At 41.9% G+C, this 576,716-nt stretch overlaps 1 protein-coding gene across 1 annotated transcript; it reads right to left on the bottom strand.

The window, feature by feature from the left end:
* Positions 1–187,827: 187,827 nt before the first annotated feature.
* Positions 187,828–470,468, bottom strand: LOC124616123 (zwei Ig domain protein zig-8-like). The gene is made up of 9 exons (XM_047144389.1): positions 470,387–470,468; positions 418,369–418,524; positions 373,773–373,927; positions 285,854–286,015; positions 281,910–282,044; positions 220,272–220,482; positions 209,999–210,165; positions 209,798–209,912; positions 187,828–188,222 (listed from the first exon to the last, which is right to left on the bottom strand). Exons 1-7 carry the CDS (start codon positions 470,448–470,450, stop codon positions 210,038–210,040), a joined length of 1,011 nt encoding a protein of 336 aa, XP_047000345.1. The 5' UTR covers positions 470,451–470,468; the 3' UTR covers positions 187,828–188,222; positions 209,798–209,912; positions 209,999–210,037.
* Positions 470,469–576,716: the final 106,248 nt, after the last annotated feature.

Genomic DNA, 576,716 nt, shown 5'->3' with positions numbered 1-576,716 from the left:
TGGCCATTGTGGTTGGAACCTGTTGATACACCATATGTTTCACATGTTCTCTTAGAAAAACGTCCAGGGGGGAGACGTCCAGCGACCGAGCTGGAAATCCCTGATTAAGACTGCCGCATCCAATCCACAGATGTGGGAACTGTAATCCACAGATGGGGGAATTGTTGGTTTAGCGCCTGTCGTGGCACCATGGCAATATGTCCAGGGCATCCATCACGTTCATACCACATTATTAGACGCAAATGAAGGGGCAGGACTTCGATCTCTAATGGTAAGATACATCTAAGGAACCTTTAGTACTGTCGCTCACTACGAGTGCCATCAGCGAAATAAGGGCCAATTTTGTGGTGTCCTACAACACCACACTGTACATTGACACCCCACTGACGTTAATTTTCAACCTGGTAAATCCAATGTGGCTTTTCTGACGACCTGAAGTACATATTGTGCAAGTCGGCGTTCCCACGATTACTAAATGTGTTCCCATTGGTAAACTATACCCTACGTATAATCGTGGCACAGGCGCAGAACCCACTGACGGTATTCCATACGATTGAGAACATCGTTTCCACGGAGTCCTTGATGTAGCGCTAAGTGAAATATTGGTGGTACGTATGCCTGAGTAGAATCATCATCACAATTTTTCGATGGATTCCTGTCTGTCTCTCCATTTCACGAATACGCATATGACAAATTATTGCAGCGTCCACCAGGAAACGTACCTCTGCGTTTTCATGTGTTACCCCTTGTTCCAGATCCACCTGTATGGAGACGCCCGCCCTGTCGTGCGATGCCTTTTAATAATATTCATGAAGGTACAGCGGGTCGGATGACGTCTATTATGTTACTGTTTCGGCATACACTTGTGCCGCACGTGTGCGGATGGACAGGTAACTTAATACCACAATTACAACAGTAACACCAATACAGTACATAGTACAGCAGTACAATGTACCTGTACGTACATCCACACAGACAAACATGCTTCGTAGTGAGCCGTTCCTCCAGAGCTGATTGTGGCCTGTTACGGTACAGAACTGCAGAGTGGCGAAGAGTTGACCCGGCGGCGTACACCGGTCTTTACTGTTTCGTGGTCTGTGCGTAGATACACTATGTGATCAAAAGTATGTGGACACCCCCAAAAAGATACGCTTTTCATATTACGTGCATTGTGCTGCAACCTACTGCCAGCACTCCACATCAGTGACCTCCGTAATCATCAGACATCGTGAGAGAGCGGAACAGGGCGCTCCGTGGAACTCACGGGCTTCAAACGTGATCGGGTGATTCGCTGTAAATTGTGCTATACATCTGTACGCCATATTTCCACACTCCTAAACATCCCTAGATCCACTATTTCCCATGTGAAAGTGAAGTGTAAACGTGAAGGGATACGTACAACACAAGAGCGTACAGGCTGACCTCCTCTGATGACTGACGCAGACTGGCGACAGTTGAAGAGGGTAGTAATGTGTAATAGGCAGACATCTATCCAGACCATCAAACAGGAATTCCAAACAGCATCACGATCCAATGCAAGTTTCGTGACAGTTAGGCAGCAGCTGAGAAAACTTGGCTTTCATGGTCTAGCAGCTGCTCATAAGCCACACATCACGCTGGTAAATGCCAAAGGACACCTCCCTTGGTGTAAGGAGCGTAAGCATTCGACGATTGAATAGTGGAGAAACGTTATGTGGAGTGACGAACCGCTGTAAACAATGAGGCGATCCGATGGCAGGGTGTGGGTATGGCGGATGCCGTGGGAACGTCATCTGCCAGAGTGTGTGATGCCAACAGTACAATTCGGAGGTGGTGATGTTATGGCGTGGGCGTGATTTTCATGGTAGGGCCGTGCTCCCCATGTTGTTTTGCGTGTCACTATCACATCACAGGCCTACATTGATTTTTTATGCACCTTCTTACATCACACTGTTGAAGAACATTACCTGAATGGTGACTGCATCTTTGAACACGTTCTAGCAACTGTTCATAATACAGGGCCCGGGCCGGAGTGGTTACACGATTATAACATCCCTATAATGGACTGTCCAGCACAGAGTCCTGACCTCAATGCTATAGAACCCCTTTGCGAAGTCTTGGAACGCCGATTTCGTGCCAGATCTCACCCACCGACATCGATAACTCTCCTCAGTGCAGCACTCCGTGAAGAATGTGCTGCCATTCCCCGAGAAACGTTGCAGAACCTGACTGAACGTACACCTGCGAGAGTGGAAGCTGTCATCAAGGCTAAGGGTTTGCCAACACCATACTAAATTCCAGTATTACCGATGGAGGGTGCCATGAACTTGTGTGTCATTTTCAGCCAGGTGCGTGGATACTTTTGATAACATAGTGTAAATACAGTACCCACGAGGGACCCCGTTATTTGTTGCATGTCAGTATTTGTGGCAGGAAGCCCTAATATTACTTTCGGTCATCGTGATGAAAGTTAAAAATAAGAACCCGTACGTCAATCGCATTGCAAGTATGAGCTATGTGCAAGTCACGCTTGCATCGCAGGAATTGGAATAGCGGAGAGTTTCTTTCATTTCACGCATCAAATTGGCGCCCCAAATTCTCGGAATGTAACTGACGTATTGCACACAACCTACGCCATTATTATTGGGATTTCCTATGTTATTGACTGCGTATCGAGTAACATGGAACGGACATTTAAAAAGAACCATGTATCTGTGTTGAAATCAAATTTGCTACAGTTGAGAATGTGTCACAGCGTCAACTTTCGCGTGTTCCTGCTGCGAATGCACATCCGTGAAAGATGTTTGATATATCTGTAGTGGTTCCAGAGATATTGGCGGTGAAAAGCTTCATTATGATATCCTGTATGTAAAGCACAGTCAGAACCCGAATCCAGGTCACGGCGTTTGTCTTCGTTCGGGGATAATATATCATGAGTGGGAGAAGTAGTATCGGTGGTTCTATTGCTTGCGGCACCTCCCGAAGGAAGAAGGCGCTCATTGTTTGGACCAAACACCAAACGTTCACCAAAGGCGCGCATGTCAGGCGACGTTCCTCTGAGTCTATAACACTGCACTGTGGACACAGTGGCGCACCCGTCTTATGAATTGCATGCAACCTGGAACGAGTCATGTACTCCCCATTTACTACCTGACATCACAATGTGCGCGATCCGTATCAAGGTGTACGTGGCGCACTGCGCCATACCACTGAAATTGTCACTGCTGGTTGTTGCCTCTCTACGGCATTATTCGGCTGTCGCCGAGTTAAGAAGCGATATCTATCACGTAGTCGGTAGTTCAATATGTACATAATTGTTCCATAAAAAAGATTCGTATGTGGGCAAGCTATGGTGAGATGTGAGCCACTGCTACCGGTGCCAGACGAGAAGGTGGAGCCAGTTCGTCTACCAAGGTGCCCGTCATACTTGTCTGGTGCCGTGTCCACATCTTTGCTATTGTGCTGACGTAAATAGCCACTGCTTGGTCACGGACGTGGACTAGTCCAACACCTCCACGACTACTAGGAATGGTTAAGGTTTCGTATCCGACCCTAAAAAGCAGCCTTATGCTTACAAAATACCCTAATGAGGCCAGGAAGAACTTGAGCCAGGTGGGGAATGTGAGATGCTAGATAAGTGTTATCAAAGATGTATCATCTCCAGAGTCCTTAAACTGTGACTTCGGACACTCGCACGAATTGTTTGCAGAAGATCTCTGTAGCTCAGTCCCGCCGTACTTCGAAAGTCTGTAGTGAAGAGAATTCCTAGGTATTTCGTATTGTTTATCGGCATGTTGTTTGACTAGAATTAGGGATCGGTTCGAAGGGCATATTCTGAGGCATCAAGGGATCACCAATTTAGTATTGGAGGGCAGCGTGGAGGGTAAAAATCGCAGAGGGAGACCAAGAGATCAATACACTAAACAGATTAAGAAGGATGTAGGTTGCAGTAGGTACAGGGAGATGAAGTAGCTTGCACAGGATGGAGTAGCACAGAGAACTGCATCAAACCAGTCTCTGGACTGAAGACCACAACAACAACAGCAACCTCCAGAAACTGTCCAACCGACTTGTTGATCAATTTACTGACGGTGAACGACGGTATGGGTGTTTTCAGCAAAACTCATTTACCGCTAAATAACTGATGATGGTGGAAGTACAGAGGATATAAAATGTAGATCGGCAATGGCAAGGAAAGCGTTTCTGAAGAAGAGAAATTCATTAACATCGAGTACAGATTTAAGTGTCAGGAAGTCGTTTCTGAAAGTATTTGTATGGAGTGTAGCCATGTATGGAAGTGAAAAGTGAACGATAAATAGTTTAAACAAAAAGAGAATAGAAGCTTTCGAAATGTGGTGCTACAGAAGAATGCTGATGATTAGCTAGGTAGATCACATAACTGATGAGGAGGTATTGAATAGAATTGGAGAGAAGAGAAATTTGTGGCACAACTTGACTAGAAGTAGGGATCGTTTGTTAGGACGTATTCTGAGGCATCAAGGGATCACCAATTTAGTATTGGAGGGTAGCGTGGAGGGTAAAAATCGCAGAGGGAGACCAAGAGAGGAATACACTAAACAGATTCAGAAGGATGTAGGTTCTAGTAGGTAGTGGGAGATGAAGAACTTTGCACAGGATAGAGTAGCATGGAGAGCTGCATCAAACCAGTCTCTGGACTGAAGACCACAACAAGAACAAACATTGGCTATAGTGGTACTACACTTCCCGTCGGGAGTCTCTCGCGATGTTCATCACTCCCGGCTTTGCCAAGTTCATACGACTTCCCGTAGCCGTACCATACAAAGTAATCAAATGGAAAGCCGCTCTTGCCTCGTTGTCCGACCGTCCTAGACACACTAGGTCATCCGCGCGTGTTGTGCATATAGACCTGTTGTGCCTTACTGTAATTCCTAGGAGTCGTTTCCAGAGTCCGCAGAGCAGCGGTTCGACAACAATGGCATACAGATACAGTATCGTCGACAGAGGGCACGCTTGTCTGACCGATCGTGAGTTGGTGATAGGCCCCACCATGCGTCCATTGATGAGTACCCTGCATGAGGTGCCGTGGAGTAGTCGTATAATGACTGCGAGAAAACTCGCGTCATCACTTCCACGAGATATACGTGGCTCATCCTGCCAAAAGTGCGATCAAAGCCTATTGATACCAGCGCACTGCAGAGACATGTTTTTGCCAGTGTGATAACATCGCGGTAATCACTGAGTGCCGTTTGTATATTGCTATCCACTCCTAGAAGGGTTTGCATAAGTGATATTACTTGGCGTAGTACGCGTTTAAAGCGTGCTGAAAGTATCCTGGTGCACATCTTGCTATCGCAATTAAGAAGGTTCAGTGACCGGTAGGCGTGTATCTCTGTGGGGCCGGATGGTTTGTGGTTAGGGATCATTATTCCCTTCACGAAGGCTGGTGGAAGAGGCACATTGGGAGACATCAAGTCACGTATATGGCTGTCCATCGCAGAGTCATGAGATCTTTAAATGTAAGGTAAAACTCTAACGGAGACCCGACGGGCTCCGGCGACTTGTTCGACGCTCCCTTATCGAGCGCTTTTAATACGTCATCTGTGACGTCCCCCGTTAACTCTCGGTCGGCCGCCGCGTAGAGGCACGCGGATAGAGTTCGTGGGACCTAATGAAAGGCTGCCTTACCTTGTTCCGCTTCTTCATAGAGATGACCGCATTGTTCCACAAAGGAGATGGTGATGTCTTTTTGCGTTGTCATACGGAGACCTTCCGTCAGTACGATCATCTGTATTAAGGTTCTGGACGCTACAGACCGGAACCGTGAGACTGCTGCGGTCGCAGGTTCGAATCCTGCCTCGGGCATGGATGTGTATGATGTTCTTAGGTTTACGTAGTTCTAAGTTCTAGGGGACTGATGACCTCAGATGTTAAGTCCCATACTGCTCAGAGCCATTTGTACCATTAAGGTTCTGCGGCTACGTTTTTTTTCTCAGGTATCGTGATATATCGACGGTGATTCTCCATGGACTCGTTCAAAGTCCCTTGCGCGGACTGCGATATCTTCCAGTTGGCGTCACGTAATGGAAATCATTTGGGCCTACGCTCGTTTTATAGCAGCACTCCGATCCTGTGAAGGTGCTTGTACACTACTGACGATTAAAATTGCTACACCAAGAAGAAATGCAGATGATAAACGGGTATTCATTGGACAAATATGTTATACTAGAACTGACATGTGATTACATTTTCACGCAATTTGGAAGCATAGATCCTGAGAAATCAGTGCCCAGAACCACCACCTCTGGCCGCAATAACGGCCTTGTTACGCTTGGGCGTTGAGTCAAACAGAGCTCGGATGGCGTGTAAATGTACAGCGGCCCATGCAGCTTCAACACGATACCACAGTTCATCAAGAGTAGTGACTGGCGTATTGTGACGAACCAGTTGCTTGGCCAACATTGACCAGACGTCTCCACTTGGTGAGAGAGCTGTAGAACGAGACGGCCAGGGCAGCAGACGAACACTTTCTGTATCCAGAAAGGCCCGTACAGGACCTACAACATGCGGTCGTTCATTATCCTGTTGAAATGTAGGGATCCGCAGGGTTCGAATGAAGGGTAGAGCCACGGGTCGTAACACATCTGAAATGTAACGTCCACTGTTCAAAGTGCCGTCAATGCTAACAAGAGGTGACCAAGACGTGTAACCAATGGCAACCCGTCCCATCACGCCTGGTGATACTTCAGTATGGCGATGACGAATACACGCTTCCAATGTGCGTTCACCGCGATGTCCCCAAACATCGATGCGACCATCATGATGCTGTAAAAAGGACCTGTATTCATCCGAAAAAATGACGTTTAGCCGTTCGTGCACCCAGGTTCGTCGTTGAGTACACCATCGCAGGCGCTCCTGTCAGTGGCGCAGCGTCAAGGGTAACTGAAGCCATTGTCTCCGAGCTGTTAGTCCATGCTGCTGCAAACGTCGTCGAACTGTTCGTGCAGATGGTTGTTGTCTTGCAAACGTACAGATCTGTTGACTCAGGCATCGAGACGTAGCTGCACGATTCGTTACAGCCATGCGGATAAGATGCCTGTCATCTCGACTGCTAGTGATACGAGGCCGTTGGGATCCAACAGCGCGTTCCACATTACCCTCCTGAACCCACCGATTCCATATTCCGCTAACAGTCCTTGGATCTCGACCAGCGCGAGCAGCAATGTCGCGATACGATAAACCGCAATCGTGATAGGCTTCAATCCGACCTTTATCAAAGTCGGAAACGTGATGGTACGCATTTCTCCTCCTTACACGAGGCATCACAACAACGTTTCACCAGGCAACGCCGGTCAACTGCTGTTTGTGTATGAGAAATCAGTTAGAAACTTTCCTCATGTCAGCACGTTGTAGGTATCGCCAACGGCGCAAACCTTGTGTGAATGCTCTGAAAAGCTAATCATTTGCATATCACACATCTTCTTCCTGTCGTTTAAATTTCGCGTCCGTAGCACGTCATGTTCGTGGTGTAGGAATTTTTATGGCCAGTAGTGTATGTAATGTTCGCGGGGCATCGTGACATAAATTTTGTCATGTGGCACCTCCACATGATCTGCCCTCTTTCGTATGAAATGAACGCTCGTGGCAATAAGGCTTAACCCATTCCAACCATCATTGCAACGTTGTAGGATATGTCGACAGGCGCCGTTCAAATATGAGCCAAGTGTCTTCGATTAAGCGTCTGCAGTCAGGTTCCCTGGGGTGCGCTGTATTCAATTTCAAAACACTGCGAATTCTCCCTACTCCTTGACGGATTAGGGAGACCGTGCATATATATGCTATGTCACCTGGAAAGGCGACGGGGCACAATTCCGCACCGAGGATCGCAGAATCGAGACGACGTGAACAGAAAATTCTATCGAGGCGACCTGCAGAGTGGCTTGTGACATAGGAACGTCCGCGTCTGTCGCCACGGATAGTCTCCAATGTATCGACTAGATTCAAGTCCTGTATTAATTTCCATAGCTTCTGGCATGAATTATAGCGCGAGGTGCTGATTCTCTAGTGCGAGGACGCTGCTGAAGTCGCCTCCAAATAAGACACGTTCATACCGGCCTAAGAATAGTGGTGCAATTTCCTCTGCGTAAAATGGGGATCGATCGCGCAGTCTGTAGGACCCCGACGGTGCGAATATGTCTACATCTACATCTACATCTATACTCCGCGAGCCACCTTACGGTGTGTGGCGGAGGGTACTTATTGTACCACTATCTGATCCCCCCTTCCCTGTTCCATTCACGAATTGTGCGTGGGAAGAACGACTGCTTGTAAGTCTCCGTATTTGCTCTAATTTCTCGGATCTTTTCGTTGTGATCATTACGCGAGATATATGTGGGCGGTAGTAATACGTTGCCCATCTCTTCCCGGAATGTGCTCTCTCGTAATTTCGATAATAAACCTCTCCGTATTGCGTAACGCCTTTCTTGAAGTGTCCGCCACTGGAGCTTGTTCAGCATCTCCGTAACGCTCTCGCGCTGACTAAATGTCCCCATGACGAATCGCGCTGCTTTTCGCTGGATCATGTCTATCTCTTCTATTAATCCAACCTGGTAAGGGTCCCATACTGATGAGCAATACTCAAGAATCGGACGAACAAGCGTTTTGTAAGCTACTTCTTTCGTCGATGAGTCACATTTTCTTAGAATTCTTCCTATGAATCTCAACCTGGCGCCTGCTTTTCCCACTATTTGTTTTATGTGATCATTCCACTTCAGATCGCTCCGAATAGTAACTCCTAAGTATTTTACGGTCGTTACCGCTTCCAATGATTTACCACCTATGGCATAATCATACTGGAATGGATTTCTGCCCCTATGTATGCGCATTATATTACATTTATCTACGTTTAGGGAAAGCTGCCAGCTGTCGCACCATGCATTAATCCTCTGCAGGTCCTCCTGGAGTACGTACGAGTCTTCTGATGTTGCTACTTTCTTGTAGACAACCGTGTCATCTGCAAATAGCCTCACGGAGCTACCGATGTTGTCAACTAAGTCATTTATGTATATTGTAAACAATAAAGGTCCTATCACGCTTCCCTGCGGTACTCCCGAAATTACCTCTACATCTGCAGATTTTGAACCGTTGAGAATGACATGTTGTGTTCTTTCTTCTAGGAAATCCTGAATCCAATCACAAACCTGGTCCGATATTCCGTAAGCTTGTATTTTTTTCACTAAACGTAAATGCGGAACCGTATCAAATGCCTTCCTGAAGTCCAGGAATACGGCATCAATCTGCTCGCCAGTGTCTACGGCACTGTGAATTTCTTGGGCAAATAGGGCGAGCTGAGTTTCACATGATCTCTGTTTGCGGAATCCATGTTGGTTATGATGAAGGAGATTTGTATTATCTAAGAACGTCATAATACGAGAACACAAAACATGTTCCATTATTCTACAACAGATTGACGTAAGCGAAATAGGCCTATAATTATTCGCATCTGATTTATGACCCTTCTTGAAAATGGGAACGACCTGCGCTTTCTTCCAGTCGCTAGGTACTTTACGTTCTTCCAGCGATCTACGATAAATTGCTGATAGAAAGGGGGCAAGTTCTTTAGCATAATCACTGTAGAATCTTAAGGGTATCTCGTCTGGTCCGGATGCTTTTCCGCTACTAAGTGATAGCAGTTGTTTTTCAATTCCGATATCGTTTATTTCAATATTTTCCATTTTGGCGTCCGTGCGACGGCTGAAGTCAGGGACCGTGTTACGATTTTCCGCAGTGAAACAGTTTCGGAACACTGAATTCAGTATTTCTGCCTTTCTTCGGTCGTCCTCTGTTTCGGTGCCATCGTGGTCGACGAGTGACTGAATAGGGGATTTAGATCCGCTTACCGATTTTACATATGACCAAAACTTTTTAGGGTTCTTGTTTAGATTGTTTGCCAATGTTTTATGTTCAAATTCGTTGAATGCTTCTCTCATTGCTCTCTTTACGCTCTTTTTCGCTTCGTTCAGCTTTTCCTTATCAGCTATGATTCGACTACTCTTAAACCTATGATGAAGCTTTCTTTGTTTCCGTAGTACCTTTCGTACATGATTGTTATACCACGGTGGATCTTTCCCCTCGCTTTGGACCTTAGTCGGTACGAACTTATCTAAGGCGTACTGGACGATGTTTCTGAATTTTTTCCATTTTTGTTCCACATCCTCTTCCTCAGAAATGAACGTTTGATGGTGGTCACTCAGATATTCTGCGATTTGTGCCCTATCACTCTTGTTAAGCAAATATATTTTCCTTCCTTTCTTGGCATTTCTTATTACACTTGTAGTCATTGATGCAACCACTGACTTATGATCACTGATACCCTCTTCTACATTCACGGAGTCGAAAAGTTCCGGTCTATTTGTTGCTATGAGGTCTAAAACGTTAGCTTCACGAGTTGGTTCTCTATCTGCTCGAAGTAATTCTCGGACAAGGCAGTCAGGATAATGTCACAAGAGTCTCTGTCCCTGGCTCCAGTTCTGATTGTGTGACTATCCCATTCTATACCTGGTAGATTGAAGTCTCCCCCTATTACAATAGTATGATCACGAAACTTCTTCACGACGTTCTGCAGGTTCTCTCTGAGGCGCTCAACTACTACGGTTGCTGATGCAGGTGGTCTATAGAAGCATCCGACTATCATATCTGACCCACCTTTGATACTTAACCCAGATTATTTCACATTCGCATTCGCTAATAACTTCACTGGATATTATTGAATTCTTTACTGCTATAAATACTCCTCCACCATTGGCGTTTATCCTATCCTTGCGGTATATATTCCATTCTGTGTCTAGGATTTCGTTACTGTTCACTTCCGGTTTTAACCAACTTTCCGTTCCTAATACTATATGCGCACTATTTCCTTCAATAAGAGATACTAATTCAGGAACCTTGCCCTGGATACTCCTGCAGTTTACCAATATTACGTTGACTTTTCCTGTTTTTGGTCGCTGAGGACGGACGTTCTTTATCAACGATGATAATGTCCTCTCTGGTAAGCCGTCAGGTATTTTATCGTTTCGCCCAAGGGGGGGTCCCTCTAACCTAAAAAACCCCCGTGTGCACGCCACACGTACTCTGCTACCCTAGTAGCTGCTTCCGGTGTGTAGTGCACGCCTGACCTGTCTAGGGGGGCCCTACAGTTCTCCACCCAATAACGGAGGTCGGTGAATTTGCAACCATTATAGTCGCAGAGTCGTCTGAGCCTCTGGTTTAGACCCTCCACACGGCTCCAAACCAGAGGACCGCGATCGACTCTGGGCACTATGCTGCAGATATTAAGCTCAGCTTGCACTCCGCGTGCGATGCTGGTTGTCTTCACCAAATCAGCCAGCCGCCGGAAGGAACCAAGGATGGCCTCAGAACCCAAGCGGCAGGCGTCATTCGTTCCGACATGTGCTACTATCTGCAGCCGGTCGCACCCAGTGCGTTCAATAGCTGCCGGAAGGGCCTCCTCCACATTACGGACGAGACCCCCCGGCAAGCACACCGAGTGCACACTGGCATTCTTCCCCGACCTACCCGCTATTTTCCTAAGGGGCTCCATAACCCGCCTAACGTTGGAGCTCCCTATAACTAATAGGCCCGCCCTCTGTGACTGTCGGGACCTTGCCGGAGAATCGGCCACTGGCCCAACAGGCGAGGCATCCTGTGGTGGCTCGGAAACGATGTCATCACCACTAGGAAGCACCCCGTACCTGTTGGAAAGGGGTAAGGCAGCTGCCACGCGGCCAGATCCCACCTTCGCCTTTCGGCCAGGCACGCGCGAGCCCACCACTGTCCGCCATTCACCCTGGAGTGATGGCTGACCGGTAAGATGCTCACTGCCGGAAGACGCAGCGACATCAGGGGTTCCATGCGATTCCAAGGCCACCGAAGTAGGCATAGGTCTCACCACAGTTGCCCCAACGCCACTACGAGCCGACGCCTGCGCCTCGAGCTCGATGAGCCTAACAGACAAAGCCTCCACCTGCCCCCGAAGAGTGGCCAATTCTCCTTGCGTCCGCTCACAACAACCACAGTCCCTACACATGACTATGTTTACCCTACAAGCGAACGGTGTACTCGCCTTATTAGCAGCAGGAAATCGAAGTGCTCTGTCACTGACGGTCTAACCGACACTGAGCTGTTCTAACCAAACAAACAAAAGCCTGTACGATACGAGGGTCGATAGCAACGGCGATACTGTACACTACACTGTTATTAAAATAAACGGTTGTGTCTAGTAGGCACTCAAACACGCAAGAAATTACAAAAATAAAATAGTAACTACCCAGATAACTGAAAATAAGTTGTACCTGTTTGAAGCTCGTAAAAATGTGTAACAAGCGAACGGTGTACTCGCCTTATTAGCAGCAGGAAATCGAAGTGCTCTCTCACTGACGGTCTAACCGACAATATGTTAAAGATCCGTACTCCTGGCACTGTAAATGCCAGTCCCCGCGCTGACGGCAGGTACACCACGTCCTCGGCTACCAAGCCACTACGAAGAAGTACTGATAGAGATCGAGAATTCTCTCGACTCATACTTACTGCTGAAGGAGGATGTCGACGTCTGACGCATGCAGCTTGACTCATAAAAATGGCAACATGACTGTCGCCCTAACTGTACTGATGTTAACAGAGGCTGTTCTATACGCCTGCCGCTGGTCCTCAGTGCGAAAAAGCGCGCATGAACGCCTGTGTTGACCTATGTGTTGCTCGGCAACATGCAGTCTGCGTCTGCTGCGTGGTTAACATCCGGTGGACGCCGCACTCGCCATTGTGGCTGCGTCATCGATCTGTGGAACAGTATCGGGGTCACCGGACCAGTTCCTCTCTTGGAGGTCCATCTCTCGTGGTGTTTCTCCGGCCGGGCTTATCGAAGGCAAAGGTGTTGCTGCTGTGGGTGCAGGGACTCTTACCAGCGGCTCTCCGTCCGGTGGGTCTGTATTCCGTCTCGTGTAATTCACGTCATGCTGCCGTGAGGGAGGTAGAGACTCCCTTTGCGCATCCGGATTCACTGTATCATCGTCACACGCCATTTCATCTGCCATGGAATGCATTAAGCAGGCGTCAGATGGCCGTCGTTTCTTGTGGCGCTTCGGCGATCGTTGTTTGGGCGTATGAGCCTCCGTGTCCAAGTGCGGAAGTGACTCCCGGTGCTCAGAGACAGCTGCTGTCTGCACAACCGTAGGATCATTTTCCATACGTCATACCGATCCTTTGTGAGCGGTTAACGACGTCGTCGGCGCCGGAGTGGCAGAAGTGTGAGTCTTTTCGTCACAGGTGGCGGTCTTTAATGCAGTCGGTTGCCGTAAACGGTCAGGGTGTTGGAGCTGGTCATTCTTCGGGATGTGATCTGTCCCAAACGCGTCCGCATACGTTAGTATGAGAGGCGTCAGCCAGAACGTAGGTACGCGTTCCCCAATTGGACTTGCACAATCCTCCACTGCATACATTCTGAACGGACGTGGCCCTCTTTCCCGCATCCAGAGCACGTTTTGGGTTGTCCATCGTAGATGACTATTGCTCTGCATCCGCTGATGAAAAAGTATGACGGTACATGTTGTGCCAGCTCTATTCAGATTTGTCACAACCCACTGAGAACGGGGTAGGTCGTGAAGTTGGACCATTTTCAATCTAAGTGGCTAAGCACTCTTCCATATTGGCATAAGGCGACAATCACCAAGTCAGACGGAACCTCGAAGGGAAGTTGGGAGATACGAATGCTTCATAATCCTAATCCTGCGTGATCAATAATGGATGCCTGGCGCTGAGCACTATGGGACTTAACTTCAGAGGTCATCAGTCCCCAAGAATTTAGAACTACTTAAACCTAACTAACCGACATCACACACACCCAAGTCCGTGGCAGGATTCGATCCTGGGACCGCAGCGGTCATGTGGTTCCAGACTGTAGCGCCTAGAACCGCTCGGCCACACCGGCCGGCCGATCAATAGATACCTCTCCAACGTGACCATCAGAGTGACGAAATTTGAGTTCATATTTAGTATCTCGAATGATTCTGTCACACACTGCATCGTTAATCTGTTTGTCGTAGACAACAATGCTCACTATGGAGAGGTGTATTCCAATAAGTTCGTTATAGTAAAGTTTAACTTATTATCGTAGGAATCTTTCAATTTCATGTGCTTTCAGCCTCGCACATTAATTAGAGAAACACATCCTGAGATTCGACTTTCGTTATTCACGTGCCTTTCCGTATCGAGACTTCGAATCGTGCGAGTACGCCATGTAGGTAAACAACCGCGTGCGCCCGAACTTCCAAAGCAGGGACATAAACAGACGTCCACGCCGCAGCACCGCCGGATGTAGACTGCCACCAAGCCATCTGGTCACAATCGTCTTCGCAACGACACTGACCGCCGTAGAACGTCTCTCACTGGATCCAGATTCTCAACTACTCCACACAACAGCTAGTGTAGTGCCCCTTGCCCGTTATCCTCGCTATTCGCTGGATTTCGCCGGTTCCTGTTAGAGGTCGACCCTGGTGTGGATCTGTACTGGAGAGATCGTTGGATGACTAGCCTCAGTTATATATATATATATATATATATATATATATATATATATATATATATATATATATATATATATATATAAAGTGATGGATTTTCTTTCAAACATGTCCACAACGACAGACTATACATATATACACTGTAAAAGTTTAGTGTGGGCTTCAGGAACAGTAGAGTTTCTTGGACCACCATCTCACGACCCGATAGGTCTCCCATCGGACCCAAATTCTCAACTCGTCCACACACGACTAACGTTGAGTCCATTGCCTATGTAGAGAAGCGATTGAAATTAATAAGCGTCAGGATAATTGTAATAGGAAAGAGGAGGCAATGAAACTTAGCGACATATGGACAGTAGCTCTGCAGAATCGCTAGACAATTTTATCTTTGTCAAGACAACATTCGATAGTTCAGTTTTATCTTTGACAAGGATTATTTCTGCTCAAAAAGTGCTAGTTCGACCACGCCTTCTATCCTACAGTATGTATGTCACTCTCGGACGTCCGACCGTCCAGTCGGCTAGACTCAGCTGAGGAGTGCCTATGAGGATGTCCAGCGCAGTCCTGGACGAAACGTCATGAACAGAAAGGTTTTTTGGACCACGAACTCACATCCCGACAGGTTTACCAGCAGTTGTGTCATCCGGTCGTTAAAGCGTCCCTTCTGTGATCCGATGGGAGACATGCTAGGGTAGTCCCTTGCTGAGGTACGACGACTGTGTCCAGATGGTCAGAGCATCTGTCTAGTAAGCAGACCCTGATGTGACTCCTTGTCTTGCGCAAATTTTAAACTTTTCCCATTTATTTCTGTCTACGCCCACGTGCAATCTATGGCTGAATTCCTTTATGTCTTAGGTAATACAGACTTCTTTACACTGACACATGATTGACTTTTACATTCAGCATCAGAGTTCAGTGATCATACTTCCGTATTACGAGAAGCAACCTACGTGTTTTTTGTATCCATAATGTTACTCTGCTCTCCAAAACACCTACATAAGGAGGAAACTTAGCTTTTAAATAGTGAGTGTTAAACAGTGAGCTACACTTGGAGGGATGTGTGATGACGGCTACATGCTGATGTGCCTATTGGAAGCACTGCGGACGGCAAAGAATGCTTTCATTGGGTCTCAGTACATGTTTTGTCATGGTACAGCAAGGCACACCTACCTTACGAGGCTGACCCCAATCAGCCCTGATATATGGGTGGCGACTTCCCCCTTAGTGGGACGGTGCTGCACCTGTGCCCTGCAGTGCTGATGACAGGCCTGTGGATGGTCGGTGGCCTCTGTAGGCCGTGGTCGTGATGTCAGTGACGCTACTCTGTCAGTGATTGCACCTGAGATAACTCCTCAGCTGTGCACGTGGCCATCACAGAGGTGTTTGGAGAATGCTGGGGTGGGACTCATCCTGCTGTACTCAATAGTAGACCAGCAGGTGGCACCTGTTCCTTTCTCACATGCACAAATTTTCCAATAACTACAAGCTTCACCAGATAAGTGTCCACCATGTAATATCCAATCATTGTATATTTCCTTGATACTGGTATCCTTACTGATGTGTTCAACTGTGCATCATCCTTGATCACACATGCTCCAGTAGCTTGAGAGTAGAACCTCAAATTATGGCTACTTGGCCCCGCTAATAAGTGTAACTCACGAGGTAATACTTCTTGCATCTTTCTCAACCCCCTCAGATACTGCTCAGGTACTGTAGAACTGGACTTAATTACCCTTTTAGAGCTTGATGGACAACACCAATCAAATTCGTTAACTCCACTCTTGCACCTCATAAACTTGCTGCTAGTGACTGAAATAGTCTTGTCATCCTTATTCTTGAATTTAGTACGTACATCCATGACAGCACTGCTTCGAAATTCCGGTTTAAAATGCTAGCTGAACCTCTGGCATAGGCCATGACTTCCTCATTAAGTTGTAGAAGTATGCATGTGTTGATCAGCACGCCTTTCTAATACCCTTAGGGCCTGTACTGTTTCTTCTCCAGTTTTTCTCGCTCACAATACTTTTGTCTGCTGTCTGAATAAGATATTTAGTCTTCTATACTTGGGATCTATCGATCCCACTTTTGCTCCTTTGTACTCTTGTGCTACTACTCCTACCACTTCCTACATCTGTCCCTTCAATCGTGCGTGTGCTCTGAGTAACTTCACGTACTCCTATAACACCTCTCATAGCATTATGTTACTATTTCTAACTACCGTACACTAGAAAACGCCTCCTCCTGCCTCCTAATCGCATTCCGCAGTTCCAAGACATTAAACACTGAAATTAATGAACATCTGTGACTGGATAACACTGCTTGTGGCTGCCTGCCAAATAGAACTCCCTTGTCCAGGTGATGATCTTGCAGCGACTCCTACTTCCCCGCTAATGGAGAAGTATAGTACTGGTAAAACTAGCATTACCCTTTTCTGGCCCTTTTCCCGTGCAGCTGCCTAAGGGATGGATCTTTATGTCTTAAAACAGTAATGATGGATACTAGCCTAACATAAACAACCTTATCTGCAACACCGTTCATGCCACGTACAATATACGAAAAAAATTATCCAATAATCACGAATGGCGACAACATTGTGTTAGTGTGTATTTTCTAGTTGTGTATACTTACTACGAAGTATTAATGTATGTTGCAATCCAAATGTTGTGCATTCATGTAATGACCAAACATCTTTCCAGTTATCGGGTGAACTCGTCCCGTCTTTCCATTAGCTTACCGATAAAGTGCCCTAGTCATCATCCTTTTTTACTTTTAGTAACCGACACAAATCTTTTAATGGATCCGACATCAAGTTCGTCCTTTGGTTCGCCAAACCCAACCTTCAATACCCATCTATTAACCAAAACCTGTACGACTGTGAGCGACTCTTGGTCTGACTTCGGCAAGTGCGATGTAACGAGAGAAACGGTTAGCGGAAAGCGATTAAATGCTGGCGTTTGGTTGGCTGTTTCTATCATGCCTACCCAATGAAAGGAAATGGTTTCGTTGTACCTGGTAGCCAATGCAGTACTACCTGCTTCCGATTTAGATGCGCAAGGTGTGCACAATCCACGCAATTTCTGATACACTGATATACATAATTATTCCTTCGCTTCTACCTGTACTTTTCCACCACTCTCTTATTTACAGCCCTGCAATCGCTATGGCCCAATAAGATGTGGTACTGCATTTTCCTTAGTACTCCTTGCTTCAACCCTGCCGGCCCAAGCAAACATCCGTGATCGGTAATTTTTTATCTTTTTTCTCTATACACTGATCCACCGTGAGTGCTAAACTGCTGTTGCTTGGTATACTGTTTACACTGCACATAAGTGCTCTTTGCAGCTTTCTATTCACCAAGGTCCTCACCTAGTGCTTGTACTGTAGCTATTTTCCTGTTTAACCCGTGTGCCTTTCTGTGTTTGTTACGTGGTTTCTGGATTACTACTTACTCAAATTCATTGGGTTTTGATACCAGTCTAGTCAGTCTATTCGATAGGTTCTTCATATCTAGTAACAACTTCTAAGTAGCAACGTCCATCACTACCTCAAACGCCCATCCATACGGGTAACACAGCACATGCACAAATCTAGAGGCAGTTCTTACACGTTAGAAAATGTTGTGGGAAAGGCTAACCAAACACTGCGTTTTATTGGCAGGACACTAAGAAAATGTAACAGATCTACTAAGGAGGCTGCTACACTACATTTGTCCATCCTCTTTTAGAATAATGCTGCGCTTTGTGGGATCCATGTCAGAAAGGACTGACGGAGTACATCGAACAAGTTCAAAGTACGGCAGCACGTTTTGTATTATTGCGAAATATGGGAGAGAGTGTCAAAGAAATGATATAGGATTTGGGCTGGACATCATTAACAGAAAAGAGTTTCTCACTGCAACCGAATCTTCTCATACAATTTCAATCACCAACTTTCTCCTCAAAATGCGAAAATATTTTGTTGACACCGATCTACATAGGGAGAAACGATCACCAGGATAAAATATGGGAAATCAGAGCTCGTAGGGAAAGATATAGGTGTTCGTTCTTTCCACGCGCTACCCACGATTGGAATAATACAGGATTGTGAAGGTGGTTCGATGAACCCTCTGCCAGGCACTTAAATGTTATTTTCAGAGTATCCATGTAGATGTAGATGTAGCTGTAGAGAGTTACTAATCAAATGGGCGTAAGAGTTAAGCACCTATAGCGCAAAGGGCTTCACTCAATACTTAAGAGTGAAATAAATTGGTATTAATCAGAAGAATAATTCTTCAGTCGCTGCCTGTGCTCCCATATATCTGTTAAACACACGATCATGTCACCGAGATGTCGTTTTATTTACTTTAATATTCCATCCAGTAATTATGGAATTTTGCGTTGACGTTTGTACTTCAAAATGAATCCTTCTATGTTGATAGTGTTCCGAAGGTAACGAAAACGCAATGTTTTGACTATCCTCCATTTCTTTAAAGTCAGTACCCCTTTTAGACTATTGTTTATTCACAGTGTTACATTTACACTACACAATCATGATTTCGGCTTCAAAGTGCCGTTATCAACACTTGATAATGGCACTTTTAAGCCGAAATCACGATTTTGTAAGTGTAAATATAACACTGTGAATAAACAACAATTGCGGTACTGACTTCAAAGAAATATATTATGACTGTGGTCTCGCGTTATGAAATAGTTATTAAACTGTCTTCCATTGTCGACAAGTACTGGCATTGCCCAACATTATCAATCGTTTCTGTGAAGTTCGGAGTTGAGCAAATTCCAATACTATTTATTTACATAAAACTGCAGTAATCGCAACAAAATCGACATTTCTTCGACCATCTGCATTCTCGGTTACAATTACATTTCCTGTCCCCCAAGGGGCTACTACTCACTTCCAGTATACCACCAGCCAATTGCTGAATAATAAACTCCTTCAAAATTCGTGCAGTGGTTGTGATATTCTCAACTGTCTCCAATACACTTCTGCTGATGTTTCCAGTCCAAATTCTGTGTTGCGTTTGTGGTGTAGCAGGCTACAGGGCTTGTACAAAACAGGTCCTGAAATTCTGGCTACAGGTCCTCTGTGTCCTTCATGTCTCCTACAAACACTTCAGTGTCTCACGAAAAGCAGTCTTAGCAGCGACCTGAGCCCTCCTATAGCCTACATCTTCCCTGTGGTGATCTTCGTCATCAGCAGTCTCTAGTGTGGACAATAACGTTGCGTTCAAAAACTTAACCACCTGAGCGCCAGAAAGATCCCAACCAATGGGTACTTCCTGGCTGTGTTATTCTGTTATACGTGTGCAGTACTATGTCTCACTAAGCAAGACACTGCATCCAGTATCTCACCATACCAACAGCTGAGTCAGGAGTCTCAAGTCGCATATCAAAGTTCATGATTGCTTCCTTCATTTCTTCAGTGCGCCCGTTGACAATGTAAGTAGCCCTCTTACTCGTAGAAGTTCAGGACACCACCAGATCCTAGTCGAAAGTACGAATGGGCCTCTACAGTAAGTGACTCCCCCCACTTCATTTCACAGCTTACCGCTGCCCTTTGCTGTTACTGGTCATATGCCACCTGCACAAATCGTAGATCAGAACGTGCGCAGAGGATGCTCCTCACTTGCATACTACTTGATAAGTTATTAAGTGTCACAGTCATCTTTAACTGGCCTGGAGGCTCAGGTATTGCTCGAAACACCATGTAACACTACGGAAACCCTCATTCAAGTTAAAGATGTTGTGTAAAACTGCTTAATTATATGTGTTATTAGTTGAAGTACGTGCACAGGTTCATCATGGACATTTCATAATGTTTAAAGAAATATTCAGTTCTTTCCATGTAGAGCCAAATTTTCTTTCATCATTTCGATTAATTTATTATCATAATCAAAAGTACGATATGATTCAATTTATTCTGTCTAATCGTTGCAATGTACCTGCGAATATATATATATATATATATATATATATATATATATATATATATATATATATATACAGTTATCCATTCATTCTAGGAACATACATTTATCTAAACTACTTCGAAAACCTCTCCTCGACGGACCTATTGTCACTAAATCCATATATATCCGAATAGGAATGAACGAACTCTTTATTACTTTTCCTGTGGTTGGACTTTAATTAGATGAAAGTGCGCCTTATAAATTCCATAAATTTCTGTAGTTCACTTTATTGCCTTTTTTGAAGTCCCCTGTCTGCAGATTAGGCCCCTCTGTTGGGTATACCTATCCCCTAATCAATATTCACGTAAACGCACAGGCTGTCCGTAAACGCACAGGCTATCCCTTTATTTACCGTACTTGATAAAGGTGTGGATCAGCCTGTCACTGGTTTATCTACAGCCTACACTTCCTACCTTCTCCTAAATCGGATGCACTTTACATTTAAACCTAAATTAATCACACAGTACGCCTTTTCACCTTACACCTATTACAAAATGTTCGCTTTTATAATGCTGGACTGTATTTAGTTGTTAACACATAATTCTCCTCACCTTATAATCTCTACATTTCTTATAACTGCATCTAACTTCAGATAACAAAACAAATATAAATACTTATGATACTCTTTATAAAAATTATTCTCACGTCAAGCTACATTGATCTTACTCTGATAGTGTCTACATCTACATCTACATCTACGTGATTACTCTGCAATTCACATTTAAGTGCTTGGCAGAGGGTTCATCGAACCACAATCATACTATCTCCCTACAATTCCACTCTCGAACAGCGCGCGGGAAAAACGAACACCTAAACCTTTCTGTTCGAGCTCTGATTTCTCTTATTTTATTTTGATGGTCATTCCTACCTATGTAGGTTGGCCTCAACAAAATATTTTCGCATTCGGAAGAGAAAGTTAATGACTGAAATTTCGTAAATAGATCTCGCCGCGACGAAAAACGTCTTAGCTTTAATGACTTCCATCCCAACTCGCGTATCATATCTGCTACACTCTCTCCCCTATTACGTGAGAATTCAAAACGAGCTGCCCTTTTTTGCACCCTTTCGATGTCCTCCGTCAATCCCACCTGGTAAGGATCCCACACCGCGCAGCAATATTCTAACAGAGGACGAACGAGTGTAGTGTAAGCTGTTTCTTTAGTGGACTTGTTGCATCTTCTAAGTGTGTTGCCAATGAAACGCAACCATTGGCTCGCCTTCCCCACAATATTATCTATGTGGTCTTTCCAACTGAAGTTGCTCGTAATTTTTACACCCAGGTACTTAGTTGAATTGACAGCCTTGAGAATTGTACTATTTATCGAGTAATCGAATTCCAACCGATTTCTTTAGGAACTCATGTTGATCACCACATACTTTTCGTTATTTAGCGTCAACTGCCACCTGCCACAACATTCAGCAATCTTTTCTAAATCGCTTTGCAACTGATACTGGTCTTCGGATGACCTTACTAGACGGTAAATTACAGCATCATCTGCGAACAACCTAAAGAACTGCCCAGATTGTCACCCTGGTCATTTATATAGATCAGGAACAGCAGAGGTCCCGGAACGCTTCCCTGGAGAACACTTGGTATCACTTCAGTATAGAAGCTTTAATTTTATCAACAACTGTTAGGTCTTTATATTACACTGAATTTCGTTTTTTCTTATTTATTTTCAGAGCAGTTACATTGCGCTCAATTTACAGATAAACTCCACTGATTTTAAACAATGATTGCTTTCCCCTCGTTTTCACACTTTTAAAATTCTAGCCAATGTTATATTGACTGCAGTGGCTGCTCTCATGAGGGAGGTAATATTATTTTGTTCCTTAAACTACGCTTTATTCACTAAAATGTTTCCTTACAAGATACATCGCTTCCATGTTCTTCCATACTTATTCGATGCTCTCCTGAATCATAATGATTTTACTTTAATGTATCATCTTTAATTTTCCGCTTAGTGCACCACATCCCCTAATAAAACGATATTATATTTTTATTAGTTTTGGCCCATCTACTGCTGAAAGGTTGACATATCATTTTATCTGTTGTAGTTTTCGCATCACTCTCAATGTAACCATTTCGCTATGTGCATGCATATCTCCCTGCAGCGGTCCTTGAATGGCCCAACACAATTACCTCCAAAAATAAATTAATTGTAAGTAATTTATTCTCCAGTCGGCGAGTATGCAGTGCTTTTTTGTGATCTAGGCAATGTCAGCGACAACTAGCAAATAGCTGGTCGCTAACAATTCATAGCGCTGATTGCTACGTTTAACATATCTTACATACAGGAAAAACTCAGTAATGAGGTATCTCAATTATTTAGGCTTTTCTGCAGATGCTCAAAACCTTTTTGGACTCAGTTCACATGTTCTGCACATCGGGAAAGCCTGTGAATACAGGTTTTAATAAACGGATATAAGAAGTGTTCCACGATGGAGGCTACTGAATACTGTAAAGATGGAAGGTAATCGGGGTACTCTCAGAGCGAAAGACAGGAAGTAGAAGAAAGACCTAAGATGTTAGAACCTAATAGAGAAAAAAATAGACTCCAAGACTAATACTCATCTCATTAAATGGCGATATAGCAATTTACTTTCCATTCAATAAGTATGTGCCTGGAGATCAATGCATACAACTAACTGTGATCCCCAGATCGGTGTTTGACAGCTGTTTATACTATATATGATGGGGAGTAGTTGTTCCACCGTCGCTGTATAGTTTAAATCATGTTGATTGAGAATCTTACTTCCAAAACCGATGGTACTACGTTCTTCCACTTAGTGATCCCATCCTCCCTGAAACAATTCATCACCCACAGCACATTCTGACGCATCATAGCTAATTTGAATTGTTCATTCATTATAGGATGTCGTAATTTTGGTGACCTGACCAATGCATCATATTTTGAAATTTTTCTGCTGTACCTTCATCGGAAATCCAATAAGTTCTCTGCTAGTATAGCGCATTTTTGAGGTACTGAACATTCTTTGATAACTCTTATCCTCTCTGAATCTGGCTTAATTTCGTTTACTCCAACAGGATACCCTAGGAACAATAACCATTCTCTCAAAAAAAGACATTTTGCTAGCGTAATTGTGGTTTTTTATTGTAAAACTTCAATACAGTTTTGGCTTGCAATTTACAATGATCCTTCCATGTTTTAGAAACAAATATAATATCAAAAACATAAATTAATAGTTCATGTAGTAACTGTCTTCCTTGAATTAATAAGACTTTCCAACATACAGACCAGCTGTCTACTGTTCTGAATTCTCATGATGTCTGACTTGCCAGTAACCACCCATCTGATACACTGAGCTGAAACACTTTGCTTGCTCAAAGTGATCAAAGTTATTCGTCAATACAAGGGTCTATATCGCTCAACCTTGATCTGTTTGAAGTACTTGCATGTAGCACCAGGTGAACCCTGAATGTATGATTTTGAATCGCACATAATGGATTTATTGTACATACTTATGGTCCATGCTATATAACTTGTTTATTTATCATTCTGTTTATTTCCTCCTTTACTGCAGATTTCACACTTATGTGTACACGGTAAAGTTCACTGAAGAAATATTCGGAATTTGTAATACTGAAATGACATACACAATCTCCTAAAACTCCTTTTTCATTAGAAAACAGTACCTGATGAGACCGTAGACTTATATAATTCCTTAGTTTGTTCGTCCATTAAAAGAGTAGACCCATACACTTCATTATATGTATTGAAAGACGTGGATTTCATGTTCACTGTGCACGCCTTTCACGTTTTATTCTTTCTGCAGTCTTTTCATCATTTTACAATTGCTGTGGGATGCCTAAGCGACTAGAGAATATTTTGTGAAACTATTACCCTGATCAGTGAGACAGGATCTGTGCAGGACATGTTTCGTTATTCGTGAACCCAATTTAGCAGTGTACATTGGGCAGCCATGATGGCTTACCGTTACCGTCGTTGATAGCTGCTGTAGGTAGCATGTAGAACCAGTTTGAATGCTATGTAGTGGCCAAAGATGCCCACCTTCCTAGTCTCAGAGGTTGCACTGCCAACCCTGAAGCTTAACAACTCACTCCCTTCTAACACTGCAATTTAGCCTCCCTGACGAATCACGAGCCATTTTCCGATGTTTCGGCGGCTAGTCATAATGCCACCGTGTTCCGCCGCAATACCATGCCCTCTGATATCCGATTGGACTGTTTAGGGGCGCGCCAATTCCAGCGACCCAATGCTCCCAGCTACCCTCTGGAGTTATGCAACCTGGGTCAGTTCAGTTCCGTTCCTGCTCGCTGTTGGAGGCGTGAGGTCGCGATTCTGATATCAGTAAGCATGTGCGTACTCAGTGAATGCCAACTTAGTTGGTAATAACGCTCTTAAAGTTGTAAGGATTAGTTAGTGAGACAGCAATACTTTCTTTTCGTTTCTCATAAATTTTGTATCTTAAATACGATGAGTCTTGAGAAATATTGGACTTGGTGTCCGATTTTGTCCGTTACGCTCACTAGGCCTGATGTGGAACGTAACAGGCTAAATATTCTTGTTCTCAAAGTTGCAGTAACGCCTTCTTCTTTAGTCCTTTTCTTGTGACATGCTTGTGGAGTTATGTTTCTAGATTGTAACTTCAGGAAATGGACTCATCGTCTCTTGTGCTATAAAACGCGACCATGTGGCGAGCTGTTGATCTGATTTTATTATCTTCACTTAAGCGAGTGTTGTTATGACGGATATTCCCGTGAGTTACTAGAATTTCGGTGGGCAGGCCACTGTGGCACTTTCTTATTCTGATCTTACTCTGACTTTTATCCCTTTCTCTTATTATTCTGTGGCAGTGGCGAGTGTATGATGGTAATTCTATTCTCTCGTAAAAACGGTAGTGTAACTATTTAGTCACAACGATCAGAGACTTTACGCTTCTTCCCGCCAATTAGTCTGTTCTTCGCCATCGTCGAGTGGCAGACTGATGAATCAGTAGTTCCTTTCAACTCCTCCGCCAAAGTTATGTTAAATAGTATCTGAAATAGAGGAAATAACGGCCTTATTACCTTTGTATTTATGGAAATATCTCGATTACGCTCTTTTTGTAATGAAGGTGTAATAGTAATGTCTATCTGCACTCATCCATTTATTGAAACTCCTCTGCCATTGTTGATCAGTTTGCAATCACCAATTAACCTTATAATGAGCAAATTAACTAATCAGTAGGGGCGTTGCTTAGTCCATCACCGTAAGGTCGTGCGGACCCCGCGCTTTTCTGTGTTGTGGCCCAGTTTGTTCTCGCAGACCCATTGGAACCTTTGCACTTTTACAGAACCGCTTCCAATTAAATGAAGTTTTTCGCTTCTGAATAAGGGAAAGGTCATGGTTCACTGCTAGTCATTAAGAAAATTCCACTTGATGTGTTGAAAGTTGGTTGGCTTATTCAGAATATGTGGTAGCGACTTTGGATTAAATAACTGATAGCTATTTACTAAGTTTATTTATTGGAGGAATCTATTTACAGTTCCCATAGGAGGGTATATTGAACAAACAAGGCAACACTTTTAATATTCTGAATGGAATGTTGCATTAGGGACCTGCAGTCCTCGTAGGCTAACGTCTTGGCATTAAGTAGTAAACGTAAATTACGAGGGTTATTCCAGAAGTAAGGTCCGATTGATTGCCAAATTGAAACTACAGTGAACATCAGAAATGTTTTACTTGTAACAATTAGCTACACCTTTCAGCTACTTCTCTACGTAGTCGCCGTTCTGACTTAGACTTTTGTCATAGAGTTGTACTAACTTTTCAATAGCCTCATCATAGAAAGCACCCGCCAGTGCTTTCCGCCAATTCTCCACGCTGGCCTACACCTCGTTGTCTGTGTCAAAATGTTGTCTTCAAAGACAGCGGTTCATGTGACCAGAGATGAAACTCAGGGGGAGACAATTGCGGACTGTATTGTGGGTAATCTAACATTTCCATTTGAAAACGATGCAGGAGCATCTTCATTGCCCCTGCAGAATGCGGCTGAGAATTGTCGTGAAGACGAAACAGCACGACAGTTATGTAATGTTGGCTGCATAGCTTCAGGCGAAATTTCTCACCAGGCCCTCGTACTTGGCGGCAGACACTATTTTCTAGACATCTTTACGCACTCACTGCGAGCTCAGAAATGAGAAGAGCGACGTGATGCTAACTGGGGTTATACTAAAGACACTACCCAACACATCTGTGCAAAGCTTTATCGGATTTTCATAGTCGTTTCCATTTCGCGACCGATCGGACCTTACTTTTGGAATAACCCTCGTATTTACTGATGCACTTTCGTCATTCTGTGTTGAATATGTCTTAAATGGCACTATAACTCGATAACCGTCAAAGTAACATTTTAGAGATCTTTACAGAAATCTAAAATAATAAGGTACATGCAAAGCACTTGAAGATTAATATCTAATAATATCTACAAGATGAAAACATGCACCAGAAACAACAATACAACTCGATAATGTTTTATCAAATATATAAAACTGGCCAAAAATGTATCCATAGCACCAGCAAAGTCTTCCTCTGTTGACATCGACTCATCATCTTTAATGGCTTATCTGTTTGTGTTGACTGGGATTGATTTGTTAGAGTAGGTGAAACCGCAAGTTCATCGGTTCATTGGATTAGGGAAGAATGTTAGCCGTGCCCTTTCAAAGGAACCATTCCGGCATTTTCCTGAACTGTTTGAGGGAAACTACGGAAAACCTAAATCAGGATGGCCGGACGCAGGACTGAATCGTCGTCCTCCCGAAGGCGAGTCCAGTGTGATAACCACTGCACCACCTCGCTAGGTATCTATTTCTGATTTTGTGCTCCTAAGTGATGCTATGGATGTTTCATTTAGCAAATGCAGTTCGCCAGACGAGTGTTGCGCAGTATTATTGTAATTGGCGTACTTCCTCAGTATGTCAGCTAGTCTATTGTGTAGTTATATTTCTGGAGGATCTGATAATCTGAAGATGACAGTTAATTACCGTCAAAAATCGTTATGAAATAAATTATTTCTCGTCAAGGAATCTTAGCTCCTAATATTACAAATTACATTCACAAGTGTTTGATCGAAACAGTCAGAAACATACGAACAGCCATTTTAATAAAATGGGTACGACGCAATCTATCTATTTCATGATGATTAAACCCTGGCATGAGCTCATGTTCTGGTCACATTGCTTTACAAACATAAGTAACTAGTGCCTTACCGGAATCGTGGAAATGTCTATTTTTATTTATGTATGAATATTACATCATAGTTGAAATGGGGGTGACATACACGATGCAATTTAAGAGAAATCGTGGTTTTATTAGGCGTGTTTTCGTTATTTTCTTATTACTCTTTTCATCGCTATAATGTGGAACACAAGACGCTGCAGTTGAGTCTACCGTTGTAGCCATTGCGACGGAGAAGGCACTGGTGTTACGCCTGGAATTATCCTGCGCCATTACTAATGGGTAGTCCTTGTGTTTGTTAGCTAAGAGTTTGTAAAGCTATCGTGCTAGTAGCTGCAGCATATGTTAGGCTGTGGTGGACTGTACTTGTCACACCAGCTCTCCGCCACCGTTGTAACCCCCGTGAGAGCCTGGCCGCCTGTTCATCAGCGACGGACGGAAACTTCATAGCCGCATTCCAGTATAGCATTTCCGCGTTCAGATTTTGTTGCGCGTAGAGGGAAATAATATTGGAAATTACAAATAAATGCTCGATATGCAAGCTCACAATAAATGAACATTTGTATAGCACAGTTCGAAAGTAAATATAAAAGTCGATTAGCTCTAATATATTTTATAGTAAAGGACAATGACTGAAATAAAACCTACGTTAATCGCTTTCGCTGCTGGCTGATATCTCGCTGCTGCTATTACAGTCGTCTACTTGGATCAGCAACAATTCCATTGCTGTGTGAAGACAATGGGCTTTTTGTGCATAACTGTCTACAAGTTTGAGTACATGACTCACTGAGTCTCTGCAGACACTTTGAGGAACACTTTGGAGAGTGGAGCGATACAACTGAAAAGTCTCATTTACTTTAAAAGTCTTGTTCTCCGTTGCTAGCTTGTTCTTGACAATTGCCGAAATAGGTTCCATGGCATTCAGTTCGCAGTGCGCTGCAGATCATCACAAAAGTTTAATTTCCTTGTCCACTGGTCGCACTATATAGTTTGTATCAAAAAGAATCATGCGATTTGGCACGTCTCTATTTCTGAAACTAATAAACATATAAAATGAATTTTGATGAACCGAAAACTCAAAAACTTTATTTTCATACATCTTCATAGGTGTTAAATATGAGCGGCATGGCATATGTCAATGCGGAATTCAAATTGTTCTCACAATGCAGCGAGCATGTTTGAGTTACAGATTCCCCAGCTGCTGTTATGCGATGTCTCGGTTCATTCATTGTTGTTGGTAATGGAGGCACATAAATAGAGTCTTTTACAAACCCCCATAAGAAATAATCACATACAGTCAGGTCTGGTGACCAGCAGTGTAAGGATGAATCATGTGGACAAGTGCGACTGATCCATTGTTCAGTAGTCTTTGATTTAAAAATTACAGCACTTCCAGATGCCCAGTGGCGGATAAGGGCTGCTCCCTGTTTCTCCAGAGCTCCTTCCAAAGAGTTATTTCCCCCGATAGCGAGAGAAAGAGGCCAGTCACTGTCGTAAGCACGTGCAGCTGCCATTAAAGAGTTCAAATTTTCTTTTTTAACGATGGCACTTTGTGTAAGTGTGAACAGGTCCAGAACTGATGAGTGCTCTGCTCTCGAAAAACCACTCCTCAACTATCGCAATACAAAATCGATAAAAGGATGAATACATTCAGTCTGAAACAAAACATGACATGGCGTTATTCTCGAACTCGAAAGAACAAAAAAGGAAGAGATGCAGCATTAAGAAAAAGCGTGTGTATGTATTAAAGGTTCGTTTTAAACTTAGTGTTCCTTACCATCAAGTGCTTCTACATTCGAGCGCTGTGCAGAACGTTAGGCGATTCTGGGTACCTGCACTGGGATGTCTAAAGGTGCTAGAATATGACACGTCACTTGGAAAATTTCTTTTTATTTCGTTTCTCTGTATCGTTTCAGTATTCTTACCACACTGCGACAGCCTCGAGTTGCCGTCAAAGCCAAATAGCAGTTTCAAATACAGCGATGGTTACCGCTAAAGTTGACATAAAGTCATATCGTTGAATGGAAGCCAGAAGACTTGCACTTTCCGATGACGAAGTCCTGTCCATCTCTTAAAGGAACTGTACGATAGAGTAAAAGAACTCTTTGAGTTGAAGGAGTGCACATGCCTTTCAAGCCTTTTCATTGGTTTGTGTATCGCCCTCGATGTTCCATACCTCCTGATGTAGCCATGTCTAGTACTAATTTTATTTTATTTTACTAGTTTTGTTTATTAATAGAAACGGATATGTAGGCATGCTATTCCTGTTTTGTGCTAAAGGTTTCCCTGTCTACTCCAATGTTATTTATGTACTGTTCAATTCTTAATTTTTTATTGCAAAGATGTTACTTACTGTATGTTTCTACTTCAGTCTAGACGAGTTACTTCTCTTCCAATGTTGTTTGCAAACATTTTAACTTCTTTGGTGATAATACGCAGTAAATATCTGAGGATGGCCTTGTAAGCCCAAAACCGGTTAACAATAGAAGTAATATTGTAGAACAAAAGCAAACTGGTGCTTTTCATTTATTATAATGTTTTTCTACCAAGAACCGACGGAAGATTCTGTTAACATGAATTAATTATTGGTACACAAACTGGATGGATCTCAGACGAAGGACATGTTCTTGTTCTAGGTATAATTAAGATTTTCTCATTTCATTAATATTACTTTCTAATTAATATCCTAGATGTGTTTTTGGATCTAAGTAATTTTCAAAGTCTGAATTTACTTTATTTGCATAGGATATGTAGAGATAAATTTTTATCTTATTAATTATTCTGATAGCAGAACTTGCTTATTTAAATGCTTACACGGATCCTCTGTGTTGGGTTCAAAATTCTATTCACCATAAGCAAACTTGAAAGAACCGTCTTGGAAAATATTTAAATACGCCTAACTGGATTCATCATAAAACACTGAATAAAGCATTTCTTCAGTGTAACAGTTGTCTTTGATTCGCGTTATTTCAATGTGCGTTCTAAGCTCTAACCACTGGTCCGTAGCTCTTGTTACCGCAGGCTCCATGGACAAGCATCGCGTAACACATGCGTGTGAAATTTTAAGTGGTTCTGCTCCTTTGGCAGTTTGATAAATATCACTATTCAGCGGTTGGTGAGTTTAAGAATGCAAAAACCAATTACATGTTTCCTTAACTAAGAAGTCCAGATGTCCTACAGCGTCTCAATTGGAGCAGAAGCAGCAAGCTGAACTGAATGGCTTACATATTTTATAACAATCAAATCCAGAATTACATTATTCAAAATTTGTTTGACACCATTGTGAACATCAACAATTACATCTATATTGTCTGTGCCCATAGAATGGATCAAGCGACTTAAAAAAAATAATTTTACCATAAACACCCAAATCTATTTAAAATCCACCGTAATTCGAGTAGGCCAGTAGATGCAAAATCTTCACTCAAGACAGGAACTCAAATTAACCATATTTAGAGGCAAAAATCACTAGCTTTGCAATACTGATCCACAGTCTTTTCGACAGCTGTCCACACCACACGCACCGAAAGATCAATGAACACAACCAAATCAAGAGTCACAAACCCGTCTAATCGTGTTTGTATAAATCTCATTAATACATACAAAATAATCAGAAAGATATACATGCTGAACGTTGATTTAAAAACAAGTCACGTAAGAACCTTCTTAGAGAAATTTAAAATTTGAAAACATACTACACCTACCTAAAATAAATTACGTAGCAGGTGATGAAAATAGTACAAGTTCAATTTGAGATTTGCCACGGGTGGACCCAATTGCTTTTGGGGAGGAGGGGGGGGGGTGGCTTGAGCCTCTTAGTATTAGTCCCACCCCCGTCCCCCCATAAATCCGTTACTGCTGAGATGAAGTCGTTCGAATCAGTCTCCAACTGTGAGAATAAAAAGATCACAAGCATATCTAGATATATGCTTCCTGTAATAGTGTTCTCGGCAAAGAAAAAGTAGACCATACACCTTTTCCCATGAAACTGCGCAGAACACATCGAATGATTAAATTTTGGATAATCCTCTCATGTTGTACATACTTCATGAGATTGTTCCATACCCCATATTCTCACATTACGGTGGTTCGCGTTTCCAATTAAATGGAGTGTTGCCTCTTCACCAAACACTAAGTGTTGAAGCAAACTGTCATCCTCCATCTCACCAAGAACGAAGTTGCAGAACTCCACATGTTGTTGTTTGTCACCATCTCGAAGAACTTGCAGTAGCTTACAGATTTCATGTGTAAACGTCGACGCAACACACGCCAGACGGACATTGGGGGCATGGTGAACTCTTGAGCTGCGTAGCGAACGGACTCCTGTTGACTCCGTGTGAAATTATGGCAGACGCGTTGGATGTCTGTGTCCGACACTCGGGGACGCCTCGACGATTTGTCTTTACACAAACCACCTGTTTCTCGGAATTGTTCAGGCTATCGTCTAATGCTCTGTGCAGTAGGAGGATCCACACCGTAGCTAGTACGACAGTCACCAGGAACAGTTATTACCGAACCACACTGCGCAAAACATAGTTTCTGTTGTCTCGACACTGTTTTTATTACAACTAAAGTTGGCATACGCTGCTGCCACCTAGCGGGAACAAAGTAAAACTCGAAAGTTTGCTCTTTCCAACAGTATGGTGTTCACAGACATATCTCAAATAACACAATCTTTTCGATTTTTTTTCAAAAAATCGAATAATTCTGTTCGCTGTACCTTGTACTTGCGAAACAGTATTCCTGCGCCCTGAAGTGCTGACGCGCTATTCAATGGCACAGCTTTAGTCAATTCCTCATATGATGTGGTATTAGATAGCAGCTCTGCACTATTACTTTCCGTACATTTAGTAATAGAATGCTTTCTCCATTTTGATGGATTTCATGATAGTGTATTTATCATCGTGTGATATGGAACCTGATCTAAAACAATCGCATGTATGTTTGGTATGTTTTCAATCCGAAACCACTATTTGTAGTGTCTGGCATCATTTCAGGCTGATAATCAGCACCTCCTTTTTTCAGTTAAATATAAGCAAGCATGTTGCACGAACCCATCTTTTTTCCCAATGTGGCACATTAAAATCCTGTTTCCAGAACCGGACGGTGTTTCATTTCCTCATTTCCAGCCATTCCACCTTTGAACGCTTCCTCTGTTATGATCATATACATTTTCTGATGCCTTGGGCATTGTTTTGTTCCTGCCAACCAAATTATTTTTGGAATGATTTGCAGCATACCAACTCTCATCAGCGCAATAAATAGTCCATACAGTGTTTCGCAAGTATCTTGTTTCCTGCAAGAAAGCGTCTTTTTTCCCTGCTTCTTGTTTATTTCCCATCAGGACAGATTGTACGTTTTGTATCTAAAACCCAAGTTTCGAATAGCACGCGAAAATGGTGTTTCACTCATATCAGGAAGGTCTTCCACTTTACTCCTCAACTATTCCAACGCGGCTGCCTCTGTTCGAAATTGCCTTTGCGCATAGAAGTCGTGGATTATTCTTCTTATTACTCCCTGTGTAAACTCCATCTGTCGTCTGTCATAACGCTTTTTGGTGATACAAGACATGTAGTTTCTATATATTCCTTCAAAACTCGCTTCACTGTACTTTCACTAATAATGAAACATTCAGAAGTTCTCCTTACTGGCTGTGATATGGATCTGGCCATGTCGGGTGTTCTTTATCGCCCTCGATGTAAGCAGGCACAGTGATCACCATAGACTTTTTGACAACTCCGCAAATGATCCATGGCTTCACAGAACTAAAATGCAACTTATCATATTACGAACACTGTCTGACACGAATGCACAACAACGAATGGGAGCAATATCGTTTTCAGTCTGAAGGTAATATGTGAAGTAAACAGTGCAACAATGGAGAATGAAGTGGAAATACTATTCAGCGGTCCCGCAACATAGCACACACGAGCACAGGGGCACGTAGAAACGCAAAATCAAATAAAATAAAGCTATGATATTAGCGCTCTTTGTACATTTACGTGCTTATAAACGTAAGTGCTGTGAAAGGCAACAACAGAGCTTGCATTTACACTTTTTGTCTTGCTAATATATATCACATTGTCCGAATTGCAACAATCAACCCTCACCATAGTTATGACAAAACAACTAACCGGAAAGCAATGACAATTCGTGTGGAAGTTGAGTATGGTTGTATCTTTAAATTCTGCAAAGGAAATTTTCCTCTTAACTGTAGTCTGATTTTGTGGCGTCTCTGACGCTAAGGGTCACTTCTTTGACTATTCTCTTTGGCTTTGCCTTCGGTCTTCGTTCTCTCGCTCCCTGTTCTACGTCCATTTCCGTATTCCCTCTATTCAGTGCCGAAATAAATGTACGCCACATAAAATCCATAACGTTATAACTCCTCAGATTTGATACTCGCCAAAAAGCGGTCGAGAAAGCACTCCTCACATCAATGTTTAGAGCCTACGACGCCTCCTTTTCAACTAAATTGCAATATTCATACACCAGATAAAAGTAGACATTTGCACGGTTACTGCTAGGTAATCAGGCGATGTGACAAGAAAATGAGCTGAATGTCAGGGGTCAATCATTATGAAATGGATAATAGTAGGCAGGCAGGCAGGCAATACCGAGTACTTATGTAGTAATATTAATAGAAAACGGAGAGCGTGCTGGATAGATGGCAAAAGTTCCCAATTTTAGCTCGTGACAGATCAGTATTCAACCCGAATGAAGCAAAATTAATTGCCAACACTCACAGAGTATCGACTATAGATTGGTTATTGGAGGAAGAGAATGAAGCGGAGAGCATGCAACTAAAACCAACAGTAACTGGAGAAATACTTGACAAGAAGGAAAATATACAAACGGATTCAGGCAGAGCGATTCGATTGGCCTCACAGGAATTGATACATATATGTACAAAGAAAGAAGTGTTTCCTATGTTTCCCGTTACAGGCATGTGTATAACTGAAGTTTGTGCTTCGAAAGTAAAAAAGTTAAACAGAAGGCCAGAGAATCCGCAAAAAGAGGAATATTTTATTCCATATAGTTTTTATGCTATCAACAATTGCAGTATATGTATTATGTAGCTAGTTTCAATCCCTACATCTTCATTTTCACGCGTGGACTAGTGAAGCTACAAACTGAAGTGCATTGTTGACAGTGAACAGTGACTAAAAAATAGTACTACATTAATAAGCTCAAATATAAGAAAATTAATTACTTTAATATAAATGTACCTGAACTGACAGTAGTCTGATCTTAATAGTAAACATCAAAGTGGCAACACATGCTTTATAAATGTTTGCGGAATTAATGCCACATCCATCCATGTCTCTTACGATGTCAAATTGAAACTGGGTGTCAACAGAACCGTCACAACCAGGAAACTTTCAAAGACTCTAGCGTCACGCCGTGCGTACAAGCGTAAGTGTATATACGTTCGTGCGAGTCTTGTTGCCGTACATCAGAAATAACAGGACTCGCATTAACGGATACGCACTCTTGAGACAGGACTAGGCGGTTTCAAGGTGGTCTCGAATGAAGAGATATCATAATGATTCTGTGCCATGAGATGCTGTTTTAGTAGGACTATGAAACTGTTTTTTACAAGAATTATCGTCTAAACAAACTAATGTATTGTTTTTAAGTGTTTTATGTATGTAAACTACTTACGCACGTAGACTTTTAGAAGATAACCATCAATACGTATAACGCAAAATTTGTAATGGAATAACAAGTGCGGTATGTTTCATTGTACTTTACATTATATGTGAACGGGTAATAAAGGCAGTGCGACACCCCCAATTTTAATTCGGCGCTTCCATTGACCATGGACGCTCACTTGAGCAAGATATACATATCTTACGCGCAAATATGTAACGGACACTTGTATTTCTATTTGTGTAATACGTCTACATTTGTTGTTGTCATTCACTATACTGATGTGAGGTTTAATATAGCTGCTTAGAAGCATTCACGTTTAAATCGCGACCACCCATTGGCTACAAACGTGTGTTTGTACGTTATCCTCGACGCTAGCGCCATTGAGAGGTTCTTGGTGCTGATGGCTATGTTTACCTCCAGTTTGATTTTGACTTCTTAAAAGGTGTGTGTGGATCGCGGCATTCATTCTGGAATCATTAATGAAACATTTGTTGCCACTTTGTTGTTTATTACTAAGATCGGGCAACTGTCGATGCAGGTATGTTTGTATTAAAATAAATAAATTCTGTTACATGTGAAATTATTATTGTAGTACCACTTCCGTATTCACTGTTCACTTACAACAATGCAGTGCTTTACCGAGCGGGGTGGCGCAGTGGTTAGACACTGGACTCGCATTCGGGAGGACGACGGTTTAATCCCGCGTCCGGCCATCCTGATTTAGGTTTTCCGTGATTTCCCTAAATCGCTCCAGGCAAATGCCGGGATGGTTCCTCTGAAAGGGCACGGCCGACTTCCTTCCCCATCCTTCCCTAATCCGATGAGACCGATGACCACGCTGTCTGGTCTCCTTCCCCAAACCAACCAACCAATGCAGTGCTTTTTGTAGCCAGAGTAGGCCAGGACTGATAATGAAGCTGTATATTCCGAAACAAGTCGTCTAATATAAATACTGCCTCTATTGAGAGAATCGTTAATAAACGCTTTACGGAATTTAGTAAAGTTGCCGATTCCCTGGCAATAAAAACGTTGAAACTGAGGAAAGGAATGTTTTACTTTACGCAGCCGTTATTAGTAGTATCTGGTGAATCTGTAAATCTGAATGTGACAGCTAGTTACAGTCAAAACGAACCATGAAAAACAAAATAACTCTCATGAAGCGACCTTGGCTTGTTATATAGCAGATTACAAATTAGATCGGCCGAATTCATGTGTAAGTTATACGTGTGAATGTATTTTATTTCTAGTGTCATCTGCTGATCTCTTAACCTTTCTAACCACATGAAAAAGATTTGTCTTTAGGTTCTTTGTATAAGGAGCAGAATATTCTTTGTAATTATTACATGATTCGCGTCTCGGAAAGTTTCGTTTATTTCCCTCCATGAGAGTAAGCAATCATTTACATTCATTCATCATCTACACAATATTTCCTTTCTCCCATAATGAGGAAGTCTATGAGATAATACCTTCACTAAGTGTTCCTCGTCTCATACAACGTCTCAATATTTCGCCCTAGTGTGATGTCATTATACATAGTTTTTACAGGTATCCCGAGAACTACGGTAATTTTTATGGTCCAGCAGTACGAGCGTCAAATTTTCTGAATGCTGGAATACGAATAGTTTCCTTTGAAACTGTCTTGAAAATCTCGCCAAGATTTGAAATCTCCTTCTCCTACCTACCTAGCGCGAAATTTATTTTCTTTAAATCGTCCCATCTGCCTGCTAATGAAAAATATGTTCGATGTACCTCACAGTCTGGAGTAAATCTGAGAAACTTCTTAGACAAATTCATGCGATTTTCCATTTGCTATTTCTCAACAACTTCTTTGAAAACTCGAATATTTGCATTAGTTTCTTTGCTCCCTATTGACTTTCTTATATCTTCCAAAACGTCCCATGTTTTCCGAAATTCCTGCAAGCAGTCAACCACAATACTCCGCAAAACTTTCTGTGTGGTAACATACGTGAATTTTGGTCGTTATTTATGAAGCACACCCGAGGTCATACGTAAACGGCTGACTTTATGGATTTCAGCACTAACTGAAACCCTCTTATTATTTATCTCCAAACGGTGTCAGTGACGACTGATTAAACCTTCTTCGCTAATATCTTGAAATAGTGCAAAATGTGTACTTGGGAAATTCCGTTGTTGATTGTAATATTTCGACAAATCTTCATCAGAACCGTCGTGCATTCTTCTTCAAATGTTTTCTTTTTTCCAGCACAACAGATCCAACTTGCTGTTCGGCCGCCGTATTCGATGTAACCTACCGTACTTACATGTGTGATACGTCATAGTGGCGTTGTATCAGTCACTCTCTCAAAGAATACTGCCTTTAATAAATCTTGCACGTGTAGAATCGCCTTTCTTGACTAATCTTGTGGTCCGGCTCTCCGTTTTCTGGCCGTGCACGAAGTTTTTCTTTCTATGCACTTCGCTTCCTTTCAGGGTGATGCAGCGAGAAAGTAGTTACTATTCCGAGCCAACGAACTATTTCGACTCTTCCGTTAAAGACTTTCTGTATTCTAACGCTTCAACTCAGTAATGGACAGATCGTAAATCAAGTAGCCCCCAAAAGATCTTTAGAAATCAACGTCCGATTCCCAAGTTGTATATCAAAGTTAGAAGATCTTAATTCTATCTTTCATATTTTCAGGGTCCCAGATGACATTGTCAGAGTCTCTCTTACTCCTAGGAGTTGAGGAGACCACCAAATCTTTGATCGAAGACATAAATACGCCCGTACTGAAAGTGACTCTTTGTATCTCACGTCATGGATTTCCTCTGCCCTTTCCTGTTATTGCTCACGCGCCATCGGCACAAATCACAGATCTAAACGCACACAGTTTATGCTTCGCACTTCCGTACTCCTCAATAAGATGGGGTACATTGAAGGGGCCTCCCAGAAATGGCAAAACAGAGAAATAGGCACGGCACGGCACGACATGAATTTATCAGCGACAGGACGTACCCTGAGCAACACTGGGACTAACCCCAACGCCAGATACTTTCACCACCAGAACACTACATCTGATAACAAATCAAAAACACTACTATTAAATCAAAATCTTACAATAACTCCCATAAATATTGAAGGAATATCTATGGCGAAAGAAGTACTATTTTTTTATTTCTTTTATTTTTTTTATCTTTTTTTTTAAAAAAATCTTTATTGATAACCATTATAATTATACAAATTGACCCACTACCTTAAGCTCATTAGTGGGTCCTAACAGTTATACATTTATATTGAATTGTGCAGCTGGCTTTTAATTTAATAGTGAGCTACAGTTACACTAACAGCAATGGGCATTTAATATCTATATCTACTGTTTATATCTAATTCCTATAACTAATTGAATTTATGTATTTTCTGCAGCGTCACATGTGTGCCAGTAAGAATATAAACCTACTTAATATGCCTTGTTCTTCGAGCTAACCCCGAAGAACATGCCCCTGGCACTGGGCAGGCCTCGACGTTATAAATCGTTGCAGTACCTATTCTAATTTCCTATAACTAAGTCCTACAAACTAACTTATCCTTCGTCATATTCGGTGTGTCATAGTCGGTAGTTGGTCCCTACTCCCCCTAGCCCTGTACATGGCGGATTCCAACTCGGGTGAAGTTGGCCAGTCCACGAACAGGCGGTATGGGACCAGGGCTCTGGGTCACAATCGGCAATAATTATTTCCTTGTTCTTACTGTATCTCTCTGAAATATTCAGTTAAAACTTTTCGAGATACCTCGTTTGCCAAGGTGTTTAGTGTCTGAAAGGTTTCCTCACGTCTAAGCAGTTGATACGTGTCATGGTTAGGAAGTCTGTCTCGTAGTGTATTTGCAACATCATTGAAGAGAGGGCATTCGTAAACAACATGTTCGGGTGTACCCTCCGGATCGCCACAGTCGCACGCTGGTGTCGCCCTTTTCCCAAATCGACATAAGTATGTCGGGTAGGGTCCATGGCCAGTGAGAAAGTGAATCAGACCTCGTGTAGGCTCGAAGTACTTCATACCCAGGCGTTCCCTCACATCAGGTAGAAACTGGAAGGTTCGTCGTCCAGCCTCTTCTACAGCCCAGGTCTCCTGCCAGAGTTCCTCCCCTCTTATCCTTATTTCTCTTTTGTCCCCCAATCTGATACCCATAATATCGACAATCTTTTCGTAATTGTCCCTTTTGGCCCAGTACCAGGCCGCTTGTTCCCTTATCTTGATGTCCAGAGGGCAGAGCCCCATTATGACTAACAGGGCCCCCCCTGGAGATGTTCTGTAGGCACCCACAGCTCTTAGTAGCATGCTTCTCTGGACCCTTCTCACTGCCATGGCGGGCACTACCCTCGTGAGCCTATGCGCCCAGACTCCCGAGCCGTAACCCACGACTGAAGTTAAGATGCTGTTGTGATATAGTCTGATTAAGTGTGAAGGAAGGTGGAATCTATTATGACCTATTGGGATGAGATTGTCTAGTATCTGAAGGGCTCTCTGGGCGACGGTATCAATGTGCTTGCCGAAACTCCACCTCTCAACAATGATGACTCCTAGGTAGCGTGTCTTGCGTCGTCTAAGAACTGGTGAACCGTCTATTCTGACAGTCGGATTTCTAATGAGATGTCCTTTTAGCTGGAGGTAAGTAGATTTGCTGGGCGATATCGTCATTTTAGTCGCGTGGCGCCACTGCTGGAGTTTGTCTAGTGCTGTCGCTATCTTTGGTTCAATGTCTTCGCGGCTGCGGCTTCCAACCAACAGGAGGAGGTCATCCGCGTAAGCTATCACCTCTAGCACCTCTTCACTCTGTTGTAAGCTATCTAGCAAAGGCTCCATATGGATGTCCCAGAAGAGGGGTCCTAAGACAGAGCCTTGGGGACATCCTTTAGTGATTGTCTTGCCAACTCTTTCGCTAGAGGATGATAGCCAGACCTCCCGATCCTCACAATAGCTCCTCAGGCAACCATATAGCGGCCCTGGACACTCTTTCTCCCGCAGGCAGGAGAAGAGCGAAGGCCACCACAGGTTGTCGAAGGCGCCACTGATGTCAACCATGATGCCAACCACGTATTTGTGCGGGGTCGAGCCACAGACCTCGGCCGCCAGGGCGATTGCATCAGATGCCGACCGCCCCGGCCTGAACCCAAACTGCCTCTCACTCATCCCGCACAACACCCGGTGTGCTGTCACTCTGTCAGCCAGCAATTTTTCCAATATTTTGCCAAATATATCCAGCAGGCAAGTCGGCCTGTAGGATTTCGTTTCTGCGGGATCCTTATCTGGTCCTTTCTTTATGATGACTACATGTGCCATTTTCCATATCTTAGGGAACTTACGCGGTCTGAGGCATTCATTGTACAGATGTGTTAGTGGTGCAGTCAGCTGGGGCGCCAGAAACTGCACCACCTCCGCCACAATGCCGTCTGGCCCAGGTGCTTTTCCTCTTTGCAGGGATCTTATGTGGGTTGCTACCTCCTCTTCTGAGAAGGGGTAGACAGCCGTCTCATTGGTGTATATTTCTCGGTCTTGATCTCTGAGTTGTTGCTGCCTCTCTGTTTCCCCATCCGCATTGTCGTCAGGCAGCAGGGAGTGGCGGAGGACCCCCGCAGTCTCCTGCCAGGACTCCGTCATCCTATCCCCGTACCTGACTGTGGATAATTCCAGAGGAGAGCGGGTTTTTTCTCTAACTAGCTTATATGGGAGCTCCCATGGGTCCGTGACTAGCTGGTTGAGCACGAAGTTTTCCCAGCTTCTCATTCTGACTTCCCGCGGTTCCTTTTGGAATTTTCGCTTTTCCTCCCTGTACAGCAGCTGCCACCTTTGTCGTTCCTGCCAGATGACACTGCGCTGATAGTAACTCCTCAGCCTTCTGACAGACTGACGCAGTTCGCTTAGTTCGGCAGACCATGGTGACGGTGAGGCCGCCATGGCCCTCCTCCTAGTAGGTACGGCTGCCCTCACTGCTCTTGTCACTGCGTTCGCCAGTTCCCCCGCCCTCTGATCCACATCCATGTCTAAGTGCATGTCGTCTTCCGGTAATGGAGGAATGTCACTCTCCCTCGCTAGGCGTTCCCAATCGGTTCTTTTATAATTTAGTTGTGTATCCCACCCCGTGGCCCAGTGGCTCTCTCTTTCTCCTATGGTGAAAGTTATCAGATTGTGGTCGCTTGTGGTGGCATTCTCTGTGACTCTCCAATTTTGAAGGTTATTGGCTGTATTCGGAGTTACAAGGGTGATGTCAATGTTTGTGCCCTGTCCTCCACCTGCAGCGTAGGTGGGAGGATTGCCGGGTCTGTTAGCCACCACAAGTTGTGATGCCATAATAAATTCTTCAACCTTTTCACCATTTGCATCTCTTGTGCCACTGTACCACAGGGGGGATTTTGCATTAATGTCGGCAGTTATTATGACTTTTCTTCCCCGCAACGCCGTGGTAACTCTCGCTAGGTCGTCTATGTGAAGTCCTATATTGTCCCCATACTGAGAGTACATATTAATGACAGTTGTAATTCCCGTAGGGGATTGAAGCTCCACGACGTTGCAGTGGCTAGTTGTGAACAGCGAGAGTGTGGTGACTCTCAAGAGTTTGTTAGTGATTATGATTGCTGCCTTCGGGTCATCCCCTCTACTGACCTCTTGCCAGCTTGCGGCAGCAAAAGCTATTTTCCCAGCTAGGGAGTATGGCTCCTGTAGACAGAGTACATCAAGTCTCCTCTCCTCCACCTCCCTTCGGAGCTCTTGCATTACGAGTCTGCTGTTGTGTGTGTTAAGCTGTCCTATAGTAATTTTTGTCATTATGGGTAGTATGTATGTATTCGGTCATGTGGCCAGGTCTTACTCCAGTCGAATGCAATTCGTCCATGTGCCACTACTGATTGTTGATAAATCTCGTCAAGGTCGAATTTCTCTCCTCGTCTTTCGATTGCTTTCTTGAGCAGGTCTCGCAAGGCTCCAAAGTCGGTGGGGAGATTCACTGATTTTAGCTGGATTCTGTCAACAGCCTCCATAACCGGAATGGTTATTTTTCTGCCGTCTTCATGTCCTACGCAGACCACATGTCGTAAGGCAGTGTTCAGGGTAGCCGGCTGCTCCAGTCTGGATAGCTGCATGGTGTACTCCATGTTGGGGTACACCCTAACCAGATCGACCGGTGGTAGTCTAACTATTGGTGTGCACTGAGTGCTGGGGCTCATACTAGAGCTCGTCACTACATTTTCCTGTATTGGTTGGTTATTAGTGTTACTGTCCTTATGAGTTGCTGGAGCCGCAGGATGCCCTTGCCGCTGTTGGTGTGGTTTCGGCTTTGTTTCCCGGCTTCCAGAGGAGAGAGTTTCTGCCATGGGGAGATTTGTTTGTATTCCTATATCCATTGTTGGAAAATCAGTTTGTATAGCCATGTTCTTTGTCTCAGTTTTGATGATTCCCGTAAGCGACCTCAAAAAGTCCTTGAATCTATTTCCCCGCATGGCATCCCTCCTCCTTTTGCTCGGGGACTTTCGCTTTGGCATCCTGTTCGGTATACTGGGCTCAGCCATAATCAGTCCTGGAGATCAGTCTTTGCTCCAGCATTCTGTATGTGGGGCAGTTTCTACCGGTGGTTCCACAATACTTTTTTCCTCGAATCTTACATGGTATGCAAACTGCCGCCGCCTTGCAGTCTTTGCGGCTATGACCTTTCTCCCCGCACTTAGTGCACGCCGGCTCCCTGGTGCACAGACTTAGGATGTGATCCAGGTCACCACAGTTGTGGCAACGAGGTACCACGACACAGTCTCTTGTATTGATGGCATGGAAACCAACATACAATCTGCCCATTGTTGTTACATTTTTCCACATCGGCGCCGATACTTCGGCGACGTGATGAACATCACGACCCCGCGGACCAGTCATAAATTTTAACTTAAAGTTGTTCTTGAATTCATCTTCTTTCATTTGATCAAAGTTCTGTAACCTAATTGTTTCTGCTAGTTCTTCATTCGTCATAATTGCAGGTACGTCATATAATATGACGAGAGGGTTTCTTTTTTTCGGTGGTTCACATTTGACCACCGAGTTCAATTTCTGGTTGTTCAGTAGCTTTTCTTTATCTTCTTCTGAGGCAACTTCAACGATCACGGAGTTTCTGCTTGGTTTTACCTTTTTGATTTTGATCTTGTCTTTAACGGGGTCGATAGTTTTTGTAAAAAGTTCCTGTATTTTCTTGACACTTGTGTCTTGCCCAGGTAGTGTCCTGAGGAAGACAGCCGTGTCTATCCTTTTTGTGACCTTGTCAATGGTGTCTCTAGTCGTACTCTGTGGGCACTTGGTGGGCGCTTGCGCAGCCACAGCTGCCCACATCTTTGCCGGTTGCCTTCTTAACCTGTCATCTTCTTTCTCAAGTTCTTCTACTCTTCCTTCAAGTTTGCCGTGGGCAATAGCCCATGCAGCCAGCTCATTTTTTATGATGGCAAGTCCTGCTTGGCTGATTTTGCCATTCTTTATTTGTTGCTCCATGAGCAACGAGATTCTCGAGTACCTCTCCATAACTGTCTCATTCTCTGCCTGTCCCTGCTCGTCCTGGGGAGAGGGATCAGGCGCAGCGGAAGACATTCGAGGCGCACACGAATCACTCATTTCATTTGTCGCCGTGATTTACGAGTGATCAAAAAAGGGGCTGGGAGCCCGTCTCTTGCCCCGGACTGGCTCCTCGGGCTTGGGGGGGGGGGGGGGGGGACTTCTGCAGCTCGCCCACCGACCTCGCCCCAAGGTCAAGGACACTCCAGAGCTGCCAGGTTCAGCGCGCCGTCACCAGCGCACTGGTCCCCATCGATGGCCCCGTCGTCGACGATTTCACACGACGCTGCTCGGCAACTGCACCCCGCACTCCGGAGAGGTGGATGCACCCCTCGCCCTTCGCCGCCTACTTGCCCGAGCTTCCACCAGAAGGCCGAGGACCCACTCCTACTCAGGTGGTGGGTCGGTCCCCCAGTCGTTCAGCGGTCTGGACCAATCTAACCTAGCCCAGGCGATGTCACCACCTCCTGGGTTTGGCAGAACACGCCCCGGTTACCCAGGGGCGCGGCGAAGCACCCTTGCTGATTCGCGCCGTGATCCCACGCCGACAAACGAAGTCGCCGGCATGCAGAGCACCTGCTGGTCTGTGCCCTACGAACAGAAAGGGACTGTCCAATAAGTGTAAAATAAACTGTGACCTCATACTGACTCAGGAAACCCATGGAGGCCTGAATGACAGAAGGCCAAAGATAAGCGGAATGATCTCAATCATTGAGAGACCCATCACAAAATATGGCAGTGCAATGTTTGCTAAGCCAGGGCTGAATGTCTCGTGAGCAAACTTTACTGAAGACAAAGACACAGAAATGACTGTAGCAACACAGTCTCATACAGTAACATCCACACACAAACCCCCAAGTACTGTATTTAGTTTCAATTAACCAGTGAAGTTGGTCATGGTAGATTTTAAATGCCGTAGTGTATTTTAGATTCACAGAGAAACAGACCAAAGTGGAGGAGACCTTGAAAACTTCGTAGATAACACGGACCTGAAGCTAATACATTATCCAAAGCTACCATACTCTCTCTGGAGTGGAGGATGGGGCCATGAATATAACCGAGACAATAACTTTGCAACAGAAGATGTTGCCCACCAAGTGAATAAAGAAATGGGCTGTCCAGTTACGTGAACACAACACCGAGCTGTCATCTGCATTATAGAAGTAGTTATCAATGCCAAGAATTCCATTTATAACAGAAGCTTAAGCGAGCACAGTGGGCTAAACGTGCTGAGCAACTTGACTTCAGTATCTTTGAACTCGACCCTTCTTCAAACAAATATGAGTTCTTTATAAAGCTGGTCAAAACAGTATAACGTAGGCACATGACCTTGGGCATGTAGAACAACGTACAGATCGGGATTGGACAAAGATACAAAGGCACTTCTGAGCAAATACGAACACCTCTTCGAAGACGATCCATTTTCTGAAGAAACAATACAAGCTGGTGAAGACCTGATGATAGCTATACCAGATAAAAGGAAAGAAAAATGGTGCTGCCTTATGATGCATGTAGATGTAAAACAACACAGTACAAAGACATGGCAACCGCTGAGGAACGTTGGAAACGACCCAAGAGCTACTCTCTCAGTCATTTCATATATAAAACCTAAAAAAATAGCGCACGAGTTATTGAGAACAACTATGTTGGCAGACATTTCCCTTTGGAAGAATTAGAAATCGCCATATACTCACTGAAAAACAATACAGCTGCTGTATTACATGATCTGAGAATGGAACAAATAAAAAACGTTTGGACCAGCAACGAAGAAGTGGGTTCTCGCTACGATGAACACATGAGTATCAAGATTGCAAATCACACAGATCTGGAGAAAAACCAAAGTTCCGGCCTTATTGAAATCAGGGAAACAGCCAACACATGCCACAAACTACTCATTTGTGTCACTCCTGTGCCACCTTCATGAAGACTCGCCCTTATAAAGTCTTAGAGACAAAGATCCTTAGTTGTATCTCAGACTATGTCGACAGAACAGTGATTAGGGAACAATTGTCTTGAATCTGACAGATAACATGGATATGAACATGGGCAGATTATTAGTATTGCTCGTGTTGATCTTACTGCGGCATAAGACACCATCAATCACACGAAATTATTATCGAGAAAACTATGCAATCACAAAAGATTCCCATTTAACCTACTTTATGAGCAATCTGCTTTGAAACAGACGTCTCTTCGTCACCTTACAAAACAAAAGGAGCCCTTGGAGGACACAGATAAATTGTCTAAAATGGCTCTGAGCATTATGGGACTTAACATCTGTGGTCATCAGTCCCCTAGAACTTATAACTACTTAAACCTAACTAACCTAAGGACATCACACACATCCATGCCCGAGGCAGGATTCGAACCTGCGACCGTAGCAGTCGGGCGGTTCCCGACTGAGCCCCTAGAACCGCTAGACCACCGTGGCCGGCGAGAAATTGTCACCTCCAATGAAGTATGTTAGACCAATTGTTATATAATATCTATACTAATGACAAGCCAATTAATCATTCTGCAAGATCCATCATTTACGCAGATGATACAGTAGCTTCTGCACAGGAGAGAACTTTGGAAGAGGTGGAAGAAAAACTAATGATCGGTCTTAGGACACTATCTGACTCCTACGATTGTTAAATATCTGAAGACAAAGGCATATGAGTCTGCATTCCACTTGCGGAACCGAGAGGCCAGGAGGAAACTGAACATAATCTGGAGAGGTCAGCATCCAACGGACTGCCGCATACTCCCAAATATCTGGGAGTAAAGTTGGACCGTATCCTCACCGTCAAAGACTACTGCAAGGTTCAAAAATGAAACTCTGTGCTAGGAAAAATATTATTCGAAACCAACAGGCATCAGCTGGGAAGCAGATCATGATGTCTTCCGCACATCAGCCGTTTCTCTGTGCTTCTTCGATGCAGAATATGCAGGACTCTGTGGCAGAGTTCTAACTCTGCCAGACAGATAAATATTGCCCTAAATAAAACATGATGCATTGTCACAGGCTGACTGTGGGCAACGCTGGTTAACAAAATTAACAACCACACGGGTGTGCAACCTCCATATATCCAAAGGAGAACTGCAGCTGAAATAGGAAGAAAGAAGCTGGAGACCGACTAAGTTATCCACTGTTTGGGCATGAACATCAGTCGCCAAGGATTAAACAGAGAAAAAGCTTTCTGCAGACAACACTCATATCCGACACCACCTGCAATGTGTAGAATACAACTCGGGCGTAATTTTTCGCTTAGAGGAATATTGGGATGGGTCCAAAGAAGAGGCTGCAGGTCGCTACCTCCCATACGACACATGGAAGGTCCTCAGTAGACTGTGAACTGGGGTGTCTCGGTGTAAGGTAACCATATGAATGGTGGTACGTCTCAGAGGACGAGCTGTGTGCGTTTGGTGAACCTCAAAACCACCACCACCTACTAAACTGCGGGGAGTTGAAAGAACCTGTCTCGATGGACAATCTGGTTGTGGCCATTGATAAGGCAGTTCCTACTGTGTAACTGTGCGCAGCACGTGGAATAATACCAAGTGCATATGGTTTCTAATCCTTGATTATATATTTAACATGGCATCAATAGGAATATTGTGTTCCACTATGATCCTTCAAGGTAGCTAAATATGACCATAACTTTTAATAACATTTATATTTTATGTTCTGGACACGTATAAATAAATAAATAAGTTATTAAACGTCATGATCATCTGTAGCTGCCCTGAATCCTCATAGAAGAACAGAGTATTGCTAGGAACGCCATGTTACACTACACAATGCTAGCTGAATCTCATCATTCTACTTCGCTTGCACTTCTATTTCTTGTATTAAGATCAATATAAATTTTCTCCTACCCTCTTTCAATAATTTCGATGTTAAAGGTCCTATATTAACCATATGTAATGCAAATTACCAGAAAGTTTAGAAACAAATTTCCCCCTCAAAATTTTACTATTTAGATCAATTAGCTTATTGTCCTGGTTGCAATGAACAAGTCATTTAGTGTCAGAAGTGGCGGCAATTCAAATTTTATGAGTGGTAAAATTTCGTATATCTCGAAACATCGAAATACTTATGGGCTATTCAGTAAATTTGGAAGGAACAACAGCTTCACAATTAAAGTGATATTGCTCCTCTTTTCAGTAACACATTTACATCTATTACTTTAAGATATATTTTTAATTAAATATTTCATCTGATGGACACTTTCAGTGTTAGTTATACACAGTTTACTGTAAAATTCGGGGATCTGTTGGTGCACATTTGATCCCTTGATTTCTCTGGGTATATTGACACTCATAACAATGAGCTACGGTCCTTAATTAAAAATTGATAACTTCTCATTAACTAAATTTTTATTTCCGAATTGTACCCCATGGTCATAGACCCAGTATTCAAAATTTCGTAATCAAGATTTAGTACTAAATACTTCAATAGATGCTGGTCATGATAAATAATTTAAAAACGGAATGTAACGACAAAATCAATAGCTGAGAGAAGAAATTTCTAACCTATATAATTCATAAACTATTATTTGGTTCTGAGCACTATGGGACTGAACATCTGACGTCATCAGTCCCCTAGAAGTTAGAACTACTTAAACCAAACTATCCTAAGGACATCACACACATCAATGCCCAAGGCAGGATTCGAACCTGCGACCGTTTCGGTCACGTGGCTACGCACTGAAGCTCCTAGAACGGCTTGGCCACTGCGGCCGGCAACTATTATTTATAAGTTAACAAAATCCTTTAACATCCCACAGCGAGTCTTTATAAGCTAAAGGTAAAGGCTCACCCCATTTTCAGTCAGTTTGGTCTTACATTTCCGACGTTTTGTTCGTTCTGCTCTTAGTCTTTGTGGGGAATAGCTTCATCAAGTTAGGTCGTCTGTATTTTAGCCCAGCATCAGGGACCGCTTCTGTTCTCTCTCCATCTGTTTCATTCAGGCTGAGAGGACATATTTTATAATATGACAAATGGACATCAGACTTCTTGTTTTGGGTCATTTTAATAATGTTTTTCACTATTGTAACAGTTTTGTGACTTTTTCTACTTAACTGTGTGTGAAGCAGCTTCTGATCACTTTATCCGTTCTGTGTGCTCTTTTAGTTTCTGATGAGATAAGAACTAGTATTCTCTGCATATGTCCATACTAACCACCTGATTGTAAGCAATATTAGAGAAAATAAGAGATTGGGTCATCACCGATAGGATCTTAAAGGTGCAATTAAACACTCTTGAACTTCCAATTCTGAACCTGTAAAGGAAGATTCTGGCAATTCATAGATCCTACAATAGCATCTTCAGGTGGTTATCCAGTGAAACTTCCCATCTACCAAAAATTATTAGGTTTACATATGCAGCAAACTGAATAGTGAAGTATATTGGTGACACATGTACACCCATCGTTAGATGCAGTACAGACCTCAGTAATTCTTCACTGAACACTGAGTGAAACATCCCTGACGAGACAAACAAAGTCAGGAGCAACAGGATAGTGTTAATTGGGACCAGCTCTCAGAAAAATAACCGTCGATTCAATTCGTGCCCATTACCTGTATTTTAACTACTTATATGACTACAGTTTCTATGTACTAGACACTGACCCAATGCAAATACAATTTTTAATGGATAACTCCACCAAATCTATAGTTTACTGCTGTCATTTCTGGCGTATACTATGACACAATATGGAGGAGGAAATGACTTTTAGTGCTATGTATATACACTAAGAGAAGGTATGTCGTGCCATCTCCCTTCTATATTGTAGCACAATCTGTTTTGACAGCTAGTATCTATACAATTTACTCAGTACTTGCTGTTGTTAATTTGATATATAACTTAGAACGTTTCCTCTTTCTTTTCTTAAAGTATAGGTATCTATTGTCAGGTCCCTCTTTTATTACAGAGTAACTTTATTCAGCACCTTGTGCTTGCCTTATTATGCGACCTGTGCCCTGCATAATTTCATGCATAATGTACAATTCGAATGTTTTGTCTTTTCTCTATTATAGCACACATATGAGGTATCACCTCCCACTTATGTTTGGTGTTTACATTAAACCGTATTTCTTTTTCTGTATATTACAGATACTTCCTCTGTGCACTGCTTTTCATATTCATATCTATAAATCAGATAAATGTATTAAAGCAGGATTGCAAAGGATTTGGTCAGATCACCGTAGGCAACGTATTATGGTAGTTACATTATGGAGGGTTTGTGTCATAATGGAATCAGATATTATCCAGTCTATACATCCTGGTTTTGTGCTGACTTTTGACCAAAAATTCTATATTTTGGCACTAAAATTTTCATTGTTAAACATGGGTCACTTTTTCCACGCAAGTGCTTATGTCATGGTGGTATCATACACATTGTCCACCTAAGTTGGGATGATGTAAGGAAAAATGAGTGAAGTTACTTTAAGGGTACAGGGTGATGAAAAAATCAAAATTTTGTAAGGCTTAATTGAATGCTATGGTCTTTCCTGATTACATTTATATATAAATTATAAGTTTTCAAATGAAAAATGACCTATATATATGAAATTTTAAAGGAGCAGGTACTTGTTGTGGTTACCAAAAAGCAAAATAAAGTGGTGACATATACCATCATAGGATTTCTCTTCCTCAGTCTGTTATGAATGAAATGAAACCAATTTTTCGAGACCTGTGTTACTCTGATTTCCTTAGTAAATGTCTTCATAGGGGCACTCAGAATACAAATGAAAGTTTCAACCATTGTGTATGGAAATAATACTGAAGAATGTTTTTGTAGGACTAAATACATTAAACGTTGGTGTACTATATACACTGATATGGTTCAGTCATGGGGTGATAGGAAGGTAGGAAGTCCAGAGATATGTAAGCATAAAATGTGCCTCTAATATGGAAGATCAATTGCTTGCATAAGACAGACAACACTAACTGAATGATTCGCTCTTCAAGTTACCAAAGAATCAGGAAGTGCTAAATGCAATTCCAAGAGGAAGTTTGAAGATGAAGAAATGCTGCAGCATGAAGACTATGCTTTGGGGATGTATTGAGGCAGTCTAATTATACTCATATCTTCATTCGCAATTTCCCACAAGTTGTACTTTTCGGAATTCTGTTACAAATATTTCGTAAAGTTTATAAAGCATTGCTGTAATTTTTTCTGTAACTTTCAGTAGTCAATACTTATATAGTAGACCTAAGCATCATTTCAGAATCAACTAAATTATAGAGGAAATATCATTTTTAACAAGAAAATTATTTAAAAAATTAAAATGTCAAGTGCGGTATTTTTTAATGCTTCTAACATATGTAATAGTTGGATATATATATATATACACCGCGGTTCCTGGTGTGTCCGCTGTGCCGTGCGTGTGATCATTGCTTGTACAGCCCTCTCGCAGTGTCCGGAGCAAGTATGGTGGGTCTGACACACCGGTGTCAATGTGTTCTTTTTTCCATTTCCAGGAGTGTATATATATATATATGGTGGGTCTGACACACCGGTGTCAATGTGTTCTTTTTTTCATTTCCATATATATATATATATAAATGTGTGTGTGTCAATGTGTTCTTTTTTCCATTTCCAGGAGTATATATATATATATATATATATATATATATATATATATACACTAATGGAAATGGAAAAAAAACACATTGACACCGGTGTGTCAGACCCACCATACTTGCTCCAGACACTGCGAGAGGGCTGTACAAGCAATGATCACACGCACGGCACAGCGGGCACACCAGGAACCGCGGTGTTGGCCGTCGAATGGCGCTAGCTGCGCAGCATTTGTGCACCGCCGCCGTCAGTGTCAGCCTGTTTGCCGTGGCATACGGAGCTCCATCGCAGTCTTTAATACTGGTAGCATGCCGCGACAGCGTGGACGTGAACCGTATGTGCAGTTGACGGACTTTGAGCGAGGGCGTATAGTGGGCATGCGGGAGGCCGGGTGGACGTACCGCCGAATTGCTCAACACGTGGGGCGTGAGGTCTCCACAGTACATCGATGTTGTCGCCAGTGGTCGGCGGAAGGTGCACGTGCCCGTCGACCTGGGACCGAACCGCAGCAATGCACGGATGCACGCCAAGACCGTAGGATCCTACGCAGTGCCGTAGGGGACCGCACCGCCACTTCCCAGCAAATTAAGGACACTGTTGCTCCTGGGGTATCGGCGAGGACCATTCGCAACCGTCTCCATGAAGCTGGGCTACGGTCCCGCGCACCATTAGGCCGTCTTCCGCTCACGCCCCAACATCGTGCAGCCCGCCTCCAGTGGTGTCGCGACAGGCGTGAATGGAGGGACGAATGGAGACGTGTCGTCTTCAGCGATGAGAGTCGCTTCTGCCTTGGTGCCAATGATGGTCGTATGCGTGTTTGGCGCCGTGCAGGTGAGCGCCACAATCAGGACTGCATACGACCGAGGCACACAGGGCCAACACCCGGCATCATGGTGTGGGGAGCGATCTCCTACACTGGCCGTACACCACTGGTGATCGTCGAGGGGACACTGAATAGTGCACGGTACATCCAAACCGTCATCGAACCCATCATTCTACCATTCCTAGACCGGCAAGGGAACTTGCTGTTCCAACAGGACAATGCACGTCCGCATGTATCCCGTGCCACCCAACGTGCTCTAGAAGGTGTAAGTCAACTACCCTGGCCAGCAAGATCTCCGGATCTGTCCCCCATTGAGCATGTTTGGGACTGGATGAAGCGTCGTCTCACGCGGTCTGCACGTCGAGCACGAACGCTGGTCGAACTGAGGCGCCAAGTGGAAATGGCATGGCAAGCCGTTCCACAGGGTTACATCCAGCATCTCTACGATCGTCTCCATGGGAGAATAGCAGCCTGCATTGCTGCGATAGGTGGATATACACTGTACTAGTGCCGACATTGTGCATGCTCTGTTGCCTGTGTCTATGTGCCTGTGGTTCTGTCAGTGTGATCATGTGATGTATCTGACCCCAGGAATGTGTCAATAAAGTTTCCCCTTCCTGGGACATTGAATTCACGGTGTTCTTATTTCAATTTCCAGGAGTATATATATATATATATATATATATATATATATATATATATATATATATATATATAGTGACTTCCATCATCCACAACAAATTTAAGTAACACAGCAAATTGCTGTGCTGTGAACCACGAAGTTACTTCTTTATTCACCAAGACAATTATTATTCACTATGAACACAGTTAATGTTATAATGTCTCAACTATTCCACAAAACTGAATGTTTTACATGAAAAATGGTCTTGCTGTAGGTGAAATAGGTCTTCCAAACTCAGAACATGTGGAAATGGGATTTCCATATTTAACTCAAATAGCAATATTTTTAAACAGAAGAATAGCACACCCTCTTCATGGAAGCAAATTTGACCCAGGCAAGCATTAAAAGCGCTCATGGGCCCATTCTGCTCTCAAGCGATTTTTCCAGTAACTTTGTCAGCTTTCTAAGATTTGAAGGAAGCTTAACAATAGTTACATCCATTACATTTACTATTGCATTTTTATTTTGTCAAATACTATGTACAGAATCTTTACGCTTCACGCAAATCACAAATACAGCAGAAACTCCATAACACATTCAAGCCACAGATTGTTCTTTGTTTCCAATCACTCAATCCAGCTCTTCTACAGAAACAGACAAATTGACTTCTATTACAGGTGTATATGTATCCTATTAAAATTAGTTGGTCAGGACGTTACTTCATACTTAACGACCAGACACTGTAGGATGCTAGCCTCGCCTTATGTATTCTATATTTAGGGTGAGCTAAACCAATGAATGGGATGACATCTCATACATCATTCACTGAACAGCATACTGGTGTTAATTCGGGAGATGAATGCAGGTGTTTTTCCGTTCTGCATAGGTTGCAAGTAGTGTACAAAAACCAGTTCAATAATATTTGGTTTATCACAGAGCTACTTTCGCAAGATTAGCTTCCAGTACCGAAGACATCGTCTATCTTAGAAACACTTCCCTGCAAATGTTCGTATATGTTCTGTGAAGCCATTATGGTGACTCGCCTGGTAACGTGAACATCACATCACCTACAAACACAACACCAGACATGATGCTGATCATTCCACTCTTCGTACTACCAAGGCACTAATTAGGATATACACATATTTCACTGCTCTGAACACAGCAAAGATAGAGCCACTCCGGTACTTTACCTCAGATCGAAACACACACACACACACACTTCTCCATGTGCCTACAGAAGTCCAAAATAGGTCAATATAGCTATAAATTTCCAGTTAGATTACATGTACAAGTAACTGTAGGAGGTTCATCAGGTAATTAATATTAATCAGAACAAAGATGCAATAATTTCAATTCATTGACTATACGTACACGACATAAACCTTTAATACTCTCGTGTTAGCAGTATTACACCAATTTATAAATACGCTTAGGAAAAGCAGTTACCGAAGAACTGATCGGAATTCGCATGTAAACCTAAGTAAAGAAGGAAATGACAGTACGTGTGTACTGTAATATAAGGAAATAGTACCACATGACTGTACTGTAAGTGAGGTATCACGAAATTTTTTAAGACATTCATTCAGTTACGTATTACATGTTTCAAATAACTGATTTCACAAACAATTTTATATTATGGGCAACTGCAGTCGTTGAAAGGCATGATCGTAGGAACAATACGGCTTATAGCTGCCAAAATTGTTGTCTCTCTTCGTCGTTCGCGTAGACTGCTTTTGCCTTGCCCTGCACTGAGCTGCCCTGTTGTCACACTGGTGCAGGCAAATTTTAAAGGATGTAACACATCTTCTGTTCCTTCCACTCGCCGTAATAGTGACGATATTCTCTGAATAGTAAATTTTTAATAAGAACGATGAGCATATTTTAATGTTGTTCACCTGATGATACGGCTAGAAGCTGCGAAACTGGGACAGCTGTAAGCAGAGTTCTTCCTAACAACGTTCAAATAAACGATGTAAGCAAATGCTGCCAAATAGCTTCAGAACTTATTATTGGTAAACTAGAAAGAAGGTGAAATTGTGCATTAAAAATAATGTCTCTTGTTTGGTCTGTGTTAAGTCGAGAGAAATTTCAGTCGTATTAACTGTTGATATTTACGCAATGTTAGCCTCTTGAATCGATGTTTTACCTCTGAAACCTGGTCCAGAATAACGGTATATCGATGCTTTTGATTTTGTTTAGGTCTCTCCAGGAATGATCTAGTCGTTCTTAAGTGATGTGCTACTATAGTGAATATAGTGAAAATCCTATGGACTGTCTAAAACGACCCTATCTAATAATGAATGTAAATGTGACACAAAAAAAAATTTTCTGATTCATTTTGCAGCTAACTAATACTAATGGATACATTTCATACACACTGTAACATCAATAGCTGCAGTTGTGCTGTTAGTATGTGATATGTTGGGATACAAAGAAGGTATGATTTACGATAGGATAACAGACAGATGTTTGATATTCTAAGAAAAATCGCCGAATTTTTTGTCGATGTCGGCGATTTTATACCGAAAACAAATATGTCTAATCGGAAACGAAAAGTCATTTAGCTTTTCTACGAAATTAATCACTTATTTCCAAGTCAAAACTGTCTGTAATATTTTGTAGAAAAACTTGGTTTACTTCTGCCAGAACTGATAACAGCATCATCCTTTACAGTGACCCAAACTTTCGTTGGCATTGCCTGGTTGGTTTTACTTTGGTTGCCAGAGCGGAACGTTATGTGCGCGTGGCAGGGACACTTGACATAACCCTCCATTGCTCGCTCGGATGACACTCGTCATCCACATGACTTTCCCGCTCAATTTTGTCTGGCAGTGCTGGATTGAGTTCGCGCCGTTTTCAGTACCTTTCTGTTAACTCTCCGGCTGTTAGCTCCAAACATTGTTGTCTTTCAGTTACAAAAGATACATTGTTTATGAAACATTATTCTAGTCTCGAGGACACTTGTCATCCGCGCGAGCTCTACTGCCACAATCTGAAGCAAAGTAAGCCTGTATTACTTTGTTGCTTTCCTAGATTCAGGTGATCGTTCATGTCCATAAATTTTGACATAATGAAACTGATTGCAGTTATCTCCCGTGTTACCTAGTATTCTCTTAATTTTTAACTGTGGAGGAAATGTCAAAGGCAATGAACCCTGGAGAGAGTTTAGTAGAGATTCTAATGTATGGCTGGAGTAGTTCAATGAGCTGAGTGTTGAAGACTCTCACAGTGATAGCGCTGGCTCAGAGACTCAGGATTCTGTTCATGTAAGCGGCCATGATTCAGGAACAGAACTACAAGTGTCAGAAAATGATTAATATGTATCACAGGAAGTAGTAACTCCAGAGGACGCCTTTTTTTTTTTTTTTTTTTTTTTTTTTTTTTTTGGAATAGATGGAATAACTAAACGGAGGAAAAATTGACCATCCTTGTAATTTTGTTACGCAGTTGCCTGGACCAAAAAACAAGCTCATATAAAAAAGACAGAAATAGAAATTCTGAATATGTTCTTGGATGAAAACATAATAAGCATTATCGCAACAAGCACTAATACATACTTAAATGAAGTTCGTGGTAACTTCTCTAGGGAAGGGACGCTAAAGAAAGAGATCCGATAGAGATCAGAGCTTTCATTGGTTTGTTGTACCTATGTGGATCTTTGAGATGTTTAGGAAGAGTATATCGAAATTGTGGTATAACTTAAAGGGAAACAGACTTTAATCATGTTATTTATGCATAAGTGAAAAATGATTCAGGTTTCTGTTGAGATGTCGAAGGTCTTATAATATCCGTGATAGAGGCGTTTGCAGAGAGCTCGACAAGTTGGCTGCTATCACAGCTATTAAGGAGGTACTTGAACTATTCGCGAAAAATTGCCAAAAATATTTATCACTAAGTAAAAATCTTACTGTTGAATGAGAGCTTTTGGCATGTAGAGGAAACTGACTGTGCAGGTAATATATTTCTAGCAAACCAGCAAGGTATGGGTTAAAAGAGTTTGCTCTGGTTGATGTAAAAACAGCTTGCACTTTGAATTTAGAACCGTACGTCGGTGAGCAACAAGAGGGACATGTCATGTTAGTAATTCAGCTGAAGATATTGTTCTTCGAATGGTCAGGCTGCTTCAGATCTTAGAATATATTATACTGTGTAGAAGCATTAAATGTGTTGTATTTATATTTAATAAAAATTCATCAAATCAGTCATAAAGACAGTTAAACGTGTAGAAATAGAGCGCTTGCTTTGTGGATGACATCAGTCATCCACGCGAGTGACGAAGTCAGGAATTTTCTCGCAAGTAACGGAAGGTTAAAAAGACACCGAGTCTGATACTTCAATAAATATATAGCACAAAATTTGCCCATTAAGTGGTTATACTGGATGTGCATGTAGAACACAGTTATGTAGGTTATTGTAATATGCATGTATAATTACAGATATCTGATTGAGGATCAGAATCATTAAATTCATGTTGCAAGTAGATTGGTACTTTGAAGTATACATCATTACATCATGCAAGGAAGCATTGTAGCTATCAGCGAACAATGTAAGTGGGTGCTGATAAGATTTTAATAATTACATATTGCTACATCTTCACCCAAAGTAAATGTTTTGAGATGGGCATTAACATTATTTATTTATTTATTTATTTAACCTGGTCAGATATGGGCCACCAGGTGTCCAAAGCACATTCAGGTTGATTATCGTAATACAGAAGAAGGATAAGAGATATCTGAATGTGAACAAGATCAATGTGATTCAATTATATAATAAAATTGTCTGTGTTATCATTGCTAAAAACACGTACGAGTGGTATTTCGAGTAAAAATAATCTTCAAGATACTGTCATAATTTAATTGTTCTATAGCAGTAAAGAGATTTGCATGGATCTCATATTGAACTATTGATGTGTTGTGACAGAGCCACAAGGCAGCTGCACCAACGTAAACGATAATGCTGGAAGCTCAGTGAGTCTGGTTGAAGTATACGCGGTTGTCTACAAAAATGTACTAATGCCAGTAGTAGTTTGTTGTGTGACCTGCAGCAAACTTATGTTTGTTATAGAGACTGAGAATTGACACAAAATATAAGTAAACATAAGGTAGTGTGCTCAAGCAAGACAAGAAACTAAGTGCCGTATGATTATATAGCTCACAAGAAATCACTACAATACCAGAAAAAATTATTTATTCAAGAGAAAGAGCCTGACAAACCCTGCAAGTAAATAACGTGTTGGTAAACGTCTGGCACCTACCCAAGAAGTTATTCGGCTTGGCATCGATTGGTAGAGTTGTTGGAGATCTTCCTGAGGGATATCGTGCCACATGTTGACAACTGACGCTTTAGATCATCAAAATCATGAGGCGTTGGAAGGTCCTGCCACAATGTTCCAAAGACTCTCAAATTGGCGTCCTTGCTGGCTGATGTGGGGCTTGGGAAGTACAAAGAGTAACAGTAGAAACTCTCGTCGTATTTGGGCGTTATATTGTTGAAATTGAATCCCAGGACGGCTTGCCATTGAGAGCCATACAAAAGGAAGTTGTGGCATTTTCTGCTGTCGGCCACGATTTCCTTCTTTAGCCTACGTATCAATGGAAAACTCTAGATTTCATTAAAACATACGTCAGTTGCACCCTCTTTACATGTAGAGGAATCGGTGGCACATTGAAAAAATATTTCTTTCTACTGCCACCCAGGATTCTATTTTAAATGTGGACTATACAGCAATGAAAGGTGCATGATTTAAAATAAATAAATAAAATAATAAAAAAAAGTCAGCAGCACCCTCATTCTCTGCGGAGGGATCAGTGCCAGAAAGGAAAAATATTCTTTTTTCTACTAACAGTCACGTATTTCCATTTTAAATATGGACTACACAGCAATAGCAGATGCGTGATTTTTAAAACAATCTATGTCTCTTCCTTTCTTCGCAGAGCAATCAGTGGCGCAGTGGCCAAACTGTTTCATTATACTGCTCGCCGTGATTAACTATTTTAAAGAAGAGTACATATGAAACAGTGGCAGGGCGATAAAATGACATTTCCTCTACTGTCAGTCAAGGTTAGAAGCGGGTTACATAATGATGGAAGACGTATGGTTTTTTAAGCATTACGTCATTGTCACCCTCTTTCTTAGCACGAGAAACACTGACAGAGTGACAACCCGTCGTAAATAATAACGTAAACATGATTTTAATCTCGATTCTTGTCAGGAAAAAGCATACTGCTATGTTACATTTTTTAATCTGAGCTGTATAATCGATGGCAGAGAGATGCACGAATGATAATGAAATGAATGTGCTGCATCGGCCTCACGTATGTTAAGTTCGTAATCGCTACGGCGTGTATGTTATAGGAATTCTCAGATAGTTGAGCAGTTATTACTGTTGTTATTTTAATGGTACCGCCTACACCAATGTCATATGCACCATCCTTTTGCTTCGCATGTTATTTAAGGCATAGCAATTTTAAAATGAAAAACTTTTTTAAGCGTTGTTTTAAAATTGTGGGCATAAGCGTCATGTTTAGGGAGATGTGGTGGAGAATCTCACATGTAGTCAGTGGCATATTGGGGATGAGACAGCTTTGTATCTAATCTCGTGGTGCTGTTGAGGGTTCCGAGGGAATCACTAGGTACATCACGTTACACTTGCGGGAAAAGCGAATAACCTGAAGTGCACATAATCCATTTTGAAGCGCAGAGTATAGAAGCCAGCCAGTGAATTGCAAATGCGAATGTCAGACAGGCCTTAAATAAATTCTGAGGCTGACCTCTGAACGAGAAAAATGGTCGCAAATCCGACGAAAGGAGTAATGGGTGTAGAGTTATAGTCTCAGTTCAGCATACGGTTTTAATCTGCCTCAAAGTTTCATACCAGTTCACACTCTGCATCCGCGTGAAAATCTCATTCTGGAAATATCTAAATATCCCACAGACTGTGACGAAGCTGCGTCTCGGCAATATCCTTTCTTCCAGGAGCGCTGCAACCGAAATTCTCTGAAGTTTGGGTGACGGGAGGTGAGGTACTGGCGGAAGTAAAGCTGTGAGGATAGTTCGTGAGTCGGGACGGTGTAGCCCAGTTGGTACTACACTTGATTGCGAAAGGCAAATGTTCCGAGTTAGAATGTTAGTTCGACAGACAGTATAAATTTGCTAGGAAGTTTCAGTAAAGGGTTTGTTTGTGAAACAACTTGTGTCTGCTGATAGTAAGGATTTTCTTCTCAAATATGGTATTCCTTTTGGCTGCTAAGTATACGCTATGTTAATATCAACTAGCACGAGTCCTGAAACTTTTATCAGACAGTATGTGCACAACGTAGATCATACATCGCACCGCAAGCAACTACAAAGTGAAGAGTTATACTCTATCATTAGCCTAAGGCCGATTTCAAAATCAGCAATGTCGGCCATTCTACTCTCAAACAGCACGTGGAAAATATGAAAAATGTGTGTATTAAACACGAAAATGTTCCTGTACTCTTAAAATAACCCAACAGTGTGCTGCTACCTTTGCTACGCTAAAATAACTCTCATGATTGCTTACTGAGATGGTGCTCCGTAATTTCTAGCATGGTCTAGCACGGACTAAGCTGTCTTACTTCTATGGAATCCCATTTACGGTCCCACAAAACAGGAACAGCTTGCTTGTCAAATTACACTAGCGGCACTACACATCTGTGATCACTATAATAGTGATAACATTATGGAACTTAAACGATCGAATGAGTGGCATCTCTATTTATGGCTCCCAACGTTGGTTGTGGTATGGGAAATCAGCACCTACTGAGTGAGCAACACTAAAATAACGTGCCAGAAGTTCTCTCCAGTCTGCAGTTAGTTACAGATGTGACATCTAGTATTATAGATGTAATATCTACAGGGAGAAAATTATTTAAACCGACAAACTCCGGGAGGCTGTAGGGGACATCAAAACAAATATTTTTCCCTAATGCCATATTTTCCTATGAGGAGTTTTCAAAGCAGTAGAGGAAGATTACTCTAGCGGCAAAATAATTAAACCAACAAACAATTTTCCATATTTTTATGACCAAGAGACAACACACTAACAAAATTCAATTTCAGTTACAGTCGATTTTAAAAAATGATTCCATTGACGTGTAAGCAAAGTTTACACTACCGGATCATGCTCTGTCTGACACGGGCAAAAACCCCAGGAGTATCCTGAATTGTTCGTGCTGCTGCTACTATCCGGGCAACCAGATCCACTTCTGATGCAAGAGGAGTTGCGTAAACGAGATTGCCCATCTCTCCCCACACAAAAAAGTCCAGAGGGGACATATTGGGGATCGATCAGGGCATGGTACAGGACCACCTCTGCCAATCCACGTTTCTGGGAACCGTCGGTTCACGAATCGACGCAAACGACGACAGAAATGTGCCGACACCCCGTCATGTTGGAACCAAATGCGTTGTCTTGTAGGTAGCGGGACGTCTTCCAGCAATTCTGGCATTGCTCTGGCGAGAAAATTGTGATAGTGCCTGCCATTTAATGGCCTAGATAGCAAATACGACCCAATTAAACAGTCCCAAACAATACCGACTCAGAGATTAACGAAGAACCGCACTTGATGAGCGCTAGTAACTGTGGCATGTGGGTTATCCTCTCTCCAAACATGCGAATTGTGCATGTTGAAGACTCCATCACGCCCGAACGTTGCTTCATCAGTAAACAACACAGAGAATGGAAATGTATGATGCATTTCACACTGTTCCAGGCATCACTGCGAAAACTGTGCTGTGGGTGGATAATAAACTGGTTCCAGGTTGTGGACAAGCTGTAAGTGAAATGAAAGTAACAATTGCTCTCGAAGGAGTGTTCTTACATTCGTCTGATTCGTCCGCATGATACGAGTCTTGATTGAAGGATCCCACTCCACATGCTGCAAGACAGCTTCCTCAAATTGCAGCGTTCTTACCGTGCGAAGTCGTCCCTGTACAGGTAATCTGCTAAATGACCCGGTCTCACGAAGACGCTGGTACACAGCAGCAAAGGTCGTATGATGCGGGATACGGCGACTAGGATATAATTGTCGATAAACCCGCTGTGCAGCTCGTCCGTTGTGGTGCGCTACGTAGTACGCTCTAACCGTATCAGTGGACTAACTCCAGGTGCATCACTCCATCCGTAATCAGAGACAATGCACTGCTACACAGGTGGACAGCAGTTGTCTACAACTGAATAGCGTAATATGGCCTCCGCCGGTTTAAATAATCCTCATGGAAAAAAATGACGTTAGGGAAAAATATTTGTTTTGATGTCCGCTACAACCTCCCCGAGTTTGTCGGTTTAAGTACTTTTCACCGTGTAGTTGTCTAATATGTACGGAACATTCAGTACGCTAAAGAAGGTGAATTTCGAGAGAATCACATGATATTGATCCAAGCCAGACCCTCTGAAGCCTCTCTGGATGCGTGCCATCAGCTGAGCCACTATTTCCAGCATAGACTCGCTCATCGTTTCATCGTAACAATAGGTAAGGCAGCAGCTATCAAGGCTTCGCTGTCGGACTTTGTTGTACGTGTTGTGTGAGGTGTTCTGGGATCCGCTGTGATGAAGGGGTCCAAGAAAATGCACCTCTTGCGCAACATCCGAGCTGAGGGCCAGGACATAAGACGGCTCGTATCGAGGGGATACGGGTTGATTGCACTCGTGTTTTAAGAGTCTGTCCACACCGGTCCTTCGAACCGGCCAGAGACGGCCGCTGGCACATGTATCCGGTGGCTAGAGTGTTGTTGTGTTTAGTTTATATAGAAGTCGTTTGATCCTAAACAGATTTATCTGTCAGTGATTGGCCAGCTAGTAATAGAAGTCTCAAGTGGTATTTCTTTAAATCTGTAAACGTTGTTGCCCATTACATACACATACAAATAGCATTAAGTCATTAAACATTAGAAGTCTCATATTTTAGATAACCTATGCGTCTCTTTCTTTGACGACCTAGTTAGGTAGTCGGATGACATTGAAGAGTAGTTGAAAGTGGGTGGCAGGATTGCCTTGAAAAGTAGTTGAAAGTATAGTGAGTCTTCTCTCTTATCTCTATCTCTGTATATAAAAAGAAGTGTTATGATTGACTGACGGATTGACTGGCTCATCATTGCCTATCCCAAACCGCTTAGGATAGAAACTTGAAATTTGGAAATGGTTTTGACCTTATATTTTAGACGTCATTAACAAAGCTAATTATCTAAATTCCATCCCCAAGGGTATGAATTAAGGAATTTAAATTTTTATGGCAATATTTCGTCTGAATGCATTTTTGGAACTAAATCTCTGAAAATTTGTATGTACCTTCTCACTTAGAAACAAAAAGAAAATTTCTTTCGGTGTCTTCTGGGAACTTAGCTACTGAGGGGCTAAAAAGGATGATGAAATTTTTTATGAAAATGGTTTTTTACATTAAAATTATTTATAGCTGTAACTACTTCTAAGTGAATATGTGTTACGAGACGACAGTTTTATGGAAATATCTTCACAAGAACCCACAATGCACTATTAAGGAAGATCTTCGACTACAGCAATCAGAATCGCTGTTTGTTCAGAACTACATTCAGAAAAGAACCTGCTTCTACGTCCTTAAATACAGTGAAAAGATTAGAAGATGTTGCAATGTGTCAACTACTTAGAAATTCAATTAAAGGAAAACAAAAAATATTTGTGCAGACAGTACTGTTCAAACAAAATGGGTCAAATGGCTCTGGGCATTATGGGACTTAACTGCTGAGGTCATCAGTCCCCTAGAACTTAGAAGTACTTAAACCGATCTAACCTAAGGACATCACATACATCCATGCCCGAGGCCGGATTCGAACCTGCGACCGTAGCGGTCGCGCGGCTCCACACTGTAGCGCCTAGAACCGCTCGGTCACTCCGGCCGGCAGACAACACTGTCTACGTGAGGGATGCAGCGGATACTAAGCTATTGATTGAATCAATAGAGATGGCATTATGCAAGCAATCTCCCTTGGATTTTTTTAAAAATACCTCACTATGTTGTGTCCACTGCAACACCATGAGATTTGATTCATCTTTGAGTCATTGTGGCAACCATCATTGGTGACATATTAGACTGATAAGGGTAATCATAACCTGTAGAGCATAAAATTGTAGAGAAATACGGAAACTGTAACACATCAACCAAATAATTGAAGACACAGGTTGTAACCATTTCTATGAAATGAAATGGTTGGCACAAGAGAGGAGTTCGTGGCTGCCTACATCAATCCATACTGATACAAAAAATTGATAAAAGTATGGTAACACACCAAGGTCATAAACTATATCGTAAATAAACAAAGGAATATAGCCCACACGGCTTACTGAGAGGGGGCGTGGTGTTGTTGAAGGGGTGGTGACCTTGAGAGTAACAGATGGGGAGAAGGGTCATAAATCATCGCTCCAAAAGTTCCACAGTCTCCGTACCAACATGAAGAAACTATAACATCTCGTTCATTTCAAACAGTGCTTAAAGATGCATCCTTGTCTGTAAGTATAAATGAACTTTGTTCCAGACTTTTACTGTTGACGATTCATTACATTTATATGAAGCCACTTGAAAGGAACGGATCAATTTCAAGATTCTCAACAGTATCTCCCATTAAAGCTTAACGAGTCACATATCGCAATAATAATGCTTCAAAGTTTATCTTACGTTGTTCTTCAAACAATGTCAGGTTAAAAACGCCCGAGTGCTTTGCGTGTTAGTAATTCAGTAACTTCAGGAAAGACTGTGTGCAACTCTTTTACAGAACGTCACCATGCTCATGCTTTTCTCAGCAACCTGGATATATGGTAGTTTACAAAATAACGATGCTGATCGCAACGTGATGAAAGACAATTAGCATTTTACTTACTGTGAGACAAAGGGGTTCTTAGTCGTAGTCGAATCTGAAGGAACATTTAGCTATCAGGAAACCCTGCCTGGGTTAAGGGGAGAAGCACTGGCTCAGGATTGAATCTGCTCGGATGATTAACGACGAGGTCTTGTTGGCTGACCAGCCTGGGTGTGGCTTTCAGGCGGCTTCCCACATCCGATACGGTGAATACGGGCCTGGTGCCACGTACTGCCTGAGTTACATATGAGTTTGTAAAACTACCGTACGCTACCATCGAATTCGTAACCATGCGTAGGCTGTGGTAGCTGTCGTAGTAACTGCGTTACCAGTATATTAGGTGTGTTGCATACCTACAGGGCGTTACCTGATTTCAGTCGTCCTGTTTCTTCATTGTCTTACTAGATTCCTCTAGTAACAGGAAGCGCTGAACAGTCTAGGAACAATGTGAGGATATCTAAAAAGCCACGAAACCTACAGAATATTTCTTTTCTACGCAGTTATCCTCTAACCTGTTACTTAAAAATTGAAGTATTTATAGCAAAATTGAAACTGTCAATGTTTACTTGAGATTTAATTCGAAAACTGTTGATCTGCAACGTGAAACAGAGGTATATAGTAGTAAAAAGTAAAATAAAAATATAGATTTATCAGACAGCGTTAGAACACGTAACTTCTTCAAAGAAAGGCACATTTAAAAAACCGATAGCAAAAAGTATCAAGTATCACTTCAATAATTATATAAAACATGTTTCTGTTAGTGCTAAACAACTTTTCCAAAATTAGGAAATAAAGGAAAACTCTTGCAGTTTACCACCGTGAAGAGCGTTCCAGTGAGTATAACCTAACAACAGCTATACAGATTTTTTTTGTTTGTATATAACAACTGTACTTGCATCGAAAGTAATAGCTTCTATTAGTTAAAAGAGTATAAGTTATGTGGTCAACTAATTCTCTTACTTTTAAAAAACAATTTATGCTTTGAATGAATACAAAATACACAACTGACTAAGGCCGAACGATGTATAGTTTTAGTTATGTCCAAAACAACAAGCAAAGACGAGAGACAAATCGTCCACTGTTCTCTCTCTCACAGATTCATTTACGTTCCTTCCCTAACTGTGCTACAAATGCTACCGCATTTCTACCATTTACTACCTCATTTATTTTCTGTACCAAATCCACCCAACCGTACGGCTCGTAGAACCCAACCCTAGTTACACGATAAACTAACGTTTATACAACGAGAGAGACAACACTAGCCACTGATAGATAGGGTGCACAAATTCTGTTCCAGGGGCGTTGCGATAGTGAGAGGAGGGACATGCGTCCACCTTCTACTACAAACATTGCCAGATGCAATAATTAAAATCCCACCTAGTTCAAGATATACAGGATAAAGGCTAAGAAAACAAAGAAAATGTAACTACAAGAAAGAGCTATTCCCTGTAGTTTCTGCCCAAACTGATGGGCACTCCGAAATAGGTTACTGGCAGTTAGTGTGAAGAGGTCTTCAAAGTCAAGGTCTTCACCGAGAAAGAAAAAAAGTAATTCATAATGTTAAGAAAGGACAAAACTTGAATATGGATGTAAGAGCCAGAGACTAAGCAGCTGTCATCTGTTCCAAGGTGAAGAACAACAAAAATGGTTCGTCGTCTAATACATTCCATCAAAATGATCACATATTTCCTTGGTGAAAACTAGTGCCATCATCATTTTTTGCAACACAGAAGAACAGTCAAGGTTGCATGTTTAACAATAATTCATTCAACAAAGCCATCGATGAAATCAGGAAAAGCAACCGGAAACGTCAAGTCATGCTTCATCATGGTAAAGTCACTTGTGAAACAGTAGATTATTTGGGAACGAAAAATTTTCTAAGCCAATGTCCTATTTTTCCGTGTTCACCTATATTATCGGTTAAACACTTTTGTTTCCCGTACATGGAACAAAAAAAAAAGTATGGACATCGATTTCTGGTACCTGGCTGTCGAGATCTATTAAAGATGATTTTGTGATATCGGTATCCGAAATGCAGATAACGCTCTACGGACTATGCAGCATCAGAATTCAATGTTAGTGCTGATAACGGTATGATGTGGGCAGACTGTAACAGTCAAAAATTTCGCGCAGGTGGTAGGCGTGGTGGGCATTCACATTTCAGGCACACGTCCAGTCACCTCGAGCTGTCTAATGCCGTGTCCCTCACGCAGAGGGTACCTCACGGTCATGGTTTCGTTGGTAGCACTCACGTTGACTATACTGAGAATCTCTGTGGAGTTCCATGTACTGCTTGGCTCCTGGCAGTATACTTTAAATAATTTTTTATGAGTGCTATGATGTTATCACAACAAGTACCATTTAGGAATGTGTACCACGCTTTACCACAAATACATAAATAAGTGACCGACCACTGAAGTAGAACAACACTCTCTCATACTATATTCCGATGTAGGACAAGAACATGGAAACACCGCAATAAACTCATACTTTAACATAAATGTAGATAATAGCCAAGGCTGCACGTTTCGCTTTTGCATTGAACCACTAATGGCACCAGTAAAGTCGTTGCCAGAACACTGTTCTGTGTAGTTGAAAGTGCATGACGTCAGAGCTGAGTGAATTCCATCAATGGAAAATTATTGGTGCCCATATAGTGGGTGCTGCCGTAATCAAGATAAACGAAGTGTTTGGCGTTTTAAGAGTCACCGTATCGAAGATTTACACAGCATACAGGGAAAGTGGAAAATCGTCAACGCGGAGTAACGTGTATGCTGAGTGGTTGTGATAGACGACCACGGAAGGCGATCGCGACGAAACATAAGAGGAAGACGGCTGCAAACGTCCTTACAGAACTGAATGTCACTGTCGTGAACACTCCCAGAGAAACACGAAATGAGTTCTAGAAGCCAAGAATTGCAGAGCAGCCAGGAATTCCACCACCTTTTATCGCTGATTGAAATGCCAGTAACTGGAAAACATGGCGCCAAAGCCTTAGAACATGCGTTGAAGCTATGGAAGAAAGTAATTTCGACGCATTTGTCTTGTTTTACGTTGTTTCCGGCTTGTGGTCGGCTTTACGCCCCAAGAGTGAGTTAGGATGGAAATGGAAATGAGCGTTAGGGGTCATTGGCCGGGAATTCCCTTCCGCGGCAGGTCCGGCCGCCTTGGTGCAGGTCTCATTACATTCGACGTTACATTGGGCGACCTGCGCGCCGAATGGGGATGAAATGATGATGAAGGCAACACAACACCCAGTCCCTGAGCGGAGAAAATGCCCGACCCAGACGGTAATCTAACCGCTTAGAACGGTAGTCCGTTACACTGACCATTCAGCTATCGGGGCGGATAGTGAAACAGGATGATGATTCGGTAATGATGTGGGAAGCAGTGTGGTGGCAGTCCATGGTTCCCACATTTGCTCTACCAAGGATTACGTCGCCAATTCGGTTCATCAGGTCCATCCCATAGTACAATGTTTCTTTCCCAATGTTGATTCCGTGTTCCACGGAAATTGGATGCCCGATCGCACAACTCGCATCTTACTGGACTGGTTTTGGAAGCACCGTGATAAATTGTTGTATTTTCGCCGGTCATCGCAGTCATCAGATCTCAATGTTATTGTGCCTTGGTGGTCTACTTTGGAGCGAAAGTCGTGTGATCGTTTTCCACCTCCATTAATGTTACCTAAATTTAGCAATATTTTCGGGATGAATGGAGGAAGATTACCTTTAAAACTACAAAAGACCTGTATTTATCTATTTAGACACGAATGAATTCCATAGGTGTTCCTACACCGTATTGGACATGGTAAGAGGTTGCATTTCTGATGTTTCCTACTTTTCTTGTCCACTTGCCGTATAGCTTTCTTTATACAAGTTCTACTGAGGAATGATGTCACCTCTTCGTATCAGGCCCTTTCGGGTTCTCTGTTCTCAAAATTAGAAAATCAGACATCAGAAACAGTGACGCTTCATTATAACAGCTTGCTCAAGCAAGTGGTTGAGACGAAACTTTCTTCTCAGTCATTATTCGATATCAACCACACGCTCACTACTTGAACACGACGCCACATGTGTCGCCAAGGTCAGTTTTACCAATACAACATGGCATTACACTTCATTACCGCATTTTTAGCTGGAATGACTGTTTCGCAACAAATCATCCCCCTATTTGAGATTTGGCAAAATGTCGCATAATATCGATTACCGAAATGTATTACAACTAGTTCGCATGCATGCCGAAGGGTGGAATTTTTAAAGGTGTAGATTCGAGGAAAGTGTATGCGTTTCGGAACGTAACATTTCGACTATGAATTGAGGTGTCAAGAAACACAACATGTTATTATACTAAAATCGCCGTTAAGTAGCTTCGTCGCTACGATTTAGACGGAAATAAGTACAGTTAACGAACTTTAAGCAACATCAGATGTTTCACTCCCATACATCCCGTTGAATTAATTAGCCAATGCCCAGCAGCCAGAATATCATGTTGGCTGCCTTTATTAGCTGTCGATTTCCAAGCAGGACGGACTAAAGGGAGGCAGTAAAATTGTCTGCATACCGGTGTCACCGCTTCAGTCTTTGCTACTCCAAAATCCAGCCCTGTATTTCCCCTCGTGTGCTGTTTTATCAATGCAACCTCTGTTGAAGTATGCATTAGGCTTCCTGTGCGTCATTCGTTATTAATGTCCGCAACTCCCTCACACACACGAGTTGAGAAAACATCGTACGGTCCACTGCGTTAGGAGCGTATTAAACATAGAGACTATTAGTGTTAGAATTTTAAATGTATTACTCACGTCAGCGTGAGAGGAGTTTCATTATATATAACAACGCGGAAACAACTGTCCCATTTTTTGGTACAAACTTTCTATTCACTATTATTAACATGTAGCTTGTAATTATATATTTTTTGTGATAACTTCTACATTTTTATCGATTGTTTTCTCGTCAAAACTTAAGTCTAAAAATATATTTTCTTTCTTGTAATCTCCCCCCTCCTTCCTCATTCCAATTTCATAAAGTCTCTTATGAAGATTTGGAGGAGCGAAGATTGCAATAAGCTTTCTAGTTTACTTAATTTGTCATGCTCTGTTGGCTCCAGTACTTCTTGTCTAGGGGCCTCATTCCCGAAGCTTAAAATGTCAAATCAAATCCTCAAGGTTGGTTTGAACAAAAAAAAATTATCATTGTTGTTGCAGCATTTCTTTTAGGTAAGTATATTTTCTCACATTTTAGTATATCATACAGTATCTTGATTTTTCACATTTACAAACCTAAAGTTACGTTATTCGGACAAAACACTAAAATATGTCCGATCACATCAAAGGCACACTCTCACTCTGGAAAATAACCATATTGCAAAGGGTTTTAACATATGAATTTCTATTAGTATGAGTTAAAGTATTAATTTCGATTACTATTTCATAAATGAATCCAGAAATAAATATAGTAAAAAGTACAGAACTACGTAGTTAACAATAGAAATTTGAAGTATGCCAATAATTCCTAATTTTATATCTTTTATCAGTACACTCAGAACTTGCACTTATCGATTATAACATCGACACTAAAATATTTTATAAAATAATTCCTTCTCATAAATTTTGGCTTGAAATATAACATACTTTGTGTAAAATCATATAAAAGTTTTCAGAAAAGCAACTGAAATAATACTCACCGATCCAAAACTCGAAAAATAATACTGGTATCGACATCTACCGTTGAGGAAAAGTAATGCCAGAGGAGGAGAGAATGAGTCCCGCTACACTCAGCACTAACAGTATCTGACGAAAAGGCTTCAGAGGCCTATTAGTAGATATTAATCTGAGGTATGTCCTTCCATCGCCTTTATGACCACTTGAACCCTGCTGAGGACTCACTCAGTAGATTATAGGAGCGTGTGTAGAAAAATTTTAGGGGATTTTTATTCAAGTGCCAAAAGTAGAGAAGGTAACATGTTGGGCGCTGGGGTCTGAGGTGAGGTCAACTCTCTCACTCAAACGAAAGGTGTGCTATTGGGTTCACGTCAAGACTATTTCAGGTATGTTACTGTCGAAGGGGTACTGCATCACGGATGCTGCTTTGTGTATGACAGGGTGCATTGCCATTACTGGAACAAAAATTTATCGTCTTCGATCTGTTCCTCTGTTATTTGCAGTTAACAATGCTGTTAATCGTGTTCATATTCTTGAACACTAACCACAGCCTAACCACAACAAAACATCCCCGTAGCGTAACAAATTCAGCTCTGTATTTCACTGACGGTAAATAAGGTTCTGCAGACTTTTGCAAACCTAAAGCATTTCATCGGATTGCGACAGGATAAACGGAAATCATCACCGCATCATTCATTCACAGTCATGAATTGTCCAGAAGCAGCGTGTAATACACCACATCAAGTGCCGTTTAGTGATCAATTACAGAAATGTGTGGTGCATGATTAAGTTAAGGAATTCTTCCACCCAGAAAGCAAAATAACCAATGACGGACGGAGCAAGAGGACAGCAAAAGCAGAGTAGCACTATGGAAATGGCATTCCTGGGTGAGGGAAGCCTAAAAGTATCAAATATAGGCATTAATTAGAACAAAAAACTGAGAATGTAAGTCTGGAGTATAGCATTGTAAGATAGTGAAACATGGACTGTGCAAAAACCAGAACAGAACAGAATCGAAGCATATATGATGTGGTGTTACAGACCATTGTTCAAACTTAGGTGGACTGATAAGATAGGGAACGGGGAGGTTCTGGGCAGAATCCGAGAGGAAAGGAATATGTGAGAACACTGACATGGAGAAGCGATAGGACGATAGAAAATCTTTTAATACATCAGGAAGTGACTTCCATAAAACTAGAGGGAGCTGAAGAGAGCAGAGACTGTAGAGGAAGATAGATATTGAGATACATCTTCCAAATAATTGAGGACGTAGTTTTCAAGTGCTACTATGAGATGTAGAGGTTAGCACAGGAGAGGAACCCGTGGCGGGCCACTTCAAACCAGTCAGAAGACTGATGACTAAACAAAATGAGTAACCATTTGACCGCTGTGCACCATCCCTTTTAACTCACACACACGGAGTCATTGTGCAAACTGAATTGTTGGCAACACATTGGGACTCGTGAGTGACTGTTTCCGCTGCTCTCACGCGATGTGTTTCACACATCCTCCACAATGCTAGACAGCCCCGGTCCGTTAGTGCATGATGACGTCAGGTCTTGGTTTAGTTGTGGCTGTTCCTTCGCGTTTCCATTTCACGGTCATATCACCACAGCCGACCTGGGCAGCCTCAAATGAGCGGAAAAGTGACTGATGGATTTCTTACTCGAGTTACATCTAATGACTAACCCAAGCTCGAAGTCTCAGAGCTCTCGTGAGTGACCCATTCTGCTCCTACTGCAACTTTCTTGACAACACACTACTCTCCGCTGTCTATCACACTGGCAGTGCCTTCTCGTATGACGTTTTGTGATCATTTCCGCGTTTCACAGTTTTGATCAGAAAATGTATTTCGATCTCTGTTGCCCAGTGAAACGTCTTTCTGCTCACTTTGCTACCGAATACTGTAGACCGACATGCCCAACAATCCCTCCTACTTGGTTAGTTCATTCTTCCTTTTTCTAATCTTACACCTCATCCGTTCACACCTTCTGAGTTACATAAAAAATAGGAGGAAAATATGTCCATATTATCCTCCGCGGTTTATTACTGTAACGGGAAATCCTCCTCTAACATTACCTATCCTCAGTATTAGTTGTCGATACCAGTATGATTTTTCGAGTTGTGGACAGGTCAATATTATCTGAGCTGCTTTTCTGAAAACTGTCATATAATTTTACACCCAGTATGTTACATTGGAAGCTAAAATTTAAGAAAATGAACTACTTTAAGAAAATGTTTTAGTCTCGATGTTATAATCGATACTTACTAGTTCTGAATATACAGTTAAAATTATTTCTTTCAGAAACATTTCAAGTTCACAACTATTGATACTCGTAAAATTTCTATTATTAATTACTCAATACTGTACTAATTAATATCTTTATTTCTGCATTCATTCATGAAATAATAATCGCCAGTAATAATGTAACAGAAACTAGTAGGAATTCATTTGTTAAGGAAAATAGAAAACCGTTTGAAATATAGTTTTTTCCACAGAGTGTGGGAGACGTAAGCATGCTTCTGATGTGATCGAACGTATTTTTGTATTATGCGAGAGCAATGAAATTTCGGCTTTGTTAATGTGAAAAATCCAATGACTCTATGATACACTAATATGAGAGAAAATAGATTTACGTAAAAACAAAATTTGTGCAACAACCATCTTCAAATTTATTTAGATCAGTCCAACCGCGAGGACTTAAAATGTGACATTTTCAGTTTCAGGACTCAGACACCTAGACAAGAAGAACTGGAGCCAGCTCTACATGAAAAGCTAAGTAAACTAGAAAGTTTACTGTAATCTTCCCTCCTCTCAAATCTTCATGTAAGACTAATGCGAACAATATATGTAAGTAGGAAGGAGGGGGTAGATTACAATCCTTTACTATGTTGCTTAGCTATTTCTTATTTCCATTGCTGCTACTTCTGTTATGTCTACAGTTCTTTATCCTTTACTCTGATTCTGAAATGACCAGTCGAAAAATTTCATGTAAGAGTTTATCATTTCATCCTCAATTAAAGGCTAGAAGAATTTATAAAATGTGAATTTAGCGGCACAAAATGTTCATGCAATATCTCCTCCAAATCGGTAGGAACTGACGAATATTTCACAGCAGAGAGAGTATTAGCGTCAAAGAAACGCCATTTACAATGGGTGAACTCTTCCGGAAGCCATTCATTAGCGTTTAAAGTCATCGTCCTATTTGTACACGCCAAAATATGAACTCTTTGAAGGACTGGCAGAATGAAGGGTGATGGCTTGGCTGTAGGCATCGGAAACGTTCTGAATAGCATAAAGCACAAGCGATGAATAACCGAAAGATACTGGAATGCAGTGACGGCAGTCACAAAGCCTTTAATGAGACTGTCTATCATACGGGGGTCTTGTTATAACTTCCGTAACTATTCACGTGCGGCAATGACAGAACTGCTTTGTTTCAAGTTGTACAAGGATGAGTGACGTGGCGAATAATCTGAAGGAATGTTACGACTACTTAGGAAATAAAATCGCCAGCAAAAAAATCATCTGGCAGAGGAGCGACAGGAGATGGTAACATCATCAATCATTGCGACACTACACCGCCTGTATCGTTCATAAGAACGACTCCGGTTCGAGTCTCGGAGCGAGGCAAATGTTTATAGTCGTCATTTCACTGTACAGCTGTCCCTTTCCGCAGATGCGAATAGATTTCATGTAACTTCCTGGCAGATGAAAACACTGATCAGATATCAGCGCACACTCCGCTGCAGAGTGAAAGTCTCATTCTGGAAACATCCACCAAGCTGTGGCTAAGCCAGGACTCCGCAATGTCTTTTCTTCCATCAGTGCTAGTTCTGCCAGGTTCGCAGGAGAGCTTCTGTGAAGTCTGGAAGGTAGTAGACGATATAGTGGCAGCAGTGGAGCTGTGAGAAGGGGGCGTGAGTCGTACTTGGATAGCTCAGATGGTAGAGCACTTAGTTGCTAAAGGCAAGGTCCCGAGTTCGAATCTCGGTCCGACACACAGTTTTGATCTTCGAAGAAGCTTCATATCTTCACACACTCTGCTGCAGAGTGAAAATCTCATTCTGGACATTCATGTAGTCAATACTTGGCGCTAAGACAATACACGGCCTAATAGTGATTGCCAAAATATGGATCTGTGTGTCGGAAGAGGGTCAGTGGAAAGAAGATGGCTTTCTAATCCAGAAAAAGTTAAGCTGATTTGGTTGATACTCATAATACTGTTCATTTTACGAAACTGAGAAAAGCCAACTTGCGTTCATAGACAGGGAACGACAACTGCTCTCGACTTTTGGGACGACCCCCATAGTCGTGGGGACCCATCCAGAAACACATGCCTGAATCCTCACAGGCACCGCTGGAGGCGCTGTCGCGAGCTAAGCCGGAATGGTCTGGCCATAATCCTAGTTGTGGATGGGCTGCAATTCATCCTGCCTTGCTGAGCCTGGGACAGGTGCCCGTGACGCAGTGGGTATTTGGGGTCAGCATCTTGTCTTCACCCAAGGCAAGAAACATGTTTTTAGGTGTTACGTCTTCGGCACGACTGTCTGTAACAGCGACACGCATTTTTTTATACGATGTTCTGCAGGTGTCAGTAGTGTGTTTACATTTTGCGGCGTGCACTACAGGTGTAGCGGTTATAAAGCTAAGTACTGAGAAACTTATTTGTGCACTGTTATACAGTTATTAAGTTTAATAGTTTTCAGAGGTGTTTCATGGTGTTTGTATCGAAATAACGATTTAACAAACTTTTGGAAACTTACGCTCGCTGTGGTTTTTAGATTTTTCTCTGCGTTGAAGTCGTTTAGGAAATTTCGTGCTGTAGTTTTCAACTGACGTTTCTTATTGTTTCTAGAGAAATGTATCAGTAAAATTTTCATTCAGCGTTTTAACTTCGTTTAGTATTCCAGTGGCCGTTTCAATATTTTCGTTTTAGCTAATGATTTTGTGAAGTTTTGTTGCCACTGGTATTAGCTGTGGTGTAGTAGTATTAAAACAAGTAGTTGCTTTCTTAGTAGGCAGAGAATTTCGAGAACATTATTGTTAGTTCAGTAAATAGCTCTACTGGTGTAACTGAACTTTGGTAACGTAGACATATAGTTTTGTTTCAGTAACTGTAAAATATTACCGTTAGTGAGAAGTGTGGGCTCTATCGTAGGTTTGTGAGTAGTGGGTTACGGTGTGGGATTTGTTCAAAGTAATTTCATTGGGGCAGGAATGCAGTGGGGAAGCTAGTGGTCACTTTAGTGAGATACTCTCCTGGGAATGCAGAATCTGTAGTAGAAATAAGTTCATAGAGGAGCAGGCGTGTAAGATCTCTGCCCTTCAGGTCCAGTTACAATGCGCAAAGGAGGAACTAGATATGCTGAGCAGGGTAAAGGGTGGTGGAGAACGGGAAATGGCAATTGACAAGAAGGCATCTAGGAAGGGGAGGTTTTGAGACAGTTTTACTTTGAGTATATGCAATAGATTTGACCAACTGTCAGAGTTGAGAGGAGAGGAGCCTCGTGTAGCTGTAGATGTAAGCAACACGCAGCAGTCCTCAGCAATTAGCAGGCCTAGGTTAGTTGCAAAGTCTTCGCCGCTAGGTGGTTGTCACGTTAGAGCTTTGGGCTTGCAGTTGCAGGAAGTGTTGGAGAGTGAGTACCAGGTCACAATCATTGTGAAGCCTAGTGCAGGGTTGGCTCAAGTGACTGACAGCATAGGGGGGTTATGTAGGAATTTACGAAGGAGGATCAGGTAGTGATAGTGGATGGACTAAGGATGTCTTGATAGGGACCGGGATTATGATGTAGGTGGTGACCTGGTAGAGATAGCTACTCATACTGGTGGCACTAACGTTCATTTCGTGCAACTGTTTCAGCGTCATGATCGGCCTCACCTTAATGTGGTTGTTAGGCGCGTTATCGTGGGGCTGGGGAGGGCGCTGATGGCAGCGGGCGTGGATCACATCTCAGCGGTGCGAGTTTGGTCTATCAGGAGATCGGGTTTCGCTAGGCGTGGACTGTACCTCAATAGGTGTGGGAAAGGGATGCCGGCTAAGTTTTTAGGTGACACTGTAGAGGGTGGTGGTGGCATCACTCATGGAAAAGTTCCTATGGTAGTTGGTGTTACAGCTACACCTTTTTTTAGAGTGAATTCAGTTGATAGGTATACCTGCTTAAATGAAGTCCATCTTACTAAGGGCTCACCTTCCGAGGATGTAATGTATCCAAGTAGAGAAGGCATTAGCATATTTCATCAAAGTATAAGAGGCATTAGAGATAAAGTTAGTGAACTGCTTATAGATGTTCACTCTGAAATTACTGGTAAATCAGAGCACCACTTAAATATTTTGACAATTCAGAGGCCTCCTTTCCCAGGATACATATTAACTGGCTGTTCCTCAATGAGTTTCTTGTGGGTGTGGGGGAGTGGCCACGTACATAAAAGAACAGTATTCCGTTTGAGTCCACAGACGTATCACGACACTGCACTGAATGTTGTGCAGGGGCAGCTGAATTTAGTGAAACTAAACTTCTAATTGTTGTTGTTTATAGGTCCCCTAACTCCGACTTCAGAGCACTTCTGCTCAAGCTAGACAGGGTTCTTGATTCACGTTGTAGGAAGTACCAGAAATTAGTTATAAACAGTGACTTCAATATTAATTTTGTATATGATGGTGCAAGAAAAAGGATGTTGTCAGATCTCCAAAATTCATATGATCTGATACAGAATGGTTTTACCAACAAGGGTGCAGGGGAACAGTATAACAGGCATAGACAATATTTTTATTCTTTCTCCATTACTAGATGGGAATTCTGTTAGTAAAAGCGTGAATGGACTTTCTGTTAGTAAAAGCGTGAATGGACTTTCAGACCATGATGCACAAATTTAAACACTAAAAGGCTTTTGTACTCATGCCAAAGTCATATTTAATCGCAAACTATGTACGAAAGTTAATCCAACAGCAATAGAGAGTTTTTTTAAACCTTTTCAACGAACAAGAGTGACAGGATGTTTACAATGCCAATAACATAGATGACAAATGCAATGCTTTCCTTAACACATTTATCATGCTCTTTGAGAGTTGCTTTCCACTACAACGTTCTAAACGGGGTACTAGCAGTAATATGCAGTCCTGGTGGCTGCCTAGTGGAATAAGGATATCTTGTAGAAGAAAGCAGAAATTATATCATAATGTTAGAAATAGTCACAATCAAGCTACAGTAGCCAAATACAAACATTATTGTAAGGTGCACAAAAATGTTCCTAGGAAGGCAAAGAGTATGTGGAATGCAAACAGAATAGCTAATTCACGGGGTAAAATTAAAACAATACGGTCTATTGTGAAGGAAGTGTCTGGTCAGCAGCACAAGGTCGACGATATAAACTCAGTTCACAGTAAAAATATTTCTGTTACTGGTAAATCAGATATATGTACACTATTTAACAATCATTTTCTGAGCATTGCTGGTGAATTACACAAAAATTTAATTTCTACAGTGAATCATATAATTTTCTTGACAAATGCCTTTCTGAGATTGATGTCTGAAATGCTCCTCTGTGATGCAGACAATAGAGAGACTGAGTACATAATTAAATCACTGAAGACTAAGGACTCTCATGACTATTATTGAGTGTCTAGCAGAATATTAAAGTATTGTTCTGCACATTTTAGCCTTATATTTAGCCATATTTGTATTTTTTTCTTTACTTATGGTCAGTTTTATGAGTGATTAAAGTACTCAGTAGTGAAGCTGCTTTATCAAAAGGGAGAATGTAGATAATTTTATGCCTATTTCTATGCCATCAGTGTTTGCAAAAAGTATTGAAAAGGCTGTCTATGTAAGGGTAATTGACCATTTCATATCGCACGATTTGCTGTCAAATGTAGGGGTCGACTTTAGAAATCGTTTAACAACTGAAATTGCTATATTCTCTTTTCTCTGTAAGGTACTGGATGTGTTAAACAAAAGGTTTCAAACTATTGGCATAGTTTTTCATTTCACTAAGGTATGTGATTGTGTTGATCACAAAATATTGCTCCATAAGTTGGACCATTAAGGAATACAGGTAGTAGCTCACAATTGGTTCAACTCTTACTTTAGTAACAGGCAACAAAAGGTCATTATTCACAATGTTGATAACGGCTGTGATGTGGGGTCTGAGTGGGGTACTGTCAAGCGTGGGGTATCCCAGATATTAGTGCTGGGGCCACTCCTGTTCCTTAGTTACACTCCTGGAAATGGACAAAAGAACACATTGACGCCGGTGTGTCAGACCCACCATACTTGCTCCGGACACTGCGAGAGGGCTGTACAAGCAATGATCACACGCACGGCACAGCGGGCACACCAGGAACCGCGGTGTTGGCCGTCGAATGGCGCTAGCTGCGCAGCATTTGTGCACCGCCGCCGTCAGTGTCAGCCAGTTTGCCGTGGCATACGGAGCTCCATCGCAGTCTTTAACACTGGTACCATGCCGCGACAGTGTGGACGTGAACCGTATGTGCAGTTGACGGACTTTGAGCGAGGGCGTATAGTGGGCATGCGGGAGGCCGGGTGGACGTACCGCCGAATTGCTCAACACGTGGGGCGTGAGGTCTCCACAGTACATCGATGTTGTCGCCAGTGGTCGGCGGAAGGTGCACGTGCCCGTAGACCTGGGACCGGACCGCAGCGACGCACGGATGCACGCCAAGACCGTAGGATCCTACGCAGTGCCGTAGGGGACCGCACCGCCACTTCCCAGCAAATTAGGGACACTGTTGCTCCTGGGGTATCGGCGAGGACCATTCGCAACCGTCTCCATGAAGCTGGGCTACGGTCCCGCACACCGTTAGGCCGTCTTCCGCTCACGCCCCAACATCGTGCAGCCCGCCTCCAGTGGTGTCGCGACAGGCGTGAATGGAGGGACGAATGGAGACGTGTCGTCTTCAGCGATGAGAGTCGCTTCTGCCTTGGTGCCAATGATGGTCGTATGCGTGTTTGGCGCCGTGCAGGTGAGCGCCACAATCAGGACTGCATACGACCGAGGCACACAGGGCCAACACCCGGCATCATGGTGTGGGGAGCGATCTCCTACATTGGCCGTACACCTCTGGTGATCGTCGAGGAAACACTGAATAGTGCACGGTACATCCAAACCGTCATCGAACCCATCGTTCTACTATTCCTAGACCGGCAAGGGAACTTGCTGTTCCAACAGGACAATGCACGTCCGCATGTATCCCGTGCCACCCAACGTGCTCTAGAAGGTGTAAGTCAACTATCCTGGGCAGCAAGATCTCCGGATCTGTCCCCCATTGAACATGTTTGGGACTGGATGAAGCGTCGTCTCACGCGGTCTGCACGTCCAGCACGAACGCTGGTCCAACGGAGGCGCCAGGTGGAAATGGCATGGCAATCCGTTCCACAGGACTACATCCAGCATCTCTACGATCGTCTCCATGGGAGAATAGCAGCCTGCATTGCTGCGAAAGGTGGATATACACTGTACTAGTGCCGACATTGTGCATGCTCTGTTGCCTGTGTCTATGTGCCTGTGGTTCTGTCAGTGTGATCATGTGATGTATCTGACCCCAGGAATGTGTCAATAAAGTTTCCCCTTCCTGGGACAATGAATTCACGGTGTTCTTATTTCAATTTCCAGGAGTGTATATAAATGATATGCCTCTAGTATTATGGGTAACTGTAAAATTTTTCTACTTGCTGATGACACTATCTTGGTAGTAAAGGATGTGGTGTGCAATATAGGCTCTTTTTCAAATAGTGCAGTAAATGACTCAAGTTCATGGCTTGTAGAAAATAAACTAACGCTAAATCACGGTAAGACTCAGTTTTTACAGTTTCTAAAACGCAATTCAACAAAACCTGACGTTTTAATTTCGCAGAACGGGCATATGATTAGTGAAACTAAACAGTTAAAATTTGTACGTTTTCAGATAGATAGTAGGCTGTTGTGGAAAGCCCAAGTTCAGGATCTTGTTCAAAGACTTAATACTGCCATTTTTACTATTCTAACGGTATCATAACTGGGAGATCGTTGGACAAGAAAATTAGTCTACTTTGCTTATTTTTATTCGCTTGTGTTGTATGGTACTATATTTTGGGGTAACTCTTTCCTTTCTAAAAGGATATTTTTGGCTCACAAACGGGCGGCTTGGGCAATAAGTGGTGTAAGTTCATAAACCTCATGTAGATCCCTGTTCATGAGTCTGGGTATTTTGACATTGGCCTCTCAATATATATATATTATTTACTGTCATTTCTTGTTAACAATATTAACTTCTTCCCCAGAATAGGCAGCATTCACTTGGTTAATACTCGACAGAAATCAAACCAGCATTTGGATCGGACTTCCATAACTCTTGTGCAGAAAGGTTTGCAGTATACTGCTGCATCCATTTTCAATAAGCTACCACTCAAATTCAAACTTCGTAGCAGTAACCCACGCGCTTTCGAATTGAAACTGAAGAGTTTCCGCAGGGGTCAATCCTTCTATTCTGTGGAGGAGTTCGTTGAAAAATCAAGCTGATTCTTATTGTATTGTTGATTGCGTTTACTTCAACTTATGGACTGACTTTTTCGGGTTCATAAACATTTATTTTTATCTGTTATTAAATTTATGTTGTAATTTCATGTACTGACATGTTCCATGACCTTGGAGATTTGGTCCTCAATTGGTCCTACGGAACTTGACAAGGAAATTAAAAAAAACTTAATAAAATGTTCACAGCTTCAAAGCTGTTTGTACAGAATACACTCAAATCAATACATACAGGAACACCAGACTAATCTCTTATTTCTACATCTACATTGATCTACATCTACATTGATACTCCGCAAGCCACCCAACGGTGTGTGGCGGAGGGCACCTTACGTGCCACTGTCATTACCTCCCTTTCCTGTTCCAGTCGCGTATGGTTCGCGGGAAGAACGACTGTCTGAAAGCCTCCGTGCGCGCTCTAATCTCTCTAATTTTACATTCGTGATCTCCTCGGGAAGTATAAGTAGGGGGAAGCAATATATTCGATACCTCATCCAGAAACGCATCCTCTCGAAACCTGGCGAGCAAGCTACACCGCGATGCAGAGCGCCTCTCTTGCAGAGTCTGCCACTTGAGTTTATTAAACATCTCCGTAACGCTATCACGGTTACCAAATAACCCAGTGACGAAACGCGCCGCTCTTCTTTGGATCTTCTCTATCTCCTCCGTCAACCCGACCTGGTACGGATCCCACACTGATGAGCAATACTCAAGTATAGGTCGAACGAGTGTTTTGTAAGCCACCTCCTTTGTTGATGGACTACATTTTCTAAGCACTCTCCCAATGAATCTCAACCTGGTACCTGCCTTACCAACAATTAGTTTTATATGATCATTCCACTTCAAATCGTTCCGTACGCATTCTCCCAGATATTTTACTGAAGTAACTGCTACCAGTGTTTGTTCCGCTATCATATAATCATACAATAAAGGATCCTTCTTTCTATGTATTCGCAATACATTACATTTGTCTATGTTAAGGGTCAGTTGCCACTCCCTGCACCAAGTGCCTATCCGCTGCAGATCTTCCTGTATTTCGCTACAATTTTCTAATGCAGCAACTTCTCTGTATACTACAGCATCATCCGCGAAAAGCCGCATGGAACTTCCGACACTATCTACTAAGTCATTTATATATATTGTGAAAAGCAATGGTCCCATAACACTCCCCTGTGGCACGCCAGAGGTTACTTTAACGTCTGTAGACGTCTCTCCATTGATAACAACATGCTGTGTTCTGTTTGCCAAAAACTCCTCAATCCAGCCACACAGCTGGTCTGATATTCCGTAGGCTCTTACTTTGCTTATCAGGCGACAGTGCGGAACTGTATCGAACGCCTTCCGGAAGTCAAGAAAAATAGCATCTACCTGGGAGCCTGTATCTAATATTTTCTGGGTCTCATGAACAAATAAGGCGAGTTGGGTCTCACACGATCGCTGTTTCCGGAATCCATGTTGATTCCTACATAGTAGATTCTGGGTTTCCAGAAATGACATGATACGCGAGCAAAAAACATGTTCTAAAATTCTACAAGAGATCGACGTAAGAGATATAGGTCTATAGTTTTGCGCATCTGCTCGACGACCCTTCTTGAAGACTGGGACTATCTGTGCTCTTTTCCAATCATTTGGAACCCTCCGTTCCTCTAGAGACTTGCGGTACACGGCTGTTAGAAGGGGGGCACGAGCTGCGACATGGTAGCAAATTGAACAGTTACACAAAATATAATAAATTTCCTTTACTTAACGACAATTGTCACAAATTTTTATCCCCACAGACTACCGGTTTCGGTCTATAATGACCTTCTTCAAATATGTTTCATAAAAGCAGATATTAGGAGATGTTGTAAAACAGTTCCGAAGGTGGTAGTTAAAGACTGAAATGGGAAGTCTGATGCCATAAAAATTTGTGACCATAAACGTGAAGTAATGGAAATTTATTACTCGTGTGCTACTTCATTTTATTTACATTTAATGTTTGCTTTTGCACACATAAATTCTGTCACATGAGACTCTAGCAATGAATGTGATTAACTCCCAGATTGCCCCAACGGGCCGGTGCCCATCAACGTCACTACTAAAAGGGAGCCTGTATCAGACGCTAACCTGACTTAGTGGAGGAATGAAGGCTGTAGTTAATAAGTCTGGTATACTTAGCGGAACACACTTTTCCTACACGTTACTTTTCTGTCTTCCAAATCTCCACGAATTGTTACACATAACGTAATCCTAAATATTCCTCCTTTCATGCATTATCAGGGTTAAAGACAAAGAGGGTGTGAAAACTGTTCTTCTAGTAGTCATCCACGATAATTTTATATTTTTAGAAATTAGTTTATTACCTCTTTTCCTACCCACCACGTCACTGAATTACGTATATGATAATAATATATCCGTATTTCGCTTTCACGGAACGATATGTAGCCACTTCTTCGACGGTTTCAGAAAAACGGGGAGATAGATAAACATTCAGTGAGTTTACTCGTGCGTCAGCTTTGAAACAGACATGAAAGTCGAGGATGGATGGATATAACCCAACCCCGTCATTGTGTGCCATGCAAAGAGGCTAATGTCTAGATTACTTACGCAGATGTAGACGTAATGATATTTCTGCACACTCCCCTACGTTAATGCCATTGCAGCCACATTGATATTCCATCACATAAAAGGGGCCAAAAATTAGTCTGAAACGTCTTATTATAATTAATTCTATATATACTCTTGTATATAAGACCATGAATTACCGGCTCTTTAGTGATATCGATTTCTCTATAGTGAAATCCCGTTTCTTCCTCTAATTAAGAACCGCGTTTGACACTAGTAAACTTCTCTTCGCCAGGCACGCCCCCTTTTCCTGTGCCAGTCTGTACTCTATGTTCTCCATGCTTAGTCCATCGTAGTTATTTTCCTTCCAGAGTCAACTGGTACACTACTTCTACAGGATTAAAATTATTGTGTTGATTTAGAAGAAAGCATTTCTTCTTCAGGCTATTCCTCAAAAATAGCGAAATAAGTATGTAACGCTACAATATGAAAACAAATCCAATTCCATCCAGGGCGTTTTGGTTTTAAGACTCTCACTAAACACAAATCTATCTGTCATCAGTTTTCTGACGGGTCTGATGAGGCACCTCACGAATGTCTCTCCACTGCAGACCTTTTTGATCTCAGGGTAGAATTTATCTCCTACGACCTCAATTATTTGGTGAATTTATTTAAATCTTTACCTTCCTGTACAGTTTCTGCCCTCTACAGCTCCCTATAGTACCACAGAAGTTATAGCCTGATGTCTTAATAGACAGTTTATCGTCCACTGTCCTCTTCTTGTCAGATGGATCACATATATTCCTGTTCTCGCAAATTCAGAGGAGAACCTCGTCATTCTGTACCATGTCAGTCCACTTAATTTTAGCACTCTACTGCAGCACGACACCTCATAAGCTCAGACTCTCTTCTGTTCCGGTTCTATCTCGATTAATAATTCACTACCATACATTTCCGTGCCCCAAAAATAACATTCTCCTAAATTCCTTCCTCTAATTAAGGCCAGTGTTTGATGCTCGTTAACTTCTCTAGGCCAGGAACGCCTTCTTTTCCTGTCCTAGTCTAATTTCTATGTTCTCCGTGCTTCATCCATCGTTTCAAATGGCCCTGAGCATTATGGGTCTTAACATCGGTGGTCATCAGTCCCCTAGAACTTAGGACATCTTAAACCTATTTAACCTAAGGACATCACACACAACTATGGCCGAGGCAGGATTCGAACCTACGACCGTAGCGGTCCTTCCGAAGTCGCAGAATTCTGGAACTTCGTCTATTTCACTAAATTAATTTAACCTGCTAGCTATTCTCATTTCTCCTACCTCTCGTTACGTTTGTCTTTTTCCAGTCTACTCCGAATCCATATTCTGTACCCATTTGATGATTCATTCCATTCAACAGAATGCGCCATACTTCACTTTTATTGAGGACACCAATGTCATCAACGAAACCTATCACCGATATTCTTTCACCTTTAACTTTGGTCGCCCTCTTTGTTTTATTTTCGTTTTAGCCTCTTCGGTGTATAAACTAAACAGTAGAGGCCAAATGCTACATCTTTCTCTTATACATTTTTTTAATTCAAGCACTTCGTTCTTGGTCTCTCATTGTTATTGTTCTGTCTTGGTTCTTCTACATATTTTAGATTACCCGTCTTTCTCTATGGCTTACCTCCATTTTTCTCAGAATTTCGAATATCCTACACCATTTTACATTGTCCAACGCTTTCTCAAGTTCGACAAGTTCAGTGAACAGTCTTGATTTTTCATCACTCTTGCTTCCATTATCAACCGCTACTTCATAAATGTCTCTCTGGAGTCTTTACCTTTCCTAAATTCATGTTCATCAATGCCTAAAATGTCCTTAACTTCCTTTTCCATTTTTTTCAAGTTATTCTTTTCAGCAAATTGGATTTATGGGCTGTTCGATACTTCTCCAACTTGCCGGCTCTTCCAATCTTTGGAAAAGTGTGGGTAACGTTTTTCCAAATGTCTGAAGGTATTTCGGCCGGCTAATCGATTCTACATACGAACTTGATCAGCCGTTTCCTTGCTACCCCCCCACCCCCCTCCCCCCAGTGATGTAATGTTATCCATTCATTCTTCGTTATTTGATCCTAACTCTCCCAAAGCTCTTTTAATTGTGATTCTATTAATTGATCCACAGTCTCTTCCTCGTCGATTTCTCTTTACGTCATCAGACAAGAGCTCCCTCTCATAAAGGCCTTGAATGTACTCTTTCCACCTATCCGCTCTCCCCTCTGCATTTAACAGTTGATTTCCCATTGCACTCTTAATATTACCGCGCTTGCTTTTAATTTCCCCGAATGTTCGTTTCACTTTTCTAGGAGAGTCCTACCAACAATCATTTGTTCTTCGATTTATTCAAATTTTTCATGCATCCATTTCGCCTTAGCTTCTCTGTAATTCCTGCTTGTTTCATTCCCAAGTTAACTTTGTTTCTCTACTCCCAAATTTCCGCCAATATTTTTTTACTTCATTCTTTCGTCGGTCAGCTGAAGTGTTTTATCTGTTACCTAAGGACTCTTGGCTGCAACCATCATTATACATATATTTCTCTTTCCAACATTTATGATTGTACTTTTCCGTGATGTCCATACCTCTTCAGCTGAACTGCATACTGAGCTATTCGTTATCGGAGTTTGTATGAACTTCAAGCGTATTTCTTTATTTCTTTGAATATTTTTATTCCACTCTTTGCGCATTGGTTTCTTCTGACTAGCCTTTTAACCGTCAGCTTTGTTTATTAGCCATCAGTAAATTACGGTATGAGCCTTTATCTCCTCTTTGGGACGCCTTACTATCCAGTACCTGATTTCGGAACCTGTGCATGAGCATGATGTAATCTAACTGATGTCTTCCCGAACATAACGGCATTTTCTGTGTTCTCCGTGCTTCCTCCTCCTCTTGTGATACCTGAACAGAATAACCACTATCAGTTGCTGAAATATATTGCAGACTACAATCAGTCTTTGTCCTCTCTCATTCCTACTACCTATACCATGATCTCCTGTAATACTTTCTTTCAGTCTTTCCAGTCCTCACTGACTATCAGATTGTCATTTCCCTTTACGTACTACTATCCTTTCATTATCGTCATATACATTTCACATCCCGTCATCTGCTTGCAAAATCGGCATACTTACCTGAACCGTTATTTTCGGTGTTGGTTTACTGTCGATTCTCATGAGAACAACGCTATCATTGAACTGTTCACAGTAGCACACTCTCTGGCTACCTTCTTAGTCATAAGAAATCATACTCCCGTTATACCATACGTAACTTCTGTAAATATACGCTCTACTCATCTCACCTGAAATCCTTGTCTTTCCTCCATTTCACTTCACTGAACCCCACTGTATCTCTATTGAGCCACTGCACTTCCATTTCCAGATTTTCTAGCTTCCCTACCACGTTCTAATCTCCGATACGCCACGCACCAGTTCGAAGAACGTTTCATAGAACGTTATCTTTACATTGGTTCTTCAATAGTTTCCTCATGGTCACCTCCTACTTTGCAGTTCCCTCCCAGAGGCACAAAGGTGGATTAGGAATGGAGAGATCATCATGACACATTTTCAAATACAGGCACTGGTCCTGATGATACACATTACGTGTGTTTATTGCAGTGGTTTACACTGCCATTCGCATCATCAGCCGTTGGTTATCTCTGATCCTTCCGCCATCTAAGGTCAGTTTCCCATCCCAAAGACAAGACAGTGCCCTGAACTTCTGTCAGTGCCTCGTCCTCTTTGACAAAGATGTTGATTGAATGCGAGAGACTTTCTATGCTGGAATTCTTCGGCCGCTACTGTTTATCTCTTTTTATTCAACTCTTAAGCAATTGCGGGGTTCGAAAGTGGGACCAAGGACATTTGATTACTAGGCAGTGGCCCTAACCTTAGATCATGGGTGATACGCTAATTAATTACTACAGATACTACAACTAATATGTATGAAAATATATGTTTAATTCAATGACGCTTATACAGAAATATTTTCTGTTAGATGTTCGCGTGCTTAGCTGAGTGGTAATGTGTTTACCTACCTGGTATCAGGCCCGGGTTCGAATGGAGATCAGTTGGAGGTTTTTCTCCTCTCGTGGACTGGATACTGTTTTGTCCTCATTATCATTTCATCATCACCGACGCGCAATCGCCCAAGGTGGCGTCACCTGACATAAGACTTACAACCCAGCGGCGGAACTCCCCCGGATGAGGCCCCTGGTCATAAGTGCTACGTGATGACTTCACTTCTACAAAGATGTATTTTCTGCACACAGCACAGATAAAATGCATCGTCCATTTCCCTATAACGATAGGAGCTTTATGTGGGGTAAGATAAAAAAACTCGTTGCTTAGTCCATAGATTTAGCATTATTACGATACTGAAGGCCGTAGATTCAAAGTATTTAAATGAAAAATGTGTATTGGATGGTCAGTGATCCCTAAATATGCTCTTCCAACGCAAAGGAAAAATTGTACCTGGTCCTTTTTCAATGATGAAAATGTATTCGTAGTTCTTGTTCACATAAAAATAACTTCGAGGTTCCTACAATGTGGACAAAAAACACGAGGACAAAATAATTTTTAAGTTTTAAACATGGGGGCGTTGTCCATACATGTACTTAGTAGTTTATTCTTTAGGTCCTTATATTTAGAGGCAGCGTTGGATGCTTGCTCAGGCAGAAAACTTAAAGTTTTAAACATGGCTGCGTTGTCAGGGACTATTACAAAGGAAAGTTAAAGCAATAACAGCCCTCAGTCGCTAAGATGAAATCTTTTTGACCTAGGTTTCGGCCAAATACTAAGAATACCTCCATCAGAAAACACTTAAATTCACCTATAGCACAACTACAATGTTTTATTAAAATTTTTTTAAATGTAAGTACTGACTAGCAGTATAAAAGAAAGTTATAGTACTTACATGTCACGTATAAAAGAAATATCAATCGATAAAGCTTTAATCACAAAATTTTGATATAGAAAACATCAAAGGCAAGCCACTATGTACTGGTCACACACGTCGAGGTGAGGTAGCACCAGAATGAGGCGCCAGCGTTAGCAATTGCGGGCAGGTGAACATTACACCAAAAGTGCCATCTGTTGTTAGTTGGTATGGTCTTCAGCCCAGAGACTGGTTTGATGCAGCTCTCCATGCTACTCTATCCTGTGCCAGGTTCCTCATCTCCCAGTACCTACTGCAACTTATATCCTTCTGAATCTGTTTAGTGTATTCATCTGTTGGTATCCTTGTACGATTTTTACCCTCCACGCTGCCCACAAGTACTAAACTGGCGATCCCTTGATGGCTCAGAATAAGACCTACCAACCGATCCCTTCTTCTCGTCAAGTTGTGCCACAAATTTCTCTTCGCTCCAATTCTATTCGGTATCTCCTCATTAGTTACGTGATCCGCCCATCTATTCTTCAGCATTCTTCTGTAGCAGCACATTCCGAAAACTTCCAATCTCTACTTGTCCAAACTATTTATCGTCCACGTTTCACTTCCATTGATGGCTACACTCCAAACAAATACTTTCAGAAGCGAATTCCTGACACCTAAATCTATATTCGATGTTAACAAATTTCTCTGTTACAGAAACGCTTTCCTTGCCATTAGCAGTGCCATCTAGTAGCCGCAAATACAAATAGGCTATTTAACATTCAAATATAAGTAATATTTTAAGAATCTCGAAACGAACTTTACGAAACAGGTATATAATAACATTTATCAATAAATGACTGTAACAGTCCGCTCCATAGCTGAGTGTTCTGCGTAGATGAATGTCGTATTGAGCACCTGTGTCCATTCACAGTAGTGTCAGGGATTTTCCCCTCTTGTGTGACTGACCGACTCTGACATTTTGTTGAGGGCAGTTGTGGGGAAGGCGGATAGTCGTCTTCGGTTCATTGGTAGAATTTTGGGAAGATGTTGTTCATCTGTAAAGGAGACCGCTTATAAAACACTAATACAACCTATTCTTGAGTACTGCCCGAGCGTTTGGGATCCCTATCAGGTCGGATTGAGAGAGGACATAGAAGGAACTCGGAGGCGAGCTGCTAGATTTGTTACTGGTAGGTTCGATCATCACGCGAGTGTTACGGAAATGCTTCAGGAACTCGGGTGGGAGTCTCTAGAGGAAAGGAGGCGTTATTATCGTGAATCGCTACTGAGGAAATTTAAAGAACCAGCATTTGAGGCTGACTGCAGTACAATTTTACTGTCTCCAACTTACATTTAGCGGAAAGACCACAAAGATAAGAGAGATTAGGGCCCGCACAGAGGCATATAGGCAGTCATTTTTCCCTCGTTCAATTTGGGAGTGGAATAGGGAGAGAAGATGCTAGTTGTGGTACGAGGTACCCTCCGCCACGCACCGTATGGTGGATTGTGGAGTATGTATGTAGATGTAGATGTAGTGTCCCACGTGACGACGTCCACCGGTCTGCTGCTGCTTCGTCACTAGGTTCCCTTGTTCCATAGCCGCAGTGTGGCTTGTGGCTGCGGCTGCGGCAGCGGCTGTGACGTCAGGCTGCGTCACGCTCCCAGCCTCGGAGCGTAGTGGTCTTGTGTTGGTAGCTCGGTGGGGGCAGTGATGGCTGCAACCTCCATTGTAATCCCGACACGGCTACACCTGCTGCCAAAAGGCTCCGCGATTCGTGTCCTGTCTGAGGCGGTAGCTTCTGCATCATCGACGTGGCATGAACTAGCACAGGCTCAGCGGCCCGTCACTGTCCAGCTTCGACGGTGACGGGCTGCTTCCCCAAGTTTATTATTGCTGTTTACATCATTTAGTGTCACGTCAAATCGTGTGGGATGTGATGGTGACCCACGGGTGTCGCAAATGGGTTGAGTACTCGTGCATGGTGCATCACGCGTTTCAGAAAGTGTGATCTGTCGTCAAGAGGCGTTGTGAAGCCCTGACTACATGGTACGCTTGCCAGCTGGTTTCAGTATGGCTCTCCTCTACTGGTTCCAAGACTCCTTTACAACTCTATCCCTTTACGTTCCTTCTCGGTACAAAGAAAATTCACCCTCGAATTTTACTGAAATAAAAGGTACATTTACAGTTATTTACACTTCGTATTTATTACTTCACTCACGCTATCACATTGTGCATTATTCAACGGAATTACCCTACACATAGGTCACTGTTCTTTGGGAACCCGGTTCTTCGTCATACTCCTTTGGTTGATGCGATGTGACTAGTCTGAACACGCAGGTTGGTGGATGGTAGGGACGCGATTTGGGCTAATTTCCTCTTCAAATGGTACTACGTGTTTCCCATTACTGTGAAAATTATGGAGCCAGTTGAGGTTGAACATGCCATAACTCGCTCTAGATATTAACTGTGGCACTTTTCTAAGTGCTGTAACACGTGTTCCAATGACAGGCGGCCGTCTTGTTTAGCTAACATTCGATGTTGGTAGGACTATTGGGTCGTGACTGACGTGTTGTTTATTAAAGGTTAGGTTTTTTTGGGTAGATTTTCAAGGGGAAGATCTGGTGCGTAACTCAGTATACAGATTGCATTCAGGGTGGAACTGTCTCGTGTTAACGTTCCTCCTACATAAACAATTTGAATAAAAAATCTTACCCTATATAGCTAAATGTATGTGACTAACACTTGTACAAATACGCACTTGCCCACAATGACAACCTACGTGACGTTCAAGTCTGCTGAGGTTACACAGTTACTTCCTCATCAACTAAACCTAAAACCTTCATTAGTAAATAACATATACACTATGTATTCTGTTTTATAACTGTCAACGTAAGCACTAAAGATCCACTGCCATTGGTAACCTAAAGGTATGCGTTTCACCTAATACTTCTCGAACTTTCCTTCATCTTCACTTCTGAGCCTATTACACAAAAAATAACGTCTACAATCCAGTCTTCCCTAGATCATAAATATAACCAAACAGTATTCACTACTGCCAAATAAAATTGCTACACCACTAAGATGACGTAGCCGGCCGAAGTGGCCGTGCGGTTAAAGGCGCTGCAGTCTGGAACCGCAAGACCGCTACGGTCGCAGGTTCGAATCCTGCCTCGGGCATGGATGTTTGTGATGTCCTTAGGTTAGTTAGGTTTAACTAGTTCTAAGCTCTAGGGGACTAATGACCTCAATAGTTGAGTCCCATAGTGCTTAGAGCCATTTGAACCATTTGAAGATGACGTACTACAAACGCGAAATTTAAAATGTCCAAAATGGCTCTGAGCACTATGCGACTTAATTTCTGAGGTCATCAGTCGCCTAGAACTTAGAACTAATTCAACCTAACTAACGTAAGGACATCACACACATCCAGCTCCGAGGCAGGATTCTAACATGCGACCGTAGCGGTCGCTCGGCTCCAGACTGTAGCGCCTAGAACCGCACGGCCACTACGACCGGCGCGAAATTTAACCGACAGGAAGAAGATGCTGTGATATGCAAATGATTAGCTTTTCAGAGCATTCGCACAAGGTTGGCGCCGGTGGCGACACCTACAATGTGCTGAGATGGGGACAGTTTCCAACCGATTTCTCATTCACAGACAGCAGTTGACCGGCGTTGCCTGGTGAAACGTTGTTGTGATGCCTCGTGTAAGTAGGAGAAACACGTACCATCACGTTTCCGACTTTGATAAAGGTCGGATTGCAGCCTTTCGCAATTGTGGTTTTCGTATCGCGACATTGCTGCTCGCGGTGGTCGAAATCCAATGAGGGTTACCGGAATATGGAATCGGTGGGTTCAGGAGGGTAATACGGAACGCCGTGCTGGATCCCATAGGCCTCGTATCACTATCAGTCGAGATGACAGGAATCTTATCCACATGGCTGTAACGGATCGTGCAGCCACGTCTCGATCCCTGAGTCAACAGATGGGAACGTTTGCAAGACAACAACCATCTGCTCGAACAGTTCGACGACGTTTTCAGCAGCATGGACTATCAGCTCGGAGACCATGTCTGCGGTTACCCCTGACGCTGCATCACAGACAGGAGCGCCTGCGATGGTGAACGATGAACCTGGGTGCACGAATGGCAAAACGTCATTTGTTCTGATGAATCCAGATTCTGTTTACAGCATCACGATGATCGCATCCGTGTTTGGCGCCACTGCGGTGAATGCATATTGGAAGCGTGTATTCGTCATCGCCATACTGGCGGATCACCCGGCGTGACGGTAAGGGGTGCCATTGGTTACACGTCTCGGTCACCTGTTGTTCGTACTGACGGCACTTTGAGCAGTGGACGTTACATTTCAGATGTGTTACGACCCGTGGCTCTACCCTTCATTCGATCCCTGCGAAACCCTACATTTCAGCAGGATAATGCCCGACTGCATGTTGCAGTTCCTCTACGCGCCTTACAGAAAATGTTCCACTGCTGCCCTGGCCAGCAAATTCTCCAGATCTCTCACCAACTGAAAACGTTTGGTCAATGGAGGCCGAGCAACTGGGTCTTCACAATACGCTAGTCACTTCTGTTGATGAACAGTGGTACCGTGATTAAGCTGCATGAGCAGCGGTACCTGTACACGCCATCCAAGATCTGTTTGACACAATGCCCAGGCGTATCAAGGCCATTATTAAAGCCAGAGGTGGTTGTCCTGACTTCTCAGCATCTATGCACCCAAATTGCGTGAAAATGTAATCACATGTCAGTTACAGTATAATATATTTGTCCAATGAACACCCGTTTATCACCTGCATTTATTCTTGGTGGAGCAATTTTAATGGCCAGTAGTGCATATACATAACCGAAGTAGTGAAGACAGCTGGTAAGGTTCATACATACATTGCGTCCACAGTTATCTTTCAGTTCCCTAGCTATCGTAGTATTCCTGCGCAAGGCATAAGTGTATAGTATTATGTTCGGGTTATTACAGAACTGTCTTGCTTTGTTTTTTTAACCTTCCTCCTTTTTTCCTTTTTCTCCTGATTCACCCTTTCCTCCTTGGAAGATGCTGGTGACAGTGAAGTAAGCATCTCCACAGTTCCCTTGAAAGTACGACTCTAACTGACGTGGACTATTGCAGGGCGTGTTGGGAGTTGTAGCTTATAATTTACAGGCGTACGGGATTTCTGTAGCCTGGAAGGGGTCCTTATAGAATGACACAATCTTCTTAGCTTTTCCTTCCGGTATGTAACGGTTGGCAAACATAGCCCACTGTCCTATGTAATAATTAGGAAACACTGCCTTTTTTAAGTGCCCTATGTTACCAGTCCTAAGCTGTGTTGTTTATATTATTCACCTGTGGTCAACTAGTTTTTAAACTTTTAGAGATACTTTTCACTGTATAAATACAACTTATTGGCTAGGGTTACGAAACGCAAAAAGCAGGCAGAACCTTCTGACGAAAAACAACCTCATAAGGGGACAATCTCCTGCCCTCGTCGATTTTTTAGCTGTACGCTTCCATAACTTACGGAAGCAGAGCCTTCCAGTTACAATTGTGTGGTCAACGTAATAGCTTAATATATTCGCAGTCATCCAATGAACCCTTTATGTTCGACCATTTGTCTATGGGTGTATAGTTCTCATCCGAATTTTCTTAAAGTATACGGCATAACTGTTTCGTTAAATTTAACATACTCCTGTCTTTGGTCAGCCATTATTCCATTAGTTTCGGCACGCTACTTTGGACTGGTTATCATTGAGATAAATGTTAAAAACTATCAGTCATCGCCGAAACATATTGGACACCTGCTGGTGTTTCCTCTGAGGAGATGCAACCTCATTATTTGAAATGATTCTCTGCCTCAGGTAACCTTTCTAGTGTAATTCTCTGATGACGGAGTTCACCCTTTTTGTGCATGGTGTGCAATTCTTTGGGTAACCATCAATGTCCTGTCTGTGTATTACCCAAAGGCAATAAGTAATTTTGTGCTACTGTGGGTTCTGTTGTCCTACGCCCAGCGTGTCCTGCTAAAATCGAATTGTGGGCCTCCCACAGTACTTGGAATCTTAAACTCTCTGGCAGTGATTCCATCCGAACATGGCAACTTCTTTGTTTTCAACTCTTTCGGTTGGTTCTCTGCACCACCGATCCCTACTACTATATCGTCTGTACGGGATTCTATGCGATGGTCTAACGACTGCTGCTTTACACGCGGCAAGTATTGCGGCGAAGGTACAGGAAGAGTGAAGCCGCGCTTTTTTACAGTGCTGCCACACTCGGCATTTATAATAAAAAAGGGGTCTGAGAGACCGAAGTTTCGGGTTAAGGGTTAATTTTCAACATAACGAATTTGCTGACATGACTGATGGAAATTCACGAGTCTCACAATCCGATTTGGGATCACGCTGTGAACCTGACAAAGATATTATGACAAATATTTTGTGAAAATTATGCTCATTTGGGTCTAATTCATAACCCTGATGGTAATATTTCGTGTGAAGTAAATGTTCCGATGGGTGCCATTTCCGGTGAAATCAACATACAAATAAGTGGTGAACAAACTGATCTCAGTGCTCTATTGTTACAAAATTTGACATTCGACGTAACCATGCAATTTGAATACCAATCCAAACAATCTGAACACCAATTAAGACAATTTGAGAACCACATCAGAGAATTATGAAAACTATCCAAAGAATTCCAATTACAGTGTAATGACCTGAAAAAAACCTAATAACGCGGAAAAGCTGACTGCTAAGGCCTCACAGTGGTTTTCGCAATAGGATGTACAGTTTAATGACAAATTAAATTCAGAGCTAGAACCAGTCGTAGGTGAACCAGTCACAGCCGTGAAGTCTGTGTGAGATAATGCTGGTAAGTCGGTGAAATCCGAGTTGAAACAAACGAAAATTGTTTTGAATATATATATATATGTCATTACCTGCCGAAATCACAGAACAACAGGCATTGTCAGTAGACGAGCCGTAGTTAAAGGAACCCCAACGAATGTCAATAAAGTGTGGGAGTATTACGCCACTCTCACTCCAGTCGTACAACCTGTGGTAACAACATAAATACTAGTAACCTCTCGGCAGGTCACGTACCATATGAAGTGACGACTGCACAATCGCTGTCTCCTGTTTTACTTGAAATAAGTTTTTATACAGTTCAGGTCTTTACTCTGTAATAGATGGGCGAAGTATCGGTACCATCCTGGTTACAAGTGAAACAGGGGCGGACTATTCTATAGAAATAAAGACAACGTATGCTGGAATTTGGTGACACTAACAAAAAGTGATGGAAAACAAAAAATACTGACGTGGAATGTAATCAGGTGCTCCACGGTCTGGCTGATACCAGCTGGCACAATTACTCCTTGTCCGTAAAAATCCCTGATGTCATTCTTAAATCACAATAGGACCACTATAACCAAGCTATGACCAATTCCTTTAAATCTCACGAATCCCTCCGATGACTGTCATATCTCGGAGTTGTGCCAATTATGGTAATGACGTCAATCTCTTAAATATAATCACGATATTGCTATCCATACACAGGTTTTAGTGCAAATTTCAATACATGCCACAGTGATGAAAATTCCTACCAAAACAGCTGTAGACACAGATGTATCTATTAATCCTCTAACAAGTAAATGTTGTTGACGGAAATGAAGTGCTCTTATGTCCATTCCTGATTCTAAAATATCCTGTCGTCGATTGCTTGTTGGGTATCGAGTCTCAACGAGAAAGGGGCGTAGAACTAGATTTCTCTCTGGGTAAGCTCTAATTACTCATCGCCGGCAAGAAAACTGAAGTAGATTTGATACAAACCCCAATTGAATATGATTAGTATTATTAGCGACTGAAAGTTAACTTTAAAAGACACAGAGTGTATCTGAAGAACGTTTCTCAACATACAATGGGGAAAATGATAATAACAAAGCACATACACAAGATGAGGCAATGGAATATTCTTATCTGGATACACAACAGAAATGGGAAGTAAGGAACATACTTTGAAATACTTATGTGTTTTTTTAGGAGAAACCTGGCGTAATAAATACGAATGTGTACATGAGTCATTTTGTCGGAAATCTTACTCCATTCCATGGACGATACGAGAGGCCGTGCACTGTAACATTTACAGAACTGTAAACCATTATTAGCAGTAAATTCCCCTAACAGCCACGTACGCTTCGTTACGGTTGCGCGTCTTAATAATAAAGTAATTTTATCAGTCCTCACGCGACAGCAAAATATAGAATTGTAATGACAAAAGTTTCGTGCAGTACGCTATTTGACTAGTCTGGATCCCTGCTGCTCCTATTGGACAGTCTTATTGTCCGCTGACTCAAGAAAATACGCAGCTTTTGTCCGTGATGGAAGAATTTATTAGTTTTGTGTTTTATCTATTAGTCTTAGTGTAAGTTCTGGTGTGTTTATTATAGCACTAGATACAGATCTAGGAAAGGATCTCCCAGACAAAGTAACATTATATGTTGATGATACCTTGATTGCAACCGCTTCATGGAAAGAACGACTCGACTTATTAGACTGAACATTGCAGGAAACAAAGTTTGGTCGTGAGGAACTACAATATTTCGGTCGTGTCATTTCTCCAGCAAGAATGAAATCTGATAAGTGTAATGAAAACGTTTCGGGCTTGGAACATAAAACGGCAGTTGAAAGCTTTCCCTTGTCTTTGTTCGTTTTTTCGTCGTTTTGCTCCTGGACAGTTACTAAATATTCCAGCTTGTCTGACTGTATTAAAAAACATTCCAGCTAGGCTGACGCTATTAAAAACAATGTTGCTTGCCACTGGTCAGAAATCTGTGAAGCAGATTTCAATGTAGTGAAGAATATTCTTAAATACTAGTTAATCCTGACATGAATTTATACTTCTGCGTGTGACTTCTTTTCCGTTTGCATATCTGTTTCAAGTACCTGAAAATGTTCCAAAATTTGAAGTTAACGTGATTAGCAAGAAGAACCTTTCCGGAGTGTGAAAGTGGATATATTGCCATTTACTTAGAAGCATTGGAAGTAATATGCGATTCTTCGTGCAATTTTTTCGTGAGGAGGTGTTTTCGTCGTGCCACACTATTGCACAACTAAAATTTCAGAGAAATTGTAAATGTTAGAGAACTGTCGTCAAGTGAACAGTACTTATCTATTTACAGGGGCAGTTTCTGGAAATATAGGAATCGGCACTGAAATAGTTGATCCTGATGCATCCCTTCATCCGATAATTAATGGACTAAACTTAAATTGCAAAACAGGGGCTCATTTCAGAAGGGCGATGTTGCGCGATTCAATACGTTGCAGCATGTAATACTTTTGAGGAATTTTTTGAGAAATTTTTAGAAAAATATTGCTCACAGTTTAAGCAGATGGAACTGCGTCATGAACTTGTACGTGAACTTCCATATAGATCTGGGAATAATAGGAAAATGGAAGTGTACTGAACACCGGTACAGAAAATTGCAGCACATTACTATGCTAGTTCCTGAAGAAAATATAGTAATGACCACGCATTCGAATTTAATTTTGGATGTGAGAAGATGTATTAATGTTTGAGAACGTAATTTGGAGAACCTTTTGAGGAAACTGGAGGGCAAGCAAATAGGTGGAACGAAGACAGTGTCAGAAATTATTATGGTAATCTAAGTTTGCATAGTTCAGGGAACAAAATCGAAGATTGTTAAGATCGAATCACAAGAGCAGATTGAGACAGAAGGGAAGGAAGTGGTACCAGATACGTTGGGGCTCTAGGTAGACAATATTACTATTGGATTAGTGAGGGAAACACTGCCCACAACAGTTAGACGTCTAGTTAGTGTTGGCTATGTGCATAGGTCCAGTGCATGTGGTAAACAAGTGACAATAAAACGTTTCAGTTAAATAACAGGTATATGGGAAATACTGGAAATAAAGAGAGAGGTTTGTCTATTATGGATTAATAATAACAAAAGTCGATGGAATATAGAACAAGAGTTGTAATTGGAAAAGGATTCAATTTCGAATAAGGGAAGATGAACAAAGGCAAACAAACATATTTTGTATTATGGACAAAGGATGCATAGATGATTAGTGTTATTTAGCATTAAGTTAGTGTAGGTATAACAGTTTGATCTGCAACGTTAGACAAAGTGAAGATAAAATCACAACAACTTCTAAGTTGGATGAGATAAATAGTGATTGTGACGAAATCTTTTGTAACACCAGGGTAGATATTTCCACTTATGGGATAACTTTTGAAGAGTATGTGGAGGAGTTTAACAGGTAAAATGTTGCTCTTAAAGAATATTCAGATGAAAAGTGAGGGTTTGCTAATGGCAGTTATGAAAGAAGTGTAGTGGACTTTAGTGAAATTAGTGACGACGATAGAGTAAAGTATAATAGCGATGATAATTTATTAAGCGATTATGGGCAAAACTGAGAAGATTATGGATCAAGTAGGCCACAGATCACTTTGGTACAATGATTGTCGGCATGTAGAATCTGCGGAGGAGAAGAAAACGGCGGGTGAGCCATGGCGAAGGTACATGCAGATAGTTTACAGGAGGATCTGAGTAACATTGTGGAAATTAAAAGTTTGATGGAATGTATTTGACCAGCCGAGGCTTTTGAATAGGATCAGCTGAGGGAAGACCATGAAGATGATCTGTATAAAAAGGGACAACCCATTCTAATCATTAACATTTGTGACCTAAAAGAAAAGATTTGCTAGACATTTGGAGTCAATTCACTTCTTTGTCAGGAGCGTTATGAGAAGATACAAGGATCAGTCATATAATTGTCCTGCACTGAATGAATTTTCAAGTAAAAACAGGTCATGTTTGGACACAAGAATGCCAGTAGAGTTCTGAAAAGCCAAACGCTGCGCTGAGTGAGGATATGTTCATGAGTCACACTGATCTGGGCTGACCCCATTGAATGAGCACAGACAGCAATGCATATGGAACTGGATGTTAACTCCACTAATTTTCCAAAACTGAAAAAGGTAAAGAGAAAAGGACAATAGCATTTCTTAGTAGGAAGTGAGCAGATATGAAAAACCTTGTTATATTCATAGAAAAGAGGCCCTTATTGTTATAAGAAGCTAAAAATATCATAATTTTCTTTTGGGGTATGAAGTGATTATTTTTACAGATAGTAAGATTTTGAGATCTCTCACCAAGTGTATACCCTTTCACAGCAGACTGACACTTGGTGACTTTATTAAATATGATTCAACTTTGAAATATGATACACACCTGTGACAGATAATACAGTGAAATATTCCTTGTCTAAATTGCCTGTGTGTTTGAAAGCTGATGCTGCATATCCAATTATGAAATAAAATTTGAAAATAAAGGTATTATTTGGTCAGTAAGAGGTTAAAAGAATATGCAAAAGCTTGTTTGGAAATGACAGGGTTTATTAATGTTTATGTAAGTGAAAATAGATTTGGGGAAAACAGGGGATGATAAGTTACCAACATATTACTTGATATTTGAAGTGATACTATTTAGATGAAGACAGCAATACTTGGTTGAGTGTAAAGTATACTGGCCAGGGAAACATGAGCAAGTACTCTGACTCCATAAAACTGACGTATTGTGATCGCAGTGCTAAGCATTATTTGGACAGTTAATAGAGATAAACATGAATAGGATGGTGCAAAAGCATTTAAAACATATAACAAGTGTCAAAAGGCAATAGTTGCAAATTTCAAAAGTGAAGGACTAATGACATCTATTTTTACCTAATAAATTATTAGAGTTAGTTTCTATTGACTTGTATCATTCACTATAAAAATGCGTTTGTTTGTGTGGCCATCTTCAGCAGCAGCTGTTAACATTTGTTATTATAGGATATGTGTCATAAGCTGACTCCAATGTAATTAAATAGAATTCCACCAGACGTTCTACGCTTTTATTTACAAAGCGTCTATTGTGGAATTCTGTAAATGGCATACACACATCTGTACATTTATTTTTTGATTCTTTTAGGTTAAAAACAGCGCTTTCTTTATGAAGTTGGTCTATAACCTACTTATGGTGTTTATTTACATAGTCTGCACCTTCCCCTCTTTCTATCAGTGGTTGATGTAGACAGGCTTCATTTCAAATCTGCAGTTTTTGACATTTTGCGTTATTTCCTGCGCTGCACTATTTGTAATTTACTTTCTTATCTGTTTTCCATTCATCACTGCTACAGTTTTTATGCCTATTCGTTTGTTTTTGTTAAAGTTGTGACTGTTGCCAGACTATGAATCGATTTGTGTGTGCGTGAGAGAGATAGAGAGTGAGTGAGAGAGAGAGACAGAGACAGAGAGAGAGAGAGAGAGAGAGAGAGAGAGAGAGAGAGAGAGAATTTAAGAAATTGTCTTGTATGTAGGTAGAGATATGAGAGGGGTGGTGGGTTTTTTTTAGTCATAAGGGGAGGAGGAACAACAGCGATGGCCTGGACAGTGATTATGGGACAGATCTTGGAGGCAATGGTAGTGTCAAATGGAGCCTGTGGTTATATTTGTACTTTAAATATTATATTAAGTGGTCAATCAGCTTAAAGAGTGTGTTGTCTACCATGTTAATCTGATCATTTACGAGCTGTTTCTTTTCAGTGATAGCTTTTTGGATGGGGTAGTTCTCTTGTAATGTGATGAGGTCTTTTTTTGTTGTTCATCCGTATGATTTCCATGACTGTGCCTCTGGTTGTAATATTATATTGGTATTGGTGTAAGTGTTCTGCAAAACTTGAATGATTTATCGTATTCTTCCATGCTCTTACATGTTCTTTTTATCTGGTGTCAAATGTCCTCTTGGTTTGACCTATGTATATTCCATAACATGTATTTGCATTTTAGTTTGTATATTCCTGATTTCTGGTACAGATCCGTCTTTCCTGTTGTTTTTGGGAAGTGTTCTGAATTGAACTGTTCGTCTGGTGTGCTACTTTAATGTCTTGTCTTTTAAAAATATTGGATATTCTGAATGAGTATTTGTAGTTGTCTGTCATTGTGTACCATCTTTTACTTCCTGTCTCCTTCACACATTGTGTTGTTTCTATTCTCGTATTTTGTGTAATTTTTGTCGTTTTGTTGGCGACAGTTCGGTATTTGTTCTTTTCTGTTACTCGATTTTCTAGTTCATCTTTGTTACTAAGGTCTCTTTGTATCCATTGTTTCTTGCTATTTGTATTATAGTATTCATTTCTTTCTTGTAACTCTCTGTATCCTATGGTACTGTGTTTAGTCTGTGAAGCATGTATCTAAATGTTGCATTGGGTTTTGTGATGTCTCATGTGCAATTGTGTCTCTTGTTCTCGGTTTTCAGTAAATGGCAAGTACGTGTTGGTTGTTTTGAAGATTTATGGTGATGGCCAAGATATTTCACTGTCCATTTTGCTCTTTCTCTATTGTAAAATGTATGTTATCAAGAGCAGAATTCATGTCTGTGTGTAACTGGTCTATTTCATTATTTAGGTCATCTATCAGGCACAAGATATCTTCCATATATCTAATCTAATATGGGATGTTGGACCTGCTGTGCCCTATTCTGTTACATATAGTCTGCTCTACATGGTTCAAAATTATGTTTGCTATGGTTCTGGACACTGGAGACCCCATTGGTAACCCTTCACTTTCTAACTAGAATTCATTATTGAACCGAAAATAGTTCTGTTCTATTTTAGTTCTATAAGCCTAACTGTTTCTTTGATGTATTCATTTGGAAGTGTACTGTGTGTCTTAAGATTTTGTTCCATAATGCAGGGTGGCTGTGTCTGGAAATTGTATGTCTTTTGTGTACTGAATCAATTGTGTGGTGTTTCTTACAGTCCTGTCTTCTTATAATTTACAATTTTCTGATAAGATTTTCAACACGTATCCGGGAAGTGGGTGAGTGGGAGCATTTCCATAATTCACAATAGCTCTGCTGGAGTGGTCTTTCTTTGTAGCTTTGGTTTGCATTGGAGGGAAGATGCACTGGAATTTGTTCAAATCAGTTTGCCTGTTTCATTGTTTTCTATTGTATGTTCAATGTCTTTTAGAGTGTTTCTCAGCTTCGTATGGAATTTGTTTGTTAGATCCGATTTCGATTTTGTAATTTTATTTTTTGTATTGAACTCTCTTGCCTTAGTGATGTATTGCTCTTTATCCATGAGAACCAATGTGTTTCCTTTATCTGCCTTCGTGATGATGGTGTTGAGTTCCTTTAGTTTCTCTCTAACTTTTGTCAGAGTTATAGAATCTGTCTTGTTACCGTTTCTTCTGTTTTCTTTCATCTGTGTTACTATATTTTTGATTTCATTACTGCCTAGCTCTCTCGTCAGACCAATCTTTACCTAACTTGTTTGGTTTCTGTTTTCCTGTATCAGAATGTTTTCTGATTCAACTATGAGGCTTTCTATGTATTTTTCTTCTATCTGTGTGCTGACATCTTGTTTCAGACCTTTTTCGAGTGGTTTTGTCTCTTCTGTGTGCAAAACAGTGTCAGTGAGATTGACAAGTCTTGGATAGAACTGGTGTTATTCATTAGACTAGGTGTCATTTGTGGCTGTGTCGGGTTTTCATTTCGCTCTTAAATTAGCAATCTTTATTTTGTGAGTTCTTTTCATTTTTTCTATCACTGAATATGTACGATTTTAAACCTTCCTGACAAGATGGGAGAAAACGGGTGTTTATTCAGAACACTCGTAAGATTATGATGTTTTTTATATAGTTGCCAATTTAGCTATTTTTGGCTTAAAGAGACCTGATTTCGCTTTTAAGTACAAATTTTTAGAGCTACTTGTTTAATTTTCTGTGCACTGGCAGAACTGTTTTCAACCTGTACATTAATATACTTGGTGTAATATTATTTGATCTGCAAGTATTGTTGAACTTCATACGTTTGATATTTTTATGGAGATTGAGATGCACTCTTCTAAACTTTATGTAGAGGGCACTTGGAAATGCCTGGCAAAGCGACAATAATACGTTTGTTTGTGTGACCATCTTCTGCAGGAGCTATTAACATCTGTTACTATACATTATCTGTCTTGAGCTCACTACAGTGTAATTTAAAAGAGCTCCGCCAGACGTCTTTAGCTTTTATTCCCCAAGCATCTTCTGTCATATTCTGTTTATTGAATACACACGTTCGTACATTTACTTTTCTTTATTAAGTTACTATTGGTCTGTAAGCTACTTATGCTGTTTATTTTCATAGTCTGCGTCTTCCTTATTGGTTGGTGTCAACAAACTTCATTTCACATCTGCAGTTTCTGGCATTTTGCGTTCATTCCTGCGCTGCTATATTCATTATTGACTTTCTTAACTGGTTTTAATTCGACATTGCTGCAGTGTTTATGCCTATTCGTTTGTTTTCGTTCCAGTTGTGAGTGTTACCAGCGTATGAAACAATTTCGTAGGTGTGTGAGTGTGTGTGTGTGTGTGTGTGTGTGTGTGTGTGTGTGTGAGAGAGAGAGACAGAGAGAGAGAGAGAGAGGGAGAGAGAGTTTGTGAAATTGTATGTAGGCAGAGACTTGAGAGGAGTGGTGGGTTGTTTTCTTAAAGGGGGTGGGGGGAAACGACAAGGATAGCCCTGATAGCGATTATGCACCAGATCTGGGAGGATTTGGTAGTGGTAAATGGAGCCGGTGGTAACATTTGTACTTTTATTGTTATATTAAATGTTCACTAAGATTAAAGAGTTTGTGGTTTGCCAAGTTGATCTGATCATTTATGAGTTGTTTATTTCCTGTTATGGTTTTATGGATGTGGTAGTTTTCTCGTGAAGATGAGGAGGTGCTTTTTGTTGTTTGTTATTCCTATGGTTTTACTATTCTGCCAATTTGTTGAAAAGATCTTTTACTATCATTGTGGCACCTCATGTAAATAATTTTTGATGATCATGCAATATATGTTACTTGAGCAGATAACAAATTTGATCTTATACCAAAAAGCAATTCACTGCAATTCTTCTGTGATAGGAATTTCTCTATGTAAAGTAATATTCAATTTGGTTCTTACATATAGTTCCAGATGGGTTATGGATAATTTGTAAATACACATTTAAGTATGCATCTAAATCGTACATAGAACTGTTTATTTACTTGTCCACTAAAAGGCTTACAACTGTAGTTATTACATGATGTAAGAATAGGGCCAAGAGAGTTTGAAGCAGGTTAAAGAGGTATTTCACACAAATCGTCAATGTGATTACATGTTTTACCAGTGAATTCTAAAAGAAACTATTTTTCTGACAATAATGGTTGTCATAAACATGGAAGCTCTACATCAACACACACGTTGTTCTACTTTACAAATATTATAATGCTAAGGTTCATTGACAATGCAATATTAATTCATTATTTGAGGAATTATCAATTATATTGGAAATATGTACATGACAGTATTATTAGTTGAGTAATTTACGACAATGCAAAACAGTTTATGAAACTAATCAGGTATAACTGCAGTGGGTATTGAAAATAATGTGGACTGTTGAAATAGTAAAAACAAAATTAACAGAAATTATAGGGATCAAAATTGTGCATTTCTTGTCAACAAAGACTGATAGAAGTTCATTTTGGATGAGATTACCTGTTAATAGAAACTGCTAATGTAAAAAGAACATTTAACAGAATGGGACATAATGTTTGATGACTGTAGAAAACGAAGGGTTCATAGAGTTCAAGGGCATAAGGCACACTTTACAGAAAATTGTATCAAGAAGTGCTCAAACAGCGTTTCATATCATGCTAGGCTCTGAGCTCTATAGGACTTAACTTCTGAGGTTATCAGTTTCCTAGAACTGAGAACTACCTAAACCTAACTAACCTAATGACATCACACACATCCATGCCCGAGGCAGGATTCAGACCTGCGACCATAGCGGTCGCGTGGTTCCAGACTGTAGTGCCTGGAACTGCTCGGCCGCTCAGACCGGCTCACATGACGTTATTATCATAATCCAAAGGTGATGCAAATGTAGGAAGGATAATTTCAGTTTACTACACAGGAGAGTGGTTGAAGTACCTGTTATGGAGTGTTACAAGAAACTGATACACCAAGAGTGTGAGGATAAGAAATAACCGCTGAAAGCAAGTAGCAAGCACCTTTCAATTCCAGGAATTTCAGATCACCATTTTGTGTATAATCCTCACAAACAGTGTTGGATATAGAGCAGAATAAAAATATTATCTTCATTAATTTGAAACGAGGACGCCAACATAAGACTTTGTTTTAGTATTAAACTGTCCTAAAATACATTCCATTCTAATCTCAATGTGAGAATAATGCTTTGTAATACAGAACCTGCTACATGTTACACCTTAGATAATACTTATACTAACCTCACAATGGTGTATTAGATTCATATGTAATATTATTAAGACTCTTCAGCAAATAATTATTTAAGCATTGTTCTATATAAAATGACAGTCTTGAGTGAAGTACTTCAACATGAAAGTAGCAACAAATCTTTTTTGCCCCATATTTTGATTACGTATGTTTAATACAGTTTTAACTATGCAATTTAGAAATTTTACATTTTCTTACTGAAATAAGTAATCTTAAAAGTTTTCTTGTTTTTCATGGATTTGCTATTTTTCAATGTTTTGTTCCTAGTTACATTCATGAAATTTGGTAATTTTTGCCAGTTGTGCAGTTTCCAATCAATTTCAGAATTAATTTTTTACCATGTTGATGAGAAATACCTTATATATGTAGTACCTTCTATAGTTATTTGACTATATACTAACAAGATTAAAGTGTGTGCCTTACAACTTGACCAGAGACAATATTCTAAGGTTACCTGTAAGCACAGAAAAATCTGTGCAGGTTCAGTTCAGTCAGTAACTGCTCATTTTTGTCATACGAAGTTTAGCCTTGCAGTATCAAATTATTATCATATGTATCGTTCTACATTAGTAGGTACACTTGCTACATTATTTCATAAAGACTGCACATACAGTTGCATATTTCTTGGTTCATGTGCATCATCGTTGTAAATCCCATGTGGTGTTTCAGGCAATTCAGAAAGTGTTCTCAGTTAAAAGCCTGTGTGCTGAATAGAAGTGGCAAATGCAACAACACAGTTCTGCCAAGAGAGTCCCATCCATTTAAAGTCACTCCCCTACAAAACATAGGAGGACAGTGCAATTTTTATTTTTGAATTTATTAAATTAAGTTCATATGCTGATAAGCGATATTTCAAAATACACGCCACTTTTCTGTGACTGTACACAGTAACACCAACCGTAAGTAGCATAAGAAACTACTTGCATGAATGTTGTCATTTGTGTTTGAGCAGTTTAGTGTTTAATATTTTGTTTGTGTAACCAATTACTTCAAATTTGAAGTACACAAAACCATACACCCTCTGTTTACAAGAAATGAAGAATGCAAGACATTAAGTGTGGTTGAATAAGAGTGGGGCTAATTAAACAGAGTTCTTCTTTATTGTAGCCACTCTAAGAGTGGTACTCTGTGGCAGTCAATTCATTTTGATTATGACTTGTGCTCAGTGTGGAACTGTGAGAATCCTGCGATGACTGCTGAATATGAATGGAGGTATATATGACTTAGCCAAATATGGATAAGTTATAGGAAGAGATGTTCCACTGCGCATCAGGTAAGACAACATGGCGGTAAAAGATAATGGGGGAATGGTGGAAATTTCTATGTTTTATTTTTATTTATCTGTTAATTTTTTATCTACTAGCTGTATCACAGTAACAATCCAACCAAGGGATATTTACTTTTAAAATAAAAGTATTCACATACTGAACATAAAGAAATCAGTATGGAGTACATAATTGAGTTCATTTATAAACTATTTTCACAACTTTTCTTTACAAATTATTTGGCTGCTCTAGTAAAAACCTGGTATAACTGTGCTGTTGCGCCATAGCAACAACTTATTCAGGTTAGTCGTTGTACAGTATTATCTGTGAACTAGTTACATTGATTTATCTGTTACAGTGTATTAATTATGTATGTATAATGGAATGCATGATTATTGTATTACATTGTATATGATGCAGTGAGGCGTTTCGTTATCTGCATCATGTGAATCCTCTTTTTCTCATAGCTATTTTGATACATTTTAATTCACAAAATGTGAATACATTATTGAAAATATAAGATATAAGATAAAATCAATTTTATGACTCAGGACTGTAGTGTGTAACAAGAGTTCATGTTCGGTGACAAATTTTACATCTGCATAATTAGCATGATATAGTTGTGTGTCAAAGTTCATGGAAAGAGAAATTTCCTGGCAGATTAACATCGTGTGCCAGAACAAGAACCGAGCTCGGGACCTTTGCCTTTTGAGGGAAAGTGCTCTACCGACTGAGCAACTCAAGCACGACTCACGACCCGTCATCACAGCTTTACTTCCGCCGGTATTTCGTCTCCTACCTTCCCAATTTCACAGAAGCTTTTCTGCGATACTTGCAAGACTAGCACTCCAGGAAGAAAGGATATTACTGAGCGTTTCTAACATAAGGTAGTAAATCAATAATAGTAATATTTACTCTCAGAAGTCTGGGGGACGCATTCGGAATGAAATTATCTCTCTGCAGTGGATTGTCCGCTGACAGAGAACTTCCGGAAAGGTTAAAACTCTGGAAGGTTTGGAAGATAGGAAACGATACTGGCGGACGTAAAGCTGTGAGAACGAGTCGGGGTCGTGCTTGGGTAACTCAGTCGGTGGAGCACTAGCCCAGAAAAGGAAGAGGTCCTGTCTTCGTGTCGCGGTGGGGCACACAGCTCTACTCTGAAAGGAAGTTTGATATTAGCTCACACTCCGCTGCAGAGTGAAGGCTTCATTCATTGGATGTTCCTTCGACATAGGCTGCGGATGATTCGGGTAAACTAAAAGCCTGTCATTTAGTTTACATTGCTATCATGGGTTTGATGAGCACGGTACCACCGTTTCGTAGTCTGCAGAACCGGTGGGTTGCCGATCTGGCTGCTGGGAGTGTTGTGAGCGGAGTATATGGACGTAAGGCTGTCCTTGTCATCCAGTCAAGGTTGCATCACTTCTGCCATGATCATCTGCGTTTGCTTGTGCTCGCGTGTTTCGAACTGGACTTACAAACCCTCTAACATTTAACATCATGACATTAGACATATAATAATCACATTCTGCTTAAAACGGTTACATGCTCAAGTAAGACTTGTGGTCGAAAGCCGAAAGCTGACAAATACAGTTTTCTCGACTTTCTAATAACGGCAGAATATATGTGCCGAGTAAAAATTACTTTCTGATGATGTATTAACATTGGCGAAGTTCATTGAAAAACAATTCTTAGAGTTCTTAGTAGCCGCCCGAAGTGGCTGAATAATTCTAGGTGTTTCAGTCCGGAACCATGCTGCTGCTACGGTCGCAGGTTAGAATCCTGCCTCGGGCGTGGATGTGTGTGATGTCCTTAGGTTAAATAGGTTTGAGTAGTTCTAACTCTATGGGACTGATGACCTCAGATGTTTTAAGTCACATAGTGCTTAGAGCCATTGGAACCATATTGAATTCTTAGTAACAATTTTTTTACATGGAATTACAGTGTTTAACATGTAGTTCTTCATAATTTTCCTGAAGTATGTGTGGATGTAGAACGCAGTTACCTATATACATTGTGGACAAACACGCTTGTAAAGATGTAAAGATATTGGCATGCTCTAAAATCAATTTTTGTGATGCTATCGTAAGAGGTTATACTCCATGAGAAAGGTGATGGGTCTTCATCTACCGCTTTCTCTGATATTTACTTTTCTTTTCCAGTTTAAAACACTCTGCTTATAACCGCCGTTTTCATAGGACAGTCCTAAAACACACGAGGATAAACAATCTCAACGTAAGGCTCAAAATGGCTCTGAGCACCATGGGACTTAACATCTCAGGTCATCAGTCCCATAGAACTTAGAACTGCTTAAACCTAACTAACCTAAGGACATCACACAAATCCATGCCCGGGGCAGGATTCGTACCTGTGACCGTAGCGGCCGCGCGGCTCCAGACTGAAGCGCCTATTATCGCTCGGCCGCCAACGGGCGACACATCGTAAGTAGTTTTATGGCTTCGCTAAGCAGGAATATTTCTAATTGCACGCACTATAATCGCAAAACCCGTGACGTCTACAACTTGTTTTACCTGTACTAGTCTCTCTAGCGGTTCAGGCGCTCAGTCCGGGACCGCGCGACTGCTACGGTCGCAGGTTCGAATCCTGCCTCGGGCATGGATGTGTGTGATGTCCTTAGGTTAGTTAGGTTTCAGTAGTTCTAAGTTCTAGGGGACTGGTGACCACAGATGTTAAGTTCCATAGTGCTCAGAGCCGTTTTTTTGTACTAGTCTCCATCTTAACTTCAATTTTTTTACTTTCATCAACTCACAGCAATCCTGGGCGGCATTACTGCTGTAAAATATCTTAAATGTCATGAGATGGATTTCCACCGGATGATAATCACATAACCGGTGAACAGTACAAACAAAAATTTACACAGACAAACCTTTCACCTACTGATTTCAGATATACACACACTTCTGTATGAACTACTGTACTTTATCCATCGTCTCAACAACGAAAATTACGTATGCTAGCATCTCTGCTTCCTGTAACTGGAAATACATACAGTGCGACTTCGCGACCAGCAATCCAATGTAACCTTTAATCATGGCATAGACCTACCTCGCATCTTGCTGCTCTCATTAACACCCGACTGCGCTGATGCCTTGCGAAAGACGAATAATTACCGGCAAGTCCTCTTGTCATCGTACGACCTCGCTGCTGATATACTCGGCAATTCACTGATGAGCAAAACTTCCAACAGTACGTCGTCTGACATTCCTGCTTTTAGTGGTTGTCACAAGTGACGTCATCTACAACTCGACGTAATTCACAGTAAGGCCCAGTTTGCGCCGCTACCCAACACGCTCTCGATTACAAATCTTATAATTTACAGTTCTTAGAAACTAAATCTGCATGTACATGAATCTCACACCCTGAACCTATATGTAACGCATATGACATCGGTTCTAGCTATAAATCTCTAGGTAACGGCTTCCACTCGCCTATTTCAAGTTCAAACTCTGACGCTCCAAACAATTGAAGTAAATAGTGCACTGCACACATGCCTCTACAGGTCAACACGATCTCTCATCTGGGGTAATTTCATGAAAGAAAGTAACATAACGTCCTTCGACGTGAACAGGTGATCTAACGTGTCGTATTTCTTGACCACAGCACTGAAATATTCTCTTGGACTGTTACACACTCACCTCGAAACTTCAGAAAAATGAATGTATCGTTCATTTTGGTTTCCTGCTGTTTTTCTGGCCTTGTTATACCACGAAATCTTGTCGAAATTTATCATAATCCTGACATGCAAGAGTTCTGACTTCGCAGAGATATCACAGTTTCTCCATGTAGATGAGCACACATGAATTAGATTCTTTGCTGTGCGACCATGAGAGTGACAGAATGTATTCGAACTGATTGAACCAAATTTTTGGGTGAAGCCCTCCAGACTGGGTGGGGGGGGGGGAGGTGAGGAAGTTCGGCCTTGACTGACATGTTACAACCATCAACAAAAAACGACAATAATATCAGAATTACACGGTTTATACTTCCATTTATAGAATCATATCAGATTTCCTTGGTAGTAATAGTATTCCGATTATCTTTTTAATATGAGGAGAATGTGGAGAGGACCCATAAACTAGTCAAGCTCTATGATTATTTCACTAGCAAAGACTTTCAAACAAATTCAGTCCTTAACTTCACTTGGGATAGTTTATATTTCCCTTTTCAAGGCAAATTATTGAACGCTGAGTTCGATTAACCCCGAAAAAGATCATCCATGATAGTACTCAACTTTACATCATGTTTCAAATGAGTTGCATCACGTGTGAATCAGGTATTTTAGACAGCAACATTTACATAATCGGGTACTGTGCTTTTGCAAAATGATACTTCGCAATAAATTGAGAATATTTTAGCCAAATTCTAACTTGACTTTTGTTGTTTTAACTTCAACTTTTACTGATCCTTGCACATTTGACAAACAGAATTTGAAACAGGATACTAGGTTATATAAATACTTAAGAGAGATACCTGTGTAGGTTCATGATCCACATAGAGGATATGGTTCCAAACACAGATTTTCAGTATTTGGATTATTAGTAAAATCACTCATGCAAACTATCTGATCCATGCACTGATACATATCTGTATGCATGACAGGGGTACATCAATGAAACAGTGTTGACCAAGTTGTGGTGGCCAGCGACATGGCGGCTAACTGTACTCACGCCTCTTGATGTTTGAATGCTCTATAAGATTTCTTCTGGGCGACGGATTTGTAACGTATGAGAGCCGTTTCTTATAGCCGGGAATACCAAGCAACAGCCAAATCCACACCTGAGGCATAATTTCATGCAAGGAAGCTTCCAATTGTCTCCCTTGGCACGGTCGATGTGTACCGTGCAACGGCTACCTAATGACAGCATTCCGTTTGCAGCAAGGAACCGCAAACACTTTTGGCAGTCCTTTGCTATTTTGAACATCAACACTTTATCTGCTTTTTAACAGATGTGGCAGTCCTGATCATACTGCAATATTCCATTATTGCAGTCCTTATATACGTCATAGCCTTGAATTTACGTTACTGTATACCCCTTCAAGTTATACCGAACCTGAAACTTATAGACATGCATCAGTAGTCTGATAACGGAAAGGCTTTTTCCAACATAACAACACTTCGCAATCCCACATCGAGAACAAAAACATATAGAGTAAAATACACATGCGCTTTTCACTTTTGCCCCTTATTACTCATTTCTGTGGACATAAGGTTTTAAATCTACACTATTACTAACATCCAATGAGTTAGGACATACAAGACAATAGGGGTTAATGCGCAGAGTTCCTCGCACTTCAAAAGAAACATTTTAAATATATTTAAACTTAGAGATATCCTGGTTTATTTCACTAGAATATTAGTGGCCTTTTACGACAACATAACCACCCATATTTAATTTGGTCACTTTAAAGCCCTTATTTTGACTCTGAGATCTGCCTTCCTCTTTTTCTTTCATTCTTTTTCTCACTAGGTCTTTTTTATCATTAGTATTTAGTTCTACATAGGGTGGAAGCTGTAAGGTTTCTCCAATTATACTTTTGCTGTTGTGGTTAAGTACAATTTCCCGAGGTGTAACCCCTGTGGTTTTATGGAACGGGGTATTCATTACACTTCCAAGGTTCACAATAAACCTGCCCCATGCCTTATTATTGTGGCGGCTGTAAGTTCAACACAACGAGCCAAGTTCACGCATATAACGTACCACTGGATTACATGTAGGATGGTAAGCCGAAATATATTTCACTTGAATGCAATTCTATTCCATCCCTTCCTTCGGTACTTTTGTAATAAACTGAGGCCAGTTGTTTGATAGTACTGCCTCTGGTTTTCCTATCATATTGGAATATTCACTCATTCTATTAAATACTGCTTTTGCAATAGCTTTCATAATAGGAAAGAGTTTGATAAATTTCGAAAATACTTCCAATATCACTACAAAGTATGTACAATTCCCGGAGGTTTTCGATAGAGGCCCATACAAATCTTCTCACAATAATATCAGTGTGTCTTCCAGTACATTCTTCTACATTTAACCTTGGTTGGTTCGATTTGTAACTTTTGCCCTCTGGCAAATACCGCATGTTTTAATTCGATCTGTTATTTTCTTTGCTGCACCGATATTTATTACTATTACATAAGAGAGTTTTTCAGTACACTTTTTCAGACCACACTATCCTAAGGCTAGGTGAAAATAATCAAGTACTTCGGTCTCAAATTGAGGTGCCTAACGTACTTTCCACTCCTCTCTATTTGCATCTTTATTTTTGTATAAGATATATTTAAAGATCTTCAAAAATTTATTAATTTGGGGTTGCTTGGTACTATCAAAATTTACTTTTACTAACTTCCAGACTTCCTATTTCTTCATTTTGCAAATTTGTTCGATTTTCTTTTTCCCCTGAACCCGTTTGATGAATCTGATACGAAAAGTTCCATATTCATTATTTTCCTCTGGCACACGTCTTCACTGGCACACTACCTTCCGGTAGTCCGGATAGAGCATCAGCTACATGACTGCCACTCCTTTTATCATAGAAAACCGCAAAGTCAAATTCCTGGAGGTACAGTGCCCAACAGCTAAATATGTCAGTTAATAAGAGGCAGTTTTTAAGAAATGTCAACGTTTTGTGATCATTATGTATGATTGTTTTGTGCCCCCCACAAATAATTTAGAAACTTTTTCAAACCCCATATGATAGCTAGAGATTCCTTTTCTGAAATGGTGTAATTTCTTTCGTACTTAGAGTTCGGCTAGCGAAGGCTACTGTGTCTATGTTCTCTTGGAAACTTTATACACCGATTCCATATGCACTGCTATCAGTACTCATAAGGAATGGTTCACTCAAAACTGGGTGATTCAAAATATTGTTCCTAATTAACTCATTTATCAATTCTTCGAAATCTTTTAGGCATTTTTTTGTCCAAATGAATGCACTATATTTCTTAAGCAACCCATGTAAATGAGGACTATTAAATGCTGGCCCCTTCGCAAATTTTCGGTAAAATTCAACAAGGACCTACGTACGCTTTTAACTGCCTTCGGTTCTTAGGTGGTGGCAATTTTAAGTAGCATATAACTTCACTGGGTCCTTTCCTTATTTACTAGCTGGCACTTTTCCAGTTTTAATTTAATTCTTCCTGCTTCAAGAGCAGAAAGTGTTTTGTTTAATAATTTGCAGTGTTCTCTCTAATTTTTCTTGGCAATCAACAAGTCGTCAATGTATATGATCACCCTGGCGCTTAGAACCCTCCCTAACAGAGAATCTACAGCTGTATGAAGACTGAGACGGAAATATTAAGACCAAAAGGAACGACTTTATATTGCTGACATTGTCCCACAAACAGAAATGCAGTATACATTCGAGACTCTTTATGCAATTGGATTGGCCAACACCCAAACTTAAGGTCCAAGCTAGTCAAATCTCGCTCATTGAGGAACCTTTGCAACAGATCATGTGAATTTTCCAGACGAAGTACTTCTCTTTTGACAGCCTTGTTTAGAGTTCGTACAACGATTACTATTCGCACGACTCCATCTTTCTTGTTCACAATAACGAGAGGGCTTTATACTCACTAAGGTTCCTTTCGATAACCCCCATTCAATCATTTTGTCGATTTTAACTGCACAGCTTCTCTCTTAGCTAGAGGTAAGGTCTCACGAGAAATTGCTTCAATACAGTACTCAAAATTCTTTACCATTTCTGGTTTATATGAAAATGCTCCCTGATTATTGGTTAGAATGTTAGACAGATCTGCTTTCTGTTCCGCCGTAAGTTCTCTTTAAAATTTCCTTTAAAATATCTACTTTTGTGATATCAGTCATTACGTTCTTTACATGATATACTTAATACAAATTGGACAAACCATCCCTTCCAGGGTCTAATTCTAATACCAATGAATCAGCTTTGGTGTACTATCAGATTTCGTTTTCCTCAAATCTAACTTCCAAAATACCAGATTTATTAACAGTTTTGACAATCCCGCTACTGCAAACAATGATAATTTTTTCATTATCCAACCAGTCGATACCTAAAATCATTTCAGTATTCAATTTAGGCACCACCAGGGAGTTGTATTAAAATTTACGCCCATTAATTTCAGACTCCATCAACACTGGTCTTCGAATAGACTTCCTGGATTTATCAGTTGTTTCTACAATTTCCTCACAATTTACTGACATCATAACTAATCCAGGTTTATTTGAGATGTGTTCCAAGAAAGACTGTGATAATAGTTTGTTTGATTGTTCTACTTTCTGAATCCTCTTGTTCGTCCCATAAGAAATTTGGTTCGACCATCAGATCACTCCGCCGGCCGAAGTGGCCGTGCGGTTAAAGGCGCTGCAGTCTGGAACCGCAAGACCGCTACGGTCGCAGGTTCGAATCCTGCCCCGGGCATGGATGTTTGTGATGTCCTTAGGTTAGTTAGGTTTAACTAGTTCTAAGTTCTAGGGGACTAATGACCTCAGCAGTTGTGTCCCATAGTGCTCAGAGCCATTCGAACCATCAGATCACTCCAAGATATTTTATTTACTGGCAAATCGCATATATCCAGAGGCTTCTTTAGATTTTTAACTTGTACTTCTTTCACAACCCTCGTCAATTCTTGCTTGGTATCGTATGATGAGATGTCTCTTTAGGTTTTCTGATTCCGAAGTCTTTCACAACTCTAATCAAATCTTGCACGCGTATTGTATTGTCATGTGGCTCTTTCTTATCGGTCTGGATTTTGTCTGTAAAAGACTTCATTCTCCTTTTCAGATACATGTTTCATTGTACTTGATTCTCTTTCCTCTATTTCTACGTGTCCTTCGTCTGAAATATCACTTATTTCACATTCACTGTTTGATTCTAGCATAAACGCTTCTCTTAGACAATGGGCGAGCTATTCTTTTGATCTTGCATTAAATTTCTTAATTCCAATTTCCCGATCCTTTCCTAAATTTTCGTCGGCCGCGGTGGCCGTGCGGTTCTAGGCACTTCAGTCCGGAACCGCGTTACTGCTACGGTCGCAGGTTCGAATCCTGCCTCGGGCATGGATGTGTGTGATGTCCTTAGGTTAGTTAGGTTTAAGGAGTTCTAAGTTCTAGGGGACTGATGACCTCAGATGTTGAGTCCCATAGTGCTCGGAGCCATTTGAAGCATTTGAACCATCTAAAATTTTCTATTTCATTTTCAGTCACAGGAGTTTCTTCAGTGTCAATTTGGATGACGTCAACTTTAACTTCATATTTAGTACAATCGTCTTGGATTTCCGTGGTTCGCATATACTCGTCGGTACCCATATTATGATGACCATTAACAATATTTGCCTCTACAAGTTTCTCGTCAGCCAGGATTGGCTCATCCTCACTATTCAGGGTTTCATCCTCCTCCAGATTCATTTTTATATCAAACACTTTTCTACTTCTTCTAACAATTTCTTTACCATCGGCAGCTCACGTTCCTTGCGTAGTGCCGCTCTTTCTCATACCACTCCCTTCCTCTAAATCTGCTCATGCACCTTGCACAGCGCTGACTATTTCCACCTCTTTTCTGTTTTCGGACTACACCCTCATTCCGACGTTTCAATGTTCGTTTATCCATTTTATTAAATTTCCCGCCGTATAAACCTTTTCAGATTATCCCCACTCGGATTGCTTTAAACTGTAACACAGATCATCACGCCATTCTGCTACCCCTGAAAACTCATTTTTTTCACAAAATGACTGTCTTTTCGATCTTACTTAATAATATGTCCGATGCTCTTTTCGTTTCGATTATATTCCCTACTGAAACAGGTCCACTGAATTCCATTGCGATGTCATCTCTTCCTACCGCCGCTACTACAGCAGATCGCTCCACCAAGTTAAACGCACGCACGCCGTGGCTCAGTTCGCGTGCTATCGCCTGCAGCGTATTCATCCCTACATGACTCTTCCATGCCCGCACCTATTGTTCTGCACGCACCGCCTTGTGACGCAGCTCTGCCGTTTGCTCGTGTCCTAAATTCACTGCGGTTTATCGGCTATGGTTTCTTTAGTTTGGAACGATAATACTTGTCCTGGAACGATAATATTTGCCCATGCGAATCTGGGCTATAAAACATGCAGGTCTTAGATATTGGTGTCACTTCGGTTTTGATAATTTCGCAGTGCATATCTTCTACCGCGAAATGACAAGTTACCGCGACCTCTGCCTCTACCTCTTTGCATCATATTCACGCGATAAGGTTCGTTCTCATTTTGTTCATTACTCTCGTGATTTTCCCTACTCTGGATGTTATTCTTTTTACGAAAATCATGGTTCCCTCTCCAGTGGTCCACGTATTCTCCTCTTTCCAAAAATGACGAGAAACTTTTGTGATTGCTTCCCATATAAAGTTTCGAATTCTCCGGGAGGTTTTTCCATAGAGCCAACGCTATTTCGGATTCCGAACGTCTGTTTCTCAACTGTATCAATTTTCGTTCCCCCATTTCCCAAAACTCTTTCGTTGAGTTTCTGCCTCTGTTATCATATAACCTAGCCATGATAAACTCCCGCCTTAGGCAGTTCTGTTTTTGTTCCGACCAGTATTCTTCCATAAATTTATGTTTGAATTCTCCAAATGACATTTATTGTGTGTCCAAATTTAGTCCCCATCTTTTTGCATAGCCAGACCAGTTGTTAATGACCATATTGATCTTTTCCTGATCCGTTACGTATTCAGGAATATTCCTATCATACTTTCTCAAAAAATCTAATGGGTGCCATTGATTATGCTTTTTAGCCAGATCAAATCATTCTTTTCACTCCAGCAATTTGCTACGAATTATCGTATCAGGGCACAGTTCGGTTTTTCTCTCATTTTCATTTGTAGGTCGAGCACTTCACCTTGAACCTAGGAAGTGTTCTGTTCACACTTCTTTTCACAAGCTGCCACTTTTTTACTCTGTTTTTTTCGGAACCATGCACTACTTGTCTCAACTGAGCAAATTAGGTTTTACATCTGTTTACTAATTTAGTTTTGAGGCCGAAAACTTTTTCATCAACTTTTGTTATCTCCAAAGGCTGTACAGTATCTAGAATTTTCATTATTTCCACATTGAACCAGTCATTTACGTCGTTAATCTCTCCTTGCATTGTAGTGACATAACTATTGATAATATCTATTTCAGTTTTTAATTTTTTGATTCAATTACTCACAATAACTACTTTCGCATCTACTTTATTTTAGCTGTTTACTGATTTTAACACCTTGCGTTTCAATTTTGGTGTTAATGTCACTGCTCTGTGCTGCAACTTGTGCTGTAATTTGGTTGTGTATATTGCTATTGTGTGCTGCAGCTTGTGCTTTAATTTGTTTGTTAAAATTGCTATTGTGTGCTTTAATTTGATGACCTCGTGCTGTAATTTTTGCAGCCTACATTCTTAACCAAGTGGTCATGTTCAGTGGTTTTACGCTTTTTGTTCTAAGGTGTCCTCATATTCAGATTTTACTTCTCATGTCTCACACGTTTCACTTTCGACTTTCGGTGAATTAAACATATCCATCGAGTCGTTAACATAACCACTGTGTTTAGTCACATCGTCCTTCCCACATTGTTTTATATATGACCAGCTCATCATTGAATTTGTTCGTTGATGTAAGCCTGTTGCCATCGTGTTGCGTCATCTGTGTTCTCGTATAGTGAACTGCTGCCACCTAGAACACTAGGTACTTTTTCGTCTTGCTCGTTCTGACATACTACCGTCTTTGTATCCATTTGAATTTTGTAAGTACATTTTATTTTCCTCTAAATGACCTGTGAAGTTTTCTATTAACTTTCTTGCCAGATGTAGTGCACGTTCTCGCTGCTGGACATACAGTACTCGTCTTACAACTGTTTTACACCCAATTTTACGTTATGAATGAACCGTATTTAAGTGAGTAAAACTGACGAGTGACCTGTCATGCAGCCTCTTATACGTCACTCTTCCCTAACAACATAACCATAAGTCCTGTCGTGGGTAGAGCCCAATAGAACACTAGCCTGCTGTGATACAAACTGTCACCCTTTGAGAGGTTTTGGGAATATTGACCATACGTGTGTCTAAGGGATGAAGGTATCAGACTGTAATTTCGAATATGGTGCAGTTAACAGAAAAACTGAAGATTCTTTAACATTGGGGATTAATGAAAGTAATATAATTCATATACAAGTGAGAAAAATGAATATTCACCAGCCCGGTTAGGCACATTAATTTGGAAATATACGTTTAAGAAAGCTGAATATTAGTTATTGGAGTTATTTTCATTAATATTTCCCCTTTGAATCACGCATAGGATACAAACAGACATAGGGCACTCTGAGCTGTGGGTAGCAGCACTTACCAATAATGTACAATCCAATAACCATAGAAACAAAAAATGTACCAAACTCATACTAACAACAACTGCACTCAAGGTCATTATTTGGATTAGTACCGAAATGTGCTACAAGAAGAGCAGAACTAAATTTGGACATAGGGTGTGTGGGTTGTTGACTTAACTGACATGTAACAACCACTAACAAAAAACAAATAACATAACAATTACATTGTTTATACTCCCGCATATAGAAACATATTAGATCTCCTTAGTAGTAATAATATTCCGAATATCTTTATAATATGAGGAGAATATGGAGGGTACAAGTAAACTGGTATAATATCACTAGTCTAGCACTGTGATTATTTCAGTAGCAAAGACTAACTCAAACAAATTCACTTCTTAACATGACTTGGAATAGTTTATATTTTGCTTTTCAAGGCAAATTATTCAACGCTGAACACAATTAACTCCAAGAAAGATGATCCAATATAGCACTCGAGACTACATTATGTTTAAAATGAGTTTAACTTATTTGCCTTTCTCATCACCTGTGAAAAAGTGGTTCAAATGGCTGCAAGCACTATGAGACTTAACACCTGCGGTCATCAGTCCCCTACACTTGTAACTACTTAAACTGAATTACCCTAAGAACACAAAACACATCCATGCCTGAGGCAGGATTCGAACCTGCGACCAAAGCAGCAGCGCGATTCCGGACTGAAGCGCCTAGAACCGATCGTTCGCAGCGGCCGGCCATTACCTGTGAAGCAGGTATTTTCGACAGCAACATTTACACAATCTCGCTCTGAGCTTTGGCAAAACGCCACTTTGCAATAAACTGAGAGTACTTTAGCAAAATTCTTACTTAACTTTTCTTGTTTTAACTTCAGCTTTTATTAATCCTTGCACATTTGACAAACATAAATAAATCACTAGTTAATTTGAATCAGGATACTTGGTTATAAAAATTATTTCGAGAGATCCCTGTGTAGGTTCATGATCAGCATAGAAGATATGGTTCCAAACACAGATTTTTAGGATTTGGATTATTATTAATATAACTCACGAAAACTAAATGATCCATGCTCTGATACATATCTGTATGTATGAAGATAGTTGAGCAGTGGCGAAGTGGAGGTGGCAAGCGACATGGCGGCTAAGTGTGCTCACGGCTCTTGATGTTTGAATGCTCTATAAGATTTCTTCTGGGCGACGGATTTGAAACGTATTAGAGCCGTTCCTTATAGCCGAGAATACCAAGCAACAACCAAATCCACATCTGAGGCATAATTTCATGCAAAGAAGCTTCCAATTGCCTCCCTTGGCACCATCGATGTGTACCGTGCAACGGCTAGCTAATGAGTGCATGCCGTTTGCACCAAGGAGCCCCCCAGTTCGACCACCAGAACCACCTTTTACATCTAGCTGTGCCACTTCCGTTGCGGAGCGACTTCACTACCTTTGTGCATATTACAATAGAAGTGCCATAATCTTGAACCAGCATTTTTGTTTTCCTTGTAAATATACCCATATTATAAAGTTTCATTATTTTAAATATTATTTAGCTTTCTCTATTTTTACATTACAGAACATTAAATTTCCTGTCACAGACCAATGACCTTCACAATCAAAGAATAAACACTTCATAATTACGGACACACAGTTAGACAATATAAAACTTCTTCTAGTCGATATAAGTGTTAAACGCTGTTCCCTTGTCGATCAGTTGATCATTGGTGTTAAGTCTACCGTTTCCTGCTAGAAATATAACTTCTTCACACAGTTATCAGCTGCCTGCGGTAAATTAGTCTCCTCGTATCCCAATAACCTGAGGACATATTTCCACCATCAGAGATCAGCATTCGTTTGCTGGGTACGGGATTGGAGACTACGGGGTTCCTTAGTTGAGAATGGTAAGTGACTCCAGTCCGTTGTCTCTGTGAGATCTGGGCATGCTTCAGAGAACGCTTTGGAGCACGAAATTTTCTCATCCGCCTCCCAGCGGAATGACAAGTCCCTGGTAGTTACCATCTCCTATTCAAGCAAAAGGGCTCGTCTAGCCCTTCCCCAAAGTAAGGTATTATACAAAGTCTTTCAGTTTATGAGAATAGAACGCACGCTGAGGGATAGAACGCGTCTCTAATGGTTAAACGGAAAGAGGGCAGCTTCACCTTTCTACATCTGAAACGGTTTAGGCGGCGTTTCTGGAACTTTAAAATCTGTCAAGCATGTGTGAAATGGGGCCCTTTTGGTAGAAATGTCAAGTTAACAACAAGTAAGGCACCTGCAGAAAGCTCAGTGTCTCAGGAAGTATGGAATTGAAACTGAACTGCAGAAAACTTTTAACTAAAGCAAAGTTCACAGCTCTGAACATGGCTGTTTCTCAGCAAACAGCCAACCGGTTGCAAATAACTGTCTGGACATTGACCTAGGTTTCGACACATCTAGGTATATATCCATCAGAATGAGCAAAGGTGTTGTGTTCGTATAGAGATCCAGTCGATAAGACCAAAGAAGAACTAAAAGCTGACTGGGCCAACAAAGGCACTGATGACATGAAAAACGGCAAGAAAGGAGTGGATGGCAACCAGATCCTTTATTTAACAGAACTATGCTTTCAGCTTTTCCTCACCTAAGTGTGCGGTCTTATTTCCTCAACCCAATGCACTGTTTTCAGTGCCTGTCACTGTCCATTATAAGAGAGAAGACACTAGTGGCAAATGCGGTAAGGCTGCCCACGAAGATGTAAGAGTTGCGCTCGAGCAGCAATGGCGTGCGCGTCACTGCTGCTGTGTGCAATTTGAACTGGGCCAGAAGAAGAGCTGCGACACTGTGCTAGAGCTGTGGCGTGACGCGGAGCCAACTGACGTGTGTCGTTATACCGGCACGGCAAAATTGTCGTGTTGTCGCGCCACAGATTGGGCAGAAACAGCGCAACCCACAAGGAATTCGGAAAAGAATCGCCAAGTTCCTGATGCGCCTACCCCCTCTCCCCCCCCCCCCCACCCCATCCCTGTGCTCGCTCAGTGCAGTACAGGGTCGTGGACAGTGCTTTTAAGACGTTATAGCCACTGCTACAGATAAGAAGTTCGCATAGAATCCATGGACTCAAGCGTCGTCGTCCGGTTGCAGCAAGTGAGCGCAGCAAACATCCGCGCACCGAAGAGAACCATGGCCGCAGACGTCGTCGATCCACCTACCACGAAGAAGACGATCGTGCTCTTCTCAGGGGGCTGCCTTGGATCTGCGACGAGAAGACGTTCCAAGAGGGTTTGCTACGAGCTAGATTCCGGGGTGCAACTGCAAATTTGTACAGCCGGACGAATAAGAATTGGTGCCGCCATACATCGCCGTCAAACAAACTTCATCGGATTGCGGGTAAGGCTTTCCTGTAGTCGCCGGAGCTCTCCCCGCGACATGGATCCTGAGCCCAGTGCTCTGGTCTAGGTGCCAAGCCTGGGAGGCACTTGGTCAAACACTGCCGCAACTCAACGCGGTATGTAAAGTGCGGCTAGGCGCATGACAACCGAGGCTGTGACAGACTTGGAAACGAGGGGCCAACTTGTGTTCGCTGCTGTGGGCCACATGTAACCAGTAGCCTTTGCCGGGGACGGCTGCATTCGAGACAAGACGTAAACGAAGAAGAAAGAACGGCGGCACCGTAAGACAATACCGCGCTATTAAAAGTGGCGCAGTGGTCGACTGCCGGTGGTGGCACATCAGGCGCAGCAAGTGCAGAACGTGAGCGCCATACTGGCGGCCGCGGTTTGCAGAGCCACCAGGCAGCTCTTAAGGCCGTCTTCGTTGCGGAGACAGAAGCGTAGAGACAGCTGCGGCAAGTGCGCTTGTTGCTGGCACACGACTTCGGTGCGGACACTAAAGAAGACGAGGCGACACCTGCCACAGCTCCCCAAAGGAGCAGGAAGCGGAGAAACAGCATCACAGCCGATCACAGAAGAAGAACACGTGTGCCGCCGCAAAAGCACCGAAACACATTGGCTCCGAGCAGCTCTGCTCCGATGACTGGCTGCTATGGCGATAAGGAAACTCATGGGCATCAGTTCTCACAGCTCACAAAGCACCTCACTGTGCTACCGCACAGATTAGCACTGACCTCCCATACGAATAGATGCACTTGGTACGATATCCGCTTGAGTGATACCCGCTTTAGATAAATGTGCCCTTGCATGACTTGTCGTAGGTAGCAGGATAACAGCTACTGCTCTTACCACCCAACCCAACAATCGCAGAGGGGCATTTACCTTGACTCATGCCTTCGCACTCTTTTTCCTCTGCCCTTCACTTATCCTTCGTTCAGTGTTGTACCAAATCTATCTCCAGATGAGTGCATGTTAATCGTTAATCCCAACCAGACTTAGACAAACATCGCAGTACCCACATCATGCGAAAATCTCACTTAGTGAACACTAACCCTTACGCAGAGGTGGCAGTGTTGGCCATAGTGCCTGTGTGGGTGTGGTGGGGCTCAACCCTATTTAAATGAAAAGAAAAAAGAACGACGAAGTTGGTGTTTCATCTCATCTGAAATGTGTCGGCTCCTCTGCAGATCACCCTATGTTGAGTACGGATGGCATTGTCCTCTTTGAAGACAGGAAGATACAGGGTGAATAAACGACAAAGCGCATCCTGTATGTTAAAGCGGAAAGGATCTATAAGGCTATGCTGCCACACACGTTTGCTTCCTCCTTTTCTTTTGTACAGTCCAGAAAACCGATGCTGCAACACAAATGGAGTTTGCGAGTGTCTGCATTTGTCAGTGCAGTTCTGCTTCAGCAGTAATTTCGAAGCTCATACATGCCCCTGAACAATAGGAAAGTCTGTGGTTGCCACTGTTGCAGAGCTCCATGACTCTCCAAGAGTTGTATCTGGTGCACCACCCAACGCTGCCACTACCACACCCTTGGTTGTGGCTCCAAAGCATACCCAGCTTAAAAAATTAACGAATTAGCCACTGAATGAGATAGAAGTTAAGCAGTTGGAAATAAGCAGTCTGATGACGTCAACGTCGCTCTATCTGACAACTCTCACGATTCGTCTTCAGATCCGGTAGACCCTTATGTCGGCCTGGAGCACACATCTCACCCAAACATTAAGCCTTTACCCGCTACAGGCTCACTTTCCTGACAGAAACAGCCAGTGACATGCAACCCTACGTTAAATGGGACACATACTGAAGTGTAACATTCATGGATTCAGGACACATGCGGAAGAACTGGAAGTCCTAGCACAGAAACGCCCCCTGTGCTTCTGTTTGGAGGAAATACATTTTGAAGTAAGTGACGCCCCTGTACTATGTGGCTGTAGTCTTCATTGCAAGGATAACCCAAGTGAGCAAGCGGCCAAGAGAGATGTTGCTGCATTTGTCAATAACACAAACTACTCCTCTGCTCAATATCTGTCGCTGCACTTATCTCCGCAGGACGCATTAGAGACTCTCACATACCTTATGCAAAATCTCCCCCACATATTACCCCTACTACGTGATTTTTGATTGCCCATGATGTTCCATAGGACTCAAAATACACTTACACTAGGGGTCGAGTCTTGGAGAACTTTATGATATCTCAACGGCTGCGCATCCTCTACACAGGTGGTCCCACATTTTGCAGTTACTACTGGGTCATCCTCAGCCATTGGCTTCTCTTTCGGCTCTCCAGCCCTTGCTGACTCGCTCAACTGGAAGTAACTGATGGCCTTCATTCCAATAACCATTTCCCAATGTGGATCCACCTACTGGATAGAGCATTACTTGTACAGAAACAACTGAAATGGATGCCAGAAGGCCTAACTGGACATTGTTGGCTTTATTTGAACGTGACCACATCATCCAGAAAAGTGTGGAGCACGTCAGAACGAGTGATCCATCATGACACAGAATTATCCGCCCAAAGTCCTCAGGTCACCTTAGGACGCAACGACTACCTTGGTGGATTTATGAGTGCCACTCAGTACTCGGATTCAGCCATGCGACTTTTTGATGGTTTAAATGCCGTCCAAGGGCACACAACATCCCAGCCTTTCGAAATATGAGGGCCATGTCTCCTGGTCTTCAACAGCCCTTGCACTTGTTCTACGAAAATGTGGGAAGTCATAAGGAGGATTCCCGGTAAACACAGTCGTTTCCCAAATGCAGCAATTCTGAAGGGAAGGGGGGGGGGGGGGGTGTCTCCAAACAACGCCCAGAGATAATTCTCAGATGACGGCAGAGCATTTTGCAAAGACAACTGCCAATACCAGCCAGGATTAGGCAGTCTAACATTACTACACAACTGTATAGAGGGCATGTTGGAATTCAGATCAACAATTATGATCTTACAACTGCCCTTTCTCCGGTGTGATTTGGACTAAGTAAAGTCTGGGGCTCGTGGTACTGCGGCCAGTCACTACCAAATTCAGTACTAAATGTTTCGAAATTTACCAACAGTGTCATAGAATATCCTTATCAACTATTTCAGTTCGGTATGGCACAGGCCAATTTCCCGGTTTGTGGAGAGGGGCAATTTTGATACTTCTCAAACAAGGAAAGCACTGAAAACGTGGCTTTCAGCACTATGAGGCAGGACTCGAACTTGCGACCGTAGCAGCAGCGCGGATTCTGGCTGATGCGACTAGAACCACTCCGCCACAGCTGCCGGCACAAAGCACAGCACTTATCCCAGAGTCGCCTTAAAGAACTGTGTGGAAAAGACCTGAAGCGAATGGTTACCCGTTAGCCACTGTCATTGTAGATTCCGGAGATTTAGGTCCGCTGTCGACAACCTGACCCTGACAGAGGTTCATATTCAGTAGACTTTCATAGGTAAACATCACTGTCTTGGTTTATTTTTTGACATCAGTAAGGTGTACGACCACACTTGGAGACACAATTTTCTCGTGCGACTTCATTGATGAAGTTTTCGTTGCCACCTCCCTATCTTCATAAGGTCCTTCCTGTCTAAGTGTTTTTTTAGGTCCAGAGTTGCTGATACACAGTTGGATCATTTTCAGTGAGAAAACAGTGTCCTTCACACCAACGCTTTAAGTGTTACCCTCTTTTCTATAACCACAAACAGTATCACGTCTATGGCAATAAATCCTGCCAATGCGGCTTATTTGTGGATGATTTAGGTTTTTTTGCAACTTAGAGCGCAGAGGTTAGAGATGTGGGCAGCAAAGACAGGTTTTCAGTTCTCTGCAGATAACTGTGTATGTGTGCTCGTTTAGTCGTTCTCGTCGTATTTTTAATTTAACTTACTTGCACAAGAGAGACATCATTCTACATTTTAAAGACTAAGGGTTCAGGGTCTCACTTTTTACTCCAAATGTACGTGGTTACCACAGCTGACAGATCTGAAAGCCACAAACCCAGAATGTACTGAATATCTTGAAGAGTCTTAGCCACAGATCATGGGGAGCGGACAGGGCACGTCTGCAGCAGGTTTATAGGGATATCGTGCGATAGCGGCTGACTGTCGGTGCGCAGCGTGGTCCTGTTATCAGAAGATTATTGATGCTGTCCACCATGAGAGGATATGGTTGACCACCGGCGCTTGTAGTATCATCGCCATACCCTGTCCCTGTGCTGAGACGAGTGGACCACCACTCGGCATCCGGCGCCAGCGTATCGGTTCCTCGCTGCTTCGAATTCACCTGCACGCGATATTGTTGCCCGCCCAATCCTCGAACGCGTTTTTTCCAAATGTCCACAAGCAATAAGGTTGTAACGGATCTGCACACAGCGTATGTTGGATTCACTTAGTGTGGAGCAAGTACAACCCCCAAATAGGAGTTCTAATCGCTTGCGTCTCTGGTTACTACAAAGGCCTGAACTGATTTTATACTTAGTGCAGAACAGGAGAGATTCCACTCCTGTATATGTTCTTAATACTTTTTTCTATGACATTCTGCCTGATTACCACATCTCTGTAGCCGTATTTGCGGACAGAGCCAAACAGTGGAATCCTTTGGTTGCTCTGTTGTTTTCTCTGATCGTATCCTCAAGATTCGACTTGTTCAAGACTTTATTGACTTCAAGACAGAGCTAAACAGGACCTTTCAGGCACTGGGGCAGATGAGACATACATTTGAGTGCTAAATTCCCTGAGCGTCCTTCACTACATATTGCTTGTACGTAGCAGACAAAGTAGTCTAGAATATCCTGGACGACCTCCTCTGACTACAAAGGATGGGGAAGGAGGTGTATTTCTATTGGCTGCAGGGAAAGAAACGTGTTGGGGGGAAAGAAGGGACGGATGTACCAGCCAAGAAGGAATGTCATGATCCTCAGCTAGTTCACTGCGTCATCCCACTGCTTTGTAACGCCGCACTATTGAGGTACAGACTCATGCGTCGATGTGAAGAGGAATAAATGAAAGTAATATGTACGGGATGTTCAAAAACCCTCTCCGCGGTGCCGTGTGATTGTTAGCCGCGCGTGCCGTATGCCGCAGTGAATATACCGAAATGAAACTCAGTGAAATAAAAGTTATTAATTTATTGAATACTGATTTTTACTTACATATTTTCACATTTAAAGTTGAAAGTGTCCCCCCTGTTGTTCAATACACAATTCAATTCGTCTTATCATGTTAACAAACACAAGCTGTAACATTTCTTCTGTAACAGAAGCAGTGAAAGTGGATATTGTACTTCTGAATTCATCGAAGAATTTTGGATAGTTTTTATGGGTAGTAGCTTTCGCTGCACCCCAGAAAAAAAAGTCAGGTGGTGTTAGGTCAGGCGATCGCGGAGGCCAAAGTCGCTGTGAAATTAAGTGAGAACCAAAAACGTCAGCAAGCGGTGACATTGAAATGCGAGCTGTATGCGCGGTTGCTCCACCTTGTTGAAAACAACCGCTCACTTAACCCAAGTTCTCCTAAGAATGAGTACAGAATATCACTGCTGTAACATTGTGCTTTGCTTTTATGGCTTCGTCGAAACATATGGGACCCACTATCCGACGTCTAGAAATTGCAATCCAAACTCCTATTTTCTCAGAATGAAGTGGTTCCTCATGAATACACAATGGATTTTCAGTATTCCACATATGAGAATTTTGGGAGTACCCGGATAAATGAAATCACGCCTCATCAGTGAAGAAGTTTCATTAAAAGTATCCCTTCCATTTTGTTAAACGTAATTTTTAAACCATTGACAATAATGCAGTCTCCTGCCATGATCAGTATTTTTCAGTTCTTGCACGACTGTCACTTTGTGTGGCAAAAGTTCTAATTTTTATCCTTAAAGCTGTGTGGGCCGTTGCCGGCCTAACGTCGATTTCCTGGGCGAGTTTTCTTACTGACTTGTTTGGACTCATGGACGTTTTATCGGAAATATCGAGTGGTTTATCCTGAGACAAAACGCTAGGACGACCATTTCTCGGTGCATCTGTCACTGAACCCGAACTTCGAAATTTGTTAATCAAATCTCGCACAGAATGGCGATGTGTCTCCTGGAAAACTGAATTAAATTCTTGACGAACTGGAACTGTGTATTTACCGCCAGTTTTGAACACTTGTTCGACTAAAAACATACGTTCTTATATGTTTAGCATTTTAACAGTGACAAAAACGAATCAAACGAATAGAGGAACTAAACTTAAACGTTCACGTCAACACGTAGCGACACAAGACAACGACGCTACTGACTGTGGCTGAGATAAACAAAGCAGTGGAATGTTGGGAGAATCCACTTGAAAGGAAGTAACCCGGGCAGGCGAACAATCATACGGCACTGCGGAGAGACTTTTTGAACACCCCGTATTAAAAAAAAATATGTCTAGTTAAGCCCACAACGTGGCCACAGTGTACCTATTTCCAGTCACATATACGACATGACATGTTGCTTACACATCTTTGCACTGGTTACAGCCCTTTCATGCACAACTTCTTGTTGTAACAAGGGATTCTCCAATGCGTAGTGCTTGTTGGGTACAGATCATAGGCCACCACATTTTACTATACTGTGTTTTATCATTCGTCCCAAAGGGCAGCAGCTCATTTTCCGAAAAATTCGTCTCGTGTTTTAGGTGAAAATCAAACAAACGTGATACAACTTTTAAAATCTATTAATTGTCCGACTGGTTTCCTGAAAATTTGGTTCAAATGGCTCTGAGCAGTATGGGACTCAACTGCTGTGGTCATAAGTCCCCTAAAACTTAGAACTACTTAAACCTAACTAACCTAAGGACATCACACACATCCATGCCCGAGGCAGGATTCGAACCTGCGACCGTAGCAGTCGCACGCTTCCGGACTGCGCGCCTAGAACCGCGAGACCACCGCGGCCGGCGGAAAATTTGGGGTGCTGTTTTCAGTGTGTTTATCAGTGCAGCTGGTACACTCACGCGTTTTTGTGACTGATCAGCCAGCCACATAGTGACGTGAATGTCTTTTAGTTTTTTTCCGAAACTTATTCCCTTTCCGCTGTTGCCATTTATCGGGGCGCACTCAGCCTCGTGATGCCAACTGAGGAGCTACTGGACCGAATACTAGCGGCTACGGTCAAAGACAACCATCATAACGACCGGAAGAGCGGTGTGTTGACCACACGCCCCTCCTATCCACATCCTCGTCTGAGGAGAATACGGCGATCGGAAGGTCCCGATGGGCCACTTGTGTCCTCAAGACGGAGTGCATTCCCTTTTAATCGACAGTTTTCACTCGTCTCCCTATTTGTCTCATTGTTTTTCAACTGGACTCGTGTGTTTGAGCCGGTGCTCATGGGTGAGACTGACTGGCAGAGAGCGACTGCGATTACATCTCAGTTTCGTTATAATTGCTCCTTCGCGTTTTCTTTGTTTTATCCACATTCGTTTCAATTGATCTTCATGTGGGCGACGACACCCTTCAAGCTGAATGCCCGTAACCCACAAACACAGCACACAAAACAATGACATATTTCCTACACTAGTTTCACTATACAGTGTTAACTGCGTCTCTTTTCATTCGTCTCCCTCCGTATGGCGTGTTTATTTCCTGGCTACTGTACCCTACTATGAAACACATTCGTCTTTTCTTCACATGTCACACTGTGTATCGTGCTTGTGCAGCTTTGGGATAGCAGATAAGTAAAGGCGAATACGCCATAACCAGAGATACTAGTGTCACAAAGCACGCATAGGATCCCAAACCTAACCAAAAAGGACCTCATACTAAATCTGGTTTCGCCATTTTGTATATACTCTACAAGTTATTGCTCAAGGTACCCATCAACGTATTTAATTCGTTAACATAATACATGTCATGTCGATGTCCCAAAATAACCAACTAGTTCATCTCTAGTTTCTCTTCGTCATACACAGCCGAGTACATCCACTGTCCCCACTTGAACTCGTGGATATCACGACATAGTTACTGCTCTCTACATCATGAAACACTAATCGACATTTAATGTTATAGAATATTTCATACATTTCACTAATTCGTCACACACAAAATAATATCTACAAATAAAAATACTCTTAGAAACAAAAGTACATTTTGCTAATTCCTCATACGCAAAATGATATCTACAAATAAAGAAAACTCTCAGGATTAAAAATACCGTTGAATATTTTCCACTGACAATCAAATTCCAGCACCATATTTCACGAAACGCAGTTAAATGCTGACCAAACACAAACCCATAAAAACCTTTACCCAAATTCACAACAATGAAAAATCAGGATAACGACTGACGTTTGCTCACCAAACTTACCTAGGAAGAAGTAAAACTAGGACAAGCTCTTGCTACTAACAACTACTTTTAAATTATTGTCGGTCATTCATCGTTCTTATATTTCTACTTAAATTTTCAGTGAGGTAAACTTAGGTGAAAAGAAAATTTGACTACGAAAATCTGAGGATCGTCAGCTTTTGGACTTTCATCCTGCACAGGACTCAGCAGAATCTTATTAGGTGACTCATAAGGCAAATGTGTAAGTACAAAAAATTGTCATATTTCGGAATACTGACTCAGGATCGTCCGAATCTTAAGTGGGGTATGTTGTAGTCTGTTCATGCTGATCTATAGAGAAGGATAGTACCCCGTAAGGTCACGAAAATTTGAGGAGCAGTAGTGTTAATGATTGGTATTTACTAGTGGTGGCCCATTCAGCCATCACAATTTGCGTACCACACCACACACTATGTTTTTGAGAGACATTTCATCTATGACAGAAAGAAGAGGCCGTTGTAACGATTAGGTTTAATATCGGAAAGTAAGACACGACCGAACATTTACTTCTTACATATAGAGTTCCAGTAAGAGATTCTAACTTTGGCACAATTGTTGAACATGATAAATGCCGAGTTTAGTATACGAATACGTCCAGTGACTGTAAGTGTGGTTAGTAAATTACAGGAAGAACACGAAATAACAGTTTCGAAAAGGAATGAGATCGTCGAAGGTTATACTTAAAGGAAATTAAGTACCCACAAAGAATTAAAATGGAGTAACTGACCCTTGAAGGACATGAATTATTATCGCGTCCACACCGAATGAGCAATCACAATGATTATCTTGTAAACCTCGTCTTGTAACACGGAAGGCAGTGGAGACGGCGGCTGGAGATTGAGATGAGGTCGTTCTCTGTTCTGAGTTCTCAAGTGGAGACATGCTGCTGTGCCGCTGCATGGTTCTCCTCATCATTCGTCCAGCAGCCTCTGTCACTACTCTACTGCACTTTAGCACTGGTCACCACTCTTCAAACTCCTAACATGAAGTGTACTCTTCCATCGCCTGATATGATGTCATTACTCTTCAGGTACCTAGGGATCTCGCCTGCCATTGATAACAGATATTGCGAGATCTGACCAGTACAACTCAAGCAGAGATATTATACAATTTCCTACTGTTTCGGGTTTTTTATATTTCCAACCAAAAGTGCTCTGGGGCGAGAAAACAAGCACAAACTCTCTCCCATATTATGGTATAATTTCGAAACAGACCTGTGAGATGACCGACATGTAAACACTGTTGAGGAAGTTTGAGCTCTACAAAAAATAACAGTAAGAACTAACCAGAACACTCGATTCTAAAATTTAAGGCAAACGTTATTTTGTTTGCTCCGTGATTTGGGCAGGAGAAGCGAGACCTTGCTAAAGATTCCTTATCTTACTGAAATGCTTTCTCTGTACAATAATGTGTCTTGCACAGAAGAAAGCTGTCCCTTGTCTCCTCCAGCGAGAGTGGGATGAGAGACGCAAATGGACGTGAACGTCAGTACGTTTACCTGAGGCGGCGACTTCTCCTCAGGCTCTGAACATGTTTATGGTAGTCATTTCCTCTTAAAAGTACTCCTATCGTTTGCTAGTCAGCTTCTAAGCTTAAGAATGTGCTGTCCCTTTATCGTACTAAGATGAAAGGTGTAAAAAGGCAATAAAATGGACAGTCACTGCAGGTACTGAATCACGATTTCAATTATAATGCGTCGGTAACAGAATACTTGATCAAGGGGAACGAGCATAAAAGTATTCTGAAATACAACGCAGAGAAAAATTGCCGTGTAACGATATGATAATCCAGTATCACTCAGGTTGAGTGGACTAAAGCAGAAACTTCACACCAACACATTTAAGGATGTCACTATACTGGAGATTCTTGAATAGCACCACCGAATAGAACTCACGATATAACATCACTTACATGATGACATACCGGGTGATCAAAAAGTCAGTATAAATTTTAAAACTGAATAAATCACGGAATAATGTATATAGGGAGGTACAAATTGACACACATGCTTGGAATGACATGGGGTTTAATTAGAAACAACAAATAAAAAAGTTCAAAAAATGTCTGACAGATGGCGCTTCATCTGATCAGAATAGCAATAATTAGCACAACAAAGTAAGACTAAGCAAAGATGAAGTTCTTTACAGGAAATGCGCAATATGTCCACCATCATTCCTCAACAATAGCTTTAGTCGAGGAATAATGTTGTGAACAGAACTGGAAAGCAGGTCCGGGGTTATGGTGAGGCATTGGCGTCGGATGTTGTCTTACAGCATCCCATAGAGATGTCGGTCGATCGCGATACACTTGCGACTTTAGGTAACTCCAAAGCCAATAATCGCACGTACTGAGGTCTGGGGACCTGGGAGGCCCAGCGTGGCGAAAGTGGCGGCTGAGCACACTATCATCACGAAAAGACGCGTGCAAGAGATCTTTCACGCGTCTAGCAATATTGCGTGGTTCTAATAAAACCCCATGTCATTCCAAGCATGTGTGTTAACTTTTACCTCTCTATCTACATTATTCCGTGGTTTATTAAGTTTTCAGATTTATACTGACTTTTTGATCACCTCGTATTTACAGGCACTTTTGTGTAAACTGTAACTGACGGTTAAACATCATTATTTTCACGTCAGCCGGCTGTTTCTGTGATGAGTTTGCCAGACCTCTACGGAAAAAGAAAAAATGTGTTTATTACTGGATTTCATTTTTTTTTCAGCACTCATCTTCACTGGCGATAATATATACATGGCAGCTGTCTTGCTACACCGCTCAACAGCATTGTCATTTGAGATTTCCCACACGTCTAGGTGAATGATTTGCTGATAAATGTTAATATATATAATTTTTTTACCAGCAGTGTATGGAACTTTTAAGAAATAATTTTTATCATCTCCATTTTTCTTATTAAAATAGTAAATAATCTCTACAGTTAATTCGCTACTGCTGCGACTAAAAAAAGAAGGAATAGTATTATAATACTTGCCGCTAAATGAAAACAATGCTGGGCGACAGTTCTCACTGGAACTTGTATGGGTTCAGTGAGCGGGTATTTGAAGTTATGGCCACTGATGTATGTGCCTGTAGTCTAAACACATCATTAACTCACTGTCATAGGAGAATGATCACTGCATAACATTTGTGGATTCGAAGACATTCTCGAAGTAATTATTCCAGAATAACCCACGAAGATTCAGCTGATGGATTATGCGTTTGAAGGGAGAAACAAGAGGGAGACAGTCTTGCTTATTACATATCCGATCGGCTGAAAAGTAGATAAATGTGAAGGGTGCTTCTAGACCTTTATGGGAAACTTACCGAGATCGTAGTTTAAAAGGTGTTGACCAATATATTTTTCCTGCATAACTTTGCCTTTTCTACGTGATACTTCCCATAGGCTGCCTCAAGTGTTTAAATGTGATTTGCTTGTTTGTAAGTACGAACCTTGCTATAAACAGTATGATGTGAATTCATGATGTGAGGTTGATGGTCCTACTCCTATTAATATCTACTTTGAGGGATGTAAAAAGAAAGAAATGGCTCTGAGTACGATGGGACTTAACTGCTGTGGTCATCAGTCCCCTAGAACTTTGAATTACTTAAACCTAACTATCCTAAGGACATCACACACATCCATGCCCGAGGCAGGATTCGAATCTGCGACCGTAGTGGTCGCGCGGTTCCAGACTGTAGCGCCTAGAACCGCTTGACCACTCTGGCCGGCTAAAAATAAAGAAGAAATAAATAAATGATGGTCTCATAAAGTATTATTTCTTCCTTAACCCCTTAACTACCGTTGATTTTGGCAGCAGTCCACAGCCCTGCAGACGGAGGACTGTTGAAGTCAGCTGCGATAGAGGCATTCCCTATGGTGAACTGCTGTAGTGCAACGTATTTCCGGTAGATAGCGTGGTCAGTCACTTAGTATTGTGGTACGTGAAAAGGATTTTGGGCGTTAAGGTAGTAGTGCGCTGCGATCGGAGGAACATTTGCCATTGATATTCCCAAACTCTATCGAGTCCTCTCTGTCCTGTGGAGGTATTACTTCAGTGCAAATTTTATTTTCGGAATGAGAAAATTTGTTTATTCAGACGAAGAAGCCTTGAAGCTGACACCAAATATCAAGGTGAGCAATTAAAGTGACTCTGATAATGATTCATTACTAGGAGCATGAGGGGCACAACGCTCAACTTCTGCAAACCAATCAATGATAACAGATTGTAAGAGGTCCGAGCAGATGTAATTTCGATGTATTGCTCATGCGCTGACTGTAATAGGCAAGGTATAAGAGAATCTCTGACCAGAGAGCAGTGTTGACTGCAGTAGGAACTGTGTAGCTGTAGCAGTAAGTTGTTGCTAGTCTGGAGTCTGCTCTGGTCTGATCTGGTGTATCGTGTCGGCTGGCCCGGTCGCGGTGCAGCGATGCCGGAGCCTGAGGATTATATAGAATTGTAATGACAAAAGTTTCGTGCAGTACGCTATTTGACTAGCCTGGATCCCTGCTGCTCCTATTGGACAGTCTTATTGTCCGCTGACTCAAGGAAATACGCAGCTTTTGTCCATGGTGGAAGAAGTTATTAGGTTTGTGTTTTATCGATTGGTCTTAATGTAAGTTCTGGGGTGTTTATTATAGCAATAGATACAGATTTTGGACCGTATCTCCCAGTCAAAGTAACATAATATGTTGATGATACCTTGATTGCAAACGCTTCATGGAGAGAACGACTCGAATTATTGGACTGAACATTGCAGAAATCAAAATTTGGTCGTGAGGAACTACAATATTTCGGTCGTGTCATTTCTCCAGCAAGATCGCAACCTAATAAATGTAGTGAAAACGTTTCGGGCTTGGAACATAAAACGGCAGTTGAAACCTTTCCCTTGTCTTTTTTCGTTTTCTCGTCGTTTTGCTCCTGGACAATTACTAATGTTCCAGCTTGGCTGACTTTATTAAAAAATATTCCAGCTAGGCTGACTCCATTAAAAACAATGTTGCCTGCCATAGGTCAGAAATCTGTGAAGCAGATTTCGATGTAGTAAAGAATATTCTGAAATACTACTTCATCCTGACATGAATTTATACTTTTGCGTGAGACTTCTTTTCCGTTTGCATATCTGTTTCAAGTACCTGAAAATGACCCAAAAATTGAGGTTAAGTGTGAAAGTGGATATATTGCCATTTATTTAGAAGCATTGAAACTAATATGAGATTCTTCGTGCAATTTTTTCGTGAGGAGGTGTTTTCGTCGTGCCCCACTATTGCACAACTAAAATTTCAGAGAAATTGCAAATGTTGGAGAACTGTCGTCAAGTGAACAGTATTTTTCTATTTACAGCGGAATTTTCTGGAAATATAGGAATCAGCACTGAAATAGTAGATCCTGATGGATCCCTTCATTCGATAATTAATCGACTAAACTTAAATTGCAAAACAGGGGCTCATATCAGAAGGGCTATGTTGCGCAATTCAAAATGTTGCAGCATGTAATACTTTTGAGGAATTTTTGAAGAAATTTTTAGAATAATGTTGGTCATAGTGTAAGCAGATGGAACTGCGTCATGAACGTGTACGTGCACATCCATATAGATCTGGGAATAATAGGAAAATGGAAGTGTACTGAAGACCGGTACAGAAAATTGCAGCACATTACTGTGCTAGTTCCTGAAGAAAATGTAGTAATGACTATGCATTCGAATTTAATTTTGGATGTGAGAAGATGTATTAATGTGTGAGAACGTAATTTGGAGACCTTTTCGAGGAAACTGGAGGGCAAGCAAATAGGTGGAACGAAGACAGTGTCAGAAATTTTTATGGTAATCTAAGTTTGTATAATCCAGGGAACAATAACGAAGATTGTTAAGATCAAATCACAAGAGCAGATAGAGACAGAAGAGAAGGAAGTGGCTCCAGATACGGTGGGGCTCTAGGTAGACAATTTTACTACTGGGTTAATGAGGGAAACACTGCCCACAACAGTTAGACGTCTAGTTAGTGTTGACTATGTGCATAGGTCCAGTGCATGCGGTAAACAAGTGACAGTAAAACGTTTCAGTTAAATAACAGCTATAAGGGAAATACTGCAAATAAAGAGAGATGTTTGTCTATTTTGGATTGATAATAACAAAAGTCGATGGAATATAGAACAAGAGTTGTAACTTGAAAAGGATTCAATTTCGAATAAGGGAAGATGAATAGAGGCAAACAAACATATTTTGTATTATGGACAAAGGCTGCATAGATGATTAGTGTTATTCAGCATTAAGTTGGTGTAGGTATAACAGTTTGATCTGTAACGTTAGACAAAGTGAAGATAAAATCACAACGACTTGTAAGTTGGATGAGATAGATAGTGATTGTGACGAAGTTTTTCGTAACACCAGGGTAGATATTTCCACTTACAGGATAATGTGTGAAGAGTATGTGGAGGAGGTTAACAGGTAAAGTGTTGTTCTTAAAGAATATTCAGAAAAAAAGTGAGGGTTTGCTAATGGCAGTTATAAAAGATGTGTAGTGGACATCAGTGAAATTAGTGATGACGATAGAGTAAAGTACAGTAGCGATGATAATGAATTAAGCGATTATGGGGAAAACTGAGAAGGTTATGGATCAAATGGGCAACAGATCACTTTGGTGCAATGGTTGTCGGCATATAGAATCTGCGGAGGAGAAGGAAACGACGGGTACACGTAGGCAGTTTACTGGAGGATCTGAGTAACATTATGGAAATTAAAAGTTTGATGAAATGTATTTGGCCGGCCGAGGCTTTTGAATAGGATCAGTTGAGGGAAGACCATGAAGATGATCTGTATAAAAAGGGACAACCCATTCTAATTATTAACATTTGTGACCTAAAAGAAAAGTTACTTTTTATGAGAAAGATAATTATTAGGAGATTTTTAAAACATTTACATGAGACTTGAGATAACATTACCACATATGCGCGAGGCTGCTTTTACCTTATACATTAATACATTAATACTCAGGCTCCGGCATCGCTGCACCGCGACCGGGCCAGCCAACACGATACACCTGACCAGACCAGAGCAGACTCCCGACTACCAACAACTTACTGCTACAGCTACACAGTTCCTACTGCAGTCAACACTGCTCTCTGGTCAGAGATTCTCTTTACCTTGCCTATTGCAGGCAGCGCATGAGCAATACATCGAAATTACATCTGCTCGGACCTCTTACAAGATGTACTGACGTTCTTAATCACATTGGTGTTGTCTGGCCATTGACACTACCAGACCCAGGAATATCTGATGATTCATCGGAAGACGAGGAGGAAAGCGAAGGAGGAACCGCACCTCCATGTTTTAAAGAGAAAGTAGTATCGTCAAGTAATAATCAAATACCGTGAAGACATCAGTTTTCATCCACCGGTTGTGACTGAAAACTGCAATTGATCCTACTGTTCTTAGCTTTTCTCGCCTGTTTGTAAGTGAAAAAATTTGTCTCACATTTGAGCAAAACAAGTAGATATTTCACTCAATGTTCTGTACAACTGATGAACAGAACAGAGAGGGGAGAGACCTGACACCAAATGAATTTTTTATTTTTATAACTATATCTCAGAATATGACATAAGAAAAAATTGTCTCTACCGGAGAGCTAGTTGAAACATCCGCTTCTGGAAAACCAGACTTCCTTACTGCTTCTTTCTCGAACCAGATTTTTATCCCTTCTACAATTTTTGCGCTTCAGTGACAATACTTTAGAAACAACAGTCCGCTTGTACAAACTTCATCCCATTTTAGGTAAGTTTCATAGTGCTTGAAACAATATTTATGCACATTTGAGGGATGCATTACTAGTCCCCCTCAAAGGGAGAGTAAAATTAAAACACTGTATCCCAGCAAAACAAAATCGTTTTTGAATCAAAACGAATTTGATCCGTTATGTTTAAACGCACTATGTTTTAGGCGTTATCGTTAGTTGCGGATGTGACACAGATGTCACCAAACGCAATCTATGGATCTTTAATTCAACCATATTTGCAGAAGAGCCGTACATTATTTCGTGAAAATTGGCACACAAGCAGAACACTCTTCTGTTGGTTGTATGATCCAGCAACTAATGTGTGTGATACAGTGCTGCGCAAAAGAAAACGTATTCGAAAATGGCAGAGAAATTGCAAAAAGTATCATTGACAGTTCTGTTTCGGGGCTAATGTTGGTGTGACAGAAGCGATGTCTACATCCGATCAGTTTTCATTCAGGTATCTGACTGCCACGCCGTGGAACTAGGTTCGATTCCCTCGAGGGACAGAAATTTTCTTTTTCTCTCTCGGTCACTGTGTGTGGTGTTGTGCTCACCATCTTTTCATCATCGACACGCAAATCGCCCGGTGTGGCGTCAGCTGACAAGACTTGTAACTCAGTGGCCGAACTTCCTCTGGTGGTGACTCCCGGCTATCAGTGCCACACAATCGTTTGATATCATTCAGCATACAGAAGAATGCTGAAGATTAGATGGGTAGATCACATATCTAATGAGGAAGTCTTGAACAGGATTGGGGAGAAGAGAAGTTGTGGCACAACTTGACTAGAAGAAGGGATCGGTTGGTAGGACATGTTCTGAGGCATCAAGGGACCACCAATTTAGTATTGGAGGGCAGCGTGGAGGGTAAAAATCGTAGAGGGAGACCAAGAGATGAATACACTAAGCAGATTCAGAAGGATGTAGGTTGCGGTAGGTACTGGGAGACGAAGAAACTTGCACAGGATAGAGCAGCATGGAGAGCTGCATCAAACCGGTCTCAGGACTGAAGACCACAACAACAACAAACATCATTCAGCAGACATGCAACAGATATCTTTGAAATACGCCAGAGTGGTTGCGAAACGTAGGAAGCCTTCAGCTGTGATCGATTGTAACAATTCAGTCTCAACCCATGACGAAGTGATAGCATCATGAAGACAGTGGAAAGTGCCAAGAAAACCACGAAATGGTAATACAATATTTTCTTCCGGCTAATAGACAGGACGTTGTTCAGTGCATTTTGTCTTTACAAATAGTTAACCGGTAAACTGCCGAATGTGAATTCCTGGTCGGGCTTGAAGCAGGAAATGTTGGCAAAAGACAGTCAACAGAAGAAGTCCAAGTGGAGGTTTCTACCGAATTGATGTCCCACGTAGGCTGACTATTGCTCTTCTTCCTCTTCGACAACTGCCAAAGTGTGGAGCATGTGCTGAACACAAGAAAAAAAAAATTACAGCGAACGACAGCGACAAGCATTTTCTGTAAAGCCAGCAAGAAAGCACTGTGTGAATTTCCTTGTTTTCCTAAGTTCCTTGAAATGAAGTTCATATTGCATGGTGTTGATTCGTACGTTGCGTCAAATTTTTGCGTGTGATTATTGTACCTACTTTACTGTATAAAAACCAAAGATAAACAGCAGACTCGGTGTTTATTACAATATTCTCAGATAAGAGTTAATTACGTGAACAATGTGTGCAACACTGCTGTAGAAACTCAGTACGTTCTGCCCTGTCGACTCTTGTGAAATATATACAATACACCTACTGTTTGTTATGAATGGAAACAAAAGGAAAACGATGTTCATTTTTGCAAATGGTGAGATGTCTTATGTTGCTCCTTGTACAACGTAAAAAAATGTGGAGAAACAAGCAGTCCTGGTTGCAGTGTTTAATTTTTTTTAAGTATTATTTCCCAAAGACGTGTTTCTCATTTATTTGGGCGTCCTCGGATTGACCTACGGTAGAAATACAAGACATCACAACAGTGACGTGATCTGGTAAATACTCCTTGTCAACTGCGCGTTGTCCTAGAATATAGACTGAAAGAGAAGATGGTCGAAATTAAGCAGTTTATTAACAGTTTTTAGAAAATCGTTCATCTATAACAACTGTCATACCTTAATAAAGTAATTTCCTGCTTCCTCCTTATTGCCAATGAGGGTTGTCAAATTAGCAACAAAGCGGGTTATGTGTATATATATATATATATATATAAAAGTATCATTGAGTCATCTTCCGTTTTATTACACTTTATAGGACACGGCGCAGTGCCTTTAAGGCTTTGAGAAGGAGCATTTACCAGCTGTGATACTTTATGATCGGTATCCCATGTGCCTATCGCTACCAAATATCAATAAGTTGTTTAACATTTTCTTGGTAAGCCAGTCTCACTAAATAGGTTCACACCACTATTCTGAATTGTATTTCCTCCTTAGGCCAATCCGAAAATACAACACGCCATTGGGAAATAATGATACTAATAACAGAAATTTAAAACTGGATCCTAGACGGCTTTTTTCTTCGTACCATACATGCTGGTTGCTGTACTAACACCGATAAGAAATGGAAAACGTAAAAAAGTATTACCTGATGATGAGTCAGCAATAATAAGATTGTGTAGTACGCAATGTAATTGTTGACATGCGAGTAAGCACAAGAATGGTATTTACTTACGCGATGTCACTCGTTTCACAACAAAACTGTCATTTAACTACCATTGTTTCACATATTTCTGCGGAGGCATTGCAGGTATTAAAATGAAACGAGCGCTTGCAATGGTGAATGTAATGTATAATAGAAATATTAAATGTCATCCACACAAAATCTCGAAGAGCTAAGAAACAGCGAATGTATCGATTACGATTTAAATCAATTGGGCAGTACGTGGGCACGCATCCTATCCACAAGGTCACGCACTACACTGTCGGAGTCTGTCGTTAAAGGGTTAAAAATAATGACACCTGTAGTCACTGCAGCTTAATAAGTTGGTTATTTGAGAATCAGACATGTTACTCACAGAGACATTGGGACTACATGTGAGCTTACCCTTCGATATTGACTGCTCCAGGAATTGTATGTGTTCGCAAGGCGGTCGTTGCATATGTAGGCATGTCACAGAGCAGGGCACAGATTCCAGTGGTGGTGGCACTGGAGTCTCAGGCATAAGCACTGACTCTTGGTGAGCAATAATTGTTTCTATCTCTCTCCAGCTACAATCTTTCATAGTAAAAGCTAGTAGGAGCAGGAGGGAAGGAAAAAAAATTTTTAGGGCACATTATTGTTGTTTTATTTATGTTTATAATTCATTACAACATATACAGTCACTCACCTCTGCAATGCCTTAAATTCGGTCTTCATCGTATCCAGAAGTAAGGAGCCGCAAGATACCTTGTTTTTCCACCCGTAAATTTCCTGTCTACAGATTTTATGCTTACACGTTCAACACTTACTTTCTTTGCCACTTGATTAATACAGACATTCATGCACTGTTGCAACAGCCTCATATTTTCGCTATGCATGCGTAAATAATGTACAAAGTCACACTCTGCACCTGGGATGCATGGACGCTGGCAGCTTAGCCTGCCTGTGGGGTCATTAATGCAAAGTAAGATCATTCAAATTCTCAAAATGTGAGCCTCTTAATGTAAACGCATGGGTCCTAAGGAGTTAATTCACTCACAGCACCTCCATACATACGCACAATTCAAAAATTCACGCTGAACATGGATGTGAATTGGTGTAGGGAATCGGTGGTACTCAGGCGTCGTCCTATTCTCTATGTGCTACATCATGCAGCAGAGGCCTATTCATACAATACTGCACCCAGTATAAACGTGCTAAAAGTCTTCCATTTAAATTACAGCAAAGACACTTGTAAGCCGACAGCCAAACACTTAGATATTCTGCTGGCACTTAACTGAGGTTCGGCAAGTTGAGGGAGCTGCGGCAGCTGCTTCGGTGTTGGTAAAGAATAGTCGAAAGACAGGTTCGATAAGTTTGGACGACTGCCTATAAGCTACTGAATCTGTGGTAGTACGACGTCACCTGCAGCCCTTCTAGTACTAAATGAATGGTGCGTTGGATTGCTGTAAATGTTCTTAGGCATGAACGTATGTATAATTAAATAAATATTATTATAAATAAACGAGGGACAAATATTTGCTTTGGAATCTAAGAGCCTTCTTCTGCTTTCTACACTCCTGGAAATTGAAATAAGAACACCGTGAATTCATTGTCCCAGGAAGGGGAAACTTTATTGACACATTCCTGGGGTCAGATACATCACATGATCACACTGACAGAACCACAGGCACATAGACACAGGCAACAGAGCATGCACAATGTCGGCACTAGTACAGTGTATATCCACCTTTCGCAGCAATGCAGGCTACTATTCTCCCATGGAGACGATCGTAGAGATGCTGGATGTAGTCCTGTGGAACGGCTTGCCATGCCATTTCCACCTGGCGCCTCAGTTGGACCAGCGTTCGTGCTGAACGTGCAGACCGCGTGAGCCGACGCTTCATCCAGTCCCAAACATGCTCAATGGGGGACAGATCCGGAGATCTTGCTGGCCAGGGTAGTTGACTTACACCTTCTAGAGCACGTTGGGTGGCACGGGATACATGCGGACGTGCATTGTCCTGTTGGAACAGCAAGTTCCCTTGCCGGTATAGGAATGGTAGAACGATGGGTTCGATGACGGTTTGGATGTACCGTGCACTATTCAGTGTCCCCTCGACGATCACCAGTGGTGTACGGCCAGTGTAGGAGATCGCTCCCCACACCATGATGCCGGGTGTTGGCCCTGTGTGCCTCGGTCGTATGCAGTCCTGATTGTGGCGCTCACCTGCACGGCGCCAAACACGCATACGACCATCATTGGCACCAAGGCAGAAGCGACTCTCATCGCTGAAGACGACACGTCTCCATTCGTCCCTCCATTCACACCTGTCGCGACACCACTGGAGGCGGGCTGCACGATGTTGGGGTGTGAGCGGAAGACGGCCTAACGGTGTGCGGGACCGTAGCCCAGCTTTATGGAGACGGTTGCGAATGGTCCTCGCCGATACCCCAGTAGCAACAGTGTCCCTAATTTGCTGGGACGTGGCGGTGCGGTCCCCTACGGCACTGCGTAGGATCCTACGGTATTGGCGTGCATCCGTGCGTCGCTGCGGTCCGGTCCCAGGTCGACGGGCACGTGCACCTTCCGCCGACCACTGGCGACAACATCGATGTACTGTGGAGACCTCACGCCCCACGTGTTGAGCAATTCGGCGGTACGTCCAGCCGGCCTCCCGCAAGCCCACTATACGCCCTCGCTCAAAGTCCGTCAACTGCGCATACGGTTCACGTCCACGCTGTCGCGGCATGCTACCAGTGTTAAAGACTGCGATGGAGCTCCGTATGCCACGGCAAACTGGCTGACACTGACGGCGGCGGTGCACAAATGCTGCGCAGCTAGCGCCATTCGACGGCCAACACCGCGGTTCCTCGTGTGTCCGCTGTGCCGTGCGTGTGATCATTGCTTGTACAGCCCTCTCGCAGTGTCCGGAGCAAGTATGGTGGGTCTGACACACCGGTGTCAATGTGTTCTTTTTTCCATTTCCAGGAGTGTATTCTGGTGAGAGGTAGCTGCTGGCCCTTCTTAGCATACCTTTTCTTTTACACTAAACCGCCAAAGAAACTGGTATAGGCACTGGTATTCAAATACAAAGATACGTAATCAGGATAAATACGGCGCTGCAGTCGGCAACACCTATATAAGACAACAAATGTTGGACACAGTTGTTAGATCAGTTCCTGCAGCTACAATGGCAGATTATGAAGATTTCAGTTAGTTTGAACGTGGTGTTACAACTGGCGCACGAGCGATGGGCACACCATCTCCGAGGCAGCGATGAAGTGGGGATTTTCCCGTACCACTATTTCACGAATGTAACATGAATATCAGCAGTCCCGTAAAATATCAAACCTTCGACATCGCTGCGGCCGGAAAAAGATCCTGCAGGGACAGGACCAAAGACGACTGAGGAGAGTCGTTCAACGTGGCAGAAGAGCAACTTTTCAGCAAATTGTTGCAGATTTCAATACTGGGCCCCAAACAGATGTCAGCGTGAGAACTATTCAACGAATCATCAGCGATATTGGATATCGGGACCTAAGGCCCACTCGTGTAGCCTTGGTGACTGCACGACACAAGGCTTTACGCTTCTCCTGGGCTCTTCAACACCGATATTGGACATTCGACCACTGGAAACATGTTGCCTAGTAGGACGAGTATCATTTCATATTGTATCGAGCGGATGGATGTGTACGGGTATGGAGATAACCTCATGAATCCATGGAACCTGCGTTTCAGCGGAGGACTGTTCAAGGTGGTTGAGACTCTGTAATGGTGTGGTTCATGTGCAGCGGGAGTGATATGGAACCCCTGATACGTCTAGATACGACTCTGACTGGTGACACGTAACTAAGCATTGTGATCATGTGCATCCATTCCTGTCCATTGTGCATTCCGAAGCAGAGCAATGTGACACCCCACACGTCCCGAAGTGCTACGGAGTTGCTCCAGAAATATTCTTCTGAGTTTAAACACTTCCGCTGGCCGCCAAGCTCCCGAGACATGAAGATTATTTATTATAACTGGGATGCGTTGCAACGTGCTGTTCAGAAGACATCGCCACCTGCTCGTGCTCTTACGTATTTATGGGCAGCCCTGCAGAAACATGGTATTAATTCCCTCCAACATTAGTGGAGTCTATGTCACTTCATGTTGCAGCAATTTTGTGTGCCCGCGGGGGCCCTATACCATATTAGGCAGGTGTACCTAATCTTTTGATCTTCAGTGTACATTATGACCAAACAAATTATCATATTAAACAAAATTCCGTGTGTCATTCTACACCATCACACGGTCACTCAACGACAACCTACTCGCGTACACTACAGCGTCATCAGTAAACAGTCGCCGATTGCTGCACATCCTTTCGGTCCGTTTATGTGCATAGAGAACTAGAGCAGTCTTGGCACGCTTCTCTGGTCCATTCCTGATGATACGAATGTCTGTAATACACAGTCTTCGTCCAGAGCAATATTCTCGGTTCTATTACTTAGTGAGTGTTTGAACGACTTACGTATCTAAGAACGTATTCCATATGATCGGGCCTTCGTTAACAGTTTGCGGTGGAAAACTGTGTCAGTTTCGGAGTTTATTGCCGCTCATTAATGATTTTCAACTTGCCATGCGAGAAGAGAGCAACATGTGATTCGCACGAACGACGTTTTACACTTCTAGGCTTATTTCTGGAAAGAAGCTTTCCTGTCTAAAGGGAATTTATTATATTCAATTTAAAACATGCGAAAGAATTCTACAGCAAACGCACGTTAAGGATATTGGCCCACGAACTTTTGTGTCTGCCGTTTGGCTGTTTTTGTACACGGGAGTCATCTCCCATATCGCCCCGTCTCTTGCGGTTTTGCGCTAGGCAATGGAATCGCAATAAATTCAAGATAACTAACGAACCAATGAAATAGACTAGCCTGTATGAAACTAAACTGAGATTCCATCCCGACCCGGCTACTTACTTGTTTTCCATTATTTCAGTTCATTGTGATTTTGTTAACCACAATGATGTATCGACGCTATGACGATATCGTATCACTAATCTTTGTCCATCATGTCGGTTGTCGAAACAACTAGACAAGACAGTTCTCGGAGAATGTGTCCCGAATTAATACACAAGACTGCCAGTCCCTACCAAGTGCCATGAATTCCTACAAAGTCCAGTCCATACTTGGCAGGTTAAGGTGACTTCCAATTAATACTGTTGCTCAGGGTACCTCCGTGCTGTTGAACGTAGGCTTTCTTTGAGTGCTTCTATAATTCGAATGGGACGGCCACTAGAAAATTCGATAGTTAACTTTAACTCACGTAGGCAAGTTACTGGCGTCTAGCTAACTAGGCAGTCAGACCCTTCGATAGATTTAATATTTTGATCTACTGCAATCAACACATTCCCTCCACGATAGCCAGACTGTCTTCTCGGTACATGAGAAGCTTTTTCCATCAATCCTGTGCCAATTTGTTACTAAATTAATAATATTTCAAGGGCTTTTACTCTCTTACGTATCTACTGGTGAGCTTTCATCAGAGGACTGTTTATTGGGACTCTTGAAATATCGTAATCTCCACAATAAGCTGTAACTATAAGTGTATTCTCAGATGTAGTGGGCACTAGGAATTTTGCTAATCACTTTCTGGTAGCCAATATTGTAGTTAGAAAGCCAGTGTTGAGAACGGCAAAAGACAGCATAAATAATAGGAAAATTTAACAACAATAATTCCACCCGCCGCCGCACATATGGTTAATCGGCCGGGAAATGCAGTGTTTCTACATTCAAACATTAATATAGCAATTACTTCTACCCGCCGCCCCACAATACCACTTCTGAAATTCACAAATGGGTTCTCGGAATAATACGTGCAACAGCGTACTATTTATTTATCATAAGGCTACAGCTTAGTACTTATTAGTTTAGACTTTCAATACCGAATCTTTGCCATCCAACCCTAACAGAGCAAGAAAAAAACAATGGACGACTAAATAATTCCATGCTAAGTATTAGGTCTGTGGTTTCAGGTTGATGGACAGGCCTCCCTATCCAAGAGGCAGACAAGAATTTATTATAAAATACATAGGAAACTTTTGATTGAATTTTCACATTCTTTCCTATTCTGAAATAACATGAAAAGGCGCACTCTCCCAAGAATTTTTCGATATTTTTGGTCAGTCCAATTTACTAAGGATTAAGCAGGGTAGCAGAAAAAAATGGTTCAAATGGCTCTAAGCACTATGGGACTTAACATCTGAGGTCATTATTCCCCTACACTTAGAACTACTTAAAACTAACTAACCTACGAACATCACACACATCCATGCCCGAAGCAGGATTCGAACCTGAGACCGAATCAGGTGCGTGGTTCCGGACTGAAGGGCCGAGAACCGCTCGGACAGTAGCAGCAAGGAGTCTAGATTTAAAGGGATACGTATCTGAAGATAACAAGATTGAAAGGTATGCGATTTAAGGAGACGTGATTTAAAGGGATGTGATTTAAGGAGACAGTAGGATAGCAAATCTTGTTCAAGAACATATAACGATCTTGCCAGATGTTGTGTCAGGTTACACAGCTGGTGTAAGTTCTCAGTATGTTTCGTAGAAAGGCGAACTGATGGGTTTTCTAGGAGGAACCCATATCTGGAAATGCACGGCTTGAGTGCTGGAGAGAACGAGCGGTTGTGATGGTTGGTTCCGATTAGTTTTGGCATCAGAGTAAGGAAGGCATGCAACCCTTTAGCCATCTATGTACTTTGGATGGACGACCTAGGCCTAATTATCGAGGGCTGCTCGGCAAATGAGGTCAGATAGGCCGCGATATCAAAAGCACATTGAAAATCAAAAGTTTTTTATTCGCAACAGTTAGCCACACCTTATAGCTACCTCTCTAAATAGTCGCCGGGCCGACTTATGTATTTGTCGTGGCATTGTACGAGCTTTCCAGTACTTGTCAAAGAAAGCAACCACCAGTGCTTTCCGCCAGTTCTCTAATCCGGTCTGCCTTTCGTTGTTTGTACAAAAATGTTGTCTTCGTAGCCAGCGTTTCATGTCAGCATAGATGAACAACGAATGGAGCCAATTAAGGGCTGGATTGTGGATGATCAAACACTTCCCTTCAAAAACGCTGCAGGAGCATGTTCATTACCCCTTCAGAATATTGCTGAACATTATCATGAAGAAAGACGCATGATACATACGTTAGGTGGGATGCATAGCTCCAGGCGAAACCTCTCACCAGATCCACATACTTGGTGGGAGACACTGTTGTTTTAGGCATTTCTACGTTATCACTTTTCGCTATGAACTTAAAAGAGCAATGTGAAGCGATCGACAGGCACACTAAAGGAACTGCCCAACATATGTGTGCCAAGTTCCATTGCATTTTCCCAGTGGTTTCCATTTCGCGCCTAATAGGACCTTACTATTCGAATAAGCCTCGTAACATGCCTGTGCGTGAGCTACACTCCTCCACACAGCCTCTGTGCGCATCCTACTGCGGACCTTTTGTTGTCAGCTAATGCAGTAACATTGTTGACAGCAGTCCGACTATATATATATAAAGATGGTACCTGTTCTTTCGGACATGTCGGAAAGAACAGATACCACCGGTTACCATTCAGCTCGTTAAAATGAAATTACAATGAAATGCACACACGTAGCAGCATACAGGCTTTGGTATAAGTCAAACGCGGACAATTTAAAATGCGTGCCTCGAGCAGGATTCGAACCCGGTACCTCCTGCTTTCAGGGCAGACGCTCTAGCCATCTGAGCCACCGACGGCACAGAGAATAGTTCGACTGCACTGACTTATCTCGTACAAGCCTCCCTTGAGACCCACGTTTCCAACTTATTGTTCAGCACTATATGCTGGACAATATGCTCATTACTCGCGTCTTTACTGCCGATTCCCGTAAGATTTCGGGCTCTGTTTGTGCAACCGGACAGAAGAAGATAGTCAAATGGACGGTGAGCCCTATATATATATATATATATATATATATATATATATATATATATATATATATATATATATATATATATATATATATAAAATTCGGACATGTCCGAAAGAACAAAACACATTTTCAACTGTCCCCGTTGATTCATATCAAAGCCTGTATGCATCTAGGGGTGTTGATTTCATTGTAATGTTTTCTAAATAGATGTGCGCCACACCATTCCGCGTTCGTGGTCATCGAGAGACACCTCAGAGAAGCTGGAAAGTTGCACGTAGGTCTTTTCTGCCTACGGTGTGTCCATTTTACAGTAACGTTGTAGGGATTTGTGTTTGGTATTCGCTAACACTATGCCCAGTCTACTGTTTGTCGTCTGGTAGGTGCCAAAACGTGAGCCCTACTCTTCCTGTACCATTAGCGAACGTAAGACACGAAATTGTGGCTTGTTACAGAGACGAATTTGTTTTACAGTGTTACTTATACTTTATAACTAAGTCTTTAAATAAATTGTAGTCACTGAATTTACTCGTTCTCCTAGCCACATATGAGAGAATGATCAAGAAAGTGTTTACCGTTTTTGATACACTTTCACTTTTTATTCCTATGTAGTCTGAGCCACATTTCATAACAACAGTAGTTTGATTAACAGATATGCCACGTGAATCAGTGTGACGTACACATTGTCGTTTTGATTTATATCTGAAATAATTTCATTGTACATGAATATTATTTTGTTATTTATGTTTGCACCATTTGGCTTGTGGTGTTTTACAGAACGTAAAAACCGAATGTAGAGGTGGGACATTAAGGAAACGGTGTCATGTACACATGTACGAAGCGAACCTTCTGCTAGGAAAGCTCGTACGGTACTCGGAGAGAAAAAGCGATGTACAAAGACGTATACAGGATGAACTTGAACTCCACCAGCCAAATTTCGGAGGTTGTTCAGGATGTTTTCTGAGTATTTTGGGCACCTAATTTCCTGTGATTCATTACAAAGTAATGATAAACGTACAGTTTATCCGTTTGTTCCACAAGTTATATTTCTCATTTTAAAAAGCTTCACAAATTAAAAAAATCCTTTGATATTCCGTTACAAAACCGTACGGCATAAAATAATAAAGGAAAAACCCTGTGTAGCGCCACTACTGTTTCGTGGGCAAATCTGTGGGAGTACAGAGGTAAAGCATTGCAGTGGCCGCTGGCAGCGGTCATGTGCAATTTATTACCGGTCCAGTGACTGTAACAGGGCTGTTTATTCGTAATGTGACGTGCCGGTCTCGGCTCTGCGAGAGCTACCGGCACAGCGGTGTTGCGGTTCTTGCGGTGCAGAGCAGGTGATTTAACCTCCGACTGGCTTCAGTGGCGTTTTCAAGAAGCGTAGCATTTGTATAACAGGTGCGCTGCTATCCGGCATGAGTAGTCGTCATTTTGTAGCAGGTTAATTCGGAGCCCATTAGCAGTGCTGGGACGTGAAGGCTACGGCTGATGATGGAATGAAACGGCACTACTAACAGCAGTCCAGAGTTTGATCCTCCGTCACTCTGCCTTCGTCCTGCACGAAGTCCACCTTCCGGAGGACAAGCCAGAGTCCGACAATCATAAGAAACGTATGGTAGTTTGTGCCATTTGGAGCCGCTAAAATGTAGAGGAAGCTCAGCATGTAAGTATGAAAACAGTGAGGGGTGTGGGGCTGTAAGCCATCTAAGTGTCATTGTCGTTCGCATGTGTAATAGGTAAACGTTGATTACGTCGTGATCAGAGGGGGTTTCTAGACAATAGGGAACTGCGATGGAGTATAAATTAAAAATTGTAAAGGCCAAAGTGGGTAAATTACAAGTGGACAATACAAGGCTGTCTGAGAGGCTGGAAGCAGTTCAGGACAGTGAGAAGGAAATCTTTTTGTAAACCTCTGGAGTATGCAAAGGCAGCAAGGATCTGACGAATGGTGGATTGAAAACAGGCATAGGCATGTGACGAAAAGTAACATTTTGGAGACACAAAAAGAAGGAAACGACGGGAAGAAGGGAAAAGGTGAAATTGGAAAGGGGAGGGGATATGGACAGTATTCCTGCTACCTAAATACGTCCACCAGCCGTAGTTCACACTGTCCAGTCTCGTGACCACCTGTTAAAAATCTCAGTAACCATCTTTCCATCTTTTTCAGTGCAGATCACTGCGAGACGTACGGGATAAAGGGTCACTGACGTTCTGGAAGGCACCGACAGAGATGTGGAGCCAAGCCGACTGCACTGGCGTGGCCAGCTGCGCCAGGTTTCTCGGTTGAACATCGATAGCGCGAACAGCACGATCGAAATGGTCGAGTAGATTCTCGATCGGGTTAGAGACCAGAGAGTTTGTGGGCTCGAGGAGTACGATAAGCTCATCATGGTGCTCTTCGAACCACGCACGTGCACTGTGAACTGAGTGATACTGAAAGGGTCCAGTAGTCCCCTTTCATTAGCAATTTATTTACTTTCCAGTGATACAAAACTCTCTGGCAGGCGTGAGTGAATGAGTGTGGGTGTGTTTCATGTTGCTATATGGTGGTTTAGTCTGCTGCAGAGAATCAGCGATAGTCGTACAGCATGGCCAGCGCTTGTAGTTTTCAGGTAGGCAAAGAGGTTTGCTCTCCTTGCGTGAATGCTACCGGTGTTAGGTTGGCGGCGGAAGCCTCATCTCTGGGTTTTCCTGGCCATGGAATCGCGTGGGAGACGTTGTGGTGAGTGAGACGGGTAGTCTGCTTCCCGCGCGCCGAGGGTCTGCAGCCGAGCTCTCTTCGAAGGGGGGTGAGTTGATTAAACCGCATGGCGTGTTGTCTCGTAGCGAGAGGGCAGCTTTTAGCTTTTGGTCACGCGTCTCATTCTGTAACGATTGTTTAACCCTGCCTGTGTAAGGAATTCAAGGCTTCCGCAGACTTTCAGTTTAATTCCTAATGCAGACTTTGATCCGTAAGAAGAAGGTAACACAAAGGTGTTCCATATGTAAGAAGTTCACCTTCGGTTCAATGTGAATGTTTGCCTGCCTGCAACTGCATCTGTATACGTTCTAATATTCCTGCACCTCAATAATTTTGCCTATTCGTGAATTTTCTTTATCATTTACCTGATGTCCGTTGGAATCCACCCACGTGGTTTAATACGAGAGTACGTCGGCCCACTGTCATCACCCTTTGTCCATTCAAATGTGCCGTCTGAAAAATGTTAATTGTCCGCGGCTGCCTGGTTTAATGCGGTTAAAACTTGGCCACGGTATGTAAAAATTGTGTCTCCGCAAACCACGTGGGCACACGAGTGTGTCGTGAATCGTGTATTGTTTCACAAGAAATTGTACTTAGTTACCAGGCAACAGCAGTTGTGTAGATGCATTACATCAATGTTTTAAGCAATAACTAATTGTCCTGTGCACCGATGTTACGTCTCTATTACATACGCCATTTACCTTGTAGCTTCCTTGTTATCCCATCCATAGCTTTTCCATGCACACGGGCCCAATAAGTAGTGTTACCTTTTTATTTAAACAAATTCCTTAGAATAGATGTTATTTTCCGGAGTGCTGCGGCAAGCTGCTCTTATACACAGCGTTAACGCATTATTTACTTTATTTTAATATTTGGTTCACGTGAACAATGCCTCGACCAGACTATTAATTACATCCCATTCTTTATGAGTGATAGTACAATGAATGTTCTTCGATGAGTTTTTTTCTTAGGATTAAATTAATTAATTTTCCGATTCAGTCGAACCCTTTATTTTTCGTGAGGCTAGAGTCGGTGGCGACCCAATCTTTTACGTTGATTTCTATGTCAGATAGCATTTCCTTATTCAAAATGAGATTCACGCAACTTACACATAACACCACTTTTTTCCGCAACTTACAAATAATGACCATGACGCAATCTAAGTTACAATACGTTACATCGTCCTACTGGTAGATACCATCGTCTAGAGGAAAGCAAACTGCATGCAGCTGTGGGCATGATCCCCACGGACAGATGCATTCTTCTGTTGATCTTCTACGGCTTCCAATATGACGAGATCACCCAGACAATGACACGAAACTATTCCCCAGACCATAACACTTCCTCCTCCGTCGTGAACCCCTTGCTTTGAGACATTTCACGACGTACACGATGGAGTTTAAAACTTGATTGATCTGGAATGGCCACCCGTACGCACTCAGTGGATAGCTTGTTGCGGTATTGGCATGTAAATTCCAGCCTTCATCGCCGATGAACAGCTGCCAGCAAATGTGCATGATCCAGGCGCCAGCTATGGAGGCTCATAAATAGCAATGTTACATGAATGATCGATAGATTCCAACGTCCGATGAACTGAGGAGACACTGTAGGTAACCACTTGGTTCATGTCAGTGGTCAGGTGTTCAACAGTTCGTTTATTTGCCCATCGTTTACTCCTAGCATCTATGACCCGTGGTGCACCACACTTGCCTCGGAGGCGGTTTATGACCGCGTCATTTTGCCATACTTCAGTAAGGATGGCACTCGGACAGTTAACAAATTTAGCTGTCTCGGAAATGCTTCCACAATTGGTCCGAAAGTCAACGATCACGTTCATTTGGAGAGATAAATCGTTACCTTCCCGCTTTACGGAAACGACTGCACTGTTTCCCATAATGGCCCGACATGCCTTATACATCCTCTGCTGCTAGTGCTGCCACCTGCTGTCTGGGATAGGCTATTGCACGTGGATAACGAACATTACAGTGGGCTGTGTAGTCGAATCAGTCAATCCAGTAATGTGGTGGACAGAATTTGACAACTGTGATGTAGATATGTGACTTCTGATGTCATGTGGAACTGTGCAGTCTGAGGTAACAGAAATGAGTGTGCGCTGTACCAAAGTGAATAACATTTCTGGGAACAATGGGTATTGTACAGGGGCCTGGAAGCAAAGACAATGATTTTTGCTGCACGCAGAGTGGAAATCAGGAGGAAGTTATTTTACATACAACGGGAGAGAGACAAGAAACTGTACAAAGCTGTGTTACTGGTGTTGTAGCTGAAATGGTACAGATCCGTTGTAAGGTGTCAGGAAAATCCAACACCTAACATGAAAACCCTGACATGATAAGCAAATCCGGCAGTATGTCACATAGCTCCGAATAAATCCTGACATTCAATTAACCAAAGTATTACGATCAACGAGTGAGCAAATGGAATACGACTAACACAAGAATGCCTAAATGCATGTCATACCTTCCTACCGTGGAACAGACGCAGTTCCGTGGGAAGAAACAAGAACAGAAGCCGAGAGCAGAACTGTGTTAAGCTAGAAGGCCCTACGATAAGGGACGGACACCAACGTATCCAGCTAACCACCAGGACCACCCCCAGCCCATGTTAAAAGCTAGAGCCCGCCAGAAGAACAGTATAGATCTTACGATAACACTAAAAGGCCAACACCAGCCGCAAGTTTTAGCGTGAGACTTTTTCGCGTCTCTGTTACATTGCAAACGTTAAAAACATTGCCCCACCATGGAAAGTAAGCGCCAGGACCACCCCCTCCCCAGCCCATGTTAAAAGATAGAGCCCTCCAGAAGAACAGTATAGATCTTACGATAACACTAAGCGGGCCACAACAGCTGCACGTTTTAGCGTGATACTTTTTCTCGTCTCTGTTACGCTGAAAACTTTAAAAACATTGCTCCACCACGAAAAGTATAACGTTTCTCATTGGATAGACAGAATTTTTATAGGTGGAGCTTAAGGATAACATTAAGACCCTGATTGGTCAGATGAAAACACAGCCAGATAGTTTTTTTTTAAACCAACTTCGTTAAATTGTAGTAAGGAGAAGTTAGGAGAGAGTTGCTTCCGAGACAGCGAGCTGTATGGAGCTGCGCCGGCCGCCACCGCTTGACGAACACCAACAAGGTAATGAACGCACGCGATGCCGCATTTTTGAGCGAATATGGCTTCACTCAGAACTGCAGAAGTCTCATCTGTTACATCCCCTTTTTACGTAATACTAGTGTCGATCGTCAATTAAATCTCATGGTATTCACATTTGCTATGTAAGTTAAAATCTGAAACGCAATGATTTCTCTGTTATATAATTATTTAGAAGCCACATCAGCCACTGTAATTTACGACAAGTTAGATAAGTTATTGAAGATAATTGAGGGTCACTGTAGAACATTTTGATAGTTTTCTCTTTTGTGAAACTTAATTTAAACCTAGATTATAGATGTGATATGGCATAGGTCATCCTTCGATCCATTGTAGAACTTAGAAACCCACTCAGGGAATATTCGTTCACATTTTTGTTGAACCCAGTTGGTTTTTATCATCCTGTATTAAAACATAGCCTTTTATCAATAGTGCAATTTATGAACAATGTTTTTTGAGTACAATAAAATTTCCAATGGTAAACTTAACTACTTTTTCGACGTTATTTTACCAGCTAACTAAAAATAGGAAAGCCTTGAACCCCTTCCACTAAATTTAGTAAGTATTAAGATTCTGTTATAGGGGGTGCAGTGGAGCTGACGCTGAAATCATTAAGTATTTGATTATATTATCGCTAGTCTCACTGAACTCTTCTAAACTCTACATGTCATGTGTGATCTGGCGTCTCCTTAGCAGCAACAGGTCCCAGGTTCTAACTAGTCAATTCCGTAAAAAACACGCTCAGAGCGTCGTTGCGCGAAAGTGGTAGGGAGACACGACATAGGACAACAGACACCACGCAGGATGTTAGAGCGTATATTTCCCAAGAAGCAATGTGGGCCTATGAAAAGAAACAGGGGACGACTTCGTATTGTTAGTGATCAGGCCGTCAAGGTAGAATCTGCTGAGGAAGAAGACGATTGTGTGAGATGTTTGGAAAGTAACGACGGAGCGAGAAGTCCGTCACAGTCTTGGATACACCGTGATATTTCTCAATACAGCCAAGCCTGACATAGATGACGAGTGAAAAGCAGGTGAAGTGCACGAGACAAACGTGAGAGTAAACTCTCTGAGGGAACGATGTATGAAAATTAACATCCAGCGACGGTAAACTGTAGCCTTCGTTAAGCTGCCCAGCTGCCGCAAAGTGCATCTGTCGTTGAACCATGTTCAATTAAGCCAAAAGTTAATTGGTATGGTATAGTGCCGGCCTGGCTAAACTTTGTGGTCCTAGAGAGCAATTGCTCTCTGCGAAGGCAGCTGAGTCTGTTTAGCACCCTGGGCTGTTTCGAGCTAGTGTGTGAGTGAGAAAACTGTATGTTGAAGGCTGAATGCGCGACAAATATAGGAAGACGAGACTTAGCACAATTTGAATATTTCCAAGAGACTAAAATCACAGAAAACTTTTATAAGCAGGATTTTATCCCTAGTGTTTAACTTGAAATTTTTACTTTTTTCGCCAAAACAATGTTTTTACTACTTAATTCATGCCAAGTGCTACACTGTGTGCTATTCAGCTGAGTTTGGAGGTAATGACGAGGTACATCAGCAGTCAAATAAATCGTAATCACCCTTCAAAGTGCTAAATCTCTTTGGAAACGTATGGTCTAATATTTCGGTCACTGAAACTTTGTCAGTAATTTCTGGTCCACAACAGACTACCGTGAGTTGCGCGAAATGTTCCATGCCATGAACCTGACACTGATTTTTCCGTAGGGGTAATTTTTGATTGGTATCATTAGTATTGTCCGTCATATCTGTTAGCAAGTGATGTTTCCGTGAATATTTTCCAGCTCATAAAGGTACTATTGTGTATTAACCACTCTGCATGTCCTTTAAAAGCACAAAGTAAAGCAATTTCCACCCCACACTGAATGATGTTGCTCCTCCACTTTTTTTCTGTTTCTGGACTAGTGTGTAGGAATCATGGTGTTCGTAACTCAGAAAGTAAATGTGTTACATACAACACTATTGTTATTGTTAGGCAACAGTGTCAAACCAACTGCCTCGCTCCAAGGACATCTGTTCTTTTCATCTCGGAATGGAACTGTGCAATCTGACATGTCTAAAAAGTGGTTCAAATGGCTCTGAGCACCATGGGACTTAACATCTTAGGTCATGAGTCGCCTAGAACTTAGAACTTAAACCTAACCAACCTAATGACATCACACACATCCATGCCCCGAGGCAGGATTCGAACCTGCGACGGCAGCAGTCCCACGGTTCCGGACTGCAGTGCCTAGAACCGCACGGCCACCGCGGCCGGCTGACATGTCTAGACCTGCCCGATTTTTTACAGGACAATAGACCAAAAGAGAGACAATAAAAAATTTTAGCAGTCAAGATATACTGTAAGTATTGTTTTTAAAATGTTAAAGTTTTGCAAATTTCTAGGTCGCCAGGCGGTTGGAGAACTGCATGCCCTTACCGCAGCTGTAGCAGACAGAGCATATATAACACGGAACATCAATGGCTAACGGGATGTTGTCACACAGGTAACTCGACATAACGTCGTCGTAATTTCTAAACCCAATATCCAGTTGCAGCTGATAGTTTTTCTGATACGACCGTACACGCTTAGTACTCGCTCGAATTTGAAATTTGTTTACTATCCATAGTAATCAGCAGTCAACTTTTCAGTATTGCTAAGGGTTAACGATGGAGGTAAAACTGAATCAATTTCCTTTGTTATATCTTGGTATGTGTAGGTAACTAACTGTGCCTTTGAGCTGGTTTATGAGTTTCGAAATAATTCGGAATCCAGTTAACGTTTTCAACCTTAAAAACATGAAAAATAATGAACGTTGTATGCAATCTGAAGCAAGCCAAGAGCTGTATCATGTGTGAAATACAGAGGCGAACGCTTGTGGCGGAAGTTACCCCAGTTCACTGCTAGCAGCGCCACGTTACCTTAACGTACCTGCGGGTAGCGCGCAATTATTGCACCACAATCAAGTATGAAATTAAAAATCAAAATTTCTGTTGAATACATTTTTAATATATAGTTTAGTGTTATAGTGTTCCAAATACCAAGTCTGTCTGTTCTAGACTTAATAGTTTACGTAGAAATGTCGTTTTAAGAGAAAAACAAATGGCGCTAAATAATGAAGCTAGAGAGCCAGAACTTGGTCAGAAGGTGCAGTTAGAGCTCATAAATAAGTCTTGCAAGTTTACAAAACCATATAACAAAAATTAACAACTGAGTCCACGTTTCGTAGGAAAAATCAGAGGCGCTTAGTGAAAATTTGTTTTATACTTCAGTACACCCCAAAAATAATACCTGAGAGACCACGCTAAGCTACCTTTTAAAGTCTTTGAGGAATTAAGTAAAAACTAATTTTGTAACTAAGATGTACCTAATTGTTGTTGATTACGTATCTGTGATTTTAACGATAGAGGATTTTGGTTAAAGTGGATGATAAAACATATTAGTTGATACAGCTATACCAAATTTGAGAGCTGTATTATTAATAACAGCCAAGATAAGTTTTAGTAAAGGTATGATTCAGAGGTAACGATCTACTGTTAGCTCCAATATAAAAATTCTAGAAGGCACAGTTTTCATTCTACCAAGCTGAAACGTTTTCTGTGGTTTCAAATAACTAAACTGTATACAAATAAAAATTAAGAGGTTTCTGAAGTAATTTACGACTATATTATTAAAGATTATGTGCCCGAGAAAGCGGTAGTTTGGAGGCTGCGTCAGTATGAAGACAGCCGTAGACAACAGATGTTCCCTTGGCCGTCCGCTCCGGAACCTGTATAAATGCAGCCGGAGAGGCAGGAGGAAGGCTCCCTATCCCATGGTCAAACACAGGACGCTACCTAGGCGTCACTCTGCACCGCCGCCTGACGCGGAAGGCGGACAACAGAGAAGTAAGGGGTAAAGCGCTTGGCAGACTGCGCTTGTTATACCCCTTACTCAACTCAGCGACGACGCTGCAGCACACTGCGGCATTACTCTGTACCTAACACTAATCAGGCCAGTCACAGAGTACGCGGCCGACTCGTCAATCGCAAAGCTGCTGACGGTCCAGAACAAGGAGCTTAGGCTGGCGCTTCACCAGCCACGAGAATTCAGCACCGGAGAACTCCGCAGAATTGCGGAAGTACCGCTGCTTACACGCCGATTCCGGCAAGCGGCGCATCGTTTTAATGTAGCCGCCCGGATGTCGGAGAACGACCTCGTCCGCAACTTGGGCAGCCAAGTGCACTGGCGCCCGACCACAAGGTGGTCAGACCTGTTGCTAGTGTAAAGGAACGCCGCATTATCAGCCAGGAGAATTACTAGCAGCAACGCAGCCATGATGAAGGTTCAGACGAGAAGACAACATCCAACACCTCCAGGAAGAAGTAGGAAAGGCGTGATCCGCCCATCCTACAACTCACCGTAGTATGAAGCTCCGTGAATTGCGAAGCGAAGCGGTGCAGGAGGAAGGTTCACTTCGCAATCAGCTACGGTAAGATCCACGTCTATCAAACATCGGATCTCGCTCTGCCGAACTGCGTCAAAGCGAGTATTTTGCAGTAAAAACGGATAGTGAATTCGCGAGGACTGGACACCGTCCTGGATCGCTTAGAATTCGCCAGAGTATCTGTTTGTGTGCGTTCGTGTGAATTGCAATTCAGCGTGGCAAGTGGTGACTTCACTTCCACTTTTATGGGGAGCATTAATTTTGAATATTTACTGCAAACTTTCATTTGAGTAATTTCAGTCCAGGTGAAAGACAATCTGGTAGGAAAGTACCGTAGAGGTCGCCTCTGAACTGCTAAATGTGCTGTTACAATAGAAAGACTTGTTTTCAATTGAACGTAGTGAATTTCCTAGTGTTGTACATGAGAAACTTTATCTGATATAATTTTTAACTGAAACTATCTACTTTTATTTAAATCATAGTCCTGATCCCGCAAAGGAATAGTAGAATAGAAACCTTTCTTTCAGTGGGCTGGACCAGAATGTGGCCGTGTAGACAGGAAACTAAGGTCAGTATGTTTCCCTTCGCTTTCTGACTGACCACTAAATTAGTTGCCAAGCTCGCGTGAGTAAGACGTCATTAAAATAATTTTTAACCCGCCGCCCCACAAATCTAAATTACGTACTTCTCCTGAAGAGTTACATGTGTGTTATATATTAATTACTCTGTTGGAGACTCATTCGAATGATGTCGACACATTGTTAGAAATTGTGGAACCAAGGAACAACAGGATATAACTCGGCTTGTTACCAGAACTGTGGTTGCAACGCTGACTGTTGTGCTAATTTAAGCCCAGAACAGAAATGGTGTACCTTCCAAGCCCATAGAAAACATGTACAGGGAGAAAGAACAGCCTATGCATTTTTTTGTCAAACAGCGGAGGGAGAAAACGCTTATACATAAGCAGAGTGCAAAGCCTGTTTCGTTCGTAAAATCTGAAAATGATTTCTATAAATGAGAAAAATGTTCACACTGACGACGATGTATGTGCCAAAATGGAACCCACAGAAATGTGAAACAAAAATTACCCCAGAGATTTAGAGCTTCAGGTGAGGGTAAATGCACCGTTAGCGAGGGGGGTATAGAAGGCTGCACGCTTTGAATTATAAGTGAGTTGAATATTACAGTTTCCGAGGCTTTTTCGACCTAGTTAAACCGACCCAGGAAATTATACGGAAAAGGAAATTCTCGGAATTACAAAGTATATCTCAAGTAAACTTGTAGAGGTGTTGTCATTAACAGGTAACACTATAGGGAAAGTTAGAAGCTGATGTGAAGACAAAGTTTCTTGTTATCATATAAAATACTGTGTGTATAGCCAATCGGTCTTGTTTCATGCAAGAACTGCGTGCAAACCACACATAAGATGAAAAATATAAAGCCACTTTGCAGTCGATGAATGCAACGACACTTTCGTATACAACAATGAAAGTGGTACGTATCGGTGAATTAGAGTTTCCCCAGCGTTATATCTCTCTTCGGGAACCCTATGACAATTTAGGACCAAATATTTAGGAAAATGACTGTTTAGCTCAAAAAATCTTTTAATCGACTTAGCAAAATGTGGTAAAATGAGAGAGAAGTAGTATCAATATTGTGTCCGAAACGTCTTTTGCCAGTTACACAAAGTTATTCTTTGCTTTTGCTGGCCTCTTGACCTGGATATAACGATACTTCATTATTTAGCTGGACCACGACAAGACTGTTAATATATTTGTGGCATCATTCGGAACTACTAGTGTGATTCAGCTTCTCGATAAAGAGATGTCTCTACGGTATGAACCATTTTTCAGAAAATTGCCAGACAAGTAATTTCCCATTGCGCATTTCCTATCAGTGGATCGATATTGTTGTCCCTCATACATTTGTGCATTCTCAGTTTCCATCAAGACGTTTTATGAATTTATTCCAGTGTGCCAGGAACGCAGTATCACATGCAGAGCAAAGGGCATGACCATGTCTTCCTCCATCTGAATTTTGTGGAAATAGAAATGGTTATTACTGTGAAGTGAAAGAATGAATTTTTTTATGACGTGTGCCTGCTATAATGAAAATGTTTAATTGTTTCCGTTACCCCAGAAACACTTCTCACCTTTGTGGCTAGTACAAGAAGAAATAAGGAATTCTTTTATCGTTAGTAAAATATTAGTTATTTAAAAATTATCATACGAACTGTGCTCCCGAAATTGTTCTAAAATATTTTATGTCTACAAATTAAAGTGCAGAGCGATGTAAATCGTCCGTAATCTAATATTATATGTTGCGTTGTTTTTATTTCCTCTACTGGTCACTTGTGTAACAATTACACTTGCAACAGTTTAGCTGTCGATATGAATTACAAGTTATCAAGCAATTAATGATTTTTGTCGTGGCTTAAGTGAGTAAACTTCGCTTGTAGGCACTTTGGACTTAGAGATACGTGGTGCTACGATCTCTTGTCACAGCTGGGTCTGCTTATTCACCGATCTACACGCTCCGCAAGACGGGCTGTACAAACCACTGTTCCATATACAGCTCTTCGTGCGACTCAAAAGAGTAACTTTACCCTTTTTAAAATGCTTTTAGTGTGCCTTAGAAGCTAAAAGTTTGACAGTACACTTCAGTCATGACTCGTCTTGGAATGACACCCTACATTCAAAGAACATAATAGCACTAGCTCGTGTAACAGGACAATCATAAAAACCAGTGGGAAGAAACAACTTCCTGCAATGACAATTCGAAACAAGTATTGGAACGTGTAAAAGGAAGGTTATGTGAGAAAACATTACTTTGATACAAACACGTGAATAAGTAAATAATTTTAATCAATGGTAATATAATGTAAGCTAATACAGTGTTTACGATATTTCTTTCAGTTGTACGCTGCAGTGCTTTTTAAAGTATAACAGAGACAAACAGTTGGCTATCTCAGCTAATTTCAGCAATGACTTTATGAAGAAGTACACTCAAGATTTACGTGTTCAGTGCTGAATACAAAAGACACCAGTCGGTCGCAAAAGAATGAAAATGGCCGATAGTAACGAGGAATGGTGTGATAGCTTGTTACTTTGTGTTGTGCTATGGTGAGAAACTGAAAATTCATAATTTTATATGACATTTAAAAAAAAAGAAAAACATGTTAAGTTTTTGAGGGCTTTTTTCTCGGAGGAAAATCACCAAACGACCACCATTGTGGGCGTTCAAACCAGAATACAGTACTAGTAAGAAAAGTGATATATGGAACCACATTTCATCGAGTCCATTGAAAGAGAGTCACTATTCAGGAATATTAAACTAGTGTCTTGATTCTCAACTTAACAAAGCTATGTATGACACGTAAAGAACAATATCCAGTGATCAGTGTGAAATATCGTTATTAAAGAGAGTATATTAATTAACACTTTGAACTTCTGTTATCCTCAGATCAACCCATGTATAATTTATGAGGAACTTAAGCTAAAAGACAGTGGTCTCTACCGTCATCAATTTGCCAAACGATTGCCTGCTGGCTAAGTCTTTAATACCTCAAAGATGTGCAAAGGCATTCCATTGCAACCTGAAAGGGTCCGAAGAGAAGAGTTGGGACAAAATTAACACATATGACGTGCGATAATAAAGTAATGAAACTGATTTTCTTTGCAAGATGTGGCAACCCTGCAGGCTTGCGTAGGCACAATATCTTTGACCTCGGTTTACGAGCTGCTTCTGGTCCATGCGGTATATCGATGCAACTGCTCAGTCGTGAGTTGCGCTGTAATAAGTTAACATGTGTTTGTGTCTCTGGTCACGGAAATGCAACCGCATAATTTGCGTAACGGTATGACTTTTCTCTTTGTTTTAAATTAGTTGCAAACGTGACGACAACTTACTGTAAGCTTCAGAAGGATTTTGGAGAGGAGGTTATGCCAAGATCTCAAATTTTTCGTTGGCATAAAATGTTTAGTGAAGGCAGAACGAATATTGAAGATGAAGACCGCAGTCGACGACCATCAACCTCATGGACGGAATTCAACTTTGCCAGGGTACGTGAACTCGTATGATTTGATAGAAGATTATTCATAAAAATGATTGCAGATGAACTGAACATCAATCGACAAACGGCTCGTCTAATAGTAACTAAAGATCTTGGTATGAGACAGATTTGTGCAAAAATGGTCACCAAACATCTCACATCACAACAGCGAGAAACACGGAAAAATGTGGCAGCCGATCTGTTAGAGCAAACGGAAATCAATCCAGAATTCTAGAACCGTGTTATCACTGATGATGAAAGTTGGTTTTTTCAGTACGATCCAGAGACAAAACGTTGAAGTTCGCAATATTGTTCAAAGGGATCACCCAGACCAAAAAATGCTCTCATGCCAAAGTCAGAAGTGAAATGCATGCTTGTTTGCTTCTTTGATTCCAAGGGAATTGCACATAAACAGGTAACCAATATTACTACAACAAAAGTTTGAAAAGACTTCGTAAAAAGAGTTCTTCGTGTCCTCGCCAACATTGCTGATTATTGGATTCTGCATCACGATAATGCGCCATGACATACTGCTCTGCCAGTACAGCAATTTGTAACCTCAAAATAAATTACAGTACTATCACAGCCACCTTATTCACCATATATCGCTCCGTGCGACATTTTTCTATTTTCAAGAGTCAAAACGGCGCTCAAGGAACACCATTTTAAAACAAAACAAGATGTCCAAAATGCTGTGACGAAGGTCTTGGAGAAGATGAGTTTCAGAAATGTTACCATCAATGGCAGAAGCGATGGAAAAGTGTGTGCAATCAGAAGGGAACTACTTTGAAGGAGATTACACTAAATTTGACTGAAACGGTAAGCAACTTTTTTTTCACATCAGCCTCATTACTGCAATGGCGCACCTCGTATAGCATATTAACAGATTAAACGCAGAATATACCTGAGCCATGTATGTCTGTATAAACAGTGATCTATTCACGTCATCTCAGAGCGAATGAATTTTGCATATATGATCCGAAAACTAAAAAAATACATTTTGTACTTAAACCATGATGGTATTGCTTGAAAGCCAGAAAATTAACTTTGTTCCTTTGCAATGGACTATATCACTACAAACATTCCCTCTGAGATAAAAGAGCAACATGTGTACTCGTATAGCTCCATGTGTACTCTAACGGATATGTGGGACAAAACAAGAGTCATACGGTTATAAATATGTCTCTATTACTCACAGATAAAGAGCATTTTAGTATGCTTATTAACGGTTTCTCTATTCGTGGAGGCTTCTTTTACCTTGTGCTAGTGTATCTGGAATGGTGAAAAGGAAACTTAGAAAAGGGGATAGAGTGTACACTCCTATCCAATACACGTCATTAATTTAATACAGTTTTAAAAAGTGTCGCCATTGTGAAAATTATGGAATCGTGTGATGTACTGAATTTTAGTACCTGGTACTACTATAAGACAACAGCACCATCAATACGAAACATGTGCCCTCAACTGAACAGGATATATCTCACCCTCATGATTATATGGGACTTACGTAGTATTCAGCTTATATAAACAACCCTAGATGTCATGTATTTAAGCTTGTATGGCCTAAAGAGATAAATTTCGTAGCTTTCCACAACAGTTTGACATCTCCGGAAGGCGGTGACCCCATCAAAACCAAGAAAGTTGCGAACATTCAGTCTACACATCGAAGCAGCAATGATGCAGATAAAAGAAAGATTTCAGGAGCAGAACTAAAATTCATGCTGAATGGATATGAATGATAAGATTCGCTGACGACATTTCTGTCCTCAGTGAAAGTGAAGAGGAATTATAGGATGAATGGAATTAACAGTCTAGTAAGTGCAGAATACGGATGGAGAGTAAAACTTACAATTACGAAAATAAACAAAAGTGAATGAGAAATGACAACAGCTAGAAACTTAACGTCAGGGTGTGTGACTCGAAGTAGATGAAGTTAAGGAAATCTGCTACCTAGAGAGCAAAATAACCCATGACGAATGGAGCAAGGGCTTAAACGTCAGACACTAGCACTGACATTCGTGGCGAAGAGAAGTCTAATAATATCAAATAGGGGTCATACTTTAAAAAAGAAATTTCTGGGAACGTACGTTTAGAGTGCAGCATTGTATTGCAGTGAAACGTGGATTGTGAGAAAATCAGAAAAGAAGAGACTCGAAGCATTTGAAATGTGGTGTTACAGAAGAAGGTTGAAAATTTGGTGGACTGATAAGGTAAGGAATGTGGAGATTCTTCGGAGAATCGGTGAGGAAAGGAATGTATGGAAAACGCTGACAAGAAGAAGGGCAGGATGGTAGGACATCTATTACGACGTCAGATAAGAACTTCAATTGTACTAGATGGGGCTGTGGAGGAAAAGACACTGTAAAGGATACGTTGAAACACTTACCAGTGTATGCACATGTGTCTTTAAACCTTTTACAGTGCGAAGGGGTTTTCCTTAGTCACAGTCGTACGAGTACATGTTACTGCAGCAAGATTAGTTTGTTACGGGGACCGGGAAGCTGTTGGCCCCATGGTTTGTGGTGAATGTAGTGTGCGTTTATTTTCCCCATCTATCATAAACTGCATTGTGAAAAGCGTTGACTACACTCTGAGTGGTTTAGCAAATAATGCGTGCTTAGTTTTCTGGACTTGAGGAAAGCCGATCAAAATGGCCATGGCGGGGAAAGTGGCTATTGGGGCCCAGGGAGCTGTGAGGGGCTGACATCGAGCCGGAAATATCTCGACGTGTTCTACATGAAGGATCCAGTCAGCCTAGGAAGCTTAACCTGTCTGCTGTGCCGCTCCTCAAAGTGTTATTAACTTTTTTATGGATTTTAGTTATCCTGATGTAAAGTAAGTGATCATTTTGTGTATTTATTACTTGAAGGAGATGTCACTTAGTCTTCGAAATGAAACTGTGCTGAAAGTGTCATGCCTGTAGAGCGTATACACCCTTTGCGTAAAGGCGCAATGCGGACTGAGTACTCATGACGGCTGTGGCTTCAGGTCAGTTTGTGTAGCGGGGAAAACGTAAGAGGAGCAGCAGTGAGAAGGGTTCCGCAGCGCTTCTCACGGTAAGTTTTTGTAAGAGTGACCTGGAAGCGACAGAGAAGATAAAAAACGTAGGGAGAAGGAAGAACGAAAAGCACCACAAGAGAAGAAAGGCAATGAAAAGAAGATGGCAAACAACAGGAAATCCCAACCTGAAGAGCTCCTTCTGATGATAAAGATAGACAGAGTACATGCACTCCAAAGAAAAATTCAAGGCCAGAAGAGCATTAGATTAAGTACCAGCTATTGCCTCACTGGGCTCACGAACACTGCACAGGAGTGCAGTGTTCTGACGTTTATTTGTGAAAAGTTTAATTCAAATTATGTTTCACAAAAAAGTATCATTGTTAAACATTTTCTAATCTCTTATTTTCGAGTTTAAAACTAAGTGCCCACTTTGCAGGCCCATGTCAGGCAGAGTGCCATTTGTCCTTTTGTGGAAGTTGGATTGTTTAAAGAACTTAATTTGATCGTAAGGTGGTTAACCTATTCCACATTGTACTTCGGTAGTTGTAGATTATACTCACTCCTTTCTGTAGAGTTCCCTCTAACATTTCTCAACTTAGAAATGAGGAGAATGCCTTATGCTGCCCACTTTACCAGGCTCTCCTCTACGTGATGTGTTCGTTTGATGTGCGAATTGCGTGCAGGAACAGTTTTAATTTTGTGTCGGTCTCATGGCTTACACTAAGTGTGTTTTGCCGGCATTGTATGGCACCTTGCCTAGTGAAATCGTTTTGATCACTTGGCGAGATTTCCAATATGACTTGCCACTGCTAATGGGATATTTACGTTTGTCATACTTGCGAAACGTTTGGAAGTTTAGCGCTCAGAAGTTTATTTTAAATGCTTAGTACCGTCAGGTGTACATTGAGATCTGAGTTGCGATTCCGCCTGAAATTCTGTATTCAATATCCGGTCACAGCACCCGCGTAGTGAGTTCGGCCATGTTCAACGTATTTGGAATAGTATTAAATCCTTTGCAGTACGTGCCTGGAAGTGGGAGTGTTTTGAATTGTTGCTCCCCACTGCCACATTGCTTGGTAACTTATTTTGAAATGTGAAACTGCTGGCTAGCCTCGGGGGAGTTCAATTAGCGCCATGTTAGAATCTATTTCCGGCGACTGACACCGAATGTTGTTGTCAGAGTGGGTTTTGTAATAAATTTGGTTGGCGTATGTGTTCCTGGTCTATCACGTATCACGTGTTCTGGAATCCATGATAACTCCGCTGTGAGTGGTTAATCTGGTAATCGGCTATGGCTCCAATGTGAGTGCTTCCACTGTGAAGTGCGATCGGTGATTTGACACACACGTGTCGTGTGTGTTTTGGTTGTCTACGTACGTGAAAGATTAATGGATTATAGTTTGTAAGTCCAGTGTCTCGTATTAGCATGTGTGTTTCGAGATACTTATGGCATCAGTTTGAAATCTGATTCCGCATCTCAGTGTTATGATAACAGCAGTGAGTACTGACGAGGAAATCAGTTTTGCATTTCATTCGAGAGGAACGACCACAAGGTCCCGCGTGTGAACTGCATAGAATCTTGAGCAACTAAATTGTGACTGGCGAGACTACCGGCCGTTAGTTGATCAGTTTGTGAGGGTGTTGGGCAACATGTGGTTTGTGATAGCCGTGTCACCATAGATTATGAAATGTAAATGGCTGCGTTTTAGTAACTTGTCATCTTGCTGGCTATTTGTTTGTTGGATGAGGGCGGAGTACTAAGTTTGGCTTGAAAATTTCCGTTACGTGTTTTTGCTGCTTTTAAACATCTAGGTCGTTGTTGGTTGTGTCATGTGAGAATTTGGTATACTTGTGCGTGGTGCTTATTTTGAGGACGTGTGAATGTTTATCAAGTTGTGTCCTTGTGTTGGGTTAGGAAAAACTAACGTGTGTTCGTTAACGTGCTCGTTCACCTTTCTCAGTGGTTCTCTTGAGCTCTCATCTGAAAAATCCTACGGTAAAAGCTGTTCTAACTTAATGATAAATTAGTGTAGGCCGCTGATTATTAGTAAAGCAACTGCCATATGCTGGGATTTACTGCTAGTTATTTGATCAGGCTAATGCCTGTTTATTTAGGATGGGTTATGTCCGCGCTCTAAACTGAAAAACTAGTTTAAGTGGAGGATAATGACAATTACTTCAGTTACATAAAACTATAACTGTCTACTGGTATAATTTTAAATGTTTTTAAGCTAAATACAGTTAAAAAGTAAGCGCTCTAGTTTCAGTAAGTGTGGGTGTAACGTAGACACTGTCTGTTAACATATAATAATTTTTATTATTAACTGGAAACCTGGAAAAGTTTTAAGTATGTAACTTCTTGATTCTGAATGCTAGAATGTGAACCAGTGTGAAAGTTGCTACCATGTTTAAAGTTCACTGAATGCTATTCTCACTAAAATGAAGGCTGTGCTGAACAGAATATTTAGGTGTGATTTTATACGTCGTCAGCCAGTCTTGTTGTTGCCGGAAGTGAGATAAGTTCCTTACTCAGATATCTGTTTTAGATTGAGAATTCTTTCATTTCTCGTTCATCGAGTACTCTCAGCAGTTGAGGGGTCTGCTCTGTCGTTGCCTCCTGCGCCGCGATTGTCGGGATGTGCAGGTTCTCACATCTGTCGCCCCCCTCACTGCATCGAGGACCCCGATTGTTCCAACTTGGCGTCGAAACTGAAGATTTTGCTTTTAGTGAAATCTGAGTTGGAAAAATTAAATTGCGGATGGAAAAATAAATGTGTGTCAGTCCAAAGATGCTTAGTCGCAAGTAACCCAGCGTGCCATTCTCCAACCATGTTCCGAGTTTTCTAAGTATCAATTCATACAGAATAATCTCGGTGGTCTTAAAACAATTCTAAATCTAACATTACATTCTACTTTGTTAACATTCTGATTGCGTGCTGGGTAGGAATCCCCGTCAGAAAACTTTTTACTACGGCATTTCGATTTGAAACAGCTGCACACTTCGTTACTCGTGAATGAAAGTATATTAAACGTCTTTCGTGGTCATCTAACAGGTAGACAAGTGTCTTAATAGGATTTTCGGTTCAGAAACAAAAATTTTGTCATTCTTTTTCGAGTTCAGATTTACTAACTGATGCTGGTGAAAACTTGCGTAATTCACGTCTATGCAAAGTCAGCCACGACAACCGTTGCTTCGATGTAGAATCTGACAAACACTCCAACTTTCCTTTGTCAGCAACAGCGATAGATGCTGGTTCACAATTTAGATCCAGAACAAAAGAGTTCGTCATATAATTTAAAGCCCTGCCGAAGGCCGCGCGGTTTGAATCGACATGTCATGGACTGCGTGGCCCTTCCCGCCAGAGGTTCGAGTCCTATTTCTGGCATGGGTGTGTGTGTTGTTCATAGCAAAACAGTTTAAGTTAGTTTAAGTAGTGTGTAGGCCTAGGGACCGATGACCTAAGCAGTTTGGTCCCCTAGGAATTCGCACACATTTGAACATTTTAAATGCAAACATAGGTACAACTAACTGTTCACGAAACAAGTGCACAGTGAAATTACTGCTCATACTCTCTCAATATTAACGTGTCCATAGAGAGCTTTCCACCGTTATTGCATTGTTTTAACTGACTGGATCAACAAGCAGTGTATGCAAAACCACGCGTCGCAGGAGCGACGTTTAGCATGTGTGGGAAGATAATTCAGTGAGCAAAAATACTACTAATTCTCATAGAATTGTAGGTGTCAAAACATTGTGTCAGAACTTTTTGTTTAGAAGCATTAAGGAATGCTTCATCTCTAAAAACTGATTTCCTAGTTTGTAAAATGTTGTGGATTTATTTTTACATCTGGACTAAAAAAATGGCTCTGAGCACTATGGGACTAAACATCTTAGGTCATCAGTCCCCTGGAACTTAGAACTACTTAACCCTAACTAACCTAAGGACATCACACATATCCATTCCCGAGGCAGGATTCGAACCTGCGACCGTAGCAGTCCCGCGGTTCCGGACTGAAGCGCCTAGAACCGCTCGGTCACCGAGGCCGACCATCTGGACTCATTGCTACAGTGTTTTCTAAAGGTCTTCGTTGGCATCAATATCGATAGTCAAACGACTGTACGTCGATATTGAACGATCTGCAAGACAGCTACGATATTTGAGCGTCCTGCCAACTAGGTGGACCACAAATCAGCTCGTTCGGATACTTTTCAACATGATAGTACATAGCGAAAAACTAATCCCCTATTTTCAAATTGTGTTATTTTAACACAGTTATACATAATGATATGTAATTACGTTAATTGGCAACTGAATAAAGTTTTCTTTATCGGAAATAAAAAATAATAATTCTAACTTACTACTTTCAACTAGCACCCTTCTGACCAATTTTTTGCCCTCTGTTTTGCATTATTCTGCCAAACCACTACTCTACAAAACTGTTATCTGGGTAACTTGTGGAATTTATGTCCCAAAAATATATATAAGAAAAGTAATTATGGTATTGTTTGTTGAATGGAAAGCAGACAATTAATATTGGTCTTTAGTCGTTTGATTTACATATAATTGCATAATGGGGATCTTCATTTACCATCAGCCTTTTTCGACACTAACTTTGACTTTTCGAAAAGAAAATTTTTTGCTATACTATTTTTTTCCTGTAACATTTACCGTCAGATTGGACAGTTCTCAGGTGCAGCAAGTTTTATTGCCTGGGAGCGAGTGTTTTTCTAAAACTGTGGAAAATTACTATTACCTCATGCAGGTTTTCTATGGAAAAATTAGCTAAATTGTGATAATCGACGCAAGATTTTATGTTCTATATTTCTCGTAACCGTTGCCATGTCGATTAAACGCTTAATTTCGGAGGAGTTTGGAAAATAAAGGAACAAAGGGTTCGAAATATGTTGGTTTTCTTTTCATAACGACTGAATGGAAGCAGTGGCCTGCTTGAGTGATTAAGACACATAAAAAGTTCCACTAATTTTGGGAACGATGCGCCCATTTTGAAGCTAATTTTACTGTCGCAATAGAGCGTAGATGTTTCTCATTCCTAGTCCATCTGAATTTAAAAATTTGGTAGGTGACTAAGCTTGTATCGGGTAAAATATACATCTAGCTTTTTCTAGAGCGCCCAATATTTTATGAAAAGACTGTTTTGCGAGAATTATTACGAAAAAGGAGAAAATTTCCATGTTTAGCGTGGAGACTGGGTTCTGAATTAAGACACCCTGTTTTTGTTGTGTTGCTACGCGTTGTACATTAACTTTAGTTAAGTATAAAGTTGATCTACAGAAAAATTTGACGCTCAAGTGAATAAGCTGGAACTCCAAGCCATCGTAAATGTCATTGAAATTTTTAAAATGACCATTTACGGTTTAACATCAGCCATCCTCATCAGTAGACATCAGAAAATAACTAATCAATAAATGACCTACAAAATTCTCTGAAGCTCCAAAGAAACTGGTATAGGCATACTTATTCATATTCAGAGATACGTAAACTGACAGAATACAACGCTGCGGTCGGCAACGCCTATACAAGACAATAAGGGTCTGGCGCAGCTGTTATACCGGTTACTCCAGCTACAATCGCAGGTTATCAAGATATAACTGAGTTTAAACGTGGTGTTACAGTTGGTGGTAGAGCGTTGGGAGACAGTATTTCCGAGATAGAGACGAAGTGGGGATTTTCCCGTACGAGTGAACCGTGAATATCAGAATCCGGTAAAGCGTCAAATCTCCGACATCGCTGAGGCCGGCAAAAGATCTGCAAGAACGGGACCAAAGAAGACTGAATAGAATCTTTCAGCGTGACACAAGTTCAACCTATCCGCAAATTTTGGCAGATTTCAATGCTGGGCTATTAACAACGGTTAGTGTGCGAACCACTCAACGAAATACCAGCGATATGGGTGGTCGGAGTCGAAAGCCCACTCGTATAGCCTTGATGACTGCACGACACAAAGTTTTACGCTTAGCCTGAGACCGCCAACTCCGAATTTGGACTGTTGATGACTGGAAACACGTTGCCTGGTCGTACGACTCTCGTTTCAAATTATATCGAGCGGATGGACGTGTACGGTTACGGAGAGAACCTCACAAATTCGTGAACCCTGCATGTCAGCAGTGGACTGTTCAAGTGGTGGAAAGATTTGCGGCGTGTGCAGTTGGAATGATTTGGGACCCTTGATGCGTCTAGATAGGATTCCGTCAGGGGACACGTACGTACGCGTCCTGTCTGATCACATGCACCCATTTATGTCCATTGTGCCCCCCGATGGACTTCGGCAATTCCAGCAGGCCAATGAGACACCGCACAGGTCCAGAATTGCTATGGAGTAGCTCTAGTAATAGTCTCCTGTGTCTAAACACTTCCCAGACACGAACATTATTGAGTATATCTGCCTTGCAACGTATTGTTCAAAAGAGATCTCCACCCCTCGTACTCATACGGATTGATGGACAGGTCTGCAGGATTCTAAGTGTCAGTTCCTCCAGCACTACTTCAGACATTATTACAGTCTATGCCACGTCCTGTTTCGTTACTTCTGCGTGCTCGCGGGGCTCTACACGAAATTAGCAGTAGTACCAGTTTCTTTGGGACCTCAGTGTATATAATGTTATCATACCACACAATCATCAAACTTCAAATGCCAGATATTGTGGCTGACCGTATCGATTATTAGACTCCCATCAACAGAATTTACATGCTACGTTACAGGATAAAACATGGTCTGACTGAATCCTCGTTATTACTATAGACCAAAAGGCTACTGCAAACATGTGACATCTGGTACATTAGATACATACGAATGAAATGTATCCACCCGCACTGAACTAATACTAATTTTCGTTTGTTTGGTGAGAATGCTCTGCTTGAACACAGTTAATTATAATTTGTGCTTTGTCAACGTTAAAGGACATTGTAAAAACTTCACAAAAAATTTGTTGTTTCAAAGAGGATGACCTCCATATTTGTTGCCTTACTGCAGGCTGACTTCGTCGCGGCCTGCTTCCTGATGAGATCGCTGTTTCCATGTTGAGCCGCGAGGCAACCAATATTCTGCTGACCGTCGACTTTGGCAGAGGGCTGCTCAGGGGGGGACCTTTACGGATGTCATGTGAGGCGCACTTTCTACAGTAGTCACATTACATAGTTTCTGTCACCTATCGGTTCGGACATTCGTATTCAATAATCCTCACCACTGTAAAACTACTATTTGTAATTCGGTCATCGTTGAAATGAGAAGTATCTATTATTTGCTGTGACGTTTTGCACACGACTTATATTATAAAACGTCTGCCTGTAAACAAGTAACAGCAGCTGACAGAAATTTTCTTGAAAATCGTTTTATATACACAGGACACAGTTGTAGCATTTATGAACAAACAATTACATACCTCCATCCTAAGTATTGAAACATAATAGAATGAGTACATTTGCAAACAGTCATAGTCGGCTATCACGAGTAAAATGTACAGAATCGTGTACAGCATATTATCGGCTATCAAGAATAAAACGTACAGAATCGTGTAGAGCTTATTATCGGTACTACTTGCCATACAGCTCTAGGACAACCTATGCATGAGGTCTAGCAGCTAATAAGTACACCAAAGTGCGCGAGCAGTGGCATAAGAACCTACGTGCGCTCTGAGGCACCATATGCAAACTATCTTTAAAATAGAATGAAATTTTCACTCTACAGCGGAATGTGCGCTGATATGAAATTTCCTGGTAGAGCACTTGCCCGCGAATGGAAAAGGTCCAGAGTTCGAGTCTCGGTCCGGCACACAGTTTTAATCTGCCAAGAAGTATCTTTAAAATAGTTTTACTGCATAGTATTAACCTAATCACTCACTGGTTGTGGAGAATATGTGAATTAAATATTGAGGATCATCCATTGTACTTACATAAGTGAAAAATAAGAAGTTATGGATTGTTATGTTCATTTATCATAAGAGCTGTGTCTTTTGACCATCGATATTTGATACCAGGGCAACAGAAGTTTTGTTCAAACTCTGTATACAAGTACTTGAATGCTATGCCTTGTAATTTTATTACCGTCTTACAAATTGGAGCATCAGATCATTTAAGGTAAAACATAAAACCATCTACCGATGCAAAATGTTTCCTCGTTAGTTTGAATTTATGCGCCTGGACAATTGAAGCGTAGCCTTCCTGACATGTGCCATTACACTAATTCTTTCGTTTTCGATACTAAAATACGAAAGACAGTTAAAGGAACATAGTGACACGAAGGAAGGTAGTTATTTATTACTTGTGGATAGGATTTATAGAAAGTTACAGGAAAATATAAAAGTGATGATTAAGGCGGACAAAGAAACATCAGGGTGCTACACAGGGCACTGAATATAGGGCCGAAGTATTGCCATATTTTTACGAAACGTTTTGTATATGAGTGGTGTCTGTTCCTATGGATGTGAAAGAACTGACATCATAGATACACTATGTGATCAAAAGTATCCTGACACCCCCAAAAGCATACGTTTTTCATATTAGGTGTATTTTGCTGACACCTACTTCCAGGTACTAAATATCCGCGACCGTAGTAGCCATTAGACATCGTAAGAGAGCAGAATGGGGCGTTCCGCGGAACTCACGGACTTAGAACGTGGTCAGGTGATGGGTGTCGCTTGTGTCATACGTCTATACGCGATATTTCCACACTCTTAAACATCCCTAGGTCCACTGTTTCCGATGTGATAGTGAAGTGGAAACGTGAAAGGACACGTGCAGAAAAAAAGCAAACAGGTCGACCTCGTCTGTTGACGGACAGAAACCGCCGACATTTGAAAAGGTTCGTTATGTGTAACAGCCAGACATCTATCCAGACCATCACACAGGAATTCCAGACTGCATCAGGATCCACTGCAAGTACTATGACAGTTGGGCGGGAGGTGAAAAAATTTGGATTTCGTGGTCGAGCGGCTGCTCATAAGCGACACATCTTGCCGGTAAATAGCAAACAACGGCTCGCATGGTGTAAGGAGCGTAGACATTGGACGATTGAACAGTGGGAAAACGTTGTGTGGTGTGAGTAATCACAGTACACAATATGTCGATCCGATGGCAGGGTGTGGGTATTGATAACGCTCGGTGAACGTCATCTGCCAGCACGTGTAGTGCCAACAGTGAAATTCGGAGGCGGTATTTTTATGAAGTGGTCGGAAAATTTGGAAATTTGTGGGAAGGTCCTGTGGGACCAAACAGCTGAGGTCATCGGTCCCTAAGCATACGCACTACATAATCTAGCTGAAACTAACTTACGCTAAGGACAACACATACACCAGTGTCTGAGGGAGGACTCGAACATCCGAAGGGAGGTGCCGCGAGGACCGTGACAACGCGCTTCAGATCGCACCGCTACCCCGCGCGGCGGTATGGTCGTGTTTTACATGGAGGGGGCTTGCACTCCTTGTTGTTTTGCGTGGCACTATCATAGCACAGGCCTGCAATGATGTTTTAAGCGCCTTCTTTTTTCCCGCTGCCGAAGAGCAATTCTAAGATGGCGATTGCATCTTTCAACACAATCGAGCACCTGTTCGTAATGCAAGGCTTGTGGCGGAGTGGTTACACGACAATAAACTCCCTGTAATGGACTGGCCTCTACAGAGTCCTGATCTGAATCCTATAGAGCACCTTTGAGATGTTTGTAACGCAAAATTCTTGACAGGCCTCACCAACCGTCATCGATACGTCTCCTCAGTGCAGCACTCCGTGAAGAATGGGCTGTCATTCGCCAAGAAACCTTCCAGCAAATGATTGAACGTATATCTGCGAGAGTCGAAGCTGTTATCAAGGCTAAGGGTGGCCAACACCATATTGAATTACAGCGTTATCGATAGAGGGCACCATGAACTTGTAAGTCAATTTCAGCCAGGAGTCCGGTAACTTTTGATTACACAGTGTATATGAACATAAACAGCTTTAGGGCCAGTAGGTTCATTTTAGTGCGGATGAACTCTTTCACCTGAACTCCTGCGGGAATCCAGCGGTATGCGGCGAGCTGTGAATATGGTGAACAGGGGGCTATGTAAGCAGTCTGCGACAAGGTCGGAATCTGGGTCAGACGGAAAGCGCGTTTGGATAGCTGATGCAGTGTCGGTACGGTAGCTCATCGTGTTCAGTCAGAGCGATTGCTGCCCTCTGTAATAAAAAGCTGAGTAAATAGATCATACGTCTTGGGACTTCCACTCCGAACAAACACAACGGGCAATGATGAACAAAATGAGATTAAAAATTAAAAGTGTCTGAGGGACCATTCAGGTAAAGCGAGAAATCCGGGTTCGAGTCCCGGTGTGGCGCAAATATTGACTTGTCGCCCTTGTATTTCAGTGCCCAATTCCGGCAGATGTTGGAATTTATTTCATTTCATCAGTAAACGTAATTTTAATGCCCAGATTACTCTACACAAGGAAAACAAAAGAATGAGTGTAATAGTGACCGGGGGAACGATATCATGGCAGATTTGAAGATACTGTTGTAAAGGAAGCTTAAGAGTGCATCTAAGTTACATGTCAGCCATAGCGTGGAAAGCACAGTGATTCTTGAAAGTGAGATCTAAGAAATTTAAATTACTAACGATATTTGTATTGGCTTTTTTCGACGTTGAGGACGCTTCACATCTTAATGGGGAGACCCTTATGAAAGCTCCATGTGGTGGAGGAATCTCTTGACCTTCTTGATATGCTAAAACTCAGTTTTCAGTACAGTTACTTGTAATTGATGAGGAGGTTTATCAGCGGTGGGAAGGTCTTTTAGTGGGCAATTGATTTTTCTCTTTATTGTTTGAAATTGCATAAATGACATGACAAAGAGGGTCTTCGTCAATAGCCGCGCGGGATTAGCCGAGCGGTCTTGGGCGCGGCAGTCATGGACTGTGCGGCTGGTCCCGGCGGAGGTTCGAGTCTTCCCTCGGGAATGGATGTGTGTGTTTGTCCTTCGGATAATTTAGGTTAATTAGTGTGTAAGTTTAGGGACTGATGACCTTGTCAGTTAAGTCCCATAAGATTTCACACACGTTTTTCTTCGTCAATAAGACATGTTTGACATGAAAGGTAGTCTTTCATAAGTGTTATGTGGACGACAGTTTTCTTTTACTGAAGCGAGCGGAAGCAGAATTACTAGCCTCGCATTCTGTTTTCAACCAACAACACACACACTTAAAATGTACACTTAGTAAGAAAATGACAACAAAATAATTTTTCTTGATTTGTCAACGACGAGGTAGGGAGATGGACCAGGCTACTAAAAGCACCATAATCATCCGCACACGTATGTGATAGTTAGTATTTAATCTAAATATACAACGAAAAACAAAAGGGCTTTCTTTCACGAGATGGTTTCACGTCTGCGACAACTGCCAATTCAGGAATATGAGGTGCAGAAATAACTGCTAACAGTTGTAACATGGTATTGCGAATATATTGGAGGCATAAACGGGAAAAGCTACGCTTAAAGAGAAAAAGTTTATGATCCTGCAATACCGTAGGCTCCTAAGAGAAAAAATGATTTCCGCTTTTCCGTAGAGGTTCTACACAATGTTCCAAGTGGATTATCCTTTAAAGTACTGGTTAAAACGTGAAATGGAAAAGAAGATAAGGCAGGAAAATATGAATAAATATGATGCATAGGGCGTCTATAGTTTGGAATGTGGGTCTTGTGCGAAGTTTCACATCGGTGATACGCTTAGATGTTTCATGACCTGGTTGAAGGAATATGTCGCTCTTTACTGAGAGGATGGTTTTTGATCACCATTTGCGTGGTGAGGGGTACGTCGCAGGTGGTGTAGTGAAGATGTTGAAGTTATTGCATGTTGCGCTCAAATGTTTAAAGCTAGAGATTTCAGATTCACTTGATATCTATAAATGCAAGATGGAAGAGCAGGATAATTTACTTAATGATCAGTCTGATATAAATGCAATGGATATTTTAGTGTTTTCAAAGTAGAAGTCTAACATAGTTCATGTCTTCCGAATGATATGACCTGTTGGGTTGACGTCTTATTTATGGAAGTAGCAATGTACGTATAATTCGGGCTACTTAGTGCACACAGGTTGTAGGAAATACGTGGATTAAATAGGGGCTCGGTATTAAAATTCAAGGACAAAGGACATCTGTGATAATATCCACTGATGAAATTACTATCCTCAGTTAAAAGTCAAGAAGAATTACTCAATCTGTTGAACAGAATGAACAGTTTAATTAGTGCAAAGTCGATATGGTGAGTATATCGCAGAAAGACAAAAGTGGCAGAAATGAGAATAGCGAGAAACTTAACATTAAAATGGTGATAATGCTATGGATAAAGGTAAGGAATTCATCTACCTAGGCCTGGACTCACTGTCTATCAAGAACTGTACTGTTTTCACGTCGCCTGTCGCTAGCAACATTTGCTGTAAACAAAGTTAACTATTGTCAATGTGCTTTCAGGAAATAAAAGTACCAATATTATTTGTTTGAAATTGTTATGCTGCATCCAGTAGGCACCCTATTAGCGACGAGTGCGCAAGACCCCACATATGGAGCACAGCATTGTTTGGTAATGAAGCATGGAATGAGGGAGAGTCGGGAGGGAAGAGAATCTATGCATTTGAGGTATGGTGCTACAGAAGAATGATGAAAATTGCGTGGACTGATAAGGCAAGGTATGAGGACGTTCTGCGCAGAATCGGTGAGACAAAGGGTGTATAGAAATCACTGACAAGAAGGAGGAACAGGACGATAGGCTATGAGTTAAGACTTCAGGGAATAACTTCCATAGTGCGAGAAGTAGCTGTAGAAGCTAAAAAAACGTACAGGAAGACAAAGATTTGAACACAACCAGCAAATAACTGCTACTCTATGATAAAATGGTAGGCACAAGAGAGGAATTCGTGGTGGGCTGCATCAAACCAGTCATAAGACTGATGAGAAGGAAAAGCCATTGCACTAATGTAAGAGGAAATAAATTTTAAAAGTTATATGCATGATTGATTACGTCTGTTTCATATAAACAGTGATGTTTTATATCGGAGTAGTCAGTTTTTGTCGTAACGCTGTATAAAAGCTGTTGGAAGGAGCCCGTCTTACAAATTGGAGCATGAGTCCAAATTAGAATTCATAAAATAATATTGAATATTTCCTTATTAGAGAAAGATTTTGAGAATGGAAAATGGACACCCACTAATAAATGACATGTGTCACAACACATTCCCTTTCGTCTTCAGCAGTAAAGTACGAATGACAAGTAATTATGGATTGTAATGTGAATAATGAGTTTCATTCTGGGACTATAGATTATTCCCTAATGTGACGTTCCACAGTCGTTTCCCATATTTCATCACGTCCTTGTAAATCATCCTTTAGTTTTATTATGTGCGATTACTTATTGTGTTTTAAGTTCTCCGTTATGTGATTATGGTTGCGCAGTAGTACAGCGCTTTATATTTAATCCTCTTATTGTTTGATGAGAATTTTATGTTTATTAGTAGACTGTAATTAGGTGTAGCTTTTAAGAACTAACTTTATTACTCGGTTAATGCTACGTAGTAATATCCTTTTCAAGATAGCTGGAAGATCGTGCCGCAGAACCCACAGCTATTACCACTCTTTTGCTTTAACTCTACGCGTTTGTAGTCTTCGTGCTCCGTGGCAAGAAGCACTAACAGTATGCTGTAGATTATGGTGTATGTCTTACATGTTATTACCGATTGTGACTACCTGCTAATTTAATCGTTCTAATATAATTCAATAATTTGTTTGTTAAACGGAGAAGTATTTCATCTGTATTGAAATTGTTTATTTTAAAGGAAGTTGCAAAACTACTGTAATATGTTTATAGGGGATGGTTTGATAGTAGATGCAGATAAAGAATATTTGTCAATGCAAGTTAGACAGCATTAGAAACAGGGGCTTCGCTTTCTCTCTTTTTTTTCAATAAATTACCTTAGAAAGTCGTCATTTCGGACAGTTTATTCTGAATACGGGTTCGGATCTTGCATTTCCTTATTATAAATATCCATTTCCTATAGGATGTTAAAAATTCGTCCGGTTTGAGCTCTGTGTTGGATGTTAAAATTTCTATCAATAAAAGGTAGTGAGTGCCTTAAAGATGTCATAAGTCACCAAAATACTGTTTTTTTTGTTTTTTGTCTTTTTTCCTCAAAATGCGTGTACTCGCTCAGTGTACTTTCGAAGGTCCTCCCGGTTCGCGTCATTTGTCTGCTTTACTCACAGCATTTGATCATTTACGCAACTGAATCGAGAAATATATTACTACAATTATAGGTTTTATGGCGGAGCCTCAATTTTAACAATTTGTTTGCTCGAAATTCTGTTACTATTTGCTTTATGGAAAGATGTCTCGATTTTGTCCGACTTCTTTCCATTGCAAGACACAGCGACATATTTTTTGTTGGTGTTAAACTTGGCTGTGAAGTCATACTCCTTCTTGTCTGTTACTACATCTTCTCCTTCCCCCAATCTCTGTTCATTTCTTCTCATCCCCCCCCCCTAACCCCCACAACCCCACAACTTTACCCGTCTTCTTCTCCTACCTCTCTCTGTCCATCTGACCCTCCTCCGTCTATATGTCCATTGGCACCTCTACCTCCAATGGTCTGCTCTTTCCTCCTCTGTGCATCTCCTCCTGCTTTCCTTCTCTTTCCACCTTTACGTACAGTTCCTCTTTCTATCAACTCTCTGTCCATCTCGTCCTCCAACATGTGCCCACCTTCTCCTCCCACTCTCTATCTCCTCTTCCCTTTCAGTCCATCTCCTCCTTTCCACGCTCTTCTCTCCCCGCGCTATCACCTCCATGCCCATAGGAGGTTGTTGTTTCTGACCCCCACAGTATTTATTTCCGTGTAGTACGTAATGTAAGTACCATGTTTTGTGGGAAACGATCAAGGCGTTTAGTTTGTTGTTGTTGGTTGTTTGTGGGAAGAGACCAAACTGCGAGGTCCTCGGTCTCATCAGATCAGGGAAGGACGGGGAAGGAATTCGGCCGTACCCTTTCAGAGGAAGCATCCAGGCATTTGCCTGGAGCGATTTAGGGAAATCACGGAAAACCTAAATCAGGATGGCCGGACGAGGGATTGAACCGTCGTCCTCCCGAATGTGAGTCCAGTGTGCTGACCACTGCGCCACCTCGATCGGTCGAACCAGGCGTTTAGGAACAGGTATCTACCCGTTGCTTTGCCCATTTACGCGCCCTTCACGAATATTTCTCGTACATATTTCACATTTATTTACCGTATTTCACATATATATGTACCGAAATTTCATATGTATCTCTAGCAAATTCCGCCTTGCAGTTTCAGTTTCATGATTCCCATGTTTATGTCATCAAATCGTCTGAAGTAAGTGTCATACAAAGTTAAAGATTTGTAGGTACATTCTGCCGTGTATGTGAATACTGTCTGCGAACTCTGTTTGAATGAAACGACATGCATGTCACTGACGTTTTTCACTTATCTCAGTGTTTATGATGCCGTATCTCCTGCGATATATTTTTGTAAGTACGTTCAGTGGTGTATTTGAACACTGTCTGCAAAATGTGTTATAAATCTAGTTAGTAGTAAAGGAGCAGTGTAATAAAAGGTCATGACTGGTGCGGCAGTTTAACTGAACGAACAGCAGAATTGTAGTTATCAATAACAGTTTCTTCCTGTTATCAATATCTGTCGGGTGTCAGCGAATAAAATGTTTTGTAGAGGTTTAAAATTATCTGTAAAGTTGGTTGCAAGTGAGTAAATTCTATTATTCTCTAATATTGGATGAATATAATTTGGGTACTTGTTGTTGTGAGCTACGCTTCTTTCTAACCCCCACCCCTTTGAGAGGTGGGTGGACTTATCTCCAAAAGAGATTGACACGTGTATCAAGTTATGTTGATATTGTCCCAGTGGTTCAAGAGCAGATGTGGAGAACAGATATACATATACATACAGCGACTTCTATCATATGTACGGAAATATTTCACTATGTGCGTTGTTCAGTATCCAGTCGCCAAGGCTAGATGCTTTAAAACGTTCAGTTCATGTTCTGTTTCCAGTTGGGTTAGCAGTTAATGCAGTCGCAACGGACGGTAAAAAATCTATCTAAACAGTACAGGAGATAGCAGATTTTCTACAAACAAAAAGTTGTTCCTCATTGGTCACCTTGTGAAAGGTAATACAATAATTAACGAATAATTGGAAAAAAATTTGACTGAACGGAAAAAGTGTCTGCGAGGAGACCAGTATCTGAAAACTAGTATCGTTATCGATACTGTATCTGTGTCTTTTAGGGACGTCATATACACTTGAGAGAGGGATTATATCGCCGAGCACATCGGGAAACTTGTAGTGGCCATCGCGAGACAATATCTTCTTAAAAGAACAATTTTTGCTCTTGAAACTTTGAGATCCTGTACCAAACCTACAATGATTTCCCTTTTGTGGAGCTCACAGAATGAGGCCTAAGTATTCTGCATTCACTTACCTGTGATGTATTAGCTGTTTACTTTAAAATTAGATTTAGCGTTACCCTAGTGTTCCTAATATGTAGTTTCTAGCGCTTTAATTTCAAATTTGCACAACCATGAAACCATAGTGCATTATATAACAGGTGCTTACTTACGACCACACGCTTCAGTTCCTTAAAACATGTTATTTTCAAAACTTAACTTTCTTAAATAATACTGAGGACTACTCTGAAGTACTTTACTAGCGTATATACCTATTCCACAGTTGTATCTACAATTGTGAATTAAAAGGGTAATTATTTTCTTTATCATAGCTAATGCAAGCAATCTTACCACTAAAATGTATTGACAGCTACTTCCTTTCGTAACTGTCTTAGAACTGCAAAACCATAAGCAATTCCCTATGTACTACCAATTTAACACTTTTTATTAGGCTGGTGCATTAGTTCGTAGTGTTTTTTCGCATTTTGGTATTCCGGTTGCTATGGGTATATTAACCAATTGATTATTAGTAGTTCACTGTTGTAATTTAACTTGCTAAACCGTCATTTTGTCGCTCTGAGATAGCGGGTGGCTCTGTGGAAGCTAGAAACTGGAGTTTTAAGTTGAGAAATAGGAACATTTCCGACATATTCTTCTGTCTGACTTCAGTTGGGATGAGACAGCAGACGAGTCAGCCAGAAACATTTGCGCCATAGATAAGGACACGGCAATGGACAGAAAACGGGAAAAAAATGGTTTTCTCATTCTAAGGAGTATTTTTTTTCACATTGTGTCGCCAGGAGCCCCTGGAAAGAATTTATTCGTGGTCTGACAGTGATCGGTGAAATGCGTTCAACCAAAATGATCCATGTCAGTGGGCTCGAGAACAGTAATATATGATGAACTGCGATTGTTCCATCGTCGTGGGACATTTTCATACAATGGGCGTGTCGGTACAGCATGTTCTGAGGCAAAATCACAAAAAAACATCGGGTATTAATTTGTGCATTACAGCTTGCTCGTCATCAACTGCCTTGTAAACAACCCACACCACTCCTATACTGTGTTGTTACTGGTGACGAGAAATAGTGTCTTTATGCTAACACAAGGAAAAGAAACGAATAAGTCTCCATACAAAGACGTGCACGCATCCAGAAAAGCTAATGTCATACATCTGATAGAAGAGTTATGGTGTGTCGTCTACTGTGTAGTTTCCCCGTGGTATAACCATTACTGCTGAAATTTACTGTCAAAAGCGGAGACGTCTTGCAGGCGCAATCCCCCTCACTCTGCTATAATAAGATATACAGGGTGAGTCAACTAACGTTACCGCTTGATATATTTCGTGAACCACATCAAATACTGACGAACCGATTCCACAGGCCGAACGTGAGGAGTGGGGCTAGTGTAATTGTCTAATACAAACCATACAAAAATGCACGGAACTATGTTTTTAACACAAACCTACGTTTTTTAAATGGAACCACGTTAGTTTTGTTAGCACATTTGAACTTATAAACAAATACGTAATCAGTGCAGTTTGTTGCATTGTAAAATGTTAATTACATCCGGAGGTATTGTAACCTAAAGTTGACGCTTGAGTACCACTCCTCCGCTGTTCGATCGTGTGTATCGGAGAGCACCGAATTACGTAGGGATCCTAAGGGAACGGTGTTGGACCTTAGGTACAGAATAGACTGGAACAGCACATTACGTCCACATGCTAACACCTTTTCATTGGTCTTTTTCACTGACGCACATGTACATTACCATGACGTGGAGGACGCATAAGTTGGCCAGCCCGTTCTCCTGATCTTACACCTCTGGACTTCTTTCTGTGGGGTACGTTAAAGGAGAATGTGTACCGTGATGTGCCTACAACCCCAGAGGATATGAAACAACGTATTGTGGCAGCCTGCGGCGACATTACACCAGATGTACTGCTGCGTGTACGACATTCATTACGCCAGCGATTGTAATTGTGTGCAGCAAATGATGGCCACCACATTGAACATCTATTGGCCTGACATGTCAGGACACACTTTATTCCACTCCGTAATTGAAAACGGAAACCACGTGTGTACGTGTACCAAACCCCTCATGGTAATGTACATGTGCGTCAGTGAAAAAGACCTGTAAAAAGGAGTTAGCATGTGGACGTAACGTGCTGTTCCAGTCTCTTCTGTACCTAAGGTCCATCACCGTTCCCTTAGCATCCCTACGTAATTCGGTGCTCTCCGATACACACGATCGAACAGCGGAGGAGTGGTACTCAAGTGTCAAGTTTAGGTTACAATATCTGCGGATGTAATTAACATTTTACAATGCAACAAACGGCACTGATTACGTATTTGTTTATATGATCAGATGTGCTAACAAAACTAAGTGGGTTCCATTTAAAAAAACGTAGGTTTGTGTTAAAAAACATAGTTCTATGCGTTTTTTTATGGTTTGTATTAACCAATTACACTATCCCCTCTCCTCACGTTCGGTCTGTGGAATCGATTCGTCAGTATTAGATGTGGTTTACGAAATATATCCAGCGGTAATGTTAGGTGACTCACCCTGTATATATACAGGAGTTTGATCGGGAAGACATTCTGGAGCCTCGTTATTCAGCCGATATGGCGTCTCCAGAATTTAAATTTTTCCTCTCCCTAACGAACATTGTTCGAGGACTTCCCTTCCAGGCGAAAATGCACTCACATGTCACCACGAGTTTATCGCCTCAGTACCACGTGATATGTTCAGTCAAGAATCAAAAAGTCATCTGAGCGCTGGCAAACTGTTGTAAATAGTGAAGCTGAACTATTATTGGTGACTAAAGACTCTGTTACGTGTGTCCGTTGTGTTTGACTTATGTGAAACTGCTATGTATTTATGCACCAACATAATACGTATATAAAAAAAAAGTTTTGCATCACCACGGTTCCGAAAGTTCCGGAACCTCTACAGAAAATTGGATTTGAGATCAACATAAACACCATTTCCGCCATTTTTATTGCTCATGAGAACCACAAATTGCTTGTTGTATCACCACATAGCGACAACTTCAATGGTGGTGGTCCAGACTGCTGTACACACCGGTACCTCTAATGCCCAGTAGCGCATCATCTTACACTGATGCATGCCTGTATTTGTGGTGGCATGTTATCCACAAATTCATCAAGGCGTAGTTCCCTCAGAGTAGCTGGTGGGTCGTGTCGTCCATAAACAGCCCTTTTCAATCTATACCAGTTATGTTCGATATGGTTCATGTCTGAAGTACATGCTGGCCACTCTGGTAGAGCGATGTCGTTATCCTGAAGGAAGTCATTCACAAGACGTGTACGATGGGCTCGAGAATGCCTTGCCAATATGTTGCGATACCGTTGCACTATCGGTTGGAGGATGGCTTTCGCGTAACGTACAGCCGTTACGGCACCTTCCATGACCACCAGCTGCTTAAGTCGATGTATATAATGACACCTAAAAGAGCGGGGAATCTCCACGTTTGTGCACTCGCTGGACAGTGTGTCTAACGCGTACACCATGACCGGGTTGCCTCCAAACACGTCTCCAACGAATGTCTGGTTGAAGGCTTACGCGACACTCATCGTTGAAAAAAATGTGACGCCAATTCTGAGCGGTCCATCAGCATGTGGCTAGACCCATCTGTACCGCACTGCATGGTGTCGTGTTTGCAAAGACATATGGTCATGAACGTCGAGAGTGAAGCTGCGCATCCTGCAGCCTATTGCGCACAGTTTGAGTCGTAACACGATGTCCTGTAGCTGCACGGTGGCGTTGCTGTCAGTGTTTTTCCGAGTCATAATACGTAGGTAGCGGTCATCTACTGCAGTAGTAGCCCTTGGACAGCCTGAGCGATGCATGTCATCGACAGTTCCCTCTCTCTCTCTCTCTCTCTCTCTCTCTCTCTCTCTCCAGGTCTGAACAACATCGCTTTCGTTCACTCCGAGATGCCTGGCCGGTTCCCTTGTTGAGAGCCCTTCCTGGCACAAATTAACAATGCGGACGCAATCGAGCCGCGGTACTGAGCGTCTGGGCATGGTTTAACTACAGACAACGTGAGCCATGTACCTCTTTCCTGGTGGAATCACTGGATCTGATGGGCTGTCGGACCCCCTGTGTCTAATAGGTGCTGCTCATGCATGGTTCCTTACATCTTTGGGTTGGTTTAGTGATATCCCTGAACAGTCAAAGGGACTTTGTCTTTGATGCAATTTCCACAGTCAATGTCAATCTTCAGGAGTTCTGGGATTGGGGTGATGAAAAACTATTTTTGATGTGTGTATAACACGAAAAATACGTAGAATTATGTTCACTTCGTAGATTGCAATAATTTTCGCAGATCATAATATCTAAGTAAACTTAAAAAAACTTCGTATTAACTTGAGCAGATGATGTGACTGAGTAACACAGTAGACATTAAGCCACCATCTTAATTTGATCTTCTTCCAACGCAAGATCTCACTAATCCATTAGTAAACGTGATTGTGAGCCTTCTACATTAACGTGGATTTTTGAAGCAGGTTTTCAAATTTATATCACATTCTAACTGATATTAAGATGTACGAAGTAGGTGACCGGAATATTTATTGGACGGCAATGACACATATAGAAATGTCTCCGAGCACCACAATCAGTGAACTCAGGTGTTAGAAACAGTGAACTGTTTTCGATTATCTGCAACATTCGTAAACTTACCTATTTTCATCAATATTTTTAGAAAATTTTAACAATTACATCGTCGTGTAGTAAACTAAATGGACGTAACACTCGATAGTTCTCATTTCTCATACGGGCACAGAAAAATAGACGTTGTGTCACTGTCTGCGTTGAGAATGTAACAAAAAATATACAGTAATTCCTCTGAAGACACATAAAACGTGGCTCTGCTCTTCCAGTTTCTTCCCTAATGAAATGTCTTAAGATTTAGTTTACTGGAATTGCCATGCACAAGGTCCTCTTCAGACAACTGACAGCGCCTGGTTCATCTTTGCTCCTCGCTCTGAAAATAAAGGCAGACAATACTTAGTGCAACATACTTGTATTATGGAACTGTCTAGAAAAAAAAAAAGTCGTACGATTAAAGGCTAAGTATAAAAAAAAATACATATACACGTACATAGTTCGTCTCCAGTAAGATGTTTCACATGATACAGATGTGATGTCGGAAACAAGTACTTCTGGAAATTAAATCCAAGTATGACACCTGTGATTGAAATGCGATTCACTCGACAGATTACATTCATGGCAACACTCAAATGTAAACAATTAGAAAACTACAGAGTATCAATGTGTGAATTCTGTGATCTTCTTACACACTTCTAAAGAAATCATTGATTCAAAGGGAGCTTACACATGTAACGATATCTCTTTCCTTGAGGGTTGTGCAAGAATGTATAAAGCGACATTTTCTGAAGCAACGTTAAGAATAGGTTTCAACCAACCAGTTTCTCATACTATTTTCACATGTGAGCCATTTAATGAGTAATAGATCTCTTAATTAGTGGTACTTGTCGTTCTAAGATGTGCAGTCGTTGTTTCCCGAACGATGGCATATGGAATGGGAAAGTACCTCTGCATTTCATAGCTCCTTCATGGTAGCGGTTGCTGTGAAGATTTCCCTCAAAATGAAAAAGGTGATAACCGGTGCATCCATTGGCACTCCAAAGCGTCATAATTAGAAGTGGTCCGCAGTGGATGTACCCTGCCACACTGCGGTTAACGCAACGTTGCCACACTGCGGTTAACGCAACGTATGTAGGACAAGTTAAGGGAAAGCGGTCCTAAAAATCGTTCTGCTACTCAGTACTCCGCCAACGGCCATCACGTGGATGGTGAACGCTAAGGCGTTTGTGGAAGAAACAGCTCATATCATACGTTGCTAAACCGTCATTATGGAGACATCTATAACCGTTTTAGTGCTCCATATCCAAATAACTTTGGCGAGGGTATACGGACTTGGTCCGCATCTTCAGTCTGGACAAAGCACTCATTTGCTCCTGCTTTCACGATCTCACTTCGTGTCAGGGCTGCCCATAATTGGGATTTTGCGTAGCACATAAGAGGACTGCTGGAACTTGGAGTACAATCGTACCTACCATAGCAATTACTTACTGAGGTACATCTACATAACTTTCGTGTGTGAATTCATTCCATCCAGTCTTTATGGATACTTTTGGAATTTCCACACAGACCCACCCTCCATTACAAATGAAAGATTTCGGTACTATTCGGTACTAGCTAGGTTCACCCGCATAGTAAAATTCGGCTGTTACTAGTTTCAGTACATTAGAGCTGTTGAGTCTTAACCTGAACTCTTCTAGACAGAACAGTTAGGTGTTTATATTCTATATTTACCTCCTGAGAGGACAAGAAGTCTCCTTCGTGGCCCATAAACGCTTTTTGGTTGGGAATATAGGCATACAAAGTGGTTACAGAGGGGTTTTTCTAAACTGGAAACACTCACCCACAATCAACGTACTCCATAGTAGCAGTTGCATCGTGTTGTGTAAGCTGCTTCAGAGATGTCCAGCGTAACTTTTTTCTGTTCTTGGCCATCAATCTTATGACTCGTCTAACGCGTTCCTCCATAATTTCTTCACATATGTTAATGTTTTCATATGAGAGTAACACACACAACGTCCTCGATTACTTGTTGTATATTCTAATCTCTTTCTTCAGCCTCTATTGGGTCTACAGTATTGTCTCAGTTTTGTTGTTAATCATCTTTCATTTGTTCCTCATTACTTCCAGATTTCTCCTACTGCCAAACGTCAGCAGGGTGCCTTAGCACTGATATCATTTCACCTTTTGAATATTTATTTTATTTCAGTCTTTCCTTTCGAACGTATGCGAAAACAGGCTGCATCCCAACCATACAATCTTTTTAATACGAGCACTTCTCTTTCAGTCTTCAGTTTGTGAGGATCCTCTATCATAACATGTCGAGTTATTTACTATGACTTCTAACTACTTAGAATTGATTAATCGCAGTGACTATGTTGCAGCTACTTCTGGTTTCGCCGTGGTAAAAAACTGAAGTAATCGTTGCCCAGTGACAATGCTTTTGAATAAAGTATGATTATTGCTTCTGAGTGCCAATGCCAGGCAGCAGTTGGCGGTCTACAGTCGGTAGGTAGAGATGTGTCGCGCGAACCGCACAGTCGAGTTGGGAACATGTAAGGGCCGGCACTGTTTCATTTGAGAGTTTCCGTGTGGAATGACAGAATTATATAGGAACACACAAAATATTAGTTAACTGTGAATGTTTCATAATATTTGCCGTATCTTGTTTTCATTAGTAAATAGTACCGTTCGTGACGTCATAACAGTAACTGTTGTTCGTAGTATGCATCATTATTGCTCCCTCGAAGTATCAATCACTGGATTACATCTGTCTCTCAATGAATAGAGGTGAGAGAAGCAGCAGTGTTGACGCAATTATACCACGCTCCAGCGGTCGTTTTATAATTTAATACTGTTCCCTATTTGTTCTTGCATATGTTATGTATCACCAGATTCTCCATATATCTTATTCTTTTCTTTAAACTTGAAACATCTTGCACCACCTTTACATCCTTTTTGACCTGAGGCACCCTTACTGCTTACATTTAACGTTCTCTGGCGCATAGTAGTCCAACAGTAGACTATCCCTACGCCATCATTTGTTTTGTCTGTAGTGTACACTGAACCAACAAAAGGCTTACACCATCCCTTTATCTCCAAATTCGTAGCACAGAGAACAAAAATTAGCTGTGACGCTTGCATATATATCCATCTGCAATGTGCTCAGATCGCAAAAAAGAAAAGCATCGCTAGAACATCTTCTTTCTCTGTGGGCGGTTTTTCACAGATTTCTTGAGCTATGTCAGTAAGTCGTCTTGTTCGGATGCAGGCTTTAGTTCAATGTGGCATGCCATCAGTCATGAAACCAATCGTGGATCCAGTTTTTCCCCTCTTCAATGGTGATTCCGTGTAAGTCGTGCAGAGCACGTGTTGCCATTTTAGTCGATCCCTCAAATATCGAATGGGCACAGAGAAAAGGCAGGGCACTCAGTTCTGGTGATCCTGGCACTCTGAAGGAGTGTTATCACGGGAGTAACACGATGAGCACACGCGTTCTCATTCGTCAAGATATAATTATCAGAAAAATGATCGTGATACAATCCTCCCACTAATAGCTGTAGAGTCTCGTCCTTGTGCCATGGAGCTGAGAGATTGCCCTAAACAGGTATGAGAGATGGAAAGACCCTATGTAATGCCATCCTACAACATCCCACTGCACATGTGAGACACAGTGTTGGAAGCATACGAAATTGCCAGGTTGTCTCATTAAATATTCCCTGTGGATACTAGGGTATAGTGCATGCAGAATACAGTAGCCTGTAGATGCGCAGATGGCTGCACTTATGTGTGGAGCATGGTAGTAGTGAGGGTAGGGGCAGGCGCTGTAGGGGAAATGCCGAGTGCTGCAGGGGAAGTGCCATTATAAACTTAAACCTACGTTCACATTTTCTGTAAATTTTAAGTGGTGACCCTCCTCGCGAACACTTGCATGGTGGCAGTTATAAAAAATCCTCAGTCACCTCTGCTTTGGTTAGTTTCTAAAAAGAATTTCATCGAAAATGTAGCAATTTCTTTTCGTCTGGTTTGTTAACTATTTGTAACTTTCAGAGAAGCATGACATATTTCTCGGATTGCCAGGTTAAAATATGCTTCTTTTCTCAAAACGCAGTGGTTTTTACACAGTGTCACCTCACTAATATGTTGTGCAGAAGCAGCTGCAAAAGAATTCTGAAAAAGTAGTTCATTAAATTTATTAAGTGAGGAACTGAGGAAAAGTAAGGTCTGCAGATTACGAAAAAGCACATCGTAGGTGCAAAATAAACGTGTAATGACTTCACTAATGTTGCTCCAAAACCCATAGCATTCTTCGTTTCAGTAGTTATCGACAGCCCTTTAAAATTGTATTCTTTCATGGAAAATGTCTGTATTTAGTGGAATAACACGGTAGGTAATGAAGTTTTGCGTAATAACCATATGGCAAAATATTGTCCTCTTTGTGTGATACCGTTTTCCAGAATCTCATTTTGATTTCTCAAATCGTTTATGAAATTTGAGGAACGTTGGAGATTTTTAACTCTTTCTTCCTCTGGCGTGGCGCGATCGCAAATGAGTGTCCTACATCAGATCAATTTTCTCGCGATTGATGACAAATAGAGACTTCCACCCAAGTCTGAAGATAAATTCAGTGCTTTAGATAGTTTTCATACTCTGCAGCACATTATGTAATATACACTAAGCGCATAATCATAGCAACCTGTATTTTTCCTTGCAGACTTTTGGAATATCGTGCAGTGTTTCACCTCCAAGTAAATATCGGAATAACTATTACCATTAAGGAAATGACGGGCACCTCATCATGAACCATAAATATAAAGCTATAATTAAAGTAAAATTAATTTTTTTACCGAATGCTTTCTGTGCAATTCTTTGAGAAAGATTACAGGTATGCGCCTCGATTCTGTAATCGCCGACTGGCCGAAAGGTTTCAGGCACTGTCGGCCTTTCCTTCACGGTTAACGTATGAACTTGACATACGCTTCGGACGAAATCTGGTCAGTGCGCGTCAGCCACCGTATCCTGCGCGAGGTATACAAACAGATACGAATATCGCCCATCAACAACACACTACGCAAATTCCAGGTTGCCCATTTTGCATGATTTCTTGTCCATCTCTAACGGAGTTCATCGTGTTGTGGTGTACGACGTGGTCTCGCCGTGATCGTCGGGAATAGAGATTCGCATCATGCAATCGTCTCGTAACAATATAAAAGCGATATGCGATTTCCTGTAGCCTCTTTGAACGTCGAATTCAGTTCCGGAGCACTCAACACACGGTTCCTTTCACTTAAAAGTTGTAGATGTCGAATATCATGCGCACCTGTCCAACTAGGACGACCTGTGCGGTGTATGTCTTCACCACAACCAGCTGACAGGCAAGGATTCCATAACACTTCCATCTGAATCCGGTTCCCGTGTCGAGGAAATTCCCAGGCTGACAAGCCGACTGCGTGTAACATGATGATGCAGACCCGATAATTGGTCATTATTGTCCTTCGTGGCGTCGTAGATGTTTGCTCTGGCGTTTCACAAAGGTTTCTAAGGCGTCCCTACTGATGGTTTAGTTTAAGCTGAAATGCTGCAGACAGATCGAGTCCGACCTCCAACCCGTAGCTGACGTGCATGGTAACTGTGTGTAGGGTTACAAACGACGTCACTCATCAGAGGTGGCTTTACCATAGGTACAGGAACACTCACAACAACAACAAGCTTTGTAACATACACTACTGGCCATTAAACTTGATACACTAAGAAGAAATGCTGTTGGTAAACGGGTATTCATTGGACAAATATATTGCACTAGAACTAACATGTGATTACATTTTTACGCAATTTGGGTGCATAGATCCTGAGAAATCAGAACCCAGAACAACCACCATTGGCCGTAATAACGGCCATGATACGCCTGGGCATTCAGTCAAACAGAGCTTGGATGGCGTGTACAGGTACAGCTGCCCATGCAGCTTCAACACGTTACCACAATTCAGCAAGAGTAGTTACTGGCGTATTGTGACGAGCCAGTTGCTTCGCCGCCATTGACCAGAAGTTTTCAGTTGGTGAGAGATCTGGAGAATGTGCCGGCCAGGGCAGCAGTCGAACATCTTCTGTGTCCAGAAAGGCCCGTACAGGGTCTGCAACATGCGGTCGTGCATTATCCTGCTGAAATGTAAGGTTTCGCAGGGATCGAATGAAGGGTAGATCCAAGGGTCGTAACACATCTGAAATGTAACGTCCACTGTCGATGCGAACAAGAGGTGACCGAGACGTGTAACCAATGGCACCCAGTGCCATCACGCCGGGTGATACGCTAGTATGGCGATGACGAATATACGCTTCCAATGTGCGTTCACCGCGATGTCGCCAAACATGGATGCGACCATCATGATGCTGTAAACAGAACCTGTATTCATCCGAAAAAGTGACATTTTTCCATTATGTTTTGCTATTCGTGCACCCAGGTTCGTCGTTGAGTACACCATCGGAGGCGCTCCTATCTGTGATGCAGCGTCGAACTGTTCGTGCAGATGGTTGTTATTTTGCAAATGTCCCCATTCTGTTGACTCAGGCATCGAGACGTGGCTGCTCGATCCGTTACAGCTGCGCGGATAAGATGCCTATCATCTCGACTGCTAGTGATACGAGGCCGTTGGGATCCAGCACGGCGTTCCGTATTACCCTCCTGAACCCACTGATTCTATATGCTAACAGTCATTGGATCTCGACCAACGCGAGCAGCAATATAGCGATACGATAAACGGCAGTGGCGATAGGCTACAATCCGACTTTAAAAAACTATCATTTGGATAAGCTATCGGACTGCGTATTTGAATATGAAATACTACAGGAACAAATGAACCTCTAACAATGTATACCTAAGCTTTCTGACTGCGTATTTGTATAATAATTTGCAAGTGATACAGGATCTAGCTTGTTCGACGGAATTTACTGGATTAGGCTACGTGACATGTTGTGATGTGTTAGTGTCTCTGTTTTGGTCCTGAGTTATGCACTCACCTCTTTAGACGACTTTCTTTTCCCATATGATTTACAGCAATTCGCAGCAGCATGCAGAATTAGCGGTTAAAACTTATATGCACTAAGAATGAATTTAATAAAAGGGAGTTTGCTTGGGTTCTGTTAGCTACTAGATAGATTATGAGAAGTGATATCATAAATTAAGTCTATTTAAAGCTTCAGAGTCATCATGAGAAATAATAGACAATGACTGTTCGTCTGTGGAAATGGACTCGATAAGCAACCTGAGCTATCAGTAATCGGCATTGTCATTTTGCCCTCACGTCGGTGACAGTAGATCTTACCACACTTAAGGCCTGATTTCATTAATAGAGCCAGGAGAGATATAGATGGCTTAATTACGCTTGAACATGGAATTAAAGGCAAAATACGCAAGCACAGCGCAAAAGATATTGCAGGGTTAGCCTCGTGATTGTTAGTCCGAGTTTGCAATAATCGCGTGTTTTGCTTGTCAGTTAAAGAAGCATCCTTATCCTCCAAATAATAATAATTATTGTCCACATGTAATACATAAATAAATGTTGTGGTTATTAAATGTTAATTTAATTTGTTAATCTGGCACTCAGCCATTATTGATACCTAACACGCAGTCAAATACCTTATTGAAATGTTAGTTTTAAGATTTTCATGTAACGATCTGTTGAGGACTTAAACGACAGTGAAACTGACACTCATACAACACACACACAGTGTTATGAAGCTCAGATTCTGTTTACTGATAGCTGATGATGCTTTCGAGTCTATTTTCACAGACGAACATAGGCAATATTTGTTGTAGCTACGTTATAAACTGCACGACATATGGGGTTAAGCAAAACTTTTGTTGATGTGTTCATGTAAGTCTCGTGCCAAACGAGATATTGAAGCCAACATGGTATAATTTTGTTAATAGAGTTATACATTTCTTTAGCCATTCGATAGTCTTCTGTGTTAAATTGGAAGGCAAGACTTGCTCGACCTGCTATCGCTACATGGATATCGCCAAGTAAGATCTTCGTACAGAGCTCAGTCGTTGTGTGCTGGAGGAAGTTACTTCTTCGACCCTTCTTTACACAGTGCACGTACAGGATAAACGACTGTTGTAAAAACTGTGTTATATAGCGTATTAGGTTTAAGAAAACTATTTCTAATGTTTAGGTGAAAAGCTTCGACGGTGGAAGCTGATATCAGAGCCGCATTTTGTGGATTTCACATCGCAACATCTACGAGCAGTATCGCCCGACTTCCATCTTAGTTTTTGGGTAATTTTCTGACTGTGAAGGTTTCAAGAGTTTTCCATTGCGCTTTGAATAATGAAAGCATGTCATTAATTGTAAGAACAGATGTTCTTCAACAGCTTGGTCGATGCTTTGGACCGGTCATGAAATGCAAAGGATATACACAAACCCGGGTGGGTTTGTGTTCCAACACTAGGCGCCTACCCAGGTGGCGCATAGAGAAAAGCTCATGAGGTATTATGGGTACAGAGGAAAGAAAATACTCGGTTAGGAACAGTATGTAGCACGCCAGATACCGGCTCGATGATATCCAGAGTGGGCGGTTTCCTGGTCAGCATCTGTCCACCGGGAGGTGCGGCTGAAAATGAATGCTCCTGGATCTTACAATCACCGATTCTAATTTCCCAGGCGAAATACCGGACCAACAAGACTACAGGGAACCATGATTTTTGCGAGAAATAACAACAATATCCCAGGTGGTAACGCATCCACCCATCAACAGACGGCAACTCGGATTGTGGGGAATCTGGGGATTACACGATCACAGAGAAAGTCGGCGTTCGCTGACAAACTTCCACACGAAACTCATGTATTTCCTGGAACTTAAACACAGTGATTCCACCAGGAAAATATCCAAACCTAACATTAGAGCTCGATAAACAGAAGGTAATGATATTTGCCCTGCTGAGAACACGCAGAACAGACTAAGACACAACATATTATACAAATGACCGTATTTTCAAGAAGAAAAATAGAATCACAAAAGTGCTACATTTCTGAGGATGGCCTTCATGGTACACAAGAAGATAATCAATTAACTCAGTGAAATCACCCTCATTACCAACAGGATAGTGACAGAAACCTTCAGAGCTCAATTAGAGAATATACTGTGATAAACGTATATGCCCCACTAATGGGGATAGCAAAAATGCCCTAAACCAACCGAAAAATTCTGGGCACCATTAGATACATTGATGGCCAAGATTCGCAAAGACGAAATAAAACTTTTTCATCTTGATTTCAAAGCATAGAGAAAAAATGTAACACAAAACTGTGGGGAAGATTGCGCCTATAAACAAAAATGAAAAGGCGCTCATTGAACTATGACAACAGTCCAGCATGAAGATTTTGTCAACATCCCTTAGAAAATGCATTTGAATAAAGAAAACCTAGTGGTCACTTATACAACAAATGGGAGAATCCCAAATCGACCATGTAACGATACAGTACCCAGTCCCGAAAGAGATCCATGACACTGAAGTTCGCAGAGGTGCGAATGTTGTATCAGATCACTTTCTGACTCGAATTTACACCGAAGAAAATCCTTCAGAAAGAAAACTCACAGAAAAGTTTGAGACGGAATAGTTCAAGGAATCTACCACAAACCAGGAGTGAGGAAAACAACATGCAAACATATGGGAAGAATTCCTTAGAAGGATCACACAAAATGAAAAAATAACTGATATTACGACAAAAAAACACCAAACCCCAATGGTAGGACACAAAATGAAATTGCACTTGGAAGACGCTAACAAACCTTCCAGTAATACAGCAGTAAAATATCCCCTGGAAACATATATCGTTTTAACGAGACCAGGAAACAGGCAGTAAACAAAGTACATAAAGGAACAACTGGACGCGGTAGAAGAAAATTTCTGCAACCATAAGACGAGGGAATTACACACACCAAAAACAGTTTTGCATCACCTCGGTTCCGAGAGTTCTGCAGCCTGTACAGAAAATTGGAATAGAGATCAACATAAACATCATTTCCGCAATTTTTATTGCTCATGAAAACCAAACATTGCACGTTGTACCACCATACAGCGACAGCTTCAGAGGTAGTGGTCCAAATTGCTGTACACACCCAGTAGCACGTCCTTTTGCACTGAAGCCAGCCTGTATTCGTCGTTGCATACTGTTCACAAGTTCATCAAGGCACTGTTGGTACAGACTGTCCAACCCCTCAACTGCGATTCGGCGTAGAACTTTCAGAGTGGTTGATCGGACACGTCGTCCGTAAACAGCCCGTTTTAATCTATCGCAGCTATGCTGGCCGCTCTAGTCGAGCGATGTCGTTATCCTGAAGGTAGTCATTCACAAGATGTGCACGATGGGGGCGCGAATGGTCGTCCATGAAGACGAATGACTAGCCAATGTGCTCCCGATATGGTTGCACTACCGGTCGGTGGATGGCATACACGTACCGTCCAGATATTGCGGCACAGAGGCGTATGTCGGCTCCACTTACTGCCGCCCGAGAACAGCGGGGAACCTCCACCTTCCTCACTCGCTGGACAGTGTGTCTAAGGCGTTCAGCCTGACCGGCTCGCTTCCAAACACGTCTCCGACGTTTGTCTGGTTGAAGGAATATGCGCCACTCATCGCTGAAGAGAACGTCATGCCAGTCCTAAGCGGCCATTCCACATATTGTTGGGCCCATCTCTACAGCCATCCATGGTTTCATAGTTGCCAAGACGGACCAGGCCTAGGACGTCGGGAGTGAAGCTGCTCAGCACACAGCCTCTTTTGCACAGTCTGGGCCGTAACACGACGTCCAGTGGCAGCACGAAAAGCTTTATTCAACATGGTGTCCTGGCTGTCAGGGTTCCTCCGAGCTATAATCCGTCGGTAGAGTACGTCTACGGGAGTAGTAGCCCTTGGGTGATCTGAGCGAGGCATGTCAGCGACTGTTCCCGTCTTTCGTTATCTCCTCCGTGTCTGAACAACATCGCTTTGATTCTCTCCAAGAAGCCTCGACACTTCCCGTGTTGTGAGCCCTTCCTGGCGCAAAGTAACACTGCGGACGCGATCCAGCCGCGGTATTGATCGTCTAGGCATGGTTGAACTACAGACAACACGAGCCGTGTACATCCTTCCTGGTAGAATGACTGGAACTAATCAGCTGTCGGACCCCTCCGTCTAATAGTCGCTGCTCATGTATGGTTGTTTACATCTTTGGGCAGGTTTAGTGACATCTCTGAACAGTCAAAGGGACTGTGTCTGTGATACAATATCCACAGTCAACGTCTATCTTCAGCAGTTTTGGGAACTGGGGTGATGTAAAACTTTTTTTTGATAGGGGTATATAGGACTTCCTCATGGGATGTCTACGGGTACACACCTTAAAAATTATGCTTCAGAAAATAATATGGAAAAGTTACATTATCTAATCAAGAGAATTGTTAGGAATTTATATTTTGTTTCTCGATGACTGCCCTGAACCTGAAACAAGATTCCCCACACAGTACAGCACATCCACTCACCTAGAGTCACTGTCCCAACGTGTTAAGAGATTTAGAAGCAACAGGACAACCGGTGCTGACAACATCATTGGAGAACTTGAAAAGGACCTCTGACCAAAGTCGTTACAGGAACGTACACAAATAATCACAAACTTTTTGCGAACAGAAAAGCTTCCTCACGACTGGAAAAGTGCACTTACCAATCTGCTGCACTAGAAGGGAGACAGGACGAATCTGAATAACTACAGAGGAATCTCCCTGCTAGAAGTCACCTCCAAAATTTTCTCGGCATGCTTACCCCAGACAACGCAAGATCAGTTATAACAAAAAATGGGTCAATACCAAACAGGTTTCCGCCCCTGTCGTTCAAGCGCAGAACAAATCTTCAATCTGAAAAAATTTCTAAAGTACAGGGTGTGTGTACATAGTTTCTCGTAGTCAGCGGGTACACAACTTTCCCACTAGAGCGCTCCCCACTAAGCACAACAGCGCAGGCGCAGCGCTCGTCCGTCTCCGCACTACGAGATGGCGCCGTCTTAGAGACGGACCAAATTCTGTTTCCGCCGATCGGCGTATTAATATGTAAGGCAGCCAATGAGATTGCTACTAACGTAGAACCTTTTCTCCTCGCGGATCACACTCGCACAGTGATACCTGAACGCGCGAGGTATTATAAGGAGTGTACAGACCTCCGATTAGTCAGTCTGCATTAGTCTGCATTTGTCTGTAGTCAAGTTTCAGTCTGCGCCTAATAAGATTATCATATTCCTGTACATGGCCATGAAGATAAATGAATAGACACTTTGTCAAGTAACAGAGATATGTGAGAGCAAGATTAACGTACCAAGACCAAAGGAACTTCAGATTAACAATTGTAAACAGCATCCAGAATCAAGCTAAGTAATTTCTATGCATTTTATTATTTTAATAAATATGTGTGAAAATTAATCAAGTTCTGTTTAAAGTTGGTCACCGTCAATCTGCCACTCTAAGCGTGCAACTGGCATTTCTATCGTCTTACCTAATGGCAGAAGATAAACACGCCACGATAAGACCACGAGACATATTGCTGACACTCGCCTACTTCGTTAGAGCGACAAGTCAAATAATCTGATGGTGTGTGTACCGAAGGTCTTACAGTACGCACACTACACAGGGCTACCAAGAATACTCCAGTGATGTGCACTTTCATAGATTTCAAGAAAGAATACGATTCTGCTGATTGACACTCCTTATTCAACATTCAATAAATCATGCAGTCGACCCAAAAACACTACGACTGATCGAACACCTATAGTCTGGTACAATATCGAAAATTCAATTCAAGGGTGATATATCTGGCCCTCTCAAGATCGCAACTGAAGTACGCTACCGTGACGGATTATACACATTATTTTTATCGTTTTAGTATCGCGAACACAATCAACAGTGGAAGCTTACTCTACGGTTTTCAATGGACTTGTTTACTGGGGACCATCACTTGCTACCATACCACTGACTGATGAAGCAAAGTTAGCCAAGAATGGTGTGCAGAATTTTCACAGCACCCATGCATAGACCGATTTGCAATTTTAGAAATAATATATCAATGACGGTTCTGGTTGCACTCGTGGTATAGGGGCAGTGTCTTTGATTAGTAACGTAAACTTTCTCGGTCCCGAGTTACATCTCGCCTCTTCTTAATGTTTGATTAATAATCAGCATTAGCGACTGAAGACTTCCGGCATACGAAGGCATCCTCGATCTGCCAACCGCCTTGTCAAAGAGGGAGGAGTAGCGGACTGAGGTTCAAGGCACTCTCTTATCCTAGGGGTGGAAAACAGCCAGCCGGCCGCGGTGGTCTCGCGGTTAAGGCACTCAGTCCGAAACCGCGCGACTGCTACGGTCGCAGGTTCGAATCCTGCCTCGGGCATGGATGTGTGTGATGTCCTTAGGTTCGTTAGGTTTGAGTAGTTCTAAGTTCTAGGGGACTGATGACCACAGAAGTCAAGTCCCATAGTGCTCAGAGCCATTTGAATCATTTTTTAGAAAACAGCCGCTAAAGGCGGAAGAATCAGCAGTAATCAAAGGCATGATATGGGAAGATTTCAGTTAGATTACACCATGGTTAGACAGAGATCCGAAATCAGATACTGGATTGTAAGGCGTACCCAGGATCAGATATGGACTCAGATCACAATATAGTAGTGATGAAGAGTAGGTTAAAGTTTAAGACGTTAGTCAGGAAGAATCAATACGGAAAGAAGTTGGATACCGAAGTCCTAAGGAATGACGAGATGCGTTTGAAGTTCTCTAAGGCTATAGATACAACAATTAGGAATAGCTGTGTAGGCAGTCCAGTTGAAGAGGAATGGACATCTGTAAAATGAGCTATCACAAAAGTTACAAAGAAGGTAATTGCGAAGGACCCATGGCTAACAGAAGAAACATTTCAGTAGATTGATGACAGGAGGAAGCAGAAAAATATTCCGGGAAACACAGGAATACAGAAATACAAGTCGATGAGGAATGAAATAAATAGGACGTGCAGAGAAGCTAAGACGAAATGGCTGCAGGAAAAATGTGAATACATCGAAAAAGAAATGATTGTCGGAAGAACAGTCTCAGCACACAGGAAAGTTAAAACATCATTCGGTGACTTTAAAATCAAGGGTTGGAACATTAAGAGTGCAACGGCAATTCCACTATTAAATGCAGAGGACAGTGCGGATAGATGAAACGAATACATTGAAAGTCTGTATGAGGAGTAATATCTGTATGATGTGATAGAAGGGGAAACACGAGCTGATTTAGAAGGAATAGGGAGTCCAGTATTGGAACCAGAATTTAAAAGAGTTTGGAGGACTTAAGCTCAAATAGGGCAGAAGGGATAGATAACATTCCCTGAAAACTTCTAAAGTCATTGGGGGAAGTGGTATCAGATCGACAATTCACGTTGGTGTGTAGATAGTATGAGCCTTGCGACACGTCATCTGACTTTCAGAAAAATATCCTCCACACATTTCTGAAGACTGCAAGAGCTGACAAGTAGGAGAATTATCGTATAATCAGCTTAATAGCTCATGCATCCCAACTGGTAAGAAGAATAAAATACAAAAGAATGGAAAAGAAAATTGAGGATGTGCTAGATAACGATCAGTTTGGCTTTAGAAAAGGCAAAAGCAAAAGAGATGCAATTCTAACGTTGCGGTTGATGATAGATGCAAGATTAAAGAAATATCAAGACACGTTCATAGGTTGTGTCGACCTGGAAAAGCCTTCGACGATGTAAAATGGTGCTAGATGTTAGAAATTCTGAGAGATATAGGGATAAGCGATAGGGAAAGACGGTGAATAATAAGAGTGGACGACCGAGGACGTAGTGGTCAGATTAAAAATGGTGTAGGACAAGGATGTCTCTCCCCTCCCCTGCCATTCAATCTGTAAATCGAAGAAACAATGGTGGAAATAAAAGAAAGATTCAGGAATGGAATTAAAATTGAAGAAGAAAGCTGAGTGAAAGTGAAGAAGAATGACATGACGTGCTGAGCGGAATGAACAATTTCATGAGCACAGAATATGGACTGAGAGTAAATCGAAGGAAGTCGAAAGTAATTAGGAGTTGCACAATTGAGAACAGCGGGAAACCTAACATCAGGATTGACGGTTACGCCGGCTGCGGTGGTCTAGTGGTTCTAGGCGCTCAGTCCGGAACCGCGCGACTGCTACGGTCGCAGGTTCGAATCCTACCGCGGGCATGGATGTGTGTGATGTCCTTAGGTTAGTTAGGTTTAAATAGTTCTAAGTTCTAGGGGACTGATGACCACAGATGTTAAGTCCCATAGTGCTCAGAGCCATTTGAACCATTTTGACGGTTACGAAGCAGATGAGGTTCACGAATTCAGATACCTAGGCAGTAAAATAACCAATGACAGATGGAGCAAGGAGGACATCAAAAGCAAACTCTCGAAGGCAAAAAGGGGATTCCTGGCCAGGAGAAGGCTACTAGTATCAACCATGGGTCTTAATCTGAGAAAGAAATTTCTGAAAACATAGGTCTGTAGTACAGAATTGTATGGTAGTCAAACATGGACTGTGGGAAAACCGGAACAGAAGAGAATCGAAGCATTTGAGATGTGGTATTACAGACAAATATTGAAAATTAGGTGGACTGATAAGGTAAGGAATGAGGAGGTTCTGTGCAAAATCGGAGAGGGAAGAAATGTGTGTGAAACACTGATAACGAGAAGGGACAGGATCGTAGCACATCTGGTTGAGAGTTGAAGGAATGACTTCCATGGTACTAGAGGGAACTGTAGAGGGCAAAAACTGTAGAGGAAGACAGAGATTGGAATACATCCAGCAAATAATTGAGGACGTTGTTTGCAAATGGTAATCCGAGATGAAGAGGTTGGCACAGGAGTGGAATTCGTGGTGGGCCGCAGCAGTCAGAAGACTGATGACCCCAAAAAAAATGTATATATATATATATATATATATATATAGTTTAGCCTTAGTATGATTGCTGGCATTATTGGGGACAGATTATCTATGAAACACTGTGTGGACCATCAAACATTGAGTTTTTCACGTAACACTTAAACCTTTTGCTGGAAGATGTGGATCATGTGGTTCATCAACGATGGGGTACCGGTGCAGTTCGCTCTGCAAGATCAGTTTTAAATCAGTTTCCTTTGCAAGTATTGGCCAGCAGCACCTTGGTTTAATCCATCTGCTGACCTCGAGTCATAGAATTTCTTGGGGTGGATTGACGGGGGGGGGGGGGGGGGGGGAGGGCGTGTAAAGTACATAGCTACTTGATACCAACTTGAAGACCTATTGCGATTGCTAACATTATTCGCCAGCTTGTTCAAGAAGGATATTAGCAGGCACAGTAGACACCTGCAGGGTGAACCGACTAAGACCACTCACTATGTGGCATTTAGAAGGCTGTTACAGATAATGATAGACGTTTTGCACATCTCATCTGGGCATCAGAAGACAACATCCAAAAAGAAAAAAATCCTGTAGAATCAGGTTTGAAAACAAGAAGACTAGAAAAAAAGAAATATGTAACAAAAACTCCGTGTCTATCACTAAGAAATTTAGAAAGAAGTGACCAGATGTACATTGCCGGAAAAAATTCGTGCACCCTTTCTGAGGTTTCTAATTTAATCTAAATTTATTGTTGCTACGGTTCATATGGAGTACATGAAATGATTACATTTACAGATCAGTAGGGCCATTGTTTCTAAGGTACCAGGTATCGATCTATGCTGAAACACGATTAGTATATGGTGCAGCCAGCACGGGCGTCGATCCGAGCACTACCTGGCACCCAGACGATCGTACAGATAGGAAATACTGTCCTGCGATACGCTGTGACACACCTGCTCCATCTGGTAGCACGGTTCTGTGAGAATTATTGGCTGACGAGACGCACGATTCCCTTCTCGTCCAATCGTATCCTACACATGCTTGGTAGGAGACAAGTCAAGAGATTGTGCTGAGCAGGGAAGTTGCCGCAGGTCTTGCAGAGCATGTGTTGGGAATGTGTAGACGAGCATTATTTTGTTGGAGCAGCACATCACCCATCTGTTGCCAAATCGGCAAGAGAATTGCTCTGACAAAATTCTGCATGTACCGATCACTGATTAGCTTCCTCTCCAGATACACCAAAGCTGAAGAAGATTAGTTGCTTATCGCACTTAAGACGGCCTTGGGTTGGGCTAGTGTGTCTTGGACAAATGCACTCTATGAGACAGTGCTCACCAGGTGTACGTTGTTCATGAAAAGGACCATCACTTGCGTGCCGGGAGAATCTTCTTTCATCGGTGAAGACCACGTCGTGCCATTCCATCATCCAAGTAATTCTCTGACGGCACCAGTCGAGAGTTACACGTCGATGTCGTGGTGTGAGTGGATGACGGGTTAGAAGTATGTGTGCCCATAGTCTCAACATTTATACATCTAGTCTCACGAGCCCTCTTATTTGTGTTGTGGTGGCTGTGTCCTTATAAATAGACGATCCTGGCGGGCGTCTGTGCTGCATGGGCGTCCAGAACCCCGTCTATGGTTGCAGCAATGTTCACGTGACCACTGGTACCAGAAGCTTTTCACAACTGACGCAACACGTGGCAGTTCTTCAAAAGGACTATCCCGACACTCGGAAGGGCACAATTTCACCCCTTTCAGGATCGATCAGTTGACTGTAGGAAGCGCCATAGGATAATTGTCTGCGTGCTTCACATGATTTCACCACACCCAGCTTTCTGACAGTGAGCGTTGCCTAAAATGTGTTGACACAGATGGCGCTCTGGTACCTATGGCACTACGCTGTCTGTTGACGGACGACGCTGAAACAATTATATGCACATCTTCTATCCGCCTGGTGACATGTGGGGTCATCGGATGAAAATCGACGTCGTCATTCCAGGTGTATATTTTTTTTTTCCCGGGTGCGTGTATATGGTCATTTTGCCTCTTTTTAAGTCCTCTATCCATTCCCCAGGGGTTTCCAACATAATAATTAGCGTGATTGACGTGGTTAAAATACACGATAATAGATGTAAAAGTGTTCCTATAACGAGCCGTTGTCGAGATAACGCTGCGAATGTATCATTACCGCCACCACTGTTTTCAGTATGAAATATTCACTTGTTAGTCCTAATGTATATGAATCATTTAGACTAAGTCCATATCTCACTGGGCTCATATTTCAACCATTACGTTAACAAGAAAAACGATACTGATTCCGCTCGTTACAGTTAACAATACACTCGCACATGCTGAAGAAGGGATTACATGTGCTCACATTTTGATGCAATGTTACGTTTCCTGCGGTAAATTACAAATTCCCTCCAGCACTACTAGATCGTCTCGTAAATCTTGACAAAACTGTACAATTACATGTTCAAGTGCGACATTCTTATCAAAGGGAATTATTTACGGCCTTGCAAAGATAATACAGAAAATTCCAGAGGATTTGTTTCACGTAATCACCCAGCCGGATAGCCTCGCACGCCGATTCCTTGATTCGAGGAGCCGTTCTGATGGCAGATGTAATCCGCCCGGCGGATTAGTGACCTGGGGCGGTGTGCGAGCCACCCTAGATGTTGCTCGTGTCGTTTCCGAGAACCGACGAGGTGAACTGGTACATGCGTCCTGTCTCAGTTACACGATTTCCAGACACTTCAAAAACTTTCTCCCACTTTCAGGTCGATAATATTTGACGAAGACAGAAAGGGCTACACAAATTCCATGCTGGAGAAGGGGGTGGTCACGCGAAGAGTATCAGGCCACCCCACCTGCACCAGTAACACTGGCAAGTCTAGATTAATATGCCAATCCCAGGGTAGCGACAGGAAGCGAATCTTGTCTGCCTGTGCTAGTAACACTGCCTAATCCAGATTAAGATGTCGCTCCCGTTAAGATAAGGGATAAGCCGCAGTTAATGTATAAAGATTGACGGCGACTAATCCCTTAGGCTAAAGTACGTGTCCCGATCGCTCTGTCAACTTTAACCCTATCGATTTGTTAGACGCAGTGTTACACCAGCTGCAAACTGTGCTGGGTATCCAATGTCCACGAAATTCTTTACACGACCTGATTGAGTAGATTACGAAATACATTAGCGAGCATTACACCTTAGAGTCCCCACTCTCTTGCGCTTTAATGTTATGTGTAACTGTTCATTTGATTGTGTCAGTCATAAAATTTAAAACTTTGTTTCTGTAGACAGTGTTCTTATTATTTTCGATGCTTTTTGCCACTTTCAGCTGCAGGTGAGGAAGTTTCCAGTTTCACTTCACATGAAACTGGAAAATTAAGACATGTTCTTGAATATAATCCACGGTTGAAGTTGGTCAGTTGCACGGAAAATAAAAGAATACGCCGCACTTGGAAAATGGTTTCACTCTCAGTATTAACACCCTATCATAGAAGTAAAGTTTTTGTGACACAGTCAATTCAGCACCTGCTTGAATCAGTTGATATTTAAGCAAAAGCACGAAGAAAGTTACCACAAGCAGTTAGAGTATTGGAAAGAGAGATGATCCATCATCTGCATGAGAATGTATTCTCATTATAGTACCTCCGGGTCAATCGTTGGCCCACAACCGTTCCTGTTTTACGTTAATGACCTGCGACTATATTTTAATGAAGTGGCACAATCACTCCTGTTTTCGGGTGATAGAGCCATTAAAGTGAAACGTTGAGAAAAGTAGCTCACCCATTTTCATACTGTCAAAAATATCCACTTTCTGTGGAAATAATAAAAACACGGTCCACTCACATCAGCGTGAGCACCGCCTATGTTCGACGTCAACTTGCAGTAACCACTTACGGATGGCAGGTGTTGAGACTATAAAAAGTGCAGTCGTTGTAGCAATGAGGAAACGCAGAAATCTATCCGACGTCCAAAAGGGAATGATCAGTGGCTTCCTAGCCAAAGGTGGAAGCATTCCGAAACGGCTAAGTCTGTAAACTGTTCGCGTGCCGCCGTAGCTAAAGTATATGAAGCGGGGCGAAATAGTGCTGTTAAGCCAACGGTAGCGAACCACGTGTCATGCATGACAGCAGTGAACGATGGCTGCGGACACGCGTAAGGGAGAATAGACGTGGATCTGCTGACGAACTGGCCGCCCAGATTAATCAAGGCGCTATCAACTTTTTGCCCTCAACAACCGTTCAGCAACCGTTCAGCAACCGTTGCCGCTTTTGGGTCTTCGCAGGAAGCGCTTCGTTTATGCATCCATACTGACTACTATTCATCGGCGACGGAGGCTGCAAATTGCATGCCAGAACCGGATCTGGACGTCCAGTGAGGGGTGACACTTGTACTTTTCAGATGACTCAAGCTTTATGTTCCATCGCACTGATGGCCGCTGGCACCCACTGCGTGAAACTTTCGAAATAAAACAACGTGCAACAATTACTTGAGGAGAGAGCGTTTTGTTCTGGGGAATGTTTCCGTGATATGGTTATTTTGGATGGCTGGAGGTATCAACAACAATCTGCACCTATCCTTGGGGACCATGACCAGCCCTACACCTAGTGTGCTTTTCCCTAGCACTTTCGTGTTTCAAAGAGGTTGGATCTCGATCGGGCTGTACGCGTCATGGATAGTTAACCAAGAATTACGGCGCAGTTGGTGACGGTACTCGAGTTGATATGGCTCCACATCCCTATTGATACCTTCCGGAACCTTAGAGACTCTCTTCCCGCACGTCACGCAGCGGCACACGCTCAAAAATGTGGCCAACTGCTTCTGCCATTAATGTCACTGGTCAGAGTAATAAACAAGTTAGAAAGTTCTAAGTTCTGTGGTGCGCATATTGATGAAACCTTCACTGGACGAACCATACAGTATTTCTGCAAAAAGCCCGCACACTTAGCCGTGCGGTGTAACGCACTGATTTCCGGAGCGGGAAGGCGTGCCGGTCCGCGCCACGAATCCGCCCAGCGAATTAGTGTCGAGGTCTGGTGTGCCGGCCAGCCTGTGGATGGTTTTTAAGGCGGTTTTCGAGCTGCTTCGGCGAATGTGGGCTGTTTCCCCTCATTCTGCCCTAGTTCCACTATGTCGACGATTGCTGTGCAAACACTGTCTCCACGGACGCGTACACGATATTTCCTGTAACACGCAAACATTTAGGGCTACACTCGCCTGGTGTGAGACGTTCCTAGGGGTTCCACTGGGGGCCGAACCTCTCAATAACCCTGGGTTCGGTGTTGGGCGGCGATGGGGTGAGTGGACTGCTGTCGACTGTTATGGGGTTGTGAACCACTGACGGCTACGGTGGGGACAAAGCCTCTCCGTCGTTTCTAGGTCCCCAGTTCAATACAATACAACACAGTGCACGGCCTGCGTACATCTTTACATTCGGCTAGTTTAACCATAAGTAGAATTACCAATCTGAGGATGCGGAAGTCGGTAAAGTAACATACTTACCCTATTATCACTCACTTACGCCATAATGTTCTAGGGTACCAGTTCAATTACGCAAAAGTCTTCTTTGCACTAATGAGAGCTATGAGAATCATGTGCGGAGTTAACAGAAGCACATCTAGCAGATATGTGTTTAAGCAGCTATGATTATTAACCACAGCCTCACAGTACATTTATTGGCGTATTTGACGAGATATGTTGCCAACAATCCATTTGATCTTGAGCCTAATAGATATAATTACAACACTAGAAGGAAAAATTATCTATATTGATCTATAATAGATTTAGCTTTAGCACAGAAACGGGCGAACTACCATGGAAATAAAATTTGTGACAAACGGAATAGGTTTTTTCGAAATGTAGATTAAAGATGTTTCTCTTTAAGAGTTCCTTCTGTAGCAAGGACGTATACCGGAACAGAAATATCAGTTTTTACTTAATAACTATATTTGTGTGTGTTTCTGCCTATGTTTTCTGTACTTGTTATGTTGATACTTTCCAAAAGACAGATGTAAGGAACCAACCACGTTACCTCTTCAGATCCTCAGTGATGTTCCGACAGTCCAGTTGCGTATTGTGATGAGCAGGCCGCTTTGAGACGACAGCCTCTTGAGGACATTCAGGGGTCCGTGTGAGTGCCTTCATCTCTGGAAGAGCAAAACCGTATGGTTCAGTAAGACACAGGGTGGCGGATGCCACGTGTAACTGACATATACCGAAACACAAAGGCCACCATGAGAAGCCGAGGAACACTTCACACCGCCGGCAGATGTCAGCAGTAGAGGCTGCAGGCGACGGCGAAGAGCGCAAGGGAGAGGTCGTGCCCCCCGGCCGCGAGGTGGGAGTGCAGGCGCCGCGCCCGGGAAGCCTCCTGCCGCTGGATCGCCGCCGTGTTGTCTCCTGACGAGGGAAGAACAAGTAGCTACAGAAACGCAGTCTTTTCCCTTCAACTTAGTGTTCAGATGGTTTAGGTGTCGCACTGGTTGAAAATAAACCAAATGAAGGAGAAGATAGTGACGAACAGCACAAATATATTCAGCGTCTATCAGTGGAGTAAGGAAGTGATGGGATGAAGGGATTCTCCTATGAGGAGGTAATATGACAACAATAAGATAGGCTAAGAGGGCTTTCTTTGCCACAAGAATTCTAGAATCAGTAATAGGTTTCATTTCAGGGAGACATTTCTGCGAGTGTACGGTCGGAATACAACGTTATATGGAAGTGAATAACGGCGTGTGTGATAAACAGAGAAGAAGAAAATCAAAGTGTTAGAGGTACCTTACGGATGGGTGCTGAAAATTAATCAGTCTGATAAGAGAGGATCCGGCAAAGTGGCTAAGAGGGCCCGAACGTGTCCTTAAACACAACTGGACTTATGTCTTTGAGTGTGCTGGATACATTTCTTTTTACATGGAGTCAGCAGTATCGGTGAGGAAAGGAACGTGTGGAAAACACTTCAGAAAGTGACAGGACCACAGAAGATGAGCTAAGGCATAAGCAGTCAACTCACGTGATAGCAAAATAAAACCTTTATAGGAGAACAAGGATTGAGATACATCTATATAAGACTTGATATTGGTACCGAGAGGTAAAGAGATCAGTACAATCGTGGCGGGCCACACCAAATAAGTTAGAATACTGACAAATACCACTCCACGTTTCTCTGACACAGCTGTGGAATACAACATAACAGTTTATATTATTGTTTGCATTTTTCAAACACAGAAAGTTCTCGTTACTCTTATTTTTATTTTTGTTAATGATGTTGTTGTGGTCTTCAGTCTAGAGACTGGTTTGATGCACCTCTCCAAGCTACTCTATCCTGTGCAAGTATCTTCATCCCCCAGCACCTACTACAACCTAGATCCTTCGGAATATGCTTAGTGTATCCATCGCTTGGCCTCCCTCTACGATTTTTGCCCTCCACACTGATCCCCCCCCCCCCCCCCCCAATACTAAATTTGGGATGCCTTGATGCCTCAGAACATGTCCTACCAACCGATCCCTTCTTCTAGTCAAGTTGTGCCACAAATTTCTCTTCTCCCAAATTAAATTCAATACCTCCTCCTAAGTTATATAATCTACCTATTTGACCTTCAGCTTTCTTGTGTAGTACCACATTTTGAAAGCTTCTATTCTGTTCTTCTGCAAACTATTTAACGCGCATGTTTCGCTTCCATACATGGCTACACTCCATACAAATACATTTGCAAACGATTTTCTGACACTTAAAACTATACTAGATGTTGAAAAATTTCTCTTCTTCAGAAATGCTTTCCTTTCCATTGCCAGTCTACATTCTATATCCTCTCTGCTTCGACCATCATCAGTTAATCTGCTCCCCAAATCGCAAAACTCATTTACTACTTTACGTCTCTCATTTTATAATCTAATTCCCTCAGCATCACCCGACTTAATTCGACTAGACTCCACTATACTCGTTTTGCTTTTGTTGATATCCATCTTACGTTTATCCTCCTTTCAAGACAATGTCCCTCCCAATCAACAGCTCTTCCACGTCCTTTGCTGCCCCTGACAGAATTATAATGTCATCGTCGTACCTCAAGTTCTTATTTCGTCTCCATGGATTTCAATTCCTACTCCGGATTTTTCTTTTGTTTCCTATACTTCTTGATCAATATACAGATTGAATAACATCGGGGATAAGCTACAACCCTGTCTCACTCTCTTGCCAATCACCGCTTCCCTTTCATGCCTCAGGACTCTTATAAGTGCCATCTGGCTTCTGTACAAATTGTAAATAGCCTTTCGCTCCCCGTATTTTGCCCTGCCGCCTTCTGACTTTGATAGAGAATAATCCAGTAACATTGTCAACAGCTTTCTCTAAGTCTACAAATGGTAGAAATGTAGGTTTGCCTTTCCCTAATCTATCATCTACGATGAGTCGTAGGGTCAGTATTGCTTCACGTGTTACTATATTTCCATGTAATCCAAACTCATCTTCCCCGAAGTCGTCTTCAACCAGTTTTCGCATTCGTCTGTAAAGAAATCGCGTTAGTATTTTGAAGCCGTGACTTATTAAACCGATAGTTCGGTAAATTTCATATCTGTCAACACCTGCTTTCTTTGGCATACGAATTATTATATTCTTCTTGATATCTGAGGGTATTTCGCCTGTCTCACACATCTTGCTCTCCAGATGATAGAGTTTTGTCAGGGCTGACTTTCTCAAGGATGTCAGTAGTTCTAATGGAATGTTGTCTACTGCTGAGGCCTTGTTTCGACTCAGGTCTTTCAGTGCTGTGTCAAACTCTTCACGCAGTATCATATCTCCCATTTCATTTCATCTACATCCTATTCTATTTCCATAATATTGTCCCCAAGTACATCGCACTTGTATAGACCCTCCATATACTCCTTCCACCTTTCTGCTTTTCCTTCTTTGCTTAGATACGTGTTTCCATCTGAGCTCTTTATATTCATACAAGGGGTTCTCTTTTCTCCAAAGATGTCTTAAATTTTTCTGTAGGCAGTACCTACCTTACCCCTAGTGAGGTATGTATCTACATCCGTATATTTGTCGTCTAGCCATCCCTGCTTAATCATTTTGCACTTCCTGTCGATCTCATTTCTAGACGTTTGTGTTCCTTTTTGCCTGCTTCAATTACAGCATTTTTATATATTCTCCTTTCATCATTTAAATTCAATATAGCTTCTGTTACCCAAGGATTTCTACTAGCCCTCTTCTTTATACCTGCTTGATCCTCTGTTGGGTTCACTATTTCATCTTTCAAAGCAACCCATTCTTCTTCTACTGTATTTCTTTGCCCCATTCCTGTCAATCGTTCCCTAATGCTCCCCCAGAAACTCTCTATAACCTTTGGTTCTTTTAGTTTATCCAGGTCCCATCTCCTTAAATTCCCACCTTTTTACAGTTTCTTCAGTTTTAATCTACAGCTCATATCCAATAGATTGTGGTCAGAGTCCACACTTGCCCCTGGAAAAGTGTTACAATTTAAAACCTGGTTGATAAATCTCTGTCTACCATTATATAATCTATCTGAAATCTTCCAGTGTCTACAGGCCTCCTCCATGTAAGCATCCTTCTTTCAAGATCCGTGAACCAAGTGTTACATATGATTAAATTATTATCTGTGCAAAATTCTACAAGGCGGCTTCCTGTTTCATTTCTTACCCCCATTCCATATTCACCTACTACGTTTCCTTCTCTTCTTTTTCCTACAATCGAATTCCAGTCATCCATGACTATTAAATTTTCGTCTACCTTCACTATCTGAATCATTTATTTCATCTTATCATATATTTAAACAATCTCTTCGTCATATGCTTAGCTAATTGGCATATAAACTTGTACTACTTTGGTAGGCGTAGGCTTCGTATCTATCGCGGCCACAATAACCCGTTCACTACGCTGTTTGCAGTAGCTTGCCCGCCCTCCTATTTTTTTATTCATTATTAAACCTATTCCTGCATTACCCCTACTTCATTTTGTATTTATAACCCTGTATTCACCTGACCAGAAGTCTTGTTCCTCCTGCCACCGAACTTCACTAATTCCCACTGTATGTAACTTTAACGTATCCATTTCCCTTTCTAAATTTTCTAACCAACGTGCCTGATTAAGGTATCTGACATTTCACGCTCAGTTCCGTAGAACGTCAGTTTTATTTCTCCTGATAACGATAATTATGATGATACAGCTTACGAGATCATTTGATGTATCTGTGCCAAGATAAAGCCTGCAATTCTAAGCAAACGCCGAGGATTGCTGTCAAAAGGTGAAAGGTTTTGTGTTGTTGCACGACAATGCCCGTCTGCTGCTCACACTGCTGAAATGCTCCACAAACTCAAATTTTAAGTACTGGATCACCCTTCATATAGTCCCGATCTTGTTCCTTCTGAATACCACTTGTTTGGTCCACTCAAACAGGCATTAAGAGGCTGTCGATTTGCCTCGGATGAAGCAGTGAAAGAAGCGGTGCATTCTTGACTTGCAGCTCAACCTAGAACCTTCTTTTATGAGGGCATCAGGAATCTTGTACAACGATGGACCAAGTGCGTTGAAACGAAAGGATATCGTGTCGAAAAATTATGTGCGTTTCCTATTTGTTTACAATAAAGTTTTATAACTACTTTGCTTATAATAATTGACTTACCTTCTTACATTAATTTTAAAATTTTATAACTATTATCAGTATTTCATAACACTATAATATTGACTATGTAAGTATATGACACTATAATACATGTGTGCTACGTAAAATTTTTGCCAATTATATAATTACGTTATTCCTGTGTTGTGCTGCAAATCTTTAGATACAATAAGTTAATGACAATTCTAAGGTACACTGCAACTGTGGGTTATTGCCGTTAGGGAAAGTTAGAAAAATCAATACTTTTGGCAAGGAGTGAGGATGTGCAGGAGAGCTGTCCTACGCTAGTGTGACATCAAGACGAAGTAAGCAGGAGACCTACTTCTTTGTGAAATGTGAGAATGAACATACGAAAGTAGCGTGCCCTGTCGGTACTTTGTGAGGTGCAAACTTCTCAGACAGCCACCAAGAGCATGACGGGTGTGGACAAATGTAAGAGGCTCCACTAACATCCTGCCTACCGTCGTACATCAGTAAAACGCCTGATGGACAGGCAACCCTGCAAGTGGAGATGCATCACGTACATGAGTACCTCCCATGCAACCTGTCTCAGGGCTTCGGCCGATGGTGAGAGCCATATTGTAACTGATAGATTGCAGGGCCAGGGCACCCACGATTCTCCTCGCTGGTGTTCTACTTCCCTCCACCGAGTCATGTGTGTGGAAATAGATCCTGAAGTATACCTCTACACACCGGCTATTTATAGCGACGTAGCTCCAATCGTCTGCATTTCTTCGCCGACGCTCTGGAACAACTCAAGTGAGAGCTAATACTGGTCCTACCACACGTCATCGGACCTCCCCAGTGTCGCCTCTGAGAAGTCTCTTCAGACAGTTGCTGCCGAATAACTCTCCTTCCTTTCACTGGGGAACTTCGTTGGCTTAGTTTTAACGACACTTCATCTTACACAATTTTGGTGTTTTCGAGGCGAACGCATGATAGATGTCTTTGATAGTTTATAATTAAGTTTCGTAAGAGGTAGTCTTTTGTTTAATTAATATCATATTGTATTGTAATAGACGTGTCTCATGCAGACTTGGGACGTATTTTTTCTCGTGCATCTCACTATGTGAGCTATAACAGTGGATAAAAGGTGTTTTTTGAGCCCAGGTGGTCGCATGTGCGTTCTTCTATTCCTTACTTCACTCAGGTCGACAGATCAGACCTTCTTGTTCCTCTGTGGTTGAACACTCTGTTCCATAACCCCCAGATATGACGCAACAGATGTTTTACCTGCAAGATATACCACACGTCATGCAGGGGCTTGTAAACACGGAGAAGGACCTTATGGCAGAATCTGATGGTGGATCACAATGATCTTCTCAAATGGACTCCACGACTAAAGTCCTGTGCAGAGCTCTTGTCCTACTTCTGGCCTTTGACAGGAGAGCGGAACCTTGGCCTGCCATGGACAGAAATTAAGGCTTATGGCACCTATGGTGTAGTCCATTGTCGGGAATTCCTCCTTGTCTACAGTGGATCAGAAGTCTGCTGCCTTCTTCAGCAATTAAAGCATCACGTGCCCTCTCAAATGAGGATATTTCGCTGGCAGTAGTACATTGAGTCTTCGACTCTCAGATGCATCTCGAACTGGTGTGGGACAAATTGCATAGCTGCTGTAATCAACGGGTGCAATCGTGTTGGGATTTGATTGCGATGCTCTGAGGTCTGCCTGAGGAGTTTCGTTTTTGGTGCTTAAATGACAACTGTCAACACCCATAAGCCATGTCACTCATTAGAGACATGATTCTGGTGCATGCTCCAGAAGAAGGTATTTGGACAGACTAACTGAAACTGAAAGGCTTCACGTTGGATTCTGTCTATCATTCAAGCATTCTAGCAGTTCCTCCATGTGTCAGCATCCCTGCGCAATGCATCTTAGGTCTATTCCACCTGGTCCTCCCACTATCCGCCAACCCAGCGGAGCCCCTGTCTGTGGAGTACTTCGCTCCCAGTACACTGGCATTCTAAGCCTGCCACCCACAACAGTTGTCCTCTTACATCGATTGTTTTGTCATTCATCATAGGCACCAGTTTAGCCATGCCAGATGTGCCTCATGTGGCAAAACAGATTACAAATGTCTGCTAAACCTTCGTCAAGATTCACGTGGATTGCTCTCAGGTGGACCCCTTCCCAGTAGAGCAACCTGGCGTAGCAGACCTTGAGGTCCTCCACAAGTATGTGGGCTACCAGTCCAGAGTCAACAAGTGTGTCAGCAAGTGTTTTTCAATTGCTACCCAGTTTCCCTCCAGGTCGGCACTGGATCTATATCGTCGATCACTGTGTGGAGCACTTAACCGTCATTGACCACTCCGCTCTTCCAGATCTTTGGCCAGTACCTTCGTGGTTACAGCATTGAAGTAGTGGGTTGATCAAAGGAAAGTCCAAAGCCCTCATTAAATATGGTATCTCAAAATGCAAGATGTGTCTCCTTGTCGTTGATATGCCTGGAAAGACGGATTTGTGGGATTAATATCTTTGACGCTTTGGGATTAGATGTCCACAGCGCAAAAAAAAAAAAAAAAAAAAAAAAAAAACATCGAGCCTGGCACAGACAATTCGTATTTCAAAACTCATTCATATATGTATCGTTTGGTTTCTGATCCATCTATTACATGTGACACGGGCTTCAAATCCACATCACTCTCCTATCAATGACCATGTCCTCTTATCTCAAGGCTCAGAACAATCCATTCACCATGCACGATTTTGAAGGCCGTTTCCAACAGTCAGTGGGCCACACCATCATGCTGGTCGACAAACCAACAGCTCCCTTTGCATGTATGGTGACTTCAAGGACACCAATAATGCACAGTCCATTGTTGATTTTTACTCTCTCCCAGAGGTAGACGAAATACTTACTCGGTTGGCTGGGGCAGAACCTTTCTTAAAATTGTTAACAAGGACGCCTATTTACAGCAAGTCTCACGATATGGCATTGCAAAATTTGCTGCTAATAAACACGACCTTCAGTTTGTTCTGCTACAATTGCCTGCCCTTTGGGACTGCATTCACGAAAGCCATGTTCCATAGGCATTTGGAACACCTTATGCGAGAAGTGCCAGGCATAGCAAATTATGTGGACTACATCATCATTGCAGGCCAGTTCGCCCAACACCTGGTGAATAGCCTGGACGCCCCTTTTCTCATTGTACAGGTAGCAAATCCTGATTGTAACTTGGAGAAGTTGAAGCTTTTCTTTACTTAAGTCGAATATTTGGAGCATATCACCAGTGCTGCGATGGCATTGGCACAGTAAAACTATGAATGAATGGAAGGACTGACTAGATCTCTTGCTTTAAAATAATTCCACAACAAACTTTAAGGGCGCCATTTTACCCACTTCACTGACCACAAGTCACTGATGATGTTATTCCTGTTTGATGAGAAGATCCCCTCCAAATCGCCTCACAGCTTTCAACGATGGACCTTATGTCTCACAGATTATTTCTGTGAAATCCAGAGCCATTTTCTGTATCACCATGCTAACAGTGTCGGTGGGTCAATAGCCCTCTCTTGACTCTGTTCCCGATCTAATCTGCCACTTCGACACCAGTGAGTAAGAAGCCGTTGTCTCACTCTCTATCATTGCCAAACTGATGGTTCAGTGTTCAGCAGAAGACCCAATTCTTCATGTGTTTCTCCTTCTGGTCCAGTGGGACTGGCCATCTAATTGCCTGTTACTCAAGGGTGAAAAGGGCTGGACTCAGGTCGTCGTTCTATATTTCCTCCAGCACTGGACCCTACACTTGCCTCACCCCTGTCATTGGGGCATCATGCCGACGAAGTACATGGAGCATCAACAGTTGTATTGGAAAGAGATTGACGCCGATATTGCAGCTGCTGAGGGAACCTGCACATTCTGCCAAAGCAAACAAGTGTCGCTGCTACATTGATCTCTCTCATGGCTGGAGATATGGACATCACAGTCACAGCTCCATTTGGACCGTGTGGGCTGCTTCATTTGTCATTATTGGCTCGTCATAGTGGACGCTGAATCTAGATTCCCATACGTCTTCTGGATATCCTCTACATCCTAAGCACATACAATCCCAATGTTGACTTGGATATTTACGACTGAAGGTCGGCCCGAAACAGTTGTCACATACATTGGGACTCACTTTATGTGCATCCTTTTGTGCTTCAAATAGAACTGCTTTCATGCACCAGCGCCATTTGATCCTGTTTATGATGGTCTGGCAGATTACTTTATTTGAGTGTCACAGCTGCAAGTTCCACTCATTGGACGATGCACTCTTCACCTTTCTGGCCTGCTATTGGGCAGAGTAGAAGCAGGTGCTAAGTCCATCTGAACGAATCCATGAGTTGCCACGGTGATCACATTTCTTGCTTCTACACTCACACCAGCCACACGTGAGCCTTCTGCGGAGCGTGCTTTCTTCCAGAAAGAAATTCTTTGAAGGTGGTTCCACAGAGAGCGCAAAAGCTGAAAATTTGAAAGCGATCCATACCCCCCACTTTTGAGGCTTCCCCATTGCATGCATATTTCACACGATGGTAGAATGATTACAGTTGATTACATATGACAGTTATCCAGTTCACTGGCATGGATCATTGTGCATTAATGCTTTTGACCGATCTTCATTGAACCCTAAAGGTCTTCCTGAACATGAAGAGTCACTAAAACAACATTCTTGCAGTGCTCTGTCCAATGGCATTATTCCTACAGACGGGGCAAATGTTACTGGTGCTTTCACCGGCAGCCACCTCTCTATGCAACTCAAAAATATTCCGATTTCTCCACTTAGCACTCCATTTGCTACTGTCCACATCTCCACTCACTGTTTCATAATGACAGAATGTTAACTCAAATAGCAACAGTGAACTACAAAAGAAGAATGACAATTGATAAATAAACACACGGCAATCTAATTACTAACATTAAAACAAAAATGCTATGAACGTGTACACCAACCTAACAGAAGTGTTTAAATGCATTCCTTTTTAATTCCAAAGTTCGTTTAGACGATAGTATTGACGATGGAGGGGGTAGCGGGATGGGTGGGTGGAGGGGGGGGGTGTTACTAGTAACTGTTTTGAAGCACAGGACCAGTACCTTGGCAGAGCATTGAAGCACCAGTACAACTGAATTTCCTACATGCACTTCTGTGCTGACAGATGTGGACAATATCAGGATATACGGATGCTATGTAGTCGAATTGTGTCGGGTGATGCTCAGGGAATTAGATTAGGAAATGAGACACTTAAAGTAGTAAAGGAGTTTTGCTATTTGGGGAGCAAAACAACTGACGATGGTCGAAGTAGAGAGGATATAAAATGTTGACTGGCAATGGCAAGGAAAGCGTTTCTGAAGAAGAGAAATTTGTTAAATCGAGTATAGATTTAAGTGTCAGGAAGTCGTTTGTGAAACTGTATGTGTGGAGTGTAGCCATGTATGGAAGTGAAACAGTTTGGACAAGAAGAGAATAGAAGCTTTCGAAATGTGGTGCTACAGAAGAATGATGAAGATTAATTGGGTAGACGACATAAATAATGAGGCGGTATGGAATAGAATTGGGGAGGAGTTTGTGGCACAACTTGAGTAGAAGAAGGGGTCGGTTGGTAGAATATGTTCTGAGGCATCAAGGGATCACCAATTTAGTATTGGAGGGCAGAGTGGAGGGTAAAAATGGTAGAGGGAGACCAAGAGATGAATACACTAAACAGATTAAGAAGGATGTAGGTTGCAACAGGTAATGGGAGATGAAGAAGCTTGTACAGGATAGAGTAGCATGGAGAGCACCATCAAACCATTCTCTTGACTGAAGACCACAACAACAACATTTGGGGTTAGTAAGCCAGACAACAGAAGCACGTGGACAGCAGAGTGGGGTTTTGGGTGTGCTCACCCTCAGAGACGTAGACGCTGATGGTGTCGGGCTCGGTGCCGGGCGCGCCGCAGGTGTAGTTGCCGGCGTCGGCGCGGGCGGCGCGCGCCACCACCAGGCGGGAGTGCGTGCGCGGCCCCGGCTCCGTGCTGAGCGCGACGCCGCGCGCGCCGTCCCTGGAGAGGGGGCGGCCGTTGTGCGACCACACCACCTGCTGCGGCGGCGTCTGGCTCTGGCGGCAGGTGGCAAGCGGCGCGGCGCAGGGCGCAATCAAACTCTCTGCAACTGGGCTGCTGCGAGGCAGTGGGTGCGGGGGAGAGGTCGCAAAGCTTGGGAAGCGGTAGGCTGTCGGAGAAGGGTGTCTGCGTACCGGGGAACAGGGAGACAATCCTTCAACCTTCCCTCTCTTGGCTCCGAACCTTCGTTCTGATAGACTATTGTCAAAATATTACCTCACCCACCCACCTCCTGGTCAGTACATTTCTTGCGTCCGGTATTACTGCATCATCATCTTCATCATTATCATTATCATTTAAGATTGATTATGCCTTTCAGCGTTCAGTCTGGAGCATAGTCCCCCTTATAAAATTCCCTCATGATCCAATATTCAGTGCTAACATTGGCGCCAATTCTGATGTTAAGCCTATTACTTCAAAATCATTCTTAACCGAATCCAGGTACCCTCTCCTTGGTCTACCCCGACTCCGACTACCCTCTACTGCTGAAACTATGAGTCTCTAGGGTAACCTTGCTTCTCCCATGCGTGTAACACGACCCCACCTTCTAAGCCTGTCCGCCCAGACTGCTACATCTACAGGGTGTTGCAAAAAGGTACTGCCAAACTTTCAGGAAACATTCCGCACACACAAAGAAAGAAAATATGATATGTGGACATGTGTCCGGAGACGCTTACTTTCCATGTTAGAGCTCATTTTATTACTTCTCTTCAAATCACATTCATCATAGAATGGAAACACACACCAACAGAACATTCCAGCGTGACTTCAAACACTTTGTTACAGGGTTTGTTGAAAATGTCCTCCGTTAGCGAGGATACATGCATCCACCCTCCGTCGCATGAAATCCCTGATTCGCTGATGCAGCCCTGCAGACTGGCGTATTGTATCACATCCGTCCACAATACGAGCAGGAAGAGTCTCTACATTTGGTTCCGGTGTTGCGTAGACAAGAGCTTTCAAATGCCCCCATAAACGAAAGTCAAGAGGATTGAGGTCAAGAGAGCGTGGAGGCCATGGAATTGGTCCGCCTCTAGCAATCCATCGGTCACCGAATCTGTTGCTGAGAAGCCTACGAACACTTCGACTGAAATGTGCAGGAGCTCCATCGTGCATGAACCACATGTTGTGTCGTACTTGTAAAAGCACATGTCCTAGCAGCACAGGTAGAGTATCCCGTATGAAATCATGATAACATGCTCCTTTGAGCGTAGGTGGAAGAACATGGGGCCCAATCAAGACATCACCGTCAATGCCTGCCCAAACGTTCACAGAAAATCTGTGTTGATGACGTGATTGCACAATTGCGTGCGGATTCTCGTCAGCCCACACATGTTGATTGTGAAAATTTACAATTTCATCACGCTGGAATGAAGCCTCATCCGTAAAGAGAACATTTGCACTGAAATGAGGATTGACACATTGTTGGATGAACCATTCGCAGAAGTGTACCCGTGGAGGCCCATCAGCTACTAATAGTGCCTGCACACCCTGTACATTGTTCGGAAACAACTGGTTCTCCCGTAGGACTCTCCATGCAGTGACGTGGTCAACGTTACCTTCTACAGCAGCAACTTCTCTGACGCTGACATTAGGGCTATCGTCAACTGTACGAAGAATTGCCTCGTCCATTGTAGGTGTCCTCGTCGTTCTAGGTCTTCCCCAGTCGCGAGTCATAGGCTGGAATGTTCTGTGCTCCCTAAGACGCCGATCAATTGCTTCGAACGTCTTCCTGTCGGGACACCTTCGTTCTGGAAATCTGTACCGCGCCACGGCTATTGCCCGTGCTAATCCATACATCAAATGGGCATCTGCCAACTCCGCATTTGTAAACATTGCACTGACTGCAAAACCACTTTCGTGATGAACACTAACTTGTTGATGCTGCGTACTGATGTTCTTGGTGCTAGTACTGTAGAGCTATGAGTCGCACGTCAACACAAGCACCGAAGTCAACATTACCTTCCTTCAATTGGGCCAACTGGTGGTGAATCGAGAAAGTACAGTAGATACTGACGAAACTAAAATGAGCTCTAACATGGATAATAAGCGTTTCCGGACACGTGTCCAGATAACATCTTTTCTTAATTTGTGTGTGAGGAATGTTTCCTGAAAGTTTGGCCGCACCTTTTTGCAACACCCTGTATAGAGTTTATTCCCAGTTTATCTTTGATTTCCTCGTTGTGGACACCCTCCTGTAATTTTTCCCATCTACTAGTACCTGCAATCATCCTAGCTACTTTCATATCCGTGACCTCAACCTTATTGATAAGGTAACCTCAATCCACCCAGCTTTCGCTCCCATACGACAAAGTTGGTCGAAAAACTGAACGGTGCACTGATAACTTAGTCTTGGTACTGACATCCTTCTTGCAGAAGACAGTAGACCGTAGCTGAGCGCTCATTGCATTAACTTTGCTACACCTCGCTTCCAGTTCTTTCACTATGTTGCCATCCTGTGAGACATTACTTTCGTTTTGGAGATGCTAATCTTCATACCATAGTCCTTACATTTCTGATCTGGCTCTGAAATAGTACTTTGCAACTCTCAATCGAATCTGCCGTCACAACTAAGTCATTCGCATATGCGAGACTGCTTATTTTGTGTTGACGTGTCTTACTCTCACCCAGCCAGTCTACTGTTTTCCACATAGGATCCATAAATAATATGAACCACAGTGAAGACAGGTTGCGGCCTTGTCTTATCCCTGAGACTATTCTGAACCATGATCTCGATTTACCGTCAACTCTAACTGCTGCCTGACTATCTATGTAAAGACCATTAATTGCTTGCAAAAGTTAGCCTCCTATTCCATATTCTCGATGACAGACAATAACATCCTCCTAGGAACCCGGTCATATGCCTTTTCCACATCTATAAAGCATAGATGCAATTCCCTGTTCCACTCGTAACACTACTCCATTATTTGCCATAAGCTAAAGATGTGGTACTGACAACCTCTTTCACTTTTGAGGGATAAAACGAAGACTGAAAGCGAATTTGCGCTACTAGGTTTAGAGGTAATATCTTCTAAACAATGATATTTAAAAATGTATCTCATTTGACGTTGATGTGTAATTAAATATATTGAAAACCCTATTATCAGCGTTTGTATCCATGTGAAATTTTGCACAATACCACCAAAAACTGTAAACTTATGTCGCACTATAAATTAAAGATGCTTTTATGGCACAAAAATCCAGGTGTAATAAAGTTTGTTTCTGAAATACCATTTTTGGAAAGTAACTGTAGACAATACGCTGTAGGAGTATTTTCTATAAACCTAATTGAAATGTTGTTATTGTGTTTATTTATTTCACTTACAGGGCTATTACAAATGATTGGAGCGATTTCATAAATTCACTGTAGCTCCATTCATTGACATATGGTCACGACACACTACAGATACGTAGAAAAACTCATAAAGTTTTGTTCGGCTGAAGCCGCACTTCAGGTTTCTGCCGCCAGAGCGCTCGAGAGCGCAGTGAGACAAAATGGCGACAGGAGCCGAGAAAGCGTATGTCGTGCTTGAAATGCACTCACATCAGTCAGTCATAACAGTGCAACGACACTTCAGGACGAAGTTCAACAAAGATCCACCAACTGCTAACTCCATTCGGCGATGGTATGCGCAGTTTAAAGCTTCTGGATGCCTCTGTAAGGGGAAATCAACGGGTCGGCCTGCAGAGAGCGAAGAAACGGTTGAACGCGTGCGGGCAAGTTTCACGCGTAGCCCGCGGAAGTCGACGAATAAAGCAAGCAGGGAGCTAAACGTACCACAGCCGACGGTTTAGAAAATCTTACCGAAAAGGCTAAAGCTGAAGCCTTACCGTTTACAATTGCTACAAGCCCTGACACCCGATGACAAAGTCAAACGCTTTGAATTTTCGGCGCGGTTGCAACAGCTCATGGAAGAGGATGCGTTTAGTGCGAAACTTGTTTTCAGTGATGCAGCAACATTTTTTCTTAATGGTGAAGTGAACAGACACAATGTGCTAATCTGAGCGGTAGAGAATTCTCACGCATTCGTGCAGCAAATTCGCAATTCACCAAATGTTAATGTGTTTTGTGCAATCTCACGGTTTGAAGTTTACGACCCCTTTTTCTTCTGCGCAAAAAACGTTACAGAACACGTGTATGTGGACATGCTGGAAAACTGGCTCATGCCACAACTGGAGACCGACAGCGCCGACTTCTTCTTTCAGCTGGATGGTGCTCCACTGCACTTCCATCATGATGTTCGGCATTTCTTAAACTAGAGATTGGAATACCGATGGATCGGTCGTGGTGGAGATCATGATCAGCAATTCATGTCATGGCCTCCACGCTCTCCCGACTTAACCCCATGTGATTTCTTTCTGTTGGGTTATGTGAAAGATTCAGTGTTTAAACCTCCTCTACCAAGAAACGTGCCAGAACTGCGAGCTCGCATCAACGATGCTTTCGAACTCATTGATGGGGACATGTTGCACCGAGTGTGGGAGGAACTTGATTATCAGCTTTATGTCTGCCGAATCACTAAAGGGGCACATATCGAACATTTGTGAATGCCTAAAAAAACTTTTTGAGTTTTTGTATGTGTGTGCACAGCATTGTGAAAATATCTCAAATAATAAAGTTATTGTAGAGCTGTGAAATCGCTTCAGTATTTGTAATAACCCTGTATATTTTTTATGTTTTAATTGTAATTCTTTGAAATTGATATTTTCTTTGTTTTCTAATGCATTCAAAATAATACGTGACTCATTATTACGATACAAACTCATTTTCGTAATGATAATCAGTAAAGATATGTTTGAAAAATAGCTTTGCTTTTTACACCTGGTTTCGTGTAAGGTGTGTTTAAGTCAGTGGTAAATCTTGGAGAAGAACATTGATTACGTTATAGTAACTGCAGCTCTATTCTATTTTTTCTCTAGTGGAGGCTGACGTCATAAACAATCGGAACCTAAACTGGAAATCTTCTCTAAAGTTCTTCCAGCACAGAAAGCTATATGCATCCCTCGGTTCAACTTTTGCCGTTGAGTCATTTGGGATGAATAAATAAGTTTTTTGTTTCCAGGTACGATTCTGTAAACGCTCCTTTCGGTTTTAAATCTATTTTAGGTGGGTGGTCAATGGAAAAAAAAGAAAACAGACTCAGCGTAGAACTCAAAGTCTCGATGGTACAAGAACAGCTGTGCAACGTGTACTGCTTTCGAAGTTGGAAGAAGTATGTGGGACAATTTTCAGATCTACGAGAGGCCATCAATATGTTATAAAGGACTACGTCTTCAGGCCACGAGTGGCCTACAGGGACCATCCGACCGCCATGTCATCCTCTGAGGAGGATGCAGTCAGGAGTGGCGTGGGGTCAGCACACCGCTCTCCCGGCAGTTATGATGGTATTCTTGACCCAAGCAGCTACTATTCGGTCGAGTAGCTCCTCAATTGGCATTACGAGGCTGAGTGCACCCCGAAAAATGGCAACAGTGCATGGCGGCTGGATGGTCACCCATCCAAGTGCCGGCCACGCCCAACAGCGCTTAACTTCGGGGATTTCACAGGAACCGGTGTATCCCCTGCGGCAAGGCCGTTGCCGATCAATATGTTATGCATCACATTTTTAGTTTGGATAGAAAAAAAAAATTGTGGGACAACTTGGTTATTCCCGCTTCAGCCCCTATAGTTCAGAAGTTCGGACAGCTATCAGCTCTATACGCCAAGCAGAAAGCTGTTACTGAGTTGATGTTGGCGAAAGACCAGAGTGTCATAGATATTCAAAGGCGCTTTCAGAATAGGTTGAGGGGGCTGAAGGGTGGTGAAGAATGGAAACTGGCAGTTGGCAAGAAGGCAGCTAGGAGGATAACGTATTCAGACTGTCATACTTTGTGTACATGCAATAGATTTGAGCAACTGCCAGAGTTGAGTGGAGAGGAGCCTCGTGTAGCTGTAGATATTAGGAAAATGCAGCAGTCCTCAGCAGTTAGGAAGCCTAAGTCAGTAGCAAATTCTAACAGAAAGAAGATGGTTCTGATGTAGGTACTGACCTGGTAAAGGTAGCTACTCAAACAGGAGGCACTAATGTGCATTTCGTCCATCTGTTTCAGCGTCATGATCGGCCTCATCTTTATGCGGCTGTTAGGCGCGTTAACTGTGGACTAGGGAGGGCGCTGATGGCAGAGGGTTTGGGTCAAATCTCAGTGGTTCCAGTGGGAACCATCACTACATCGGGAATCTCTAGGCATGGCCTGAACCCCAGATGGTTTGGGAATGGGGGCTGGCAAAGCTTACAGGTGACAGCGTAGTGGGTGGTGGTAGTGGGATCACTCATGCAAAATTTCCTGTAGTAGTTGGTGTTAGATGAGTACCTTTCTTTAGATTGCAGTCAGCTGATAGGTATACCTGCTTATAGAAAGGCCATCTAACTAAGGGCTCACCTTCAGATGATGTAATGTTTCCGAGCAGAGAAGGAATTTGAATACTCCACCAAAATATAAGAGGTATCAGAGATAAAGTTAGTGAACTACTTATTGATATTGAATTTGAAATTATTGGTATATAAGAGCACAACTTAAGCAATTTGAAAATTCACTGGCTTCCTTTACTGGCATACAGATTAGCTGGCTGTTTGTCAGGGAGTTTCTTGTTTGGTAGGGGAGTGGCTATGTACGAAACAACAGTATTCCATTTGAGTACGTAGACGTATCACGGCACTGAACAGATATCTGACTGTTGTGCGGGGGCAGTTGAATTTCGTGAAACTAAACTTCTAATTGTGCTGTTTATAGGTCCCGTAACTCTAACTTCAGAGCATTTCTGCTCATGCTAGAGAGGGTTTTTCATTCGCGTTGTAGGAAGTACCAGAAATTAGATACATGTAGCCACTTCAATATAAATTTCGTTTATGATGGCGCTAGAAAAAGGATGTTGGTAGCCGAGTGGTCTAAGGCGCTGCAGTCATGGACTGTGCAGCTAGTCCTAGTGGAGGTTCGAGTCCTCCCTTGGGCATGGGTGTGTGTAAGCTTTGGGACTGATGACCTTAGAAGTTAAGTCCCATAAGGTTTCACACATATTTCAACAATTTCTTTTTTATGTTGGTAGATCTCATTAATTCGTATGATCTGATGCAGTCTATGTTTTTTCCAACTAGGGTGCAAGAGAATAGTAGCACAGCCATAGACAATATTTTTATTCATTCTTAATTACTAGATGGGCATTCTGTTAGTAAAAGGGTGAATGGCCTATCAGACCAAGATGCACAAATTGTATTACTGAAAGGCTTCTGTACTCAGACAAATGTCACACGTAATTACAAACTAAGTAGCGAAGTGAATCCAACCAACAACAATAGAGAGTTTTTTAAACCCTGTCAAGGAACAAGGGTGGCAGGATGTTTATCGTACTGATAACATAAATGGTAAATATAATGCTTTCCTTAATATATTTCTCATGCTCTTTGAGAGTTCCTTTCCATTGGAACGTTCAAAACGAGGTCCTAGCAGTAATATACATCCCTGGTGGCTGACTGGTGGGATAAGGATATCATGTAGAACCAGGTGGAAACTATATCAAAATGTTAGAAGTAGTTACAATCAAGCGATATTAGTCCGTTACAAACAGTATTGTAAGGTGCTTAAAAATGTTATTAAGAAGGCAGAGAGTATGTGGTGTGCAAATAGAATAGCTAATTCACATTATAAAATTAAAACCATGTGGTCAGTTGTGAAGGAAGTGTCTGGTCAGCAGCACAAGGCCGACAATATAAAGTCAGTTTTCAGTAAAAATATTTTTCTTACTGATAAATCTGATATATGTACAGTATTTAACAACCATTGCTGGTGAATTAAAAATATTTCGTTTCTAGAGGGAACCATAACTTTCTTCGCAAATGCTTTTCCGAGACTGATGTCTGAAATACTACTCTGTGATACAGACAAGAGGGAGATTGAGTCAATAATCAGATCACTGAAGACTAAGGACTCTCATGGTTAAGATGGAGTGCCTAGCAGAATATTAACGTACAGTGCCGCAAATGTTATCCATGTATTTAGAAATATTTGTACTTTATCCTTTAGGAATGGTCAGTTTAATGAACGATTAAAGTACTCAATAGTAAAGCCGCTTTATAAAAATGGAGAAAGGGGTAATGTAGATAATTTTAGACCTCTTTGTATGCCAGCAGTGTTTGCTAAAGTTATTGAATAGGTCGTGTGTGTGTAAGGATAACTGATTATTTTATGCCACACTATTTTCTATCAAATGTACGGTTCAGCTTTAGAAGTCGTTTAACAACTGAAAATGCTATATTCTCTTTTCTCTGTGTCTAGATTTAACTAAGGCATTTGATTATGTTGATTACAAAATATTGCTCCAGAAATTGGACCATTATGGAATAAGTGGAGTAGCTCACAATTGGTTCAGCTCTTACTTTAGAAACAGACAGCAAATTGTCACTATTCACAATGTTGAGAACGACTGTGATGTGGGGTCTGAGTGGGGTATGGTCCAGTGAGTGTTCACCAGGGATCACTGTGTGGGGCCACTGCTGTTCCTTAATTATATAAAGCATATGCCCTCTAGTATTGCGGGTAGCTCTAAGATGTTTCTGTTTGCTTAGTAGTAAAGGATGTTGTGTGTAACACTGGCTCGGATTCAAATAGTGCAGTTCATGATCTAAGTTTATGGCTTGTAGAAAATACACTAACGCTAAATCACAATAAGACACAGTTTTTACAGTTTCTAACACACAATTGAACAAAATGTAGTTTTAATTTCACAGAATGGGCATATGGTTAGTGAAACTAAAAGAGTTGAAATTTCTAGTTATTCAAATAGATATAAAGCTGTCGTGGAATACCTTCGTTCAGGATCTTGTACAAAGGCTTAATGCTGCCATTTTTACTATTCGAACGGTATCTGAAGTAAGTGGTCATTCGACACGAAAATTTGTCGACTTCGTTTATTTTTATTCACTTCTGCCGCATTGTATTATATTTTGGGTAACTCTTCCCATTCTTAAAGGATATTTTTGGCTCAGAAACGGGCCGTCCGGGCAATAAGTTTTGTAAATTCAAAAAACTCTTGTCAGCACCTGTTCAGAAGTCTGGGTATTTTGACATTGGCCTTTCTCTCTCTCTCTCTCCTCTCTCTCTCTCTCTCTCACACACACCCACACACACACACACACACACACACACACACACGCACTATATATTCCTTACTGTCATTTCTTGTTAACAATATCAGTTTATTCCCAAGTATAAGTAATTTTCACTCAGTTAATACTCGACAGAAATCAAACCAGCATTTGGATAGGACTTCCTTAACTCTTATGCAGAAAGGTGTGCAGTATACTGCTGCATCCATTTTCAGCAAGCTACCGCTTTCAAATCCAATCTGAAGTGTTTCCTTATGGGTCACTCCATCTATTCTGTCGAGGAGTTCTTTGAAATATTATCCTGAGTCTTGTTGCATTGTTGGTTGCGTTTATTTAAAGTTACGGACTGACTTTCTGCGGGTTCACAAACATTTATTTTTCCCTGTTATTACTTTCATGTTGTAATTTCATGTGCTGACACGTTCCATGACCTTGATGATTTGCTCCTCAATTTGGTCCTATAGAACTTGACGTGTAAATAAATAAAGAAATAAATGTCTACAAGGGAATGGATGTAAAAAAAAGACCCGGTGAGTATTTGAGTGAGTTATATGTCATTATAAGAACAAGGTCTCGCAGTGCCTTTCCTGTCTTCCGCGTGTCGGCTGGCCGCACATAACTGAGACTCCTGCAATGTTTCAACGTGTTGAGAGTCTCACTCAGACAACTCACTGAATAACCTGACATCTTGTCTCTGTTGATGCACTGTGGACGTAGGACAGCGGCTGGTCCATTATTTAATAAATAAATTAGCCGAATAGCCGTGCGACTTCAGAAGTTATTTTAATTCATTTTCGTTACCAGTTTCGGCAATTTAGTGTGCCCTATACAGGCCTCATGTGCACCCCTAAAAATTTATGTATATTTGGATACTGGTGTCATCTGTTTCTGGGTGTCGTGAACTCTCATATATTTCCCTCGTAGACTTGACTGCAGCTCAAACTGCACTCGAGCCTTTGAAGGAAGCACTTGAGAATTCACGACATGCAGAAATATATGGTCGAAGTATAACAATATCTACAATTTTTGGGAGCTGCACATGGGGCCTTATGATGGCATATTGAATAGATGAATTTGGGATCGAAAACAAAATAAAATAGTTTCTCAATATGCGCAGCTATTTGGCGGATTTCCTTGCTAAATATTGGAAGTCTTCGTTGGTAGCGCTGACACAATCATCCAGCAGGTGTGATATTCAAAGGTTTTGGCTTGGTGGGTTCCTAAAGGCCTAATAGAAGACCGTTAGAGCAACGAAGGAACATACGTGCGGAACTCCTTCCGCGTTAAGAGTTTGATCGCCACAATTGTTGTTGAACATGGTCACAGACAATGAAACATGGGTTCATCAAATCAAACTGGAAACAAAGGGGCAATCCATGGGGTGGCGCCACACCAACTATCCTCCGAAGAAAAAGTTAAAAGCCCCACTCTCAGCCGGTAAATTCCTGGCGACATTCTTCTGGGACACTGAAGCGGTTATTCCGTTTGATGTTGTCCCTCACTGTGCATGTCTCAGATCTGGAGTATATTGTGCTGGCTTCAGGAAACTCAAGAAACGACTTGAAAGTGTTCGTCGCCACAAAAATGCAAGTGAACTTCGTCATACCAAGGCTAGGCCTCACACAAGTCTGTGCACCCGAGAGGTGGTCTCAAGATTGCACCGGACTGTTCTTCCTCATAGAACCTACAGTCGGGATCTCGCACTTTCCAGCTGTCATCTGATTGGCCCAATGAACGATGCACTTTGCGGGAAGCAGTAGCAGATAATGACGATGTTATTGATGCAGTAAGATGTTGGCTCCGACGTCGACCAGTAGAGTGATACGGTGGGGGTATACAGGCCATCCCAATAAGTTGAGGTAAGGTCATCGCATTGAATGGAGGTAATGTTGAAAAATAGGACTGTGTAGCCAAAAGAGGCGGATATATTGCGATGTATTGGAATCATGATCAAAACCAACCTGCTTTCTGAAATGAAAGCCCCTTGCAGTTCTGCTAATGATTATGATGTCAACCTCCATTTGAGAAACAATATAATCAACTTCCTGTCACTAGTACACAATCATTCTCTTCATTAAAACTTACCAGAATCCGATACCTGCACAATGCATGCACGTATTCAACATTCTATCAGTTACAGAAGTTATTAATGTACAAAAATTTTTACATTTGCACTTACTTCACGCTTGCATCTCACTATGTAAATCACTTAAATGTGTTACCTAGACAAATGTATTCCTGGAATTTCATTACCATAAATTAATTATGTTTTGGTGCTGCAATGTTTTCCCCGACAGTGTACATTGAGTCATGATCACGAATTGTGTGTGTTGCCCATCCCGTCACATGACTGAGGAAAACATTTTCTGACAATCCATAGTCGAGAGCACAATCTCATCAAGATGTGTTACCTTACCTGGCATCCAACTTGTTAGGTTTTGCGAAATGAATAGCTAAGGCGGCCTGACACAAAGGATGGCGTCTGCCTGAGTGTGAACATGCACGTTGTGACAGACCTTGTACGTGGTGCGACAATAAAGTAATGAGACTGATTATCTTTGCCGGCCGAAGTGGCCGAGCGGTTAAAGGCGCTACAGTGTGGAACCGCACGACCGCGACGGTCGCAGGTTCGAATCCTGCCTCGGGCATGGATGTGTGTGATGTCCTTAGGTTAGTTAGGTTTAAGTAGTTCTGAGTTCTAGGGGACTTATGACCACAGCAGTTGAGTCCCATGGTGCTCAGAGCCATTTGAACCATTTGAACTGATTATCTTTGCAAGATGTGGCAACCCTGCAGGCTTGCGTAGGATTCTAGTCCAAGCAACACATCAATGCCACCGCTCAGTTGTCAGTTGTCCTGTAATGAGTTATTACGTGTTTGTGTCTCTCGTCACGGAAATGGAACCACATATTACAACGGTATGACATTTCTTTTTGCGTTAAATTGGGTGAAAACGCAACGAAAAATTACGGTAAGCTTCAGAAGGCTTTTGTAGAGGAAGTTATGCCAAGAGCTCAAGCTTTTCGTTGGCCTAAAATGTTTGGTGAAGGCAGAACGAATCTTGATGGAAGATGAAGACCGCAGTGGACGACCATCAATCTCACGGCGAGATGTCAACTTTGCCAGGGTGCATGAACTCGTACGATCTGATCGAAGATAATCCGTGAAAACGATTGTAGAGGAACTGAACATCAATAGAGAAATGATTCGTCTCATAATAACTGAAGATCTTGGTATGATAAAGACTTGGTTTCTGCATCATGATAATGCGCCATCGCATACTGCTGTGTCAATACAGTTTTTTAAACTCAAAACAAATTTCAGTACTACCACAGCACCTTATTCACCAGATATTGCTCCGTGCGACTGTCTTCTATTTCCAAGAGTCAAAACGGCGGTCATGGGACACCATTTTCAAACAACACAAGATGTCCAAGAAGCTGTGATGAGGGTCTTGGAGGACATTACAGAAGATGAGCTCCAGAAATGTTACCATCATTGGCAGAAGCGCTGGAAAAAGTGTGTCCAATAAGAAGGGAACTACTTTGAAGGAGACAACACTAAACTTGGCTAAAACGGTAAGTAATTTTTTGTTCACATCAGTCTCATTACTTTACTGTCGCACCTCGTCTAAATAGAATCTAAGGATTTCATTCCACAGTATTATAATATGCTTTTCTCTCAAAGTGAGTGTCATTACGAGTGACAGACGTTCTCGTGATAGATAAAATAGTGTCATTGCGTCTCCAAAGAAAATACAAGTACTCTTTGCCAAAAGCCGAGCAACGTCTTAAACTTACAGTGATACGCCCTGCAGTTATCGTGAGCCTTATAACTATGACTGAGCGATTTATTCTGCATAAGGGAGACAACTGTAGAAGACATAATGAGAAATGGAATGAGTATTCGTGGTGAGCGCGTGGAATATTCACTTGACGGCAATGAAAATGGACATGGCTGATATTTTAATTACGTGGCATGTTACGCAGGTGCCAGTCGCATGACAGGGTGCACAGATCTGCTCACGAAAATTAAAAAAATCTGTTGTAAATGAGAGTGTAGCTGAAGCAATAATACCATTTAGACTCTTAGCATAGGATCGCGTCCTCCGAAAATACACAATAAAACTACGCCGAGTAGTTTTTACGTTTTTACAAAGGCCCTTCATTTCATGTTGCGGTGACTAGAGCGATAAGAAGTATCTAAAAGGTCGCAAATGTAGGATAATGCGTTCATAATTCAGTGACATAGTCGATGGTGTGATAGGCAGCTACATGTCGACAAGGTTTGGTTCGCGTATGGCTTACTGTTGTTTTCTGGGTTACTCTGTTAATGTGTTAAATCTATCGAAATTACGAGTTCAATAATACGAAAATTTCATGGTTCTTGTTAGGATATTTTCGGCCCCCAAAAAGGATAGCACGCAGCTTTTTTATAACTTAATAACCCGTCCAAAATTATTCAACTTCAATCACCAAGAGAGGTGGCGCAGTTGTAAGCACAATGGACTCACATTCAGGAGGACGATGGTTCAAATACGCCTGCGGATTATCCGTATTTCCGTAAATTGGTCGAGGCAAATACTGTCAAAGTTATTTTTAAGAATATTTCTCGTGGAGAACAGCGCTGTGGCTAAAAGTGCCTGCTTTAAAAATGAAAACATACTACCTCGACCGAAAATACAAATACAAATACAAAATAAAATGTTAGCCGTTAGCTCCAAATCAGCAGTTACAGTTCGTGCAGTTACAAAATGGATCTGAGAACTGTGGGACTTAACTTCTGAGGTCATCAGCCCCCTAGAACTTAAAACTACATAAACCTAACTAACCTAAGGACATCACACACATCCATGCCCCAGCAGAATCCGAACCTGCGACCGTAGCGGTCGCGCGGTTCCACACTGTAGCGCGTAGAACCGCTCGGCCACCCCGGCCGGCCGTGTAGTTACAACACCCATTCCTTTCACCACCAAAACCTGCCATCTTGGTACAATGGTGTGACAATGGTCGAAATCTGGCCGAAACTGGTTACCAACAAAATAACTGTTTTTTTTTCGGTCGAGACTGTCCATTTTCAAAATGCCGGGGCGGTTCCTTTTGAAAGGGCACTGCCGATTTCCTTCCACATCCGTGAGACAATTCGAGCTCAGGACGTTAAGCGCTAAGCTGCCCTCCTTTATTCAACTCCAGTCTACGAGGAAACAACTTAATTTAGTCGGTAATAGACTGCTTATTCTCTATCATCTTTGCCAGGCTTCGCTGGCCGATGTGGTAGAGCGGTTCTAGGCGCTAGAGTCTGGAGCCGCGCGACCGCTACGGTCGCAGGTTCGAATCCTGCCTCAGGCATGTGTGTGTTGTCCTTAGGTTAGTTAGGTTTAAGTAGTTCTAACTTATAGGGGACTGATGACCTCCGCAGTTAAGTCCCATAGTGCTCAGAGCCATTTTTTTCCCAGGCTTCAAATGTTCCAAATGTCATCATCGTTTCTTAGGCAGTTTTCTCGTACGGTCCACATCTTCTCAGGCCATACTTTTTCAGTGGCTTTTAGCTCTGGGACTGTATGAGGCCAATGGAGAAGAGAAATGTCTTTCTGTTTTGTAAAACCTCCTGCTCGATCGCGTAAACGTGTACGCGATATAAGACCTGCCAAATAGATTGCTCTCTCAGGCTGTAGTTATAGCACAGATGGGTCGATAATATTACATGTAAATGGTAGTACTGGGTAGTACCATGCCGAGCATCTGCCCTGTGAGGCACTCCATGTCCACTGGAATACATCCAGCCCCAGCCACACACTCACGGCCACGACAAGGTAACTCTCGGATGTATTTGTGGTCGAGAAGGGCACCTGTGGTCTTTACACTCGTAGTGAACCATTGATCGGTGAGTACAACGGCCATTCTTCTGAAAATAACACTTCCCGCCAGTCGCGATTGACAGTGTTGTCGGCAAAAGCTAATCGGTGGAGTCGATGTTCTTCATGGGGCCTATCATGGATGGCGGCACATTTGCAAAATATGTCACACCCCCGATGCCGACGCCGAACCGTATCCACCGATACGTGCAACGCCGTAGTATGTTTAAAATGCACCAGTTCTAGAAAAAAAGGAATGCGGTTGCCACTTGTTGACAAGCTCATTATAATAGACAGGTGCTGTTACACGCCAGAGTCCAATAGTCACACGAATCTTGGGTTAACCAGTATATCGATACCGTTTTGTCCATTTATCTATCATAGCGCAGAGCGCTCAGGTGCGCCATACCGTCCACCGGCATCCGACGCCGTCAAATTACTCTCCTCCACAAGAGCAATGATGTAGTGACGAATAGCCTGCTAATGATCAGGCGAGGCGTATGAATAATGAGACTAGACTGACGGCGATATGGGGCAGGTGTCTGACCTTGTTAGCTTAATGTCATTCGCCAATATAGAACGAATGGTGCGTTTGCTTACTTCATTAGTCGCGACAAACTCTCTGTTACCGCGTGAGATAAACGAAACAGTGTTAATAATTCTCACATGATATGTCAGAAAGAGTTAGCAGATTTAAGTTGTCGACTCCAGGGAAGTCACTCTCCACCAGAAGTGACTCTCACTTAAACGCAGCGAAGTTTCCGACGCGTGTTCTGTGGGAAATAAACTGTACATCGGCGAAATGCTAGTGTGTTTCTGTTTAATTCAACGGGACGCTGCACTGACCACACACTGTTGAACGATAATGTTTCCTTTATGGGGTAAAAGATTTTTGACATGGATTCGAACAATAGACAGTTTGCATATAAAGTGCGCAAGTTGTTTATTCAGCTACAGTGACCGTTTACCAATTTATATCAATCCTGTTATCATAGCCTACGTCTATGGATAGTTTCAGCAATTTCTGTTTGCTGCAAAGATTTTTTACCTTCTTGGAATGTACCTTTGGAATACCGGTAAGATCGGCTTTATGTAAGTTTTGAAATACTACTTCCCCTTCTGCTCCTTCCCAAGATAAATTGAAAAAATACGGCGTGCAGCATTTCATTCACGTCAGTGCTGCACCGAGCTAAAAGTTTAGCTGCGATTTCTGCCAGCCAATTTTTGAGCTGTCAAGTTACAGTCCACCTGCAACGCCCAGGTGAAAAGTTTCGCAATTGCGACCGGACCACATCGTTACGTTTCCGGCAGCAGTGACGAAGGCAGACGTTTAAAATCGTGCACACAGGCATCATGTCTCCACTGTAAGCAAGAGAGAGGCAAGACAATGGCACAGTTAATGATATGTTAACTGAAAATGTCTAAGTGTGCATCGTTGACGGAAAATGCGTTCCGGTAGTTGAATACAAGGTATCAATATGAATAAGCGATTAGCATAGGCCGGCCTGAGTGGCCGTGCGGTTCTGGGCACTACAGTCTGGAACCGAGCGACCGCCACTGTCGCAGGTTCGAGTCCTGCCTCGGGCATGGATGTGTGTGATGTCCTTAGGTTAGTTAGGTTTAATTAGTTCTAAGTTCCAGGCGACTGATGACCTCAGAAGTTAAGTCGCATAGTGCTCAGAGCAATTTGAACCATTTTTTGATTAGCACAGCAGGTGCTGATAGTAAGTACATATCACTGAAGATTAGAGACGAATTACTGCACACTGATCAGCCAAAACACTATGACCACTGCCCACCGCAACGTTGGATGCCGCCTGGTGGCTTTTCGGGTACGTGGCGCGATAGCAAATGCATTGAAGCAGAGCAGAAATGGACTGGGTTACACGTTAGCGAAGGTATGGGCTGCAAATGGGCAAATCCGTTGAGATAAGTGACATTAACGAAGGCCAGATTATTGTTACGCAGAGCATACGGATGAGTATCTCGGGAGCGGCGCAGCTGGTCCAATGTCCACGTGCCACTGTCGTGAGCATTTACGGACAGAGGTAGGACAGTGAAACTACCACTTGGCGCTAAATGGCTGGACGTCCGCGACTCTTCACAGACTGTGTGATTTGGAGGCTTGTCTGGTTTGTAAAGCAGGAAACATGGTGATCTGTGGCATCTCTGCAGAAAGAGCACAACCTGACGGACGCACAAGTATTTCGGAGCACACCGTTCACCGTACATTGTTGAATATGGAACTGCAGATCACGCCAACGCTACTTGTTGAACATTTTGATCCAGCGCATCGCCAGTTACGATTTCAGTGGGCGTTGGACAGTAGGGATTCGACCGGTGATCAGTGGAGGCGTGTCGACTGTTCGGGCGAACCACACTTTTGCTTCACTAGGTCGATGGTCATCTCCACAAACGCCGCCATCGAGGTGAACGGCGGCTTGAATCGTGCAGCGCCCCATGGACGCAGACTGGTGGGAGTATTATTATAGTATGGGAAACATTCTCCTGCGGTTACATGGAACCTGTGGTAATAATCGAAGACACGCTGACAGCTACGAGCCACCTGTATCCATTCATGCTTGATGTCTTCCCCGACGACCAAGTCATCTTTCAGCAGTTTAACTGTTCGTGTCTCGGATTCAGAAACGTGATACAGTGGTTTGAGAAGCATTATTGTGAACTCTTGTTGATGACTCGGTGACCAATTAGCCTCATGTAAACGTTACGGAACCCGCCTGGGTCGCTATCAGGCGCCATCACCACGTAGGCAAATCAGTGTCCGGTTATTTGCGCGAATTTCATGACCTGTGCGTAAATACCTAATATCACATGTTTCCACAATCCTACCAACAAACATTCCGGTGCCTGATACTCAGAATTAGTGATGTATTTCGTTCCAAAGACGGATAAAACACTCTGAAGCAAGTAGTCATATTGTTTTGGCTCATCAGAGCATTTACGTCACTCGAACATCACATACCGAGGGAGGTGGCACAGTGGTTAGCATAATTTCCTTCCCCATTATTGACGCAATCTGAGGTTTTTCTCCGTCCCTAATGCCCTCGATGTCGACGTGAAGTTAATCCCAATCTTCCATCTTTTGTTCCTTCGAATATCACAAGTCAGCCATAGTTCTATTGTTGATTTAACTGTAGTCATGGAAATGTTATTAGATGACACATACTATTCTTCTCCACAACATGTCAGAATCCTACCACCTTCGGAGGTTCGAGTACTCTTTCACGCATAATTGTATCTGTCGTCCTTATCGTAAGTTAGTTTCGGTTATGTTAATTAGTGTGTAAGGCTAGGGCCCGATGACCTTAGCAGTTTGGTCCCATACGAAATTACCACAAGTTTCCTATGTCACAAAATGCGCCCGGCTCTTAGTCAATGTCTCGGAGAGCTCACGAAAGACGAAGTCACTAGTGGAACCAGAAGCCGGCAGTTACCAAGATACTCCTACACGCGCATTGCAATCATTGACGTGCCATAATTATGAAGTGTAAACCCGGATAGGTCAGTCGGTAGGGCTTTAGACTTAACCCAAGGACCAGGGTTCAAGTGCCGAAGTCTATACCTAGGTTGAGCTCTTCTCTCTATAGCGAAGTGGGTAATCTCCTAAACCTTCCCAACAGATCAAAACTGTGTGAAGCTAAATGGTTCAAATGGCTCTGAGCACTATGAGACTTAACATCTGAGGTCATCAGTCCCCTAGAACTTAGAACTACTTAAACCTTACTAACCTAAGGACATAACACAGGTAGGGCTTTAGACTTTTAACCCAAAGACCAGGGTTCAAGTGCCTAAGCCTATACCTAGGTTGAGCTCTTCTCTCTATAGCGAAGTGGGTAATCTCCTAAACCTTCCCAACAGATCAAAACTGTGTGAAGCTAAATGGTTCAAATGGCTCTGACCACTATGAGAATTAACATCTGAGGTCATCAGTCCCCTAGAACTTAGAACTACTTAAACCTTACTAACCTAAGGACATCACACACACCCGTGCCCGAGGCAGGATTCGAAACTGCGACCGTAGCAGTCGCGCGGTTCCGTACTGAAGCGCCTAGAATCTCTCGGCCACTACGGTGGGCTATGTGGAGCTGATCCCGAACATAATACCTTGCCTTTCACGTGCATTTCTCACACGAACTGAGCATCCGATACGATTCATAATTGCCGCTGAAAGCTTGTATTCTGCTATCTCTCTCCTACTTTCGGAATTTCTCCTGCGTATCAGTGAGGGTAGGTATGCCAACGATTCTGGTGGTCTAGAGGTAAAGCGCTTACTTGGAAACGTAATGCCGCGGCTACGAATTCCGCCTGATGCGCGAGGATCTATTTTCCAGTCTGCCATTAAACTAGCCTTCATCACTCATCAATATGAAGATTCGTCTGGAATGACACGAGACTCCGATACCAAAATAAGGTTACTGGCTTATGTGAAGACACATAAATCATTTAAGCGGAGCATAGTTGACCCACAGTAAATTACTATTACGTAGCATGTATGCGTAATATACTGGGTTATTTACATAAACTGTACACCTAAGTGCAGAGTCCATAACATGTGACACAGATTTTAACTAGACACGTCGACCAGTTCCTGTATTATAGTACTCTGCGAAAAAAAGATGGTTCAAATGGCTCTGAGCACTATGGGACTTAATATCTGAGGTCATCAGTACCCTAGGAGTTAGAACTACTTAAACCTAACTAACCTAAGGACATAACACACATCCATGCCCGAGGCAGGATTCGAACCTATGGCCTTAGTAGCAGCGCGGTTCCCGACTGAAGCGCCTAGAACCGCTCGGCCACAGCAGCAGGTTTGGTAGTAAATGTGGTGGATAATTGGAAAGATGTAGGAACTTAATAATTAAAAATGGCGATGGGTAGAAAATTTAAAATATAAAATAGTACAGTGGGTGCAAATATTAAATAATGGAATGGTTTGGTAATATTTAAAAAACACTAGGAGAAAAGAAGATCTGCACTACTCAAGGTTAAATCAATCTTTGGCTCAGAAGGGGTACATTATGCTGCCACGAAAGTCTTTGGTCACTTACCTAATCATCAAAAGTCTGACAGATAGCCATATAGCATTAAAAAGGAAATGAAAAGAATTTCTTAACGGCAACTCCTTCTACTCATTAGATCACTGCATCGTCGAAACAATCTCGGATATATGGTGTGAGCTGGATATCATCTAGGCGGATGTTTGGTCCTGTATAACCTTTCTCCTTCCCTGCTGCTTCCGTTTTCTTGCCCGTACAGGATAATCGTGTCAGCAAATTCAAAATGGTTGAAATGGCTCTGAGCACTAAGGGACTTAACATCTGAGGTCATCAGTTCCCTACAACTTAGAACTACTTAAACCTAACTAGCCTAAGGACATCACACACAACCATGCCCGAGGCAGGATTCGGACTTGCGACCGTTCCCGACTGAAGAGTCTAGAACCGCTCGGCCAGCAAATTCCGTCACTCAGTATCACTCCATTTGATTATGGCCAATCGACGTTAGTAAACACAGAATACAGTCAATTTCAGTACAGACATTTTACAGCTGGTCTGGTTATGTGATTACGCAGTAATCTATCGGCGCTGAGTGACTTCTATTATTATCCGAACCTCTACACCTAAGTATTCCTTGGGATTCTTTAACGTATAATCTTAGCAACAACGGCACCGGTGTATGTGTTCCACTATCAGAATTATCCGAACGATTTTAACGTATAAGTTTAGATGCTGTCGTTCCCAGTCCATGGTCTCTTACCTAAAATTGATGCATTTTCCCTTCTCTATCATACTTGAATGTTTGTAACACGGTCCGGTCACAGAAGTAGCCTGTATATTTCCTTTTAACAGGGCTGTTGTGCGAAGATTCACCTGTTGTTCCCACAAGAAGAGTTCAAAAAACCGTGACTGCGGTTAATTAAATTTACGACAGTTGTATAGTGGCCTCATCTTGTATTCAATGACTAGTGATAGTGTAGAACTCTGAACAACGAGGAGGACATTAATGGAAGAAAATGTAATCACCGATTTGCGGAAATAAAAGTAAAGGGGCGTGAGCGCAATTTCGCTTAGTATCCGGTTGTGCAGCAATAAATATGGTTATATCTGAAACCTCACCACAAATTTTTTTTTTTTTTTTTTTTTTTTTTTTTTTTTTTTTTTTTTTTTTTTTTTTTTGGTCATCAGTCTACTGACTGGTTTGATGCGGCCCGCCACGAATTCCTTTCCTGTGCTAACCTCTTCATCTCAGAGTAGCACTTGCAACCTACGTCCTCAATTATTTGCTTGACGTATTCCAATCTCTGTCTTCCTCTACAGTTTTTGCCCTCTACAGCTCCCTCTAGTACCATGGAAGTCATTCCCTCATGTCTTAGCAGATGTCCTATCACCCTGTCCCTTCTCCTTATCAGTGTTTTCCATATATTCCTTTCCTCTCCGATTCTGCGTAGAACCTCCTCATTCCTTACCTTATCAGTCCATCTAATTATCAACATTCGTCTATTGTACCACATCTCAAATGCTTCGATTCTCTTCTGTTCCGGTTTTTCCACAGTCCATGTTTCACTACCATACAATGCTGTACTCCAGACGTACATCCTCAGAAACTTCTTCCTCAAATTAAGGCCGTTATTTGATATTAGTAGACTTTCCTTGGCCAGAAATGCCTCTTCTTGCCATAGCGAGTCTGCTTATGATGTCCTCCTTGCTCCGTCCGTCATTGGTTATTTTACTGCCTAGGTAGCAGAATTCCTTAACTTCATTGACTTCGTGACCATCAATACTAATGTTAAGTTTCTCGCAGTTCTCATTTCTACTACTTCACATTACCTTCGTCTTTCTCCGATTTACTCTCAAACCATACGGTGTACTCATTAGACTGCTCATTCCGTTCAGCAGATCATTTAATTCTTCTTCACTTTCACTCAGGACAGCAATGTCATCAGCGAAACGTATCATTGATATCCTTTCACCTTGTATTTTAATTCCACTCCTGAACCTTTCTTTTATTTCCATCATTGCTTCCTCGATGTACAGATTGTCTTACACCCTTCTTAATACGAGCAATTCGTTCTTGATCGTCCACTCTTATTATTCTCTCTTGGTTCTTGTACATATTGTATATGACCCGTCTCTCCCTATAGCTTACCGCTACATTTTTCAGAATCTCGAACAGCTTACACCATTTAATATTGTCGAACGCTTTTTCCAGGTCGACAAATCCTATGAAAGTGTCTTGATTTTTCTTTAGCCTTGCTTCCATTATTAGCCGTAACGTCAGATTTGCCTCTCTCGTCTCTTTACTTTTCCTAAAGCCAAACTGATCGTCACCTAGCCCATTCTCAATTTTCTTTTCCATTCTTCTGTATATTATTCTTGTAAGCAGCTACGATGCATGAGCTGTTAAGCTGACTGTGCGATAATTCTCGCACTTGTCAGCTCTTGCCACCTTCGGAATTGTGTGGATGATGCTTTTCCGAAAGTCAGATGGTATATCGCCAGACTCATATATTCTACACACCAACGTGAATAGTCGATTTGACGCCACTTCCCCCAATGATTTTAGAAATTCTGATGGAATGTTATCTATCCCTTCTGCCTTATTTGACCGTAAGTCCTCCAAAGCTCTTTTAAATTCCGATTCTAATACTGGATCCCCTATCTCTTCTAAATCGACTCCTGTTTCTTCTTCTATCACATCAGACAAATCTTCACCCTCATAGATGCTTTCAATGTCTTCTTTCCACCTATCTGCTCTCTCCTCTGCATTTAACAGTGGAATTCCCTTTGCACTCTTAATGTTACCACCGTTGCTTTTAATGTCACCAAAGGTAGTTTTGACTTTCCTGTATGCTGAGTCTGTCCTTTCGACATTCATATCTTTTTCGATGTCTTAACATTTTTTCTGCAGCCATTTCGTCTTAGCTTCCCTGCACTTCCTATTTATTTCATTCCTCAGCGACTTGTATTTCTGTATTCCTGAATTTCCCGGAACATGTTTGTACTTCCTCCTTTCATCAATCAACTGAAGTATTTCTTCTGTTACCCATGGTTTCTTCGCAGCTACCTTCTTTGTACCTATGTTTTCCTTCCCAACTTCTGTGATGCCCCTTTTTAGAGATGTCCATTCCTCTTCAACTGTATTGCCTACTGCGCTATTCCTTATTGCTGTATCTATAGCGTTAGAGAACTTCAAACGTATCTCGTCATTCCTTAGTACTTCCGTATCCCACTTCTTTGCATATTGATTCTTCCTGACTAATGTCTTGAACTTCAGCCTACTCTTCATCACTACTATATTGTGATCTGAGTCTATATCTGCTCCTGGGCACGCCTTACAATCCAGTATCTGATTTCGGAATCTCTGTCTGACCATGATGTAATCCAATTGAAATCTTTCCGTATCTCCCGGCCTTTTCCAAGTATACCTCCTCCTCTTGTGATTCTTGAAGAGGGTGTTCGCTATTACTAGCTGAAACTTGTTACAGAACTCAATTAGTCTTTCTCCTCTTTCATTCCTTATTACAAGCCCATTTTCTCCTGTAACCTTTTCTTCTACTCCTTCCCCTACAACTGCATTCCAGTCGCCCACGACTGTTAGATTTTCGTCCTCCTTTACATACTGCATTACCCTTTCAATATCCTCATACACTTTCTCTATCTGTTCATCTTCAGCTTGCGACGTCGGCATGTATACCTGAACTATCGTTGTCGGTGTTGGTCTGCTGTCGATTCTGATTAGAACAACCCGGTCACTAAACTGTTCACAGTAACACACCCTCTGCCCTACCTTCCTATTCATAACGAATCCTACACCTGTTATACCATTTTCTGCTGCTGTTGATATTACCCGATACTCAACTGACCAGAAATCCTTGTCTTCCTTCCACTTAAATTCACTGACCCCTACTATATCTAGATTGAGCCTTTGCATTTACCTTTTCAGATTTTCTAGTTTTCCTACCACGTTCAAGCTTCTGACATTCCACGCCCCGACTCGTAGAACGTTATCCTTTCGTTGATTATTCAATCTTTTTCTCATGGTAACCTCCCCCTTGGCAGTCCCCTCCCGGAGATCCGAAGGGGGAACAATTCCGGAATCTTTTGCCAATGGAGAGTTCATCATGACACTTCTTCAAATACAAGCCACATGTCCTGTGGATACACGTTACGTGTCTTTAATGCAGTGTTTTCCATTGCCTTCTGCATCCTCATGTCGTTGATCATTGCTGATTCTTCCGCCTTTAGGGGCAATTTCCCACCCCTAGGACAAGAGAGTGCCCTGAACCTCTATCCGCTCCTCCGCCCTCTTTGACAAGGCCGTTGGCAGAATGCGGCTGACTTCTTATGCCGGAAGTCTTCGGCCGCCAATGCTGATTATTTATCAAAATTTAGGCAGTGGCGGGGATCGAACGCGGGACCGAAGACGTTTTGATTACGAATCAAAGACGCTACCCCTTTTTTTTTTTTTTAATCTCATTTTGTTCGGTTTTGTTCGTTGTGTCTGCTCGGGGCGGACGCCGTAAGACATCCATTTATGTTCGTTGTTGATCGATTGACTCAGTTTTTTTATTACAGAGGGCACGTGTAGCCGTCTGACCGAAAGTCCTAGACCACGGGTCTACCCCTCCACATCTTTTACCCAAGGAATTTCAACGCATTTTCCATAACGTGGACTACCAAGGGTAGGTACGTATATACATAGGTATAAATCGAAATAAAAACGAATTTTGGTACTTGTGGTTAACTTTTCCTGACAATACACTTTTTAAATTGGTATTGATGCATAAGCAGTGTCCGTAACCGGAAAATATCTTTTAGCACAATCTTAGCAGTACCAGCGCATCTTCCAAAACGCTTAATATATACAGGGCTCTTCAGCTAAACTGTTCACTACATATTTTTCAGAAAAAAGTATAAGGCATTATAATTCTCTTTTCATCCAGATGTATTGTCAGAGGGTATCACTAAACGACGTATATTCTGTTTCCTACAGCAATATTAATTACAGAGATCTGTGCATCAAGTTCGCTTTTTGAAATTGAACTATAATAATTTCTGCTCCTAGTATCGTTGTTTTCAAGGAGGAGAATTCAACGGGGATATACTCTTCCAAATCCGATTATTAATACTGGAGTAAGAGCAATATGTAAAACTTAGAAGGTATCCGTCTTGAACCATAAACCAGTTGCTGTCATATACGGAACTTCGTGATTTCATATTCCAATAAGGAAATACGTTGCGTCGGGTAGTAAGGAATCAGAGTCCTGCGCCGCCACGATATCTGTGTGAAAGAGGTACAGTAAAAAAAAAATGTGTTTTCACCCTATCTGTATCAATCACGTGTGTCGAGCGCTGAAAAGGATTAGTAGATGCGAGTATAATAAGAGCCCTGAGGGTTGAGTACGAACATAACTATGTATACAGAAAGTTTATCCATTCCGGGATTCGAGAATCTGTATCATTTTTGCAACATATCGTTCCGAGGGATTCCAAGATTCTCGAAATTGTTCTGATTTAAATAATATAAATGTGGCATAAAGAGAGGCAGAAGGCAAGCGACCATTATTACAATATTTGGCAGCTGTCCATCCAGGCTGACAGGGTCGTAATGGTAAAAGTCAAACAGGAAACAAGTAATGACTTAATTAAATGAAACAATACTTTTACTGTTACCATTCACCGTTTTATTTATCTCCACGACACGTTTCAAAGGTTTAAACCCCCATCGTCAGATGGTTTTACATTAGTTAGTATGACATTTGTGTTTGTGTGTGTGTGTGTGTGTGTGTGTGTGTGTGTGTGTGTGTTTGTGTGTGTGTGTGTGTGTGTGTGTGTGTGTGTGTGTGTGTTGTGTTACGGTTTTTTGGAGGAACTTGTGGCACTGTCTAGTGCAGAAACAAGGCATTATTTCAGAACATGATTTCGGGATTCTTCTGACAAAAAATTAAACTTATATCAAACGGTAAACATAAAATAAGTAAAACAGAATACCTGCAGTGGTCACAGGTTCCTTTCGCTGCCATAACACATCACATGTATTCTGTCATATTTGTAAACAAATATGGCGTCTGGAAACTGCTGCGTGCAAGGTTCGTACAGCAGAAGAGAAGACATTATCGCAAAGTACAAAGAATATACGTCGTAACAACATTATTATAGAAAAAATTTTTTTAAAGATGTGGAGATGTTTGTTTTGAGGTGTCGAATACATGTGTTGGAATAAAACGATGACTGGTAACAGTAAACTTGTTGTTTCATTTAATGTCAATAACAGTCACAGTAAAGCCTAACCTAAAACTGCATTTACAGTTAAAATGACGTTATTGCTCATATGACGCGGTTCAGGAGTTTAGTCAACGAATGTCTCACATACAGCTCGAAATACGATATGGATGTGCATAATCGCTCCTGGATATTTCATGGTGGATATAATTCGAAACGCGTCATATGAGCAACAAAGACATTCCTTGCCTGATGCCTGATTTCTAATATTGCACCACAGTCAGGCTCCAAGCAGAACTACTGACTGACGTCGGATAACAAATGACAAAATAAAATTTTTATTCATGCGACATAATAACAAGCTAACAGTTTTCAGATTTTTTCCCTTACTTCTAATCACACAAACCTTCTTTTTTTCTACAGGAAGTACTCTAGGAGATTTCATGAGTGACTTTGCGAATAACAAAGTACGTAAGATAAATGACTGTACCTTCCGACTGCGATGATTTAGACGCTCATGTTTTTCATACCGCCAAGGTCCCATAGACATTAGTATATGACACAAATTTTAGATTGGCCCATCTACACGTTCCCGAAAAAAGCAGCCTTATCAACAGCAACTTCCAGCCAGTTGCGCAACCGGAAAGGAATTTTTCTCCCTCACGGGCCTTGTAACACTAGGGCCCGTGCCACGCCCGCCCTGCCAGAAAGCAAGTCCCGCTACATTAACAGCTTCTTTAAGGGGTTGCGTTACATAACTCAACGCGTTTTTAACTCTGCTCCGTGACGGAGAAAATTTATTTTCCGGTTGCGTAGCCGGCAGAAAGTAGCGACTGATAAGGCGGACCCACAGTGTGTCAGATAAGAAACGAAACAGAAATTTGTTTCGTGTGACGTCATTCCAGATTTACAGTTTGGAACTTTCCTTCGGTTCTGCTTTGAAACCTTGCTCTTTGCCAAAGCTCATGATTATATGTCAACGGGAAGTACCTCATAGCTTTTGATGAGTGAGTTGGTGAGTATTAAAATATGCGAAATAAATGGCCCTATCTTTTGACTGGATTGAGTAATGCGCTTCAATAGTTTTCAACGTCAAGAGACCACTAATTTCTGTATATGGCATATATTTCAACGTGAGATGTCATCCCGTTCCTGAGAATAACCGTTTTTAATCGTCGGACACACACGCAGACAGAAAGACAGACAATAAAGCGATATTATAAGGGTTCCATTTTTACCGATTGAGGCACGGAACAATAAAAAGTAAATCTCGTCCAACAAACGAAGAGAAATTGTATCTTATATCTTAACACTCAATGCAAAAGTAACTTGAAGAGAACACATGGGGGTAGGAACAAAAGTTATCCCGACAGAGGGTGTCCAACAAGAATCCCATTTCAAGGAATGTGAAAATCATTGTTATTTGCAGAACACTGGGATAATGCGTCTAGGGTAAGGAGCAGGTGTGCTACGAGCTGATCGAACGATACACGATCTGCTGCTGTTACCATAATCACAGTTCAACTCTTGAGGAACTGCCGTACCTTTATTATAAGTCAGCCCAGGACTGTTTAAATTTTGCGCGCAAAGAGCTTCCGTCCATATCTTGTGTCATATTTACCAGCGGGATTGTGAAAGAAGCATGGAATTTTGTTAGTCATTTCTGATTCGACTCAGCGCAACACTTTCGCTCTGCGAATAATTCTCTTTACCGTTGAAGCTACATTTACTAATGGTGGAAAACTCGAATATGTAGTTCAATATTCGCAAAGGCTGCGGCAAGTTATGCATCAGATTTGGCAAAGTGTGAACGTTTAGACCAGGAATATTCGAGAGTAGGTAACTAGTCGTTACTTGTTTGACGTAACATTACGGATAAAAGCTATGCACAGTTTCTTATCGCAGTGCTAGCAGCTGGCAGCAGAGGACATATCTGCTGAAATGCATATTTGTACGTGTTACCACCAAGATGGTTGTCCAGTTCATTATTCGCTTATGGCTAGCAAAACCATCACACAGCTCCATCCACGTCGCTGGACAGGACGGCATGATATATCGCTTGGTCTCATTTGACGTCAGTGGACTGTTCTTTCGAGTCCCAGTATGTGGGAACCTGGAGCAAAACTTTTGTTTCGTGAAACAGTGTTTTATGTTTGTTTGTTAGGCTCTGCTCGGCAACTGCGTATTTCTCCAACTCACGATTTTTAATATTCCGCTGATGTTCTGCACAGGGGATGGAAACGGTGCGGATGAACTGGCAAGGTAACTGCTTCCGCATTCACATTATATAATGTAAATTTCAGGAATCCTGACGTTGAGACTGTCCTTAACAGAGCACAGCATCTGCTTCACCTTCTTAGTATGTCGGAAAACAGATCTGACATCACGTATTCCCAGGACTCTGCCAGTTTGCTGGATGTAGAGCCGCAGAGGGAAAGGAATGAGATCGGTGGCTCAATACGTGAATGTTCAATATTTTCACGTTTCTTTTTCTCGGTTCTTGCTGACTTGATATCAAGTGACCCATAGCCGTACTTCCGAAACACATACATCAGACTATTGATTTCGGAACCCAAGTGGTTTTCGTCAAAAACGGTTTTTGCTTTGTGCACCAGTGTATTAAAAGCCGCTTTCTTCTCTACTGGGTAGTGAAAACTCTGAGTGCGCAGTTAAAAATCAGTATGCGCCAGTTTGCGGTATACTGAGTGGCCGAGACGCCCATTCGACTTATGTTGTACCACAACGTCTAAAAACGGCAGCCTCCCTTCTTTCTCTGTTTCGACGGTGAACTGGATTCCAGGGTGCATGTTCTTCATATGTTCCTGAAAGTGCTCAAGAACATCTAAGCTGTATGGCCAGACCATACAGGTGTCACAAACAAAATGATAAAATGAAGAAGGATGAAGGGGACCTGAATTTAATGCGCGTCCCTCAAAACGTTCCATAAAAAAGGTGGCGTCTTCCGGAGACAACGGAGAATCCATAGCCATTCTGCCCGTCATTTCATAAAATTTGCCGGCTCACAAGAAGTAGGTGGTCGTCGTTACATGTCGGAACGACTTCATCGTTTCAGGAGACAAATGCTCTGCCAACAGTTTCAGTGTGCCCTCCACAGGATCTTTTGGAAATAGTGAGACCACATCCTGACTGACTATAATATCGTATGGTCCATCTGTAATCTGTTTAATATTCTCAATGAAGCTGTGAGAGTTTTCGATGTGATGTTCACAGCGGCCGGGTATCGGCTGTTGTACAAATCCATTCAGTCTATGATGAGGACCTTCCTTTCAGGGTTCTGACAGGAACAGAAAGAGAAGTGTTACCGTAGAACTTGTGAAAAATTCATCTATTCCACGTCTCTTGCCTTCCACTTAGTGTGTCGGTCTAGCCGCAAGTAGCCAAATGTGCTATCAGTTTTAAATTCACATTTACTCCTACATTTTATTTTGGAAAGGGGGCCCCCGACTGTGTCAGCAAGGAGTACCCTATCAGTCTGGCGCAAAATTCCTTATATCGACACGAAATTCTGCATAAGACAGAAAGCGATTTGACGTTCACAACAGATAAATCCTAAGATCCAAATACTGTAATATCTCCGAAGGTACTTATCAGAGTATAAAGAGAGGAATGCAAGTGAATTAGTTCCTTTCAGGAACATGACACCAGCAGGAAACATTATTGTAAGTCCATTTAAATAGGGACGTTGGGACTTATTGCTGATATTAAAATAACTATAAGAAGAGACTTTCCACAGTTCACCTAAGTGAAAACACAATTATGCATCTTCAGCGTTTCAGGAATTATCTGAAGTGGACAACTTAGGTGAATGATCCAGTAACATATATTATTCATTATTTCTGTCACCAGTCTGCTTAGAATGTCGCGTAACGTCAGGAAAGTGCCCAGCAAATAAAAGTACTTCTCTCGCTACGACGTTTTTAACTTAAAGGTCCTTACTTTTGTATGATCCTATTTTTTATTAAGGTCACCCAGCCTCGTTAACGTCTGACGATAGACCGAGTGTGTAACAGCTGTCGCGCGTTCGAAGTCTTGTGCTGAGTCACTAGAGTAGCTAGGATTTGCGCCTGAATGTAGCTATGGTGAATGGCCTTTGGCTGACAGTCTCCAGTAAAGATCTGTGCTCCTGCAATTTTCTGTTGTTCGTTTTTAAGGCAGCAGCCAATTTTTTTTCCATGCCATCTGTAAAGTTCACTGCTCGTATCCGTTGTTATTCAGTAACGAGTAAACAACAGTTCTGGCCGCCCGGCTAGCGGCGCGGCCTAACGCGCTGCTTCCCGAGCGGGATGGCGTGCCGGTCCCCGGCACGAATCCGCCCGGCGGATTAGTGTCGAGGTCCCGTGTGCTGGCTAGACAGTGGATGGTTTTTAGGCGGTTTTCCATCTACCTCGGCGAATTTAGTCTCAGTTATACTGTCTCGGCGATTGCTGGGCAAACACCCTTTCCACGTACGCCTGCACGATGATTATTCTACTACGCAAACGTTTGCTGGCTGTTACACTCGTCTGGTGTGAGACGATCCCGGGGGGGGGGGGGGGGGATTTCCAAAGGGAACCGAACCACACAATAATCAATGGTTTGGTGTAAGGGAGCGGGGGTGGACTGCTGTGGCCCGTTGTGGGTTTGTGAACCACTGAGGGCTACAGCAGGACGAAGCCTCTCCATCGTTTCCAGGACTCCGGTTTCATACACACATACATACTAACCACGCTTTCTATTCCAGGATAAGCACTGTATACACTGGTGCATTTAAACGAGGAAAAGGAAGAAACGATGCTCGTAATTGCCTGGCCACACTTCCCCCGACAATCTATGTTGATGGCTCTGCACCATCGTTCCGTGGGAATTCTCATTGGGTGAAACAGCACTACTGCGGCTAATTAACATTCCGGCTCTGGAGAAACGTCCATGATACGCCTGGAAATGAGAATCGATTGTAAAGAGCTGCAAGAACCATTGTCTGAACAGGAAGTCAGTGGGAGACAATGCATTCACTTTCTATAGATAATATGGATGAAACTGCATTTTCCGTAATATTCTCCTCCAGTACCTTGTGAAACATTTATTTCACTTACCACTAACCTAATACTGATTGCAGGCACGTCATCCACTCTAGCGATCACTGCATCTTCTAAGTCGCGAATGCTTGTAGCTCGCTGTCCTTCTCCGTCGTCATATAGTGGTAACAGCTGCCCTGTTATACTTAATAGTCGGAACAGCCCTGGGTGTGAGATGGATGTCATCTACGCGGATATTTGGTCCTATACAACCTTTCTGTTTCTCTGCTGCTTCTGGCTTCTTGCTCATACACGTTAATCCTGTCAGGAAATACCGCCACTGGGTACCACTCCATTTGATTACGGCCAGTCGATGTTAGTACTTGTGCTTGTCGACACAGACTTTGCCGGCCGAAGTGGCCGTGCGGTTAAAGGCGCTGCAGTCTGGAACCGCAAGACCGCTACGGTCGCAGGTTCGAATCCTGCCTCTGGCATGGATGTTTGTGACGTCCTTAGGTTAGTTAGGTTTAACTAGTTCTAAGTTCTAGGGGACTAATGACCTCAGCAGTTGAGTCCCATAGTGCTCAGAGCCATTTTGACACAGACTTCAGTCTGCTGCAGTACAGATATTTTACACCAGGATTGGTCATGTCAGCGCGCAGTATGCTGTCTGCATTGGATTACTTCAATTATTACACACTGAAGAGCCAAAGACACTGGAACACCTGCCTAATATCGAGTAGGGTCCCCGTGGGCACGCAGAAGTGCCACAGCACGACGTGGCAAGGACTCGACTAATGCCTGAAGTAGTGCTGGAGGGAACTGACACCGTGAATCCTGTAGGACTGTCCAAAAGTACGTAAGAGGACAAGGGGGTGGAGACCTCTTCCGGACAGCACGTTGCAAGGCATTCCAGATTTGCTCAATAATGTTCATGTCTAGGGAGTTCGGTGGCCAACGGAAGTTTTGAAACTGGAGCCAGTCTGTAGCAGTTACGGACGTGTGGAGTTTCGCATTGTGCTACTGGAATTTCCTAAGTCCGTCGGATTGCACAATGGGCGTGAATGAATGCAGGTGATCAGACAGGATGTTTAGGGACGTGTCACCTATGAGAGTCGTATCGAGACGAATAAGGGTCCCATATCTCTCCAATTACACTCGCCCTGCACCATTACACAGCCTCCACCAGCTTCAGCAGTCCCGTGCTGATATGGAGGGTCCAGGCATTCATGAGGTTCTTTACATTCCCGCCGGCCAGGGTGGCCGTGCGGTTCTAGGCGCTACAGTCTGGAACCGTGTGACCGCTACGGTCGCAAGTTCGAATCCTGCATCGGGCATGGATGTGTGTGATGTCCTTAGGTTAGTTAGGTTTAAGTAGTTATAAGTTCTAGGGGACTCATGACCTCAGATGTTAAGTCCCATAGTGCTCAGAGCCATCTGAACCATTTTTTTTTTTTTGAGGCGTAAAGTTTTGTAACGAGCAGTCATCATGGTTACACGAGTGGGCCTTCAGCTTTGAACGCCCATATCGATTATGTTTCGTTGAATGGTCCTAACGCTGACACTTGTTGATGGTTCAGCATCGAAATCTACAGTAATTTGCGAAAAGCCGCACTTCTGTCCCGTTAAATGATTCTATTCAGTCCTCGTTGGTCCCGTTCTGACAGGATCTTCTCCCGGCTGCCTCGATGTCGGAAATTTGATGTTTTACAGGATTCCTGGTATTCATGGTCGCTCGTGAAATGGTCGTACGGGAAAATCTCCTCATCCCTATGTAGGAGATGCTGTGTCTCATAGGTCGTGTACCGACTATAACACCACGTTCAAACTCACTGAAACCTTTATAACCAGTCTTTGTAATAGAAGCAACCGATATAGCAACTGCGCCAGACACTTACTGTCTTATATAGGCGTTGGTGATCGCAGCGCTGTATTCTGGCGGTTTACATAACTCTGTATTTGAATACGCGTGCCTATGCCAGTATCTTCGGCGCTTCAGTGTACCTCTACACCTAAATGCTCGTCGGAAATGCCTTACCCTAAAATCTTTGCAACAACGGTAACGGTACATGTATTTCACCATAAGAGGAAACAGAATGATTTTCGCTTGTAAGTTTTCATGCAGTCGCTCCCAGGCTATGGTCCCTTATCTCAAATCGATACAATTGCCCTTCTCTATGAATGTTTATAACATCATAACAGAAGCAGCCTGTACACTTTCTTTGAAGCGGACTCCCGTCCAAGGATTCACGCGTTCTTTCCACAAGGCGAAATGTTACAAGAAATCTGATCGATTTAGCAGGGCGGTGTGACCGAGCGGTTCTAGTCGCTTCAGTCTGGAACCGTGCGACCGCTACGGTCGCAGGTTCGAATCCTGCCTCGGGCATGGATGTGTGTAATGTTCTTAGGTTAGTTAGGTTTAAGTAGTTCTAAGTTCTAGGGGACTGATGACCTCAGATGTTAAGTCCCTTAGTGCTCAGAGCCATTTGAACCAAACTATGGTATGGAAAGCAAATATGTATACGTACACTATCATGTTGACACACCTTCTGCCATCAGTAAAAGGACTAATCACATCAATATGTGTGCTTATCAGTTAACTACTAACGAGACGGCGAAGGGAATACTCTGATAATTCGACAATAAATATCAGACAAGGTGGGCAACATTCAGAAATTCCTCAATAAATTTATTTTTCTTTCCCCACATAAATTGTGCTTATAATTAACGGTAAAATAAAGATTTTATGGACGACCCAGTTTGATTATCGTAATTTTACTGCTGAACTTATGCTTAGGCTTGCGTTTAGCCCGGGAAACATTATTTATTCCTTATGACGAAACTGTTATCAGACTTAGATTTTGTGTTCCGTCTATAGGAACTCAAGAGAGAGTATAGAAACCTTTAAAGTACGCCCCATCGTGCGTAATTTGTGTAACATATGTGGTTATAATGATCGTAGGTGAAGATACGAATAACTTGTACGATTTTTTCAGTTAGAGAGAACGTATGTGGTCACATCGAACTGTTATTCAGAAAAAATGAAGTTATTTAAGTTATTTTCGAAGTGTAAGTGGAGGGACTTGCAGTTACAAACGAAGTGATACGTTTATTATCAACATTGAACTAACATCAGCGCAGGGTTTAATAGCAAAGATGCATGTAAAGGCCACGAGCAGAGTCAGTGTTTGAGGGCTATGTGGTGCACGGTTCCTATTTGATATAGGAACATATGCCATTGCGAAGGCCATTCGATCCTCTGCCTCTCTATACCGATGTTACAGTACGTTAAAGACAGTTAGAAAGACGAACGGGAGCCGACGACCAGACAAATTTTGGGAATCGATTAGTTCCTTTCGAAAGTTATTTAATTGGGCTGCAATTACTGCTAAGCTAATGACAACGTTTGTATTGGCGCTGTTTAGATTTTACGTACGAAAACAGTCACCCTCAAATAATTCCGGACTGGAGTTAGATCGATTGTTCATATTTGGTACACCGGTGTAATGGACTTCGGTCTGAGATAAGTCTTAACCGTTGGAAATTTTCTTGCTTCGTTTAGATTTTACGTGCTAAAAACACATTTTTCTGGGTGGTTTTGTAGTGCGCCTCTTAAAAAACTTGTACGATTGGTTCAAACTTTGAAAGGAGGTAAATAAACAGATGAAAACGAAACGATTTTTTTCTTCCCAATAATCTTTATCTTTTATTTAGTTACCAAGTCGTACTAAATTTTGTGTGTAAAATTAGTTCTTGTGTGTACTGAATTCATGAGAACGTTTTAAAGTGAATCAGTTAAGCAAAAGAAGCATCTTTACAGTGAAATTGAAACCTCACTTTCAAAAACCTTGCTTCATATGGATTTTACGTGCATATAATACATTTACTGTGAGTTTTGTTTCCGTGCGTCACTTCTCTGTTTAGCACTTGGGCAAATCGTTCCAACTTTTATTAAGGTTGACAAATTCATGTAACTGATAATCTTTCTCTTGCTTTGTGGAAGCTTAAGCCATTATCACAATACAAAGAACTATATCTAATTAGGCGTCGACAGAATCAACAAATATATCCATCGGTTGTCAATCTATGGCGGTCAAAGTCCAAATAAAAGTAGAATAAAAGTTGTACAACAGAACAAGAAATAAACAGTCATAGCACTAGTTGAATATGTACTGTAGAGTTAGGGATAAAAAACAAAGTAGCTAGCTTTCCACTCATCTGTCAGCTTCTAAGACATTTAAATCAAAACATCACAGCATATTTGCGCTTTTTACGACTCACCTCTACATCCATTGCGCAGTGAGTTCTCTTAGCTGCAACGTGTTACTGCACCTGCATCTGGCTATTTATAGGATAAAGTCGCTGATCCTTTGCCCATAATCGAGTAGATTCGTCGGCCATAGCAAACAATATACACTGATCAGCCATACATTATGACCACCGACCTACTATCAATATAATCCATCCCCGGCGATAACATCGTCAGCTGGCGAGAACAACTGTCAGTCAGACACAGGCACGGTGCATTTAGTATCAGTTAGCGGGCCGTCCGGGTGTAGAATGGGGAAAGTTCACGATCTGCTTGAGTTTGACCGAGGGCAGGGTGTGATGAGGTGGAGGCATGGCACAAACATTTCGGAAACTACACAACTTGTCGGGTTTTCGAGGAATGCTGCGGCGAGTGTCTTCAACACGTGGCGAAACCAAAGTGAAACGATTGAGCGGGGGATTGGTCGGTCACATCTAATTACACATGCCGGACGTTGAAAGGATGGGCAGACTGCTATATTGGCACAAGCCGTGCACTGTAGTGGATCTGACATCAGACTTTAATGATGGGCAGAGTACAAGTGTGTCTGAATACACAGTGCACAGAACACTCCTTATGAAGAGTCTCCGCAGCCCATGACTCTTGCATGTGCCAACATTAACACAACGGCATGGACAACTGCGACTGAAACAGGCACGCGAACATCGGCACTGAACGTTGGTGCAGTAGCAGAGCGTTGCCGGTCTGATGAATCCCGATTCCATGATTATGCCATTGGAAGGGAGCGAATTCGTCATCTTCCAGGTGAACAGCTCCTTAGCACCTATACTGGGGACTAGAAACAACCTGTAGGCGCCTCCGTTATGCCCTGGCGAACATTCACGTGGGCGTCCATGGGTCCAGTGGGTCTGTGCAAGGCACCAAGGCGACCAAGGAGTTTCATACACTGGTTGAAGATCACATACACCCCTTCATGGCGGTTATGTTTCCCGACGGTAGTGGCATTTTACATCAAGATACTGAGTCATATGACAAGTCTAGGAGTGTGATGGACCGGTTCGAGTAACACAGTGGCGTGTTCCAATAGATGGGCAGGACCCGCAACGTGCTAGATCTGAATCCGATCGATCACGTCTGGCATGTGATTGAACATGGCGTCTGAGCCGATCATCCAAGTTCAGGAACGTATGTGTGCAGATGTGGTGCCAATTCCATCCAGTGAACTATCAAGCCGTCATTGCTTCCAGGCCACGACTCACCGCCGCGGTCAAACGTGGACATGCAGGGTATTAGGTACGTGGTCATAATGCTCTGGCTCGTCAGTGTACAATATAATTTCACTGAAGAGCATACATGAAACAGCTTAAAATGTATTTCGGCGATTCCATTATAGCGATGGATTTGTTACTGGAGGGGTGCTAAAGTAATCTTCTGGTTTCTGGTGGTGGTGAGAGAAGGGAAGATCAGTTTACCCTGGGGTGACCACATCTCCCACGAACCCACTCCCAGGTATAGTGAGAGCTGTAAAAATAAAACACTAATTGGCGAGGTTCTAGAAAGAGGAATGCATCTCCAACAGGAAGTATCCAAGATTTGTGGTACACCTGTAATAGGAAGTATCGCAGAGTGGGAATGCACGATGTATGTTAGGTACAGTAACCAATCATCAGCAACTTGTTTGACATATCTGCCAAAGTAGTTCCACGGAGACGTCAGCGCAGCGCAGGCGCACTGTGGTAAGTCATTTGTATGAACAGTAGTGAAGATACCTTGCAGTGTGTACGTCCCAGACCAGTCTTTAGATATAAGTCGAACAACGTAACTATCCTGCTCTGATCCTGCTGACATGTTTGAGACGTGGAACCTTGCTTACGCCGTGACTGTTCGCAAGCTGACTTCGATTAAAATGTCTGGTACCAAATTGTGACAAATTTTTTTGAAATCTAGTCACGCCACGGTCAAGCAGTCGAGCATTTTTGACAATCACGGGACGACACAGCATAGATCGATATTAGTGCTGAAATCATGAGACTGCGGGTAGTGGCTACAACTTAACATTACATGCGGAGCCGATACTGACGAACATGTCGGACAAAAGTCACAAAATTTATAAGGCCGCTCATCTTCTGCCAACTGAAGGTGCCCGGTCACACGTTTGATAGCAAGTGGCTGCATTTTCTTTTAGTACTTACCTTTGACATAGCACCTAAGTGATGTGAGGCAATGAAAATACTATAAAGACTGTCTTAATGGCACTTGGAAATGAAGTCAAAAGAAAAAATTTGCATGCTGAAAGTTCTTCGTTTGGCACAGCACAATGGGGCAAAATATTTAAAACCGTTATGAATTCAAGAGCCCAGGAACATGATAACTGCAAGCACTCAACATGGTCATTGGTACACCGCCTATAAATCATAATGATATGCTTTACACAAACTTGATAATTAAGTTTCCTGTACTAAAATCATATCTGCATTGCTCACAAACCTGCAAGCAGTGTGATAACTTCTGTTGTAAGGCTACGAAGGCTCTGAAACATTTTGACTGACCTTGTCAGACTTGTGATATAAGGTATAGTCATTGACCTTTAATGCCTGACGTCACCTGTGGCACTGAAACGTGCGTGCATTAAATTTTCAATAACACTGAATGTATTACGTAACCAAGATGGTGGATGGCGGGAAATTTCAAACTAAAAAAAAAAATGGTTCAAATAGCTCTAAGCAATATGGGACTTAACATCTCAGGTCATCAGTCCCCTAGACTTTGAGCTACTTAAACCTAACTCACCTAAGGACATCACACATATCCATGCCCTAGGCAGGATTCGAACCTGCGACTGTAGTAGCAGCGTGGTTCCGGACTGAAGCGCCTAGAACCACTCGGCCACAGTGGCCGGCTTGGAAGTTAATGTGGTGGATAATTGGAAAGGTGGTAAGTACTTAAAAATTAAAAATGGCGATGGGTAGAAAATTTAAAATATTAAATATTACAGGGCGTGCAAAAAGTAAATAATTGAATATGTTGGTAATATGTAAAAAATTCAGTATACCACTTGGAGGAAAGTTTGTACAACCAGTCGCAGTGCCAGAAAAGTTTTTTGACATTGCCCACAATCTTCAAATTTATGCGCAGCGCTATTTATGCACAGATGGGCTCTATTGCCGATTAACTAGCATCTTAAAGTGATCTCTTTGTCTATAGTGAACGATATTCTCAAAAAAGGGAACTCAGCTTTCACTACTCATTATTTTACGCATATTTGGGATATCGAATTTACTGTGGTAAAGAACGGACAAAAGCTGACTCCAAATATCTCACTGAATGGAGTTTTCAATCTTGTGCTAATGCATTAGGTTTCGATGAAACTGTTTTAAATGCAGACAGTATTTAAGGTGCGAGTGTTTTTAGTGCAATAATCTGTAAAAGGAGTTACTGTACTTATCTTGCTGACATTAAATATATGAAATCAAACTCAGAGGCATTTGATGAAATGTTAGCTCAAAAGAAGACAGCTATTGGTGTGGATGCGATCATAGTTATCTGTAAACCAGAATTCAGCCCGAAAGGTCAAAGAACACATTGTAATGTAGCAATTTATTAAGAGTTGTCACCTTGCACTGAAAACGTAGCTTGCCGTGGAGCTGGGAGCAGAGAATATGATGGACCTCACTTTCGCACATCTGACGGTGGCTACTGGGACGGCCGGTGGTGTGCTTCGCTAATGGTGCGTACGATACGTTACACACGCTCTCTATGAATCTGAAGAAGCACTGTTAATCGACGTTTTTCATACTTAGCGCACGAAATTCTATGGATAACACAACCGTACTGCTAAACTTTCAAAGCAATAACTTCAATACTTTCAGAGATATGTATTTCTGTATAAAACACATTGTATCTGTTCTGACATTGTGAAACTGAGTAGGGACTGGAATTTATTAATTTAAAGTATCAACTGAAATTACAGCCAAGAAGACAGGTTTATATAATCTAATTTTCTGGAATTGTCTATAGTTTCTTTCTCACAGAATACTGATGTAATTAACAGTACACTGGAAAATAATTATTTCATTCTGTTTTGGAGGTTTGAGTGCTTTGAAGAGAATGGGACTGAGACAGTGAATGAAGGATATACGTAAAGTGAAAATGCGATATTTTATCAAAACTGCATAAATGTAAGCGTGAGAAAGTTGTTGCGTAATAGGGGAATTTGTGCGTGAGCTTGATTTTGCAAAGGGCACCCAGAAGGGACGTAAAATATTAAATTTATTAGTAAGTTATTTTGTGGAAAGGAACCGTTTACTGTTTTTATTAAATTTTATTTTCTTTCGGAATTACGAGATTTCCAGTCTTAATTACGTGTAGTAATCTGACCGGCTGATATTAGAAATACCACGAGTATAGAATTGCTCGAAATGATCTGATTCGCTATTTAATATACTACTCAATAGGAATTTAGCATTTCCTGAGCGTTTGAGTAGGGTTTGGCGCCTCAGATGTATGAGTGGATATGGCCATTTGGGAGTCCCTTTCTGGTTAACACCTATGTTAATTCAAGCTGATCAAATTTGAACCAAAATGAAGAAATCCACGCGTTTGATCGGTTATCGTGGAGTTGACGAAAAGCTACTACAGTGTTGATAATTTTGAGAAAGTTTGAGCTTTGTGAATGACTTACTTTAGGAGATTTCCGCATGTGGACATTCGGAGTCGTATTTAAACTCCGCGTGGGGTGTTTCGTGCAAATTACGATACATTACGGGGAGCAATTCTGTACATCTACTCTACTGGACGTCTCACTGTGGTAACTCGCAAATAGTGGTGGATCATTGGCTATTTAGGACATTTAAAATACCGGGTCGGACTAAATACCTTCTGGCTGCTTCTGGGTGTGAACTTGTTGCAGAGGCAGTAAGCAACATTGCATAATTAGTGTCGGAATACCAAGTAAGGACTTGATATTCATTTCCTTACAGGAAATTTTAGATTTTTTTAAAACAAGTCCTGCAAGTATCCCGAACGCTTGATAGTTAAAATAACTTTCAGATTTTGCCCATGGACTGGAGTTACGCGGCTTTTGAGTGGTAGATATTCAGCTAATTTTTCACCAGCGTTGCTTTTATCAGCTAAATCTGTATCAACTATCGCAGAATGAAGGGGCAGACAACGTGAAGCCTATCCAGGTAGGTGGAAGAAAAATTGTTTAAAGGATACTGAGAAACCGACGCACCCCGCCGCAACATGAATGAACTCGCTTAGCTTTGATATCTCAATTTTGTTCATGATACTTAGAGGGAACAGCGGCGCAGAGAGATGCGTATAGAATTTTCACAAGTAACTGAGATTTGTCTAGCTGGAGCGCAATTTCATATTCCGCTGGCTGTTCATTATGCAAGGTGGTTTACGAAATTACTGTGGAGATGCTGTCACCAGCATCTTCCAAGGAGGAAAGGGTGAATCAGGAGAAAAAGGAAATAAAGAGGAAGGTTAGAAAAACAAAGCAAGACAGTTCTGTAAGTACCCGAACAAAATACTATACACATATGCCTTGCGCAGGAATACTATGATAGCTAGGGAACTGAAAGATAACTGTGGACGCAATGCATGTATGAACCTTACCTGCTGTCTTCACTACTTCGGTTATGTATATACACCACAGGCCATTAAAATTGCTACACCAAGAAGAAATGCAGATGATAAACGGATATTCACTAGACAAATATATTATACTAGAACTGACATGTGATTACATTTTCACGAAATTTGGATGCATAGATTCTCTGAAATCAGTACCCAGAACAACCACCTCTGGCCTCAATAACAGCCTTGATACGCCTGGGCATTGAGTCAAACAGAGCTTGGATGCTGTGTGCAGGTACAGCTGGCCATGCAGTTCAGCAAGAGTAGTGACTGGCGTTTTGTGACGAGCCAGTTGCTCGGCCACCACTGACAAGAAGTTTTCTGTTTGTGAGAGATCTAGATATTGTAATGGCCAGGACAGCAGTCGAACATTTTCTGAATCCAGAAAGGTCCGTACAGGACCTGAAACATGCGGTCGTGCACTATCCTGCTGAAATGTAGGGTTTTGCAGGGATGGAATGAAGGGTAGAGCCACGGGTCGTAACACATATGAAACGTCCATTGTTCAAAGTGCCGTCAATGCGAAGAAGAGGTGACCGAGACGTGTAACCAAAGGCATCCCATACCATCACGCCGGTTGATACGCCAGTATGGCGATGACGAATACACGCTCCCAATGTGCGTTCACCGCGATGTCGCCAAACATGGATGCGACCATCATGATGCTTTAAACAGAACCTGGATTCATCCGAAAAAATGACGTTTTGCATTCGTGCACCCACGTTCGTCGTTGAGTACACCATCTCAGGCGCTCCTGTCTGTGGTGCAGCGTCAAGGGTAACAGCAGCCATGGTCTCCGAGCTAATAGTCCATGCTGCTGCAAACGTCGTCGAACTTTTCTTGCAGATGGTTGTTGACCTGCAAACGTCCCCATCTGTTGACTCATGGATCGAGACGTGGCTGCGCGATCCGTTACAGCCATGCGGAAATATGACTGGCATCTCTACTACTAGAGATACGAGACCGTTGGGATCCAGCACGGCGTTCCATATTAACCACCTGAAACCACCGATTCCGTATTCTGTTAACAGTCATTGGATCTCGACCAACGCGAGCAGCAATGTCGCGATACGATAAACCGAAATTGCGATAGGCTACACCTTTATCAAAGCCGGAAACGTGATAGTACGCATTTGTCCTCCTCACACGAGGCATCACAACAACGTTTCACCAGGCAACGCCGGTCAACTGCTGTTTGTGTATGAGAAATCGGTTGGAAACTTTCCTCATGTCAGCACGTTGTAAGTGTCGCCCCTGGCACCAACCATGTGTGAATGCTCTGAAAAGCTTATCATTTTCATATCACATCATCTTCTTCCTGTCGGTTAAAAATTTCGCGTCTGTAGCACGACATCGTCGTGGTGTAGCAATTTTAGTGGCCAGTAGTGTAGTACATCCATTGAAGTTTCTACAATAACTTATTAAAAATATAAACATAATTCCTTCTCAAAACAGGAAATATTATCTTTAGTTACCAAAAATCATTAACAAACATTGCAGGATATCTCTTACGCTTACATCTTGAAAACAAAAACAGCGAACATCTTTATTTTATGCTGATGATTATCAGTCATTAGTAGTGAGTACGTCCTCCAGGCACAAAGATAAATTCTTCCACTCTGCGAGGCGCTCTTTGGAAGAGACCATCAAGGTTGCCTTGATTTATAGGGTCCCACTTCTTAATGGTAGCTTCAGTGAGCTCCTAAGGATTGTCAGCTGGAATCGGACGCTGTGCAATGGCCAGATCCGACAGGTCCCATGCATGCACAATTGCATTTATGGCTGGGGACTGTACGGCCCAATTCATTCAATTAGTGTTGCATATTTAAATGTACCGAGAAAGCGCTAGATTACGGTGCGGTTTTACATTGCCTTCGTGTAGGAAGAAGATGTCATCGACTGCACATCTCTATGTCCTTAAGAATCGTTTGTAGGACCTCTTAGAGGTGTTGGTGACCAGTCAAATTGCTGTAGATGGAAATTATAGGGGTCCGCCGTCTCATCTTTATTGCCGCCCTGAACAACACTTCTTCCTGAGGATGGACTTCCTGAAAGTATTGGCGCTCCTAGTGTCGTCTAGCGTTCCTAAAATCCCTAACATGCAAACGAACCCTGGTCTCCTCAAACAAACATGACATTACTCCATTCTGCAATGATCCAATGGTGATGTGCAAGAGCTTAGGTCCCTAGACTGCATCTGTTCCGTAGGATTACTGCTAAACTTCTCATTGGTCTTCTAGAATGAAGATCATCCTGATGAAGTTTTCTCCGCGCTATTTGTCTGAGTTAGGAATCCCTGTTGGCCGGGGAACTCATTCCCAATATTTTTGACAACTGATGTTGGAGGTCTGCAAGCCGAAAGTTGGAGGAAACGATGCTGATTTGGAGTTGTTATAAGAGGGTGACCACTGCGAGGTCTATAGGTCACATTTCCTGTCTCTCTGTACATTCTCAACACCTTAGACACTCCACTCTGAGTGTCTCGTGGTTGTGTATGTTGCTGTGTATGACCTACTGAAAGTAAACCCACTGCCCTGACTCTATCAAAGAGGCTGCAGTGCTGAACACAAACTGAATGCAGTGCTGAACACAAACTGAATGAAGCTGTTGCTGATATTGGAATGCTCGCCGGGTGCCGCTGCGGCAGCGGTGTGTTTACATGAGTCAGAAACGGCCACAGGGCATACCAGCAGTAAACACCATCCAGTACACTGGCTCTGACTGGATAATGTTTGAAGTGCATAGGTCAATGAGACCTCTAGTATCGTAGACTGCAATTAATGATAGTATTATAAATTTTTCTTGAACAGTGTAATTTGTAACGCTCTACCAAACTAACGAATATTATTCAATAGGGCTCGACGATAGAGTTCATCCAGAAGAAACGACATTTATATCCCAGACATAGTTCAGAACTTTCGTATAAAAACAATAGACCACTGGTCAGTTTTGACTCACCTTGCATAATCTGCTTAATGACTGAATAAGAGCAGTTGTCCTATCTCTAATAACTAAACCCATAATAGATCTTACGTAAAACACCTTTCCGCTTCCTCGTATGTAAAATTGTGTCTCAAAATACAAATTACTAGCGAACATTTTGAGGTATTACATGAAATGAAACAAAGAGAGTATTGGAGTAAGTGTTGATTAAATTAGTGAAATTCTTAAACAATCCGTGTATGTGTGAATTTTGCTGAAACAGTCTTGACCAACAGCAAGAAATCTGCAATAAAGTTTCGTGTGAAAACGTTATTCATTATTGGCGCGCCATACATAATAGAAGTAGAAGCTCTGTGGCCCAGGGTTGTGATTTTAACAATTCTCAGCAGGAACTTACCCAATTTTCTAGATTTTTTCCAAAGTGCGAAAACCTGTGTCTTATATTGCTTTTAAGGATTTGAGTTCTTATATTTATTTGTAACGCTGTTGTTTCTCATGAACTGGTTTCAGGGCGCTGTATTATCCCGTATTTAAGTCTGTTTGTGAAGCGTGGTATCATTTGTCACTCTCCTAATATGCAACGAGGAAGATTTACTGTGAAATTCTGAAAGTCAGGAAATCTATGTGTCTCGAAGTTAATGCTATATTCGTTGTAAGAAACAAATTTAGAAGATATTGTTTGAATAGTGGATCAGGTACATAGGTACACCACCTACCCACCGACACATCGAAATGATACGAAACGCATCTGCAGACACAATAAGGTTCGATCGAGACAAATTTACAGCACTCGTGAGGTAGGTGGAGGACTGGACAAGGTGCGTGTGAAGTACTCCAAGCGAGAGGGTTGGCGGACACGCCGATAATGTTGATCGTAGTGACACACTACGAGATATGCCGACTGCCACCGACGCACATGAGCCGTCATGCTTAAAAATTTCTGAATTTTGTGTTATGTGCAAAAGTATCAAAACAGTCTTAATACAACAAAAATTGGTGGTATGTTAAAAAACATCCTAACCGTTTAATGGACGTTTTAATTACACTCAATTGCTTACCACAATCCACATTCATAATATGTATGTAAGTTAATGGTATGATGACTGATGGAATAATGCCAGATCATTACACGAACCATTTATTTCGAGCCTGAACCTCTTGTCTACGCATTTTGGTAGCGTGAAGTTGCTGAATTGGTGAAATTTAGAAATTGCGTCATTGAGCATGCACAGACGTCAGCAATTTCTGACTCGGCTAAAAGGAGGTTATAATGTCGAGAACAGTAGTTCGTGGCGAATTATTGTTGCTAAACCCTCACAGCTGATGATTAAAGCTCCCTTATTCGTGGAACCTGCGAGAAACTCTGCAAAATGTGAGTATACCATGTATTGCTACTAACAATCTTACTTCTTTTCATCTATTGGTTACTTGCTTCAGACATGCCTGTTTCTATTCAGTGTTGCAGAGTTTACACAGCTGGCATGTGCTGTACCAATCAGAGCAGTAGTTGAAAGTCCGCAGCTCATGGTCGTGCGGTAGCGTTCTCGCTTCCCACGCCCGGGTTCCCGGGTTCGATTCCCGGCGGGGTCAGGGATTTTCTCTGCCTCGTGATGACTGTGTGTTGTGTAATGTCCTTAGGTTAGTTAGGTTTAAGTAGTTCTAAGTTGTAGGGGACTTATGACCATAGATGTTAAGTCGCATAGTGCTCAGAGCCAGCCAGTAGTTGAAAATCTGTACTGGCTGTCGTCAAAGTAATCTATAGCGGGGTAAATTCGGCACACTAAGCAAGCCTCCAGAAAACGTTAAGTTGGATGTATGTATAACACCTGTCTCCTACTCTTTCTGAAATATTTCTGCTTCCGCAGATCGCTCATAATGGGTCTTCCAATTTTGTGTTTTCTACTGTACATAATTGTTGTTCAATTTCTGTTCAGACCTGGACCTGCACTTTTCCTCGATAAAAATATTATCATCTAATAGCAACTAAGCAAAGAAATTAATTCTAACTTACATGATATGAGAAACTGTGTTAAACTCTACAGAAATCGGAAAAAAGTTCACAACATCAACTGGTCTCAAGAAAAAAGATTCATAGAACTTCATCGTTGTGACAAGCTGTCTGAATGAAGTAATACATTGACATTAACGCACGATAACGCACGAATGCAACCAATGAGTTCGAGAAGAACTTTGATAGCTGACGAATAATAGTGCGTTTGGAAAAGCCATAAAAGTGTGTGAATCACTCTGGACATTAGATTAGCAATATCCGGGGAAGGCAAACCAATTTTTCAAAGAACATAAACTTTTAACGAACATATATTCGCTGTTTTCTTGAGCAGACATAATATAGTATTGCACCAGAAGAGGTGTTTAGGAAACGCTTCTGGTCGGATTCTGTTGTCGATACATAAGACATTAAACAAGTTTCCAACAAATCATATACAACTGTGACACACTGGCACCGGTTGCTTAATTTCTAACATTAAAACTCCTAACATCTACGATGATATCAGGAGCAGGGTGGGTGTAATGCCCAAGCGACACAGGCTGCCGTTTGTAGCGACCATCCGAGAGGGGCACCAGGGTCACCACGACTGTGATTCCCATACAAGGACAATTAATTGAGACCAAAAGGGGCGTCTAACTGACATGGGCGCCAGGGTCGCCCGAGTGTAAGGTTCGCGTATGGTGCGTGTGATAATTAGTAGTGGAAACGGACGCAGGTGAGATTCTACGAGGGAAAAAGGCGAGGAGGAGAGCGATAAGCCACTTGTGTGAAAAAAAAAATACTTCTCTCACCGGTCCTGATCAGGAGCGATGAACACACACGATTCGATACATCCGTACACCCCGCTAATAAAGGACGTATTGACATCTTGGGTTGTCGGGTGTTCTGCCGGATATCAGCGTCGTACTGCTCCTCAAGTGGACCTGGTCCAGTATTTATGCCTATGGCCTTCCCCCTCCTCCAACGGCTGCAGGCGCTTCCTCTGTGGTCCGCCGTTGGTGGAGGGGGAAGGCCATAGGCATTATTACTGGACCAGGTCCACTTGAGGAGCAGTCTCAGGTCGCACCTGATGAAGGTTACGAGCTGCGTGACCGAAATATCGTGCAAGTACGACGCTAATATCCGGCAGAACACCCGACAACCCAAGATGTCATTAGATCGCCGGGAATGCCAGAAGAGTTACAACAGACGTATTACTCTACTGATAAACCGAAATGAAAGACGAACTTAATGTTGAGCCTGTTACAGAATTTGTCGGTCTACGAGCAGAAACGTGTGCTGTCAAGAAGTAGTCTGGGCACGACATGCACCAGGACAAAGGTCTCAAACGTCTTTCTGTTAATAGGTTAACTATTAGTAATTACAGGCTGCATGGGGTGTATTTGGAGGTAGAAACCTCTGCGCGCTTTATAGTTCATGTCGATTTTACTATCACATACCACAAACTGGGTTTATCTGTAAAGGGTGATAAAATTTACAAATGTTGGACTGGGATCATTATTGCCTGAAAATGAAGATGATGATAATGAGGATTGATTTTATCGTGAATAGTGAAAATAGCTAGAAATGTAAGTATTGTGAACGCTTGATAAATTTAGATAACGTGTATGTGTGTGTGTGTGTGTGTGTGTGTGTGTGTGTGTGTGTGTGTGTGTGTGTGTGTGAGTGTGTGTGTGCGCTTCTGTATTTACCTGACATTCTCGAAAACTGTAAGTTGCTGATGGTAATAGTAAGTTACAGCTGGTCTAGGACACTATCACCTTTATAACACGTATGAATTCACTTATTCCTTTCTGACTGGCAAGATTAAACTCTCCAGGAACTTATGGTCTAATTATCTAGAGTTCATCTGATTTCAAATACGCTGCACGCTTTTCTACAGCTTGATTTGAATATGATTAGGAGTATTTTATGTATAGAGTATTTTTATGCTATGAAAATGTGTAATAACTTTGGATCTGTGTCCGTAAAACACAGAATGTAAGAACTATTAGTATTCCTTGTCACAGTTACAGTCTTCATCTGACTTTTCTTAGGAATGTAATCTTTTAATAACAAACATTTACGTACAGCGTATTCTCGGTTTGCTTTATTCTGTGTCCCCCTTCTGCAGTTTATTACAAAGAGGGATACAGCATCTACTGATGAGAGAGAATTTTAGGTGATTACATTTGTTTTCTTTAAATTAGTTATACTGTCAAAGATACTAATTTTGAACACAGCACAAAAGTTAGTGCGTGTGTGTGCATACATAATCCCGACATGAGGGGTTTGGGAAAAACATATATTACATTATAATGGGCAGTGGAAATTGTTCCCCACTAGCACTATCACGCATCCTTTTATTTTTAAGTTTCCCACAATTGGCCATCTTAATGACGTTATGTGTGTCATTAACTCAAGATCAATGATCCCACGTGAGGTCACAAGGTTTCAAAATTTGTCAAAGTGTTCCAGAGTCCTCAGAGCGTTACTTCGAACTTTTATATGGGAATGACGCGTGTAGTCCTATAGAGCGCGTACTGAAGTCTCAGCCACTTACGAGCCGACTCTTGTCGTATCATTATTGCAATTATTAAAAACTGTCGAGGTAAGTGTAATAATACATGTGAATCAGTAGCCCTCATAATGGTCTTTTCATAATAACAGTTATAATTTATTAATAGCTGAAATTACTAAAACAGGGCGGTTGGTAGACTGCTATCAAATTTCCCACCACTCCAAGAACTTCCTCTTTGACTTTACTCAGCCAACAAAGGGAGGCAAGAAACCTGTGGCGTCGTCCTCCCAAAGTCTTTCCAAAACTCATTTCTCGCTCTACCATCGACGATTTACCCGTTTATTATCGGTTTCATTTAGTGGTCCTGATATTTCGGGACACAAGATAGTTTCTCTAAACAGAATAAAAATGGATATAATCCAATTGCTTAGCAAATGAAAGATACCATTTCCAATTGAACGAGGGTGGTAGATATAAGTGATGTGTACTGCTGATTAGCAGACTGTATCATACTAGACAAACACTTTAACTTCAGTATTTACTGGTAGATATAATGACATTAGAGACTGATATTTTACGTTACACCTCATCTGGCTGAATCTATACTATCTTTAGATGACTTCAAAAGTGTTGATGCACGAGAACTGCAATCAAAACCATTTACATTTATGTACAAAGCGCACAAAGCAGTATGAAACGAAATTTGGAAACAATTCCTGTATCACAGTCAGTGTATATGAATTCTACGATTTTAGTTAAATTACAAAGGTACTGTTTTCAATGAGACTCTATATTACTACTTTAGTTTGTTTCACTCCATATCTGTTTGTCATCTTTAGATGGTGATGAAATTTGGTGCACCATCACTGCTTCCTACTACATCTTGTGTTCTTATGCAAGCCCCCATGAAATTAGCAACGGTCTGAAGATCCGGTAGTCGGTAGTAGTAAATGGTTGTGTAACTTGCAAGTTTTACTAAGTGCCCTCTCAACAACCGACAAAATCATCTTTTGATGATGGCAAGTAGCATAATGTTCTACGTATTTAAAGCCTTGCTTGGTTTTTCTTGTGGAATTTACTACGATGAATGGGTTCCTTTAGTTTTCCACGCTAGTCTGCCCCGTGTAAGTCTCTTCATCACCGCATAACAGCGACATTTACATCCTTTTGAACTTACTTTATTGAAGCCTAGCTCTCCTTTTGCAATTGTTTCCCACCACAGTTTTTTTCTTTACCGAATTTCTCATTTCTTGGTGACTCTGGATATGTCTTATCAATAGATCCTTTAATTTAGTCAGGTTGTACCACCTGTTCCTTATTTCTCCAATTCACATCAATATCTCTCCATCAGTTAAGCCACCTACCCATCCAATGTACAATATTTTCCTGTATCCCGCATTTAGAAAGTGCTAACCTCTTCCCGTCTGAACTATTTAAGGTACATTTTTATCAGTCGTACAACGCTACGCCCCAGACAAATACTCTCAGAAATTACATTTACATATATGTCTCGAGACAGCACATTTTCCTTTTTCTGAAACTTCCTTTGCTATTGCTAGTCTGCATTTCTGTATCCTCTCTACTCCGGTCAGTTATTGTACTGTTCACATAGGAAAACTCATTTGTTGCTTTTAGACACAAATTTTCTAAACCAGTACCCTCACTATCTGATATCATTTCACTACATTTCATTACTCTTGTTTTACTTTTTTTTGTGTCACCTCATAGCTCTTTTCAAGGTACTATCCGCTACATGAAACTGCTCTTCCAAGTTCTTTACCGTTTCTGAACTTATGACACTGTCATCAGCAACTGTTTATTTATTTACTTTTCCAGGACTCTTACTCCTTTCCAAATTTCCCGTTCGGATGCTGTAATACTTGCTCGGAGCCTTAAATACCATCAACATGCTAAGGTACCAGCAAACCATAGTGTTATATACTGGGCTGTTACCAGCTCTTCTTCCAGTGGAAGATCGCGTCAGAGTCCTTATCAACGATACCGCCGGCGGCTGCCGTAGAGGATTGTGTTCATGCGGCTTTCTGGTGCCTCCCAGGCTAAACTCTGAAGATTTACTCTTAGTAATCCGGGGCGTGTGTCTCGCTGATTTAATAGCCTGATAAGCTAATTTCTCGCCCTGGCTTCACGGGAGGGCTCTAAACATCACATACGTGATTACACAAGTGAGGGTGTTCTAGGGAATATACCCTCCCCCGTCCCCTCCCCTTCCCCGAGCCAGTGGCCTTAGCCTTACATGATACTAGCCGTCTGATTCATAATGCTTTACTTTGATATATACACCTTCAATTTAATTATAACCAGAGTCAGGTCTTTTCGTAGTTGAAAAATTTTCTGCCTCATTATTAGGAATAAGAAAATCACACCCCGCCCAGTTTTGTAATGACAGATATCTCCTGCTCACGTGGAATGTATTATAACAACAAGAAGAAATAAATACGGCATGATGTTCGATGGTATTACATATTTATCTTGATGAAAACGTTAAGCGGATTAAGCGTACATGAGACCGGATCGAGTGTTTAATATAATTTTTTTTGCCCATGCGTATTTTTATGAACTTCAAGAATAGATATATCATTAAGGTGACGTACCTGTCGTATTTGATTATAATTAGGTGATCATATTTCTAAATATTCCTGTAAAGTGAGAAGTGTTCATCGAACAAGAGACATTAGGAGGGATTAAGAAAGGGGATCACATACGAGTATTTTGGAGCGATGTATTTCACCAACTACAGATATTAACCATAACCAAATTTTACATCAGTTCCCTAGTTAAATTTGTTGCCATCAGTCCCTTTAAGGAGTATAACCTGGACAAACATATGATACAAATCCACTCTCCTAATACTCTTCCACGAAATAGTTAACCCAATAAAAAGTCTCTTCAAAGGGAAATTACAATTGCTTCATTTTAACAAAACGTTTGTGTGTCTGCTCTTATTGGGTAAACGTATATACACTCACACGCTGTACCAGATAAAGTAGCAAGTGAGCAAGTGGAATGACTCGTATACTAATTGCATCGGGTTGGTCAAAATGTTTCCGTTTAAGGGTATTGATGCAGCGATATACGCGCGACTCCGATGCGGGCATGGAAGCACAAGCATGTAGGCAGTGTATTAGCATAGCGTTCGTGTTTCACGACATGCGTGTGGTAAATGCGAAAACGTTCGCTACGGTGACGTTAGTATAAAATACCTCCGATCAAGACCAACGTCTTGTTAACCTAGGCGCGCCAAGTTCCGTGTTGGGTGCGTCTGCTTCATGATACCGCACATTCTCGCATCGCCAATGTAACACAGACGTTACGCCAAATCAAGTGCGACACCCTCGATGACCCACCCTATAGGTATGATCTCTCCTCATGGGATTACAGCGCCTCCGGTCCCTTAGAAATTGGCCGGGTGCGAGTAGCACCCGCGCACTAACTAACTAATTTGAGTATACAGACAGTTCATCCATTACGGAAATCTAGTGCACTGACAGTTTTTGCATGTTGTCGACATATATACTGTCAAGATATCAGACCCAGGAATTCAACGACTTTACAAATATTTTAATTTAATGTCTGACGAAAAAGTCAAATGAACAAAGAAATATTATTATCGAGTGATATATTTAAAAATTAACAATTTCAGATTTTGCTCTTAATTTTTCCTGTGAAACTGTGAAGCTTTTCTCCTTGTGACATTTCATGATTCTAGACCAACGGGAAGTGCCCTATACGTTTAAAGGAGTGAGTTCGAGAGTATCGAAATATGTGACATAAATTGCCGTATTTCTTGATTGCATTAACTAAGAAGCTAACGTTAATTATACAGCCAAGGGACCATAGGCCTTAGTGTGCGAGAGAAATTTGAACTTGATACGTCTACTCGTTGCTGAGGAGAAAGAGTCTTGGGAGACGGACCGACAGACAGTCAGGTAACAAATTAAAAATTTTTGTGTTTTGTAATTACAAATTATAACTTTTCGACTATTTCCTTTGGTTGCACTGCCAAACCTTGCTACTTGGGAAATTTCATGATTCTAGATCAACTGGAATTACCCTGTAGGTTTTGATGAGCGAGTTTGGGAGAAAGAAATTATGTGACATCAATTACCGTACCTTTCAACTGCATTGGCTGAGAAGCTTACATTTAGTATAACGCCAAGTGATATAGACCTTAATAAGTGACGTGACTTTCAACTTGATACGTCCACCCATTCTGGAGGAAAAGGTGGGCTTAACAGACGGACGGACGGTCAGACAGAAAGACAGTCACGTAAGAAATGACAAAGAAAATTTTAATGTGATATAATTACACCAAACAATTTTCCAATTGTTCCCTTTAGTTGTAGTGTAAAATCTTGCTTCTTGACAAAATTCATGATTATAGGCCACCGAGATAAACCCTGTAGGTGTTGATAAATGAATCTGCGAGTGGAAAAAAATGTGACGTAAATGATCCTACCTTTTGATTGAACTAAGTCAGAGGCTTCACTTTCTTGCACCGCCAAGGGACCATAGACCCTAACGTATGGCATAAATGTCTACTTCATACGTCTACCCGATTCTGATAGAAAGGATTTTGCACAATCTGACAGCTAGACATACAGACAACAAAGTGATTTTATAAGGGTCCCCTTTTTATTCATAGAGATACAGAACCCTAAAAATTCCTTGAAGGGTCGACGTTCTCTGTCGAATGAGGATCTGTAGCAGACATTTACAGACTTCTTCACGCAGAAAGACAAGGCATTTTACCAAATGGTTATCTTCAACACTGTGCGTCATCGAATACATTACCTCAGTGCTCACGGAGATTCTGCGTGATTCGCATGCAGCTTGTGGACTGCATGGCCTTCGAGCAGGCTTACGTAACAAGCATACAACTGTGATGTAAGAATCAGTCGTGTCAATGCAAGTGGCTAATGCAACGTGCAGGTACATTATTCTAAATTTACGCAGTTGCTTCCATACGATTCAGCGGCTTCGGACAACGAGGGACGTGCCCGGCCGGTCACACGTAGTGGTGGAAAACATCGACTTGGAGACAAACTTGCTAGATATGGGTGATCGGCTCTTGGAAAGATTCGAAGCCTACACGTGTGTGTGGTAAGTGAGCGGTAAGTAAATTCGAGGCATCGAGTAGTAGCTCTTCGGATCTGAAATTATTCTTCATTCATGTCAGTGAGTGGAACCAAGATTCTATGGTACTCTGCTGTAATGACGTCCCACAGAACACGCTGAATTTGTTCTATGACATAAACCATTATAGTAAGAAACTCCTCGCAGACTACAGAAAAAAATGCGCTATAGACGATATGAATACATGCGTTTATGTAATTTATTGTTATGAAAGCTTTTGTCATCCAATGAAAGTACAAGAAAAGAGGAAAGATTCTTCAGAGTTCTGTTTCAATATATTCCTCCATGCTCAGAGCCAAAATTAGTCTGAATCTCTATCCATCAAACCTTTATCATTTTATACCCGACTACATGTAGACTTGGTTTTTATTGTGATGCCTCACACAAAACGGTTTAGTCTACCACAACCAATAACTAAATCCATCAGAATTAAAAATCTGATCACATTAAAAAAATCGTGACATTAGAATCACAACTTAGCATAATTTGTAAGTTTGCTTTGGCAATATTATACATTGCTGGCCACCGTAAATGCAACACCAAGAAAGACAAGAGGTAGCACAACAAGATTTATTTTGTAGATAACATGTTGACCAAGTATCAAATGATTACGTTTACAGACGTCTGTGGCATGTGGTTCCTGCCAGAATCAGTAGCCAGAGTAGCCACCATTGTTGGAGATCACCGCTGCCACAAGTCTCGGCATTGAGTCAAAGAGACGTTGGATGTGTTCCTGGGGTACAGCAGCCCAAGCAGCTTCCACACGTTGCCAAAGATCATCTGGTGTGGCAGCTGGGGATGTAATCTGGGTCACTCGTTGAGCAACCATGGACCACATGTTTTCTATCGGCGAAAGATCCGGAGAGCGAGCCGGCCAGGGAAGCAATTCAATCTGGTTATTGACGAAGAACCTTTGGACAATGCGTGCCAGGTGTGGTCGCGCATTATCCTGTTGAAATATGGCTGTGGCCGAGCCCTGAAGGTAAGGAAGGACAACTGGCTCCAGCACCACGGATATGTAGCGCCGGCTATTTAAAGTACCGGCAATGCGTACTAGAGGCGTGCGAGAGTAATATCCAATACTGTCCCATACCATAATACCCGGTGCAAGACCAGTGTGGCGGTGCATAATGCAGCTGTCCAGCATCCTCTCTCCACGCTGTCTCCACACTCGATTCCGACCATCGTGGTGCTGCAGACAGAAGCGTGCCTCGTCAGTAAAGACAACGTCATTCCATTCTGCCGTCCACATCCGTCTGTCATCACACGATTGGCGACGGAGACGTCTGTGGTTCTGCGTCAATGGTAGACGAAGCAATGGACGTCTTGCGGACAGACCACTCTGCTGTAAACGGCGTCGAATGGTACGCGCAGACACTGGATGATGCGTTACAGACGCAATGTGCTGTGCTATGGTTCGGGATGTCACTGAGCGATCCGTCACTGCCATGCACACAATTTGCCTATCAGTATGTGCAGTGGTGCACCGAGGTGAATGCGATCGACCACGTCGGTCCGTCGTACCCTCCTGCATCCAGCGGTCACATATCCGCATTACAGTTGTTTGGTTTCGTCCAACACGACTAGCGATTTCTCTGTATGATAATCCACAATCTCGGTAAGCCACTATCCTTCCTCTGTCGAACTCGGATACTTCATCAAAAGATGTTCGCTGTTGTCTACGAGGCATAACTGATCGTCTTGTGAAACAACCACAAGGTAAACACACGTGCCGAACGTACACTCGTCGAAATCGCCAAGCCTTAAATGGCGCTATGAGGTGGCGCCACAGGTGCGCGTGATGTGCGTCTGCGCTGAAATTCTAATCAGTTGCATATCTCATCGCTGCAAACCCATGGTGTAAATTTCACTTGATTCGGATGCTTCCTTCAGGGTGTTGCATTTACGGTGGCCAGCAGTGTATAATACAAGTTCTGGAAATGATCTTAGACTCTCTAACGTGCAGTTATTTGGTAACGTTAAAAATGATCTTACCCCTCCAAATGCACCAACAGTCAGAGAACTGCAAATAATGTTAGTTTCTGTGCACTCACAGCACGTTTTATACGTGAGAAAATCCCAAATCGCACCTTCTAGAGTGCTTTCAATTTGAAGAAAGGCACACTGCAAAAGTGTTTAAAATCGGGTGAGGGCTGCTATGACTTCGTACGAAGTTTTATGTCTCTGCCACAATAACAAACGACTCTTAAAACATGAAACCAGCTGTCATGTTTTGGGACTTTCTGTATGCCCCGTATATTCCCCATTGCTTAAATCTCGTTGTGTTTCAGTCAGTACAAAACAATTTATTCAAAATAACTTATGCTTTTCTAAAAAGGACAGCTATCCTTTATAAAACTTTATGAAATACGAAAATAATATAAAATAAAATAAGTAAAATAAAATAAAACTCCGATGATACCGTCAGTCAGCTCCAAGGAAGTTACAATCTTGAATTGTCAAATTATAGATATTAAACTTCCTGGCAGATTAAAACTGTGTGTTGGACCGAGACTCGAACTCGGGACCTTTGCCTTACGGTAGAGCAAAGGTCCCGAGATCGAGTCTCGGTCTGGCAAGCAGGTTTATTCTGCCAATAAATTTCATATCAGTGCACACTTCGCTGGAGAGTGAAAATTTCATTCTGAAAACATTCCCCATGATGTGGCTAAACCATGTCTCCGCAATATCCTTTTCTCCAGGTATGCTAGTTCTGCAAGTTATGCGTAAGAGCTTGTGTGAAGTTTTGAAGGTAGGAATGTAAACTGTGAGTACGGGTAGAAACTCGTGCTTGGGTAACTCAGTTGGTAGAGCGCTTACCCACGAGAGGCAAAGGCTCCGAGTTTTGGTCCGACACATTGTTTTAATCTTCCACGAAGTTTCGTACCAGTGCAGTCTGCGCTGGAGAGTGAAAATATCATGCTCTAGACAGATATTGATCTTTGGCATATTTTCCTATAAGTACTGATTTTCTGAATTTGCAAGATCCATGTGACTGATGTATCAACCGCTTAAGCAGTTAATTCTGAAGATACTACACATATCAGCTACGTTGGCGACCTGTGAGGATTCCTCTCCAAAATGAGGACAGATATATGCCAAAACCATGAACGGACTAACTTCGGATCAAATTGGTAAAATTTTATTTGGAAGTCGTACCAGCGATCAATTCCTGCTGGTTAGACACACAAACTGTTATGTTGATTGTAAACAACAAGCCTATCTTATTTAGAGATCTAGAAAATTAAATTGTATTGTAGTTTGTAAATTATATGATGTTTTCAATAAAATTATGAAGAAATGACAAGAGGAATTTTTATTTTAAAAAATTAAAATTCATATTCAGAAATTATTCGCGAATTTTTTTGTTTTTCCTAAAGATAAAATGTGAGACGTTTCGGATATAATAAGACTACAAGGGAGGTAACGGAATTTTAATTAATTATAGGTTAAGCATAAGTTCTTTCAATACAGTTAAATTAAGGAAAAAATGCAGGTACAGTAAACATAAATGTTTAAAAGCATAGCGTATTCCATTCATTTATTCTAGCAGGTAATAGGTAAACAGTGAGTCATTAAAAAGTGATAGCTCACAACAGTGAGTAATCAGGTATGATCCGACCTCTTAGAAAAATGGTCTTCTTCATCTCTAGAACTTACGTACCTTTCAAACTGTAATCTTAGTGGCAGTTACAGCAGTACGTAATAGAATGAAATGACTCTTTCCTTCTGGACAGTACCTTATTATGAAACTATCTTTTATCTTAAGCTATACACCAGGAAGTGTGACAGAAAGAACTTTAGGTAAAGTTGGCAAAGTAGGGGACAGATGCTGGTAACTGAAGCTGTGATATCTGGTGGCGAGTCATCCTAGAGTGGCTCAGCACTTTACAATGCTGCCCACGAAAGACAAAGTCCCATGTTGTGGTACCTATGTGGCACATTGTTTTAATCTACCAGGACTTTTTCTAAAAATGTACACAAAGGTAGTGGCAGACATGATCACTGACCGGAAGGACATTCTGAAGATAATGGCCTGTCGTTTATCTTCAGTAATCATTACAGATATCTTCCTTCTTTGGTCATTGACTTCCGAACTAATATGAATAGTGGCACTTGACACTGCACAGCGTCTCTTCACGAATAGGAGAGGAACATATTGTGGGCAGGACAGATGCGGAGTTCTCAGCTGGACGATGTAGATTAAGAGTCAGTGTCGTTCTATTATTCTGTGACACAAGCTCGACACTTGGGAATCTGTAGCAGAAAAAGGAAGGTTGTAGTTTAACGTTGTTCCGTGTCACAGTTGTTGGGAGGAAGGGAAGTTAGACGTTCTTTTGTTCAAGGGCTCGTCTTGGCTTTTTGAAGTAGTTCATCCAAAACCTGGGAATCTAAATTAAGATCGCCTGACAGCACTTTGAAGTACACTGTCTGTCAAAAAATGTGAAGGGGAATCGGGGGAGACAGTTTTACGAAAACCTGATAGATTTTGGAATGGTCGTCATCGAGCCATTGCGTATGGTACAACAGGTACATCGTAACACTTTTGCATCTGCGGCAACTATCCGATAACATCTAACGGACTCTCTCCAACATTCTGTGACATCCCTTCCCCCACCCTCCCAACATTGGCCGGAGACAAGCAGCAGCCGGACTAGAGAACTGCCGACCCGTGTCTACGCCGTTAACACAACACAAGCGTCTGGGTGCGGAGTCGTGTCGTGATCGGAAGCGTGTCCTTCTCATGGTTGTAGCCTCATTGCCTTCACTGATGAATTACGCTTCAGCACTAATTTGGATGACCACGATTGGGGCGTGTGGTGGAGACCAAGCAAGACGTCTCATTCTTCCAATGTTGTGGAGAGGCATAGCGGTAGGATCGTGTTTGTGGTTAGCCGTTGGGTGTGACTTCATGTCACGGATGACAGTGACTGAGGGAACCTGACGGCTTAATGGTGCGTCACGCGCATCGTGCGTCCTCTTGTATTACCTCTGTTGCAACACACTAATGGTGTCACTTCTCTACTTCACAATGCCAGTCCAAGCATAGCAGGTGCCTCATGAAACGTTTACATGATGTTGAGCTACTCGCATGGCCAGCTACAGCAGCAGATCTTCCCCCGCTCAGAAAAAACAAATGTAGGATCAGGCCGAATGTCAGTCTCGTTCCAGTGCAAGGATACTCGATTTCAAGGACTAGACACGAGAGTTGTGGTTTATCTTGCCTCGGGAGAGAATAGAGCGACTTCCCTGTCAAATCGGTGAACTCATTCATGCCTGAGGGTGATGCATCTCATACTGACAAGTGGGCTCATTGTGTCAGGTTTTATTGAAATGTAACTCCATTATCTAACAATTTAACAAACACCACACACCCTCTCAATCTGTGAATTTTCATTTCGTTTCCCCATCCCCTTCTCGTTGCTTCACTTTCTTTTTCTGGAAGTGCAATCTAAATAATTCCATTTTCTCAGCTACAAAATCAACGATGCTTGGCGGCCTACAGGAATTCATGCAAGTACAACCCAGCGCCATCATTGCCATTGTGTCGTAATGGTTAGGCAGAGCTATGAACGTAATTTATCACGTGCATTCCAAGTCAATCGAGTAACGTTTTACCTCAGTTCGATGCTTTGAGAAGCCTCTAGTCCGCTATATCGAGCACCTGCTGTACACTCCTACTACAAGCAAGCAGCTGAAAGGAGGATTAATTTTACTGAGGTATTGATACGCTCGTATAGCATGTGAAGTTCACTCCGCCAAATACACCAGCTTGAAGGTTCTGCCAAGGGGGATGCTTGGAAAATGACGATACCTTTACGCACTGGGACCTAATTTGAGGACCTGCTAGGCTACATCGACGTATTCTCCCGTTAGCAATGCGCGTTGGGCTTGTTAACACAATGTCTTCTCGAACAGAAACGTAAGGTTCAAATGGTTCAAATGGCTCTGAGCACTATGGGACTCAACTGCTGAGGTCATTAGTCCCCTAGAACTTAGAGCTAGTTAAACCTAACTAACCTAAGGACATCACAAACATCCATGCCCGAGGCAGGATTCGAACCTGCGACCGTAGCGGTCTTGCGGTTCCAGACTGCATCGCCTTTAACCGCACGGCCACTTCGGCCGGCAGAAACGTAAGGGTAGGTTTGGTTCACTGCAAGGTAATTCATTGAGACACGATTGTATTCTGGCCACAACTGTAATTTCAGAACATTTATATAGAACTTGATTCTTGTTTTCAACCAATGTTTCACCAGCAAGCTGATTCCCCTCTCCAAATGCACGAATTACTCTCGTTCGTATTGCTTTCTTGACGTTACTTAACTGCAAGCCTTGCTGAATTTAAAAACTTCCTGGCAGATTAGAACTGTGTGCCGGATCGAGACTCAAACTCCGGACCTGTGTCTTTCCTGGGCAAGTGCTCTACCATCTGAGCTACCCAAGCACTACTCACGACCCGACGTTACAGCTATAATTCCTCCAGTACCTGGTCTCCTACCTTCCAAACTTCACAAAAGCTCTCCTGTGAACCTTGCAGAGCTAGCACTCTTGTAAGAAAGGTGATAATGCACTAAAGAATCTTTTTATTTTTTTAATTCTAAATTTGTCACAGGAAGAAGTACTTAATCAATACGGATGAAACCGCTGAAAACAGTATGGGAATTGCTGTTGGTCCGTAATTTCATCTACAATAGCCTCAGGGGTCAACAAATATAAACGAGAAAACGTTAACGTACAAAATACTAAGCAAAATGATTCACGTAAACATGTGTTTAATCAGGAATTAACAATCTGAACAACATCAACGTCTATATTCAATCCTTGGGAACGGTTACCTAGATACAGGGTTATTGGGCCCTTCACCAACGGACTTTACTAGACATGGTGGGTGACGATGACGAAGGATACCAATAGGAAAAATTTTATACCGTCATCGTCTTCTCAAACTTCGCACTGATAGCTTCGCTTACAGTGGAAAATGTTTTGTGCAAATGAAATTTAGACTCAAGCAGTTGAGATATAGTACTGGGCGAAAAACTTCTACTTCATAGGAATAGAAAAGAACTCGGAGCTAAATATAAAAAAGACGGATATGGGGGTGATTACACGCTACAGCAATATTTTTTATTTATTTAATATCTGAACACTCTAGTATGAATAAGGACTGGTATTGGAATATTACTCGTTCCGTAACTTCACGCCTTCCTCATGTTCGTCATAACTTCTACACTAAAAACTCTCTGAGGAGCTCTAATGTTCAAAATCGAGCCAGAAGCCTTTCTCAATATTTTCGCTCCATCAACAGCAGTTTATGTTATCTTTCACAATTTGTAAACAATATATAGAAGTTTCAAATGTCTGTTCCTCACTAGTTTGTACGAAACATCTGAAAGAAACGAGGAAGCTAACCTACCTCCTCGTCCACTGAAGAATCTTACGGATCATATTTCAGGATGTATCTTACCACTTTTGGTTTTCATTTACGCTCCATTACGAGTCGTAGGAAACTTTGTATCCATCACAAATTAGCAGTTTTCAGAAGAATTAGTAACAATCGCCAAAACAGCAGTAGTGTAGGCCATTTACCAAGGAAGCTTTAACAGTATTATCTTTAGGAAAGAAGTAACAATTATTTCAACGTACATATTCTATGATGCAGACGAGAGAGATGGTGCTGCCTTCGCCGATGTGATACTCCCCGTTGCCTAGGATGAAGGCAGTCGGGTATATGATGTGCAGGTGGAAATACTGCGTGATCGTGCCTTTGCCAGTCGCCACCTGTTCAACAACAGGAAATCATTAATTATTGAACTGACAGAAGTTATGTAACTAGGACAGTGTATAAGTACATAGAAATGTACATCAAGACTAAAGCTAGTCTGTACTCTCATGTGACTGTTTTTGTGGACTCGTACATAATGGTAGAGACATAACATTTGAAAATTCGGAAGGTGAGCCCCACATGAACAAATATGGGGCAGTGCTGTAGCTAAGAAGCTTCGTATTTTACACTGCGTCTAAGTAGTACAGGAGTTTGCATTTAGGCGATAGTAAAGTGAAATTTGAAAACAATTGGTAATAAAAAATTTAGTTTAGAGCCTCACAGTTAGTTAGTAGCACATGTGTTACAGTAATTTCCTCTGATTATCCTTATCCAAATGTCACTTGTATTTATGACTTTTACCCGATAAAAATCATTTACGAAGAATCTAAACTGATCACGAACACCTTGACCAGCCACAGCTAACGATTATCGCAACATTGTGTCAGTATTTACACATTTTCACCAAACAAACCATACTTACTTAGAAACAACACCTTTTATTCAGATTACCAGTAGGTGTAATATTGTAAACCATTTATAAGTAGTCAGAAACAGCGACGTAGTTAGAAATAGTATCTCTCTGAATGAAAAAAAAAATTAACTTAGCCGCCCATTTGTATCACAACAACTTTCCACTGTAATACAGAGTTATCTTCTACCGAATGACGTCTACATAAACGCTCTCTGATAGCAAAAAGCCATTAAAACTTTGCGATTGCTAAACTGCCAGATATCTACTTTAGATGTAGGTGATACATATTTAGTTCAGGAAACTGCAAGTATGACTTGCACCAATGTCTGCTTACATCCTAATCAAATTCAGTCAAAAATGGAACCATTCATCACCGTAGTAAATTTAGCAAAGAGATGAAATACGGAAGGCAGCAATGAAACAAGTTGTCACAGAGACAATGCCGAGTAGAATTCTTGGGTAACACAGATGATATTAAAATTTATTAAACAGAAGGAGAAAATATAAAAGTGCTGCAAATAAAAGAGCTAAAATGAGATACAGGTTCCTAAAATATGAGACAGAGAAACAGAAAACTCCAACGCAGAAATCACTCCGTCAAAGGCTGTGTGGATACGAGCTAAGTGCCGCTTGTAGAAGAAGTAAAGAAACGGTAAGACGAAGTTGAAGCAGCTATAGGAACATTAGGAGCTCCAGTGGTAAACCAATGCTAGTAAATCAAGAGAAGGATGAAAATTACAATGGCTCCTAGACGGGCTTTATAAAGAAAAGAAGATTGAAGACAATGTTAGGGAAGGAGAAGAAGAAGTGGATGAAAATGAAATGAATAACGAGTTACTGCGAGAAGAATTTTACAGAGCACTTAATGACTTAACACGATACAGCGCACCTGGAAATGACATTTCCTGAGAATTATCAACACCTTTGGGATTACGAATCGTAATTAAATTATGAACAGCCGACCAATTGCAATGGATAAAGAAATTCTTAACCTAGGTTTCGACAAATATAAATTTGTCTTCTTCAGAAGGTAACAATTTTACATTAGTAAGGACTAACGTACCATCGCCGTTATCTATGAGTCGGTTGTGAGCTCTGCAAGATCCATGAGCTATTTTATATTAACGTGACAAACCCTATTTCTAGGGCTATATTCTATTTTTGACACATGGATCTATGCCGACAATTGTAATAACGGCGATGGTACATTAGTCCTTACTAATGTAAAATTGTTACCTTCTGAAGAAGACAACTTTATATTTGTCGAAACCTAGGTAGAGAATTTATTTATCCATTTCAACTGGTCGGCTGTTTATAATTTTATTACGTAAGACCGTTGCTGTTACGCAGCTGTGTTTAAAATATTACTAATCATGACAAAAATGTGGTCTGGATGTATCAGAGGGGCGAAATGTTACATGACTTCAAAAACAGTGTAGTAATTCCAATTCAGAACAAGCGGGCACTCATAAGCACACAAAACATCTGCAAAGTAATAAAAACCATTACTTACAGAAGAGTGTAAACAGTTTTGGAAACCGACGTCCGGTTAGATCAACTTGGCTTACAAAGATAGTTGGGGTACGTGAGGCAATACTGATCCTACAACTCTCTTTGAAGAACTACTGAAGATCGGAAACTTGCATTTATATAATTTGTAAAAAATAAGAAAGCATATGTCTGGGTTCACTCAAGTCCACCGTTTGCAATTTGTTGTTATTAGGGATAAAGTATACGGAGTGTAAAGCTCACCACAAATTATAAATAAATCAAGCAGACCAAGGCGATGAAATGGTGGGGGAGGGGGGGGGGGAGGAGAGGAGTGGGGAGTGTCAGCGTTAAAACAATTTATATTGACTACATGACTACAGTAAACAGGTGAAGGGCATTGATATGAGTTCGTTTACAATCATGGAACCTGAAAAATGTTACTAAATGTATTATCGACAGCAGCATGATAAACGCATAAGGACTGCGCGGATGGAACAGAAAGATATCAGTTACCTCAACCACGCTGCTTTTCACATGTTTGGGTACAAGTCCAGAGGGATACATGTGCATGAAATCAAAGGTTGAAGATACTGCCGACGAAGTATCCTACCGGTAGCAAGCAACACTATGAGGTATCGTTCAAGTCTGACAGCTGTAGTCAACTGAAGGCCCTGCCAACAGAACGACTTCACAAACGCAATATTTATGAATATTGTCTTGGAGGAGGGGTTCAGGGGCAGTTTCAGACTGACACGAACAGGAATGCCATTTGGAAAGAGGAAAAATACCACATCGGGAAGCAATACATTTGCTGGGACGAGAACAAAAAAATTCCCTGTGCATTTTAGTAGTCGTCAGAAATGTCCGACATAGAAGATCCCAAATGGGAAAATGTTATAAATTCACAAATGCACCAAACTTGCATTTACTGCGTCAGGCATCCTCTCCTCCGTGGGTTCTATTTGGCAACAATTGCACAATACCTACATGATTACATACTTGTAATATGTACGAGTACCTCAACATACACACACATCAGATTGCAGTGGTTGATAAAAATTGACTGGGCCACTGTTTCCACATGAATAACAATCCTGAATAACAATAAATTGCTGATAAGTGATAAATACTTAAAAAGCGAAAAATGAATTGGGCCTTGAAAACTAAACACCACATAGTTTCAGTATGCATCACCGCCAGTGCAAGAACTTTACACATATTCGTAGAAATATCGAACACGGATGAATAGTAATTTTGTTGCGATAAATGACACAAACATAGACTTTGGCATGGCGTGACGCATCCTATGGGGAAAGGTGATCTACACTGTCTCCACTTTTCGAAATTCGTAAGCCAATTATGAGGTACGGGTGAGAGAGGAGTCACACGATACGCCCAATCAAAGCGTCTCGAAACTTATTCTGAAATAAGAAGATAATACAGGAGTACAGGACTTCTAATCAGCCAGAGGGAGACGAACACATTCTACATTGCCATATGGGGCGGGTGAAAATCTTGTCAGTAGGTTGGCGTAATGAATGTTCGTTGACATAGTTCACCAATGGCTCGACTAGAACTTTGTATTCTTTGTTATCATTTGTTGGTGTTCGCGGTGCGTGTAAACAGCCCCGCCATCTGCTCTTGATGTGCATCCGCTATTCTTGTTTTATTTCGTAGTAATCATAATGTAGAAACTAAAGTGCAATATCTACTGTCATGTAGTGTAAAACATTTGCATAATTTTTATATAGCGGTGAAATAAGACAAGTGTTACGGTGGTATTAAAAAAGTTGGAGATACCTGGCACTCGTAAGTACCATTGTCCCTCTTCTGGACGTACTTGATGTGGAGGCTCCAGTCTTCGCCGTTGTTGGAGTGCGACGCCTGGAAGCGGTCGTCGTTGGTGTACGTGAAGAGGCCGGACGTGAGAATGTGCCAGTCACGTTTCCTCACCCACGACACCTGGAAATATTCACTGGCTCGAATACAATGGCATTGCAAGTGCGCATCAACGTCACATTGTTTTGTGTAGGATACAGCTACCAAACCAACACCGACACAGCTGAAAGCATAAAAATAATTTTGGTTCGGAGAGACCAGTTAAGATAGAGCACGATTACAAAGCTGTTTGAGTGGGCCATTTGACATGGAGCAGGATGTTCTTCGAAAATGTGATAATTGCTCTTTGCCTCAGCAGGAAATGCTCCAGTGAAGTTACAAATATTGCTGTTAACACTATCATAAACTTATATTCTGCAGATCTATTGTCTTTGTATAGACAGACCATGGTGATTATGCAATCATTTTTTCAGAGCCATATGCTATTAGTATAGTGACAGGCTTGTTTCCCTTTCCACGTTTCTTTCTTCTGCGATTAAGCGTAATTAATGGACCCAAGAAGACAATATGTATTTTTAAAAGTGATGACGCTTTCGGTGGTTTAACTATCATCTGGAGATGGCTGTGAAAGTAATTAAATCGTGAAGCCAATACGGCGCCGTAATAATTTTCGTTAATTTCAGTAACAGTCAACAACAGAAAAACCGAGATTTGCCATATAATCTGCACTTGACGTCAAAATTAGCACATGAAACGTATACACAACACTGTCGCACTGATAGACTTATTCGGACATTAAAATACATATTCAACGTATAAAATTTTTTCTAGCCTGTACAGCCTCTTTCTTCCAATTGCTGTTGCCGATAGCGTGGCTGTGCATAACGTATTTTACTTGAAGATTTTACAATAATAATGTTCTGGGCGATGCAACAGTGTTTTACACTACTAATTGCATTTACAGTACTATTTGAGGCAATCTCTGTCTGCAGTTACTGACTGTAACAAAAATATCTGCACAGACGTGTCACTGAATTAAAAATAAATTACAGCGCCGTACAGGTTCCACGTTTCAACTTCTGTCACATACAGCGTAAGCTAGGTATGGTAGTTAAACTCCTAAAACTGGTCATCAATGCGTAAACATTTTTAACGTTAAATACAACTGACGCAATACATAGAAATTTTTTGAAAATTCTGAAACGTTTTATATGAAGTTCTCAAAATTTTTATAATTTATTTGACTATCGGCTTAGGATGACTTTCCTCTGTTATGGAGATGTCTCATATATTCAGCACAATGTGTATTTATATTAATCAGCAGGGGTACTTGGCTTCGCTCAGAGAGTTAATGTGTGATTGTGTGGTACTTGAAATAAAAGGGTAAATTTATTTATTGGAAACATATTCTAACTATTTACAATATATCTTAAACCATAAGAGGTAAAAAAATTTTAATGAAAACAAGTTGCAACTATTTATGATACTTGTTTATAAAAAAAAAATCATTTTGTTCCCCGAGGTACATACACAGTAATTTTTCGAATATCCTACTCGATAACAAGCTACGTACCTTGCAAGTTTCTTAGGAGAGCTTCCGTAAAGTTTGCAAGGTAGGAGACGAGGTACAGGCAGAAGTAAAGCTGCGTGGACGGAGCGTGAGTCGTGCTTCGGTAGCTCAAATGGTAGAGCACTTGCCCGCGAAAGGCAAAGGTCCCGAGTTCGAGTCTCTGTCCGGCACACAGTTTACATCTGCCAGGAAGTTATTCAATAGCTGTTAGGCGATCATCATTGGTCCATTACACAGTTTTGAAGAGTTGAGATTTCTGAGTAGCATGATCGGAGATCCTATTTTAAGTCCAAGACAGTGTAATGGAATTCCCGGTACTTGCAAGGAGCTTAGAAATTCCGTAGGAAGGTTCACACTTTCTTCAACGTTTACGATCGTGTCTAACGATTTGTGTATTCTCTCTTCAACGCGAACTTTCTTTTGAATATTAAAGTTGATAGCGTCGACAATGTTATTTTTAGTTGCTATAATTGCCGTTTCAATTGGCCGGTCTGGACTTGTATAATTGTGAACAATGTTGGATATACTTGGTCCATGAATTCACTTTCAGCAGTGGCTGTGTTGCAGAAATTAGTGTTGAGGCTAATGTGACAGGTCGTCTAGTCATTAGAATATGTTCCATCACCTTTTCGTAAAAGCAGTTCAGCAAATTATGGTGTTGTTTCGTCTTTCGACTGATAAACTCTCATATTTTTTGTTAGTGGCATATTTGTATGTGTGGCTAGAGATGTGATTTTTTTAGCAAGCAATGATTTCGTCTGCAGGAGTTACTAGGGGAAACTGAGAGTGTTTGTCGAAAATCTCCTGTGAGAGTATGGGTAGAGCGCCTATCATCACTTCAGAGTGTCCTCGCAGGTCTTGTAATGTTCTGTCAGCTGCTTCGAGTGATTTTTTATGTGCCATTGTAGATTCGCCCCAGAAGATAATATTAGAAGTTCAGCCCTTCCAGATGCTTCGCGCTCTTCGTCTGTTCCGTTTTTTAACAGATCCTTTTGTTTTCGCTGTTTTGCTTCAGAACTGGCAAGATCTCCTCCTCTTTTACGTTTGAGCGTTGTCTATAATATAAATCCAATCAACTGTTTATTGAAAAATACACTAAGTAAAATTTATACATTTTTCACACTCCAATTTATATTCAGTAACTGTATCACTTTGACCACTCACATTTCACTGTTTGTTCGTACGGCATTCACTCACGGCTCTACTTTTTCGGTTCTATACTTACTCACTGGTAAGAAAGAGACGTCAGAATTCACGAGGCAACTTGGTTTATATACCCCTACCAATGGGCAGCCCCATCACCCAATTCCAGAACATAACAAAAAGGCTTCGAATGGTCCACAATGTTCCAGAACATTCGACAACATTAGAGAAAGTTCTTGAACGTTCCACAATGATCTGAGAACTTCTGGGAAGTTCTCAAACATTCTGGAATCTTGCCGAATGTTTCAGACTATTCCCGAACATCCAGAACATCTCGGATCATTGTGGAACATTCCGGAACATCCAGAAATGTTTCGGAATTTTCTCGGATACTCTGGAATGTTCTCGAATAATCTCGAATGTTCTAGAAGTTTCCAGAGGGCGAAACGTCCCAGACTTTATATCTTTTCCGTTAGGTAAAAACGGAAACTTTCTTCATAGATGGGGAACTGAGGGCTACGCTATATAATTCCATTGATCGTACCGGAACTCGTTTCTGCGTTTTAGCGGAATGCACATTGTACACTTACTTTTGTAATATATATTTATAAATTCTTAATTTAGGTCCAATTTTAGCACTTCACTCCTTGTGGTTGTATAAAAGATGTTTTGCTTGTTATGTGTATTAAGTTGAGTCACTTTCCTTGGTACGTCTCGCAGTGTAACTCTCTTTAGGAGCCTCGCACTATTACAACTTTTGATTATGTATTTTACTCTTTCTCCCCTTCTCCATGAACATTCTCAAACCGAGAAGCGTGGTTGATGCCGTACCCACGTGTACTTGTGCGTGTGTGTGTGTGTACCATTGCTTTCTAACGTATGTTGTGAGGATAATGAAAGACTCAATATATGTCAAAACCTCATCGAGACTGCTCGAATTAAGGAAGGGTTATATGTTCTGGTCTATTAAAGCAAGACTGATCTCAGATTTCGAATTGTGTTATGGCTCTAGAAGTTCACTGAAATCAAAGTAAGCGAACATTTTGAAGTACGAGATTATAATCAAAAGAAACTGTAAATGTGAATAAATCTGAAATATCTTCGTCTACAGAACAGATTCCAAATGAACTCAAATGCGTGAGCGTTCGATGCTGTAACCGCTGTTCACACCGTTTATGCATCTCGTTCTCCATGAGGATGCATAGGAGCTCCGCCGTCGTTTCGACGGAACCCAGCGAAACCCCTGAAGCAGTGTGCTGTCCAAGCACTGCTGCTGAACGGATCCGTTTTGTGGAACTAGGTCACAGCGTGGGGACGCAGATGAAGGTCGACAGTAGTTGAATACGCACACAATGGCCTCTACCCCTCACATCTCTCCCAAAAGAGAACCTCTGTGAATCAGACTGTTAGAGAATTCTATGGTACTCCCAACAGTTCTAATTGCTTCATTAAACAAAAATACACAACACAGAAAATGACGATCCTTTTAAACAGAAGATATTGAGAACTACGTAGCAGAACCACACACCCTATAGTTCTACGAGGATAATCATTGTAAGACAGACGAGGCATTCTCTGAATAGTACTCTGGAGATACCAAAGTCATATGATGACTTCTCAGGCGTTGCTTGCGCTGCCATACTCTGCCTATGGATGTATGCGTCTTCTCTTGTGTATGACACCGACTAAAACTGAAAACATTATGTTTCCAAGGCAACAAAACGAATTTAAAATTAATTTTTTTACCCTTCTACTATGAGTGTAGCACAGAAAAGACACTACTATACAGCGAGTGATGTCACGTGATTCAGGCGAACAGGTGTACATCGTGGACGACATTTGTACAGCGTTGTATGTTGTCGCTTTGAACCACATGCTAAATTATTGTCTAAGTACTAAGAGCGATGACCGACTGCCTTGATCCATTTTACAAACCACTAACGGGTGAAGTTATATAAACGTAAGGCATGTTTCTTTCACTTGCAAAGGCTCTGTGGTAATTAAATTACTTCTTAAACAATTGCTGACGTCTATATATTCATAAAATTTAAGTTTTAATAGTAGCGTTACGATAGAGGAGAGGTAATACAGGCACCGTTTTAGTTTTGAAGTTAAAGAAACGTCCTTTTGGAATAATTCTTAATTTATTACCTTCCTAAAAACTATAACAAGTTAACTGAAAAATGTAAGGCAAAACACTGATTAATATTTTATATTCTAAGACTAAAGTTTAGGAAAATAATTGTAAAAATGGTTTGAAAAGACTGGGTTCCCCCAACCCCCACCAAAAATTAATTTAATTGTTTTAACGAAGTTGGATAAAACATTATAAAGTGGTAGACTAGTCTAACAGAGCAACCTGCGTGTTGACGGGTTTTAAATGAATAACAAATAAAGAGTTATTGAAAGAAGTCGCAAGCATAAGTTACTGTTTCAGCCTTGGCATATAACATATTTAACCCACTGTTCTCCTACAGTCGTAGGTTCGAATCCTGCCTCAGGAATGGATGTGTTTGACGTCCTTCGGTTAGTTAGGTTTAAGTTGTTCTAAGTCTAGGGGACTGATGACTTCAGATCTTATATCCCATAGTGCTCAGAGCCATTTCAACAACTGTTCTCCGCAAGTGTCTTCGCATAACTTTTCTTTACAAAACACGCAGATTGCATGTTTAGAGTCTGATGCATCCACATCTTGAATATCGGTTATTAGCTCTGTCACAATGGGAAAGGTCGCAAGAATCCTATGAGTTTGATGAAGATTCTGATCGTTCGTGATTGCATTATCTTTTTCTGAAGGCCCGAGCCGGCCTCCAACCCTTGAAATACTCAATGAAATATTCTGAACAGAACTATTTTCAAGGGACTTGGAAAACGATACTTACATGGTGTTCCGCTTTACTGCCTTGTTTACCCGACTGATGATTCTGTTCTTAATATTGGGATCAGTAAGTACGTCGGACAGAGGAACCGAATACTAAGCAAGGTGGAAAGTATCACATGTTACCTACAGACGAGGACGATTAAACACGTGCTTCTACAAGTAGCTTCGGGTTCTACTTTCGTGATACCACTGAGAAATTATTTTGAACTAACCATAGAGATTCGAAAAGAAAACGATTTCAGAAAGGCTTGTGGTCCATAATAAACACCGATTTTCAGAATAACCTACACAGTGCGGCCATACTGTCTGAAGAACAGGATCCACTCTTCACTGCTAACTTCTGTCAACAAGCGGCAATGTTCACAGTCCTTGTTGCCATTCTGCAGAACCACCCGTACCCCTCTGTGTGACGAGCAAACATGTTTACATGTGTAACTGTTTTTACACCTTCTGCCGAGCGTGGTGGAGCAGTGGTTGGTATACTGGACTCGCTTTCGGTTTGACGACGGTTGAAATCCGGGCCCGGGCATCCCGTTTACAGTTTTCTGTGATTTCCCTTAATCGCTCTAGGTGAATGCCAGGATGGTTCCTTTGAAAAGGCATGGCCGATTTCCTTCCCCATCCTTGACACAATCCAGCTCGTGCTCCGTCTCTACTGACCTTGATGTCGACGGGACGTTATACTCAATCATCAATCCCTCCTATTACATCTCATCTTCATTTTTTCTTCACTTCTTAGGTTTGCCATTAGCTATTTTTGAAGCCGTTAAGTCAAGGGATGAGCAAGAGTGGAGAACTGGGTTACACTTACTGCCCATGTAATCAAGCAAAGCTACCAACTATACGTCTCCAAAACTACGTCACTTTCCAGTTGCTTAGTACCAACTAAGTTAAATTGATAGTGTTACTGTCCATGATTTACTTTTTTATAGAATCCTGGCATTCAGGACTAGAGTTGTAGAAATTCATTGTGTGGGCTACTATTAATTTTTGCACAGTAACAGGAAAACTGAAAATGTTGTAGCAGGTTTTATGCTTTCAATCACAACTAAACTGCCAAAGCTTTGATTTTCTTTGTTTAAAAGCCACCGCAAGTCGAGCAATGAACGTGCAGATGACGTTATGAATAACGACCAACAACAAAAAAATTAAAAAATTAAGAAAAAGGGAAAGAAAATATGCCGGAAATAAGAGCAACAAATGTAAAAACCGTGCTGTCACTTCAAGTATATAAGAATAGAGATAAAACAATTGATGGTTTTCTCATCAAGGCAGTCTCACAATCCTATTTTCTTTTTTTATGCAAACACGCACCAATGGAAGTGTTTCAAGAAAAAAATTGTTCTGAGTACAGAGACTATAAAACAAGAGAAAGTCTTATAATACAGGCAGAGTGAAAGCAACAAAAGAAGATTTTTGGTAACCACAGTTTTCCTGTTTCCTACAGCAAGTTAAATATTTGCTCGCAATTGTGACTGTTTATCTGACAGCTGATAGAACTAGTACGAGGGATAGCCCCAAAGGTTCACATTTTTGAAGTTTGTAAATGCAATTGATTTGAACCAAAGCAAGATGTCCAATTCATTGACACCTCAAAAAAGTTACTTAATTAGTATTTCGTTTGTTTTCAGCCACGTGTCGGATGTGCTGGTACCCACTGAACTCCCCGAGTCAGAGCCGCTAGAGGACTCTGAGAAAAAATTCATATGTAGCTTTAAAATGGTGTATCAGGCGCTAACTCTTTCTGACATTTCATGGGCAACCATGCTTAAACAGTCGCTGCAGAGTAGATGAAAATGTACTGTAACGATGCAGTTGTTGGGTGGCGCCGATGCTTCCTGTGTGCTCCAACTAGTCTGAATGATGGAGAACATGTCTGTGATGAACCGGGGGTCGGAACCGAGTTGAAAGTCCTGGGGCTCAAAGATGGACCGAACCAAACACTGTAGGTTGGGAGAAAAGTGAATACAGTTTCCAATATCTTGTGCGACTTTCTGAACTCGACAAAATTTGCCGCGTGAAGTGTTCCGCAACTATTCAGTGTCATTCGAAAAGCATACCGAACTGTAGCAGCGGAAGTGGTGGAGCTGTGTTTGCCAATCCAGATGACTTTCTAGCCACGGAATTACGATAGATGAATGCCGTGTGTAGCCTCATAGCACTAGGCAAAGGAGCGAAGCAAGCAGTGCCAGCACCTAGGTTCCTAGGTTCACCAAAAAAGCGAAGTCACGATCATCGTGCAGTAAGCTGATACCGAATGGCTTTTTGTGACCGCCATGGTGTCATGCTAACTGACTATACTCGTAAGGGTCACATGAGTATACTATAAATTTTTTAAGAGGTTGTACAAGGCTGTCAAGATGCGCTGTCAAGATGATGTGAAAAGCTGTCGAAGGTCTGTCTTCGCTCCACGACAAGGCCCCAACTCGTTCTGCGCCACACGCGTCAGGATAGAGTGCTTCTTTCGGCTATCAAATTTTGCTTTCCCCTCGTATTCTCCTAGGGACATTTTCCTTTCCTCAGAATAACAAATCATTACGTGGGAAGCATTTCCTCAATGACAACGTGGTGTTTCTGGAGGTGGAACGTTTTCTTAACAAACAATATGCAGACTTATACAAACGAGATCTCTGCCCAGAAGTCCCCTGTTGCTAAAACTGTCTTGTTGTAGTGTGAAAATATGGAGAACTAACGTTATCACCAGTTACTATGGAATGCTCGCAGCTTGATTTTTTTCTATGTTTTAATTAAAACTTTAAATTACTCTCACATGCCTTGAATTTCCTTGAATCGACAGATACGGACCTATACACTTCTGTCATTTATTTGATTTGAAATATTTGAGACTGTTTGCAAAAATATTTGGATTTATGGTACTGCTGATTATGTGTCGTAATTTTCTAGAAAATTAATGTGTCTGCTTTCAGCAGCTGTGAATATTCTGACCCATATGTGTTGTTGGAGAATGACGTATTTCGTTCCCTTCATAAGTGCGGGAACTGTCAAAGGCTGGATTTTGCACTGACATTTTCTAAGGTATTTACAGTTTATTATTGCAAATGTTCCACTGTTCATTTCCACTCTGAAAGTTTAATTGCTAAATAATTAACATGTGAATTTTTTTCATGTTTCTGAACAAAATTCCCACTTTGTAAGCAACGTCGGCATCACATATTGAAATAACATATGCTGCATTGTGTCTGCATGTGTTGTCATCATACTTTCATGTGCTACTTTTTTGTAGCTTCATGTTTACTATTATACCTTCTCTCTGTTATGCTGTGTCCATGTCCACTGACTGTACTTTCGGACGTCGCACCCTTTGCAGGGATCTAATGGGTCAATAATACAGCTTCTCTTTTTTCACGTACTGGAGAATATGTACGAATAAGAGGGTCTCCTACTTGTATGTGGGATCAATGCAGAATGCGAAACAATTGCTTCTTTATCAGCATTAATATTGGTAATGTTTGGTGATAGTACACCCTTATCAGTTAGCTTATCAGTCACGTAGTGTTGTGTATAAATTGAGGCCACTGTATTTCTTCTCAGCCGCAAACGTTAGTGGGTGTAGATAAGATCACGAGCAGTATGACTCATTTTTGTTTCATCTTAGTTATAAGTAATGATTCCGACTTCTGTACAGTTGGATGACAAATGTCGACAAACGGTTGGCCAAGTGGCATGTGGTAGTTCTTGTTATGATATGAATACTGTATATATAATTTTCTCTACGTGTCAAGCTTACCATTCTCTCGTATCGATTTTGGTATTCTCCCTGAAAAAAGCATCCTTTTCTCTTCAGTCTTCGGATTTTAAGTTATCTGAACACATATAATTGCTATTTCTAGCAATGAAAATACGTTTTCCTCTTTGTATTATAACTTACCGATAGGAATAAGTGAATATCACAATGATAATGTTTAAAGGCCTTTTGTGACATAAATCTAAACACAAGAAATTTTAAAATTTTTGACGTGCGGATCATTCTTACATTCAGCAGCATGTATTGCACTTCAAAATCGTTTTCAGGGTATTAAATTTAATATTTCTGTTATTAAATTACGTATTTCAGTTTGAATACGATATTTAAATCTAATATTGCCTTAGTCTTGTGTTTATTAGTAGTTTTTGATTGAGTTTTCGAAGTATTGTAGAAGCAAACAAAGCAAACATCATGTTGTTGCTAAATTATTTGTAAACCTAAACATCACTTAGGCATTGAGCCTTAGGCATGTTCCGACTGGCCCACTGCTGCTAGTAAGACAATACGAAAAGCGGTGTATGATCGTGGGTCATGTGATCACCATGTCGCCAATTGTTCCAGGCGTTATTGCCAACAGAAGAGTAGTGACGATTCATTTTGCTCCTGATTTGACCTCACGGGGCTGGGTGGATACAGTTTCACATTTCCCTACTTCAGAAAAATACGAGAAGTACGAGGAGGTACCGGGAATGGAAACCAGGTCTTTCACTACGGAATGTAGCTTAGCTAACCATCCGGTTACACAGGTGGTCATTAAATCACTTGTTTCAGTTTACACACACGTTCAAATGTAATACTGCCTCACACTTCAATATTGTGTTTATCAGATCTCTTTTGCCGAATTCCTGTAGTATATGAAAAATAGCAGCTTCCACGTTCTTTTATGGAAAATGAAATGTAGTGAACTTCATTCGTAATAGGTGGGCCATCATAACAGAGACCTGTCGTTTATTATTCTCAAAATAGCCTTAGTGCAACTACTCCATTTCTGGGTGAGTTGTTGCTGGTGGTATAGATTGGAGTACTTGTTGTCATGCCTCAGCCGTAAATCTTATCTCTCTAGCTAGAACTTGGTGTGGCACTGAACTAGCAAACTAGTGGAGCAGATTACAAATCCTCACCCTGCTTTCAATATTTGCATTTTTCCATTAGTTGCTCTCGAATCTCACGAGCGGAATATTGATATGGTTTGCTTTTGAAAGACATCACCGGTTTCATTCCACGGCCATTTGCAGTTTAGTATTTTCCCCATTTCTAATGTACTCGTCGTCGATGGGTGTGTACCCCAGATTTGCTGCTTTCCTCCACCATTCACTAAGAGCATATAGTAGATGTACATATAATCTACGGGCTTAATTCAAATTAACATTCATTATGCACTTGACTATTAACACGTGACGATCAAGAGAATGCTTTCTTGTTTTCATATAGGGAAATGAAGAGTTTTACCGTTGCACATCAAACAGGCTGTGGGCGTATTGTGGCCACCTGAATGTAGATGGCAATTGCTCTGGCCTGCACGTTTCTGTAGCTATCCGAAGCGGGACACTATTTAGCAGTTAAATGTTTGGCCTGTTAAATGTTTGACGGGCTGAATTAATGCCTGTGCGCTAACATCTGTTTTATCGTGTAACACACTGCGTAATGTTGTCTCGTTACGTAGTGTTACGAGCTGTGCTTTAGTATGTTCTGTAAATTGTTTTATGTTCGCCTGTATTGTGGTTGGGTGCTCTCTTGTTGGAAATGCTCTGTCAGTGCCTAGTGGTGTACTGCCAGTTGCCCCAGTTAAAGCACCAGTTATTCCATTGTATGGGGGTTGTATTATATCTACAGACACGTGTGGCAGTAACTTTTGCCGATTTCGGAAACATTATGCTAAGTTACATGTACTTTTTAAGACTCATTGTGTGAGCTCACGTGTGTACGAAGGTAGATAAATTATCGGACTTTTGGTACTAGAACTGGAATGTGTAATGGGAGCCACTTCTACTGTGTCACTATTAACTTGGGAATATATACAATGAAGCGTACAAGAGAGTTTCGAATTATTACTGTGTATTCGGTAGAATCGGTCATTACGTGGAATAAATTTGCTTTATTTGCCTTTACTAACTTGTCTCTCTGTGAGCGAGTAGTAAATATTCACCTAATATGCATCCTCACGATTAATAACCTGTGTGCTCTTATAGCGGACTGACTTCCTGCAGGCATGTACATCGGCGCTAGAGTGGACTTAACACCTTAACATTGGCATGTAATTACTTTTATATGTATGTTGTTGTGAAAACTGTTTATTGGTTCAAATGGCTCTGAGCACTATGGGACTTAACATATATGGTCATCAGTCCCCTAGAACTTAGAACTACTTAAAGCTAACTAACCTAAGGACAGCACATACCACCCAGTCATCACGAGGCAGAGAAAATCCCTGACCCCGCCGGGAATCGAAAACAGTTTATTCTTTTAAATTGTTGTGTTGCTTCTGTTTTTTTATTACACACTCCTACATCCAAACGCTAAATGATTAAATAACCTGATTCGCTGACAGCGCTCTTTCCTTCTTCAATAATTAACAGTAAAGTATATGAGAATGCAGGATTTCTCGGCAAATCTCGATGATAAAATCTTCTCGGGTTGACAGCGGAGTCAATGTGTTGTTTCCCAACAACGTTTCAGCAAGCTTCTTACTTGCCATCTGCAGGCTAAGTCTTCGCCTGAAGATGGCAAGTAAGAAACCTGCTGAAATGTTGCTGGAAACAACACATTGACTCGGCTGTCAACCCGAGAAGATTTTATCAAAAGTAAAGTACGTTTAATTTGTTGCTGTGCACACGAGATCATTGTAGTTCATTGCAAGCCGGCAGACTTATTCTGTAATGACTAAACTAATTCCGTCTACACCTGAAGGATACTTCCTGAAAATATTCTCACACGGTGTGGAGGCCGAGGGTTGGTGAACTGTCATGAGACACGTGCTGGTGCCATGCGTGGTGACATAGGTGAACAGTCTCATGCATATGACCTCACGTTAGAATCCTAATTCGTTTGCTAGTCTGAGAGAACGACAGACGTCTGTCTTCGCCACATAATGCCCCACACACTATGGTATCTTCACTTTTTGCCTGAATAATGCCCTCCTGGGAAGTGCATTACACCACTTTAGATAGTTTTCGATACACTCGTACTGTAGCATCAGCATGTACCAAAGCATACCATGGCTCTTCAGTACAGACAACTATTTTCCAAGTTTAGATAACACATTCGCACTGTTGCTCCACGCAAATCTTCATGTCCCCAGCCGTGCAGTGAGTAGAGATATGCTGACCTTTTAACCAGAGAAAGATAAATTTATTATTGTTGTACTACCTAGTAATGGCATAATTATACTTCATCATTTTCAGCCAAGACTGTAACTGTGACTTGATTGAGGTAACTTAAATTTACAATGAGCAGGAATTAAACAGCTCAGTTCACCTCTTTCACTAAGATCACTTATTATGGCTTCAGGAATCAGTTATTTCATTTTGAAAAGTAATAAAATGAAAACTACGTAATTTCGTTGTCATAAAAAGATATTGTGATGGTTTTGATAACATTGGACGCGAAGCCAGATATTGAAATATTTATGTCGTGCAGCACGAATTTAAACAATATTGTCAAAAGGCAGTTTTGTCATTAAATAAACCCTAACCTTTTTTGTTAATTTTTAATACAGAACTATAAACTATAGTAATCAGGTAGTATTAATCAATATTTGTAGTGGGAAAAAGATTCTCAATGATCGGAATACTAGTCACAATTAATAGGTGCCAATTAAATTGTCAATTTTTTGAAAATAAATTGCAAATCGTTTGTCAAACATGAAAATATTTGTCATCACGTGAAAATAATGTTACGTAATTGTAATTTAAAATTTATCGTTTAAAACGCCTCAGTTATAAGAATTGTTACCAAAAGACATATAAGACAAGCCAAAGTGCAGTCAATCTGCAGCTCGAAGTAGTTTCACTGGAAATCCGTTCGTGAATGTTTGAGCGGCGTATATAATGACGAACATAAACGAAAATATAGATTACAGAAAATATTTCATTTTATTGGGAAAGTAATCAAGGTACAACGAAAAACATTTGCAGCAGTGTAAGACCGCTGAAGAAAACGATATTATGGAATGGACCACAATGGCAATCACCAGGTTGAACAAGAGTAACAGTAAATTATTTATTTCTACTAACCATTTTTATGATATTATACAAAGAATATGTTAAACTTTAATGTTCAACGTAGCGTGCGGAATTAAGTAAAGTGACATGAGAAGATACAGTCTACATCTCACACCAAGGAGGTGATACCGGGTGGTATGGTTGCTCACCAGTTCTTGCTGTCCAGCACGGATATAGCAAGTGACCTGCTGTAGTGTGAGCCATATATCTACGGTTACGTATCGTGGCGTCAACGTCGATACGTGACATTACCATGTTCTTTCGACTGGCTGTATACTCATAAAATCAGTGTACTCATGTGTGTCATGTGAATAACCCAGTGCCCACACAACGTCGGATTACCCCAAGCTCCGGGCATCCACTCTCTGCCTATGACGAAATGCTAAAGATCCGCGTGTCTCGTCCACGACATTGACCAGTACAAGACAAGAAGCCGATTCAGTTACATGACACGCTAATTGCACTATACGCAGTGTACACAGGTACGGTCTCTCTACAACATGGCTATCTCTTAATTCAGTTACCACTTGCGAACTTTGTTCAATTTGTATGAAAATAATGGATTAGTTTACATTCGTGTTTAATTTTATCGTTCTTAATATTAAATTTCTGAGAATTTACTTCGCCGTCTTCCGTTGCTAAATTTATTCGTTTTCACTACTCTGTAATAATTTCATTCTCCTCTGGTTCCTTTGTTATCTGTACGTCCTTACAATTCTGGTACGTTTCCTTTCTTTTTTCGTAAGATGGTTCCCTTCTTATGCTGATCTATTCTATACGAACGTGGCTCGTGGTTTCTACCCTATCGTAGGCTGCGCTCATATTTCATGTAACCGTGCGCGCAACTCTCACTACTTACTCGCATGCGCAGTCCTCTAGCTCGTTAGTAAAGAAGGTCGGCCACATCCAGGATTGAATAAAGCGAAGGTTTAACGACCGTGTGACAGTGGCTGGTTACCCTGTCATCCTGAGTGTGATTTTTAGGCGGTTGGTCAATCTAGATTACGCAAATCCTGCGGAGGTCCCCATTATCCCACTCAACAAATACGACACAGAGACATAAAATACGATGTGATACTGTAAAAAGTTTACAATGTTGACTGACGGGTGGTACACACGACCTTCCCTCCTGTACGTATTTTATTAATGCGCCGACATCAAGGGCATCGAACCGAGAAGCTAAATGTAAACAGAATTTGCCAAAACTTGATTACAGTAGAGCCCCTACTTGACTGGGCAAACGCTGACGAAAAGAAGCAGTTCATGGAACTCTTGTTAGGTGGCACTACTTAATTTGATGATCCAAAGCGTTAGGACCAATGCATTAAACCGTGTACGTCTTTCTTTCGAATCCAATACGGCAACGATTGTGTGTTGCATGGTTTCGACAAATCTGGCTATGCTCCCAGAAATACATCATGGCAGCAGTTGAGTAGCCCAGGTGCAAAACCCGCTCACTGGATGATTAGCAAAACTGAGGTAATACAAAAATCTCGTCACATCCAAACTATTTTTTTAAAACTAAGTAAAGAAATAACTAATTACTATTTATTTAATGGCTGAAATCTGCGATTAAGTTCTACGCGTCAAAAACTTAATTGAAATAATGGTTAGCAGTTTTTGCACCATATTTATGTGCTTAGCAAGTTTTGCAAGCTTATCGATCCAATTACAATAAAAATATCGGTTGCAAGACCCGCTATTCGGTAATATGTTAGAAATGACTGAGGAGTTCAACTTAATTATTGTGAATGTAAATGAAATGCGTTTTATTTCAAAGAATACCTGTAAATCCTACAAAATTGGTATATAAAAATAGGAAGATGACATTATTTTGCCAGGAAAAACTGACTCATTTAACGTGAAAAAGTGAACAGAAATGAATGTTCAACATTTGTTTGAAAAAAAAAAAAAATATCACCACCGCCATTTCGACATCACAAAATATAGAAAAGAAAATATGTTACAAATTGCATCTCAGTAAAACATCAATAAAATTTTAGGAAATGATAAATCCAGCGGAAAGTTGCATCTTAGTTAAAACATTTATACGAAATTCTGGAAAATGAAACTGGTTAAAAACTGTTTTTGAGTGACATCGACCTCAACACTGTCCATAAGCTCGGAATCGTTTCCGGTTTCTTCCTAGTTCTGTTTGTTGACAGTGGCAGGAGCACTCTAGGAGTGCCTTCCTCCTTGTCTAATAACTGAATGTAGAATCTGAGTCGTCGGTTACCGAGGCTTCAGCAAAGTGGAGCTCCAAAAGCTTTTTGACGTGAGTTTTGCTTCTGAAAGTTCTACACCTGCTATGATTGGTGTTGGGCCGTTTCCTTTGCTGAACTTTCTGTCTCTCTTCAGAATATTTTTCCCCTCTCCAGCTTCAAAACTGTGGAAAGTTTCTCGACGAACTAGACTAATGTTTTTGTTTTTGCTTTCGTGAAAACGATTTTTTTGGCTTCACGAATCCCGAAATGCCAGTCGCCTTCACTAAGCCATCAGTTTATGTCATAACTCTTAGCGTCTACACAGTTTTCATTGCATATCATTGCTTTAATAATAATCGTACTTTTCATATCCTTACCTTCTGTTTGGGAAACATTTCTTTTCCAGTAATCAGGACGCCGCTTCGTCTCCAGGGGGAGATCGTCACCCTCGGGATAGTTCCGGCCGTTTTCAACTTCTGCTACAGATTCGATTTCTTGCAGAATTAGTACTATTTCAATTAGTCCAACTTCGTTTGTACAATCTTCTGCATTTGAACCGTACACGGAATCATACATTTTCTTCAAAAAAAAAAAAAAAAAAAAAAAAAAAAAAAACCTCACGCAAATACGTCAATACACAAGCCGCTCATCAGCTGAACTGTGCTTACCGGCGTATGTTCCGTCAACACATCGTCAGCAAGAGCTTCACTGTTGCGTACGCGTTTGGTGAGGGCGCAGGAATCCTAACATTGGATAAGAAAAATATCCATTATAATTATAAGGAACTGAAATTTAGCTTCGAGTGTCTACACTGGTAGTCTGGTGTAATTTGGCGTGCTTTTCATAGGGACATGGCACAACAACGGCCACGTCTGATGAATATGGAAGGTCTTGCAAAAGTTGGACATTTCGCGGGATTTTCACCCGATGACAATGTGCAGCTATCGGCCTTTGCCAACGAATACGATTTTCTACAGCCATTTTCAGCGGATTATGTTTTACACCATGAATCCTATTCCAACGTAAAGGCGCTGAAAAAATGCATACACCAGTGGGCTCAACTGAAAATCGACAAAGAACGCACTTATCGGCTTTTGCATCTGGGCCTCTCAGTTGTCCACACAGAGCTCATGCAATTCCTGTCAATACGGGCCAGTGGTTTGAGGGCACAGAGATGGCTTCCGGCATGGTCACAAAACGGTTCAGGTCAGAGGAATTAGTTGGTCACATCTTATATGTGAATTCCCTATCATACTGTTAAAATCACTGTCGCTAGATTCTGGTCTTCTAACAGCGGTACTGTCAGTAGATGCCATCGCCTTTGGGGATGACATCAACCATGTAGGAGTGCAAGTGATCCGTACGAGTTTTCACGCACTTCACAGCCGTCAAAGCGTCTTCAAGTACTATCACATATCCCACGGAAACACAGGCAAATGTAGTCCAAAGCATAGACTAATACTGTCCCCACCGGCCTACGTCCATGACGCGATTCATTTTTGGAGCATGGATGATAGCTTACCTGGACATGACTATCGATGATTTGCAGAAATAAACGTGATTCATCCTATTAGGTTGAGCCGATCGTGGCTCGTGTTCGTGCCATCTATTACCTAACACCCTGTTTTGACCGTTTTGCCACCTCGTTATGTTAGCTTCAATTACTTGTGTCACACAGTTGCTGCTTTGCCTGCCCGTGAACGGCAGCAGCAGCACTTATCGATATAAGCCGTGCCGTATTATCTTTTCTGGACTGATATTACTTCCCGGTCGTGGTGTGTCGACCAGTCAGTTGGAATGCGAGCAGTTAGTTGGGACCTGGCAGTGTTTGAGATGGCACGCGGCACTAGTTAAGTCGGGGCGCGGCAGCAGTGAGGTCCGGACTGCCGTGACTCGCCCGACAGTTGCCGACACACATAATTGGAGTGGGGAAGACTTTGGTTAATCGTCGGTCGGTCGTGTTGCCGGACGATGTGTATTTGGCCGGGGATCGCTTATGGGTCGGCTGTGTGTGCAGACAATTGATTTGTCCCTGTTATTGAACAGTCACTGCCGTTAGCATTGTCCAGTTCTTCGGGCAAGTGTAGTTGGTGAAATTTTGACTGAAAAGTTACTTTAAATGTTGTCGGCGTACTGGCTCTGAGGAGTCGGTCGGTTGGCGTGGAGCAGTGAGAAATTCTTGACGTGGCGTAGTTTGGCCGGGGCCCGCTGGCGGACACTATGAGGTGTTGGAGAGTGTGGAGCTGTTCCCATTGCTACGAGGTCCGTGGCTCACCGACCTTGGACACGAAAGTTGAGTTCTGATTTAACCAACCAGCAAGTCAAGACTGTTCACATTGTGTCGTTTGGAGTTCGTTGTCGGCTGTTGGGGTATTCTCGCGAGCAACAACGTGGTTCTGAAGTTGGAAAATTCTGGCCACCCACCGATAAAGTTTCACTGCATTTGGTTATTTGAATTGAAGTGCACCAGCGGAAATTTCTGCCCTGTGGCTGTTAACGTTCCGGGTACCTGCCCTGGGCGTTGACGTAAATTTCAGGCAGTGAAGTTTCCCCATCGTGTTTTGCTGTTCAGCACAGTGTATAGGTTGACAGCTCCGTGTATGATTGGTTGTGGGCGCCAATATCTTCTACGTTGTTCCGTTGAACTCCCTGTCGTGAACTGGTCTGGTGAAGTGAAAGTTATCTTGTCGGTGAGTCCGCTGACTGTCGGTCGGTTGGGTTGTCGTCGGATCGTGAATAGTCGGCCCAACTGCCTGTCTCACCTAAGCGAGCGTTGTTGTTGTTATGGTCTTCAGTCCTGAGATTGGTTTGATGCAGCTCTCCATGCTACTCTATCCTGTGCAAGCTTTTTCATCTCCCAGTACCTACCACAGCCCACGTCCTTCTGAATCTGCTTAGTGTATTCATCTCTTGGTCTCCCTCTACGATCTTTACCCTCCACGCTGCCCTCCAATACTAAATTGGTGATCCCTCGATGCCTCAGAACATGTCCTACCAACCGATCCCTTCTTCTAGTCCAGTTGTGCCACAAACTCCTCTTCTCCACAATTCTATTCAATACATCCTCATTAGTTATGTGATCTACCCATCTAATCGTCAGCATTCTTCCGTAGCACAACATTTCGAAAGCTTCTATTCTCTTCTTGTCTAAAATTTTATCGTCCACGTTTCATTTCCATACATGGCTACACTCCATACAAATACTTTCAGAAACGACTTCCTGACACTTAAATCTATACTCGTTGTTAACAAATATTTCGTTCTTCAGAAAAGCTTTCCTTGCCATTGCCACTCTTCATTTTGCATCCTCTCTACTTCGACCATCATCAGTTATTACCCTCCCCAAATAGCAAAACTCATTTACTACTTTAAGTGTCTCATTTCCTAATGTAATTCCCTCATCATCACCCGAATTAATTCGACTACACACATTATCCTCGTTTTGCTTTTGTTGATGTTTATCTTATACCCTCCTTTCAAGACGCTGTCCATTCAGTTCAGCTGCTCTTCTAAGTCATTTGCAGTCTCTGACAGAATTACAGAGTCATCGGCGAACTTCAAAGTTTTTATTTCTTCTCCTTGGATTTTAATACCTACTCCGAAATTTTCTTTTGTTTCCTTTATTGCTTGCTCAATATACAGATTGAATAACATCGGGGATAGTTTACAACCCTGTGTCACTCCCTTCCCAACCACTGCTTGCCTTTCGTGTCCCTCGACTCTTATAACTGCCATCTGGTTTCTGCACAAATCGTAGATAGCCTTTCGCTCCCTGTATTTTACCCCTGCCACCTTCATAATTTGAAAGAGAGTATTTCAATCAATATTCTGAAAAGCTTTCTGTAAGTCTACAAATGCTAGAAACGTAGGTTCACCTTTCCTTAATCTTTCTACTAAGATAAGTCCTAGGGTCAGTATTGCCTCACGTGTTCCAACATTTCTATGGAATCCAAACTGATCTTCTCAGAGGACAGCTTCTATCAGTTTTTCCATTCGTCTGTAAAGAATTCGCGTTAGTATTTTGCAGCTGTGACTTATTAAACTGATAGTTCAATAATTTTCACATCTGTCAACACCTGCTTTCTTGGGGATTGGAATTATTATATTCTTCTCGAAGTCTGAGGGTATTTCGCCTATCTCATACATCTTGCTCACCAGATGGTAGAGGTTTGTCAGGACTGGCTCCCCAAGACTGTCAGTAGTTCTAATGGAATGTTGTCTACTCCGGGGGCCTTGTTTCGACTCAGGTATATCAGTGTTGTCAAACTCTTCACGCAGTATCATATCTCCCATTTCATCTTCATCTACATACTCTACCATTTCCATAATACTGTCCTGGAGTATATCTCCCTTGTATCGACCCTCTACATACTCCTTCCACCTTTCTGCTTTCCCTTCTTTGCTTAGAACTGGGTTTCCATCAAAGCTCTTGATATTCATGCAAGTGGTTCTCATTTCTGCAAAGGTCTCTTTAATTTTCCTGTAGGCAGTATCTATCTTACCCCTAGTGAGATAGGCCTCTACATCCTTACAGTTGTCCTCTAGCCATCCCATTTTTGAGACGTTTGTATTCCTTTTTGCCAGCTTCATTACTGCATTTTTATATTTTCTCCTTTCATCAATTAAATTCAATATTTCTTCTGTTACTCAAGGATTTCTACGATTCGTCGTCTTTTTACCTATTTGATCCTCTACTGCCTTCACTATTTCATTCCTCAAATCTAACCATTCTTCTTCTACTGTATTTCTTTCCCCCATTCCTGTCAATTGTTCCCTTATGCTCTCCCTGAAAGATCTGTACAACCTCTTGTTCTTTCAGTTTATCCAGGTTCCATCTCCTTAAATTTCCTACTTTTTGCAGTTTCTTCAGTTTTAATCTACAGTTCATTACAAACAGATTGTGGTCAGAGTCCACATCTGCCCCTGGAAATGTCTTACAATTTAAAACCTGGTTCCTAAATCTCTGTCTTACCATTATATAATCTATATGATACCTTTTAGTATCTCCAGGGTTCTTCCATGTATACAACCATCTTTCATGATTCTTGAACCAAGTGTTAGCTATGATTAACCTTCGCTCTGCGCAAAATTGTACCAGGCGCCTTCCTCTTTCATTTCTTAGCCCCAATCCATATTCACCTACTACGTTTCCATCTCTCCCTATTCCTACTCTCGAATTCCAGTCACCCATGACTACTAAATTTTCGTCTCCCTTCACTATCTGAATAATATCTTTGATCTCCTCATACATTTCCTCAATTTATTTGTCATCTGCATAGCAAGTTGGCATATAAACTTGTACTACTGTAGTAGGCGTAGGCTTTGTGTCTATATTGGCCACAATAATGCGTTCACTATGCCGGTCACAGTAGCTTACCCCTACTCCTATTTTTTTGTTTGTTATTAAATCCACTCCTGCATTATCCCTATTTGATTCTGTATTTATAACCCTGTATTCACCTGACCAAAAGTCTTGTTCCTCCTGCCACCGAATTTAAGTAATTCATACTATATCTAACTTAAACCTATCCATTTCCCTTTCCAAATTATCTGACCTACCTGCCCGATTAATGGATTTGACATTCCACGCTCCGATCCGTAGAACGTCTGTATTCCTTCTCCTGATAATGACGTCCTCTTGAGTAGTCCCCGCCAGGAGATCCGAATGGGGGACTATTTTACCTCCGGAATATTTTACCCAAGATGACCCCATCATCATTTAACCATCAGTAAAGCTGCATGACCTCGGGAAAAATTAGGGCTGTAGTTTCCCCTTGCTTTCAGCCGTTCTCAATACCAGATCAGCGAGGCCGTTTTGGTTAGTGTTACAAGGCCAGTTCAGTCAATCATCCAGACTGTTGCCCCCGCAACTACTGAAAAGGCTGCTGCCCCTCTTCAGGAACCACACGTTTGTCTGGTCTCTCAACATATACCCCTCCATTGTGGTTGCACCTACGGTACGGCTATCTGTATCGTTGAGGCACGCAAGCCTCCCCACCAACGGCAAGGTCCATGGATCATGGATTTTGATTATTTAAGACTTCGGCCTTCAGCCGATTTCAGTATAACTTATTTACTTCAACGTATTGAATATTTAAGTCTTCGGCCTTCAGCCGGTTTGAGCTTCAGTTGTTTGTTCTTAACGCCTTTAACCTAAATTAAAGAACTGTTTCACGTAAGGACTTCGGTTTTTTTTTTTTATAATGTTCTGGAGTTTGAAGTGTTCGGCCTTAAGCCGATTTGAATCTAACTTGCTTACTTCAGCCTAACTAAAGAACTGTTTTAAGATAAGGCTTGCCATTTAAATTTCAGATTATGCCTGCGTTTTAAATTATTGACCTTCAGCTGTTTTTAAATTAAAGTGGCTTTGAGCTGGTAATTAAGTCCCAAACATTAAAGCTGTGTGTTTAAAAAAAATTTTGGGCTCTTGTAATGTTTGATGAAATAATAAAGTGGTATGTTCGAGTGTAATTGACGGCCTCTTATTTTGGCCCCTTTCCTTCCACAATTTATTCTATCTGTCCTGTCCCGCGGGTTTAGCAAGGTGTTTCATAGGTCACATGTTGCAACTTGGCGGCGGTCCAGCTTTGATGATGCCACGCATATAGCAGTCATAACTAATTTCGTAGTTGGGTCAATATGGCAACTCTTTGGGTTCACCCGCTGCGGAACACCTCGTTGAATAGTGTGCTCTATACAGTGTTCTCTTGCACAGAATGTGTGCACTGAAGTCGGTTCTGCGAGAGATCGCCGACAATTCTGCTTACTGAACTGACCTCTACGACCTTTGAAAGGGTGTGGCAGTCCTGTATCTTATGATTTCACCGTCAATCACCCACTATCCATAGATGTTTACGACTACAGCAAACGAACAGCCCAGCAGCTTTACTGGTGTTAGTCTTCAGATGGTAGGCCATAATAATCTGCCCTTTGTCAAAGTCGCTGGTGTTAGTAGATCTCACAATTTCCGACCCACATCGTCCTTATAATAATTCCCAAATCCGCCTCCGTGCCGCTTATTCGTTTCCCTTACCAAGTCAAGTGCCCGCAACACCGTCAGTTGCTATTGAATATGGCGGTAGACAGTGATCATAATGTATCAGCATTTCACTCAACGAAGACCAGAACGGTTCGATTAGCGGAAAAAAATCTTGTATTCGCTAATTTTTGCACCTTACTAGGAGGGAGTGTCATGTACAACGTACTAAAAATCTCGACTGTTTGGATGTCATCGCTGGGTTTTGCGTGGGTTTCAGGGTTACTTAGTTTTCCTCCCATGTCCCGAAACCCACTAGCGAAAATGTTTCTCAGTACAAAATTGAAGTACTTTAAATGTCATACACAAAAAGGTTATATTCGTCATTTGTTTCCCTACAACTAATTAGCGGCCGTTGCTTCACTCGCATGGACTGCACTGTACGCATAGACGCCTTTTTCTTTCTTTTCCTTTTTTTTTTTTTTTTTGCTTTAATCGAGTTTTTATGTTGTTCGTAAGTTCCAACACCTTCTGAGCTATTCACACTAAATACGGCCACAGAAGAAGTCTTTTCCAAATCTACTTCTAACAAAAAGTGTTGTTGTATCTGGAGTTCAAGATTCTTCTTAATCAAGCATTGTGGTGATATTCCATAGAAAATTTCATCCCCTAGCAGACATATTTCGTCACATACAACCGAGAAGTGAAATACCACTCTTCATATATTTAGATTGCAGAAAATTTTAATGTGACGAAATACTTACTTAAAAATTTTCATCCTCTGTTTCACACCATTAGTGGTTGAATTGACAAAACAATGAAACACCCTTCTTATTTGTAAATGAGAAGTCGAATACCAACTTCTTATAGTGGTAGGTTTAAAGATACTTTAGTAACCATTATTTACAAAAAAGCTTTCACTCACTATTTCGCTCTCGTAGTGGTCGACTTCAAAAAAATACTGATGTATAGGAAAACAAATACGTTTCCGTGAGCTTAGCCACAAAAGTGCCTAAACAGCAAAATATTTACAAAAGACCTTTCATCCCTTATTTCACCCTCTTACGGGTGGAATTTCGAACAATTTAATTTCTCTTATGAGAGTAGTCAAACTGACTGAACGAAGCTCTTGTTTATATACTGCAGTTATTTCCAATTTATTAAGTTAGTACTTATTTGCCGTTGCAAAGCGAGCATTGAAGTAAAATACGTTGTTGTGTGTTTAATTTGTAAGTGTTTTGTTGTTAACACGGTGTTGTACTGGTGGGAAAGGTACTGGACTGCTAAATGTGGCACCTCGGGGCTGTCTCTCATTGGCAGGGAATAACGAAACCGTGTAATTGTAACACTCATGTAGATTAGAAGTAGGTTTATATTATGTAACTTTGTAATTATGAAGTTTTTATTCTCTGTTAGTTAAGGTCCTTGATTTGTGACAGGAACTTTAAAGTTTGTAATGTATATATGGAAATTGATAAATGATTGATTAAAATAATGACATTTTATAACACGTGTAAGTTTATAAGATAAACAATGTATATTGGAAGCTGATTCATGCTTAGGGCACTTGTATTCTAAAATGTAACGGATGTAGTGACGTCCATCCACAACGGAGGTGGCATGGAGCGATGTAAAAGGTGGTTTTGGCGGTCGAACTGGGCGGCTACTTGGTGTGAATGGTACGCAGTCAGTGGCTATCCATTGCACGGTACACATCAACTGTGCCAAGAGAGACAATTGGAAGCTGCTTTGCAAGGAACTTTGCCTCGGATGTGGATTTGGCGCCGGCCACAGTGACCGAACGGTTCTATGCAATTCAGTCTGGAAACGCCGGACCGCTACCGCTGCAGGTTCGAATCCTGCCTCGGGCATGGATGTGTATGATGTCCTTAGGTTAGTTAGGCTTCAGTAGTTCTAACTTCTACAGGACTGATGACCTCAGATGTTAAGTCCCATGGTGCTCAGTGCCATTTGAACCATTTTTTTGTGTATTTTGCTGTTTCTTGGTATTCTCGGCAATACGGAATGGCTCCAGTATGTTAAAAATCCAGCACCATGAAGAAATTTTGTGCAGAATTCTAACATCAAGAGCCTGGAGTACAGTAGGCGCCGCGTCTCTTGACACCACTACTTCACCACTTCTCCCCTAACTTCAGGCATACAGATATGTATCAGAGCATAGACCAGTTAATTTGTGTGAGTGTTTTTAATAATAATCCAAATGCTATAAATCTGTGTTTGGAACCATATGTTATATCGTGATCATGAACCTATGCAGGGTGTAATCCTAAGTGTTTACAAAACGAAGTATCTTCTTTCAAGTGATCTAAAGTGTTCTAAAGTTATTATTCGGGTTTGGAAAATGTGCAAGGATTAGTAAAAGCTGAAGTTAAAACCACAAAAGTGAAGTTAGTTAGCATTTTCCTAAATTACTTTCAGTTTAGAGCAAAGTATTGTTTTCCAAATTGCAGTGCCAGAGTGTTAAATGTTACTGTCCAAGATACCTGCTTCACAGGTGATGAAAAAGGCAAATAAGTAAAACTCATCTGAAACATAATTTAGTCTTGAATATTTTTTTTTTTTTTTTTTTTTTTTGTTGATTGAGTTCAGTGCTGAATAATTGACCTAGCAAAGTAAGTGAAGTTAAGAAGTGACTTTATTTGAATTAATCTTTGCAAATGAAATAATAATAGAGCTCGGCTGGTGCCACTATGCTAGTTTATGGGTCCCCCCATCCTATTCTTCGCATATTAAAAAGATAATTGGACTATTATTACTACTAAGGAATTCGGATATATTTATACAAATGGGAGTATAAACGATGTAATTGTGGTATTATTTATTTTTATTTGTGGTATTTACATATCAGTTAAGAACTACCTCATGTCCAACTGGCCGAGGTGGCCGAGCGGTTCTAGGCGCTACAGTCTGGAAAAGCGCGACCGCTACGGTTGCAGGTTCGAATCCTGCCTCGGGCATGGATATGTGTGATGTCCTTAGGTTAGTAAGGTTTAAATAGTTCTAAGTTCTAAGGGACTGATGACCACAGAAGTTAAGTCCTATAGTACTCTTAGCCATTTGAACCATTTGAACCTCATGTCCATATTTAGTTCTGCACTTCTTTCAGTATTGGTTCAAGTAATGGTCTTGCGTGTAGCTGTTATTAGTATGAGTTAGGTACATTTTTTATTTCTATAATTAATGGTTTGTGGCTTACTGGTAACTACTGGTGCCAAAAGTTTCGAGTGCCCTGTGTCCGTTTGTATCCTGTGTGCTATTCGAAGGGAATACTAACGAAAGTATTTCAATAACTAATACTCAATTTTCTTAAACATACATTTCCAAATTAATGTGCCTAATTGGGCTGGCGGCCGTTCATTTTTTTTATTCGTGTATGAATTTCAGTACTTTCATTAACGCCAAGGTTAAAGTCTGTTTGGTTTTCCTCTTAACTGCACTATATTCAAAATTACTGTCCGATACGTTTATCCGTTAAACACACACGCGGTCAAAATTTCAGAATCCTCTCAGAGGATAACATTAGCTTGTGTCGCAGCAGGGTGGGGTTATAGTAACATTTGGGATGAGTTACTGAATGTCCAAAAAGTTACTGCAGTTCTCTCCTACTTTTGTGTTACTGCTAAACTGCTTCATTCTTTTCCATTCACGAATTGCTGTCCCTTACATACTGAGGCGACAAATGTGCATATATACACAAACACAGGTGGTGGTAGCACCGCTCATGCATTGTACAAAAGGGCAGTAGATTGACAGAGCTGTCATTTGTACTCAGGCACTTCAAGTGAAAAGGATTCCGACGTGATCATCGCCTCTCGACGGTAAGTAACAGGCAGCGAATGCGAAATGTTAGTTGCAGCTAGACGCATGGACATTCCGTTTCGGAAATCGTTAGGAAATTCAACATTCCCAAGACGCAGTGTCAAATGAGTGCAGGAAGTACCAAATTCCAGGCGTTATCTCTCACGAGGGCAACGCAGTGGCCGACGGCCTTCACTTAACGATCGAGAGCATCGGCTTTTGGGTAGAGTTGCCAGTGCTAAGAGACAAGCAACAATACGTGAAATAACCGCAGAAACCAGTGTTGGACGTACGACGAACGTATGTGTTAGGACAGTGCAGCGAAATATGACGTTAAATAGGCTATCACAGAAGAAGACCGACGCTACTGTCTTTGATAACAGCACAACATCGCCTTCAAAGCGTCTGGTGGGCTCGTGACTGTGTCATTTGGATCCTGGACGACAGGTCGTACGAGTCCCGATTTCAGTTGGTAAGAGCTGATGGTAGGTTTCGAGTGTAGCGCAGATCCCACGAAGCCATGCATCCAGTTTGTCTTCAAGGCAAGGTGCAAGCTGGTGGTGGCTCCATAATGATGTGAGCAGCTGTGTTTACGTGGAACGGATTGAGTTCTCTGGAAGCCAAGCTACTTGGAGACACATCTGAAGCCCTTCTCGGATGTCATGTTCCCAAATAACAATGGAATTTGTATGGGTGACAATGCGCCATGTCACCAGGCACAGGCCACGATTGTTCACGATTCGTTGAAGAACATTCTGGACAATTCGAGCGGAAGGTCTGAACATCCAGACCATCCTACCTGAATACGATCCTGCATTTACGGGACATACTCTAGAGATCAGTTGGTACACAAAATCCTGCACCGTCAATACTTTCACAATTATGGACGGATATAGACGCAGCATGCCTCAGGTGACTTTCGACGACCTGTTGGCTACATGTCACGCCGAGCGGCTACCACTACTCTAGGTAAAATGAGGTCCAACATGACTTGTCACCTCACTGTAGAGAGGAGCCACTTCCAAGAATGGCGTTAATGCGTCTGATTGAGTGGGACTAATTGCATTCTGGTGTGGAATAGTAATCTAATTTACTGCATTGACTGGGCTATGTCGAAATATCTGAATGTCTACAACACCTAGGTGACCTACTTCTATTACAGAGGGAGACCATTTGAACTTCTGGGCCTCTTCAGGTATTATGGCAGCTGAGGCTAGGAAGATGCATTTGATATCCCTCATACTGTGATACGTATTCCAGACAGTCATAATGGAGACAATAAAATCCATATTGTCGAACACATACTGACAGCATGTGAGGCTTGGAGAACGTTCTTCGGTGTAGTGGAGGGCTTATATCCTGTCGTTGAGCATTTTTACATAATAGCTAATTAACCAAGTGCAAGTAAGTACTTACATCATAGACTGATAGTAACCGATAATAAACATGAATTCAATGACGTGAAAAGGTACACTTTGTAAACTGGAAATCGAATAGCTTTCATGCAAAAAAAAAAAAAAAAAAAAAAAAAAAATGGTTCAAATGGCTCGGAGCACTATGGGACTTAACATCTATGGTCATCAGTCCCCTAGAACGTAGAACTACTTAAACCTAACTATCCTAAGGACATCACACAACACCCAGTCATCACGAGGCAGAGAAAAGCTTTCATGCAAGGGGAAGTTGTCTTTCTTCGAAGGACCTGCAGGTGCCTTTCAGGATGACTAAGAATCAATTTCTCCTCTAGCAGTAGATAACAGTGTGCAGAAATTTATGTAGGTTACGTCTACATGCTCATCTGAGTTGTTGTTATTAGTAGCTTATACCTGCATTCCATGTAGCGTTAACGAGTTTTGCGCAAAATAAACACTTATCTTGCATGTCTGCATACTGTGTCACCAGAGATTCATAAGGCGAAGTTTGGAGGGCCCGATGATTTCACGAGACTCCCTGTTGTTTCTACCTGTGACGTAGTGGGGTAGACAGAGTGGGAAACCACTTGTTCGACCTTCAGTCTGGAGACCTATCCTGCAGACCTGTGCACGAACACAAACTGGGGACCTACCTTCCCTCGTGCTTCTACCACATAAATCAGTTCCCTCCAGCCTGTCAAATGCCCAGATCACAATTTACCCCTAAATGGAACTCTGATCTACTTAAATGTGGTACACACATTTAACATTTGTTTTCAAAGCACTTAATTTAGAAATAAACTTTCGTTCTGTATCATTGGGACAGTACTTTGAATAATCTGCGGTTTTTCCATTCCCTGATGTGGAAATAATTAGTTCTAGAGAAAATGTGTATACGTTTTTGGGAAATGTAATGTAGTTTAATTTTGTAATGGGGGACATTTTCGCTTGATAACACGGGTTTAGAGTTATATATACAAATTAATTTGCATTTATTACCGTGCGTCCACGTTTCAGTGTCAGAAAGAAGGAAGTATCTTAAACACAATCAGTAATTTCAAACTCTGATTAATTACGCATCAAAGAATTAATACGGAAATGAAATGCATAATAACATATAGACAATATATTTGAGAGTAAATGTTGAGTCACTTCGTTGATTCCGATCTACTGTAAGCAGCCGAAAATCTAATGAAGATTGGTATAAACACCTCACACTCAACCACGACGTTATGAAGCTAAATGTAACGTGAAGGTGAAGCCTAGATACTTCGTGTTGGAAAAATATTCTAAAAATTTGGACGCTCAATATTCCAAATCGTTAAATTAAATTCAGTAATACATGATATTCCAAAATGGTCTTTAAAACTTAGATCACGTATATTTCAGAATGAGGGATAGGAAGAAAGGTGCGATTTGTGGCACAATCTTCAACGCATATAATGTTTTACTACCTGTTTCGGAGATGTCAGTGTATGTTTCATCTATAGCATGCAGGATATCTAAGGAATATTCCAGTTTCTACTACGTACGGCCCATCATGCCCGCTGCACCAGTTTCACGTCAGCGCTCTCGTGCTGGACCGCCCAGAAATCGTCCCCTTTGTGACACTTCTGGACTTCTTGAACCTCGTACACCACTGTGTGATGAACGAACGTGATGGTAGAGTTTTCTGTAACGTGTCCGGATATTCTGACGGATATGGCTGTCTCTATTAATCATTCCGAAAATTGTGTAATTTGCTGGGCGGATTCCTATTTTCGTAAATAAAGAACCTTCAAAAACAACAAATGAAGCAAACCCTTTTCTGTGTGTTAACGCTATGAGGCAAACTGCGCGTACTGTAAAGTTCATTCTGGATGCACCCAGAAGCACACTATTAATGAAAAACCGGCAACTGCTTCTATAATTGTGTTTCTCAGACTATGTCAGTGCTACTGATATCATAGTTAATAAAAAGCTGTGAAGTGGACCAACTCTGGAATCTGTACATATATTCAGGTGTGGATCCACCGCAGAGTCTGTAACTATGATATCATTAGCATTGACGAAGTGCGAGGAAACACAATTGTTAAAACAAGTGACAGTATTTATTTTAAAATGTGCTTCATGGTGATCTGCCTAACTGTTGTTTCCGCCTTATGCGCATTACTTCGATGACCGACCTAGCCGTCTTCTCCAGATGCTGCGGCTGTTGCTGTTTTGTGTACCTTCTTCCTGGACTCCAGCAAGCCTGTGAACTATTATTGGTCTCAGGCCTCTGTTTTTAGTTGAGTTCGATTTCCGACGTCCACTCAACCCTTTGATATTCGTTTGTTTTCCAGACTTCGCATTGATATTGCGTGAAACGCAAATTCTCAACTCTGGTGGATGTGGTGGGCGGCGTGATTCTAATAACTGGAAATGGAAGCCGACGACAAGCGGCGCCGTTTGACCACCGGTAGTTCACAAACTGGCTGCACTCCAAGCAGCGAGTACAAAACAGTAAAACTCGCAGCACATAAAGAAAACGGTTGGGTCCACATACTGTGCATAAAATTGAAATAAGAACAGGACACAAAACCCTAAAGCACACTATTAATGGATTACGCCAAGACAACCTGAGAGATCACGACAGTTTCTCTGAAAGAAAGTGGATGATTACGGAATAGAGGCTAACGTACGTGACACTGCCAATGCTGCACATTTCTCATTGGCTCAAATGGTTCAAGTGGCTCTGAGCACTATGCGACTTAACTTCTGAGGTCATCAGTCGCCTAGAACTTAGAACTAATTAAACCTAACTAACCTAACGATATCACACACATCCATGCACGACGCAGGATTCGAACCTGCGACTGTAGCGGTTGCTCAGTTCCAGACTGCAGCGCCTAGAACCGCACGGCCACTCCGGCCGGCATTTCTCGTTGGAAAAGGCTTGTAATGAGGAGTATGTTTTAAAGCAGTATAGCCGTAATTGTGACAAAGGATTCGTTCTGGAACTGTATTTCAGAATCAGCACTATTAAGGAAGTACAACGATATTTAAAAATACAGCCGAAACTGAGAGCATTCGGAACTTGCCAGGTATTTGACTCGATAGAAAGGGGGGAGGGGTCTGGACATAACGGGCTCTGCCCTTCCTGGAGTCGTAATCGCGGCTTTCTCATAACGTAATCTAGTTCACAATTGTTCATGTACTATTAGCGTACAGTTCAGAATTTGTGGTAAAATAAAATGAGATATTTGTGTTGCCTCAGAAGTTTTAGTTACATTGCGAATGGCTTGAACTCCGTATTAGACCAATCTCTATACTTTCAGAGAAACTTAATTTTTTTATTATATTTAGAAATTATCACTATAATTTAGGGATTTATTGAGAAAAAGTAATAAATGATAAGTGTGGTGTATTCATATCATGTTTCCCGTCTTAGAGAAGACAATAGACGCCCTGTGATAGTATGAACAGCGAAAAAATACATAGAACTAAAAATGTGACAGTGAGCTAATAAATACAGGCATTAAAATGATGCTGGCTGCTGTCCAAATTATTTATTTATGAGCAATGACACTGAAACACCATCTGTTGTTTCTTCTGATGGAGGCTATAGTATTTATCACCTCAGAGGTTTCTTGTAGAGTCATTTACTGCAGCTAATGTCTAATTAGGGCAACGGCCATGCTGCAGTGGACACACCGCTTCCCGTCGGATCACCGACGTTAAGGGCTGTCGGGCGTAGCAGGCACTTGGATGTGTGACCATCCGGGCTGCCATGCGCTGTTGCCATTTTGCGGAGTTTACTCAGCCTCGTGACGCCAACTGACGAGCTCCTCGACCAAATTGTGCCAGCTCCGGTCAAAGAAAAATATCGTAACGACCGGGAGAGCAGTGTGCTGCCCACACGCCCCTCCTATCCGCATCCTCAGCTAAGGATGATACGGCGGACAAATGGTCCCAACGGGCCACTTGTGGTCAGAAGATGGAGTGCTTTTTCTAATGTATAATTAGAGTATAGTACGTCTAGGCATAGAATCACAAAATGCTACACTATGTTATTCGTATATTAATACAGTGTTTTCTGTCGTCGACAAGACAGTGAACGCCCTGTAATTTAGTATCTGTTTCGATAGCTTAAATAAACTTACATTCGATAATCTAACCATGCAGGCTCATATTTATATATATACACTCCTGGAAATGGAAAAAGGAACACATTGACACCGGTGTGTCAGACCCACCATACTTGCTCCGGACACTGCGAGAGGGCTGTACAAGCAATGATCACACGCACGGCACAGCGGACACACCAGGAACCGCGGTTTGGCCGTCGAATGGCGCTAGCTGCGCAGCATTTGTGCACCACCGCCGTCAGTGTCAGCCAGATTGCCGTGGCATACGGAGCTCCATCGCAGTCTTTAACACTGGTAGCATGCCGCGACAGCGTGGACGTGAACCGTATGTGCAGTTGACGGACTTTGAGCGAGGGCGTATAGTGGGCATGCGGGAGGCCGGGTGGACGTACCGCCGAATTGCTCAACACGTGGGGCGTGAGGTCTCCACAGTACATCGATGTTGTCGCCAGTGGTCGGCCGAAGGTGAACGTGCCCGTCGACCTGGGACCGGACCGCAGCGATGCACGGATGCACGCCAAGACCGTAGGATCCTACGCAGTGCCGTAGGGGACCGCACCGCCACTTCCCAGCAAATTAGGGACACTGTTGCTCCTGGGGTATCGGCGAGGACCATTCGCAACCGTCTCCATGAAGCTGGGCTATGGTCCCGCACACCGTTAGGCCGTCTTCCGCTCACGCCCCAACATCGTGCAGCCCGCCTCCAGTGGTGTCGCGACAGGCGTGAATGGAGGGACGAATGGAGACGTGTCGTCTTCAGCGATGAGAGTCGCTTCTGCCTTGGTGCCAATGATGGTCGTATGCGTGTTTGGCGCCGTGCAGGTGAGCGCCACAATCAGGACTGCATACGACCGAGGCACACAGGGCCAACACCCGGCATCATGGTGTGGGGAGCGATCTCCTACACTGGCCGTACACCACTGGTGATCGTCGAGGGAACACTGAATAGTGCACGGTACATCCAAACCGTCATCGAACCCATCGTTCTACTATTCCTAGACCGGCAAGGGAACTTGCTGTTCCAACAGGACAATGCGCGTCCGCATGTATCCCGTGCCACCCAACGTGCTCTCGAAGGTGTAAGTCAACTACCCTGGCCAGCAAGATCTCCGGATCTGTCCCCCATTGAGCATGTTTGGGACTGGATGAAGCGTCGTCTCACGCGGTCTGCACGTCCAGCACGAACGCTGGTCCAACTGAGGCGCCAGGTGGAAATGGCATGGCAAGCCGTTCCACAGGACTACATCCAGCATCTCTACGATCGTCTCCATGGGAGAATAGCAGCCTGTAGTGCTGCGAAAGGTGGATATACACTGTACTAGTGCCGACATTGTGCATGCTCTGTTGCCTGTGTCTATGTGCCTGTGGTTCTGTCAGTGTGATCATGTGATGTATCTGACCCCAGGAATGTGTCAATAAAGTTTCCCCTTCCTGGGACAATGAATTCACGGTGTTCTTATTTCAATTTCCAGAAGTGTATATTGGCCATGACATCTTGGTAGATGATTGTTGCAATGTCTGTGTGTTTATGGGTTGCATTTTTTCATATGACTTGTCAAGCCAATGGCAGCACGGCATCTCTTGCCGCAATTGTCACAAGTGTATCTGGCTGCTGTGGCAGGAAGAGTAGTAGCATTGCGAAGCTTTTTCTGCCTTAATTGGTCTAACAAGCCTTCATCATGCTTCGACATTCCAGATGATATATCATCACGCCACTCTGGTCTCATGCTAGCCCATGCCTCCCATCTGTTTGTGTCGATTCCAAAGCTCTCAATATCTTGTTTACAAGGAGTCCCTGAACCTCAATACAGGACGTCCTACAGGTCTTTTGGCTATAGAGATCTCTCCAAGCATCACCTCACGTGGTAATCTGTCAGGATCCATACGGTGGACGTGTCCCAGCCAGCGGAGTCGTCTCTGCTTCAAGATAGCTGAAATACCGTTGCAGCTAGTTTTAGATAGCACTGCTTCGTTGGTCACTCGGTCCTTCCACGTTACTCCGAGGATGGATCTCAGGCACCGCATGTGGAAAGCATTAAAGCGACGTTCTTGTTTGGAATAGGAATACCATGTTTCCGATGCATACAAAAGGATACTGAGGACGCAAGTTTGATATACAAGAATTTTGTTGGTCAAAGAGAGTTTGTTGTTTTTCCAAACACGTGTAGAGAGTTTGCCAAAAGTTGTCACAGCTCTTTCAATGTCAGCATTTATTTCCTTGTCAACAGACATGTTTGATTCTATAGTAGATCCAAGATAGCAGATGGTATCTATGACTTGCAGAGTAGTGCTATCTTGTGTGATATTCGGCTTTGTGTCAGCACCCTGAACCATAATTACGGTCTTATTGCTGTTTACACTCATCGAGAATAGGTGTCATGCGTGACTACATCTTGATACTAGCTCTTGCAGCTCTTCTGCAGAGTTCGAAACAGTTGAAGCATCATCAGCATACAGGAGTTCACGAGTGACTATCTCGTAGCGCTTTGTCTTTTCTTCAGAAAACTGGTATTGAAAAGCCTTCCATCTTTCCTAGTATGCAGTTGTACTCCAACACTGCAATTCTCGAAAGCCATTTGGAGCAGACCCGAGAGGAAAATTCCAAAAAGTGTAGGTGCCAACACACAGCCTTGACTTACGCCACAGTTCATACTGAATGGTTTAGATGCACTACCATCGAAGATTACAGAGCCACACACATTGTCATGAAAACATCTTATTATAGACAGCAAAGTTGGGGAACATCCAATTTTTGCAATATTCTGTAGAGTCCCTCCATACTGACTGTGTCAAAGGCTTTGTTGAGCTCAACAGAAGCCACATATAATGGCACTCTGTGTTTGCGGCACTTCTCTTGTAGTTGGCGCAAGGTGAATATCATCACTTGAGGATCTGCCAGTTCGAAATCCGCACTCTGGTGTCAGGGTATATCCTAGCAGCCAAGGTTTCCAGTCTCTTCAGGATTATCCTTGCATACGCCTTTCCAGCAATGCTCGAGAGAGATATTCGTCTGTAGTTGTTACAATTACCTTTGTCGCCTTTTCTATTCTAGATTGTTACAATATTTTCATCTCGCATGTCCTGAGGCACTGTGGCTTTTTCCCAGCACTGCAGCTCTTCTGCGCAGTTCGAAACAATTGAAGCATCATCAGCATACAGGAGGTCACGAGTGACTATCTCGTAGCACTTTGTCTTTTCTTCAGAAGACTGGTATTGAAAAGCCTTCCATCTTTCCTAGTATGCAGTTGTACTCCAACACTGCAATTCTCGAAAGCCACTTGGAGCAGACCCGAGAGGAAAAACCCAAAAAGTGTAGGTGCCAACACACAGCCTTGACTTACGCCAATATCGGTAAAACGCAGTCAAGTTTGATGATCTCTGCTGGTAAGTTATCATGGCCTATATTCTTGCCTAGCTTTAGACTATTAAGTGCGAGTTTCAATTCGTCAACAGTGGGAGGATCACCAAGCTCAGACATAACAGAGTAAGTTAGTAGAGTACCCAAAGCTTCTGAAGAAATGTTGACCTCTTCTGAGTACAGTTTAGCATAGAGCTGCACCCGTCTCTCTAGCTGCTGGTTTTCATTGTTGATTGGGTCTCCATTTAGATCTTTTATTGGAGCGAACTTCCTGCTTGTTGGTCCAATGGCCTTTTTGATGCCTTGATACATGCCACTACAATCTCCTTTGTTTCAGTAGATCTGAATAGTTTTGCAAAAGTTGGCTCAATATCTATTTGCGCAATGGCGAGAAACTCGTTGGAGATCTGCTTTGCAGGCCTTGTATTCAACTATAGCTCGTTGGTCTTTAGGACGCAATTCACATTCACATTCAGTAAACCAGTCACTATGAGTCCTACCCTGCTTCCCAAATGTTCCTATAGCTGTCTGCATAATATTTTCTTTAGTTAGATGCCACATATTTTTGGCGCTCTGTGCAGTTATAAATTGCTCAGGATTCAGTTTCATCTCAATTTCTTCACTGAACTTTTTGTATAGCGCATCATCTTGAATGACTTTGGTGTTGATCTTCACTCTTCGACAAACGCTCTCAGCTGAGTGAATCTTCTTTGGTGTGAACCTTCATTTGGTCGTAACTAAAGAGTGATCAGTATCACTGTCAGCACTGTGATATGTGCTGGAATTAAGGACATGGCGCAGGTCTCTTCTTCTGGTTATGATGAAGTCGAGCTGATGCCAATGGCCTGAACGTGGGTGTTTCCATGTTACTTTGTCCACGTCTCTGTCCTGGAAGTATGTGTTAGTGATGCACAGAGAAAGAGAGGTGCAAAGTTCCAGCAGTCACTGACCGTTCTCATTGATATTTCCAATGCCGTATGGGCCAATGCAATCGGTCCAGTTGTTCCGTTTATTCCCAACCCTGGCATTAAAGTCTCCCAGTAGCATGAGTTTACCTGATCCACGAACATTCTCCAGGCATTTCCGCAGGTCTTCATAGAACATGTCTTTGACTTCAGGTGGCGCTTTTGTAGTGGGAGCACATGCAGAGATTAATGTGACGGGGCCTGCTGTTGTCTTTAATCTCAAAGTTGTTAATCGTTCAGACATAGATTTTGATTGTTCGCAGCAACTGAGAAGACTGTTTCGCACTGCAAAGCCAACACCGTGTTCACATATTTCTCCACTTTCTCTCCCTTTCCAGACAAAGGTGTAATTATGTTCACGCAGGCTGCCTTCCCCAGAGAGGCGAGTTTCCTCTAATGCAGCCACATCAACGCGAAAACGCAGGAGTTCTCTGTCAATTATGGCTGTTTTTCTGACTATAGGGGCAGCATCTGTAGGAGTGTCATATCCGGGTAACATAGTTCTGACATTCCAGGTGGCAAATCGTGTCATTGAATAGTTGGTTTTGCTCATATGAGCTTCTTTATTGTTGTTTTTTCCTGGTGCCTCAGTAACCCACCTTGTATCAAGCACTGCGAGATGCTTGCTGCTCCATATACCCATAGAAGCGCAAGGTGGGGGACTGACTGGTACCTTATTGGCTGGGGGCTGCCCAGCTTGAGGCGGGCGGTAACCGGTCAGTTAGCCGCAATGGGCTATCCCACCGACGAGAGTCACCCCTGGCGCACGCACGCACGTCCCTCAGCGCAAGGCTTAAAACCGGTAACTGCGACTCCCCGCGTTGTTATCCGCACCTTTGCAGGCGCAGGCGGAGTGACCTCTCCACAGGCACTGCATCGCCTGGGTAGTATTTAAAAGCCACTAATTTTCCCGGCGTTCATAGCTTTCTCTCGACCCAAACAACTGTTTCCACAGCAGTGACGGGTTACTGCGTGTGGAGTTGAGTGGGTTGCAGGAGTTGCCGACTTGTTCAGGTTGAACCCTACTGTTGCCTACGGTACTCCGGATCCGTTGCCCCGTCCGCCAAGCACAGTACCGGAGATCTCATCTTCCGCCGCAGCTGCCGTTGGGGACTTCACCCACAACCTTGAGCTAGGGTCCTGCATCAAACGCCGCAGGACATGGGTGAGAGAGATAGAAAACTCAGGCCTTGAAACCTAATACCACTGGGGTCGAAAAACAAGAGGTGGCCAAGGGAGGCCGACAGGAAAGATAACAGGAGGGGCCTAAGTAAGTGGAAGCAATGGCAGGCTCAGCTCGGGGCCCCACGAATGCCACCCGCGAACTTCTAGATGAAGTCCCCTGGGGCTCATAAAAGCCATACAATTTGTGGAAAAATTTCTTAGATCGTCGCTGAGTAGCGACCACCTGATATTTAAAGGAATATCTTTGTCGCCACGGCGCAGAATACGGATTGTTCTTAATTTGTATCGATAGCGATATTTTGTGTATCTTATTTTTTGACAGCTGAAGAATTGTAATCCTCTTCTTTTACCATTTACTGATATATTTTTTAAAGACGGCGCACGCGTATGTGGCGTTGTCCGCAATCACTAATAAGTTATTATAAAATATTACTAATGTTCAGTGCTACGTAAGAATTTATGTGTGTATCTAAGATGAAATATCCAAGATGTTAAACGACTTTATCTATAGAAACAGCCAGCAAGATAGAAAATAGAAATTGTTCGGAGCGTATTGTTATCAATACTGACTAAGGTAATTAAATTGGTTATTGTGCTCTCAAATGCTGTACTGCCTGCTTATTACTTAAAATATTTCCATGCTATCCATCTCCTATTGATGGCAACAGAAATATCGGTGTTTTTATAGTTTTCATACAGCTACCAGGGGCCGACTGCATGTCGGCAAACGTCGTAGTTAAGGCAGAAGGCGCATTGCCATTTACCTTGTTTGTGATTGAAATCCAATTTCTTTTAACGTGTGGTGTATTATAGCAAAGAAAATTTCCAGCTCTGTCTGGTCCCTTAGGTTTCTCTGTTCGTAGTTGCTATGTCTCACATCCGGTCGTGATCGAATATGATGACGACTCAAATAAATTAAGTGGCAATGCAAACTCTCTTCTTAATCTTGAGAACGCTACACCTTCTACAAACGATTTCAGGTGACACATAAACTATCACATACAGTACTTAAGTTTTTGAAAAGTCTTTGCACTTCCCGCCAAGAAGTGGACCAAAACTGACAACAGATTTCTGAATCTTCACAAGAGATTCATAATTTAATCAAAAATGAATATTAAGGAAAAAACACCACAGCCCTATGACGATAGAAACGGTGAAAAATTACATAGAACTAAAAATAGCTACAGTAAGATAACAAATATAAACGATAAATGATGGCGCGCCAGTTCGAATGGTTTCTTTATGAGTTACGACACTGCAACTCTATCCTTTCTTCTGATGGAGGCTGTAGTCTTTAACACCTCGAAGGTTTCTTATAGAGGCATTTACTGGAACTAATGTCCAATTGGACAGAACATAATCCGTGTAGGCGTAGAATCACAAAATCCTACACTACGGATAAAAGTTCACTCGATTGCGGTGGTAAACCGGAATAATGTTAACGCTTATGATAACGCAACCCAGCTCTAAACGATACGTCATTGATTGCGGGGAAGCTCATTACTCAGACTCATAACTGAATGTGTTTGTGAGTGATAACATTCGAATTAACTGCCAAGCTGGCACAGTACGGTGAATGTGAGGACTCGAAAATGGAACTCTTGAAGCAGAGAATAGAGAAAATATATTTCAGTGTTATCTCTATTCGCTTTTACGTCCTCTACTGTTTGTAGTAGTAGCTCCAATTAATTCAGTTGCGGTTAGACTGGCATATGAAGATATCCCAAGAAACAATGGTCTATCATGACCGAATTGCGTGATGAATTTGTTAACTCGGCAATAGCAGATCGTAGGCGTGCAAAACACCCAACGTTACACAAGATGAGATTTAGTATTTATTGATAGTGGTAATCGTTGCAGCATTCTTACGACATCTTGTGAGTCTCCAGTGAAGTCGTTGTTGGTAGCACCTAAGGAAACCAGGGAATATGGAATAGAGACATTTAGCTGCTGATAGGGCTGCATAGGTGATGCCCACAGTTGTTGAAGAGTTTGTGGTGGACAATACGCAAAGCATACACTTAAGGAAGTTTAGATACGAAGGTCTGTAACCACTGTACTAATTTCCAATCTTACTAGAGATTCGGCATCCCGTGTTAAACACCCTTCGCTGTTCGGCAAAGCTCTTGCTGATATGAAAGATTATTTTCTCACCAGGAGAAAGATAACTCCAATGGATTGGCCGTCCCGTTGATAACGTCATTGGATCACTGGTAAGAAGTAGTCAAGATGAGGGAAAATTTGATGTAACCACTCATTCTAAGTGAACTTTTGAAACCAAAACACGTTGATCGGACAGAAATTTCAGTCCGACACACTACAACGAAAGTCCATGATCTTTAGCTCTACGTCTCTCAGTTCCACCATGTGCGAAATTAATAGGTCTCACGGATGCGACAAGGTAGTACCCGAGAGTGAATTCTCCCAGAAATCGATCAACAATAATTTTCCCTTGAATTAACAGTTGCTGTGAGGAGAAGATCACCAGCACAGTTGTGCTCCTAACGGCATACGGCACTCGAGTCCCCCGATATTTCTCTGTAAACACCTGCCAGGGAGGATTCTTAAGAAAACTGGATGCGCATTGGGGAAGAAGGAGATTCAAATCACCTGAGGCGACCCATATTTTGGTTATTATTTGATACGTGGAGTCGCTTCTGTCAGATTCCCTGGTGTTACCCTTGAAGAATTATAAAAACGGATTTACGTATGTACGGATATATGCATCTATGTTTCACATCTCCTTCTAAACCACTGGACCAATTGTCACCGAGCGGGGTGGCGCAGTGGTTAGACACTGGACTCGCATTCGGGAGGACGACGGTTGAATCCCGCGTCCGGCCATCCTAATTTAGGTTTTCCGTGATTTCCCTAAATCGCTCCAGGCAAATGCCGGGATGGTTCCTCTGAAAGGACACGGCCGACTGCCTTTCCAATCCTTCCCTAATCCGATGAGACCGATGACCACGCTGTCTGGTCTCCTTCCCCAAACCAACCAACCACTGGACCAATTTCACCCAGACTTGGCACATATATCCTTTACTAATTATCACTATGGGTTTAAGAACCACCCGCCTTTCAAAAGGTTGAGGGTGGGGTGAAAAAGCCGGTGACACGAGAATAATCATACGCTAGTTACCCAGCATTTCAGAATGAGAACACTTAGAGGCTTGCAACAAAATTTACTCACAATTTGAAACCTTTACTTAACTTTTCCCTTCTGACGACACCCACAAAATGATGAAAGAAAGACAGGTTATCACTACTACATGCTTGCTGTTCATGTAGTAAGCATGACAGCATGTAGCTTGACAGCTTAATTTATTTCTTCTTCACTACAAACTATATTCGTCATACATTTTTCAGACAGTTTTCACATGCATCACTCAGTGTACCAGAAAAGTTACATCATTGTACGACACTTAGTTCAGGAGATATCACGTCATAATAGACGTGTGACAAAATGTTGCATCGTTCATGACGTTTCAATTTATTATTTCTTTAGTACAAACTCGAGTCACATTTCACAGACAATAGGGACATATAACACTGGATGCACTTGCCAAATTATATTATTGTACAACTCATAGTTCAGAAGATAGGACATCACAAACATTAAGCTGCATAAAAATGAAACAGCGGGGCGAAATTCACTACGTACACAGACGAAAGTTTTGTCCAAATACGCGTGAAATTCTTTAAGTAAGTGCGAAATATGTTTTTCATATGCGTATGCGATTAAATCCACGGATAATACCCTGGAAAAATTTAAATCAAATTTGGTACACGTATTAGTGCATTCGGTATGTTGGCCGGGAGATCTCATCCGTGATGTGGAGGAGGCCCTGCCAGCCGCTATTGTGGCACTGGGTGCTACCGGATGCACGTAGTTGCAGATGTCGGAACGAATGACGCCTACGGCTTGGGTTCTGAAGCCATCCTCGGCTCCTTTTGGCGGCTGGCTGATTTGGTGAAGGCAACTAGCAATGCACGCGGGGTGCAGGCTAGGTTGTCTATTTGTAGCATCGTACCCAGGGTTCATCGCTGTCCTCTGGTTTGGAGCAGAGTGTAAGTTCTAAATCAGAGTCTCAGATGGCTCTGCGACGGTATCGGATGCCAATTTCTCGACCTCCGCTGGCGGGTGCAGAATTTTAGGTTTCCCCTTAATAGGTCAGGCGTGCACTAGACGCAGGAAGCGGCTACTAAGGTATCAGAGTACGTGTGGCGTGCACATGGTGTTTTATAAGTTTAGAGGACCGCTCTCTTCGGAGCAAACATGATTTTTCTGTTAAATCAGCCACAGCGACCTCGTAGAATCTTGGTCCTCGCAGATCAGAGACATAAAAAATTAATACCATTTCAGAAAACCGCAGGAGCATCCAAGGAAAGGTCTCAGAACCTGTATCGCTTATTAAAGGTTATAATGCACGGATAGCACTGGGAACGGAAAGCTGGTTGAAGCCAGACTTTAATGACAACGACATCCTAAGTTCAGACTGGAATGTTTATTGTAAGGGTAGGTTAGTCGCCAATGGTGGCGGCGTGTAAAAAATTCGATGAAATCTAGCGAGGTTATCATGGAATCACATTGTGAATTAATCAGGGTGAAATTGAGTTGGTATCAATGAATGGTCAGAAATGGTGATCGGATGCGTTTAAAGACCACCTGGGTCAGGATCTGTAGTTGTAGAGCGCTTCAGACAGAGCTTGCATAATATCGTTAGTAATTTTGCTGATCATGCCGTTGTAATAGGGGATGACTTCAACTTTCCAGATATAGACTGGGAGTTTTACGCCATCAAAATTGTTGCCAGAGACAGGAAATCGTGTGGCATTGTTCTGGACGTCTTGTCCGAAAACTACCTAGAGCAGATAGAGAACTCGTGAGGGTATGGCCTTATACCACCTGGCAACAAGCAGACCTGAACTTATCGAATCAGTTAACGTAGAGGAAGGTACCAGTGATCATAAGGCTGTGACAGCATCTATGACGACGGATCTACAAGGAATGTTAAGAAAGGTAGGAAAATATATTTGCTTAGCAAGGCTGACAGACTACAAATTTCAGAATATCTCAGCAGTCAGCATCAAATATTCGCTGATGAGGACGAAGATGTGGAGAACAAATGGAAAAAATTCAAAGGCATCGTTCAATATGCCCTAGACAAGCATCTTCCGAGTAAGGTTGTAAGGGATGGGAAAGATCCACCATAGTTTAATAGCTGTGTTAGAAAAGCACTACGTAAAAAAGAGCACTTCATCTCAGATTCAAGAGAAGTAAAAACCTAGCTGACAAACAAAAGCGGAAATTGAAAATGAGCATAAGGAGAGAAATGAGAGAAGCGTTCAATAATTTCTAAAATAAGATCCTGTCAACCGACCTGAGTAAAAACCCTTATAGATTTGGGTCGTATGTAAAATCAGTAAGTGGGTCAAAATCATCTATTCATTCTATCAGCGACCACACCGGCAGAAAAACGGAAGATAACAGAGAGAAGGCTGAAATACTGAATTCGGTCTTCCGAATTTGTTTCACCGCGGGAGATCGTAACACTGTCCCTCCTTTCAATCGTTGTGCGAAATTCGAAATGGCATAAATTGAGATAACCGATCGCGGGGTTGAAAAGCAGCTGCAATCGCTTGGTAGTGGAAAGGCTTCAGAACCAGATGCTAGACCTATAAGATTCTATTAAGATTATTGGAAATAACTTTTATCGTAAATCGCTTGAGCAACGAAAGGTACCTAACGAATGGAGAAAGCGCAGGTCATTCCCGTTTTTAAGAAAGTCCGTAAGACAGATCCACACAAATATAGACCCCTATTGTTGAAGTCAATCTGCTGTCGAATTATGGAACATATTTTATTCTCAAGAACTATGACGTTTTTGGAAAATGAACAGCTCCTCTATAAAAATCAACATGGATACCGCAGACAGAATAAATGGAAATGATCGTTTGGCGTCATTAGCCAGGAGGCCCCTTACGGGGCAGGTCCGGCCCCCTTGGTGCACGTGTTATTACGTTCGTTGGCACATTGGACGACCTGCGCGCCGGATGGGGATGAAATGATGATGAAGACAACACAACACCCAATACCTGAACGAAAAATTCCCCGACCGAGCCGGGAATCGAACCCGGAACCACGTCACGCTGACCAATCAGCTATCGGGGCGGACTCCGCAAACAGAAATCCTGCGACTCAGCTCGCTCTGTACCTCCATGATATCCACAGAGCAGTGGACAACGGCGATCAGGCTGGTGCCGTGTTCCTTGACTTCAATAAGGCATTCGACAGACTCCTGCACTGCCTTTTAATGAAAAAATACGAGCTTACGGAGTATCGCAGCGGACCTGCGATTGGATTCAAGACCTCCTTGCAGATAGAACTCAACACGTCGTTCTTAACGGAACTAAATCAACAGAGGTAAAGGTAATATCCGTAGTACAAATGGCTCTGAGCACTATGGGACTCAACATCTTAGGACATAAGTCCCCTAGAACTTAGAACTACTTAAACCTAACTAACCTAAGGACATCACACACACCCATGCCCGAGGCAGGATTCGAACCTGCGACCGGAGCAGTCCCGCGGTTCCGGACTGCAGCGCCAGAACCGTACGGCCACCGCGGCCGGCAATATCCGTAGTACCACAGGGAAGTGTGATAGGACCGCTACTGTTCACAATATACATAAATGATCCAGTCGAAAGCGTCGGATGCTTTTTAAGGGTATTCGCAGATGATGGTGTTGTTTATACCAAAGTAGCAAAGCCGTAAGATAGTAAGAATTTGCAGAACAACTTGCAGAGAATTGATGAGTGGTGCAGACTCTGGCAGTTGACCTTAAACTTAAACAAATGTTATGTATTGGGCATACATAGGGAAAGAAATTCACTACTGTACAGCTACACTATTGAGGACACACAGCTGTAGACAGCGTCTACCGTAAAATATCCTCTCGTAACTGTCCAGAGCGACCTTAAGTGGAATGACCACATAAAACAGATAGTGGGAAAAACAGACATAAGACTCAGATTCATCGTAAGAATCTTAAGGAAATGTAACTCATCCACGAAAGAAGTGGCTTATAAGGCGCTAGTTCGCCCCATTCTTGAGTGCTGCTCATCTATCAGGGATCCCTACCAGGTAGGACTGACAGAGGAGATAGAGAAGATCTAACGGCGCGTTTCATCAAGGGATCGTTTAGCTGGCGAGACAGCGTTACGGACATGCCAAAAAAACTCCACTGGCAGACGTTACAAGAGAGACATTGTGCATCACGACGAGATTTACTATTGAAATTTCGGGATAGTACTTTTCAGGAGGAGTCAGACAAGATATTACCTCCCCCCACATACATCTCGCGTATTGATCACGAGGAGAAAATTCGAGAAATTATTGCCAATACAGAACCTCACCGACAATCATTCTTCCCACGCACTATTCGCGAGGGGAACAGGGTTGGAGGGATTAGACAGTAGTACCGAAAGTACCCTCCGCTACATGCCATTAGGTGGCTTGCGGAGTATGGTGTGGATGTAAATGAGTCTAGACAGAAGCACTGTAGGGGTAGGAACCGTCTGCCTCCTAATGGGGTTAGTGTGATAACGAGGAGAGCGAACGGGCGAAGATGAGGTGTATAGAGATACCGCAAGGACGAGGTAGACAGAGACTAGGGAGGAGGGGATGGACTAAGGTTGGAATAAATAAATGCCTGGACGCCGCCGTATTTCTCAGCTAGTATAAGATACAGCTCTTCACTTTTACACAAATAACAGAGGGGGCTTGAAAGTACTCTGGGGGTTGGGGGGGGGGGCTAATGTGCTAATACTTAACGCATTAAACAAAGTGGCTATTCCAAAAAATACAACCTCCGGCGGCAAATGACTTCAGTAGAGAAAATCGTTGTGGCTGTGAAACCTTGTATACAAAAGACACTATATCCAGCTACAACAATGAGTCGCCACATATTTAACAAAAATGGAGAGATGCGAGTGAGGATAAGTGAGTTGAGGATTCCGTAAAACCTTAATTACACATATAGAGAGTTAATCCCTTCCAGTAATAAAGAACCTCAACCAGTTTTGTCTGTTAGTAATACTGGCAAGATATCGGTCTTATGGATTCGAAGATTTTCAAAAATGTTTTAATTTCAATCATGAAAATGTGACAAAGTCATGTAGGAGGCAGGCGACCATTTTTATAATAATCAGTAGTTCTCCATTCAGGCTGACCGGGTCGCAATGATAAAGTTCAAACGTTACACAAGGAATGACCGTCAAAGGACCATAGACCTTCGTATGCAATATAAACTGCAAATTGATACAGTCAATGAAATTCTTCTGGGTTTGGGACCGCATTGTCAGTTATAACATTTCGACGTTTCGGCGTCTATTGCAAGACGCCTTCCTCAGGTTGTATCGCTCACTGCTGAAATGGTGCTAGTTTGATTACTTATATACTGTGGTGCAGTGCTATATTGGATCTGAGGGTGAGGAGGAAGGGTATTAGGTGTTCTTTTATTGGTCTTCGCAATAAGCGTTGTCACAGGCGGATATAGCGTTTTCCATTCGAGCTACATTTATTGATTACCTTTGGAGGAAATCGGTAACGAGAAAATGAGCCGCTACTGCAGCGTAGCGCTGTTTACTAACTGCCTAGTATAGACTAAGGCGTGTCAGCACTCCGTGTACCCTCCGCGGCTGTGGCCTTTGGCGCGCCTGTGGCTTTGCGAGAGTTGTCCTTCCGCAAAGCTGTAAGTCGGTACCCGTCTTCTCTATTCATGTTGACGGGTCACTTGGCTATTCCTATAGTCTCTCTGATCTTCCTGCTCAAGCTAAACGGCTGTTTCGAGAGTATGCGGGCATCTCGAAATTAGATCTTCATCCTGACTGTTCCTGGTGTTCTGCCACCGCTGATTTGTTGTACTGTTTGAGACTGATATATGTCTCGTGTTCAGATAGCGTTCTGCTTATTGGACGATCAGTATCTTTAGTGTACATTGACTTAGCAGCTTCAATTTGTACACAGTCAAAGGACCACAGACCTCAGGATGTGACATTAATTTCAACTTGATACATCCAGACATTCCTGAGAAAAATTGTTTTTAGCAGTCGGACAGACAGACGTGCAACCCATTGATCCTATAAGGATTCCGTTTTTAACGCTTGAACATTACGTGTTTACATCATTCCAAAAGAAGAAATAGTTCAGCATACTGTACCTACAGAATATAATATTTAAGTGATAATACAAATGTAATTAAGTGATAAATGGATGTGTCGTTATGTTTCCCTTCGAATTGTTATCTAATAATGGTACTACGTCATGCGTCATTCAATTTCTCAATGAGAAATGGATGAATTAAACGGCTGAATTGAAACAGTGTACAGCGGAAAAGATACGTTTCCAGACATGGGTTCCTATTCAAAATATTACGTGCTCACTCCCCTGTACAAGTCCTAAAATCTTGTAACGGGAATTTCCAAACAGCATAAATGTAGGTGTGTGCATGTGTGTGTGTGTGTGTGTGTGTGTGTGTGTGTGTGTGTGTGTGTGTGTGTGTAACAATTTTAGATTGTTTCCATATTATTAAATTTATAAGAACTTATGTATTAGACGTATTATAAAAGTAGATTTTAAAAGAACACACGTGTGTCCCAATGCAACGTTGTGTCAAAATTTCAAAACATTCGGTCAAAATTTTCGGAGATATGCGATTATTAACATTTATAGTTCCTGTATAAGTACAAAGTACATATTGCTTTCTTCAAGATACCATATGTCCAAAAGTTTTTCCCGGATTGCTTCGGAATTCTGACACAACACTGCATTAAAATACTTACGTGTTTTAATGTATTTACGGGAACGCCATTCCCTACATACGTAATGTATATGTAATAAAAAGGGAAACGTTATGCAGGTGCAGATGTTGGTATGTTGAGAGTATCTGATAATTGTTTTTTTAATTTTAACACAACGTTAATTCTAATTCGGACGTGTCATTAGGTACCTAACTCTTTAATGCATTTGTAAAGGGTAAAAATATGAAAAATATCAAACAACCCACAAGGATTGGGCATTCACAGAGGGTGTGGGTCTACTAGCAGCTGGGAGTTCCGACGTTAGGCGTGTAACGGGACCCTTTAGGGATATGACTGCCAAGGAGGGAAAGAAATTCAGTGTTCACTCTGTACACATATCGGGAGGAGTCATTCCAGGAAGTGAAATGGTGTTTACGGATACCATGAACAGCCCAGGTTGTAGCCAGCTGCAGGTTGTGTCTAGTTGGAATTAACGACGTGTGTCACTTTATGTTGGAAGAGATTCCCTTTGGTTTTGGGTGGCTAGCTGAAGTAGTTAAGACTGCCAGTCTTGCTTGCCATTGAAGGCGGAGTTCGTCATCTGTAGCAAAACCGTCTTTGGTGCTTTGGCACAGAGCTGAGTGGAAGGTCTGAATAAGAGACGGCAAATTTGTCGACATGCGCTTTGGGGTGGTGGATTTCTAGGTTCTGTTTAATACTTCAGATGTCCACCACACACAGGAAGCGACTACACAGGTACTGAGTTGTGTGTGTGTGTGTGTGTGTGTGTGTGTGTGTGTGTGTGTGTGTGTGTGGGTGTGTGGAGGGGAGGGGGCAAGGGGGGGGGGGGGGGGGACAGGGCGGCTTTTACGTTAGAGGATCTCGGGAAATTACAGATAAGGCGTCAGTCTAGAAGGGTTCAGGAAAAACGCAAACAATCGGTAAGGTAGTTGCAAATTGTCGTAGCGGTGTTGGAGAAGAACCATAACTCTAAGTGCTAATGCAAAGCACTGGAGCTCATATCGTTATAGATACAGAAAGCTGGCTACAGCCGGAAATAAGATGACCGAAATTTTTACAAAGCATCCAACCATGTTCCGAAAGGATAGATTAAATACAGCTGGTAGTGGTTTTTTTAATTGCTGTCAGAAGTAGTTGGCCTTGTAGTGAAATCGAAGTGGATATTTCGTGTGAGTTTGTAAGGATAGAGGCTATATTTGACAACCGGAATGAATTAACAATTGGTTCCTTTTACTGACTCAGACGATAGAGTTGGTGAACAGTTGACAGAAAATGTTTCATTTCAATTAGATACCCCACTCATACAATAATAGTTAGTGATTGCAACCTATCCTCGATATGTTGGCGAATATACATGCTTAAAATAAGTCTTATGCATAAATTGCCATCCGAAATCGTAATGAACGCTTCTCAGGAAATTATTTTGAACAATTATTCAGGAGCCCACTCAGAATGTAAATGGTTGCGAAAACATACTTTACTTCTTACCAACATATAATTCTGAGCAAATAGGGAGCATCATGACGGATGCAGGGATTAGTTGTAGCGAGACTCAATAACGTAACATTCAAACCCTCCGGAAATAAACTCAAAATACATCTATTTGACTAAAGAACATTAAAATTCACTTGAGGCCTTCCTTAGAGGCAGTTCTCACTCTTTCTGATTTGAATGTGTAGGCGTAGATCAGGTGTGGTTTGAATTCAAAGAAATAGTAGCGACGGCTTTTGAGACATATATACCAAATGCAGTAATAATAGGTGGTGCTTATCCTTCATAGTACCTAAAAAGGCCAGAAAACTGTTGCAGAAGTAATGAAAACCTTTTGCCACATTTAAAAGAGCACAAAGCACCCAATATCGCAGAAGTTTAGAAGAAGCTCGAACTTCAGTTGGGGTGGTTTTAATACTTTCCACAACGAAACTCTGTCTCGAAATCTGGCAGAAACTCTGAAAAGATTCTAGTCGTATGTAAAGTACACCAGTGGAAACACAAAACCAATATCATCACTGCGCAAAATCAATGGCGTTGTTACTGAGGACAATGGCACTAAAGCAGAGTTACTAAATACTGTTTTCCGAAATTCCTTCACCAAAAAAGAACTACATATTCAAAATTCCAGCCGAGAGAAACTGCTAACAAGAGTAACTTAGAAGTGGATATCCTCTGTGTAGTAAAACAGCTTCAATCACTTAAAGGCGGGGCCTCCGGTCCTGTTTGTATCCCCGTCAGGTTCCTGTCAGGTTATGCTGTTATTATAGCTCCGTCTTTAGCAACCATATACAACCGCCCGCTCGTCGATGGGTCCGTGCCTAATGACGGGAAAGTGGCATAGTCAGACCAATACCCAAGAAACGAAACAGGGATAATCAGCTCAATTACAGACCCATATCGCAGAGATCGACTTACAGTAGGACTTCGGAAATTATACTGTGTTCGAACATAATGAGTTACCTGGAGGAAAACGGTTTATTGACAAAGAGCCAACTCGGATTCCGAAAATATTCTTCTTATGGAATACAGCTATCTCTTTTTTCTCACAAAGTAATGGACAGAGGATGTCAAACTGATTCCCTATTTTTATTTTTCCAGAAGGCTTTTGACACAATGCGTCACAAGCGGTTTATGATCAAATTGCGCGCCTATGGAGTATTGTCTCACTTGTGCGAGTAGATTTGTAATATCGTGTCAAAAAGGTCCGAGTTCGTAGTAAATGACGGAAGAAAAGAGAAGTAATATCTGGCATTCCCCATGCAAGTGTTATAAGACCTCTGGTGTTCCTGATCTAGATGAACGACTTTGGAGACAATATAAGTGGCTCTTTCAGATTGTTTGCAGATGATGCTGTTATTTACAGTGTTATATAGTCATAAATGGATCAGCAAAAGGTGAAAACCGATTTAGACAAGATGCCTGGATGGTGCCAAAAGTGGCGCTTGACTCTAAATAATGAGAAGTGTGAAGTCATCTGCATGAGTACTAAAAGGAATCCTCTAAACTTTGGTTCGCGATAAATCACACAAAATCTAGTCTGTAAATTTAACTATATACTTTGGAATTACCATTGCAAATAACTTAAGTTGGAATTATCCCATAGGCAATGCTTTGTGTAAAATCACGGTTTATTGGTAGAACACTTAGAAAATGCAACAAGTCTACTAAAGAGACCGCCTAGACTACGCTTGTACGTCCTCTTCCGGGATATTGCTGATGATGTGGAGCCTGCATTGGATAGTATCGACGGAGGACACAGAAAAAGTTCAAAGAAAGGCTGCTCGTTTTGTACTGTTGCAAAATAGGGGAGAGAGCACCACGGAAATAATACGCGAGTTGGCGTGGCGATCGTCATAACAATGGCGTTTTACGTTTCGACGGGATATTCACATGAAACTTCAATCACCAACGTTTTCCTCAGAGCGCGAAAATCTTCTGTTGGCGGCCAGCTGCATATGGAGAAACGTTCGTCATTATAAAATAGGAAAATCAGAGCTCGAACGGGAAGATTGAAATATTCGGTTTTCCCACGCGCCGTTCAAGAGTGCAACGGTAGAGAAATACCTTGAAGGTGGTTCGATGAACCCTCTGCCAGGTACTTAACTGTGAACAGCAGAGTAATCAAGTAGATGTAAATGTAGAAATACGCGCTACACCTCCTGTTGACCGTCGCTAGACAGAAGTGTTGGGCACACAAAACATTTTGCGTGTGAAAAAAGGCATGCATGAGTGAACATTTTTTTACGGTGTCGGCAATAAGCAGATTAACGTGTGCGCACCTACGCGTGTATATTGATGCATCCAAGCATCCAAGCAGATGTAAAGTGTGTGACGTGTCACTGAATTCTCTCAGATAACAAATTTGGAACGCATCGATCCATAAACAATCACAACATAAAAGACTGTTGCGTATTGCTATATATAAAACAAAAGCGAGGTGACCTCAGTTTCCCAAATAAATTCGCACAGCGTCAGATATTTAGTGAAAGTGGCACAAAAAAGAAAGTGAGGTTTTTAAGTACTGTCGACAGCGGTGTCATCGGAGACGAAGGCGAAGCTCCAAGAAGTAAGGCTGACACACAAAACTGGTCAACGGCTATTCGAGTGAAATATCCAGACATTCACAAGAAGTGAAATACGAAGGGGAAAGCAGTACCACAACATTTATTTGGATAACAAATAGATGCGTTCGTATATATTCAATAGCAATAACACTAAACAATACTCTTTTAGATCCGCCAAAAAACTACAGAATAAACTACCTTAAACCGAACCTATCAAAGAAAAATGTGTGTGCCTTCCAGCTGAGAAATAGGAAAACCACCCGCAACTTGCAGATATAATGATCAGGACAGCACACACATCCATGCCCGAGGCAGGATTCGAACCTGCGAACGTAGCGGTCGCGCGGTTCCAGACTGCAGAGCCTAGAACCGCTCGGCCACCCCGGCTGGTACCCTGCTGCAGAGTACGCATGTACTGTCTGGTATAAGTCAACACATGACAATCAGGTAGACATTACACTAAACGACACATGCAGAATGACAGGCTGCTTCAAAGTCCGGCCGAATGGCTCTACCACCTTGCAGGTATTGCACCACCTCCTGCACGAAGAGAAGGAGTAGCAAATAGGGAAAGAAAAAAACTCGAGCAGGAAAAAACGCATGCCGTTGAAGGGAAACAACCCTACCCACAACAACTGCAATTAAGGAAAATTTATTCAGAACATTGGAGAAACCCACACGATAAAGACGATAGGCTGAACCGGTGGACAGCTAAGACGTCCCACAGCCGTGGTTCGAAAAGATTTTGCGAATTTTTACCCCCTGGTCGTGATGAAAATTGGCCAGTCTGGAAGTCCTTGAATAGGCTGAGGGCAGATCACGAGATAACCTAGCAAAATGGGGAAATATCGAAGAAAAAAAAACCATTGTGACTGCGAGGAAGAAGTGATAGTTCAACGTAAGATTCAATGTGGACTGTGTCCAGCCACCTGCACAGAAAATGACATTCACCAGGCAAGGCAAAATGCACTGGAAGTGGCCAAATTTAGATCAAAGATAACAGAAAATGTAATGAGCTGTCAAAAAATGTATCAACTGTGTTTTATGCAAGTTTCTGACACTAGAATGATAATAATAATGCCGTTGGAAATAACTGCCACGAGACTTGGGACTTTAACATAGTATTTCATCACTCCATTGGGCGATAAAAGTAAAAAACAATGCTTACTCTCGTTTGACAAACGCTTTGCTCTAATGTTATGTCTGCAAATGTTGATCTGTGAAAATGATCCTGAAAATGATCCTCAGTCAGTTTAAACCAGGGCTTTTCGTGTCCCGGAATGGTGGGCAACGCCCCTTTCTCTTTTCCACCGAAACCATACACTCTTACTTGCCATTTATCCTTGGAAGTCTCTCTTCTTCTTCTTTCCTTTTTTGCTTTTTTGAGTCATCAGTCTTCTGACTGGTTTGATGCGGCACACCAAAAAAATGGTTCAAATGGCTCTGAGCACTATGGGACTTAAGATCTATGGTCATCAGTCCCCTAGAACTTAGAACTACTTAAACCTAATTAACCTAAGGACATCACACAACACCCAGCCATCACGAGGCAGAGAAAATCCCTGACCCCGCCGGGAATCGAACCCGGGAACCCGGGCGTGGGAAGCGAGAACGCTGCTGCACGACCACGAGATGCGGGCGCGGCACACCAGGAATTCCTCTCCTGTGCTAATCTCTTCATCGCAGAGCAGCACTTGCAACTTACGTCCTCAATTATTTGCTGGATGTATTGTACTCTCTGTTTTCCTCTAGAGTTACTGCGCTCTACAGCTCCATCTAGTACCGTTGAAGTCGTTCCCTCATGTCTTAACAGATGCCCTGTCATCCCATCCCTTCGCCTTATCAGTGTTTCCCACATAGTGCTTTCCTGTCCGGTTCTACGCAGAAACCCTTCATTCCTTACCTTATCAGTCCACCTTATTTTCATCAATCGTCTGTAGCACCACATCTCAAGTGCTTCTATTCTCTGTGTTCCTGTCTTGCAACAATCCATGTACCACTTCCACACAATGCTGTGCTCCAACCTATATTCCCAGAAATTTCTTCCTCAAATTAAGGCCTATGTTTGATACTAGTAGACTTTTGGCCTGGAATGCCCTTTTTGCCAGTGCTACTCCGCATTTGATGTAACCTGCCAGTGTGGCCGAGAGAGCTAACGCGCTGCTTCCTGGACTCAAGTAGGAGCGCCGGCCCAGGATCGAATCCGCCCGGCGGATTAACAACGAGGGCCGCTGTGCCGGACACATGGATGTGGTTTTTAGGTGGTTTTCCACATCATGCTAGGTGAATACTGGGCTGGTCCCAATGTTCAGCCTCAGTTACACGGCTCGCAGACATCTGACCACATTCGCACTATTCCATGGATTACACTCAACGCAGACAGTAGGGGTACATTAATGCAGTCCCGGAGGGGTACGGGGTGGGAGTTAGGGCATCTGGCCACACCTTACACATTAACATGCCATATCAGGTTCACGATGACTGACCCTGCGTAATTAAGGGACAAGGCTCAAGCGATAGATAGTCTGCATTTGATGTCCTCCTTGCTTCATCCGTCACTGTTTGTTCTACTGCCTAGGTAGTAGGATTCTTGAATTGCATCCACTTTGTGACTCTCAGTTCTGGATAACTCACTCGCTGTTCTCATTTCTGCTAGATATCGTTAGTACTGTTTTCTGCGGTTTATTCTCAGTCCATATTCTGTATTCGTTAGACTGTTCATTCCAATTAGCCGATCATGTAATTCCTCATTACTTTCTCTCGTCGTAGCAATTTCATCAGCGAATCGTATGTCTGAAATGCTTTCACCTTCAATTTTAATCACACTCCTGAAACTTTCTTTTATTTCCATCTTTGCTTCTTCTATTTGCAGATTCAACAGTAGGAGCGGAAGTCTGCATCCCTGTATCCGAGCACATTGTTCTAGGTTGTCCACTATTATTACTCCCTCTTGGGTCTGTACATACGGTGAATTACCCTACTCTCTCTACAGCACATACTAATTTTCCTTAGAATTTCGAACATCTTGCAACATCGAACGCCTTTTCCAGGTCGAAAAATCCTACGGACGAGTTTTGATTTTTGTCTAGTCTTGCTCTCATTATCAACCGCAACGCCAGAACTGCCTCTCGTGTGCATTTACCTGTCCTAAAGCCAAACAGATCGTCATCTAACGCATCCTCAATTTTCTTTTCCATTTTTCTGTATATTACTCTTGTCAGTAACTTAGATGCTTGAACTGTTTAGCTGATTGTACGGTAATTCTCGCACTCGTCAGCTCTCGTAGTCTGCGGAGTTTTGTTGATGATATTTTTCTGAAAGTCAGATGGTATGCCGCCAGAGTCATCTATTCTACACACCAACGTGAATAGTCATTAGGTTGCCCACTTCCCCGGTGATGGAATGTTATCTATCTCTTCTGCCGTATTTGATCTTAAGTCCTCGAAAGCTCTCTTAAACTCTGATTGTAATTCTCGCTCCCTTATCTGTTATGAATGGACAACTCTTTCATCTTCTACCATATCAGAAAAATTTTCCGATTCATACAGGCATTCTATGGACTCTTTCCACCCATACGCTGTCTCCTCTGCATTGAACAATGGTATTACTGTTCCACTCTCAATGTTACCACCCCTGCTTTTAATTTTACCGAAGGTTGCTATGCCTTACCTATATGCTGAGTCAGTCGTTCCGACAATCATTTCTTTTTCGATTTCTTCACATTTTTTATGCAGGCATTTCATCTTAGCTTCCGTGCACTTCCTATTTATTTCATTCCCCAGCGACTTGTATTTGTGTATTCCTGAATTTCCCTGGACATTCTTGTACTTTCTTCTTTCATCAATCAACGGAATTATGTCTTCATTTACCCATGGTTCTTCGGCAGTCGCATTCATTGTACATATGTTTTTCCTTCCAGATTCTGTGATTACCCTTTCTAGTGATGACCACTGCTGTTCAATTGTACTCCATACTGAGCTAGTCCTTATTGCTGTATTTATAGCCTTAGAGATCTTCAAGCATATCTCGTCATTACTTTGTACTTCCGTATGCCACTTCTTTGCGTATTGGTTCTTCCTGCCTGTTCTCTTAAACTTCGCCCTACTCTTCATAGCTGCTACATTATTATCTTGTAGATATAGAGTATCTGACCACTTACTGGTGGACTCTAATATGGAGTGCGTGCACCGTTCGCTTTTCTGTGGACATGAACTGTATGAGAGACACTTTTTTCCTCAACAGCCGAAACTAGGGAACGTAGTGATGTTGGACGCTTGGGTCTGGAGCGTAGTCGACTTTCTGCCTCATTCCATAGGTGTTCCACTGGAATTAGGTCGTGACTCGAGAGGCCAGTCAACTTTACGAGTCTCATAGTCCACAAACCTTATCCTCACAGATGCTGATTTATGACACTGTGCATTCTCATGCTGACACAACCATCGTCTCCTAACTTATCCACTACTGTACGCAGCATACAATGCTGAAAAACGTGTTAATATCGTTCTGCGTCTAGTCTTTTCTTACGTAAAGGACCATGACTTAACCATGAAAATACTCCCATAACCCTTACGCAATCGATTCCTCTGTACTTCACAATTAGTGGGTAACATTTCGCATTCCGAAAGGTGTGGCGTGATTCACCACTCCAAATCACACCGTCATAGCCAACCATTGTCTTGCTGTGGCACTCTTTAGCCACCTCAAGCATCACTTTGTCTTGGCTATGAAAATGTGCAGCGTATGTATCACATTCTTTGCAACTCCCTGTGGTCGCTCAATGTGCTAAACTGACTGCTGGTAGCGCCTTTGAACTCACGCCATTCCTTCCGCTGATTTCTTACAATTTTTCGCAACCACCCTCCTCAATTACAGACGGACCGTCTCGTTAGTGAGAATACCGGGTCTCGGTTTACCTGGGGTTGCTCCATCGTCTTTCAACATCACACCATTAACAGTCGTCTTTGGCAGTTTCAAAAGATTTCAGATGTTCTTGATGGTACTATTACTTGGGTGACGTCCAACGAATAGTGCACAGGCCAACCCGTAATGAAGTTACTGTCTCTCTGCTGAGAATACTGTACTCCCCACGTCATTAGATAACGCTTGGTTAACCACTCGTGGCATCCAGTGGTCAGTCCAACATAACTGGGCATTTTTGATCACATTTTGTATATACTTGTAATTCTATAATTAATACAAAACAGCAAATTTCCTTCCACTTGCTTTCACAAAAAACCCTTTTGAATGACGTCATCTCATCGATTCCTTAAACAGTTTCATCCGTCTAACGAATTTATTCTGTCCAGACACACGCGCCGCGTGCCAGGACTGTAGTGACATCATCTTCAATAGTAGGTAATTGGAATATTTCATCGATTTCTCATACTTTGCTGATAGTATGAGACGTTGTAACACAGCCCTCGAAATAGGTTATTTGAAGAACTTTCCTACAGTGCTTGTAAATTTTGATTTTAGAACTTGAACAATGAATTTGCATAACCCACTTAACCAAATTCAATTTTCCAAGATGTACACTTAGTCTGGAAGGCTACAAAGATAGTCTTAATAATAAGCCCAATGTTAATCAACTGAATGCTTATACGTGAAGGGAACAAGTCATATTTCAGGCATACATTCTAATTCTGGCGAAATTTTTCCCTCACCTATTGTGAGAAAGTATTTTTTTCCAAAATAGTTTTGTTTCGTCGGTACATTTACACCGTTCACAGCCAAATACAGGTGCGACATACCACAAAGTAAACTCACATTCAGCATACGAGTCTGAATTGCTACTGACATGAGCGTATACTGAGTCGAAGGGAGACCGATTCCGAACATTACTATGGCTTTAATAAATTTAATTTCTAATTCCGAGAAGTATTTGGAGACATTTCCGTATTTATGTGTACTGAAGAATTTATTTTTCTCCCATTCTAACGTAAGAGAATTATAATTCAAGTTAATGGTATTGTTTTAAGGAAATGAAATTCACATACGCTTTCGTCAACAGTGAACAAAGCTAAAGCAGAACAGTAGCACACTTCAACCACCCCCGCCCCTTTCATCCCTACCACTTCAGCACAGCACCTCCCCTCCGGCCATCCCTCTTCTGTCCACTTACCCCCCACCCACCGAGACGTGAATGCGACCACCAAGAGGGCCGTGACGTAGAGATGGACATCCTGTAAGTTAAGGCAGTGGCAGTGAGGACACATGTATGTTTCTCTCTTGAAACTAGCCACTCTTCTGTCATTAGGAAATTTTGGAGAACTTGGGAAGCTGGTGTCAATGTCGTTAACATAACAGTTAACGGATCACTAAATTTCTAGTCATAACATATCAACGGAATTAGATACAGTTTACAAACTAAAAATGATAAAAATTACAGACACTTTAGTCAGTGAATGGTGAAGTGGTATCAAATTGTATATTCGTTTTGGTATTACAACTTCATACGAGATGCAGAAACGAAGAAATATCTAACGCACCACCTAGAAGAAAGAACTAATAATCTTAGGAAAGTGGTCACCAAAGATCATGGAACCAACAACGCCGCAGTATGATGCAACAACTGACTTGCAAAAGTTTCATATTTCACAAAAAAGCTCTATAAAGCTAATCAAATTTCCGTCACAAGTTATTCCTTGAATCAGAAGTATTGAATGCTAAAAAATTTCATTGTGGGTCACTAAATTTATACAGCATTGTTTACAATCATTATCTACCAAATGCAATAGTTATTATGGGTGACCTTACGAGTGAATGATGAGTGTTGTTTTGTCTTTGTGTCGTTGGTTACTCAGAAAGACCTGACGGTCCAAGTTCGAAGACGTGCAAGACCGAGTGGTGTGGAATATTACGGAAAGAGTTCACTGTGGTCGTTGTCTGTATCTCTTCTGAAGGTTTCACCGTTGGCAGTGAAATGTGGCGGTTTCGTTAAATATGCAGCCCACAGCACATTCGCACAGTCACGGACATTAAATCACTCTTTATCGTGGCTTTGGAGACCATATTCTGCTGCGGTGGTTTGTAATGATATTATGCAAGAAATTAGCTGAATGCATATAAACTAAACCATTCAGTGACATCAGTAGACAGTAACACGTCATTTAATAATTCAGTAGTTAACACAGGTTTCCATATGCAGTGATTTTTCGAAACCTTGTAATTCTTTTAAACTATACACTTTTGCACCTTTCGGCTTAATCCTTCGTCCATGTAATCTGCCAGATAACGAAGAAACATGTGAGAAGTTCCTTTACATAGACACAGAAGCTTGCATACATACAAAACAAAAGGAGAATACAATATTAAAACAACAGTGCACAGTATGCTCTCAGATTCCCATGTCCGGTCGTGACGTGAAGTTGTGGTATTTAGCGGGGCAGCCAGCCTTAAGGAAAAGAAACTGTAATCTTAATGTGGCGTTAGCACAATGCACGTATCACATTATGTTTCCAACACTTGACATTTTTTAGCATAAGTCATACAGTAATTTCACATATGCAGTCTGTCACATGTTATAAAAAATGTTATGGATCAATGTAACGAAGGCGCCACATCAACAGACGCCGAAATCTGTGTGGAAGAGTGTAACGTAATCTTTTCTTTCCCTTTTCCATTATATAAATGTACAAAAGCTGTAGTAAGGAAAATTCTTTTCGTAAATTAGAAGTTATAAGACATAATGATCGCGTTACTGTTACTACTACACAAAAGCCGTTAAAATAGATGTATTTAAGTTGAAAATGCTCTAGAGGACATTAATATCGTTGCCCTATCGTGACCCTTGTGTTTGCTTGGTGTATTGACACGCGAGTCACAGCAGCAAACGTACACGCTCTGGGAAACATGTAAACATCAAATACATGGCCCGCAAAACTCTCCTTGCACATTTCCTTGTTATGTGATCAGTTATGACCATAACTCATGCCGAAACCTAATTAGTTATTTAATTACATGTTCCATTGGTCATTGGAACGATTCTTTTTTCGAAATAATCTGGAACGAGTCAGTTACGTGATTTGTACGAGTATAAATGATTATTGCCAAGATTAATGAACACATACTTAGTCCCACCCACGCAAATACTCTTTCAATCTTTCTTTTAAATGGCTATCGGTTTTACGTACAAATTCGTCAATGGAGTGGAAGGTGTTGTCCAGCACAGATGATTTTAATTTGGGTTTAAAATTTGCTTCTCTATCTGTCCCACATTTTGTGTTATTGACCAACTGATCATAAAACGTTTTGTTGCTGCATATTGTACTCCCTTCTGAGACACTAACAGCTTTAACAATGAATTATGAAGGTAGGTATGTAAGTCACTGTTTCTCTTCTATTTTTTTGGATTATTTATGGCGAATTTCAGTAGCGAATGTATTACTTACAGCGACTGCGTATTTAGAATGCCTATCTCTTTGAAGAGGAACCTACAAGACGTCCTTTGGTGAGGACCAATTATTACTCTAACTTCTGGTTCTTGTGCAATCAGTACTTGCAAAGTAGTGAGTCACTCCAGAAAATTATTGCATAAGACATTACTGAGTGGAAATATACGAAATGTGTCAGGAGGGTGGTAAGTACGTTTCCAAGATTGGAAAATTATACGAAGAGCAAGTAGGTGAACTTAATTACTTGAGAAGCTCAGTAATATTTTTCCAGTTCAAATTTTCATCAGTATGTAAATCCAAATATCGGGGGACTTCTACCCTGTATAGTAATTCGCGCTCAAATGCTACATAAATTTTTGGTGTGACTATTTGTTGTACGATGTAACGTGTTGCTCTCAAAATGTAGTGAAAGTCCATTTTCAACGAACTACTTAATAATTCTTTGGAAAGTACCTTTTACCCACTCTATTATTCCTTTTCAATCTAATGGGATTTATTATAGCACTAGCATCGTCTGCAAAAAGTACCAATCTTTTTTGTTGAATGTTAAGTGGACGGGCATGCAGATACATATGAAATAATATTGGATCAAATCGAACCATGTGGGACTCACGTTGTGTTTCCTTTTTTTGCCGGTCAGTAAAATTTTCTTTTTTCCGACATTGTCTGAATTATTCAGTACAATCTATTCTATTTGTTAGATACAATTCAAACCAGGTACGTGTAAAGCAATATATTCCTAAAACTTCAGATTTTTAAGAAAAAAAAATGGCTCTGAGCACTATGGGACTCAACTGCTGAGGTCATTAGTCCCCTAGAACTTAGAACTAGTTAAACCTAACTAACCTAAGGACATCACACACATCCATGCCCAAGGCAGGATTCGAACCTGCGACCGTAGCGGTCTCGCGGTTCCAGACTGCAGTGCCAGAACCGCGCGGCCACTTCGGCCGGCAGATTTTTAAGAGATTAACATGATCTACACAAATCAAACACATTGGAAAGATCACAAAAAATACCAGCTGGCGACATATTATTATTTAATGCTTGTCCCACACGAAGAACGAATGTATAAGTTGCATTCTCAGTCGATCAAGTCTTCTGGATTACAAACTGTGGTACGCCAGTTAAACTTTTAAATTTTAGTGTGCAACTATACTTGAGTACATCACTTTCTCGAATAATTTGGAAAAAAAATGTCCTGTCATCTTTCTTATGAAGCGGTTTAACAATTGCATATTTTGATAACATCAAGGACATCGCTTATTAAATTATATCAACTTTTCAGAATTCTGTTTATAATTCCATCAGTCCCATAAGCGCTTTTGTTTTTTTTTTAGGATTGCAACGTGTTAATTATCACTCGCAATTTCGTTATTTAGTATAATTATAATGGAATCTTGTACACTGACTGGCTGTTCGGTCTCCTGTTTGACGGTGTGCAACGGAGTATGAAGGCGCATTGTTTGAAGTAAATAAATAAGTAAAAAGGGAACCAAGGCAGAAGGTAGCATCGACCAGTGACATTATGACCTCGGATAGCTGTAATTAGTACATATAATTGATTGATTACTAAATCGTTACATGCTTGACTGAATAAGACGCCCATCTGTGACGCAGAATGACTGTCCTCGTTTACATGTCCAGTACTGACGTGTTTCTGCTGGGCCAACAGCGCATGTTCCACTAGTTACCTGGCACACTGACACCTCCACTGAAGTGCTAGTGAACCCAGCTTGTGCAAACACCTCAGCCAATGTGAGGCACAAACCCCTCAGCGCAATTGGCTTAATGAAGCACCCTTGTTTTCTTAGGTACCCCAGCACATCTGTCGAGAGCCCGTTGCAATAGCATCTGCGTTAGCTGGAGTTTCTCCCACAAGCTTCCAACCACGGACAGTCAAACGGAGATACACATTCGAACGCCTCCCTCCAAGTTTATCCTGTATTTCAGTCATGGAATAAGTAAGGACTCATACCTAATGTAACGCTATGGAGTCATTGTCACACTACATATATGTCCTGACGAAATATACAGCCATTTTACGTGGGAAACGAGATATGTCTCAAGCGATGTATAAAATACTACTGGACACAGTCGTGATTCTTTACTGAATATTAACAACTACATTAGTTTTATGCCTAAGTGTTAATGCAGCCCTAACGGTCATTTTATGATGCGTGTTAATTTTACAAAGCTCAGTTTGCTTGATACATCTAGAAAAATGTAACAAACTGGATGATATGTTTATTTCAAGGCATTAAATTCTATTTCACAATAATAAAAGGAAAAAATATATATCTGAGATACTGAAAATTTCTTCTTTTCATTCCTCATACTGTGGTTTAAGTGAAGATTTGCAATTACTGATTCAGATTGTTCTTTAATTTCATTTACGTTCTCCATGAACTTTACTACGTTATTTCGGAAAATATTAGTTCAGTGTGTTTCTCTACAGTCTCAGTCATATTTTAACATCGTGGGGAAGAACCAGCTCAAAGTATCGAATAACCGGCGCTCTTTATAGTTTGTAATTACTATTTTACAAAAAATCTAACCGTTAATATCCCCTATGTTTTAAAAATACTGCGTGGAGAACTTTTTCGTGTGATAGAGTTGGTTCGAGATGAAATACACAGTCTAGAAACTATCTTTACCACGTGTTGGTGATACCAGTATAGTACGTGATTTTCTTTTTTTCTTTCTTTGTTTTCAGTCGACAGTCTTCCGATTGCTTTGACGCAGCTTGCCACGAATTCCCGTTCTGTGGCAATCTTTCCATCTCAGAGCAGCACTTGCAACCTATTTCCTCAATTATTGGTTAGATGTACCCGAATCTCGGTCTTCTCCTACACTTTTACCCTCTAAAGCTCCCTCTAGTACTATGGAATGTATTTCTTGATGTCTTAACAAATGTTCTATCATCCCGTCCCTTCCTCTTGACAACCCTCTATGTATTCTTTTCTTCGCCGATTCTGCGAAGAACCTCCTCATTCGTTGCTTTAGCAGTTCACCTAATTTTCAATATTCTTCGGTAGCACCATATTTCAAATGCTTCTATTCCCTTCTATTCCAGTTCTCCCACAATCCACATGTCAGTGCTATACAATGCCGTACTTCATAGAAATTTTTGGTACTAGTAAACTTCTCTTGGCCTGGAATGCCCTTTTTGCTAGAGCTAGTCTGCGATTTATGTCGTGCGTGCGCAGTCCGTGATGGTTATTTTGCTGCCTGGGTATCACAATTCCTTAACTTTATCTCCTTCGCCATCACCAATTATGGTGTTAAGTTTCTCGCTGTTATCATTTCTGCTGTTCCACATTACTTTCATTTTCCTTCGATTTACTCTCAATTCATACTCTGCAGTCATTAGACAATCCATTCTATTTATTGTGAGAAGATATCAGTGTTAAGATGCACTTCCTTCTTGCTCTCCCACTCTTATTGTTCATTCTTGTTTCTTGTACGTATCGTGTATTACCCGTCTTTCCCTACAGTTTATCCTATTTTTATCACCGTTTTGAACATCTTGCACCATTTTAAATTTTCGAATGCTTTTTGCATGTAGACCAATCCTATGAATGTATCTTGACTTGTCTTTAGACTTGTAACGTCAGAACTACCTAACTGGTGCGTTTACCTTTCCTCAAGCGAAACGGATCGTCATCTGAGATCCTCAATTTTCCATTTTTCTGTATATTATTCTCGTCAGCAACATGGATGCATGAGCTGTTAAACTGATTGTGTGATAATTCTAGCACGTGACGTCTCTTCCGATCTCGGTAATTGTGTGGATGATATTTTTCTTGAGATACAATGTTTTGTCGTAAGTCTTATAAATTCTACGCAAGAGAGTGAAAAGTCGGTTTATTGCCACCTGTGACGGGCAATAATTTTTTCCGGGTTGACTGTTTTTTACCGTTTGAACGACAATGGCGTAAATTATGTTGTTTTATCTAAGGAAAATGTATATCTACATACATATCCGGCAACGGGCTTCCAGTACTTTGTACATCCGGTAGTTTTACTCCTTCACGGTCCTTACGCATGTTGTACCTTGGTTGCAGCAGAATCGTTTTGTAGTCTGTCACATATGTGGTTCCCTCATCATTATCAGTAGCTGTCCACCAAAAGAGCTACTTCCCTCTAGGGATTCCCGTTTAAAGCTTACGGTACATTTCTGTAATACTTCGGTGTTGAAAAAATAAACCCGTAGCCTTACCTCTGAATATTGTGGATCACAAACACTCAAGCATCACCTTTGACTGGGTCACTAAAGCGGTGTGCTGGCGATAACTTCTAAAGACGAGCTTGTTAAGTGTACTGGTGGGAGGAATGCTTGCTATTTCACTTAGGGGTATGTAGCCTGTTCATGTGACCAAGGAAAGCCCTATCTACGCAATTAAAAAAGTAGTACATAACTCGGTTTATTACATTAACGGTGACATTGACAAGCTAACGCCTCGGCAAGGGTGAACAATGGAACTGGAACAAGGTTCAATGAAAGCGTATCGGGGTACAATTATTATATTTGTAGAAGTCACACGTGTTTGCCGAAGGTTTAATGGAAAGCGGTGGAGAAGGATACGCATGTTCATCTGCGACCGGACTTGAAAGCATACTGACCATCAGAGACCGTTTTAACGTGAGGACTGCCCCAGGGAAGTGTGACAGAACCGGCGTTACTTCTTATATGTATACAAACGACCTGACGGATACTGTAACCAGCAATCTACGATTGTTTGCTGATGATGTCGCCGTGAATATATAGGTGTCATCGTTGAGCGACTGTAGGAGGAGAATAGATGGCTTAGACAAAATTTCAGGTTGGTATGATGTTTAATACAGATGATTGGGATAAACAAACCCATAATGTTCGAACATCGTGTCGGTATAGTGCTGTTTGACACAGTCATATCAGTTAAATGTCTAGATGTTACGCTGCAAAGCAGTATGAAAGGGAATTAGCATGTAAGGACTGTAGTAGTGAAGGCGAGTGGTCGACGTCGTTTAATTGGGAGATTTTTCTTTTAAGAAAGTGTGGCTCATCTGTAAAGGGGACCGCGTATAGGACACTAGTGCGATCCAACGTTGGATACTGTTCGAAATGTCTGGGAACCGCACCAAGTCCGATTAAAGGAAGATATCGAAGCAATCTGGAGGCGGGCTGGTAGATTTGTTACTGGTAGGTTCCACCATACGCAAGTATTACGGAAATGTTTCGGGGACTCAAGTAGGAACCACCGGAGGGGAGTCGATATTCTTTTCGCGGAGCACTATTGAGAAAATTTATAGAACCGGCATTTTAGACTGACTTTAGAGCGATTCTACTGCCGACAAGGTACATTTAGTATGAGGACAACGAATAGGCAAGGGCATGTACGAAGACATATAAACAGTCGTTTTCTCTCGCTCTGTAAGCGTGTAGAACAAAAAAGGGAAAGACTAGTAGTGATACAGGGTATACCCCACGACGTACCATAGTGTGGCTTGCAGAGCATGTATGCAGACGTAGATGTAATCCATAAGCTGCAAGTAAGTCTTCAGACGGATGCTTGGAATCATTCAAACTAGTCAAAAATGACTCGCGGTCTGTGCAATTCATCTCTCTGTTGTGGCTCGACCTCACCTCGTTAATCTGCAGGGGGAGGCTATTATGGATGGGAAATTAGCCACTGGTTTCGTACCAACAACTCGCATCTGCATCTAAGTTTATATTGGGTGGTAAAAACACCGAAGTCCGCAGCTCACGAAATCTGCTTGAATAGGTGCCTGGTTGCGGAGACGCTCGTCCAAAGAGATCGCCCCGTGATAGGTCCTGTCTGCTGTCTGCAAAGTAAGTTACTCCCGTCTGCCCCTTACTAGGACGACTTGTGTCTCTGGATATCCTTGTTGTCGTGAAATGCTGATTGGTGGAACAATAGGTATTCTGAGCTTCGACCAGGGAAAAGTGTTCTCAAAAGGAGCTGGTCCCTATATTGTACTCTCATTTCAGGTGGTTAACCAATAACAAGCAACCTGACGTTGTATGCTGTCTACGCCCAGTGAAGACGGACCTCTGCAGCACAGCCATGTTTCTCTCTCACACTTCTAGTTTTCACATACAGTTCAGCGTTTTGTTTGGCAGTGATTCAGCTTGGTGGCGGTGTCCCACGATTCAAAGGTGGCCTACCTTTTCTGTAAAAACAGACTCCTGTGTCCTGGCACCGTGGAAAATGCGATCCATGTTGTAACCCTAAGTTTCCCGTGCCCAGTGCACCTCTTCAAAGTACAGCCCTGTCTCTGAACGCATGGCTGTCACTCCTGCAGGTGTCTGCGACTCCAATTCGTGAATTCTCCAGCGGCGGTCCTCTTGTAGGCTATTATGTTCTTCTATATCTACTGTCTAACAGACCAGGATAAGATACTCCCATAGTGGTCTCTTATTTAGGTGAGCACGCAGTTCAAAATATGTTCAAATGTGTGTGAAATCTTATGGGACTTAACTGCAAAGGTCATCAGTCCCTAAGCTTACACACTACTTAACCTAAATTATCCTAAAGACTAACACACACACCCATGCCCGAAGGAGGACTCGAACCTCCGCCGGGACAAGCCGCACAGTCCATGACTGCAGCGCCCCAGACCGCTTGCCTAATACCGCGCGGCGCACGCTGTTCTATATGAAAATGTGATCTACGTAAATTAAGTACTGGTAATCATTGTGACCTATACACATTTCATCTGTTAGTGGGGGATTAAAATTCAAATTTAATTTGTCTTTTTAATTCTGGGTTACAACACTTGTTGGACAGTTTGCGAGAAGTATTGCTATACGTCTTTCAAGTAATTGAAATGGACCATTCACCTTCCCTACAACCTGCAAAAGGTTTTCGTTAGATTTCACTTGTAAAACCGAAACTCTTTCAGGAACTGAGCTCCCACGGATAAAACAGCTTCGAAATACAGCTTGCTTTAAAAATGGGTTAATGCATTAGGTTTCTGACGACAAGCACGTAACTGAATTAAAGTGCAGAAAAAATTTGAAATGATTTTTAATTTCGTTGGAAGACGTTATGTGCTCCCATTATCAGACACCAGATAGTAATAGTCTGGGTAATTTGCATGCGGTTTAAAGAAAAAAGCTAATTTATCATGCATCTCAGTGTTTGTGAAATATCTCGTCAATTACAATTATATAATTTCACAGCAGTTACCATCAGCACGGTGTGTTGTAATAGGGGTATTGGTAAAGTATTTTCAAATTGTAACGACGTGCAGGGTGCGGCAGTTTTAGAGCACATACACCAAAAATGTAATAAGCGATAAAATTTTTTTCATCATTTTGTGCGTGGGTGGACGGGGGTGGGGACGGGGATATCGGCAGGACAAGTTTCGTAAATGTTTGAAATTATGTGTTACATCTGGAGTATCCTTAGTGACAATATAAGATTAAACAGCCAGCCGGTTGCACATAAACGTTAGATGCATTGAACTAGGTTTCGGCACTCACTAGGGGTGTCTTCATCGGAATGAACAGTCGCTAAATCGTAAAATTGCACTGATAAAAAGCAATTGCCAGAATTTGGAGCAGCTGTGCTCAAGCCAAAAGTAAAACCAAACGGTGTAGCCTTTACCTCGTATACCCAGCTGGGAACAACTTGTGATCAAAAAATATGGATTTAAACTTGCCTTTACCACGAACAATTGCTTACTAAAAAACCCACAATCTCAAGGCCACATTTGCTACGTACACAGTTCAGGAGTGTATAAAATCGCTTGTGATACGTGTCCCGTTTATTATATAGGAAAAACTGGAGGTAGTTGTAGTGTCAAGAACAAGGAACATTTGCTGAGAAAAAAAGGCACTAATGTAGAATAGTTCCACTTTCTTCTGATCATTTGTTAATTTCCGGAACCAAACCGAGGCGCGTCGAAGAAATTTGCATTTTACTAGAGAATGGAATAGTCATAGGCTCGACGTAATCGAAAAGCTAGAGATTTTGAAGCATATTTCTAGGAACACTGATCTTCTCTTCACTGAACAGTTACAACTACGTAACAAATATTATTTCAGTGGTTTAAATCAACTACTCGAGGAATTTTGTTTCCTCTGTTTTTTATTATATATTCGTGCTTCTGGTTTCGAAACGTTTCTTTCTTTTAATCTCATAGACATGTGCTGCTAAAGTTACTTTCATGCAAATATTTGCCGGCCGGAGTGGCCGAGCGGTTCTAGGCGCTACAGTCTGGAACCGTGCGACCGCTACGGTTAACTGTCGCCTTCTTCAATTATTTATATTACAATGTTTCAAATGGCCACACGTTACTATCCGCGCCTGGTATGCGGCGCTACTCGTATTGTTTTCGTGGCAGCAATGTAAGCCACTGGGCCGATGAGTCTTATGTTATTCCCAGCTAGCTACGTGGAAAAGGCTACAACGTCTTGTTTTAGTTTTGACTTGAGCATATTTGCTCCAAATTCTGACAACTGCTTTGCAGCAGGGTAAATTTACCATTTACCAACCGTTCATTCCCATGTAGACGCCCCTAGTAGGTGTCGGAACCTAGGTCAATGTACCTAACGTTTATACGCAACCGGTTGACGTGTTGAAACTAGTATACAGGTGCTGAGTAACAGCCGTGTTCAAAACTGTATCCTTAGTGACATGTACACAAGTTAACGCGAATGTCGTTATCGTGTGTATGCAGCAAGTTACCAAGGGCTCCATTCTCATATATTAGATGAATATATGCTGGGTATTTGCAAGCATTAATTTAGGCTACCTCAAAACATATACACAACCTCTAAAGGTAACAGACTACTTGTTTCATTGTGTTAAACCTTTAAAATCAGATAATACCTCCCAATAAGCATTTTAAATATTTCAGTCGGGTAAATACGTATGTTAAAGATTGAAAATCAGGTCTTTGTGGCAGCTGGAAGCCATTAGGTCAGTAACCTGCAACTGAAGCCGCGAAACATGAACCATAAACCACGATCCGTGGTGTCTTTTAATGTAGACGTCACTTTGCAACACTAGACCTAGACATGTAATCGACTTGACTGTTTCGAGCTGCACATGACTGATTCTGTATTCGAAGACTGAAGAATTGTTTTTCTTTCTCATTTCCTTTATCTTACGTTTTTCCGCACTTAGAGCAACTGCCATCCATCAAAGAAAACAGAAATTCTGCCTAATCTATCCCGTACCTCCTAGACCCGATCAACGACATTTTCCATACACTTCCAACTTCATCACCAGACAACAGCAGGTTGCTGCTCAACCTTTCTGTCATATCGTCTGAAGAATAGGAGCGGTTCTATCACACTTACAGGGCCACTCTGTTATTTCTAGATGTCTTTGAGCTTCTCACCTACCTGAGGACCGGTTTCATATGCTCGCACCTTCGGTAAAAGTTTGCTGTGCGGCAATGTTTCAAACGCTTCCCAAAATCTAGGAACATGAAATCTCTCTGTTGCCCTTCATCTTTCGTTCGTTGGATATAGTGCGAGAAAAAGGGCAAGCCGAGATTCGCTCGACTGATTCTTTCTAAATCTATCCTGATCTGTTGGCTTTTCTCTCTTAATAAAATACATTATAATCGATTAATTAATACAAACCAACATCATCAACTGGAATTTGAAACAAATCGATAGACCACATTATAATTTACGATGGTCTGGGCCTCAAAGCCGGATTTTTAGCTTAATGCGTGCGTACACGTTGATCCGCATCGGATACCCTGGTACGCTACACATACAACCCAAACTTCCATTCTCTCGTACGCTAGTAGCGTCTCTGACCATTCTCCTCCTGCTGGCAGTTCACCATGATGCCCACAGGAGTTCGGACATAGTATGCATCCGCACTAAAATAATTGTAAGAGCCGTTAAATGTAAGAGTCGTTGCGCTCATAGATAGAATCCCTGGCACACATATCTATGCTTTGGGTCGGTTATGTCATACATATAAAAAGGGTCAATCACCTAAATCTTCCACCACAGATATCGCGGGAATGCAAAGTGCAGAATAGACTGGTAGTTACGGGCTCGTATTGTTAGCCAGTAAACAGACTTTATGTTCAAATGTGTGTGAAATCTTATGGGACTTAACTGCTAAGGTCATCAGTCCCTAAGTTTACACACTACTTAACCTAAATTAACCTAAGGACAAATAAACACACACACACCCATGCCCGAGGGAGGACTCGTACCTCCGTCGGTTTACAGAGTGTACTGTTTCTGCACACATACAATGTTTTGAATATAACAATGCCTATCCACGTTAACAATTAAAAGTAATTTAAATTAGAATGTCAGTAGTGTTTGTTGCAGATTCTACAGCGACTCGTTTAAGTGATATCGTATTTTCAAAAGTGTCCACACCGGCATTTGATTGTGCCATTGAAGCTGCGCAGTTGCTAGGTACGAAGTTGTTATGTTAGCTTATGGTTTGCTTGTGCTTTCCTTGAGTGCGCAGTGATTTGCTAGTCACGTATCGTGTGACGATCCAAGCAGGTTGTGAGTGTTCGATGAAATTTAATATTGCAGAAATTGCCGAAAAACTCGTGGTATATGGAGAGTGTAGGAAGAATGCAGTGCTTTCTTGCACGGTTGATGCGGGAAGTTACTCCAATAGACATCAACCATCTCGGAAATTATTTATTAACTCTGAAAACAGGTATATGGAAGTGTAGTGCTATAGCTAGATGACATAACACAAGGAAACAGGTGCCAACAGGACAGGGGGATATTAATGTTCTTGCTGATGTTGCAGTCGATCGACACCTTAGCTCCCGATCAACCGCCCGCGGAAGCGGCATGAGTCAAGTAAATGTAATACGCATTCTCCATCGAAATAGGTTCCATCCATATCGTATACAGGGTGCCACAAAAAGGTACGGCCAAACTTTCAGGAAACATTCCTCACACACAAATAAAGAAATGATGTCATGTGGACATGTGTCCGGAAACGCTTAATTTCCATGTCAGAGCTCATTTTAGTTTCGTCAGTATGTACTGTACTTCCTCGATTAACCCCCAGTTGGACCAATTAAAGGAAGGTAATGTTGACTTCGGTGCTTCTGTTGATATGAGACTCATTCCTCTACAGTACTAGCATCAAGCACATCAGTACCTAACATCAACAGTTTAGTGTTCATCACTTAAGTGGTTTTGCAGTCAGTGCAATGTTTACAAATGCGGAGTTGGCAGATGCCCATTTGATGTATGGATTAGCACGAGGCAATAGCCGTGGCGCGGTACGTTTGTATCCAGACAGATTTCCAGAGCGAAGGTTTCCCGACAGGAAGATGTTCGAAGCAATTATTCGGCGTCTTAGGGAGCACGGAACATTCCAGCCTATGACTCGCGACTGGGGAAGACCTAGAACGACGAGGACACCTGCAATGGACGAGGCAATTCTTCGTGCAGTTGACGATAACCCTAATGGCAGCGTCGGGGAAGTTGCTGCTGTACGAGGTAACGTTGACCACGTCACTGTATGGAGAGTGCTACGGGAGAACCAGTTGCTTCCGTACCATGTACAGCGTGTGCAGGCACTATCAGCAGCTGATTGGCCTCCACGGGTAGACTTCGGCGAATGGTTCATCCTCATTTCAGTGCAAATGTTCTCTTTACGGATGAGGCTTCATTATAAATTTTCACAATCAACACGTGTGGGCTGACGAGAATCCGCACGCAATTGTGCAATGACGTCATCAACACAGATTCTTTGTGAACGTTTGGGCAGCCATTGTTGGTGATGTCTTGATTGGGCCCCATGTTTTTCCACCTACGCTCAATGGAGCACGTTATCATGATTTAATACGGGCCCGATGGAGCTCCTGCACATTTCAGTCGAAGTGTTCGTACGCTTCTCAACAACATGTTCGGTGACCGATGGATTGGTAGAGGCGGACCAATTCCATGGCCTCCACGCTCTCCTGACCTCAACCCTCTTGACTTTCATTTATGGGGGCATTTGAAAGCTCTTGGGGCTGCATCAGCGCATCAGGGATTTCATGCGACGGAGGGTGGATGCATGTATCCTCGCTACCGGAGGACATTTTGGACATTTCCTGTAACAAAGTCTTTCGAGTCACGCTGGTACGTCCTGTTGCTGTGTGTTTCCATTCCATGATTAATGTGATTTGAAGTGAAGTAATAAAATGAGCTCTATCATGGAAAGTAAGCGTTTCCGGACACATGTCCACATAACATATTTTCTTTCTTTGTGTGTGAGGAATGTTTCCTGAAAGTTTGGCCGTACCTTTATGTAACACCCTGTGTATTCCACGGACGTCCAGCTCATAGCGCACGAAGTACTGCAGCTTATCTTCGCGAATTGATTTCAAATCACTGGATAGGTCTCAGAGACCTGTACTTTCACAAGCCCATTCGCCTGATTCGACACCTGTAATCTTTTTCTCAGGAGAGAGCCGAAAGACAATGTCAACAAGGAAACATCAACTACATTCGATGATATACAACGACGGATTACTTCTGCCTGCTCTGACGTCTTCGCTAGTGCGTGTGCAGCAGTCGTTGCATACCAGACTGGAAGCGTGTATTGCCGCTACCTGTGGTCGTTTTGAATACAACCTGTGATGATGAATTGTCTCGTTATTTGCGAGAACGTACATAACTAGAGCATGAAGTTGTGTTGTCCTTTAGTGCCTACTACACTTGTATTGTACAAAAGTCGTTGTGGGAACTTTTCAGAATACAATATCTCGTTAATGACTCGCACTAAAATCCTGAAACTAACACCACTAATATTCTAATTTACTATCCTTTTAGATTATGAATGTTAATAGGCAATGTCTAAATCAGAAAGTGTATGTCTGACAAAAAATAAGCTTCTACGTATTACACTCCTGGAAATGGAAAAAAGAACACATTGACACCGGTGTGTCAGACCCACCATACTTGCTCCGGACACTGCGAGAGGGCTGTACAAGCAATGATCACACGCACGGCACAGCGGACACACCAGGAAACGCGGTGTTGGCCGTCGAATGGCGCTAGCTGCGCAGCATTTGTGCACCGCCGCCGTCAGTGTCAGCCAGTCTGCCGTGGCATACGGAGCTCCATCGCAGTCTTTAACACTGGTAGCATGCCGCGATAGCGTGGACGTGAACCGTATGTGCAGTTGACGGACTTTGAGCGAGGGCGTATAGTGGGCATGCGGGAGGCCGGGTGGACGTACCGCCGAATTGCTCAACACGTGGGGCGTGAGGTCTCCACAGTACATCGATGTTGTCGCCAGTGGTCGGCGGAAGGTGCACGTCCCCGTCGACCTGGGACCGGAGCGCAGTGACGCACGGATGCACGCCAAGACCGTAGGATCCTACGCAGTGCCGTAGGGGACCACACCGCCACTTCCCAGCAAATTAGGGACACTGTTGCTCCTGGGGTATCGGCGAGGACCATTAGCAACCGTCTCCATGAAGCTGGGCTACGGTCCCGCACACCGTTAGGCCGTCTTCCGCTCACGCCCCAACATCGTGCAGCCCGCCTCCAGTGGTGTCGCGACAGGCGTGAATGGAGGGACGAGTGGAGACGTGTCGTCTTCAGCGATGAGAGTCGCTTCTGCCTTGGTGCCAATGATGGTCGTATGCGTGTTTGGCGCCGTGCAGGTGAGCGCCACAATCAGGACTGCATACGACCGAGGCACACAGGGCCAACACCCGGCATCATGGTGTGGGGAGCGATCTCCTACACTGGCCGTACACCACTGGTGATCGTCGAGGGGACACTGAATAGTGCACGGTACATCCAAACCGTCATCGAACCCATCGTTCTACCATTCCTAGACCGGCAAGGGAACTTGCTGTTCCAACAGGACAATGCACGTCTGCATGTATCCCGTGCCACCCAACGTGCTCTAGAAGGTGTAAGTCAACTACCCTGGCCAGCAAGATCTCCGGATCTGTCCCCCATTGAGCATGTTTGGGACTGGATAAACCGTCGTCTCACGCGGTCTGCACGTCCAACACCAACGCTGGTCGAACTGAGGCGCCAGGTGGAAATGGCATCGCAAGCCGTTCCACAGGACTACATCCAGCATCCCTACGATCGTCTCCATGGGAGAATAGCAGCCTGCATTGCTGCGAAAGGTGGATATACACTGTACTAGTGCCGACATTGTGCATGCTCTGTTGCTTGTGTCTATGTGCCTGTGGTTCTGTCAGTGTGATCATGTGATGTATCTGACCCCAGGAATGTGTCAATAAAGTTTCCCCTTCCTGGGACAATGAATTCAAGGTGTTCTTATTTCAATTTCCAGGAGTGTATTAAAACCTGTTGAGGGCTAGCAAGACTAGTCACTTACTACCAATCAATTCTGCGAAAACCACACATCAATAGCATTTTCCATTTCCACAAAATTTGAGATGAGCGTTTTAGGTGAGTCATTCTCTACATATGTCACCATGTTATAATAGAATTTAAACTGTGCCCAAGAATTCTACAGAAAATTGACATAGGGGTACGGTTTTGCAAATCTACTGATTCATTCCGTTATCCATATTGTATCGCGAGGAAACGGGCTAGTTGGGGGGGGGGGGGGGGGCCTGAACATATTATGAGTTCGGAGTTGGCGTGGTCGCACTGGCCGCTCAGCAAACCGGGGTCGTCAGCAACCGCGAGGTGCCGAACAGTAGCCGTAGCAAATGGGGACATCCATGTTGACGCTATGTCGAGAAAAGGGCTTTGTGTCTATGAAGGAGAATTGTGTGCTGGGAGTGCCAATGATGGCGGACTTTGTGAAACCATAATGGCAGACATTTCACAGTTCATGTAGAAATTAATAGTAGCCAGAGAAATCATGATACCACAAAAAGGAACACGTATATTACCATTACTTGCATTACGATTCTGATGGTGTAATCAGATTTACAATATCTTTATTAGTTTAAAGTTTAGTATCTAACAGTAAATTATACACGCCCAGCAACGAATTTCCAAATCCTAAACGGCTTATCTGATTTAGCGATCGACATGTCCTTAGAAACCTATTACAGGATTGTAACTTGAATAGTAAATGAGTTATTGGAGGTCCAAGTAGCCTATTACTATTGATCGCGTCAGGCCATGCGTACTCCACTGTTACACGAAAAAACGGTAGCAGCATGCTTATAAATATATATTTATTCGTCTATGTCTTTGTTTATATCCATTATATACTATTTATGAAGAAATTGGTCAAATATTTAGTGTGTTTTAGAAAGCACAGACATACTAGACTACTGGCCTATTTTTACTTTTATTCCTTTGACACATGTTTCTTTAATTTGTTTATGTATTTAATAATGTGTGTAAGTGCATGTTGATGGTCCAACCGTATGATTAATTATTTAATTTCAAGTTATTTACATGTAAATCCAGTATTTCGTATTTGTTTCAATATGTTTATGAGTGTGCATTGGCTTGGAGACATGGCACGAGCGCTCTAGCCAATCACAGCGCTTGTTGCTACGGTAGGTGACTACCAAAGTCAATGGAGAGCGTGTATGGAAGTGGGGCAGGAGCACCGCGTCACAAAGAACACGAGAGAGCGCTGGACAGGATAATGCGACGGACGATCGCAGGATATACTCGGATAGTACAGAGAAGTTTTCGCGTGGTCGCTGGAGATGGAATTATTTTGTACCGCCGACTTTTGCACTTGTGTGATTTCCGTGGCTTCTGCAGTGAAGACATAGTATGCGTTTAGAAGTGAATATCGCACAAGCTATGTTGCTGTTCATAACAAATTACGTGAAGTATTCCCGTTTTCCAACTTATATTTTACTTAATTGCTAGATCATCGACGCCAATAAGAGTTTTGCAGAAATAAACATCATTCTTAAAAGATCTTCTGCTATCGTAATTATCATTTAAAATCATTAAAATAGGACCTGCAGGTTTCATTTAATTGCAGTTTTCATTTATAAGATTGTATGTTACATTCAAAATTCGCAACTGCCGAGTGATAGGAAGCTCGACCATTCGATTCATGTGTCTAGTCATATTGTATAAGGAAGCTTCGACCATTCGATTCATACTGCTATTCACATTGTATACTGTAGACTCAGCTGTATTTGGCATGTAACGCGGCAACTACTTATTCCAGCCCCTCGACAACGAAACCAGCGAAAACTTTTAATAATTCAACTCTGAGTTGAAATAGGGCCATCGTAATTTTCTTTTCAAATGGTTCAAATGGCTCTGAGCACTATGGAACTTAACATCGGAGGTCATCAGTCCCCTAGAACTTAAAACTACTTAAACCTAACTAACCTAAGGATATCACACACATCTATGCCCGAGGCAGGATTCGAACCTGCGGCCGTAGCAGACGCGTGGTTCCGGGCTGAAGCGCCTAGAAGCACTCGGCCACCGCGACCGGCAATTTTCTTTTCTTTCTTTTTTTTCTTTTTTTCTTTAAAAAAAACCCGCAGTATACACGAGTCATTTGCGCTTTTTCCATTTGGGACGTTGTACTGTGTCACAGTTTTACAATGTACACTGGCCATAGAAAGAAATGCGTTTGGACACTGTGCTTCAATAAAGTATTCGTGCTTTACTTTTCAAAGATCCAGTATTAATTAACAGAGTATTCCATGTTTCTAGTAATAAAATAACGACTGCTAATATCAGTCTCTGGTGCATAATAGTTCCGGTTACTGAGCTCTTCCGAAAGTTACATTTGAAGGCTGTTCGAAAATTAATCTCTGCTTTAATGTAGCAAGGTGAATGGTTGCTGCTCCGACACACGCGTAAGTTCACTGTGATTCGATCTGCGATGCGCAAACGATTCATTTCATTCTCTTACTGTAGATGTTCTACGGATCTTACCACAAAGTCAATGTTTTGTGTGTCAATACTGTCGTTTGTTTAAGATAGGAACAACGAAATATAATGTTGAAGACAAAAGCATCAGTCCGTCTGTAGTAAGAAAGGACACACACAGCTATTCTCTCGCTTAAAAAGAATATATGTTCCCAAACCGAAGTCGCATCCTACCAAACTGAGTCTGACAGACGAACCAATTTAATATCACATCGAAGGAAACTAGAGGAGTAACGGATATTGACTGGCAGCAGTGTTTTCTTTCCCAACCTCCTTACCCGTCACGCGCTCTCAGTTCCTGAACACGGTTTCGGTACTCGTAAACTAGTAAATTTTTGTTTTCACGATATCTCAACTGCCGACTACCGTGGCACTGGTGTCTAGCAGTGCTCCATTACGGACTGTGAGTAAACAATGGCGACACAATTTTTTTACTCTCTGGGTTTCATAGATCATTTGTGTAAACCACTGAACAAATTGATTACTGAAAGCAGACATTCTTTTCATTACGAGGTGAAACGGGGTATGTTACTGATCAGACATGTGACTGCTCACACGGACTTTCTACGCTTACACGGAGACAAATCAGCAGTCAACGCTGTGGGTTCATATTACCAAGCCTAATAAGTCCAAAAATGCAGTCCTGACTCTGTGCGTCAGAAAGGTTATGTCTTACCGAGCGTTTGGCCGCTGGAAGAAACTTGTTATTGTAGAATCGTAGAAAAGCTATCTATTCGGCATCCTGCTGTGAGACATTAAAGAAACGGAGAAGAGCGATTCAAGGCAAGCGACGCCTTCCCTTGAATACCAGCGTCGTGTTTTCGCACGAGATGCGCCACAGTCTGGTATTCATCTACAAATACGTCTACATGGATACTCTGCAAATAATATTTAAGGGCCTGGCAGAGAGTTCATCGAACCACCTTCACAATTCTATATTATTCCAATCTCGTAAGGCGCGCGGAAAGAACGAAAACGAACACCTATATCTTTCCGTAAGAGCTCTTATTTCCCTCATTTTATCGTTGTGATCGTTTCTCCCTAAGAAGGTCGGTGTCAACAAAAATATTTTCGCATTCGGAGGCGAAAGTTAGTGATTGGAATTTCGTGAGAAATTTCCGTCGCAAAGAGAAACGCCTTCTTTTAGTGATGTCCAGCCCAAATCCTATATCATTTCTGTGACACTCTCTCCCATAATTTGCGATAATGCAAAACTTGCTGCCCTTCTTTGAACTTGTTCGATGTACTCCGTCATTCCTATCTGGTAACGATCCCACACCGCGCAGCAGTATTGTAAAAGCGGACGGCCAAGCGAAGTGTAGGTAGTCTCCTTAGTAGATCTGTTATATTTTCTATGTGTCCTGCCAATAAGACGCAGTCTTTGGGCCGGCCAGAGTGGCCGTGCGGTTCTAGGCTGGAGCCGATCGACCGCTGCGGTCAAAGGTTCGAATCCTGCCTCGGGCATGGATGTGTGTGATGTCCTTAGGTTAGTTAGGTTTAATTAGTTCTAAGTTCTATGCGACTTATCACCTCAGAAGTTAAGTCGCATAGTGCTCAGAGCCATTTGAACCTTTTTTAACAGTCTTTGGTTAGAATTATCCACAACATTTAGTATGTGGTCCTTCCACTTTAAGTTGTTCGTAATTTAATACCTAGGTATTTAGTTGAATTTACGGCTTTTAGATTACACTGATTTATCGTGTAACCGATGTTTAGCGAATTCCTTTTAGCACTCATGTGGATGACCTCACACTTTTTATTATTTAGGGTCAACTGCCGCTTTTCGCACCATTCATATAGCTTTTCTATATCGTTTTGCAGTTTGTTTTGATCTTGTCATGACTTTATTAGTCGATAAAATACAGCGTCATCTGCAAACAACCTAAGACAGGTGCTCAGATTGTCTCCAAAATCGTATATGTAGAGAAGGAACAGCAAAGGGCCTATAACACTACCTTGGGGAACGTCAGATATCACTTCTGTTTTACTCGATGACTTTCCGTCAGTTACTATGAACTGTGACCTCTTTGATAGGAGCCACGCGGGATTAGCCGAGCGGTCTAGGGCGCTGCAGTCATGGACTGTGCGGCTGGTCCCGGCGGATGTTCGAGTGCTCCCTCGAGCATGGGTGTGTGTGTTTGTCCTTAGGATAATTTAGGTTAAGTAGTGTGAACGCTTAAGGACTGATGACCTTAGCAGTTAAGTCCCATAAGATTTCACACACATTTGAACTTTTTTTTTTTTTCTGACAGGAAAACACAAATCGAGTCACATAACTGAGACGATATTCCATAAGCACGCAATTTCACTGAAAGCCCCTTGTGTGGTGCAGTGTCAAAAGCCATCCGGAAATCCAGAAATACGGAATCGATCTGAAATCCCTTGTCAATAGCACTCAACACTTAATGTGAATAAAGACGTAGTTGTTGTTTGAACACAATATATGTTCCAGAATCCTGCTGGATATCGACGTTAACTATATGGGCCTGTAATTTAATTACTCCTACTACCTCTCTTGTATATTGGTGTGACCTATGCAACTTACCAGTCTTTGTGTACAGATCTTCCATCAAGCGAATGGTTGTATATGATTGTTAAGTATGGAGCTAAAGCATCAGCACAGTCCGAAAGGAACCTAGCTGGTATGCAGTCTGCAACAGATGACTTGCTTTTAGTAAGTGATTTAAGTTGCTTCACTACTCCAAGGATATTTACTTCTACGTTATACATGTTGGCAGCTGTTCTCGATTCGAGTTCTGGAATACCTACTTCGTCTTCTTTTGTGAAGCTATTTCGGAAGACTGTGTTTAGTAAGTTTGCTTTGGCAGCACTGTCTTCGATAGTATCTCCATTGCTATCGTGCAGAGAAGGCACTGATTGTTTATTGCCGCTGACATACTTCACATACGACGAGTATCTCTTTGGATTTTCTGCCAGATTTCGAGACAAGGTTTCGTTGTTGAAACTGTTATAGGCATCTGTCATTGAAGACCGCGCTAAATTTCGAGCTTCTGTAAAAGTTCGCCAAACTTTGGGATTTTGCGTCTGTTTAAATTTGGCATGCTAGTTTCGTTGTTTCTGCAACAGTGTTCTGACCCATTTTGTGTACCAAGGAGGATCAGCTCCGTCGTTTGTTAATTTATTCGGTACAAATCTCTCAATTTGGGCCGATACTTTGTCTCTGAAATCAAGCCGCATCTAGTCTTCACTTATATTATTAATTTGGATTCAGTGGAGATTGTTTCTCAAGAAGGCATCATGTGAATTTTATCTGCTTTTTTGAATAGGTAATACTTATCACCTATTTTTGGAGGATTTGAGGATTACAGTATTCAATATCGCTACGACATCGCTGTGTTCACTAATCCCAGTATCGGTTTTGATGATCGTTATTAACTCAGGATTATTTGTTGCTAAGAGGTCAAGTTCGTTTTCACAACAGTTAACTGTTGACTCTCAGTCATTTCAACCTGTTGATGTAGTTTACGATATGCCTCGGGTGCTAACGATTTCGATCCCCCGAAGAACTTCAAACTTTAAAATGTGGCTGCGGTATGACGTGTTAGAAATTTAGGCAGAGCGAAATTTTCAAGGCGCTATGGTATGTTGTAAGTAAGTAAATGTCAATGGTGATCATGCAGATAAATAATACGAAGGTGTAGTATTAATATTTTTCCATTTCACTAGCTTCGCTATACCAGTATACTATTTATGTCCTGGAGGAGCTACCTGTAACCGTGGAAAATAGTATAAAGTCTGGAAAGAAAGAAAATGGAGATTAGGATTTCACGTCTCACTGTCGATGGACTGGGTAATTATAAAAGGAACACAAGCTCCTATTTCAGGAAGGATTGTTAGGAAGATCAACAGTGTCGTTTTAAAAGAAGCCATCCCAGCATCATTCTAGGTGATTTAGGCAACGTGCGAATATCTGAAATCTAGGTTGCCAGATCGGGATACTAAGAGAGATCCTAAGTACTGTAAGCCTCGCAGGATGTGTTCGGTTAGCATCCCGCGCACGCAATTCCCAAATTTTCGTATAATGTAGGTAAATTCTGTCTTGCTGTCTGACTTAGACTCACATCTCAGTTGACTTTTCTATCGTTTGATACCATTTGATCTACTAAGGCTCTTACAGGGAAACTTTCTACTAAGGATGTGGAGGAGGATATTAGTGTTTAAAGTCCAATAGACAACGACGCCATTAGAGCCGGAGCACAAGCTCGGATTGGGGACGGACGCGGAAGGAAATGTTCAAATGTTAAAATGTATGTGAAATATTCTGGGACTTAACTGCTAAGGTCATCAGTCCCTAAGCTTACATACTACTTAACCTAAATCATCCTAAAGACAAACACACACACCCATGGCCGAGGGAGGACTCGAACCTCCGCCGGGACCAGCCGCACAATCCATGACTGCAGCGCCTGAGACCGCTCGGCTAATTCCACGCGGACGGAAGGGATTGGGCGGTGCCCTATCAAAGTAACCATTCCTCTATTTCCCTGAGGCGGTTTAGGGAAATATGGATTGCCGGACGCGGGTGTCAACCATCGTCTTCCCGAATGCGAGTCCAGTGTGCTAATTACTGCGCCACCTGGCTGGGTCTCTACTAAGGTCAGTAGAGTAAGCAGTTTATCATAGCTCTGGATCCTACACTAATCACATTAACAAGACTTCTTTTTCATAAAATTCAACAGTGCTGACTAAAGTTCCGTCACCAGCACTTGTACATATAAATGCGTAGTGTGATAATAGCTACGTGATCGCAGCATTCCGTCTGCGAAAAGTAATCAATGATACCAAGGTTACAAAAATAAAAACCATGAAAAGAATTAATTGCCAGTTATTAGAATAGATGACTACGTCCGTTGTAATGAAAATATGAACGGTTTGTCAGGGTGATTTCGAAGTTTACCTGTAGAAAGTAGCATTTCTAAGGCGTTATAACAGTTGAATAATGACTATAAGACAGCCGATTAAAAGCTTGTCTGAAGGTAAAAGGCAAGGTCTATATCCATGTTACGAAACCCTTCGTATGTGATGTCCTCTGCCTTAATTTTATCTATGGAATAAGAAACACTTGAAATAGTGTAACACTCTTTGACAACTAAATCTACTCCACAAATAAATAGAAATGTTCGTGTTAAAGTTAATTACCAGTGGACAAATTCCATAAATAATTTCTCGGCGCGGGTGAAGGTTCAATTTCAAGCCCCGCAGTCATGTAGCGTACGCCAGATGGATCGCATGAATGCTCTTGCCTAAAAATTACAAAAACGAAACATCCTGTTTCTCGAACGTAATTGGTCCCTGAATTCAGATTTGATTTCAGAATTTCAGTATCGTACTCAGTTTCCATGTGATACTGGTTTCTATAAATTCTTACGAAATTCTTACGTCAGCTAATTTATTAAAGCGTTATACTGTAGATTTCTAAGAAAAGGAGAACGAAAAATTCCGTGGCGGTAGACAAAGAAAGAACAGTATAGGAGCAAATAAAAGTGAATAAACATGCCTAATAATATCCTCTTGCTGATTTCCTACGATACTCTGCGTAAGGAACATTTTTGCGTCAGGTACAGCAGTAGGCGGGTAACATCGCAGTACTCCAGTTACCTTGATAACGCTTCTCTATTTGAGAAATGTCCTGGTGGAAGTGTTTCCCATGTTCGTCGCTAACGGCAACAAAGTTATCCAGGAAGTAGTCCAAGCGGTCATTCAAGAAAAGTGTCCTAAGTGCCATTTTACAGCTCATATGGTGGTCTGATCTCACCTGTTCTTATGCAAAACCGCGAAGATTTTACGGCTTATGGTTGCCTGCCAAGGTCTTATAAACAATGCCATCTTTTTCAACATAACTCAACAAATCAAGGAGTTCTTCATCAGCCTTAATCTCATAATTTACGATCCTACAAATATTCCTTCCTTAATTTTTACTTCATTGATCCTTGGGACCTTATCTCGCAAATACATGAATCCATATGATGTTTTGCCTGTGGTTTTCTCGAAGTATCTCATTAGATCCAATTTAATATGCAGCGGAGGGAGGTAAACATTTGTACAGTCAACAATAGTAGTCATCGCCACATTCTATTCTCCAGGGAGCAGTTCTGTCTGAGCAGGCCATTTCTTTTCCCACAGTAAGTTTTTTGTCTACCTCTACAGTCCCACCGCGTACACAGGAGCAGTTGTTCGTGCACTAGAGCTGCAAGCCGAGCAAAATTACAATAACCTCGACATTTTCACATATGCTCACAACAAAAAAGTTTTGCATCACCTCGGTTCCGAGAGTTCCGGAACCTGTACAGAAAACTGGAATAAGGGTCAACATAAACATCATGTCCGCCCTCTTTATAGCTCATGAAAACCACACATTGTATGTTGTACCACCATACAGCGAGACATACAGAGCTGGTGGTCCAGATTGCTGTACACGCCGGTACTTATAATACCCAGTAGCTCGTGTCTGTATTTGTCGTGGCATACTCACCATAAGTTGAGCAAGGCACTGTTGGTCCAGATTGATCCATTACTCAACGGCAATACGGCGTAGATTCCTCAGAGTGGTTGATGGGTCACGTCGTCCTTAAACAGCCCTTTTCAATCTGTCCATGCTTGTTCGGTCTGGATGACACGCTGGCCACTCTAGTAGAATGATATCGTTATCGTGAAGGAATTCATTCACAAGATGTGCGCTATGTGGGCGTGAATTGTCGTTCATGAAGACGAATGACTCGCCAATATGCTGTCGATATGGTTACACTATCGGTCGGAGGATGGCACTCACAAATCGTACAGACGTTAGGCGCCTTCCATTACCACCAGCGTCGTACGTCGGCCCCACATATTGACACCCCAAAACAGCAGGGAACCTCCACCATGCTGCACTCGCTGGAAAGTGCGTCTAAGGCGTTCAGCCTGACCAAGATGCCTCCAAACACGTCTCCGATAATTGTCTGGTTGATGGCATATGTTACACTCATCGGTGAAGAGAACGTGATGCAAATCCTGACTGGTCCATCTGGTATGTTGTTGGGCCCATCTGTACAGCGCTGCATGGTGTCGTGGCTGCAAAGATGGACCTTGCCATGGACGCCGGAAGTGAAGCTGCGCATCGTGCAGCCTATCGTGCACAGTTTGAGTAGTAAGACGACGTCCTGTGACTGCACGAAATGCATTAATGAACATGGTGGCGTTGCTGTCAGGGTTGTTCCTAGCCATAATCTGTAGGTAGTGGTCATCCACTGAGCGTGGCATGTCATTGACAGTTCCTGTCTCTCTTTATCTCCTCCATGTTCGAACGTCACCACTCTGGTTCACTCCGAGACACCTGATCACTTCTCTTGTTAGGAGCCCTTCCTGGTATAAAGTAACAATGCGGACGCTATCAAACAGCAGTATTGACCGTCTAGGCATGGTTGAACTACAGAAAACACGAGCCGTGTAGCTCCTCCCTGCTGGAATGACTGGAACTGATCGGCTGTCGGACCTCCTCCGTCTAATAGGCGCTGCTCATCCATGGTTGTTTACATCGTTGGGCGGGTTTAGTGACAACTCTGAACATTCATAGTGACTGTGTCTGTGATACAATATCCACAGTCAACATCTATCTTCAGGAGTTCTGGGAACCGGGGTGATGCAAAATATTTTTCGGTGTCATACAATGAAGTCTCTTTTCGCTGTGTGTATTTCATATGTATCTCTTATATTGGGTATGTGTGAGTAGCAGTGAATCTTCTCATCCGTCTTTTTCATGTGAACTGCATGAGCAATGGGAACAGAATTACATTAGTTTCCATTGTGGAGAAATGATTTCAGTCCAAGTTTGCTAGTATCTATCAACAGGTGCCAATTCCTTCCCGAAAAGCTTTACCAAAAGGTTTTCTTAACAGATTCTGTGTCATAAAAACGAAAAAACAACAACAACAAACCATATCATCTTCCTTGAGAAATGTTGAGAGGAAAGAGCATGAGGGTACCACAGACACTCATAGAGGAAGAAGATTCGCTTCCTTCATTTGTGAAGCTAGAAGCTCAGTATGTTGCTTTGACAATTTTAAATCAAGAATAAGATCACTGAAATCTCCTTGAGAAAGAAAATATATCTCATTTGGTAGACAGGGGAGGCGAAATGTTGAGCGTGAATGCATATCTTCTTCTGTCTTCAGGGTGTACGTCTCTGTATTCTTCTTCACGTACAGTCACATTCTTAGTAAGCGCTGGTACCAGTAATCTTAAAGACGATTGTAAATCAGAGTACTACATAGTTTTCTCTGTTTAAGAGATGATCAGAGCTGTTTTTTCCACACAATAGAAACAGTCTTGTTTGAAGGATTGGCTCCCTCAAATCATGGGGAAACCAAAGGTCATATGATCTGATGCTTTTAACCAGCCTATCAAGAGAACATCTTATGTATGATAAATTTCACAACGTATTTTCGAAGAGGATTAAAGTTTAATTTTTTTATTTCAGAATTGACTCATCACGGATATAACGAAAAGAATATGGGTTATTGAAACACGTGCGAAGTATTACAAGGCATTTCTTAGTCTTAAATCATATAAAACAAAATCCTTCACGAACCTACAACAACTCACCGATGTAACAAATAAAACGCAACGTTAGCGTGATTCATCTTTTATATCCTGGAGGCAAATGTCGGAACTAAGGATCATGTCCAGAATTCCTTGCATATATTTCGAATGCTTACCGAAAAATACATCTGCAAAAACGAAATAAAAACAAATTATTCTAGCAGTACTGGAGTAACCCATGTACAGGATTTTCTAGATATTTTACGGTACGAAAACTAGTTTCATTTCTGAATTTAGTAACCACGACTTAGTTAAGAACACCTTTCACTTTCTTATGATTAAAATACTGCTGACTAGCGATGTTAGTCACACCATATTATCTTTCCACCTCATCAGCAACAAAATCCAGCTCATTTCTTGAATTTTTCGAGAATGTTTACGATTCTTGCATTAGCAGTTGCAAAGCGATTTGCTTTTTTGTCACCCACGTTCATTCTCCACACCTTCGTGACCGGTGTTTGTATTTATGACAGTACTTTCCTCTCATTATCATGACATTTCAAGAACTTTCTAAAATTTTTGAGCATTTATCATATGCAGTACAGCGAGAACCAGTCCAAATATCCAAATTTTACTTTTTCTATTCACTTGATTGCTAGTTTCGGATCGAGACCCATTTTCAAATAATCGTAACACAGTAAAAAATCATGTTACCTTCCATTCGGAAAGCAGATGCACTCAGCGACTCTTTGTGACTTATAAATTATAGAGTGCAGCAAACAGGTGTCCTTTTTAGATTTTATTATGCAAATCCAGGTTTCGGTTAGTAGCTTGCCATTATCAATGCGCTAATGTTTTATTCTCAATGCATGTAACTCCCTGTTGTTCGGGCGTCAGTCACAGTTCTTTGAAAACTACGATAGATTAAAAAAAATAGCGCATTGAGAACGGCAACCTACTAGCCGAAATCTGGATTTTCACAATAAAATCCAAAAAAAGGCGACTCGTTGCTGCACTCTATAATTTAACTGTCAAAAATGCTATTCTCGAAGTTGTGAAACCATGTTCAATATGTGCAACGAACAATAACAGCGCATACAGATGTTTGTACACGCTTCAGCTGCTCGTTGTACATTTTTGACATGGTTTTCACAACTTCATAAATATCAATTTTGACTGTGTTACAATGATCTGAAAATCGGTCCCAACCCTAAACTAGTCAGCGAGTGAGTAAAAATAGTGAAATTTACAACTTTGAACAGGTTTTTCGTTGTACTGATTAAGAGAAGTTGCTGACACACAGCTACTCGAGCATGCTTGAAGTTCGTAAAATTTTCATTTTTAAACTCTGTATCATATTGCTTTTTTGAAATGGGTATTTGGAGCACTGAATGAACTTTACGCTATTAAGAAACATTTACTTAAAATGGATTGTATAATTAGTCTCTGAGATGAGACCTCTTTTATGGATCCTCAACTTTTATAGTCCTGTCTTCCTCAGTTGCGTGTAATATTACGGTATATTGATAATTCAAAACATTACTACGTAGTAGGAAATACCAACCACCAGAACTGTTTATAACCTATAGGCACAATGACAAAAATGTAAATAAAATAGCTAACATATGTACATATTCCAGAACACTGATGATGCCTTGCAGAAAATAAAGGCGAAACGCGTATGGCACTAAAATTGTGTTTTATTCAGTTGCTGTCAGACGGTCCATAAGAAAAAATTATCAATATACCGTAATCTTTTATGGATATTTGTAGAATTCATGAAAACAAAGATTATCACCTGCGCAGTTGATGATCCCTTGTATTCGCGAATGAAGAGGAGTCAATAAGGAACGAATTGTTAGGAGATTACGTCTCGTAGATGCCAGGCAGTCAGACATGGAGCAGAAGCCCGAAGTGTATAAGCACAGGATGGGAATTAGCAGTCTTATTGAAAGAAACCGTCTGAACGTTCGCGTTAAGTGATTTACGCAAACGAAAAAGATTCTGTCTGAGCCGGCCGGTGTGGCCGTGCGGTTCTAGGCGCTTCAGTGTGGAACCGCGTGACCGCTACGGTCGCAGGTTCGAATCCTGCCTCGGGCATGGATGTGTGTGATGTCCTTAGGTTAGTTAGGTTTAAGTAGTTCTAAGTTCTAGGGGACTGATGACCACAGATGTTAAGTCCCATAGTGCTCCGAGCCATTTGAACTATTCTGTCTGAATGCCCTAATCACCGAATGCTAGACGAGGGCGCAAGCCACTGCTCCACCTATTACGGCATACGCTGTCCTCTAGGAGTACTAATGTGTCAATGTTTCATTCATCTTCAACACTTCAAAATGTGACCTCTACGTCAGTTTTTACAAGAATTAGGGACAACTGAAATTTCTTCGAGAGACTGTGTCATTCATTTGGATTCAATTTAGATTTTGAAAACATAATAAAAAGTTTTTTCTCTGTAAAACTGAAAAAAATACTCACATTACTAACAAGCGGTACACTCAGAGGCGTGACACTGAGACTCGAAACGACATACGGCAATTGTTCCATGTACAGTTGTATTGGGGCTAGGTAGTCGATTAAGAACGAAACCGTCTTCAGAGGCCGAAATATCCATTAAGAAAACATGTTGAGTGCACTTACCGAATGTTCGCCCAGATTTCTGACCCGGCAGTGGAGCGAGGCTGTGGCGCCCAGACGTGCGGACACGTTGGTGGAGGTCTCGGGGTCGAATTCCGGGTCGGGTGGCGGACGCGCCACTGTCACCGGAGTCGTCTGCGGTTCCGCCAGGAACACACCTGGCACAACCATAAGCGGCTATCAGATATACCATCTGATGTTTCATTCAATACCAAAACTTCGTCCTTACATCACATTATCCTTCGCTTTAATTTTCTATGTGGATAATTCTTTCTTAAACATTACTTCATCAATTTTAAAGGACATTCGGAAGTTCACACATTCGCCTATCCACTTGCTTCTGATATCTGGCCAAAATGCATCTCTGACTATACTCCATCAGTTTCATCACAAACGATCGCTGTATCTGATAGACTTGTGATACTCATATAAAGAGGAAATATATTAATACAGAGGGTAGTGATAAATTTTTAATTATAACCTGGAAACAACAAACAGTAAAGTACTGAAAATGTTTCGTATGTTGGTGGGTATCTGTCTAAAGTTACGCTATACTTTGAAATCCCTGCGCTTCGGTGCTGCAGCCAAATAAAGCGGTGACGGACTATGACAGGACAGTAGATACCAACTAGAAAACAAACAAGAAATTAATCGATGTATATTATAAAATTAAGTCTCGAATATGTGTGACGCTTCGGCCTGGAACCGCGCGACTGCTACGGTCGCAGGTTCGAATCCTGCCTCGGGCATGGTTGTGTGTGATGTCCTTAGGTTAGTTAGGTTTAAGTAGGTTTGAGTTCTAGGGGACTGATGACCTCAGATGTTAAGTCCTATAGTACTCGGTGCCATTTTTTTGTATGCCGCTATAACTCAGAAACGAATCTCGGTACGATCAAGGGAGTCAGGTGGTGTGGTACCTATTAACCCCCATCTATTAAGAAGGTTCCTGTTTTCAGCTGAATGGCGTGGATTTGATGATATAAGGGCTGGAAAGTATCGCCCTCTGCCTATTTCTAGAACATTTCAAAATATTCTAGAAAATTCCAGAACATTCGAAAGTGTTCGAAAGCATTCCATAATATTCCAGAATGATACGGAATGTTCCACAACGACCTAGAATGTTGTGGAATGGTGTGGAACATTCGGCGAGATTTCAGAACATTAGGGAACATTCCGGAATAACCCAGAACATTATGGAAACTCCAGAACACTCTAGAATGTTGTGGAATGATCTCGAACATTGTGGACCATTCGAAGCCTTTTTAGTATGTTCTCGAATTCACCACTGGTGGGGTTACCCATTGGTAGAGGTATATGAAGCAAGACCATCCTGAGTTCGAACGTCAGTTTCTTATCAGTTACGAAGGGAAGGACTGAAAAAGCATTCCAGTGAGTGAATAAAAACAAACAGTGAAGTGTGAGTAGTCAAACTGACACAGTGACTGAATATAAATCGGTAATAGAGTGTAGAAAGTATGTACAGTGTACTTAGTGTTTTTTTAGTAAGAAGTTCATCTAATTTATATTTCAAATTATGCCCAAATGTAAAAGAGGAGGAGATCTTGTCAGTTTAGAAGAAACATGGCGAAAACAATAAGAACAACCAAAAGAAACAATACAGATGAAGAGCACGAATCAAGTTTGAATTCCCGACGAACTAGAATGGCCACCGTGAGAAGGACAGAAACCTAAGAACCACGAAATGAAAGGTCTGAAGAATCAAGAATTGTGACAAAAATTTTGTTAGAAAAAAGACTGCGGACTTAAGCAAGCCATGAATATATCACGCTACGAGAAGCGCGGAAGAGGACAAGTAAACAGTAAAACCTAACAAACGAAGCATTTCACTACGCCCCGACGAAAGCGTGTAGCGAACACTAACACGTCGTAATCAGAAAAATGGGTAACATCTACCAATCTTGCAACACCTAAAAATACAGTAGAGAAACACCAGGATTCTGTTGCGTGATTGGATAAATTGGATTACCACCGCTGATAACACCTCGGCAGAAATTTTACGTTACAACTCCCTAAGCGAATTCTGGTACTCCAGCTAACATAATATATTTATTACTGTGTGTTGATAATTCAGACTTGACGATGACATATAGTACTGCCATGTCAAGTATCAGAAGCGAGTGCTGTTAAGAAACGTGTGGAGCTCACACGAAACACATTTCAGAATATGTCATGGCTACCTTCGAGTTGTCATATATCGACAATGTAATGACTTACATACTGTTAAGCTTAATGCTGTTGGAAGACAGCAAGGGCACTCGAAGATAAGAAACCAGAGACACAGCGGGAGAGCAGGCAAAAGTGGTAGCGTTTAGGTTACAATAGGTTAAAAGTAACGGTACAGACCTGTGGACTGGAGAGAGTTTGTCCCAGCTTATTTCGCTTCAGAGAATTAACTGGTACCACCACTCACCCTTTCAGAGGCTTTTGTAGGATGGCGCAGTAGAAGATGGGCACAAAAAGGTACGTTTTAGCAGAGTCAGCTAACTTGATATTTGTCCCTGAGAATCCTAACTTCAGTGGGATTACAGAGGTTAGAGTACTACTACAGAGGTCCCCATTCACCAGTGGCATATGGTAAGGGTCAAGTGACGTGATATACTGTTGTTGTTAGCAGTAACAGGATGGGCACGGTTGTTTACCTTGCAGCTGAAGATAACTACTAAAAGATCGCTACTACCGAGTTGGAGAAAGGGCGCAACCTAAACGTGGTTGTCCAGAGGCTCCAGGGAGGTGCAGAGCCGTGCGTCAGATCGGCCGAAGCCTGTTAATTGGCCGTAATTGGTTGGCCGACTATAGGAAGAGAGAAGAACTGCGCCGCCGAGATCCCTTAAAACCTATGCTTTTGTATTCCTACCGAGTTCTCAGTCAGATTGTTGGATCTCCAGCTACGCGTTGCTCGTTGCCAGCCTCGGTAAGCTCTGAAAAGTTCGTTCTACTCACTTGGAGTGCTGTTCTCGAAATTTGTATTTAAAATAGTGCTAATGAAACTTCCTGGCAGATTAAAACTTTGTGCTGAACTGAAACTCGAACTTGGGAACTTCGCCTAGCGCGGGCAAGTGCTATATCACCTTTGCTACCCATCCACGACTCACAATACGTCCATACAGCCTTACTCCGCCAGTGAGGAGAGCTTCCGTCGAGTTCGGAAGGTCGGAGACGAGGTACTGGTGGAGGTAAGGCTGTGACGACTGGTCGTGAGTCGTGCGTGGACCACAAGGAAGTTACTACCCACAGGCAAAACATAAGTGATTTGGTTATACAAGTTAGATTTTTTATAATGTTGGGAGCGATGAACATATTGAATGTAAGATGTGTATGGAAAATGAATTCGAAAAAACACTTGAGTATTAGAATCACAATAGGAAATATGGTAACATGCCCCGAATTGTCTTCACAGAATGCTTATAGGTTAGGAACACGTTGATTTCTCGTGGAGTGGGGATGGGTTGGGTCACGTTCCCGACCCTGACCTCACCCGCAAGTAACAAATGAAAAATATTTCAGTAGTACAGCAGATTCAAGAATATGACGACAAACATCTGGTGTCTGTTGTAAAGGAAAATCTTCAACTCCTTAAGAATGCATTTAAAAGGCTGGAACTGAAAAAAATACGAAGGCAGTGAAGGAACTTGCGAGGTCGCTGTTCCGGACTGCTCTTCTGTCCACGTAATTTACCCTGGAAGGAACTCACATCAAAGTTTTACTGAATGATTAATCGGAGTCTTGGAAATGATGATGAGGAACCTAAGGCTGCAGAAGAAGAAAATGTGCATTCTGAATTGCCACCACTTAAAGGTGACAGTGAAGATGCCAAATATGTGCTACTGCTAAAGACTGAATATAATTTCACAATCTACGGATGCTGTAGATTATGACTGCAATTATCTGTCACCTTATTTATGTCGTTTCATTGTTAGCTACCCATTTTTGTTATTGTTTTTGTGGAATAATAAAAAAAAAGATGGTAGAGCACTTGACCGCGAAAGGCAAAGGTCGCGAGTTCGAGTATCGGTCCGGCACACAATTTTAATTTACCAGGAAGTTTCATACCAGCACGCCCTCCGCTGAAGAGTGAAAATTTCATTCTGAATAATGCTAGTGTTCGCCACTTCTGTTAGCCTCACCCCGCTGCTTCAAAGACTGACTTCCGCTGTGGAAGCCGACGCCTCCTTTGCTTTTGCAACGTTTAGAATTAGCTGTCAGTGTAGTAGTTTGTCTTAGTGCTAGTAAATAATGTTATTCAGGTCCTTGAGGTCCATGAGAAACATGCAGCGAGCATGCTATCGACTCTCAAAATCTTCACCTCTCGTACGTGCCTTGTGACAGTTTTTGTTGCTGATCTATTCAAACATTGTACCTTAATTGGAAATTTGTCTTTCCGCATTTGATCCTAACCGGTCGGAATTTGCAGACGTACTCGTAACACCTGTCTTCGCTCTGTCATGTGTTAGGACATGACAGACTCTGAAAAATTAATTTCTTTTCATAATACTCTATTATTACGGTCTTCAGTAATTTGGAACTGAGCACAGCAGGCATTTTGTTCTTTTCCACATCCTAAAAGTTTAAAACTGCAACAATTTTATATATTCTGGCATCACATGGCTCACTCCAACAAAGGAGGTGAATTATGCGACGTCTGATATTTTGACATGTGCTAAAGCGCAAAAGTTTAGCTGCGTTCCACATGTTGATGGCCACTATTGCATCAGTGGATTTTAAAAATACATAATTTTAATACAATATGGTGGCGACGATGTCTTTCAAAGTGCCACATTAAGCGGTCAAAGTTGTGGTGTATTGTAGTATCTGAAATTTACATTACAGTGAATAAAGTTCCTCGAGTGGCTTCCGTGGTTACGCATCCCCAGTGACCTTAAGGTCAAAGCAACACAGATTACACCTGGATGCCCCAACTACAAATAATTCCATTGTTTTCACAGGAAGTCAGTTGTGGAGATAAATGAAGAATGTGTTCTGGGGACGTGTGTCGGAGTTCTGTTCGTAGACTCTTGCACGTCTTCGAAACATAGCTGCAACTCAATGTGAATTTTCAATGGCTAAAAATAGCCAGGTAATTCCTGTTTTCCTAAGGATGAGTGTCAACGACGTACGTTATGCTCCATCTCAATAAAAGAATGGAACTGCCTAACTGTTAAGAAGATCCAATTTGAAGTCATTAATTACTATAGGGGAATAATGGGTTTGATAAGTAACTGAATAGTGCGCAGTGACAAAAAATCCAGTCGCAAACAAATTGTTCCACTTCCACACTCACACACACAGAAACACACACACACACACACACACACACACACACACACACACACACACACACACACACACATATTGTAATTATTATCTGGAGCAATGAACAATATTGTGGCATAAGTGAATTAAAAATATGTGGAATCATGGTCCTCGAGAAGTTTCCCTTGGTCATTTGACGAATGCCGGAACTGGAAATTTCCTCCAAAATATATCCAAACAGCTAAGTTATCCAACAGCTCGCCGAACTCGCATGATTAGGGGATGAATGATGTATGAAGAAAGTTTTAGTACAGCATTCATTTGTATTATTGTTAGTGATTTTATCACCACTCCTGATATTGCTCGAAATAGCGTTTCTACTCAGGTAATGTACCATTATTCTGTTGCCGCATGCCGATGGAGTTGCTTAGGGTCGATAACACCAAAATTGTGCTCATATCTACAGGGACGTGCAGATGTACTGAAGTGCATCCGACGGGGAGAAGCGGTTTAGAGGGGCACAGTAATTGAGCGTGTGGAGATAGCTAGATATTGCCGTTACGATCCGGAGCCATTGAAAGTCATCGAGTAGCAGTGTAATGGAGGGGCTGTACAACAAGGCAGTGTCACTGCCATCACTTGGGGATCACCGAGGCGCGCAGTAATGACCAAGAGGTAAGGCATACAGTAATGGCCAAGAGCTAAGGTTTACGAACAGAGTACAAGTATAGGTCAGAAAATGCAGCGCAGGTGGTGCAGGAAACGGGGACAGACGGTAAAGGAAGACGCGGCCAGTGTACTCTGATAAATCAAGTGCTTGAGGACATTCAAGCTAGCGGTCTTTAATCCCAAGGTATAGTCGATTCCTTGGCATTAGGCGTATCGAAACTAAAACCTCAGAAAATATCGTGTACTAGTTTTCGTTTTTGCACCTGATTAGTCTCTAATGCTGTTCATAATGACTTTGGGATATTGGTAAATACTTTTCCGCCACATCTTCCAGACCCGACATTCCCCGTCAACTGTGCGGACCAGCGGTATCCCTTGGCAATCTCCATGCGATTGCACGACTCGGGCCGTCTTTAGTACTGGCTATTTTCACGATCTTTCTCCGTCCGTCCGCAGCACGTGGTCGTGCGGTAGCGTTCTCGCTTCCCACGCCCGGGTTCCCGGGTTCGATTCCCAGCGGGGTTAGGGATTTTCTCTGCCTCGTGATGGGTGGGCGTTGTGTGATGTCCTTAGGTTAGTTAGGTTTAAGTAGTTTTAAGTTCTAGGGGACTGATGACCATAGATGTTAAGTCCCATAGTGCTCAGAGCCATTTGAAGCATTTTTTTTCTCCGTCCATGACGAACTAAAAGAACGGGAGACTACTTTCAGAACGATTTGACAAATATCCCCATGAAATACCATTTGGAATATCATCCCATTCCTAACGGGAAACTAACTGAAGTTTCCCGCTGGCATTGGGTGCCTCGTAAAGCAAGTGACGAGCGGTATCAGTTTATGTTAACTCCACCTGCACACTGCAAAGAACGCTCACGACTTCAGAGAAGGAAGTGCCCAATAGTTAAAACCTATATGACGAACTTTAAACGGCTTAGGGAAAGTTCGCCTCACCTTCCTTCCACCGTTGAGGATAGTCTTTTAGCTATATACAAGGTGTTACAAAAAGGTACGGCCAAACTTTCAGGAAACATTCCTCACACACAAATAAAGAAAATAAGTTATGTGGACATGTGTCCGGAAACGCTTACTTTCCATGTTAGGGCTCATTTTATTACTTCACTTCAAATCACATTAATTATGGAATGGAAACACACAGCAACAGAACGTACCAGCGTGACTTCGAACACTTTGTTACAGGAAATGTTCAAAATGCCCTCCGTTAGCGAGGATACATGTAACCACCGTCCGTCGCATGGAATCCCTGATGCGCTGATGCAGCCCGGGAGAATGGCGTATTGTATCACAGCCGTCCACAATACGAGCACGAAGAGTCTGTACATTTGGTACAGGGGTTGCGTAGACAAGAGCTTACAAATGCCCCCATAAATGAAAGTCAAGAGGGTTGAGGTCGGGAGAGCGTGGAGGCTATGGATTTGGTCCGCCTCTACCAATCCATCGGTCACCGAATCTGTTGTTCAGAAGCGTACAAACACTTCGACTGAAATGTGCAGGAGCTCCATCGTGCATAAACCACATGTTGTGTCGTACTTGTAAAGGCACATGTTCTAGCAGCACAGACAGGGTATCCCGAATGAAATCATGATAACGTGCTCCATTGAGCGTAGGTGGAAGAACATGGGGCCTAATCAAGACATCACCGTCAATGCCTGCCCAAACGTTCACAGAAAATCTGTGTTGATGACGTGATTGCACAATTGCGTGCGGATTCTCGTCAGCCCACACATGTTGATTGTGAAAATTTACAATTTGATCACGCTGAAATGAAGCCTCATCCGTAAAGTGAACATTTGCGCTGAAATGAGGATTGACACATTGTTGGATGAACCATTCGCAGAAGTGTACCCGTGGAGGCCCATCAGCTACTAATAGTGCCTGCACACCCTGTACATTGTTCGGAAACAACTGGTTCTCCCGTAGGACTCTCCATGCAGTGACGTGGTCAACGTTACCTTCTACAGCAGCAACTTCTCTGGCGCTGACATTAGGTTTATCGTCAACTTCACGAAGAATTGCCTCGTCCATTGCAGTTGTCCTCGTCTTTCTAGCTCTCCCCCAGTCGCGAGTCATAGGCTGGAATGTGCCGTGCTCTCTAAGACACCGATCAATTGCTTCGAATGTCTTCCTGTCGGGACACCTTCGTTCTGGAAATCTGTCTCGATACAAACGTACCACGGCACGGCTATTGCCCCCTTGCTAATCCATACATCAAATGAGCATCTGCCAACTCCGCATTTGTAAACATTGCACTGACTGCAAAACCACATTCATGATGAACACTAACCTGTTGATGCTACGTGCTCGATGTGCTTGATGCTAGTACTGTAAAGCAATGAGTCGCATGTCAACACAAGCACCGAAGTCAACATTACTTTCCTTCACATGGGCCATCTGGCGGTGAATCGTGGATGTACAGTACATACTGATGAAACTAAAATGAGCTCTAATTTGGAAATTAAGCGTTTCCGGGCACATGTCCACATAACATCATTTCTTTATTTGTGTGTGATGAATGTTTCCTGAAAGTTTGGCCGTACCTTTTTGCAACACCCTGTATATTATATCCATTTGACATTAAAGTATAAAGTGTAAACGAATTGAGGCACCGTGGCCATGAAATTTACAGTAATCATATTAACAAGGAACAACACTGCTAGTGACCCTTTCCAACTCCCCCTCCGCCCCCAACGACCATCCCTGCAGTACTGTCACCAATACGATGCGCTTTGGGGTAAGACCAGGAAAATGGTAGCATCACTACTTAATGTTATATTAAGAAGTGATACTGATTAACATGTGACGCTGCAAGAACACTATACAAACGTATCAGGCTCGGAAGGTGAATCATTTTAGTGGCAGCACTGGCCGCAAATGAGGAATTCTACTGACATAGGGAAGATTATTATACACCGGCGCTTGAGAGCTATCATCTCGGAAATGGCGAACCTGGTTGGCTGCTTGCTTGCTACTGTCTTGAACATGTAGCATGGATATCTGTTCAATAGTTGAACAGCTGCGGGTCGGTGACAAGGTGTTAAACGTCCACATCTCATTACAAAACGTGTGTCTCGGAGGCTTGAACGCTCTGTCAGGTGGAGATCGGTGCCACATCTGCCGATAGAGTAAAATGCCGATGCAGAAGCACACCGTTCACTGCACGTTGTTGAACAAGGGTTGGGTTGGGTTGGGTTGGTTTGGGGGAAGAGACCATACATCGAGGTCATCGGTCTCATCGGGTTAGGAAAGGTCGGGGAAGGAAGTCGGCCGTGCCCTTTCAAAGGAACCATCCCGGAATTTACCTGGAGTGATTTGGGGAAATCATGGAAAACCTAAGACATGATGGCCGGAGGCACGATTGAACCTATGTCCTCCCGAATGCGAGTCCAGTATGCACCTCGCTTGGTGTTGAACAAGGGACTCCGCGGCAACGACCCCTATGGTTCTTCATACCGATCTAGTGACATAGGCTGTTGCCATTTCAATGGACACGGAATTACACAGTCAATGGAAACGTATCACCTGGACGCGTAAACCACGTTTCTTCTTACAGCACGTCGTTGGTCGTTTCTGGATTTGCTGTGGTGAAAGCATACTGAATCTTGCACGCGTTGTGGGCAGTACTAAGTGATAGTGCAATTCATTTGGTCTTTTACATGACCTACTACAGTATTCAGAGGCATGAAGACAGCCGTATACTAGGTGAACAATATTCAGAATCACCTTCATCCCTTGATGACCTTTTCCAGTAGGTACCTACTTGTGTAAGAAGGCCTGAATCGTATTACCGTTGCTTTAGTAACACGATGGTTATTTACGTTGATGCTTCAATCACGTAGTTCGCCTGAACTGAGCACAGTGAAACACATATGGGATGCCGACAAGTATCAACTGCACACCCACAAACCACCGGCCCGTACTTTATGAGATTTGGGGTGACGTGTGCTGTGACTGTGGGGTCACATGCCTCCGGAAAACTTACAGTGGACTTGTCAATTCAATGTCATGCACAACTGTTGCTGTATCTCGGTCAAAACCCGGACAAAACTTTATTGAGCAGCTGGTCATAATGTTTTGTATCATCAATGTAGATGACATTCCACTTACTCGTAAGCAGATGCACTTACGATTAGCTTCACGTCTCCTGTAACGCTAACGGTAGGTGTGTTTAACTTACAATACATGAAGAAAGACGTGGCTCTCAACGATCGAGTTAAGCTACTACTGTGTTTTGGTACTTTCAAAGAACGTATACCGTACATGGATGACGTCCTTTATTCCTTAATGAGCTGTACGGAAACCTCAGTTATTTAATGAGCCTTGTTTTTGTCAGGTTTCATGCAACTTAAGTGTTTCTGTATCACTCTTATTCATTCATTCTCAGTGCAGATACCTTTTATCCTGATCTGACCAAAGACTTTACTGTTGTCCACCTGCCAATCTTGTCATGTTGCAGAGAGGCTGTTATATTATTACCTTAAAGAAAATGCCGTAAATTAAACTCGAAAGCTAACTCATTGCCTAATAATCACTTACATTCGCATCACGACAATAAATGTAGGATAAAAATGTAGAAACCTAACTAAACAAATTTTTTCCTTGTTAAATGCTTTTGGTCCAGAATCATGCTCTTTGATGGATGCCAAAAATACGGTAAATTGAAACTGCACTAAGGTGTAGTCAATTAAATAACTTTTTACGGTGCCACGATTCATACTCGTCAGTCAGAACCGGATGTCAGCTCTTCCGATACTATAAGTCTGCAATAGACCTGAAGAACCATGAGGTGAACAGCGGTAGTAATTTTAGAAGTAATTTTCATTAACAAAGGAAATTAAATTAAGGGCCTTTGATCTCAAGGCACTTTATCGCGGCGTACACGACACAATTACTGGGTTCGTAGGACGTTACAGGCTGTCTGAAGAGCAATTTAATTTCTCCAGTCGTCTGTCGATGGCGACAAATTGGCATTTGGCGACCGATAAAGTGGGGTAGCTTCTTTGATCACATATCCTATCATCCCGTCCTTTATTTTTTCGGCACCTTCATAATGGCTCTGATCACTATGGGACTTAACGTCTATGGTCATCTGTCCCCTAGAACTTAGAACTACTTAAACCTAACTAACCTAAGGGCAGCACACAACACCCAGCCATCACGAGACAGAAAATCCCTGACCCCGCCGGGAATCGAACCTGGGAACCCGGGCGTGGGAAGCGAGAACGCTACCGCACGACCACGAGATGCGGGCTCAGCACCTTCCACATATTGCCTTTTTCCCCGATTGACAAACAACCTCTGAGTTTCTTATCGCAGTACTCCACCTAATTTTCAACATCATTTTGTAATTTTGTAGCACGGCTGCACAAACCTCTCCATTCTCTTCACACCGTTTGTGATACACTTCCGTACGACTCAGTGCTCCAAACTTATATTCATAGAAACTTCTTGCTGACATTAAGGCCCATTTTCGAAACCACCAGACTTATCCTGGCGGGGAATGCTTCTTTTGTCAATGCTAAACTGCTTTCTATGTCCTCCTTTCCTACGTAGGCAATGTGATACTATGCTTCCTAGGCTAGCAGAATTCATTAAATTCCTCTACGTCGAGGCGCTCAAATTTTTGTTATGCGTTTGTAGCTAATCTGAATTTTGCTACTTCTCGCCTATTTCCTCTTTATTCAATTCACTCTCAGTCCGTATCTAGTTTCTCCCCTGCGCTTGACCGTTGAATTCCTATTAGTCTCTTACAGTTAACACCCTTGCGTTTAAGTTCACAGAAAGGCTGTTTAGATTTTCCATGTGCTGAAGCAGCCTTTCGAAACATTATTTCTTTTTAGATTTCACCTCATTTATCCATCAGTCACTTCGCATTGTTTTCCTGCACTTATTATTTACTTCATTCCTATGTGATTTGTACTACCGTTTTAAAAAATTTAGCTGAGCAATATTTTACTCCCTTCTTTCGGCGATCGAATGAAATATATCTTCTCTTACTCACTGTTTCACTGCAGCTACCATTTTTCTACATTTTTACTCCGTCCGGCTTATGTACCTGCCTTTCAAGTATTTTCATTCAATTCAAACTGAACTGCCTAATGTGGCATGTATTATCGTATTACCTATAAACTCAGAAATCCTCCAACTCACCTCATCAGCGTAAGTATACTTTAGGTATAGCTTTTCTTTGGACATTGACGGAGTCAATATGTGCTCGTTGCTATGTTTATAACCACGATTTAAGCGAGCTGCAATCTTTTAAGCTTACCTACTACGGATGTTTAAGGAACCGTGACTGTTTATGCAATACAAATACAGGAAACGGCAACCTGTCACTGTTCTGAAATAGTAACTTATTCCATGAACCAGTTTTCGAACTTTTCAGGCTCATCTTCAACTGGCGTACAGGACGTTACATAGGTACTTCAAATTAAAATGTACTAAGAGGCTTTTCCAGATCGAATTCAGACAGTGTACGGGATGTTACAAATCTATTTCTAACTTTTACATGACCTGTGCACAAACTGAAGATTAGCCTGAAAAGCCTCGAAACCAGGACCATGGAATAAATAACTATTTCAAAAATGTGACTGCTTCCAGTTTTCTTTATTTATACAACTATAATCTACATACATCTCTTGGCATTCTCTATGAATCACTAGTTGTCTCATGATTTTTCAACTGTGTATTCGGTATTAGTATCTAAAATTAATTTTAGAACTCATGCAGTTCCTGCCCTCTGTCGATCTTATTACCAAAGTCAAAATCACCCATAATTATCTCTACTTTTTTTAACACTGATGCCGGCCGGAGTGGCCGTGCGGTTCTAGGCGCTACAGTCCGGAACCGAGCGACCGCTACGGTCGCCGGTTCGAATCCTGCCTCGGGCATGGATGTATGTGATGTCCGTAGGTTAGTTGGGTTTAATTAGTTCTAAGTTCTAGGCGACTGATGACCTCAGAAGTTAAGTCGCATAGTGCTCAGAGCCATTTGAACCATTTTTAACACTGATATCGCGTTTGAATCGCCAATGGTTATTACACATTGATTTGTCCGTTAATTATCCTCATATAGACAAACTGCCTATTGGCTTCTGTCTCTGGTTCTTCGGCCGACGTTCATCTAATGATTTTGCTGACGTTTCGCCAGCACGAGTGGCTGGCATTGTCAAAACTTCACCCTCCATTGCCGGTGGTGAACTGGAGCTGAGCTCGCGGCCGCAGACTATATGTACCTGGCGCGATAACGTCCGAGGGCTTCTCCGCGGTCATTTCCGGTGCGGTTCTCCTCTTGCGAACTGTGACGCCTTGACCAACGACGTATAAACTGGCAAAACACGTGGGGAAGACCGACACATACATTAAGGACTCAGGACAATTCATTGAGAAGCAGAAGAAAGTGAAACTTGCACCAAACGACATCCTGGTCAGCTTTGATGTTGTTTCGTTATTTACGAAAGTGCCACTCAGTGACGCTCTGGAGCACATCGGTTCCATTTTCCCGCAAGACATCAAAAAGCTCTTAAATGCATGTCTCACCAGAGATATTTCACGTGGAATGGCGATTTCTACGAACAGCTGGAAAGCGTCGCCATGGGTGGTCCTCTCAGTCCAATGGTGGCCAACTTCGTCATGGAACAATTCGAAGCACAGGCACTGGACTCGGTGACTTGCAAACCTGAGGTGTGGTACAGGTACGTCGATGATACTTTCGTGGTGTGGAGCCATGGTGAATAACCACTCGGTGACTTCCTAAGACACTTGAACAGCCTGCATGCCAACATAGCATTTACCATGGAAGTAGAAAAGCACAAGAAACTGCCATTTCTAGATGTGCTGATCACAAGGGACGGCCAAAACCTGGGACACAGCGTGTATCGAAAACCGACACACACGTACCGATACCTGTACAAACTGTCAAACCACCATCCGAGCCAGAAAAGAGACATGATTAGTACGCTCGTAACGAGAGCAGGACGAATATGTGAGCCGCTACACCTCAAACTAGAAATGCAACACCTGGAAACTGGAGCAATGGGTACTCCACAAATTATATTAGAAATGTAACAGAGCCTAACACTCGGCGAAGTAAGGAACCAAAAAGAGAAATGTCGGGTACGGCCTTTCTGCCATACATTCCCAGGGTGACGGACAGAATCTGCCGTATATTGCGCAAACATGGCGTAATGACGATTTTCAAACCGACAAGGAAGATCAAAGGGTGTCTTAGATCGGCGAAGGAGAAAAGAGACCCACTTGCAATTTCGGGAATATACCGTATACCATGCACATGCGGAAAAGTTAATGTCGGAATGACTGGACGATCAATTAACACCAGGATAAAAGAGTATAAGCGACATTGTAGGTTGGGGCAGGTGGAGAAATCGACCGTGGCAGAGCACGCACTGAATGAGACCGATCACGTAATAAAATTCGCCGACACGGAAGTTCTGGCTGTATCGAAGCACTATCACACGCGCTTGTTCAGAGAAGCTGTAGAAATACAAAAACGCACGAACTGTTCCAACAAGAAAGAGGAAAGCCTTAAGGTAAACGGATCCTGGCTTCCCGTACTGCAGCGAACGACCGTCGCAGGTAGCAAGAGGAGAACCGCACCGGAAATGACCACGGAGAAGCCCTCGGATGTTAGCGCCAGGTACATATAGTCTGCGGCCGCGAGCTCGGCTCCAGTTTACCACCGGCAGTGGAGGGTGAAGCTTTGACAATGCCAGCCACTCGTGCTTTCGAAACGTCAGCAAAATCATTAGATGAACGTTGGCCGAAGAACCCGAGACAGAAGCCAATAGGCAGTTTGTCAACAAGTGGCCACGAAAGCCTTAACAATTTTGTATCCTCATATACTTTTTTTAACTCTTCATATCACGGTTGTGACTTCGTCATGTAAACCTGTACTATTGTAGTTGGCATTGGTTTGCTGACGGTTCTTGTAAGAACAACAGTATCACGGAATTGTTGGCAGAAACTTACTCTCAGCCCTCCTTTCCTACCCGTAACATATTATCTTCCCGTTACACCAATATCTGGTGCTGCTGATAGTACTCTGTATTCATCTGATCAGAAAACATTTTCTTCATTCTACTTTACTACACTGGTCCTTGCTATGTCTATACTGAGCCTTTCCAAATGTGTATGTTCCCTTTTTCATTGAGTCTTGCTTCCCCATCACGTTCGAGAATCAGACATTCCACGCTCCGAATCGTAGGATGTTACAATTTCGTTGATTATTATATCTTTCTCTCTTGGTTATCTCCGCATCGACATGCCTCTCTTAGAGACCTCAATGGAGGGCAAATCCGAACTCTTTTTCTAGTGTAGAGATCAACATGCCTCTCTTGTAAATAGAGGCTAGATACAAACTTTGTGCCTTACATGCAGTGGTTTGCATTGTCGTCTGCGTCGTCATGCCATTGCTGAGTCCTTCACCTTTTACGATCTGTTTATCACCCCAAGGGCGAGAGATTACCTTGATATTGTGCTCACCCTTAGAAGTCTTTGATGAGAACGTTGGCAGATGAGGTTGACTTCTTACACAGGAGTGCTTATTCCGCCATTTATGATGACTTTTATTGTAAAGTGATGGCTGGGTTCGAATACAGGACCAATGACGTTTTGATTCTTAATTGAAGAGAATACCACTGTATCACAGGTACAGCGGGTAGCGTCGGGTGGCTATGTTGTCGGTAGCGAGCGGAGGCTCCACAAGGCGACGGTGTATCAGCTAGTGGGGCATACGGGAAAACTGAATCCAAAGAGGTTGTGTCACCCGCAAGCGGCGAACGCACTAGGGCGACCGCACTAGGCGAGGGCGAGGCCTCACGAGGTTTTTGTTATAGGCAGAGTCTACGAGACTCAAGTTGGCGTGGGTACATCCACTGACGGCTTGACAAGTCGTTGAGATATCTGATACCCAGGACTGGAGCTCTTCTGGAACAAACAGGCTGTGCGTCTGGCGGATAGTTTTACGCACGCCCGAAGAAAGCTCACACGATCGGTTACCAGGGGCCACTGAAGAGTGTAGGCAAATAGTTTCGGGATATGGCCCCCTACGCTGACTCTGACATCTCAGTGTATTGTGGAGCTTTCTGTAAGTCTGCCGGTAAATACTTTTATGTATTTACGGCTGTATACGCAGAGACTTCCACCGTTCCAGTGTTTATTTTCGGCAGTCGAGTTGTGCAGGGACCGTCGCCGATACTCTGGTCGTACTGCGGTACAGCCGAGTTTCAAGGGGGTACAGCTTACAAATACAATAGCATAAAAAATGAAAGATAGTCGAATCCTCGTGCCTCGTGAAAATGATAATCAGATGAAATGATGAACACATTCGAATTGGAAGTGGTACTGCATATAATTGACTGAGATCGTATCAGCCTGGTGAATTTCATCCACATCTATCTCCTCTTGTGTTTACAGGTTGCAGAAATTTTGTCAACTAATTTTTTCGTTGATTGGCTATCTATCAGTGCCAGCAAATAGAAAAGTTGCTCTTTGGTTCTCCACCTCTTCACTGCTCGTCCCAGAGAGCCAGTTTCCTGCTGGACTATCTTGAAAAGTTTGTGAGGTAGGCATGTCATTTTGGTGTTTTGTATGTTATCGATGTGCACGTCAGAGAGAGAGAAAGTACGTTGCGTTATTGTTAAATAACATTGGGTCTTGTCATGGCACATGTACTGTATCTCCTGAGGTGGTCATGAATATGAAGATCATAAACGACAAGATTTGATAATTATTATATCAATAGCTGACGATGTATGATAAAGAATCAACGAATGTATTATGTTGTAATGTATTCCAAGGACATTCGAGATTTAGTGTCTGTATTTTCTATTCTTTTCTCTCGTTCTGTTCTTGGACTCGAAGAGGAAAGAACGATTGTCTGAGGTTCATCTTGCTGTAACATTCTATGTAAGTTGTAAACGAAACTAAAATACAGTTGTTCATGACTTTAGACTTGTGTATGGTATATAATTATTTGTAAAACTAAACCTTGCTTGTCCTGTGTAGACGTGGCCTTAAAGGAATATTGACCATTGTTAGGCGCCATACTAGAAAATAATTACTAATTATCTGTCAGCTCATCTTCGAGACCTGCCACCGGTCATCACACGAAACTTTCTTTCAGATTCGAAGAGCTATGCAGCCTCTACAAATAATTTAATGTGTTCCACTTTCAGATTTCCTCATGGTTGTGAGATATCATCCCAGGTAAAAAGGCCTGATCACAGGGCTCTGGTTCTAGTATAAGAATTCAACCGCAAATGTATTCTTGTTATCTGATATTGGTATTTGAGACGAAACTACGATCTGAAGTTACGGGTTTTATTACTTCACATTAAAATGACCTACGAAATATTATCTGCTGCTATAAGCACATGAGTTTTAACTATAATTCCGATATATACTGAGGACTATCTGTGATAAATTGAGAGGAAGGCAATTAATTATTTATAATGCTGTAACCGCCCTGAGTACTGAGTTAGTCTGCTGATTGCTGGTCATCTATGGGTTAATAGTAATGTTGCGTTAATAAACATTGACAGTCAGAGTGCATAACTGTCTAACAATTGTAATCATAATCTTACTATAGTTATTTGTCTTTTGTTTTGACATCACTTTATTAAAAGCCATCAAAGCATATATTAAATTACATTAAACACAACCTTCGACTCTGCGCAGTGTTATGCTTCTTAATTGAAATAGTTGTTCACTTTATTAAGCGTAGAATTACTCAGACCAATGTTTTTCTAGAAGATTACGAGTAGCTTTTTGAATATATGTATTTCATTCTAAAATCGTTGTCTTGAAATATCATTTCACAGGAATAGTTCCTTTTCCCACTGCACTGTTTGTCATTACGCATTACCACATGGAACAGTTTAAATATGCACTTAGAAAACCAGCTTAGCTGCAACGCAGTTTACCGCTGTGCTTTCGAGAAATCTGCAACAAATATGTGAAGAGGCTATGTAAGTGAAAATTCTGATTAGGGCCAGATAATTTTCTTACTTTAGTTGTGGGTTTAATACAAAGAGAAGCTGCATTCAGATCAGTTACTGTTCAGTTCATATTAGGTTCTATTTAGTCAGAATGTAGCATGCGACTTTAAGTTCAATAACTGTTTGTGGCGACACAGTTTTTGGTAATACGTAGATTTTATATAGTGGTAGGTAAAGTTGGGCGAAATTCCATACAGAAACAAACTGTAGTAGGGTGACTACATATAGCGACCCGCCTCGTTTGTGCGTTGCTTTTTTTGGCAATACGTAGTCACTAGTCATATAGTGTTGGATTTCTCGAAAGCAAAAATACCGTTGCGCTAACTTTGCTTTTTCAGTCTCTCATTTAAAATTGTGTGTTTAATTTCTGAGTCGTGTGACGGCTATCTACCACTTTGTTGCTTGAACAGTTAGCATAATAGTACAGTTTGTGTGTGGATATCTTTCATTGTTGAGTATCTGCATGCACGGTAGTACAATATTCTTTGTTTGGTCGTTGTAGTAATTTAGTTTCTCCGCGAAATAGTGTTTCATCATGTCTGGTACAGCAGAAAATATGAAAGCTTGAAAGGTGGCTACACTGAGCCACAGCGCCAGAGATTGCGCCAAAGAGTATTATTCCGCCGTCTCCACTGGCAGTGCTTGCTGAGATGTCGTAGTGAAGATTGCTTGCTGAGATGTCGTAGTGAAGAGTGCTTGTCGAGAAGTCGTAGTGGAGAGTGTTTGTTCCATGTTTTATGCAGTTGTTTGATGGGCTAGACAGCAGATGTTGTGCTAATGGAGATAATGTAATGATCAGAGTGCTTTTCGTCAATATATATGAAGGTAAAATATTCCCAGTTTTTTTTCATTATTTCATTGTCTTAAATAATGCGTCATTACAGGTTCAGTCAACAAAGCATCTGGCTTGTGTTCTTGTATTAGAGTGTAATTCTGGTTATCTTGCGCAATTATAGTATTTCTATTTTTTTAATTACTTCAGTATAAATGGTATTTAAAATTTCTTGTCTTGTTGAAGAAGAACCGTGCCAGATGTGTACGTTGAATCACACTCTTACACACAGAACAATTACACTTGTGTTTTGGTTTCGTAGGTTTTATAGTTGCTGGGGACTTAATTAATTAATTGTGTTAACGAAAATTTTCTTTCATTGTTTGTTGTTATTCTATGCAGTCAGATTGCGTACAAATACTAGTCAGGGCCAACCGTTTACGAGACCTCGTAATCGGACACACAGCTACGTAAATTAAAAAGTATTTGCATTTCATATTTATATAATTAAGCCCCCATGCACGTGGCGACCGCTGCTTCGGATCGTCCCTTGGAATTATTCTGATTGTAAAAATGGTAGACAGTGGTATTGTTGTAGTAAATTGTAGTTTAGTAATTGTAGTCTATTTTGCATGTGTAGTTTTGGTAATTGTCATTCTTCTAATGGAATTTTTTTCAGAATTTAATTTGGTTGTCTTGTATACGCGTTTGACAATTTAGTGCAATTACTTCAATTGTTCGTTAATCGTGTTTGAGGGAAACATTTTGTGTGAATGGTATTGTTGGAGATAAAGAGGCATTGTGTGTATGTTTCGTACAGTGACGAGTTTTGTATGTTGTGTAAATGATTACGTGATCGATGAAAAAGGCAAAAATGTTGGATAGTCAGAATGACGAAACTGTTGACATGGCGAACTCGCCAACACAGGAGAACAGTATGATGTATAATGAAGTGGAAAACAATTTAATAAGTCGAGAAAATAGTCCGAAACCATTTCAAAATTTTTCACAATCAAAAAGTTTTCAGAATACGAGATTAACGGCAGAAGATATGGAACAGTTGATGAGTGCAATATTAAATTAGGGATCTGAATTAAAAACAATGGGATCACAGTTACGATCTGAATTAAAAACAGAGATGGAAGCAATGGCAACACGGTTATGTTCACGAATAGGGACATGTTTCAAAAACATGAAAGATGAACCAAAGAAAGAAATTAGAGAAGAAGTACAACCGATTTCAATAGAAATTAGACAAGAGGAACAGGACAGAGAACGGGAAGAAAAAGATCGCTTGATAGTACAAAAATTATCAGAGTTAAATTTACAACGTGCACACGATAAGGAGGACATATTTGAGAGAATCGAGGAATCCGTACCAAATGACAGATTAAATAACCTAACACAACAATATGAACAGTTAACTACCAAATGTGTCACTACTGAAACCCGAGTCGCGACACTTACGGCAGACGTAGATAAACAGAAAGAAAAAATAGGTGACTCATCGGAAAGAGTTGAGAAGATCTCAGATAAACTGATAAGTCTTAGTTTAAATGGGGACAGAGATTCGGATGATACAGCTCCATTACCATTTGCAGAAACCGAAGAGTACCAGAACATTAATAAGCATGTTGAAAAACAGGGAAAATTTAATGAACCCGTTAAAGGGGAAGTTGAGGCATTACGAAAGCAAGTCAAACAAATTGAAGGCGAAATCGTAGGAAAAGACAGTAGAAGAAATTTAGAATCACAAATAGCAGAGGGGTTTGAAGAAAATAATTTGTTTCATTTACGGGATGCAACAAGAGAGCGCCAGGCGCGTGAACTTGACAATAATCGACATTCGGACTGGAACAGTCACGGTAGGTCTTTGTCGCCACGAGGCGAAAACTTTGACTATAAACACTTTTTGACTGTTCGGAAATCTAAGATATTCCGCAATTCTAAGAATGACATACATCCATGTGCATGGTTAGATCAATTTACGTACGCACTTCCACGAAACTGGCCACTATGTCACAAACTGGAAATTATGTGTGGCTATTAAGGTCCTCAGGGGATTCACTACACTAAGTGAATCTGTGCCATAGTGTGCATAGGGCCCCGAGCTGTAGTGGTGCTATTTCCCTTTTAGTTTTCTGCACCGCTGCCTACTCTTTTACAATTCTTTGCATCTGTCAAAACAACTCTTCGACTATCACTCTATCTAGAGAGTAAGTAAACAATAACCAGATAAAACTATTTTACCTAAAAGTGATTTCGGAAATTACCATTTGGACTCACTGTGTCGTCATCAGCATTCATTCGTAGTTTAAACGAAATTTTACCTGTTTATCTTCGTTACAATATTACTTCATATGTTGACGATATTCTTATTGCTAAACGTTCTTGGAGTGAGCATAACAAAATTTTGGATTTATTATTAGGTATTTTTGCAAGAGTTGGCATTACAGTGAACTTGAAAAATCTGAATTTGGACGTTCTCAGGTGAAATTTCTTGGTCATATTATTTCTACAGATGGTATTCTTCCTGATCCAGAGAAACTAGATGCTATTCGTAATTATGCTGTTCCTACCACAAAACGTGATGTTCGTAGTTTCCTTGGTGTCTGTAATTTTCTTAGACGCTTTGTTAGATTGGACAATTTGGCCACATCTCGTTTATGTGAACTATCTGGAAAGAAATCTAATTGGTGTTGGGATGAGGAAGCTCAGTCAGAATTTGAACAACTTCGTGATGCTTTAGTTGCTGCTCCACTTCTTTCACATCCGGATTTATCTAAAGACTTTTGTTTGGCGACGGATTCATCATACAAAGGCCTAGGTACACATTTATTTCAAGAGATAGAAGAAAACGGCGTGGTAGTACAGAAAACTATTGCGTTTGGAAGTCGTGTTCTCTCTAATTCAGGAAATAATTATTCGATTACGGAACTTGAAGCTTTGGCTGTTGTTTGGGCTTTCACAAAATTTCGCACATTGTTGTTTGGCAGACATACTAAGGTTTACACCGATCATCGAGCTCTGGAAATTCTTATGTCGACAAAATTAACTCATGGAAGATTGTCACGATAGGCGTTGTATCTACAGGAATTTGACTTTAGTATTGTTTACATACAGGGTTCTTCTAATATTGTTGCTGATGCTTTATCACGTGCACCTATGGGTTTGAAACAAAGTGCTGAAGAGGACTGCAAAGAAAACAATTATTGCTTGATGTATATTCAAGGTGTTGCGTTTGAGAATTTTATTTCGTCTTCGCTCCAGGACATCGCTAAGGAGCAAAATAAGGATCCAATCTGGAAGGACATTAAGGAGAAGTGGAGGAGAAAGGAAAGCGTAGCGATTAGACAGTACTATTTAGTTCGCAATGATATTCTTTTTAAACGAAAATCGGTCGACAACTCTGTTTGGTTAGTTTGTATTCCTGATGAGTGGGTCAATAAATTGATTTGGTACACACATTTCAGTTATGCACACTTTGGTCCCAGAAAATGCTTTCATAAATTACGAGATAATTGCTACCTCAGTAATATGGAAAAACGTATTCGATCTGTTCTTGCCAAATGCAAATTACGTCAAAAGCTAAGCCGCCAACTATTTCTCACAGAGCACCGTTGTTTCCTATCATTCCAGCGAAATTAAAGGACATGGCTGCAGTCGATTTGTTCGGTCCAGTGGTTCGTTCTACTAATGGTTTTGCGTACATTTTAGTAGCAGTGGAATTGACATCAAAATATGTGTGTTTCACACCTTTACGCAAAGCAACAGCTCATTCAGTATCTAATGCTTTCATCAAACATTTTCTTAAAGAAGTGGGTAATGTTGATAAGGTTATATCAGATAATGGATCACAGTTTCGCTCTAAAATTTGGCTTCGTACTCTACGGCGTCGTAAGATTAAACCAATTTTCATTTCACTTTTTCACCCTCAATCTAATGCTTCAGAGAGATGGATGAAAGAAATCAATAAATTGTGTCGACTTTATTGTCATCAGAATCACAGAACTTTGGATCAGTATCTTCATATTTTTCAAAACATTCGGAATGAACTTCCTAATGATTCAACTTCTTTACCACCTATATTAATATTAAAAAACAAAGCACCGACAAATCGCATTTCTAAAATCGTTCCTTTTCCGCCGACACGGAAACTGCGGCATTCTGAAGTTGTCAACATGGCTCTACAAAATATTGCATCTGCGGCTGCTAGAAGAGAGAAATCAGCTAAGCGTCCTGGTCGTTTAAAAATCTTGTCAGTTGGTCCAAAGGTGTTAATTAAGTCTCATCGTTTGTCTCACAAAGGAAAAGGCTTGTGTAGCAAATTTTTTCTGCTTTATAACGGTCCATATAGAGTTCGCAAAATTATACATGATAGCACTGTTGAAGTAGAAACTCTTAAATCTCGGCGCTCTAAGGGAATACATCATATATCTAACGTTAAAATTTTTGTGGAATGACGTACTTTAGAGAAACTAACAGCTACATGTAAACATGCAGAGAATACAAGGATACCGCGCTGTGTTTTGGCGGCGGCACATACTCAAAGCAACAGTCAAGTCTGCGCGCCGCACAAGGCAGTCGTTGACCGAAAACAATTGCTTCCTACGTCACGCGCCTACAGCTGATCGAGCACTCAGTGCGAATGCACTGACAGCCGTAAACAAATACACAGTCTAATTTCTCCGATTAAATTCAGTATAAAGCTATAGTGACTTGATGAATTATGTCATTAACGTTCAGTATTTTTCAGGATACGGTTCTATAAAATATTTAAGAACTTCAGGTAAATTCTGTGTGACTCCGACGTTAAGAGGACTTGCTATCGAGAAAATTTCAGGAAGAATGTTATTTCCAAGAAGAAACGAATAAACTAAAAAGGTAACGATTAATTGAGTTTATTTTTCAGGTAACATATTTCCACTTAGGTACGTACTTTAGACGTAATTTGCTGCTCGCGATTACGTGATTTATACTTTGTGTTTACTGATTTTGAATATGATTGATTAATGAACAGGGTTGTTACTTATGTATATTATGCATTGCTTGGCTGCACTGCTTTTTCACTGATGTCATATTTTTTTTTTATTATGTGCCTGCTGTGCTTATTTATTTAAATTATAATGGTCACCTGATTAATTGTGCTGACTGTGGTTATGTATGTAAGTTATACTTTGTGATTTATCTGCTTGCGCCTTCATGTTTACTTATTAAGATTACATATGAACATTTATTTGCTTATGCTGATATGATGCTAATGACCTGTTTATTATGTTAGATAACATATTTGCTGCCTTGCTTATGGATTGCATATTTACACATTTCTGTTTTGTTTTCATAACTACTCTTTAATTTGGTATATAGAACTGCTGATATACTGTGTACGAACGTAGAGTTTAGGTTACACTATGGTATTAATTACAGATAATTCGCTTGGCAGAGCCTCGTTGTAGGAATTGTGCTGCATCCACTTGTTGGCATTCTGTTCTCCACTGGTATATTTACTCAGTATTGCATGTTTTGCTTACGCTCAGTGCCTTATATTTTTAAGATAAGAAAATGAACTGCTATAATTCGACGAACGACCTTAGTACAAGAAACTTCATAGAAGTCACATGAGCTGGAGGTTTTATGGAAGCTGTAGAAATTTATGCTAATAGGAAGGAAGCTAACGACATGACATACCAACACTAGGGTTAGACCATTGACAGTTATTACACTGCATTCTTCGTGAGCAATTGAAATAGGAAGTGACACTGGACACAAGAAATACTCCACATGTACGTTTCTGATTTGCCATGATTCTTGAAGTGGTGTACACACTATGAAATATTACTATCATTCATACCACGTAATCGTACTTAATTACTGAGAGTTATTCAAACTAAAGTCTGTTAGAGGTCATGTATGCATTTTTTTTATTTAATGATGGACAAGGTAACCGAAATGTACTTTATAATTCATAATGAGTAGAAGACTTGGCTCAGATGGATTACACAGAGGTTGTGTGTGGACATTGTGTCTTTGGATTGTATGGGATGATGAATTGAAGTTTGCACTAGGATTTTATCTGTACTTGTGCGAGGAGACTGACTAGAGGAAAGAGTTCTTATGGAAGTGAAATAATATTGGTAATAAGGTTTACATGTATCGACGTGTTGAAAAGGTATTATTGAGGTATTGAGATTATGTGAAGTTGATGATTATTGGAGTTTTGGTGGACAAGAGGTAAGGTAAATGATATTGATGATAAGGTCTATATGTAATGACGTAAGAGGTATTATTGAAGTATTAAGATTATGTGATGCTAATGATTATTGGAGTTTTGGTGGATAAGAGGTAAAGTAAGTGAGGAGCATATTTTTTTGTTGGTTTATATGGAACAAGGAGGTTGAACATGGCAGACTAGAACACTCAAGTAGAAGCAAGATTGTCTGCACACACTTTGTTAAATCAATAAGCAGTATATACTTTTTTTTGGAGAGAGGAAGTAATTGCATATCTTGGCACACTGACAGTTGTTCACCAACCGTACATTTTGATCTGGCTTGGCAAACATTGGTCTTGACATGATGACTATGACGTTGACTGACTATTATTGACTGTTATACATTGCTGCCACTACTACTTGATACACATGATGAACATCAAATTTTGACAGAATTGCATTTACACAGTTAACACTATTTAATTACACAGTAGTACTTAATGTGGATGAAAGATGAGTGAGTGTGTTTTGTGTGTTTTCCCTTCCTAATCCCAGAAAAGTGGTACCGACTTACCTCCTAAGTATTATTTTACTTGTTTGTTGAGGCTTGCACTGACACCCATAAGTATTGTAGGTTTGCTGATGTTTGTATATTTGTAATACTTAATATGACAATTATCCAATATGATTTCTGTGTTTCTTATAATTTATGTGTTTAGTGTAAGAGCATTGATAATAATTTTGTAAAAGCAATTGTGTGTGCCTTCAAACTGTTGTACGTGCTTGCACCTGTTCAACATGATGGGTGCCACTTGCAAATGTCTAATTTCTGCTGAGAAACTCTGATGAACTGTCTAATTAGAGATAGTGAATATTATGGACTGTTATGCACCTGCTCGACATTACTGGGTGCCACTGATGGACTGTTTTTACTGAAATAATGTCACTTGTTGCTGTGTGTACTTGTTTGGCACTGCTGGGTGCCACAGATGGAACTACTTCTACTGAAATGTCACTTGTTGGGGTCTGCACCTATTCAACATTACTGGGTGCCACAGATGGAACTGCTTCTATTGAAATGAAGTCACTCGTGGTGTCTGCGCCTGTTCAACATTGCTGGGTGCCACTGATGGACTGCTTTTACTGAGATAATGTCACTTGTTGGTGTCTGCACCTGTTCAACATTGCCGGGTGCCACTGCTGGAACTGCTTCTACTGAGATAATGTCACTTGTTGGTGTCTGCACCTGTTCAACATTGCTGGGTGCCACTGATGGACTGCTTTTACTGAGATAATGTCACTTGTTGGTGTCTGCACCTGTTCAACATTGCCGGGTGCCACTGATGGAGCTGCTTCTACTGAGATAATGTCACTTGTTGGTGTGTGCACCTGTTCAACATTGCTGCTGCCACAGATGGACTGCTTTTACTGAGATAATGTCACTTGTTGGTGTCTGCACCTGTTCAACAATGCTGGGTGCCACTGATGGACTGCTTCTACTGAAAAGATGTCACCTGTTGGTGTCTGTACTTGCTCAACACTGCTGAGTGCCACTAATGGAACTGCTTCTGCAGAATGATGTCACTTGTTGGTGTCTGCACCTGTTGACCATTGCTGGGTGCTACTGCTGGAACTAATCATTCAAAGCATTTTATGTGAACATTTGTATAAACTGATTTTTTGTGTATTGTGTAAACTATTATAATTAAATAATATTATAATTAAACAGCAAACGAGGATAAAAATACATGACATAAGAGTATATAGAGGGGTAACTCTTAGCGATCATTATTTGGTAAATTCAAAATTTTTATTCCCCTTCAGAGGAAAAAGCACTGAAGAAAATCGAAATTGTCCTATAGAAAATATACAAACAGAAATCAAAATTCCTAAATATAATTTGAATAGTTTTGAGAATGAAAGAACAATATTTTTATATCAAAAGATATTAGATGGAAAACTGGTAGAAACAGAGTTTGATAATACAGAAGATCAATATCATTATATTGTAAATAAACTACATGAAGCCGCCAAGGAAGCTTTCAGAGAAACAGAAGAAACACGTACAAACCATCCATTATACTACTGGAATGAAGAAATTAAAAAGGAAGTGAAATTAAAGAAAGAAAAATATTTAAAATGGTTAAATACCAGAAATCTTCAAGATAAAATAGAGCTTACTGCACAACAAACGAAAATCCGGAAAAGGTTGCAGAAGCAAAAAACAAAGTTTGGGAACAGTCATGTCAAAAAATTGAATCCTATATTGGTGGTAAAAGAAACACAGAAGCATGGAAAACTATAAAAAATTTAAGAAGGAATTCCAAAGAAACGACACATATTAAATATATTACTCATGACTCTTGGGAAAAATATTTTAAAACTTTATTAACAGAAAACAGGGAAGAATACTTAGGAAACCCTGAATATAATGAAATGATAGATCTACAAGCAGAGATTTACATCCGTTTGGAAATAGAGACAGTAAAAACTGCAATTAAATCTTTAAAGAATGGAAGGGCTACAGGCATTGGAGGTATTCCTGCAGAATTATTAAAATTAGGAACAAAGAAATTAATGGAATTGTTAAGAAACCTTTTCGAAAGATGTTTAAATGGGGAAGATGTCCCAAATGATTTGAAAGTAGGATATATTTCAGTGATACATAAAAAAGGAGCGAAAGATGAGTGTAATAATTATAGGGCAATAACAGTGACCAATACCTTCAGTAGATTATATGGAAGAATTATTAAATATTTGTTAGAAGAAGAATACAAAGAAAAGGAGGCTGAAGAACAAGCAGGTTTTAGAGCTGGAAGATCAACAATTGATCATATCTTTTGCCTACAACAAATTATTGAAAAAAAATGGTTCGGGCACAACCTGTACATTTAGTATTCATAGATATAGAAAAAGCCTATGATAGTGTGCCTTTATCCAGTCTATGGAAAGCTTTAATATTAATAGGAATAAATCCAAGAATAATTAAAGCAATTCAAAATTTATATAAAAATTCTATTTCAAAAATACAAATTGGTAAATATCTATCACATGGATTCCAAGTCACAAAAGGATTACGTCAAGGATGTAGCATCTCACCTACATTGTTTAAAATATATACAAAAGTAACTTTACAGAATTGGAAGAAAAAATGTCACGCTATGGGAATACCAATAAATGATAGAACAATATACTCGTTACAATTTGCAGATGACCAACTGATTATAGCTCAAGACTATGAGGACATAGAGTATATGACCAGAAAATTGATTCAAGAATACAAAAAATCAGGTCTAAATGTAAACATGAATAAAACAAAGTACATGGTAATTGGTGGAGTGAATGGAGACTTAATATTAGAAGAAGGGATGCGAACAATAACGGCTACTGAGGAATATAAATATTTAGGTGTGAAAATTACAAATGATGGGAAACAGGACAAAGAAATTAGATCAAGAATAAATTCTGGAAAGACGACAATCTCTTTATTAAATGGAATTCTCTGGGACACACACATGACAACTGATAACAAAATAAGGATTTTTAAAAGAATAGTTAGGAGCATTATTACATATGGTTCAGAAGTGTGGACAACAAAATGGCAACTGAAATCAAAATTATTAGCCACAGAAATGGATTTCTGGAGACGTTCAGCAAGAATATCAAGACGAGAAAGAATAAGAAATGAAGTAATCAGAGACAAGATGAAATGTAAAAATTCAGTTATTGATTTCATCGAGCACAAACAACTTAAATGGTATGGACACATCAGACGAATGGAACAGCTATCAAAATGCATAATCGACTGGGTACCAATTGGAAGAAGAAAAAGGGGACGACCACCTGATACATGGATACAGGGAGTTCAGTCAGCAATGAGGAAGAACAACATTCCTGAAGATTTATGGACAAATAGAGAAGAGTGGAGAACAATAATTAGTGACTTACTGTAATCTAGAATAGGTGCTGGAAAAATGTACTCACATTGTAAATCCAGAATAATAATAAAGTGTAAACTATTATGTAAAGTCACATGTATGAAAGAAGTTGTATTGCTTACTGTATTTCATATATTAGATTATTGAAAGGTCAGTGCAAAGCCAAAATTTTATCTAATTATGTGATATTTAGGTATTAATATTATCTTTTATTTTTGTCTGTATTTTTGTGGACGAATTTGGTGGTATTTTCACCACTAATGCTGGCAAAAATACCATCAAATTCTGGCCCGTGGAGGAGGGGCATATGAAAGGTGGCTACACTGAGCCACAGCGCCAGGGATTGCGCCAAAGAGTATTATTCCGCCGTCTCCACTGGCAGTGCTTGCTGAGATGTCGTAGTGAAGAGTGCTTGCTGAGATGTCGTAGTGAAGAGTGCTTGTCGAGAAGTCGTAGTGGAGTGTGCTTGTTCCATGTTTTATGCAGTTGTTTGATGGGCTAGACAGCAGATGTTGTGCTAATGGAGATAATGTAATGATCAGAGTGCTTTTCGTCAATATATATGAAGGTAAAATATTCCCTGTTTTTTTTTCCATTATTTCATTGTCTTAAATAATGCGTCATTACAGGTTCAGTCTACAAAGCATCTGGCTTGTGTTCTTGTATTAGAGTGTAATTCTGGTTATCTTGCGCAATTATAGTATTTCTATTTTTTTAATTACTTCAGTATAAATGGTATTTAAAATTTCTTGTCTTGTTCAAGAAGAACCGTGCCAGATGTGTACGTTGAATCACACTCCCACACACAGAACAATTACACTTGTGTTTTGGTTTCGTAGGTTTTATAGTTGCTGGGGACTTAATTAATTAATTGTATTAATGAAAATTTTCTTTCATTCTTTGTTGTTGTTCTATGCAGTCAGATTGCGTACAAATACTAGTCAGGGCCAACCGTTTACGAGACCTCGTAATCGGACATACAGCTACGTAAATTAAAAAGTATTTGCATTTCATATTTATATAATTAAGCCCCCATGCAAGCTCCTCTTAGCACAACACAACAGACGGTATTGAAAAATATCGAGCCGGTACAGGATGAGATAAACCTCTTTGTCCAATTAGCAAATACTAGTAGTTTATATGAGATTGCTGGAAATTGCGCGGATCCCGATTATTAACCAGTTTAGGGAACAAAAATTAAACCGAACCAACAATAGGTAATGAAAATGCTAATTCTGAAGTGGAGTCGGTCGGCGACAAGACGCCGCAATCAAGCGAAGATTGCAAAAGTTACCAAAGTCGTACGAAACCACAGGTGGAATTATAGGCTGGATATCTGACGTCGTCCATATGACGCACAATCTTCGCAGTTGAAGAATTATTATTGTGATACAAGTAATTACCGGAGCTCTTATTAAGAACTAAATGAAAGGCGTCACAAGAACTTCGCTAATGAGAACATGCGTAATCATATACATCATAACAATCAAACCAGCCACAGACAGTACCCTCACTCAGAAGGTAATCATACAAACTGTAGTGGATGCACTTCGGGTAGATCGAATCCGCAAAATGCACGGCACAACAACAGCTATGCAAATACCTACCAACACAGTCGGCACCAACAGAATCATAGAATCAGCATCGTAACTCACAGTGTCAAAATTATGGAAGGACAAGCTCAGGGCAGCAGACAGAAATAGGTGAGGTGAGGTCACCAAATGCAGGGGATAGTCAACGACGAGGAAGCAATACAAGACAATGACTAACGACTTCGACAGCATACAACACTGTGGAACACACAACAGAAGCCGCTGTCTAACTTTGAACGTCGTGCGTTGTGGAGACATAAGAGACATTTTGTTGGAAGAGACTGATGACAAACTAAACTCTGTAGTACATCCAATATTAAATATTCAGTAGCTAACATTACTTTTTCCGCTGTCCTTCTCTCTGGTAGTTCCATTTCTGTTGTCAGTGACACTGCATTCCACAAATGTATGACAACATCAGAGTGTCCGAATATACCTTTACGCACGATTAAAATACAAGGAGCGATATCTGGAAAAAGTGTTGACTTGAAGCATCAAACCTGTTTAGACTTTGTATAAAGAAATTGGATGAATTTCTTGATTCTTCCACTACCATCCACTGAAACAGTATTAAGAGTAGATTTTCTAAACAGATGTAAAGCTGTTTTGAATTTCAATGACGTAGAAGTAGAAATGGAAGTGGAAAATAAGTCAGTTGCATTAAGATTTCAAGGCTGGATCACGAAACGTGAAGAGGAAATAAATTGCTTATCTTTTTTGATACATAATGAATTGCAAATTCTATACGAGTATTTTCGTTATGACACAAGTCGTGCAAATACCGTTTACGATGAAATGGATGCGGAAATCCATATACAGAATCTCTTTCAGGAAAAGTTAGAGTAGAGCAATGTAGAGGGACTGAAAGGAATAATCTTCCTGACATTTTGCGCACACATTCCATTGTTTGTAGAAGTAGTGCAGGAACTATTAAGCGTTTTCTACGTGAATTCCAGATCAAAGAGCACAATCAGTTTTGCGTTAAACCACACATAATTCGAGGCAGCTACAAAGATAACGTGGAGGCAAAAATTCAGTCCATGATAGGACAGGGAGTCATAGATACCGAATTCATTTAATATAACAGGCCACTACATATTGTGTGGAAGAAACACGGCTCAGTCAGTCTTGTTTTATAGATTCTAGACGGATTAACACTACTATTTGAACAGAAACAGACAGACCACAAACATCGGAAGACCTCTTGCAAAATTTCTATGGTGCGCGAATTATACCTCAGCGTAAGTTTATGGCAAACATAGCTACACCCAGATTGTATATTTAATACTGCTTCCTTATGTTTTGGTGTGTGCTACTAGTTTCATAAATTACCCTTTTGGCCTCAACATTTTGTCAGCTGCCTTTATTCGAGGCTTGAACGCTATTTTACCTGACTACTTGAAACGACATATAACATCCTATGTTGGCGATGTGATTATAGAAGAAAAACCTTCGTCACAGCATAACCGTATTTTGAGCTGTGTATTGCACCATTTTGAGGATTCGGGAATCACTGTCAGAAAAAAAAAACACAAGAGTAAACTTTCTTGCTCATTCAATTTAATCAGACGGTATTGAACCAGACCCAGAGAAACTTAAAGCAATTAGGGTTATCCCCCATCCTATTACAAAATTTCAGTTCAAAGTTTTCTTGTTTTAGCAAATATTTATCGCTGTTTGCGAAACTCCTAGCCACTCCTAACTTATGTTCATGTACTGGAATAAACACCACACGACACTGGGATCAAAGTTTGAAAGAGGCACTTCTTAATGTTCCAATACTTGGTAATCGTGATTTATCACGAGACTTTTGCTTATCGTCTAAACTTGGGCTTGTCGCTCATCTACTCCAAGAATTTGAAGACAATTGTATAGCTGCGTAGAGAAGTATAGCCTCTGCCAGTCGTGTCTTGTCTAGATCTGAATGAAATTATTCTGAAACTGAGCAGGAAACATTGGCAAATACATGAGCATTTTCTAAATTTCGATTCTTCTCATTTGCGAAACGTACTAAGGTGTTCACTGAATTCGATCACTCCAATTTTTAATATCATCAGGACTGAACCATGACCGTTTGAAACGATGGGCTTTGTATCTACAAGAGTTTAACTTCACTGTTGTTCACGTTCCTGGTACTCAAAATGTTGTAGCGGACTCTTTGTCACGTCCTCCTACTCGTTTTGCCAAGACCACTTCTGAAAATGATTTAGGGAAATTTTCAATTTGTTGCGTGGACAGAAGGTAGCCTTTGAAATCTTTATCTCTTATTCTAGACGAGACATAGGGCAGGAACAGGATAAAGAACCTAACTGCAAAGATGTTAAAAGCAAATGGTATGACAAAACAAACATTGCAATAGGACAATTTTATTTGGTTCGTAACAACATTGTTTTCAAAAGATGTACACGCAGTGACTATCTTTGGGTTGTGCTGATATCCGATGATTTTGTAAATAAGGTTATTCTGGTATACACATCTCAGCTTTTCTCACTTTGGTCCGAGAAAATGGTGTCACCAGCTTCATACTACTTGTCACTTTAATAACATGCAGAATAGACTATAGGAAGTTTTAGCAAACTGCCATGTCACAAAGCCAAACCATCAATCATTACATATCGAGCACCATTATTTCCTATAATTCCCTCTAAAATAAAAGAGTTGGCTCGAACATATGTGTTAGGACTTCTTATCAGATCGCTCGATGGATTCTCATACATTTTTGTTGCTCTTATAAGTAAATGTTTCCCTTTATTATCTACAATAATGATCGAAGCAGTAGAAATGAGTTAAAATCTATGCTGCCACCGGATCTCGAACCCAAAGCTTCTTACTCGATAGGCAGAAATGCTAAGCATTACACTATCGCAGATCAATCGTTAATACTGCAGCGCTAACTACTCAAGTTGAGTGCCCTCCCCAACATAAACTTCAATTGATATCTTCTGCTTATTTTCCCTTACATTGTCACTACTTCCAGGGCTCCCCGACATTGGAGTAGCACCCCAGCGTTGGACATAATGGAAACGTCCTGTGCCATAGGAATCTTATAGATGTTATAATTAAATGTTTCCTTGAGACATTTCTTCTGCATCGATCATTATAGTAGATTTTTGTTGCTGTTGAACTGAATTCAAAATTAGTTTCATTCACTCCTTCACGAAAAACTACTGAAAAGACAATATCCAAAGCCCTTGTCAATAATTTTGTACGAGAAGTTGGTCACACTGATAAACTCATTTCCGACAACAGACCTCAAGTTCAATCAAATATTTGGTTACGAGCTTTATGACGTCACAAAATTAGACCGGTTTTTTTTTCACTGTAATGGTCTTATTCCAGTCCCTCAGAATGCATTAAGCGAGAAATTAACAGGCTGTGCAGAATATATTGTCATCGTAAACACCAGACTTGGGACAAACGCATTCACATATTCCAAGAGATACTCAACGAGTTGCCATACGATTCCACATCGTTATCTCCGCTACTTGTACTCAAAAATCAACTATCATCAGAATGTATCAGGGAATTAATACCATTTCCAGCTTAAAAAGCTTGCAACACAGGGAAGTCGTAGATATAGCACTATCCAACACCAAAAAGGTTGCAGGAAGAAGAAAGAAACCTCAGCAAGCACGAGTAAACATCAAAAAGCTACAGTCTGGACAGAAAAATCTGGTTAAATCTCACAAATTATCTTGTAAATGCTGGCATCTTAGTCACAAATTCTTACGTTTGTATAGGAGACGTGGCAACTGAAACTATTTAGACAAACAAAGCAAGGGACATCATCATATTTTGCATATTAAACAATATATAGAATAATTCTGTTTAGTAGAGTTGTACCCAGACGATGGAACTGCATATCACCTATTCGAAAATACTTCTTCAATTACAGTTCACAGCAACAGTTAATGATAACAATGCTATTGCACTTTATTCCTGAGCGACTCCCGTCGCGTGGCTGGTCACTTTTGACAAGAATCGGGCGACTATCGCTGAGCAACAAACTTCGTTTATTTCACAACAACTCCAGAGATCTACTGCGACGACGCGTACACTAAACAGACAGTACGAAATTTGAAATTTCATCTAGAAACCGATTAAGAATAAATAATTCCAAGTAAAATGAACAGTGAGAGTATAATTTTTTTATATCAGTTCTGAGTCGATACACAGGTTTTCATCTACAAACCGATTAAGAATAAATAATTCCAACTGAAATGAACACTGACAGTATATTTTCTTTATATCAGTTCTGAGAGGATACACATGTAATCAGCAATATGTTGTACACTTGAGAAATATTTTTGGCTGTAAAAAGTGATGGTAATACAGGGACGTGTAACACTTTCTGGCAATTTTGATGAGATATACAGACTGCTGGGATGGTAGCTGCTTTGTCTGTGAAGGAGAGTGATAGGTATTTAAGAATATGAAGTTTTTCGGGATTTATTGTGAGGCAGTGATGCTGCGTTTACTGAACTGTAATATTTACGATTATACTCGTAGCTAAGAATTGTTGTTTACGTGGAAATAAGTGGACGTAAAGAGAACAGAGAAATATTACTTCAAACTGATGTTGAGATAAATACAGTGAAGGTGACTGATGTTGTAATAGGATAATGAGATTTATGTTTGTGAGGTACAAGAAATGACAGTTAAGAGATTTGTGATGCATACAGTAATAGAATTAGGTAATGATTACGATGATTAATGAAGAGAATGAGTGGGTAAAGGTTAGGCAATGGGGGACCCTATTTCTTGTTGGAGTTAAGGGTAAGTTTTTGAAAAAAAAATAATGTGGACAGATATTAGTAGTTAATGAAACTGAGGTGACTTAAGGCAACACAGTTATTTCCATGATGAGGATTTAATAATTATATGATGCAAATTTCTCAACCTTTCGAGTAAATATAAGAGCCCTTTATTTACACTAAATGTAACATTTATACCATGCCAAAATTCGAGAAGTTAATATTTTTGTCTCCATTTGTGCAGAGAAATTTTTTATCGTTGATGTGGCTCAGCGTTGATCGCTTTTCTGTACTCTGACAAATCCTGTAATAAATGGAATGTCATTGAATTTTGTAATATGTCTTCGTGGTAGTGTCTATTCTCTTGTTTATGCTGATGAACGACATTTTTTTCTGATTTGTATGTAGCTACATGCACTCAAAATTTAGCTTCTACTGAGTTCTGTAAAACTAATCTGCCTTTTCTTTGTTTAACTGATTAACTTTACATACATATGAAACGATGTCATAACACTCTATGTCTTCGGGATATTTTAAATTTTGAAAGTGAAGATGGAAGTCTTCACTAGTGAGGTGCCACATGGACAGACAATATACAAGTAATATGTGGGATACTAATGATGATGTATATGTTACTTTTCAGCCTTACGTGGTCACTTTTTTTTACTTTTCGGATTTTTTTTCCATGCCATAGTATATGATTCTTTCATACACATTTTTCTAGTAACATATTGTTTGAAGTTATAGACGGTCTCGCTGTATTTACATGTGCTGTAACATAATAACATGCATTGCTTTAAATTAATGAATTTTCAAGTTGTATTTGCCTTTTATATTTGTGTCATTCGTTGAGTTTCTTCATAATGCATATTCTGTGTATAAATTTTTTCTATGGGACGCAAAACCATTAATAGAATAATTATGTTGTGTGCAGCACTGTAGGGAGCTCTCATAAGTCATGCCAGATGTATAAGAAATCATGAAAGTTGTGTAACAAGCAAACAAAGGGAAGAATGTAACAAAGAGTTAATAAATGTTTACAAAGATGAATGTAAAACGAAATAATGAGGTAGGGAAAACATGAGAAATTATTAGGGAATGTAACGAAATATGAGAAATAATTAGGTTGGGCAAATATGAGAAATGATTAGGTAGGGTTACAAAATATGAAGGTGATTAGGTATGGCAAAGATGAGAAACGGTTAGATATCGCAATGGATCTAAATAATATAAACTTATGAGTACATATGGAATAAATGACAGAAAGTAGCAAATAGGACAGCAAACAGTAGTATTTGTTGAAAGTTTGATACGATTATGCACAAGGATGAAAAGGTGCACAAACTAAGGGATGAAATATTACTAGATATCATGCTAATTACTGACTATATTACTTATAGTCATAGATTTACGTTTGACTTACTGCATAGAGTGTTATCTGTTGTGAAACTTGGTTACTCCCTAATCCACATTTTAACTAATTATATATATATATATATATATATATATATATATATATATATATATATAAATTTGTGTGTTCTCATTATCTGTGTGTGTGAGACCACTATCCTTATGTGTTTATGTCTTGTGTGAGATGACTAACCATATGTGCCTCTTTATACCTTGGACTGTATACTTTTGTGGATTTCACTTGTGTCCCCATAAACATATTTATTTCAATATATGTAAAATCCTCTGTAGGGTCACTCTGCACAGATATTATAATTATTTATTATCATGCCTATTACTGTACATTGTTTGACATGATTTCACTATACCTTGCCGCAATTTTTTTTTAGTGTTCTAAGTACATAGATACTTGTTTCCATTACACTACATCTGCATTCTGTATATACAATATGTCAATTCCTATTATTCCTGTCCTAATGTAGGTGATTGTTTATTGTAAATGCAACAAATTGTAACTGACTGACCATTCACCACAAATAATTGACACTTCCCAAGGCAGAAGAAATATGCCTGTTGATCATATACTGAAACATATTCTGCCAAATACACTGATACAAGCTGCAATTGACTTTCATAATGAACCGGCCGACACTACAAGATGACTTTGGAGTTATTAATGGATGTACAGTCTGCTTCAAGCAGATACTATGACATCTTACTGTTTGTGAATATGTGGGGTTGTCAGCTGAGAACTGTGTTTAGTCTCACTGAGGCCAATTCCCCATAATGTTCCACAACTGTGACGTTATGCAATGAGGTAAAGGAAGTTTGGTCTTTGGTGACAAGAACAGTCTTCTATTTATTCTCACCATGCAGCTTATTTCTGCCATATGTGACAGTTCATCAAAACTGTAGGCCTTATGTAATACAGACACTCTGAGCAAAAACTGTGTAGCTCACCAATATAACTTAAATACAAAATGTGACACATAAAGTTTCAAAATAACCCTGTGCAGAACGTTCTCATAGACACAAAAATTTATTACCTACTAGAGGTGAATTCTATTGCTTAATCTTTCACATTTTCTTGAATTCTGTATAAAGTTTTTGCTTATAGTTATTGAACTCTTATACTTGTTAAACAATTTTCCTCTTTGAATTTGTAATGCGTTTTCCTTATGTTTCTATACATAATGTTTAGCATTCAGTCCTTGTTCATCCCTATCTGAAATGACCTTCATACAGCCCATGGAGTAAGGTGGAGGATATGAAAGGTGATCATGTCACTTTGGTATTTGTACATCATCGATGTGCACATCAGAGAGAGAGCAAATTATGTTATTGTTAAATAACCTTTGGTGTTGTCATGGCACAGTGTTGGCCTCTGCGTAGCCTGATGCATTCTTAGTTGAAGTGTGGTAGTTGATGGACATATTCAGTAGTGCTGTGTTGACTTGTGATGACATCTGCTAGATGTACGGGAGATTTAGAAGATGAAAAGTTACTTCAGTATTTAAGGCCATAGTTTTTCCCAGTTAATAGAGATAGGACTATAACGAAGTCGGTGTTCCCTCATAAAAGGATCTATATATCTCACGACTATGCCATATACATTCAAGAGGCATCAAGTAGATTCTTAGTGGAAATTGTTGATGATTTTGCTATATTAGCAATTAAATATTTGTGGCCTTTCTATTTCAAAAAGTCTTGCCTCTAGGAATCAAGGAAGGAAATATTTCCTAATGAACTTGAAATTTCCTTTTACCCTTCTATATGGATTACTTCTGAGTATGATGCAAGATATTCTGGACCAGTGAAAGCAAAGTAATTCATTGATGGTTCTGTCATACATGTATTTCAATATCTTAGCAGATTTTCTAATGATCCTGTACTTCACAATGAGTTAACACGTCCTGAAAAAATGAGGGCCCACCAATGTCATAAGAAATAGATTCAAAGTGTTGAGATATATTCCTCCTGAGTATATGGAATGTTGTGAACAATTTCGAAAAGCTTATAGTGGGGGTGGGATTAACAATGACATTGGTGAACAAGAAGGGTAACTCGTTTTAATGTCTTTTGCTTCACCACTGTTATAAGAAGGATAGCTACAGCTCAAAAAGTGAATAAAACAGTAATGATTCCTTTGGGGTTTCCAATCATAATGGAAAATTTTTGCCTACGCCTAAAAATTTGGCATTTGTGACTCATGAACCTTTTTAAATGAACGAGTTACTTTCGACAAAGATCTACAAGAACCACATGAGTAAATTCTTTTGTTTGCAACTATTATTACGAACTATCTCGTTGCCTTAAATGGGTACACACATTTAGTGATTCAATTCCCAAAAATTTTCACAAGAAAATTCGACGATTGTTGATAGCAACTGAAGAGAGTTTCGTGATAGACCAGGGGCTCTATGTCCTGTATGTTTTAAAGGAAAGTTCTGACACTGTTTAGTATTTATGCTTAAATATTAAAAAGGAGAAATTATTTGTGAACTGATATGGAAAGCAACGCCAACGCAGTAGTTAACGGACGGACTGATACTAATAAAACAATCAGGAACGATGGACGATGTTTACGACGAACAATAAAAGAGTTAGCCCATCAAGCCGCTACAGCAGATCAACACGTGAAATATAAGTATAAAGTATTTTATAATAGGTTCCCGAACACATGGCAACGATGGTACAGCAACCAGTAGTAAACGATGAAGATACAAACGGTCAGTCTTTGCCCCAGGGATATATTTATTAGTTATTCACCAATGACGCGTTTTGCCTGATTCAGGAATCTTTAGACCGGCCTACACAAAAATATGCGTATTGTAAGAAGTGGCATGGCGCTATTTAGCAAAATTATAGTTACTAGCATGTAATTGTAGCAGGGCTTACCTAATATTCGATGATGTTATTAACATGGTAAATTTAGCGTACACAACACCTCAGTGAATATCTGCTCATGTCATATATTTGGAAACAACGCGCGGCAACTTGCAAATGAGTATAACATAGTATGACCGAAAAGTTGATGTAGGAGAAGAAGGAAAGCAACAGTTTACCTTGTTGAGGCATGCGACGTGTCCCTTTGAACGCAGACCAGGATCAGGCCTACATAGATCTGTTACCATGCAAACTACTTCTCTGAGAAGGTTGCATGATAACTATTTCTGTGAGATGCGCTAAGAAGATAGTACTGGGCACGGGAACATAATTAAGTGTGCACCAAGTTTCCGCATCTCATGGCAGTTGGTGTCAGTTAGTTGTTAGTTACGGGGTATTATTTAGGTGCCAAAATAGGGAAGGGTTAAACAGCAAGTTATGGGAGCTACTTCGAGTCATATATACAACAGCTTTTAAGAAAATTGTGGAAAATCCCTTTACATATGTGGATCAAACTAACTAGTCGAACAAAAAGTAAAATAATGTGCTGTGGTCCGGGAAAGTGAAAACACATGAAGGACCTCCAAATGTAAATGGTAATTATCAAGGATGGATGACAAGCCTATGCATGCCTGATCCTATTTTTCATTCATTGGACTACGATGCTTCCCTCAACAAGGTAATCTGTCGTCTTTTCTTTTTATTCTGTTTCGTGGAGTGTTAAACGTACTGGTTGAAAAAAAAACACAATACTGAGAAATAATTAATATAGATTAATGAAATTTCTGAAATACATTAGTCTAGTTAACTTATTTAAGTGGGTAACATTGCAAGTTCACAGGCTAATTTAAGGGCGAGATAAGCAATTGGGAATGTGAAATGCTCCTCCTTTAATACGCAAAGTAACCGCCAGAATTTAGAATGAAAGCATGGTAATGGGCAGGCGTTGAGTTTACAGGTGCCGGATATCATTATGAGGGATGGTGTCCTATGTCTGTTACAGGTGGTCGGTCATTACAGGGAAGGTTAATGCTGGTTCTGTATGACGCTGAAATTTTCGTCCGATAATTTCCCACATGTGCTAGATTGGAGACAGATCTGGTAATCGGGTAGGCCAATGCACCATCTGGACACTTTGTGAAGTATGTTGGGTTACAACGATATGTGGATAAGCAGTATCCTGTTGGAAAAACCGCTGGACTGCTGTTCTATAATAGAAGCACAAAGGTCGAATCATCAGATTGATGTACAAATTAGGCAGGTTGCGTGGGATAACCATGAGAGTGCTCCCACTGGTACACGAAATCGCACCCTAGACAATAGATCCTGATCGGAGCCCAGTACGCAAACAGTCTGGTTGCAAGCCCTCAACTGCCCTCCTCCTAACCAACGCACAACCATCACTGCCGCAGAGGAAACACAATGGACCTCCACCCTGTTCCACAAAGAGCTTTCGCTTGATACCATTGAAGTCGCAAATAACAGTGGTTGGCAGCCAATGGAATGCATGTTACAAGGCTTCTGGCTCGAAGCTGTCCTTGAGGTAACCAATTTGTTACAGTACTTTCTGTCACTTTGGGGCAAATTGGTGCTAAATTTGCTGCTGCAGCTACAGTAAGATGCGCAGGAGCCATACACTGATCATGATGGTCATTATGTAATGCCAAGTGGCTTTCCGGAGCACGATCTTTATGCGACCGTACATTCTCGTAATCTCCACTACCAGCAATAATGTGCGTTGGACACATTCCTGCATCAGCTTTCTGCAGTATCGTAGAAGGAACATTCAGTTTCTCGCAGCCCTATTACACGACCTCTTTCAAACTCTGTGGGCTGTTGATGACGACTTCTTTGTAGTCTTAAAGGAATTCCTCACTAATACCAGTCCACCACGACCATTCTCAAAGGTCACTAACACTCACGACCGACGAAACGTCTATTTAAAACAAACCTGATTTGTGTCCTCGCAGTAGCACCACTAGAGTCACTGTTATGTGGTTGGTCTGAAACTTTAATAGACATCTTGTCTCAGACGTAGAGACACACATACCATGTTTCGTTTCCCTCTTACAACTCTTTCTTGATGCTGTGATTTTTTTTTTCAGTAGATAATCACATAATAAACCAGGTCACCCGGTGTAACTTTTTCAGTTACATTCCGTTCTGTTTATTAATACGGAATAGAGCGATGTTTCCAAATATTTGGCGATGGCAGTTATTTGCTGTTGTTTATACTCGACATCAGGCATATATAACACCACATAATATTCAGTAAAACATGTTACAGTTTCTTGCTGGCAACTCTAATTTTGCAAAATGTGGTCACGTCCTTTCTAATGCCATATAGAATTTTTGTATAGGGAAATCTGAAGATGCTTGAATCAGGCGAAACTCTTCATCCATACATAAATAATAAATACACATCTCCAACCAAGACAAACTGATGTTTCTCCACTCATTATTTTATTTTCGTGCGGATGTGAATGGTATTTTGCTAAAATGACTATTTGTGAACCAAAAGACACAGAGCGGGTAAGGCTGGAGATGGTGAGGAAGTGTTAAATGGGGCGTGAACGTACCAGCTGAAAAGAAGCCCGAATAATTTTAGCCAGCAGATGAGGAAAATTCGAAAATGAAACCTATGTTAATTTTAATAGTTAAATCTGTCAATTCAGTGAATCAATCATTTCAAGCTATTAATCTAAAGGTTGACCAAAATTCACACCATATCCGAGATATTCACAACATCTCGAAAGGGAAAAGCATCTCACAAATAAGAATAGATAAAAACTGTAATTCACGAAGTAATGTTTGTCCTGTAATCACTGAAATTAATGAAATGACGAACGAAAGTGTAACGGTACACATAGAGCCATAGTACTGTAGTCGATTTAATAAATCTGCATACGGCCACGGTGGCCGAGCGGTTCTAGGCGCTACAGTCTGGAGCTGCGCGATCGCTACGGTCGCAGGTTCGAATCCTGCCTCGGGCATTGATGTGTGTGCTGTCCTTAGATTAGTTAGGTTTAAGTACTTCTAAGTTCTAGGGGACTGATGACCACAGATGTTGTCCCATAGTGCACAGAGCCAATAAATCTGCATACATTAAACAGTGTGAATATACACTTTGAAAATAATGACATAGTTGTATTACCGTCATATTTGGAAGTAGAAGTAGAATGAGCTGATGTCGATATGAAACGTGAGTTTACTAAAATATATGAGACCTTAGTGTCTGTATGAAATGTAACATGAAACACGCGCGTTTTCCGAAAAACTGTTAAGGTTTTGTAGTCAGTTACAGCTTGGCTTGCGGTAATTTATCAAAATGTATTTTGATGGTAGTTTGTAAATAGCAGCGTATATGTTTGTAGTAGTACAGCAAGTAATGAAATGCTTACAACAATACTTTGGCGCAGCATCTCGCACTTTCAACTCGCAGCTCTCAGCGGCTTACCAAAATACGACCAATCCTCATGTCAAGAACTTTACATGGCTTCGCGTTTAGTTTAATTTATGGTCCTTTATTTAGTTTGCTTTTACTAATTTCTTTAAATTTGTTTTGACATACAGGCTACATAGCTTTGAAGTACAAAATTGCCACAGTTTTGCTTTCACGTACTGACATTCTTTCCTCCAAAGTGGTAAAATGTTTATAATTTTAATTTTTACCAGAATTTAACAACTGTCTGAGTACGGGAGGAAAGCTCGTCCTACACACCTGGAACAATTCCAGCCAAATTTTCTACACATATTGGTTGCGTTCTTAAAAGAAACACTGTGGCGGTAAGAAAGACCAAATCCCTTTCGAAGTGAGGGTGTTAACGTGGAGAGAGAAAGAGGGGCAATGAGGAGATAGATACAGATTATGAGGAGGAGGAGGGAGAGTAGATGGACAAAGTGAGGAAAGGAAGAAATGGACAGAGAGATGGGAGACGAGCAGATTGACAACGCAAGGAAAAAGGAGGTGGTACACAGAGACAGGGGACACGAAGAGAAGGTCAGAGAAAGAGGGGAACAGAGGAGGAGAAGGAGATTAGCATTTAACGTACCGTCGACGACGGGGTCATCAGAGACAGAGCAGAAGATCAGATTGGAGAAGGCTCTGGAAGGAAATCGGCTGTGCCCTTTCAAAGGAACCATCCCGGCATTTGCCAAAAGCGATTAGGGTAATCTCGGAAAATCTAAATCAGGATGGCCGGATGCGAATTTGAACCGTCATCTACATCTACATCTACATGGATACTCTGCAAATCACATTTAGGTGCCTGGAAGAGGGTTCATCGAACCATCCCATCCCACCCCGAGAGCGAGTGCAGTATGACAATCACTGCGCCACCTCTCTCGATGGGGTATAGAGGGAAAGTGGAGAAGAAAAACAAATTGTGGTAATTTCCCGTGGGACCACACTATTTAATCTAATTTAACTAACTTACGCTAAGGACAACGCACACACTCATGCCCGAAATAGGACTCGAACCTCCGATGGGGGCAGCCGCGCGAGCCGTGGCAAGACGCCCCAGACCGACCGGCTACTCCTCGCGGCGAAGTGGAGAAGGCGGAGAAAGGAGACAGGAGGTGATGAACAGAGAAAGTAAGGAGGAAGAGTTGTACATGGAGAGGAAGGAGAAGGAGTTAACCAGAGAGCTACAGAGGAGGAGATGGAGAGGGAGAGTGGGAAGTGGAGGTGAGCAGAGAGAGCGGGAGTAGAGGTAGCAAATTAGGGGTGCAAGAGGAGATGGAATTATATTTGGGGCAGAGGCGATGGAAAGAAATTGATCCAATGGACAAATGGAGGAGGAGCAGATGGACAGAGAGTGGGAGTGGAAGAGGTGTACAGAGACAGTGGAGGAGGAGATGGTGCAAGAGAGAGAGAGAGGGGGGGGGGGGGGTGATATAGGACCTCTGTGTGTGTGAAAAAGAGTGAGAGATAATGGGTTTGGTTTTCCAATAACATCGATTTTGATCAGAGTATAGGTGATTTCTATATACTTGGCATTAGCATTCAGCGTGTGTGACTAGAGAGTATAGTTGTCTACTTGTAGGCGGCACTAGGGGACTGACCTCGCAGGCGGTTGCGCTCGAACTCATCCAGGGTGTCGATGGGCCAGGAGTCGTTATGAGGCCAGTAGAGGTCCTGCAGGTACGGCGAGTCGTCGTCCATGGACAGCGGCACCGAAGGCACTTTGGGCAGCGTCAGGTTCACCGCCGCGCTCTCTCCTGCAGCACAAACACACCAAGTCCAAGTCATCACGGCGCACAGATACCGTTGTGTAATGTAAAATGTCTATGGAAAAGAGTTCTTTGTAACAATCAAATCTGATTAATACTATTGTAAATGAAACCACCTGAGGGGAAGGAAGTTAGCCAGGGACACCGCAAGAGTCCAGAAAAACATCCGGACAGAGGAGTCGAAACGCAGGCTTGTGAAGAAGAAACCTTATGATGACAATAAAGGGGCCTGACGACTTGGAATATTTGATCCTCAGTAGCGGCCACGAAAGGCTGAATACGTAAATGAAAGAAAGAACTCTGGGCAGGTCAGAAGACTACATTTTAAATTATGTCAGCAACTCTGGAATAGGCACACCACCCCAAGTGGACAAAAGTAAAGATCTGAAAACTGCGAAAATGGCTTTGACGTACCTTCGTCTAAGTCTTTACCAGCAGCCCTTGCGGAACAAGACAATTATTCGACCTACTTGGGAGACCAGAAGCAAATCATTCAGCTTCGATTAGGCAGGGTATTTAACAATTGAGAATTGGAAGATCACTAATGAAAAGACATTCCGTATTAATGAAGCTATAGACAACTGTCTTTGAGAGGGTTTCAGAATCCTAACCTGGCGAAACTGAAGAGGAACGCGTCTTAACGGAACATGTCTCAACCACCTTCATAATGGTTGCGGCAGTTGGTGATATAATCTTAACCGGGAATGTAAAACATTATTAAAACAAGTTATAGAGCACGCCTAAACAAATCACTTCTAATAATAATAAGGTAATGTATTACCCACACATTTCTTCCGTAATTTTTAAGTTATAAAGTCATGCTACAAGCTGATGAATTTTTGAACTAAGAAGACTGAATATGAATAGATCGACAGGAAAAGATATATAATAAGGAGCAAAAATGTCCAGAAGTACTTTTGGTAAACCGAACAGGGTTTTCAATTGAACACTCGCAATATGAAGGGGAGGGTTTGGTACATCATGTCCTTTTGAAAGTAGTGTAATCGAACCATGTAATTTATATTTAAGGGTTTTGAAAAAAAACATTTATTATTTTGAATCATTTTTATGCCAGATGCTGCAATTATTACGATTTTTTCGGTACCCAGAACCCGAAAACATAAGCGTGAGTTTTCACAACAAACATCATATTGATATTTAGAAGCCAGTATCCTTCTTACACATCTATATATATTTTAAAGGTATGTTGTGAATAAAACTCAATCGCTGTCAACGAAATATGTATTCTTTAAACTTTTTATGGTGGCCATCCTTTCTGTATAGACATTACAGAAAATATGTAGTATTGCTACAATTGTGCTTAAAGATATTCTCACATTCAGGACTCTACGTATTCATCAGCGTCTGTTTAAAAGAGATTTTGTTAATAAAATTTAACAAGAACTAACTGAATTTGTTTGTTTTCTTTTTAATGTTTTTCGGTTAATATGCATTACGGAAAATGTGTTGCCATCTATAGAGTTAAGTGACATTTGTGTGTGAAAAGAAAACTTAGAAACGGGTAATGTTACAAGTCTTAACTTGTGATACAGAAAGGTGTAGGTTATTATCATGAAACATGCAGGACCGTCATGCATGCTAACAAAAAAGAAGTCAAAGGAGACAAGTCCTGAGTATCCCATAGACAAGTCCGCAGGTAGTGGTCCAGTGGCTAGCGTTGATACATCTGGATCACGGGGTTCCAGGTTCGATGTCGGCCGGGTTGTGGATTTTCTGTGCCCGGGGGATAGTCTGTTTATGTTGTCCTCATCATTTCATTATCACCCTCTTCAATCGTGACAATGACTCTATTGGATTAAGATAAAAAATTGGACTGTGAAAAAATTGGAAATTTGTACGGGCATCATCATCAACCATAGACAACGAGGTCACTGGGAGCGGGACTATAGCTCGAACTATTTTTTAAAGATGAGGAAGCAATTCGGAGGTGCTCTTTCAAAGGAACCATATCGGCATTTTCCCGGTGCGATTTAGGTAAATCAGGGAAAACCTAAAACGGCACTGGCGAAAGCAGGTTTGCACCGTCTTCCTCCCGAATGCGGGTCCAGTGAGATAACCACTCCACCGCGACGCTTGTAAAGTCATTGATTTCCCCAAAAGTCGGTAATATTTCTTTTTTCTTTTGTGCATTACCTTGTCATAACACGTATGTTTAATTTATTTCAGCTATTCCTTATTTGTTAATACGTCACATTGTTTCTTCATTCATTTTTGGTTCAAATGGTTCAAATGGCTCTGAGCACTATGGGACTTAACAGCTGAGGTCATCAGTCCCCTAGAACTAAGAACTACTTAAACCTAACTAACTTGCGAACATCACACACATCCATGCTCGAGGCAGGATTCGAACCTGCGACCATAGCAGTCGCGCGGTTCCAGACTGAAGCGCCTGAACCGCTCGACCACCCCAGCCGGCAACTCATTTTTCTACTGTTTTATATTTTATATTGTACGCATATGAATGTCCTGGTTTTATATGCTTTTTAAATCTTTGGTTAGGCTAGGAGAAATACTGTCTCAGAGAGAGAGCGAACGACTATCGATATAGAGCGTGCGAGTTGTGGTATCGTGGCCGGTTTGCGGGTGGAGAAACGTTGCAAAGTTCGGCGTGAAACACTGTGATACGCGGAGGAACTATGAATTACAGTGCGTCCGCTGTGTTAACAGGAGATCGTGCATTATTAAGTGAACAGTAAAACCTGAAAGGTATATCGAGTGTTTGTAGTGACGATTTAACATACAGTGTGAAGTTCTAGCAATTAGCCTTGAACTAGACACCATTGTCGTGTGGAGACATTAACTGTTAGAATTGATTGCGTGAAAGTGGAACAAACCAAAATGTGAAGTAAAAGAACAGTGTTGTGATTTGATCAAGAAACATTAATTGTATCATCCAAACTGTCTTAAAGACGATGACGTAAATTGAACCGATGTTCAACGGACTGTAATAGTGATAAACACATGTGACTGTTTTCCTGTGGCAATACGGTGAAAGAACTGTGCCAAGTATTGGCATTAACCGGCTATATATCGTAAATAGTAAAGACATTGCATAATTCCAACCTACCCCCACCGCGTGATTAATAAACGTTTAATAATAAAACGTCGCGCGTAACGACAACTCACACACACGAACTATTATTATCGCGCCAGTGCTGCCAGCTGATTCAACTACAACGGAGACGTGGACCAACGCCGTAACTGGAATATTAATGAAACAGGATGCTCCATCATTATCTTCACACCACGAAGCAGGATTAACTTCACACATCGTCCGCGCGGACCACCGCTGACGTCATCGCACTGCCAGCAGCAACAGTTAAGACATTAAAAGGAAATTATTACTGTCTCTCTCATTTCAAAATTAAAGACAATTGCAGTTAAATTATCTATTTTAAAAATACTGTCACAATATCAAGGTTCAATTTCGTTTAGTTCCAATAAATATTCCTTCCATTATTTCGTCTTGTTGACAGTGTTGAAAACCTGCCAAATTAAAGATCAATTAATAATTTTCTTTCAAAATTCTTCTCAGGCATTTTGCTGCCCATCATAATTTAATTTTAATGTGTGTAACTTCTTTTGGAGGGAGTACATTTGTTATTTTTTGTGCAGTAAAATCAGCTACCATAAAATTACGTATATTACCAGCTGATGCTGTCCGCCATTACTGATTGAAAACTGACCAATAGTATTTTTCCACCTATTTTCTCATTGGCTGTCAGTTTCAAACGCAATTACGTATTTCGTGGGCATCTAGCAGGTGCGCGATGTCTATGTAGTCTCCACATAAGATTCCGCACGTTCTGACAAAGACTATGCCACATTATTTTTGTCCATGTCTAACAGGGGTAGTCAGATTTCTGGAATAGGTCATGTTTTATTATTTATAATTTATTTTTTTCAGAAGTAGAGAACCAGTTTCCTTATACGCTCGGATGCATGCTTATAGCTGACATGCGGCGTAAATTGAAAATACGAGTGAATGTTCCATTAAGTTTTCGGGTGTGCAGCCGCAATAAATCTCATCCTTCTTCTAATAGTTCGGCTGGATAACGTTCAGCCATCTTCATAGTGAGGTGCAAGACTGCCGCTCCCGTGCTCGCTTCGTCCCTTTATACTGTTGTACCGCGCGACTGCGCATTCGGCCACAGATGCAAATGCGCCAGAGACGTTGATCGGCGGCAGAGACGTGAATAATGCGCGAGTTGCATCTATGACTCCGCAGTTGATGTGTGTTGGCATATCGATATATCATTGTGGGCTGCACTGTGACGACGTCTTTGCGAGGTTATTACAGCAAGTGCCGGATTCCATGATTTATCAAGATTGAAACCGCTATCTCTATTAATTAATTTCGTCGTCAAGCGAATTTCAATTGCCTCATTCACTATCGAGTCCCAATTGAAATTTGCTTGACGACGAATTTAATTAATAGAGATAGCGGTTTCAATCTTGATAAATCATGGAATCCGGCACTTGCTGTAATAAACTCGCAAAGATGTCGACACAGTGCAGCTCACAATGATATATCGATATGCCAACACAGATCAACTGCGGAGTCACTCACGCATTATGCACGTCTCTGCCGCAGACCACCGTCTCTGGCGCATTTGCATCTGTGGTCGCATGCGCAGTAGCGCGGAACAACACTATAAAGGGACGAAGTGATCACTGGAGCGGTTCTCCCTTACTGTCTGCGCACGTCCAGTCCGCCTCACCCCCACCCTCACCTACCTTGGCCTCACCATTGACCGTCACCTCACCTGGATCCCTCATCTTCGCTCCATCCAATCCAAAGCCCACAACCGTCTCCGACTCCTCAAACTCCTCTCTGGCCGGACGTGGGGGTTGCACCCCTCTACCATCCTCCACACCTACAAATCCTTAAATCCTTAATCCGTCCCATCCTCTGATATGCCAGTCCTGCCTGGATATCTGCCCCCCCCACCAAATTCTATAAGTCCCTCCAGATCCTTAAGCGTCATGCACTCTGCCTCGCCTTCCGGATACGCCTCCCGTCCCCCACGCGGATCCTCTATGATCTCATTCCTTTCCCCCATCTGCTCCTATTCCTCGAACATATCCGCATCCTCTACACCTCCCGCCGTCTTGAACCCCCTCATTCCCTGGTTGCTCCTCTCCTCTCCCATCCCCTCCCCCTGCCACATCTTCACCGTTGTGATCCCCCTACCCTCCATCTCTACACCCTACATCTCCTTTCCCAAGGTGGCTTCCATCAATTCCCCCTTCTGGACGATGCCCTCTCTCCCTCCATTTATCCCTCCTATCAACTCTGATCCTCACTCCCCCTCCTTTCCTCTGTCTGCTCCCTGGGCTCCCTCTTCCCCCCTTCCGTCCTGTTTTCTCCCCACTAAACCTCTCCCTACCTCCCTTCTCCCCTCGCAAGTCCTATTGTATTCCCCTCCTCTGCCTACCCCACTCCCTGTCGCGTCTGCCCCCCACCCCTCTTATGGGTCCTCACCCTCCATCAGCTCCTTTCCCAATTCCCCCCCTTCGCTTTTACTGTCCTTTCCCCCCTTTTTTGTTTTCCCGTCATCTGTCCAGTTTCCCCCCACCTGCTCTCGGCTGTGGTATGTCACATTTGCCAACTTTTTTGTGCAGTGTTCCAGTGACTATTCAGTGTTGTTCGTCTTTCTCGTGTTTGCGAACAGAAACCATGCTGTCGCTAGATGTGAATTTTATGTCTTTTGCGAACAGAATCCAGACTGTCGCCGTGTTTTTTAATTGTCTGTCTATTGTTTTACCTGTCTGCTTCGTATGTATTTTATTAGCATCATCATCCCTCTGTTCTTTGTTTTAAGTTCCACGATTTCTTTTCGCCGTGTTACTCTTTAAGTCTCCGATTTTATCGCCTGTTTTTATTATTTATTCTCTTCATCATTCTCACAAAGTCTGTAGGCTGAAGAGCGGTATACTAAGCTGCTGCCAGCCCGCCCCCTTTGGGGGGAATTGAAATTCAATAAAGAAAAAAAAAAAAAAATGGAGCAGCAGTCTTGCGGCTCACTCTGAAGATACCTGAACGTTATACAGCCGAAATATTAAAAGACGGGTATTTCATGCGGCTGCACACCCGAAACTTAATGAAATAGTTTTTGCGCCGCCAAAACCTGAAGATTCACATACTAGTGAACGGTTTATCTAGCAATAGAAGGCAATGATGAATATGATACACTTATCGGTCAATGCATAAAGATACACATTTAAGAAACACTCTAAGCCGCTGAAAGGCAGTCCACAATTTTTGTCGTTTTGAAGTTGGACCAAAGGCACAGCCGGCGAAGTAGCAGGACCTGACGGGCGGAAATCATTTTTCCAATACCATGGGTGCCGGAAGAGCACTAATGGTGGGATTCAGAAGGCAAAGGAAGTAAATTTCGTGTGCTACGAATCGTTGACAAGTGGATTCACTAGAGCAATTCTGGCACGACAGGGCGGGATGGGACAGAAATCCGATAAGCCGCGACTAGCAGCAGCACTGTCGGAGGCGCGCCGAAATCGCCGGCTACGCTGCGACACCAGTGCTGCTGTACTGCGAGGGCGTAGGGGCCGTGGTGAAAGGCGGCTATCAGGTGATCCCCGTGTACTCAGCCTCAAACCAGCAGCGTTCTTCTATTCAGTAATGGCAGGAGGCAGATGTTTCAAGGAATTGTGGTATAACATATTTATGTCTTTTTCGAATTGTAGTAGGTAAAAATATAATTTCGCACCTGTTTTCCGCTACGCAGACATTCATTATTGAATATAACTAAATGTTATTTTGCCTACGTACTGTTGCACCTTCCCTCACTTTTTCTGTTAGTGTTATGGGGACGTGTACTCTCATCATTTGAACTGGGTGTATGGAAATGAAGCTTTCTTTAAATGAAAACACTGAATGACATTAAAAATTATTGTGCAAATGAACGTGCTGAGACTAATTTCCCTTTTTTTAATTTGCAAACCACTTAAGATGGTACAAATATAGGTCGTTATGGAAGATAACACGAATGGTCTTACCTCCTGAAGGGCACCAGAGAAAATGTTACCTACAGCTGAACAAAACCAAGAGTTATACAAAATGTTGTCATCTATAAATTACCTATCATGTGTTCGCCACGAGACGTATGGAATACAACTGTTCATGCCACTTACTTCATGTGTCATGCCCCGAGTCACTCGATATTACAATCACGATATTTCACAGTAGGTCGTCTTTTACTCCCATGACCCTCTCTACCTGAATGAGTGTACCGTTTGCTGAAAGGTCGAGAAAATGGCAAATTATCTGACGATTCTATGGAATACGTAGGATGATAGGGGACTCTTTCACATTCATTTATGACGGAAACGGTGCAATGTTTTAAAAGCTAGTTACATTCGTATTAGTCACATTACATAACTTCCAATACCTTCTTCAGCTGAATGTGAACAAACAACTCTACGTGATAGTGAATAAAACAGAATCAGGCGTGCTTGTGTTACATTGTTAGTATCTGTATAAAGTTTTGTACGATACAGTGAACACAGAAGTTAGTACGGAGTAATTATACAGGTTATACTGGTATGACAGATGCAAAAAATAGAGGAAGAACTGCAGAGAAGAAACAATAGTCGCGGAAAGCTGCAAATGACGAAAGACAGGCCGATAATTTTGGATCATCGGATACTGCATAAATGGGGCTTGAGGGATTTAAGAAACGTAAATGTTCAGGAGGGAATTAACATTAATAAATCGTGGTACTACTGACGTCTCAAGCAGACACATGCGTCAAATAATGTTTCAACAAAGTTAAACGTTACACAAAGTTGCTCTCTCGTAGGTTTTGCGTATACACAAAGCCATTGCTGTTACTTCAGGTAGGAACTTTCAGGATGTTAGTCCTCCAAATGCGTTTGAATCTTCTTATTAATTGTACAAGATTGTAATTATTTCAATGCAGGAAGAGTACAACTCAACAATTTTACAGAAGTGTGATTTGACTAATACATTTTTACACATATATTTCAGTAACTCATCATCAAAACCGAAATAAGAACAAATGACATTTGCGGTCTAGCAAGTAGAGCGTTAGACTACTATTCTGGAATTCAGTTTCGGACAGGGGTGGCGAATTTTCCTCAGTCCAGTCCCTCCAGGACGTTCCAGCTCGACTCAGCCCGCTATCAAATGAGTACTGGGAAACTTTGCCGGCAGTAAAAGGCGGCCGGGGAGATGGGGCCGCCATCCTCCCCTGTTAGTGCAGCGACGAAAAAATGCTGCAGTGTGCCTGCTGTCAGGCCAATAGGGCAGTCAAGGGACTGTACCGCAGACCTTTTTTTTTGCTTAGAGGAAATTGTTGGCGCGCCCAACATTCCCAGCAAATCCGGCCGCCTTAGCTATATACTCTGAAGACTGCTTTCAGCGAGGGAGCTATAAATCCTTGATCTAGGAAGCAATAAGCTTGACGATCGTCGGCGGAATCGACTTTCCCTCGCAAGAACTTTTGGCTGGATGTGGGCGTGGTACTCTGCCGAAGATGGAGTGGTTTTGTGCAGCTGAAGAAGGTTCTGGTGAGGGAACAACTTCTCTTTTACTTTGTCACTAATCTACATTGCTTGAACTGCACAATGCAAGTGGGGCGACAGGAACAAGGATTAACACAAGACTTTAATTAACCTACACGAGAACCCGTTTCGGCCTTCACTTAATATTTCGGCATTGTGGCTTTGTAGCTGCGGGTAAGGGCAACGTACGGTAGACGCACGCTGCTCGGGAAGCAGTACCGAACTGCGTTAATGTTTAAAAGCAGAGCAGATGGAATTGGCTGCTGCGGTGAAAATCGTGTCATGTGAGGCTTTCAAGCAAAGCATCTACGTTACATCGTTATATGCCGCATGAAGCTGGATAAAACTACATATTAAACGATACAGAAGCAAATACTTAAAGTACGTGAAAGGGCTTTTGAAAACTATTTAAAACGCTTCAACACATTCTTGTTAAGGTGATCAAGGTCTGCGAAAAGAAATAAACAGTAGAAACGCTCAATAATACGGCGCTAACTGTCACAGTAGCCCACAGTAGCCGGAGCTGGCCGCTTTGCCTTTCAGTTGTAGTACATTATTGGATATTTCCTCGAAACTCTTCACAGTCACAAGTAATTGCTGTTACATCAATGCACTCGCGTTCTGAACTTTCGAGAGCCGTTAAAACATGATATATGGAGTACGAGTAGTGCCAATACAACCAATTTAACTTTCCATGGACTTACTGTAATTTTCTGAAAACCTCGTCTTTGTATCTTGAAAATTCACGAACGACAACATTTCCAAGATATGCCTAAATAACTCCATATCTTGGGCTGGTGACTCGTGAGCAGCACCAATCCTCTGTTACCGTAAGCTTTGGGCATGATTCAGAGGTATAATATTACTGCTCAAAACAAGAAATTAATGTTTTAAGCTGGTATTGTCTCTGTTTGTATGTCTGTGAAGGGCACTATCTTGATTGTGCAGGCTTTCAAAGAAGGAGGTGAAATGATGTGGTGTGGTGGACCTGAACTATGTACCCTGAGACACAGAGTTGAAATATTAAATCCTTTGGCTGGTTTCATTGTCCAGGGGCTGGGATACATAGTTGCCGCATTACAAACCAAATACTGCTGAGTGTACAGTGTACAATATGAATACGCACACGTATCTAATGGTCGAAGGTTCTAATCAAAGGGCAATTGCGAATTAATACAGAAATTTATAAATGAAAGAATGCAATAAAATAAAATCTGCAGGTACTATCTTAACGACTTTAAATGATGAGTACGATAGTAGAAGTACTTTTGATAATGCGGTATATTTCTGCCAAATTGGTGTCGATGGTCCAGCATTTAAAAAAAATATAAGTTGAGTAAGAGGGAAAAAATAGGTTCCTACTGCACATAATTAGTTATGAACGACAACATAGCTCGCGAGATATTTACTTCTAAACGCACACTACGTCTTCACTGTAGAAGCTACCGAAATCTTACAAGTGCACAAGTCGGACTCCGAAGTATTTCTATCAGTCACGACCATGCACAAACTGCTCCACACTCTCCAAGTCCCTCCCGCTATTGTATGTCGCGCCTTCGCATCCAGCACTTGTCCGCCCCGGCAGCTGAGTGGTCAGCGTGACAGACTGTCAATCCTAAGGGCCCGGCTAGGTCGGAGATTTTCTCCGCTCAGGGACTGGGTGTTGTGTTGTCCTAATCATCACCATTTCATCCCCATCGACGCGCAGGTCGCCGAAGTGGCGTCAAATCGAAAGACATGCACCAGGCAAACGGTCTACCCGACGGGAGGCCCTAGCCACACGACATTTCCATTTTATCCAGCACTTTTCGTGTCCTGTCCCGTACCGCCCGTGTCCTGTGCCGTCCTGCCTAGAACTCTTCTCCCGCTTCCATCCAGTCTCCCCATTCACGAGCGCTGTGATTGGCTAGAGCGCTCGCGCCATGTCTCCAAGCCAATGCACCCACACAAACATAATGAAACACATTGAAATACTGGATTTACATTTAAGTAACTTGAAATTAAATAAATATGCCTACGGTTGGACCATAAACACTCTCTAACACTTATTATTAGATACATAGGCAAATTAAATAAACATATAGCAAAGGAATAGGACGAAAGGTAGGCCAGTAGCCTAATGTCTCTGTGTTTTCTAAAACACTCTAAATATTTAACCAATTTCCTCATGAATAGTATATATCGGATACAAACAAAGACACAGATGAAAAAGCATATTTATCAACATGCTGCTACCGTTTTCTCGTGTAACTGTGGAGTACTTATGGCTTCACGCGATTAGTAGTAATCGGCCACTTTGCCTTCAAATAACTCATGTACTATTCAAGTTACATGCCTATAATTCACACCAATTTACACTAATGGCTTTCTAAGGACACGTGAATCGACGAAATCGGATGAACCGTTTAGATTTTAAAATTCGTTGCTGGGTGTTACATGTATAATTTACAGTCAGATACAGAATTTGAAGCTAATAAAGATATTAAAAAGCTGATTACACCATCAGAATCGTCGTGCAAATAATGGTAATGTACATGTTTCTTTTTGAGGTATCATGATTCATCTGGCTACTGTCAATTTCCACATGAACTGTGAAATGTCTAACATGATGGTTTCACAAAGTTCGCCATTCTTGGCACTCGCGGGGTTTCTCCTTCATCGACGCAGTGTCACTATGGAATTTCCAGCCACGCGGCCGGACGCGGGATAGCGTGGGGTACCACGTGGCCGCTGACGAGCTGCGGCCCGCATAGAGGCCCCAGCGTGGCCTCGCCAACTTCCAACTTATAATATATTCAGTGCGCCACATTCGCTCCTTACCTCACTATTGGCATCGACTACTCCCACAGCATACATAGTGTCGTAAGCGTAGACATGTTACTCCCGTTGTGTAAAAGCAGCTGCCGACACTGATGGTTGCCTGTAAGATTTTTGAAATGTAAGAGAAGAAAACTTCCATAGGATCTTCTCGAACTGCAACACTGGCATTCGCATTTGGTCATTTGATGATTGTCTGCTAGTGAAGTGAGTTCGTTTTTTGTACAGAAGACTTTCTCTATGCTCTTGACCATGTTACTGAATCAGGCTCTACAAAAAAAAAAAAAAAAAAAAAAAGTGTGTGAAATGTTTTGGGACTTAACTGCTAAGGTCATCAGTCCCTGAGCTTACACACTACTTAACCTAAATTATCCTAAGGATAAACACACACACACCCATGCCCAAGAGAGGACCCGAACCTCCGACTGGAGCAGGCTCTACAGCAAACGTCTACCACAAAATGTTCGAAGCCCTATAAAGGCTTGTAGTACATAACAGATCATCACAGAATACTTTGATCAACATTATATACGCTCAACTACCTATGAAATGCAACAGACTATGTTATGGCGGGAATTAAACTCCACATTATCATTACATATAGCTTGTGAATCTCAACAAACACAAATTATACAATATGGTGGCTAACAATGACTGTTTCATACCAGACACTTCCTACACGTCCTCTTGTTATTCTGTTTCGTAACGAAATCCTCTCACATTCCGATTTTCTAAATCTTCTTCGCTCGGCATGCAGCAACGCTGAGTCAATCAATAACTATCTCGTTCGTGCAGGTGAAACGCACCACCTCGCGATATGTATTAACTTTAGAAAAATAACAGTAGGACAGTCGTGTCTTAGTCGTTAGGTCGGGCCAACGAAGACGCGACGGGCGCACGCATCCCGACCCATCAGGAACGCAAGGAAGGCATTACATTTATTTCAAGAAGCGTGCCTCTCAAGTAGTGCTGCTCAATGATGGAATGCATGGCCGGCGTGGAGGAATAGTTTCTAGCAGGCAACCTCCAGGGAACCGGGGAACCTGCTGCATACCAGCTCCATAAGCATACCCAAGCAAGTGCGACTCCGCCTGTGCTGACTCACTTCCCTAGTTGGTCTTGGGAAATACCATGAAGTCCGGATCCAAAGCCTCCACCACCACCGGCTCGAGTAGCTCGTTGGGCATCATCAACAACTAAAATTCGAAGTGACCTTGAGTTGCCAGTGCACAGGTACATCTCTGAAAGTTTCAGTCAGGCAAAAGTATTCATAGTAACAGACCACATCGTGTGATATATAATGTCTTTGTTGTGATGAAACATTTCGATGGTTCTTATGAAAAACTGTTGTAGTGCTATATCCATAAAGCTGCCGGCCGGAGTGTCCGAGCGGTTCTGGGCGCTTCAGTCTGGAACTGCGCGACCGCTACGTCGCAGGTTCGAATCCTGCCTCGCGGCATGGATGTGTGTGATGTTCTTAGGTTAGTTAGGTTTAAGTAGTTCTAAGTTCTAGGGGACTGATGATCTCAGCTGTTATGTCCCATAGTGCTCAGAGCCACTTGAACCACTGTATCCATAAAGCTCCAGAGGGCCTTGCCAGGCAGCTCAACTGTATCAAGGGGCTGCACAACGGTACTCTCATGCTCGAGACCAAGAAAGCTCCCCTAGTACAAAACTGTTGAATGCCAAGCTACTTGGAGAGTATCCCACCAACAATGAACTGCACACTGGCTGAAACAACGTTGAAGAAATTTTTACTTTGGGGTTACATCTTACGTGCAACTCCAATGAGCAACGCTTTGATCGCACCACTATGGGCGTTAACAGTCTGGCTTTACATCGACGATTTGGTGCAACGGCCCACAAACAAGGTTTTCAAAGCAATCCCCCGTCACAGATCCATGTGGTCTGGAGGAGAGACTGTCCTTACTTCGGAGAAGAAAAGAAGATTCAGGAAGTAAAAGTCACCCTGGGTGTCTCATACTCTGATGCAAAGAAGGAATTTATGGCCACGCAGCCACCAAGTTTCAAGAAATCTTTGACCCTGGCATTGAAGAAGCCTATCCAGAAGATCACTGGTATCACTCAGACTATGACGATTGAGCAGGAGACACCTACCTGCACCTGTAAAGGCAGCGGCAAGCGTGCGCCAGTTGTCCATTAGCTCAACCTTGGTCTCACTCCAACGTTAATACGAGTAGTTGCCGACCTTAATGTCAGCCAAGATCGCGAACCATCATGTCTCGAATTGGAAGAGACCCAGCAAAGTGTTTCTGTTACATATACCTTGCCAGCATACCCGAAATCCAGTCTGTGGACAAAGACCAATGGGCCAAAGTGGTCTACTCTGTATCTATCGGAACAGGTCATCTTGGTCATGTCTGATATGAGCATCTCATAACTAGTACGTACGTCAAAGTGCGAATGAGGGAACCAGTGAGTTCCGCGAGTCGTATACTCCTAGCTCACTCATTTGTTACATAGTTTAATTCTTAATTTCTTTGCGTGCTTTTGGTTCTTGCATTGTTTAATTCATAAATTTCGGGCGTATTATAGTATTTGAGAGTGTAGCATCGTGTTTTAGTACCTGAATAGTGTAATTTCGCTTAGTCTCCTTCCGCCGCCGAGCAGTGTCAGCAGTGCGCAAGTAGCAGCATTACTGCATTTACTAGGCAATCTTGTATTTTAATAGCCGTTTAAATTTTGTCGATTTGTTTGCGCTCTCTGTAGATTAGTTCAGACGTTCTTAGCAAAACAGTTTTTAGCATGGATAGGGACTGCAACTGCTGTGTTCGGATGCAGGCTGAGTTGGCATCCCTTCGCTCCCAGCTTCAGGCAGTGTTGGCTTCGGTCACACAGCTTGAGGCTGTTGCCAATGGGCATCACTGTGGGGGTCGGGATGGGGGTTTGTCGGGGACGGCCAGCTCGTCCCACGCATCCCCTGATCGGACTACGACTGTGGTTGCCCGGGATACTGCCCGCATTGAGGCTGATCCCTCACCTGTGGTAGAGTGGGAGGTCGTTTCAAGGTGTGGCAGGGGGCGAAAGACATTCCGGAGGGCTGAACGGAAAGCCTCTCCAGTTTGTCTGACGAACCGGTTTCAGGCTCTGTCTCAGGCTGATACTGATCTTTGGCCTGACATGGCTGCTTGTCCTGTTCCAGAGGTTGCCCCTCAGTCTGCAAGATCCGGGCAGTCGCAGAGGGTGGGCTTACTGGTAGTTGGGAGCTCCAACGTCAGGCGCGTAATGGGGCCCCTTAGGGAAATGGCAGCAAGAGAGGGGAAGAAAACCAATGTGCACTCCGTGTGCATACCGGGGGGAGTCATTCCAGATGTGGAAAGGGTCCTTCCGGATGCCATGAAGGGTACAGGGTGCACCCATCTGCAGGTGGTCGCTCATGTCGGCACCAATGATGTGTGTCGCTATGGATCGGAGGAAATCCTCTCTGGCTTCCGGCGGCTATCTGATTTGGTGAAGACTGCCAGTCTCGCTAGCGGGATGAAAGCAGAGCTCACCATCTGCAGCATCGTCGACAGGACTGACTGCGGACCTTTGGTACAGAGCCGAGTGGAGGGTCTGAATCAGAGGGTGAGACGGTTCTGCGACCGTGTGGGCTGCAGATTCCTCGACTTGCGCCATAGGGTGGTGGGGTTTCGGGTTCCGCTGGATAGGTCAGGAGTCCACTACACGCAACAAGCGGCTACACGGGTAGCAGGGGTTGTGTGGCGTGGGCTGGGCGGTTTTTTAGGTTAGATGGCCTTGGGCAAGTACAGAAAGGGCAACAGCCTCAACGGGTGCGGGGCAAAGTCAGGACATGCGGGGACCAAGCAGCAATCGGTATTGTAATTGTCAACTGTCGAAGCTGCGTTGGTAAAGTACCGGAACTTCAAGCGCTGATAGAAAGCACCGAAGCTGAAATCGTTATAGGTACAGAAAGCTGGCTTAAGCCAGAGATAAATTCTGCCGAAATTTTTACAAAGGTACAGACGGTGTTTAGAAAGGATAGATTGCATGCAACCGGTGGTGGAGTGTTCATCGCTGTTAGTAGTAGTTTATCCTGTAGTGAAGTAGAAGTGGATAGTTCCTGTGAATTATTATGGGTGGAGGTTACACTAAACAACCGAACTAGGTTAATAATTGGCTCCTTTTACCGACCTCCCGACTCAGCAGCATTAGTGGCAGAACAACTGAGAGAAAATTTGGAATACATTTCACATAAATTTTCTCAGCATGTTATAGTCTTAGGTGGAGATTTCAATTTACCAGATATAGACTGGGACACTCAGATGTTTAGGACGGGTGGTAGGGACAGAGCATCGAGTGACATTATACTGAGTGCACTATCCGAAAATTACCTCGAGCAATTAAACAGAGAACCGACTCGTGGAGATAACATATTGGACCTACTGATAACAAACAGACCCGAACTTTTCGAATCTGTATGTACAGAACAGGGAATCAGTGATCATAAGGCCGTTGCAGCATCCCTGAATATGGAAGTTAATAGGAATATAAAAAAAGGGAGGAAGGTTTATCTGTTTAGCAAGAGTAATAGAAGGCAGATTTCAGACTACCTAACAGATCAAAACGAAAATTTCTGTTCCGACACTGACAATGTTGAGTGTTTATGGAAAAAGTTCAAGGCAATCGTAAAATGCGTTTTAGACAGGTACGTGCCGAGTAAAACTGTGAGGGACGGGAAAAACCCACCGTGGTACAACAACAAAGTTAGGAAACTACTGCGAAAGCAAAGGGAGCTCCACTCCAAGTTTAAACGCAGCCAAAACCTCTCAGACAAACAGAAGCTAAACGATGTCAAAGTTAGCGTAAGGAGGGCTATGCGTGAAGCGTTCATTGAATTCGAAAGTAAAATTCTATGTACCGACTTGACAGAAAATCCTAGGAAGTTCTGGTCTTACGTTAAATCAGTAAGTGGCTCGAAACAGCATATCCAGACACTACGGGATGATGATGCCATTGAAACAGAGGATGACACGCGTAAAGCTGAAATACTAAACACCTTTTTCCAAAGCTGTTTCACAGAGGAAGACCGCACTGCAGTTCCTTCTCTAAATCCTCGCACAAACGAAAAAATGGCTGACATCGAAATAAGTGTCCAAGGAATAGAAAAGCAACTGGAATCACTCAATAGAGGAAAGTCCACTGGACCTGACGGGATACCAATTCGATTCTACACAGAGTACGCGAAAGAACTTGCCCCCCTTCTAACAGCCGTGTACCGCATGTCTCTAGAGGAACGGAGGGTTCCAAATGATTGGAAAAGAGCACAGATAGTCCCAGTCTTCAAGAAGGGTCGTCGAGCAGATGCGCAAAACTATAGACCTATATCTCTTACGTCGATCTCTTGTAGAATTTTAGAACATGTTTTTTGCTCACGTATCATGTCATTTCTGGAAACCCAGAATCTACTATGTAGGAATCAACATGGATTCAGGAAACAGCGATCGTGTGAGACCCAACTCGCCTTATTTGTTCATGAGACCCAGAAAATATTAGATACAGGCTCCCAGGTAGATGCTATTTTTCTTGACTTCCGGAAGGCGTTCGATACAGTTCCGCACTGTCGCCTGATAAACAAAGTAAGAGCCTACGGAATATCAGACCAGCTGTGTGGCTGGATTGAAGAGTTTTTAGCAAACAGAACACAGCATGTTGTTATCAATGGAGAGACGTCTACAGACGTTAAAGTAACCTCTGGCGTGCCACAGGGGAGTGTTATGGGACCATTGCTTTTCACAATATATATAAATGACCTAGTAGATAGTGTCGGAAGTTCCATGCGGCTTTTCGCGGATGATGCTGTAGTATACAGAGAAGTTGCTGCATTAGAAAATTGTAGCGAAATACAGGAAGATCTGCAGCGGATAGGCACTTGGTGCAGGGAGTGGCAACTGACCCTTAACATAGACAAATGTAATGTATTGCGAATACATAGAAAGAAGGATCCTTTATTGTATGATTATATGATAGCGGAACAAACACTGGTAGCAGTTACTTCTGTAAAATATCTGGGAGTATGCGTACGGAACGATTTGAAGTGGAATGAGCATATAAAACTAATTGTTGGTAAGGCGGGTACCAGGTTGAGATTCATTGGGAGAGTGCTTAGAAAATGTAGTCCATCAACAAAGGAGGTGGCTTACAAAACACTCGTTCGACCTATACTTGAGTATTGCTCATCAGTGTGGGATCCGTACCAGGTCGGGTTGACAGAGGAGATAGAGAAGATCCAAAGAAGAGCGGCGCGTTTCGTCACTGGGTTATTTGGTAACCGTGATAGCGTTACGGAGATGTTTAATAAACTCAAGTGGGAGACTCTGCAAGAGAGGCGCTCTGCATCGCGGTGTAGCTTGCTCGCCAGGTTTCGAGACGGTGCGTTTCTGGATGAGGTATCGAATATATTGCTTCCCCCTACTTATACTTCCCGAGGAGATCACGAATGTAAAATTAGAGAGATTAGAGCGCGCACGGAGGCTTTCAGACGTTCTTCCCGCGAACCATACGCGACTGGAACAGGAAAGGGAGGTAATGACAGTGGCACGTAAAGTGCCCTCCGCCACACACCGTTGGGTGGCTTGCGGAGTATCAATGTAGATGTAGATGTAGATGTAGTAAACCTCCTCTCTGCTGCAGTCTACCCACCATGGCCTCGCCGACAAGATGGCTTCCATACTTCGGCAAAAGTTGCACAGGTTCAGGAGGCATGTGGAGGAGATGAGCTATGCAACTCACTGTCCCAGCCATACTGCAATTGTGACGCTACTCTTGTCCTCACGTATATATTCCCCAAATATGGGAAAAATCATGCACTTCTGCAATGCATCTCGATGATTTTCTCCTGTCGACCTCTTTGCTTTCCAGCCTTTGCCCACACTGCTGAATGGAAAGTTGTCAATGACTTGTGTGGCATTCATCAATTCCCCACCTTGAGTAACTGCCTGGCAGTGTGTTGCCAGACTGTCTGGCAATCAGTAGTAGACTGAACATTTTACAGCTACAATGCTGAGACTGTACAACGTGACAGTGTCCACTAGAGGGAGGGAACATAGTACCCAAATCATTCACAGCATCACTGAGACATCCGGTCTACAGATGTTTTGAGAGTCACCAGTCTTCTGAATAGTTTGATGTGGCCTACCACAAATATCTCTCATGTGCCAGCTCTTAATCTCAGAGTAGCACTTGCAACCTACGTCCTCAGTTACTTGCTGGATGTATTCCATGTCCCTTCTCCTCGTCAGTGTTTTGACTTGCTCATTTCCCGATTTTCTTTGTGATTCTGCCCAGAATCTCCTCATCCCTGGCCTTATCAGTCCTTTTGAGTTTCGTCTGTAACACCACATCTGAAATGCTTAGATTCTCTTCTGTCTGGGTTTTTCCACAGGCCATGTTCCACTACCATACATTGCTGTGTTCCAGACGTACATTCTCAGAAATTTCTTCTTCAAATTGGAAACTATGTTTGATGCTAGTAGATTCCTCTTGGTCAGGAAGGCAACTTTCTCCAGTGCTAGTCTCCTTTTAATGTCCTCCATGCTCTGTCCGTCATTGCATACTTTACTGCCTAGGTAGCAGAATACGTTAACTTCATCTACTTCGTGTCCATGAATCCTCATGTTAAGTTTCACGCTGTTCTCATTTCTGATACTTCTCATTACTTTCGTCTTCTGTGAGTTTACTCTCAGATCACATTCTGAACTCATTAAACTGTTCATTCCATTCAGCGGATCACTTAATTCTCTTTCACTTTCGGTCAGGATAGCAAAGTCATCAGAGAATCATGTCCCTTATATCCTTTCATCTTGAATTTTAACTTTACTCCTGAATCTTCTTCTATGTACAGATAGAAGAGTAGGGGCGAAAGACTACATCCCTGTCTTACACCCTCTTTAATCGGAGAACTTCGTTCTTCGTCATCCACTCTTAATGTTCGCGCTTGACTCTTGTGCATAGTGTATATTACTTGCTCTCCCTACAGCTTAAACCTACTTATCTCAGAATTTGAGAATTTTGAAAATCTTGCACCGGTCCACATATTCGAATGCTGTCACTAGGTCGACAACCCCTATGACCGTGTCTTGATTTTCATTTACTCTTGCTTCCATGATCAACTGCAACGTCAGAATCGCCTCTCTGGTATCTTTACCTTTCCTAAAGCCAAACTCATCGTCCTCTGACACATTGTCAATTGATATTAAAAGTCAGTCGGTATGTGGCCTCACTCATACATTCTATACACCAATGTGAATAGTCATTTTGTAGCCACTTTCCCAATTATTTCAAAAATTCTGATGGGACGTTAACAATCCCTTCAGCTTTCTTTGATCATAGGTCGACCAAAGCTCTCTTAAATTCAGATTTAATACTGAATCCCTTTCTTTTCTAAATCGACTCCTGTTTCCTCTTCTATCATTACTGACAAATCTTCCCCCTCATAGAGATCTTCAATGTACTCTTTCCTCTTACCCACTCTTTCCTCAACATTAAACAGCGAAATACTCCAATTCTTAATTATGCTACCCTTGCTTTTGATTTCATCAGGGATTATTTTGAGTTTCCAATGTACTGAGCCACACCTTCCAACAATCATTCTTTTCCGAATGCTTCACATTTTTCATAGAGCCACTTCGTCTTAGCTTTCCTGCACTTCCTTCTTTCATTTATTCCTCAGCGACTTGTATTTCTGTATTCTTGAATTTCTCTGAAAGATTATGTACTTCGTTCTTTCGTCGATCTACTCAAGAATTTCTTCTGCTAGCCGTGGTTTCTATGCAGTTACCTTCATAGTACCTATCTTTTTCTTTTCAATTTCTAAGATTGCCCTTTTCAGAGATGTCTTCTCCCATTCAACTGTACTGCCTACTGAGCTATTCCTTACGGCTGTATCTGTAACCTTACGGAATTTAAAGCGTATCTCATCATTCCTTAATACTTCTACATTCCACTTCTTTGTGCATTGACCCTTTCTGACTAATGTCTTAAACTTAAGCCTACTCGCCATCAGTGCTATATTGTGATCTGAGACTGTATTTGCTCCTGGGTACGCCTTACAATAGGGTATCTGATTTCGGAAACTGTCTGACCATGATGTAATATAACTGAAATCTTCTCATATAACTCGGTCTTTTCGATGGATACCTCCTCCTCTTGCGATTCTTGAACAGATTGTTCGCTGTTAGTAGCTGAAATTTATTACAAAATAAGTCTTACTCCTCTCGCATTCCTTGTCCCAAGCAAATATTCTCCTGTAACATTTTCTTCTCCTTCTTCCCCTACAACTGCATTCCAGTTCCCCATGACGATTAGATTTTCATCTCCCTCTATGAACTGTATTACCACTTCACTATCCTCACAGGTTTTCTCTATATCTCCGTCTTCAGCTTGCGACGTCGGCATGTATAACCGAACTACCGATCTCAGGGTTGGTTTACTGTCGACTCTGACAGTAACTTCCCTATCACTGAACTGTTTACAGTTATTCATATTCATAAAGAATCCTATTCCTGTTCTAACATCTTCTGATTCTATTGATATTAGGTTGTACTTATCTCACCAGAAACATTTGTTTTCTTTACTTTTCCCTCAATATATGTAGATTGAGCCCTAGTATTTCCCTTTTCAGATTTTCTAGGTTCCCTACCACGTTCAAGCTTCTGACAATCCACGCCGCAACTAGTAGAACGTTATTCTTTCATCATTTATTCAATTTCTTTCTCATACTCACCTCCCTCTTGGCAGTCCTCTCCCGGAGATCCGAATAGGGGACTACTCCGGAATCTTTTGCCCATGGACAGATCATCGTGACACTTCTTCAGTTACAGGCCACATGTCCTGTGGATACACGTTATGTGACTTCAATGCAGTGGTTTTCATTGCCTTCTGATTCCTCACGCCATCGGCCATTGCTGATATTTCCTCCGTTAATGCCCTGGTTTGCATTGCCTTCTGCATCTTCTTACCTTTTGCCATGGCAAATTCTTCCGTCTTTAGAGGCATTCTCCCACCCCAAGGAAAAGAGAGTGCCCTGTAACTCTGTCCACTCCTCTCCCCCTCTGAACAAGGCCTTTGGCAGAATGATAGTGACTTCTAATGCCAGAAGTCTTCGGCCGCCAGTGGTGGTTTTTATCGAAAATTTAAGCCGTTAAGCTTTTCGAACCCGGGACCCAGGATGTCTTCAGTATTAATAACTAACGCTACCCCTAGACCATGCATCTACCTTTTCTAGCAACCTCAAATGGATATCTGTCCCTTGGTCGAACAATGAACAGGTGGGCGGCTCTGAATACGTTCAAATGCTGCCTGCCAACTGCAGAGAACTTCGCTGTCTTTTGGGTGACAAGGGCCAAATGTAGTCAGGTTGCTCAAGAGAGCATGAAGAGAGTATGGTAACAGTTCCTGATCACCATTAACTATTCCACGATGTAGTATGGGACATCAGGAGACTATCTCAGAGAGGAGGGATGCGCCTATTGCCTGCTGTACTGGGGAACTGCACTCTCCAAGCTCGCGCGTGAGATTTTTCCCATTCTTCCACCACCAGTCATTATTCAGATCACGGGCACCACAGACTGGCAGCTGACAACTTTGAGGGGTATTTGAGACGTAAGGTCCACTACCGATGAAAAGTAAAACTGCCCTTTCCACATCTGGGAGATGGATTCTGCATTGTCTGTATCTCATGACATGTCCCTTGGTCATGATACGATCCGTTATAGTATGCTATGGTACCTCACCTCCTTGTTAGCCTCGTGTGGGTGTCCAGTCACTTTCCAGACTCGTGGTGAGTCTGGGGAAAGACCGCACGTGCCTGAGTAGTTATCATACTGTTGCCCACCAACTGTGTGGGGAAGGCCTCGGAGCAGATGGTCAACTGCGTCCTCGTCTGGAGCTTACAATCCAGGCAGCTCCTTAGTCACTTTCAGTATAGGTTCAGGAGGTATCGTTCTACCTTTAATAACCTGGCCATGCTGGAGGCGGTTATACAATAGACTTTCCTGCGTTAGCATCACGTTCTGGGTATGTTTTTTGACATCAAGTTGGCTATGATTCTGCTCTGAGGCATCTTATCCTCGGGCAGCTCCACAAATGGGATTGTCGTGCAAGCCTTCCCATTTTTCTTCGGTCCACTAGCAACGCTATTTTTGGTATCGAGTCAGTAACATCCCCTGCCATCGCTTTGGGTGGAAGAACGGTGTCCCTCAAGGTAGTATTCTAAATGTGACTGCATTTGACGCAGAAATTAATAGTACAACGTTAGGAATTGAATGTCTTTTCCAGTGTCTCTTCTTTGTTGATGACTTCATGTTTTCAGTTTCTATTCAAGCCAACCAATTACAAGAAGTCAGTTGCTCCTAACCCTAGGACGGTTAGATCAATCGGTACAGAAGAGAGGTTTTATATTTTCAACTGAAACGTTTGGGCTCATTCTTTTTAACTATTCCCATTTAGTTTTAAGCTTTCCTGAGTTGAGGATAAGAGAAACAGTTTTTAATTGTAAGGAGATGGGTACGTTTCTGGGTCTTATATTTAACTCGGAACATATGTTGTTGCCATACCTTACGGACCTTAAAACACAATCGATTAAGGCAGTGAGTATTTGGAATTGTTTTAGCCACAGTCAATGAGGGACAGATAGAAGCGGTGTGCTCTGGTTTTACATGGCGTTCGTGTGACCTCGACTCGGTTGGGAATGCACAATTTATAGATTTCCAAGACTGTCTCACTTAAAGATGTTGTATGTGATGTAGGCGATGGAGCATTCAAAATGAAAACCACGCCGAGCGTCTGCGAAGGGGCAAGTGACCCATTGCTTCACATCAGGTGATGACTACTCACAGTGCGACAGGCACACAATATGTTACCCACTCCATATACGACTGCATACCGTACCATTGCTCAGCCTCCAACGGAAAGGCCTTTTCATAATTCGCAACGAGTGACAAGACTCTATAGGATAAGCATGAAGGGCTGCATTTAGAGATGGGTATGGATAGTCCTAATGTCTTATAATAGTGTTGTAACAGATTTCCCCCTTGGCTCCTTCAGAGGCCGAGATTTACACTCCTGGAAATGGAAAAAAGAACACATTGACACCGGTGTGTCAGACCCACCATACTTGCTCCGGACACTGCGAGAGGGCTGTACAAGCAATGATCACACGCACGGCACAGCGGACACACCAGGAAACGCGGTGCTGGCCGTCGAATGGCGCTAGCTGCGAGGCATTTGTGCACCGCCGCCGTCAGTGTCAGCCAGTTTGCCGTGGCATACGGAGCTCCATCGCAGTCTTTAACACTGGTAGCATGCCGCAACAGCGTGGACGTGAACCGTATGTGCAGTTGACGGACTTTGAGCGAGGGCGTATAGTGGGCATGCGGGAGGCCGGGTGGACGTACCGCCGAATTGCTCAACACGTGGGGCGTGAGGTCTCCACAGTACATCGATGTTGTCGCCAGTGGTCGGCGGAAGGTGCACGTGCCCGTCGACCTGGGACCGGACCGCAGCGACGCACGGATGCACGCCAAGACCGTAGGATCCTACGCAGTGCCGTAGGGGACCGCACCGCCACTTCCCAGCAAATTAGGGACACTGTTGCTCCTGGGGTATCGGCGAGGACCATTCGCAATCGTCTCCATGAAGCTGGGCTACGGTCCCGCACACCGTTAGGCCGTCTTCCGTTCACGCCCCAACATCGTGCAGCCCGCCTCCAGTGGTGTCGCGACAGGCGTGAATGAAGGGACGAATGGAGATGTGTCGTCTTCAGCGATGAGAGTCGCTTCTGCCTTGGTGCCAATGATGGTCGTATGCGTGTTTGGCGCCGTGCAGGTGAGCGCCACAATCAGGACTGCATACGACTGAGGCACACAGGGCCAACACCCGGCATCATGGTGTGGGGAGCGATCTCCTACACTGGCCGTACACCACTGGTGATCGTCGAGGGGACACTGAATAGTGCACGGTACATCCAAACCGTCATCGAACCCATCGTTCTACCATTCCTAGACCGGCAAGGGAACGTGCTGTTCCAACAGGACAATGCACGTCCGCATGTATCCCGTGCCACCCAACGTGCTCTAGAAGGTGTAAGTCAACTACCCTGGCCAGCAAGATCTCCGGATCTGTCCCCCATCGAGCATGTTTGGGACTGGATGAAGCGTCGTCTCACGCGGTCTGCACGTCCAGCACGAACGCTGGTCCAACTGAGGCGCCAGGTGGAAATGGCATGGCAAGCCGTTCCACAGGACTACATCCAGCATCTCTACGATCGTCTCCATGGGAGAATAGCAGCCTGCATTGCTGCGAAAGGTGGATATACACTGTACTGGTGCCGACATTGTGCATGCTCCGTTGCCTGTGTCTATGTGCCTGTGGTTCTGTCAGTGTGATGATGTGATGTATCTGACCCCAGGAATGTGTCAATAAAGTTTCCCCTTCCTGGGACAATGAATTCACGGTGTTCTTATTTCAATTTCCAGGAGTGTATTTTAAATTTGACGAACTTTAAGACAGATTAGAATCCAGATTTTACATTTCAATCCATTTTAATCTTATTTTAGATAGGTGTCACGGTTTTACAGTGGTATAAACTGATGGCTCCAAACAAGAAGACTGTTCTGTTGTGTTCTTTAGTCGTATAAGCTAGATTTGCTTCTGCAACACCAGTACTGTCTTTTCAGCAGAGATGTAAGGGATCCGGCAGGCAATGGAGATGATGCGAAATGTTCAGGACCCTATTCCGACTCACTATAACTGATTCAGAACCTGTATCCAGCCGAGCAGTAAGCGCAGCAGATACATTACGAACAATTTTTGCTCCAACAGCGGGGAGAGCAGATGTCATTCTAATTGGTGCCAGGGCATGTTGGGATTAAAGGAAACGAGCAAGCCAATAGGGTTGCCAAGAAGGCCTGCAATGGACATGTCATGACACATTGCTTTATTTCTATTCAAGGCCGTCGGTTCTGCCTTATGTCAGAGGTCCATGCATTTATAGGAGGACGAGTGGCTTGCAGTGACAGATAAGCTGTGACTAGTGAAGCCAACAGCCAGCCATTGGAGATCCTCACGCCAGTCACTTCAGCAAGATGAGGTGGCCGCGACCCAACTCACCTTTGAGCATTGTCCCCTCACACATGGTCTTTTACTCCAGCAAGAAGACCTCCATGTCGGTAATGCCTGTGGAGTGCTAGTCAGTGTACACCACATCTTAACTGAGAATATTTTCTCTTGTAACAATCAGGCAGAGGGGAATTAAGTTGGGATCTGTCCTCTATTTTATCTGATGATGAAAGAAGTGTAGCAAATTTAAAATTGTTGACATTTTTCTGCCCTCTCGCTTCAACTTATAGGCTGAAGATTTTAGTGTGTTGCAGAGGGCTGGCTCAGACACTTTTCTTCCAGCTATCAGCCAGCCACATATGTCTGTGGTCTCCTCATTCTTTTCACGGATTTTTCCGTGGCTTACTGTGTTTTTGGACAACTTTTCTTTGGTTGTTTCTTTTCTGTGTGTGTGTGTTTGTGTTTGTGTGTGTGTGTGTGTGTGTGTGTGTGTCGGTTTGTGAATGTGTGCCTGTATGTGTGTTCAAGTTTTTCACACTTTCTTTTCATTCTTATTTACAGTTCTTCTTTTAGTAATTTCATGATATTCCTCCACAGTTGTCTCATTGCATTTTAGTAATGGTGCTAAAGACGTTGCTTCCATGTGCCCATAAAAGCTAACCATCATCATCTTTTCTGTATGGTATTAAATATACCTCTCTCATAGAGTGGTAGATTGCATAGTTTTATTATGTCTCTTCCTTGAGCTGCTTTTCTACACCTCTTGCTTTCTTTGCAGCCCGAGCTATGGCTGCAGCTCCATCAATCAGAAACCGCTGCAGACAGTCTCACAAGTGCTAGAAGTACAATTGGGATAATTCCACTAGACGTCTTGGGTACTGGTAGAGTTTTAGGCGTTGTAATATGACTTCTTCGTCTTCTTATTCTACGTCTTACGCCCTTGTCCTTCCTGATGCTTTTAGCAGTGGATATAGTTGTTTGAATACTGTTTTTTCTAGATCTTTTCTTCTTTGGTGTTCAACGAGCAATGTTCTTAATGTGTCTGACGCTTATAACTAGCAACCAGTTTAAACTTGGTGTACATTATTTTATCGACTCTGAATGCAGAAATATGCTGATCCATACCAATGTCCCTTCCTCGACATATTTCATTGACTGCAGCAGCTAATGTTCCATCAGCTGTGGGTCGCTCTACCAAGCACGTGTGTGCAGCATTCACTGTATCATGTTCCTTACAAGTACTGTCAAGTAATTAATACCTCTCCACCAAAACTCAAACGCTTTACCTGTAGGTCCACAGATGTTTTATCCTCATGTCGCAATTCAATACATAATTTATTAAGAATATCACCCCTCCCTTTGACAATGATGTGCTTCCTAAAGCTCATTTTTGGCGTTTGCACACTAGGTTGTATACACAATCTTCAGAGTTTTCACAACTGCTTTGCTGTGAAGGGAATCCAAGCCGTTTTACTAAAGCCTTGTTCTCTCTACACCTGCTCTATGAGATACACATCTACTATGGAGCTTCTCTGTAATTATTCCCTGTAAAGTCACCCAGCTGTTTATTGTCCATTGTCATCTTTCAAGGTGTGATTTCTAGGAATTTTATGTTGCACTTTCGAAGTTGTAAGTGTCTCTGTTGACCAGTTTGGTAGGTACGATTTTTCGAATGTTGCCTTGTATTTTGAAATATGCACAGCAAGTCACCAACATTATATTTCTGCTTGCATGAGTTCATCGTTTTAATGCTATTATACACCACCTTTTGGCAATAATATTGCTGCAGAGGTAACACCAGTTACCATCAGATATCTTTGGTAAATGCTGTCGGGCGTTGATAACACTTTGATGTGTGCTGTCCAGGTCTGCTAAGCACTGTTGGCAGGCTGTGTGCAATCATTCCTTGTGATGTCAGTTGAGGAGCTACTTCATTGAGAAGAAACAGTTGCAGTGAACAATCCTGACAAAACTCATGAGTGCAGCGTGCTGACAATGTGGACTTTCATAAACACATCTATCGATGCCTGTTTGGGCCTTCTGAAACCTGTTCAGATGGAGTTTGGTTTATACATCATATTTATCAAGGACATCAATAGGACATATTTTTATTGTTCAGTGCTGGTGTGGTTACACTGCTCGATTATTTGTGGGAGAATATCAAACCATCTGCATCAACCATGAAGACATAATTGTTCCTACATATGTGACTTTATCCTCGTATTCAAATGTTCCACCACACTTGCTTTCAAGTGTGAAAATGTTGAGTAATATTGTAGATATTCCACACTTGAAATACTAGCTGTAGAATACACCACAGTGATCAGTTACAGCGGTTACAAAGGTAGGTTATCAAGATTTAAGGGAGCTTGAACGCGCTGTTATACTCGGCCCCCGAGCGATGGGACACAGTATCTCCGAGATAGGATTTTACTGTACGATAATTTCACGAGTGTACCGTGAATATCAGGATTACGTTAAAACATCAGATCTCCGACATTGCGGAAGAATATGCTGCAAGAACTGGCCCAAAGATGACTGAAGAGAATCGTTCAACGTGACAGAAGTGCAACCCTTCCGCAAATTGCTACAGATTTCATTGCTGGGCCATCAACAAGTGTCAGCATGCGAACCATTCAATGAAATATAATCGATATTGGCTTTTGGAGCCGTAGGCCCACTTGTGTACCCTTAATGACTGCATGGCACAAAGCTTTATGCCTCGCCTGAGCCCGTGAATCCCGACATTGGACGATTGATGAGTGGAAACATGATGCCTGGTCTGACGAGCATGGCTTCAAATTGAGCGGGTGGACGTGTATAGGTTTGGAGAAAATCTCATGAATCCATGGACCGTGCATGTCAGCAGGGGACTGTTCAAGCTGGTGCAGGCTCTTTAACGGAGTGGGGCATGTGCATCTGGAGTGACATGGGACCCTTGATACCTCTGGATACGATTCTGTCAGATGAGATGTACGTAAGCTTCCTGTCTGACCACCTGGATCCGTTGATGGCCATAGGGCATTACGACGGATTTGGGCAATTCCAGCTGGACAATGCGACACACCACTCGTCCAGAATTACTATAGAGTGGCTCCAGGAAAACTCTTCTGGGTTTAACCACTTGGCTACGAAACGTCTCAGATATGAACATTACTGACCATACCTGTCATGTCTCGCAAGTTGTTGCTCGGAAGAGATCTCCACCCGTTCGTACTTCTGTACATTTATGGACAGCCCTGCAGGATGCACGCTTTCAGTTCACTCGAGCACTACTTCAGACATTAGTCGAGTCCATGCCAGGTCGTGGTGTGGCATTTCTGCGTGCTCGCGTGGGTCGTACACGATAATAGGCAGATGTACCGCTTTCTTTGGCTCTTCAGTGTAAATACAGGATGAGATTCAGTGGCAATGAGTGATGTCATGTTTCTTCATGCTAAGACATCTCACTATAGGCATTTGCTCTCACTGATAACTTGTGTGAATCTAATGAACGCGGGTTGATCGCTGCTGCTGCTGCCGCAGGGTGAAGGTAAGGATGAATGCAGGACGCTGGTATAGTCTCAGTATGGTCCTGGAAGAACCGTGCTTACTGAATGGAATTTTTACTCTGCAGAAGAGTTTGCGCTAACATGAAACTTTCTGGCACTTTGCCGCGTGGGATTAGCCGAGGGGTCTGGTGCTCTGCAGTCATGGTCTGTGCGGCTGGTCCCGGCGGAGGTTCGAGTTCTCCCTCGGGCATGGGTGTGTGTGTGTGTGTGTTTGTCATTAGTATATTTTAGGTTAAGTAGTGTGTACGCTTAGGGACTGATGACCTTAGCAGTTAAGTCCCGTAAGATTTCACACACATTTGAACATTTTTTTTCTGGCACTTTAAAATTGCGTGCTGGACCAGGACCCAAACTTGGGACCTATTGCCTCTTGAGAGCAAGTGCTGCGCCAGCTGAACTGCCTGAGCTGCCCAAGCATGACTCACGGCCGGTCCTCACTGCTTTACTTCTTCCAGTCCCGGGTTCGAGTCTCGCTCCAGCACAATATTTAAATCTGCCAAAAAGTTTCTAAGTGTTAACTATTCTACAGAAAGTACTCTAAAATGGTACACAGTGACTTTATTTGAAGATTGTGGGTTAAATGTTCAAGAGTGGCGCTTCATTGTGTATTATATGTACTTTTAGCTAAATTTGAAAAAAAAAAGAACGGCGGTGCCCAAATGCAGTTGAGTATTACTTATTTTACGAGTAACACAACGAAGATTGTGTGATATGTCTCGTGGTTCCCATTTGCTACCTCGTGTGTGTGAAATTGGCGCTCGTATTTCTAAATATGAAGCTTCTATAAGCTCTATGTTTTGAATGGGCAAAAGTCAAATTTGTGGACCACCATTCGTTAGACTGCCTTGTGTGGGATGCAGAAAAAAACAACAAATACCAGTTCTTACTACCCATGTTTATTTCCCCTTTATTTTCATAGAGCTGTGTTCCATTATAGGACAAATCTGTCTGTACTGTTAATAGCACCACTGCTGCATTTGAATCTACTATCACACAGATTAGCTGTCACGATCAAATACGATATATATGTATACTTTTAATGCGTTAATATTCAAGATAATAAGGAATATAATTTTCCTATGGACGATTTCGAAGAAGACGGCCATCGGTATATCCAGATGGTAACGCTTCTCTTGGACCATATCAAAGAGGCCAATTGTAAAATGAAATTAATAGCTCCAGACGGCTACAGATTTAATTTAGAACTTAATTGCTTAACAGTTATCACGGTGGCCTCCAGTAATGAGGCCTCTTCGCTACATTAAAAAATGTTATACTTTTCCTAAGAAATTGGACACAATTATCGTCATTTCGTCTGGAGAGAGTTGCCTTAATCTTGTCCTCACTCGAAACCACAATTCGTACCCACACCGTTATAAAAGCCAATATGTGTATATATTTCTGTGGCATGAAATATGATGATATCTGCAAAATTGTTTCCAAATTTAAGAGGAATTCTGTTCTATACAAGACCGTTTTTATCTTTATTTTATTGTTTATTTTTCTTATTAATTTTTCCATACATGTACAGTACATTCAAATAAACTAACAGCAAAACGATAAGTCTTTGACATTAGGAAGTATAGGGCAGCCCTCAATGTTATCTAACACACACACACACACACACACACACACACACACACACACACACACACACACACCCATGAACGACACGGCTTTCCTTCTGAATCTGCGGCACTTCGTTCTCAATCACTGTCGACTACGCATTGATCCATTTCTTACGCTATGCAAAAGGTGAATAATTTTTTAAAGCACCGTCTGTGGAAATAACCTCCCAGGCAGTGAAAATGTCGTCATTTCCAGAATATCGTAACAATAGCAAGCTGCTTTAATGGCATGCTGTCGACTGCAAATAACAATCGCCTGCACATCATCGGCATCACCTCGTGCTGTGAAAGAAAAATACGCGTAGCAAAGTAAGAGTGAATTATTAGCAGTGCTGTGTAAAAATTGTATGTTCTTTTTTCAAGTACTTATTGTAGGCGCCTTCATCAATATTAATCGTCATTGTCAAGGCACGAATGCAGCAAGAAAGGGATGTGCACAGAAATTTAAAAAAACACTCGCAATCACTGGTTGAATCAGCAGATCAGAGATTCATACCGTCTTTATAAGCCGCTGTGAAATCTTCTCTAGCGTTGTAATAGTAACATAGGAACTTGAAACATAATTATGAACTCTAACGCTGGCCGTTGTGGCCGTGCGGTTCTAGGCGCTTCAGTCTGGAACCGCGTGACCGCTACGGTCGCAGGTTCGAATCCTGCCTCGGGCATGGATGTGTGTGATGTCCTTAGGTTAGTTAGGTTTAAGTAGTTCTAAGTTCTAGGGGACTGATGACCACAGCAGTTAAGTCCAATAGTGCTCAGAGCCATTTGAACCATTTGAAATCTAACAAACATAATAACAATGATAATAGACAGATGAACACTTATGGCAATTGCCTGGGCTTCAATCGTGGTGGGAGACTGGATGGGTATTTTAGGAAGATCTTACAACAGCAGCACATGCAGCAGAGTGTGATTATAGACCCAGTCACGTAATGCATCTTTTTACCATACTGGTGCACAGCCGTCTTACGTCAAACAATATTCGGCCTGTATGCAGTGTTACTCTCCTCTCATAACACATCTTACCAGCCTTTCAAAAAAACCTTGTGTACATTTCTCTTATAGATGTTTACAACAAATAGACGCGTCAAATTCAACACAAGATTATCTTCAGTTGAACACTTGAAGTACCCACGCACTGATGTTGTGCTACTGGAACAACTCTGTGATTGAGTACAGAAAAACATTTATAATAGCAACAGTATGACAAAATGTAGTTCACTATGTCGGTATTTTTGATAAATGCTGGTAAATCCAAATTCTCACTGGCTGACTGCCGCTGCTACTGCTGATGATGTTGCTGGCAATGCCGGTGGACGGCTGGTGTTGGGACTGCTTATGTACAGTTAGGGTGTATACGCGGACACGAAAAGGAATTCCATATTTCCCCAGTTAACTTTTTCCCGTGTGAAAACACACAATACACTGGATTTTCGTACATTGTTCCCAATTATGTGACAATATACTTCCCCTCGGACCTGTACAGTTTTCAATTCTTTCAATGTTAAAGGTCTTGTACACCGGCACAGAACTTCCTGACACTATCGAGGACGGAACGTAACAAAACACAACGCTTTTATGAAAGATGGTTGATGCGCAGCGACATGTTCACAGTACATTTACGTCATAAGAAAGGGAAAATACAAATTCCACCAAATACAGCGTGGTAGCTTCCAAAGCACTGAGATCGAGATTGGGGTGCTAGATTCTTTTTTGTCAGTTAATCGTAGCTCATTTCATGCCATACCGCCAGCCAATGACAGCAGATATTCAGACATGTGATGTCAGCCAATAGCAACATCATGGTCAAAAAGCGCAAAAAAAAAAATAGGAAAAGTTAATGATTTAAAATAATGCGCATGGAGTATAGCTACAAGAAAAGCTAAGCTTTCACATAAAAAGTTGGTCATGAAAAGCATTTTTGCGGTTTTTTTTTTGTGTGTGTGGTCTGGCAGGAGCCTAAGCGCATAGCTTTAATTGCAGCTGCTGACTATTTCTGGCAAGCCCGATTATATATATCACTGCTGTATACCGAACTTTCCGTGGGCAACCAGGCTGAATAAATGTTCCATCGAGCACTTCGACTTTTCCATCGAAAATCCAATTACGTGTGAAATTACTCAAGAACTCACCTCGCACCTTTCTTTCTTTTTTTTTTCTTTTTATTTTTTTATTTTTTTTAATTTTTTTTTTTTTAAGGTAGTTATACATTCTGCCATCGGTTTTGCATGATTTATAATCTACGAAATAACTGAAATAAATACGAAAAATTAACCTTCAAACTTGATCTTTTTAAGTGTGTATTATCTTCTACGATATACCCTCCACAAATGCGCCAGTAAAATTTACTGGCACAAATGGTTGGTGTCCTGTGTCAGAAAATTGTCTAAGTAGCTGATCATCAAAGCGTAAAATTTTAACAGAGACTCAAAAGTTCCATGATTTAAGATATTCATAATATAATTAATCTTGCCTTAAACGAAGTTTACTTTGAAATTAACGCTTCTCAAACCCGCATTCGCAATATTTTCCCGCAACCTATTGGAAATGTTAACAGTTGTGGCCTCATGCTAATCGAAAGCAGTCTGTTGTTGTGAAGCATTGCACAATCTTTAACCTAAAGCCTTTGGCATATTTTTCTGTCAGCAGATGCTTGTGAGTGCAATGTGTTTTTTGCTGTAATTGGCTCATTTGCTTTATAATTTAACCCGAAGCTAAAATGTAAATTTCCTGGATTTCTAAAAACTTCCTGTGTTTCTCACGGATTTTTTCACGATGAAAAAATTCCCAGGCATTTGGCTGATTTCCCAGTTGTCTAGGGGCATGTGCACTCTATCAATTGACAGACCCTCCATGTGGAAACCTCGGAGTACTAAGCTCCACGCCACTGCTGGAAAGCACAGTTGTCATACTGTTGACCACAAAGCATTTCCGGTGGGGAGGGGAGAGTAGGGAGATGGAGACAGTTCGAAGGTCGAGAGAGAGAGGGGGGGAGAGAGAGAGAGAGAGAGAGAGAGAGAGAGAGAGAGAGAGAGAGAGAGAGAGAAAGAGAGAGAGAGAGACAGAGCACAATTACATAGGAGCCTCATTACCATATGTTCTATTCAGGGATCAAGAATGAAGATCGTATATTAGACAATAAGCTCTATACCTTGGCCAGAATTTCCACTGATATCATACTGACCGAACGAGGTAGCGCAGTGGTTAGACACTGGACTCGCATTCGGAAGGACGACGGTTCAATCCCGCGTCCGGCCATCCTGATTTAGGTTTTCCGTGATTTCCCTAAATCACTCCAGGCAAATGCCGGGATGGTTCCTCTGAAAGGGCACGGCCGATTTCCTTCCCCGTCCTTCCCTAATCTGATGAGACCGATGACCGCTCTGTCTGGTCTCCTTCCCCAAAACAACCCAACCCCAACCCCCTATCATACTGACGAATGATGAATCGCTGTGGCGACGATGCGGGACGCAAATAGGTGAAATTCACTGACGTAGGCGACTTTGACAAAAAGCAGACTGGAATGGCCCGACGCCTGGGAACGAGCATATAGGAAACGGTGAAGCTGGTGGGCGTTTCGTGCGATGCTCTCGTAAGTATCTGTGGAAAGTAATTGAAGGACTCTGAAGTCAAGAGTAGGTGAAAAGATGTTGGACGTCCGGGCCTCATCACCATTCTAGGAGGCTTCCCCGCACCGTTGAGCAGGATAGAAGGCTTTCTGAGTCTGACCAGATGACAGAGGACAGTACTGGTGCCGGCATCAGTGTTTCACACCACATAGTTCAGCGCATATTGGTGAACATGGGTCTTCACAGTACATGTCCAGTATGGTTCCCCATGATGAGCCATCTATATCGTCACTCACAATTGTATTGGGCAAGAGATCACCGAGACTCATCCGTGGATCAATGGTAACGTGTTTCCTGGCCAAATGAGTCAGGTTACACCAACTCCATAGACATGTCGGAGTACGCAGTAATGGAGGCGAAGGCTTCTCGATACGTACACTGCACCACGGATGCAGGAAGAGGGTGCAGCATTATGCTATGGGAGATATTCATTTTGGGTTCCATGTGATTTCTGATACTAACTGAAGACTCCGCGAGAGCCGTCGACAAAGTGAATGTTGCTGTGCACCATCTGCCCCCCTCCCCGCATGTCAGTGATACATTTCCGCAGGATAGATAATGTCACAAAAACGCTAAATCGGGAAAAAGAATTACAAATGTTGGAGTTTTTCACCAGTACAGAAGACGAATGTTATGCTATCACACGCAGGTGAAAAGCTGAAACAGAATTAATGTCTACTAAGTCCAACCAGTCATTCAAAATGGGGTTGCAGCTTCTAAACGCGTTGGACAGCAATTGTAAAATATAAACAATGTGGGCGAAGACAGAATAAAAGATTGAATGACTAATACTTAGAAACTCATAGATTTATAAGTAAAAACTAAACAGTAAGCATATAACATCGCCGGGTTTGTGTCAAATAAAGCTGTCAGTATTAGAAAAATAAACTTTTAATCGCAACGAAAAGGCCATAGGCAGCAAAAGATTCTCGTCTACAACAACTAAAACAACGAGGACATTCCAGTATAGCTGCCACAACAGTATATGTTCCATGTATGCCAAAAACAGTTAGACGTAAGGGCGAGGCGTATTGGAAAAGTAAGGTCCGAGTAGGTGCTAAATGGAAACCACTGTGAAAATCCGATAGAGCTTTGCACAGATATGTTGTGCGGTGTGTTTAGTGTGCCTGTCGACTGCTTAACGTCGCTATTTTCTGTACAGGGCACAAAGTGATTACGTAGAAATGGCTAAAACATAAGTGGTTTCTACCAAGTATGTGGATCTAGTGACAGACGTCGCCTGAAGCTATGGAGCCCACATAATATAAATGTAATGCATTTCTTTCTTCAAGACTATTTTCAGGAGGATTCTGCAGGGCAGTGAAGACGCTCCTGCAGCGTTTTCGATGGGAAGTGTTTGATCTCCCACAATACAGACCTTAACTGGCTCCCTCCGGTGTTTATCTCTGCTCACATGAATGGAGACCACATTTTGGCACAAGAACGAAAGGTAGACAGGCGTAGAGAACTGGCCGAAGGCACAGATGGCTTTTCTGTGACGCGGATACTGGAAACTTTATACAACGCCACGACAAATGTCTAACTCGGAGCGGCGACTACTTACCGAGGTAGCTGGAAGATGTGGCTAACTGCTACAAATATAAAATTTTTGACTTTCACTGTGATTTTCATTTCTGGACTGATCGGACCTTACTTCCCGAACAGCCCTCGTACTATTGTATAATCATACATTATTGTCAATAATTATAAATAAAAATAGAAATTAAAGAAAACCTGTATTACTCGCTGGCAGCTCGAAAATGGCAGTGTAGTCGAAATAGGCCTCTTGCATACCAGTAAATCTAAAATTACCTTAGACACGGCAGCCATTAGGATTTCTCTACTTATTATAAAGTCCCTGCAAGACACTCATCGCACAAGACATACATCGCACTGCAGCCTCTAAAGAATCCATAAACTGAAAATGTAGCTATGCAAGACAATTTCAGTTAAGGGCACACAAACAATACGTTAAAACTATGAGAAACTGGACTCAACAGGTAAAGATGAACTAGAAGACATTAAAATGATTCGTCCATAAATAAAAAGTAATTTCGTGACAGGACTATCCCAGAAACACACAGATCTTTTCCGTCGTGGGTAAGATGAAAGTTCCGGTCTTCTGATGCGCTTTAAAAGTATCTATGGCCGCGTTTAAGAGAAACAGGCACAGTATCAAATCTAACAGAGAAAATAGTTAAGTACTTCTCAGAAAAGATAAATTATAATTACAGAGAGAAACAGTTTTGTGCAATTAACAAGTTGTCACAGCGATGGTTAGAATCACAAAACCCACCAAAGCCGGATCAGTTGTTGAGTGTATTCAAATACACTACTGAACATTAAAATTGCTACACAGAGAAGAAATGCAGATGATAAACGGGTATTCATTGGACAAATATATTATACTAGAACTGACATGTGATTACATTTTCGCGCAATTTGGGTGCATAGATCCTGAGAGATCAGTACCCACAACAACCACTTCTGGCCGTAATAACGGCCTCGATACCCCTGGGCATTGAGTCGAACAGAGCTTGGGTAGCATGTACAGGTACAGCTGCCCATGCAGCTTCAACACGATATCACATTTCATCAACAGTAGAGGCTGCCGTATTGTGATGAGCCAGTTGCTCGGCCACCATTGACCAGATCTATTCAGTTGGTAAGAGATCTGGATAATGTGCTGGCCAGGGCAACAGTCGAACATTTTCTGTCTCCAGAAAGGCCCGTACAGCACCTGCAAGATGCGGTCGTGCATTATACCGCTGAAATGTAGGGTTTCGCAGGGATCAAATGAAGGGTAGAGGCACGGGTCGTAACACATCTGTAATGTAACGTCCACTGTTCAAAGTGCCGTCAATGCGAACAAGAGGTGACCGAGTCGTGTAACCAATAGCACCCCATACCATCACGCAGGGTGATACGAAAGTATGGCGATGACGTATACACGCTTCCAATGAGTTTTCAGAACGCTGTCGCCAACCACGGATGCGACCATCATTATGCTGTACACAGAAACTGGATTCATCAGAAAAAAATGAAGTTTTGCCATTCGTGCACCCACGTTCCTCGTTCAGTAAACCATAGCAGGCTCTCCTGTCTGAGATGCAGCGTCAAGGGTAACCGCAGCCATGGTCTCCGAGCTGATATTCCATGCTGATGGAAACAAACGTTGTCGAACTGTTCGTGCCAATGGTTGTTGTCTTGCAAACATCCCCATCTGTTGACTCAGGGATCGAGACGTGGCCGCACGATCCGTTATAGCCATTTGGATAAGATGCCTGTCATCTCGACTGCTAGTGATACGAGGCCGTTGGGATCCAGCACGGCGTTCCGTATTACCGTCCTGAACACACCGATTCCATATTCTGCTAACAGTCATTGGATTTCGACCAACGCGAGCAGCAATTTCGCGATACGGTAAATCGCAATCGCGATAGGCTACAATCCGACCTTTATCAAAGTTGGAAACGTGATGGTACGCATTTCTCCTCCTTACAAGAGGCATCATAACAACGTTTTACCAGGCAACGCCGGTCAACTGCTGTTTGTGTATGAAAAATCGGTCGGAAACTTTCCTCATGTCCCCACGTTGTAAGTGTCGCCACCGGCGCCAAACTTGTGTGAATGCTCTGAAAAGCTAATGATTTGCAAATCTCAGCATCTTTTTCTTGTCGGTTAAATTTCGCGTCTGTAGCACGTCATCTTCATGGTGTAGCAAATCTAATGGCCAGTAGTTTAGATCTTTTCCGTATTGATTTTGTCTCACACATAATGCTAGTATGTATTTAAAAACTTGTGTGAAATGGTCACAGTTGTGGCAGGCGATTCTGTATATGATTGTAACCCGACTGCAAAGTCATGATATATCTAAATATATGTAGGCAGACGATATTTTGGTTCTTCTGGCATTGCGAGCAAGTTTCACAGAAGTCAAGTAGCAAACAACCAACCATAGGCAGGTCTTCGTTTCTTAATTTTCCCGTAGTCACCGATTTACTAGAACTTTAAACGCCGAGAGGCACAGAGGAATGCGAAATACGATTGACGCTACTACCCAGCTACAAAAGTAGTGTTTGTTTCACCGACGTAGATAGCAGAATTTGTTTATTTTCAGATTACTGTGCCCATCTTAGGATCCATTGAAACTATTACTTTAGACAGGAACATGTAGGCCTACCGTATAAATTACATAGAGAGAAGAATTTAAAGCTTCGTGGTCATCCGATCCAAATATCGTACTCCCCCGAATTAAAACTTAACGCATATTAATTCGCAGAGCAAAGTTTTTAGCGAACTTAAGTGTGCGTGATGACAAACTAGTAACAATGTGCAAAAAAATGGTGAAAAAAAATTGTGCTACATTCCTTTGGTCACTGGCCATTAGACATATAATAAGATCAAAGTTTATTAAGAAAACAAGACACTTATGTAAAGCATACACCTATAATATTCTATTACTGCATCTGTAACAGCTCTCCAAAGTTAAGAATTCTGTCTTAACACATTATAAATATACTAACATCAATTAGAACTGTGAAGACTTTGATGTTCAGGGGTGGGGACTTGTACTTACTTAGAGCCTAAAACTCGTAGATGTTTGCACTAAACCTTTAACATCGGTTAGCGTCAAAGTATACCGAGTATGATATTTCCATGTTCACAGAAGAATACGACGAGAAACACAAATGCTATACAAAAAAATGGGTCAAATGGCTCTGAGCACTATGGGACTCAACTGCTGAGGTCATTAGTCCCCTAGAACTTAGAACTAGTTAAACCTAACTAACCTAAGGACATCACAAACATCCATGCCCGAGGCAGGATTCGAACCTGCGACCGTAGCGGTCTTGCGGTTCCAGACTGCAGCGCCTTTAACCGCACGGCCACTTCGGCCGGCCAAATGCTATACAAAGTTTTATAGGTACATTCGTGTGGTTTAGGGATAGCGTATTTGATTAGTAATAAAAACATCATCAGTCCCACGTTCCATTGACGACACTGTTTAAATTTTGAACAAAAATCATCAGCAATGGCCGTCAAAATTTTCCAGTATAATTAGTCATTCTCATTTTGCCAACAGCCTTGCCATAGAGGGCAGAGGAGCGGATAAAGTTTCAGGGTGCTTCCTAGCCTTTGCGGTGGGAAACTGCACCTTATATGTGGAAGAATCAGCAATGATAAAGGGCGTGAGGACACCGAAGGCATTGGCAACAATTGCAATGAAGACACATAATGTATATCAGCAGGAAGTATGGCTTGTATTTGCAAAAGTTTCATGGTGATCTCTACATTGGCAGAAGATTTCGGACTAGTCTCTCATTTGTATATCTGGGAGGGTACTGCCAAAGTGGACGTGACCGAGGGAAAAGGACTGAATAACCAACAAAAGGATAACGCTCAACTAGTCAGAACGTGGAATTTCAGAAGTTTGAACGTGGTAGGGGAGCTTCAAAATCTGAAAAGGGAATGATAAGGCTTAATGTACATACAGCGGGCATCAGTGAAGCGGAGTGGAGATAAGCTAAGGATTTGTGGTCTAGTGAGTATAGGGTAACACTCACAGCGGCAGAATATGGTACGAAAGGGCTACGGTTCGCTACGAATAGGGAGGTAGGGCAGAGAGTGAGTTACTATGGACAGCTATTTGATAGCGTCGTTACCATAGAGTCAAGAACCGATAGCAAAAACTCAGCTGCCGACGTCGCAGGTTGAAGACGAATAGACAGAGAAAATATTTGAGGGTATTGAAGGGGTAATTCAGTACGTAAATGGAGATGATAATGTAACCGCATTGGGGGACTGGAATACGGCTATAGTGTTAGGAGCAGAAAAAAGGTTTGCTGGAGAAGATGGGCTTCATAGTAGGAATGGGAGAGGAGAGACACAACTTGAATTCTGCAATTCAGATGCTAATACTGAAAACTACGTTTAAGGATCGCCAGAAGAAGAGGCGTAATTGGAAGTGGCAGAGAGATAAGGAAGATTTGAGCTACATTGCGTTCAGGCAGAGATTCCGAAATCAGATGATGGACTGTCAGAAGTACCAAAGGACAGATATAGACTCAGACCACAATTTGATAATGATGAAGTGTATGCTGAAGTTTAAGAAACCGCTCAGGAAGAATCAGTGCGCAGATAAGTGTGATATTAAAGTACTAAGGAATGAAGAGATATGCTTGAAGATCTCCGAGGCCTTAGATACTCCGGTAATTGAGAGCTCTGTAGGCAGTTCTTTTGAAGACTTATCTGAACACGAGATATAACAAATATCATGTGTCGGTGGGGAGGAGTTGCGGGTTCCGGTATTAGAATAAGAATATAGAACAGCTTTGGAAGGTTTAAAGTCAAATAAGGCAGAAGAGATAGATAACATTAGACTGGAATCTCCAAAGCCATTGGGGGAAGAGGCAACATGATCTGAATTCTTTTACTGAACGAGGTTTTCTTTGGGCCAACTACTTTTGATAAATTTTGGTTTCGGTTGTCTCGCGTCGTGAATAGGCCAACTCTTTCACAATTTTCACTACTGTGATGTTCTCAGTTTTGATGATAGTCAACTCATTATTCTGCTTTCTGCATTATTCAACATCTTCATCCCTTTTGTGTATATCCTGGAGCAACATTCACTGCCAAATATGTAATATATTCGTGTATGTTACATAAATTTTTACTTTGGTCTCTCCTTTCTCAACTTCTTTATGCAGTTCTCCCATCTAGGCGTTTGACATTTTGTTTTAATTTTATCTTACGCCAATTGAACTGCTGCGTTCTTACCCCATTCATAAGAGTTTTATTATTTCTGACTTCATCACTAAGCTCTAGTATTTCCTGAGTCTTCAGTGGTTTTTACACCTCTCCTTTAGTTATAGGTACAGTTATCTATCCCAGATTAATTATTTCTTTCTACGTTATATTCCACTAATATGAACTTATATCGCCGATTTTACTTGTGAAATAACCTCGAAACGTTTACTTCAACCTTTGTATTCTCCACTGAGAATTTCCGTTCCAGCCTGTTATTCATTACTACAAGTTTAAGACTCGAAACTATATCCGCACCTCGGTATTCCTCCAGTCGATAATTCAATTTATTTATAATTTATTTAATTTATATATTTCATTTTTAAATCGTCGTAGTCCAATTGATGTATTGTGGCCTTTTCTACTATTTGTTCATATCCTACCTCCTATTGTATTTTCACTATTTCCTCATCGTCAGCTTGTGACACGAGTATGCAAGGTTTTTGAGTAAAGCTTTTATTTTATTTATTTATTTATTTATTGCTTATGTCAAACTAATAACACAGCTCGGACAAAATGATCTGATTTTCCTCCTGTGTTATTTTGTGTTATGAAGCCACAAGATTGCAAACAACGCCCATCCAGAAAGTTCCGAGACTGGTTTTATTCCAGATGTGTAAGCGACGTCAGTGCAGTAGCTTTGTTAACAGGTAGAACTTATAATTGTAAATAATAAAATATGCCATTCCAGTTACTTGTGAGCCACTAGTGTTAAGTAGTGGATGTTTGGTCGTGACCTGTCAGCCTTGTTCACTGATATGAAGACGAACCCACAACAAAACGGCACAGTGCATAGATTCTCGTGAAGGGTCAGAGCTCTGACGATATAACCGAAATTCAATAAAATGTGAGGCGCGAGATGAACAACATCCCAAAAATGGACTTTTCCGAGAGTTTCACATGATGGCTTCAACATTCCGTGCCTAATGCTCAAGTGGGAAAGACCGTGTAGAAAATCTGATGCATCATATGCAGCATCTTCACTTTTCCCCATTTTTAATTAATGCCGTCTAGAACAGTTTTGGACTGACTGTGTGTCTGGTATTTGATGTGGACAGAACCTTATGACAGCTTATTCTCCCACTGCGCAAGAGTCCAAGCATGTCATGCTCATCCTCTCAGATTTCCACTGCACCGTGAGGTCAGAAACATGCGTACGTATCCAAGAAGATCATGAAACATACTAGCAAGAAATGCGTCCAGAGGACATGAGTCCTTGTTTGTTATCAGCAGGTATTACTACAAACTGCAGCTAACCCATGAAAAATACCACTTCTAAATATCTCATTTAATACTGTGAGACTAGATGCAGCGTTGAACGACGAGGGTAAGTCCTGAGAGAATGAAAATATACTCAATTTACATGCAGGGCTACTAGAGAGCCGAACAGTCGTGGATGAGAACTGCCTGAAGTATCGTCCTTCGTATGTAGTGAACCTATGAGAAATTCCATGCCAGTTTTTGAGTAATCTGCAGGGCTCTTCCGTGGCTACTTTAAAGTTTGAAACAGAGATAGCTGTAAATACTCTTTCTTCCTACTCTTCGGTATTAAATGATATTACATCTAAAGAAAAGCCCAGTGTCCATGAATACAAGTTTTAGCTCAATTTTTCTTTCGATACACTGCGTCATTGCTCACATTCTCAGGGTTACTAGCTGCGCACAGCTCCTAAATGGGTCAAGGCAAACGCTACTATCACTACAGTACTTTTAAAAGCATAGTTATACTTACGAAGACTTAATCACTAGTGACAGGAAGTGAATTTGCCGGTGGTTACATCATTGAAGTATGACACATGCCAACAGGTTTCCACTGAGTTAACATCACTCACTGAATGAACATAAGCAACATGTTAGCCACAATTTATTTCAAATTGACTCACTTGTTATGTTCAGTAGCATATAAAACACGTATACGTTGGTGCATTTGACTAATTATTCAGTCAGTGATGCTGGTAATTAGTAACTACATCTGTTACTGCCGGTTTACATCTCATTACAGCCGTTCGGAGTGGAAAATAAGAGCAAATGAAATCCCAAATTTTCTGGAGTATTTAAATTACCCAGAATGTTAACGGAGTCTACTGTGATATTTCTCCTCCTGTACCAGCTGTTAATGTAAATGTTAAATATTCATCGACGCAAAAGACCGTTAAGACGGTAGTGGAGATATGGAATTTGTGCATGACGTGGAGGCACTGTGGTTATTGGTGTATATTGCGGTGTGGCTGATATTTTTTGCATTGTAACTGACTGCGAAATTACATTTTTCTAGAGATTTTTATGTCAGTTTTGTTTCTTTTTGAGAGTTCCACAGATCGCTTAATTGCCGAATAACTTCAGTGCACTTTGGCCCCACTGACGAAGAGTGATGGATGATGGTACGCGCTAAAATACTCTAGCTGCCGGATGTGACGACACTGATGCCCACTGTTTCCCCATTAATGGCCGTTGGTTGCCTAGGTGTTCGACAGACCACTTCCTTCTCGCAGTTGCTTGGTTTCCTACCCTTCTGCTGTGAAAACCATTTCTATAAACGATGGAATCAAAATCATGGAGAAAATCTTCATTGTTTTCAATAGTTACGCAGTTTGTTTAATCATGTCATTCTTTTTAATCATAGAAAGTCTGCACCTAAACAGACTTAAAGACCTGATATAACTATGTCTCAACAAATGTTATTTAATCTAAATTTATACCCATGGAACTTTGATCTACAGGTAAAACTGTTCACTGAAAGGTAGCTTTAGTCAAGGCCCACCCGCACCTGTTATCTGGAGGTAACATAACGACTACGTATTTCCCAATACTGCGACCTAGGAGAATTAGGTCGAAAGCTAGCAGGATTTGAAATACTTGACACCGCTATGCGAGAGAATATTTTATTGGATACTTTGGAAATGAAGATGAAATTGATCTGGCATTGAGCACTGTTTAAAACACTTACTTAGATGAACCGATAAAGTGGTAAAAGTCCTGATCAATGGATTAACTTGTGACATTTTTATTCCATAATAAGGAGTCAGAAATTTGTCACAGTCACTAGCTGTAAGCCATTTTTCAATATCAGGGAGTAGGTATTTTTGTCTTCTTAGACTGCTCTTTCCAAACTAGCACATGAACAGCTTCGACTAACCCATGACCAGAATATTTGTTACTAAGAGGCACTATGACTTATCTCATTGAAGAGGAAGCTTCCAAATACCTACAAGAGAAGCTAATGAGTCTGTGTGGTAAAGGGTATTTTGATTTAATGGGATATGCTGTTCCATACTTTTCTGCCATTTGATTCGTACAGAATCAAGGTACATATCAAAATTTATTGGGTAATAACCACAATATAGCAGTCACAGTAAGCGTCAACCTCAATTCGCCAGAGTTCGTGTACTATTCAAAAATAGGCCTTCCAGGATCTTTTAGGATGTATCTCTCTCTTGATCTTACTCTAAACATGTTCCTTTAAAAAAAAACTAACTTTTTAAGAATGGGTTCTTCAATTAAACAGCTGGGATTAATGGGGAAATATATCTCTGAATTTTTCTTTGTTTGGCAGACATTCTTACCTGTTATTTTGTTGAGAATATTTTACTGAATACATTTCACTCCTTCCATTTTATTAGTGTATCAACTATAACCATACCCCCAAGAAACATGGACCTTGCCGTTGGTGGGGAGGCTTGCGTGCCTCAGCGATACAGATGGCCGTACCGTAGGTGCAATCACAACGGAGGAGTATCTGTTGAGAGGCCAGACAAACATGTGGTTCCTGAAGAGGGGCAGCAGCCTTTTTAGTAGTTGCAGGGGCACGAGTCTGGATGATTGACTGACCTGGCCTTGTAACACTAACCAAAACGGCCTTGCTGTGCTGGTACTGCGAACGGCTGAAAGCAAGGGGAAACTACAGCCGTAATTATCCCCGAGGGCACGCAGCTTTACTATATGGTTGAATGATGATGGTGTCCTCTTGGATAAAATATTCCGGAGGTAAAATAGTCCCCCATTCGGATCTCTGGGTGAGGACTACTCAAGAGGACGTCGTTATCAGGAGAAAGAAAACTCCCGTTCTACGGATCGGAGCGTGGAATGTCAGATCCCTTAATCGGATAGGTAGGTTAGAAAATTTAAAAAGGGAAATGGATAGGTTAATGTTAGATATAGTGGGAATTAGTGAAGTTCGGTGTCAGGAGGAACAAGACTTTTGGTCAGGTGAATACAGGGTTATAAATACAAAATGAAATAGGGGTAATGCAGGAGTAGATTTAATAATGAATAAAAAGATAGGAGTGCGGGTAAACTACTACAAACAGCATAGTGAACGCATTGTTATGGCCAAGATAGACACGAAGCCCACACCTTCTACAGTAGTACAAGTTTATATGCCAACTAGCTCTGCAGATGATGAAGAAATTGGTGAAATGTATGATGAGATAAAAGAAATTATACGGGTAGTGAAGGGAGACGAAAGTTTAATACTCATGGGTGACTGTAATTCAAGAGTAGGAAAAGGGTGAGAAGGAAACATAGTAGGTGAATAGGGATTGGGGGGAAAGAAATGAAAGAGGAAGCCGTCTGGTAGAATTTTGCACAGAGCATAACTTAATCATAGCTAACACTTGGTTCAAGAACTATAGAAGAAGGTTGTACACAAGGAAGAATCCTGTGAGATACTAGAAGGCATCAGATAGATTATATAATGGTAAGGCAGAGATTTAGGAACCAGGAATTAAATTGTAAGACATTTCCAGGGCCAGATGTGGACTCTGAACACAATCCAGTGGTTATGAACTGTGGATTAAAACTGAAGAAACTGCAAAAAGGTGGGAATTTAAGGAGATGGGATCTGGACAAACTGATTGAACCAGATGTTGTACAGATTTTCAGGGAGAGCATAAGGGAACAGTTGTCACAAATTCGGGAAAGAAATACAGTAGAAGAAGGATGGGTAGCTCTGAGGGACGAAGTAGTGAAGGCAGCGGGGGATCAAGTGGGTAAAAAGACGAGGCCAAGTAGAAATCCTTGGGTAACAGATGAAATATTGAATTCAATTGAGGAAAGAAGAAAATATAAAAATGCAGTCAATGAAGCAGGCAAAAACGAATACAAACGTCTCAAAATTGAGATCGACAGGAAGTGCAAAACGGCTAAGCAGGGATGGCTAGAGGACGAATGTATGGATCTAGAGGCTTATCTCACTAGGGGTAAGATAGATCCTGCTTATAGGAAAATTAAAGAGACCTTTGGAGAAAAGAGAATCACTTGTATGAATATCAAGAGCTCAGATGGAAACCCAGTTCCAAGCAAAAAAGGGAAAGCAGAAAAGTGGAAGGAGTATATAGAGGGTCTATTCAAGGGCGACGTACTTGATGACAATATTCTGGAAATGGAAGAGAATGTAGATGAAGACGAAATGAGAGACACAATACTGCGTGAAGAGTTTGACAGAGCGCTGAAAGATCTGAGTCGAAACAAGGCCACGGGAGTAGACAACATTCCATTACAACTACTGACGGCCTTGGAAGAGCCAGTCCTGAAAAACTGTACCATCTGGTGACCAAGATGTATGAGACAGGCGAAATACCGTCAGACTTCAAGTAGAATATAATAATTCCAATCCCAAGGAAAGCAGGTGTTGACAGATGTGAAAATTACCGAACTATCAGTTTAATAAGCCACAGCTGCAAAATACTAACACGAATTCTTTACAGACGAATGGAAAAACCAGTAGAAGCCAACCTCGGGGAAGATCAGTTTGGATTCCGCAGAAACACTGGAACATTTGAGGCAATACTGACCTTACGACTTATCTTAGAAGAAAGATTAAGGAAAGGCAAACCTACGTTTCTAGCATTTGTAGACTTAGAGAAAGCTTTTGTCAATGTTGACTGGAATACTCTCTTTCAAATTCTAAAGGTGGCAGGGGTAAAATACAGGGAACGAAAGGCTGTTTACAATTTGTACAGAAAGCAGATGGCAGTTATATGAGTCGAGGGGCATGAAAGGGAAGCAGTGGTTGGGAAGGGAGTGAGACAGGATTGTAGCCTCTCCCCGATGTTATTCAATCTGTATATTGAGCAAGCAGTAAAGGAAACACAAGAATAATTCGGAGTAGGTATTAAAATCCATGGAGAAGAAATAAAAACTTTGAGGTTCGCCGATGACATTGTAATTGTGTCAGAGACAGCAAAGGACTTGGAAGACCAGTTGAACGGAATGGACAGTGTCTTGAAAGGAGGATATAAGATTAACATCAACAAAAGCTAAACGAGGATTATGGAATGTAGTCGAATTAAGTCGGGAGATGCTGAGGGTATTAGATTAGGAAATGAGACACTTAAAGTAGTAAAGGAGTTTTGCTATTTGGGGAGCAAAATAACTGATGATGGTCGAAGTAGATAGGATATAAATTGTAGACTGGCAATGGCAAGGAAAGCGTTTGTGAAGAAGAGAAATTAGTTAACATCGAGTATAGATTTAAATGTCAGGAAGTCGTTTCTGAAATTATTTGTATTGAGTGTAGCTATGTATGAAAGTGAAACATCGACGATAAATACTTTGGCCAAGAAGAGAATAGAAGCTTTCGAAATGTAGTGCTACAGAAGAATGCTGAAGATTAGATGGGTAGATCACATGAGGAGGTATTGAATCGAAATGGGGAGAAGAGGACTTTGTTGCACAACTTGACAAGAAGAAGGGACCGGTTGGTAGGACATGTTCTGAGGCATCAAGGGATCACAAATTTAGCATTGGAGGGCAGCGTGGAGGGTAAAAATCATAGAGGGAGACCAAGAGATGAATACACTAAGCAGATTCAGAAGGATGTAGGTTGCAGTAAGTACTGGGAGATGGTGAAACTTGCGCAGGATAGAGTAGCATGGAGAGCTGCATCAAACCAGTCTGAGGACTGAAGACCACAACAACTACAACATCAAACATAAATTTGTGGGACATATGAAAAGGTTACAGATTTGTATACTAACCTAAAAACAATCTCAATACTAGCATAATGGCCACGAGGTCTCCAGAAATGTCGTTAGCCGTCATCGTTTCAGAGGGCGGGATGTGAAGTAACTAGTTCTTCCAGTTTTTCATTACTAGACCGGTAATCCATAGCTGTACACAGATAATCTAGTACGAGGTCATAAGAGTGTCATCAGACCGACACACGTATGTATCCCCTCTCCCTACTTGATCGCAGCATTTAGACTCGAATTATGTTAATATGACACTAATGAGTAATATTGAGACAAAGGCGGCTCTTAAGCAACCGACAAGGTAATCAACTCCCCAGTTTAGACTCCGCAGAAAGTGTACCATTTTGAACAAATACTGTCAACCTGATTGGTATTATGGCTGGTGTTACACGGTGTCCACATGGAGTGATGTGCAGATTACATCATGACTGTGTTGAGTAAACAGAAATCTGTCCTAGTCGTTGACATTTCGTTATCAGAACTACACGCACTCTCACGTAAATCTGCCTCCATTTCCAACGTTTTCTGACTTCACAGCATCCCTTTCTGGCCGTTTTGTGACAGCGTGAAATAATCCCTTAAGCTTCGCTGAGCTGCAGAAGATACAATGTGAAATAGCAGGCAGACAGTCAGTATTAATGCAGGCTTTATTTTTTCTTGGTGGCATACGCCGTTGTACCGTTTAGTGGCGGCGTAGCATTGTACCTGGCACTTCATCTGACTGCTTGCCTGTGGTTCGTATATTTCTTGTGGAGACGGGGAGGTACTGACATTGCGACCAAAAATAACGCTCACGTGGAGGCACAACACACGTAACAACTACATCCCTGATGTGTAGTAGATACACGTGTTTCGACCGAGCTGTTAATTTACAAATGTAAATATGAACTTCCACTCACTTGGAAAACAATTGCAGAAGTTCAGAATTTTTTGCGAAAAGCATCGAGCGGCATAGTGTTCAGAATAGCCGTTACATTTAGCTGAATCGAAACAGTGTCCTCAGATTACCTAACTTTGAGAAGAGATTTGGATTTGGAGAATAGTACGAAGCTACTGGGAGCAAATTAGACGAATTGGTGGAGGGAGAGGGATTTCTAAAACTGTAATATTTCTGTACTCCGAAGCCCCAGAACACGGCTGTGGGCCGGGGAACAATGATAAAGAGTAAACACGTACCATGTGCTATGTGCTATGTGTCATATTCCCGACTGGCCGGTGTGCCCGAGCGGTTCTAGGCGCTTCAGTCTGGAACCGCGCGACCAGTACGGTCGCAGGTTCGAGTCCTGCCTCGGGCATGGATGTGTGTGATGTCCTTAGGTTAGTTAGGTTTAAGTAGTTCTAAGTTCTACGGGACTGATGACCTCAGATGTTAAGTCCCATAGTGCTCAGAGCCATTTGAACCATATTCCCGTCTTGAACAACTACGCTTCCGATTTCTTTGCGTGGTGACATTCTCTGTAGGTCTTCCATCGTCTTGCATTCATTGGATTACGTGGCATAACTAACAAATGAAAATGCGCAATGTTTCCAGATTTTTGACAAGGGCAGTTATTTACTGGGGCGTTCTATAGGCTCGGCATCCCAAGTACCTAATACCATCTAATATACTGCTAATCCGCAGATGTCTAAATCTAGTGAAACTCGTCATTTGTGAATAAATAGTAAATGCACCCCTGCGGTACGACAGAAGGTTCTTCATCAGGTCGTGACACTGTTTTGTAAGAAAACAAAAAGATTTCTTCGGAAATTGTAAAAGTGCGATTAATGGGAAAAATAAAATTGTTAACCATTAATGTATTCACAGCCGTCAGCTACATGTACGTAGTGGACCACTAAAGAGAGTGCGTTACTTTGTGCGAAGAGACTTAACCCAATAACTACAGCTGAAGCAGGGACACTAGTGTGCTCATTGAACACTGAAGACCCAAAGGAACTGGTACACCTGCCTAGTATCGTGTAGGGCCACCGCGAGCACGCAGAAGTGCCGCAACACGACGTGGCACGGACTGGTCTAATGTCTGAAGTAGTGCTGGAGGGAACTGACACCATGAATCATGCAGGGCTGTCCATAAAGACGTAAGAGTATGGCGGCGTGGAGATCTCTTATGAACAGCACGTTGCAAGGCATCCCAGATATACTCAATAATAATAGTCATATTTGAGAGGTTTGGTGGCCAGCGCAAGTGTTTAAATTGAAAAGAGTGTTTCTGGAGCCGCTCTGTAGAATTCTGGACATATTTAACACTGCTGTTACGTTAGTAGTCTTAATGTTCTGTTCCCAACACCCCCCCCCCCCCCCACCTTTCTCTTCACAAACAGGTTTTTCACTAACAGTCTCTTTTTTAACGGATTCGGTATCCTTTAATATTTCATGGACTATTTCCGCATTACCATTACCTTGCACAATGTTATCTATTATATGAATTTATAACCATTCCGTGTCTAACACGAGATGTAATAGAGCTCTGTATATCTAAAACCTTATGCTGCTCTTGGTGTCTGTGTTTTCTCCAAACTCATTAGGCAAGATTGCTTGTAGACTAACGCTCCATGATTTGCTATTCCGCCATTGATATTACTATGAATAATCTCTAACGACTACTATATTCACTACTATACTTTCTGTTTATTTTGATGTGACACATCAATAGAGGACGTCGTCTTTACGGCAACCCTTAACGTTTACATGGATCGTCGTTTCTGTCGTTACAGCACTCTGTGGCTGTTTTTCAGAATGTCGCATCGATATTGGACGCCTTTTCTACGGCAACCCTCAACGTCCATATAGATTATATTTGCAAGTAGCTTCTCTCTATCGCTATAGCAACCTTTGACAGCTATTCCATATATCTTTGCCAACAACACGTATGTTTAGGAACGGATAACAGAGGGCAGGTAAACTGTTTACCGAACGTTGGGTGGGGTGAGGAAGCACGCTTCTGACGTCTGAGCCAAGAACAGCTATTGACATGGTACACATGTACCGTTTATTTTACGTTTTATGCGAGTCTTCTTCCTTTTGGGCGTTTTGTATTTATGATGGACTATGTCTCTTTAGGCAGTTTGTAGTTTTAGTGGGTTCCGAAGAAGGCGTGGGGTCAACATCCGGTTTCTATTTGCAGTCGGGGCGGATTATTTATAATCATTAAATTATCCACGAGTGCTGACGCGCTGCAATGTTAAAAGTTCTCCATTTCTTGAAGAGCTTATTAATAAAATCTTCACACTTGCAGTGCATATAGTTAGCCACTAGTTTTGCTGAAACTTCTTGATTTTAATAACGCACATCACAATGGCATAATATCGTTTGCTTAGTAATCGTAGGTAAGTATCACAATCAACACTAGCCTATTTAGCAACTCAGTAAGTTAGCAAGTTTGATTCTGACTTGCTAATTAGGCACTTGTTAACAGTGACAGTCATCTACAATTACTATGGAAAGCATGTAATGCCGTTGAGATGTTCATTATTAAAATGAGGTACCTGCAGTGCAGCCCCAGTAAGTTAGGCTTGAGAATAAACCAGTTGGATATAAACTAGTTCTCAAACGTGTGCAACTGTCACAGGTTTGTTAATAAATGCTTCATGAAATGTTAGCCCCGTATCAACAAAATACTCAAAAACAGCTTTATTTTCCTTTCTCTATGTGATATATCTGTGCACTAACTTTTAAGCTTAAGACGCTATAAGTAACTTATTTAACCACTACACATCACAGTTCTTAAAGGTACAATACTGTCGCCCAGCTCTACTACGAAGCCATTTTAGAAATACATCAGAATGTTTAGCGACTTACTCACCGCACCATGGTAGATCCGCAACTATGGCCAGAAGCGTGAATACCCAGCCAGCAGTAGCCATCATCCAGTGGTCGGATGTAGAACGTTGCATGGATGGCCTCGAAACTGAAAGAAAATCAGTGTTACTACAACCGTGCTGAAGGATCATACGAGTACATGCAAGCAGCAAAGCGTGAAAGTAGTAAGTTGTAGGAGCAGTTTATCTCACGGTCGGGATCTGACTCATTAGAAGCATACTGTAAAATAGGCGACTGCATTCGAAAGACAATGCTTAGAAACGCTTGCGTGGCGTATACTGGAACTCTCCACGAGAGAGTTAATTTTGTTTAAGGCCGGACGGGCGGCAGTTATTGAACAACGAAAGGGAATGCGGAAACCTCATAATCTTGTTTCATTGGCGTAGAAGTGGAAGAGAAATGTCACAAATGGCAGAAACTCGAAGAGCTATACACACATTGTTCCTTTCAGACCTAATCAGACAAGTTACACCGTCATTACAGCTCACTCCATCTCGAAATGTAACAGAATGCGCTCGTTTGTCTACAAGTTATGGATAGAATCGAAATACGCTTGAAACTGTCTTACATCCGTATTTTATTCAAATTTCTTTGTGTGAAAGTTAAAATGCACAGATGAATAAAAACGGTCACCGGCGTTCATTAAAAAATAAAATTTGTAACTCATCAGTGATTATAGAAACTATACATAATACACCATATATTATTGTGTTTCTGTCTATTAATATAACAGATAAATACATTTTTAGGAGCAGGACGCCATCAGCGATGTGGGAAAAAGAATAGACAGTTGTCATACCATTAACGTAGTTGCATTTCAGTTAAGTTATGAAAATGTACATTACCATCAGTTCGTCGTTATATTGCAGGTCTCCTGAGTCTTTATTTCCTGCGATCCACTGCTTCATTATAAATGCTGCTGTAAATGCTACCGTCCATCACATCATCGAGACTCTGAGATATCTTCCTACCTCGTTTCTTTTTCCCTTGGACGGGCCCCTATAAGATTGTTCTTATAAGCCCTTCTATTTTCTTGGGGTAAGTCGAATACAGTTTTCTTTCCTCCTTAACGTTATTTGCAATAACTGTCTCTGCTGTGCCTCTCGTCTCAGTATGTCTCAATTTTTTCGTAATATTTAAACTGTTTTCACTTTCTATCCACCGCCTTGGCCACATACAATTAGCCTCAAAACTTGGTCTACCTTTCATCCTCAATGTCCACGTTTCAGCGCCATACAGGACACCGCGTATAAAACATTTTCCTAAAAACTGTTTCCATATTCCCGCAGAAAATTCTCCTGTTCTTATAAAAAGCCTCGTTTGCCTATGGTATCCTGGTTACAACCTCTGTGCTGTTCTTTCAGACTGTTTCTATCCCGCCCCTTCGGGGCAGACTGTAATAACAGAGGACGCGTCCGCAAGCGGCAGATAAGGGAATCCTCCCAAGATACGGGAGGTAGAGGGGGTCTGAAATAGGTTCTGCGGACCATTAGGCAATGCAGTGGCTAACTTGGAGCAGCCGGCTGCAATTGGCGTCAGTGTCCCGTATTCGGTGCGGACTCCCGATTTGCGGAAGTCAACGAAATACCACTGCAAATTATTTTCACCTCGTAACGCATTCTCCATTTTATGCAGAGTACAGACTACAGAAGGTAAGAATATATGCTGAGGCGCCAAAAAACTGAATAGGCAAGCGCACTTGACGCCTGTATACAAGAAGGGTAGAAGGACGGATCCTCAAAATTACAAACAAATATCCTGAGCATCGGTTTGTTGCAGGATTCTAGAACGTATTCTCAGTTCGAATATAATGAATTTCCTTGAGACAGAGAAGTTGCTGTCCATGCATCAGCACAGCTTTACAAAGCATCGCTCCTGCTAAACGCAACTCGCCCTTTTTCACATGATATCTTGTGAACCATGGATGAATTGTATCAGACGGATGCCATATTCCTTGACTTCCGGAAAGCGTTTGATTCAGTGCCCCACTGCAGACTCCTAACTAAGGTACGAGCATATGGGATTGGTTCCCAAATATGTGAGTTGTTCGAAGACTTCTTAAGTAATAGAACTCAGTACGTTGTCCTCGATGGCGAGTGTTCATCGGAGGTGAGGGTATCATCTGGAGTGCCCCAGGGAAGTGTGGTTGGTCCGCTGTTGTTTTCCATCTACATAAATGATCTTTTGGATAGGGTGGATAGCAATGTGCGGCTGTTTGCTGATGATGTGGTGTACGGGAAGGTGTCGTCGTTGAGTGACTGTAGGAGGATACAAGATGACTTGGACAGGATTTGTGACTGGTGTAAAGAATGGCAGCTAACTCTAAATATAGATAAATCTAAATTAATGCAGATGAATTGGAAAAAGAATCCTGTAATGTTCGAATACTCCATAAGTAGTGTAGCGGTTGACACAGTCACGTCGATTAAATATTTGGGCGTAACATTGCAGAGCGATATGAAGTGGGAGAAGCATGTAATGGCAGTTGTGGGGAAGGCGGATGGTCGTCTTCGGTTCATTGGTAGAATTTTGGGAAGATGCGGTTCATCTGTAAAGGAGACCGCTTATGAAACACCAATACGACCTATTCTTGAGTACTGTTCGAGTGTTTGGGATCCGTATCAGGTCGGATTAAGGGAGGACATAGAAGCAATTCAGAGGCGGGCTGCTGGATTTGTTACTGGTTGGTTTGATCATCGGAAATGCTTCAGGAACTCGGGTGGGAGTCTCTAGAGCAAAGGAGGCGTTCTTTTCGTCAATCGCTACTGAGGAAATTTAGAGAACCAGCATTTGAGGCTGACTGTAGTACAATTTTACTGCCGCCAACTTACATTTCACCGAAAGACCACAAAGATAAGATAAGAGATATTAGGGCTCGTACAGACGCATATAGGCAGTCATTTTTCCCTCGTTCTGTTTAGGAGTGGAACAGGGAGAGAAGGTGCTAGTTGTGGTACGAGGTACCCTACGCCAAGCACCGTATGGTGGATTGCGGAGTATGTATGTCGATGTAGATATTGATATGCAGAAATATGTAAACAGTCAGGATACGCCACTGCGGTCGGCAACGCCTATGTAAGACAACAAGTGTCAGGTACAGTTGTTAGATCGGTTGCTGCTGCTACAACGGCAGGTTGTCAAGATTTGAGTGAGTCTGAACGTGGAGTTATAATCGGTGCATAAGCGATGGGACACAGAATCTCCGAGGTAGCGATGAAGTAGGGATTTTCCTATACGAACGAGTGTACCGTGAATATCAGTAATTCGGTAAAACATCGAATCACTGACATCGCTGCGGCTCAGCGGCCACTGAAGAGAATCGTTCAGTGTGCTAGAAGTGCAACCCTTACGCAAATTGCTGCAGATTTGAATATGCTGTCATCAACAAGTGTCAGCGTGCGAACCATTCAACGGAACAATATCGATATGGGCTTTCGGAGCCGAAGGCCCACTCATGTAAACTTGATGACTGCACGACACAAAGATTTACGTCTGGCCTGGGCGCGTCACGGACTGTTGATGACTGAAAACATGTTGCCTGGTCGGACGAGTCTTGTTTCAGATTGTGTCGAGCAGATGAATGTGGACGGGTATGGAGACCACCTCATTCATCCATGGAGCCTGCATGTCAGATTGTGTCGAGCAGATGAATGTGGACGGGTATGGAGACCACCTCATTTATCCATGGAGCCTGCATGTCAGCAAGGGATTGTTCAATCTGGTGGAAGCTCTGTAAAAGTGTGAGGCGTGTGCAGTTGTAGTGATGTGGGACCCCTGATTCGTCTAGATACGACTCTGACAGGTGACTCATACTTAAGCATCCTGTCTGATCACCTGCATCCATTCATGTCCACTGTGCATTCCGACGGACTTGGGCAATTCCTGCAGGACAATGCGACACCCACACTTTCCGCAGTGCTACAGAGTGGCTCCAAGAACACTCTTCTGAGTTTTACGCTGGCCACACACCCCCAGACTTGCACATTGCTGAGCCTATCTGGGATGTCTTGCAACAAGCTGTTCTGAAGAGATTTGCACCCTCTCGTACTCTTCTGGATTTATGGACAGCCCTGCAGGGTCCATGGTCTCAGTTCCCTCCAGCACTGCTTCAGACATTAGCCGTGTCCATGACACGTCGTGTTGTGGCACTTCTGCGTGCTGGCGGGGGCCCTACACGATATTAGGCAGGCGTGCCAGTTTCTTTTTCTGTTCAGTGTATGACACCTTACTTCTAGTAAAAATGTAGTATCCTCAGTAGAGGTCTGTTTCGAGTGAAGTTACTAAAATATGCGTAAAGTAGACGGCAAGCATTTGCTTTCATTCCCTGTTGCCAATAAAATGAAAAACGACAGTCATAAATACACTGCAGAAAGCGGTGCAACACCTCAAAGCGACCAGCTGTGGTGCATTTTATTATCAGCTCCTGTCTTCCGTGATATGTAAGTTATTATGTTCTCGTCTTTCCAATTATCACGACAGAAGAGGAGCATGAGAAGTAGTTGTTTCTTCGCATACGCGTCGCTGAGAGCTCAGTCCCTTCTTGTCTCCGACTTCGCACTTGTGTCTCTGCAGACGGGTGATTTATAGAGAGTCGCCGGCCGCTGGTGGCCGAGCGGTTCTAGGCGCTTCAGTCTGAAACCGCGCGACCGCTACGGTCGCAGGTTCGAATCCTGCCTCGGGCATGGATGTGTGTGATGTCCTTAGGTTAGTTAGGTTTAAGTAGTTCTAAGTTCTAGGGGACTGTTGACCTGAGATGTTAAGTCCCATAGTGCTCAGAACCATTTGAACCATAGAGAGTCTCAGGCCGGCCACGTGCTGCAGGTGGGGCTGCCTCAGGTGTCTCTCTCTCTCTCTCTCTATCTCTCTCTCTCCTACACACACACACACACACACACACACACACAGAGAGAGAGAGAGAGAGACAGAGAGAGAGAGAACATCCACGGGACGGCGCAGTCTCATTTGCAGTCCGACGCCATTGACGCCGACATACAAGGCGCTGCGGGTACCAAGCTGCCGGCACGTCTGCCTATAAAGGGCTCAGTTTACTCAAAGGATAGGCTCACATAATGAAGTCTGCGGTTCCCGTCAGCGTCCTCTGAGAATGCTGGGCACTGATTTGCCACTGCTGCACTGGATTTTCTTTTACGTTAGGTCTATTAGCTCACAGTAACGCCAGTCTCCCAACGTCACTGCAGCCAATATCCAAAGCGACAACAGGGATCGCAACAGTGGGAATCATCAGACGAAACGCAAAAGAATAGGCTACCTCACAGGATACTACATAAAGAAAGGAAGACGCATACACAACTTAATTAAGGAAACGGCGGACTGCGAATAGAAAAGAAAGTGGAGCAAACTAAACAACTCGCTAAGTAATGCTAGGATTTCTGTTTTTTTAGATATGAAGAAAGAACGGCAGCTGAATCGGCCGGCTATGGAGTTGCTACAACTATTATTGTGCCAGGGGGCAGCAGCAATATTTGAGCGCTTGCGCGTCACCTACGCGCATGCGCTTTGGTATTTTCGTTTCATATAAGGGTCCCCTCGTCCACGGTTTTAATCAGTTATCGACGACAGCGGTTAGCAATTATCACGTGATGATGGTCGACCGTGGAAGTATTGTGCGCAGGTGACAGTTTGATCCGGCTGAAGAAACAACGGTAATGTGATCATTTAAAACACAAGTAATGCTTTTCAAGTATAAACAAGCTCATACTACTAACCAAAAACGAAAGAGGTCAAACAAAAATTATAGGGACAAACCATCATCGTAAAAGTGAAGGCCGCGTGGGATTAGCCGAGGGGTCTAAGGCGCTGCAGTCATGGACTGTGCGGCTGGTCCCGGCTGAGGTTCGAGTCCTCCCTCGGGCATGGATGTGTCTGTTTATCCTTAGGATAATTTAGGTTAAGTAGTGTGCAAGCTTAGGGACTGATGACCGTAGCTGTTAAGTCCCATAAGATTCCACACACAGTTGAACATTTTCTTTAAAAGTGAATGTCAAATACCTGGGGATCGTCCAAGACTGGCTGAAGAAAGGTAGACCTGAGAGAGATATCCGGGTCACTGGGCAGCACATAGAAGATGAGTGCCAACTAAAAGATTTGCTTGAGGACACTTAGCAAAATGAGTGGGACGAGAGTGGTATGGGCCGTCGAGTCTACTCATTTTTCCACAGTATCAGGGAGCGCTTACGGTTGCGCCATGTTAACCCCAGCCAAGACTTGGTTCATTACGTGACTGGACATTGCCCTTACCCCACGTACTTGCAGCGCATGTCGATTTCAGAAAGTAATCGTTGCACAAGCGGGAAAATTGGTTCCCCACTTCCTTTTTATATGCATCTGATACAGGCACTCACGTAATGACATTGAACACATAACGGAAACAACATTATACGATGCACTTAGGAACCAAGGTACACGGACACAGTCGAACGCCATCGCCAACAACGTCTCAAAAGCAGAACATGACATATATGAACAGACTCGCCAATATAGTAGGCGCAGAGGACGAAGACCGGCCGACACAGATAGTTCGAGTGGCTCTAGTACGGACGATGACATGAGTGACAGTGACGTCACTGACATATCATAGACCCACAAAATATACATAAAACACGAGAGACATTCAGCTCTAATCACGTGAATATTAATCGAAGATTGGGATTATTATATTATTGTGAATGAATCTAATAAAAAGTAGGAACAATCAGAATATTCCGTAGATAGATATTGTTCCAGAACCCACATTACATCTGTACCCAATGTTATTAAGTAGTTACATAATTGAATACTTTATTGTAAATGAAATAATACGAATGTAATACAAATTAAATACAAAATAACAAAGCAAAATCAAACAGGGTAAATACGCAACAACTTAACTAGATATCATTGAGGCAGAATATTGTTCCAAAGCCATGCATATTTGTTTACTAACTAGCGTAGTAAGAGTAATTGTTATGTAACCTAACAAACAACAACAAACACGGCACTCTAACGAACAATACCGGTTTAGGTTGGATCGGCACTGACTGAAAAGATCAAATTTTTTCGAAAGTAGCATAGTTAATATAGTTGGTCGCACCACATGTGGAGGCTGGACTTCGTTCATTATCAGGTCCCCTTCCCAAGGTAGAGTTAGTGAAAGGATATGTCTGCTCTTTCCTGGCTTCTGTTATTCTCTCCTAAAATTATACAATCAATTTATAATTCACTATTTCCTAATTCTTGAATTTTTCTTTAAAAATAAGTGTAATACCTGTAAGGAAAAAAAAATACCAAACCAAAATGAATACAAGACAGCTCCACGAAGACCCGCCTCTACATGGTGCTGCATGGGCAACTATGGCCGAGGCCTCAGCTGCGTAGCAAAATATTTCTACGCGGTCATGGGTACTGGCTAAGAGGTCTGTGTCGATCACTATGGCCCGCATGAAGTACACTACTGGCCATTAAAATTGCTACACCAAGAAGAAATGCAGATGATGAACGGGTATTCATTTGGCATATATATTATACTAGAACTGACATGTCATTACATTTTCACGCAATTTGGGTGCATGGATCCTGAGAAATCAGTACCAAGAGCAACCACCTCCGGCCGTAATAACGGCCTTCATACGCCTGCGCATTGAGTCAAACAGAGCTTGGATGGCGTGTACAGGTACAGCTGCCTATGCAGCTTCAACGCGACACCACAGTTCAAGAACAATAGTGTCTAGCGTATTGTGACGAGAAAGTTGCTCGGCCACCATTGACCAGACGTTTTCAGTTGGTGAGAGATCTGGAGAATGTGCTGGCCAGGGCAGCAGTCGAACATATTCTGTATTCAGAAAGGCCCTTACAGGACCTGCAAGATGCGGTCGTGCATTATCCTGCTAAAATGTAGGGTTTTGCAGGGTCGAATGAAGGGTAGAGCCACGGATCGTAACACATCTGAAATGTAACGTCCACTGTTCAAAGTACCGTCAATGCGAGCAATAGGTGACCAATACGTGTAACCAATGGGACTCCATACCATCACGCCGGGTGATACACCAGTATGGCGATGACGAATACACGCTTCCAATGTGCGTTCCCCGCGAAGTCACCAAACACGGATGCGACCATCATGATGCTGTAAAAAGAACCTGGTTTATTCCGAAAAAATGACGTTTTGCCATTCGTGCACCCAAGTTCGTCGTTGAGTACACCACCGCAGGCGCTCCTGTCTGTGATGCAGCGTCAAGGGAAACCGCAGCCATGGTCTCCGAGCTGATAGTTCCTGTTGCTGCAAACGTAGTCGAACTGTTCGTGCAGATGGTTGTCGTCTTGCAAACGTCCCCATCCGTTGACTCGGGGATCGAGACGTAGCAAATGGTTCAAATGGCTCTGAACACTATGGGACTTAACATCTATGGTCATCAGTCCCCTAGAACTTAGAACTACTTGAACCTAACTAACCTAAGGACATCACACAACACCCAGTCACCACGAGGCAGAGAAAATCCCTGACCCCATCGGGAATGGAACCCGGGAACCCGGGCGCGGGAAGTGAGAACGCTACCGCACGAACACGAGCTGCGGACAGAGACGTAGCAACGCGATCCGTTACAGCCATGCGGATAAGATGCCTGTAATCTCGACTGCTAGTGATACTAGGCCGTTGGGATCCCACCGATTTCATATTCTGCTAACAGTCATTGGATCTCGACCAACGCGAGCAGCAATGTCGCGATACGATAAATCGCAATTGCGATAGGCTACAATCCGACATTTATCAAAGTCGGAAACTTGATGGTACGCATTTCTCTTCCTTACACGAGGCATCACAACAACGTTTCACCAGGCCACGCCGGTCAACTGCTGTTTGTGTATGAGAAATCGGTTGGAAAGTTTCCCCATGTCAGCACGTTGTAGGAGTCGCCACCGACGCCTCCCTTGTGTGAATGCTCTGAAAAGCTGGTAATTTGCATATCACAGTATCTCCTTCCTGTAGGTTAAATTTCGCGTCTGTAGCACGTCATCTTCGTGGTGTAGTAGTTTTAATGGCCAGTAGTGTAATAAGATGGCAGGCCCTAGTAGTAATAATATAGCTTGGAAATGAAATGTAATACAGCAGTGTGAGTACAGTCTGAGGTTTATATGGGGGTTATCTGGGTACTTATCCATTTTCTTAGAATAGGTTGTTGCAACAAATGACGTAGATATTTTACCTCCTTGGTGTAGGTCTGTGTGCGAATGAGTGCGATTATGATTGTATACTACGTATTTCGATGAAAATTTTAATCTGAAAACTTTTTGGAGTATATATTCCTGGAAGGTCATTAAGGACCTCTACGACGTCTGCCCAGATTTCATCCTTTCCAAACAACTAAGGTCTTGAAATACGTATTTTAATGACACCATTTTGTAATTATATTTTGCCATCCATTTGTTATTTGCTTTCTCGTATCAGGTTATCGTATGATCAAGGACGAAACCAGAAACATGTCTGTCTAAATAAAAATAAGTGGAAGTTTGATATTATGAAAACATGTACTTTCAAAAACACACTCTGACTTATGAACACGACCAATGAAAATAAAATATCACCTCGTACGGATTGGATAGAATATTAAACTTCCTCTTAGAAACAGTGTGTTCGCTGAAATAAGAATTTCTGACAGTCTGAAATAGCCAGGTAGTTCGTAAAAACTCGGATATTCACCCTTAGCGACGAACATTTCGCCATTTGAGTGATCTGAGCTGTCTACGTGATCTCGTGACAGGTTCTGCCGATGTGTTTCTCTGTTCTACTTGTCAGTGGAGCACAGGGACTCTGCCATGCAGCAGCTTTAATTAGCCGCTGGTAAAGTGAATATCGGAAATATTTTCTGCGGGTACTAGCACACGGACGCTGACTCAAATAGCCAGACTACTCCAACTTTGGAGAAAAGGTAAAAATTTCAACTGAAATTTCAGCGTAGTGACGTTTTAGTAGGAGCAGTGTTACACACCACACAGAACGCACAAAAATTTAATATCTGCAATGACACGATTGCCACAGTTAAATGCAAAGATTTCAATGGAAACGTTTCATTTGTATCTGCCCTAGTTATTGGCACCATGAAGTCACAATTAAAGCCAGTTGATAGACCATTTTTTCTAACCCCTTTTTACGCAACAACTCACTTTCATATCTTTAAAGTTGAAGCTAGGATTTTAAATAGCGTGTGAAAATGTGAAATACGTTATGTTGACATCTATAAATATGCTGTCTGCAAGTACTGAAAAAGTAATTAGTAATGAATGGTAATATTAGGCACACAACGAATTTTTGTATATCGGACTATAGTTTGCTTTTTCATATATTCTTGAGCCACAGAAATAGTGCTTAATGGATGCTATACACTCTAGCTAAAAGTGTTAATCAATCCAGCATAGTTAAACGGTAACGTGCCGCTGCGATACTATTCATTTACGCTTGTTCACTAATATACATTTCGAGGTATTAGCCCAAAGGTACGTTTAAACGGCAGTTTACTTTACTAGACATTCTCCTATTTGAGATGGAATGGATACAACCAAAAAACACCTCATGGAGTCAGTGACAAAATGATTTACATTATACCCTAGATTTTGACCCACGATGAAACTTCATTTTATTTATAAATCAGGCAAAAGCAAGTGAGCTAGCGAACAGATAATGAAATTTCTCATGTACCCTACAGCTGTCAACGAAACGTTACACATAATAGAGCTTCATTGTTTGTTACGTCGAAAGTACTACCAGGAAATGAAAATCGGATTATATGCCAGAAAAGCAAATTAAGGGGAACCGAAGATTCAATCCTGGCCTGTGTGATGCGTACTGCGTTGGGCTATCTGAGTGTGTGATTTTTTCCCATGCAGTGAATATTATTACAAGGTTTGGGAGTAATTTATTAAATTGGGACCAAGTACAATATGTATACGTTGAACGAAATCTGTGTCATTAACACTACCGTCGCTGGTCAGAGATGTAGCACAGCAGATAATCCACGTATTTTTACCGTTTAACCTGCTGCAGTGCTTTGCTGTAGATTCTAAGTTCATAAAGCAGTGTGAAGCTTCTCACTGAAATTAATTCAGTATTTATTTTCGCAGTAACGACAACAGTTCCCTTTCCATCAAACATTACCACTTCACCCACTGATCATGCATATTTCCACAAATAGCATGATTAATACAGTGTTTACATAGAAAATGCGATGAACTGAAAAAACAGGAAGCGTTGCGGTCAAACAGAATACTGCAAACGAATTATACAAACTTCGTCAGAAATAGCGAACGACGCGTGTCTAAACCGTAGGCATGATTAATAAAGAAACGAATGTTCAAAATTAGATGCACAGATAACGTAAGGAAGTAGCAGGTTCTACGCACAATCGGGGAGGAAAGAAATATGTGGAAAATACTGACGAGAACAAGGGACAGCGTGAGAGGACTTCTGGTAAGACATCAGGAAGTGACTTCCATGGTATTAGAGGGTGCTGTAAAGGGCACAAACTATAGAGGAAGACAGAGATTGCAGTACATCCACCAAATAATTGAGGACGTAGGTTGCAAGTGCTACAATCAGAGAAAGAGGTTGGCGGGCCAAGTCAAAACAGTCAGAAGACCAATGACAAAAAAAAAAAAAAAAAAAAAAACAAAAAAAAAAAAAAAAAAAGATATAGTGCTAAATGTGAAAGCTTTCACAATGAATGGAAGCAGTGTATACTATACAACAAATCGCTTATTAATTGGTTTGATTCTTAGTTTTACATGCATAGCTCTCAATATCACATTTCAAGCATACATACGCTATTCCCTCAACAGAAATGCTCGTATTTATATAGAAAGAACTGGTTCATTCTCAAACTAAGTTAACTTGTGAACTTTCGGGGTAGGGCCATGTTGATGTGACAGACATCTACGATTACTGTGTAAAGCATGTAAAAATGGTTCAAATGGCTCTGAGCACTACGGGACTTAACATCTATGGTCATCAGTCCCCTAGAACTTAGAACTACTTTAGCCTAACTAACCTAAGGACATCACACAACACCCAGTCATGACGAGGCAGAGAAAATCCCTGACCCCGCCGGGAATCGAACCCGGGAACCCGGGCGTGGGAAGCGAGAACGCTACCGCACGACCACGAGCTGCGGACGGTAAAGCATGTACTTCCACTGTGATGCTCGCTATTAAAATCAGGCACCGTTAGTGCAGCCACAGTAGTTCTGACTTTAGAGAGAACCAGTTGGCTCGAAACTCGTTGCCGAATACATGTGCAGCAACATTGACATATATATTAATAAACTTGTAAGATTTGACTGCATCTGAAATCTGCAAGTGCTCACCGAGATTTAATCTTGACTAAATTTGCGTAGCGTCGCGGTTACTCGGCCTGAGTTCACGTAACAGCATTTCGGGGTCGTTCGTTCTTACCTTAACGCGGCTACCGTTCACGCTTAACAGAAAAGGGCATCGTGCTGCCGCTTATATACAGTACATATAGTACTAACAAACAGCAGAGGTTGAAAATACCGCTTCAGTTTACAACTGAAGTGGTATTTTCAACCTCTTCTATAATGCTCAGTTGCGGATGTTCTTCCAACAGGATTGTTTGTACTAATAAACAGTTTTGGCTCTTTCGAAAAACACATGGCCACATACGTCTCTAATTCGGTATACAACTCAACAGAAAACTAGAAATAATTTACAAAACTCAAGTTCACTCTTCGGACTTCCATGGAAATGGGCGTACGGCATTGTGGGCCGGGAGTCCCCCATACGAGAGCAAGTGAGAGTTGGCAATACTCTCTTAGGATTTAAAAGGTTGGCTACAGCGCGCATACACAAGCTCTGGAATCTAAGATATGGTTGTCGCGCTTCGCAGCGCACGGATTAATTAGCGGCAGTTTGGAAGCCAGTGTAGGAGCCCGCCTGCTGTGGTGCGCATGTGTGTTGGGCGAGGGGTCGTCGCCGAGCTGCCGTACTGCCTGTGTCCGCCAGCAGCGACACAGGATTTGGTACTGAGCTGATATTTTTTTAATAATTTGGAGCGCGCTTATTAATTTAAAGAAAGGGTTTGTGTATGTGCCTAGCAGCAGACGATAATTTTATATAAAGATGGGAGTTGAAATCTTAAGGGAATCCATTGTTAGGCGAAAAGATTAAGTATTGACTTTTGTAATTGTCAGGGAATTGTTTCACTGTATATTTAATTGAGAAGTATTTCAGTGCGTCTCAAGAGTTTGATTAATTTGTAATACTGCTTTAATGCCACTGGAGACAGATTTACATACGAAGCGATTCTTCAAAGAGCTTCTAGCGGTTTGTGAACTGAATGATAAAGAATCGCTTTCAGAATATAGTTTTTGAAAAAGGGAATTAATTGTTTGGGTTATCATTTATTGAGTTTAGATTTGACCAAACCCTTCTCTTTAATTATATGTAGTTCTAGTAAGCAGCAGCAGGCGCAGCAAAAGCAGGAACCACCATACAGAACATGCATTGCACTCTGCATGAATAATAGGTTTTTTATGTTTTTGTTAAATAATGGAATGCAGCAGATCAGTCTGTGGCAGCAAAAAGACCAAGTAAGTTAATTGTTGAACACAGGACCAATTAAAAGAAAAAAAATAAGTTACGCGATCTCTATAATAGCAAAGCGAATAAGAGTACAAGCACAAGATTTTCAGTAGAAAACACGAGATAAGAAGATAGAGTTCGCGACTATCAGAAGTACTTATTACATTCGACGCCACATCGGGTAACTTGCGCGTCGGTGATGGGGGTGAAATGATGATGAGGACAACACAACATCCAGTCCCTGAGCGGAGAAAATCTCCTGCGCCATCCGGGTATCTAACCCGGGCCTCTTGGCGAGGCCTTCCGCTACGCTGACCACTCAGCTAAGGGGGCGGACTTACATATTTCGTGTATACATAATTCCGACCATGTAGAGATCGTACAAGCCAAAGATCTGTCTTCATTTTGCCAATCATTTTAGTGGCTGTGGTGGAGGGACTGTACAAACATAAACTACAAATTATTTTCGGAAAATATTGAACACTCCGTCAGAATGTTTCCCGCGACTCTTTTTATCTGAAAATATCTCATTCTCAAACGGACAACCAGGTAATGTTGTTACGGAATTCTTGGTCTTTTCAGCTATTTTGCAGTGATCTGTGAGCAGCTCAAAGCATACAACCGTGATCGGTTTTCGTGTATCGGGAAATGTATTGTTCCTCTTTTCTGAAAGCTATGGTCAGACTTTCTTACATACGTAATTTCTTACTCCAGTCAACGGGAAGTGTCATGAAAACCTCAGTGAGCTAGGAGTGGTTCGAAAGCACCTCAAGTTCGGAATATTTAGGGGTGGGAGGTGCTGAAAGAGGCATTATTCCAATCTGTAAGCTTTCAGCCACTTTTTTTCCTTTGGTGAGTCATTGTTCACGACAAAAAAATTTCAATGTCAACATTTCTGAGAGTCTCTACTATTGATGTGGTGAGATGGAAACACAGTTCACATACTTCATTGCAGATGAAAATTTCGCCATATATTCTGAGTTCTAACTGGTCACATTTCTGAAATCTCCACACATCTCATTGTCGTCAACTATTCTATTAAGGCATCCATTTTAATTTATTTGCGGTACAGTTGACAGCGAGGGAGTGAAAAATTCTATTATGAAAGTCCTCATTTGGCGTGAAAACGCACAAATATCATTGGAGGCGCGATACATATTTTCAGGAGTTATGCTGTTGATGATGCATTATGTCATGGATCTTAATGCAGTGCTTTAATGGACCGCTAGTAACATAAAACATTCCTTTGCCAGTCTGAGAGTTTTTGAAAGATGCAGCATTTCTGTATATTTCGTCTGGAGACAACCGTTGCCAGATCTCTGAGAACAAAGGTCGTAACGTTCTACAAATCCCTCATCTCCTCAACAATGGAATTACGCTCTTTGGTCACGAAATCATTCGACAACCGCTGTGTCGCCGCCTTCACCGTCGGAAAATCTACTATTTCTTGTAATCAGTTCATCAGTTGCCTGGAGATTATCATCTGTGGGTGAGGTCGATGGCCTTTCTTGCCGACCAGCATCACCCAGGTTTGTGTGCCTTTCTCCAATTGTTGACATCCTTTCTATATAACTGGGCAAGATATCGCATTTGATCCACACACTCATTAGATCCACACACCACCAGAATTTAAAGCTTTTTTTTGTCCGCTGTTTTGACAGGAGGTCTTGAGGACGATGGCCGTTTCCTACTGTGAGAACATGGAATGCCTACAGCCGTCCTTACGATTTTATTTATTTTGTAGCTACTAGTTCCGGTTCTTCAGTGGGCCACCTTCAGGCTGTCGTTGATGCTGAAGGGGTGGTATTGCATCATTGGACAACATAACTGGTTACGCAGACGATACGAAAACTTTGCTGTCAGCACTTCAACCATCAACTGCCAAATCAAGGCTGCCTACTCATGGCAGTTGATGATTCATGGTGGCATGTAAATAGGGTTCGTGTCAATCCTTTCAGCATCAACTACAGCCTGAAGATGGCACACTGAATCACCGAAACTGGTAGCTATTTTAAAATAAATAAAATAATAAAGACGTCTGTAGGTGTTTCATTTTCGTATTTCATTTTCCGTATTTCATTTTTCGTATTTCATGTTTTACCTGTGCGCAATTTAGATGTTTCGCCCACAAAAATCGTATCGTCCTGCGTACGTCAGGTATGGACTAAGTCTGTAAATGCCGCGCTATTTCACTCCCAGATCGTGGTACACCTGTTGTCCATAATGTAGCAGATCTGTGCCTACAGGAAACCCTGAACATTAATCTCTTCTGACAATAATCACTATTACTGCGCAATACCTTCTGCACCATCCAAAATATTTCGGCATTTATATACTTTTGATTTATAATATGTAAGCTTTTTTATAGAAACAATAGTTAGTACGTATTGGTTGTAATAGTTTATTTTTTCTGATCGTATACAATCGACTGTAATTATAGAGTAAATATTGTAAATTACTGGGCAATTGCCGGGGGAACTTTATTTTGATGTATCGATACAACGACGAAATGTCAGTGGCTATGCCTTTGTTCATTTCTGTGTGTACAGTGTCTGCGTCACGCTGCCAGCAGAGAGGCGCGGAAGTGTTTGTTGGGCGGCACCGCAGACACGGTGTGCAGCTATGATCGTGTTAGTGTATGGGCCACTAATTCGTATTCAGAGAACGGTGGTAGTGGACAGGCAAATGATGCTACAGTTCTAACATCTGTCTGTCCCATATTTATCCGCGGCTCTGAAGACGACTCGGGTTTCTCAACCAGCATCAGTAACAGCGGCAGCTCAGCATTGTCGTCAGTTAAATTCTTCGTCGCCCGCACAGCTATAATGTAGTAAGGCCGTAAAGTAACAGATATAGTATTGTCGAGGCATTACCCAGTTACATTTCTTTCACAAAGTATGACTAACTTGAGTAATAACCTGCAATTGTTAGAACTTGTGGGGCAGCTGTTTTGTCACTGTCCTCAGACATTATTACCAAGCAGGGTCCCTTTCCGTTCCGTGCAATCACCCAGTGCTGTACGAAGATGAAAACTGATTTACTATTAACTGCACTTTTGTGTGTTTGCTAATGACCACTTTTAGTCTAAATTTTCTGTGACAAACTGCCTATTGGCTTCGGTCTTGGGTTCTACAGCCTACGTTCCTCTGATGATTTTACTGACGTTTCGCCAGCACGAGTGGCTGGCATTGTCAAAGTTTCACCCTCCATTGCCGGCGGTGAGCTGGAGCCGAGTTCGCGGCCGCAGACTATATGTACCTGGCGCGCCAACGTCCGAAGGCTTCTCCGCTGTCATTTCCGGTGCGGTTCTCCTCTTGCTACCTGCGACGGTCGTTCGCTGCAGTACGGGAAGACAGGAAACGTTTACCTTATGAGTTTCCTCTTTCTTGTTGAAGCTGTTCGCGTGTTTTTGAATTTCTACAGCTTCTCTGAACACGCGAGTGTTATAGTGCTTCTCTACAGTCAGAACTTCCGTGTCGGCGAATTTTATTACGTGTTCAGTCTCATGCTGTGCGTGCTCTACCACGGACGATTTCTCCACCTGTCCGAACTTGCAATGTCGCTTATGTTCCTTGATCCTGGTGCTGAGTCATTCCGATATAATCTTTTCCGCATGTACATGGTAAGCGGTATATTCCCGACATTTCAAGTGGATTCATTTTCTCCTTTGCCGATCTAAGACACACTTTGATGTTTATTGTCGGTTTGAAAATCGTCTTTACGCCATGTTTGTGCAATATACGGCCGATTCTGTCCGTCACTCTGGGAATGTATGGCAAAAAGGCCGTACCCGACATTTCTTTCTCTGATTTCTTACTTCGCCGAGTGTTCGGCTCTGTAGCACTTCTAAGAAGAGGTTTGTCCGGAAAATACGTATAAAAGTTCAATAATAACTTTATTTTACAATTATTCAGGTATTTCAGTATGGTCTTCTTCAAAGTACTCGCCCTAAGACGCGATACACTTCTGCCAACGCCGTTTCCACTGCTGATAACATTGCTGAAAGTGATGTTCAGTTGCCGTGTCGTCTCCGCCTTGATGGCTCCCATATCTCCCAAGTGCCGCCCCCAAAGCACCATTTCACATTTCTGGAACATGAAGTCACAGGGGGCTAAATCGGGTGAATAAGGCGGGTGGTCTGTGACGGTAATTGAGCTTCGGGCCAAAAACTCGCGTACAACGAGCGACGTGTGAGCGGGCGCTTTGTCGTGATGAAGGATCCACCTGCCCCCTTTTGCCATCTTCGGTCGAACTCGGGCCACACGAGTTCAGAGACGTGTCAGAACTTCAACGTAAAAATTTCTGTTCACGCTCTGGCCGGGATGGACTAATTCCTTGTGAACAAAGCCCCTAGAATCAAAGAAAACAACATTGACTTCACATTGGACCTTGATTTTCGCGACTTTCTTGTTCTCGGTTCTCCTGCTAGTTTCCATTCCTTGCTTTGAGATTTGAGCTCCACATCGAATTCGTAAAACCAGGATTCGTCTCCAGTGATGACTCGGTTGAGAAAGTCCCCTCGTTCCTCTGCTTCCAACCAATCCTCACAGGACTCAACCCTCTTTGCTTTCTGTTCTGGCGTCATGAGCTTTGGTACGATTTTTGCACACAATTTCTTCATTTCAAGTTTTTGTGTCAGGATTTAGTGAACGATTGTTTTGGGGATTGACAGCTCGTCAGCAATCATTCTGACTGTCAATCTACGGTCTTTAAGAAAACAATCCCGAATTCGTTCAACATTTGCGTTGGAACTCGATGTCGACGGGTGTCCTGGGCGAGGGTCATCGTTCACTTCTTCTCGGCCATCCCGGAACATTTTTAACCACTTGTTCACGGTTGGTTCCTTCAGAGAATTGTCTCCGTAAACCTGTTTCAAACACTCAAAAATCTCAAGGCCATTCTTGCCTAGCTTTGCAAGAAACTTGATGTTGACACGCTGTTTCTCAATCAGAGAGAGCTCCATGCCGACGGCAGGTGAAAAAGGGTAACTGTCAGCAAGCTGCCGCACACTCCCACCTTCACGCAGAGTGCGTTGATGGGATTGAGTACAGCAGTGGTCCCACCTGGCGGTGGCTGCAACTTGTAACATGAAGACTTTATTCAACTTTTATACGTATTTTCCGGACAAACATCATATAATTTGTGGAGTACCCATTGCTCCTCAGAACACTTTCCAGGTGTCGCACTTCGCGTCTGAGGTGCTGCGGCTCACATATTCGTCTTGCTCGCGTTACGAGCGTATTAATCATGACTCTGTTCGGACTCGGGTGGTGGTTTGATGGTTTGTGCAGGTATCGGTCCGCGAGTGTCGGTTTTCGATGCACGCTGTGTCCCAGGTTTTCGCCATCTCTTGTGACCAGCACATCTAGAAATGGCAGTATTGTTCTTTTCTACTTCCATGGTAGATTTTATGTTGCCATGGAGGCGGTTCAAGTCTCTTAGGAAGTCACCGAGCTGTTCTTCACCATGGCTCCACACAACGAAAGTATCATTGACGTATCTGTACTACACCTTAGGTTTACAAGTCGCCGGGGCCAGTGCCTCTGCTTAGAAATGTTCCATGAAGAAGTAGACCACCACTGGACTAAGAAGACTAACCATGGCGACTCATCCAGCTGTTCGTAGATATTGCCATTCCACGTAGAATAGCTCTTGGTGAGACATGCGTGAAAGAGCTTTGTGATGTCTTTCGGGAAAATGGAACCGATGTGCTTAGAGCGTCACTCAGTGCCACTTTCGTAGACAAAGGAACAACATCGAAGCTGACCAGAATGTCGTTTGGTGGAAATTTCAGTTTCTCCAGCTTCTCAATGAAATGTCTTGAGTGCTTCATGTATGTGATGGTCTTCCCCACGTGCGGCTGCAGCAGAGAGGCCAAACGTTTTGCCAGTTTATACGTCGGTGAGCTAGGAGCGCTAACAATCGGTCTTAGTGGAATGTTGTTCTTATGGATCTTAGGTAATCCAAAAAGCCGAGGTGGTAGGGCTTCTGTGTCGCGCAGGTTTCTCTGTATGTCCGCCGGCAGAGAAGACTACTTGATTAAGCGATTCGTATTCCGTGCGATACGCTGCGTCGGATCTGCGCTTAGTTTCCGGTACGTCATCGGATCTAACCGGTCTCGGATCCTTTGTTCATAATCTTCGATCTTCATTGCGGCGGTCGCATTCCCCTTACCGACAGGCAGTACCAATATACTCTCGTCGGCGTTAAGGTTCTTAATAGCTCGTTCCTCTTCGTTCTTCAAGTAGCAAGCTGGTGGTTTTGCTCTGCCCAGTATCATGGCTGTTTCAGTGCGTATTCCCTCTGCATTTTCACAAGGAAGGTTCCGAATGGCTGTTTCGGTGTTAGTAATGATGTCCTCCATAGGTCTAGTTCTCGGAACGATAGCGAAAGTCCCTCCGTTTTGAAGAACAGACAATTTCTCCTCTCTCAAATGTCGTTCAGTGAGGTTGACCACTTTGCGTTACATGTCGGGAATCGCCTTGTCGGTCTGCTTCCAGCATCTTACAAACATTTTCTTCTGTCGCTCAGTGCAGCGCTCGAGTTCGTTCTGCTTGCTCCTATGAGTGATGCTGTCGATCCTGTCCCAGTCTTCTAGACGCATTCTGCTACTTAGTTGATAGAATATGTCCAAAAGTTTGTAATCCGTTCTTGCCAAGTCTCTCAGTGTTGTATGAATTCGCTCACGATTAAAAGATCATTCCACTCTGTCGTAGATACGATGTGCTTCTGTAGAGAAACAAAAACACGCGAATAGCTTCCACAAGAAAGAGGGAAGCCTTAAGGGAAACGTATCCTGGCTTCCCGCACTGTAGCGAACGACCGTCGCAGGTAGCAAGAGGAGAACCGAACCGGAAACGATAGCGCAGAAGCCGTCGGACGGTATCGCACGAGGTACATATAGTCTGCGGCCGCGAGATCGACTCCAGCTCACCACCGGCATTGGAGGGTGAAGCTTTGACAATGTCAGCCACTCGTGCTGGCGAAACGTCAGTAAAACCATCAAACGAACGTCGGCCGAAGAACCCGCGACAGAAGCCAATAGGCAGTTTGTCAACAAGTGGCCACGAAAGCCTTAACAATTTTGTAAATTTTCTTTCTGAGAAACTGTTCATTCCTGTATTGCTTAACAAAGGTTGAAATAGTTTGCAATTTTGAGTATTAACTTCATTCGCTTAAAGTAGTGTAGCATTTCAATGGTTAGAGTTAATAACGAAAGACATACACAGACTAGGCTCGGCGAGTGAATTCTGCTGGCTTGTTATGTATTTTATTGGATTTATTATAAACGTCGCTTAAAGTAAATTCAATTCAGTCTTTCAGTAACATAAGGTAAATTGCTTGCTTTTTTCCAAATTTTGCATTATGCTACGCTCAGGTTACTGATAGTCATCTTTTTAACATAACCAAATTTTAGTTGGATTTATTTAACCAGTAACTTCATTCATCCTTACTTTTAAAATGTAGTATTTCACAGTATATAAGTGCAAACTCAGGATATCTCATTCATTTATTTTCTCATGAACTATTGTGTTGAGTAACTTGGTGTTGCCACGCCAGCGATTATTTACTTAAATTTCTTTAGCATTACCTTTCTTAAGATACAGATTGTTGATCTCATTATTGAAAATAAAGTAATCGAAAAGTAAGAATTATCTCGAAGAGACGATAGAGAAAACAATATGAATTTGCAAACCTTAGTGTCAGACATAGATACAAAGCGAAGAAACAGTTGACAACGTGTGATGAGGGATGCGGAAACGTTAGCGGCGATCACTTGCCAAGTTGTTAGAAAAGTAATAAAACTAGAAAAAGGATGCACTATGTGTCAGGCCACGCACATAATACTGAAATTTTAGTGAAGGAGGATCGCTTCGATCCCCTCAAAATGCAGGGTGGGTTGCACGTTACAGACTTTATCAAAAATTGAGAAGGGTATTGTCTGAATCGTCGACGTGCTAGCAGCCGAGCCAACGCAACGAGGCTTAAACCTCGATGTTGCTAACTTGAGCTTTCAGTAATTTAAAAATGAGTTCTTGAAAGAATATTGGTCGGAACAGAAGCAGACTAGTGAATGGCGCTATTTCGTAGTATCAAAACCCTACGACGCAAATTCTCGCCGCTCGAAGAATTTTGCGAAAATTTGATCCATAAAGTGTATATCGTGATTGACGGATTGAATCGGAGGTTGTCTGGGAGTTGTGGAAGATGATTTCAGATGATTCCCAGAGATGCATAGGCAGTAGCTACAGATCAACTACTGCATTCTTAGAGAAGGTCGAAGATGAAGCCAGTTGGCAGAATAACCACAAAAATTTTAAGAGTAGTGGGAACAGTTACAATTACCACAATGGCAATTACCACAATGACAATAACTGTGCCAATAATGGCAACAAGCATCATGGCAATTATAGCTCACACCACTATAACAATAACAGTCTTAGTGAGAACAATAATAGTAGAAAGTACAGAGGCCAGTAGCATGTGAATATGGTACTTGGTTCTCAGCAGAATGTTTGTAGGTAAAATCAGCAACTGCGACAGACGGATAGAAGCAGGCCAGTAGTACGTAATCAGGGAAATCATTAGCTGCGCCGGTTCTGGGCCCACCGGGTATGGGAGAACATTGACGGCCGAGAAGAAAGCCTAGGCATCGTCTGCATGACGGATCAGAATGGATAAATCGGCAATGGGAGAAAGGGCAAGAAGACAGAGAAAGTAATGCATCCGCAAAAACGATTGAAGCGGTAATCGAAAAAGCAGTCACTGTCCATGATAAAAATTAAAATTTATTACCGGTCGTTGAGAAAGAGGCAGCAGCTGTTAAAGCAACAACGGTACCCACAGGCTCCAATACTGTGTGATTCGCCGGCGGAATCAAAGAAGATAATATCGGATAAAACCTCCGTTATCGCGCAGGGTAATGCGGAAAGCGACGGGGAGTGTGACGAGCTCTGTTCGGTCGGAAGGTGTTCCAGTAGGGAGAGCGGACAATATTTGACGCTTCTCAGCCAGCATGAAATTACCGTTTATGAGGATACGGAAAGCGAGCGGCGGGCTTGTCCAAATGTTGTAGTAATTGAAGTAGCCAATCCCAACGACGCTGATCCTAAGGAAAAACGAAGCGAAAATTCTGAAGAGGGTCAAAACGAGATTGCCGATAATGACCGGATGCAACTAACTGAAAGCGACATATATTACAGCATCCGTGAGGTTAAGGCTGACGTTATAAAGCCAGACGAGAGTGGTATGGGTTGCATGAAGAGAATTAGAAGTAGAAACACAGCAAGTTTCTCCTAGCAGTCTGGAAGATGATAGCAATCTTTCCGAATAAAATCACCTGACTCGACAGGTAGCGAACTGTTGGTAATACAAGTACAGGTAAACAAAGAAATCGATGAAAGGGTTACAATGTTGGAAGTATATCGGCTTCAACAACAGCAGAGGAGGCAGATAGAAATTAAGAATGTCTAAGAACAGAAAATTAAAAAAAAGACAGATAAACCGCTCTGGTACCAAAGCCAGACGGACTTTTCTGGAATGACATTGATGTGAATGACAACTCTTTATGGGATAAAAGAATCCGAGGATGTACTGATAGTACTTGTAAAAATATACGTCGTTAATAAAGCCAAGACCAATGCTTGAAAATAGTGAAGGCCAGTTATGACGAAAAGAATAACGACGGAGAAAAGTTGAGAAACTTATTACAGTATGTGCAACAATATCCTGTACATAAGCTAAGATGAGAAAAGAGAAACTTGGTGGGTGTGGCGGTCAACCAAGTACACCACCGAAATGGTAGACTTATCATTTAGCCTGTGGTAACTGCGGAGCCAAGAAATGTGCAGAGAAAATGGCTGATGTTGTGAGTTTTAACAACACTTTAAAGAGAATAACAGATAGGTTAAAATCTTGCGATAAATGCCAGAGGGTCAAAGTAACAAACTGCACAGTTTGGGATCCTACGCACAGCGTTAACACCTGACGATACACTGGAGTTAGTATGTACGAACCAATATAGCCCCCTCCCGAATATCTCAGGTAATTTCGCCTACGTATTGGCAGTGCTGGCAGCCGTTTCGAAGATCGTTAAGTTATATCCTATAAGAAAAGCATCAACTCAAGCGATTAGTTTGTGTATATCGGCAAACCAAAAGCGATTTTGACCGTAACGGGGCACAGTTTACTTCCAGATTATGGAATGAAGGTATGGAAAGCAACGGAGTTGAGGTGATACACATATCAGTCTATCGATCGTCCGCATATCCAGCGAAACGAAAAATTGAGCTGGATTGACTTCGCGGAACGTCTTGACACAACAGGCACAGAGCGTAGAGCAAATATGTAAACGATTTTGAAAAGATTATGAAGGCTTTTACGCATGAATGTACAGGGTTTACTCCGGAGTATATTCCATTATACCACAAGTCTAAGAGCTTGGTGGAGTAAATAACTTATTCCCCTAAGCGAGTTAGTATTGGCAATGAGATCAAGGAACAACGTTTGCAAGAGGTAATGAAAAGAAAGCCGACGTGCGAATGCGGCGTCATGATGCGAAATCACGGTTTGCTAAGTTTGCAATTGGTGACCTCGTTCTCGTTAAGACGATCAAGAAATCGAGCGAGATTGATAATAAGGTTTTAAAATTTAAATGAATTTATAAAGGACCATTTAAGACTGTCAGTACACCTTTCACTAACGCTTAGTGTTTAGCTTTTCTTATTTCTGGTAAGCTGTTAGGTGTCGGTAACATTGCTGGCTTGAATTTGCATCAGTCAAGAACTGACTAATTTGAGAAAGAACTTCCAATAAAACTCAACTTTTATTATAGTTTTCTAAATTTACTCCGCATTTTTTACTTGGATCAGACGGTCATGAACTAGAATGAGATTTTCACTCTGCAGTGGACTGTGCGCTGATATGGAACTCCCTGGCAGGTTAAAACTGTGTGCCGGACCGAGACTCGAACTCGGGACATTTGCCTTTGACGGGCAAGTGCTCTGCCACTGAGCTACGCAAGTATGACTCATTGCCCGTCCTCACAGCTTTAATTCTGCCAGTCGAGTCTCGGTCCGGCACACAGTTTTAATCTACCGGACATGAACCAATTTGCGAAAGGTATACCGAGAAAGTAGATGTTCTAAAAGCAACTAAAATGAAAGGAAAACACAAGCCACGACCAAAGTGAATAAATGTCACTCTGATGTATGTATCATTTGTAATGTGGTATATAACGTGTTGTTAAAATTCTTTTATACCATGTATTATGTACTGTAAGTGAATACTGATCCACTCAAACAATGTACAAGTTTCAGGTCTGTGTATGCATGTGAATGTGGGCAATGTTTTATTATCCACTGACAGAAATACAAGGACTCCTTGAGATTATCCGAGAGTGAGTTTTCAAAGAATTCAAGGGAAATGGACATTCTTCAATGCCACTGCACGAACAGAGAGAAACAGAGTAAAGCTTTGTTGTAAATATCTAAGTTTTATCTGGATGCCAGCTTGAAACACACACATTCCTCATAATGAGAAATAGAATCTGTTATTGATTATGATATTTATGAAAAATATTAAAAGTAAAAGTTGTAACTACTGATTTCTTATCCCGCTTCTTATCCATTTACTCCTTTTTTGATTACCTTTTACCATGTTATTTATGTTTTCTTGTACAATACTGACGCGAAATTTGCTTTTCAATGCTAATGACTTTTCGAAATATGTAATTCTGTTGTTTAAAATATGTTATGGTAAGCTATGATGATTTGCGTTATAATAACACAGTGTTGTCATCCTAATTACGTACCAGCACTTAGTTACCATAAATAATGAGACTAGTAATGAGGAAAATCTTATGCAATGTGGGGAACATGTGACACCGAAAATGCAGATAAAATACCTTCGGCACCATCCAAAATTTTTCATCGTTTAATAACCGTTAATAACTATGATTTTACTTCTTATACTGATTATGTACGCTTTATTACAGAAACTATAGTTAGTATGAAATGGATGTAACTGAGTATTTATTTCTGACTTCATATAGTTGTTTGTATAGATAATGTAAGTATTCTAAATTGCTCGATAACAGCCAAGGGAATTTTATTTTAGTGTATCGATAGCAACGACGAAATGGCCGTACCTGCGCCGTTGTTAATCTTTGCGTACGGAGAATCTCTGTCGCCCTGCGAGCAAAGAGGAAGCTGAGCAGCTTGAGTGCGAAAGTGTTTGTTCGGCGCTCACGCGGTGTGGAGCTATGACCGCGACAGTGTTGGCGAAACTAATTCGTTAACCCTAGAGTATTGAGAGCAGGGTAGTAGTGGACAGGCAGAGGAAGCGGCCATTCTAACTATTGTCTGTTCCATGATTATCCGTGGCTCAGGAAACAACTCAGGGGTTCTCATCCAGCAGCAGCAGCAGCAACAACGGCAGGTCAGCATCGTCGTCGGCTATATTCTTCGTCGCCCGCACAGCTACAGCATCACAAGAATATTAATTGAAAAACTATAAATTTACGTAGGAATTACCCAACAACATTTCTTTCACAAAGTGTAGCTAACCTGAACAATAACCTGCAATAGTTAAAACTTGTTGGACACTGGGTTGTCATTGTCCTCTGACATTATTACTAAGCGGGATGCCTTTCTTTTCCATGCAGTCACCCAGTGTAGTAAGACTATGAAAAGCAACTATTTACTGCTAGTTTTGTGTGTTTCCTAATGACCAGTTTTAGTCAAAATTTTCTGCCTCAGTTATTGTTCATTTCTGTATTGTTTAACAGATGCTTAACTAATTTGCAGTTATGAGTCTTAGCTTGATTCACTTAAAGTGAAGTAAAATTTCACTGGCAAAGCCAATAAGCAAAGACACAGCACAAATTAATAGGGCTCCATTTCATGTATTCTCTATTTAGCTTACAGAGAGGCTTGTGCTGGCTTATTACGTATTTTATTGCTGTTATTCTAAAGGAAAAATCAGTTGCTCATTGGATTAAAGGATACTTAATTCAACATTTCAATAATTAAAAGTAAATTGCTTGCTTTTATCCAAATTTTGCTTTACGTTTTGCTCAGATTAAAAGTCATTTTTTTTATAACCAAGTTCTAAACACAATTTATGTAAACAATAACTTCATTTACCCTTACTATCAAAATGTAGTATTTCAGATTACGTAACTGTACACTCATTGCCTTCTCATTCATTTATTTTCTCGTGAACTGTTGTGTTGTGCAAAAGCATGACAAACCTCCTGTTGCCACGCCAGTAATTATTTACATAAATTTCGCTGCCATTACCTTACTTAAGACTTTGAAGATTCATTGCCCTATTGGAGACGCGACCATTAAATTGCCCCTTTCTTAGCTAAACAATACTTTTTTGTACTATGAATAATTTTTGTATAAAAAGTGTTACGTGGTACTCTTTTTCCCCTTGTGTAATTCGTGAGAGATAGCATTAAATCTCCACCCATTTCAAAATTATCATCAGTGTTTAGGTTAGGTTACGAATAAATTCTTCCTTCAGAAGAGTCTGCTGTAAACTTGAAGGGTCTGTTTCACTCGTTCCTCCTACCAATTTCATTAGGCTTACGCGATCGCGGCTAAATACATGGCAATACATTAGGCTGTTAGGAAGGGAAAAGATACAAGACGACATGTGTGACTCACTTTTTGAAGTTCCCTCATACATACACATGCCGAATCGGGTTATTAGGAATAATTATTATCAGATAAAGGAGGCACAAGTGCCAGCTTAAAAGAAATTTTTGGCTTAATCCATGTTACAAATTGGGACTAGGACGTAGAGTGGTACAGTGATATGTACTTATCTCAGTATTTATAAAAATAAGATTACTTGTTGCATGAACTTCAGTATTACATGTTTCAACATTTTTTCAACAATGTTTAAATTTTCTTCTGTCCACGGAAAAAATAAAACAAAATTGTTAAGACTGGCGTAGAAGGCGCTCAGCGAATATTCCAGTGCAAAATACAAAACCACAGGTACCACTGGATACAATGTGTTGAATGTTTTCCATTTCCACACGCTTGGTTCAGATATTAAGCTTCTCACATTAAATGATAAAATGGCACTTTATTGACAATGGTTGGGCTTGAGCTTTTGGCGTATGCAATGTTGTAGTAGGGCTACCAAATAGTTAGGCGACGTTGTTAGTCAATGGTGTGTACGTAAAATTTCCGAGCGTGAGTTCAAATCTATTTATTGCACATGTGACACCAAAAGCTAAGTACGGTTATCTGATATTTTTCAGTTATTCGTCTTTTTTACTGAGAGTAATAAATAAGTAATTGCAATTTCTCACACGAACAGTTACTATCTCACACTAGGTCAACACTTTCAGAAGAGTATGATATATCAGACAGGTCGATTATAAATGAAAAAGTTTACAACAGAATCAGTGGAAATTACTTCCTAAGGCAATAAAAAGTTGATCATACCTCGTGCAATGCTGTCATTCACTCCAAAACCAAAAAACTGAAACAACGTCGCATCAATTCTGCTAAGCAATTTCCACTCGCACTCGTTGGCGTAGGCAATGCGATGCCTGTAGAACAAAACTGAATTTTAAATGAGAGATATGATGATCAGAATGAAGTAATTTCTCTCTGAGAGGAACAATTATGAAAGGAAAAGATAAACAATTCGAAATGTTAAAGGAGAAATTCAGTGAACAGAGTGAGACACGACACATTCAGCTGGCTGAATGTCGTGACGAGAAAGGTTAAGGAATGACGGGATCGTTTAGATTTATGAGGCAATCTTAAAAAGAAAAAAATGAAGCCGGAAGAAAAGAGATGAATGGTGTCAAATATATTGTGTGGCATGCTACCTACAGGACACCGCCGATGGGAAGTGAGGCAACTGCTTCTGCATTCTGCAGAATGAATTAAATCAAGTCCGCGGGAAGGCAAGTAGAGGCACTAACAATAGGAGTGGTACCAGAAAAGTGTAAACAAGTAATGCATTTGTGCTGGAATATTTCTTTCACTTAATCTATTTAACAGAAGACAGTATGATATAAGGTATTTTAAGTACCTTCATGTAGCACCAGATAAAAATGATGTTCTTCTGATTTCTTTTGTAAAATGAGTGAAAGGTGTCTTGCCTGGATCACGTACCTGATTCAATTTGTGCAAAAAGACCCTGCGCAAAGCTCACCGTAAGTATATACATTTACAAAGAGAGCGAAGGTAAAACTCTTTGGAGAACACGTGAAATCGAGAAATGAAAAAAAAACTAACTCTGAGAAAAAAAAGCGATACATAGGGTCCGTTAAGGCTCTAGCGACACAAGCCATTTCCATGGGCGCAAAGCTGGGATCGGCGCCACTGGCGCTCTAGTATGACATTTGTATAGAGAGCGTATCACATTTAGTAGCGTAAATTGACACTGCTTAAGGTGCACGAGGGAAGACGGGTGGCTGGGAGAGGGGAGGGTGACAAATTTGGGTCACTTGTGTGGAAAAATTTTCTCGAACCTACTCTGGAAATATAGGCCGTTTGTGCAAGTTATTTTGGAAAGTATCTCAATAAGACTACATATTAGCATCAAGAAATGTCGTAATCATACATACGGCAAATATTGAAAATCAAACTACCGTTCAACATTAGTAAAACGTTACTTTAGATTACATGTTACTCAATAATAAAGCTATATTTTAGTATTTATTTACTATTAGGGAGATTGGGCAGTTTGTTTTAATAAATGTAAATACAATAGCTTATGCCTCTTCAGTCATCTTCCATCATGGAAACAACTATGAAAGTATCGTCTTTCTCCTTTTTTCGCTATGACCTTTGATACTTCGATAATTTACCTCCAAGAATTTCTCATTCTGCTCTGCATTCTGCGCTGTCGATCTCTTGGATCCTGTAACCACCTATGATATCTGTGTTACTGAATTAGGAGCATTGAATTCACATCTCAACACACCATAGATTACGGAAATGGTGATAAACACAGAAAAAAGAAATTCATCCGAAAACACTAGACTTCAATAAAGGAACGCTCTCTGCGCTGAGGGCGACGAAGGGGAGAACAAACGAACGTCCTTTCGCGGCTCGCTGGAAGATCAACAACCAGCAGAGTACGGACAGGTTCCTCTGAATGTAAACGTAATGCTGCACGATCGCGCTCGCATGTCGCTTACACCAGAGACAATGCCTCTTCGCTGGTGATTGTTTACCTTTGTTCAGTCTAGTGTAAACTGGGGACAACGTGTAGTCAGACAAACGCCTCCCAAAAGCGGAGCGGGATATGAACACCGCGAACATGCACAAAGATCATACTGAACAAAGAGTGCACTTGTTAGGAGAGGAAAGGTGCGAGCTATCTTTCGAGTCATAGAAGCAATGGAAATACGCAGCGTGTTAAAATTGCATGAAGTCTCGTTTACACGGAATTGAAGAGAAGTGAACACAAGTCAACCTGCATTCACAGACAATTCACCAGGGCTCAGTTTACTTCTCTCTGTTAATGGAAGTTTATACAAGACTGGAGGGAATGCAATGTACTCGAGACCAGTTGTATAAGATAGGCAACCGTCTAAACTCTGTGTTACAAAAAAAGTCCGTGTTACGCAAAACTCAGAAGAGAGAAGGAACGACTATCTCGAACTAATAATGCGTTTGGTCCACAAAACAGCACAAGAAGAGATGAGCGGGAGAGCTAAAAACAGCAAATTCGACACCCGTACAAATCGTCATCATGCAAAGCAAACCATGTCATTGGGCCCCTTGCAGCCTACCCAGCGCTTGGTTTACAGTAAAGTTCAACCAATCGCGTACCTCGCTATTATTTAAAATTTATAAGGTTCTGTTTCAGTTGCTCTTTCAATTGACATCAATTGACATATCATTTAAAACTGTAAGTTTAATATAATAAATATTATAAAGCGTTAAAACCCCGATATTCATTTATAAACACCATGAATGTTAGGTCGTTGGGCACTGTGTCCATCGTGTGCGCGTTATTGAAAGATGAAGTCTATGAGGATAATTCAAACAGCGCAGACGTCGATTAATACTAGAACTGGAGCATTTATTGCTGTTGCCGTAGTAAATACAGGTATGGAGAAACATTTGACCTCCCTAAACCTAGAACCGAGCGTTCTAATAACTAAAGAATATTGGTGCGCTGTATACCTTTGCTTCCTAAGTACACAGTCGTAACTTGTCAGTGGCCTTGAAGAAACATATGAAAAATGAAATGTGTGTGAAATCGTATGGTACTTAACTGCTAAGGTCATCAGTCCCTAAGCTTACACACTACTTCACCTAAATTATCCTAAGGACAAACATACACACCCATGCCCGATGGAGGACTCGAACCTCCGCCGGGATGAGCCGCACGGTGCATTACTGGAGCACCCTAGACCGCTCGGCTAATCCCGCGCGGCCTTGCAGAAACAAATATCACTTCTATTTTGTCGGGAAGTTAAACCTGTAGTTACGAGCTTCGGAGTCACATCGCCTTTCAGTGAGCGGCATCTTTTGGTACGTACTTTCGCAGGGCTTTCTGGAGTTCAGTATTGACTTGAGGTGTATTGGAAAAGCTTACAATTTAAACGAACTACTTTCTGCATTTGTTTGCTCCTTGGTCTGACAGTTTGCTGTATAAGTTCATGCTTGTGACCATAAACATCAGCTTCTATCTGAGACCTCTTTTTTCAAAGTACAGATAATAAAGTATTTTTGCTGAAAGTTGAGTGTAGTACATATGATAATGTACTGTATGAATGCGATCATTAGCCATTCATTCTGTAGATAGCCAGAAATAATGCCAGGCTCTCCCTCTTTCTGTGACGTTAGTGTTCATCGTATGACTGCTGCCAGTGTATATTCTACTGAAGCTTCCTGTCCTTTTGCTGCAATGGCTACTGCTGCTTATGAAGGGCTGTTGTTGCATTAGACTCTGCACTACTGATTTAATTCTTGGCGCCATAGAAGCTGTGATAAGTCTTCCACAGCAGCTGTTTACTTTGTTGCTCCCATTCCGCTCTTACTGGGTCATCAGATGGGGAAAACTGGTGTTTATTCATGGAGTTTCAATGGCTGATCTTTCTGACAACAGCGTAACTGTTTCGACTATTCCAGTGTTTGTTAACTTTCTTGTGTAACTGTATGCTATTTTTATAATACATCAGTGATGAGAAGAAGTGCATAAATGTAATTGGAGTTGACATACATCCTTCTGTATATACTCTTAATCCCTCTCTATGCCTTTTACGCAACAAAAATGGATAGATCACCTCCTGAAGTTGTGCCTCTCAAGAAAATTGCTTAATTTAGCCAGAGTAACTCTGAAATCTCCAAGTAACTGGTTTAGGTAAATCCTGTAAAACTCATTCGCACTTATATTTCGTTTCATTAAAATGTTTTCGATATCACCTCCAGGTTTTGTGAAGCCTGTATTTTACAGTCTAAGTTGATTATATAAAGTTTCAGCAATTTATTTGCCTCAGTTTGACGAATATTTTAAGTCACTCTGTTATATTACAGATCAGAAAACCAGGATTTCGTCTGGACGGTTAAATTGTAAGCATATTTTTTCGTGTTTATAGTTGGTTTATGAAGCACTTTTCACTCTCAATAAGCGTTCAGATGAACGTTTTTTCACGTATACATCGCCCCGATGAACCTTACTGCCTCACGACATCCCGAATCTGCAGATTTAGTGTCTATACTACGACCTCAATATTAACTGTAATGGAGAGACGGTTTTATTCTTACATTTGTTTATTTATTTCATTATTACGGGACCTCAGAGGCTGTTCTTACTCGTGAAGGTATGCACGAAAGGCGTCTGTGAATTAACGATTCTGGTATGAATACTTTGTGTTGCGTAACACTTACTGCACGTCAGAAACGGACGACGGCTTACGGTTTTATTTTGTTTGATTTGACGTGCGGTTCATTTTTACCATTTTGCAGTTAGGTTTCAAGTATAAATTCTTCTCAGTGCTGACATTCGTTTCCTGAATCAGTTTCATAGCGGAAATATGCAGGAGTCCTACTGGTATTACACATACTGTATGAAGTCCTTATACCTTACCCATAAGAAGCACTAGTGACATGTATTGTTGGTCTTCTAACTGCCCAATATTTCTAATAACATTTACTAGTGTAGTTTGTTAATTTCCATGTCGTGTTTCCTTGCCTTAGTAACAGAGATATTTCAGCGGACTTTGCCACTGTCTGGACGAAAAATGGCCCCCGCAGCTGTTTTGGTCACTCTCTTAACACACATTGCCAGAAAATAAAATTTCAGCACCATCAAGGAATAGGTCGTTTTATTGACATTTGATGTGACAGGTAGTCCAGATTCGCGCAGTACCCAAATTTCACACCATTCAGATGGCTGAAGTTGTTGAACAGGAGTACGAACTCGTTGGCAGGTCCAGGTTGAACCGTAGGATGAGTGTTGCAAACACTGATCACCTTTGAACTCAGCACAGTTACCGCCTGCAGAAACAAAACAGACAGACCTCATGAGACTCATCCGAACGCCGATGACAATGGCAATGACAAAAGGATTGCTAACACTGTAATCCCTCATTTTTCACACTTATGACCTCGTGCCACATGCGTGTGTTGTATTTCTTTTCCGGCAGTGTGTGTTGGCTCTCTGACCAGACTTATTGCTGTGATCTGCACTCTGACGACGACCAGGCGAACTACTAGCGATGTATGAAGATGACGTGGGACGCCGGAGGTCACTAATGGAACAATACGTTATACACGAGAGTTTGGCGACAAAAAGCATTTTCACTCACTATATTTCTGAAATGCAGACAGTAAGAACATGGTCTGGCGTTACTAACGTTGTGCGTTTCTCTTTCGCAAAACACGTTTAGAAGTAGTTTGTTCATTTGCGAGCTACTTGAATATTGGGGGTACGTCGTTCCTCTGTTATTCACAAGCTGTATGCGAATGTTAATTGGATGATTTAGTCCATCCACTAATGAGTTTGTCTGCAGGACTGACTAAATACTTACTTTTGTCGTAAAACTTGTATTTTACAGCAGATTTTTACGCAAGGGAATCACTGCAAGAAAGCAAGTAATATGTAAAGCGGAGATGGAAAGAGGAAGAACGTAAAGGAGAGGGGAGGGATCACTGCTGTCAGCTGCATTGGGACATTACACGAAATCGGCGGTGACGAGTAAAAATTGTACCGCACCAGGATTCGATCCCGGGATCTTCTGCTTACTAGGTAGGTGCGGTAACCCCTGCGCCACCTAGGACACAATGTAATCGCAATTGCAAGGATTACCTCGGCTCGCCTAACAGGCCGATCCACACTCCCATTTAGCGCCACCTATCCGCACCGCCTGTCGATTCCCTCCAAATGCGCTCTTTACGAGATTACCAGAAGGGTGGGACTTGTTTGTGCATCCGCACGGAAAAGGTGGGTCTATTGCCGAGCTCATTTAAAATCAAGTAAGTCTTTCTTCAGTAATTTGAGATACTCTCCCAACGTTATGCGAGTTACCGCCTACAGAAAGTATGACAGTGTATTCAAGATTACGTTTCTTTAACAATATAAGTTCGTGAAGCATTTTTCCTTTCTTCTCAGAGAAATAACTATTATACAACATTCGTATTATATGTGTTGCATATCCTTTGTTCCTAACACTGAATATAAACATTTGAGATCCTCTTTTTGCATTTGATCTGCAAGGCAGTTAATTAGTTTGCTTATAGTTGAATGAAAATGCACTATATTATCCATCGCGGGATACGGCAAAAGATGTATTTTGTAGTACGTCTACGAAAATTATGAAATGAATCTCTGTGATGAGCACTCTTTTTATAGGCAACGATGGTTGTCGTATTTTATTATAGCTCACAATCCAAAAATTATGGCTTATGTTTTTCATTAACACCTCTCTGCTACTTCCGGTCTGCAAGTTACAAGTATATGTTCTTCATTTCTGGCAATGTCATTTTTTTAGCTGTACAGAAACCAAATTCTCTGTATTACGTTCACTGTTTCATTTCTTAACTTATTGCCCTCGGGATCACCTAATTTAATTCGGCTGCTTTCTATTAACAGTTTTTTCAATTTTTGTTGATGTTTATCTTATCAAATCTACTAAAGCACAATCCATCTCGTAACTGATCTCACAAGTCCTAAAGCGGTCGAAACGTGGTTTACCTACCTTTCACTTGAACAACTAAAGCTGGTAGGGATATATGCAGACTGAAGCGATGAATGGAAATTTGTACCAAAGCCGGGATGCGAACCAGTATCTCCTGCTCACTAGGCAGATGCGCTAACCACTACGTCACTTAGGTACAAATGCTTTGCACAACATCTCGGACTTCCCTAGCACGCTCCTTTCCTCAGCCCAAGTTCCCATTCACGCCCACAACACATGGAGTTCTCCCTAAACTCGAAGAGCTTTGCAGAGGCTCCCAAACTGTACTAAAGTAACATCGCAGCACTGGGGATCTCGCCTGAAACTAAGGCAAAGGTGCTTTAATCCCTTTAATACCGTTCTTTCACATTGTAGGTATGAATGATGTGTCAGCCGTCACCTTTCTCAACCATAGCTCGAAAGATTATCTCTTCACTCGCTACTATTCTATCACAGTAACTCTTGAGTTGCGCTGATGTCAGCTCAGAACTAATCTACTGCCAAGTGTCACGACCCCACTTGCTAATAAAAGTTCACACGAGTTACTGTGCATAAAGTCACCAATGCAAATTTTCCTTTGTGAGTTCTAAATGTCTGACCTCTTGTGAATCTTTCAAAACTATATTAAACAGTCTTTGTGGATATTACTGTGTCTGAAGTGAAAGTTTAAGGTGAAACAGCTGTAACAACGTTCCTATCTTTGTATATGTACTCATTCACAGCAATTATCGTCTTTCAATACCATAGCAACGTAATGTGACATTTGAACTAACGTCCACACCAAGATAATGTTATAAATGGAATTGAAATTATCCTACAATAATTTTACACTTCTCTTCCAAGGAAACTAGGAAGACAAGGGTTTAATGTCCCGTGGGCAGCGAGGTCATTGGACATGGAGCACTGGCCTGTGTTTGCGTTTGGAGGTTGCGGGTGCCCAAAAGTCAGGTTATCAGCGCCTTTACAAATACTGAAAGAAACGAATGTGGCCAGAATAACTAAAAATGTTGTCACACAGTGAGAAGTGATCTTGAAAAGTGTATCCTACAAGCCTCGAGACAATGAAGAATGTGTGAAAGGTGCTATAGCTGGGATTAGAACACATATAAGTAAAACGACAGAGGAGTTAAAATAACAGCAGAGGAAAATATGACTGTCTGACCTTCTACAATAACAGTGATGAGCCAGTGTGTAAGACTCTTTAAAGATAATAAGACAGAGTAGAACTATAACGTCGAGAGAAGAGCTGAAATAGCATCTTAGGGTAATGTGACTCGACAAGCACTTACATAAATAATGTGTATGTCGGGCACCCAGTTAACACTTCATGAACGTCTCAGAAAAGAAATTAGATGTATTACAAAACCTCTCAAAAATCGTGAATATAAGGAATAATTCGGCATCAAGGGCAGGTGGATCTCGATGCAATCGTATCTTGAGGACACCAACATAGAAAACAACAGAGCAGCCAAGGGAAACCTCCTGTTTACACCTATCCGTGAATAAATCTACATAGTTCTGCCGTTGGGTTAAAATGTCAGAAAACCGTACAGTAAAAACATAGCGGCCGGCCGCGGTGGTCTAGCGGTTCTAGGCGCTCAGTCCGGAACCGCGCGACTGCTACGGTCGCAGGTTCGAATCCTGCATCGGGCATGGATGTTTGCGATGTCCTTAGGTTAGTTAGGTTTAAGTGGTTCTAAGTTCTAGGAGACTGATGACCATTTTGAAAAAACATAGCACGACCGCAATCTATCACATACTGCATTAAAATTAAGATTATTCTTGGCCTCTGCACAACCAGGGTGGTAGACGGTTAAGACTGTGCAATGGAACTTGCACCTGCAACGCATCAGTGGCCGGCCGCTGTAGCCGAGCAGCTCTAGGTGCTTCAGTCTGGAACCGCGTGAACGCTACAGTCGCAGGTTCGAATCCTGCCACGGACATGGATGAGTGTGATGTCCTTAGGTTATTTAGGTTTAAATAGTTCTTGGTTCTAGGGGAATGATGACCTCAGGTGTTAAGTCCCGTAGTGCTCAGAGCCATTTAAATTTGAACGCACCAGTGACTCCTTTTCTCTCTACATCCGTGGGAAGTGGAGAAAAGGCGTTCCACATGTGTATGACCAACCGTATGAAATCGGAACAATGAGAAACTTACATGCTTGACGCAACATGAACAGTTGCCTCCAGAGGGCAAGGGACAGTTCCCTAACGTCATAACAGATACTGGGTACGAGGCAGGCTCTGTAAGCAACAGGTTCCAGCCTGGTACTCTCATAGTAGATAGGACCAGGGATATTTAAGGATAAAACTCTTGAGATCCGTATATAGAGCACGAATAATCCAGTCGCTATCTCACGAACACACTTTAAAACCGGAGCAGACGCCACCAGTCCGCTCCCCAAGGCTTCTGGCTAAGGCACTTTAACATATTCAGTGCCGTCTGAGCCTTTGCCTTCATATCAATTTGATGTGGTAACCTCAAAAGTTAGTAGTCAAAAATGAGGGATAGGAATCACACAAATTCTTTAGAAGGTAGAATTGTGTCCTCCATATGCAAAGCAGGTAAATTAGAATGACGACGCGAACGATTTAAATGAATACATAGACACTTATCTAAAGAAAACTCAGAACATGTCTTTGTGGACCACTCTTCCAACCTCTTCACCGTAAGCTGCAAATGGCGATGCGATGTGGCAGTAATGGAAACTGGCTGTGAGCACTATGCGGCTTAACTTCTGAGGTTATCGGTCGCCTAGAACTTAGAACTAATTAAACCTAACTAACCTAAGGACATCACACACATCCATGCCCGAGGCAGGATTCACACCTGCGACCGTAGCGGTCGCTCGGTTCCAGACTGCAGCGCCTAGAACCGCACGGCCACTCCGGCCGGCTGCAGTAATGGAGCATGCACATCAAACTGCAGAAAAGTCCATAAAGAAGCAGCATAGTAAAAGATCATGTACTGTAGACGTTATACTCTTTATGGCTGTGGCAAAAAAGGGGAACTCAGAAACACTGGCATAAGGTACACCACTCGTTTGCTCAAAACGATCCGACAGCGCTTCACCAATATATGACCAAAACAGGCGCTTTGAGAGGAGGAACCGAATAAAGAAGGTTAGTTGACAACGAAAGCCCGATTTAGGAGATACCTACATTAATTTGTCTCCAGGTAGTATCGTGTGCCTTACTGATGTTGAAGAGTACACCGATAGAGTGGTGTTTATGCTGGAAAGCCGCCTCTATTAGCGTCCCGCTGTTGCCAGTGAATCGAAATTTACTGAATCCGCTCTGAGAATGGTTAAGGAGTTGCTTGATTTCTAACATCCAGGCGAGATGACGGTTAATCATTCGTTCTAGAGCCTTTTCTACACAGCTCGTTAAGGGAACGCTTCCGAAAATACTGTGAAACATTTGCGCCTGTCCTAGTTAGAAGAGACGTATCCTAGCTGCCTCTACACGTCTTGGGAAATAGACATGTTTGGCATATCGAATTAAGGCATTCGAATAGAATTTCATTTGACGATGCGTGAAAATGCCGAAGCATTTTGTTCTGGATTTCGTCATGATGGGCTGCATTACTGCTAGCCGTAACAGTACCTCATCCAGCTCCCACTTGGATAAAAGACAGCCGTAAGACTCAGGATTGTGGGATCTGATGACCTACTCGCCCTCTGCCATCGCCTAAGCGATGTCTCCGGTCGTTGTTTGAAGACAGCCTTGTTTTATAACCGCTGCCCTTGGTAAACGACTGTGTTTACCACTAATCTCCTGATTGCTTCCCGTACTGTTGTGCAACATGTGAGCAGGTTGACAGAGACCAGGAATGATTGCAATGACCTTTTCTTGCTCTCCTTAATAACGCGTCGAGCTATGGCTCTCACGACTTCAAAGTGGAGTGTATATGGGGCTTGCACGACGTCTGCGCTCTGCGGGTTGCCGTTTTTCACTACGCAGGCGCTCCTCCTTCACAGAGAATTGTGCGATTCGCCTGTAGTTCGTTTGTATGTGTTTCGGCGGGCTGCAGACATTTTGTTCACAGGCTGAACGACAACAAGCAACACCAGGGATCGGTAACGCCGCACAAAGGCAGTGCAGCAACAATGGCGGCTGTGCCACAACTGACTCCTTTGCATTCGAAGATCACGTGATTCTCGCAGAGCCCGCCGATATTCTTCACCGCGGAATACATAAGCTGTGGCGCACTCTCCCGCGGCTATTCAACAGAAAGCTCACAATAGACTGAAACTACTAAAACTACTAACGGTCAGAACATAGAGATTGTATCCTTCCAAAATGCTTCACATCTATACATCCTTGATCCGATCGGTCCTCTGCTATGCAAATGTGGCTTCTATTTCCGCCCCTCCCTCTTAGACCCTCGAACGCGAGCACTTCGTGTACCCTTTCGAATGTGCTTACCGTCCCACACTTGCATCCTCTAAAAAACTTACAAACTTCCCCTCCATCCTCTTTCTTCTTGAAAACTTCTAAATATTTTAGAGATTTTCAACATTTCGCGCCCCTGTCAGCAGCTGTACAAATATTAACTTTCATTTCAAAAATCAACAGCCTCAGTTGCACAGATTACCTAGATTTATCTAGGTTTCAGTCGGAATAATCCAAACTTCTTCAGAATTCTTATTCTGAAGAAGCTTGGTTTTCCAGACTGAAACCTAGGTAAATGTTGGTAATCTTTGCAACCTGAGACTGTTGATTTTTAAAATTAAAACTAATCTAAATATTTTGTACTTGTTAAAAAGGAACATACCGCCCTTTGTTTTATTGTTAATGTAACTACAACCAAGGTTTTGGCCTTGTATGCCACTTTCAAGTATTTGATTTTATTTCGTTAACGTGTATTGCAGGACGCGTAATGTGTCAAGCTCAAAGTTGGCCATAAATTATGATAATTATTTGCTCCCCACGAAATGCCAGAATCACCATCTTGTAACAGATCAGCAAATAATCATGAGAGAACGTCAAATGTACGATTATTTACAATGGCGAGTTTACATCGTGAATTTCGTGAGGAGCCAATATTTGTCTAAATTTATGGCCAACTTTGAGGCTGACAGCATGTCAAAATCCTGCAATGTATGTTAAAGATATAAAATTAAATACTTGAAAATGGCACAAAATGTCGAAACCTGGGTTTTACTTAAATAACGCAAAAAAAATCAAATCTCGGTGTTTTCCTTTAAGAAAATATTGTATGACTATAGCTCAGCAACATCAAAAACTGTTGGCTGATGTTCATAATCAGCTGTCAAATGATTGACAGTTGTTGCAGATTGGTGTGGTGTGAGAGTTCCGGAGAGTCATTTACCAGTAATACCGGTATCTAAAGTATCTAGCTCTTGGATCCAGTTTCCTTTGCAGAAAGTACCGGATCTCTCATTATTTGTCTACTTGTCAGCGAATGGTGAGTCAGTGGTAGACTTAGGCGCCCTGTACATAGTGGACAGGGTCCTGGGAGGACTCAGGGTGTTGTACCAGACACCCTAACCAACATGTATGAGGTGCTGTCTTTCACTGAAAATAAAACTGAGTCAGTGGGACGCACTTCATATGTTTTGGAAAGACATGTTTTGTCTGGTGTCGGAGGAGGCCATAACAAAAGGGTATAGTGTCTCTTAATCGTCGACAGTTCAAATGTAAGGCAGGGGAAATGTAGGGAAATGGCAGCAAGGGAAAGGAAAGGACCCCGAGTTTACTCAATGTGTATGACTGGGGCAGTCAATCAATAACTTTCACTCACATACATATACAAAAGGTAAATATAAGAATTCATGTAAGGAGTGTCTTAGTGAATATCATAAAAAAACTGTATAAAGGTAAGCAAAGTATGTGTGTATGTGGAAAATACATTTCTATATGTTATAACAAAAAACACTTTTAAAAAGTTCCAAATGAAAAATATTATAAACTACTGGATAATGAACAACTGAGTTCGGAATAAATGTATGGGTTTCAAAGAAATTAAATAATTCATTTGTTTTTCCTTAAATCGTACATATAGGGAAAATCTGTCAAGTAAATATGTATTTAAGATCTAAAGAATATAAATGTGGCTTTAAATTCTGTAGAAACTGTAGTCAAGTAGTAAAATTTAAGTACCAAATATGTTACATGCAATACAAATTGCGAAAAGTTGGTTTTGTGAGAGAAAATTTGATATGGATATTATAGTCCAAGTATGTCCCATTTGTAATTGTTATATTAACGGAGAATTCCAAGATTAATGTACATACCAATGCTGGGAATGTAGAAAAGAAGATTCTGGTAAACAGTTTGAGTGTTGTGAAGATGGATTCATTATGATAGTTAACAGTATCAATATAGGAAGCTATATGTGGTAGGATTATGAAGCTCAGCGAAAAACTGGTATACATATTCCACATCTCATAATAGCTCACAATTTTAACGACAACAAATATAAATTTAAAATAAATGATGGATATGGTAACCATATGTTATATGATAGCTCATAATGCTAAAAGATATGGTTCAAAACTAGTTTTGAAGAGCTGTGTTGAAAATACAACAAAACCATATACTCTCTACACAGTTATTGAAGATAAAACGATTCTGATTCCTGATCTAAAACATTATTGTGTTGACTCTATGAAGCCAAAAGGTAGATAAATATTTCTCAAATGGCATAGCTCCAGAGCTAAAGACAATTATGTCTTCAATAACGAAAAAGGAACTGTTTAATATTGTAATTTTGATGTAGATATTTTGAGAAGAGGTTGTTCAGAATTGAGAAAGCTGTTCATAGAAATACCTAATATTGATCTATTCTGTTATTTGACAACTACTGGAGTCTGCATGGCTGTACATGGATCTTAATATATGCCTAGGAATACAATTAATGTTTTCAATAAAGAAGAGAAACAAATCTGTGCAAATAAGCCATATCATAATTAAATAGTTTCAACAATAGTAATATTCAATGTGCCCTTAATTGTGGTGAAGTAAAAATATTTGGAGCAAAACTAGGAGTATTTGTTAAATAAAAAATGAAATGATCATATGGCATTTAAGGCCTGGGATATCTACTTTCAGATTTCGGCATAGTCTTTTTAGTTTAAGTCGCTTCGGCGACCTCTGTGTCAATGATGATTAAATGATGGTGAAGGACAAACACCTCGTCCCCTGACAGGAATCAAACATGGGGACCCTTGTATGGTAGGCGGTAACACTACAACTGTGCTGTGGAGGTGGGCATTGATAAAGAAACAAATACTGATTGTCAATTTCATGACTGTTTTCGGCATGATCATAGAAAATATTTTCAAAGTGAGACTACTAAGAATAAAAATAAAGTAGTGAAAAATACGAAATGCTGGATATAACTTAGTAGATAAATTAAAACAGTTGCCTCAAGTTGTAAGACCATTGAATCCAAGATGTCCATTTGATGATGGCTGCACAAATGGAATAAAAATAAGGGCTAGAGCAAATAGTGTTAGCACAAAAATTAGATTTGATGATGTCTGCTGTCTTTATGTAACTGTACACTATTATGATTACTATCCCAAATAAATGGAACAAAAATATATGGACCGAGATTTTCCCCTAAAAATGGTTTGGATTTAACAAATGTAAGGTATTGCCACAAAGAGGATTATAATCGAGTTTTGCCTGTAAGAATAAATCAAAAACAGTAGTTTCCTTTGTGTGTCAAATGTGTAGAATACGAAATAAGTAAACGCCATCACAACAATGAAGAAAGAAGTTTTATTGTAACTTCAGTTCCAGGTGAAGTAAAGAAAGCTGTGGAAAAAGGATATAGAATTTCAGGTGTCCATGAAGTATGGAATTTTAAAAATAAAAGCAACATGTTATCTAAAAATTGTGTGAAAGAGTTTATGAAAATAAAAGTACGAATCAGTCCTTGCAAAGACGATTTTAAAAGCAAAGGTGAGTATATAAAAGCAGCAAAAGAAAAATTTGTTATTCCATGTAGAATATAGAAGGGATAGAGGAAAATCCTGGAAAAAGAGCAACTTCTAAAATAATTTTCAACAGTTATGGGATAAATATGGAGAATGGCAAAATATGAGTAAACCTTAGTATGTTATAGATTTACATGATTTTAAGAGATAATGTTGGATGACTGATTAGATAAAACACATATAAATTTTATTAATGAATTTATGGCACAGATGAGGTACAGCTTCAAGAATTATTATATGAAAAATAATGCAGCTATAAGTATTTTTATAATTGTGTTCAACACATCGAATGCAAGGCTTAGATTGTATGATCACTTAGATAAACTAGGAAAAGATTTTATATAATTTGATATCTATCCTTGAGTATATTTTGATGATGGCAGAGTCAATTTAGAAATATGTTGCATGTTGGCTAAATGAGTAGACGAGCTATAAGATAATAAATGGATAACTAATTTGACTTCAACTGGACAAAATGTATTACTATGAGAGAAAAAGATAAAAGCACAGTGATGAAGGTGTTTCATTTTAAACTGAAGAGTGAATCAATGATAAGATTCATAGAACGTGAAGTGACGGAAAAGATACAATTACAGTAAAGTGAGGTAGCTAGAAAAGTAGGTACTGAAAATCTAATAAACAAATGAGTTAAGAAGGAATTCTCATTTCAGTGTGATAGAAGAGTAGTGCTAGAAAATTATGATACAGTGGCTTATGGCTAGTAAAATTATTTATTATTTAATAAACTTCAGTAAATTAAAATAATTTTTCTATGTCTTCTAATGTAAGAATAAAATCCATAATACATTTATTAAACTATTGATATAAATTTATTAGTTGAATTGTTCTATAGACTCTGCATTCTACATCTCTAAGTATTGAGAAAGAAACTAATAAAATTAATGAATAAGTTTCAATATAATATTATAATCTTTTTGTAACTTTTTTATTGGGAAACTATAATTCGATATTTTTATTACAGACCTAAAAAGAGAATTTGAATTTCCTATTTCCTAACAAACTTCTGTATTAGTATGGTCCTTACTTTTAAAATGTTCTATAATTAAAGACAGTATGAAATATTCCTTGCAAACATTACATTCAATTTGTTTCTCACTTGGCTTAATATTATTCTCAACAAAAAAGACTAATTTAAATTTGTCCCACACATTAGTTATAATTATTTGGATTAATAATTTTTAACCCTAATAAAAATTATTCTATGTAAATGGAAGCCTTTCTGAAAATGCTTAACAATGTTAGTAATACTAATTTGATGGGTACTGATGACCTCAGATGTTAAGTCCCACAGTGCTCAGACCTTTTTGAACTAATTTGTTTAGAAAGATTAGTGGGTTACACGTAAATGCTTTATATAATATTACAGGGTGTGATTATTTGAAAACCAGACATGGAGAGAAAATTTGTATGGGGCTCAGTAATGAGTTTCAGATTATTTTACCTGTTTGAAATTAAAAATTAATTTCTGGTTGGGATTTTCGAGGTTTTAGAGATTGTAATATTAAGCTAAGATATAAGGGAATGAAGTCATTTAAAAATAATAATAATGAATTTCATGATTTAGATTTCATGATATGGGAAATCATGTATAAGTTAAACTTTTATAGTAATTTTGGGGGTGGATTGTGTTTACTTGGTAAATTAAGTCCTAGTGTAATCAAGTTACCCACTTACTACTGCTTCGTTTAGTAACTCTACTTTGGCTGCACTGTAGTCGATCGAACTTCCATTGCTATCTCTCAGAAAAGGCACTGACTGTGTCTTGCCACTTGCATGCTTTACATATGACCAGAATCTCTTTGGATTTTTGCCAGGTTTCCAGATGAAATTTGGTTGTGCAAACTATTATAAATATCTCGCCTTGAAGTCTGTGATGAATTTCGAGCTTCAGTAAAAGATCGCCAACAATGTGATCATAAGAAGTACTTGATCTGTTGAGGATAGATTATGTTTGCTAGTATTATGAACACATGTACTAATGATTTCATTCACCTGTGCAATAGGTTAAAACACCATCCCTACCTTCTTGACAAACTAATGTAAATGTGCCCTCACAAAGTATATTCTTTACAGTCAACCTTCAGCAAATAAAATAGTACAATACTTTCGCGTGTCAAAACAATGAACATACCAATAACATACGATGAACATGTTTTGTGCTCTAAATTTTCAGGGAAAATTTAGTGTACCTATTTTATGCAACAGAGATTTACCTGTAGGTTTTGGTCATGGCATATGAACACTGCTGCCATGTGTGATGTAAAATCTAATTTTGTTCAACTGTGTTGTTTGAAATATAATTCTATATGGAGAATACATGTATGGTTTAACGTTTCACTTTGCCATTCTATATCACTGCTGACTTAATGTTTGACATTCCACCTGTATCACTGATCACAGATGTGTACTGCTCCTTCGATGCAAAGTGACACAAGTAAGATATCTTTATGGAACGTTGTATTTTTTAAGGTGTACATGCCTTGATTTTGCACATGTTTTGTACCACATCTGATACTGCATAAGTGTCTGGAATTTCATACATCATGAGCTATGTATGTAAATTGTACGATGATGTACTTTCAAGAGTGTCTTAGTATGTTTGCCGTATCTTAAAATATATAACTGCAAAAGGATTGAATGGGTTAAAATATTCATATTGTTTTTAAATGGAAGTCATTGATTAATTAATGTCTCAAGAAGTATGACTGAGCGTAAGCTATATGTCAGTGAATGAGTGCGACAAGTAATGACCCATTTTCAATCAAAGTTATTATGTGCGTATCTGAGTTTAGACAAGAATAGAAACGGCCATATAGATTTTAAAAGAAAAAAGATTTCGGAATCTGGTCCCTAAATGAAGGTCGTGTTTGTAACAAAATGAAATAACCCTTTTACACCTGCAAAAACAAAACAATGAATTCACAATGGCTTGTTAGATTAATAAGCAATCTAAGAAATAACGATGTGTACCCTTGGAAAAATCTGATCCTTCAACCAACAGTCAGTGTAAAAGATGTGCACACAATCCAAATACCACCTTAGAGCACGTTTATTTGAGCGCAATAGCATCTGTATAAATTTTAAAAATCCTAGACGGGATCATATCATGTGACCTTTCTCCCAACTATCCCGTAACTTTCGTGAAACTGAGAATAAGGAGTCAATTTTAATCCCAATAAATTCATCCACACCGGATTGATTGATCTGGAATCTCAAAGTGTGGAGTAAATTATCTTCAGTGATAGGCTCCCTTTAAACTGAGCCTCGATGACCAGCAAATATGTTTCTGGAAACGTCCCCAAAATCAATTGGATTACATCCTCATTGTTGCCAGCCACACGGCCCGACAACTAAGAACGACGGTTGGAGTGCCATTCCATTTTACTGGCTGTTATCCGCCGCATTCTTGCAGCATAGTGGTACGTCGACGATACTGTACGACCCGTTTTGTTGCCCTTCAAGGCAAATGCTCCTGGGCTTACGTTCAAGCAAGATAATGCCAGCGCGCACACTGTGAGTGATTCTACTGCCTGTGTTCGTGCTTTCCAAACACCACCTTGGCCAGCGAGGTCGCCAGTTCTCTCCCAAATTAAGAACTTTCGCGCCTTATATACACTGGTCTTGAACTAGCTCGGTATTTTGAACATCTAAAGCGACAGTAGGAAGGAATTTGACACAATATCCCTCAATAGAAAATCGAACCACTCTTCAATGAATGCCAAGCCGAATACCTGCTTGCATAACAGACAAACGAGGACCAACGCAATAGTAACTTTCTCAATTTGTGACTCTCTTTATCTCGAATAAGTTAACCTGTGTTTCTGGAACTGTAATTATTTGTTTGTCTGTACATGTACGTCGTCGCATTTACCGATATCCGTCCCATTCTGACAACTCCCTCGAGGCGCGCAACTTTTTGTTTATTTATTTATTGTCTTAGATGACAATTCAGCCAGTAAAAACAATGCAACACCGAAAAACGCAAAGCATGTAGCTGTTTTTTTTTTTTTCCTGAAAGCGCTCTGCAGAAACTAAATTGATGGGCCGGTTTCTCCATCGGCAGACTTCACTTCTGCAAGCCAGGTTCCCATCCGTCCGAGTTGAACATGGACGAATACAGTGGCCGTTTCGCGGTGGTCTCGCGGTTAAGGCGCTCAGTCCGTAACCGCGCGACTGCTACGGTCGCATGTTCGAATCCTGCCTCGGGCATGGATGTGTGTGATGTCCTTAGGTTAGTTAGGTTTAAGCAGTTCTAAGTTCTAGGGGACTGATGACCACAGATGTTAAGTCCCATAGTGCTCAGAGCCATTTGAACCATTTTGAACCAGTGGCCGTTTGCTCGTACTGAGCCAATGACTCATTTTGCAGCCGTTTCAGCTGCCATTAGCAGGTTACTAGTACGGTGAGTTATAACTACAACAGCGAAGCGACCAATAGGAAACAAAGAACAAAATATTTGTAACGAGCATCAAAAATTTTTACATTTACATCTACATCTACATACATACTCCGCAATCCATCATACGGTGCGTGGCCGAGGGTACCTCAAGTTTCATTCAGACGACTAGTTTACAGTTAGCTGTTAAACATGTTTTCGGCTACGACTATAGTGGCAGACTGTTATCCATCTGTAGTATTTTCTGTCTTTATGCAATAATCTTCGGCAGTTACGTTACGACTCCTGCGAGTGTAAATCGCTTGCTCAGCTATGTCACTTGAATCGGATTCCAGACCCCACATCCATTATTCCAACGCTTTTGCCTACTCATTTAACGGTAGTACCATTTGGTTACTGATAATTTAATTACGTACATATGTAATTATCTGATTTCTTTTAAGACCTTTGCCCAATTTCGTAGTGAGATGAAATCCTTTTTCATCGTTCTGATAGAAGATGTTGTTACTTACTACGTATAAATAGCGTCACCTTACGATATTTAATTTGAGATTATAATGAAAGTACTGCACCCACAACGCACAAGGTTCGCGTAACCTCACGCAAGCCCGAAGTCCTAACGTGGCTTTCGTTTGTCCCATTTCGATGACTAACACCTTTACCTTACGTATCTTATCTTCTGTTTACTAACTAAAAGGAAATACGCCATATTTGTCTCCATAGATTTCAAATATTCGTATGAAACGGTGTGGCATTGTAGACTGATTTTCAAACTACAAACCTAGTTCCAGAATGAGATTTTCACTCTGCAGCGGAGTGTGCGCTGATATGAAACTTCCTGACAGATTAAAACTGTGTGCCCGACCGAGACTCGAACTCGGGACCTTTGCCTTTCACGGGCAAGTGATCTGCCATCTGAGCTACCGAAGCACAACTCATGTCCGGTACTCACAGCTTTACTTCTGCCAGTATCTCGTCTCCTACCTTCCAAACTTTACAGAAGCTCTCCTGCGAACTTTGCAGAACTAGCACTGCTGGAAGAAAGGATACTGCAAAGACATGGCTTAGCCTCAGCCTGGGGGATGTTTCCAGAATGAGATTTTCACTCTGCAGCGCAGTGTGTGCTGATATGAAACTTCCTGGCAGATTAAAACTGTGTGCCCGACCGAGACTTGAACTCGGGACCTTTGCCTTTCGCGGGCAGGTGCTCCACCATCTGAGCTACCGAAGTACGACTCACGCCCGGTACTCACAGCTTTACTTCTGCCAGTATCTCGTCTCCTACCTTCCAAACTTTATAGAAGCTCTCCTGGTTCGCAGTTTTGCAGAAGTTCCAAATAAAGCGCGTACTTCAATGCGAGATTCTTTCAATAATTTATACAACGACACACTGTCTCGAAATCTGGCAGAAATCCCAAAGAGGTTCTGTTCATACATAAAGCACATCAGTGGCAAGACGCAATCAGTACCTTCATTGCGCAATAACAATGGTGAAGTCATTGGTGACAGTGCAATTAAAGCAGAGTCATTAAACACGATTTTCCGAAACTCCTTCACCAAAGATGACGAAGTAAATTTTCCTGAATTTCAGTCGAGAACAACTGCCAACATGAGAAACATAGAAGTAGATATCCTCAGAGTAACAAAGAAGCTTAAATCAAGTAATAAAAGCAAGGCTTCCGGCGAAAATTGTGTACCAGTCAAGTTCCTCTCAGAGTATGCTGATAAAATAGCTCCATATTTAGCAATTATATACAACCGCTCGCTCACAGAAAGATCCGTACTTAAAGACTGTAAAGTTGCTGAAGTCACACCAATACCCAAAAAGTGAAGTAGGAGTAATCCACCGAATTACAGGTCCATATCACTATCGTCGATTTGCCATAGGGTTTTGGAACTTATACTGTATTCGAACATTATGAAGTACCTCGAAGAAAACTACTTATTGACACATTGAAAGGATTCAGAAAATATAGTTCTTCAGAAACACAACGAGCTCTTTATACTCATGAAGTTTTGAGTGCTATTGACAGGGGATGTCAAATTTATTCCATATTTTTTTTTAGATTTCCAGAAGGCTTTCGCACCGTTCCTCACAAGCGTCTTCTAACCAAACTACCTGCCTATGGAATATCACTTCAGTTGTGCGACTGGATTCATGATATCCTGTTAGAAAAGTCACAGTTCTTAGTAATAGACGGAAAGTCATCGAGTAAATAGAAGCAGTATCCGGCGTTCTCCAAGGAAGTGATATACGCCCTCTTATGATTCATATTTATATTAACGACATAGGAGACTATCTCAGTAGCCGTCTTCGACTGTTTTCAGATGATGCTGTCAATTAACGTCTTGTAAAGTCATCAGATGACCGAAATGATTTTGATAAAATATGTTTAGGGTGCGAAAAGTTGCAATTGAGCCTAAATAAATAAAAGTGTGAAGTTATTCACATGAGTACTAAAATAAATCCGCTAAGTTTCGATTATGCGATATGTCACACAAATCTGAAGGCTGTAATTTCAACGAAATACTTAGGGATTACAATTACAAATACTCTAAACTGCAGTGATCACATAGATGATGTTGTGGGTAGAGCCAACCAAAGACTGCGATTCATTGGCGGAACACTTACAAGGTGCAACAGGTCTACCAAAGAGACTGCTTACACCACGATTGTCCGCCCTATTCTGGAGTATTGCTGTGCGGTATGGGATACGCATCAAGTGCGATTGACGGATGATATCGAAAAATTACAAAGAAGGGCAGCTCTTTTAGTATTCTCGTGAAGTAGGGGCTGGTTTCACAGATATAATACGTGAATTGGAGTGGCAACCATTGAATGAAGGGGATTTTTCGTTGCGACAGGATCTTCTCAGGAAATTTCAATTGCCAGTTTTCTCCTCCGATTGCGAAAACATTTTGTTGGCACCCACGCACATAGGGAGACATGATCATCGCTATAAAATAAGAGAAATCAGGGCTGGCAAAGAAAAATTAAAGTGATCGTTTTTCCCGCACGCCGTTCGCGAGTGGAACGGTAGAGAGACAGCTTGAGGATGGTTCATTGAACCCTCTGCCAGGAACTTTATTGTGAATAGTAGAGTAATCACGTAGATGTAGATGAAGATGTCACTTCACACAGTCCTGTACGCTCTTAAACGTATCTGTGATGTGGTACCTATTAGCTGTTCAGAAAACACGCGTTATCATGTTCTTAAACCTTAAGTCTGATAACGCTGTGAAATATTTTATTACGAAAGGACTTCAAACAGTAAGTGACACATTATAATGACAATGAAAGTAACTTACACTGAATGCTGCTTTACAGCGGAAACTGACACAAATACGTAACACCCGTTTTCAACACAGTCAAAAATATTCAGTAAACAACGGTTTGAATGTTTAACCGATTTTCCAATTCCTCGATGACTGAGGACTGCTCATTGGTTTCCGAGCACTTCGAGAACCATTGCGTGGATGTCCTCAACGCTGGAACCCCCACCCCCCCTTCCAAGCCACCCCTCCTAGATCATACACTCCTGGAAATTGAAATAAGAACACCGTGAATTCATTGTCCCAGGAAGGGGAAACTTTATTGACACATTCCTGGGGTCAGATACATCACATGATCACACTGACAGAACCACAGGCACATAGACACAGGCAACAGAGCATGCACAATGTCGGCACTAGTAGAGTGTATATCCACCTTTCGCAGCAATGCAGGCTGCTATTCTCCCATGGAGACGATCGTAGAGATGCTGGATGTAGTCCTGTGGAACGGCTTGCCATGCCATTTCCACCTGGCGCCTCAGTTGGACCAGCGTTCGTGCTGGACGTGCAGACCGCGTGAGACGACGCTTCATCCAGTCCCAAACATGCTCAATGGGGGACAGATCCGGAGATCTTGCTGGCCAGGGTAGTTGACTTACACCTTCTAGAGCACGTTGGGTGGCACGGGATACATGCGGACGTGCATTGTCCTGTTGGAACAGCAAGTTCCCTTGCCGGTCTAGGAATGGTAGAACGATGGGTTCGATGACGGTTTGGATGTACCGTGCACTATTCAGTGTCCCCTCGACGATCACCAGTGGTGTACGGCCAGTGTAGGAGATCGCTCCCCACACCATGATGCCGGGTGTTGGCCCTGTGTGCCTCGGTCGTATGCAGTCCTGATTGTGGCGTTCACCTGCACGGCGCCAAACACGCATACGACCATCATTGGCACCAAGGCAGATGCGACTCTCATCGCTGAAGACGACACGTCTCCATTCGTCCCTCCATTCACGCCTGTCGCGACACCACTGGAGGCGGGCTGCACGATGTTGGGGCGTGAGCGGAAGACGGACTAACGGTGTGCGGGACCGTAGCCCAGCTTCATGGAGACGGTTGCGAATGGTCCTCGCCGATACCCCAGGAGCAACAGTGTCCCTAATTTGCTGGGAAGTGGCGGTGCGGTCCCCTACGGCACTGCGTAGGATCCTACGGTCTTGGCGTGCATCCGTGCGTCGCTGCGGTCCAGTCCCAGGTCGACGGGCACGTGCACCTTCCGCCGACCACTGGCGACAACATCGATGTACTGTGGAGACCTCACGCCCCACGTGTTGAGCAATTCGGCGGTACGTCCACCCGGCCTCCCGCATGCCCACTATACGCCCTCGCTCAAAGTCCGTCAACTGCACATACGGTTCACGTCCACGCTGTCGCGGCATGCTACCAGTGTTAAAGACTGCGATGGAGCTCCGTATGCCACGGCAAACTGGCTGACACTGACGGCGGCGGTGCACAAATGCTGCGCAGCTAGCGCCATTCGACGGCCAACACCGCGGTTCCTGGTGTGTCCGCTGTGCCGTGCGTGTGATCATTGCTTGTACAGCCCTCTCGCAGTGTCCGGAGCAAGTATGGTGGGTCTGACACACCGGTGTCAATGTGTTCTTTTTTCCATTTCCAGGAGTGTATTTCAGCTTACCGAAAAGACGCAAGCGACAGGGTGCATGATCCCGACTTCCTGTTCAGCGACACCCAATTATGTGGCACCTTGGTCAAACTCTTGGTACCATTTCACACCAGGTGGACACGACATTGCATCCGGTTTATGTACTGTCAGAATTTCAAGGCCAATCTGTTTGTGTGTTACGCATTTTGCGGTAGAGAATCACACCGAACCGCATGAGTGAACACTAGTTTGTTTTCAGTTGCCGCTCCCTTTCAGACGCAAGCTGTGATGCACCTATTAACCACACCGTGCCGAAGAGTGTTTGCATGGGAACCGGAAAGTTTACTCTCCAATTGCAACAAGCCACTTCTGCTGCGTAACCGCCTTAGCGTGGAACATCAAGCTAATTTACTTTGTCAGGTTTTTACTCGTATGATGTCCGCTCCTGTTGAATACCTACCACGTTTCTTTTTAGCCCACTTTATGAGTTGACGAACATTTATCCTGTAATATACAGTGAGTCACTAACTAATTCACCTAGAATAACCCCGAAAGTATGATAGTAGCTAAAACGTTTGTAGAACAAATGTTGCATGGGGCAACTGGGGCCGTAATATGACGTTGATTTTCTGTTGCTTGGTAGGGTCGCGTCATAAATACGAATTTCAACTTTGTCTCTTAAATGGGATGTATAGTTTGGTACTTATTTTCTCATAGTGGCTATCGAGACGAATCCAATCATGTATAGCAGTGAGGTCTTTGAAGGTCACGGAGATCAGAAAGGCGGCATGAACGTCCATTTAAAGAAAATGATGACCATTGGTATCGATGCAGTACTGAAATCTTCTTATCATGGACTGAGTGGTATTCCTTATGACATCAGCAATTATTGAAGCACATGCTCTGACAATTTTATCTCTTATATGGTGTAAATCGTAAATATTCGCCGAATACGGCGTATCCATCGAACGTACCACTGATATCTAAATACCAGTCGGTGGTCTCGCAATACAACACTAATAGGAACGGTACGACTAGTATCGTCGAATCAAGCGATCATGAAAGATGTATTCCGTCAATGAACCAGTCGATATGCTTCTCATTTAGGGAGAATGCCAAGGAAATTCAGTGAGAGCTAGAGACTTATACGCTTAAAAATATCCTCAAGATACTCACCCTACACGTCGTACATTTAAATATGCGTATGACAAATTGAGAACAACTGTGTCTTTAAAGCATCGGAAACATATCCGCGAAGGGAAGTTACTACCAAGGAAACGGAAATTGGTACTTTTGCCACTGAGGTTCGAGATCCTTTTGTCAGTTCGCGTTTAACCGCAAGGGAATCTGACATAAGCCAGAGTAGTGTTTTTCGTGTTCTGCATCGCCATAAATACCATCCTTAGCCAATCGGTCTCCACCAAGAATTAACTCGTACGGATTGTGTGCGTAGCACTGGATTCTGCCGATGGGCTCAACTTCAGAGGGATGACACATTTATTAATTTGACTTTGTTTACTGACGAGGTTACATTCATGATTAATGGAAATGTTAATTTGCATAACGTTCATTATTGGGCAACTAGAAATACATGTTGGCTGCGGCAAGTTGCACACCAAAACCCGTGGTCGGTAAATTTATGGTGTGGAATTCGGAAGGACAGAATTACATTTCCCTATTTCATTGAAGAATATCTTTGCTAGGAATCGTATACAAGGTATAAAAGGGCAGTACGCTGGTGAGGCCTTCATTTGTACTCAGGTGATAAATTTCGAAAGGTTTCTAACGTGACTATTCCCGCACGACGAGAATTAACAGACTTTGAGCACGGAGTGGTAGTTAGAGCTGGACGCATGGGATATTCCATTTGGTAAATCTTTAGGAAATTCAGTTTTAGGAGATCCAACAGCATCAAGAGTGTTCTGAGAATACCATATTTCAGGCATTACCTCTCAGCACGGAAAACGCAGTGGCTCGTGGCAGCGAGAGCAGCGGAGATTGCGTAACGGACAAGCAATACTCCGCGGAATAAAATCAGAAATTAACATGGAACGCACGACGAACGTATCCGTTATGGCGTTAATTGGCTATGACAGCTGACGACCTACACGACTGCCTTTGCTAACAGCCCGTTATCGCCCCTAGCACCTCTCCTGGCCTCGTGAGCATATTCGTTGGACCCTAGACAACTGGAAAACCGCTGCCGTATGACATGAGCCCGGATTTCAGAAGTTAGAAGGTAACGGCAGGATTCGGGTGTGGCGCGGATCCCACGAAGTCATGGAAAAACTGTCAACAAGGCAGTATACAAGCTAGTAGTGACTCCTTAATGCTGTGGGCAGTGTTTAAGTGCCATGGACTGGGTCCTTTTTTCATTCTGAACCGACCACTGACTGGTAATGGTTACGTAAGGCAGTCTGGGGACCATAGACCATTTTCATCCATTCATTGACTTCATGTTCCCAGAAAACGATGCGCCATCTCACTGGACCACTACTGTTCGCGCCTGGTTTGAAGAACATACTGGACAAAAGGAGTGAATGATTTGGCGACCCAGATCGCCCAACATGAGTTCCATCGAACATTTTTCGGGAGTCGAGGGGCATTAAAAAAGGGAAGCAGTGGTTGGGAATGGAGTGAGACAGGGTTGTAGCCTCTCCCCGACGTTATTCAATCTGTATATCGAGCAAGCAGTAAGGGAAACAAAAGAAAAGTTCGGAGTCGGTATTAAAATCCATGGAGAAGAAATAAAAACTTTGAGGTTGGTCGATGACATTGTAACTCTGTCAGAGGCAGCAAAGGATATGAAAATCAACAAAAGCAAAACGATGATAATGGAATGTAGTCGAATTAAGTCGGGTGATGCTGACGGAATTAGATTAGGAAATGAGACAAATTAGTAAAGGAGTTTTGCTATTCGGGAAGCAAAATAACTGCTGGTGGTCGAAGTAGAGAGGATATAAAATGTAGAGTGGCAATGGCAAGGAAGGCGTTTCTGAAGAATAGAAATTCGTTAGTACAATATTATAGATTTAAGTGTCAGGAAATCGTTTCTGAAAGTATTTGTATGGAATGTAGCGATGTATGGAAGTGAAACATGGACGATAAATAGTTTGGACAAGAAGAGATCAAAGCTTTCGAAATTTGGTGCTACAGAAGAATGCTGAATATTAGATGGGTAGATGACATAACTAATGAGGAGGTATTGAATAGAATTGGGGAGAAGAGGAGTTTGTGGCACAACTTGACAAGAAGAACGGGCCGGTTGGTAGGACATGTTCTGAGGCATCAAGGGATCACAAATTTAGCATTGGAGGGCAGAATGGAGGGTAAAAATCGTAGAGGGAGACCAAGAGATGAATACACGAAGCCGATTCAGAAGGATGTAGGCTGCAGTAAGTACTGGGAGATGAGGAAGCTTGCACAGGATAGAGTAGCATGGAGAGCTGCATCAAACCAGGACTGAAGGCCACAACAACAACAACATGTAGATGTCAGTTCGAGCACTAAGTCAAAAAACTTCCTGGCAGATTAAAACTGTGTGCTGGACCGAGACTGTGTCCCGAGTTCCAGGCTCGATCCAGCACACAGTTTTATTCTGCCAGGAAATTTCATATCAGTACACACTCAGCTGTAGAGTGAAAATCACATTCTAGTACACAAAATCCTTTCGCAGTTATGAACGGCTACATAGTTAGCATGGCTCAACGTTTCTGCAGGGGACTTCCAACGACGTGATGAGTCCGTGTGACTTCAAGTTGCTGCAGTACACCAGGCGAAACGACCCCCGAAACGATACTGGAAGGTATACGAATTTTGGCACCTCACTATAAGTACGTACATCTGGTTGGGTGTATTGCGTAATTCATTTCATTACTTTGCGACTACACCACCAGCGGTTTTTTATGTTTTCTTTTATGTTGAGTTTTAGTTGTGTTACACATGGTATGAATCTCAGATTCACTTATAAACTACCACAAAGCCGAAACTTCATAGAAGCATTCATTGAAAAATAGTTGTAAAGACATACACTACTGGACATTAAAATTGCTACAATACGAAGACGACGTTTTACAGACGCGGAATTTAACCGTCAGGAATAAGATGCTGTGATATGCAAGTGATTAGCTTTTCACAGGATTCACACAAGGTTGTCGCCGGTGGCGACACCTACAACGTGCTGACATGAGGAAAGTTTCCAAAAGATTTCTCATACACAAACAGCAGTTGACCGGCGTTGCCTGGTGAAACGCTGTTGTGATGCCTCGTGTAAGGAGGAGAAATGCGTACCATCACGTTTCTGACTTTGATAAAGGCCGGATTATAGCCGATCGCGATTGCGGTTTATCGTATCGCGACATTTCTGCTCACGTTGCTCGAGATCCAATGACTGTTAGCAGAATATGGAATCGATGGGTTCAGGAGGTTAATACGTAACGCCGTGCTGGATCCCAACGGCCTCGTATCACTAGCAGTCGAGATGGCAGGCATCTTATCCGCATGGCTGTAACGGATCGTGCAGCCACGTCTCGATCCATGATTAAACAGATGGGAGCGTTTGCAAGACAACAACCATCTGCACGAACAGTTCGACGACGTTTGCAGCAGCATCGATTATCAGCTCGATGACCATGGTTGCGGTTACCCTTAACGCTGTATCACGGACAGGAACGCCTGCGATGGTGTACTCAAAGACGAACTTGGGTGCACGAATGGCAAAACGTAATTTTTCAGATGAATCCAGGTTCTGTTTACAGCACCATGATGGTCGCATCCGTGTTTGGCGACATCGCGGTGAACGCACATTGGAAGCGTGTATTCGTCATCGAGATACTGGCTATCACCCGGCTTGATGGTAAGGGGTGCCATTGGTTACACGTCTCGGTCATCCCTTGTTCGCATTGGCGGAACTTTGAACAGTGGACGTTACATTTCAGATGTGTTACGACCCGTGGCTCTACCCTTCATTCGATCCCTGCGACACTGTACATTTCAGCAGCATAATGAACGACCGCATGTTGCAGGTCCTGTACGGGCCTTTCTGGATACAGAAAATGTTCGACTGCTGCCCTGACTAGCACATTGTCCAGATCTCTCACCAATTGAAAACGTCTGGTCAATGGTGGTCGAGCAACTGGCTGGTCACAATACCTCAGTCACTACTCTTGATGAACTGTGGTATCGTGTTGAAGCTGCATGGTCAACTGTACCTATCCAAAATCTGTTTCACTCAATGCCCAGGCGTATCACGGTTGTTATTACGGCCAGAGTTGGTTGTTCTGGGTACTGATTTCTCACGATCTATGCACCCTAATTGCGTGAAAATGTAGTCACGTGTCAGTTCTAGTGAAATATATTTGTCCAATGGATACCCGCTTATCATCTGCATTTCTCCTTGGTGTAGCAATTTTAATGGTCAGTAGTGCACTTTAATCCAAGCCAGTGACAGCAAGCATGACACCCATCTTTCAGGAAAAAGAAAACGAAATACCGTCTTCTTGACGGATACTTATACAAACTTGTACTCTTTTCCAGTAGTTAGAAAGTATCTGGTGTTAACTTTGAGTCCTCCACGTTCCTGGTTGTTGAGTAAGTATTTTCAGAACAGTCTGTTGAACTAAAATAAAAGAGATGGGCGAACGCCTAATCAAGCGGATCCTGTAGAGACGAAAGAAGCATTCGCGGAAGATGAATGTAATGGAGCGTGAGGAGGAGGAGCCGGAGATGGAGGAGGAAGAGAGGAAGGAGAAGGCTTAGGCAGAGGAAACGTAGGAGGTGGAAGTAGAAAAGTGCGGAGCGAGAGGAGGAGATGTCCCCTGCACTCGCCGGAGATTCCCCAAGTCTGTCAGCGCCGTAAGCCGCCCGCCCGGGTGGCGCTGTGTGCCGCTAATTGGGAGCAATTTCGCGACGCGCTCTGCTGCAGCGCCTGGCTGCTCCGCCCGTCCCATTCCCGGGAGATGCGCAGCGTCTTATTTACTTCACCATTCACACCGGCGCCACCCACTCACTCTAGAAGCCATTTTAGTTCTCTGTCTCATTAGAGAATATCAACTAATCGATAATAAATTATTGGGCTCGACACGCAGTGCACGTCCTGCTTCTACACATGTGTTCTGGATGTCACTGTACTCAACATAGCGGAAAGCACATCGTACCACTGATGTCAGTTTTATTTTCTATCTCCTTCGTGTACTCATTGGATGAAAAATGCCCTAATCTCTCTCAATATTAACAATTTGAGGTAAACGTATTTCGAAATTTCCAGTAGTATTTCCCCACATCCCAGTTAGCAGGAATTCGCAGCTTTAATCTGGGACCAAATGACCCTCAGATCCTGACACCAATTTAAACTCTTCGTCTTCCACGGACAAACAATGTGGTACTACTTCTCCACAGAAGCATTAAATTTGTCACGTTCGTTCACTACTGAGAGTCGTCGAAGGTGCTGGTTAGATAGTCGGCTTAATATTACTGGGCACTTTTGTCTGGCCCCAGTATGATTAATTCCGTCACATACTGGGTGACCAAAAAGTCAGTATAAATTTGAAAATTTAATAAACCACGGAGTAATGTAGATAGAGAGGTAAAAATTGACACACATGCTTGGAGTGACATGGGGTTTTATGAGAGCAAAAAAAAAAAAAAAAAAAAAAAAAACACCCCATATTACTAGACGCGTGAAAGATCTCTTGTGCGCGTCGATTGGTGATGATCGTGTGCTCTGCCGCCACGTTCGCCATGCTTCGCCTCCCATCTCCCCAGACCTCAGTCCGTGCGATTGTTGGCTTTGGGGTTACCTGAAGTCTCAAGTGTTTCGTGATCGACCGACATCTCTAGGGATGCTGAAAGACAACATCCGACGCCAATGCCTCACCTTAACACCGGACATGCTTTACAGTGCTATTCACAACATTATTCCTCAACTACAGCTATTGTTGAGGAATGATGGTGGACATATTGAGCATTTCCTGTAAAGAACATCATCGTTGCTTTGCCTTATTTTGTTACGCTAATTATTGCTATTCTGATCAGGTGAAGCGCCATCTGTCGTACATTTTTTGAACGTTTGTATTTTTTTTTGTGGTAATAAAACCCTATGTCATTCCAAGCATGTGAGTCAATTTGTACCTCTATATCTACATTATTCCGTGATTAATACAGTTTTCAAATTTATACTGACTTTTTTATTACCCAGTATATATATGCATCAGCCCCGTTCCCAGTACTACTGAAGTTAAACGTTGGTTGTGGATATTGTATCACAGACAGAGTCCCTTCGACTGTTCAGATATGTCACTAAACCCGACCAAAGATGTAAACAACCATATATGAAGAGCGCCAACTAGACGGAGAGGGTTCGACAGCCGATCAGTTCCAGTCATTCCACCAGGAAGGAGGTACACGTCTCGCGATGTCTGTAGTTCAAACATGCCTAGACGAACAATACCTCTCTTCGATCGCGTCCGCATTGTTACTTTGTGCCAGGAAGGGCTCTCAACAAGGGAAGTGTTCAGGCTTCTCGCTTCTAGGAGTAAAAGCGATGTTGCTCGAACGTGGAGGAGACACAGAGAGATAGGAACTGTCGGTGACATGCCTTGCTCGGGCCGCACAAAGGCTACTACTGAAGTGGGTGACCGCTACCTACGGATTATGGCTCTGCGGAACCCTGACAGCGACGCCTCCATGATGAACAATGCTTTTCGCGAGCCACAGGACGTCGTGTTACGACTCAAACTATGTTCAGTAGACTGCATGATGCGCAACTTCACTCCCGACGTCCATGGCGAGTCCCATCTTTGCAACCACGACACCATGCAGCGCGGTACAGATGGGCCCAACAACATGCCGAATGGACCACTCAGGATTGGCATCACGTTCTTTTCACTGAGGAGTGTAGCATATGCCTTCAACCAGACAGTAGTCTGAGACGTCTTACATACACACTGTTCATCGAGTGCGGCAAGGTGGAGGTTCCTTGATGTTTTGGGATGGCATTATGTGGTGCTGACGTACGCTGCTGGTGGTCATGGAAGGCGCCCGAACGACTGTACGATACGTGAATGCTATCCTCCTACCGTTAGTGCAACCATATCGGCAGCATGTTGGACAGGCATTCGTCTTCATGAACGACAATTCTCGCCCCCATCGTGCACATCTTCTGTATGACTACCTCCAGAATAACGACATCGCTCGACTAGAGTGACCAACATGTTCTCCTGGCATGAACCCTATCAAACATGCCTGGGATGGATTGAAAATGGCTGTTACGGACGGCGTGACCGACCAACCACACTGAGGGATCTACCTCGTATCGCCGTTGAGGGATTGAACAATCTGGACCAACAGTCCCTTGATGAACTTGTGGATAGTATGCCACGACGAACACAGGCATGCATCAGTGCAAGAGGACGTGCTACTGGGTATTAGAGGTACCGGTGCGTACAGCAAACTGGTCCACCAGCCCCGAAGGTCTCGCTGTGTGGTGGTACAACATGCAAAAGTGGCGCAACACGTCGTGGCATGGACCTCATTAACGTCTGAAGGGTACTGACAACATGAACCCTGCAGGACTGTCCACAAAGCAGTAAACGTAGTGGGAATCTCTTCTGAACAGCACGCTGCAAGACACCTCAGCTATGCTCAATAATTTTCATGTCTGGAGAGTTTAGCGGCCAGTGCAAGTGTTTAAACCCAGAAGAGTGCTCCTGGAGCCACTCTGTGTCAATACTGGACGTGTGGGGCGTCGCACTGCCCTGCTGGAATTGCACAAGTCCGTCAGAGTGCACAATGAAAACGTAAGGATGCAGGTGATCAGACAGGATGCTTACGTACGTGTCACCTGTCGGAGTCGTATCTCGACGTAACTTAGGTCCGATATCACTCCAGCTTCAAGTGCCCCACATCGTTACAGAGCCTCCACCTGCTTCAACAGTTTCATACTGACATGCAGGGTCCATGGAGTCATGAGGTTGTCTCCATACCTGTACATGCCCAACCACTCGATACGATTTGAAACGAGTCTCTTCCGATAAGGCAACATGTTTACAATCATAAATAATCCAATGTCGGTGTCGACGGAGTCGCACGTGCTAGCCGCGCGGTCAGGGGTGCGTTGTCACGGTCCGCGCGGCTTCCCCCGACGGTGGTTCGAGTTCTCCCTCGGGCGTGGGTGTGTGTGTGTCGTCCATAGCATAAGTTAGATTAAGTAATGTGTAGGCCTAGGGAGCGATGACCTCAGCAGTTTGATCCCATAAGAACTTAGCACAAATTTACAAATTTCGGTGTCGACGGGGCCTGGCGAGGAATAAGGCCTCGTGTCGCGTGCAGGCATCAAGGGTTCACATGTGGCGTTTCAGCTACGAAAGCCCATATCGATGATGTTTCGTTGAAAGGGGTACATGCTGATACTTGTTGACGTCCCAGCATTTCGCGGAAGAATTACACTTCAGTCACGCAGAATGATACTTTTCAGCCGTCGTTGTTCCCGTTCTTGGAGGATGTTTTTCCGGCCGCCGCGAAGTCGGGAGTTAGATGTTTTACCGCATTCCGCACGATCACGGTATACTCGTGAAATAGTCGTACGGGAAAATCCCCACTTCATCGCTACCAAGCAGATGTGTCCGATCGCTCGTGCGCCGACTATAACATCACGTTCAGACTCACTTAAATCTTGATAATCTGCCACTGTAGCTGCAGTAACCGATCTAACAAATGCGCCAGACACTTGTCTTACAAAGACGTTGCTGACCGCATCGCCGTATTGTGCCTGTTTGCATATCCCTGTATTTGAATACGTATGCCAATACCAGTTTCTTAACTGTATATATATATATATATATATATATGTGTGTGACGCCAGTATCTTATTCGAAATTATTTATTAAACACCCACACTCTTATTGAAATCAGAATGGACAGCAGCTAGACCCTTGCAACCTCTTTGCAATGATTAGAGGCAACGTTTGCAGATACAAGTCCCTATATTACCACATGACACTGCTTTGATGTCAGCTGTGATAACACCGTCTTTCGGCAGGTTCTGCCGTTAGACGCCATTTTTATGGATACAGAAACTTCCTCTGCCCTGCCAAACTGTCTCTACAAAAGGAGAATTGTCAGTTCAATTTCCGCTAAAAACTTCTGGGATTTGTACATGGGAGTGAATACATAAAATTTTTAAATAAGAACCTATGTCCAGGAACATACCACTTACGTGCTACAGCCGGTTTGAAATCATATTTGCTGGAGGGTTTGCAACAGGGCACACATGATGTCCCTTCTCCTTGTCAGTGTTTCCCTTTCCTCCCGATTCCACGCAGAACATCCTCATTCCTTTCCTTGGCAGTGTACCTAACTTTCAACATTCGTCTGTGGCACAACGTCCCATATGCTTCGATTTTCTTTTGTTCCGGTTTTCCCACAGTCTTTGTTTCACTACAATAAAATACAGCGTGCCACACGTTTTCCTCATGTATTTATTCCTGAAATTAGTGCCTGTATCAGATACTAGTAGATTTCTCTTGGCTAGAAAAGTACCATTTGCAGGGCTAGTCTGAGTTTTACGTCCTTGCCCCGTCTGCCATGGGTGATTTTGCTGCCTAGGTAACAGAAAACCTTAACCTCATCTACTTCGTAACCATCAATCCTGATGTTAAGTTTCTTGCTGTTAACAATTCTGCCGCTTCTCACTACCTCCGTCTTTCTTTTGATTTGCTCTCAGTCCACATTCTGCACTCATTAGACGCTTCATTTCATTCACAGATTACATAATTCTCCTTCAGTTTCACTGAGGATAGCAATGTAATCAGCAAATCGTTTGATTGATATCCTCTCACCTTCAATTTTAATTCCACTTACCAACCTTCCTCTATTTCCATAATTGCTTCTTCGATATGTAGATGGAACAGTAGGGGCGAATGACTTCATCTCTGTCATACACCCTTTTTAAATCCAGCACTTCGTCCTTTGTCTTCCACTCTTGTTATTCTGTCTTGGCTTTTGTACATCTTACATATTACCCGCCTCTCTCTATTGCTTACCCTGTTTTCCTCATAATTTCCAACATCTTGCGCCATTTGACGTTGCTCAACGTTTTTTCCAAATCGCCCAATCATATGATCAACTGCAGCATAAGTATTGAAATAGTAGGGCCTTTACCCCCCACCCCCCCCACTCCCCACCATCCAAGACTAACTGATCATCAGCCAACACAATTTTCTTTTCCATTCTTCTGCATCTTCTGCATATTATTGATGCATAGAATATTAAACTGACTGTAAGGTAATTCCCTCATTTGTCAGCTCTTCCAATCTTCGGAAGAGTGTGGATAATTTTTTGCAAAACGCAGATGGTATATATCCAGGCTCATACATCCTACACACGAACGTGATTAACCGTTTTGTTGCCACTTTCACCAGTTATTTTAGAAAAGCTGATGGAGTTTTACCTATCCCTCTCATCTTATTTGATCTTAAGTCTGCCAAAGCTCTTTTACATTCTGATTCTAATACTGGAGCCTCTATCTGTCTTAAATCTACTCCCGTCTCTTTTTCAATCACATCACACAAATTTTGATCCTCAGAGAGACCTCCAGTGTAGTCTTTCCACCAGTCCGCTCTTCCCTCTGCATACAGCCGTAGAATTCCCGCTTCACTCTTAATGTTACCACATTCGCGATTAATTTCAGTGAATGATGATTTGACTTTTCTATATGCTGAATTAGTCTTCTGACAACCACTTCTTTTTCAATTCCTTCACATTTTTCTTTGAGCACTTTCGTCTCAGCTTCCCTGAACTTCTTATTTACTTTATTTCTTAGCGACTTGTACTTCTGTATTCCTGAATATCCCTGAGCAGTTTCGCACTTTCATCTTTCATAGATCAACTGCGGTGTTTCTTGTGCTACCTGTGGTTTCTTCGCAGTTACCTTCTTTGCACCTATGTTTTAACTCCAGCTGCGTACTCATCTACTCTTTATTGCAGTATCTACCGCCCTATTCAACTTCAGTTGAGTCTCTTTCTCCTTGGTACTTCTGTATCCCACTTCTTTGCATATTGATTGCTCCTGATTATTCTTTTAAACATCAAATGACTGTTCATTACCTCTACATTGTGGTCTGAGTATATTTCTGCTCGTGGGTACCTCTTATAATCCAGTATCTGATTTCGGAATATGTGTCTCAATATTAAGTAAACTACTTCAGATCTTTCCTTATCTCCCGGTGTTTTCCAAGTGCACCTACTCCTCTTGTGATTGACAGAACATTCGCTATTACTAGCTGAAATTTACTGTTGAACTTTATTAGACCTTCTACTCTCTCTCATCCCTAGCACCAAGAAGATATTCCCCCTTAACGATCTCTTCTATTTCTTCCCCTACAATCGTCTTATAGTCCCCTGTGAGTATTAGATTCTCATCTCTTTTTACGTACTGAATTACCCGCTCAACTTTCTAATATCCTTTATTTACCTCCTCATCTACAGCTTGCGATGTCTGCGTGTATACCTGAACTTTGGCTGTCGGTGTATGTTTGCTGTCGATTCTGATGAGAACTTCCCTATTACTGAACTGTTCACAGTAACACACTCTCTGGCCTACCTTCTGATTCGTAACGAATCCTACACCCGTTATACAATTTTCGGTCGCTGTTGATATTACCCTGTACTCGTCTGACCAGAAATCCACTGAGTCTTTGCATTTCTCTTTTCAGATTTCGTATCTTCCCAAGCATGTTTAAGCACCAATCATTTCACGCCCCGACTTGTAGAACTTCATATATTCGTTGGTTATTCAGTCTTATTTTTATGGTCACCTTCCCCTTGGCAGTCCCTTCCTGGAGATCTGAATGAGGGACTGGTCCGGAATCTTTTGCAGTGGAGTGATCATCATAACACGTTTTCATGTACAGGCCTAATGACCTATGAATACAAGTTATGTCTCATTAATGCAGTGGATTGCCTTCAGCATCGTCATGCCGCTGATCATTATTGATTCCTCCGCTTTTAGAGGCAGCTTTCGTTACCAACGACCAGACAGTCCTCTGCTCTGCCCTCTTCGACAAGGACGTTGGCAGAAAGATGGTTGCTTCTTGTGGATCAAATATACGGTTGCCAACGGTGACTTTTAACCAAGATCCAATCAGCAATTGGACCGGGACCGGGGACTTTTTGATGACTAACCGAAGACTCTACCCACAGACCACGGGTGGCAAAATTTCCTGATTTCCTCAATCACGAATATTTAGATTAAATTACTCGCAGTTCTTGTTGCTGATACTTCTCATTACTTTTGCCTCTCTTCGATTTACTCTCAGAACAATTCTGCACTCATTACACTGTTCATCCCTCTCAGAAAATCCTGCAGATCCTGTAATTCTTCTTCACATTCACTTGGGATAACTATGTCATCAGCGAATGTTGTTATTGTAAGCCTTTCAACTTTAATTTTAATTCGTCTCATGAACCTCTTTTTTATTACACTCAGTGCTTCTTAGATGTAAAGAGGGAAATACTATATCCCGCTCCAACATCGTTTTTAGTCTCAGCACTTAGTTCTTGTTTTTCCACCCTTACCGATCCCTCTTGGCTCATGTACATACTGCGCGCCCACACACTTGCGTAGCGAAGAAGGGCGCTAGGCGTTTCCCAGTATGTTCACCACACGGAGATATAACGCCACGGAGATATATGCCACACAGAGATATAACATTATGTTTCACCTGACCCTTAATATTCAAGCAGCAGGGTTGTCAGTGTGCTTAACAACTTGCAACTTGACAAGGATCCAATAACCACATCCTCTTATGCTCTGAACGAATATCAGTACACAGACTCGTGAAAGATTTATATAAGAAGTAACCACCCGTTGCTTAAAAGAAGACTGGTAATATAAAATATTCCTATACAAAATTTACGTCTTCTACAAAGTAAGTGAAAGCTCATCAGTGAGCCGTGTGCGGCTCTCGTTGATGCCGTTCATAGCTTGGCATCTTGTAAAAGCGAGAGTGGCGTCTCGTTTTTTTGGTGTGTTCACTGGCGCCACTACGTTTGCTAGCCTTGTCTGTCCCTGAGTGGCAGCAGCAGCGCTTATCGATCGCACGTACTGTGGTACCATCTTCGGAGCTGCCTCTAGTATTTTCGGGTCGTCGTGTGTCGCGCGAGTTGAGTTAGGACGGAGCAGCAGTGAGGTCCGGACAGCGAGTACTTGCCCGATCGCTGGCGACATACGCGCACTGTCCGACGGAAGGATGTGGTCGCGAGAGTGCACGACCACGTCAAGGACCGGATTCAGCGAGTTTTAGTTGAATGGATTGTGATATTCGTGTAGTGCTACTTTCACTTCTGTGTGTGTGTCCGCCCGTCGAAGTGACCTCATGGCAATAAGCTGTCAGTCGACGATTTATACTGAGACCTTTCCGGTGCCTGAGTTCAGTGGGGAAGACCGTTGGTTGGTCGTTCGGTCGGTCGTAGCAGCGGACGACGAGCATTTGGTCTTCTGACCGTTTCTGGTTCCTCTGTGTTAGTTCCGACGTATAATTCGTACTTGTTGTTTCACAGTGATTGGTTTTAGTATTGTGAGTTGTTGGTGGAATTGTTTTCCCGGATTCGTGTGTGTCTTGTGCTGTTGACTGATCAGTTATTTTAATGGTGTCTGCGTACTGGATTTGGAGAGAGGTTGCGAACGGAGATCAGGTTAGTTGGGGGCGCAGCAGCGAGCAGGTCCGCGCAGCGCGAGGGGGAAGCCGGGACCGCTGGCGGCGTGCTGCCTCTGCTGCATTGAGGAGGGATAGCTGCGAGATCCACAACTTCGTTGCACACCGAACCCTGGACGTTTCAGTTGAGCGAAGATTTAACTGCTAATGCAACCTCGACTGTTCTGACATATTACCTTTGGTCGACGGGCTGTTGCTCCTGGGGCCGCTGAGCCTGGCGGCAACGAGTGAAATGTTTTGAGGTGGTGAAATATTGCAGCCGTCTTTCTCTTTTTGTTATTCATCATTGAATTTAGTATTACTCTTATTAGTTAAGAGCAACCAGCGGCATTTTCTGCCTTGTGGCCGCTAACGCCTCAGTTACCTGCCCTGGAGGTTAGCGTACTTTTCTGGCAGCGTACCTATCCTCGTCGTGTTGATGCTGTCCGACACGGCATGTAGTTGGACAGCCTCTTGTACTGTACTGCGCATATTTTTTTTTAGATGTCTACCATGGTTCTAGTGTTTCCTTCTGCCTGGTATGTTTTCTGAAGACTTAGTGCTGTCTGTCTCTTCGCCCTTGCATAAAAATATTCTATCGTTGGACCACTGATCGGACGATAGGCGGATTGGTTAGTTGGTCGGTCGGCGCTTCAGTTGCCCCTAGTTTTAGTAGCCATCCTGTTACGTGGCTGCCTGTCTCACCTTACCTTATGTTTGAGTTACCTTCCCAGGCCGACCCTTGGAACACTTGCTGAGAACCACTTGTCCTAATTCCTTAGATTGTGATGTTTGTTTTAAGGATATTTGTAATTTTCTAATTATTGTTGGTGTAGCCTTCAGCCGAGCAATAATTTCACTTCTTTTATGATAAGGCTTTCAGCCGTGTTACAGAAAGATTTTTTTCAAGCGAACTTGTTTTAAAGCAATGGATTTTCTTAAAAGTGCTATTTGGAATTGTGTTTCTGACTGCTAATTCAGGCCCTCAGCAGTTTGTGATTTGAAGTTGTGTGTGGCCTTCAGCCTAGCAACAATTTCACTTCTTTTATAATAAGCCCTTTCACTTCTTTTATAATAAGGCCTTCAGCCGTCATACAGTCAATTGTGTTTCATTAAGAGATTGTTTTAAAATTTAAATTATTTTAGATAATGTTTACGTATTTGTTGTACAACCGAGAGAAACTGATTACTGCCCCATCCACAATTGTAACCTTATTGTGCCCCATCCTGAGAATAAAGATCTCAATCAGTGTATCAAAAACAATAGAAGACCTCATAAATAAATCTGTGGCACCTACCATGCCTGACTTCATCGAATCGATTTATCTGTGTTATGGAGTATAAATGCAGCATCTGCTTTTCTACTGTAATGTAAATTTGCAGGAGGACACCACTGGACACATTTTTGTGATTTAACCAATTCAGAAATTGCTCCAAATGGTAATAATCTCAAATTTTTTGATTCTAGTATTTACCATGTGTAGATTATTCTGATGTATGAGAAACCACATGTGAGCCAAAATTCAGTCCTGTGGTACTGCGTCTGATATCTTCAACCTATTTCAGTATTACAATGTGACCGGTATAGCCTCTTCATCTGACGATTGGGCTGAATCCCAGTAGTTTTCTACGCTGTCTGTGTGTACTAAATTATGGTCAAGGTCATTTAGACACATGATTTGTACACTGATAAGCCAAAACATTAAGACAACTGCAGACCCCGAAGTTGCATGCCGCGCGGTGGTGTATCGGGCACGTGACGCGAAAGCAAAATTACGTAATAGGAACAGGGGAGAACGAGGAATCGCTCTTTCGAGAATTCGGGCTGCAAATGGGGAAATCCCTTGAGATAAATGACTTTGACAATGGGCTAATTATAATTACGCAGAGCCTCTGAACGGATATCTGGAAAACGTCGAAGCCGGTCGAATGTTCATGTGCTACTGTCGAGAGCATCCACGGAAAGAGTTAGACAGTGAAACAGTCACTAGGAGCTAAATGGTTTAACGTCCAACCACGACTCTTCACAGAACGTGGGCTGGCTCTGAGCACTATGGGACTTAACTTCTGTGGTCATCAGTCCCCTAGAACTTAGAACTACTTAAACCTAACTAACCTAAGGACATCACACACATCCATGCCCGAGGCAGGATTCGAACCTGCGACCGTAGCAGTCGCGCGGTTCCGGACTGAGCGCCTTAACCGCGAGACCACCGCGGCCGGCGCAGAACGTGGGGCGTGGTGGGTTGTCTGCTCAGTAAAGTAGGATAGATAGTGATCCGTGGCATCTCTGCCGAAATAGCACAGTGCTAGTGCACGCACAGGTGTTTCGCGGCACGTCGTTTGTCGTACAGTGTTGAACACGGAGCTCCTCACATGTTCGCATGTTGAGCCAAGGATATTGTCAATTACGATTGCAATAGGCACAAGACCATCTGTATTCGACGGCTGATAGATGAAAGTGTCTCCACAAAAGCTGTCATCGAGGTGAACGGCGGCTGAAAACGTGCAGCGCACTGTAGGCGCAGGCTTGTGGTAGCAGTATTATACTATGAGAAACTTGCATGGGACCTGTGGTAGTATCAGACTATACGCTGACAACTGCGAACCACCTGCATCCCTGCATGCTTGATGTCTTCTTTCAGCAGCATAAATATCTGTGTCTTGCAGCCACAACCATGATACTGTAGTTTGATGAGCACTGGAGTGAACTCATGTTGATGTCTCGGCGACCACATTCGCCTGATGTAAACCGTGTGGAACCAATCTGGGTTTGTGTCGGGCATCGCCATGGCGTACCCAGATCAGCGGTCCGTTATTTAAGCGAATTACTTGACGTATGTTACACATCTACTACCACATACTTTCACAAACGTACCAACAAACTGTCGGATCCTTGATACGCAGAATCAGTGATGTATTTCTTTGCAAAGAAGAGAAAATATGCTGTTAAGCAGCTGTACATAAAGTTTTGGCTCATCAGAGTATTTGGTTGTGATAAAGAAGCTAAAAAGTCTGGAAACAGGTAACTGGATATGCAAAGGCTAAATCTAGATACAATAGGCGTCTGTGAAGCGAAATATCAAGAAGATATGGATTTTTGGAGAGATGAGTATAGGGGGGCAACAACAGAAGTGTAACGTATTGAATTACTCGTTCAGTTTGCTCAGTAAACTCTCTTTATTTTCTGCTTCAGATATTGGCATGTATACCGAAACCATTTTTGTCGGTGCTGGTTTGATTTCGATTCTGATGAGAAGAACTGTATCACTGAACTGTTCACAGTAATTTACCCTCTGCCCTACCCTCCTATTCATAGCGAAAGTCGAAAGTAAAAACTTAAGTTTAAAGAAGGTAACTGCGAAGAAATCATGGGTAACAGAAGAAGTACTTCAGTTGATCGACGAAAAAATGAAGTACAAAAATATTATTAGGAAAATTCCGAAATATGAAATACAATTCCCTTCGAAGTAAATGTATAGGAAGAGTAGGAAACTACGTTGAACGCCTGTATGAGAGTGAGGCCTTGTCCGATGACATGATAGAAAAAGGAGTCGATAGGTAAGGGATAGAGAAGCCGGTGTTTCAATCAGAATTTAAAAGAGCTTTGGAATGCTTTGACTCATGCAAGGCAAAAGAGTTAATGACAATCCATCGGAATTTCTAATCTCATTGGGGGACGTGGCAACTAATCGACTAATCACATTGGTGTGCCGAATGTATGAGACTGGACGTATACCATCAGGCTTGGTGAAAAACATCGCCCTCATAAGTGCTGACAAGTCTGAGAATTATGGCACAATCTGCTTAAAGCATCATGCATTCAATTTCCTGAGAAGAATAATAAGCAGAGTAATAGGAAACAAAATGGTGATCTATTCGGTGTTCTTCGAAATTCTGTGAATATTATGAGCAATTTATAGGGAAAGATAGGTAATATACAATACGTAAAAGTACCAAGAGGGAACAATAAGACCGCAAGAGCAAGGTCTAAGTGCTCGGATTATAAAGACTGAGACAGGTATACAGTCTTTCACGCCCGCTGTTCAATCTCTACATCGAAGAAACAATGACGGAAATAGCAGATAGTTTCAAGACTGGGATTTGGTTCAAATGGCTCTGTGCACTATGGTGGGACTTAACAGCTGAGGTCATCAGTCCCCTAGAACTTAGCACTACTTAAACCTAACTAATCTAAGGACATCACACACATCCATGCCCGAGGCAGGACCGTAGCAGTCGCGCGGTTCCAGAGTGTAGTGCCTAGAACCGCTCGGTCACTCAGGCCGGCACTGCGATTTAACAGGTCAAAGGACCACAATGACAAGTTTCGCTGTGACAGTCCTATTCTCAGTGAAGATAAAAATGAACCACAACATCTGTTGAATGGAATGAACGGTTTAATGATTGCGAAATATGGATTGAGAATAACCAGCAAAGAGACCAACGTAATGAGAAATAGCAGAAATGAGAATAGCGAGAACCTTAACACATGAATTTCGCATTCGGAGGACGACGGTTCAATCCCGTCTCCAGCCATCCTGATTTAGGTTTTCCGTGATTTCCCTAAATCGTTTCAGGCAGATGCCGGGATGGTTCCTTTGAAAGGGCACGGCCAATATCCTTCCCAATCCTTCCCTAACCCGAGCTTGCGCTCGGTCTCTAATGACTTCGTTGTCGACGGGACGTTAAACACTAACCACCACCACCACACATGAATTAGGTAAGGAACTGTATTAACGTGGAAGCAAAATAAGTCACAATTGTCAAACGAAGGATATTAAAAGCCGACTAGCACAGTCCAAAATGGCACTCAGGGCTAAGAAAAGCCTACGGTTTAAAACATATTCCTTATATGAGGAAGAAACCCCTGAGAATGTACGTTTGGAGTAACGCATTGAATGGTGGTGAAACGTGGATTGTGGAAAAACCGTAACAAAACACAATCGAAGCACCTGAGATGCGAAGCTACAGAAGAATGTTGAAATTTGGGTGGACTGATAAGGTAAGAAACGAGAAGAGTCTTCGCAGAATCGGTGAGGAAAGAAACATGCGTAACACACAGACAGGAGGAAGGGACAGGATGATACGACATGTGATAAGACATCAAGGAATAATTCCCATGGTCTAGAGGGAACAGCAGAGAGTAAAAGCTGTAGAGGAAGATAGAGATTGGATTACATTAAGCAAATAATTGGGGACGTATATTGCAAGTGGAAATTTAATATGAAAAGCTTGGCACGCGAGAGGAATTTGTGGCGGGACGCACCAAAAAAGTCGGAAAAAAAGAAAGAAAACACATGGGACACACATACATATGTATGGAGTCAGTGCCAAACTACGCTTGATGTGTTGCAAGCTGAAACGCGATCGCCAGTGGACAATGGATAACTGGAGATGAATGTGTGTGTGTGTGTGTGTTTGTGCGCGAATTTTAAAATTTTCGCTACAAACTGAATGATCGTGGAAGTTATTGTACTATACCGTGTTGACTCACGCTTCGGCCATCCGATGGTTTGGCGAATATCTTTAGAACGTTACCCGTCTTGACAAATTTGAAAAAATGCTAAATGTGAAGGAGTGTGAACACACTTTGCAGCATTGTGAACTGCGTGTCGTAGAGGAACAGTTCGAAGATAATGGTTAATTCTACAGCGTGACAATGCACCCTGTGATAAAGTGGTATCTGTGAGGGAATGGTTTGTGAGCTGTGGACATTAACATTCCTGAAACGTACTGTCTTGGCCAAAGTCCCGACCTGAACCCAGTGGAACACATTTAAGTTGCGTCGCAATCTCTTCTTCGCTCCAGACCCCGTCGTCCTATTTAACTACATTCTATGGTTTTGGGCTATTCAGGAAAAGATTGGGAATGTCCACAGTCCACCACAATCGGCATAAAGCGAAAGGTGGAGAAATCTCATAATAACAAGTAGGATAGCTGGTTGTATGGCGGTCACGATAATGATGGAAAAAGTCAGCTGCTTAAACTTCTTGCAAACCGTCGCATTAGTTCGTCGCGACCATTCTTTGTTGAACTGAGCCAGCCGGTGTGGCTGTACGGTTCTAGGTGCTTCAGTCTGGAACCACGTGATCGCTACGGTCGCAGGTTCGAATTCTGCCTCGGGCATGGATGTGTGTGATGTCCTTAGGTTAGTTAGGTTTAAGTAGTTCTAAGTTCTAGGGGACTGATGACCTCAGATGTTAAGTCCCATAGTGCTCAGAGCCAATTTAACCATTCTTTTTGTTGAACTGAAGGTGTGATTACGTCAGGCAAACCTAACCTGGGCTGGTGAGAGAATTTTAGCGCCCGGTTTTGGCGTTGTTTTGACTTTTTTGGACTGTTTCCAGAATGCTTGGAAACGGAAGGCAGAGGCTGCAGGGGTCGAGATACAATGGAAGCACGTTTACAGCGCCAGAAAAACCAGGAGCAGCTGAAGCTGTCTCCATGAGGAAGGACGGTGGGAAATTGCCAAGCGGCGCTCCCGCTTTGACGCAGACGGCAGTTTCATGCTGTTTGAGGCAAGGCTCGCGGCTCTTGACATAACAGCGGCGTATAACCAACGCGAACGGTCGAAGTAAAAGCACACACCGTTCGATGCGTGGCAACAAAATAAAGGTAAGAGAAAATAGACAAAGCAGAGCCTCTCCTTTACTGAAAACACATGCCACCTTCTTGCCAAAATGTACTCATTGACCTTCGGTACAATGTGTGCGAGCGGAACTGAAAAGCAGGAGGCAGGTTAAGTTATTCGGCTACAGTCTCGCATATTCGGTAATTTTTCGTGAAGAGTGCACGCGGAGTTCTATTTTCACACAATGTAGCTGCTTTTTGTAGAATTTGATAATTACATTTTGTAAAAGTATCGTATCATGAAGGTCGAATGAAAACATATAGTTTTCATTCTCTAAGATAGCCATCTATCACGATCTAGTGTAAATGCCTTAAAGCACGTGTTATCTCTTATAAATGCATAGCCAGGACGGGAGCAAGTGTATTCTCAGGCATCTCTCAAGTGCGCAAACTGAGTCTAATGTTATTGGATAGGGTATTGTTGAAATTGGTTTCATTACTGAAGGAGAAATGTCTCTCTATAAAGGGACAGTGGAAGAAATCAGCTGTCATCGCGCTACAGGATCATTTATAGCATTTTCTTTTTGCAGGTTTTGCTCCTCTGTTTTATTAAAAGAAATTTTTGTGCAGCCAATAAAACTCTGCAGAGATATTTATTATGCTGCTATTAATTGCAAATATTTATGTCACCAACCGAAAGATTTTAATGTTTAAACTGATGTGTACCAAATGTCCGTTCTAGCAAAAAATGTTTTGCTAAGTATGTTATACGTCTAAATTATGCTGTGTAATGCAATGTAATATGTTTTTCAATAATGGGCAATTGCTATACACCATTTTCATCTATAAATTTTCGATGTTGGGTGAGCCATTACAAATAATTTAGAAACTTTTTGTTCCTTACATAAATAACTGAAACCTAGCATTCACTTAACCTACAGAAACTTGATCTATCCAAATAAAGAATTGTATCAAAGTTCTCCACACGATACTATTGTTTTTTTTACTTTTTCCTCAACCATTTTTTTATGATACAACCATAGCCGTTTTCGGCTTTCTGAGGCTTTCTTCAGATGCTATGAGTGATATCTGATGAACAGTTGTCACCCATAGCGTCCAAAAATGGCCTGTGAAGGTCGAAACCGGTTATGACTATCTTACGAAAGCGATTATGTCAGAATTAATGAACGATATCTTACAATCAGTGAATCACCAACTTCTGAAATGGAGCGTCGTTTTCTTCAGTATATCCCTAATGACAAACGACTGGAAGAAGGGATCGGTTGGTAGGGCATATTCTGAGGCACAAATGGATCACCAATTTTGTATTGGACGGCAGCGTGGAGGGTAAAAATCGTAGAGGGAGGCAAAGAGATAAATACAGTAAACAGATTCAGAAGGATGTAGGTTGCAGTAGGTACTGGGAGATGAAGAAGCTTGCACAGGATAGAGTAGCATGGAGAGCTGCCTCATACCAGTCTCTGGACTGAAGACCACAACAACATCCATACGGACTTGTGCTTATGGGACAGTGAGGTTCAAAAGTTACATATTATAAATTGGTGTATATCACGGAAAACGCAAGCGAAGCCTAGACAACCAGATTCACATACGTGGGCTAGTATATACGATGCTTAATACAGACAAATGAAGCAGATGCTTTGTTCATTTATTGATCACACTATCATTGCGCCTATTCGTAAGTAGGAATCTATCTGCTACGTGATTGATGACCTGTGTAAAACGTACTTTGTGCTGGAAGAATGGTGTGGGGGTTGGGAAAGGGGTGGCGGCGGGTGGGGGGTGGGGGGAGGGGATCTGCAGCTGTGGGCAGCAGTTCCCACGACCAGCGAAACTCCGAGCCAAGTAGTCCGCAAAGTTGGAGCAAATTCTGTAAGCCAACACCGCGATTTAAATAGCCACTAACTAATTCAGTTAGCAAATTCTGGAAGGTCATCACGCTCCTGGTGCTGCGAGTCGGAAATATTCGTGACTTGGTCGTGTATAAATTGCATACAGAATGATATCACAACATGCGAAAACTACATGTAGAGTCAAAGTGACACACTTACAGGGGTACGAACTTACCGAGAGCTTATGATTTAGTGCACCGTAACACTATGACTCACAAATTGTTGGGAATCAAGAAATGAAGTGTGTACCTTTTAGTAACCGATCGTTATATCGTAATGAATATCCTAATTTCTCCATCTTACGAACAATTATTAAATGATGTTCACTCCGATCGAACAATAGAGAAACTGGAAAATGGAACGTGCTACTTAGTTTCCTATGGTGTGTACCACTGTCGTCTATTTTGGCATCGACGCAAGACTTTAAGGTGTTTCATTTCAATCGGAATTTTCGACTTTCGATAGCAGTAATGACACTTACCAAAGTTGTGCTCATTTAAGAACTGAGACGACGTGAAAAGTGATTTTCATTGATGAAAAAATTAATTAGTTTGTATCAAATTATACAACTGTTGCGACGCACTGTCTTTAACTCACCTATCTTTTTAAGACATGCCTATGGTGACATAAATGCTTAGCGGGAACTACACATTTCAAAAAAAGGTTTGCATCCCCTAGGATCCGAGAGTTCCCGAACCTGTACAAAAGATTGGAATAGAGATCAACGTAAACATCATTTTCGCACTTTTTATTGATCATGAAAACCACACATTGTATGTTGAACCACCTTACAACGAGAGCTTCAGAGGTGGTGGTGCAGATTGCAGTACACACCGGAACATCTAATACCCAGTAGCAAGTCCTCTTGCATTGACACATGCCTGTGTTCATCGTGGCATACTATCTACATGTTCATCAAGGCACTGTTGGTCCAGATTGTCCCACTACTTAACGAAGAAAAATGGTTCAAATGGCTCTGAGCACTATGGGACTCAACTGCTGTGGTCATAAGTCCCCTAGAACTTACAACTACTTAAACCTAACTAACCTAAGGACAGCACACAACACCCAGCCATCACGAGGCAGAGAAAATCCCTGACCCCGCCGGGAATCGAACCCGGGAACCCGGGCGTGGGAAGCGAGAACGCTACCGCACGACCACGAGATGCGGGCACTTAACGAAGATTCGACGTAGATCTCTGAGTGTGGTTGGTGGGTCACGTCGTCCATAAAGAACCCTTTCCAATCTATCCCAGGCACTTGCGATAGGGTTCATGTCTGGAGTACATGCTGGCCACTCTAGTCGAGCGATGTCGTTACCTTGTAGGAAGTCGCTCACAAGATGTGCACGATGGGGGCACGAATTGTCGTCCATGGAGATGAATGTCTGGCCAGTATGCTGCCGATGTGATAGAACTGTCAGTAGGATGATGGTATTAACGTATAGCACAGCCGTTAGTGTGCATTCCAGGACCACCAGCGGCGCACGTCGGAACAGGGAAACTAGACCTTGCTGCACTCGCTGGACAGTGTGTCTAAGGCGTTCAGTCTGACGGGGTTGCCTCTAAACACGTCTCTGACGATTGTCTGGTTGAAGGCAAATGCGATACTCATCGGCGAAGAAAACGTGATGCAAATCCTGAGCCGTCCATTCGGCATGTTGTTGGGCAAATCGGTACCGCACTGCATAGCGTCGTGGTTGCGAAGATGGACCTGGCCATGGACGTCGGGAGTGAAATTGCGCTTCATGCAACCTTTTGCTGGAAGAGACTCGAAGTGTTAGTGATGTGGTGCTCACAAGTACAATGAAAGGTACTGCTAAAATAACTGCGATTGATAACAGAAACAAAAGCATAACAAATACCTCTATAACAGCGTTATGCAATGCAAAACGGTGTAATACTTTAAGATTCTCAGAAAAATAGACACCAGCTACAGGAAAAGACGGATAATATGCCACAGGCACAAAATCAAAGACGGAATGGAGATAGAAGACCAACAAACTGCTCGTACTTAAAACGGTGTAAGACAAAAGTTTCTCCTTACACCCTCTACTGTTAAATTTATCTATCGAATAAGCAGTGTTGGAAATAATATAAACTTTCTGTAATCATATTAAAATTCAGATTGACAGAATATCTATGATGAGATTCCCTGATATAGCTGCTTTCCTCAGTGAAAGCGAGGAATTATTGAATTGAGTGAAGACTTTAATCTGGTTCCGTAATAGTCCGAAAAACACAAATCTAATAAGAAATAGCAGAAATGAGATTGGTGATCTACTTCCCATGATCGACGCCAAGAAGTAGACTAATCCGAGGAATTCTGCTATCTTGAAAGCAAGGAGGAGATCCAGAGCTACTTAAAGCAGCCAGCAAGTGTATTGCTGACGAGGAGTCTACTTGGCCTCAATGTGAGAAGAAAATGCCTGAAAATATAAGTCTGGAGAACAGCATTGCGTGTAATTCATTCATGGACTGTGGGAAAATTAGAAAAGAAGAGACTCGAAGCGTTAATGATGTGGTGCTCACAAGTACAATGAAACGTACTGCTAATGTAATAAATGAATGGGTTCTTCGTAGATTCGTCGAGGAACTAAACATTTGGAAAACAATGACAAGAAAATGTGACAGGCTGATAGAATATATGTTAAGACAGCGAGGTACAGAGAAAAATATTTTGGGGAGCTAGAGCGGGTATTAGGGATAGTTCGGAGCAGGCGCTTTTCTAAGATGAAAGAATTGGCACAGGAGAGGAGTTCGCGGTGGGTCGCATTAAAAAAAAAAAAAAAAAAAAAAAAAGCCTCTGAACCCAAGAAATCGATCCCTATCTAACTGAAAAGTTGACATCGCACCCTGATCCAGCGCAGCTTAGTATTTTGGGCACATTCTCTCTGCATTTTTTTACACTGGCAATTTAAATATAGTGTTAAGGTGGGCAAAAAAACATTCTGGCAGGATTCTAGTGCGACTCGTTTTCGGAATATCGTATTCTGAAAATTTGCCTTATCGACACTTACTTATACCATTCAACCAGCGTAGTTGCTAGGTATGATGTAGCTATGTGTAAAAGTCCAAGCAATAGGTCGTGGGTGGCGGAAAGGATTTAAAAATACAGAAGTCGACGTGCTGATCGTCTATGGAGAGTATAGGAAAAATGCAGTTCGTTCCTGTAACGTGTATGCGGCCAGATATCCCAATAGACGTCAACCATCTCGGCAAATATTTATGAGCCTCATCTATGAATTACGTGAAAGTGGTAGTGTAGTACCTAGGCAACATGACAGAAGGAAACAATTTAAGACAGAGGAGGGTGTAAATGTTCTTACTGCTGTAACAGTCGATCCGCACTTAAGCTTAGAACGAGGAAGTGGTGTGAGTCAGGCAATTGTCGTACGCGTTCTCCGCCGACATAGGTTCCATCCCTATCACATCTCGATCAACAGCTGAATGGAAACGATTATGAGAATCGTGTTAACTTCTGCGCATGGACACTAAGACGAGATACTCCAGATGTATCATGTATCTCGTTTAGTGGAGAATCCACTTTTACCAATAATGGCCAAGTATACCACCGAGACATGCACTCTTGGTCTGTTGACAATACTCATCAGCTTCGTCAGGTGGAACCGAGCGTCCGTACAGTGTAAACGTGTTGTGTCGGATAGTATATCATCAGCTCATAGACCGGTATTCCATTGACGGAACAATGAAAGCGCATAAATATCACGATTCTCTAACAGATTATCTTCCACTAATGCTAGAAGACGTTCGTCTGCATTGAAATCCGCACATCAGTAGTACTCTCCAGATCCGCAATATTTGCCTTGCACTCTGTATAGTGTGGGACGATTTACGCATTGGTCCTAAAACGTATCAAGTCATAGCTACAGGCGTATTATAGGCATATGTGGTGTACTACTTCCCCTTATTCCTTTGCGATATTATTAATGGTACTTATTTACTGTTGGGAAACTGTCTTTCGGAATCTCAGCCACTCTGATAATCACTATCCACATTTTCCACGTCCGGTTTGGTGTTACTTTATGTAAGTTCGCAGCAGATAATTCTGTGAACAAATCTCTTTGAAACTCTTTGGACGTAATATCTCTTGATTTACAGAAGATCTATAGCTCTTTCTTCATAAAAACTAGAGATAGGCATGTATCATTGTTACAGCTAACGTTGTCTAGCACGTATTCCTTTCGCACGCTGGGCGATTACATGGGGTTCTCATTACTTAGTCAACTTCATCTTGGATTTGCAGCCTATAACTGAACCGCCTCCACTTTTTGAGTAAGCCTCTTGAAATAGTACGGTACAGAGAAACTGTTGTTTTCCTGAACTGTACTTAAGGCCCCACATGCCACATCCATGTTATTGGTCGTCATTTACTGAATCATGTCCCATGTAGTTTAAGTGTGTGTTCTCAAGCAAAAAAATCTCACGGTACGTAAATTATCGTACACTGCTGCAAAATTTTATTTTATTGACGCAGCATCCAGCTCCTATCGCAGAAGTCGGATCCATTCGTGAACTGTGAACAGTATTGCTGTTGCGACCACTGGCTTATAACGGTGTTATCAATTTTAGCTGCACCTACTGCTATAAAATACCCACCAAATCGTGATGGCCACAGCTTTGAAAAATTGTAAAATCCTGTCTAATACTTTTTACTGCAAGCAATTCGAAGAAACTGTAGAAATGACTCGCTGACACAATTGGTCATTTATCTAGTTACACACAAAGAGTAAGAGAGGATGGTTTTCTGAGGATATCTCTATGCTACAAAAATAAATCCGTTTTCGTGAATGTGTCGTGGCGTATTCCAATGGTTCAAATGGTTCTGAGCATATGGGACTTAACATCTGAGATCTTCAGTCCCCTAGAACTTAGAACTACTTAAACCTAACTAGCCTAAGGACCTCACACAGATCCATGCCCGAGGCAGGATTCGAACCTGCAACCGTATCGGTCACGCGGTTACAGACTGAAGCGCCTAAAACCGTTCGGCCAACGCGGCCGGCTCGTGGTGTATTGTCTGATGACATCTTTCTCAGGTCTGCAGCCGGATTACACAATATTTCCACGGTCCACGTGGCCGCGATCTTCAGTTGAGAATACTCTATCGTAATCTCGTTGGTCTCTTTTTTTCATTTCGAAACTAAACGTTACGGAAACATTAGCCGTTTTCTAGAGCTGTACTCATACCAGACATAATACGGCTCCGAAAATATCCATGCGAACCTTTGTAAAGTTATAAACGTCTCGCTCATCGTATTCATTGCTGCTGTTCGTTTTTCATCTTCATGACTTGGGGATGTCAAAACGAATAAAAAACTATCCTCGAAATTTATACTGATATAGCGAGAAACCCGAAAATACAGACAGTTGTAATGTGGACAGTCATCTTTGATACAACACTAAATTTATGATTTGAGTAGTAACATCTAGAGATAATCTGTAGGTGAGGTTAGAGCAAGTAAGGTGGAATTACTGATTCGAACACATCAAATTAGCCTTTCATTAGAAGTAGTTAACTCTATATGCATCTACTCTACTTCAAACATCGATGTGCGAAAAAGGCTGCTGTTTTCCTGTTAACTCGTCTACACAAATTAAAATGATAATATTCAAACCTTTATAATATGTATACTATTAAATTTCCCTGTAACGTGGTAATGACATAATTCAGCTCGACACATCCCTAAACAATAGAGTAGAAGAATCATTAGTACGGTAGTACTTTATGATATTTGTGGAAATTCCGCTACTTTTAATTATGTTTCAGATATAAAGTTAATTCCGCAGATTGCTTGAGACACAAACTATGATTTACTAACTTTAACGGGATACAAAAGGCAAACTGGCTCAAAATTCAATTTTTAGGTCTTTGCGTGTCTGAAATTGCCGCTATTTCCTGCGTAAAAGAGGTTTCTTTTTCATATAAGTATCACAATTTTTTCTTGAGTCCTTAAGCTCTGTGCGAGCTGAAATTTAAATTTCACTCCTTCGTTTTTGCACCATCCAGAGATAATGTACAGGTTTCTTTTATTCCTTGTACGTTAGTCCCTGCTTCTATTGTTCTATCGTGTGAAGGTTTTGTACCCTGTATCTATTATAGATGCCTATCGTTCCGATCCGTGTTTGTTATTGTTTTCGAGCGTGGTAAAGATGAAGTGACAGTTGTTCAAACAGATTAGAATAATAAAATAGCTTCGTCATAACAAGAAATTTTGGGAATACACGGCAATATCTCTGTCCGAATGATCATGACATCCTGACACTTGGTGCAGCTGCAGGAGAAGTGCAACATAGACCACAAACACTCTTTACCTGCAGCAGTAATGAATGAAATTCAAGCTGTGCTTAGAGGTGTTTGTAAATATACATTGTTGCAGAAATGTCTTCATGGAAAACTCAAAATTTAAATGATTGTGTGAATTCTGACATTTCGACCCGTTTACCGAAAACTATATTTGGTTAGATAGCAACCCACAAATTGGATGTTTATGATGCTGTTTTATGCGTCAGTGATGGTCTAAAAGAAAACTAGATGTTTGGGAAGTATTGGACATAAACCCTAGAGCGAATATTCCCTAATTCTTAGAATCATTGGTGCAAATGGATAAAGAGAGAGTCCGCTAAGTAGAAATTGCTAATTTAAAATGTGCGAATGGAGCTAGACAGAAAACACTCGGGACCAAGAGAAGAAAAAGAAGATAAGTATGGTGCAGGAAAATATTAGTGGTAAATAGTTTTCATCAGTATCTACACTAAAATTACAATACTAAACTTTAAATTATTTTTTTAACAACATCTTTTGACTTTCAGGTAACATTATTTTCCACATTTTTGGATTAGAAATATGAAATTTTATCATTTTGTACTCAGGATGATATCAAGTTATTACAAGTATTTTGAGAACCATCAACCTAATGTAAACAGTTTTATAGTAATTCATGTATTTAAAAAAAGCGAAATTTTCCTAACGAAAGATAATATATATATATATATATATATATATATATATATATATATATATATATATATTTCTTCAAATTCATAAGTTGTATTTTGTTCATTTTATTTGAAATTTGAGACGTATATGTTATATTCCTTCAGCAAATGTTTCACTGTTATAATTACAGTTCTTTTGAAAGTTTATCTATTCAAAGGGTGAAACAACATTTGCTGAATAATGGTGAAAATTGCCTTCCGCCTCTCCTTAAACGCTAACGGGGACTTTATGAACGTGGAACGTAATGACACCATGCCCTGCATTGGTTGCATTACGTTTAACTACTTGAGTACACATTTACGTAATTAAAAATTTTTAAAAGTATATCGCTAAAGGGCCCCAATTCTATCGTTATCAAAACATTTCCCAAGTGAGAATTCTCCTTTCTTATGGTGGGAGGATGCTCAACAGATACAGAACCATCATTACACGGACAACCATCCAAACGCTTCACACAAAAACATTTCATGTCTGCAGAGTGAAATTTGCAATCCTACTGAAATTATTCATACTATTATTACTTTGATGTTTATCCTAATTACCTAATCACATATCCTTCACATTTTACAAGACATTAAGTATGACCGGAATACAATACGGAACCTATCATAAGGAAACAGTTACGACGTGAAAAATGGAATCAGAACTTAAATATTTTACATTTCAGCATCAATGTTTCACTCCAAAACACAGTATTTATCACCGGACTCGGATCCGAAACTGGACGGTGGCGTTTCCCAGTTTCTCATACGGCAGCTCGTCTCTCCTACGTTTCACCATTCACGGGGCTCTCCTACCTACGTTCCTAGACAAGCACTCTTGACAGAATGTATACTGCGGAGAAATAAAGTTCCGCAGGATTGTTTCCAGAACGATTATTCTCTGCAGCGGACTCTGCTGTGTTGTCAAACTAATTGTCACATTAAAACTGTCTGCTATTAGGGGACTAGCACACAGGAATCTGTCATTCGTCGGAAATGCTCTTTCTAAGCGGTCTAGGCGCGACTAATAACCCGACCTCACAGGTCCACTTCTGCCAATACTTCTTTCCCGCCTTCCTCATTTCGCAGTAGCTTTTCTATTAGGGGATACTCTTACACTTATTGAGGTTTGATGACAAAAGTAGATCTGTAAATTAGTTGTATCCTTGCTTAACGAGTAATACTCTTTGGTAAGGCACAAACTGAATGAATTCAATACGTTTTCGTAATAAACCCTACATTCATGAACGGGAAGTTAACAATGGACGTTTTGGTTCCTTACGCAGTTTAAGCACCAGGTACGGTGCTGGGACTTCTACGTGTTCATCATTAGAAAGATATTTGTAGTCTTGTGCAAGAGAGTGTAACTGTCGACACATTGACAGCATAAAGATCGTGGCGTGAGGATGAAGAGGGGCAAGGGATCCCCACTGATTATAGCTGTCCACAGCACAGCATTGAATTTTGCATTTCAATCATTAGAGCAGGGATTCTTCGTCATCTGAAGGAATAAAAACCTGTTAACTTAATTGCGTCACGCTGATGGCTACGAGAATATGAATATATGTCTCAGGATGCGTTACTGTACATTCAGTATAGGTACTCAGCTGAGATTTAGCTCACTGCGTAAGTTTGATAGTGCTAATTTAAGCTCTTCTCGCTAGCGAATTCTAAAGAGGCAATGCTACTACTTTTGCTCATCTCCTCATTAACATGACTAGAAGACACGGCAAGGAAAATTTCAGCAGATAACGTTTTTCTCACAGAGGAGGTTGTATTAAGGTAATTTACTACATTGTTAAGTGCGTAACACTTTCTCATAAAGTTACAGGATTAAATGGAAGGAATTGAAACGCAGAGAACGAATGAGGCTCCCGATCTTAATCTCCACCATTTGAACTACTCAACTAAGACCTGGAGTTTACAACCACGCAGCTCGTACGTAGCAGCATTAAACGTGTTCCACGCCTCCACTATAGAAAACACGATGCAAAGATGGAGGATTCTGTCGGATACACAAGCTCAGTCAAGTGAATGCATAAAGTCACTATTTACATTTAGAGACTGTTAACCACTAAAATTTCAATGTCATGAAAGCAACAACCAACAGTCCTATTACCAGAAAGAAATATACTACATGCTAGGATATTTAAATGATTAGCCTTTCAATGCAGTGGCTGATAGTAGAAATGCCATTTACAGTCTCGATGTAAGTAAAGATTATTAAGCGAATTTCTGATTTACAAGCTGTATTTGAATACTGACACGTCGTACTAGGCCTAACGGAAGAAGCAGATACTTCTAACAGCACGTGTCGGAATACGGCAGTGGCAGGAATCTGGTCTATCGAGACCGCGATTTGTCGTTCCGTGACACTGCTGCTCGACAGTTATATGATAACTGCCGATGGACTCACACCACATAGTGTCAATCATTCCAAGTGTCTAGCGTCAGAGAAGACATTTTGTTTCCTCAACTCTGAGGGTTTATACAGCTATTGACGTAGCTTTCGTAAAGAAAGGGGTGCCTTTGTGGCAAGACCCCCCATGGACAATCATTATTGCAGCTTTCCCTAACTATGTGACAGAGAGGGAAGTGCCGACAATAGTACGTCGAATGACGACAATGGATACAAGAGTGGAATTATGTGTTTTTCAGAATCTTTTAGAATGAAAAGATCTGTCGATGTTGTAAAATACTTTTAGTCTATGTCGCGAATGGTATCGCGTCAACTGAAGACGCATCCTCAAGCGAGACCGATTCTATGTATTCTCCATCACCTGACGAGTCGTCTTCAGTTGACGTGAAACGGGTCATGACTTCGAATAATAGCATTTTATTGCCACCGCGGATCATTTCATTCAAAATGGGGAAATTTGGCTGCGGCTGGCTGCAGTTTACAATATTTTCGGAGCCGACCCGCCTCTTTCTATAGCATCGAGATGAACCTACCAGTAAGCGCAGACTCTGAGAACGAAAGTGGCCAGAATGTGTTCGTCATTCTCGTAGACGCCGATCGCCTGGGATGATGGTATGGTGTGCCACTGGGACCAAAACACTATCTCCTCTGGATTACACAGTCGTTGATCTGGACGAGAGCTGTTACATTTTTGACGCATTGAGTCCCTACCTTCGATGTATCCGAGACCCTTACAACAAGACAACGGAAGACCACCCTTCACCCGCGCCTTCCTAACATATCTCGTTACAGAGAGTGTTATCAAACACTGTCAGCTACGGAAAACGTCTGGTCACAGGTTGTCAACCATTACGAGTGGTAAGCTCAGCCACAGAGCTCAACATGCATGCAATGACGTACGTGCAGCTCCCATCCAAAATTATTTAGGCTCGATGCTCATACGGATTATAGCCATCCTTGCCGGCATTTGTGAAAAATTTGTCTGCTTAATTTCACACATTGTATACACAAAATCACTTAAGAAATTAAAATGAATTCTTCATAAATAAAATTTCGCTATTTGCTTTCATCGGTTAAATTTCGCCATTTGCATTAATCTTCCACAATGCAAATACTATACCATTTGATTTGAACAAAGTTCTCTGCACGAAAAAAACAATGTCATATGTTTACTAAAAGTTGTCATTAAGTGTAAATACAAAATAAAAGTGTCACATGATATACGAAGTTAAAGCTTCAGATCGTTACGTCTTAATAGTAAACGGAACTCAGATATAAATTTAGTAACACATTTCAGTTATCGCGGAGAGCGGCGAAGCAGCACGGAGCGCTATTGTGAGGTAACGATCCTCTCACCCCGTTAAGGCTCAGGGATACCGTTGTGCTTCGTTATGACGTAACATTACAATTGTTACCTAAAGTGAGCAGTTAACGATATTATTTTATGGTCTTGGAACATAATAGTTCATTTATGGGTGTTTCCAAGCTCGTACAGGTAATCTGCAAAGCCATTATTACAATATTTATGACACAGATTACTTACTATGGAAGTTGGGGACAATTTATAGCCCAGTGTGCTGTGAATGATAATTCTGACAAGGGTGGGGCGCAAAAATTTCTTACAGAAATAGCCATCCTGTTGTCACGCATAGGAAAGAACTTCATGAAATGGTAGAATACTAGGAACCTACTTGAAAAACATTTTAATAGGATAGAAACTGAAGAAAGGAAAACAACATTAACGACCATGGGGGAAGATAAAAACGTAACAATAATGTAGAAGGGGCGGAAATACTTCAGTACTGGTGTATGTACGCTGAAAACGACGTTATTATGTACATAAACCGAAATATGTGCATGATTTTAAATACCTAAGAAGTGGAACCGTAAACAGCTGAAGGTGCTACATTTATTCCAAAGCGAACATATATATGATAAACTGACTGTAGAGGTTTCTGCAACTATATGGAAATACGATTGAAGTAAAGAGTGATGAAGTGTTTTGTCTGGATCTCACAGCGTGCTGCTGAAAATTTGACTATGAGGAAGGAAGACAGGCATAGTCTGCTGACTTCTGAAATGTGGATGTGGTGGAGAATGGAACAAGTACGAGGGCGTGCTGAAAAATGACGGATTCAAATTTTTCGTGGAAATCTTGAAGCTTTTTAAATACACTCCTGGAAATTGAAATAAGAACACCGAGAATTCATTGTCCCAGGAAGGGGAAACTTTATTGCCACATTCCTGGGGTCAGATACATCACATGATCACACTGACAGAACCACAGGCACATAGACACAGGGAACAGAGCATGCACAATGTCGGCACTAGTACAGTGTAAATACACCTTTCGCAGCAATGCAGGCTGCTATTCTCCCATCGAGACGATCGTAGAGATGCTGGATGTAGTCCTGTGGAACGGCTTGCCATGCCATTTCCACCTGGCGCCTCAGTTGGACCAGCGTTCGTGCTGGACGTGCAGACCGCGTGAGACGACGCTTCATCCAGTCCCAAACATGCTCAATGGGGGACAGATCCGGAGATCTTGCTGGCCAGGGTAGTTGACTTACACCTTCTAGAGCACGTTGGGTGGCACGGGATACATGCGGACGTGCATTGTCCTGTTGGAACAGCAAGTTCCCTTGCCGGTCTAGGAATGGTAGAACGATGGGTTCGATGACGGTTTGGATGTACCGTGCACTATTCAGTGTCCTCTCAACGATCACCAGTGGTGTACGGCCAGTGTAGGAGATCGCTCCCCACACCATGATGCCGGGTGTTGGCCCTGTGTGCCTCGGTCGTATGCAGTCCTGATTGTGGCGCTCACCTGCACGGCGCCAAACACGCATACGACCATCATTGGCACCAAGGCAGAAGCGACTCTCATCGCTGAAGACGACACGTCTCCATTCGTCCCTCCATTCACGCCTGTCGCGACACCACTGGAGGCGGGCTGCACGATGTTGGGGCGTGAGCGGAAGACGGCCTAACGGTGTGCGGGACCGTAGCCCAGCTTCATGGAGACGGTTGCGAATGGTCCTCGCCGATACCCCAGGAGCAACAGTGTCCCTAATTTGCTGGGAAGTGGCGGTGCGGTCCCCTACGGCACTGCGTAGGATCCTACGATCTTGGCGTGCATCCGTGCGTCGCTGCAGTCCGGTCCCAGGTCGACGGGCACGTGCACCTTCCGCCGACTACTGGCGACAACATCGATGTACCGTGGAGACCTCACGCCCCACGTGTTGAGCAATTCGGCGGTACGTCCACCCGGCCTCCCGCATGCCCACTATACGCCCTCGCTCAAAGTCCGTCAACTGCACATACGGTTCACGTCCACGCTGTCGCGGCATGCTACCAGTGTTATAAAGACTGCGATGGAGCTCCGTATGCCACGGCAAACTGGCTGACACTGACGGCGGCGGTGCACAAATGCTGCGCAGCTAGCGCCATTCGACGGCCAACACCGCGGTTCCTGGTGTGTCCGCTGTGCCGTGCGTGTGATCATTGCTTGTACAGCCCTCTCGCAGTGTCCGGAGCAAGTATGGTGGGTCTGACACACCGGTGTCAATGTGTTCTTTTTTCCATTTCCGGGAGTGTAAAACTAACTTTATTCACATTCTACACTTTTGTTCTTAATGCCTACATATTTATTCCTCAGTACAGACGGCCTGGTGACGAACACATTTCTCCCAACGAGAGACCAAAATGTTGATAACACCGCCGCAGAATATTTTACTTGGAGCCCAATCTCAACCCTGCACCTCTTCATCACTTTCAAGTGAGGTCCTCGAACACGTGCCTCAATTTTTGGAAAAATGTGAAAATTGGATGGGGCCAGCTCGGGACTGTATGGTCCGGAACATTTGATTCGAACTTTATAAGCGAATATCCTTCTAATACTACTAAGTGTGGACCAATTCTACACAATCATATTTCCTTTCCATATTATGTTAGAATGTAATATGGATCAAAAGAAGAAGAAAACCTTGACAACCATGAGCACTTGTTCACCTCTGCTCCTGTGGAAAACTTCTACTAACGAAGTGATCATAGCTATTAACGTAGGCATTTTGGAACCCTTTGTTTGGCAGACAATTTTTTCCTGTTTCAATCCATACTACCCCCTCTCAAAATATGGAAAGCAAAAAGCTTGCAGTAAATGTTCATTGTCAGAGGTATTAGAGAGATTTTTGTGTATGACTTTCGAGTCTGTAGTTTCCGGACCAGGGTCCATTGCCTCAAATTGGTACATTTGCCCTTCTCCATCCATCAATCATCAGTGGATCATCTCGGAATCAACCTGTATAATGATACACCAAAATATTGTGACAATACCCAACTTGAGACTGAATGCTGCCTGGTAGCATTATGGACATGTGATGTAGTACAGAAAGCTTACAGGCAGATTAGAAACGGAATTGAAGTCGTTCTAGCGACAATACGGCCAACAATTCAGCAAATCCAGTAAGATAAGTGACTCCGACAAACAGCAGGTGTTTGCGACACGGAATCTAGGAACGAGGATCTCTGAAACAGTGAAGTTCGTGGTCTGTTCGTGAGCTACTATCGCGAACATCGAAGGAAAGGTTTTGTAGGGTGGTGAAGCCAATAGCAGGCCTAAGATGTGGGTGCGTCTCATCACAGAAATTGAAGCTTAGCAGTTCTGCAATGCAGGAGAGAGAGCTATCTGTGGCAGATCTAGTGACAGTCTACACGGCTAGTGCAAGCACCACCATCTCGGAGGACAATGATCGGAGCACATCGAGGAACATGGCGCTCTGCCACAGACTATCTGGAAGAATTCCAACGTTGACGCAACGGCATCATCTATTACAATTGCAATGGGTACAGGATGATTGACTTTGGATCAATGGTAGCACATAGCCTGTATGTATGAATTACGTTTAATGTTAAACTAGACAGAAGTCTGTGTACGCGTACGCCGTCATCTTAGTAAATATTTGGTCGAAACATCTAACGCGCCAGAGACACAGGCTGGTGGAACTATGATTATGCTCTGGAGGACATCCATCTTGGCTTCTATGGTATCGGTGGAAGTAATCGAAGAAGGCTTGAGAGTTGTGGGGTACATCTGCATTACTGCACACTACCTTCATTCCTTCACGGTTGATATGTTCTCGGAAGGCAACGGCATTTTCCAGTGGGATAACTGTCAGTGTCAGAGGGCATGATAGTTCTATACTGGTTTGAGGATCCTGGAATTTAAGCTGATGTATTAGCCACCAAATCGCGTTGGTGTAATAACGTTTGTATCATATAAGAAGTATCTAAGACTTCATAAGGTTCTGCAGCACTGCGCAAGTACTCTGCATAGAGGGACAATATGGTATCAGAGAGACGCGGAAGTTTGAGAGTGGCTCATTGGTGAGCTGGCCTGGCGTCACGGTATCACCCATGTCCGGAGCTTGCTACTGGCTAAGCAAGACTCCAATGCAAGTAGTAACACAATATTTCCGTGGCTGATATTGGCTGAAACAGGCGACGATGAAACTCCCTCTGGTCGGCAGGAACTCGACCGTCAGTACTGGCAGCGTCTGTTTTGTAGTGAGGGCCACAGTGAACACTCGCCGGTTATGTTAATTATTGCATTAAAAAGGCATTCTGGTAGTGGTGGGCCACAGGGGCTGGAAGAAACTAGAGTCAAATGTCCGACAAATGCAAAATGATACCGACAGGTAATAAGCTGTACAACGTACTGTGTGCATAGAAAACTGTCATGCCTTTGAAACCACAGGAATCACAAAACAAAAGAATTTAAACTGTGTGCTCCACGCTGAAAGCCAAGTAAATAAAAGATGTACTTCAGATATTACCATTACAGTGCTAAATCCGCAACTTGTGTATGAGGCTACGACCAAGAGCTTGCAATGCAGCGAAGCGACATCTCTGAAGACGCCAAGTTGGGGAGTTAAGAAAATCTGCGAGATGCGACAAATTTCCAACGACAACCTCGCGTGTACAGCTAGAGGCAAGGACAAGAAGGGTGTTGTAATGTTATTTCAATTGAACGCGTATGAGACGCCAACAGACACCAGCTCAGCCGGAGAAAATTTACGCAAATAGCTTTACCTATGCGCAGACGCTTGGTGCGACGTAATTCCGCAACCCTACCATCGAATCATCGAAAGCATGCCACTCACAATCACTGCTTTACTGTGTTACACGTGTGGACCAATACGCTAGGCGGCGATAAACGTTTGGCTCTTCAGAGTAGGGATAGCACTGCAAACGGATATCTCTACCATACGTGAGATAACTGTAGTCAAGCACCATCCTTTTAACCTCGCATTTGGTCCTTGGAGACAGTACGGTTGCATCATTTCTGGGGCTAAAAAGAACTTCGGTCCTTCAGATTTATTCTATTGTCCCCGGGATCATATCGTGTGCAACAGGGGAGTTAAGCTTGGTACTATTGCTAAGCTATCTTACGTTAGTTTTGTTGAGCTAAGCACGCAACATATTTCAGAAACATAGATGACAGCAGAAGGTAAGCAGCATCCGTCAAATCATGACGATTGTCATTCCATTGCACAATTCATTGTGGCAAACAAGAGCAAGTACAGTTAACGTGTAGTCCATGTTGTGAATAACATCCCTGTAAGAAAATTATCTCGTCACCGGAAGTGACTGAAGAAGCCCAACAATTTCAGCTGTAAAACACAACGTAAACAGAACACTGTGACTAAAGGTTTATTAATAATTCGGGCCAAACAGGGTGTCAATATTGCGCTTACGTCTAACGCATGCTGTCCTATCGAGGCGAAACGATAACGCTGGTATCTATTCAGTGTGTTAATAACATACACTACTGGCCATTAAAATTGCTACACCAAGAAGAAATGCAGAAGACAAACGGGTATTCATTGCACAGATCTATTATACTAGAACTGACAACTGATTAGATTTTCACGCAGTTTGCGTGCATAGATTCTGAGAAATCAGTACCCAGAACAACCACCTCTGGCCGTAATAACGGCGTTGATACGCCTGGGCATTGAGTCAAACAGAGCTTGGATGGCGTGTACAGGTACATCTACATCTACATTGATACTCCGCAAGCCACCCAACGGTGTGAAGCTGACCAAGTAGCTTCAACAGGATACCACAGTTCATCAAGAGTAGTGACTGGCGTATTGTGAGGAACCAGCTGCTCGGCGACCATTGACCAGGCGTTTTAAATTGGTGAGAGATCTGGTCAATGTGCTGGCCAGGCAGCAGTCGAACATTTTCTGTATCCAGAAAGGCCCGTGCACGACCTGCAACATGTGGTCGTGCATTATCCTGCTGAAATGTAGGGTTTCGCAGGGATCGAATGAAGGGTAGAGCCACGGGTCGTACCACATCTGAAATGTAGCGTCTACTGATCAAAATGCCGTCAATGCAAGCAAGAGGTGACCGAGACGTGTAACCATTGGCACCCCATACCGTCACGCCGGGTGATACGCCAGTATGGCTATGACAAATACACGCTACCAATGTGCGTTTACCGCGATGTCGCCAAACACGGATGTGACCATCATGATGCTGTAAACAGATCCTGTATTCATCCGAAAAATGACGTTTTGCCATTCATGCACCCAGGTTCGTCGTTGTGTACACCATCGCAGGCGCTCCTGTCTGTGATGCAGCGTCAAGGGTAACCGCAGCCCTGGTCTCCGAGCTGATATTTCATGCTGCTGCAAACGCCGTCGAACTGTTCGTGCAGATGGTTGTTGTCTTGTAAACGTCCCCATCTGTTGACTCAGGGATCTAGACGTGGCTGCACGATCCGTTACAGCCATGCGGATAAGATGCCTGCCATCTCGACTGCTAGTGATACGAGGCCGTTTGGATCCAGCACGGCGTTCCGTATGACCTTCCTGAACCCAACGATTCCATATTTTGCTAACTGTCATTGGATCTCGACCAACGCGAGCAGCTGTGACACGATTCGATAAATCGCAATCGCAATAGGCTACATTCCTACCTTTATTAAAATCGGAAACGTGATGTTACGCATTTCTCCTCCTTACACGAGGTATCACAACGTTTCACAAGGCAACGCCGGTCAACTGCTGCTTGTGTATGAGAAATCGGTAGGGAACTTTCCTCATGTCAGCACGTTGTAGGTGTCGCCACCGGGGCCAACCTTGTGTGAATGCTCAGAAAAGCTCATCATTTGCATATCACAGCATCTTCTTCCTGTCGATTAAATTTCGAGTCTGTAGCACGTCATCTTCGTGGTGTAGCAATTTTAATGGCCGGTAGTGTATATCTCTTCGAGCGGTAAACCGTAACCGACGATGATTTTCTACTTTAATACAGCTTAATACAACATTCGGAGCATGTGTTGCTCAAAAACATTAACCTTTCTTAACTGATTCGTATTTTTAAAGTGCTACAAAACAGGAAACTTCAACCTTCTAGTCAATTTTGAGCATGTTTTTAATACTTACGTGCACGAAAATAAAACCCACTTGTTAATGTTTTCATGCTCTATTCAGATAGTATGGTGCGCTTCCACAAACTTTCGTTACCCAATTCAATCATTCAACTTTTATCGAGAAAATTAAATCACCCAGCCCTACCGATCTTTGGAAGCTGCGTGGAATTTTATCGGCAGGTGAAAACTTTCAACGCTGGAGTTCACAATCACACATAGCAGCAAATGCGAGAACTACGAAACAGAGGACATCCGGTCAGATCATCGCACTGGCCCGTAATAAGTTGTCCGTGTCAGTTTTTTAACTGCACCTATATGCACTCTGTATGCTTACTTTGCGTCGGAGATGGTAACCCAAAGCGCGTTTCCAATGATGTCAGTCAGGTGTGTTTATGGAATATTGAACTGCCGGACGCCTGCCAATTCCGATCAGTGTTATTCATTCAAAGCTTCGCTCCTCTGCTGATTTTACGCCCAGTCGCACTAGACGTTTGTGGAACACATTAAGTACAGACAGTGTTTAATGTTTTATGCTAATTATGTTCATGTTCATAACGATATAAAAATTTTCGGATTAGACAAAAGAAATTCAAATTATCTACACAGAAATTTGTATATGTGTGATATAGAAAAGAAAATTATTTTGTGAAATTTACACATTTTTAATAATGAAAAATTTTTCTTCACAAGCTTCTAAATTTTAGGACCAGAGGCCGTTTGGCACGTCGTTGTAACTACACACTGTACAGGGTTCAGGCACTTCCTTCCGTTAAACTTAGGTTTTATGCAAAATCACTCTTCATCCAAGAGGTGATTTTAGTATTATCTCTTATCACAGACATATCTTAACTCTCGTCATGTACCATAAGCTATCTATCTGTCCGACGGGAATCTGTCACAATGAAAACTATCTGAGCTTCTCCATCCCTTTCTGTTCACGAGTACTTCCTTACATCTCATCTGCTAATCCTATCCTATTATTCCTCTGTCTTAACTTCTTGTCCATCTTTGACTCCTTCTGCACTGTTGTCTCACATTTCTAATAGATGTTAGTACCTACATTAGAGATGAAATTAACGAGGAAATTACTTAATCGGATATTAATAATTTTGTTAGTTCTATGTATTCATTACTGTACATAGTTCCTTTTATCATTATTATTATTATCAAGAATTTAAACATGGCTACAGCAGCAACTATTAAAATTCTTCACATTAAAGGATGACAGCCAAAAACAGTTGCAGGATAGAAATTTTTTTTTAAATTAATAAAAAAAAAATTCTATCCTGCAACTGTTTTAGCCTGTCATCCTTTAATGTGAAGTATTATTATTATTATTATTATTATTACTGTCATTACATATTGCTCCTGTACTATACATTTAGAGGTACTGGCTCACAAAGATTGGCTCGTGGGATTATTGGTAGTTGCGATCTCTGCTGTTAGCGGTGTAATAGGTCCCCTTAGATACATGTCTTCCAAGAAGCGGAAGAAGAACGAGGCCTTCCGGACGCCACGAAGAACACAGTGTGTAGCAAACTGCGGATGGTGGCTCATGCCGGTAGCATGCGTTGCTTTGAATCGGAAGAGATTCTCTCTACTTGCTGGCAGCTATCTGAAATGGTAAAAGCTTTCTTTGCAATATGAGTGCAGAGCTCACACTCTGTCGATACAACTCACTGTGGAACCTTGTTTGGTCGTGTGGTAGCGTTCTCGCTTCCCACGCTCGGGTTCCTGGGTTCGATTCCCGGCGGGGTCAGGGATTTTCTCTGTCTCGTGACGACTGGGTGTTGTGTGATGTCCTTAGGTTAGTTAGGTTTAAGTAGTTTTAAGTTCTAGGGGACTGATGACCATAAATGTTATGTCTCACAGTGCTCAGAGCCAAGACAAGGAACCTTGTTACAGAGTCAAGTGGAGAGTTCGTATCTGAGGGTCAGACGCTTCTGCGACCGTATCCAGAGAGTAAGAAACATGTATGACACAAATTGAAGAGCACATTCTTCACACGTAGACGAAGAAATTATGTTATTTGAAAATGGGTCAGGGAACGTTTTGTTTCCAGGTTACAGCTCATTTTCTCCAACTCATTAACCATGGGAAACACACACGGACAGAAGGCATCAGCATGTCACACGCAACTTTTTCTCACAGGATATGGCATTGATACGTGCATCAACGCGCCGTCATACATAACCTCTGATGCAATGATGCATCCCTGGACTATTGAGTATGGTTTCGTAGCCTTCCGTAACACGGACAGGGAGACTCTGAACATCTTGTACTCAGATTTCATACACAAAAACTTTCAAATGTCCCCACAAACGAAAGTCCAGTTGGTGTAGGTCCGGAGAGCATGGTGGCCAGGAAATTGGTTCAGCTCTACCTATCCATCTGTCACCGAATCTTTTATTTAGATGCCCACAGACATTCACACTAAAATGAGGAAGTGCTCCATCGAGGGTGAAGTACACGTTATCTGGCATAGCTAAAGATAAATCTGTTAATAGATCGGCTAGGACATTTTCTTCAAAATTATGTTAACTTTTTTCATAGAGTGTTCGGTAGAGGAAGTGAAGCCCTAACCAACTTTCACCAACAATGCTGGCTGAAACTTTGACAAAAAATTGTTTTAAAAACTTTGTGAGGTTTGACGCCTGCCCATACATACCGATTTATTTACAATCTGACCTCGTTGACTCTCAGAGGAAATGACTCGTAACATGGAAACTAAACATGTTCATGTAACATACTTTCGTCGGCTACGTGTGAGGAATGTGTCCTGTACATTTTTGTTGCACACTTTAGGTTTGCAGACACCTGGCTTGCCTCGCTTGGCGGTGTTATATGTAGTTCCGCTTAGTTATGTCAGGGGTCCATTACACACAGGAGATCGTTACCGAAATATTAGAAGAAGAAGTTGAATTTATGAGGCTGCATGCCCGAAATTTAATGGAATAGTATTTACGCAGCGAAAACACGAAGATGCTGATTAAAACCTGTTTTCCTCTCGATGGGAGAGGATGAAACAAAGGACGAGGGTAGACAAGGAGCCACTGATCTTAGTACGTTTTCGTAGCTATGTCGGGAAAGAAATATAGCTCCAAGCACTTACAGAACACAGCGAAGCTTAAAACGGTGTAGATACTGAAATTTGGCTAAATCAGAATGTAAGTTCAGCCGAAACTTTTGGAAAGGGCCTAACGATGCTCAGAAAAGTAGATGGCGTGTTTATTGCTGTTATAAGTAATTTATCTTGCAGCCAAATTGAAACAGGTAGTTCCTGTGAGTTAGTATTGGTGTAGACTATACTCGACAACCAGAAAAATTCAGGTGATACATTTGCTGAAAAGTTCAAAGGAAACCTGAGTATCATTTCAAATAGGCAATTCACTAATACAGTTATAGTTGGTAGTGACGTAACTATTCCTTCAATATGTTGGGTAAAATACATGTTCAAAGACGGTGGCAGGTATAAAACATGGTTTCAAATTGTACTAAATGCTCCGTCCGAAAATTATTTGTGTATCTACTTTTAAAAAAGGAGGTAAAAATTCGTTCGATGTATGATCTGCTGAATGGAACGAATTGTCTAATTAGTACAAAATAAGGATTGAGAGTAAATCGAAGAAAGACGTAAGTAATGAGAAGTAGCAGAAATGAGAACAGTGAGAATCTTAACATCAGTATTGATGGTCACAAAGTGGATGAACATAAGGAATTCTGCTACGTAGGCAGCAAAACAACCAACGACTGACGGAGCAACGACATCAGAAGCAGACTAGCGCTGGCAAAAAGGGCATTCCTGGCGAAGAGCACTCTTTTAGTGTCAAACATAGGCCTTAAGTGAGGAAGTAATTTACGAGACTATACGTTTCGGCCACAGAATTGCTTGGTAGCGAAAAATGGACTGTGGGAAAACCGTTACAGAACAGAATCCAAGCATTTGAGATGTGATGTTACTGAGGAATGCTGAAAAATAGGTGAACTGATAAGGTACGGGATGAGGAGTTCTGCACAGAATCGTCGAGGAAATGAATATATGGAAAACACTGACAAGAAGAAGAGACAGGACGACAGGAAATACGTTACTGACTCCATGGCACTAGAGGGAGCTGTAGAGGGCAAAAGCAATAGGGGAAGACAGGAATATATCCTGCAAATAACTGAGGATGTGCGCTGCTCGTGGTCTAGTGGCTAGCATTGCTGCCTCTGGATCACGGGGTCTCGGGGTCGATTCTGGCCGACTTGGGGATTTTTCTCTGCCCATGGTGTGTTATTCTTTCTCATTTCATCAACATCATCATCAGTGACCGTGGCTAATTTGGATTGTATAAAAACTGATCTGTGAAAAATTTGGGACTTTGGACGGGCGCTGATGACCGCGCTGTTGAGTGCCCCAGAAACCAAGAATCATCATCAAATAACTGAGGACACTGATTGCAAATGCTACTCTGAAATGAAAAGCTTGATACGCGAGAAGAATCCGTGGAACACAACATCGAAGTATGAAGACTGATAAATCGATAAAGAAAGATAGAAAGGACAGTATTTGGCGTGATGTCCCTTAAGAAGGGACCGAAAAACTCATTGTGAAGCCAAAGTACTGCTTCCATCACCGCGAGGTGATCCAACGCCTTGTTGACTTCCTCAGTTTGTAAAAGTATTAGTCTCTAATAAATCGTTTAGTTTATCCGAAATTGTAATGATCTGTTTTTCTGTAATTCACATAATTTCTTCGTCTTGCATATTTGTATTTAATAAATCGTTTAGTTTATTCGAAATTGTAATGATCTGTTTTTCTGTAATTCATATAGTTTCTTCGTCTTGCATCGTGTTTTTTTTATTTTTATTTATTTATATTTGCTTTTTGTGTATTATACGGTTCTTGTATGCAGAACTCGCAATATTAACAAATACTGCATGAAACACAACCTCATTTCTAGCAACAACAAAAATTTTATAAAAAGACGGAAACTGTTTATAGCGATCACATTTTCACCGTGCGATTGGAGAAAATTTATTAGTCTGAAGTATCAAGTTCGAGGAACATTGCATAGTAATTCCGAATAACGCCGGCACTACAATATCGTATTTATCCGCTGACACCGGGCAAGCGACACCCTGAACAGGAGTATACATAATAGATGTGCGAGTACAGGTTGTAGACACATGGTTCACGTCACTGGGAGTTTGGCTGTGGCTGCAAGGCCTGCTCGAATAACAAAATGGTAGCTGGCACGGGTAGCTCAGCGTGTTCGGTCAGAGGGCTACCTACCTTCTGTAACCGTCCGGAACAAATTCCACGAACAATATAGGACAAAATGATATCACAAAATAAAACAAAATTTAAAAAATTTTAAGGCTGCCGGTCGCGATAAGTGGGATATCCGGGTTCGAGTCCCGGTCCGGCACAAGTTTTTGTTCGTCGTCATTTCATTATTCAGCTGATGGTCGTCCGTATTCGCAACTGCATATACGTTTCATGCATAAAAACACCATGTGTTCCTAGGTACACTATCTTGTAGGTACAGCACTGTACTATTCACTATGTTCCCTCGTGTAAATGAAATTTCGGTTTTTCATGTACTCCAGTATCAAAATAACGGAAACGTGGCTCACCAGGGTATCTCAATAGGGTGTGCACATTTAATTAATTAATTTTATGGACGCCATGATCCACTAGAGAGAAAAGGCATACGTAGTAGGCCATGTATATTGCAGGTCACAGTAAGATAGTTTAATGCTTTTACAAGTAACTTACAGCAAGAGAGCTCCATGTGTTGTAATACGGAGTCGGACAACTTAATTTTCATATGGTATTCTTGGAGTCAGATCTCAGTGCATTCATTACATTCGTCTAGAAATAATTAACAACTCTGTTAGTAATTGTTACAAAGTCACTCTTTGTGCCGGAAATAGTGCTACATTTTACTTCAAAAAATTCGACAAATTTACCCATTTCAACATTATATTATACATTAGGACGCTCCACAAACTGGTCTCCAAAAGTTGCTGGTTTCAATAAAAGTCGAATGGTCCGAAGATGTGAATTTGAAACTCTCACATTCAAAGTAACTGACGATAATATTAAAACTAGCGTTACTACATTCTATTGAAATCAGTTACGTGCGTCAACAGATAAGCTCTACAACGATAGAAATCATGTAGTAATTCTAGCTAAAATACCTAAGTAATAATGAATTATATTAGACACAAGTGTGTCTAATCTCATTGCTAACAGCATTCCCAAACACAAATAACGTATAGCGCCACTTCATTGGAAGTACTTACAACATTAGATTAAGCCGTTAAAAGACTTTTAAAATTCATCATAAATTTGTAACATTCAATTTTGTATTAAAATTACCTGCCCGCTTCGTGCAACAAATTTTTTTACGGTCTCCTTATTTTTCTTTAAAAGGCGTGACGTATTCCTCAATGCCTTTGTCAGTTTTATCCGATTCTTGATTGTTGCGAGCACGTTAGTTACCTCATGTTAATCGGCCGAGCTTCTGAATACCGATCATGCGCTGCATTAAAATGTAACTGTGAATGTGATGCACATCATGGGTACTGGAGTCGACTTAAATCCACAAATGATGTAGAAGTGAAGAGAGTGAATGCCTTTACGTTGTTTACAGGTTGTTTTGAAAAAAAAGAGGAAAAAGTCTGTTAAAAGTGTTCGTCGCCATTTTTAAGCGTAGGCCGCGTTGAAACACTGGCGTCAGTTTTAAAAGGCAGTGTAATCTAAATCCATATTTATCGCTCGACTACGCGAATAGCATTTTATGGGTTACGCGTCAGCTGTGATGAAATAAAATATCTTGACCACCCTTGATTGGAAAACCGTTTTATCTCTACTTCGTTTCGTTTAATGGGTCTCCTCATTTCCTGCGACCGAAGAATGATGAAATACAGGAGACAAAAATCTAGGTATGAAGTAAATTGCACTTTCGATTTAACAGGTTATTCAATCATCTCTCCAATATGAAATGGAACTTCAAAAAACGTTCAATCAAGCATTCTTAGCACTTCACTGAAACGATGACTCCAAAGTTGATTACAGTTCGAAACATCGTTTTTATGGTCTGACGATTAGAGATGCTGGCTGCTGATACCGACCTTCTGGTATCAAGTAATGGAGACTTCTCCATACCAAAAATTTTAACCGGTGGGATGTGATTGTGGGATCTGGGATACATTTAAAATTCGCTTTCTATGTTTTTCTCGTGTGACTGGAAAGAATGGCATCCAGCGAAATTGTTTCACGGTACAAAACTGCACTCCATTAAATTTCCTGGCAAAAAGTTCCTACTCTTTTTTCTCAGGGACAAATATTATCGCGTTTGAGGGGTGGGGAACTGGCAGATTATTGAAACTAGTGCTTTTAAGTGTTAACTTAACGTTTACTTTTTAATGTAGTGGGTTAAGAACAAATGTGAAATATGTATAACACATTTAAATGCAGAAGAATAGTATTAAGCGATACATTGTGGCCGGGCCCTTTCTTCCTTCGTAAGCTACCTGAAGAGCCAGCAGGTGAGTTTAGACCCCACCACGTAACAAGAAGCAGCTACTGCTGTCGTATTGAACCTTCTCCAACATGTCTTATGAATCACTAGCGATGCCATGTGCAGACTTGTCTGCGGGTGTTTAATGTCCACTGTGAAGACACTACATGTAATACAGATATTACTGATAGGGGAAAAACGCATATGGAAAAATTTTCTCTATACTGCTAGAGAGAAAATTAACTCTTTTGTCATCCGTTACGGCGGTTTTAGTGTCCTTCAGGGGGAGAGTAGCATTCACCACCCCGAGCGGTGCTACGCCGAAGGTATTAGTCCCAAAATAAAGATGTATCAGACATTTTTTCTGGGAAATTTGATGTAGTTTAATTTCGTACCTGGAAATATTTTCGGCAGAAACCGCGGTCTTCGAGTTATTCAAGGAAAACATAGAAAGCCAACTTCAAACGCACTGTAAACCGAATGCTCACACCCTCCCTGCCAGAATTTTTAGTATGTTCCTCATGTACTGTACGAAAATGTTCGACTAAACGTTTTCCTTCTAAGATTCCGTCGTTGACTGGACTGCAGGCAGATCTCGGACAGCGTCAACTCAGACACGTAAAGCCAAATGAGAAGCTGGTTGCGCGAAAAGTCAGGTTAGCCACGAAATGGCTTGTATGAAAAACCTTGGGGGGGGGGGGGGGGGGAGGCTATAGCTGCCAACACCCACTCAGTTAATGTAGTCGAGAAAGGCAGTTCAAATCGCAATAGTACGTTCACTTTCTCATAAAATAAGCTATAATGGCCTTATGGATATACGCCAGCATTTTAGACATTATTTTCTCTCTCGAAGGCGTCGTTTTTTCTCTTGATATGTTTCTGTATCACCGTCGATACTACAGGAAATTGTATAAACAGCTTAGGAGTAATCAGTGTCACCAACCGCGATCTCATCATTAGTCCCAGAATCATTCGAACACATATATGATCGTAAACATGATGGGACACAATGCGAAAGTAGGATACGTCAGTGATATTACTGTAATGAATCTGTAATTATGCTGTAGATATTCAGTAATGACACCGGGGGCTGTAAACAGTGGAAATTGTTATAGTATTGAAGCCAGCAACTTAAGTCACAAAGTTGAATGAATATACCACCTTATCCGTAAGACTTTCCGCAGAGATTGTCACATTTCGAAACATACCGGCAAGTGACAGAACAAGATTATCCAAAGGATATCTGGAGGATATATCTTTCGTCCAAGTAGTGAACTGTTTGAGAAGAGGTGCTGTACACATTACGGAATACCACGATCTGTAAAATGAGTATAATTGTTTTTCCATTAAAGGTATTTCTCCATACATGTTAAATATATTCATTTGATATCAACGTTTCACTTACACTGTAAATATACCTGTTTTATTTAAGTCTAAACACTATTTTCATGTTAACGATGGACTGTTGTAGTGGAGAATGCATCTCCTTGGCTGCAGTTTATCTTTAAATGGCGTATAAAATACCGTGAATGAAAGTTCAAGTTCGTTGTGACCTTTACCATTAATTACATTACTTATTGCGATATTACGAAGAGTGGTCGTCCAGATAATCAGTGGCAAAATTACTGGGAATACGAGACCATGTTGAATAAGCTTTCGACAGACACGACCAGTGGATGCTGTGTACATTTCCTTACTAAAAGTCCTTAAACTGTTCAGTTGTTTCTTGACGCATTGCAAAGTGCAAACTTCATCTATAGGGTCCAGAAAAATGAATCTCTTCATCGTGATCTCAAAATTTTGGATAATATTGTCACCGACTGTCTCGACAACCACTCTCTATAAAATTACAACGAATAAAGCAATGAATTGTAGAGATAACTATGCCAGAATACCGCACCGAACTTAAAATCTCTTAAACTTTCATACATACACGCACGTGAGTATTTTAGTGGTTTCTGTATGGTCGTAAGTGCACCACTAAGTGTACTGCGTCTGTCAGAACTGACTAACAGTTTTGTATCCACTCGAATAACTGACGTGCTGCTAAGGGGAAAATGAGTATTAAGTTCTTAGTGTAGCCACGCAAAATTGAAAGTATTGACCAACTTCAAAACATACCACATGGAATACCTATAATTTGTAGTATGCAAGTGACGTAAGTGCTGACGTAATGTTGCTCATTACACTAGTCACCAATACAAATCTCTGCATTTACACTCTTTGCACACCGTATATACACCTTTGAAATTACTTTTCTACTGTGGCTCAGAATCTTTGAATCTACACATTCTTAGAAGTTTTGGCTTCACTTATTTGCGTGTTCATATTAGGTCTAAGGACAATTACTCTCCAAAACTCTCTCAAGACTCAAAACTGACGTCTCAGTAAATAAAGTCAGAATACTCATGTCTCACATCTAAACCTGTTACGTCTAGTTACAACCGAATGTAATTGATGATAATCGTTGTAAAGAACTCGTGTTTACATTGCATACAGATCACATGAAATTAAGAGAAAAGAAGAAATATGGAACTGGCTCAACAGCGGAGTTGTCTAACCTGTGAACATCATTCGAGAACCAGTGAGATGCATCAGCAAAACGACGCAAAAGTGTACCACATTTGCAACAATCACACTGGATCGGCACTTGGACCCGTAGGCTTGTCTCTAGGGAGCAGTGCATTAGTGTCTGGTTGCTCATTAGCCACAATTGGCATAGGTCGGGGTCGTATCCTCTTTTATTATCCGCTCTTAATTAGCCACTAATACCTGTCGCGGCTGAAGACTAGCAAAATCTCAGTAAAAGACACTCAATTGAGGAACGTGCAATGCATATAGAAGGGGAAGCAAACTAAATAACAAAACTGATTTAGAGTCTATGTGGAGTAACAGACTGAGAAACTAAATGATCGTGTGGCATTGACGCCCTTGAGGCTCCACCAGGGGAAGTTCGGCTGCCGAGTTGCAAGTCTAATTTCAGGTTACGTCACATTGGGCGACTTGCGTATCGGTGATGATGAGATAATGATGAGGACAAGACTTAGTCCACGAACGAATAAAGTCTCCAACCAGGCCGGGAATCTATCCCGGGCCCGCTGCATGCTAGGCAAACACGTTGCAACTCAGCTTGCAGGCTGGCTAACAGATGGAGAGGAAGGTTGAAATAATTTGTTCCTGATTATATCAAGTTAGCGGCATTGATATAGATCATGTGTCTCGCATACTGGGCGTTGAACCGCTACTACAACACAAAGAGTGAACAAAATGTTTATTACGATGCAGCATGTTTCTTTTTATCTCCCACTAAAGTTTCAAAACTAAATTTCGCACAAAACTGAAGTAACAGGTTTCACCGATACATACTCTACAGTTGACTGTACCAAGGCTCAATATTATCCCTGTCTGGTGCACAGAACAATATTTGTACCTCCGTTGTCTAGCCGATGTATTCATTGCAGCACATTACTGTAAATGACGGTGTATCGTCTTACTAATAGGCACCATCTAGTTCGTGTGAGTATTATTTTAAAACACAAGTAATTGAACACACTGTTGAGCTTCCGATCGCCTCTTTATTCTACGATTCGAAGGGTAAAGGACCGCAGAAAATGAAAATGAGGAGACAAACTGTGGGGAAGTGGAGTAGTGGGAGACTAGGAAGTGCACGCAACTTTCCTGTGGTATTTTGGTTATAGAGTAATTCGCTGTCAAGAAGTAATATAATGTGCAAAGCTTTTTCTCAGACTTTTGCTCTAATGCTGATTTTCAAAGCATCACCCCACACCTAATATGATTCACGTGCAAATTAGCACCTGCATATAATGATCCTGGAATCGTCGAATTACGTCTTAAAAAAGTTTCTTTCTCCGTACTTTCCTTCTTCCTGAGCAACAACATTGTCTCCATTGATACAGAAGTTTTGGATTATGTCGACACTCAGTCCTCGGTTATTCCTACGATACATCTATTCGACTACCATCCAGATTTCTTTGTGAAAGATTGGGCTATAAGTGGGTTTTCAGTAAGTGTAGTGGCCAGAAGGAGAAAGGTAAACAATACACCACTAAGGCAGTGGCTATTAAAGTGCTGAGGCTCTCTGATCAACATTTGGACGGCAGATTGCTTATATATTTGGTATTGGGCTTCGTAACAAGATAATCTTTCATCAAGACGTAACATCATCTGAATAAATAAATTACTATTCCCAGGAACTCTGTTGTTACACCGAAAATTGTTTTCTCTTGTTTGTGATTCAAATGTGAGCACTCCATTGGGATGGCGTCACAGTCTTCCCAGTATTAAAAATTATTGTTTTGTAGACGTTGACAGCGGTTATTGGACGGCACAGCGTTACGATCTGAGTCCCACATTGGCAGATGAGTAGCGGCCACTGTCGCACACATGTGGACCGAAGTTTAATTAGTCTGTGAGCTGTGAGAGATCCGGAGAATGAACGGTGCACAAAACGCCGGTCGAGCTGCCGCGCGGAGGTCGTTAGGAGGAACAGGTCCCTCAGTTGATGAGAATTGGAGGATTAATTATGCATGTCCACAGGTTTCGAGAAGTACGGGAGATGTACGGGCTCATAATGCCAGATTTCATTACACCACAGAGCAAACCAGGCGCACTAACAAAACTGAAAACTATTACAGGATCATGTCGCTGTGTATTGATGAACCACCGGAAACCACCTAAACGTGTCTCAAGCTCTATTATGTATTCGACTATTCAGTGTTTCGAACAAAGTAGGAATACCAAACTACTCTAGTGTGCATTGCCTCTTGAACGTGGTTTTCGTTTCAGTTACTCAGAGTATTCTGGGTTGTGTTTCGTGTGGATGTATGCAGCAGGGATACAGTAATGAGCGCTTGTACAGTATAATAAAATACTAGAGAACGAACGTGGTCAGGAAAGGACACGACGAAAGTGGATAGACATGTGACCTGCTCACTTGTTTACTTTCAAAGCAAACCGCGTTAAGTGGTAAATGTAACGTCTCGCTACAGCGGACGGACCAGGTCAGCTGTGCCTTGAGACATTGTCGAGCAAGAACTTTTCCAAAGATTTTTTTAACACGGACAATTAGCTCACGTCCATACGCCTCTAATTCTCTTTTCGCCGGCCTCATTCAGGAATGAGCAAATCTTCTGCACTCAGGGTTCGAAACTTGCGCCTTCTAATCCAACTTCGCCAACTTTGCAGCATTTTAACCACATTTAATAGCGATCCTACAGATACAAATTCTAGTCAAGTAATCTAAAGTCCTATCTACTAGGGTGTCTGTACTGGCGAGATATTGTTATCCTTGATTCTCTTCAAACCATACGTTTATGGAGTGGCTAATTCAAATGAATACATCGTTATCTATTTCCTTCTGCATCATCCTCCAAAATTAGCGTGTGCTTCCTCTGTAATTACCTCGTCATCGATGGTACAAATACTAGACCTGTTTTTCAACGAAGTCTGTAATCATTCGTTCAAGCTTCCTCTTCTTTTATTAATTACGACAGTGCATCGAATGCGACGATATCCCTGTATCAATGAACAAGACCAACGCCACAATTAATGTACTTCTACTTCTTGTTATGTAACCCAGAGACATGATTTCGAAAGCGTTAGCATATATATTTTATATTCGATTACTTTTCAAAATATGACCTTCTACAGATCAGGGTACATCTGGGG

Source organism: Schistocerca americana, chromosome 5 (genome assembly GCF_021461395.2).
Source record: "Schistocerca americana isolate TAMUIC-IGC-003095 chromosome 5, iqSchAmer2.1, whole genome shotgun sequence".
NCBI lineage: Eukaryota > Metazoa > Arthropoda > Insecta > Orthoptera > Acrididae > Schistocerca > Schistocerca americana.
The sequence above is the reverse complement of the archived record's forward strand: the minus strand, read 5'-3'. Positions and strand labels throughout refer to the sequence as shown.

Excerpts from the sequence above, each read along its gene's own strand:
- LOC124616123 (XM_047144389.1), bottom strand. The coding sequence starts at position 470,450 with ATGATGGCTACTGCTGGCTGGGTATTCACGCTTCTGGCCATAGTTGCG. Across the intron at positions 373,928-418,368 it reads CGAGCGCAACCGCCTGCGAG|GTGTGTTCCTGGCGGAACCG; the intron begins GTCAGTCCCCTA and ends TGGTTGTGCCAG. Across the intron at positions 220,483-281,909 it reads TCGTCTGCATCATAGAATAT|AGCCAGACGCCGCCGCAGCA; the intron begins GTACGTTGAAAT and ends ACCTGCCGCCAG.